Source organism: Polistes dominula, unplaced genomic scaffold (genome assembly GCF_049000335.1).
Source record: "Polistes dominula isolate Pdom_NZ unplaced genomic scaffold, Pdom_raw_medaka scaffold_35, whole genome shotgun sequence".
NCBI classification, from domain to species: Eukaryota; Metazoa; Arthropoda; class Insecta; order Hymenoptera; family Vespidae; genus Polistes; species Polistes dominula.
Genome location: NW_028300968.1, coordinates 3,385,819 through 3,950,577, shown reverse-complemented (window position 1 = coordinate 3,950,577; position 564,759 = coordinate 3,385,819). Strand labels below are relative to the sequence as shown.

Sequence of the window (564,759 nt, the reverse complement as noted above, 5' to 3'; positions counted from 1 at the left end):
AATTCTTTTTTTTCTGATGTATCTGGTATTCCTTTTTTTTTATATTTCAGACAATACAGTTATTATATATTCTATGTACTTCATAATCATTTAATATAATATTTGCGAAATAAAGAATTTAATACTAATTCTTCCATAAAATAGAAACATTTATAAATAGAAAAGATTTGACATGCTGTAAAAAAAAACTATAGACATGAATATTATCGCATCGATAATAAAGATAGTAAATGTAGATCGAATTTCAACAGACCTTCCCTGTTTTTTATATTTCTTTTCTCATGATAAGAAACCGACCTTGGGGTATAGGTAGCTGATAAAAACTAATATTTTCAAAATTCTATCCATCAACATGGAATGCTAAATGCGATAGCCATAGATAAAGACGAGAATTGTAGAATATTTGTCGACAGAAAGATACGCCGTCTTAATCCAAGTAAATATAATATATTTTTTTTTAAAACTCTGGTAGATGAATTTTTTCTTTCACTCTTTTCACCTTTCCTTTGAATTTGAGATATCTTTATCATGGGTTAGCATGAACAAGTATTTCTTTTTGTGTTGCAACTAATAACTGTAGATGCTGTTAAAGAAGCAAACAATTGAGGTAGTATCTTTTCCGTTTCATTGGATTTTGAATTACAACGATTTTAAAATCTATGTCTATTTTCGTTGTTTTATTTTATACTATTAAAAAATTTTTTTTTTAATTAATTCTATATTTTTTTATTCTATATTTGTAAAATAAGTTATATTATTTTATTCTTATTAGAAATATAAAGTAAATAAGGTTTATTTGTTTTTATAATGTGTCTAGTTTCTTCTATTTAAAGACTTTTTTATTTTATTGAAAAATTAGTATAAATTTTCTGAATACGCATACATTATAATTAAAAAACATGTCTTTGGATATTTATAAGAAAAATATTCTACAATGTTGTTTAATTTTATTTCTTTGATGTATCTGATAATCATTTCATTTTTTTTGTAAAATAATGCAGACAATACAATTATTATATTCTATATATTTCATAATTGTTAATTACAATATTTGCGAAATAAATAATTTAATATTATATTTTTAATAAAATAGAAACATTTTTAAATAGAAAAGAAATACCACGTTTGGTAAAATAAAAACAGACCACGCACCTTCTTTCTTTATTTCGACAGTCGGTTGGTTTGGACCTTAAACTTTTGTGAATACCTACGTGTTTATCTCTGTTTATTCTTCTACCCTTCTATCGCTCGTACCTACAAACATTTCGAGTATCGAAATAATATGTTTCCACGCTTTGTAGGGTGCAGTCGCACACAAAAACAAACATATACAACCAAAAGCGATAACTACGAAGCATAGCATAAAGAGGAGACCGAGAATAGGAAAAACTGTATAGCTATATTCAGTCTCATTCTCTCGCAGGCTAAATCCAATAGGTTTGTCTCTTTTACCCTCATTATTTAGTATAGCAGCCGTTTTATAGCTTAGTTACATAGCTTCGTTACATAGCTCCGTTTCCTACTTACCCCGTTTATTTACTTTTCAGATCACTTCCTTTCTAAAGAAGTTTTCACTTCAAAAAACAATTGATAAAAATTTAAAATACAAACAAATCGTGTGATAAAAACACAATTGATACGAAAAATAATATGATGTTATGTTTAAGGAAAATTATTTAGAGAATATGTGGAAGATTATATTAACTGAATTCAAGTTATACTTGAAAACCTAGACAAACTGAGGTAAACTGAGACAAGCTCAGACAAACTTATGCAATCTAAACAATTTTAGACGCGTACCTAATGATTATACTTTGTAGACTGACTTCATGGATGAACGTAGCATCCCAAAAAGTGTCCACCTCGAAAGAGTGAAAGTACCTCTCACTAACGCAAAACACTTCCCCCACCGTGAGACAAAATTTACAAAATTTAAAATTTTTGAGTGTAGTTCACGAAATTCGAAACTAGAAGACACTGGACGTGAAACCTCCCCCATTAAAAAGAAGAATCAGGGGATTTATTGCCGTGGTATTCGCAACGAACGAAATTTTCGAAGGATTTCATCATCCACATGGAATTGAACTCGCTTTGTATTGTCTGTCTGGCAGCCTCTCGAATCCAAAGTTGGTTGGGTGGCCCCGGAGGCATCGTTTAAAGGTTCTGATGGTTCCGTGCGCACCGTCTGAAGTTCAGTCTCATCATCCAAATTTTGAGTGGGCCGAGTGCCTTTCCCGCGCCCCAAATGGAGGAGTAGGCTCGTAAGTGAATCCAAAACTGCACCCCAAAATATGTAAACTCCACCCATAAACAGTGTGTGGGGCGTACCCTCGAAGAATAGAATCTATTATTAACTTAACTATTTTGAAAAAAGCACAATTCAAAGAATAGCCGAACTGACTGTTCCAAATTTTAATAGACCGTTCCAAAGTCTGGATGTTACACTTTCCGCTAATAAACTAATAACTTTTTCACTTACAAAATCCACAAGATTTAATGTGTCTATTTGCACTCTATCTCCAGCTGCCCCCCTTGCGACAGTGTTTAAAATAGACGGTTGCTCAACAGGGAACATGGTCCCTCAAGTCATCTAAATCCGCCTGTGTGTAGATCCTACTAGTCGCGAGCGATCCTGAATCGGTGTATTTCCAGACTACATCCGTGTCTAGGAGCAGAATTTGGGGATCCTTCACGTACGTTGGTTTCGGCAGCAACTAATACCAGGTTCCCTCAACTAAATACTCCTGTTGCAGTAGTGCGCTGCACAGTACTTCAGTACCCTTACTTACCAAAATTCTCGACTTTGGTTTCAAATAAACACTTGAGTTTTGATAAGTCACGGGAAGCTACCTATAACATTCTTCTGAATGTCTTACTTTCACTGGAATCAGAGTGCACCTGACGATATGTGCAACTTCACCGGTCACCACCGCCTGGTACTCCGGCCTCTTCATGACCGTGTACGCAAAAACCTCAGGGGGAATGTTCGCAAATGCTAACGAGTTCCGAATAACCTGTTGTTCCAGGTTGCACTTCTGCTGTAAGATATTGATATAAAGACACTCCAGCTGGTCACGGTGGAGCTTTTCGACATATACGAATTTTTAATTTATTTAGGCAAAAAATCCATTTTTTTCGGTGTTATTTTCGCCTTCGATGTAAACGTACAACCACTTTGTGTTTCTAAGATAATTAATTTAGGATGTTCAGTAGTGACCAGAGTATAGCCGAAAATATGGAGTTAACTCTTGCCCACCAACGCGAAAGCAGTGTCCTTCTGCGTCACCTAGTACATCGTTGTAAACTGTTTGATCGCAATTGGTGATGTTACTTTGTTGGCGGCCCCCTCGTACACGGCTGCGCTCGAAGTTGCACGATGATCCGGGAACGACTGTCTAGAAAGCACAACAATTTTCGTCCGTGAAACACGTTCCCTCCGAAAAAGTGCACGACATATGACCCCTAAGGGAGATCAAGTTCTCACCCATCTTCACTATTCCCGTATATATTTTAATGTCTGTGCGCATTACACTTTGCACTACCACATTGTCCCATGTCCCGTCGGTATCCGTATATTTGGTGCCTTGACACCTACCGTCGGTGGCAATGGAACCCGCTAATGTAACACCACGAAAGTCCGTTGAATTAACACGTAGTCCACTAATTTAAATGAAGGAGTTCAAGGAAAGTGTACCAGTATTAATAATATTTTAACAAATGTCCGAAGAAACTTCTAGCAAATAAATGCGGCGACCATTATGAACCACCGAAATATGCGAACTAATGCTCCAATAATAAATTGTTTGGTCTATATCAACTCTGCACTGATATACATGCACATTATCGTAGTCAGTCAGCTATTACAGCTGCACGTACGTCACCGACTTGTTGGGCGATGTCACGGGTAGATTACACTTCCCAGTTTGGAGCAATGATACTATGGTGATGTTAGCAGATTTGCGGCCACAGTCGTAGCCCAAGAGTGCGAAGGTCGACGTGTCGCAACAGAGGATGACACAGCAAGCTTTGGAATACATCCTGCCTACTTATAATGTACAGACCGTCACAAAACAAAACAAATATATTAACAAAATATATTAATACACATAAATTTATGAAAGTATACTTATTTTTGGATTTCGACAATTTTAACTTATCTTTATGCACAATTTTACTTTTACCCTTATAACTAATTCTAATAGTATTCTTAGGTAGCACCTCTAGAATTTGGTGGGGACGTGTGTATTGGTTTCCTAGCTTAGACGTTGGTTGTTTCAAAAGATAAACGTCCTGACCAACCACAAGCTTTTGACCGCGACCATTTCTATCATAATAATACTTAGATTTAATCTTGGCTCCAACCAAGTTCCGTCTTGCCGTCCTTTGTGCATTTCTTATTTTACTTGCCAAATCCAAATAATATTCTAAATAGGTATTTTCTAATCCGACACCAGTTAAAATTTCTGCTGAAGGCACATTTGCTTGTTTCCCAAAGACTAATTCATGAGCGGTGAATTTTGTTCCCTCATGTGTGCTAGTGTTATAAGCAAACATTGCGTGAGTGAGCCAGTCATTCCACTCGCTTCTTTTATTAATATAATGTTTATGAATATTAAAAAAACGAAATATCTCGAAGTATTTAACATCGGATTTTTGTATACTAAAAAATTTTTCTATGATGCAGTAAATCAACAAACATCTTTGGATTGCTGATAAATATACAATAATAATCTTACATTTTGCTTTTAATTTTATCGATTTTAAATAAAAGAATTTTTTCATTATAAATACAAGTACCTTCCAATATATAAGCATCAAATTTTTGTAATTCTATAATTTTCTTCTAATGCAGTCAAAAAACAAACAAACTTTTATTATCTGCGAAAAGAAGATTTATTATTCTACATAATTACTGAAATTTAATCGATTTTGTATTATAGGAAATTTGTGTATATTAAAAAAACGAAATTTTTCGAAGATTACGACATCGGATTTTTGTAGACTAACAAATTTTTCTATAATGCAGCAAATCTAAAAACATTTTTGGATTGCTGAAAAATGTACAATGTTAATCTAAAATTTTTATTGTAATTTTATTGTTTAAAAATGACCAGAAATTATTTTATTTAGGACGAAAAAATCTACTAATATATTAGCATAAACTTTTTGTATTCCTATAAATTTTCTCTGATGCAGTCAAAAAACAGACAAATTTTTATTATCTGCGAAAAGTAGATACATTTCTCAACCAAATTAGTGTAATTGAATCGATTTTGTATCATAGGAAATTTATGTATATTAAAAAAACGAAATATTTCGAAGATTATGACATCGGATTTTTGTAGACTAACAAATTTTTCTATAATGCAGCAAATCTAAAAAAATTTTTGGATTGCTGAAAAATGTACAATGGTGTTCTGACCAAAAGATTCTTCAATGAAAATTCCTCTGATCATTAATTGTATGCTATGAAGTGGAGATTAAAGGATTAGGTTAAGGTGTAAAATAAAACACGTGGTTGAGCCAAACAAAGAAACAATGCCTTTTTTATTGGCTCGTCAGGGAAAAGCCTTGCGGCATAAAAACCCTGGATGATGTTTAATTATAACAAGAAAAGTCTACCACGTGGTGTAACCACGTGGGAAAAATACCGTTGATAGAAATTATAATAATGGAAAGATCTCACCTCTCGCTCGCTACGCTTACGTTCCTTAACTAACTTAGCTTAACTCTTTTGATTTCCATATGTATTCACAGGCTTCCTATGATGGACTGTAAGAATGTCCTTTTGTACTGTCCCAGCAGGGCGTACGGACTGGGGGTAAGAAGTGGGGGAGGCGAGAGGTGGGGGTGACTAGAGGGGCGCTTCGGTAGTTACTAGTAGTTGATCGATGCTCACAATGAGTATCGATCTAGACCTTCAATCGATGGAGGTGGATGCGCGCGAATTTTGAATACTGCTAATTACCGTACGATCCTTTCGGATCGTACAAATGGTAATCTAAAATTTTTATTGTAATTTTATTGTTTAAAAATGACCAGAAATTATTTTATTAAGGATACAAAAATCTACTTATATATTAGCATCAAATATTTGTATTCCTATAATTTTTCTCTGATGCAGTCAAGAAACAGGTAAACTTTTATTATCTGCGAAAAGTAAGTACATTTTTCAACATAATTACTAAAATTTATTCGATTTTGTATTTTAGGAAATTTTTGTATATTAAATAAACCAAATAATTCGAAGATTATGTAGTCGGATTTTTTTAGACTAACAAATTTTTTTTATGATGCAGTAAATCTACGAAATCTTTGTATTGCTAAACAATGTACAATTTTGATCTAACATATAGTTGTAATTTTATCGATTTTAAATCCAAGGATTTATTTTTAGTAAGAATACAAGAATATACTAATATATTACAATTCAATTTTTGTAAACATAAGAATTTTTCTCTAATGCAGTACAGCAACAAACAAACATATATTATCTGCGAAAAGAACATACAATTTTTTACATAAATAATGCAATTTAATCTATTTTGTATCATAGGTATATTTTGTATATTGTCACGTCCAGTGACGTATAATTTCGAATCTCGTTCACTACACCAAAAAATTTGAAATTTTGTAAATTTTGTCCTAACTAAATATTGTCAGTTTGTTTAATTTTGTGTAAAAGTAATTTCTAGTAATAATATTTTGTTAAGATTTAGTTTTTATAATTTTGTGTAAAAGTGGTTTCTATAAATATTATATTAATCCCTGTTAAGATAAAATTTTTTACTATTTTCTATTTTGTATCGAGTATATAATACGTTTGTACGAACATTAGCTTTTGGATGTGTGACGTTCCGCTACGATTCGCCACCCAAATTTTTCGCAGTGATTCAAATCCAGTTGCGCGAGACATCATTCCAGTAGTTCGCCAAATAACAATAGAAACAATTATAAGTAGTACACATAAAAGAATAACTATTACTCTCTTTTCTCAAATATTCATTCTTTTTATTGAAGTAAACTATTGGAAGCACTGTCCCGTGCAAGACACAAGCCGGAACAATAAACTATCCCTTGAAGAACCTTTTCCTAGAATAAGGAACATCATTCTTCCTCCTGCAACACACGTGCCTGTCCTCACTCCCATTTCATACACTTAAATCTGACACTACTCTAAGACTTTCCGTGGCGCCAGTAATATTTCTTGCTGAATAGAGACCTTTCTTTTAAACAGCGTTGAAAGGCAATCAACAAGTAAATAAATGTTGAGGGGAAAGAGTCAAATTCAAGACTCGTCATGTAACAGATTAAAAGGTTTTCAATAGCTACTAACATTCTCCAATAGGCGTAGAAGCACAACTAATTAAAAGAAAACCTCTCCAAAGATTTCCTTCACATTCACAATGTCCAGAACCTCCGCCTATGTTCTACATATGAAACCTAATATAAAAATGCCAACTACGACGCAGGGAAACAACCCTTACCAAAATCCTGGAGAACGACCATACCTCTTTGCAACTGAATATTAATTTAATAATTCTCTTAAACCACAAATCTCTTCCCACGATTGAGTGTCGCCAAGCTAAGACGCTGATAAAGGTCACGTAGACCTAACTGAAATGTTACTCTCTAGAACTTTCTGGAACCAAAGATGATTCCTAAATACTTTCGCCTCGAGACGATGTAACTTGCGAAACTATGCGCCTGATTGAATAAATGACTAAATATGCGGAATTAGAGATATCCTAGAATAAAGAATAAATAAACCTTATCGTTAGAATTGCGCCAAGCATCTAGTTAATTAAAAGGTAATGAAATGTAATCGTTCGAGAATAATGAATTTATGTTGATTAAGGACTAACAAAATGTAATTTAGAATAATTGACTAAAGACATATAACGAATATAAGAAGGATACAAATGTATGAATAATTAGCTACAAGAATATATATGGATATATATGAAATATGTAAAAATATATTAGATATGTAAATGTATTAGTTGTCCATGAGGACAAGAGAATTTTCTCGAACGAGGATGCCTAGGACGCTTGGGCCAGCTAAAAATTAAGAGTGGGGGTACCAGAGCTACCCCTCCCACGAAGGACTTTCGGGGGCTATAAAAGCCAGAGTTCATCGCCCCCGCAGTCACTTACAGTTTTAACTTTTTAACTGTACTTTCTACTTCAACTTACAGTTTTGACGTCACTTACGGTTTTTCTTGTAAACAGATAGTTTTTAACCGGTCACTTATATTTTTTCAGTTTTCTAGTTCACATTTACGTTTTCATTTTAATACTTATAGTTCAACTTATAGTTTGACTTCAATTTATATCTTGATCGTTATTACTAGCTACCAGCTATACAACATTTAAATATTATTTGATTGATCAGTTATAATAAATCATTAACTTTCGGGTCTTTGAGTGTCTTGACCCCCTTTTGGAAAAAAATCAGCCCAAGCCTTCTGTGCAATCTCGAGAGCAACCAGCAACTGTATAACAACCTGTAAGTCACCAATCATTTTTATTATCATTAAATTGTTGTTAAATCAGAGCTGCGGTCCACTAATCTTTTCCCTTACTTCAAAACCTTCCTCAATCGATTCACTTATCGTACGCTTTTGCCAGACTATATCACTATTTTAAACGAGAAATGCCAGCCTGGTCCCGGATAAACTCGGTGAAAGCAGAGTGACCATAAACAGGCATTACTTATACTACTTAACTAACTTCGTCCTCTAGGACGTAACAGATGAATTATTTATCGGTTATTCCGTTCACGTTAATGTACTTTGGTTTTTGGGATTATATACTCTAATATTTTGTTCGATGTAATTTTTCTTTCTTTTCATTATTATTATTATTATTATTATTGTTGTGAATATATTACTGTGTTTCCTATGAACGACTATCCACATTTGTAATTTTGTAAATTTTGTCTCACGGTGGGGGAAGTGTTTTGCGTTAGTGAGAGGTACTTCCACTATTCCGAGGTGGACACTTTTTGAGATGCTACGTTCATCCATGAAGTCAGTCTACAAAGTATAATCATTAGGTAAGCGTCTAAAATTGTTTAGATTGCATAAGTTTGTCTGAGCTTGTCTCAGTTTACCTCAGTTTGTCTAGGTTTTCAAGTATAACTTGAATTCAGTTATAATCATCTACCACATATTCTCTAAATAGTTTTCCTTAAATATCGCATCATATTAATTTTCGTATCAATTGTGTTTTTGTTAAACGTTTTGTTTGTATTATAAATTTTTATCAATTGTGCTTTTGCGAAACGAGTTGTTTATATTTTAAAATTTTATCAATTGTGTTTTTGTGAAACGATTTGTTTATTGTGTAATCTGTTAAAAGTCTAAATTTATTTTAAAAATATACTTTATTGAGTTCAACCTGGTGATTGTGATTTAACCTGTTTACTCCTTTCCAACATCAAGAGTGGTGAATACAAAACGGATTACAGTTCTGATCTGTCGGCTCCTGAAACAAGGTAAGCGATTAAAATTTGTGGACATCTAGTTTGAGGATTGGTAACATCTAGCGTCCGACGCCCGGTATCTGGTATCCGAGAGCCTATCCCGGGTAAAGTTCTGATTTACTAGGCTGACCCGAAACAGACATAACTTTTTCTTCTTAACTTTTTGTCGTGTAAAGGACTGTAAGGTCGTGACCGGTCAGGGATTTTTAAAATTTGTTTTTACTTCTCGAGTTTCTTCTTTTACGGAACGAGTAAAGACTGGTGAGAGCAACCTTCTGTGACGGACCATTAGTGGATGTAAAAGGAAAATTAAAACTGGTGACAGCAGTTGGATTGCCTGATGATACAGGTGGATTGTTGAACTTCGTGAAAACAAACTTGTTTCTTTAAATAAAAATAGCATCGGAACGCACTCGTGTTGCTACCGACTCTCCTTTCAGTAACGAGAATAAAGAGTTAGCAATTAAACAAAAGATGGAGAAAATAATGTTTTTTAAGGAGCAGTTAGGAAAGGTACAGATTGATATTTTTAAAAGACAAGAGTAATTAGATAATAGAGAGACTGACATTGAGGCTCAAAAACGTGAATTGGCACGAAAAGATCGTAGGTTAAAGTTTAGGGAGGACGAGATTCGTAGATCTGTAGGTGATGATTTTGGCGGTTTCCGGGGATTCGAAAGAACGCGTTCTCCTGTAGATTTATTTGTTACAATATCCCGGACGCCTAATGTCTCCCGAAGCAAGTCACCTAAACCGGTTCCTGTCCGTAGACGATCGATAACGCCAGTGGATGTAATTGACGATGTAAAATTAGAGGTCGATCGCCTTAGAAGGGAGAATGAACTTTTGAGGAACGCATTGTCCACTTCGCGGCCACCGACTCCAAAGTCGCGAAACAACTGTCCGTCAATAAAAATCCGCGAAATAACGGAAGCAGTTCAACTTTTGGGACTCGATAGGTACTATAGAAGGTTTATTCCTGTCTTCTCCAAAGTAGCTAAACCAATTACGGATTTGTTGAAAAAGGATGCTTTTTTTGCTAGGGAAATGCACACGAGGATGCATTTTGCTCGTTACGTGACGCTTTTTGCAAAGAACCTATTTTGCATTATCCAAATTGGGAATTGCCTTTTAACGTAACGACTGACGCATCCAACTATGCAACGGTGCCGCATTGAGCCAAGGTCCTGTGGGAAAGGATCTGCCTATTTCCTACTGTTCGCGAATTTTTAATTAAGCTGAAAGAAAATATTCGACAATTGAAAGATTTTGGCAATACTTTACGCGACGAGTTAATTTAGGCCATATTTGTACCGCAAAGAATTTGTTTTGGTAGCCGATCACAGGCCGTTGGTTTGGTTAAAGTCAGTCAAGGATCCTACATCTAGACTCGTTAAATGGAATCTTAAATTAGCGGAATATTCGTTTAAGATTGTATACAAATCTGGAGCTGTGAATTCGAATGCAGATGTGTTATCCTGAAATCCGGTGGAGATTAAATATTTTCTCCCTATAAATATGTGTGAATCAGATGACATTCTTATTAAATTTGACATTAGACAAACTATGAATGACGATGGGGACTATGACGTCAACGAGACAGCTGACAGGGTGACTGATCTTACTTCAGCGTCATCTGATACTGTAGATCCAATTACAAGGACGGTGACAGACGATGAATACTCTGACGTCGACGGTACGGATGACTCATCCGTAGATAATAGACTTTACTCCCCGCAGACTAAGACTGTGCAAAGACCACATTTCAGAATGATAGCAGACAATGTGGGAGTGACGAGAGACTCACTAAATTTGAGACGCGATAATTTAGTTATATTTACAGATCTTTTGAACGCACCGTGTGACGAAGGTGCAAGGGCTTTAAATACAGTACATAAACTTCAAAAATTTGAAGGACTGGTGCTGGGACGCGCTAAGGTAGTGAAATTCGGTAAATTAAGGCTGATAGCGATCCCTATTAAGGAACGGGCTATAAATGCCACTAAGTTGGAAACACTGGTCGAGGCAGTTGGATCCTTGCTGTCCGTCACACGCGAACTTGGGTTAACCTCAGTTAGCATTTCAAGGACCTAATGTTTGGACGGTATTTTATGGTCACGAATTTAGAGAAAAATCATTAATACGTTTGAAAAGGAAAATTGTACCATAGTTGTCTGTCATAAAAAAGTTTTGATTCCAGAAACAGAAAAACAAGAGGAAATAATAGCGGAATTTCACTCCTCGCCTATCAATGGTCACAAAGGTGCAACGAAAACATACAATAGAATCCGTTAGAGGTATCATTAGCAGTATATGAAAAAGGATATTCAGGAATTTATAAGTAATTGCGAAAGTTATCAAATATAGAAGTTAGTTAGAATTAAGGATTTATTCTGGTTCTTACGCTGAAAAAAAAAGCTATTTTCAGGATTTTTTTTTTAGGCTTTGTAGGATACATATACATTTGAAAGTTGTTGGGTAAGATAAATATACACTCTAGAAGTACGAGAATAAAATTTTTATTTATTATTTTTAACATATTTTGATATTTAAAATGGCTGACAAACGTGAACCCTTCTAAAGTAGGTATGCTGTTGGCGAGCATTGAAATTTGAGAACAGTTGATCTAAAACAAAAAAATTAAACGGCTTTAAATTCAGTATAACAATGGCTATCGGGTATGCTACAACTATCAATTTTTATGAAAACAAAACAAAATGACGGTCATTTTTCGAAAAAAAAGAATCGTGGATTTTTTTCACACTTTTTTGTAAAAAAAATATAGTAAAAACTAATATTTTGACCTGATTGTAGCATGCGAGATAGCCATTTATGTTTAGAGTATGTAGTTAAAATTTCAGAAGGATCGGTTGAGTAGTTTCGGAGATATCATGCCCGCCAACTGAAAAAACGTTATTTCGAGAAAAACGCGTTTAAAGTTTCTTTTAACAAATTTGTAAAAAGTCTGACTTTACCTTATTTTGCGATGCCTGCACCATATAGTATGCCTTCTGCTTCTTCAAAATACTTATTTTCTTCCACTTTAGTCTTTTTTCGTTGTGTCCTGGCCTCTATCAAAGATTCTCCGCTCAAACGATTGGCTTAGCGCACACGCGTGTTGTCGCGGTTACTAGCGTAATTGACTGCGATAGGGCCAAGTTTTATCCCCAAAACGTGCATTATTTTCAGTATTGGATCAAAACCTTCGTTGAATATACAAGCTGCCAATTTACAAGCTATTTCAACAATTTTTTTTACCATTAAATAGGTGTCTAGGCACTATAGCCCAAACGCCTTTGTTAAAGCACTCATTATTATTTTAAGTGTGGCCACCTAAACATCTTTCAAGTAATTCTGTTTTTGTCAGGTTAACATTATCATTTTGTTTTTTGCAGCTATATCCATCAGAGACATTTCCACTTACACAACCGCAGATAGTTTGTCTCCTCTATCTGTAATATCTCTATGTGTTTGGATTGCAAAATAATATACTTTTGAAATGTTCTTTCCCTAAGTTACTAGGCGCGTTAAGGCGCGTTCACACCGACGCGAGGAACGGCCGCGGAGAAAGGAATGGGCCTAGGAGACTCCGTGTGGAGGAAAGAAATTCCCGATTATGTTTTTGATCCCGTGGGACGATATTTTATTTGTCGGCGTGGTGTGCCACGTGGTCACGTACAGAAGATAATGTTTGTACACAGGAGATACTTTTTACACAGTGAGTGCGATGAGAGAAGTGCGACCGGACGGTTCGACTGATGAAGCAGAAGTGATGTGGATTTTCCTGCGTGTGCACCGCCACGGCGATCCAGGCATTCGGAAGTGGGGAGAGCAACAGTCGCAGTGGTCACTCTTCTGCTCTGACCAACCAAAGGCGTGGTCAGGCCAATCAGATGCCCCTGCGGAACCGCGTCACGAGGTGCTTGCGTATGTTAGTGCTGGCGGCCGAGAGGTGTCAGCACTTTTCCTGCGCGCGCTGCTATAGCTGCGCGCTGTTGGCCGAGAGATGTCAGCACTGCGCTCGTGCGAGACGCCACAGCCACTCCCCCTCTGGACCGGCTGCCGGAGGCAGGCGGAAGGTAACTCTGCGGAGGATGTTGGGCCGATGCTTCTGTCTGGGTGCTCCGCTGTTAGGCATGATGGTGCCTGGTTTGGCGGAGGGCGGTGGCGAGACGATGAGAGGTCTGGACGCCGGAGGTGGGTCCTGAGTCACTGGCCGAGTTTCAGGCGCTGGTAGTGGTGAGAACGATGAAGTCGGCGACAGCGGAGGCGGTGCCTAAGACTGTGTCGTGGTGAGAGCCGGTGCACGGTTCAGATCCTCTGGAGTCTAGGCGGATGTCGACAGCTCCGGAGCAGGCGAATGAGCGGTTGCGTCTGACGGGTGGTCGTCCGAGGTGTCCAGGTATGCTGGCTTCAAAGCGTCTGTAGACACGGCCTTCTCAGCGCCGTTCACCAGAATGACATACACTTTGTCATTGATGCGGCGGATGACTTGGTGTGGTCCTGTGTACGGAGGTTCGAGCGGTTTCCTGACCGTGTCGACTCGCAGGAAAACGTGCGAGCATGTTCGGAGGTCCTTGAAGAAGAAAGGGCGGTGGCGAGAGTGGTCCGTTGCCGGAGTAGCACTTAGAGTCTGCATGAGTCCCCGTAGTCGGCCTGTTAGGCCCGACGTGGACCATATCTGCTTAGATGTATTATCTTGATCCCTTGGAAAACCTGTCTAAACCTGCTAGGGCTAGTAGATAAAACCCACACTTGCGCTGCATACTAATTTAAGGAACATCTGTTTCTACTTTTTCTCGCCGAACATAAATTTGGAATTTTAAACAATCCCCCACTGCACCGTGAGAACACCAATAAGAATCCCTTAACTTATGAAAAACGCCCTTCTTCTAGAACATTCCTTGTTCCGATTTCCCTTAAAAGGGGCCCCTTCGACATCCGAAACTCTCTTCTATCTTGGCCGTTACGCTTGTAAGTCGTTTTGTATCCGAACGTAAATCTGTTGTAAATAAAAGTTATTCTTTCCAAAACTTGGAAATCCTTGTTTTTAATACAATCACAAGAATTCAATAGGCCGAATTCTTACGTTATCCGGAAATCAACGCGAATTTAACTTCACGTGAACATTTCCGCGTAACAATTTGGTGGCAGCGGTACGGGATTTCCAAAGGAAAGAATCAGCGACTTGAGGGTCCTGAAGAAGATAAAGTTCGGCAAGTCGACCCGAGGGCACTTGAGAAAGCAAACGACGCATCAATTCTACAGTAAGTACAAGTTTTTATTAACCCAAATACTGATATAGACGTGTCTAATATCCCTACTGACGAGTCGGTAGTTAAGTATTTGAGAGATTATTACTGAAAAAAAAAATAATAATTAATAAATAAATATAAAATGGCTAAGAGTATGGAAGTAGCAGAAATACAAAAATTCTCCGAAATCGTATCGGAAAGAATGAATCAGATGGGTGAACTTATAATGCAGCTACAGAGTAAAATAACCGCGATGGATAAAGAAATGAAAAGCATGTCGAAGAAATCAGCTCTGCCGGAACAGAAAATAGAATCGGTAGATAATATAGACGATAAGGAAAATATAACGGAAGATGAGGAAGAAAGTTGCGTTAGTATTAATAGTCGAGGCAGTAATATTCGAAGTCTAATGGAGCATTTGAACTTTATAAACGATTTCGACGGAAAAACTACGTCAGTCGAAGGATTTATTTCAGAAATAAAAGGTGTATTAGCTATACTTACCGAAAATGAAAGAAAACTATTCGTTAAATTAGTCCGGACAAATAAAATAATTGGCGAAGCCAGAAGTATGCTAGATGGGTGTGATATCCGCACCGTAGATGAATTCATTGAAACTCTCCGCTTATATTTCGGGGAGGTAAAAACCCTTTCAAGCTGTAGAATAGATAGGAATAAATGTATACAAGGAAGAGACACGGTATTAGCTTACAATAGAAGATTTACAGCAGCCCATCTAGACGTAAGGAGAGCAATTATTAACGACTCTTCTTTATCAGCATCACATAAAAAGATTAGCTTATCGGACGAGGACAAACAAGGACTAGCAGAATATATTTGCGGACTAAATCAATATATAAGAATTGCAGTACGAGCTTGTAGACCTGAAATATTAAAAAAGGCACAGAATATGGCATTAGATATAGAACGAGAGGAAAAAGCGTCGCAATTAGCTCACAGTCAAGCCAACCGATATTCAATACCACAAAATAATAGGAATTACAACCCAAGTATGAATCGTAATCCTTTCTTAGACAAAGCTAAACAGCATTTACCACCGCGGAATTTTAACATACCAAATACACAACAGACCCCGAAGAATTTGCACAATCAGATTAAATGTCTCAAATGCGGGAGTACGCAACATCTCGCTAACGAGTGCCCGAAACGAAATTTTTATATAACAGACCTCGATCGGGCCCCGCCCGACAGCATAGAATCTACCTCGCAAGAGATAGAGCAAACCCAGGAGCCGAACTCAGAATTAGAATCGGAGGAGATTATCGAAGATTCTTGGCCGATACCGGAGCCTCAGTGAATATAATAAAAAATTCAGCAGCCAAGTCTTTACCACTACGAGAAAAACGCAATGAAATCACGGGAATAAACCCAGAACCCGTTATTACAAATCACGAAGCATTATTAAAAACAAACGGAAATTTTCACATATTTATCGTTGTAAAAGATGATTTTCCTTTAGATAGTGATGGAATCCTCGGACGCCCATTTTTAGCACAAGAAAACGCACTTGTTGACGTTAAAAATCGCGCAATAATCTTCAGAGGGAGAAAGGTACAAAAACGTTCTGTATATCACGCGAAAACAAGTGAGGATAGGTTAGAAATCTTAAGGCAAAATACGCGTCTCGAACACATACAGTCCCTTAACGAACAGCAAGCAATATGGAATATAATATCGAAATTTTCGGATGTATTCGCGCTACCGGGAGATCCATTACCATGTACGAATTTAACTTCCCATACTATTGAGACTACAGATAAAAAGATAATAAATCAAAAACAGTACCGCTATCCTCATTGTCACCAGACTGAGGTAGAAACTCAAATAAAAGAAATGCTGGATAAACAAATAATTCAAGAGAGTTCGTCACCATGGAACGCACCACTTTGGGTGGTACCCAAAAAAACCGACGCAAGCGGTAAAAGGAAGTGGAGAATTGTCATAGATTTTAGAAAGCTTAACGAATTAACTAGGCAAGATGCCTATCCGATTCCTAATATTGAAGAAATCCTCGAACAATTAGGACGAGCACGATATTTTTCCGCGTTTGATCTAGCAAGCGGATTTCATCAGATCCCGTTAGAAGAAAAAAGTCGAGAGAAAACTGCATTTTCTACGAATCAAGGACATTTTGAATATTTAAGAATGCCATTCGGATTAAAAAATGCCCCTGCTACATTTCAGAGAATGATGGACCAAGCCTTGAGAGGTTTGATAGGGACAGTTTGTTTTGTATATTTAGACGATGTTGTAGTTTACGGAAGCTCTTTAGAAGAACATAATGAAAAACTCGAAATTTTATTACAAAGAATTAGAGATGTCCAATTAAAGTTACAACCAGACAAATGCGAATATTTAAGACCAGAATTACAATATCTGGGTCATTTAATATCTTCTGAAGGAGTAAAACCTAATCCGGAGAAATGCCGAGCCGTAAAAGAATTTCCGCAACCTCGAAATGCGAAACAAATAAAACAATTTCTAGGATTGGCCGGATATTATCGTCGATTCATTAAAGATTTTAGCAAAATTGTCAGACCATTAAACAGATTGCTTCAAAAGAATGTAGATTTTGTATTTGGGAAAGAAGAAGAGAATGCTTTTAATACATTAAAAAATGAGCTATGCTCTGATAAAATATTACAATACCCGGATTTTTCAAAGGAATTCATACTTACGACAGACGCCAGCAACGACGCGATAGGCTCGATCTTATCACAGGGAGAAGTAGGAAGAGATTTGCCATGCGCATACGCCAGTAGAACATTAAACAGCGCCGAACGTAATTATTCAACTACTGAAAAGGAACTGTTAGCAATAGTCTGGAGTATCAAACATTTTAGACCATATTTATTGGGACGAAAATTTAAAATAATAACAGATCACCAACCGCTTCAATGGTTAATGAAGAATCGAGACCCTTCATCGCGATTGATGAGATGGAGAATAATGCTTGAAGAATACGACTACGAAATAGTATATAAGAAGGGCAAGTTAAACGTAAACGCCGACGCGTTATCGCGTAATCCGATACTAAAAGTCGAGACTTTAGTTAGGAACATTAGGCTCACGGACGAGCCGATGCCCCAAGCATCTGAAAAGGATAAGATAGTGCTGTACGAGCTAGACGATACGGTAAACGGACACGAAGAGGTCCTCTTTCCCGAACCATATGTTTCGGTACTTAAAGTAAAGCCAGGATCAATCACGTTACCTCACGGAAACACGAATACCCACGTATATTTACGACACCTCGAGAGGGTCGCGGGTGAAAATAGGGAATCTATCCTAAAGAAAATAAAAACAAGGTTCAAAGAAGATACCGAAGGAACAATATTTATACACGATGCAAATTTAATATTACCTGATAAAGAGGATATAGGAAGAATTTTGAAGGAAAACCATGACTCTCCTGTAGGTGGACATCGAGGTGTCCACAAAACCTATTTAAGAATTATGAACCAATATTATTGGAAAGGAATGCTCCAAGATATAAAAGAATACGTAGGGCACTGCGAAATTTGCCAAAGGACAAAAGCTAATCGTAGGCCAACAAAAATGCCAATGGTAATTACAGACACGCCAACTACCTTTAACGAAAAAATCGCCATGGACATTGTAGGACCATTAAAAGAGACACAAAAGGGAAATAAATACATTTTAACGTTGCAATGTTTACTTACAAAATATTGTTGGGCATGGCCCCTAACTAGTTACACTGCAGAAAATTGTGCAGCCGCATTCTTAAAGCATTACGTATGTATTTATGGAACTCCAAAGAAAATATTAACAGATAATGCACAAAATTTTACATCCAAATTCATGAAAGAGTTTGAGAAACGATTAGGGATCCAACATATAAGAACTACAGCTATACACCCCGAGAGCAATGGTAGTCTTGAAAGAAGTCACCAAATGCTAAAAGATTATTTAAAAAGCTATTGCAACAAACAACAGGATAAGTGGGATGATTTTGTCGAATTTGCAACTTATAATTATAATACTTCTTTCCATGAGTCCACAGGGTATACACCATACGAACTAGTATTCGGAGCACCACCAAATCCAATAAGTAGTCACGCAAACGAGTTCAAAAACACATATGAAAACTACATTCAGGAACTTGGAACTCATCTAAAGGAAATGCGTAACAATGCACGAGAAGCATTGAAGGAGGCAAAGAGGACTTCCAAAGAAAGATACGACCGATTTGCCCGTCCTAACGTTTACAGACAAGGAGACATGGTTTGGTGGAAACGAGAAAAAAGAGATAAAAATACCGGTCTCAATGTCCCTTTTGAAGGACCTTATGAAGTGCTTGATGTACCGAGTGACGTCAATATATTAATAAATGTTAAAGGGAAACCCTTACTTGTACATTGTAATCGGTGCAAATTCGCTAATACCAATTTGTTGCAGGAATGCTGCTAACCATAATATTGATGAGCCTGTTGCCAGGCCAATCATCCAGCAACTTACAGGAGAAGAGGCCTCCATACTATATCCATACGTTCACTACACTACCCGCAGTCTACTTGGAACAACTAGGCGAGGTTCGCCTTTATCATTCTACGTGGACTCTGCTCGCATACGTCGACCTCAACGATCTCGAGGCCCATGAGCGTCACCTTATCCGAGGAACGACACTTGTTTTAAGAACCTGTAAAGACTGTCTTCAGAAGACGTCTATCCGCAACCTGCAGCATCAACTACTAATGGCTAAGGACAGTCGCGAGCGACTATTCTCCTCCATTGGACACCAAGTAACAAGTACAAGGCGCCGACGAGGTTTACTCGACCCGCTCGGCGAGATATGTAAAATCTTATTTGGCACTATGAGTGCCAGCGACGCGCAATATTATAATAACGAAATAGATTTAGTACATAAGGATAGCAAGCGTAACGCGGAATTATTCAAAAATCAAACCCAATTAGTAAAGATATCTTTAGAAAAAACCAACGAAATGTTAATAGACTATAAAAATAAGTTAAAGGTCATAGAGGAAAATTTTAACACTCTTTCCAAGCAGAACGCAAACAGTAGAGAGACTGAACAAATATTTAGTCATGTATTTGATTTAGAAATAGCAACCACCGAGTATATACGAACCTTAGACTTACTCCACCAGGCAATCATAAATGCTAGAAGGGGCGACATTTCTCCACAATTAATTGAACCGGCGCTCTTAAAAAACGTCTTATTGCAAATTAGATCAAAGGAAGGCTCCGATCGCTTACCGATAGAAATCAACGATAATAATTACTTTGAATATCTAACCGTTAGTGAAATAAGCATAGCGTCTATTAAAAATAGACTACTGTATCACATAAAAGTCCCCATCATGGAAAAAGATATATTTAAAGCAACTAAACTAGTAGTCATACCCGGTAGAAGTAAGGAAGGACGGTTCATCTATATAGACAATCAATATGAATACATTTTAACAAACTTAGCTAGAACTGTAATCACACCCATAGACAAGGAATACCTAAAAGATTGTAAAACATTAGAGGGTAAATATATTTGTAAAAGAAAAGCAGCCAAGTTTCTCACAAATATGCAAGGTGCATGTCTAAAATCAACTATAAATTCTGTAGATTACGTAGACGCCTCCAAATGCACACCTCACATGCTTGTCATAAACTCACTCACATTCATTGCCTTATCAAATGGCCGGTCTTGGGTTGCTATACCGCCCACCGAACAAGAAATAAAAATCATTTGTAATAATTTATTATACAGTGCTACTATAAGAGAACCATGCATATTATCTATGAGACCTGGTTGCACTGCGGCAACAGATACAGCAATATTAGACGCGCAAAGTAACACAAACAGCGAAAATCAAGAGAAAATCAAATTAGATATTATTCACTTTAATATGACATCATTACAGGACGATCTTAACAAAATCGATAATGCAACATTATATAGTCTTAAATCCTTAGAATCACCGAAGATAGACACATCCGACTTTAAATTATATGGCAAAAAATTGGACGAACTAGTAAATGAGGCCGAAGTGATAGGTAGTCATATACGAACTCGTACTCTTATAGAAACAGCTTGGTACTGGATGCCTTATACGGGTTATGGCCTCCTAGCAACCCTTTGTTTGTACATTGGAATCAAATGCAAAATATTCAAATTATTATCAAGATCGGCAGAACCTTGTACCGTAGTATATAACAACTGTTTCAATTCAGGGGGAAAACACAAGATTTCACAAGACACAGAGTGCTCTATAGCTTTAGAAAGTATTAGGGACATAAGACCAAGTACTTCCGTTCATGTACAATCACCAATGGCGAAAAGAAAGCGTAGCTTCAGATTAGCCATTCCATTATCAGAATTTGATGAAAATTCTATATAAATCTATAATTTTCATTCTTATCGGGGGGGGGGGGGGAGTGTTAGGCCCGACGTGGACCATATCTGCTTAGATGTATTATCTTGATCCCTTGGAAAACCTGTCTAAACCTGCTAGGGCTAGTAGATAAAACCCACACTTGCGCTGCATACTAATTTAAGGAACATCTGTTTCTACTTTTTCTCGCCGAACATAAATTTGGAATTTTAAACAATCCCCCACTGCACCGTGAGAACACCAATAAGAATCCCTTAACTTATGAAAAACGCCCTTCTTCTAGAACATTCCTTGTTCCGATTTCCCTTAAAAGGGGCCCCTTCGACATCCGAAACTCTCTTCTATCTTGGCCGTTACGCTTGTAAGTCGTTTTGTATCCGAACGTAAATCTGTTGTAAATAAAAGTTATTCTTTCCAAAACTTGGAAATCCTTGTTTTTAATACAATCACAAGAATTCAATAGGCCGAATTCTTACGTTATCCGGAAATCAACGCGAATTTAACTTCACGTGAACATTTCCGCGTAACAGGCCGACGAAGGAGGTCGGGTCGACGGGTGAACTGCTGGGCGTGAAGAAACCGCCGGGAACGCGAAGCGTTGTGCCGTAGACCATCTCTGCCGGCGAGGCTTGCAAGTCCTCCTTGTACGCGTTCCGTAGGCCGAGTAGCACAAGAGGAAGTGCGTCGGGCCAAGGAACTCGACGCACATTAGTGCTGCCTTGAGTGTTCGGTGGAACCTCTCTACCATGCCGTTGGCCTGGGGGTGATGAGGTGTGGTGCGGATCCTGGTGGCCCCCGAGGCCTGAGCGAGTGCGGCGAAGAGTGCTGACTCGAACTGGGTGCCCTGGTCCGAGGTGATGGTGAGCGGGCATCCCTTGTCCGCCATCCAAGCCGATGTGAAGGCCCTAGCGATGGTTTCCGCCCGGATGTCCTTGAGAGGAACAGCCACTGGCCATCTGGTGAATCGGTCGATGATGGTAAGGCAGTACCGGTATTCTCCTACCTGGGGCAGCGTGATGAGGTCGACGTGCACATGCTCGAATCGACTTTCCGTGGTCTGGAAGCGGGAAAGCTCTGCGCGGTTGTGTCGCGCGACCTTGGAGCGTTGACACGGTAGGCATGCGCGTGCCCATGCGGTGATGTCCTTACGTAGACCGGGCCAGATGAACTGCCTCGAAACATCCCGTACCGTTGCGCGGACACCCGGGTGAGCCAGACTATGAATGGCTTCGAAGGCGGCTGTGCGGAGCGAGCGGGGTAGGTATGGCCGTACTCGCCCGTCGTGTATGTCGCAGGTCACCTCGAATCCTTCGACGTTGAGGCGCTGAAGGTTGAGTGAGGTGCGTGCTGCGAGCGATGGGAGCTCGTCATCCCTGGCCTGTGCTGCAGCGATGGTCTCCGGGCTAAGTGCCGAAGGCAAGCTGATGGTGGCGCAGGTTGAGGTTGGCGGCGTCGGCGATGACGTAGTGGCGTTCGTTGGCCCATCCGGAGCTGGAGTGTCCTCCGTCGTCCGGGAGAGAGCATCGGCGACGACGTTGTCTGCGCCGTCCACGTGCTGGAACGTGATGTCGAACTGAAGCAAGAAGTCCAGCTGACGTTGTTGACGTGGTGAGGCCTTGTCCGAGGGTTGGTTGGCCGCAAAGGTGAGCGGACGATGGTCCGTTAATACTGTAAATGGACGACCCTAGAGGATACGTCGGAAGTGGTGAATTGCTAGGAAGACGGCTAGGAGCTCCCTGTCATAGGTGCTGTAGCGAGCCTGCGTTAGTGACAATGTCTGCGAAAAGAAACCAACAGGCTGCCATTCATCGTTAATCAATTGTAGGAGCGCAGCACCAACGGCCGTGCTGGATGCGTCGGTAGCCAGCCGAAGAGGAGCAGTAGGCGACAGGAAAGCGGTTTCCACTGCTCCGGCAAGGCTGCGTCGTGCGTCCTCGAAGGCTCGATCTGCTGCGTCGTTCCAAACCAGCGGACGCCGGCTGCGCTTGGGAAGACCCCGAAGAAGCTGGTTGAGCGGCGCCTGGATGTGAGCTGCATGCGGTAGACTCCTCCGAAAGAAGTTGATGACGCCCAGGAAGCGTCGCAGGCCTTTTGGTGTGGTAGGCTTCTGGTAGTTCCGGATGGCGTCGATCTTGCGCTCCGGAGGACGGATGCCGTTGGCGGAGACTCGGTAGCCCAGGATGGTGACGCTGGGCAGTCCGAGCTGGACCTTGTCCACCTTGTAAGATAGTCCGGCCTCCCGTAGACGGTCGAAGAGCATCCGTAGGTGATGTAGATGTTCTTCGTGCGAGGAGGACCGGATGAAGAGGTCGTCGATATAGCTTCGGACGAACGGTAGGTCCCGGAGTAAGGAGTCCATAAACCGCTGGAACGTCTGTGATGCGTTCCGAAGACCTAGCGGCATCCTCTGGAACTCGTATAGACCGAACGGCGTCGTGACCGCTGTTTTCTCGATGTCTTCCTTGGCCATCGGAATCTGGAAGTATGCCTCCTGGAGGTCCAGTACCGAGAAGACCGAGCAGCCACCGCTATCCTCGAGTAGGTCCTCGATGACAGGAAGGGGATAGCGATCCGGAAGCGTGACGGCATTGAGACGACGGAAGTCTCCCGTAGCTCGGAACCCGCCTGTGGGTTTTTCCACCAGGTGCAGAGGGCTGGCCCATGGACTCGACGAAGGCCTGATGACTCCCCTGACGCAGGAGGCGGTCGAACGTGGCTTTCGCCGCTGCTAAACGCTCGCCGGAGAGGCGGCCTTCAGCTGCACGAACCAGAGGTCCGGGTGTTGACGCATGAAGGGTGGATAGCGAGCAGGTCGGCGTCCGGCGTCGCTGGGCTGGCCGGCCTCGGCGTAGGTGCAGGCGGTGGTCAAGACGTCGGAGGTCGGCGTGGTGGCCGGTGCCGTATTCTGGCGCTCGGTGTCGCGCTGGGAAGCCTCGGCGCGTGTGGTGGGCATCTTTCTCTCTTTCTTCTCTCTCTTTTTTTCTTTAAGGCGAAGAGGTGCCGGTGATGAAGGCAAAGTCAGTACTTACACGAAGATGGGTAGCGCCTGAGAACACGTGGCGTTGGAGAGCACGTGGTGATGAAGAACACGTGGTGTCGCCGAGCACGTAGTGCTGAGAAGCCAGTGGTCTGGAAAGCACGTAGGGCTGCTGAAGATGGTCCTCGGGATCACGTCGGGGTCACCAATTTGGGATGTTCTTTCCCTAAGTTACTAGGCGCGTTAAGGCGCGTTCACACCGACGCGAGGAACGGCCGCGGAGAAAGGAATGGGCCTAGGAGACTCCGTGTGGAGGAAAGAAATTCCCGATTATGTTTTTGATCCCGTGGGACGATATTTTATTTGTCGGCGTGGTGTGCCACGTGGTCACGTACAGAAGATAATGTTTGTACACAGGAGATACTTTTTACACAGTGAGCGCGATGAGAGAAGTGCGACCGGACGGTTCGACTGATGAAGCAGAAGTAATGTGGTTTTTCCTGCGTGTGCACCGCCACGGCGATCCAGGCATTCGGAAGTGGGGAGAGCAACAGTCGCAGTGGTCACTCTTCTGCTCTGACCAACCAAAGGCGTGGTCAGGCCAATCAGATGCCCCTGCGGAACCGCGTCACGAGGTGCTTGCGTATGTTAGTGCTAGCGGCCGAGAGGTGTCAGCACTTTTCCTGCGCGCGCTGCTATAGCTGCGCGCTGTTGGCCGAGAGATGTCGGCACTGCGCTCGTGCGAGACGCCACATACTTAAACTGCTCGGATCGTTCTTAAATTTTTGTGTGTGAATCCTACATTTGTCTACTTTCGAAAAATGCAAAAATATAAAAATTGATTTTTTCAAAATGATAAACCAGAATGAACCCTTAAATCTAGAGAGCCAATGATACTCACCGATACGCTTGGAGCGGCTTTCGATAAAATTGCCATGGACATCGTGGGCCCGTTACCAGAGACGTAAAAGGGTAACAAATATTTACTCACTATTCAGGATGCCCTAACAAAATTTTTTATTGCAGTAACTCTAAGATCTGCTACGTCCACTGACATCGCAGGGGGCTAAGTACATAACTTTTGTAATATTTTTGGGGCTCCACGATCAATTTTGACAGACCAGGGCACGAATATTATGAGTTCGTTACTAAAGGCAATATCTAAGCAGTATAATTGTAAACAGGTTAAGACTACTGCATTCATCCGCAGTCGAACGGATCTTTAGAACGATCGCATATTGTCCTCACTGAGTATCTAAAACATTATATTAATAAAAGAAGCGAGTGGAATGACTGGCTCACTCACGCAATGTTTGCTTATAACACTAGCACACATGAGGGAACAAAATTCACCGCTCATGAATTAGTCTTTGGGAAACAAGCAAATGTGCCTTCAGCAGAAATTTTAACTGGTGTCGGATTAGAAAATACCTATTTAGAATATTATTTGGATTTGGCAAGTAAAATAAGAAATGCACAAAGGACGGCAAGACGGAACTTGGTTGGAGCCAAGATTAAATCTAAGTATTATTATGATAGAAATGGTCGCGGTCAAAAGCTTGTGGTTGGTCAGGACGTTTATCTTTTGAAACAACCAACGTCTAAGCTAGGAAACCAATACACACGTCCCCACCAAATTCTAGAGGTGCTACCTAAGAATACTATTAGAATTAGTTATAAGGGTAAAAGTAAAATTGTGCATAAAGATAAGTTAAAATTGTCGAAATCCAAAAATAAGTATACTTTCATAAATTTATGTGTATTAATATATTTTGTTAATATATTTGTTTTGTTTTGTGACGGTCTGTACATTATAAGTAGGCAGGATGTATTCCAAAGCTTGCTGTGTCATCCTCTGTTGCGACACGTCGACCTTCGCACTCTTGGGCTACGACTGTGGCCGCAAATCTGCTAACATCACCATAGTATCATTGCTCCAAACTGGGAAGTGTAATCTACCCGTGACATCGCCCAACAAGTCGGTGACGTACGTGCAGCTGTAATAGCTGACTGACTACGATAATGTGCATGTATATCAGTGCAGAGTTGATATAGACCAAACAATTTATTATTGGAGCATTAGTTCGCATATTTCGGTGGTTCATAATGGTCGCCGCATTTATTTGCTAGAAGTTTCTTCGGACATTTGTTAAAATATTATTAATACTGGTACACTTTCCTTGAACTCCTTCATTTAAATTAGTGGACTACGTGTTAATTCAACGGACTTTCGTGGTGTTACATTAGCGGGTTCCATTGCCACCGACGGTAGGTGTCAAGGCACCAAATATACGGATACCGACGGGACATGGGACAATGTGGTAGTGCAAAGTGTAATGCGCACAGACATTAAAATATATACGGGAATAGTGAAGATGGGTGAGAACTTGATCTCCCTTAGGGGTCATATGTCGTGCACTTTTTCGGAGGGAACGTGTTTCACGGACGAAAATTGTTGTGCTTTCTAGACAGTCGTTCCCGGATCATCGTGCAACTTCGAGCGCAGCCGTGTACGAGGGGGCCGCCAACAAAGTAACATCACCAATTGCGATCAAACAGTTTACAACGATGTACTAGGTGACGCAGAAGGACACTGCTTTCGCGTTGGTGGGCAAGAGTTAACTCCATATTTTCGGCTATACTCTGGTCACTACTGAACATCCTAAATTAATTATCTTAGAAACACAAAGTGGTTGTACGTTTACATCGAAGGCGAAAATAACACCGAAAAAAATGGATTTTTTGCCTAAATAAATTAAAAATTCGTATATGTCGAAAAGCTCCACCGTGACCAGCTGGAGTGTCTTTATATCAATATCTTACAGCAGAAGTGCAACCTGGAACAACAGGTTATTCGGAACTCGTTAGCATTTGCGAACATTCCCCCTGAGGTTTTTGCGTACACGGTCATGAAGAGGCCGGAGTACCAGGCGGTGGTGACCGGTGAAGTTGCACATATCGTCAGGTGCACTCTGATTCCAGTGAAAGTAAGACATTCAGAAGAATGTTATAGGTAGCTTCCCGTGACTTATCAAAACTCAAGTGTTTATTTGAAACCAAAGTCGAGAATTTTGGTAAGTAAGGGTACTGAAGTACTGTGCAGCGCACTACTGCAACAGGAGTATTTAGTTGAGGGAACCTGGTATTAGTTGCTGCCGAAACCAACGTACGTGAAGGATCCCCAAATTCTGCTCCTAGACACGGATGTAGTCTGGAAATACACCGATTCAGGATCGCTCGCGACTAGTAGGATCTACACACAGGCGGATTTAGATGACTTGAGGGACCATGTTCCCTGTTGAGCAACCGTCTATTTTAAACACTGTCGCAAGGGGGGCAGCTGGAGATAGAGTGCAAATAGACACATTAAATCTTGTGGATTTTGTAAGTGAAAAAGTTATTAGTTTATTAGCGGAAAGTGTAACATCCAGACTTTGGAACGGTCTATTAAAATTTGGAACAGTCAGTTCGGCTATTCTTTGAATTGTGCTTTTTTCAAAATAGTTAAGTTAATAATAGATTCTATTCTTCGAGGGTACGCCCCACACACTGTTTATGGGTGGAGTTTACATATTTTGGGGTGCAGTTTTGGATTCACTTACGAGCCTACTCCTCCATTTGGGGCGCGGGAAAGGCACTCGGCCCACTCAAAATTTGGATGATGAGACTGAACTTCAGACGGTGCGCACGGAACCATCAGAACCTTTAAACGATGCCTCCGGGGCCACCCAACCAACTTTGGATTCGAGAGGCTGCCAGACAGACAATACAAAGCGAGTTCAATTCCATGTGGATGATGAAATCCTTCGAAAATTTCGCTCGTTGCGAATACTGTACGATCCAAAAGGATCATACGGTAATTAGCAGTATTCAAAATTCGCGCGCGTCCACCTCCATCAAGATTCTAGATCGATACTCATCGTGAGCATCGATCAACCACCAGTAACTACCGAAGCGCCCCTCTAGCAACCCCCACCTCTCGCCTTCCCACTTCTCCATCCCCTAGTGCCTACGCCCTGCTGGGCCAGTACAAAGGGACATCCATTCTAGTTCTTTACCGGACGCTTACGAATACACATCTTCAAGGATTATAGAGGCCACAGTCGACAAAAGGCTTTAAGAATTCACAAAGGACAACGAAAAGATCACCTTAATCTTTAAGTCTTGTGAAGGCAAGCCTATTCGACATCACAACCCTTAAGGTTGTGATTGCTATAATTCAGGAGAGCGAGAGGTGAGATCTTTCCATTATTATAATTTATATCAACGGTATTTTCCCACGTGGTTACACCACGTGGTAGACTTTTCTTGTTATAATTAAAGTTCATCCAGGGTTTTTATGCCGCAAGGCTTTTCCCTGACGAGCTAATAAAAAAATGCATTGTTTCTTTGTTTGGCTCAATTACGTGTTTTATTTTAAACCTTAACCTAATCCCTTATTCTCCACTTCATAGCATACAATCTATGATCAGAGGAATTTTCATTGAAGAATCTTTTGGTCATAAAATTCTGGTGCCTCCTGTGAGGTGCGAGTTCCCGACTTCTGATTTACAAAGCAGTGAATAGACTATCACCACGCCGAGTAAACCGATTAGAGAACAACGAAGTCGAGAAAGTCCGCCATCTTGCGAACATCTTCAGCGCCCAGCTCAACCATCATCGCGAAGGATCTAGAAACGAGGTAATTAGTATCAATTATCCGTGTAAGCGCTTATGCGTACACACCTTTATTAATTAACATATATTTCAAGTTAAACTGCGCCTTCGAATCCAGTAGAAGTTTGCAATTTCCAATATCATTATTCATTTATTCATCTTTTGTAAGAAATTTAACATTAAGCTTTGAATCGATATATGAATAACCTAATTATTAATATCAACGGTAGAAACGTATAGATTTACGAAATAGTCATTTCTTAATCACGCGGAAATCGCTTTATCCTTGTACAAATAACGATAACATTTTCGGCGGCCCCACCGTCACGCCTGATTCCTTTATTTGAACGGTCAACTAGAAAACAAAGACGCCGCGACGTGTAGAGGGTTTCTCTATAGTAAAATAAGACTAGACTAAAATTTCTTTGCGACTTGCTTCCCTTTATTGAACGTTTATCAACGGCTACGTAAACGAGTAACTACTTCCTGTTAGCGTGATTCCCTAGCCTTCTAGTAACTTTAGAGGGCGCGATCTTCGGTCGTTCCGCCACAGTTGTGTGTCGATACGTGCCTAGTGTGTGGCGTCTCGCACCTGCTCGGTGCTGACACCCCATGGTTGACTATCCGTAGCTCCGATGTCTTGCATCAGGACGGTGCCGACATCTCGCTGCTGCCAGCGCCAGGTTTGGCAGACGTATCCAAAAACTACTAGAGGTGCGCGCGTCTAGCAGCGATACTTTCTGCCTCGGCTTTGTAACCAAACTATGATGTAGAGGCGGCCGATTGGTCAGAACTCGCGGCGTGATTGCACCTGGGAATCTGATTGGTCGGGCCTAGTGACGAACATCCCGGATCATCTCCTCGCTCCTCGGAGATCATCAATCAAACGGATTTCACGAAAGGAGTTCAATTTTATTCGCCAAGCTTATCAGTCGACTGCGCTTGCTCGCTCTTCCGTATCAATTTATCGTTCTGTATCTCGTTGTGCGTGTGTGTATAAATTCTGTATTTTGTTGAATAAAATTTGTTCCGAGAGATCGCAAATAAAAAAGGTGAAATCCCTTGTTGTGTCCTGCTTCCTCATTGGTTGTTACGGTGGTCAGTAACTAGCCATTCGGCCGGCGGACATTGGATTTCCCACAAGTGTATCGACGCAGCACACTGGCGCCCTTCCTCCCTATGCGGTTATTAGACTAACTAAACCCAAGTTGAACGAAATGGTCGAAATGTAAGTTAGTCCTATATATGGCGTCCAAAAGTTTAGTTGTATCTCGTTAATAAATTTATATATTTTTGTTACTTAAATTAACGACTATCGCATAAATCTCTAGATCAACCTTTTCCGTTGACCTAGTTCCCAACATAAATAGTTAATGCCGAAACCCGGGACTATCAAAAAAAAAAAAAAAAAAAAAAAAAGAAAAATGGAAATTCAGGGAACAAAGACCGGTACATCAAAAAATGGCGCAGATAGTCGAACAGAGAACATAGGACCCGAGATACAGGCAAGCGAATTTCGTAGCGTTAAATTAGCTCCTTTCATGAGAGACGAACCAATGCTATGGTTCACGATGCTAGAGCGTGAATTCGCAGCCTATAATGTACGCTCTGATGCCGTAAAAAGCGCAGCACTTGTCCGACATTTGGACGTTGCGACCATGAAAATTGTGGCGGACATAATTGCCACCACGTCTAACGATTCATATACTGAAATAAAGGAGGCACTGATCACATGCTTAACAGCGTCGGAAGAATCAAAATTTCGACAACTCCTTACAGGCCTGGAGCTACAGAACAAAAAACCTTCAGTTCTGCTAAGAGAAATGAAATTATTAGCAGGAGACAATGTAAGTACCCAAATCCTACAAACCCTATGGTTACAGAGATTGCCAACGAGAATACAGGAAGTACTAGCAGTCGTAGAAGACTTTGGTCTCGAACGTCTAGCAACCCTAGCCGATAAAACAATAGAAAAAACAGGGCATTATGAGGTAGCAACCATAGTTAACAAAAGCTCGGGAGACGAAACACAAAATAGAAAACTACACGACGAAATGGCACAGCTCACAGAAAAAATGGCGAACCTGGAAACCTTAGTAAGAGGTAAATATCATGGTAGACAATATAATCGACCAGTTTATCATTCCAGGAATAGATCAAGATCTAGAAGTCGTGATAGGAATAGACCATGCTATTTCCATGCAAAATTTGGCGAAAAGTCATGGAGATGTCGTAGACCTTGTTACTGGGCCGGCCCAGATCAGCGAAAACAGGGAAACTAGATGCACCATCTAATATTGAGGCGATTGGAGATGGTGCACAGAGACAAAGCCGCCTCATAATTTCAGACAGAATATCCGGAATAAGATTTTTAATAGACACCGGCGCTGATATATCTGTTATCCCAAAAAAATCTGGTGACAGGAGAACATTAGACAGCGAATGTAACCTATATGCTGCAAACGGTTCAACCATTCATACGTATGGTAAAAAAGTACTTTCCATAAACCTAGGCTTACGTAGACAATTTATATGGAAGTTCACAGTTGCAAAAACAATAAGAGCAATTTTGGGAGTAGATTTCCTAGGATATTATAATTTACTGGTGGACATAAAAAATAAAAAATTGATTGATGGCAAAACGCAACTTTCTAGCAGAGGTGAAATTAGCAATTCCAGTCACCCCACAATTACTACGATCAATAGCAATAATGGATGTCACGAGTTGCTAAGGAAATTCGTGGCGATCACCAAGCCAAACTTCACCAATAGTACAAAGCATCGAGTTCGACATTACATAGTAACTAAATGCCCTTCAATTACAGAAAAAGCGAGACGTCTTCCACCCAAAAAACTTAAAGCTGCAAAAACAGAATTCGAATTAATGCTAAAACAAGGTATTTGTCAACCGTCAAAAAGTCAATGGGCTAATCCTTTACATATGGTAAAGAAGAAAACTGGAGAATGGAGACTATGCGGTGACTACGGTAGGCTCAATAGTATAACTCAACCAGATAGGTATTCTCTTCCTCATATACACGACTTTACACATCAATTAGAAGGCTCAAAAATATACTCAGTTTTAGATCTCACTCGTGCTTATCATCAAATTCCCATAGCTCCTGAAGACAGAGAAAAAACAGCATTAATTACACCATTTGGTTTATTTGAATATCTGGTAATGCCTTTTGGGTTATGCAATGCAGCACAATCCTTCCAAAAATTTTTGGACACGGTATTACGTGACCTCAAATACTGTTATTACTATATAGATGACATATTAATAGCTTCTAAATCAGTAGAAAAACATTACCAACATCTACAAACAGTATTTAAAAGATTAGAGGAGTACGGCTTATCTATAAATATAGACAAATGCATATTGGCAAAAGAAAAAGTCAGGTATTTAGGCTTTGAAATAAGCTCTGCTGGTATTGCACCGTTGACAGAACGAGTTCAGGCAATCCAGGATTACCCCAAACCTAAAACGATAGCAGACCTAAGACGTTTTCTAGGTATACTAAATTTCTACAAGAGGTTTATACCTAAAGCAGCAGAAACTCATATATTGCTAAACTCCTTACTAAATGGAACAAAAAAAGGGACAAACGTCCGATAAAATGGACTCCACTCGCAGAAGAAGCATTTGAGTTATGTAAAAAACAAATATCAGATACATCACTGCTACACTATCCTAAGGAAAACGCAAAACTACGATTATCAACTGATGCTTCAGACAAAGCGATTGGAGCTGTCTTGGAACAATTGGAAAATGACGAATGGAAACCTCTCGGATTTTTCTCTAGAAAACTCGAAAAAGCTCAACTCAAATATAGCACTTATGATCGAGAACTTTTAGCCATCTACAAAAGTATAAAATTTTTCAAACATCTTCTAGAAGGCCAAGACATAACTATACGAACCGATCATAAATCATTGACTCAAGCTTTTCACCAGAAATCTGACAAAGCCACTCCAAGACAATTAAAACACCTAGATTATATCGGCCAATTTACAACAAAAATAGTACATATAACAGGCCAAAATAACCAAATAGCAGACACGCTATCAAGAATCGAGCAAATTGACATGCCAACCATAATTTCCACTGAAGAACTCATCAGAGAACAAACTACGGATGAAGAACTTCAACAGATTTTAAAGGGAAGCATGCCCATGTGGAAGCTGTACAAAATTAGAATAAACGATTCAAACTCTTACTTGTATTGTGACATAGAGAAAGATGATATACGTCCATACGTACTGAACAATCTACGTAAAAGAATTTTCAATGCCACCCATAACTTATCGCACCCCAGTGGTAGAAACACCAATAAAATCATCGCGAAAAGTTTCGTATGGCCAAAAATGAACGCAGACATCAGAGAATGGAGTAGAACATGCATTAAGTGCCAGAAAAGCAAAATACAACGCCATAATAAAATCACTCCGAAAAAAATAGAGGTACCCAAGGGACGATTCGAACACATACATATAGATATCGTAGGACCATTACCACCATCAAAAGGATATACATATTGTCTTACAATGATAGATCGTTTTACAAGATGGCCTAAAGCCACTCTAATAAAAGATATAACAGCTGACACAGTGGCAACCGCATTATATAGCACATGGATCGCTAGATTTGGAGCTCCGGTTACAATTACTACAGACTAAGGTACACAATTCGAATCTCAGTTATTTAATGCACTGACTAAACTTTTAGGTTGCACGAGAACTCGCACAACAGCTTATCACCCAGCTTCAAATGGAATAATAGAGCGATGGCATCGATCTCTCAAAACAGCTATAATTTGTAGCGGTTCAACAGAATGGGTTGATATTTTACCAACAGTTTTATTAGGTTTACGTACTAGCTATAAGGAAGATTTAAAAGCAAGCGCAGCAGAAATGCTATATGGAGTAACGCTAAGACTTCCCGGAGAATTTTTTCTAAATAAAGAGCTAGCAGATAATCCACAGATGTATATAGAAAAATTCAGAGAACATATAAGAAGAATACGTCCTGTACCAGCAGCACATCATATAAAAGGCAAACCTTTCGTACACAAAACCTTGTACAGCTGCACCTATGTTTTTGTAAGAGTAGACGCAATGAAAAAGTCATTAGACGCACCATACAAAGGACCATTTCCAATAATAGAAAGACTGACAGATCATGTTTTTAAAATAGATTACAAAGGAATAGCAACAAATATGTCTACAGAACGTTTAAAACCAGCGTTTTTTGAAAACCTACAAGAAAAGAAAACTGTGCAATTTAAAACTTATTAGGTACCAAAGATTATTAACCTCAAAGACTGTACATATTGTTAAGTATAAGATAGGTTAAATGTTAGGGAGGGAGTGGTTGTGGCGATACGTGCCTAGTTTATCGACGCGGCACACTGGCGCCCTTCCTCTTTATGCGGGTATTAGACTAACTAAACCCAAGTTGAACGAAACGATCGAAATGTAAGTTAGTCCTATATATAGCGTCCAAGAGTTTAGAAGTATCTCGTTAATAAATTTATATATTTTTGTTACTTCAATTAACGACTATCGCATAAATCTCCAGATCAACCTTTTCCGTTGACCTTGTTCCCCACAGTCGTCTCGCCGGTCACTCCATCTATCGGCATACAGCTAGCGACGATTGTATACCCCCTCCATCGGGCTACCATTAACAATAAACGGACGCCCCCTCCAACGATTTACGGCAGCAGGACCGTACTCGCGTGATCAAGAATCCAAGTCACGGATGTGCAAAGGAAAACTCGTGCAAAGGAAATTTTTATAGTACCATAAATTAATTTGAGTGGATTTCGAAGAGTAGAATAATCAATAACGGTTCGTGATGGCATTGCAAAAACAGCTCGAACAGCTCGAACAAAAACGGCTAGTTTTAGAATCGGGTTTAACACACGTCGAAAATCTAATCCAAGAAGGAAATCTAAGTAAGCAGGAAATAAGAAGGCGTTACGAACGACTTGCTCAGCTTGTAGAGAAATACGAAACCTTGTATGAATCATAGAGAGATATTTCGCGATCGGAGACAAACTTCATTGAAACGATACCGCCACAGTTAACAACCCGAATAACGCTGACGAAAACAACGATATCACGAAAACTCGCGATCAACAAATACCATTACGGCGTCTTACGATCCCGCAATTCGACGGGAATATAGGGAAATGGATCCCATTTAAATCTAGCTTTTTAACCCTCATAGACACGCGTAGTGATATATCGGACTTAGAAAAACACGTATACCTTCGCGACTCCCTTCGCAACGAGGCCCTTCAAACGATCGAACATTATCAATTAACGGGGGAAAAATATAAGGACGCGTGGGGAGCCTTACTGAAGGCGTTCGATGTACCACGTATACTGTTAGCTCGGGTAATCGACGCGTTAATCGACATACCCCGACCGAAGGCCGGATCAGCGAAGAACGTAACTGCATTCTTGAACGAACTGCGTTCTCACATCTCCACACTTGAGACATTTAATGTAAGTTCGGTGGCCTGGCCAGTACGCCTCGCTGAAAGCGCGTTACCCCCCGAAATGCTACAAGAACGGAATAAACAGATAGATTCCGACGAATATCCGACTATCGAGCAATTCTTTAATTTTTTAACCCGATATGCGCGTGCGTGTGCTCCGCTGAAAACGTCATTAACGTCCGCGAACTTTGAGCCCCGCGCAAAACGTAGATATCCCGAGAAGATGAATTTACGACCACGAAAACGACAGGACACACGTCCGACACGCACGTTTCTTACTCGTACCATGACGAAATGTATTCTTTGTAGACGAGCTGACCACCCTTTATATCGCTGCCCTCGATACAATAATATGACGGAACAAAATAGATTGACAGTGGTCAAACGTCATAGATTTTGTCAGAATTGCTTACGGACGCATCGAGGTCCATGCAACGCTTCCCATTGCCAAATCTGTGAACGACCCCACCATACATCACTACATAGGAATACTAGCCAACAGAAGGCCGCGATACAGGAGACCACGACCTCCACAAAGCAGGAGACCGCGTCAACATCCCAAACTGAACCCATCTCCACGTGACGCACTCCGATCTTTAATAGCAACGCGCGCGGTGTATCGAATCAACTCCTTATGAGCGCGATATGCCGCGTAAGAAGGGAAGACGGAACTTTCAGACTATGTCGGGCGCTATTAGATACGTGTGCCGCCGCACACTTCATCACCGAGAAGGTCGCGAGAGACCTACGTTTGCCGATCAAACCATATTCGATCCCTATTCACGCTATCAACGATACCACAACTCAAGCGACGGGCGTTATCGAGATAAACATTCGATCACTAGATAACAAATATAGTCGAAACCTTTCACTACTCGTCGTTCCAAAGATAGCCGATCAGGTACCTAGCGAGATCTTCCCGCGAGAACTAATCAAAATCCCGTCTGATCGAAAACTTGCAGATCCCCAGTTCCATTTACCACGACCGGTCGATATCTTGATAGGTTTCGGAGTAACACTAGTGCTCATGACAATAGGACAATTTTCTTTATCACCAGGACGCGGCGATCTGATACTCCAGAAAACACAATTAGGTTGGGTAGTCGCGGGGGAATCGAATCTAACGATCATAAGAGAAATCATACGTTTTTTACGACAACCGAATTGAAAGAACAATTAGAACAATTTTGGTTATGGGAGGAAGCGAATATAACGCGATCGGAGCCGGTAAACAAAATAGACTGTGAAAATCATTATGTCCAAAACACCAAGCGCGATGAGTCAGGGCGATATATTGTGCGTTTACCTTTTCGCGAAGAAGGACATGATTACAGTTACCTACACGGTATAGCTCTACGTCGATTCCATAATCTCCGGAAGAAATTATACGCGAATACCGAACTTCGGAAGGAATATGAACGAATTATGCAGGAATACATCAATTTAGGACACATGTCGATCGTCGAAGATAAATCTAGAGGGGGTTGCTATCTTCCCCACCACGCGGTTATCAAATCAGCTAGCACGACAACAAAGGTACGGGTCGTATTCGACGCCTCCGCGAAAAATGATAAGAGACTTTTTCTCAACGACACCTCATTAGTCGGACCTACAATACAAGACACATTAGTAGAACATTTATTACGATTCCGGACATATCGGTACGTATTAACAGCGGATATCGAGAAAATGTATCGGCAAATATGGATTCATCCAGACGATCGCGAATATCAACGGATATTTTGGTGGCATAACGAACAGATTCGCACGTTCGAACTTAATACGGTGGCATTCGGAATAGCGTCAGCACCGTTTCTTGCCATACGAACCATCAAACAACTCGCGAAGGATGAAGGTGCTAATTATCCACTCGGAGCCGAAATACTTAACCGCGATCTATACGTGGACGACCTCATTACGGGAACTGATAATGTCGAAACCCTCGGAAAGATACGCGATCAAACTATTGAAATATTGAAACGAGGTGGTTTTAATATACGACAGTGGGCGTCTAACTTCCGACCGGTATTTGAAAATTTAGACATAAAAAACATCGATGTCGAGCTCTGCTCTGGGGAAAATCCTATTTTAAAGACACTCGGTATTTCATGGAACGCACATCATGATTGTTTAATCTACTCCGTCGCGCCAGTAGATATTCGCGAAAGAGTTACCAAACGACGAATTTTATCCGAAGTCGCAAAGATCTTTGATCCACTCGGACTTCTAGGACCCGTCATTCTAACAGCCAAAATCTTCATCCAAGACTGCTGGAAAACACACGTCGACTGGGATGAATCGGTACCCAATACGTTACATACCTCGTGGATAACGTTCGCAGAACAATTGACATTAATTGACAGTTTAACGATAGAAAGACGCATTACACTCGACGACCCGATTGACGTGCAGGTGCATGGTTTTTGCGACGCGAGTCAATCTGGTTACGGCGGCTGCTTATATGCAAGATCGCGAGATAAATTCGGTAACACATATGTACGTCTACTTTGCGCGAAAAGTCGTGTGGCTCCCTTTAAGGATACCACTATACCACGTTTAGAGTTATGCGGAGCATTAACACTCGCGCGATTATATAGAGAAGTCCGAACTGCCGGCGGATTGAAACCCGACAAGATAACCTTTTGGTCCGATTCGATGATTGTACTGGATTGGCTGAAAAGAGACTCCAATACGTTAAAATTATACAAGGCGAATCGCGTGCGCGAAATACATGAAATCTGTGAAAATATCACATGGCGACATGTGCGACCGAGGACAACCCAGCGGACGCTTTATCTAGGGGACAACTTCCGCGCGATTTTTTGAGGAACGAGGCATGGTTCCATGGACCACCCTGGCTCGCGCAACCAGAGACTGAGTGGCCCAATCCGACGGAAAGGGAAATTCTCGAATTACCGGACGTAAAGGGATTGTCGGTATTAACGACGCGAATTGAATCCGGAAATGTATTTCAGCGATTCTCCAATTACGCGCGATTATTGAAAATTGTAGCTCGATGCCGACGATGGCTTAAAACTAACTCGTATAAGGGAGAATTGTCTACGGCGGAAATAACAGAAACGGAACGACGCATTTTAAAGATCGTACAAGGCGAACAATTTCACGCCGAAAGGGAAAGATTAAAAACAGCGGAGGGAGTCAAGAGCACAAGACTAGCCGCGTTAGATCCGATCCTCGACGAAGAAGGCTTAATTCGAGTGGGGGGCCGACTTCGAAACGCGAATTTAAGTTTCTATGAGATATGTCCGATATTATTGCCCTCACATCATCACGTCACTGATCTCCTTATCCAAAAATTCCACGAACAAAATTTTCACGCTAGCATACAGACTACCCTCTATGCTCTTCGACAACGGTTTTGGCTTCTCGACGGCAAGAATCAAGTGCGAAGAATCGTACGTCATTGCGTACGTTGCATTCGATTCCGTGCATCCGGCATCCGGTATAAAATGGGGGATTTACCAAGCTCTCAAGTGCAGAAAACCACTGCATTCTCTCATGTCGGAGTAGATTTTTTCGGGCCGATCTACGCGAAGGAAAAGAAATACCTTAATAAGGGTCGCGGTAAAATATACGGGTGTATCTTCATTTGTATGACTATAAAGGCAGTACATATCGAATTAGTCAGCGATCTGACTACGGATGCCTTCTTGGCCGCTTTCAGGCGATTTGTGAGTCGAAGAGCTGTTCCAACTCACGTTTATTCTGATAACATAACCAACTTCGTCGGGGCTAATACCCAGTTAAGGGAGCTATAAGCCCTGATGGAATCGAACGAATATAAAACAAAGGTCCGTGATTTCGCGATAGATCATAGGATATCGTGGCATTTCAATCCACCCCTTTCACCTCACTTTGGAGGTTTATGGGAAGCTGCCGTCAAATCTTTCAAACATCACTTCAAACGGGTCGTCGGTGAACTTCTCTTCACGTATGAAGAACTAACTACCTTCGCGATCGAAATCGAAGCTATTTTAAATTCATGCCCATTATGCCCCATCTCGTCAGATCCGAATGACGTGACAGCACTAACACCCGCACATTTTTTAGTTAGAAGACCTATTACGACATTACCGGAGGAAGATTATGTTCAAACTCTAGCCAATCGACTGTCCTCCTGGAAACATATCACGAAGGTGCAACAAGATTTCTGGCGACGCTGGCATATTGAGTATCTATGAGAACTGCAGAAACGCCAAAAGTGGATAGAACCCAAGCAGAAAATCGAAAAGGACACCATCGTCGTTCTTATCGACAAGAATCAACCTTGCATGAGATGGCCGTTAGGCCGGATCGTGAACATACTTCCAGGAGAAGACGATGTAGTACGAGTGGTCACCATGAAGACGGTCCATGGAATTTTCAAGCGCAATGCAACAACTATTTGTCCATTGTTAAATCATTGTTGATTTCTTCTATTGTCTTTAAATCACAACTATTCCCTTGTACGTACGAAAAGGTCGCCTGGCCAGCGATTATCCGAGAATGCTGACCAAGTCAGCAGAGATACGCTGAGTGATTCAGCGAATACGTCCAGCGTTATATCATAAGCAATCAAATGAACATGTTCAATAACTTATACAACTAGCGGTATACTTAACTGATTCAATGACCTAGGTCGAAAGTATTGTAAATCGATGATAACAAGCGCACAACACAACACATGTATTAGGAATATCATTGATCGTTACACTCTCAACGGGGGAGTATGTACGATTCGAAAGGATCATACGGTAATTAGCAGTATACAAAATTCGCGCGCGTCCACCTCCATCAAGATTCTAGATCGATACTCATCGTGAGCATCGATCAACCACTAGTAACTACCAAAGCGCCCCTCTAGCTACCCCCACCTTTCGCCTCCCCACTTCTACATCCCCTAGTGCCTACGCCCTCCTGGGCCAGTACAAAAGGACATCCATTCTAGTTCTTTACCGGACGCTTACGAATACACATCTTCAAGGATTATAGAGGCCACAGTGGACAAAAGGCTTTAAGAATTCACAAAGGACAACGAAAAGATCACCTTAATCTTTAAGTCTTGTGAAGGCAAGCCTATTCGACATCACAACCCTTAAGGTTGTGATTGCTATAATTCAGGAGAGCGAGAGGTGAGATCTTTGAGAATTTTGTGTAAAAGTAATTTCTAGTAATATTTTGTAAAGATTTAGTTTGTATAATTTTGTGGAAAAGTAATTTCTATAAATATTATGTTAATCTTTGTAAGATAGAATTTTTAAATTATTTTCTATTTTGTATCGAGTAAATAATACGTTTGTACGAACATTAGCTTATAGATCAATTATTAATCGGGTATTTTGTTCACGTTAATGTACTTTGGTTTTTGGAATTATATACTCTAATATTTTGTCCGAAGTAATTTTTCTTTCTTTCCATTATTATTATTATTGTTGTGAAAATAATACTGTGTTTCCTATGAACGACTATCCATATTTGCATTTTGTAGAATGGGTAAAATAGGACAATTTAGAATCTATTGTCGTTCATAGAGGGATCTGCATTACCGACAGTGTCGGTTGGTAACCAGGTTATTCGAAAGGTAAGCATCGGTACCCACATAACATAAAAACTTTCTAAAGTCTGTCTAAAACATATCTTGGAAATCCTTTAGTCTTTCAAAAAGGTTTCTAAAAAATCTTTTTACAAGGTGAAAATGTCCGCGTTCAAAAACTTGCAAAAGATTTCTTTAAAGGTTTTTGAAAGATTTTTTTAAATCTTATCTCCATATTTTGCAAAAGATTTCTAGAAAACATTTTTGAAATTTGTTCAAAAAAGACAATTGAGAGCTTCTTCAGCTAGGGCTCACCGACCAATCCTTCTCACAAATGACCGAATTTTTCTTTTCGTGGCGTTGTAAGACTGTGGAACATATTACGAAACAGACCCCTCATCCCAGCTGAGCCCCCTGTATAGGATTCGTGAAAAAAATTGGACCGCTGACTGACTGGACCAACAGGATTCGACAGTTCGCTCAGAGCAAGGGTTTTGATAGTAATTGTTAATATTTCTTATTGTCTCCACACCGAGGTGTGAAAAAAGTGTTTATTATGGTACGTTTTATCTATCTAGCAATAAGGTGCAAAAAATAAACAGTAATAAGTGAGATTGCGTGTACAAATCGTAACGGCGTGGGTCAGAGGACCACGTACTCGGACCCGAGGCACAAATCGAAAAAAATGGAAAACAGGACTTATGCTAGCCAATCCAAAAGAACCCTGCCTTTAGCAGAATTGCGGAGGCAATACAGAGCCTTGCAAGATATGAATATGACTAATTGGTTCCAAAAAAACTTCGGAACCAAAACTAATGAAAAGATAGTGCCTAACCTCAAAGTGGCAAGAACGCAGTCAAGCTCAAGTGATTCGCAAAGAAGTAACGCCTCCACGGGCGCCAATGCTATGGACATCGACGGCTTCATCAATCCGAAAAAATTTCGAAGAATCGGCCATTTGGCCGATATTGCAGGAACCTCTGTCGATAATAGGTTCCAGCCACTCGAGTCATTAGATGACTCAGCACGCGATGACCCTCCACCTCATAGGATAACACAGAGTAAAACAAGGGCTAGTATGATTCATGAGAATACTAACCCCCACCCGATACTAACCACAGAAAGCGACATCTAGCGTAAGGCCCAACGCAACCACAAAAACAGTAAGACCCCCACCTTTGCATATCTACAATATAACTATCATGGACTTTAAAAACTTTGACCAATGAAAATATACAAAGTGAAAACATCTTGGCCAGATCCAATAGTCGCTACGTCACTGTCAATGCCTCTAGTACTGAGATACACAATAAAATAAGAGAAATTCTTAAGAAAAAAAAAACATTAACTATTTTACATACACCCCGAGAGAGCTAAAAACTAAATCTCTTGTGCTCAAGGGTATCAATCTAGATTTCCCCGAGGAGGATATCGCAGGATTCCTTACAGAATGTACCAAGGATGACTGCCACATTACTAAAGTAACAAAAATAAGATATAATAAGACTGACTCGACAAGAGGATTTTATCTAATACAGCTTTCACCAGAGAGTAATGCAGCTGCTATTACAAGAATTAGGCATGTACTGTGTCAACGAGCCAGGTGGGAGCGTTTGAAGAGGAGAGGCGTCTTCCAATGTATGCGTTGCCAAAGAATTGGACACGCTAGTAATAACTGCGCACTTGACTTCAGGTGTGTTAAATGTGGTGGTAACCATGGACCTATAAAAGAGGGAAATATATGCCCGGTTACAAGTGATAATGCTAACAATATGCTCAAATGCGTAAACTATGGCAGTAATGACCATCTCGCCTCCTATGGCGGATGTCCTTACCTGGTGATGGCGCAAGATTATAGGCGCCAAACTAGAGAGAATGCTAGAATTAAAAAAATAGAACGGGTCAGGAGACTCGTTAACCGACTAGCGCTCCCTGGATGAAAGTGTGTAGACGCTCCACGTCGCTCCGTGTTTTACCAGTGGTATCTTGTGCAAAATTGTTTTTACTAATTATAAATCTGTGATTAGTGAAAAGTGTAAAAAATTCTGAACAAACCCATATATAAATTTATATTGGTGACGGCTGTATATAAGAAACATTAAACGAAAACTTTCTTTCGTGTTCTTGGACTAGAAAGCAGCCATATTGGAAAAGTGTTCGAGCGGTAGTGCCAAAGTTTTTTCCCGCGCGGGTGGTGCGCCGCCTTGCGCCGCAGCGTTACACTACTCTATCGAAGCCTTGGACGCACCAATCGCTGGGCGTCTTGTGCCTTTGAAAATGAGTAGACCAATAAGCGATCTGGATTTTCCAGTCCTTAAGAATAAATCAGTGGAAGAAATGGAGATTTGTGATTTAAATACTCCAAGCAAAGACAAAGGTAAAAAGAGAAAAGACAGAAGTGATGAGGAGATCTTCGAGGAAATTAGCTTTAAAAAAGAAAGGAAAAAATGTACCTCAGAAAAAACGTCTCCTCTAAGTGACATTGAGAAAAAGATTAAAAGCTATAAGCGGTTTGAGAGAGATCTAAGTAATATGACGTTAGAAGATATGGAGAATGAAGATCTAGAGGAAATTAAACTTAAGTTCTCAGATATGTTTAAGATGATAAATTTCCTTAAAGAGGAAAATGATTCTCTCAAACAAAACAGGTCAGATTCAGGATCAATCGACGAAAAGCTGAAAAAATTAGAGGAGGCGATTAACGTTGCTACCACAAGCATCAACCAGGTAAAAAATCCCCCGAATAGTACAAAAACTACGAGTAGTTACGCAGAAAGACTAAAAATTCCTGCAGTTGCAAAAGTAAACGCTAACTCTGCTGACAATAAGCGGCACGTTGTAGCGATTTATCCCAGCACTGGAAATAATATTAAGTCAAGCGACGAAACTAAATCTACGGTCATGAGTGTCATGGCTCCTACTAAAGAAAAATTAAAGATATGTGCAGTCAAGAAAATTTCCAATAATGGAATATTAATTGAGACAAAAACTAGAGAAGATCTAGAGCGTGTTCTCAAATCTGAGAAATTTCAAGCAGCAGGCCTAAATACTGGAGAACCCAGTAAGAAAAAACCTATGATAATTGTCTACAACGTGCCAAAAGAGATGAACGACAAGGAGTTTGCCCAAGCGCTCAGGAATCAGAATATGGACGAATACCAAAAGAGCAAATTCTCTGAAGCGGTATCAATCTCTCACAGATCTGGTAATAGAAGTGCAGACACTGTAAACATAGTTTTAGAGGTCTCACCAAATGCCAGAAACATTCTATTGAAAAACGACAGGGTCTATATTGGCTGGAATGCTCTTCGGATCCGCGATTACGTTGCAGTGAGCAGATGTTACAAGTGCCAATCATTCGGACATGTAGCAAAATACTGCAAAGCAAAAAGTGACACCTGTGGACATTGCGGATGTGATGGACACACCTTTAAGGACTGCAAAGTGAAGGATAAAAACCCAGTGTGCATAAACTGCAAGAGAGCAGGAAAACCCTGCAATCACTCATCGCGCTCAGCAGAATGCCCAGCATATAAGATTGCACTTGCCAGCTACATCCAAAAAGTAGATTATGGTAAGTAACTCTATAACATATGTTGCTAGGGAAACTGTAACGATAGGACAAATAAATGCGCAAAACTCAAAGTCTGTATCAGATGAACTAAGGCAATTAGCATTTAAGAACAGGATAGACATACTTGCTGTCCAGGAGCCTTATTCGTTTTATAATAAGATGGCAGGCATGAGAATATGCACTAAAGTGATAGTAGATACTAAAACATTCTCAAATGTTATAGCATCTAATAATATTAAAGCGGCAATAGTAATTTTTAACAACAGAATTGATGTTATTAAAATCGAGCAATTAAGCAACACACACATAATTTGCGTAGAGATTAAAATTAACAATTTAAAGTTTTACTTGGTTAGTGCATATTTCCAACACTGTGAGGATATTGATCCATATATACTTCATTTGGAAAATATCCTAACGATGCTGGACAGAAAGAACATTATATTTTGCATAGACTCAAATGCTAGGTCAACAACTTGGTTTAGTAAATGTACAGACGAAAAAGGAGAAGCACTTGAGGAATTATTATCGCAATTCCAACTACACATTGCCAACAAAGAATCTGAAACCTTCACCTTTGACAATACACGAGGACAGGATAATATTGATGTCACAATCGCTGGCAGTAGCTGTATTAACTTTATATCTAATTGGAAGATACACAACGGCGAAACAACAAGTGACCATAACCTTATCACATTTAAAATAACATTAGCCTCAGATAAGGTCATAAGTCTCAAAGGTGATAGATTTAATACCAAAAAAGCAGACTGGGAAAAGTATATTAGAAATTTATCTAACATCATGGATACAGTTAACAATGAAGATACTTTTAGTGCAACAGATGCTGCAAATAAAATTGAACATGCATTATTACGAGCAGCAGAAACTTGTATTCCGAAAAAGAAACGCTTTTCCAAGTCTGCCCCATGGTGGAACAGTGATCTAACTAGTCTACGACAATTAGTCAAAAGAGCCCGACGAAAATATAGTAAAACAATAAACAGTAGACTAAAAATAATACATAAGACGGAATATAAAAGACTAAGAAACCAATATATAAAGAACATTGCAAAAGCAAAACAAGAAAGTTGGGAGAAGTTTGTCACTGATATTGGAAATAAGGAACCATGGAGTATTGTGTATAAAATTCAAAGAAACAAAATCCGTGTTGAAAATGTCATTGAAACAATTAATCAAAGTGGCATACAAACGCCAAACTTTAATGACACAATGGAAACACTGCTCAATAACATGATTCCTGATGATTATGTGGACAATGAAACAGAGTGGCACATTATTACTAGAAGTGACACACTTCTAGCACCAAGCACACAGGATGCACCGCTATTCAATGTTTCCGAAATACAGAATGCTATCAAAAAACTAGGCAATAGAAAGGCTCCTGGACACGATCTAATTGAATCAGAAATGATAAAGAAAGCTATGCCTGTACTGTCTAATAAGTTACGAGATCTCTTCAATGAATGCCTAATTCAGGGGACTTTCCCAAATCAATGGAAAATAGCGGAAATTAGGATACTAAGAAAAAGCATGGAAAAGCCAGCAACTGATTTAAAGTCATACAGACCTAATTCCTTACTTCCAATACTTGGGAAAATTCTGGAAAAACTCATTGCTGGAAGACTCCAGACAATATCACATACACACCCTTTGGCATCGACTAGACAGTACGGTTTCAGGCCAGGCAGATCAACAGAAGATGCAATTGTAAAATTAAGAGATATTGTGCATCAAACCAGCGACAAGTATGCTATCGGCCTCATGTTCGACATTTCTGGTGCATTTGATGGTGTATGGTGGCCTAGTGTACTCAGCAATCTTAAGCGCAGAGATTGCCCCAGAAACGTATATAACCTTATTTCGAGCTATCTTTCAAATAGAATAGCAAGAATTACAACTAATACTACACAGATATCTAAAGTTGTAAGCAAAGGCTGCCCACAGGGATCCGTATTAGGACCATTAATGTGGAACATCATCCTTGATGATGTTCTGGAAGAAATCTCTAATACGGGAAACGAAGCAATTGCATATGCTGACGATATTGCTATAATAGTGAAAGGTAATAGCAGAAGAGCTCTTGAGCTTAAAGCAAATGAGGTTACTTCAATCTTGAATAGCTGGTGTACAAGACAAAAATTAGTACTATCAGTGACAAAATCTCACACGATTCTTCTTAAAGGTTTCTTAGATATAAGAAGACCACTAACCGTCAAACTTGGAAGTAGATCACTAAGAATGGTTTCAGAATCACGATATTTAGGAGTCACATATGGAACAAGAATGAACATAACCCCACATGTTAACTACATTTATAACAAGAGTAAGACCATTTTCAGCCAATTTGCTAGAGTTGCGAAAAGTACATGGGGTTTAAACAACTCTATCATGGAATCGTTGTACAAGGGAGTTTTTATACCTATTATCTCCTATGCTGCAGCTGGCTGGGCTGACAAACTTAATACACATCACCACAGGAAACTAAATCAAGCACAACGATATGCTTTAATTGGAGTTACTAAAGCATATAGAACAGTATCAACGGATGCTCTTTGCGTGATAGCAGGAGCAATTCCCATAGGGCTTTAACTAACTCAAAAGGTAAGTCTTTATTATCAACGCAAAAACTTGTCTTTTCAGCACTTCTCAAAAAGATTCGAAGCACTTGAGACGGTAAATAGAAGTGAAACTAAATTAAGACTCCTTGAGATTAAAAAAGAAACAACAAGAATATGGCAACAGAACTGGAATGATAGCCCGAAAGGAAGGCTGACATTCTAGTTCTATGAAAATATAGAAAACAGGTTAAATGCAAAATGGATAAAACATAACCATTTCATAGTTCAACTCCTCACAGGACATGGTAATATTAAACAGAAACTCAAGAGTCTTAAATTAGCAAACACTGATATTTGCAGCTGTGGTGAAGTCGAATCAGTCCGACATATCATCTTTGACTGTATGCTCCTAAATGACTCAAGGCTTAGTCTAAAACAGGCTATATTAGATAAATACAATATCTGGCCATGTGATTACAAGTGCTTAGTATCCAAAGAAATTTTTGGCATTTTTAATGAATTTTCAGTTAAAGTACTAAAGAACAAGGACATATGCATAAGAACGTGAGCAATCTTGATCCCTGCAAATGAAGCTGTAGACGTAACCGCAGGCACCAATTGGTGTACCGATACAGCTGGGTTGTAAAATTACCCAAATACTAGCAATAATATCTGATGCTAGCCTACATGAGACCGAGCAATTGCTGGTGACCCCGCCTCCTCGTGGCCCCCGCTGGACAACGTTTTGCTGGTAAATCTTAATGATTTGCCAGCAAAACGGCTAAGTGGGTCACTTCCCAGCTTTGGGACGGTCTACCTCTCTGATGATCCAGAAATGGTGGAGAGGGGGTTTTTCCAAGCCCAATGATCACACCATCTACGGTCATTGTTCTCTTCGCAATGGTTTTACGCATTCAACATCACGTGTAATAGGCAATAGCCTGAGGCACAGCTGGGCGAGCACTTGCTCGACGTATGCTCAGAATTAACTCGTTAACCCTCAGTTGTCCTACGCCATGGCGGCTTCAGGAGAGCGGACCATTCTACCATCGTTATTGGATCAGAGTCGAAACAGCTTCCCACCTCTACCTAATCAGAGGATACTTAAGCCACAAGAAGAAAATAGATGGGCCTCTCAGAGTACTCAGCCCTTGGGACCTTGAATCCCCAGCAACAGTGCAATACCAGGAAATACCCTGAGTTCAGTTAACCTCAACCACACTGACCATCAAACAATGTTATCAATGAGTTTCTGAGTAACTTCAAAAACTCAATGATGGAGGTACTAAATCACCACATGGAAGCATTAAATAATAAAATCACTGATAATACCAGGAAGATTGATTTCCTACTATCTCAATACGACTATTAATCTGGCAATCACACTTAAACGGATCGTCCCAGTCTATCGACGTCAAAAATATTATTTCTATTTACGCAATTAATGTTAATTCACTTTGTGCCAACAAAAAAAGATACGATCTACTCGATTTCGTCACCAGATATAAGATTGATGTTGTTTTAATTTCAGAGACAAAATTAAATGCCAAACATAAATTGAGTTTTAATAATTTTTCGCTAGTTAGAACAGACAGAGGGAACGGCAAAAACGGTGGAGGAACAGCAATCCTGGTCAACAACCGAATCAACTATACGCAAAAAACGTACCCTAACTCACATTGTAATAAAGTGATGGAATACTCGGTCATCAAGTTACATATACAATCCAACTACTCACTCTTGATCTTCAGTATATATGCAGCCTGCAATAGTTATAGATGTTTCATCGAAGAGTTAAATAAATTGTTCCAGGATTTTAGGTTAAAGGACCCTAATGTTTACTACATAATAGCAGGAGACCTAAACGCGAGGCATACGTCTTGGGGAGACCACAATACAAACGAACGCGGATCCTAACTAATAAATTGGATTGACGCACATGCCATATCACATAATATAACATTTTATCCGGCCACATCACTAACTTACCCGAGTGCTGGCTCATTCCTGGACTATGGGATGATAGATTCCAGGTTGACCGCATATAATGCAGTCAACGACAAATTGCCTACTAATCCTTATGATAGTGATCACAATGCTATAGCTATGTTGCTAGATACAACCAATGCATTTGGTGGTCTTTCCCCAGCGTATGTCGCTCCTAGCAGACTCAACTTTAAAAATACTAATTAGAGAAAATTTTTTAAAGCACCTAAAAAGCCGATACACAAAACAGATCCCATACAATAGGAACCTAACCATAGGGGAGATCAACGAGTACATCGCAAAACTGGAGGACACAATACTAAACGCCATAGATGCAGTTGTTCCAATCTCTAAACGACGGATTAGAAAGGGCTGCTTAAGATTTGTGAACACCAAGATCAAAAAACTCCACAAATACAAATCTAAGCTCATTACAGCATTAGCGAAAATTGACAGGCAAGAAGTAAGGCTATGAATTACCATTAAGACCCTAATTAAATTTACCAATAACCAGCTGGTCAAGGAGTTCAGACGGGCAGAATCATCCTATTGGGAAGCACTAGCAAAGGATATCAACTTCCGTGACCCGAACAAATTCTTCCAAAACATCAGTTCTCATTTTAGGCATAAAGAACCCCCGCATATAGACGACCTCTTGATAGACCGAAACAACAATTTATACCCTATTGAAATCTTGGGACCCGAACCGGCAACCATAGTCAACGACAAGATTCGGATCACTCAACCATCAACTAAATTAAATGTTATTGGAAAATATTTCAAGTCTATCAATTCTCCACGGTACACGAACAATAATACAGAAACAAAAAGGAAAGCCGACGAGGCAGCCAACAGCATCAAAGCACAACTCCACAATAACAGAATTACCTCACGCACGCATACTACATTCTCTGTAAACAACCGAGCTTTCTCTCCCATTGCAGATCAAATCGAGCGGGCTTACTTTCACTCCCACCTGGAAGTCAGAGCTTTACTAAAGACAGCAAAAAATAAGACATCTTGTGGACTTGACAAAATCCCGATGATTGTATTAAAATATATACCAACGGAACTAATCATGGATATCACTACCATATTCAACAATTGTCTGAACCACTCGTATTACCCTGAAAGATGGAAGAGGGCTAAGGTGATCCCGATCAAATAAAAAGATAAAAACTCAGCCGACCCGTCAGGATACCGTCCCATAAGTCTAACATGCAGCATTAGTAAAATTTTTGAAAAATTAATAAAGATAAACATCATGGAACACGTGGAGAATAACAACATCATTCCGGATAACCAATACGGGTTTAAATCAAGTCACTCGACCACTCATGCCATCCATAAATTCGCGTCGGATTTGAATAAATACTTACTCAATAGCATGCTGATTGGGACAGTATTATTAGATTTAGAAAAAGCTTTTGACTCAGTCTGGCTCAATGGCCTGATCTACATTTTATTGGAGCGTAATTTCCAGAAGGAACTGATACTCCTCATCTATGACATGTTACACTGGAAATCGTTCGTAGTCTGGAATGGTACTCTCACTTCCTCACTAACCTTCTGGATAAGGGAAGGACTCCAACAGGAAACAGTAACAGCCCCAATTCTGTTCAACATATATAATAGTGAAAATTTAAATCTATTCGATTTGAACTCAGGTAACCAAACCCTTTCCAGTGTTTACGTCGACGATCTAGTGGTATATGTTGCTGACAGGAAAATACCTATTATACAGCAAAAATTAGAAAAGATAATTAACGATATAAATACCTATTACAAACTCTGGAACCTACGGATCAACCCCACCAAAAGTGAAACTATATTGTTTCGCAAAACGGTCAACGAGATTTCACCACTAACGGTACCACTAATTAAAGACTTTAGTAGTAAAATCAGTGACATTAATACAGACACATCCAACGAAATCCCAAGGAAGGATCTAGTCAAATACCTGGGAATCAATTTCGACTATCTCCTACGGATGAATAAACACCATACTATTCAACTAGACAAAGCGAAAAAAGCTTTTCGGGCCAATGCAAAAATCTTCTACAATCGTCACATGGAGCATAAAGCTAAATTAATTTGTTATTAACTACTGATCCGCCAAATCATTTCGTATACGGCGCCTATCTGGTGGAACTCAGGCCCATCAGTTATGGAGCAGTACAGACGCTTTGAAAGATCTTGCATTAGAGCTTGCTTGGGAATGTACAGGACATCAGATTCTAATCTCACCAAACGCATCAGCAACACCACACTATATAATAGGGCCGGTATACCTCGATTTGACATATTTACAATAACACTAACTAGGAATTATTTCAGCAACCTACGCAACATAGATAACGTTCATTTAAAGTCTCTTAAAGTGGAAAACTCAGCGATAGAGTGCCGAATGGCGCGCAGCAATTATTCGCCCCCTTAACTCTTTACCAACCTGGATAAGAAAGGATGTATCCAAGATGTAAATAATATTCCGATTATTTACCACATCCAAAGACATTGTGCTAAAAAAGCAATCTGGACGGATATTGATAACATACATAATGATAAATGGGTCTACTCGAGAGCCTTATCACTTTAAGACCATCAAAGTCTGGATAGACTGTCGAAAAATTATTGGTGGCTTCAGAACGATGCTAAACACATCGACGAGATTAGACGAAGAGCCAGAGAGAAAAGACAACATCGTTCGCGGCTGCAAGAAGAGCAGCAGCAAAGGGTGTAACAACATATCAGATATTAAGACTGAACAGCCTTAGCTATAATAGTATTATATATAATAACTTTTACAGTAGGTGCTTTAGGCACTGTATTCTTTAGACATAAGTTGTAAATAATGTAAATATTATATATATTTTCCCATCACCTTCCATCCCTTTCCCCTTTTCCCTCTTCACCCCTCCATTGCCCTAGAGGCTTACCAAAGATGTAATGGTTTTTTATTTTTTTAGTTTTCCATTACAATACCCAAAGATCTCATAAGACTGCGATACGTAGAGCTTAAGAATATAATGTTTATATACCATTAATGTTATTAAGAAGTTTTGGAGAGACGCTTCAAGCAATGAAAACTACCAAAAATTATATTTTTATATATTATAGTGTTTAAGCTGTTGTATGGTCGTTTATTGCTTACTTATGTATATTAACAATGTTAAAAATAAACAACCTTTTTCAAACCCAAAAAAAACTGACGGGATTCGAACCACGGATTTTTTGCTTTCCGGGCGCGACTGCACCTTAACCAATTGAAATTAAATTATTAATTTCAATTAAAAATTCATTTCAGTGCTCCGCCTCAACTCGACGCTAGACGCGAACGCTAAACTTTGAACACGTTTTCTCAAAATAACTTTTTTCAAACTGACATGCAAGATAACTCAAAAAGTTCTCAACTGATTTTTATGAACTTTAGCAAACATTTTCTTTATAGTATTAGCTTCTAGTTTAATTTTAATAATGCCACATAAATTTTCAAAAATTGCCATTTTTGACCCAAAAATCGTTAAAAAAGGGTCAAAAATCAGACTCTTTTTGTCTGAGTCGTGCTAATTTACGATTTTTTGACTTTTTAGTTTTTCCTTAGTTCAACTAGAAGATACATGTTTTATTAACACGCTCCGACCATTTTTTTTAATTTTAGAGTGCTGTAACTAAAGTTAAAAATTACCATGATTGATGCGTTTCGCCGCGAGGGCCTCAAGAGTTTGGTTATTACAGCAGCCCTTTAAAAAAAAAAATTAAAAAAAAATCGGATTCTTATATTTTAATATGTAATGAATAAACATGCTACGTTTCAAAACGAATCATTTATTCTTTCCATTTCAAATAGGCCTCTGAAAAACGGTCAAAATTTAGGCGTTTACATGTATCGCCGGCCTTAAAGGTTTCTATAAATATGTTTGAAATGTTTTTGAAATATTTTTCATAATGTTTTTACAAACTTTTTTGAAGTATTGTGCGAAATCTTTGCAAAAGGTTTCTGCAAGGTTTTATAGAAATATTTTTTCATCAAAGTTTTGCGAAAAATTATATTTTTTTGAAATATTTTAGAAATGTTTCCAGAACATATCGCAAAAGATTTCAAGAAAGTTTTTAAAAATGTTTTGAGAAATATTTATTAAAAAATTACTACAAGATTTACAAAACATTTTGAAAAAATAAATATAAAAAACGGTTGAAAACCTTTCTGCCACATTTTATGAAATATTTTTAGTAATATTCTAAAAAACTTTCTTGAAATATTTTTATAAAATCTTTTTGCAAGGTTTCTGCAAGGTTTCATAGAAATATTTTTAAACATTTTAATTACTCTATCAGTAAAATATTGTAGAAATGTTTTAAAAATATGTTTGTAAAATCTTTTATGAATCTTTTTTAAAATATTTTAGAATGATGCCTGCAAGGTTTCTGAAAGATTTTTTGGAAATATTTTACGAAAAATTTCGCTGAAAGATTTCAAAACCTTTCGTGTTATGTGGGTAATATTGACATTGGGTTCTTCCAGTACTGCCTTACCAGTCGACGTTATAGTGGAATGATTGATTCGAATTAATTATTTTAATGTGCATAAAATATTCACGCGTTATTATATTTCTTACTCATAGTCTGTATAAAATATCCGCACGTGCATTTTTGCTGACGGCGCAGCTCCCAAAACTAACGCTTGATAAAATTCCAGTGTAACTGACGCTTATCTTTCTTCGGAGAACTCGCGCTTGATAGAATTCCAATGTAAATGAGACTTATTTCTCTTCGGAGAATTCGCGCTTGATAGTAATTAATATTTATTCAGTTCCGAGAATTGTTATTGTCAGCGAATTCTTGTCCTTGACTTGAGTCTCACGGTTTGGGAGTCAGTAGTGGAAGCAGCATTTTGCGTTAGTGGGAGGTACTTTCAATCTTTCGGGGTGGACGCTTCTTGGGATGCTGCGTTCATCCATGAAGTTAGTCTACAAAGCATAATCATTAAGTACGCGTCTAAAATTGTCTAAATTGCATAAGATTGTCTAAGTTTGTCTAAATTTTTCAGGTATAATCTAAATTCGATTATAATAATCTACCACAGATTCTCCTAATAAATTTCCTTAAATATCGCATCATATTATTCTTCATATCAATTGTGATTTTGTGAAACGATTTATTTATTATGTAATCTATTATAATTCTAAATTTATTTTTAAAAAATAATTTATTGTGTTCCACCTGGTGATTGTGATTTAACCTGTTTGCTCCCTTCAAACATTAAGAGTAGTGAACACAAAAAGGATTATAGTTTCTGATCTGTCGGCTCCTGGAACAAGGTAGGCTAATAAATTTAGTAACATCTAACGTCCGAAGCCCGGTATCTGGTATCCGAGAGCCTATCCCGGTAAAGTTCTGATTGACTGGGCTGACCCGAAACAGGCATAAGTTTTTTTAAAGTGAAAACTTCTTTAGAATGGGAGTGATCTGAAAAGTAAATAAACGCGGTCGGTCAGAAAACAAAGCTATGAAACGAAGCTAAGAAACAGCTGCTATATTAAATAATGAGAGAAAAAGAGACAAACATATAAGATGTAGCCTGCGAGGGAATGAGACGGAATATAGCTATACAGTTTTTCCTATTCTCGGTCCCCTTTTTATGCTATGCTTAGTAGTTATCGCTCCTGGTTGTATATATGTGTGTTTCTGTGCGACTGCATACTACAAAACGTGGACACATATTATTTTGATACTCAAAATGTTTTTTTTTGTAGGTAGGAGCGATAGAAGGGTAAAGAAGAATAAACAGAAATAAGCACGTAGTTATGTGACAAAAGTATATGTTCCAAACGAACCGACGCGTCGGTCGAAATAAAGAAAGAAGGTTCGAGGTCTGTTTTTATTTTACCAAACGTGTCATTTCTTTTCTATTTAAAAATGTTTCTATTTTATTGAAAAATTAATATCAAGGGGACCTTCTACTCTGAGCACCTAAAAAAAAGGCTATTTTCGCGAATTTTTTCCAAGAAAACTATAAAAGATATCGATATAAAAGTTGTTGGGTTTGTTAAATTGAGTCTTAAACTATATAAATGAATTTTTATTTTTTCATTTTAATTAATTTTTTATTGCAAAAAAAGTAGTATAAAAAAACACCCTAAAACTTTAGTGCTTTGGTAGCTCCATCAGAACTTGAGAATGGCTTACCTGAAACATAAAAGTAAAATGGTTTTATATTCTGTATGACTTCAGCTACAAAGTGACAGTAATATATAAAAATTTTATCAATAAATAAAAAAAATGGTGGACAAATTACAAAAAAAAACGTAAATTTGACCTTTTTTTCATTGTTTTTGACTAAAAATAAATAGTAAAAATTAAAATATAAGAAAAAACTCTCCGTCACTTTGTTACAGCTCATGTGTAGAATATGTGGATTAAATTTTATAAGAATCGGTTTACTGGTTCGTGAGATACGATGGAGCTAGTATTTCAAAACATAGTTTCGAGATAAACGCGTTTAAAGTTTTTTTTTTCTACTCAAAATCGTTAAAAATTCTTACCTAAACTTAATCTGCGATGCCTGGACCGTACAATAGACCTTCTTCTTGTTCATATTCTTCAATTTCTTCCAGTCTTGCCTTCTTCCACTTTGATCTAGCATTTTTTGAGCACTCAGAGCTTCGACGGTTCGGAGATTCGATACGTCGGTCGTCGCGTCTTTTAGCAAAGTCGATCGCTCCTGGCCCAATTTTCATGCCCATCGTTTCCTTCATCTTCATCACTGTTCGGAATCCTTCGTTGAAGATACATGCCGAAACTTTGCACACAATTTCAACAACTTTTTTGCCGTTAAACATGTGTTTAGGTGTCATGTGCCTTAGATTTGAGGTACTTTCACCAGTCGATGGAACACTTAGAATGCTTCGGCTTGGCATCGGTCGAATTTTGTGGTAGTATCCTGCCCAAAACTCGTTACGCATATCCTATGAAGAATTTAAATTTCTTCTGACTGCTAAACCGTAGATCTCTGAGAGTTCTTTCATCAATTTGATTGTAAATTTTTAGTTTTTACTTCAGGAACTTTTTTCACAACAGTCATTTTTCTCTTCACTACTGTTTTTGCTACGGTTCTTATTTTTTTTTTTGCGGTTAGGCGTTTTTCTTTTAAATTTTCTTCTTTTGTATGAGAGCTTTTCTTGCCTTATTAACGCGCTTAAAAATACGTTTTGCCGCATGCAAAATACACTTCAACTTTTTAACAATGAAATCTTTACCGTATGGATGATAATAAAGCAGCATTTTAAAAGTCTTGGAGTCTCCGTAGCCGATATAAGAACCGTACGCGCCGAACGCTCAGGAGAGCGGTCCGAGATAGTAACGTTCAGGCAGCAAAAAAATGTAGTTAGAGACATCGGATCTTTTTGAAATTTTAACACAATATTTCTACATATATATATGTAAGATTTATTTAAATTTAAAAAATATAAGTATTTATTATAATAGAACAAATGTTTAATATAATAATAAAGAGATAGAAAAGATAAGAAAAGCAAGTAATAATAGTTGACACACTCGAATTACACTTCTTTCACTCACAGATAGTAGCACCAAATCAAGAAGGCGAAGACCGCATTCTTCGCCGCGCTTATATACATATTCACCCCACCAATGGTCCCAATCACTTCCGTCAATCATTCTCGAAATCTCCAGACTATTCCCGACCGATTAAACAAAAGACCTTTTCCCGATTTCCGGTTCGGGAATATTCGAGAGACTTCGGGGTGCACGCTCGCTTTTCTTTCTTACTGGACACACTCATATTCATACTGCTGCATGCACTCACACTTATACCCATATCGCTGCGCGCACTCACACTCATATCCATATCGCTGCGCGCACACACACTCATACTGATATCGCTGCATACTCTCACACATCTTTCACATTCATCAATTTTTTTCACGCACACCATACACTCGCACTCTTCGTCTTTCTCTCACTCTCACATATACATTCGAAAAATGTAAAAAAAAAATTAAATTTTTTAAAAATTGCAGAGTAGAAGGTCCCCTTAAATTATAAATTTCGCAAATATTATAATTAAAAATTATGAAATATATAGAATAAAATAATTGTATTGTCTGCAATATTTTACAAAAAAAAAAGAATTGATTGATACATCAGAGAAAAAAAATTAAACCACATTGTAGAATACTTTTCTTATAAATATCCAAAGACATGTTTTTTAATTATAATGTTCGCGTATTTAGGAAATTTATATTAATTTTTCAATAAAATAGAAAAGTTTTTAAATAGAAGAAGTTAGACACGTAACAAAAACAAATAAACCTTATTTACTTTATATTTCCAATAATAATAAAATAATATAACTATTGGGTTATAGGGGATATTAAAAATACTCTTTCTTATAACACAATTTTCTCTTTATTTTATATGATAAGGTGGAAGCACGTCTTTACTCAATCAGCAGTAGAAAAGGAATAAACGAATAACGAATAACGAATAAACCAAAAGAAAAATAAGCACTAAAGATGCAGCTGCCCCTTGGTAGGGATAAAGAAAACAAAATTAAGAAGGACCGCCCATCGATAGAACAAAACACTTTGTGTCCCACACTAGATATCAGATATTATTTATATACATAAAAGTATCGATTGCATTTTGTAGATATGGTAATATAAACGCAGAATAAAGAATACTGCGTAAAATTCCACACGCCCCCTCAAAATTCAATCGATTAAATATTTACATTAAGTCGCTTTTATGTCGTTTTAAATAAGATTATACTATCAACAAATAAATGACCTAAGTAAAGACGAAAGTTCCACTAAGTTTAACTCTACTTCTGGGAACAAATACATATGGTCCAATATTCATTGCTAAGGAGTGGGGAAACCCAGAAAAACCCACTCAGACCACTTAAAACGATAAATGAATACATAATAAATGATTTTAAGTCTTCTATCCATATAACTACTTCAGTCCCATTCCATCTCTGACTTCCAGGAATTTGACTGCTGGCAGTGGCTTAGTTAAAGTGTCTGCTACTTGGTTACCTGTAGGAATAAATTCGAATTTTATTACACCTTTTTCAACTTAATCTCTTGTAAAATGGTACTTGATATCTATATGTTTCGATCGTCTGTGATTGCCTGGATTATTTGCTATACTGATGCAGCCCATGTTATCCTCGTATATTACAATCGGTTCGGAAATATGTATATTAATACTAAACGCTAATGATTTTATCCAGAGTGCCTCTTTCACGGCTTCGAAAAGAGCCATATATTTTGCCTCTGTAGACGAGGTAGCTACCGATGCTTGTCTTTTCGTATTCCAACTGATGGTACATTGTTCGTATAACTTAAATAAATATCCAGTTATACTTCTCCGATCCGTTTGTTCACTACCTCCCCAATCAGAATCAACATAACCACTCAATATGTTCTTATAGTCGGTTCTAGTGTAAGTTAATTTAATATCAGCTGATCCTTTAAGATATCTGAAAACTCTTTTAAGGTTTTGCCAAAGTTCTTTGTTACTTTTATTTGAGTACCGACTCAGGGTATTCACAGCAATACTCAAATCGGGTCTTGTACAAACCATTATGTACATCAAACATCCAATTAAATTTCGACAGGGTGCATCATATTTTTCATCCGAATTCAAACCTAAATGATCTAATACAGTAGGAAGGAGAGTACTAACGGTCTTGCAATCTTGCATATTGAACCTTTGAAGAATATTTTTGATATATGAACTCTGATCTAATGTTATTTTTCCTTTGATTCTCTTTACCTTATTTCCTAAAAATAATTTAATTTCATTTAATCATCTGTCATGCAAAATTTATTCATTAGATAATTCTTAAAAGCTCTCATTTTCTCTATCCCAGCAGTTACAATCACAAGATCATCCACATATAGTACCACATATATATTCTCCTATATATTCTTTTTATCCAAAATATAAATGCAACAATCTACTGGCGAATTTCGGAATCCTTTTTCTACAAGGGCTTTATCAAACATCTCGAACCAACATCTAGCAGATTGTTTTAGACTATATAAAGCTTTATTCAATTTGCATACTTGATTACTATTGCTTTTTACGCCTTCAAGGACCCTCATGTAAATTTCCTCTTTTAATACACCGTTCAAAAATGCGGTTTTCACATCCATATGATGAACTAATAAACCATGATGATTTGCAAAAGCAATGAGGAATCGAAACCTTGAAATCCTAGCAACTGGTGCAAAAGTTTCATTATAATCTATCAAATACTTTTGACTAAAACCTCAAGCAACAAGTCTAGCCTTGTATTTAATTGGATTCCCAAATTCATCATTTTTAACTGCAAATATCCACTTGCAATCGTCAATGTTCTTATCTTTTGGCTTCGATACAAAATTCCAAGTTTTGTTCATAATAAGTGAATTTATTTCATCTGCAATAGCTTGTTCCCATTTTTCTTTATCATTTCTTGTCTTAATTTCTTCAAATGACATGGGAATTGAATAAACTATAGATTGTGTAGTCAACAGATAATCATTGTCAATCTCCATTTCATCATACGAGATAGGAGATCGTTGTTTAATCCTACCACTCCTTCTGGGTCCTATACTATCCTTAGATTTCCCCTCTTTAATATCCTTAGATTTCGGTTCTACAGCTATATCTGTTTCAGGTATAATTTTACTTTTTATGGGATCTACTATTACTTTCTCTTTCGACCTTACCATATCTGATTTCTCACTATCAGATTTATTTCTTTTACATACATCTGATTTCTCACTATTAGATTTATTTCTTTTACATACATCTGATTTCTCACTATCAGATTTATTTCTTTTACATACATCTGATTTCTCACTATCAGATTTATTTCTTTTACATACAACTGATTTCTCACTATCAGATTTATTTATCTCACCTCTCATTTCTACTGATTTTGGCATCACACTTGACGCATCAGTTTCATGTGAATCTTTTTCTGAATTCACTTCTTTCAGTACCGGTCGAAAGTTCAAGTAATTTATTTCATCTACTATTACATCCCTTACTATTTCAAATTTTCTATACTTAACATTCCAAATTTTCTATCCATTTGATACAAATCCTACTAATATAGCTTTGTAAGATTTTTCATCGAATTTAGACTTTCTAATTTTATTATACACATAGACTGTGGAACCAAATACCTTCAGATATTTTAAACTCGGCCTTTTATTATGCCATAATTCACACGGAGTTTTATTTATTATAAGAGCTCGCGTTGGCGTTAAATTAATTAAATAAGTTGCAGTTAAGACTGCTTCTCCCCAAAATTTATTTTCTAGATCAACACTATTTATCATAGCCCGTGCTTTTTCGGTTATAGTTCTATTCATGCGTTCTGCAACGCCATTCAATTGAGGAGTACACGGAACCGTTAAATGGTAACTTATTCCCTTTTGAACGCAATAATTTTTCATTTCATTTGATAGATATTCTCTACCATTATCACAATACAAATTGACTAACTTTAAATTAAATGGAGCCTCACTCTTTGCAACGTAATCTTTGAAAACTATGTAAACATCGGACTTATGCTCTAATAAATAAGTTACGCCATAATGCGTATACTCGTCAATGAATGTTATAAAATAATTTTTGTTATTGACCGTAGAAGGAGTGATTGGACCACAAACGTTTGTATGAACCATAAGCAATGGTCGTGTAATATGCCTCTTATCTTGTTCCTTATTGAATGGTAATCGTGCTTGTTTACCATAAATACAAGCTTCACATAACTGATCATCCGAGATGATCTTTCTAAGATAGTCATATCCTGAATCATTTGCTTATTTTTCAACTGTAAAAATTTTGTTTTTCCAATATGCCCTAAACGCTTGTACGATCCGAAAGGATCATACGGTAATTAGCAGTATGCAAAATTCGCGCGCGTCCACCTCCATCGATTAAAACTCTAGATCAATACTCGTTGTGAGCATCGATCAACTACTAGTAACTACCGAAGCGCCCCTCTAGTTACCCCCACCTCTCACCTCCCCACTTCTGACTCCCAGTCCGTACGCCCTGCTGGGCCAGTACAAAGGACATTCTTACAGTCCATTGTCGGAAACCTGTGAATACATATCGAAATCAAATGAGTTAAGTTAAATTAGTTAAGGAACGTAAGCGAAGCGAGCGAGAGGTGAGATCTTTCTATTATATACATCTTATATTGACGGTATTTTCCCGCGTGGTAATACCACGTGGTGGACTTTCATTTTTATAATTAAATATTATCCAGGGTTTTTATGCCGCAAGGCTTTTCCCTGACGAGCCAATAAAAAAAGGCATTGTTTCTTTGTTTATCTCAATCACGTGTTTTATTTTACACCTAAACCTAATCCTTTATTCTCCACTTCATAGCATACAAATAATGATCAGAGGAATTTTCATTGAAGAATCTTTTGGTCATAACAACGCTTGTGCCATAATTCATAACTATCATTTTTACTGTTACTTACTTGAGTGTTAATTAAATTTACCTTTTTTTTTTGCAACATTTAATTCTATAGATATTAGATTGTTTAAAGGCTTACAACTCATCACCGTTTTACCATTTTTAGCGATTACCACGCCGTTTTCATCGAAGATGATACTCATCCTTTTCTCCTGCATTTTCCTCACGGACAGTAAGTTGTATGGTACGTCCAGGCAGTATAATACGTCTTCGAGGACTCCACTTGAACCCATGTTACTCGTCACGTGTATCTGTCCCTTCCTGGTGGCCGTGACGAATTACCCATTCTTCGCTACCAAAACTTTAATGGGAGGATGTAATTCAACCGCACTTGAGAACATGCTATCATCGTTCACAAAATGATTCGACGCACCAGAATCAAGGATGAAAACTAGTTTTCATTTTCGGGTGACTTGATACTCCCCAGTCATAAAGGCAAATCCAGATATATGCTCATCTGTTGTCTTTCTTGTCGTCTGAGCAGTACGCACATTTTTATTCCTCTGCGTCATTTTGAATTGTTGGTTTTTCTTGTAGTAGAAAAAATCCTTTATTCTATGTCCTTTTCTTCCACACTGGTGACACTTCCCACCAAATGAATTTCTAAAATTAAAACCTGCCCCTCTCCGATTTTGACTTCTATGTCTGCCTCCTTCGAACCTTACGTTGTTATAATGATTCCACTTAGAATTTCTTGTTACTGGAGTCTCAACTTGCAACACCTTTGTACTGGTGTCCATTTTCTCGCTATTAATATTTGTCTCACGGTCAAGCGGTTTCTTTTTCACAGTGTCCAGGGTAACGTTGGTTTCTGTCATCATCGTTTCGATGACAACCGACACTGTATTATACGCCTCGGGTAAACTTGACAAGAGAAGTGAGATTACCTCATTCTCCCTCACGATAACCCCAGTGAACACAATTACATCAAAATGATTTTGTGCTATGTCAGGATTTACGTAAGATATAAAACAGATATGAGTCACATGTGACTTATTATTTCACACTTATTGACGTAAGACTTTTACGTAATAAATACGACGTTAAGCTGACTTGCGAAACAAAAGAACAAAAAATCAATGATGTCATACATATGTCTAGTTGTTGCCAAATTTCTTACTAGTATATATGACGTATAATTTTTTTTTCACCCCCGGGATTTGAACTCGGGAATATAGATTACTGGATGGACATTACTACTGGATGGTGATTTGCCTCACTGAGCCATGCAAACTTGCGCTAATTTCCATTATGTTACTAATCCATATATAATTAACAATATTATTATTTATAATTAATAAATATTATTATTTATAATTAATAAATATTATTATTAGAATTAATAAATAATATTAAATAATTAAATATTCCGTGCCACGTGTACTACCGGTGGTACAATAACCATTAGACATATTTATTTAATGCACTGAAAATATATACTTATAAGGTGACTTACCGTCACCGTTTTTTTAAATATATATATATATATATATGTATATTTGGGTTGGTCAAAAAAATCAATTATTTTTTTTTTACAAGTGCTATGGAAAAATGGGTTTGCTAGACACTTTAAAAAAATTCTCACCAAATATGAGCTTTTAATTTTAATAGGAAAATCCTCCACATCGCAGTTTTTTATTTTTTTCTCAGTCCAATAGAATAAAATTCATACCTCATCATTAATTGATTGTACAGAAAAATGGTTTGGAAGAATTTTGTAGGAAATTTAATGCTCTACAAAAAAGGTATCTTATATTTTTCCATAAACCTCACCATTTAAATGATATTAAAGATTTAAAGTTGATGATTTTTAGATAAATTTCATTTTTGTTTATGAATTTTATAACTCGACAATAAATGACTGTTGTAAGATGCGCAATACAAATTTTTGAAGGAAATTAACTGCTCTATAAAAATGGTGTTTTATGTTTTGGTGATTAAATTAAGTGTTCAAAAGATATTCAGAGACAAAAATCAGTACACATGAAAGTTTGATGATATATATATATATATATTATCACGTTAAATCGGTCACTTTTGACCCAGACTCCTTTCGATTTGGCTAAAAGTTTTTTATCCTATGCTACCCTATGAAAAACAATTTTCAGAATTATTTCAAATTTTTTTACCAAACCCAAAAAAAATTTTTAATTTTTGAAAACATTGGCTCTTTTCTTTGAAATAGCTATAACTTCTTTAAAGTTAAATCTATTGGAACGTTTTTTTTTTATATTTTTTTTTAAATGTACTTTTCAGAAAAAAATACAAAAAAATTTCAAAATTATAAAATCCATGAAATTTTCATATTCTTTGAGAAAAACCTTTATTTTCTCGAAGTTCGCCATTTTTCATTCTTTTTTATTTTCTAGAAAAATACTTTGTCTAAATCTGCGATTATCCCCGCCAGTCCCAGAGTAAGCTGAGTTAGTTTTCTATTTTTTTTATTAAATTTGAAAAAAAAATTTTAAATAATTTTTTTTTAATTAAATTAATGCAAATAAACAATTTAACAATATATTATACTTAATTTATAGTCTCAAAATACAAAGTTTAAAAAAAAATTTAACCTTTCTTTTTTTGCTGTAAGAATATGATGAAATTATTACGTCATTTTTATGTCAGAACATATGACTTAATATTAAGGTCATAAATAAAGTTACTTTTTACTTCAAAAATTTGAAGATGACTTTATGACATACGTATGACATCATTTTAAGGTCTTGTGTTCACTGGGAACTCCTGCAGCCGATAGTTCATTTATTATTTCGTCAAATGTCTCGAAATGCTCCTTTAATTTTGTGTCATTTCTCATTTTTATGCTTAATAGCCTCTTTTTAATAGACAATTCGGTGGCCGTACTTTAGCTTTCATAAATTGCGTCTAAACTCGCCAGGATGGACTTCACTGTACTACCAGGTGTATCATACTTGAGATGAGTATCCGATAGATATTGTACAATTTTACATTTGGCAATACGTTCAGCTTTAGACCAACCCGTAGTAGCTAATGACGGAGGTTCTTCGTCAACCACTTTCAACACATCGAGTTCTTGCAATAGATTTCTCACTCTATGTTTCCACGCATTGTATCTTGTACCGTCAAACTAAGGTATGTTTCTTCTGTCTTTAGACATATCCATTTTCACTAATTATATATATAAGTAAATCTAAAATGAACAACACAAGAAACTTAAACACAATTAATGCACAGCGTAATCTGGGCCCATACCCTATTGAGTTATAGGAGATATTAAAAATATTTTTTCTTATAACACGATTTTCTCTTTATTTTGTATGATAAGGTAGAAGCACGTCTTTACTCAATCAGGAATAGAAAAAGAGTAAACGAATAACGAATAAACCAAAAGAAAAATATTTCGTCGCCAAGCACTTCGGGTGCAGCTGCTCCTTGGTAGGGATAAAGAAAACAAAAATTAAGAAGGACCGCCCATCAATAGAACAAAAAACTCTGTGTCCCACACTGTATATCGGATATTATTTATATACATAAAAGTATCGATTGCATTTTGTAGTTACGGTAATATAAACGCAGAATAAAGAATACTGCTCAGAATTCAACAATTAGCATCAAATTTTTTTATTCCTATAATTTTTTTCTAATGCAGTCAAGAAACAAACGAACTTTTATAATCTGCGAAAAGTAGATACATTTTTAAACATAATCAGTGTATTTTAATCTATTTTGTATCATATGAAATATTTGTATATTAAAAAACGAACTTTTTCGAAGATTATGACATTGGATTTTTGTAGACTAACAATTTTTCTATGATGCAGTAAATCTACAAACATCATTATATTGCTGAATAATAAACAATGTTAATCTAACATTTTGCGTGTAATTTTATCGATTTAAAATGTCAAGAATTCTTTTCATTAAAGATACAAGAATCTACTAATATAATAGCATTAAATTTTTATAATCCTATAATTTTTCTTTACTGCAGTCAAGAAACAAACAAACTTTTATTGTCTGCGAAAAGTAGATACTGTTACGTCAACTAATGGTCCGTCACAGGAGGCCGCTGTCACCAGTCTTTACTCGTTTCGTAAAAGGGAAAACTCGAGGAGTGAAAACAAATTTTAAAAGTCCCCAACCGGTCACGACCTTACAGTCGTTTACACGGCAAAGGAGAAAGAAAAAAGTTATGCATGTTTCAAGTCAGCCTAGTCAATCAGAACTTTACCTGGGATAGGCTTTCGGATACCAGATACCGTGCGTCGGACGTTAGATGTTACCAACCTTCAAACCAAAGATCTCACCAAATTTAATCGCCTACCTTGTTTCAGGAGCCGACAGATCAAAATTGTAGTCCCTTTTGTATTCACCACTCTTGATGTTAGAAGGGAGTAAACAGGTTAAATCACAATCACCAGATTGCTGTGCAATCACCACTGAATAGTTCTGGTGGTTCAGTCAGCCTGCGGACTCCCTATATTAGTGCTAATATTCGTCGAATGTCGTTCATACAAAGAAAGAAAAATTAACGAAGCTGCAGCTGCTTTGGTTAAATAGATAAGCATCAAAAGGAAGAAAAGCATTGTGATAGCAAAGCCAAAATTGCCGCATAGTCCAGTCAAGATGGCGCCCAAAAAGAGACACAGTGATGGTGAGTCATCAAGCTGTGCGAGAGAGAAGCTCCTCCTTGAAAACGAGAAGCTTAGAAAAGAAGTGGAGACATTAAAGGCTCTCCTTGAATCAAAAAATAATTTGCTGCCAGCGCAGCTTAGTGGCGATTCGAACGAAGTAAACATGGAGATTGACCTCACTGCAGGGGACGAATGGAATATAGTGGAGAAACTAAAAAAGAAAAACGCTAGTTATAAAAGAAAACTAGACAATACAGACAACGGAAGCGACGCCCGCAAGGCCCGCGCTCGTCCAAATAGAAATAGGGAAGACAGTGTTGTTCAACCAATGAAAACCGTTGTTTCCAACGGGGGGAATGAAAATGCGGTGCAGAAGAAAGTCCCTGGTCCCACCAGCGTGAGTGGAATGAGCGCATCAACAAAAAACAATAGTTCCAATGTTAGCCGGCGTCCACCCCCTATCGTTGTGCACCATCAAGATTCTAAAGACTCAATGGTCTTATTGAATGAAACAGCAAATGGTGCTGATTTCTATATTAAACGCATAAACAATTTTAAGCACATTATCCAAGTAAAAAATAGTAGTGATTTTAAGCGTGTTAAAGACTCGTTGAACAGTGCTAACACAAAGTACTTTTCGTTCACTCCGAAGAAGGAGAAACACATAAACTTTCTATTAAAGGGTCTCCTATCTACTATCAGTGAAGAAGATGTAAAGGAGGAATTAGGTTCAAAAAATATCCCTAACCTAAAAATTGACAAGGTCACTCGATTTGCTACGGCAAAATCAATTCGAGACAAGAGAGTTTTGCCCTTTTATCTTGTGCAATTTTCAGCGGACAGTGATACCAGCTCATTGAGAAACTTTAGATACTTATTAAAACACTCAGTTCCGTGGGAGAAACTTAGAAAAAAAGGAATACTGCAATGCAAACGCTGTCAGCGTTTTGGCCACGCTGCATCTAACTGTAATCTAGAATATAGATGCGTCAAGTGCAATGAGGATCATGCTCCAGGGGAGTGTAAGGCCGGAGAGCGGTCGTCAGGTACGAAGGATACAGTAAAGCCTTTCTGTGTTAACTGTGGTCAATTCGGACACCCTGCGTCATTCAGAGGATGCCAAAAAGCGCAGGCATTTACCGCACTAAAGAATAAACGAAAGGCAACATCCCAAAAGCCAGCAGCACGGAAAATAACCAACCAGGCGTTTTTGCAGAATGGAGTTTCATATGCGTCAATGGTTGGCAAGTCTCTTCAGACTCATCCCCAAAATCACAAGGGGCCCGTAGCCGGACATAATATGCAGCAAATTCCCACGGACGCTGGTCTAGCTAAGTTGGCATACTTGGAGGCTAGAACGGAACAATTGGAAAACTCCTTAAATTGTGTATCTAACCAACTAAATGCGGTTAGCGCACAAGTTGGTAGCTTATTATCACTACTAAATTATGGACAAAGTTAGGTCTTTAAACCCATATCATGAATTTAAGTGTGTGTCGTTAAACGTAAATTCACTAATTAGTAATTTTAGGCGTGTGGAACTTATAAACTTCTTAGAATCACATAGGCTAGACATAGCGGTCCTAAACGAAACTAAATTAGGACCGAAACACATAGTTAGTTTTAAAAACTACACAATAGTCAGAAATGATCGAGTAAATGGTTCAGGTGGTGGCACAGCCATTGTTGTAAAGAAAAACCTAAATTTCGAAATTGTAAGCTTAAGCAAAAAATACTCAACAATAGAGGTATCAGTTATAAAAATAAATTTGACAGAAGACAGTATTCTTCTGGTTGCAGCAATTTATGCAAGGTAGAGACTTTAACGCAAAACACACTTCTTGGAGTAACCAATTAAACAACGAAAGAGGCGTTGCTTTTAGTAAATGGATTGATAAGGCAGCTATAGATTTCAAACTAAAATTATTTCACTCTTTAACCCCTTCTTTTTTAGGGAGAAAAAACTCATTCCTAGACCTAATTCTAGCTGACGCGAGATTATCATTTAAGCATACCTTAGATGATAAATTGAGCACGGAAAACTTTCCAAGTGACCATGCAGCGAGAATGGCCACCTTCAGCATCAATAATAGAAACCTCAGGGATTCATCATTTAATATTAATAACAATTTTTCTTTTTCTAAAATTAGGTTTACCAAATTTGAGAAAATTCTCTCTAAATTTAGGCCTAATGTTAATCCTGATTGTAACTTGGATCTAAGTCTTGTTGAGGCAAAGTTAGATCATATTAAAGACACCATACTAGATGCAATGAGGCATTCCTCTCCAAAAAGCAAATCGTTTAATTCTACAGATAAATATCTCAACAATTATGTAAGCAAGCTAGTGGTGAGAGAAAAATCTCCTATCAACGAATTAAGGAAGTTAAGAAAATGGAATTTCCAAGGTGCAACAAAAGAGCACTTAATTCACAATTTTACGAATATGATTGCTGCAATCAGGAGAAAATTAAAATTCCTTATAGAAAAGAATGTCGCGAGCTATTGGCTTAATAGGGTTTCGTCAATTGACCCTCGAAGACCGGATAAAATATTCTCAGAAATAAATAAATTATTTCGCAATAAAGGCGGACATAAGGTCGGTGATTTGAAAGTCGCAGCCAACAGAGCTGATCTGATATTGGCAGCTGGAATCAACAACCAATCGTGTCTGACAGATGGCGATGGAATGAAAACAATTCACTATAACAAGGCCAAGGCTAACCTACTTGCAGCTCACTATGTGTCAGTTAACAATCAGAACGAACATATAAACAATGTTGTGCTCAGAAATTTTTTAAACAATAAGGTAAACATACTATTAGAAGAAATACCATATGCACGTTCAGTCCAGTTAATAATGCTTTAAAGCCGGAACAACCCCCTTCGTGTGCCTTTTATTTCACTAACTTGGATCTAGTCAAACGAAAATTCAAGAAGCTCAACAGCAAAAAATCAGCAGGAAATGATCAACTACCAAACTTTATAATAAAAAAACTTCCGATCAACATAATCCGGGCCTACACTATTTTGTTCAATAATCTACTAAATAATGGTATTTTTCCAGATTCTTGGAAATCTGCGAAAGTTATTTCAATATTAAAGAAAGGTAAATCTGCAACAGACATTAATAGTTATCGCCCGATAAGTATGCTTTCCAATATTGGAAAAATCTACGAAAAAGTAATTAATAATATAATTTTAAATATTTGTGTAACCAATAATATCATATCCGAAAATCAATTTGGATTTAAAAAATGCCACTCTACTTTGCATGCTATAAATAAATTGTCTTCTGATGTTAATTGGGCACTTAATGGGGGCTAGTGTGTGGGTGCATGTCTGGTCGACCTGGAGAAAGCATTTGACACGGTATGGATCAATGGTCTTATACATAAACTAAGAAAGAAAAACTTCCCTCTGTTGGTGTTAAAATTATTAATCAGCATGATTAGTAACAGATCATTCCGAGTAATGATCGGAGACCAAGAATCGAGCGAATGCGTCATTAAAAATAGTTTACAACAGGGTACTATAAATTCTCCGGTACTTTTTAATATCTACACGGATGATATATTACAGTTATTTGGTCCCCAAAAAACCGGATGCTCGATGATTGCATTTGCTGATGACTTAATAGTTTACAGAGCTGGAAAGGATCCGAGAAAAGTTCAAGCGGACTTGCAAAAAGCGATTAATAGTATTTTTTCTTATTACACTGCGTGGAAATTAAAAGTAAACATTGACAAGTGCGAAACAATACTTTTTAGACCGTCGACGCAAAAAGCTTCATGTAATATCAGAAATAACTATAAATCATTCCACATAAATGCAGACCCAGCTGCAAGCAAAAAGATCCCACATAAAAAAGCTGTGAAATACTTAGGGTTATATATAGACGAGAGATTCTTACTGAATGCTCACCTTCTACAGCAACTCCAAAAAGCTAAAACTGTGTGTATTTTATGCGCGAGACTCTTTCATTCGCGAGCATTATCGCCGAAAGCGAAAATTATCTGTTACCAAAGCCTCATAAGGCCTATCTTGACTTATGGCTGCGAGATATGGTATAACGTTTGCGCTAGTATAATGGAGAAATTCCGATTTTTCGAGAGACGATGCCTAAGAGCTTGCTTAGGACTTTACAGATCGGCTAAATCAAATTACACCAAACATGTCAGCAATATAATTATCTATGAACAAGCCAACATTAATAGAATTGACAACTTTATTATTAAATTAATCAGAAATTATTTTGCTAATGTGGCATTTGTTTCATGTAACAGCCTTATCTTTCCTATTCCTTATCCAGACGATAATTATATAAAGGTGGCTTTAAATAATGGATTTGTACCTCCGGAAGCCTTCCTTTATCTCGATAGATTGGGTATTGTTCAAAATAGAAAAGCAGTCCCACTGTTATACCATATCTCAAGGCGTAGAACAAAAAAGGCGATAGCACATGATGCATACAACTATCTACATGAGTTTGCATCAGCGCTTCTTACGGAGCTCGGCTATCGATATGACGCGAGAGTTCCCAAGCGTGACATTCATGAGATAAAAAAATTAAATTATCTACACTACTGGTGGCTTGAAGACCGAATCAATCCTCAGTAATACAAAAAAAAAAGACATAGAAAACTTTAGATAAGGCTATTTAACTCCTAGGTGTATAGGATGCATTTTCATTTTCTAAGTTATTATAAGGTAGAAACCTACTTTCCCCCACCCCCCTGTATATAGTAATTTCCTATGCTCCTTATCTTCCCTATCTCTTATTCCATTATTCCCTTATTTTTCGCTCCTTATTAGATTAAGCGTAGTTTTAAGTTTTTAAACAAGTTATGCGTGCTTCCTTTTTACTGCACTTTTTGGGATGCAATTCAAGTAAATGTGCAATTATTTAGCGTAGAGGCTTACTAAACCCTCTAGTCAAAGACTGTGCCTAGCGTCTACTACAGGGATTCCTTTTTAAAGTTCCCCTTAGCGAAATTAAATAAGCGATTGGTATTTAGTTCCAAAATTAATTATTATATAAGTTGGGCGTTTTTAAAATTTTTATTTCAAACTTTTGTTTATTTTTATAGTTCTGTAAAACATATTGTAATTTCTTGTGCCAAAATAAACATATTAAAAAGTCAAAGTCAAAGCTCAGGTGGTTGAAGCGCTGTTAAACTGACGCGCTCCCTTTGGACTACCCACGGATCGAGTCTCCGCTGGATCCGTGTGTCTGGTACATGACTATAACCATAAAAGCAACGAAACTCTTGGAAAAAGTCATGAGGAATAAGAGTCATGAAGAAAGTAAGGAAGAAAGAGAAAGCACTGTCCTGTCCGCTCCCCTCTACGCGACCATCAAGGCGTTTAACTCGTTACGCAGCATGCCAAATTGGGTGCAAATAACGGTAAATCATCAAAGTAAGAAGAAGTTCTCAGAAGTCGCCCTCACATTCGAACTTATTCTGAAATGAAGTTAATCGATTCCACTCAATGTGGAATAAAACAAAAACCAAGTTAAAAAATTGTACTCGCTTACAAGATGTATCTTCTCTCTGGCAGCGTCTCGAATCCAAAGTTGAATTAGGTGGCACCGGACGCGTCGTTCGAAGGTTCTGATGGTTCCGTGCGCACCGCCTTGAGTTCAATTCCACCATCCAAATTTTGAGTGGGCCGAGCGTCTTTCCCGCGCCCCAAATGGAGAAGTAGGCTCGTAAGTGAGCCCCAAATTGGACCCAAAATATGTAAACTCCACTTATACACGGTGATTAGGGTTAAGAATAGAATCTATTTTAAACTTAATTATCTTGAAAATAAACACAATTCCAAGAATCGCTGAACTGACTGTCTCAAACTTTAATAGACTGTACCAAATTTTTTATGTCACACTTTCCGCTAGTTCACCAATACCTTTTTCACTCACAAAATCAACAAGGTTTAATGTGTCTATTTGCACTTTACGTCCAGCTGCCCCCCTCGCGATAGTGTTCAAAATAGACGGTTGCTCAATAGGGAACATTACATGGTCCCTTAGTATATCCAAATCCGCCTGCGTATAAATTCCACCAGTTACCAGCGATCCCGCATCGATGTATCTGTAGGTAACATCTGTGTCTGGTTGCAAAATATGGAGATCCTTCACATACATTGGTTTTGGAAGCAGCTGATACTAGGTTTCCTAAACAAAATGTTCCTTTGAGAGTAGTGCGCTGCATGGTCCCTCGGTACCCTTACCGACCAAAATTCTCGATTTTAGTTTTAAATAAATACTTAAACTTTGATATGTTACGGGAAGTTCTTTATAACACTTTTCCAAATGTCTCACCTTCACCGAAGTCGGAGTGCACTTGATAATATGTGCAACTTCACTGGCAACCATGGCCACGTACACCGGATTTTCATAACCGTGTACGACAACACGTCAGGGAGAATCTTCGCCAATGACAACGCGTTTCGAATAACCTGTTGCTCCAGGTTGCACCTTTGTTGCAAGATGTTGATGTAAAGAGCTTCCAGCTGGTTACGGTGATTCTTCTCGACGTATACAAACTTTGAGTTTACATAGGCGAACAGATCCATGTTGTCGGGTGTTATTTTCGCCCTTCTTGTAAAGGTACGCCCATGTTAGGTTTCTAAGATAAATAACTTGTAATGTTCTGTAGTAACCAGGGTGTAACCGCAAATATGGAGCTCGTTCTTGCCCATCAATGCAAAGTCAGTGTCTCCCTCCATCACCGAGTACATTGTTGAAACATGTGAGATCGCAATTGGTGACGTAACTTTCGTGGCGGCCTCCTCGTACAGTGTCGTATACCGCTCGAAGTTGCACGATGATCCGGGAACGACTGTCCAGAAAGCACAACCATTTTCGTCCGTAAAACACGTTCCCTCCGAAAAAGTGCACGATATATGACCCCTAAGAGAGATCAAATTTTCACAAATTTTCACTTTTCCCGTATATGTTTTAATGTCTGTGCGCACTACACTTTGCACAATCACATCGTTCCACGTACCGTCGGTATCCGTATACTGGGTGCTCTGGACCTACCGTCGGTAGTAATGGAACCCGCTAATGTCACACTACGAAAGTCCATCGAATTTACACGTAGTCCATTTATTTGAGTGAAAGAATTTAAAGAAAGTGAGCCAGTATTAAAAATAGTTTTACAAATGTCCTATGAAACTTCTAATAAATAAATGCGGCGCCCGTTGTGAGCCGCCGATATGTGCGAACTCATACCGCAATAGTAAATCGTTCGGTCTATTTCGATTCTGCACTGATATACGCGCGCAGTATCGTAGTCAGTCAGCTGTAACAGCTGCACGTGCGTCGTCGACTTGTTGGGTGATGCAGCGGGTAGACCACACTCTCCAGTTTCCACCAGTGACACTGTAGTGATGTTAGCAGATGTACCGCCACAGTCGTAGCCCAAGAGTGCAAAGATCGAGGTGACGCAACAAATGATGAGGCCGCAAATTTCGGAATACATCGTTTATGTTGCAGATTTACAGACCGTTACAAAACAAAAACAAATATAATAATAAAATATTAGTACATATATATGTATGAAAGTGTACTAATTTTTGGATTTTGACAACTTCAATTTATCTTTATGCACAATCCTACTTCCATTTTTATAACGAATTTTAATATTGTTTTTAGGAAGCACCTCTAGAATTGGGGGGGGACCAGTCTATTGACTTCCTAATTTAGACGTCAGCTGTTTCAAAAGATAGACGTTTTGTCCAATTTTTAGTTTCTGACCGCGAGCTTTTCGATCGTAATAATATTTAGATTTAATCTTTGCTTCCACCAAGTTCCGTCTTGCTATCTTTTGTGCAGTTCTAATTTTATGTACTAAATCCAAATAATATTCTAAATAAGTCTCCTCTAATCCAACACCGGCTAACACGTCAACTGAAAGCACATTTGCCTTTTTCCCAAAGACCAATTCATGAAGAGTAAACCTCGTTCCCTCATGCGTGCTAGTATTATAGGCGAACATAGCGTGTGTAAGCCATTCATCCCACTCGCTTCTTTTATTAATTTAATGTTTCAAATACTCGGTCAGGACAATATGTGATCGTTCCAAAGATCCGTTTGACTGCGGATGAAATGCAGTAGTTTTAATTTGTTTACAATTATATTGTTTAGATATTGCTCTTAGTAACAAACTCGTAAAATTTTTGCCTTGGTCTGTTAAAATTGATCCTGGGGCCCCAAAAATATTGCAAAAATTATGTACCATGCCCTCTGCAATGTCAGTGGACGTAGCAGATTTGAGAGCCCCTGCAACGAAAAATTTGGTTAGAGCATCTTGAATGGTAAGTATGTATTTGTTACCCTATTTTGTTTCTGGTAATGGGCCCACGATGTCCATAGCAATCTTATCGAATGCCGCTCCAAGCGTATCGGTTAGTATCATTGGCTCCCTAGATTTAACACTAACTATTTTTTTCATTTAGCAGCTTTCACAAATACCTATAAATTCTTGAATGTCTTTTTTCATATTTTGCCAATGATACTTTTGACGGATTCTATTATATGTTTTTGTCACACCTTTGTGACCACCGATAGGCGAGGAGTGGCATTTCGCTATTATGTCCTCTCTTCTTTCTGCCTCTGGAATCAACACTTCATTATGACAAACAACTACTGTACAATTTTCATTTTCAAAGGTATTCATAATTTTTTTCAAAATACGTGACCATAAAATTTCATCCAAACATTGGCTCCTCGAAATACTAACTGATGTTAACCCAAGTTTGCGCGTGACGGATAACAAAGAACCAATTGCCTCGAACAACGTTTCAAATTTAGTGGCGTTCACGGCCCGTTCTTTAATAGGAATCACTATCAACTTGAATTTACTGAATTTTAGTACCTTAGCGCGTCCCAACACCAGTTCCCTCAATTTGGGAAGCTTATGTACTTTACCTAAATCTTTTGCCCTTCGTCACACGGTGTACCGATAAGATCCGTAAATATTACTAAATTGTCACGTCTTAAAACCAAAAGTCTCTCGTAACTCCTACATTGTTTGTTATCATTCTCAAATGTGTCTTTTGACTTATCTGAGACCGTGGAGAGTATAGTCTGTCATATTCGAATGAGTCATCTGTGCTGTCGACGTCAGAGCATTCATCGTCCGTTACCGTCTTTTTAATTGGATCAGCCGCATCAGGTGACGATAAAGCAAGATTATTCATCCCGTCAGCTGTCTCGCTGACGTCACAATCCCCGTCGTCATTCATAGTACGTCTAATGTCATATTTAATGGGATTGTCGTCTGATTCATACATATGTATAGGGAGAAAATTTTTAGTCTCCACTGGATTTCGAGATAGTGTATCTGCGTTTAAATTCGCAGCTCCAGACTTGTATACGATTTTAAACGAATATTCCGCTAACTTAAGACTCCACTTAACGAGTCTAGAAGTAGGATCTTTAACTGATTCTAACCAAACCAACGGCTTGTGATCGGTTACTGTTTGAGAAATGAGTGGGCTTAAATGAGATGGACGCCGAGCATTTGCATAAGATAGTCAGATTTATTTTTTTAAGCGTACACCGCGTGTCTATTACGAGAATTCAAATCGAGCACCTGTTACACAATTCACTTTCTGCAATAAAATTGCGAGAAGACTTTGAGCAGACCTGATTCTATTAATCAGAGATGAGTTGCGCGATGATGATTATATTAATCACATCTACAATTTTTTTTACGAGATGACTTTTTCGTTATACTGAGAAGACACGTGTTTCGTAAGTAAGAGCAAAGAGAACAAAGAGATGACTGCCTGAGAAGCCGGCGTCACAGCGATTCTTCAACCGCCGTGATAAGTCATGGCGAGTTCGCACTGAGTGACAACTGTCGCGAGCTCTCATTGGGCAGATGAAATCCTTAACAGTTGCCAAAACAAATTCCTTGCCGTAATAATATAGCCTAAAATAACTTGTCGCGTAAACTATTGTCAAAAGTTCCCTTTCAATTGTCGAATAATTTTTTTCAGCCTGATTCAAAATTCGCGAACAGTAAGAAATAGGAAAATCCTTTCCCACAGGACCCTGGCTCAACACGGCACCGATCGCATAGCCGGATGCGTTAGTCATTACGTTAAAAGGCAAAGCAAAATTCGGATACTGCAAAATAGGTTCTTTGCACAAGGCGTCACGTAACGAGCAAAATGCATCCTCCTAGGCATTTCCCCAACAAAACAAAGCATCCTTTTTCAATAAATCTGTTAGTGGTTTAGCCACTTTTGAGAAGGCAGGAATAAACCTTCTATAATACCCGGCGAACCCCAAAAATTGGCGAATTGATTTTACACTATTCGGACGCGGAAATTCCTTAACAGCTTCTAATTTCTTTGAGTCTGGTTTCACACCATCTTTCCCAATGATGTGTCCCAAATAAATTACTTCCCGACTCGAAAATTCGCACTTGTCGGGTTGTAATTTCAAATTAGCTTGACAAGATATATGGAGAACTTAAATATTTAATTATCTCGTCCTTTAACATTTCCTAATCTCTTTCTTGTGAGCCAGGGGAAATCTATACTGTTTTGTGTGCACCGAAACGTTATCACTTGTAGTTATTCTATGTTCCAAAATATTGGTGCTTCCCAACAGCTCACCCGGCAAATGGAAGATATCGACGTTTAATTCAATTAATTTTGAAACAGATTTTTCCTTTTTCGTATTCAGGTGATTGAGGCGCAGGAGGGATTTCACGGACTCAACCCTGGAGAGTTCTGAAGGTAACTCGGAATTCGAAATATCGGATTTTGAGATTGGATCAGCGGATGTGAAGGCAAATATTGTATGTATATTATGCAGGAGACCAGATCGGTCAGAGGTATTGGATGCTGAATTCAGAAGTTTTCTAATACTATAATCCAATAATTCTACTTTAGGAATTGTCAAATCAACGGATTCAAGAGTTGTATTTGTTATTTTAATGTACGTTTTTCCGTTTTTGTTCCTAACTAAGGCCTCTCCTGCAAAAATTTCAATTTGGAGATTCAAACGAGGGAAATATCCCTCTGTGGCCTCACTATAACTGATGTAACAGCAACAAATCTGCGATGTGCGAGACGGAATGCTAACTCTTTCTTCTTCTGCAAATGGAACTACTTTATTCCCAAATCTGAGGCATTTATACTTATAATCAACTTTTGCTGACCTTGACCTCAGAAACTCATTTCCTAAAATGCCATTCGTTTCGACAGGAAACCCTTTATCGACCAAATGAAATTCAACGTATTCGTATATTCCCTGAATATACGAATAGTAGCTGCACCAAAGATCAGATGACCTCCCGGGGAAATCCCTATCAAATGTAAAATCTCTGATTTATCTATCTTAACATTTTTCTGTTAAGTATCTACCTTTATCAAATTTACTTCAGCCCCAGTGTCGATTAGTAACGCCACAGTACCCGTCAGCTGTTTTGAGGAACACGTGACGAAGAGAGCTGAGGTCTTCGGTTCGTAAATTATTTGTCTGATCGTGACGGCCCTGGTTTTGCCGTCGGTGACCAAGAGGGTAGATGGAGAGGGAGCCCGGCGCGCGTCTGACGCTGACCCTTCTCCCCCGTTTCCCGCCTCACCCAGTTTTCGTTTGTTTTCAAAATACTTCAATCTTCTACAATCATTTTTCCAATAACCGAAATTCTTACAGTAATTACATCGTTTTGAGCATGAATTACAACTATTCTGCGGGGAACCCCTACCATTTTTAACTGGTTTTACGTAATCCCTGCGCCTATTTTTCTTTTTCCAACAATAAGCCTCAGTATAATCCTTTTTACCACAAAAACTGCAAGTCATGATCTGCTTGATCAATCTTACCTTCAAAATACTATCCCTTGCAATCGACGAGCTTACCCTGGTCGCATCAGCCTGTATCTATTTATCCACTTTCAACAGGCAAACCAATGCTGAACTGAAATCAGTATACTTCTGAAAACGTAGAGATGTGCAATACTCATGGGACAGGCCCCTAATAAAGGCGTTTAAGCCTTCCTCTTCTATCTTACGTTCTACGAAAAGCTCTAATTTCCATACCTGTTTCGACTCCTCGTCGATAATTGATTGTGTAATGTCGCGGATACGACTAAAATAGTCGATGACGTGTTCCCCCGAACTTTTGAATTCCGTCGCTAGTTGTCAGCGATAATAATTTTAACCATAGGATGGTAAAAAAGCATCCTTTAATCGCTCGATTAATTGCTCTATCCGGATCACCTTATATGTTCAACGACCACGTACGCGTGCCCACTCAATTTCGATATTAGTGACCTGGTTAACGAATTTTCTAATTCAGCAGAATATTGTTCGAGAAACAAATCCAGGGCCCTTCTGCATGCTCTTGCGAATTGGTCTACAGAGATATTATGACCGTCGTATTTAGGAACCGCTTCCGTGATTTCGCGGATTTTTATCGACGGACAATTGTTTCGCGGCTGTGGGGTTGGTGGCCGCGAGGCGGACAACGCGTTCTTTAAAAGTTCATTCTCCCGCCTTAGGCGATCGACCTTCAATTTCACATCCTCAACTTCATCCACGGGCGTTATCGATCGTCTACGGACAGGAACCGGTTAAGGTGACCCGCTTCAAGAGATATTAGGCGTCCGGGATATTGTAACAAATTAATCTACAGGAGTACGCGTCCTTTCGAATCCCCGGAAACCGCCAAAATTATCGCCCACAGATCTACGAATCTCATCCTCCCTAAGATCCAGCCTACGTTCTTTTCTTACCAATTCCCTTTTTTAAACCTCAATTTCAGACTCTCTAATATCCAATTCCTCTTGTTTTTTAAAAATATCAATCTGCACCTTGCCTAACTGCTCCTAAATTAACATTATTTCCTCCATCTTTTGTCTAATTGCTAACTCTCTATCCTTGTTACTGACAGGAGAGTCGGTAGCAACACGAGTGCGTTCCGATGCTATTTTTATTTAAAGAAACTAATTTGTTTTCACGAAGTCCAACAATCCACCCGTATCGTCAGGCAATCCCACTGCTGTCACCAGTTTTAATTTTCTTGTTACATCCACTAATGATCCGTCACAGGAGGCCGCTGTCACCAGTTTTTACTTGTTCCGTAAAAGGGAAAACTCGAGGAGTAAAAACAAATTTTAAAAGTCCCCAACCAATCACAACCTTACAGTCGTTTATACGGCAAAGAGAAAAGAAGAAAAAGTTATGCCTGTGTCGGGTCAGCCCAGTAAATCAGAACTTTACCCGGGATAGGCTCTCGGATACCAGATACCGGGCTTCGGACGTTAGATGTTACCAAACTTAATGGCCTACCTTGTTCCAGGAGCCGACAGATCAGAAACTGTAATCCTTTTTGTTTTCACCACTCTTGATGTTGAAAGGGAGTAAACAGGTTAAATCAAAATCACCAGGTTGAGCACAATAAAGTATATTTTAAAAATAAATTTAGAGTTATAATAGATTACACAATAAACAAATCGATACACAAAAACACAATTGATAAAAATTTAAAATATAAACAAATCGTTTCACAAAAACACAATTGATACGAAAAATAATATGATGCGATATTTAAGGAAATTTATTAAGAGAATATGTGGTAGATTATTATAACCGGATCTAGATTATACTTGAAAAACTTAGACAAGTAGGACAAACTTAGAGAAACTTAGACAAACTTATACAATTTAGACAATTTTAGACGCGTACCTAATAATTATACTTTGTAGACTAACTTCATGGATGAACGCAGCATCCCAAGAAGCGTTTACCCCGAAAGAGTGGGAGGTACACCCACTCCCACTAACGCAAAACGCTTCTCATACTACTGACTTCCAAACCTTGAGACTCAAGTAAAGGAGAAGAATTCGCTGACAATCACAATTCTTCGAACCAAATAAATATTAGTTACTATCAAGCGAAAATTCTCTGAAGAGAGATAGGTGTCAGTAACATTGGAATGTTATCAAGCGCGAATCCTGGGAATCGCACCGTCAGCAAATATGCACGCGTAAATATTTCATGCATACTATGAATAAAAAATATAATACAAAGTTAAAGAACGTGTGAATATTTTATGCACGTTAAAATAATAAATTCGAAAAAACCATTCTACTATAATGTCGTCCGATAAAGTCAGTACTAGAAGAACCCAATGTCGGTATTACCGACACCCACTTTTCGACTGACCTAGTTACCGAGCGATATTGTCGGTAAAGCAGATCCCTCTATGAACTTCGGGATTAAAATAATTTGAGTCTAATATTTTGGTATATTCTGCTATCTCTACTAATAAAAATTCCTGTTATTTAAAGTAGATAAAATTTTAAGCTAAATGTTAAATGAAAAGTGTACATTTTTCAGTAATTCAAAGTTTGTTCGCAGATTTACTGCATAATAGAAAAATTTTTTAGTCTACAAAAATCCGATGTCGTAATCCTCAAAATATTTTGTTTTCTTAATATACAAATGTTTCTTATGATACAAAATAAATTAAATTACATTAATTATGTTTAAAATTTATTTAATTTTCGCAGATAATAAATTTTTGTTTGTTGCTTGACTGCATTAATGAGAAGTTTTTAGGATTACAAAAATCTGAGTCTATAATGTTGCATTATTCTTTATCTTTACTAAAAAAAATTCGTGTGATTTAAAGTCGATAATATTACAAGCTAAATGCTAGATTAAAATTGTACAATTTTTCAAAACTCTATAATTTGTTTATTATAAATGTATTTATTTTCGCAGATAATAAATTTTTGTTTCTTGCTTGACTGCATTAAAGAAAAATTTTAAGGTTTACAAGAATTTGATGCTAATATGTTTGTAATTTTTCGTATCTTTACTAAAAAAATCCTTTTACTTACATTCAATAAAGTTACAAGCTAAATTTTACCTCAAAATTTTACATTTTTTAGTAATCCAAAGTTTGTTTGCAGATAAAATGCATCATAGAAAAATTTGTCAGTCAAAAAAATCCGATTTCATAATGTTTAAAGTTTGTTCTAGAATAAAAATAAAAAAAAAATTAAAGGGACGAAATATTAAAGAGACGCGGATTGAGTAGTCGGAGAACAGTCAGTCAGCTGTTAATCAATGAGATTTAAATTTTAATCAATAAGTTTTCGGTTGCTAAGATGTTAGTTGCTAATCAATAAAACGTTAGTTGTTTATGAATGAATTGAGATGTTAAGAAAAAAAAAGATCGTAATCAGCTGTTTAGTTGTTTTCATATGCAAAACCATTCTAGTCGATATCGGTTGTGAAAAAGCTGTTCTCTACATTAAATAAGAAAAATTGTGTTACTCTTCTTGTGCTTTACTTGTTACTTTTTAAATAACATTTCGTTAATATTTATTCGCTTTTATTTTAAAGAACGTTATCGTACACATTCAAGAAGTTTTTAAGACGAAGATTGAAATTTGATAAATGTTCCCCTCTTGATAATTGTCTGATTTCTTGACTGAAGGCTGCTTGTTGAGTTAAATGAACCCAGTAAAATTTACCATCGTTCAGCTCTTGGACAGTGATTAGTTCAGTTGTAATATTTCCCATTTTGTTTTGCAGTCTTAGGAGAAATCTTTTGCAAAGTGAAGTAATGCGAAGAAGTCGCATAAAATCGTGATACTTTAGAATCAAATTTCCGAATGATTCAGATATTTTTATAGTTGTAGTGTTCACTTTAATTGGACGTTCTTCTAGTTCGTCGTTCACTTCTAGGATTGTTGAAGTAGTGGGCCATGTAGAAGAAGGTTGTTGAAGCCATTCTGGACCAGCCCACCAGATATGATGTTTAGCCAGTTTGGTTGGGGTAAGTCCTCGTGTAGCACAATCTGCAGGATTATCTTTTCCTGGTACATAATGCCATTTAGCTGTAGGGAGCGTTTCTTGAATTAAGCAAACTCTATTATGAATAGATTCTTTCCACCGAGATGGATGGGCATTTATCCAAATATGTGTGATTGCTGAGTCTGTCCAAAGATGAACTGAAGGTTTATTAACTTCGAACTTTTGAAGGACAAGATGAACTAATTTTGTGAGCATTACAGCGGCTGATAATTCTAATCGAGGAATCGTTAATCGTTTGATGGGAGCAACTTTAGTCTTTGAGCACAATAACACAGTATAAATTTTGTCACTTGAGTCTTTTGAGGCTACATAGATTACAGCGGCAAGAGCTTGCTGAGACGCATCACAGAACCCATGAATTTCACAGGGATTGCTGTGGGACGTTTGAAGCCAGCGAGGAATTGACATCAAGTTCATCTCTTGAAAACTTTAATCAAATTTTTCCACTGAATGGAAAGTTCTGTAGACAATGGGTCATCCCAGTCAAGCTGATTAGTCCAAAGTTGTTGAATAAAGATTTTTGCATTGATTATTACTAGTGATAGTAGTCCAAGTGGGTCGAAGAACTTGGCAATAGTTGAAAGAATAGTACGTTTAGTAATTTTCGAATAGACGGGAACATTCCATGTGAACTGGAATTCATCAGTGATTGGACTCCAATTCATGCCCAGTGCATGTACGACGGTATTTTTGTCGATGGTTACTGACGAAGCAAGAAGTTGATCAGAAGAAGATATTGATTGAAGAATCGAAAGATGATTGCTTATCCATTTTTTAAGAGGAAAACCGCCCGCCATGCAGAGTTTCCTGTTTCCACTGTTTCCTGTGCTTCTTGGATGGAATCTGCACCACCAAAGATATCATCAACGTATCGTCCTTCAGTTAGAGTTGATATAACTAGAGGATACTTTGATCCTTCATCTTCAATTAGCTGTTGCACTGCTGTAGTGCCAGAAAAGGAGCGCAAGCCATTCCATAGGTAACAGTTGTTAGTTGATAAATAATAAATTCACCGTTCTCATCCTTCCACAGAATTCTTTGGAAATTCCAGTCATCAGAATGTACCTTGATCTGTCGGTACATTTTCTCAATATCCGAGATGAAAACATACTTAAAAAAGCGGAACCGTAAGAGTACATCTATTAATTCAGTCTGCAATTTAGGTCCAGTGTGAAGAATGTCGTTTAATGATAATCCGCTTGAAGTTTTGCAGGATGCATTGAAAACGACTCGTAATTTGGTAGTCAAACTTTAATCTCGTATTACCCCATGGTGAGGTAAGTAATAGCAGTGCTTAGGTTCAGCAGAGGACTCAGTTACTATACTCATATGTTGTAAGCTTTGATATTTATACATAAATTCATAGTAAGCCGCTCGTAATGACGAATCTCTTAAAAGTTGCTTAGATATGGTCAATAACATTCGATAAGCTGCACTTTTTGATTCTCCAATGGATTGAACTGGTTTTCTTAATGGTAATCTAACGATGTAGCGGCCAGTATTATCTCGAGAATGTGTTTTTTTAAAATGATCTTCACACTCTTGGTCATTTGGTGTCAAAGAAGAGGTATTATTAACTGGAATATCATCTAGTTGCCAAAATCTCTTTATGAGCTGGTGGAGTTCATCAACAGACGTGTGAAAACACTGTTTCAAGAGGTTGGAAGATTACCAGTGGGCCCGAAAAGAATCAATCTGAAAATAGTTGATTGACCTGTAGGAGTATTACTTGGGCCTTTTCGTAGCCCTTCTAGGCATATTTGACCATAATAATCTGCTCCGATGATGATGTCAATTTTTCCCGGTTGATTATAGTTAGGATCTGCTAGTTGTAGCTTATGAAAATGACTCCAGTTAGATTTTGAAGTGGATTGAATCCTCGCTGTTAGCTTAGGAAGAATGTGAGCTTGTAGAATGACCTGTTAAGAAAAATCAAAGTGTGGTCGTAAAATAACTGTAACGATACCTTGAGTTCTTCCAGCCCTCACTGAGCCGATCCCATGTAATTCAAATGTTATTGGATTCTTATTCATATGAAGCTGCTGAACTAGTTTTTGAGATATAAAGGATACTTGTGATCCTGGATCTATTAATGCTCTTGCTTGGACTTAGAAACCTTGCTCGGAAATAACTTTGACTTGAGCGGTGGCTAACAGGGTTTGATTAGCTATTAAAGTCGAATGTGATGCAAAATTGGTTTGAACACTTAGTGTTGAAGATGCTTCCGTCGGACCAGGTCTGTGGATTGCTGTATGATACTTTTTCCCGCACTTCATACACTTTTTTGTTGACATGCATTTATTAAGGATTCATTTTGGTTCTTACGCCGAAAAAAGGCTATTTTCACGATTTTTTTTAGGCTTTGTATATCTATATAAAAGTTGTTGGGTATGATAAATACACTCTAGAAATACGAGAAAAAAAATTTTTTTTATTGTTTTTAACATATTTTGACATTTAAAATGGCTGACAAACGTGAACCCTTCAAAAGTAGGTATGCTGTTGGCGGGCATTGAAATTTGAGAACGGTTGATCTAAAACAAAAAAATTAAACGGTTTTAAATTCAGTATGACAATAGCTATCGGGTATGCTAAAACTATCAATTTTTATGAAAACAAAACAAAATGACGGTCATTTTTCGAAAAAAAAGAATCGTTGATTTTTTTCGCACTTTTTTGTAAAAAAAAATATAGTAAAAATTAATATTTTGACTTGATTGTAGCATGCTCGAATGCTACCAGAGATAGCCATTCATGTTTAGAGTATGTAGTTAAAATTTCAGAAGGATCGGTTGAGTAATTTCAGAGATATCATGCCCGCCAACTGAAAAAACGTTGTTTCGAGAAAAACGCGTTTAAAGTTTCTTTTAACAAATTTGTAAAAAGTCTGACTTTACCTTATTTTGCGATGCCTGCACCATATAGTATGCCTTCTGCTTCTTCAAAATACTTATTTTCTGCCCCTTTAGTCTTTTTTCGTTGTGTCCTGGCCTCTATCAAAGATTCTCCGCTCAAACGATTGGCTAGCGCACACGCGTGTTGTCGCGGTTACTAGCGTAATTGACTGCGATAGGTCAAGTTTTATCCCCAAAACGTGCATTATTTTCAGTATTGGATCAAAACCTTCGTTGAATATACAAGCTGCCAATTTACAAGCTATTTCAACAATTTTTTCTACCATTAAATAGGTGTTTAGGCACCATAGCCCAAACGCATTTGTTGAAGCACCCATTATTATTTTGAGTGTGGCCACCTAAACATCTTTCAAGTAATTCTGTTTTTGTCAGGTCAACATCAACCTTTTGTTTTTTGCAGCTACATTCATGCAGAGACATTTCCACTTACACAACCGCAGATGGTTTGTCTCCTCTATCTGTAATTTTTTCGCTCTATATGTTTTGATCGCAAAATAATATACTTAAACTGCTTGGATCGTTCTAAAATTTTTGTATGATAATTTTACATATGTCTACTTTCGAAAAATGCAAAACAAAATTGATTTTTTCAAAATGATGATCCAGAATGAACCCTTAACTATATGGTTTCCTAAGCAGTTGTAGCATAATTTCTTTCCTTTGATGATTGCCAATTTTTTCTCAATTGGTTGATTGCTAAACGCTAGGCATTTAAGTATATGGTAATCTCCGGTGCAATTTGAACCTTCTTGGAAGTATTCTGATCTCTAGATGCGTAATGAACCATAGTTACTCGTGGATTGTGCTGAGGACCAGGCTTTCTCGATTTTTTAACTGCTTGGAGAGTTAACAAACGACTTATGAGAAATTCCATAAACTGTTTCCACGTCGGAGGGTCTTTAGTTGAGCCCAAATGCAGTTCCCAAGCTTTCACCGATTCCTGATCCAGACGTTGAACTGCAATAAAAACCAAGAAATCATCCCAAGTCTCCACTGGTCGTCCGAGTGTCTCTAAAGTTCGATAGATCTGTATAATTGTTGAATACAGACTTTGCATCTCCGCAGCAGATTCTTTTGTCATCTTTTTCATCGTCAATAATGATAGCAATGCGGAGTTTACCAATAACTGCTTATTCTCGTAGAATGAAACTAGCGCATCCCATGACCTTTGGAAATTGTCAGTTGTTAACGCCGTATTTTTTAAGAAATCAGCTGCTGGACTAGTAAGGCTCTGCTTGAGATAATGAAGTTTCCATATAGCAGACAGGGAACTATTATTGATGACCATAGAGTTAAACATATCTTTGAATTGCAGCCATTCCGATGGAACGCCATTAAATTTCGGTAAATCCAGACTTGGAAGACGAGGCCCATAATGATGAACAGGAAATTCTATATGACTGGTTAACGATGATCTAATCTCGGCTTGATTTCGTTGATCATACAAAGTATTCATCCTTTCCAACGCTTCTAAATAAGTATCGTAGGCGGCACGGTAAAAGTCGTCCTTGGAATATGAAAGCTTTAATACATCTTCCTTTTTATCTTCACTTAATTGCCTTATTGCAATTTTTATTGCATCAAGAGTGATAGAAAATTTGCTCCAAGACTCTTGCAATGCCGTTTTTCGAGCTTCCACTAGTTGAAGAGAAATATTTTCTTCTCCGACACGAGTTAAGTTGGTGATGGCATCGTTGATAATTTTGATGAGCTCCATCTGCTCATCAACATACTTCTTCACATGACTGACTCTCATCTTAATATTGTTTCCATAACCATGCCCTGCTATCAAAAAATATTAATTAATCAAATGTAAAGAATAAGTTTCCAATTAATATTTTAATGAGTAAATTGAATAACGTTATTGCGCTTATTAGTGTAGTCTTAAGAATTTTAATTATTAGCGTTTTGATCATATCAACACGATACTTCCAATGTAGTACGTTTGAGATCAGGTAAAATTTCTGTTCACTCAGTGGATAAACGTTAGGCTAAAAAAAAAATGTAGTTGTTTCTGAAACTTAATGAGGAGGAAAACTTTTTAGAACGTATTCAAGGAAGCTTGCAGGTGTGACCTTAAAAGGTGATTAAGTTGCCGAACCTTGGGTACGATGATTTTCTAAAGAGGGTACCGCAAGGGAGCTTGTAAGGCAACCTAGCAAGGTGAAAACTCAGACCGAACCTTGAATACGATGATTTTTTGATCTAGAAGTCACTAGTAGTTGATGTTCTATGGATCAGACTTACATGTCACAACAAAGATGATTTTCTCAGACTCAGATATTATAGTCAAGATGATTTCCTTAGTTGCAAGAACCACAGCTAAGATGATTTCCTCAGTTGTAACAAACACAGCTAAGATGATGTTCTAAGAAGCAGGTTTCACAGGACACGTTTTGGAAGATGACAGACTGATAGCACTGCATGAAACTGGCGAACTTCTAAAATCTTCGTCTTAAAAACTTCTTGAATGTGTACGATAACGTTCTTTAAAATAAAAGCGAATAAATATTAACGAAATGTTATTTAAAAAGTAACAAGTAAAGCACAAGAAGAGTAACACAATTTTTCTTATTTAATGTAGAGAACAGCTTTTTCACAACCGATATCGACTAGAATGGTTTTGCATATGAAAACAACTAAACAGCTGATTACGATCTTTTTTTTTCTTAACATCTCAATTCATTCATAAACAACTAACGTTTTATTGATTAGCAACTAACATCTTAGCAACCGAAAACTTATTGATTAAAATTTAAATCTCATTGATTAACAGCTGACTGACTGTTCTCCGACTACTCAATCCGCGTCTCTTTAATATTTCGTCCCTTTAATTTTTTTTTTTATTTTTATTCTAGAACAAACTTTAAACATTATGAAATCGGATTTTTTTGACTGACAAATTTTTCTATGATGCATTTTATCTGCAAACAAACTTTGGATTACTAAAAAATGTAAAATTTTGAGGTAAAATTTAGCTTGTAACTTTATTGAATGTAAGTAAAAGGATTTTTTTAGTAAAGATACGAAAAATTACAAACATATTAGCATCAAATTCTTGTAAACCTTAAAATTTTTCTTTAATGCAGTCAAGCAAGAAACAAAAATTTATTATCTGCGAAAATAAATACATTTATAATAAACAAATTATAGAGTTTTGAAAAATTGTACAATTTTAATCTAGCATTTAGCTTGTAATATTATCGACTTTAAATCACACGAATTTTTTTTAGTAAAGATAAAGAATAATGCAACATTATAGACTCAGATTTTTGTAATCCTAAAAACTTCTCATTAATGCAGTCAAGCAACAAACAAAAATTTATTATCTGCGAAAATTAAATAAATTTTAAACATAATTAATGTAATTTAATTTATTTTGTATCATAAGAAACATTTGTATATTAAGAAAACAAAATATTTTGAGGATTACGACATCGGATTTTTGTAGACTAAAAAATTTTTCTATTATGCAGTAAATCTGCGAACAAACTTTGAATTACTGAAAAATGTACACTTTTCATTTAACATTTAGCTTAAAATTTTATCTACTTTAAATAACAGGAATTTTTATTAGTAGAGATAGCAGAATATACCAAAATATTAGACTCAAATTATTTTAATCCCGAAGTTCATAGAGGGATCTGCTTTACCGACAATATCGCTCGGTAACTAGGTCAGTCGAAAAGTGGGTGTCGGTAATACCGACATTGGGTTCTTCTAGTACTGACTTTATCGGACGACATTATAGTAGAATGGTTTTTTCGAATTTATTATTTTAACGTGCATAAAATATTCACACGTTCCTAACTTATTGATTAAAATTTAAATCTCATTGATCAGGGCCGTACCCGCGTGATCGAGGACTTAACGCACGGCAATTCATTTGTACAAAAAAGATTTTTATATTTGCTATACATTGACTTGAGTAGCTTTCGCAGAATAATATATTCGATACCGGTACATAATAACATCGCAAAAACAACTCGATCAAAAGCGGCAGAATTTAGGATTACGGTTAGCGCACCTTGAGACTTTAATTGAAGAAGGGAGGTTAAGTATAAACGAATTAAGAAGGCGTTACGAACGTTTTACCAAGCAAGTAGATGACTACGAATCATTGCATGAAAGTGTGGTAATAATAACGTCGGATATGTAGGAGTTGACGATTTAGACTAGCTTATAGATAGATACCACGTGATCGGAGACAAAATTCATTCGAGCGACACCGCCGCAGTTAACAAACCTAATAACTCTAACGGAAGCAACGATACTACGAAGACTCGCGATCAACAAATACAATTACGGCGTCTCTAGATCCTGCGATTCGACAGGAATATAGCGAAATGGATCCCATTTAAATCTAGCTTCTTAACCCTCATGGACGCGCGCAGTGACGTGTCGGACTTAGAAAAGCACGTATACCTCCGCGACTACCTTCGCGGCGAGGCCCTTTGAACGATCGAACACTATCAATTAACCGGGGAAAAATATAAGGATGCGTGAGGGGCCTTACTGAAAGCATTTGACGTACAACGTATACTATTAGCTCGGGCAATCGACGCGTTAATCGACATACCTCGACCAAAAACCAGATCAGCGAAGGACATAACAGCGTTTTTGAACGAACTGCGTTCTCACATCTCCACGCTTGAGATATTTGATGACAGTTCAGTGGCCTGGCGAGTACGCCTCGCTGAACGCGCGTTACCCCCTGACATGCTACAAGAATGGAACAAACAGATAGATACCAACGAGTATCCGACTATCCAGCAATTTTTTAGTTTTCGAAATGAAAACTTCTTTAGAATGGGAGTGATCTGAAAAGTAAATAAACGGAAACGAAGCTATAAAACGGCTGCTATACTAAATAATGAGAGAAAAAGAGACAAACATATAGGATTTAGCCTGCGAGAGAATGAGACTGAATACCTGAATATAGCTATACAGTTTTTCCTATTCTCGGTCTCTTTCTTTATGCTATGATTCGTAGTTATCGCTCCTGGTTGTATATGTGTATGTTTGTGTGCGACTGCATACTACAAAGCGTGGACACGTATTCATTCGATACTCGAAATGTTTGTAGGTAGGAGTAATAAAAGGGTAGAAGAATAAACAGGGATAAGCACGTAGGTATGCGACAAAAGTATAAGATCCAAACGAAACGACGGTCGAAATAAAGAAAGAAGGTGCGTGGTCTGTTTTTATTTTACCAAACGTGTCATTTATTCTCTATTTAAAAATGTTTCTTTTTTATTGAAAAATTAACATTAAATTATTTATTTCGCAAATATTGTAATTAACAATTACGAAATATATAGAATATAATAATTTTATTGTCTGCAATATATTACAAAAAAAAAATATTAGAAGATACATGAGAGAAAAAGATTTAGACAACACTGTAGAATACATTAGAAACAGCAAACAAACTCCATTCAAAAGCAAGTAAATTACAGTCACATTTTTATTTTCCTTCTTCATAAAATATATTCGATTCATTAAGATTAAGATGTGTATATTAAATTTGATTTTTATGTTTTTATAAAAAATATACAAAAATTTGTTTTGACCCAGGAATACAAAAAAATTATATTATTAATTTTAATATTTATGTTATAAAGAAATTTGCGGTAATTTTTTAATCAAATAAAAACATTTTTAAGCTGTTGAACGCCCAGCGTTAAGGCAGGATTCTACTTTAGTCGCTCGAAAAAATAGGTATTTTTGTCAATTTTTTATTAGAAAACTAAGAAAGATATTGATGTAGGGTTTGTTGTGCTTCATAAATATACACTTAAAGTACATTAAAAAATTTTTTTAATTTATTTTATACGCTCTATATACATTGGAAAGGCCCTTGAACTGAACGCCTAAAAATAGTCTAGCCTTTGCGGTGTTGTAAAAATCTTGACATCGGATTATCTGAAATAAAAACCTCGAATAGTTCTATGTTCACAAAGACTACAGCAAAAGATGGTAGGAGATTTTTTCATTTACAAGCAAAAATAACAAAATGGCGTCAGTTGAAAAAAAATTATGAAAAAATCTCTTTTTTTTTCTCATTTTTGTCAAAAAAAAATAGTTAAAATAAAAATTTTTTTATAAATCTGCTACCACAGGTTGATATATGTGTATAGATTATGTGGTAAAAATTTTAGACGAATGGAATAGCTAGTTTTGGAGATTTTTACAACGCGCGGTTCAAAAATGTGATTCCGAGAAAAACGCATTTAAAGTTTTTTTAAATACTTTTTTTACCCGCGCACGGGTAGATTCGAGGGACGAAAAAGTACAGTTAGGATGCTCTAATCGTTTTGAAATTTTCAGAGAGTATTCTTAGATATATTTACTTACGAATAATCGAAAAAAAAAAAATTTGAAAAAAAAAAAATTACAAAGTAGAATCCTGCCTTAATCGGTGGAGCTTACCACGGAGCTGAAATTTGTAGACTCGTAATGTACACAGTTTGATAAGCTGAGAGAGCGATACGATTGAATGCATTTTTTAGATTTTTCGTTGTTCAGATCTTTATTTAGACGAAAAGTATTTTGAAAGATAAGTTTGTGGTTAAAGAATAAAGACGAAACACGTTATAAATAATAAAGGGTCTCGAAGTGTGGCAGGCTATAGAGTTGAAATAACATTTCTAGAGAATATCTCTATTAGATCTCTCATTGCATTTTACCTGAACCTTCGTTCAGTCCAGCAGTATTTTCCATATGTATGTAATAAAATTATAATAAATAAATGCTACAATTATCTTACTCTTATAACTGTGCATTCGTCTCATTCTCTCGAAACTTAGATTTTTGAAGGTTTCACTTCTAACACGTGTGATCTGCACACATGATTTTTTTTAACTAGATATGCGCGGGCGTGTGCGCCGTTGTAAACTTCACTAACGCCCGCAACCCTCGAGCCCCGCGCAAAACGTGGATATCCCGAGACGATGACTTTACGACTGCGAAAAAGACAGGATACCTATACAACGCGTACGTTTCTTACTCGGACCTCGACTAATTGTGTTCTTTGCAAACAAGATGAACATTTTGTATACCGTTGCCCCCGATACTACGACATGACGAAACAAGACAAACTGGCAACGATCCAACAGTACGGATTATGTAAGAATTGCTTACGGAGGCACCGGGAATCATGTAGAGCCTTGCGTTGTCGGATATGTCACCAGGCCCATCATACGTCATTACATATAGACAATGACGAGCATGAGACCACGAAACAGGAGAGCGACACCCCCGCGAAGACGGAAACCGCGTTGACATCTCAACGAACCCACCCCCACTCGACTAACACCAATTCTCATGTCAATTTACAAGGTGTACCGAATCAATTCCTTATGAGCATCATGTATCGTGTTAGAAAGGTTGATGAGACTTTCAGACAATGTCAGGCATTATTAGACAAGATCGCCGCTACACATTTCACTACCGAGAATGTCGCGAAAGAGTCACACTTACCGATTAAACCACATTCGATTTCCATGCACGCTATCAACTATACCAGAACTCGATTGACAGGCGTTATCGAGATAACCATTCGATCACTAGACAATAAATATAGGCGGAACTTTTCGCTAGTCATCGTTTCTAAGATAACGCGATCGAATTTAGTAAACAAAATAGAAGGCAAAATCATTATATCTAAAATGTGAAACGCTATGAATCGGGAAGATACATTATGCGTTTACCCTTCCGCGAAGAAGGACACAATTATAGGCACCTACGCGGTATAGCCTTATGCCAATTTCATAATCTCTGAAAGAAGTTGCACGCGAATATCGAGCTCCGGAAGGAATACGAACGAATCATGCGGGAATATATCGAGTTAGGATACATGTCGATCGTCGAAGACGAACCTATAGGAGGTTGCTATCCTCTCCACCACGCGGTCATTAAATTAGCCAGCACGACAACAAAGGTACGGGTCGTATTCGACGCCTCCGCGAAAAATGGTAAGAGACTTTCTCTCAACGACACCTTATTAATCGGACCTACAATACAAGATACTTTAGTAGAACACTTGTTACGATTCCGAACGTATTGATACGTATTGACGGCGGATATCGAGAATATGTATCGACAAATATGGATTCATCCGGACAATCGCTAGCATCAACGGAGATTTTGGTGGCATAACGAACAGATTCGCACATTCGAACTCAAAACGATGACATTCAGAATAGTCTCAGTACCGTTTCCTGCCATACAAACCATAAAACAATTCGCGAAAGACGAAGGCGCTTAGTATCCACTCGGAGCCAAAATATCGAACCGCGATCTATACATAGAAATCTGCTCCGGGGAAACTCTTATTTTAAGGATTCACACCAGCGGGGGGAGTCAGTAACACAAAACTCGCAGCGGTAAACCAGATCCTTGTCAAAGAAGGCTTATACCGAGTAAGAGGTCGATTTCGAACGCGAATTTAAACATTCCAGGAGGAATATACAAAATTATTACTCTCACACCACCACATGACCGATCTCCTTATCCGAAAATTCCAAGAACGAAACTTTCACACCGGTATACAGACTACCCTCTATGCCCTTAAACAACGATTTTGGCTCATCGACGGTAAGAATCAAGTGTGAAGAATCGTACGTCATTGCGTACATTGCATTCGATTCCATACATCCGGCATCCGATGTAAAATGCACCCATTTACCGAGCTCGCGAGTGCAGGAAGCCATCGCATTCTCCCACGTAGGAGAGGATTTCATCGGTTCAATCTACAGAAAGGAAAAGAAGTACCTTAATAAGGGTCGCGTTAAAATATACGGGTGCATCTTCATCTGTATAACTATAAAGGCTGTACACATCGAATTAGTCAGCGATTTGACTACGGATACTTTTTGGCCGCTTTCCGGTGGTTTGTAAGTCAAAGAGCTGTTCCAACTCACGTTAATTCTGATAACGGAACCAACTTCTTCGGGGTTAATAACCAGTTAAAGAAACTATATTCCTTGATCGAGTCGGACGAGTATAAGGCGAAGGTCCATGATTTCGCGGTAGATCGTAGAATCTCATGACGTTTCAATCCTCCCCTATTACCTCATTTCAGAGGTTTGTGGGAAGCTGCAGTTAAATCTTTCAAATATCATTTTAGGCGAAACGTGAGTGAACTTCTCTTCGCATACGAAGAGTAGACCACATTCGCGATCAAAAATGAAGCTATTTTCCAATTTACACCCGCTATGTCCCATTTCGTCAGACCTAAATGACTCAACTACACTAACGCCTGCACGTTTTTTTTAGATTAAAGGAACGTTTACGACATTGTCGGAGGAAAATTATATTAAGACTTCAGCCAATCGATTGTCTTCATGAAAACTCATTACAAAGAAACGACAGAAATGGATCCCACCACAGCATAAAATCAAAGGAATAACACCGTCATTCTCTATGACAAAAATCAACTATACATGAGATTGCCGTGAAGACGGTTCACGAAGTTGTCAAGCGCAATGCGACAACTATTTGTCCATTGTTAAACCATCGTTAATTTTTTTTATGTTGTCTTTTAGACCTAACTATTCCCTTGTACGTACAAGAAGATCGCCTGGCCAGCGATTATCCGGATATGCTGAGCAAGTCAGCGGAGATATGCTGAGTGATTCAGCGAATATGTTGAACGTCTTATGCTATAAGCGATGAAAGGAATATGTTCAATAACCTATACAGCGAGCGGTATATTTAACTGATTAAGTGACCTAAGTCGGAAGTATTGTAAAATTGATTCTAACAAACGCACAACACCAACACATGTATTATGAATGTTATTGATCGTTACACTCTCAACGGAGGGAGTATGTACGATCCGAAATGATCGTACGGTAATTTGCTGTAGTTAAATCGCGCGCGTCCGATTCTATCGATTCAAACTACTCATTGCGAGCATCGATCAACTACCAGCGACTATCGAAGCGCTACGATAGTTACTTCCACCTCTCGCATCCCCACTTCTCACACCCCTAGTGCATACGCCCTGCTGGGCCAGTACAAATGGGCATTCTTTCCCAAAGAACAACAAAGAGAACATCTTAATCTTTAACGAGACCGGAGAACGTAAGACTATTCAACCTCACAACCCTTAAGGTTGTGATCGCTAAACGCGAGGAATGCCAGAGTTGAGATCTTTCCTTTATATTCATTTCACGTTGACGGTAATTTCCCGCGTGGTACGCCACGTGGTGGATTCTCATTTTTGTAATAAAATATCATTCAGGGTTTTTATGCCGCAAGGCTTTTCCCTGACGAGTCAATAAAGCATTGCATCTTTGTTTGACTCAATCACGTATTTTATTTTACACCTAAACCTAACCCTTTATTCTCCACTTCATAGCATATACAAAATCGCCAGAGGACTCTTAATTGAGGAATTTAGGCCATAACAGTAATTTTTTATATTTTTTAAAAGTACTCACTATTTTTAACATATAGGTTTATTTTTATTGATTTTTAATATCTCTCTGTAATTTTATTATATAGTTAAAAGGTAAAAGTATTCCCAGAATTCCGGCTCAAGGTCTGTCAAAACGAAAATTTTTCCATGGTACAGTAATTTTATACATAAACTATTCATATTATCGAAAAATGAACACTTTTGTTAAATTATAGGATTACCTTTTTACACTTTGAATCACAATACTATTTTTTTTAAACAAAAATTTTCATATGATGCAGTTAAGTTACAAAGAATCTTTTGATAATGTCTAAAAGTACAAACTTTTTTAACCTATAGATTTAATTTTATCGTTTTGTAATATCTGGAATCTGATGTATAGTGTAAAAACAAAATTTTTTGAGGATCATGGCTTCAAATCTTGTCAAAAAAAATCTTTTCTATGATGCAGTAAGGTTATAAAGAAACTGTTCTTTTTTTCGAAAAGTGAACACATCTGTTAAATTATAGGATTACTGTAGGGAAATCAATTGTTTTGTATCCGGCTAAGGATATGTAATCTCCCCGTGTTGCCGGTACCATTTAAGATATAGAAAATATTCTTTATTTCGACAAGTGTAATCAGTATACAATTGCAATTCACAATCTCCCACACTCACTCTGACTTCACAAAACGCATGAAACACGCAAATATCCGCAATATTACCGCAACTCGCTACTCATTCGCTTTTCACTCACTAATCATTCTCTAATCACTCATATCGTATCGCTTTTGTCACTCGCTCTCGTCGCTCAGTTCTCTCCACGCTCCTACACACTCGCACACGCGTGACTGTCCTCTCCTTATGGGTTTCTTCCCCCACTCTCTGAGGGATAAACCATCTTCCGAACCGTTCTCGAATTTTCCCAACGTCCAGCTCGGTCTAATAAACAAATCACCGATATCGCTCGAGAACCTTCTAGACTCACAAACAGACTTACACACACAACTTACTCAACTTACAAAGAATAGACCACGCATCGTCTTTCTTTATTTCGACCATCGGGTCCTTTTTCCTTTAGCCTTTTGACGCCTACCTTCTTATCTACGTTTATTCTTCGATACTTAAAACTCCCCTACACTCACCTCCCCCCCCTGAAAAAGGATATCTGGCCTCAGATATTTGTTCCTTATTACCAACACAACGGTTCACGCTACACATACATCCTCGTACACAAGATTACATACAACTATGCCACGCTTTATTAGAAATAGTAGATTAAAGTCCTCAGTCAAATCCTATCCTCGCTTCGCGCTCTTCAATTCTCACCCACATATACATTTCTGAATCATTCAATCGCTCGCATCTTACAATAAGACCGTACGAAGTCTTACATAACTACCCAATGCTATTATTAATAATAATAAATCGAATAATTAACCTTATAATTAAATCGTGCAAAAACTTATATTACTACGCAAACAAAAATGGTCAATCAAATATTAACTCAAGAAGAACGAAAATTACCACTAAGACTACTAACATTTTATTCCTTACCGCTTTCACCCACTTGTAACTACGTAAAGGCCATTTCGCAATGTTTTGCCTATTTTATCTTTTACTACTACTTCAGGGGACAAAGTAATAGCACTAGTATATCCCCCACCCTTGTCCTTACCGCCACCTTTCTTATCACCGCTTCCAGGAGCTTTTTTGTTTTTACCCCAATCTTTGTCAATGTCACTATCACTAACACTTTCCTTACTAGCAGAAGAATCCTCCTTACGCTTACTGGATGTTTTCTTAGTTGGACTTCTCCTTGCGGGCTTCTTTTCCTCTTCCCTTTCTTCTTCCTCTGAATCTTCTTCCCTTCATTCTCTCTGTCATCTGATCCTTCACTGGCGGCCTTGTTCCTTTTCTTTTTGCTGTCTTGCTTTTCTTGTAAACATTCTATGACTAAATCATCTACTTCCTCTTTTCTTGCTGGGAGATCGACATCTAATTTTTTTTCTATCCGTTGTCTTACTTTCTCCGCTAACATTGTAATAAGGTCTGCATCTTTTAAAATTGCGGTGACCTCCCTACGAACCTCGTCCTTAGACATATCAGTCATGGCAGTTCTTCTCGTCGTGCGTACTGCTACTGACGAAACCACGCTCTCTTTAATTTTAGAGGCTGCTAAATGAGATAGATCTACGCGGCCCTCTGAGTCGCAAACATTTATGTTAAATACGTTCGGTAGATCACCTTCCGTTGGTTGCGCCTTGCTCGAACGCCCGATCTCTATGTTTCCCGACTCCACCACCAATCTCACGCTTTTTAGGAAATTTGCCCCTAAGATAAGATCATGTCGCACACACGAATTAGATACCAAATGTATTCTAGTTTCATATGCTTCTCCGTCAACCTCGATGGCGGCCGTAAAATGACCTAGCGTTTTATACAATTCTGAACCTACACCTCTGAAACCGACGCGTTCATTTAGAATATTATTTTTTTTTTAACTAAAATTTTCATATAATGCAGTTAAGTTACAAAGAATCTTTTGATAATGTCTAAAAGTACAAACTTTTTTAACCTATAGGTTTAATTTTATCGTTTTGTAATATCTGGAATCTGATGTATAGTGTAAAAACAAAATTTTTCGAGGATCATGGCTTCAAATCTTGTCAAAACAAATATTTTTTCTATAGTGCAGTAAAGTTAAACAAAAACAATTACTACTTTTGAAAAGTAAGCACTTTTGGTTATTTATAGGATCATCTACTTAGAGATTAGATCATGGTATTTTTTTTTTTTAAACTAAAATTTTCATATGATGCAGTTAAGTTACATATAAATTTTGTATATTTTCGAAAAGCACAGACTTTTTTTAACATATAGGTTTAATTTTATCGATTTTTAATATCTGAAATTTTTTGTATAGTGTAAAAATGATTTTTACTAAGATTTAAGCTTCAAATTTTGTCAAAACGAATATTTTTTTTTATTGTTATGTCCTAGATTTATCGATTAGGAGTCCTCTGGCAATTAGTTGCAAAGAATGAGGAGAGAAGGGTTAGAATAAAATTAATCAAACACGTGGTTGAGCCGAACAAAGATACAATGCTTTATTGGCTCGTCAGGGAAAAGCCTTGCGCTATAAGAACCCTGGATGTTTAGATTATAACAATGAAAATCCACCACATGGCGTTACCACGCGGGAAAATACCGTCAACGTGAAAATGAATATATTGAAAAGATCTCACCTCTCGTCCGCTCCGCTTACGTTCCCTCTCACCTCTCGTAACGACTTAGATGTATATTCACAGGAGCTTAACCAAGGAATGAAGAATGTTCCTTTGTACTGGCCCAGCAGGGCGTATGCGCTAGGGATGTGAGAAGTGGTGATGCGAGAGGTAGGTCCTAACGAGTATCGATCTAGAATATTATATTAATCGATAGAATCGGACGCGAGCGATTTTCGAATACCGCTAGTTACCATACGATCATTTCGGATGGTACATCTATAGTGCAGTAAAGTTAAACAAAAACAATTACTACTTTTGAAAAGTAAGCACTTTTGTTAATTTATAGGTATACTTACTTAGGGATTAGGGCATATACTATTTTTTTTCTAAAACCAAATATTTCATATGATGCAGTTAAGTTACATAACAATTTTTTTTATTTTCGAAAAGTACATACTTTTTTTTAGCAAATAGGTTCAATTTTATCGATTTTTAATTTCTAGAAATTTTTTTTAGTGTAAAACAGAATGTTTTTAAAGATTCTAACTTTGAATTTTTTCAAAACATATATCTTCTCTCTGATGCATTTAAGTTACATAGAAACTTTACAGATTTTTCAAAAGTACAAATCTTTTTTACATATAGGTTTACTTTAATAGATTTTTATTATTGGGAATTTTTTGTATAGTAAAAAAATGATATTTTTCTAAGATTAAGGCTTCAAGTTTTGACAAGAGGAATATTTTTTCTATAGTGCAGTAAAGTTAAATAAAAACAATTAATACTTTTAAAAAGTAAGCACTGTTGTTAATTTATAATATTACTTACTTAGAGACTAGGTATTATATTATTGAAGTGAAAACTTCTTTAGAATGGGAGTGATCTGAAAAGTAAAAAAAAACATGTGTGCAGATCACACTTGTTAGAAGTGAAACCTTCAAAAATCTAAGTTTCGAGATAATGAGACGAATGCACAGTTATAAGAGTAAGATAATTGTAGCATTTATTTATTATAATATTATTACTATATATAATAAAGGTCACACCGGTATGGTCTCTGGGTGGAATAGCCGATAAAAAGTGCACTTTTAACAATTCAAGCAATAAAAACGGAATGCAGAATGCGATAGTTATAAATAGTCACGAAATGGTAGGATGTTTATCAAAGGAAATATAATTCGTCAGAAATTAGGTAAATATAAAAAATCCTTTTTTTGAAACTCAGGTATAAAATTTTTTTTGTTAGTATGGTTTTCTATTTCCCGTTTTCATCTACACTATATAACAAACATTTTAGGATAGATGAAATAAAGACGTTACGAAAAACATATGGAAAATACTGCTGGACTGAACGAAGGTTCTGATAAAATGCAATAAAAGATCTAATAAAGATATTCTCTAAAAATTAGTATAAGTTTCTTAAATACGCAAATATCATAATTTATAATATAATTTTCATATATGCATGGATCAGTACATCTCTTTGAATATTTTTCATAAAAACATATAAAAATCAAATTTATTAGACATATTTTGTCTTTATGCATCAAATATATTTTATAAAGAGGCAAAATAAAAATATAACAGTAATTTACTTGCTTTTGAATGGTATTTGTCAGCTGCTCCTCATTTATTCCACAGTATTCTCTAATTCTTTTTCTCTAATTTATCTGGTAATCCTTTTTTTTTTAAATATTTCAGGCAATACAATTATTATATTCTATATATTTCGTAATTGTTAATTACAATATTTGCGAGATAAACAATTTAATATTAATTTTTCAATAAAATAGAAACATTTTTAAATAGAGAATAAATGACACGTTTGGTAAAATAAAAACAGACCAAGCACCTTCTTTTTTTATTTCGACCGTCGTTTCGTTTGGATCTTATACTTTTGTCGCATACCTACGTGTTTATCCCTGTTTATTCTTCTACCCTTTTATCACTCCTACCTACAAACATTTCGAGTATCGAATGAATACGTGTCCACGCTTTGTAGTATGCAGTCGCACACAAACACACACATATACAAACAGGAGCGATAACTACGAAGCATAGCATAAAGAAAGAGACCGAGAATAGGAAAAACTGTATAGCTATATTCAGGTATTCAGTCTCATTCTCTCGCAGGCTAAATCCTATATGTTTGTCTCTTTTTCTCTCATTATTTAGTATAGCAGCCGTTTTATAGCTTCGTTTCCGTTTATTTACTTTTCAGATCACTCCCATTCTAAAGAAATTTTCACTTCAAAAAAACAACGCCCTTGCGTGTAAACACAAGGCGATCTTGCCGTGAAGGGCATGGCAACGCGCTATGGAAGAAGGAAAGAGAGAGAGAGGGTAAAATTGCTTCTCCTCTTCTTTCCATCTTGGGTTGTGGTGATGGAGCGAGAAAGTGTGCTTCTCTTTTCCGCTCTGAAGGTCATATAGGATGTGTTGAAGAAAGAGAGAGAGGGAGAAAGATAGTCGCATAGTATGGTGCGATGTTGCCACTTCCCCTCCGAGCTACGTATGGTATATTCAGTTATACAAAGACTAGAAGAGCGGGTGAATTTGAAAAGGCCGCGCAAAGCTATTCTCATTGGTTTAACACTCCAAAAAAAAAAAAATATAGTAAAAGCAGGCACATTTTAGATGTGTAGCTAAATTTAAAAAAAAAAAAATATAGTAAAAGCAGGCACATTTTAGATATGTAGCTAAATTTGAAAAAAATAGTGAAAGCATTTTAGATGTGAAGCTAAATTGATACATTGTAGATGTATATCACTGTAGTTAAAATATTGAAAGCAGGTACATTTTAGATGTATAGCTGTTTGAATACAAAAAAATAATAATAAAATTTGGAGTCGATTCATAAACTTGTTTGAAACTTGGTTTAAACAAAACTAAAAGGTGCACCAAATTAATTAAATACGTATTTTTTTTAGCGAAATTGGGACAATTAGTTGACTTTTCAAGAGCTTTGCTCCAAGAAGTTGGTAGTCAAAGTCAATTTGCATGGTTCATTGCTGATATGCATGGTTTCTTACTTGAAGATTATAGCGAAAACTGCTGGTGAGTAGATATTGACCAGGTGAACACTGAAGATCAAAGTTTGATTCTGTCAGTATTGTCAGACGCACAAGGTAATACAATTAGAGTGGATGTGGGTCTAAGCCAGCATGACTCAAGCAGGTCGTTGCAGAATGACTCGACATTTGTGGTGTCTGATAACGGATTAAGAGGTTTGCAAACAACAAATATAATAATGGATATCTCAAAGACAAATAGTCCAGTTGCATCAAGTAAGTCTTATGTTATCAATGTGTTGTACTCAAACTAAAACCTTGTCATTCGTGGAATGGGATTTTACTGATGGGTGAGAAAAGTAATTATGTGTAAAGTTTCCTCATGTGTTTTAAGGCATGATATATACTTAGTCTCATGGATCAGGTAAAATCGTTATTTAAAAGCCATGGTATAACGTAATAGAGTGTAAATCAAACAGAATGTTTGATATAGGAAGTATTATTGAGATATCTAATTTTTGCGCAATATTTAGTATCTCAACAGAAGGACAGAGGAGATAGTACAACGAAGGCATTGGTAAACGCGGCTGCTCCTGCACAAAACCCCGAGAGTACCTCAGATGCGGTTGACAATATAGAGGTCAATGTTATGAGGAACCTAATTAATATCCAAAGGGAAACCATTGCAACTCTTCGAGAGAAAATTGAGAGGCAAGACAAGGTATTCAAAGAGCTTACTGACAAACACAAGCAGGAATACGATGCTCTCAATAGACAAGTTGAAGGCTTAAAAACTCAGTTAGCCGAAAGTCAGAAAAGAGCTGAAGAGTTTAAACAAAAGTATCAATGGTTACAGGAGCAAGTAGCCGAAATAAAGCAAACTCAAAATAAACGCACTGTCGTTATAGTTGAAGAGTCTGCTTCGGAGTTATACAATGTAGTCTCGACAGCTCAACAGTTTTCTGGTGGAAGTAGTAGTACAGCTACTCAAGATAATGTTCATGATAGGGTTTCTGGTACTCCGGTGAGTATTGTTCATACTCGCGGAAAACCAGTGAAAATAAACGAAGTTAACCTTGGTACAGCAAATAAAAATGAGATTTTGAAAGTACTTAACAGTGAAGCAATAAATAGTTTAACTTTGCAAAGGTCCAGTTTGAATTCAGGTTTAGAATCGAGTAATTTTTTGAGTAATGAATCACACTCTGGTGAAGCAATAAATTCTAGTAATCAAGACACCGCTCAGACTGGATTTCATGACAATAATAGTCGGAATTCAGCTCAGGTGATTAGTCTTCAAATGTTCAATCCTGATCATAGCATACCCTGTGTATATAAACTCTGCTAGAAAACCAAATTTGATGACTTTCTTGATGATCTTAGATCGGAATTAAGAGCAAATGATATATTGTATGTTATCGACAGCAGCATTAAGCCTTTCCTAGATAAAAATGATAATGTAAAACAGTTAGATATTTTTAAAGTAAAGGATACAATAAGAAACAGGGTCGATAAATTTTATTTTGATCAAGTGAGAAACATTGAAAGTCCACTTGAGATCCTTGCTAAATTAAAAGACTTAAAAGCTCTTGAAAACACCGTATCGACTTGTTCTATTCGTAAGAGGCTGTATAACATACGATATAATCCAAGCAAAGAAAGAGTTAAAGATTTGTGCAATAGATTTGAAGAAATTGTACGAACATTTGACGACCTTCCGGAAACTGGAAAAATATCAGAACAAGAGAAAAGAGATGCATTTTATAATACGGTTTACAAGTCAGTACCAAGTGTGCAAGGTGTAGACTTCCTCAAAAAGAGCCACCAGGGAAGTGGTTTAACATATGCTCAATTGAAGGACTTTCTCACTAAGGATGAGACAGAAAGGCTGTCATCCAAAGAACATTTAACAACCACTGTGTTGTGGACTGAGTCACAACAAAGAAAATTTAAGAGCTACTGCAAGAACTGCAAAAGACCAGGACACTTGGCATCAAAATGTAAAGACGTAAAGAAAACCAACTGCTCTGAATGTGATAAACCTGGCCACATAGCTAAACATTGTTCGTTAGCCAGTTTACCAGCTCATCGACAGCAAGGTGGTTCGTCACTGAACCAGAAGGGCCGCGGGTATACTAACACTTATTACCGAGGCAAATCAGGCAGATTTAGAGGTCAATTTAGTTAAAAGCGTAAGCACAAAGGTAGTTCTAAATCTGAAGGTGAGCGCAAGCTTGATCTAGGTTGTCTGGAGCAAAGAGAAGCATGTTTAGTATTCGTGGTGGCCGAAGAAATGGCCAAGGAGGTAGTCGAGGTGCCAACACCTTTTCAGGTGAGAGTTTCGAGTGTGAGTCAAATGAAAAAGGTAATGTTCTGCTTGTAGAAAAATGTCAGCAATATCTGGGTAACTTCAATTTTAATTACAGATATAATACACTAGAACGGTTTATCGCGGACTCGGGTGCTACAGAGCATTTGTCGAATTGTAAGTTAATTTTCAAAAGATTAAATGAATCAGATGTTAAATAGATTAAATGTGCTAATAGAAATTCTCAGGCGGACTTGCAAGCAAATGGTATAGGTACAGTAAAATTTAATTTGCAGAATGGAGAAACGCGCGAATTGCATAATGTCATATATGCTAAAGATCTATCAGTAAATTTGCTTTTGTTAAGAAAACTAGTAGAAAAGGGTCTAGAAATTTATTTGAATGATAAAATAATTGATATTTACAACCCAAAGATTTGTGAGTCGTTTATGACAGGGATATAAACAAACCTTTCTGGGAAATTGAATTCAAGTCTGATAATCAAAGTAGTAACGGGATAGGCTATAATGAGAATAGATATTGTCAAAAGGCTTTCTTAACAGATAAATTTTATGAGAGTAGGAATGCTAGGTTTAATGAAAGAATTGTTTACGGAGATAGATATAATGCAAAGAGTATTAAAATTGGCAGGACGAAAACGTTGCTATAAACAAAGAAATCTGGTTAGTCGAATTTGATAAAGAAAACGTAGAAAGCAACACCGAGATCTTAGATTCGGAGGAGCGCCTCCGCGAATTAGAAGAAAAGGAGGTCGCCCTAAAAAGCAGGCTGATAATGCACCTGAACATGCTGAGACGATTGTTGATCCTCTTCCTATGGATGATGTATCAGCGAATTTCGTTTATGCTTTTGATAATTCTTTAGAATGTAAAGTTGATGAAAGTACAAGATTAGAAATTGATGAAAAATGTCACACTTTATTGGCTGAAATCAACAAAGATCCAAAGACCTATAAAGAGGCTATTAATGGTCCAGAGAAAGAACACTGGATAAAAGCAGTTACAGCTGAATTAAAAACTATAGGTTTGCGTAAAGTCTGGACAATAGTAAATAGACCAGGATTTGATAAGAATAGAACACCGCCAAATATTATAGATTCAAGGTGGGTGTTCAAAACCAAAGTTGATGAAAAAAGTGAGAAGCTTTACAAGGCGAGACTCGTTATACGAGGTTTTAAAGATCGAAACGAGTACGATTTGAAAGAAACCTATGCACCTGTTTGTCGATTGTCATTGGTCAGAGCATTATTTGCGATAGCAAATGCTTACGACCTTGATATGTGTCAATTGGACGTTAATACTGCTTTCTTGTATGGTGAGTTGGATCAATTAATCTATATGGAAATTCCTGAAGGACTTCTTCCTGAAGGTCAAGAGCCAAAGGATCAAGTTTGCAAGCTTGAAAGATCGTTGTATGGCTTGAAAGTAAGTCCGAAGAAATGGAATGAAAAATTCACTGAAGTTGCACTCAAGATAAGGCTTGAGAAAAACTTAGTTGATCCATGCTTGTTCACCTGGAGAGATGGTAATGATTTTGTACATTTGCTTGTTTATGTTGATGACATAATAGAGATAGGTAATCATCCGAGTAAAATGTTAAAAATTAAAGAAAAGCTCAAAGCTGAATTTGAAATGAAAGACTTAGGTGAACCGAAAGAGTACTTAGGGATTAGAATTCGAAGAGATAGGAGAAATAAAATTTTGCGACTAGATCAGGAAAAACTTATTGACAAAATGCTTGAAAAATTCTTAGAAGGAAAACCCTATCCTAAAAGAACACCTATGGTTTCGAATAAAGTCCGTAATCGAAAAAGAATAGATCGGGAAGAAACTATTGCTGTACCACTGACAAAAGATTTTCCTTATAGAGAAGTCGTTGGAACATTGTTGCATATAGTCAACGGTACAAGGCCTGACATGGCGTACATTACTAATGTGTTGAGTAGGCATCAATTAGATCCAATTAAGAACGAATGGAATATGCTGCAGAGAGCATTGCGTTACTTGTTGGGTACGAAAAGTATGACCTTGACGTTCACAGGCAAAACACAAGAGTTGCAAGCTTATGCTGATGCAAGGTTCTCTGATTGCAAAGGCTCACTGACTACGTGTGGGTATGTAATACAGCTATTTGGTGATACTATTGCTTGGCGAACACATAAGCAGCCAAGGGTTGCTCTCTCTACTTGTCAAGCTGAATATGTCGCATTAAGTGAAACATGCCAAGCCTTGCTATCAATCAGTCAGTCAGTTGAGTTGATAATAAAAGAAAAATGGTATCCAATAAGTGTGTTCAGTGATAGTAAGTCAGCAATAGCATGTGCGAAATCTGATGGTAATAATAAATTAAGGCACATGATCGAAAGGAAAGAACACTATGTTAAGGAATGCGTTAATTTTAATTTGGTTAAGTTAAACTGGGTTCCTTCAAATAAACAGATTGCTGACATTTTCACAAAGACATTAACCTTTGAAATACATAAATATCTTACAGATTTGATTATGAATAATTAAATTGTTATCTTCTTCCCATTCAGGGAATAAATCTTCCTCTTCGCAGGGCTAAGCTGTGTAACTGAGAGTTAACTGACATTCCGTGCCAAAGATTTATCAAGTTAGATTAAGTTTATTTTGTATAAGTTCAGTATAAACAAGTATGACAAGTTATTCGTTCATAGATTTTGTTTAATCTATTTACGATTTTAATCACTTAAAGATGTTGTTGAATATATTGTATGGTTTAAATCATTTAAAGAGTTTATTAACTAAATGTTGTGGAATATCGAGACATACCGGAAGGGAGTGTTAAGAATAGCGTACATAAGAGACGTTATGGCTTCTCACTCTGCCTCCCCTACTCTTTACCCCTACTTTTCCTACGGGCCGTACAGTCCCTTTGTACAGGGCGCTGGTACGCGCTCTCTCTGACTGTATCCGGTCTAGCTCTAGACTAGTTGATCAGTACTTTCTTCTTTCACCGTTTCTTATAATAAATCTTACTTTTTCTATATTAACTCTGCGTTATTATTTATAAGCTATACCTTAACAGTAACATAATTGTAGGATTTATTTATTACAATATTATTACCATATATAACAAAATCCACCGGTATGATCTTGGGGTAGATGACAAAAACTATTAATTTCTAAGTTTAATGAATTTAGATTTATTGCTGAATGAGATAGCCATAAATAGATACGAAAATGGTAAAATGTTTATCGACAGAAAGATACGCCGTCCTAAACTAAGTAAATAAGTAAATATACTATATTATTTTTATGAAACTCAGGTAGATGAATATTTTCTTTCACACTTTTCACCCTTCCTTTAAATTTGAGATATCTTTATTATGGGTTATCACACACAAGTATTTCTTTTTGTGTTGCAACTAATTACCTGTAGATGCTGTTAAAGAAGGGAACAATAGTGTTCTTTTTTTTCGTTTCTTCTAGTTTGGAGTTACAACGATTTTAAAATCTACTTTTTTTTGTTGTTGTTTTAATTCACAATTTTTTCAATTTAAAAAATTTTTTTTCTACATCTTTAAAATAAGTTATATTATTGTATTTTTATTGGAAATATAATAACAAATAAGGTTTATTTGTTTGTGTCACACGCGTGTCCCGTTTCATCTATTTAGAGACTTTTCTATTTTATTGAAAAATTAGTATAAATTTCCTAAATACGCAAACATTATAATTAAAAAACATGTCTTTGGATATTTATAAGAAAAATATTCTACAGTGTTGTCTAATTCTTTTTCTCTCATGTATCTGATAATCAATTTTTTTTTTAAATATTGCAGACAATACAACTATTATATTCTGTATATTTTATAATTATTATTTATAGTATTTGTCATATAAAGAATTTAATATTAGTTTTTTATTAAAATAGAAACATTTTTAAGTAGAAATAGAAACATAGAAATAGAAAAATAGAAATAGAAAAAAAAAGAATAGAATAGCTATATTCTGTCTCATTCTCTCGCAGGCTGAATCCAATATGTTTGTCTCTATTTCTCTTCTTACTAAATATCGTGGCCGTTGCATAGCGGCCCGTTGCTCCGTTGCCTTTCCGTGTACAAGCTCCGTTGTCTATCCGTATACAGGCTACGTTGCCTATCCGTATACAAGTGTGGAGAAAATCCGCACCAATTATAGCCGTTTATATATCAGCGACGATGAAAGACCAGACGAAGCTTCTACGAAGGTTGAGGTCCAGGTCCAGGGTTTTTGTGCCATAGGTGTGAATCACTGAAGAATTTGCTGCGTAGAGTGTGAGAGGATGTTTTTTTAGTTTGTGTTTTAAAGAAGAAGTTGGAATGATTGATACCACCGATCCCGAATCTATGAGGAATTTTTGGTTGGTTCTGTGGTCATGGATGTGTAGACGCAGTTCTGTGGGCAGTCCGTTGTTTTGGCCGTCACCTACTGCCCCAATCGTTGACAGCGTGTCTAGTTTCCCTGGTTATTAGTTGAGGACTTGAAGTAGCAAGGAAGCGTGCATCGGTGAGCGTCGTTACCCCATTTTGTGTGGTAGTAACAAGTGCCGTTTCGGTTAGGTGTTAGTGATCTCCGTCTAGAACGTGCACGATTTTCGTATCGTAATGAGTTTTGTAGTTGGTTTATGTTCTGTTGTTGTTGTTGCTGCTGAGATTGCATCTCATACAGTTGTTTTTGAATGAGCTGTTGACTTACTTGTAGGTTGGCTAAACTATTTTGGCAGTCTTTTAAAGCAGTGTTAATTTCTAATAACTGTCGTTCTGTTTGTGGAGTTGTTGTGCTGCCGGAGTGCTTGTCGTGACCGGTTGTATCTGCACCATGTACAGCCATTACCGGAAGTATGTCCAAGTTATCCACAAGTCTATCAGCCATTACAGCGAGTTCGTTGAGACCTAGATTTTCTGATATTATTAACAACGGACGTATTCTAGGTGGGAGACGTTCGGTCCAGAGTTGGTGAAGCACGTCCTCCTGCACAGAATCCTGAGCTAGTGCTCTCATTTCGCGTAACAGTTGTGAGGGTCGTTTATCACCAACAACCCTTTCATTTAAAAGTTTCTGCAACTGTTTTTTTTTGTGATAGAGAAAAACGTTCAAGAATTGTGTTTTTTAAAGTTTTGTACTTATCTTGTGCGGGTGGATTGTTAACAATGTCCTGTAACTGTTCTGCAATTTGATAGGGTAAAGCTTTGAGGAGTTGGACGTATTTTTGTGCATCACTTGTTATACGATTCGCACTGAAATCCGCCTCGGCTATTGCGAACCATAGATCAGGTGACTTGTGATTGAACTGAGGTAGTTGCAGATTTACCGTGTAGATGACCTCGTGCGCATTATCCGGTGAGTCTGTTTAGTGGATGGAATAGTTCCAGAACATAATAATTCACCTGTTGGAAGATCAAGCGTGAATTGATTTTGTCGATCAACTGTTGTGTCGTCCACAGAGCTTTTATTGTCGTCCTGGCGAATCATGTTGGATGTTGCTTTTTCAGGTGTCCTGTACATTGGTTGAATGGCAGCCAGAGTTGAGTTTCGTCGCACAAAGATTCAGCGTATAGGTTAACCACTTGTATATCACGTCGGGGTCACCAATTTGTACTATCACTGCTTACTAATACCACGAGATAAAAGATATACAAAATGGTTAACGTATATAGAAAACTTTATTAATAAAACTGTATCAAATAAGTATAACAAGTAGTTGAAATAAGTTTTGGGAACACGTAGTGAATGCAATGCGTTGTGTGTCGCGTAGTGTGTATAATGCTATTAACTATTGTTCTCTTTGTTTTATGTGTTGTTGTTGGTCTGTCTTATCATTTAAGGTATAGTTGTATAAGCGGTCTGCAGAGGCGTGACTGTAGATACGCGTCCGCTTCACAGGTGTGGCGATACGCGCCTAGTGTATCGATGCGGCACACTGGCGCCCTTCCTCCCTATGCGGGTACTAGACTAACCAAACCCAAGTTGAACGTAACGGTCGAAATGTAAGTTAGTCCAGTGCTGTCAGATCGTGGGTAAATCTTACCCTCTCCCTGTGCCACTGGGATTGCACACAATGAAAGTTTTCCATGTCCGTGTGTTTGGGATGTGTTTGGCCAACCGCCAACTTCGGTTACACTCGACTTCTTTCGACATCCCAAACACACGGACATGGAAAACTTTCATTGTGTGCAATCCCAGTGGCACAGGGAGAGGGTAAGATTAGTCCAGTCAAAATAGCCCTGAAATCGGGTTTTTGAGCTATACGGCTGAAAAAATATGGAAATTATCAGAAAAATGCGTACAAAACTGCAAGACATCCTGCAAGAAAAACATCCTGCAAGATTTGAACAAAATCCGAGAGGGCAAGACCTTGCGCTGTCCTTGTCAGTGGTGAAACTTAATAAAAAGTATCAGGTAAGAGAGTAATCATATTTTTTTAAATATATCTCGAAAAGTAAGGAAGATACAATATTTTAGTACTGAACCTTTTTTGTAGCAAATAAAATTGTCTACAAAACATAATGAATACAAAATCGCTTTATCTCGCTTACTTTTTGAGATATTTTCAAAAATGTAAGAAAAGGTGGGAATAGTTTTTTAATTTTTTTAATATATCTCGAAAAGTGAGGAAGATAAAATATTTTAGTACTAAACCTTTTTTGTAGCAAATAAAATTGTCTACAAAACATAATGAATACAAAATCGCTTTATCTCGCTTACTTTTTGAGATATTTTCAAAAATGTAAGAAAAGGTGGGAATAGTTTTTTTATTTTTTAAATATATCTCGAAAAGTAAGGGAGATAAAATATTTTAGTACTGGACCTTTTTTGTAGCAAATAAAATTGTCTACAAAACATAATGAATACAAAATCGCTTTATCTCGCTTACTTTTTGAGATATTTTCAAAAATCTATCATGCTGTCACAGATGCGCGCGAGACTCTCGAGCTATAGAGAATATAGAAGAAAAAGAGAATATATTTAAGAAAAAGTGTTCTATCGTGTTATACTGTTTACATTTGGACGAAGCTAGCATAGGTTGTCTATCTCTCTTGCACGCATATAAGTTAAGAGTTTGCGCATGCGTGCCATGGCGACCTACGTCACAATGAGTAAGAGCAGGATAGCTTCATTTTCTGTTTCTTTCTACAAAGTCGTAGGACTAAGGGAGTAATTACCTGTCTTTAAATTGGGATATTTCCTACAGGTAAATATTTATAAATATAAATTCAGCACCAAAATTTAAAAAATAAATTTAAAATTCATATGAAAAAGAAATTTTTTTTAAATAACCCGTTTTAAGCGAAATATCGAGCAAAAACCGTTTTCACCCCTTGATTTTTAATAGAAGGGATGAAAAAAAAATTTTTTGTTTCCCTACGATTGTTCTTTGTAGTTTTTTAAAGATAATTAAAAAAAAAAAAATTAAAAAAGTCCAATTTTTATATTTTTTATTGAATTTTCATTTTTTGAGTACTTTGAACACTAACTTTGAACTCTACAACTTTTATTTAAAATTTTTTTTGATATTTTCAACATATAATCCAAAAATCGTATTTTGGGGTAGTTTTTAATTTTTTTCACCCCTTTCCCGCTGGTTGAGAACTTTTTTACTTTGCCCACAGTTTTGTACGCATTTTTCTGATAATTTCCATATTTTTTCAGCCGTATAGCTCAAAAACCCGATTTCAGGGCTATTTTGACTGGACTAGATTTACCCACGATCTGACAGCACTGGCCTAGTTTATCGATGCGGCACACTGGCTCCCTTCCTCCCTATGCGGGTACTAGACTAACCAAACCCAAGTTGAACGTAACGGTCGAAATGTAAGTTAGTCCTATATATGGCGTCCAAGAGTTTAGTTGTATCTTGTCAATAAATTTATATATTTTTGTTACTTAAATTGACGACTATCGCATAAATCTCCAGATCAACCTTTTCCGTTGACCTAGTTCCCCACAACAGGCTACGTTGCCCCGCCATCTGTCGTTTCGTTGCCTGAACCAGTGTTTAATTTTTGAAGTGAAAACTTCTTTAAAATAGGAGTGATCTAAAAAGTAAATAAACAGAAACGGAGCTATGTAACGAAGCTATGAAACGGCTTCTATACTATATAGTGAGAGAAAAAGAGACAAACATATAGAATTGAGCCTGCGAGAGAATGAGGCGAACTATAGCTATACAGTTTTTCCTATTCTCGGTCTCTTTCTTTATGCTATGCTTCGTAGTTATCGCTCCTGTTTGTATATGTGTGTGTTTGTGTGCGACTGCATACTACAAAGAGTGGACACATATTATTTCAATACTCGAAATGTTTGTAGGTACGAGCGATAGAAAGGTAGAAGAATAAACAGAGATAAGCACGTAGGTATGCGACAAAAGTATAAGGTCCAAACCAACCGAAGGTCGAAATAAGGAAAGAAGGTGCGTGGTCTGTTTTTATTTTACCAAACGTGGTATTTCTTTTCTATTTAAAAATGTTTCCACTTTATTGAAAAATTAATATTTAATTATTTATTTCGCAAATATTGTAATTAACAATTACGAAATATATAAAATAAAATAATTGTATTGTCTGTAATATTTTACAAAAAAATGAAATGATTATCAGATACATCAGAGAAAAAAAATTAAACAACATTGTAGAATATTTTTCTTATAAATATCCAAAGACATGTTTTTTAATTACAATGTTTGCGTATTTAGAAAATTTATACTAATTTTTCAATAAAATAGAAAAGTTTTTAAATAGAAGAAACTAGACACGTGACAAAAACAAATAAACCTTATTTACTTTATATTTCCAATAAGAATAAAATAATATTACTTATTTTACAAATATAGAAAAAAAAATATAGAAAATAAATTTTTAAACAGTTTTTAATATTATAAAATAAAACAACCAAAATAGAAATAGATTTTAAAGTCGTTGTAATTCAAAACCCGGTGAAACGAAAAAAATACGACCACAATTGTTCCCTTCTTTAACAGCATTCACAGTTATTAGTTGCAACACAAAAAGAAATACTTGTGTATGCTAACCCATGATAAAGATATCTCACAATCACAGAAAGTGTGAAAAGTATAAGACAAAAAAAATTTATCTACCTGAGTTTCAAATGTATATTACATTTACTTGTATTAGGACGGCGTATCTTTCTGTCGAAAAATATTCTACAATTTTCGACTCTATCTATGGCTATCGCATTTAGCATTCCATTGATGGATAGAATTTTGAAAATATTAGTTTTTGTCAGCTACCTACACCCCAAGGTCGGTTCCTTTACATGAGAAAAGAATTATAAAAAACAGGGAAGGTCTGTTGAAATTCGATCTACATTTATTATCTTTATTATCGATGCGATAATATTCATGCCTATAGTTTTTTTTTTTTACAACGTGTCATATATTTTCTATTTAAAAATGTTTCTATTTTATTGAAAGATTAGTATTAAATTCTTTATTTCGCAAATATTATAATTAATAATTATGAAGTACATAGAATATATAATAATTGTATTGTCTGAAATATTTAAAAAAAAAAAGGATTATCAGATACATCAGAGAAAAAGAATTAGAGAATACTGTGGAATAGATGAGGAGCAGCTGACAAATTCCATTCAAAAGCAAGTAAATTACTGTCACATTTCTATATTTTGCTTTTTTATAAAATATATTTGATACCTAAAGATAAAATATGTCTATTAAATTTGATTTTTATATGAAAAATATCCAAAGAGATGTACTGACCCATGCATATATGCAAATTATATTATAAATTATGATATTTGCGTATTTAAGAAACTTACAGTAATTTTTCAATAAAATAAAAACATTTTTAAGATGTTGAACGCCCAGCGTGAATCGGTGGAGCTTACCACGGGGTCTATATTTTAGACTCGTAGTCACTGTGTAGTGTACACAGTTCGATAAGCTGAGAGAGCGATACGATTCAATGCATTTTTTTGATTTTTCGTTGTTCTGATCTTTAATTTGACGAGAGTATTTAGAAAGATAAGTTTGTAGTCCAAAGAATAAGGACGAGATATGTTATAAATACTAAGGGTCTCGAAGTGTGGTAGGCTACAAAGTTAAAAAAACATTTCTAGAGAATATCTTTATTAGATCTATTATTGCATTTTACCAGAGCCTTCGTTCAGTCCAGCAGTATTTTCCACATGGTTTTCGTAACGTCTTTATTTCATCTATCCTAAAATGTTTGTTATATAGCGCAAGAATGTAGATGAAAACGGGAAATAGAAAACCATACTAACAAAAAAAATTTTATACCTGAGTTTCAAAAAAAGGATTATTTATATTTACCTAGTTTCTGACGAATTATATTTCCTTTGATAAACATCCTACCATTTCGTGACTATTTATAACTATCGCATTCTGCATTCCGTTTTTATTGCTTGAATTGTTAAAAGTGCACTTTTTATCGGCTATTCCACCCAGAGACCATACCGGTGTGACCTTTATTATATATAGTAATAATATTATAATAAATAAATGCTACAATTATCTTACTCTTATAACTGTGCATTCGTCTCATTATCTCGAAACTTAGATTTTTGAAGGTTTCACTTCTAACACGTGTGATCTGCACATATGATTTTTTTTACAACATGTCATTTATTTTCTATTTAAAAATATTTCTATTTTTTTTATTGAAAAATTAATATTAAATTCTTTATTTCGCAAATATTATAATTAAAAATTATGAAATATATAGAATATAATAATTGTATTGTCTGCAATATATTACAAAAAAAAAATCATTAGAAGATACATCAGAGAAAAAGATTTAGACAACACTGTAGAATATATATATATATGTTTTGTGAAGTGGTTGACTTCGGCTATCCCCAAACCAGCCCGGGACTGTTGTGCACATTACTTCGGGCTGGCCGGCATGTCTGATTTTCCTCACAGTTTGTTGGTCAGCCTTCTAGGCATCCGTCTATTCGTTTTTGTATGAGTATGTACGTCACGTAGCGCGACACGTCATCCCACTTGTCCTGGTCCTGAGTCATAACGGACACAATGTTGTCTAGGGTCAAATCTCCTGTCCTGGTTTGTAGCGTCCGTCTGGCGTCTGTCCACCGCGGGCACACGAAAAATGTGTGCTCAGCGTCGTCTTGAGTATGTCCGCAGTACCTGCACGACGGGGACGTTACTTTCCCCATACGATACAGGTACTTGCGAAAGTATCCGTGGCCAGAGAGAAACTGTGTTAAGTAAAAGTTTACTTCCCCGTGGTTTCTCTCCGACCACGATCGTACGTCCGTTATGAGCCGTCTCGTCCACCTGTCTTTGTCGCCTTCCATCCAGCGGGATTGCCAGTTGTTCATAGTCCCTATCCGCGCATCTGTGGCGGCCCTATCCCGCCCCAATTCAACGCATGACGCGAATATCTTTTTACGCTCCTGCGCTAAGAGGTCTATGGGAATGACGCCTGCTATCACGAGCACCGCTGCCGCGGAGACAGTGCGGTAAGCGCACGCAATGCGAAGTGTCCCCCGCCGCTGTACCGCCGTCATCGCCTGTCGGTATTTCTTGACCCGCATCGCGTCCCCCCATATCTCGGCCCCATAGAGGAGGATCGAGATGGTGACCGCCATCAGAAGTATCTTAATTTTTTGTCTGGGTCCTCCTGTGTTTGCCATGAGGCGGGCGAGGGCAGTCGTCTTAATAGCCGCCTTTTGTGCAGCGGCCTTGATATGCGGCCAGAAGGACAACTTTGTATCTAGGGTTACCCCTAGGTATTTAGCAGTACCTCCCGGTAGCAATCGGGTCGTATCCACCGTCATGGAAGCAGTCGTGTCTATCCGTCTTCTCGTCAGGTAGAGTAATTCTGTCTTGTTTACCGCTAACTCCAGGCCGTGTCCGTGCATCAATTCGCAGATCCGTCTGAACGCCCGGCTCAGCCGCGCCTGCTCCAGGTTAGTGTCCTTTGCAACTATTACTGCAGCAATGTCGTCTGCGTACCCTACAAGGGAGACCCCAGGCGGCATCGGAAGGCCGAGAACCTCGTCGTAGAGTCCGTTCCAGATGTCGGGGCCCAAGATTGAGCCCTGCGCTACGCCTGCTGTCAGATTTCTCGTCTTTACCCCCGTCTCCGTCATGTACGTAATGTGGCGGTCACGTAGGTAATCCTTCAAGACTCGGAGAAGGTAGGGCGGCAGCGAGAAGACGATTGAAAACGCCTGCACGATGTCCACCCACCTCGCCGAGTTGAAGGCGTTTCGTACCTCTAGTTTGCCAGGAGCACTACTGGCCTGTCTTTGTGGGGTTTAGTCTGTGCTCTGTCAAACGCGGCCACGACCCTTTGGATCGCGCCCATCGTTGATCGTCCTTTTCTAAAATCGTATTGTCTGTCGTTTAGTCCCCCGGCCGCCCGTACAGCCTGCTGGATCCGGGTTCTGAGTAGTGTTTCGAAGAGCTTGCCGAGAGAGTTCAGCAAGCTCAACGGTCTATAGGAAGATGGCACCTCGGGGTCCCCACCCTTGCCTTTAAAGATGAGGATCACGCGGGCCGTCTTCCACTCTCTGCAGAACACTCCTGTCTTCAAATATGCATTGTACAGGCTGAGAAGGATCCCCGGGCGTAGCCTTGCAACTATCCCGAGGACTTCCGCCGGGATGCCGTCCGGTCCCGGAGCTTTTCCCCCCGCGAGCTGAGTCACCGCCACTGTAAGCTCAGCCCGAGAGAATTCCGGGATTTCGTCTTCGTCGACATCGTCCCCCGTCCACACTTGTTCAGGGTGCGTCGGGAAAAGTCCGTCGACGATCCTGTCCATGGTCATTTCGTCTCTGATGGCAGGTGGTCCGGACCGTCCCAGGTTGAGGGTCACGATCCTGTAACCCGTTCCCCAAGGGTCCGAATCCACCTCGTCAATAAGTTTGGTCCAATTCTCGCGTTTGCTCACGTTGATCGCACGCCTTAGTTTCCGGCGCGCAGCCCGGTATTCCTCGGAGAGGGCCAGCACCTCCGCTCGTTCACGTGAGCACTGGGCCCTCCGTCGGAGTCCTAGGCATACGCTGCGGAGGCGTGCAATCTCGTCCGTCCACCAGTACGCTGGTTCCCTGTCGCGTCTCGTCTGTCTTCTAGGCATAGACGCGTCGCAGAGCCGCCTCAGGAGTCCCGCCGTCTCCTGAACCATCCTCTCCGACTTCTCCCTACCCCCGATGTCGCATGGGATCACCATTGCAGGGTCTGGTTCCGTCTCCAATTTTTCTGTCAGTCTGTCCATGTCGAGTCTCTTAACGTTCCACCCTATGGGGGGTTGAAGAGCTCCCGTCCTTATTTGTGGTCTTGCTCTAATTTCGAAGGTTATAAATTGGTGGTCACTGGCAGTATAGTCTTCCAGCACTCTCCAATTCATAACCCTCGCTAAGATTTTGTCGGACGCAAACGTCACGTCCGGAGTAGATGCACCGTAGCCTGGTCTCCTGTACGTTTTTACCCTAGCCACGTTGGCTACCGCCAGGTCCAGTCTTGCTGTCATGTCAAGTAACAGTCGTCCGCGTTTGTTTGCCCTTGGCATCCCCCACTCAACCGCCCTAGCATTGACGTCCCCTGCGAGTACGACTTCCCCACCGAGGCATCGAATCGCATCCTCGAGAGCCACCACTTTACGGTCGATTTCCCCTGAGCTACAGTTTGGGGATAGGTGTGTACCTACACTTGCGTAAGTTATGCCCCCCACCCTAGCCCAGACGAAGTCCTCCCCCTCTCCGTGCCCAGTCACGCGGGACGTAGCTTCCCTACGAACCCACCCAGTGAACACAATTACGTCAAAATGACGTCAAAATGATTTTGCGCGATGTCATGATTTACGTAAGATGTAAGTCAGATATGAGTCACATGTGACTCATTATTTCACACTTATTTACGTAAGACTTTTACGTAATAAATATGACGTACGTATGATTTCCAGTTGACATCTCTATTACCTAATTGACGTTAAACTGACACAGTAATGATGTCATAGCAATGTCAAGTTGTTTTAGGGATGTCTAGTTAGTTCCGAATGATTGTAATCATATGTAATGATAGAAGTACAACATTAAATTATTTGAGAAAATATTTATTGATACTCATCTTTAACAATATTTCGTAAAAACGACTTGCTACAATTATTTTATTAAACATAAGATCACATTAACTTATTTAAATTAAAGTGAACTATTTCTTATTATTCAGAGTAGTTACTGTTTCAAATTTACTAAAGAAATACATAAACACAAACACATTTGAACAATGTGTAAAACAATGTGTATTATTTCTCCACGGCGCGTGTTGGGAGTATTATTTCTCCTCTGACGCGCAGTTATCTCGGCTTCCCTCGGCTTCTTTCGTTTTTCCGACACACCGACACGTAAATTTTGTTGTCGAGGCGTGCTAGGCTCGACAGAAGGGATAACAATGTTCTGCGATCTGGCTTCACTGCTTCACTGATTGCATCTAATTGTTTATAAAAAAAAAAGTACGTGGAAATGCATGGAAAATAGTTAAATATATTTTGGTCTTATACAACTGTGAGTATTTTATTTTTTATTAGTTTATACTTATGTAATAAAACTAAAATTTAATCTGCTCAATTAAAATGTAAAATAAAATAAAAGAACAGACACTTTTCAAAAATTTTTTGATTTTTCTAACTAGCCAAGTATTTAGAAAAAAAACATGTGTGCAGATCATATGTGTTAAAAGTGAAACCTTCAAAAATCTAAGTTTCGAGAGAATGAGACGAATGCACAGTTTTAAGAGTAATATAATTGTAGGATTTATTTATTATAATATTATTACCATATATATTAAAGATCACTGGTATGGTCTCTGGGTGAAATAGCTCATAAAAAGTACATTTTTCCCAATTCAAGCAATAAAAATGGAACTCTAAATGCGATAGCCATAGATAGAAACAAAAATGGTAGAATGTTTGTCGGTGGAAAGATATCCTATCTTAACCTAAGTAAATATAATACATTTTTTTTTGAAACTCAGATATAAAATTTTATTTGTTAGGATGATTTTCAATTTCTCGTTTTCATCTATATTTTTCCGCTGTCTAACAAACATTTTAGGAATGACAAAATAAAGATGTTATGAAAAACATATGGAAAATACTGCTGGACTGAACAAAGGATCTGGTACAGATGTAATGAAAGATTTAATAATAGAGATCTTTTCCAGAAATGCATTTCCATCTTAATAGCCTACCCCACTTCGAGACCCTTTATTATTTATAACGTGTCTTGTCTTTATTCTTTAACCACAAACTTATCTTTCTAAATAAAGATCTAAACAACGAAAAATCTAAAAAATGCATTGAATCGTATCGCTCTCTCAGCTTATCGAACTGTGTACACAACGAGTCTCAAATTTCAGCTCCGTGGTAAGCTCCACCGTTTCACGCTGTGTGTTTAACATCTTTAAAATGTTTTTATTTTATTGAAACATTAGTATAAATTTCCTAAATACGCAAACATTATAATTAAAAAACATGTCTTTGGATATTTATAAGAAAAATATTCTACAATGTTGTTTAATTTTTTTCTCTGATGTATTTAATAATCATTTCATTTTTTTTGTAAAATATTGCAGACAATACAATTATTATATTGTATATATTTCATAATTGTTAATTACAATATTTGCGAAATAAATAAATAATTTAATAATATTAATTTTTCAATAAAATAGAAAAATTTTTAAATAGAAAAGAAATGACACGTTAGATAAAATAAAAACAGACCACGCACCTTCTTTTTTTATTTCGACCGTCGGTTCGTTTGGACCTTATACTTTTGTCGCATACCTACGTGCTTATCTCTGTTTATTCCTTCTACCCTTCTATCGCTTCTACCAACAAACATTTCGAGTATCCAAAGAATACGTGTCCACGCTTTGTAGTATGCAGTCGCACACAAACACAAACATATACAACCAGGAGCGATAACTACGAAGCATAGCATAAAGAGGAGACCAAGAATAGGAAAAACTGTATAGCTATATTTCGTCTCATTCTCTCGCAGGCTCAATTCTATGTGTTTGTCTCTTTTTTTTAAATCTTAATTTATAAGAAAAAATTTAATAAAACAAATTTGTTATTTTCTATTTTAGGCAGTTGAAAATTTTCGGGTAATTTGTATAAAACAACAAGGTGTCTAAAAAGCCAATAAGATATATGAGTAAAAGAAGAATTTATCAGCTGATTAATGATGAGATTAATAACTCATCAAGAACTACACAAATTTGCAATCATGAAGAGAATTATTCAATTCCAACAGAAGATAATAATTCATTACAAACTGTAAACAGTGTTTTAGTGGTGAATAGTGATTCATCTTATACAAGCGAAAACAGTGGTCATAATTTCACTGAACAACACGAAGATCACCAAGATGAAGGTGAATCATCCATAATGGATAATAACACTGAAGGACTAAATGAACTAGAATATGTACAATTTTATCGAAAAGATGAATCTACTACAACAAATAGTTTATCAGAAGATTTACGATTTTGGTTATCAGATAATAGTATATCTCAGAAAGCTGCAAATAATTTGATTTCGATATTTCAAAATCATGGACATCAAGACGAGTTCAAAAAAGATGTAAGGACTCTAATGAAAACCCCTCGTGATATCACAGGAAAAATTCTTCAAGGTAATGGTGGTTCGTATTATCATTTTGGAATTTCAAACGGATTGATTCGTTCACTCAATAAATACTACGATGTTAAACCTGATGTTATTTTAATCCAACTTAATTGTGATGGGATGTCGTTTTCAAAATCATCTAATAGTCAATTTTGGCCTCTGCTAGCTGCAATTGAAGCGGACTTTTATACGGAACCATTTTTGATCGGCCTTTTTCATGGCTTTTCTAAGCCCAATGATTTTAATGTTTACATTAATCCCTTTGTTGATGACATGAAAGACTTACAAAACAATGGGATCATAATTAACAATAAAAAAAATTGATGTTCGACTTAATGCAATCATTTGTGATGCCCCGGCCCGAGCATATTTAACACTGACGAAATCCCATAATGGATATTTTGATTGCTCTAAATGTATTCAGGAAGGAGAGTGGGATGATTATGTAAACTTTCCGGAGATTAATAACCCTCTTAGAACAGATGAATCGTTTAGAAATCAGCAGCAACAGGATTACCACCTAGGAGAATCTCTGCTTCTTGATTTGAATTTTGGTATGGTATCACAAATTCCTCTAGATTATCAGCACTTAATATGTTTAGGAGTAATGAAGCGACTTTTGCTTCGCTGGTGTAATGGTCCAAGAAATCAGAGACTGTCAAATGATCAATTAAATGGCATTAATAAGAGTTTACAGGCTATAAAAGTTTGCATTCCAACTGAATTTGCAAGACAACCAAGGCCTTTAGATATAATTGCAAAATGGAAGGCTACTGAGTGTCGTCAATTCTTACTCTATACGGGTCCAATTATACTAAAAACGGTATTAGCACCTCGAAAGTACAATCATTTCATGGTTTTAAGTGTTGCTATTAGAATTTTATGTGATGCTGAAAAATACCTAGTATATAATGATTATGCTGATCAATTATTAAGATGGTTTGTCGAAGAATATAAAAACTTGTATGGATCTAATTCAATATCATATAATGTTCATAATTTAATTCATTTAGCAAGTGATTCTAAAAAATTTGGACCTTTAGATAATTTTAGTACATTTAAATTTGAAAATTATATGTCTAATATTAAAAACAAAGTGAAGAACGCACCAAAACCATTAGAACAGGTAGTGAATCGTATACATGAAGAAAATTCATTACCAGTCATTAAAAACATTGTTAGATCAAATTTATAAGTTATAAAAAATATTAATAATAAAATTACTGCTCTGAAATTTAATGGTTTTACTGTAAGCATAAAAAAAAAAAGAAAACTGTTGTTTGTTAAGTGAGAATAATATTTTAATTATTAATCGAATCTATAACACAAATAATGAAATTAAAGTTCAAGGCAAATATTTTTCTAATTTCGATTCACTTTTTTTAAAACCATGAAACTCTAAAAAATTATGTATTTACTCTGTAAAAAGAAATTGTACTTCAAAGTTAATGACTGTTAGAACGAACTCTATCAAGTCAAAATGTTTATATTTTTCCTATCCAAACTGTAATAATTTCATAACTGTACCTTTGTTACAATATAATAATTAGTTTCAAAATTTCTTTATTTTTTTTCCTTTATAAAATTATTTGAAATCTTTTCGACATTTTAGAGAATCTCAATGAGACTGCATTTATACTGAAATTATGGTAAGTTCGATTTGAATACTACATATATATATATATATATACCCACATAACACGAAAGGTTTTGAAATCTTTCAGCGAAAGTTTCGTAAAATATTTCCAAAAAATCGTTCAGAAACCTTGCAAGCATCATTCTAAAATATTTTGAAAAAGATTCATAAAAGATTTTACTAAAATATTTTACTGATTCAGTAATCTTTTGCAAGTCTCTGAACTTAGATATTTTCACCTTGTAGAAAGATTTTTTAGAAATCTTTTTGAAAGGTTTAAAACTTTTTAAAGAAATGTTTTAGAAAGTTTTTAGAAAGTTTTTATGTTATGTGGGTATACATATATATACGCATAAATATAATGATGGGATTATTAAGTCACATTAATGTCAAAGTATTGATTCATACTTTTATGTAAGAATATGATGGAATTATTACGTCATTTTTAAGTCAGAACATATGGCTTAATATTGAGGTCATAAATAAAGTCACCATTACGTCATGTTTACGAAAACATTTGAAGATGACTTTATGACGTACGTATGACATCATTTGAAGGTCTTGTGTTCACTGGGCAGATAGCCGCGGTGCGCGAGGGGTTAATGTACCATGTGGGGGAGTCGCGATCACGATAGGGTTCGGAGATCAAAATGATCTCCGCGCTCTTTTCGTCCGCCAGCTGTGGAAGTAAGGCGTGGGCCAGGCTACTCCTATTTAAGTTGGCTTGGAGAACCTTGGCCATAATCATTTCCGGTGTTACCCTGCTTTGTCCGTGCCTCCGTTAGAGCTCTCCTGAAAGAGGTGAAGGGCAGAGCCCGGCGCGTGCGACGCCCTCCCAGCTTCCTCTGATGAACAGAGAAAGCAGGAGGGGGCGCCTTAGCAGGCCCTAGCCTCGTGTCCCTTTTTTCCGCATTTCCGGCATGCGTCACTTCGGTCGGGTCCCTTGCATCCCGCACGAAAATGTCCGTATCCGAGGCACCTATGGCATCTGGGTACCTTCACCCGAACCCTAACCCGGCAACTTATAAATCCCACCCTTATACGGCCGGCTTGTAGAAGACGGATGGCGTCCAGCCTGGTCATCTCGCAGACAGCCAGTCTCTGTCTTCTTAACCGCAGGGAGGGTCGAGGGTTTATTTTCTCCTTTGCCCCTACCCCTCCGCGTTACTGTGGCCCAGGTCTCTTCCTGGGAGAGCTCTGAGCCGGACCCCAGTCTATCGGCCGGGGGCGCCGCATCTTCCGTGACCTTGATTACTGGGGTTCTGCTATTGGCCACCCTCTTCTTACTGGTCCCGTCTGCGGCCTCTGGGCTGTCCCTCGTCCTCTTAACTGGCCGAGGCTGTTTGGTAGCTTTCCCCCTTGCCTTGCCTCATCTCTTACATTTTGAAGGTCCTCGATGTGGGCCTGGAGACGTTTCATGCCCTCGGTGACCTTCCTCGAGATCACTTTCTGGGAACTGGCCGCCTCCTCCATAGTCGTAATCTCGCGCATCATCTTTTGTGTGATCTGGTCAATCTTGATTAGTATCAGTTCCGTGGTGTCTGCTGTAGCGGCCGTCCCTGCCGCCATCTCCACTCTCTCCTCTAGGTCGCTCCCGCCGCTGGTGAAGCTGTGGTAGCAGGAGGTGCTATCCACTCTGCTGCGTGGTTTCAGCATGTTATTTTTGTTATTGTTTTGATTTATATCCATTTTGTAAATTGTTATTTGTAAAGACGGTTCGCCCATCATGGGAGCCACACCGCGGTGTGGCTGCTATCCCCGCCTCGGAAAAACCCTAGTTAAGGATGCCGAAGCCGAGAAGCGGTTTATCAGGTGGTCAGCACTATCGGCATCAGATGACTCTATCAAAAAGGTTACGGAGTAGGCCCGCGCCATATTTTAGCAAAAGTTTTAACATCACCCCTATCGAATGAGCGATACCGGATCCGAAGCGATACCAGACCCAGACCTCAGGCTAGACGATGTGCGATTTGCCCTACGCAGCTTCGGGTATAAGGAAATACTGACCAGGTAATCCTTCACACCTGCGCCCGACCTGCTCAGCTTCAACCCACCCATTGGCTCCAGTTGGTGACACGGAGCGGTTTTCCCACTTTAAACATGCGTTTTCGCGTGATCACAACCCGTTGGGAGGAGTCCCAGCGAGCTGGGACCACGCTACTAGCGCAGAGGTTAGGTACAGACATCACGTGTCACCCCGGTCGAGGTGTTTACTACTCACCCCTTGGTTAGTCTGAGGGGAATATCCACCGAACCACGGCCGCAGCCCATTCACACTTCCAATTCACTCGCAACTCCATGTGGCGTCTCCGTGTCTGTCTGCTAGTGAGCATTTGGGTTCTTGCCAGTGAATTTTACTCGATCGTAAAAACCTTTTCGATTTTTATTAAATTTCGTGTTTGAGATTTTCCTTTGTCTATCCCCAGACAAAATTCTGTAATAGTTTTTCTAACGTTTGATTTAAGCTGAGTCGTTAAATTTAAATTCAGTGTTTGTTTGTTGTATTTACAGTTTCTTTTAGGTAAACATTGTTTAACTGTAAGCCTTGTTCTTCATCTATTTATGTATTTACTTATGATATGTCCTCTGTGACGTTGACATAGTTTAAGGTATTTATATTCTCTTTGTGTAAATTTAACGGTTGGTCGTTAACGGTTATTTCAAAAAATTTCTATCCATCAGGTGTAGTTATTGAAATTATGCATATAATATCTGATTTTTTCATCTGCTTTTGGTTTTCACCGCCGACTTAAATCTTTACATATTTTGTAAAATATTTGCAGAAGATATTGTATTTTAATGAGTTTCCATTTGGTGGTTAGAATCTTTGATACGTTATCTTTTCAAATAAAGACAAAGCGTTACACGTTGTGTAACATTAATTTTGCGTGGGGATGATGTTTAGTTTTCAATTTTTTCACATTTCTTTTTACGTGCCGGTACTCGTTTCTTTGGCAGCAAGTTACGTATTAATTCTCGAATAACTTTGACGGGGAGTACGAAGTTTTCGACTCGACGACAAAGGAGCGTGTTTACGCTTCGGCGGTTGCGCACGTACTCCGACAACACTGTAGAATACATTAGAAACAGCAAACAAACTCCATTCAAAAGCAAGTAAATTACTGTCACATTTTTATTTTCCTTCTTCATAAAATATATTCGATTCATTAAGATTAAGATATGTATATTAAATTTGATTTTTATGTTTTTATAAAAAATATACAAAAATTTGTTTTTTATCCGTGCGTGCTCTTATGCGTACACACCTTTATTCATTAATATATATTTCAAGTGAAATAGCGCCTTCGAATCCAGTAGAAGTTCGCAATTTCCAATATAATTATTCATTCATTCATCGTTCTTTAAGAAATTTCATACCAAGCTTTCAATCGATACATAAATAACTTAATTACTAATATCAACGGTAGAAACGTATACATTCATAAAATAGTTATTTTTTAACCGCGTGGAAATCGCTTTATTCTCGGACAAGAAACGATCGTATTTTCGGCAGCTCCGCCGCTACGCCACATTCGTTTGTTTGAACGGTCGATGAGAAGACGGAGACGCTGTGACGTCATAATCGTATACCCTTCCATCGGCCTACAGCTAATGACACTCGTTTACCCCCTCCATCGGTCTGCCACTAGTAATAGACGAATATCTCTTCCAACGATCTACAGCGTCAGGGCCGCACCGCGTGATCAAGAACTTAACGCGCGGTAGTTCATTCATATAGAGGGGATTTTTATATACCGCCACAAATTGATTTGAGTAACTTTTTAAGAATGGAATAATTAATAACGGTTCGTAATGGCTTCACAAAAACAGCTTTAACAAAAACGGCATGTTTTAGAATCGGGTTTAACACACGTCGAAAATCTAATCCAAGAAGGAAATCTAAGTACACAGGAATTAAGAAAGCGTTACGAACGACTTACTCAGCTAGTACAGAAATATGAAACATTGTATGAAAAGTGTGTCACCACTAACAGCGAAGTAGGAGGAGTCGACAGTTTAAATCCGATTATAGAGAGATATTTCGCGATCGGAGACAAAATCGATTCGGGCGATACGGCCGCGGTTAATAATACGAGTGGCTCTCACAAAGCCGACGGTACTGCAAATACCCGCGATCAGCAAATACGATTACGCCGCATCGAGTTTACGAAATTCGATGGAGACATTGGAAAGTGGATCCAATTCAAGGCGACTTTCTTAACGCTGGTGGACGCGCGCACCGACATATTAGATTTAGAGAAACATATATACCTCAGAGAGTCTCTTACCGGTAGGGTGCTTCAGACGGTCGCGACATACCCACCGACCGGGCAGAATTATAAAAACGCGTGGGAAATTTTATTGAAAACTTTCGACCGGCGATGCATACTTCTGGCACGGGCCATCGACACCTTCATAGATACTCTACGGCCGAGAAACATGTCAATAGAAGAGATGACGCGGCTTGCGAGTGACTTACGGGCCCATGCAGATACCATTGTTTCTTTCAATACACCACATGCACTAATGGTCCGCCTTGGCGAACGTATCCTACCCCGCGAACTTCGACAAGAATGGGATAAACAGTTAGATGCGGAAAATTATCCGACCATGAATCAACTTTGCGACTTTTTGAATGAGTACACACTCCGTGGCGTTGCGTCGCCGAGTATTCCATCACATCGAGAAACAAACTACACGCAAAATGTAGACATACTGAGACGATGACTTTACGACCACGAAAGCGACAAGAGACACATATAACGCGTACGTTTATTACTCGGACCTTAACTAATTGTATTCTTTGCAAACGAGATAAACATTTTTTACACCAATGCCCCCGATACTATAACCTGACGAAACGAGACAGACTGGCGATATTCAAACGTTATGTAGTATGTAAAAATTGCTTACGGAAGCATCGAGACCCATGTAAGAGTTCACATTGTCAAATCTGCAGCCGATCCAATCATACGTCATTACATATAGACAATGACGAGCATGAGATCACGAAACAGGAGAGCCACACCCCCGCGAGGACGGAGACCGCGTCGACATCTCAAACGAACTCATCACTACACGACTAACACCGATCCTTCATGTCAATTCGCATGGTGTACCGAATCAATTCCTTATGAGCGCCATGTATCGTGTTAGAAAAGGTGAAACGGGACCTTTGAACAATTTCGGGCATCCTTAGATACATGCGTCGCCGCACACTTCAATACCGAAAATGTCACGAGAGAGTTACGCTTACAGATTAAACCATATTCGATTTCCACTTACGCTATCAACGATACCAGAACTCGATTGATAAGCGTCAACGAGATAACCATTTAATCGCTAAACAATAAATATAGTCGAACTTTTCGTTACTCATGGTCCCCAAGATAACACGATCGAAATCAGTAAACAAATTAGAAAGCGAAATTCATTATGCTAAAATGCGAGACGATACGAATCGGGAAGATACATGGTGCGTATACCCTTTCGTGAAGAAGGACACGTTCACAGTCACCTTAGTATAGCCTCACGCCGATTCTACAATTTCTGGAAGAAATTACACGCGAATACCGAACTCCAGAAGGAATATGAACGGATCATACGGGAATATATCGATTTAAGACATATGTCGAATCTTAAAGACGAACTTACGGGAGGCTGTTATCTGCCCCTTCACGCGGTCATTAAATCAGCCAGCATGACAACAAAGGTATGGGTCGTATTCGACACCTCCGCGAAAAAAATGATCGGATGCTCTTCTCGACAACACTTTGTTAGCAGAACTTACAATTCAAGATACTCTAGTAAAACAATTGTTACGATTCCGAACGTATCAGTACGTACTGAACGCGGATATCGAGAAAATTTATCGACATACATGAATTCATCCAGACGATCGCCAATATCAACAGATATTTAGTGACATAACGAATGGATTCGCGCGTTCGAACTTAACACGGTGACACTCGGAATAACCTTAGCACCTTTTCTTGCTATACGAACCTTAAAACAACTCGCGAAAGATGAAGGCGCGAATTATCCGCTTGGAGCCGAAATACTAAACCGTGATCTATACGTTGAAGACCTTATTACGGGAGCGGATAATATCGAAACCCTCAGAAGGATACGCGATCAAACCATCGAAATATTGAAACGAGGCGGGTTTAACATACGACAACGGGCGTCTAACTTTCGACCGGTGCTCGAAAATTTAGACATAAAGAACGTCGACGTCGAACTCTGCTTTGGGGAAAATCCTGTTTTAACACGTTGCCGCACACTTTTATTTGACGATCGTGCTTAGAAATACGAAGATCGGACGGTTATAGCCGTCATTTGCGGCAATGGGTTAAAGACGCTCGGTATTTCATGAAACGCCCATCGTGATTATCTAATCGATTCCGTCGCGCCCGTAGACACTCGCGAAAGAATTACCAAACGACGAATTCTATCCGAAGTAGCAAAGAGCTTCGATCCACTCGGACTGTTAGCACCCGTCATTTTAACAGCCAAAGTCTTCATCCAAGACGGCTGGAAAACACACGTCAACTGGGACGAATCGGTGCCCAGCACATTACATGCCTCTTGGATAACGTTCGCGGAACAATTGACATTAATTGATAATTTAACGATCGAAAGATGCATTATACTTGATAATCCGATTGACGTGCAATTGTACGGTTTCTGCGACGCGAGTCAATCTGGTTACGGCGGCTGCTTATATGTAAGATCGCGAGATAAATTCGGTAACACACGCGTACGTCTACTTTGCGCTAAAGCTTCCGCGCGATTTCCTGAAGAACGATGCATGGTTCCACGGACCGCTCTGGCTCGAGCGACCGGAGGCCGAGTGGCCCATCCCGACCGAAAGGGAAATTCTCGAATTGCCGAACATAAAGAGATTATCGGTATTAACGACGCGAATTGAATCAGGAGGCATATTTCAGCGATTCTCTAGTTACACGCGGTTATTAAAAATGGCAGCTCAATGCCGGAGATGGCTTAAGACTTACCCATACAGGGGAGAAGTGTCGACCGCGGAAATAACAGAAACGGAACGACGCGTTTTAAAAATCGCGCAAGACGAACAATTTCACGCCGAGAGAGAAAGGTTAAAAACAGCGGGGGGAGTCAAGAGCACAAGGCTCGCCGCGTTAAATCCGATCCTTGACGAAGAAGGTTTAATTCGAATTGGGGGTCGACTTCGAAACGCAAATTTAAGTTTCCACGAGAAATATCCGATGTTATTGCGTGGGTGGTGCTCACACCACCACGTCACCGATCTCATTATCCGAAAACTCCATGAACAAATCTTTCACACCGGTATACAGACTACCCTCTATGCCCCTCGACAACATTTTTGGCTCCTCGACGGCAAGAATCAGGTGCGAAGAATCGTACGTTATTGCATACGTTGCATCCGATTCCGTGCATCCGGCATCCAGTATAAAATGGGGGATTTACCAAGCTGGCGAGTGCAGAAAGCCACTGCATTCTCCCACGTCGGAGTAGATTTCTTCGGTCCAATCTACGCGAAAGAAAAGAAGCACTGTAATAAAGATCGCGTTAAAATATACGGGTGTATCTTCATCTGCATGACTATCAAGGCTGTACACATCGAATTAGTCAGCGATCTGACTACAGATGCTTTTTTGGCCGCTTTCAGGCGTTTTATGAGTCGAAGAGCTGTTCCAACTCACATTTATTTTGATAACGGAACAAACTTCGTCGGGGTTAATAATTAGTTAACGGAATTATACGCCTTGATTGAGTCGGACGAATATAAAACAAAGGTCCATGATTTCGCAATAGATCGTAAAATCTCATGACATTTCAATCATCCCCTATTACTGATCGCTATACTTGAGGAGTGCGAGAGATGAGATCTTTCCATTATATATATTTCACATCGACGGTATTTTCCCGCGTGGTAACACCACGTGGGGCACTCTTATTGTATATTCAAATATCATCCAGGGTTTTTATGCCACAAGGCTTTTCCCTGACGAGCCAATAAAGCTTCGCATCTTTTATTGGCTCAATCACGTATTTTATTTTACACCTTAACCTAACTCTTTATTCTCCACTTCATAGCATATACCAAATTGCCAAAGGACTCTTAGTTGAGGAATTTAAGCCATAACAATATTTATTTAATATGTGTAACCGCGCAATGATGATAAGTTCGTGTGTGTGTATGTTAGTTATCAGAATACTTCCAGTAGATGATGATATTATGTGTGTGATGATCATTCTTGTTTGAGAGGAGGAGATTTATGTGCCGTCGGCAAGTATAATAGTGAATTGTGTTGTTTTCTACATGTTGTACAACAACCACCTTTGCATTGCATTGTTTTGTGTCCCGTTCGTAGACAATGGAGACAAATATTTGCTTGTCTTGCCGCGTTTATCCTCTTCTTAATTATTAATTATTATTATTATATAATATATATAATATATATAATTATATATTATATAATTATTAAAATAATTAATAAATTTTTCACATTTGAAAATTCGATGTTGAGCTTTGCAAACAGGATATGGTTTGATATTATCTGTTACAAATACTTGCGTTATTGGTGTCATCCTTGAAGATTCATATCCTGTTGGAGATTCTATGGTTAAAGCGCGTGATTCTAATGATCTTTGTATATGTCCTAACGCTATCACTCGTTCGTTATCATAGTTTACTTTCAAGACATTTCATGCTTCTTTGTAATTCTCATCGATGATATCAAATGAATCAATAAGCTTTGATGCACTTTCAATTAAAGCTGAGCGTAAGCACTGGAGCTTTTGCGCGTTTGACAAGCCTTGATGCTGATGTTTAATGGTCTTGAATGCATTTTCGAAAGTTCGCCAATGCTCGTGCTTTCCGTCAAATTTGGGAAGGTCTACCTTTGGTAATCTTAAGGTTGCAGTGTTATTGCTCACGTGGCGTAACCATATGCTACGTATCTGTATATGGTGTTAACCGATTCCTGGCATCTGCCAGTGCATCATAGAAATGGTCTAGTATTTCTAATCGTGTAGAAAGGTAATCTACTGTGGGTTCTAACTTTTCCAATTGAGTTTGTATGTCCTCAAATAAAATAAATGCTTCTTCTAATTTTTCAACACGAATCGCTAATGCCGTCTTATTGTCATGTTCCCCGAATTTATCGACAAATTTCTTAAAATGTGTTAGTTTTGCCTTTAAAACACCACGTCGATAAATTAACTCGGAAAGTTATTTTGCATTTTCATTAGCCATGATTTATGTAGGTAAATAGAATAGAATAGGAAAAGGATAGACTTAATAATTCTTTAGTATAACGAGCTTACCTTGATTGATTTACAAAGGATGATCTTGTGTAAAGAGATGTGGTCAATGTTGCCAATTTCTTCGTTGTTGTGGACCACATGTTGGATGACTGATCTGTCCGTACCTTGCTTTATGTTCACTCTTCACTTCACTCTTTACTTAATGTCTAATTATCTATGAATATGATCGCGCACTTGCGATACAGTAGATATATCCGATTGATATATCCGGCTCGAAGGACCAAAAATGATCGCGCGCACTATATATTATGCTGACGCGAATCCGTTTCAAAACTAACGTACAGGTTTTAAGTTGCAATTATAAGCGAGTTTGTACGGAAGGTCTCACGACGGTAAATTAATACAGTGTGAGTGGTTTTGTAGTATACTAAAGGCACTTCTTTAGTCAACAATGATTTATTAACTTGAGTCTTCGCGATTATGTTACAATTGTTCGATGTGGACTGTATAAATGTATGATGTATAATAGACAATGTGTATTACAGGCAAGAGTACTTAATGGACAGAACCCTCCTTACATTATTTCACGGGTTTTTATACATAAGTTAGTTACACCCCTTTGGAGAGGGAAGAACTTAAATGGAACTTATTGGCCAATAGTAGGAGGGTCCACCTACCAGGATCTCCCGATGGAAAATCTTATGTTTTTGGGAAAGGGAAACAATGCATAAAGAAACGTGATCTAGAATATCGGAATGTTATTTCTTTTTATGGTATCGTACGTGCTTAGATATGAATCAGAAACCTTCAAAGGGCCCGACACTGTATAAAGGGTTTTCATCGCACCATATGTTTTTTGATCATTGAGATAGTTTGGGAAATTATGACCCTTTGGAATTTCTTAATATTTAGGTAAACAATAACTTATATCTGCTACCTATCGTATTTCATGATATTTTATTTCATAGGCTTATCACAGGATCTGTTTCACAGAAATTGAATATTATAAAAAATAACAAATATAAAGTTTATCGTCTACAAAAGATTTGTGGTACTGAACATTTTCCAAGATTTTAGCTTCAAATTTTGTCAAAACGAATATTTTTTTTATGATACAGTAAAGTTACACAAAAAATTTTGATATTTTCGAAAAGTACACACTTTTTTCAACGTATGGGTGTAATTTTATTGATTTTGAATCTCTAGAATTTTTTTATAGTGAAAAAACGAAATTTTTCCATGCATTTTTTAACAAAATTTGTTAAAACGAAAATTTTTTATACGATGCAGTAAAGTTACAGAAAAACTTTTAATATTTTCGAAAAGTACACAATTTTTTGAAGATATGAGTATAATTTTATCGATTTTGAACAAAATAAATTAATTTTGTTAAAGAATTAAAAAAAAAAAGTGCGATTTAGCGACAAGCCTACAGAATAATAATCCGCTTGAATTTTTGGTTTCAGAATTTTTCCTTTTTTTTCGAGGACTCCACTTTGACTTAGAAAATCATAAACAATTTTATATAAAATGAAATCAAAAAAATTTTTTTGTACACTTTAAGACAATAATAAAAAGATATCTAAATTTCAAAACAATCACATTTTATTTTCATGTATAGAAAACGTCGAAATTTTGGGCGTTACTCCGAGCTTATACCTTAAGTCTCACAATTAGTTAGTTAACTCGAGCCAGTGCTGTCAGATCGTGGGTAAATCTTACCCTCTCCCAGTGCCACTGGGATTGCACACAATGAAAGTTTTCCATGTCCGTGTGTTGGGATGTCGAAAGAAGTCGAGTGTAACCGAAGTTGGCGGGCACGCCGGAGTGGCATACTATGAAAGCGACTCGTGTCGTCCGAACACATGGACACGAGTCGCTTTCATAGTGTGCCACTTCGTGGCCAACCGCCAACTTCGGTTACACTCGACTTCTTTCGACATCCCAAACACACGGACATGGAAAACTTTCATTGTGTGCAATCCCAGTGGCACAGGGAGAGGGTAAGATTTACCCACGATCTGACAGCACTGTCTGACAGCACTGATCCCAGAGACTTCAGCATGTCTGATCGACACAGGACCGTAAAAATTAGATGTGACACTCACTTCTGATTTCCACATCTGTTGAGAATTTTTCGGATTGGATTTTCAAAATCTGCAAAAAAGTACCAACTTTTTTAAACTTGATGACCTTTTTTTTTTAGTCTTCTGTCTTCTGTCGTAGGGCTGTCGTAGGGGTGATCAACCTGCCGAGTCGATGTTTTTCGAGATCTCGAATAAAAATCGATATTCAACTTACCTTTTTGCAAAATTTGATGAGTAAAAAAGAAAAAACTAAACTGTGATCTTATAATTTATTGTATATGTGACTTGTGACTGTGTGACAGCAGTGAGATGGGGGAAATAGGAGGCGCTGGACGCTGAGCAAGCGAGCGAAGCAAACAAAACAAAAACAACTTCGAGACATATCGATAAAATATCGAATTATCGTAATATCGATAATTATCGTACGAATGGGATCACTGTCAGTATCATGTTGAGCCAAAATTGTTCCTTAAGGGGTTTAGGGATCCTAAGGGGTTAAACATTTGTCCCCATCTAAACAGAAAAGCACGTACTACGTATGTTTAAATTTAAAGCACTGCCGCTAGGTGATGCCAAGTGTTTTTTTACTGCTTTGTTGATTGCACTTGGGCAAATTAAACATGGCCACCTGTCTATTTTGCAACCTGTGGATTGTGTAAACTATCTAGAATACTAATTGTAAGTAATGCAATATTCGCGTGAATAATGTTTTATGAAAAAATAGTTATCTTTTATTATGTACACTAAAAAGTTTTGAATCGATAATTTAAAGTGTATAAAATTTCCGAGAATGCAATACTTGTAAATTGCACATCTTTGTCATTTCTATGAAAACTTTACCTTAAGATTAATTATACCTAATGTTAACAAATTTTAATCAGGCTTATAATAAATTAAAATTCATTCTTTTTCTACGCTTCGAATTCCTTGAGTTGTTCGAAATTAAGCACCTTAAATTCTATTTATTGTAAATATTATTCCCGTTATACACGTGCTCAACGTTTCGAAAGTCATATAAACAACATTAAACAAAAGTATTTTCATAAAGGACAATGTTTTAACTTAATAATAATTTTTATGATTATAATTGAAATGATGAACCAATTATAATTATCACGGTAACGATTACCAACTTGAATAAGTTAAATCTATGTTGTGTCAAATATGTATGCTCTTTAGAAAAGTATAGAGATCTGTGTTATATATTCCTAATAAGTACGACATTTTAACGGTCCATTTTCCGCATTTGAAAGTCGTCTCTGTGTATATATGTACATAGTGTTAATATTCTACTTTATAACCAATAGATATATATTTTAACTATGTATATATTACATTATTTTTCATATTTTGTTCGATTAGACAATAACAAAGTTAAACAAGAAGAGTGAAAAGAATATAAGTAACATAAAGAAGATAAGCGAAATATTCTTAATCTTAATTTATATTTACGTGAACCTGAGTTTAAATAATAACGATATGGAGAATAATACCCGTAATACAAAATTCCATTTAAAAGTAATAGAAATAACAGAAGAAAATGCTCTCCTCCGAGAAGAAATGGCCAAATTAGACGATAGAAATTTATTTTTGGAAAGACAACAAAAATATTTGAAACGTCAATTGTATGTATTTAATAACATATTTTTTTATACTTATCATGTATTAAAAAGGGTTTCTAAAGCCACATAATTATCTAATTATCTAACAAAATTAATTGAATAGGATGCCTAATATACTTTGTACAGAAGTCTGAAGTCTGACAAGGGCTGGTCTTTTTTTCATCCTATCGTTTTTCCTACTCACTCTTACGCATATTTTGAAAAACGGTCTACGTATATGTTACCATTAAAGCGTGAAATCCTACATTTCGTAGGATAATTTTGTAATTTTTAAATTTTTCATGAAATATTCAAAGAGGCCGTTAAAGTATAAAATGAGCTAGAATTGTATACTTAAACTAGTTATTCTATGAAATAACGAAGTGCAATTGGTTGAAGCTTGAAATACAAATTTAATGTCAAGTATAGAAAAATATTCTTCAATTTTGTTCCACACGCTTTAACGATGATATATATAGAGATGTGATCTTTATTCATTTATCTCATTCTGAGGATCATTAAGTTTTATTCGTCAATTATTTCGCAGAGAACGAATCCACGAGAATTATAGTGAACTACAACGAGAATATGATGAACAAAAAGATACATTGGATGAAGTGAAAAGAAAAGAAAAAGAGGCCAATATAGCCCTGAAGAAGTCCTTACAAGAGCAACGAATATTACTTAAGAGATTAGAGACGGCCGAATTAGAGGTTGTAATGGATATGATCGTTTCTGTAGACGAGAAAAATCTTATGAATTCATAATTAGAATTTTTCGTGCACTTGCAATTAGGTGCTACAAATTACAAATCTAAAGGATAAATTAAAGGAAGTTACGAATGAAAGAGTCGAGTCTATGAAGATGAATGCTGAATTAGTCGAAAAATTAGAGAAAAATCATATCGAGTACGAATCGTTGCTTATATCAATTGCAAACTTGAAAAAGGCAAATGATAATCTTCGAAATAATTATGAAGCTCGCGAAAATGTAATTAAAGTAAGCCGATCTATACTTTTCTCATTTGAGATTAATGCTTTACTAAATAATATCTAAATTATTAAATTAAAAGATAATATCTATACCTATATTGCAGATGCTACGTGAAAATAATCAACAACTAGAAGAGGAAAATACGGAATTAAAATTATTACGAAGCGTGGATACCCATACTTCTATTGACCGAGTGAGTTCAATTTTCTCTTTCATTAATCGAATTCCGCATAAATATGTAAAAATCTTGAATTTTATTGACAGCCCTCTTAGTACTATCTGATGCAAAAGGATCTTAATAAGGTGTACATGTGTTGTTTGAGTAATAAATTATCTCTTTCAACCTATCTAAATGTTAGATACAATATATTTTACTATCCTTTTAATTATTTTGTAAATTTTTCATTGTTATCTTGTAATTTTATATTCTTTCCTAACTTCATTTAACTAACTCTATATTAATGGGTTTATTTCGTAAAATAAATAAATAATAATAATTTTCTGAATTAATTTATAGCTCTCACATTCCGACGAGGAATCATATTGCACGATACACGATTCTCCCTACACTATATTTAACGATTCAAACCATCAAGATTCCCTCTATGACGAATTGAAAGCATCTGTAAGTAGAAAAGCTTTATTTTCTATTATATTATAGAAAAAAAAATAAAGAGAAAAAAGAAGATAAAATCAAAGATATCAATATAAATGCTTAAACGAACAATTTTTCACGTTATTAATGGGTGCGCATGTGCGTTTGTTCTTTAGGGTTTTGCGAATATATGCAGCTGGAATGATACGATAAGTCGCGAATTGAAAAAGGAAGTGCAATGGTACGAATTAGAAATTCATAAACTTATACAACAAACCGAAAGGTGAATATATTCATTCATTTCAACTAATGTTTTATGCACGATATCAAGGCGAATAATTAAAATACCGGGATATATATATATATATATTTTGCTTTCTGATTTATTCAAGTATTTTCCAACAAACGTTGGTATTGACACGAAACGAGAAATGTGTTAATGTTAAGCACAATGTAATTGAGAGCTCTGAAAAGTTGAACAATTTGGAGATACTTAGACAAAGAATACAAATTCTACTGGATACGGTTAGTCACGTAAAGCAAGCAAATAGGAAATTAAATCATTATTAAAATAAAAATTGAATTTAATAGGTAAACGCAAAGCCCCCAGAAGCAGGCTTAGAAACCGATATTCAAATACAAACACAAAACTCTAGATCAAGAATAAATGTGTGCGATTTGTCTACTTTCAACTCTAACGAAGATCATGTGGAATATTTGTAAGTAAATTAATTACACAATAATATGTTTAAAAAAAAGAAAAAAGTAAAAGGTCTTAGAAATTACATCTTCTAATCGTTTAATTTTAGTTCAAAAAAAGATCAAATAATTACGTCTTACGACAATATCTCGAATGAAAAGCAAGAACCTAAAGTAATAATGGTGCCGGAAACTAGCACTGTCAATCCAATCATACAAACATTCCATCAAAATGTTCGACCTGTTACCAATTCGCACCCAAGTCCAACCAAAAAATCAATAAAAAACGTCAGGTTAATGCAACAAAACAGCTTAAGCTTTCTATCATATATCTACCTAATATATACATATTTATTTCGTTTAATTATTAATTATCCATTATTATTTATCTTGTAGTTTAATTTCATTGGAAAAAAGAACGATTCCATACACATCAACGAAGTGTCAGGATACCACTAACGATGCTTCCAAAATAAAATACGATACTTTTTGCCACAGTAATGGAAATAGTACGAAGGAAAATGAAGAACTACAATTTATGGATCATTTATCCTTACCAATAAACTTTCCAACTACATTCCAACCAGTTACTATTAAATGTAATTTATTTCTTTATATATACACGTATATATGTTACGAGCACTCTATAGAATGCCCATGCGAGGAGATTCTATAAAATGTTCAAAGACTTTCGATCAATCTTTAAAATGTGTTTCAATTGGCTATGTTTAGAGTACGACGGGGGGAGCCAGTCATTTTTAAATTTCCATGGTTTGTTTCACTTATGATAGCTTCAGATTTTTTTTGCGCATTTTATAGAATAAAACATTGCCCGTAATATATATATATATATATATATATATAAATAAAATATAAATAAATGAATACTAAAAGGACTATCGTTTTAGGCAATCGTAAATCAAAGTCCGAATCTAATCTACTTCCTACAAAGAAAACTTTATCTTCTCGTTCGCTTAATGTTATTATTCCATTATCAGGAACGGAGAAAATGAATGAGACTATTGAAATAAGAAAATCTTTCGACAACTCAACTTGTGAAGAAACAAAAACAGAAAACAAATTTCAGAGAGAATTTAAAGAAAAGAATGTGGAAAATGTAACAAACTCTTATGAATACAAATTCGGAGGTACTTATAGGTCTTTGAATGATAGTAGTGATTCTTCGGTTAGTTCATCATCTCTTCGATCTGAAAACCTACTCTTTGAAGATTTTTCTCTAGACGGATTAGAACAATGTCTATATGAATTAGAACGTCCTGTCCTGATGGCTCCTATGAAATTGAAATTACCGTTAAATAAAGTTACATCATTGAGCAAAGAGCCATATCTTACAGAAGGAAATTTCAATGCAGCGAGTAATAATACATTGATTGATAATACGAAAAGTGAATGTAATCATGAACCAAAACAAGATGAAATGACGACAAATTTCGAAGAAGGCAGTTTAATTAAGAGAAATTGTAATATTGTAAGCCCTGATAATTATCTAAACAATATCGATAAGGAAATCTATTCGATCAATGGTGAAACGTATTTAATAGATAAATCAACACCAAATCGTTACTATAGGACATCTATGAACTTTAGTAATTTTTCTAATATTGATCAAGAAAATAATACGGAAATCCATGTACCTGCTGCATACTCAACACCGATGCGCATCGATTCGAAAGATAAAAGTAAGGTTCATAGATGCGATATACATTTCTATAATTACTATAGAGTAGTTTATTATTATTATATGTGAACAACTAAATTCTATTTATATATTACGTTTCCGCCATATAGATTTTTTCAAAATGAAATATAGAAATGATCAAAATGATATAAACGAGTCGCTCGTACAGCAATTTGCCAATTTAAAAATGTCCAAGACAAAAATACCTATATTTAGGATATACGAAGATCCTTTGAAGAAGATGAGAATAGGAAACGAATGGATAAAAAACGTCGACACTGAAAATAAAAACAATAAACTTTCGATTTCGCTTAGTAATTTAGAAAATGTTGTGTATACGAAAAGGAAGGAGAATAACTCTGAGTATTCCGTAACTAAAGTAGCACAGAAAAATAATACGGAAAAAGGTATTAATATTGCAAATAAAAGCGAAAAAGAAATCGTGTCAACGTCGTTGGATGGTGAAAATCAAACGTATGATAGCAAAGAGTTGGTCAAATTTGTGTGTTTTTATCTTATAATATATATTGTATAATATAAATATATTAATCAAATTTAAACTATTATTTCAGAAATTTTCATAAATTACAAGATTGTAAATTCGATCGTTTTAACTTGACTAAGTTGAATATTCAGAATGACGAAGTAATTGTCAAAGAAACAGAATTACGGTAATATGCAAGTGATTATAGAGAAAAAGAATATTTTTCATAATATTTTTCATCCTTATCTTTTTTCTTTATTTTTTATTTTTTTCTAGTATTTGTCTAATTCATTATTTGAAAAACATTTTGATCTCACCATCGTGGCGTGTGCTCATTTTCTATTTACTGGTATTTCTTTTTGGATTCTATGCAGTGAGTGGTTTTTTATCAACGAGTATAAACGTTGGATCACCGTACAAATGGTGGTCGTTAGAAGAAATACTTAATGAATATTTTCCAATCGTAAACACGAGATTTCCGCCATTGTTATGAATATAAATATATTAAATCGATTTATATGTATATATATACTTATATATTCATATCAGCGGATATATGTAGTGTAAATATGCATTTAAACATAATAATTACATGTCACATAGGTATACATTGTATTATATTTAACACGGACGTTTGACTGCTACGTTGTTCGAATTCCAGAGACGTTTGTTTGTTTACTAATATTTGTCTACTACTTATGAAAGATCTTTCTAGGTATTTGAAAAGATATTAAAACAATGTCGTCGATTAAAATATTATTGACCCTTTTGTATATTTTGTGTGTATGTGTGTGTAATTAATAAAATATCCCATGAAAGCTCATTGTCGTCGTCGTCGTCGTCATTGTCGATCCGTTGGAATCGATCCTCGCGAAGTATCGATTATGCTTTTAGACGTTAACGCGAGGTGTTGCTGCAAAATATTTTGGAAAGATTGCAAAAATAAGCAAAAGAACTTTAAATATAAAAAGAAAAATTACACGTCAGATATGATAAATTTGACATTTTCACAAAATAATGTTTTCATATGGAACGCCTGCGGTAAAAACTTATTTTTTGTTATTATCGCTATGTTATTATGTTATAGGTTATAATATCTTAAATTACTTCATACATTTTATTTATTTATAACTGTGATGCCAAGTATAAAAGCTTCATTCAAATTGGAAAATAACGATTACAATAATATATTTTCTTTGTTTTCATTATCTTCCCTCTTCTCGTATTTTTAAAGATTGGTTAACACTGCGAAAGGAGCATAGGATAATTGGAGAATTAGTAGGTTGTCTTGCAAAATATCCTCGGCAAGAAGTACTTTCAGGTCTTCCATTGCTTTTATTTCCGGAAGAAGTTTCCCTTTTATTAGAAAAAGGAATTGCTCGTGTTGTTAAATATTCACACTTACAATACCCACCAAGTGAATCTTTAAAAGAAACTTTTGACCAATATAGGGAGATATTGTTTAAAGAACAAGAAAAGTGCTTAAAAGAAGAAAAAGAAAAACAGGTATTTTTCAAACTATATAAGCTTATAATGAATCTTTAAATATAATTATTAAATTATTATAGATTGAAGCAATGATGGATAAAATTGTGGAAGGAAAAAAACGAAAGATATTAGGTATGAAGACAAATAAAAAAAAACTACGAAAGCCTTTAGATAAAGATTCGCAGGAAGCGTTAAAAAATGTAAAATTAAATACTAAAGATCTCTTTGACGAACAAATGTCTAAATTACCTAAATTAGAAAAAAGTGAAGCACTTATACAGACACATACGGGTAGGTAATACAATGATATAATACAAAATGTTGACGGCATTGCATTTCGACCGTCGACCGATTTTTAATGCCAAATAAAAGTTGTCTTATAACTCTTAACTTTTTTTATTAGCATATCCACAATGGAATAAGGGTAACTTTGAAATAGTTCAATGGAAATATCCCAATACACCGCAAGAAAAACTTCGATATGAAACATTTAAAGACCTTTGGGAACGAGGATACTACATAACGACTGGAGAAAAATTTGGTGGTGATTTTTTATTATATCCAGGTATCTATTTATAGAGTTACTTTATGAAATGCGATAACTGCATTACCATTGAATCATTTATGAAGTGACTTTAAAGTGAAGAGACAATCTATAATTATTTCTATACATACGTGTATGTTCACAGGTGATCCTATTATGTTTCATTCTCAATTTATAATACAATGCAAAAACAGAAGCGAGGAAATACCAATTACAGAACTTGTTGGACAGTGTCGTACAGCAAGTCATGTTAGAAAAGTACAAGTATTTGCTACCTTTTCCGAAGATGGAAAAAGTGTAAAGTATCAATCATTTAAGTGGGCTGAAAACAATGGATTTGAAAACAGATAGCGAATGATTATGTAATAGTCTTAATTAATATTCATATTGTCATGTAAAGTAAATTTCTATACCTCCTAAACATCTGTTATTGTTGATTATTATTTTTAACTATGAAAAAATATGAAATAATTGCACTATTTACTTTAGATGTTTTCGCATTAAAATAAATGTTCTATAAAAATGACTCAACTAAATTCTATTAGTTTACGAATTCAAATAGTATTGATTAGTTTAAAACGATTGTGCTGAGGTTCGGGTATTACATTCACATGTTTCTTATAAATGGTTTGTCCTTCTCGATTTGCATAATTTAATCTCACCCAAGGATGATCCCAATTGAGATTAACCTTCTCGCAAGTTACCATCACGTTTCCTTTCTCCATAGCAAACAATGTTCCATTTTTTCCACAACCTACCTAAAGAAGAACATAATAAACATGGTACAATATTTGATCTATACTTTACAGTAAATAATTATAAAAAATAGTTTATTTACATTTAGCCCAGGATGAAATCTAGGTCTCAATTGAGTAGCGAGCATTTTTCCTGCCTGTACAAACTCACCATCGCTAACACGCAAACCTCTTAACTTTGGTCTTGTTTTAATAGTTTTATTTTTCGTACAGCTGCCTGCTTTCTTTGATGCATACCTGACACATTCTATTTAAAGAGAAAAAAAGAAATAAACAAAATGTCTTGGTTTTTCTGATCTTTTACTTCAGAATAAACATAACCTTAAGAAATTCACAACTTACCCCAATTAATAGCATTTGAATTTAATCCAAATTTGGTTACTTTTTGTGAAATGGATGAAATTATATTGGAAACAAGTGCCATTATAAATTTATATGACTATATTTGAAATGTACAGAATGCTTTATTTGTTATTTTTATATGACAATATGTATCAAAATAAATATGGATATATATATATACGTAACGCCATCTGTGTATTAGGATATAAGAATAAAAAAGAAATAATGTTACTCTACATCTGAAAGCTAGCATGTTTTATCATAAACTACAATAATTAATATATTAACTCTCAATATACATACATAACGATTGATTTAAACGATGGTTTACATAAATCGCTGCCAAACTTGGAATCGTTATTGGACGTAATGTGCTTTGAAGATAAATATATTTATCTAGTATGCTATAAGAGTCAACTTTGTTTGAAAAGAAACCATTCAGGTTCTGATTCCTCTGATCAGGAAGGAAACAATAATTAATAATGACAATAATGACTTAATATGCATGTATATATATATATATATATATATATATATATATATATATATCCAAAAATACAAATATTACACAATAATTATTACTAATAAAAGTATTAATTTTTATTTACATAATTACTGCGTAAAATAATTGATGATATTTATAACTTTTTTTTTTAGTACTAGAGAGAGTAATTAATTTCACCCTTCGTGGTGCCTTTTCCTTTTTAGATATTACAGAAGGTGTATCTATTTTAACAGATATATTACTTTTACTTGCTTTTGTGTCATTATCGCTTTCTTCATTAAAAACTAATTTAATATCTTCAGTTTCTTCCATAGTTTCATCATTTTGACTTTTGTATCGATCTTTGTGCTCCGATAAATTATTATCATTTTGTTCCATTTGCTCATTATTTTGATAACTAGTTTTTTTACATTTATCATCTAAACTGCGCTTTGTTATTTCTTTATTATATTTTATAACATCAACATCCATTGCATTATTATCTATATCGAGAATCAAAGTACTATCTTTCGTATCAATTTTAGTAGATTTCGTAATAGCTTCACTATTATTACTATTTCTAAGTTGAGATTGGGTCATTGTTGCACCTTTACTATCATCATACACATGGCCCAGTTCATTTTTGGAAAAATGTATTATCGAACAATAACCATCCGTAGAAGATACAACCAAGATATGTCCATCACTAGACCTATAAAGAAAAATTTGAAAAATTATATACATTTGTAATACTTGCGAACAACAATAATTTATATTCAATGATAAAATCTTTTACAGACCATGCAATGTCAGTCAATCTAGTGTAATGAATATTAGATATTACAGCTATTGGAGAAATTTGTTGAGTGTCGTAAATTAATATCGAATGTTGTGTTGCAACCGCAAATATTATTCTATAAGGTAATGCTATCATAGGAGTGGGTCCATCTTTTCTGAGTTCAAAATAAACAGGACAACATCGAATTGCTATTGTAGATTCATCCAAAGAAGGTAATATCATTATTGGTCTAAAAATAAATACAAATATTGTTATAATAGAGGATTGCGTTAGTGTTGCTTCTTTGGAAAATAACGCATATTTATGTATTCAAATACCAAAATACTCAACTCTTTTAAATTATGCCTTGAAAAGATAATCGTTGCATTTGATGTCTTTTCTATGGTATCTTGTGGTTCTATTATACCAGATGGAACAATTATTAATATTCCATCTATGGAGAAGGTTAGTCTTCTAAAAAATGATTTAAATGTATCGTCATAGAATAATCTAACTGTTTTGCCTCGTAAAGGATAATCAGGTGGTGTAGGAATATTAGACTTATGAACACGCTGTACCGTCTTTTTTGTAGAGATATCAACTAATCTGCACTGCCTAAAATAAATCAAATAATTCATTACAATTAATTGGTTGTAAAAATCATTGAAGGATTAAACTTAATGGGAAATATTATAACAGATTTGTAGATACCTATCGCTACTTATTGTACATATATATTGGTTACAAGGATCCCAGCTAACACCTTGCACAAATCCTTTTGAATCTGATAATATACCATTGCTACGACCTTTATTAATATCCCATAGAATTGCTGTGTTATCTACAGAACCAGATACTATGGAAGAAGAATCTGGCGACCAACAGATATCATAAACATCTTCTAAATGGCCTTTCAACACTTTCCACGAACTCCATTGTTCTTTATTCTCATTGTCATCGGGAGAGGTAAAAAAGTCACATTCCTCCTTCTGCTTCCATAAAATGATGATAGATTCTACAGAAATAAAAAACAAGTCCTTGTTTATTTTCTATAATTTCATTTCATTTCATTTTATTTCAATTTCTACTTGAATAATAGTATTTTAAAGAAGCAAAATACCATCGTCTGCTGAAGCAAGAATTTCTCTAGATGGTGAAAATCTGACAACATTTACTGCTTTTTGATGTCGTTCCAAATCTGCTACACATTTGATCGTTGTCGCACTATTTTCGCATGTCAAAACATGCCAAATCTAAATATAATTTTGTATATAACTCATTTTTATTATTCATCTAATCGTTTAATTTATCTAATTAATTTTTAATAATTTTACCAAAACATGGGAATCTGCTCCTCCAGTAGCTAGACGCCAAAACTTTTCACTTGTATTACTTTCATCACAGGGTTTATTTTGTATGTCGATGCTCAAAACTGGATCTCGATTATGCCAAGAAATTTCTGGAGTAGTACACTTCATCTCTTAAACGTTAATAATTCATTTAATCTCTAAAAAAACTTAAAAGCCCAAGGGTAACATTGATCTCTATAAAGGATTATACCGCCAAATCCAAAACACAAGGATTATATTAACTATCCAAGATAGGCAATGATATATTCAAAATAGAGACGCAAAAGGATTATGATCAAACCCCAGTGCTACCAATATCCGTTACAATTAACTCGAGACCCAATGTTCCTAGTACATTTATCTGTTCTATGTACATATATTTTCTATGAATTATTTTTATCAATCCAATTAATATTATCAAATACGCGTTAATTGATTAAGTTAAGCGATTAAGTTTATTATTAGATGTACATAATCATATTCATATACTACTAATTATATATTAGAGAAAAGATTGTCCAATTATATTAAAGAACAGTTAACACAATTAGGTCTTGACGATACTTTTGTCAAAACGTAATATAAAATTTAATACGTATTTACTACGTTATTAGGTCTCTGAATAAGAAGAAAACGAGCTACAATCTGTGAAAAAAAATGTTTACCTTTATAAAAAATGTTTCAAGGATAGAACAAGGATTTAAGGTTTATGGTACGTTGTTATGTTTTATAAATAAAGAATTTACTTCTTTTTAGCAAAATAGTAAAATCTTTAACATATACAAAAAATTAAATGATAAATCACATCGTTTCTGACTGCAGCAAAACTCAAAGCTCAAAGTTCAACATAAAGCATATTTATGGTTATAGCTATATGGTGTGTGTGTGTGTGTGTGTTGTGAAAATTTAAACATTTAAATGAATTTAATTATTGGGTATCTTTCTTTTTATAATCAAATACTCGTGAAATTATAATGATTAGATTGTCTTTACTAGACTTATTATTATAAAGTAATGAACTCTTATATGCTACAGGTTCTATCTACCCAAGATCCTGGGAAATCCAGATAAATAAAAATTATACAACAAAATATGATTCAAGTTCGAAAAACATAGTATTTGTGGACGGTGTACGTACACCTTTTCTTCAATCTGGAACACAATACAAAAATCTTTTGTCGTACGATCTTGCTAGACATTCTTTATTGTAAGTATTCTTATTTAACAATTAAAATACTTTTCCTTCTTTATTTGATTAATTTCTTTATTTTAGGAGTCTAAAAAGAAAGATAGGTTTTCCTAATGAAGCTATAGAATATATTTGTTATGGTACCGTAATGCAGGAAGTAAGAACATCAAATATTGGTCGTGAAGCAGCTTTAGGCGCTGGTTACAGCCAACATACACCAGCGCATACAATTACAATGGCTTGCATTAGCAGTAATCAAGCTATAACCACTGCTATGGGTTTAATTGCATGTGGTACTTATGACGTGATTGTGGCTGGAGGAGTTGAATTTATGTCAGATATACCGATAAGGCATAGTCGTCCTATGAGAAGCTTGATGTTACAAGCCAATAAAGCAAAGTCTATCGGACAAAAATTGTCGCTTTTAGGATCCATTAGGCCGTCACATTTTGTACCAGATGTTAGTTGCAATTATCTTCTTCCTTATATCCTTTTCGTAATTATACATAAAAATTTTCAAAATTATAAATCTATTTTCAGTTGCCAGCAGTGGCAGAATTTTCTAGCGGTGAAACAATGGGACATAGCGGAGACCGTTTAGCAGCAGCATTTGGAATAACACGAAAGGAAGAAGACGAATATGCATTGAGATCTCACACGTTAGCTGCGCAAGCACAGAGACAAGGATATCTTACAGATGTAGTACCTTTTAAAGGTATGTAAGAGAGAAAATAAAATTTTACTTTTATAACGTTAGTTCTATAGTTCCAGGCATAGAAGAAGTAGTAAGCAAAGATAACGGAATACGCGTCTCAACGCCAGAACAATTGGCAAAATTGAAACCAGCGTTTGTTAAACCATATGGGACTGTAACCGCAGCTAACTCATCCTTCTTAACTGATGGTGCATCTGCAGCTTTAATAACGACAGAAGAAAAAGCTCGTTTATTGGGTCTCAAGCCGAAAGCATATTTACGAAACTTTACTTATGTATCTCAAGATCCAGTCGATCAATTACTCTTAGGTCCTGCTTATGCCATTCCCAAGGTTTATAAATATATAATGTATGCATACAAAAAGACACCACATATAAAGACATATAACATTTACGAATTTACAGGTATTAGAAAAATCAAAGTTAAATGTAAAGGATATAGGTGTATGGGAAGTACACGAAGCATTCTCTGCACAAATATTAGCTAACCTTAAAGCTTTGGATTCCGATTGGTTCGCTCAACATTATTTAAAGAGAAGCGGAAAAGTAGGTGTTCCAGAGCTTCAAAAGTGGAATTCATGGGGTGGATCTCTTTCAATTGGTCATCCGTTTGCTGCTACAGGAATTCGTTTAGTCACTCATACTGCCAACAGGCTTATCAAAGAAGATCAACAGTTTGGATTAGTTGCTGCATGTGCAGCTGGTGGACAGGTAAATTTAAATAATACACTCGTATCATTTTCTTTTACTTTTGTAAAAATGATCGAACTATTATATTGTATATGTATATTGTTTTAGGGAGTGGGGATGATCATCGAGAAACATCCTGATGCTAAAGTTTGATATAAATAAATCGTGCTATATATATAAAAGAAATTAACGTTAACACGAATATTGTACAGACAAATATTTTTATATTATATTATCTGTTGAAATATTTCTTCTTCCTTTTCATTTTCTTTTATTTCATATTGATATTTCTCTTATTCTCTCTCTCTGTCTCTCTGTTTTTTAGAGAGAGCATGAGCATGTCTTCCTTTTTCTATAATACATTTTATTACAAAATAAAATAGAATATTAGAACAAATAAAAAATATTTCTTTACTTTATCCTAATCCAATGTAACATTACACAATGACGGAAGCGAATGTATCGTTAAGTTATGTCTTACGGCACAATCTAAGATCGTTCTTATATCTTGACATCCAAGCAAAGCGCGCTGTTTTAATGATTCCAAATGTGATAAATGTAACCTTTGACCTGCTCCTTGCGCAACAACTATAAATCCAGAATTTTTGGATGCATTATCATTATTTGTTTCAGGTAATGCAACGATAGATAAAGTTACACCTGATGCACATTCTTCTATAAAATTTGCATCCAATACACCGGTATTACTGACAGCCTTTTCCTCTCCATCCGTATATGAAGAATTGACTAATGTTATTGTACATCCTATCGCATAATTCTAAAGGGAGATTGAGAAGAAAAAGGGAAACATAAATATATGTATATATAATATAAGCGAGATACATATAATGACTTATTCCAATAATGATTTACCTTTATAGGTATTCCAGCATCGATCAGTGCCAAAGTTGCTGCATTAACAGATACGCAGTAATCACTTCCATCGACTTGTAAAACTTCCACAAAAATATCTATCTGTGAGCGTGGATACAATTCCAAATGTATTATAGCTTCCATTGCACGACGTAATTCAAGAGATCTTTCTTGTGATTTACGATCACCTCGTGGTCTACGTTTACGTTCCCCAGATGTGAAGCTAAATACTGCTACGCTATATTGACAATTTACAACAGCTTTGCTACTGTTACTACCACTTCTTCCTGTGCCTTTAGGCTGCAAAAAATTGGAAATTTTTTGTTATTCATATTTTTTTTCTTTTTGTTTTTTCAATGTAGACGCTTTATTTATGTTTTATACGATTCATTTTAGAAAAGTAATAATTAAAATTGTTGAAATACCTGATGAGGTCCGTACACTGCCACCAAAATTTTGGTTTTACCTTGCTCTATATAAGCACTTCCATCAGCTTGGCCAAAAACACCCATTCTTACGCGAATTTTTCTCAATTCTAATGGACGTCTACCATCTACGCGCAAACCACCTTGATCTACTTCAATATCTTGTTCTATCATTTTATTTAATATTAATTTTTGTGATAATTTTGGATTTTCAAATTGAAATGATTTCTATATCTATAGTTGAATGTACCCCGTTATTATTACATATATGCCCGATATAAACAGATGTAACATACATCTCATACCATGCACGCACGCACGCAAAAGCACATGTATATTAGTTTACTAAAAGGCATCGATAAAGTGAGATATAGAAGGCATTGGTTGTCCGTGGGTTGTATGCTCCGTCACTCCAGCACTAACAATATAAGATAATCAGTTTTTTGTTTTTTTGATATTTCCTAAACTGTTTAGTTACATTTCAAAAGTAAGACAAATGGCCGAAAAACCTAGTAAGGTTAAATGTCGTTAACCCAGTCGTTTACTTTGACAAGCAAACGCGTGATATCTGTTTTAGGTGGTATAGCAAACCTTGACGCAAAAAGTAAGCTAATAGTAAAGCGACTGAAGCATAGGAAAATGGTTAAATATCTAAATCAATCGGAAGCGATCAACATTGATAAGGATCTATTTGAAAAATATAAATTTAGCGTGGATCAATTGATGGAATTAGCTGGTCAAAGTTGTGCCATAGCAATTGCCAAATCTTATCCATTGTTGGATAATTCTGCAAACAGAATTTTAGTTTGTTGCGGACCAGGAAATAATGGTGGCGATGGACTAGTATGCGCTAGGCATTTGAGACATTTTGGTTATTCTCCTGACATTTATTATCCGAAAGAAACCAAGAACCAATTGTACACAAATTTGTTGCATCAATGTAAAGAAAATGATATAACCATTTTAGGAAATGAATTTACAAAAAATAAGCATGTCGTTGATTCTTTAAATGAATACAGAATTATAGTTGATGCTTTGTTTGGATTTAGTTTTAAACCTCCTGTAAGAGATATTTTTGTTCCTATTATGGAGATATTGAAAAGAACATCTATCCCTATATGCAGCATAGACATACCTTCGGGATGGGACGTTGAAAATGGTCCATCTGAAAAGGATGATATATGTCCAGAAATGTTGATATCCTTAACAGCGCCAAAAATGTGTGCCCAGAAGTTTAAAGGAAAGTTTCATTATCTAGGAGGCAGATTTGTACCTGGAAAGTTAGCAATAGCTTACAATCTTAATTTGCCAACATATCCAGAGACAGATTTAATCGTATCTCTGTAAAAATAAAATTCTATAGCAATTAACAATTTTTGTGCAATATTTTATATAGATTAATGTAATAAATCTTCTCCTTTACGTTCTTGAAATGATCAGCATCGGTATATTACAAATTATTATCCAATAACATCTCTAAGTAATTTAAAAAAAATACATAAATGAATTAGCGATATTAGCAAAATCGCGTAAAACGAGACAGACGTAAAGTAACGATAATGTTACATTTATGTATAATATTATCTACCCGTTTCACTTTATGCTCATTTGATAGGTTTGAATATGCGCTACGTATCGGCGCCACGGCGCAACATCAATTTAGTTTCAAATCTGAGTATCGACTATTTAATGGTTCATGTGTTCTATGCGCGATACATCTCTACATATTACGTACGATAAAGAATTTTTTTAGGGCAGCGGCAGATTAGTTGCTGTCGTTTACAATTGATTGTATCGATTATCACATCGAATTAAATAGTCTATTTTTTAACAGAAACTCCTTCGATAAATAATTGTCTACTTATTGTGGTATGCTAAAAGGAACATTATAAATTGACGACATGGTAATAACTTAATAATTAATTTCACATAAATAAATAAGATTATATATAATAATATATTCATGAATATTCATGAAAAAATATAAATATTAATTTGTTGTTGTTTAAGGCACAAGAAGTCGAGGAAACCATGAAACGTATACAATCTCACAAGGGCGTTGTTGGATCCATTGTAGTAAATGCAGAAGGTTTGTATTTGTTTTGATGTTGTATTAAATGATCTTTTATCTGAAGATTTTTATTTTTACAGGTATTCCGATTAAATCGACTTTGGATAATACAACGACAGTGCAATACGCAGGCCTGATTAGTCAGCTGTCAGACAAAGCACGTTCTGTTGTTCGTGATCTGGATCCTACAAATGATTTAACTTTCTTACGTGTTCGTAGCAAAAAACATGAAATAATGGTTGCTCCGGATAAAGAATTCATTCTAATAGTTGTACAAAATCCAGTTGATTGATATTTGCAGAGCGGAATTATATATTACAATCCTTTCCTTTTAGGTTTTTACCAATTATTTTATTTTTTATTTAGTATATTACACTTATTATTAACAAATTTATTACCATATTAATTTATTGATTAGGTATTTATTAATTGAGAGCATAAAAATATATAAAGATATAAATTTATTTATATTAAAATATAAATAAAATTGATTAGAAAAATATAAACACATTAGATACAATATATAATTATCATTATATACGTTTAAAAAATTAGCTTAACTTATACGTAAAATGTGGCTTATTGTTGTCTCTTAGATAACTAATAAATGAAAATCTTATGTGGTCCTTTTATAAAATATTACTTAATGTCATGTTTATCTTCCTTATCTGATTTTTAATTTTAATTCTTACTTTTAACACCACTTCTTAATAATTACGGAATTTTTGATGTTCTTCTCTTATATATCTAAATATTATCAAATGAATAATAATTTATTATAGAATATTACGCGTGTTTATCTCTAACAATGAAATATAATGTAATGTAAAGCTATAGCTATCTATCTAAACATTATCAAAAATCAATCTTCATTTCTTAAGCTCGATTGCGGTTGATTTTTTTACCTGGGTGATAACGCGTGTAATAAAGAATCATGGCAGTAATACCTAATAAGAAAGATACTGTGCAAGGAAAAATGTATATAAAAAAGTACCAAGAATTTTTTGCTTCTATAGATAGATTTAACATCCAAAGAAGATTTGCAATAACATTCTCGCAAAAACATAAGCCATAAAAGAATATATGTTTTAAACGAGTATTGCCGTCTATAACATTTAAATATACAAATATGTGGACTAGACCAATAACTAATGCAAGAAGCATAGAATAAATTCGTTCTGTTATCGTTGGTGCAATATGTGGTGCACGATTATTTTTACGACAAAATTGTAATATACCATGAGAATCGACCAAGATCCAAATTGTCATGATAATCCAATGACAGATACAAGCGATAGCAGTGTATAATGGCCATATACTAGCAATGAAACTCACCATTAAAATTCTTGAGACTGTAATCAAATGACGAAGTGAGAATGATATTTTTTTTATAATCGATAACTAATACAACTTATTCCTTAGTAAACATACCTGTAATACAAAAATGCCACAAAAATTGACATATGTTACCTTGAATACTTATTATTTCCTTATCGAATTGAGCTAATCGAATACTGCGATTATAACTTGCCATTGCCCAACCCATACTGGCTAAGGAACTAATAATACTTCCAATTTGATGTATAACTAGAAAAAAAACGGAAAATAAAAAAAGAGATAATATAGACCTACCATACTATGCAGTGCCTTTAAATAATCAAAGATAATTGTAAAAAAAATACATTCAAGATTAATGTCGCTGTTATAATGCTTCAATAAAATAGTTAATTGTAAAACTTGCTGAGGTGCTGCTTCAAGAAAACATTCAAATATTCTCAAGAGTGCAACATCTTGATCTTCCTTCAGCATTTTTAAATAATATCGTTTTTGGCCATTCCTATCTCCTATTTTTTCACAATTACGTGCCTTCAAAGCATAAATCAAAGTATCGTAATAATGTACCACGGGTGCTAATTGGAAAACCACTGCCAAGATGCAACATATTCTCTTTCTTCTCATCATTTGCGCAGACTTATGATTTTCTAATTGCATCAAGTCTGAATCTAACTGCAATAAAAAAAATATGTAAATATAAAGAATCAAGATATGTAATAGGGATATAATCATTTTATTTACCTCTTCATCTTGATGTTGCATTCTTCTGCTAATAATTACATTTATGAAAGATGGAATAAGTAGAAAAAAAGAGTACAAATAAAATATATTATTTTATTTGCCAGTAAATATCTTACCGCGATGTTAATATCAAATGCCATGTCAATTAAATGCATTATAATCGAACAGATTAAGAAAAATATATCTAAATTGGATACGCATGGTTGTCTTAGAGGAATAGTATCCACGTCGTCGAAATTAAATTTTAAAGCTGGAAAAATACCGCCGATATACAAGATATGTTGTCTTTTATCATTTCTTTCTTCCATCATTTTATTACGATTGAATAACCTCAAAAGTTAACTTTTGTACAAATAGATATCACACTGTATATGGACATGCATTCATGGTTCATGAATTATATTATAAGTACAATTGTCTCATTTGTCTAGAATTCAACTTGAAAGAGAGATTCTTGGTACATGTTTTTTATACATTGTTTATATTTTTCTCCTCCATCTATCTGTCTTTTTCTCTCTCATAACCTCATTTTCTTAGAAACATGAACGTTTTGAATGATTACAAATGGACGTAGGTCCATGGTAAGATGTAGGAAAACTTTCATTGGACAGTTCAAGTTGGCGTATATAATAGAAAAAACCGCTCATTACAAATTGGAAAATATTTTGGGATGAACATACATTTATGTATCATCTATATTAATCAATATATAAAATATATATCTTTTCTGTATGTAATATTTTAGATTGTTTTAAATGAAACAAACAAAAGCAACAGCAACACCTATTACACGTAATTAAACGTAAAACGTTGGTTTAAGTTTAATATTAATTTAAACAATAAATATAGAAATAATTAAAGATATATATATATAAAAAAAAAAAGAAAAAGAAAGCAAAAAGGAAAATTATGGCCGCACAAGTTATGTGTTTAACATCGTCGGGAGGAATTCCATTGTTTTCTCGTCAAAAGGGAGATAAAGAAATGGTTTGTCTTTGTGTATTATATTTAAAACTATTTACTATTGCTTATTTAACCAGTTTAATCTCTTTCTAATTTCTTTTTAAAATATTTGTAGATAACTTTTTCTAAAATGGCATCTCTAAATGGCGTCCACATGTTTCTAAAAACACAAAATATGAAGCTGTTAAATACAGATCTACCAGATACAACTATAGTTTGGAAAGAATATGAACAAAGTATTATATTAATCATTATTGCAAATGGTGCAACTAAATATACTTTAAATAAATTTCTTGATGTTGCCTTTGGTGCTATGGTCTTATTCGTCGGTATAGATGAAATAAAAAATGCCAAAAATATAGAACGCTTGAAAAAAGATTTACGCGGATGTAATCCGATTATAGATAGGCTCTTGGAGTGTTTAGATATCGGAGATCGAATTTGCACCAAGACAGATATCATTAATATGACGGAGTGTATAATTTTATACGAGAATCATCTGTTACAGGTACATGCAATTAATGATGTATTAAATATACTGTATTAAGTATCATTGGATATAATTTCTACATATCATAATAAAACTTCTTCAAGACTTATTTAGAGGGATACATAGAATGTTTAGATTCAATGTACGGATGCGTTCTGGTACATGGTTGTTTAGCTGTAGCTACCAATGGATGGTGGTCTTTAGATCCTATAGAAAGAAAATTATTAATAATGACAATAGCGACTGAAACTAACTACACGGCACGTGATTTACCTATTTTTTTACCTTATAAAAGCCCTAACGTAAGTTTTTTTCTTTTATTTTCATACACATATCATTACAGATTTAAATCTAATACTAAATCTAACACTACTAGTGTAGTCTAATAAAATAAGAATTGAATCTTATAGTAGTTTACTTGTTCTTTTTTAGATAGCTTTTAGATTAGTATCCATTACTTTAATAAATCATGTAGAAGTGGTTGCTTTATGTGGACCAAACCCAGAGTTATCAGAGATCGAAAGATATGCTGTGCAATATTGGAAAACAAGTATGGATATTTTACGTAATTCTGAGCAATGTTATCCTAGAAACGTACCTGCAGCTATCTCCTTGGATATTAATGCATTAGGGTAATATTTATTTATTTGTTGAGAGAAAAAAAGAAGTATTTTTTTCTTCATTAATTACTATTTTTTTAGATTCTTATTAGCAAACTGTAAGGTAGAGAAATTTGTGCTTGGTAGAAATGCACAAAGCACAAAAAATCGTGTCACAGGAACACACAGATTAGACATTTTGAGAACATTTTATCATCAGGCAATAGAAATATTTATGCTTTCATCTGAATGTGAAGAAGATAACATAGAAATAATGGACTTGGAAAGTAAGTGGAAATTTGTGGGTGCCAAGGAAACTTATCTATGCTCGGAATACCATAAATGTCATGCTCTAAAAGATGGAGATCACATACTCTGTGTCTTATATTCATCTGTAGTACCTACTCACACTATGAGATTGATTACTGATAAAATTTTGAAAGTGTTATTAATTGATAAACAAATCTGCTGGTAAAGAAATAAGATATGTTTTGCATATCTGCAATTATGTTATGCAGTATTATTCGTATAGAAGTTGTCAAAAAATATACAACAACTGTGCAATGAATACCGTACATTGCAGTTATTTACTTTAAAATAAATAATGTGAAAAGAGGGTTCTTAAAGTTGTGTTAAGTAAAATCATAATCATAACCATAATCATGTGTACAAGTGCATCCTGTACGCAGGTAGGATCGGTTTTGATAATCCAGTTGATAACTGGATATCTTTGATAAAGACGCTTTTACCGGTTGAGATATATTGATCACTTTTTTACCAAGTTTAGCACTCCTTGAGTAGCCGTAGAGTGCACTAGTGTTCTAATCTACCATCTTGCAATGTGATCTTGCGAGACGAAATCAGAAAAAAGAACAAAAACTATCAGCTAATGTAACTAAAAGAAAAGGAACAATTAATAGTGGATTAATACTGGAGTTTATTATACGATATAAGTATATTAAATCTATAGAAAAATGTTAGCTGCATCATTCAAATTATTACTCAATGCGAAGAGAGTAAGTAGAAAAATTCATTAAAAATGATTAAACTAAAACGTTCATGATTGTTTTTTTAAAATGTCATACTTATGAGATTAGTTATTATTATAGTGTTATGATTGAATATTGAGCGAGCACACCAATGTGTGTATTTTATATAAATATTTCTATAAAATAAAGAGATTTTCCTATAAATAAGAGATATTTTTTGATTTTGTTTTTGTTCTCTTAGGTTAATTCATTAGCTCGCCTTAAATCAACGTTAGTTATAGCAGAACACAATAATGAAGTATTGTCATTGATAACGTGTAACACGTTAAGTGCAGCTAAACAAATTGGTGGTGATATCACCGTTTTAGTTGCTGGAACAAAATGCGATGCAGTAGCAAAGGCCATAAGCAATGCGAATGGTGTCAACAAAGTTCTTTATGCAAATAGCGAGGCATTTAAAGGATTTACTCCAGAAACATTGACGCCACTGATATTAGCGATGCACGATCAAAATAAGTATTCCCACATTTTAGCCGGTGCTAGTGCTTTTGGTAAATCATTATTACCAAGGGTAAGTAAATTTGATACATTCTATATATTTGATACAATCTTATATTAATTCTAATCTATTCAATTAAATGATGTTTCAGGTAGCAGCAAAATTGGATGTTTCGCCGGTAAGCGATATTATTGGTATTAAAGGTCCGGATACTTTTATTCGCACTATTTATGCTGGCAATGCTATACAGACCATTAAAGTAAAAGATAATGTCAAAGTTGTATCAGTGAGAGGTACTTCGTTTGAACCGTTGCCCCTGGAAGGTGGTAATGCAACTTGTGAACTGGTTCCACCAAGTGATTATAAAACGAATCTGGTTGAATTTATTAAGCAAGAAATTAGCAAGAGCGATCGACCTGAATTGACATCGGCTAAAGTAGTAGTTTCGGGAGGACGAGGTTTAAAGTCAGGTGAAAATTTTAAACTACTCTATTCCTTGGCTGATAAACTCAATGCTGCCGTTGGTGCTTCAAGAGCTGCCGTTGATGCTGGATATGTGCCCAACGACTTGCAGGTTGGACAGACGGGAAAGATTGTTGCACCTGTATGTATTCAATTAGTGTATATTTATTTATTGACATAATATTAATAATTTAAATGTACTACAAATAAACTTATCATTTTGTTTTAGGATCTGTACATAGCAGTGGGCATTTCTGGAGCAATTCAGCATCTTGCTGGTATGAAGGATTCAAAGACAATCGTTGCTATCAACAAAGATCCAGAAGCCCCAATTTTTCAAGTAGCGGATTACGGATTAGTTGAAGATTTGTTTAAAGCTGTGCCAGAATTTACAGACAAATTGAAATGAATATTTTATTATAGTTTATTATACTTTTGTAAAAATTGATAATTTTAAGCCAGTAAGAAGTAAATAGTAACGTACGGAGAAAAGAAAAAGAAAGAATATATATAGATATATTTTTTATATTTATATTTATCGAATTACAATACATATATGGGAAATATATTTTGTGCAATATACAATGATAAGCGTACTTTCTTATTCTGCGATATTATTGTAACAGTGTTAATAGATATTAGATGGAGCGTACAAGTCGCGATTTAATTGAGTCGATTATTAATTCGACAAAAATGATACAGATGGCAATACTTTTGACAATAATGACATAAAGCCTCGCATGGCTCTACTGGCGCTGTATATTCATTGTTATAAGCCAGTCTAGAACGGGAGATAAATAAAGTGTTTATATGAATTTACGTTAGAAAATATTAGAGTTTTGTTGTTTTTTAATAATATTTGAGTTTAAATATTGTTTTATAGAATAAAAAAACTCTAACTATGTCAATGGTAAAGTTATTTCGTTCGAAAGAAATATTTCCTAACCGCTATGTTTAATTGTTGACAATGTTAGTAGTTTGTAATTTGTATTATTTATTTTCAGAGACCCGACGATCACAGAAGAAAATGGAACAGAGAAGAATACGAACGAATAGCTCTTCAGAGGCTCCAGGATGAAATTGCTGAAGAGGAATTAGGTATCCCGAAACAGCCAGCAGTAAAGAGAGAATTACTTAAACAAAGGGATTATAAGGTCGATTTAGAATCTAAATTGGGAAAAAGTGTTGTTATTAATAAAAATACTCCATCTTCACAAACAGGAGGGTGAGGATCAAATAAAGTGGAATATTGTCCTTTTCTATGTCCCTTTGACATAATATTACTAATTAATATTAATCACGATATTATTACGTTTCCAGTTATTATTGTAATGTGTGCGATTGCGTTGTCAAGGACTCGATCAATTTCCTCGATCATATTAATGGAACGAAACGTAACTATTGTTGCATGCATATAGTCATTAAATATGTTATCACAATATGTTATATTTAATCATTCCAATTGTTAACAGATCAGCGTAATTTGGGTATGTCAATGAAGATAGAACGTTCTACGCTGGAACAAGTTAAAGCTAGATTTGCTCTTAATAAAAAGAAATTAGAAGAGAAGAAAAAAGATTATGATTTGGAGCAAAGAGTGAAAGAATTAAAAGAAGAGGTTTATTTTTGTTGTTGTATTTAACCAATTTTAATATCTTATAATTCTAAATAATGAATGATCAATTGAATGATGCTCTAACGATACTGTATCTTATTAAGTTATATAAATATTATCTTATTATTTACAGGAAGAAAAGATTAAAGAATATAGAAAAGAAAAGAGAAAAGATAAAAAGAGGAAATTAGACGAAGTCGACGAGGAAGATGCCGGACCGTCGGATGATATGGCTGCTATTATGGGATTTTCTGGCTTTGGCTCAAAAAAAAAGTGATCATAACTTTGACACAGACATTCGTGAAAAAATGTCTTACCATATACGTACCTACAGCACCATCAGAACAATTATTTACTTTTATTTGACTAAAATAATAACCAATTGAAATCTGGTCGTTATATCAAGTTTTAATTCAATCGTAGTAAATCGTTAGTAAACTTTTCTATACGAAATGAGACCAACATATCGATAAAATTAAAAATGAAAAAAGAAAAGAAAACAAAATAATATTTGTAATTTCTCGTACGTAATATATGAAATGGATCTAAGCAGGACTGATTTAAAAAAAAATAAGTCTTAAGAGAAAAAGGAGGGAGGATATATATCTGTATATCCGTATATACAGATTGTTTTTGAAAATGTGGGAATAACTTCGGGGATAGATTTAATACGCTGAAATAAGAAATGAAGTTGATATGAACATATACCATGTAAACAGGTAACAGGGAACAAATCCTTGTATATATATATATATATATATTTATTTATTCAGGGATAAGTGAATATGAATATATAGTATACGCAATTTTGATCATACGATTGTTCAAACTAATTGTAAACGAGCATAGGGTTTATTTTCGGGAAAGAATTAATTCTATGTGCATGGGCGAAAAAGAAATATTTAGTTATAATAGTTTCTCATAGGAGAGAAATATCGAGGCGAAGTTTTAGTAATATGCTCTGTTACAATTACTCGATTTTAATAATTTAATATCGAGATTATACCACGTTCTTTAACCGTAACTATCCGTTTGGCGATCGGTAATGTCGGCAAGGCAGGAAATGTGTGGAGATGTTTGAAATTAAAAACAATATAGATTGAAAGTGCGTTACAATAAAAATGAAAAGGATATACGCATTGAGTTTCTTTCTTCCTTTCTCTCTTTAATAATCGTCCTCCGAAGGCGATAGCATCTGTACAAGTTTAAAAGAGAGGTCTCTTAAGAGCTAAGGAGGAAAAGAAATAGCGAGAGGAGAAGTGGAAGGGAAAAGAGAACGGTTAAAGGAGAAAGATTCTCTCTCGGGGAAGGTACTCACCGAGAAGATTCTTCTTTCTAGTCTTCCAAAAGCATTGCGCGCCGAAAGATCATCATCACCATCACCATCACCATCACCATCACCATTACCTCTATAAATTCCCCCTATACTTAGTAGCGATTGCGTAGACATAGTCGCGTTAGAATATTAACAACGACCTTATGTACTTTACGCCTTTTTTTATTTGTCCTTTTGATAATATTAGCAGTATCACGCGTTACATGACTCGATTTCGATCGACCGAATAAACAGAAGTGCATTGTTTGTGCATCGTTTTTGCGTCACGCGAACTGAGATTCGAACTTTTAATTTGTAATTACAACTTTTACTTTGCATTTTTTAATAGGAATAAGATTTCTCTTTTTCTTTTTATGTGTGTGTGATTATAAAATAATTATATTAAAATAAACAATCAATATTAGTAATATCAATTTCGTAATAAACAAAATATGAGCGGCGTGAATAATCGAATTTGAAGATTCATTAGAAATGTAAATTTTTGCTAAAGATTTGCTTGCAATTAATTAAGAGATATATACATATGTGAAAAAGGCAATATGTCGGAAGCAGTAATCCTATCCACGTTACAAAATTGTATTCTACGAAAACGAAGAAGGAAGAGTGAATCAATGGAATAGTATCTGTAATCTAAAGACGAAATTAAATCCTTTCGAAAATGTCGCGTACGATGCTGCAGCCTATCGAGGAATCCATGTCTGGTAAATCAGGTAATTACTTATTTTAAATGTTTCTTTTTTTCTATACCAATATACATTGATTTCAAAGTTGTTTCATTTCTTTATTACATATTTACATATTGAAACCATAGGATGCTTATTGCCATTTTCGACGAGATGCGTCGACGTAGTACACTTTCCCTTTTCTTTTCCGCGGAAGTGAAAATGATCGGTTGTGAAAGAATCGTTTATTTTAAACGGCGTTTGATCACGCACAATTCCTCTTCCGAACTCTTATTTTTAAAATAGTTGTAAGCAATTCTCCTGCTCTGAGATTGGAACAGTTGACTTTTTATTTAAAAATGATTAGGAGTAATAGTAAATTAATAAGAACAGGGTTTTATTTGGTCTGACGGGAAAAAAAAGGAATTTGAAATGTTTGTTTGCAAGCTGGTCACGAATAAGAGCTAGATACATATCATCATGCACTTAGGTTCCTCCCGTTTTTCGTCAACGAAAGCTATTATTGTTCTCTGTAAAATTGAACGTCGTGGACGAGAAAGAGTAGCAGAACCTATTCGATTAGATATATATACATATATATATATATATATATATATATATAAATATATCGGCTGTTTGTATTTTAATGGGTCGTACGCGAAGGTATTCTCAACCTTATGAACTTGACCGTTAATTAAATTAACGGATATCTATAGTTGAAGGATATTATCGAAGCGAAGCACGATCACAGGAAGTGCGTGAACAACGCACAACGCGATCATGGTGGCTGAGCTCATTGACATTTCTACGAGGAATACCGCCGAGTGGACAGCAGTTGGAGATATTCGCAATAAGCATTGGAGAAGACCTAAATGGATCAAGATTGCGACTCGTGAACCGATTTACAACAGAGTTCTCGACGTTAACGAGAGGAATTTCGTTGTTGTCGTCTTGGAATCAAAAACGCTACAAAATCGTCTTACCCTACGATTAGATTCAGAGGAGTACGCGTTTAATAAGAAAAAGGTGCGATCGAAAAAAGCAGCACTTTTGCACGAAATGCACACTAACGTGAACGATACAGAAGATGTCGGCAAGGACGATGACGATTTTCAAGATGTTGACCATTCCCGTTTAACCGCTGTAGTCGTTCCCAGAGGTATAGTCGGTTTGATCGGACCCTACAGAGTTTATCAAAATCCTAACGAGAAAAGAGAGTATATGCTGCGAGAGGAAGAACTCGTAGAGGAGATCGTAGATTCTGTCAGTGTTTCTCAGGAAACTCATAGAAGAGCAAAATGGAAGATCAAAGAGGACGACGAGGAAACCTTGGTTTTTCCTGATATATCCGATTCCGAATGGAAGATAGTCGATGAGCGTTGCTTCGAGGACGAGATCGAAGATTCCAATAAAGTCGAAGGAATTCTTTCTGGTAAGGAAGAAGGAGTCGACGTTAACGTGTCCGAAATTTCCTTTCATGATATTCCGTCGAAGAAAGAAAAGGGTAAGCAAAAGTATCAAAGATAAATAGACACATAAGTAGACACAATATTCAAGAATATGGTCGTATTTCTGTGCCGTATTTCTGTGCCGTATGTCTGTGCCGTATGTCGTGAATAGAAAAGCGAATAGCGGTAGTACGCGACACCTGTTTCACCGATAGATGTGAACCACCTGGAATCCTGTGACGCACCTGTGTCCTGTGATCATCTTTCGTTAGGAAAGATCGTTCAATGCCGAATAATTGTGCTTCTAATTATAATCCTAATTTAAGACACGTCTCTTTTGAATTTCATAGTATAAATTTTCAGGTATATAGACTACAAATATCTCCTATTAGCGTTTATTACTTTCGTCATAAAAAACCTACAACGGTATTTTCATGTCACGTATGTATTTGAGGAAGTAATTGGAAGACATCTGCTAGTAAGAAGCAGTAATCATAATAGTCAAAGCATATGGAAGAAGTAGTATCAAAAGATGTACAACTTGAATATGTAGTATATTTATAAAAGAGTAGTAATCGTAATCGCTTCCGTTACGTATTTTACGACCTAATGAATTTTGTCGTACATTTTTCCAAAGCGTAATAAATAAATAATAAATTATATTCGTTCGATTTCGAATGACACGGAGATATAGGTACTCTTTATGAGGACACGCATGTAAAATGCATGCTTCGTGTGAAAGTAGTCCTGTGTACGTTCATTCTAAAGTGTGGCCAAGTCGTCGTCGTCTGTTCATCAAACTTTCATCAAATTTTGTTTCTCGTTTGGACCACTTTCGTCTTTTTTTCTCTCTCTCTCTCTCTCTCTCTCTCTCACGAGTCAAGTACCTGCTTTCGTTAGTGAAATTTCCAATGGGAGCAGGAATTGAAAGAAAGCGGATGATGGGTACGATCGGTTTGTAAGTCTTTTTAAGTAAGTCGGTTGACGGTCATTTTGTAATTTACTTTTTACTCTAACCAATTCTTTTCTTATTTTATTTCTAGCTTATTTGACTTATTCTTTAACCGTTAGTCTATCCAAGCAATTTAATATATACACCTATCATCTTTCTGTCTCTCTCTCTTCTTATCTCTTTTTACATTTTCTATTAAAGCTAGTAAAGTTATTTGAACCTTTTCTTGATAAAAATCAACCGTTATTTCTTTCTTCATTCTTCTCTTCGAATAATTTTCTTCCGTATAGTCTTCCGTCAAGCATATGTCGACTCGGTTATGTTGGTCGGCTACCAACTGACGGAACTTGACTCTTGACATTTGACTTCTTTTGGCCATCAAAGTGCATCCTTTGCATCATTTTCCGCGATAGATACGCGTGGCCCTTGATTTCACGAACAGCGGCTGCTGCTGCATCTTTTACGATGAACGAAAAGAGGAGGAGGGTCAGAGAGAGGATAGAGAGAAAGAGAATGTTCTTCAACGGGTTCTTCCTAAGATGAGAGATAACGGAATACGCGTATAGCATTCAAGAGAGCTTATTAAATACAATTTCGCGAGTGTTCGAAGCTACTTGGACCTTTTTTACACATTTATTGTGCTGTGCAAATGAGAGAGGACTCTATCGTACTATCTGTTACATAAGATAGAATTCCAGAGTAAATTAAAGCGAGAGTAATTTACGTACATTGTATTAAAGGCATGTATAAATAATCAGCTGCGCCACGTTCTGCATATTATTATAGTATTATGAAATTATCAAGTATTCTGATGGTCGCTAGAAACTTCTTACAATAAAAATGCATATTAGCTTTGCACGGTGGATGCTATGGTTGATAGACTTTCCATTTACTATTTCTAGTTTATTTATTCCAATTTGAATCTTTTTTTTTCTTTTTTATTACACCTTAGATAAAGATTTTGATGATAATAATTATAAATGAGACGCGATGAAAATTACAGTTCAATAGTTCAATATTTTGTAGAGTTTGTGTACTAATTCGATAATACACTAAAATTATTTGAAAAGAAGTTCTGTTTTCCCTAGAATTCATTACATGCTCTTGCACTTGTACTAATTGCACACGATTTAACGCATCGAGAGATTATACTTTTACTCGAAGATTTTCGATTTACTCATCGGCCGTGGAAGTACGTAGAAAAGGGCAAAAATGCTCGCACATTAAATTTTCCTATAGGATAATCATACTCTTGATGTTTCAGCAAGTAACGAACAACAGGATAAGGACAGTTTGAACGAGACGACGAGTACAGCGGGTGGCAACGTGGAAGGTATACCAAGTGGTATACCAAGTGGTACTCCTGGAAGGGGTGAAAGGAATAACGAAAATGAATCCGTACCAGCGCAGTTATCTTCCTCTTCACCACCCTCAAGATCTTTAGTATCCAGGATTCTTGCGAGAGCACGATCATCGCCAAACGATTTGCTCGACCATACCGATCCATTGTAAGAAACTATATATTATCAACGTATAATATGAACTTTATTATTATGACATTTCTCCCTTTTACCTATTATAACAGTTCTCAATTATGGATCGTTCTGTCCAATGTTTACGGAGAATTGGTGATAGTGGTAATGATGGCACTATGTTTAGCCGAAGTCATGGATACGCCCGTTCCTCTTCTCAGCTTGCAGGTATAGCCAATTACTATTTTTCATTTGTAATGATCATTTGATTAAACAAATAAAAAAAGATAATGACCATGATAAAGGGAATAATATATCATCTGATTTTAGGGTATCTTTTTAATGTATCTCTACGTCGGAAGTATTGCTGTTATCATCGGTATATATATTTGGGTATTGCTCGATAGCTGTGCGAGTATTAACGGTATTAGAAGTGACGTGGAAATCGGTGGTACTTCTATTACGAGGTTCGGATCATTGAAACGTGCTCATATTTCTCGAGCTAGAACAGCACCCACAAGCTTTTACATCCGCGTCGGTGCACTTTGTAAGTAATTTTATAATTTGATCTTCCTCTTACGATATTTATTTCCAAGCTAATTCGATTAATTGGACATACTTTTCACAAGTATTTGGATTAGCTACTCTGGTCTTCAATGGTTTAGAAATGGCAATGCACTCGATGATGCAAGGCGCTGAATGCTTGAGCGATGTCATTTTTGCGCATCCCGTATTGCATGGATTATTTACCTTTTTACAAATGCATTTTTTATTCGTTAATTCTCAAGTAAGACGATTCTCTATGTATGATGCATGAAATTTCATTAATTGCGTTCTTTTTCGTAAAATTTCGTAAAATTTGTCTACTAGGTGCTCGTCGAAAGATTCGGTTTAGCTGCCAGATTTGGTTTTACGCATCTTGCAGCGACAAACATAGCCGTCTGGGTGCGTCTTGTTATTTGGGACTCTGCTCAAGAATGGACTTATTTCGTATATTTGGCTGAACGAGGACCTCATACATCTGCATCCACTTTAAATCTTCGTGGATTTCCCGGTTCTTTAACGAGAAATTCTCGTGATCTTGTAGGTATGTCATTTATATTTTCTCTTTATCTCTTATTAGAAAATAAGTAAGTAAGTATAAATAAGAATTTGATTTTGTATGAATTTTACAGTCGATCACTTGTCGGAAGATAGGTCGGAAGATAGGTCGATGATGATGTTCAGGCCGTATCGACCAATTTCGAATGAACAAATTTCACAAGTGATTGCCTTACAAGAGTGTTTAAACACAAATACGCTTGGACAATTGTGGACATCGAGTTTACCATTTCTTTATCCTTTCATCGTACAATTTAGGTTAGTTATTATTTTGAAGACGCAAAATAATATAATTTAAAACAAAAATATAAATGAATAATTTTTGCTCATTTGAATGATTGATTTTTAGTTTAATCGCAGCCGCCGTAACATTTGTTATGGGACAAAATGTGGGTCGAAGTCGCATAGCTCAGAAACAAAAATTCCACGGCGGTAGCAAGGATTTAACGAGTCACTCGCGACGAGTAGGTTGCGATGGATCTAGCAAAGGTCTCTTTCTTGGAATACTCTGCATGGTAGCCGGTATCGTAGTTATCTTGATCTTCCTAGTTGTTAGGGAGGACGAACATTTCTCAAATATTACTTTATCTTGGTTGACATGCGGCACCTTAATCGGTATTCTGGCATTAAGCGGTTTGATGACATCAACCGGCTTGATACAAATTCGTCAAATGCCCGTAATAACCAGGGCACCTGCCGCTCTCGACAGTATCCTCTCGAACGTTGCCATTTTTGGAGTTCAACTGTATTCTATTTTTACGATCGTGGTATGCGCTTGTTCTTTGGCTTTACTCGAAAATGAAAACGAAGAAAAAAGGGAAGAAGCCCAATCGGAGGAGGATGGAAACGCAAGGCAGACGCGCGGTAGACACATCATGTTACTATCGGTTTCGATCCTACAATTGATTCAATGCTTCGCGCAAAGCACCTTCATTGCTGAAACATCAAGGAGATCCTGCATTACGCGATTTCAAATGTTAGCCAAGCCAGGACGCCAGGTCATCACTTTCCTTTTATTCACCAATGCCGTTTTATGGGCTTTCGATACTGTAATCACGCAAAACTGGTTATCCCAAGAGTTGCAATTAAGATTTTTCGGTGTTCTTGTATGGGGCATTTTATCGAGAATCGGTTTACCGTTATTAATATTCTATCGATTTCACAGTTGCGTACTTTTATTAGAAGCCTGGAACAAATGCTATAGAACGCCCATAGGTGAACATCCGCTCAACTGACGGCGGCACATAAAGCATTCGTTCGATGGCTCGCAGAATCAAATTTGTTCGCCGCCTTATTCGCATTACTACCAAGGGATGCTAATCGATTTAGTTAAAGAAGAAAATAAAGGGATATCTTGCATGATAGAAAAAATGCCGAAGAAAATACTATTACGTCGTAAAACTGAGTTAACTTTGAATTCAAGGCATTTTATTCCATATATAGATAGTTCTAGTTGGCTTTATGTAGATCCTAATCCTATGTGTACTCAATATTTGGAATATGCTATGCCGCCACCGAAAAGAAAAATTCATCGTCATCATCACCATCATCGTCCTCGACACCACGAAAGACACCGCCGAGTAATGAGTGATCCAGGTAGAGGATCTTGGAATTATCTCGATAATCTTTATCAAACGAAACAACAACAACATCGAAGAGGGTTCAGTTTCAGCGAATATAATAATGAAATGCAAACATCGATAATACGAACTAACGAGATGGATAAGTTTTGTCTACCATCCGAAGAAACAAGCGCATCGACTTTTAGAAAAGTGCCATGGCACCCGAATTTACATATGTTGAAGATAAGAAGAACGTGAAATGCCCTTATGTGCTATATTCAACATTTTTCAACGATGACATCAAGTTTATTTATCGTATGCATGCACTTGGCTTTCATATTTCGAATTGATAATTCAAACGCGATTCGAACGCGATAGCGCGTAGCTTACTTTATTTATTATTATTTCATTGACAATTATATTTTGTACATAAATAAATATCGGAATTATACTAATTTATGCTTTGTAAAGAATAAATTGACAATGAGTTAACACCAAATTAATTGAGCCGATCGACTCTATTTATCTGGACGTTTGTTTGTTCGAACGTTTATATTTTATTATAATATATCAATACTATTTACTATTTTACCATTTTGATCATTCCTATCATTAGGATAATATGATGTTTTTCTTATTTATTTGTATTATTTAACAAAAGTTTGAAAAAAGAATTACGTCCCACCATGTTATGACTTGAGGATCATAGGTTCCTTCGTTTTCTATAATATACGTAATATTACTACTTTATAGATTTAACAGGATGAAAAAATAATATATTTATCACCATATATTTTCCACCAAGTTACGAAACAGTTAAATAATAATAAATGCGTGGGTGAAATGTAGAAAAATAGCGTTGCGAAAGCCTTATCAGCAGAAAGCCTTATTTCGTCGATTTTCCTTATTAGCTCGATTTCCGATTAGCTATTTTCAAAGGGCAATAATGACAATTATATAATGACAAAGGATACAAAATATAATCGAAAAACAAACTCTATTTTATGTATGACATATTTCTAAGACTAAAAAACATTGTATAAGATAAAAATACATGTACCAACTTGTATGGTATAACACACTTAATCAAGACCAACATCATCCTGAGGTTGTTGAGAAGACTTTGGAGTATTAAATTGCGAAGCGTTTCTAACAGAAGAACCGGACATGTTTGACATCATTTGGAATACGTCAGCAATACCAGTAGTACCACCACTGCCAAATTTACGTCCAACTTTTTCAATGAATGCAGTGATTTTTTTATTTTGACAATATTTCACAAAATTCGATGGATTGTTACTAATATCTTTGAAAGCTTCGAATATCTCTGGATCCTGAAAAGTAATATTTCGCTAACTAAGATATATATCACTGCTTAGTATACATAATATACTACATTATATACATAATAGCGTCGTGTGAAAAGGCATGTGTGCTCTTAGGCATCCATCCCTTTAAAAACCAAGTTCACGAGCTTACCAGGAAACTTTCCAATATTTCCGGATCACGTAAAAATTGGGATATATCTACTTTTTCATTGGGTTTTTCGTTGGTTTTTTCAGGCTTCTTTTCTTTTGCTTTTTTTACATTCTCATCTTCCGCCGTTTGTTTCAACTTTTCTTCGAGCTTGCGTTCTTTTTTCCTTTTGTGTTCTTCGATTTTGCGAGCCTGCAATGATACACATATTATTCCAATAAATTATTGGATTGATAATTTGATTAATTTAGGAAACAAATGAATATACAATAGCAATTTTCTCAGATATAATCGCGCGCAATCAAAGGGTTAACTTGCGATATAATTTCAGGAACGGATCCAACGACTAAATCATTATGACGTGAACATGCCTGCGCAAGGTACATTGTGACCTCTTATGATTATACAGGCTTATTATAGACGGTAGAGCAGCCAATTTGGCTAGCAAACCTGTTCTTAAGAATGGAAAAACAAGTCTAATATGTTTAATACTATTACACTGGAATATTTATCGATAGTTATCGATTATTATATTAAATTACAGGATAGGTGGTGATAGATACCTTAACGATAACTCAATTTACCAATTACTCTAATTTATTATACAAATCTTGATAGTCAAATGGCTATAGTCAAATGGCGATTGTCACGTTCGAACAAAATATCATAAAACGATTAATTGTTGTGTTTATTGACAAGAAGAATTAAGAAAAGAGCCGGTCACGGTGCGAGCGAGACCAAGAGAGTAGAGAGGTGGTGGTAGGAAGGAGGTATAAGAACTTTTGCACGAGTGGCAACCTTATACGGCGGCGACCCGGGCATCTAAATATAAAGGTGGTTGCCGTTGAGACGATCCTTTCTGTCTGATGCGAAAGCGGCCATCCGAGCGCGCCTCTTACTCTATACACAAAGATATCGCATAATGAACTTATAATTATGATTTATCCTAAAACATAACACCCACTTATTCTCTATTGTCATTCAAGTCACAACAATATGAAAAGAAAATATAATAAAAGCTTCAATTTTGAATAATTACAGCCTGACGAATTTATGATTTCATTAATTTAGCATAGATATTGAATTAACAAACTTTCTTCTTATGTTTTTTCATCTATCATTTTGTTTTTTGGAACAAAGTATAAAAAAAAGAGAGGATGGCAAAATGTCAAAAATTAATACAATACAGGCACACGAATTTTGATAATTCGTGTAGTAATGTCAGGGTTGCGTTTACAAGATGAATGAAAAAAGAAAGGAAAAGCGAAGAAACAAGACATAAGTATGCGCGCCGGACGAAATTTCGTGAGCAACGGAGAGGGGTGTCTTCAGGGTAATACGACTGTAGTACAACGGATGCCAGTTCTCCGCAAGCGAGTTAGGCTCCTCGAATTCGAGCGTCGCGAGTGAGAGAAGCTACCAGCAGCAGCCTGGCTCATCTTTTAGTGTCTAGTGTAACGATATGACGGGCTCGTGGCTGAGACCCGTGTTCTTCGTGGGCCTCTTCCTGAGCTTTCTAGCCATTACCTTGCAGGGTGAGTACGCATTCATTTTTCCATTCTATCGATACGATAAAATTACTAACTTTCCATAGTCCTTGTACCCTTTTCAAATGTTTCTTCGTCCCTTGCTTCCTATACGTTAATCCTTCCATTCGATTCTACTGCTTCTGCTGCTTCTGTTGTTGTTGTTATTGCTGGCTCTTGCTATTCCTGTTACTACTACTACTACTACTACTACTACTACTACTACTACTACTACTACTACTACTATTACTATTACTACTACTACTACTACTACTACTACTACTACTATTACTACTACTACTACTACTACTACTACTACTACTACTACTATTACTATTACTATTACTACTACTACTACTACTACTACTACTACTACTACTACTACTACTACTACTACTACTACTACTACTACTACTACTACTGTTGCTGCTGCTGCTGCTGTTGCTGCTTCTTCTTCTTCTTCTTCTTCTTCTTCTTCTTCTTCTTCTTCTTCTTCTTCTTCTTCTTCTTCTCAGTGTTTTTCTTTCATTCTATTTTTTCTTCTCTACTTCTCTTGCGAATTCATTTCTCATCGAAACAGCTCGCACGATTGCTTGCTTTAGCTAGGAAAAGTCTAGCTAATGTTTGTTTCCATATAAATCTTGATTGACAATAATTAATCGATTTAGTGCAATGATAATTTTCATATAGATATGATATAGGTATGGCGTGGAGATGCTGTGACGGTAACTGTGACGATTAACTGACGAAGGTCAATGTTACGTAAAATCTTACTCGACAATCTGCGTCACTGCTTGCTTTTTGGCTCGTGGCCTCTCTTCGACGTCCGATTATCCCGATTATTATAATCGATTATATCTATCATAAATTTTATAGACATTTAAATGATATTTTAGACTATATCGGATATTTGATCATATAGATTCTCGCTTAAAAAAACTTTTGTTAAAATAACAAGTTGTTATACCAATATCATATAACTGTGATATAGTGAAATTTTAGCTTAGGAGGTATACGCTTACGAATGATAGAACAAAAATGTCGAAATTCATTATTTTTGGAATCGAAGTATAAAGGGGGTTAACAAAATGTTGTATCGATACTCTATCATATAGGTACATATCCCGTATCTCGATTTTTTGCTGACAAATCTCTCGGACATTTTTGACGAATATAATGGAATATTGAAAAATAGTTAATGATAAAATATTGTATAAAACAGGACACGAGATAATCTATTTCTATCTATGACAGTTGTGCTTGCCAAACGACAGCTGCATGCTTTTAGTTCTATCGCTAGCACAGGTATCCTAAAGTTTTCTTCAATTTTCTTCCATTTTCCTCAATTTCCTTATACTTTATTCCCTTCGCTTCTTGTCTACTTCTTGTTTTTGCGAAAGTATAATATTTATTAACTGGACACAAGTTGTTTGCATATATTGCAAGATCATTCTAGTTAAACTTGTGTGTAGTTTTCTTTTTTTTTTCGTTTGTAGATAAAAATAAATTTCACTCATCCAATATATAAATATTTCCAACTGTTTGCTCGCCTCAAAGCCGCCTACCCATCGCTAAACTTAGAAGCCGGCCTCGCGTTTCCCAGGTATACTGCTCAACGAGATCATATCGACAATTTCTTCGTCTAACATTGATTTATTTTCTCTCTCTCTCTCTCTCTCTCTCTCTCTCTCTCTCTCTCATGATTCAAGACAAAAATATGTATTCGTCTTCTTGGAATGTATCGATAGTTTATTCAGTTAAATCATAGAAAAATCATAAATAAGTAGGATAAATATTCGATTAGAGTGAAATAAGTCAAAGTTGGTTCTTCAAGCTAATAGCTGTCATTGCTCGCAAATACATGCGCATGTGTAGCATAATACATAGCATCCCTTATTTTGCATTGCTATTGAATTGAAAAGGAGCCGTATTGGAAGAAATTAGACGAGTTGATCGTTTCAGGAGTGCAATGTGAAGAAGAGCTAGAATCTATACCACCGGAAGACCTTTGCCGGCCTTACATCGAGAAGGCACTCAAGGATCTCGGCACAGGTAATAGTTAAATGTTTAACGATTTCAGGTGGAACACAGGCATTTCTAGGATATTTCATTTAAAGGATCTTTGGAGCAGACCAGTGCAGAGGTCGATAATGTTAACGACGAGGAGGGACGCGAAGAAGAAGCGTTAGCTATCACTGAGGAGGTGCAAGAAAAAAGTCCTAATTAAGCTTACACGAGTAATATAATCAAAATTTTAAGCAAACGCTTTTCTCTTTATGATCTTAGGCCGATGAATCTGCAGAGAAGGATGTTTCGAAGGATGTTTCAAAGGAGAATCAAACCGAAGAAGGAGGAGAAACCGATGAAGAAGGAAAAATCGATGATGAAATCAAAGAGTTGCAAGAAAAGGACGAAGAAGATCTTTCTGGAGAAACTGATACGATCAGTGTAGAAGAGACTGCAGAAGAAACTGCAGAAGAGACTGCAGATGAGACTGCAGAAGAGGAAATTATAGACGAGACTGAGGATGAATCGACTCAAGCCTCTGACAAGGACGATCAAACAGATCAAGTTCTTGAAGATGACAGCGACGAAGAGATAAAAGAAGGTAAGTTGTGTAAATTATATCTGTAAATAACTAACAGATCAAAACGCGACAAGAGGACATTAACGCACGAATTTTCTTTTCTTGCAGACAAGAACGAGGCTAAAGAAGAAGAAGAAGAAGAAGAAAACGAATCCGTTGAACCAAAAGAGGAAGAAAAGGATAAATCCGAAGAAGAAGAGCAAAAATCTGTCGAAGAAGAGACGGCTCAATTAAACGATGATGATGATTTGACCGATGCCAAGTCATCCGAAGACAAAGATGAAAAATCTGAGGAAGAAAATTTAAGGAGCGATGCACCGTCTGACAGCGAAAATGAGATCGAAGAAAAAGAGGAAAATTCCGAAAAGGTAGATAAGAAGGACGAAGAAGAGGAAAAAGAAGACGACGAGAATGTTCAAGATGATACCTATCAAGAAGATGGTTCTCTGGAACATGAAAACGCGGATGAAGTAACGCAAGACGATATAAAGATTGAAGAATTATCGCAAGAAATGAGTGAAGAAGGGAAGAAATCCGAAGAAAACGATGACCACGACGACGACAACGTTAAATCTGAAAACGATAAGAAAGCTGACGAAGGGGAGAATGAAGACGATTTGGAGAAAAAAGTTGAGAGCGAAGAAAAGGAAGAACGCGTAAGCGTAGAAGAAGCAGAAGAAGCAAAAGAAGCAGAAGAAGCAGAAGAAGCAGAAGAAGCAAAAGAAGAAGATGATCAAGCTAGTAAAGAAAAGGACGAAGCTGTAGAAATATCTGAAGAAACAACGGAAAAAGAAGAAGGAGAAAGAGAAGAAAAAAGTGTGCAAGAGGATGAAAAAGATGAAAGGGAAGAGGAAAAAGGTTCATCTCGTGCGAAACGAGAAGTCGAAAACGAAAGTGAGGAACGAACGATAGAAGATAAAAGCGAGGATGATGAAGAAGGTAAATTCGATAAAGCTATAGAATATTATATTATACATATAAACAAACTAAATTCGACACTGAGACTCCTTAAATTTGATTTTAGCAAAAGTTGAAAGCGAAGAAGAGCCTAGTCCTGAGGAGGATTTGATTCAAGAAATACAAATGCCGGAAAATCTTCGACCGCGCGATCACATCAACCAATTGTTAAAATTAGATGAGGAAAATGAAGAAAAAGAACGTGCTATACAAAAAGTTTCCGATATAGTTTTGAGAGATTTGAAGAAGCTCTACGATAACGCGATTCAACCATTGGAAACGCTTTACAAATACAGAGATCTCAGTAACAGACATTTTGGAGGTAAATATTCCATCTGTTAAATTATTATTTTGATTTTATTTCGCTACATACTTATTTTCTTAACCATTTTTGACTATAGATCCAGAGATATTCTCTAAACCATTGATACTCTTCATGGGTCCTTGGAGCGGTGGCAAATCTTCAATTATCAATTATTTATTGGACATAGAATATACAACGATCGCATTGCGAACAGGTATGTAACTCTTGTTGATGATATTACAGAGGCGAATGTGCTTGCTTGAGTAAGACACAAGAAGGTATCTTTCCTGAGGAAAATTTGGAAATATTATTTATGCGTTGATAAATAATTAATGGCACGCTAAAAGCATAAATATACAGATTAGTGTATGGGTGGTTTGAGAGAATGCTTAGAGAAACATTGCAAATCGCCAAATGAAACTGACACACAGGAGCTGAGCCCTCTCCCGCCTACTTCAATATCCTTATGCACGGCGAAGAAGAAGAAGTTTTAGATGGTACGCAATTGGCAGCCGACTGGACTTTTTCTGGATTGCAAAAATTCGGTCAAGGGATGTTGGATCGTCTCAGAGGGCTTCGCTTCAATAATAAGTTACTCGAGAAGGTAAACGGACATACAAAAATCTTACATAGAAAAATCAATGAAAAATCGATGAAAAATCGATGAAATGGCATTAGAAAATAGAATAGTAATAATGACTTCGCCGCGTGCAAACAGGTTAATATCGTCGAGATACCTGGCATCTTAGAGATACGCAAACAAGTTCAAAGATTGTTTCCGTTCAATGACGCTTGCCAATGGTTCATCGACAGAGCAGACATTATTTTCCTAGTCTACGACCCTTCAAAATTAGATGTTGGACCAGAAACAGAAGCCATTTTGGATCAACTTAAAGGCCGCGAATATCAAGTAAGTAAGAAAGAACTCTCTGAAATCCTTTGAATTGTGTTTAAGTCTATCACTATCTAACTTGTCGATTTATCTGACACACGACAGACACGAATTATACTGAATAAAGCTGATCAAGTCAAACCGGAAGAACTTATGAGAGTGCAAGGTGCTCTCATCTGGAATATATCTCCGTTAATGTCTAGCGCTGAACCACCGATAATGTATTCCACTTCTTTATGGTCTATACCTTACGAAACTGGCGCACCGACCAGACTGCTCTACGCGCAAGAACGCGCCTTCCTTCGTGATTTGCGTTCTGCCATTGACAAAAGAGTTGAACATAAAATAGCCAGTGCTAGGAGATTTGCTGTAAGTCTGTTTGATGATTCCTTTCATGATTTCTTTACTCATTTCTTTGACAATCCTCGACAAATATTCTGCAAATCACTTCTTTTTTTCTTATTACAGGTTCGTGTACGAAATCATGCTAAAATGGTAGATTGCTATTTAACGACATATTATAATCACAAAACATTTTTTGGAAATAAGAAAGAAATTAGTGACAAAATCGTAGAAAATCCTCAAGATTATCATATTTACGAAGGCTTGAGTACTCTTACCAATATATCACGCTATGATCTTCCCGATCCAGACGTTTATCGGGATTTTTTCCGATTAAATGCTTTATACGATTTTCAGCTTTTAAGTTCAACTTGTACTTATTTCCGCGGTTGTCCTATAAATAGACTCGACGTTGCCATTGCATATGATCTACCAGAACTTGTTGGAAAATATAAGAAATCTGTAGAAGTGGTGATGCATGAGAACGAGGCTAGTAGCCCATCCAGTTGAGTACAAATGCACCTTCTAAATGGAATTCTTTCTACCATATAGAGTACAGAATAATCGCTAATTTTCCTTTTACTCTACGTTCGAATAGATAAAATGATAAATTAAGATGATTGTGCGAAAATACAGTATTTTTCACAATGACAAGAGAAATCTCCTCCCATAATTATGAATTTAACGACCTACTACGATCATTTTTATCGGGAGTAGACTGTGCTGGATGTATATTGTACTAGAATTGAGCTGAGTCACGTATGAAAAGTTATATACGATTGAAATGCACATCACTGTACATTCTCTAGAAAGAAAATGAAGAACGAGAGAGAGAAAGAATGATGTAACGAATGAACAAACGAGTGAAAGAGAGAGAAAGAGAAAAAGAGAAAAAGAGATATATATATATATATTAGGGTGGGTCAAAAAAATCAATTTTTTTTTTTTTACAAGTGCCACGGAAAAAATGGGTTGCTAGACATCTTAAAAAAAATTTTACCAAATATGAGCTCTTAATTTCAATAGGAAGATCCTCCACATCGCAGTTTTTTATTTTTTTTTTCAGTCCAATAGAATAAAATTCATAGCTCATCATTAATTGATTGTACAGAAAAATGTTTTTGAAGAATTTTGTAGGAAATTTAATGCTCTACAAAAAAGGTATCTTATATTTTTTCCGTAAACCTCACCATTTGAATGATATTGAAGACTTAATTTTGATTATTTTAAGACAAATTTCATTTTTGTTTATGAATTTTATAATTCGACAATAAATGATTATTATAAAATGCGCAATACAAATTCTTGTAGGAAATTAACTGCTCTGTCTTATATTTTGGCGATTAAATTAAGCGTTCAAAAGATATTCATCATCAAACTTTCATGTCTACTGATTTTTGTCTCTGAATATCTTTTGAACGCTTAATTTAATTGCATAATAAAAACATAAGACACCATTTTTATAAAGCAGTTAATTTCCTACAAGAATTTGTATTGCGCATTTTATAATAATCATTTATTGTCGAATTATAAAATTCATAAACAAAAATGAAATTTGTCTTAAAATAATCAAACTTAAGTCTTCAATATTATTCAAATGGTGAGGATTACGGAAAAAATATGAGATACCTTTTTTGTAGAGCATTAAATTTCCTACAAAATTCTTCAAAAACATTTTTCTGTACAATCAATTAATGATGAGCTATGAATTTATTCTATTGTACTGAAAAAAAAAATAAAAAAACTGCGATGCGGAGGATCTTCCTATTGAAATTAAAAGCTCATATTTGGTAAAAAAATTTTAAGGTGTCTAGCAACCCATTTTTCCGTGGCACTTGTAAAAAAAATAATTGATTTTTTTGACCCATCCTAATATATATAAATGTATTTTAAGCAAGCGTCAATGCTGCAAACAAATACGTTTTAAAAGCCACAAGGATCATTATATATCAAGACAATTTATAATCCTCCCACTATATTTTGGTTCATTCAAAACATAAATGTGATCTCAATAGTTAAATTACTAACTTGCAAATATCTCAAAAAATCTCCCTCTTTTAAAATTATGCTTGCACCTGGAAGATAATGCGAGTGTTATCATTCCGATATAAGATGAACAGTGAAAGTTTTCCTTTAATGTGTTCTAACATAAATTATTCATCATCAAATTACCAAATGCATATTTCATAATTTCAATAAATATCCTATTTATATCAATGATTTAAAATAAGAATACAAACGTAGCGAATTAAAAAAACAGACAAGTTAAAAAAGCGCACAGTAAACTATACAAAATGAATTGCAGACATTAAAAAATAATATTACTAAAATATGAACAATCTATCTACTAAAATTTGTTTCATAACAAATGATGTTTTCTTAAAAGAAACTAAATATCTGCAATTAAAAAAGCAAAAAATTATCACATGTTACATTTCCATTATTTTCATCTCATTGTTTCATACCGCACAGTTTTCATCTTTTACATAAAGCTAAAATGATTGTTATTTAGTTAATTTACATATTTTTCATTGTATGCATTTTATATATAAGAAAGCTAAAATAATTGAAAAACTGCTTCTAAAGTAAAGATTGGTCATTACCATCTTTATCCTTGTCCATTTGATAAATTTGAAGTTTGTTGGCATTATATTGACACATAATCACACAAACCATTGATTTATTGTGAATATACGAATTGTTGTTGTTATGATTATAATAATGATTACCATTAGTTCTACTACACTATTATACTAGAATAATAGCAATGGCAACAGCAACATGATGACTGTCATTAAAATATTATAACTATCGCTACTGCTGCTGCTGCTGCTGCTGCTGTTACTATTGCTGATACTACTAGTATTATTATTGTCGTTAATAATTGATTCGTTATATTATTTCAGTTCTTGTTATGGGTATTACTGTTCCATATTATAAGATGCATCATATAAATTAGATGACTTATTTTGCAGAAATAAATATTTATTTCTAAACATTCATTCTTAATCATTTAAAAATATTTTAGAATCAAGCTAAAATAGAATGCAAGTTTATATTTATAATAACTAACATTTTAAAGAAATGAATTTCTTTGAAAATAATATTAAAGACAACTGTAAATAGGTTTGACAAAAAATAATATCTTGAAAATAAAATAGAAAAAATAAAATGAATCTAAAATTACTTCTACTTATACTACTTACAACTATTAAGATTTTAGAAATATTATTAAATAAAAATAATAAAAGAAAGATAAAATTGACTACTCACATTTGGAGTAGCTTCGCGTAACCATTCGTCGGCTTGTTCGTCAAAATCAAATTTACAAGCGAGTCTCAAATCATTTACTGCCTCTTCCCATTTTCCAAGTAAGTGATATGCTCGTCCTCTAAATTTGTGACCCGCCGCACTATCAGGATTCAATTCTAATGCCCGATTACAATCGCGAATGCATGCATTAGGTTTCTTCAATAGTAAATAAACTTGTCCACGTTTTGCATATAAAAGTGCTGTTTGTGGATTTAATTTAATAGCTTCTGTATAAAGCTGTATAGCCTTTTCATAATCTTTTTCTACAAATGCTGAAACAGCTTCCGAACGTTTTATTTGGGACTCTGCAATTTCTTCTTCAGTCGGTTCCAAAGCAGAATTTCCCATTTCTTGTGGTGTGTCAGTGTCTGGTTCTACATAAATAAATAAATAAATAAATAAATAAATATATATATATATATATTTCTAATTAGAAGATTTGAATAATGTCTAATCAATTTAGGATAAGTATCTTTCTCGTATATCAAAAAAGGATTACATTTGAAGAAAATTATTCTCTAACCTATGACTCCTGTCATATCTAATTCCAAATCACTTTCTTCACTCTCTACTTGCGGTTTAGATTCAGTTTCTTCAAACTTAGATTCGGTTTCGTTCTTCGATTTAACAGGATCTACTTTACCACCAAAATGCTCTATTAATGATTTAACAAAAGCTAATTCAGGTCTGCATAAAATCCAAGGTTGCGACTTGCACATTTCGACGAAGGCTTTTAATTCATCGAGATGTTCCAAATTTAAATTAGGCATTGACATTTTGCTGTCTACAAAAGAAATAATAAGAAATAAATAAACTTTAACAATTCACCGAAGAAAACATAAAAAAGAAACAAGTATTAGCACCTTACCGACACTTATACGTTATTACTTGAAGATCTTCCTTATAGAAGAATTTAGTATTATATTTTTTTCTTTCTACTTCTTTCTTAAACAAATTCTTATTTATAAAAAAAAAAAAACCAATAAAAATCAGAATTTTAAATGTAATTTATATATTTGTTTCTTATGGAAACAAATGGATGATATTCAATTTTATAGAGAGAAAAAAGAGGTTAACTTATCTGATAAAACAATTATTATGTTTTTTTCAAGAAGCACTATATTACGAATTAACAATATGGAAAATACACGAAAACTTCGTTCTACGATAAATCGCGTTTTACGATATCTTCGGGTTATATTCCTTCTTTTACTTTTCTTCTTCAAATTAATTGATCCTTGATAGACTGGTAATATTCAAAAAATACACCTTGGTAATATCATTGATTTTTTAGCGACTTTTCTAGGGACAATTTGTTTTTTTTAAAGTGTAATTGTTCCACCGTTCACATATGAATATTGTATAGAGTTTGATATTTATATAGAATTGTATAGAATTTGATTTTAACATTATTTTAATAGGTTTGATAATGATAATAATAATATAATACATTACATATCATCTATGACAAGAGAATTTATAGTACAGTGTTTTTCCATCATTTATTTTTTTCCCTAGCACAGGACTGTCCGTACTCTTGGAATAACTCTCTCTCTCTCTCTCTCTCTCTCTCTCTCTCTCTCTCTCTCTCTCTCTCTCTCTCTCTAAGTAGTAGTACCACAGAGTATCTAGGCTCCGTGAATAAAGATAAAACAACTACTCAGTAAAAACAACTGGAAAATTAGTAAATTACAATTAAATTGTAAGAATTACTTGAAAAGAATTCGAGATAATCGTAGGTTATTGTCATTTGAGCATGGAACCATTGTTGAAAAAATTCAAGACTACGAATGATCAAAAAAGTGAAATTAACGATAATATAAGTGATGTTGACAAATGTGAAATAAAAATGGATGTAAACCGAGTATTTAATAATGATGAAAAAGTAATTGACTCGAACGATGATGTAGAAAAAAAAGAAGATTCAATGTTCTTAACAGATGAGGATTCGTCGTTTGTATTTCAGCCTGACAATGATATTTCAGATATGCTAGAAGAAATCGACTTTAATGGTTCCTTACCAACTATTACCGAACGTTACTTTTCTACATATTATAAAGTCGATGTTCAGAAGCCAGGAGACGACATGTGCATTAGAATACATAGTAATCGAATTTGTTTAATTTCTTTAGCACCAAGTCATAACATTTTTAAAAATGATAAGAAAATATTAAAAGTTGATTACAAAGTCAGCGATAAGTTAGACAGGATGCTAAATAAGGTATCTGGAAAAAGTAAACACGGTGCTCAACCTATGCAAGTTGATTCGAATATTTGCACAATATTGTGTTCGGATAAAGAAAAATACACAATCAAGTGTTGTATTAATGGAAAATTAATGGAAGTTAATGACGTATTGTTGCAATGCCCAGAAACTTTAAAGGAACCACCGCACAAAGGTGGATATTTAGCTCTTGTAATGCCTAACTTAAAGCTATTGGATGCAGTAAAAGATACCTTATTAACATCAGAAGAATATAAAGCAATAATACTTTCGCGATCTGAAGTTAAAACGTCTTAATTAAGTAAGAGAGAGATAGAGAAAGAGGAAAAGAGAGATAGAGATATAAGGATAGATGTGCAGTAAAAGATTATGCTTGTTTTTCTATGTACATAATATGACATATGTCATAAAAGTATGTATTTGGTATATGTTGACTAATCAATGGCACTCCAATAACTTGTACATTTATTTTATACTATTTTCCTTCTTTTCTTGCTTATTTCGATGATCTTGCTTTTCTGGGAGATCTTTGCATAAATTACTTAAAATAATACCTATAAAAAGAATCAGTCCTACATTCCGATTAGATATAAATTTTTTAGCGCAATCGTTAGGATTATTGATATCTAAAGTATATATCTGAAATGAAGTAAATAATATTATTATTTATGTGTTTATGTGCTTAGTTTACAATAATATAAACTGATTAATACATAAATTAATTGATACACGAAATAATTAATTATCTACCTGATTGACAAGATGTTTTCCAGTTAATCCTACTGCTGCATAATAAGGCCAAGTTTGTGCAGTTACAATGCCAGATGTTACTAATCCTGCTGTCATAAATATACCGAATGCAGACAAATATAATTGCGTTTTATCTCCGAACTTTAACGCGGTCGATTTAATGTTTAACAACAAATCATCTACTTTGTCCTAATATAATAGCATTTTTAGTAATTCAATATTTTTCTTAAATGTCGTATAGAAATAATGAAATGCATTACGCTTACTTGATGAGCGTAAATAGTATCATATATGATAGTCCAACAAACTCCGGCAACATAAAGAGGTAGGCACGCGGACCAATCACATGACCCTCGCACAGCTGACCATCCCAAAAGAGCTCCCCAATTGAAAGTCATTCCTAGTATTAATTGGGGCCAATACGTTATTCTTTTCATTAAAGGATAAATTATTACCAATCCTATAACGAGTGATAAATATTTCATAATATAACATTTCAATATTCTTTATATTGTTTGTTTATTTATCGATAGACAATGACCTAAAGAACTTGCGCCAAGAAAAACGCTATACCAGTTTAACTGTAATAACACGAATAAGCCTAAGCTCAATTGTCCTCCAAGAAAAATAAGCGACTGTAAATACGTTAGTTGTCCAGTAGCCAAAGGTCTATCTTTCGTTCTTGCTACCTAATCAAAATTTTAATTTCTAGAGTACTTTACTTTACAAGCTTGTAAATTTGTTTAACGAATAAATACCATTTTGTCTATATCTTTATCCCACATATCATTTATAGTACAGCCAGCACCTCGCATTATAAATGCGCCTAATCCGAATAGCGTCAATAATTTGAAGTCTGGTAAACAGGCTGGAGGTGCTGCCATAGCTATGCTCCAACCGCAAGGCCAAAATAGCAACCATGATCCTAAAAATTAATATATATAACTCTTCATCTTTATAACTTATTCTTAATAAATTGATTTTCAATTAAAACTTCAATTAAAACTGATTTATATGCATATCCTACCTATAGGTTTATCTATTCTCATAAGTTTCATATAGGGTTGTACACTTGATGAAGAATTGAGTATTCTTGTAGTTAATCTTGAATATCTTCTCTCCTGGCAATGGGACAAATCAATATAAGATAATGTGTTTGATCCTAACAAAGGCTTAACTTTATTATCTATATCAAAATATATTTTGTATTTGTACTTAATTTGTTTAAAGGATAAAGTATGAAAATTCTTAAAAGAGCATATACTGCTTAAAGTTATTCTCCTGATCTGCTTTAGATTAGAATGATCAATGCACGTTGGCAACCAAAGATATGCACCAAGTTTTTGACCACTTCGTATTGATAACATGATTTTATAATTTATCTGAAATGTATTTGTTTAATAAAAGAAGAATTTAATTGGAGAGAGAACATATTATTTATATTTATACATACCCTAGTAGCACAAAATATTGAAAAATATTGAATACATGTATATTTAATATTAAAAGAGATTTAATGTCTTTTTAATATTAAATACACATGTATTCAATATTTTTCAATATTTTGTGCTACTAGAGTATGTATATGTATACACGTTACCTAAATAATTAAGATAAAAAGTGGATAATTTTATAACTAACGTGTAATGAACGTTACCTCAGATCGACCTTGGCTATAAAATAGTCTTTTTTAAATAAGCTTAACTATTCTAAATCACGAGTTATAAACAAAATCTTAACTATATTCTGTATTGACAGAAATCTGTACTGTATTACCGACTGGTAAAATACTTGCCGCCATCTAACAGAACAAGCAGTTACTTTATCTTACCGACTGGAAAAATATGTGCCACCATCTAGCAGTACTAGCCATTACTTCATCTTACTGACCAGAAAAACATGTGCCGCCATTGATTTGATATGAAATGCCCTATAGACAATTAACGTTCATTTAAGAATCATTTCATTTTCTAGATATTTATGAATTTTTATACTCTCAGTATCTCCCATATATGTATTACTCCTAGAGACCCTGTAGGAAGGACGCGCCATGTGGATTACAAGGCTGAAAATGTGGGGGGACATCTTCCGTTGCATCGCGCAGCCATGTTTATCTTTAGTATGTATTAACGGCTGTGGTTAGTTTAAGTTTGGAATACTTATAGTTTTTATTGTGATATTTATGTTTAATTGTTTTGTTATTTTTAGTAGTTTTCTATAAGTGTAAGTTTAATTTACTCATTTAATAATTACAAGTATAAATGTACAAACCTAACCTATAACTTATCGTTTATTTACAGACTTATTGTTTGTGATAAATAATCATGGTTCGACAGTGTATTCTTAATTACTAATATAAATTAATATTATTATTATTTATTTATATTAATTATTAATATACATTTTTAATTATCATTTAATATAGTTCATTTTTTTCTGTATTTGATGCAGTTCATTATTTCATAATTATTTTAATGTTTGAATATTTCGCGCACAATCACGTGACTACACGAGTTCCTGTCCCCCAGCAATCTACATGGCGCGTCCCTCCTATAGGGTCTCTATATTGTGAAACACTGCCAAACATTGTGTAAGAGCGTTAAATGGAAAGCGTAGTTGTCTTAAAATAACGCTAGAATGCATTTTTATCGCTCTTAATATTTATCTAAATCTAATTTATAAACATATCCTTCCAATAAGTTGAATTACTTTGACAATTTGCAGGTCAATAAATAATTGTTTTGTAATAATAATAATTTTGTTTAATAATAATTATTTGAACCAACTATTATTTCAAAGTAAGTATTATTCAATTAACCAAATATAAGCATTAGGTAGCCGAACCGAATATATTTACTGTCAACACAAGTATTATCGAAGTAATAATTCAATTAATAAAACAAAATTTATAACATAATTGTTATTTCTTGTAGATAGAAGAAAATAGAGTTATTTTCACTCCGGTTCTTACTCTACCTGTTTTCTAACACTCTGACATGGCCTTACAAATTCAGGTATATCTCCGAAAATATTTATCGGATTAGCCTCAAATTTTCAGAGAATATACTTAAATATATGTACATTCCGAAAATGCAAAAAAATCGATTTTTTCAAAATTTTAACTGCGTATAACCTCTTAAATATAATGTATAAAAAATCAATTTAAAAATTGTACATTAATTTTGGCTATAAAAACACAATAACAATCGTTGTAATTTGCTTATATTTTTATTATAATTTGTACATCTTTTGTAAAATTGTAATAAATACAAAAGTAAAAAATATTTCTAAAATATGCTTATAATATAATGCTTATAATTATGCTTATAATTAACAATATTTTAAAATATCATTTGTCAACAGTTCTTACGATACGCAATTTACCATAAAATCTTTGATATTAAGAGAACAGTGATTAATCTGTTACAATTACTCACTTACTTTCTATTTAAATAAGATTATGTTAAAGTTTTACTAAATAACTATTAATGATAATAATAATTATTGTTATAAATAATTATGAAATTATTTGGGATGCAAACGACTTATGAAAAATCAAATTTTTTCGTATTAAGAAACTTGTGAAAATAATTTTATAACTTATAACTTAATTAACTGTAAAATATAAAATATTCAAATTTTGCTATAAGATATGAAAGTATTGCTAACATTAAAAAGAAATCTATTAATCAGAATCATAAGCATTTCCTTTTTGTCCTTTTGCATTATTTTGACGTAATGATTTAATCATATCTAAAATTTCTTCATGTGTTTTGATTTTAAGTTTTTCATCTCTATTTCTCTCTTTTGTTCCAATTCTTTGGTTCGTAACTGTAAGTATTGTTTTTTAAGTTGGTTTTGTTCACTTTTTTGTATTAAATATTTTTGTCGAAATTCGTGTGAATTTCACAGTGTTTCAGTGAATCATCACAGAATAGTCACAAAATAAATTAACAAATCTAGCATAATAGAATGAGATGATAAAATTTTGTAACAATTCTGTATAAACCAGGAGGCGGGATTACCACTCCGGATTCATTTGGTCTTTAAACTTGGTGCAAATACCCAGCTATTTGCGAATAAACGCAAATTGAAATTTCACATATATGTGTATTCCTTTAGCTGTAGTAGTGTAGTATCTTATAATAGCGAAGATGTGTGTCTCATATGTCGTTGATACTTACATCTTTTCTACTATTGATATAGGATTAAGTTTGTTTACCTTGCGTTGCCGTTCGTTCAATCCACAAATCGATTAAACTTCACATTTTTTTCGAAATTCTATAATGTACTTCTCATATAATGGTATATAATAATTAATAACAAAGAATATCCAAAAAGTAATTGTCAGAAATGTTAAAATTTTTATTTTAATTTAATAAATTTTGACAAGAAAAATGATACGTTGAAGAAATTCTTAATACAAGTAGTATTAATGTTATAGATAAACTTATTTAAGTAAATTATAAATTTATAAAATATACTATTTTATCGTAATTTTATTTATTTATAAATATTATATTAATTAAATATTATATATATTGTATTTTGATTTCATAGACAAGATTAAATTATTCCTATTATTTTCTGTAATACCTATTCTTTAATTCGTTTTCTCCAGATAAATACCGACGTAATACAATTAACAAACGATCAATCAGTAAATCAATTTCATTGTGTACAGTTTTAATAATATTACTTAACATTTTATTAATTGTACTATTTTTTAAAAAACCATATGGACTTAATCCCTTTTCCATCAAATGTACCTTCCCATACTCCCATATAAAACGTACTATTTTCTCTAAATGGGGATCCATATCGAATAATTCTTTAGCCAACCTTGTAGCAATAAAAAATACTTTATCCAAAATTTTCATCGGATTCCCCACATACTGCATTTCACGAAGTGTAGACTCAAAGTCTGAAACTTTGCTTTTATTCTTAAATAAAGGATAATCATCATAATAATTAGTTAATAAGAAATACAATTTCCAGGAAAGTTGTTGATAGGACACACTATCGGTAGCGAGTAAAATAGGAGGTTTGCCAAAGTTACTCGATTCTCTAAAGCTTCTCATAACTTGTAATGGATCTAATATAATAATATTTCCTATTTTTACTCTACCTCCAACAAATGATAAGTCATTTTTAATTCTTCTTCTTCACTTGGTTGGCTAGTATTTGGTTGTTTACCACTTGATTGATCACTACTTGGTTGACTACTATTCGGTTGTTTACCACTTGATTGATCACTACTTGGTTGACTACTATTCGGTTGTTCACCATTTGGTTGCTTACCACTTGGTTGACTACCATTTGGTTGCTTACCACTTGGTTGACTACCATTCGGTTGTTTACCACTTGGTTGACTACCATTCGGTTGTTTACCACTTGAATGATCACTACTTGGTTGACTACTATTCGGTTGTTCACCATTTGGTTGCTTACCACTTGGTTGACTACCATTTGGTTGCTTACCACTTGGTTGACTACCATTCGGTTGTTTACCACTTGGTTGCTTACCACTTGGTTGACTACCATTCGGTTGTTTACCACTTGATTGATCACTACTTGGTTGACTACTATTCGGTTGTTCACCATTTGGTTGCTTACCACTTGGTTGGCTACCATTCAGTTGTTCACCATTTGGTTGCTTACTACTTGGTTGGCTAGTATTTGGTTGTTTACCACTTGGTTGATCACCATTTGGTTGACCATCACTTGGTTGACCACTATTCGGTTTACTACCACTTGGTTGACTACTATTCGCAGACGACAAAAGTTCTCTTCTTGTTTGAACTTTTCTAATATAACGTACTATTTTTGCATCTGATGTTGCATTACGTTTTATACGATTATACGCTTTACGATGACGTTTACTTCGCAAAGTAGCTTCGTAATCTTTCATAACATTACCTCGAGAACTATTAATGACGTCATAGGCAAATTTTATGTCTAATATAATATTACCAAAGAACATTACATGTGTTGTAAAGAAGAAAATATCTTTCAAATTGACTCTATTCTTTCTCTGATACTTATCGACAATATTATATCCATTATATCCTATACCAATGAGATTAATTGACATTTTGCATACTACTGTTGTATTATATACTGCTCTAGCAGCTAATCCTATATCTCGACCAGCTTGAGCAGCTCTTAAAAGCAATAGTTTTCCACCACTTACTGCTAATCCAGCAGTACATCCAGCAATACCAAGCCAAGCTGAAAGGGCATTGCTGTTGCTAAGACTAACAGATTCTCTGTGCCATCTACGATCATATAACTGATATACAAATCTGCCAAAGGACCAAGCACTAGTAACACCTGTCGTTGCTACTCCTATTTAAAGAAAAATTATTTTTATATTTAATTGAAAACAATTTAGAAATATGAATTATAATAATAAGATTTTAATTTAATATTTATATTACCTGCTAATGCAACCGCAGGTCCAATAGGAGTAAACATCGATGCAAGGGTAATTCCAAGACCACCAACATTTAAAATGCTAGATGCATAATCTGCAGTGTTAACTACCTGAGCGCTTAACGAAGATGCTGGTGAAAAACAAACTTCTACCCATACTTTAGAACATATTTCTGTTATTTCCAATTCAGGATTTGGTTGGTAAAAGCCTTCATAAGGTATTACCATTACACAAGCAGGCAAGGTATTACAAGTTTTATAATTGATCCAATCTATGTATACTCTACCATTATTGTCTATATATTCAATATTTTCAGATGAACTCTTTAGACAATAATTCTTTATTTTAAATATTGGAACAGCTTGAATTTCTTTCATGATTTCTTCTGTATCAATATCTACATTATCTTTATTACTTTCTTTTGTTTTCTTTGTCGGTACATTAAATATAATATTATAAATGACTCCGACAAAAATACTCCCATCCGACTGCTTACCATACTCCATTATTTGATCAAATATTAAGGATATTATTTCCATAGCATTTTTGTTATAGTGTACTCCTTCGTTGACTTTAGTTAACTGTTCTGCATTTTCTGAAACATAGCTTACCACCGAGCTAAAATCATTTGTATTGTTTTCCTTATTATCAACTTTGCATAATTCAGTGGGAGGGCCAAATAGTGCATAACCAATATTTTGTTTTAATATATCATAATCTTGCGTTTCATATTTAGTCCAATCAGAAAGAAGCTCATAATATTTTTGTTGGATTTCAATGGCATAAGATACCATTTCGTGCTATTCAAAATAGAACAAAACATGTAATAAACTATCCAAAGAATATAAAATAATTATACTATTTAAGTATAGATGTTTTGAGTAAATTAAATAAATAAGTACGATAATGAATATGAACATATAATTAGCCGTAATGTAAGTAATTTTTAAATGATTGAAAATTTAACGGTGCATATCTTTATTTCAAATCTATATAAAAATTTCAATATTGAACATTATATTTACCCATAAACGATTATCTTCGCTCATTTTGATTGGCTTGATCTTTGAAAACTGTCACTGTTATATAGTTTCAAATAAAACGTAGTATCAATGAGATTATGTAGTTGCAAAGTTAAAAGGGAATTCCCCCAATGAGTTATTTTTCTATTATCAATGGCACATGAAATTTCTATATTATATAGGATATATATATATATATATATATATATATATATATATATATATATATATATATATAAAATGACTAAGTATATAAGTATACTTTACTACCAATTACAAGTGATTCATCGCATCTAGTTGTATGCACTTTCTGTTCTTTGAAACAGCTAAATTACTTTTCTTCTTGTAAGGATTGCCAACTTGCAGAAATAAAAATGAAACAACAAATCTGTTTAAATAATTACAATAAAATAATTTTTATTGTTGTTGATCAATAATACATTTAAAATAATAAATATCAAATAGATTATTTCAAATAAATAAATTAGTTTTACATATACAATCTAAAGATTTGTATAATTTGATTTTGGTTTCATTTGATTGGTCCTTAACTGGTTATGCTTAAAAATGAATTTATCTTTGTAGTACATTTCGCTTTTCTAATTATAATAATTATCTTATAAATAAATATATGTAACACGAATTATGTAATTATAATAAAATAAGATATCTATAATTTGGTAAGTTAGCAGAGCCCCACTTTCCTTTAATCATTTTCATTTTCATTTTCATCATATACAATACAATTGTATATCCCGCCAGAAATAATATTTAAATAATTTACGCGTAAGAGCATTTGAATCGGTTATGACCGTTAAACATATCATACAGTGTATAAGCAGTAATATCAAAGAAAATAATTATTTCTCATCGTGTTTTTATTGACAATAATAATAAAAAAAGTTCAAATTATTATTTACAGTTAAAAATGTAAATTATTTGTAGTGAAATGAATGCATAAACAACTTGTTTCATCTACATATAATAACCATTTTCCAAATCATTAAATACAAATTTGTTACTTTTTTAATGTGATTTTTTTTACGAATTTTTCATTTAATCAATTAAAAATAGTAGTAATTTACAAATGCCCAATCTCTCAGGTTTTGATAGGTTTATTTTTAATTGAAGTGTAATTGAAAATTTGAATTTTAAATTGGAATTTTTCAGAGATTGTTATAAAATGGCCAATGTATACTTATGGATTTCAATGATTATATTCATTTTAAGTGAAGCAAATGCAGTAACATTATTTAATTGGTTATGGGGTACACCTTCGGAGGCTCCTACAAATGTTTTAATTGCCGATGGAACACCTTTGATATCAATCCCATACGAAACTATGACAGAAGATGAAAAGTTTTTAAAAGAAGCTGCAAAGCTTACAAATATTCAAGTTTCGTCCCCTTTAGAAACGTGTCAACATAAAGTCATTATGAAAATAAGAACTTCATGTTATGATATGACTGAGGAACAGCTTGCCAAATTGAGTGTCAATTTATTGAATTGTCAATCGGCAGTAGAAGGAAGGAAAATATTTCCCTGTTCAGAAGAGATGGTAAAGATTTTCTCTTCATTTATTTTGTCATCATTTTCTTGAAAATTCCATGAATTATTTGATTACTTACAATACTTAAGTATAATTTAAGGTGGCAATAGTGTTGTCATATTCTTCAAAGGGTGCTCCTGTGCAAGTTCAAACCTGCAATTCCCCCTCTTAACTTATATAACTATGTATGGGACCACCTCAAAGATTCTATAGGCAAAATATTTTATGGGAGTATCCCATATGAAGAAACTTATTTCTCTAAATTTCATTGAGTTTTATTATTTGTTGTCATTCATATCATCTCCAATGGAATTGATATTAATAATATATTACTCTTCTTTGTTCATTTATTATGGAGAATGCTGTAAAATACGACTCGTATATAATAGAAAACATGTAAATGTTAATACGAGTAAAGCTAAATCTCAATTAGAAGATCTCTCACACGTAAGATACATATATACATACTTACTGTTTTTTTCTCTATATGTTTTTCTTTAGTCTCTTAAACAATGCACGACAGATATGGATACAGATACATGGAATGCGTATCATTTGATGAGTAATAGAGCTAGGGCAGTTTGCTACGCTGCTAGAAGTACACAATTTCGTGCTCTTACTGAATTAACGGTCAATAAATTGATGCAAACTGCACATTCACAAATTAAAACATTAATATCTTTAAAGGTGTGCATGAGTAAAATATTTTGTTGAAAATTAAACGGATACAATTAATATATTTTGTGATTCGCAATTAGGAAAGTCAAGATCAATTGGTGGATCAGACAAGCGAAGCGTTGTCTTCTTTATCCGATGGCAACAAAGCATTATTATTGCAACAACAAAATCTAAAAGATGCTCAAATGAGTGCTCACAAGATGGTAACTAATAATCTTAAAAACTTAAATAACGAAAAAGCACTGATTCGTCTAGGTCACGCTCAGATTGCAACCATGGTGGAAGATGTGAAAAGGAAATTAGGTAAATAGATTAGAAGAATTAATTAGAATGAATTTCTTTTTTATCCAAGTGTTATCCAAGTGTGTGATTTAAAGTGTTACGTTAAAATGATATTTTAAAGAAAATGCAAGTAAAGAACTTGTTAAACAATCTGCCGTACACGGGGAAAGTCATAAAGAGATATTACACGACTTAACAAGTATACGTAATCGAGCGCATTTAATTTGGGAAAAGATAGAATCTAGTACTACTCTTATACTCAATCGACATCAGGAAGCTGCCGATCAGTATGAACAAATGATGCAAAAATTGGCGCATATTAATGACACTATTCAGTTCATCTCTAATATTTCTAATAATATGCGTACAGAAATAGAACAGACAATTCGTCAACTAGATTGGATTACAGGCTATATAGGAGATACCGGTATGGTATATACTACTATTAATAATATTCATTTCTATATCTTCATACCATTTAAAATATACAACTATAAGGAAAAATTGGAAATTTGTAGGGGAACAATTACAAAGAATATATCGTACGGTTTTGCATATTGCATATTTATTTACTGCCATGATAACTGCTGCATTTCTTAATGCACCATTTTGGACTAGAGCAGCCATAATGGGCATTGTACCTTTAAATCTTTGTTCTTATTTAAAACATGGTTTAGAGGCTTGTCTTGATTTTGTTTCTATCACTGCATTAATACTTTTAATAACAGGAAGTGAGTAGCCTTCGAAAGAACAAATATTTAAATTATAAATAATTTTAATGTTAAAATATTTATATAACATTTTTTGTTGCTAGTGCATTTTTTGATGAATGGCATACAATACATTTGGAAATCCAAATTTCACAATTCCAAACCAGTTAGATCTATTAATCATAATAGGTTACTTAACGGTGATAATCGTATTCATGTATCGCATTTGGAATCACCTACGAAATCTTTGGATTCTGATCACATTCAAACTTTAATAATGAAGACAATTTGCAACTTTTTTAATGCAATGCTTGATAAAATAAATAGTTTAAAAGGTTTGTTTCCATTTCTATAGTATTTTTAATGATCATTTTGTTCGTATCTATTAGTTTATAATTATGAGCAATATAATTTTATTAATTTAATTATATTAATATATAGATATATATATCTATTATTTTCATAAAAACTTTAAATTTGATTCATTCGGTAGCTTTATGGAGCCGACAAAATTCGTTCATAGAAGAGGAACTTTCTTGCTCATACATACCAGTGAAAAAGTCACACGAAGATATCTATAACTACGATGATAGTTCTAATATGTCTAAAGATATAGAATATAAAGTTGCTAATGATATTAATCATTTCGTAAATACAACAAATGATCTTAGATATCGCTTAAGAGGAATAAATGAGTTTGTTTCTACGACTGAACAAACAAATGTATCTACAAGCTCATCCAGAAGGTAAATGTTTACTATATATTTAGATATTAATGTATATACATTTATATGTTTTTTTTAGTGTTAGCCCGATGCATACAGTACCACGTATTTTATGCAATGGAATGACACGAAATGGAAAAAGATGCCGCTTATATGCAACCACCGGTAATGAATTTTGCTCTCGTCATTCTTCTGGCGCTCTTAATTCTACATCTAATTTAACTCCGTTAAATTGATTTCATTTTTTGTATAATATGAAATATCCAACATACGATTATTCAGTGATATGCAGATAAAATTGTTTATGTGCACTCCTATAAATAGTAATTGTAATTTAAGTAATATAATTCTTTAATTGTAAAAATAAACTATTTATCGCGTCTTTTATTACTAAAGTTATAGAAAAATGATATCGATTTAATAGTTAATGTCATTATATTTATTAACAATACATTTCCAATTTGTATATTATTTTTTAATAAATTGAAAATATACTTACAATAAGATTTCAATTTCGTCTGATATTATATAAAAATAACCTTTATTCGTGTTATCAGAATATGTCTTATCGTCAGATCGATTAATAAAAAAAAATAGCAAAAAGTAAACAAACAATTCGATATGAGCGCCACTTTGACGTAGTGGAGAGAGACGAAAACTGTGATTCGGGGATGTAACCAAAATAACATTGAATGCATACGTATGTGCGTATGTGCATATTACATTAAGCTGCTTTAGATTATATTTAAGACTTTGTTTTACTTGCATTTTTTTTTTATTTTAAATTATATACAAAGAGTTTAAAGAATGTCCGTTACGATTCGACGAATGTCTCATTTCACTCATGTGTCTGGAATTTATTGGAAAAATTTAAAGAAACAAAGTATTAGATTAATAAGTAATGAAACGACTAAAAAAGAGAAATCAATCAATGATAGTTCCAAAATGAACATTCCGGCTTCTGAGCCGGGTAAATTTCAAGCAGCCACTTTGAATAAATTTGATAATTCATTGATTATACAAAATGTAGAATCATTCAAAACAGCTCAACCAAACGAAGTAACTCATTTGCACATAGTTCATTAATACATGCTCTATTTATTTTAAAACATCCTACATTATCTCCACAGGTTGTTATAGATGTTCATTACTGTACAATTAATCCTTCCGATGTATTATTGAGTAAAAACTTGTACACGTATGAACCAAAATTGCCTATTACACTTGGGTATGAACTTGTTGGCGAATTAGTTCATGTGGGAAAAAATGCGCAAGACAAAGGCTATAAAACTGGGGACAAAGTTATCGCACTTAATAAAGAACGATATGGGGGGTTTGCAGAACAATGCATAGCAGAAGTTGGGGTAAGTTTGTGTCATCCAACCCACACTTCTAACGTTATTATATAAATCTAAACACAAATATTGTATAATATAAACATAATATATTCATTAGGATATTTGGAAAATACCATCAAATTTAAGATCTGTGGATGCCGTATGTTTACTTAATGATTATATGAATGCACTCATTGCATTAGAAAGAGTAGTGACCATAGATGAAAATGATATAATTTTGGTAAATGTGGGATTAAGCGGAATAGGTTTAGCAGCTGCTGATCTTGCAACTAATGTATTTAGATCGCAGGTAATATTCTCGCAAGCACCATTCTAACATATTTTCATACTAAAATTCTTAATTTATAATTTCAGGTTATAGGTATTTGTATTAACAACGATGATGCTATTCTTATTCGCAACAGGGGTGTATTCGCATCTCTAGAATACAATGAGAAAAAATTGTTAAAGCGCATAGAACAAATTGCTGGCGATAAGGACATCAAAGCATTTTTAGATGGAGATGGCGGTGAATATTTTAAGAAGATTTTAAAATGGTACAAATCTTGGTGTTTTCAATAGTATCAAATATAAAATAGACTATTTTAATGTTATTTGTATTTTTAAAGACATTTAGTGTAAAAATGCATTATTTTAGTTTCACTGATATATATAAAAGTGGCACATCATTGAAAAATTTACTACGCGATGATAATTTTACAGTGGTGATACATCATTTATCTCGTGAAGGTATAACATTTTATTTCTAGTATTAATTGTAAGTTTAAGATCATTTACGAAATTATAGCCTCTCTCATGAAGGGCGAGTAGTAATAGCTGGTGCTGCTGCTACCAAAATGGATGCGCAAACAGGAATTGAAGATGGTTCTTTCACTATTACCGGTTTTAATCTCAATGAATATAGAAGAAAGGAACCCGAGAGCTATCGGCAAGTTGTATATTTTCATTAGTTTACATTTTATTATAAATATATACGAGTATCTAATCGAGTTAAGTCAGTTTGCGTAATGGTATTGACAATAATATTTACCTTATATTATTTATATAGGCAAGCTGGAGAAGAAGTCTTGGAATTTTTGGAAGAAGGTCTCATCATTCCAATTCATTCTATGATTTTTGGTCTTCATAAAATCAACGATGCGTTACGTTTTTCTTCCGAAGGAAGAACTTCTGCAAAGGTGAGTAGCAATTTTTAAATTAATTGCAAGAGTCTTGTCAAATATTTTTCAAATATAAATTTCAAATATATATATATATTTATATATATTTCATTTGCAGGTCATTATAGATATTAAGGATAAAGAGAGAGTTGATGTAGCTAAAATTTTCGAATAAACAATTTCATTTTATAATATATCTTACATATTAAATAATACACAGGATAGATAGATAGAATATAATGAAATTTAAGTTTTTTTCATTTAAAAAAGGCTCTCTCTACCTGGTTTATATTAATTTTCGCATATTTAATAAGATAATGAAAACCTTTAAAAAGGTTTACAAATTTATAACGATTGTGATAAAATCTTATTTTTTGTCTGGCACAACTTCACTAATGCCATACATGCCAGCCAATAATCGTCCGTGAGAAGGAGGTACTGGTTCTTTTGGTGGTAAATATGGACCCTTTTCGCCTATATATACATAACTAAATGGATAGAGGTAGTTAAGGTTATTGTATGTATTATAATAATTAAGTATAGAAGATTTGGGTAATTATTTTCGAAGGATACGGTAATCTGAGAACCCAGTAGGCACTTTGTGAAAGTTTGATCGGTTCTTCGCAACCAGTTACAAATATGGGACACGGCGGAGGCCCTGGTTGAACTCGAGGATTTAACGTAACGTGAACTGGAGCTTTTGGAGTCACAACGTGAATCCTCATAAGTTGAGCTATTAAAGGTTGCGTTTGCCTGCATAGACGATAGATATCTCGCGTATTACTGATTATTAAAATGTATAATACAAACGTTGCTTATATTTAATATATACCTGCATGGGCACGGAAAGTAAAGAGGCATATCTGTGGTACTTGACGTTACTTTATTTCCACTATCTTTTACGATTCCATTGCCAGTTGCCTTTAAAACTTTGTCAGGTGCAGATGCCATAAATCTATGACCTCTCGGACATTCGTATTCCACTCCAACAAATATCTTAACAACAAATTCCTTTCCACCTTTGGATTTGCGACCTCGGATCGTGTTAAGATTTTGAAAATTTTTACCTCTTGGGCAATATCCATGAACATTATGATCATTTATAGTAGGCCATAAAGATCCCCTTTCTTTTTGATGCTCCAATCTATTAAACCAATTTATTATTCTTCTAGGAATGATTTTACATTTTGATATTGTTGCTGCATATTGATACATTTAATATTATTAGCTGACATCGGAGCACAATAATTAGTTTAACAAACCTTACTGTTACATCCCATGGTAAAAGGAATGCAGAAGTTGCCAGTACACCTGCTTGATGTTGTAAACCTAAATTATGCGAGTACAAACTGCTTGGGCCAAGACAAACCAGAGACCAACTAGAAAATTGCGGTAATAATCCAGCTGGTGATTCTATATGTAACATCCCTGGTAGATATTCCGTAGTGGATGGCTGTCTCACCAAAGCTTTTTCTGATATATCACGCGTATAGTTTGTCAATTACGTTTAGTAACACAAATTATGTTTAGAACACATTCGCATCTAGTAAAGATGCATTTTTTTCACTTAAAAGTTTATTACCTTTGGTATTTTCTGCATCATCGGAAACTTCTATAACGACTTTGTGACCTTCGCTAGGTGTAAGACTAGTTTTGTTACTTAATCTTGGAACTTCTTCTTCCGTAGGATCACTTTTCATTGGAGAAGGTACACCATTTTCGTATGCTGTAATGTCATCTGTAACATTTATCAATAAATGAGTTCTCCTGAGGAAAGTTTTTCATTTTTTTTTATTCGTATTATGATTATTTAGAGTATTTAATACCATTTAAAATATTTTCAACCCCAAGACTGGAAGGTTGCGTTTGACCTAGAGGGGTGGATAAATTATTTCTACTAAGTGAATCTTTACGATTTGTTGCCGAAAATAATTGTGCTGCTCTAAGAAAATCAAAAATAATATTATAAGATAAGGTATATTATTTTTAATAATATTATTTGGTAGAGAAATAAAATTTACCTGAAATTATGAGTACTAGGCTGAAAAATAGGAAATTGTATACTTTCTAACTGCGTACAGCCACATTGCTTTGCTAACATTTGAAAATAGTCGTAATTAGCCTGTCTTAAACTAAAAGGGTCCTCTCGTGGCCCTTGACATCTTCCACAATTACAAGCACAGATATACCGAACTCCGCTACAGTGTTCCATGATCGGTGAGTCACTGTAAAAAGAAAATATTTATTTTATTATTGCATCAAAACATAAGATCAAAAGATAAATCTATCAAAATGTTCAAAAGAAGACCTATTGTCGCCTCCTGGTTCTAAGTGTTCGCCACCTCCGGCACCTTCGCTGCCTCCTTTATGAATAGGATTTGTACAAGGATTACCAGTTAATGATAATACTTCGCACATTTGTCGTCCGGCTCGCCAATGTTTATCGCATTCTGCTTGTAACTTTTCGCTGAATTCTTCAAATAAAGGACCTCGTGCATGCATTTCAAAAACTCCCATAGCATGTGCCAATTTAGATTCATGATATGCTCTAATAAAATAGCGAGTTAAATCTATAGATTTCATTTAAAATTTCATTGGCAATTGTCTTGTATACGAATGATTACCTTGTATAATGTTGTGGAAGATTTTCTTGATAAGTTTGTAAGGCTCTTGGGAGTACTTTGCTACATCTACTTTTACTGAATTTAACATCGGTATCTAATGAACTATGCAAAGACAGCAATTCTTTGTCCGTTCCGTATATAAAGTATTCGCTAATTTTGTTTATCACATTACAGAATTGCGTTAATGTAGGTATCTATTGAAAAATATTTATACGTAAATATTCACTTTTTAGTGAAATTTGTGCTTTAATAAAGCACATAAGATCAATTAATAATGATCATTGTAACAATAATGATCATTGTAATTGGAATTGTTAGAAAATTCTTATCAACCTCAAAATATGCAGGTACCGAATGTCTACCGACATTATCATCAAAGCCTCTGCCGAAAGCAAGATTTATATGTTGTTGCAGGAGTGATTTGAAACAATGTGTTTCTAAAATTATTCAAATAGCAATAATATGTGCCTTGTAATATGTGTATGTATATATATGTTATTAAGAAACATCATATACCAATTTCAGCATCATCCGTTTCATGATTAGTATCTAAACTGGCAAGACTTCTTGACGTACTACCACCGGAACTAACTTTACAACTTTGAATCAATTTTTTCATCATATAGCCCAAAATATTTCCAGATTCTGTAGCACCATTATGTACATATACAAATTCTTGATTTGCTGGGATTGCAAATAGTGAGTTTGAACTAAATAAAAGAAGAAAACAATGTTAATAAAGTGAAAAAAAAAGAATTGGGCAATCCAAATTTTACCTTATATTTGTAACTATTCGATTTTTTCTTAAAACTTGATAAATTTGATCTTCCAACGAATGTTCCAACTTTTTAATATTTCCTCCGCTATCTGGATCTTGAAATACCATAGGACAACTTTCAAAATAAAATAATACTCTTGGTGAACAAGGTCTAGCATTTGATATCCAATCTTTCGGTATAGTAGATAAGCTACTTAATACATCAGAAAGCTGAGGAGAAACTTTTTGACTGCAACGAAAAGAAATAATTTTTAGAACAATAATTTTATTCGTGCATCATCAAAGTTTTAATGATCTCTTGATCTTTTAATGAACCTCTTTATCTTTGGATAAAATATCTTACCGTATTATATCCATGGCACGAAATAAATGTATATAACTATAATCAAATGTATGTGTTGGATGAGTAAGTATTATTACATGAGATATATGAAATAACACCAACAAAGCTCTAGCATATTTAAATCTCATATGTGCCCATACGCTGAGAAAGTCTTTGCAATCTTGTTTTTCTATAAATCTGTCATATTCAGACAAAAGAGTATGAGAATCCAGGAGTCCCCTTAGATGTAGATACACAGTTTTCTCTTTAGCGTTATAATATCCTTCGATTTCAACCTGTATAATGTTGTTTATATTGTTTTTTTTCTTTAATATAACGCGACTTTTAATATTAGTTAATATTAAATATTTTTACCATAGACATTTCATCTACAGTTGGCTCATCCAAAAGGTCCACTTGGAGGATGGAACTCAGCATATCGGTTTTACATCCTTTCATATGATATCGGGATTTTCCAATTACCGATACAATAACAACCTTTTTATTTGTGTGGTCAAATCTATAATATATCGTTCAGTTTAATTATTTTATTCAAATCAATTTTATATCTAACTACTTACGTTTTAGGGTCAATTGGAAGAGTAAATTTTTGTGGACGCATTTTTATATTTATTCACTTCTTCCCTCAGGATAGGTTATAATAATAAGTAAGTAAATTTTACTAATATTTATAATATTTAATTAATACATATTTACATCGGTAAACAACAATTAGGAATTTTATCCATAAACTAAATTCTACACCTGATGATATTTCAATTGGCATTTAGTTTATAAATTTATTTTGATTGATCGTAGCGACTCATAGTAGTGCAGACCTCTCAATCAAATGTTAAATATACGTTAGTAGTATTTTTATTTATTAAATAGAATCAAACTAAATATTAAAGATAAGGCGATTATTTTTTTTTTCTAAATAATATTTCCTTAAAAAATCACTGGTGTAATGGTAAAACCGGATAAGACCATTAATTAAGTATAAGATCCACTTGAATTTTCCCTCCAAAACAAAAAGCGCCATCTGCAACATAGAGAGCACCATCTACAGTTATTTTATTCTTTATATTTACCGCTAATTTACAAGTTTCTAAACAGTGTCAAGTAATATACTTGTTATATTTATTTTGCTATTATTATTTTCATACAAATTCATTATTTATAATTGATTCTTTAATATAAAATGGTGAATAAATTTTGAAAAATGATTTGATATTTAATGTAGAAAGAATCATCTTTGATTAGATTTAATAGGTTGTTTAGTAACGATATGGACTAGTAATGTAAATAATGGACGGATACTTCCGTGTGGTAATTATTTAAGGTATATTTGATCTATTATTAGATTATTTATATAGATACATATATTTATTCAAGCTCTTCTTAAGAAAGTCATTAAAGTCTAATGATAATTCAACAAATACATCTTATTTATTTGAAAGTTTCTTTATCAACAAATAATAATAATAATAAAATTCGTTTTTATTCCATGAAAAAAAATGGTTTCTTGTTTTTGACTACATCATTCATATCGCTTTTCTTTTATATTATAAGATATGCGGAAAGAAATGGGCAGAACAAAGAGCCGTTTTCTGGATTACATTTATAAACGATGAATTCCTGCTGAAGTAAGGAAAGAATGACATTTGAAGGAACATCCTATCCATATGGTAATCTCTAGGTAAATAAAAGATTTCTTTATTTTTAAATATATTTATTTGGAATAATATAATTGACACGCACACATTAAAGTATTTGTAATCGGTCCTAGAAAGCGCAACGAACTTTAAAGCGATGCTCTGATGAATGAACGAATGAATAAACGAACGGTAGGGGGCGGTAAAAGAAGACGCAGACTTGCGCCCCTCCGAAGGGTGGTGGTTGTGGTGGTGGTGTTGGGTGATGGTACGGGATGGCGCGAGCTTAATTGCACCGCATCACAGAACGTAGTATTTCGTAGTACGTCGTCGTTGCCCGCGCGGCTGCCACTTTAGCCCTGTTTCACGAAGATCGATTTACATACCTATCTTCTTGCACCACTACGTTACACGTAGTTACACGTTGTAGCTGATTCCTAGCGTACGTAAATACTTATAATCAATATAAAATCAACCAAAATAGATTTTACTATCGAATACGAATCGCTGTTAATGCTAGCCTACCAGCTCGAGTTAACCCTCGTTGTTTCGAAGCCCTTAGCATCCAGGAAAGAATTGAAAAAGGTGTGAAAGCTCGCTTGGTATTCATTCAAATGCCACTATGAAACACAAAATTCATTGCGAACTTCTAAGAGAAGATAATAGAATTGGTTGGTCTCTCTTAGAAATGTTCGATTTTTCGATAGAGATCGATTATTAGATAGATAAAAAAAACTTATTCTTAGTAGTTAGATCAATTTCCTAAAGAGTTAATCTCAATTGTAAGAGATTTATACAGAGCTGTTTACAAAGGCGATCAATTGATCACTATCTAGCACAGTTTTCTGCCACATCTCCTGGTGAGTCCTTATTAACAGCAAACCCCCTGAGCGGTCTTTTGCAATCAACGCGCAACAAATGATCTCTGATTGCGAAGAAGGAAATAAAAGAGAGAGAGAGAGAGAGAGAGAGAGAGAGAGAGAAGTCGACCCATTAGAAAGGTTAAGACACTCGAGAAACATAGAAAAGATTTAAAAATACTACTGGATTTGAGGAAGGATTTAAAGACTCGAGTTTGGATTTACTCGCATCTAAACGGAGAAGGAAGAGTATCATAGAGGAAGTCCTTACTCTATAAAAGGAAATAATATCGAGACTATTCGAATGGATCGAAGCAATCAATCGAACATCTAGGAAAAGGAATTTACGCGTTGAATCCTTGGATAGATAAGGAGACGCGTACTGGAGGCACGTAACGTAGATGCTCCTCTAGCTAGGTATACTTTAAGCCTTTGGACAAGGAGAAAGACACGAAGGGATTATTGCGTGGAACGAAAGGATATAAAAGGGAAGGGTCGCCGGTGGTGGGGTCAAGTGAAAAGGCCACGAGTCGGCGTACGTAGTACCTTACTATATGAACATGTATGTATATTCGTAGTATCCCTAGTATTCCTCGTTCCAATGGAATTGGTGCGAGAAAAGGGGCGAGAAAAGGGGCGAGTTGGGTTGGTCGTTGCCTTCCCTCTCTCGTCTGTGTCTCTATATATCGTCACCCTCTCGTCCGTTGTCCACGTCCCGCGATAAAGGAACCGCGTACGCCGGCGTCAGCATGCGCACTTGCTATATCCAACATGTCCGTCTAGGTGACTGACTACAGTTGGTATATGGGGGGTAGTCGTGCTTACGCGGCGCGGCGCGTTGCACAGGGTCTGCTCAAATCGTAATTTCCACTCCCGTCGTTTAAAGTGCTTTTTCTTCGCCTTTGCCTTCGCCTTTGCCTTTGCCTTTGCCTTTGCCTTTGCCTTCGCCTTCGCCTTTGCCTTCTTTGCCTTCGCCTTTGCCTTCGTCTTCACATAATCGCCGTGCGTTACTTTTATCTCTACATTATAATCCATCGAACTGTTTCTTTTTCACATCTATGGACTTTGGCGAAATAGGCAATATATAGAGATATAGGATCGTAGAAATTGGCTGGCGCTCATAAATGTGATAGAAAAAGTCTAGAGAGTAGTGTTCACCGGTTACACGGTTAAATTGTGAAGACGAGAAGGAAGATAGAGCTAGGGGAAGAGTTAGGGAGAGGGAGAGAGAGGGCTGGGCGAACGGGTGGGAAAGAACGAGAGAGACTACTCGAGGCAGGCGGGCGTATTGATTCCCGCGTGGCGTTATACGGCGAGGTGAGAAAGCTGCAAGCGGAAGATTCCTCCTGGTTCCTTCATCGGCAAAGAGAAACGCCAAAAGAAAAGAAAAAGAAAAGAAACAAAAGGATCTCTGTTAATTGGAATTAACCAAAAAGTGGGCCGGTTAGAGTTGCATCGAGGAACGGCGGGGCGGTCCCTGACTTTTTTCACGAGATTCTCTCAAAGGTACGTTTCAAATCCTTGCTTATAATCCAACGAACGAACCTGCTTTTACGGGTGCGCGCGAGCGAGCGAGCAAGTGAACGAACGAACGAGCGAACAAACGAATAAATGAAAGTACTAATAAACGAAGGAAGGAAGGAAGAAAGAAAGGAAGGAAGGAAGGAAGGAAAAAGGAGCGTGGGTTTGTTCGAGCGCGCGCATCAACTCGATCACTCGTCGTCCTTTACGTTCTACGTTTTTACATTTATACGCGCGTTCTTTGAACCAAGACAAAAAGAGATAGATAGATTAGGGGGTGGCTCGGTGGGAGCGAGAGGGAAGATGGTGGAAGCTACTCTCGAAAAAAGGGTATATCGATCGGTTGGTCCGGGACCATCGGCTGGCACGCCACCACAATTCTCTGCTGGTAGCTCTGCTCTGCTTTGCTCTGCTTTGCTCTGCTTTGCTCCTCCACTTTTTCCTTCTTTTGACCCTTTGATTCTATGTATTTCCGCGCATTTCCAGGGTAGGTAGCCCCTTGTTGCTGCTGATGCTGCTACCGGCAGTTACCCTTAAGCTCCCATATCTCTTATCGATCGAAGACCGGCTCCATTTGCTTACGATACAAGCGTACGAGCTAAGAATTGTTTTTTTTGCTTTTTTTTATTTCTACGAGCGTTTCTTTATACACATGATATTGATTCTCGCGAGAAGGTGTAGAAAAGTTTACGAGAGGAAACAGAAAGGAGAGTGGGGGAAGCAAAGAAGATCTGGATTTGGAGGCTATATAGAAGAGAGGTTTACGCGAGACACGTGTTGATTGGCGTAGAGAAAAAGTAGTGAAAAGTAGTAAACACGTGGATGAACTTCTCTCTCCTTCCTTTTTATATTAGCAATCGGAATTTTTGTTTTGGATAAATAATTGTAAGCTTCCAAGTATTGTGTTATATACGTGTATATATCGACGTTTAGGTCGTCTATATTTGCTATACGAGTATTTGCTTGTGCCTAGGCGTACGAAGGAGATAGTATCGATCGGTGCTATATAGTATCTATCGCAAGAAAGTATATCACTCTAATCCTGTCATTTTCTCTTGTGCTTAGGAGAAGAGAGCTTAACACGTGGACCAGAATGAAAGAATCTATCAGACACTGGTCGTGCAGCGATACTTTGGTCCTTCACGCGAGAAATGCTTTTTAGAAGGTATATTATAAGGATTATTATATTCCATTATTATATAAGATTTCTCTTATTATGTCTTGACCATATTCATTTACTTACGTTTACCCAGAGTATATTTCGTTATTAATCGATTACTCTGGAAATATGTAGTTATCCAAGTGATTCTATATGTATGATCGGTTTCTACGTTGTTCTGTAATATTTATTATTAATAACTCTTTAATTTAATACTCTACCGTAAAAATATTTATTTTCAGAGTTGTATCGTATTGATTGAATCCTTTCTAATCTTTTCTTTTTTCTTTTTTTTTACTGTTTCTTACGAAACTGATATCATCCATTTTTGTATAGTTATTGCTGGTATATGTTCACCTACTTTCCATTCTTTTTTATTTTTTGATAGCAACGCGTTTTAAACGAGTGACATCTTCTCTAAATGCATCTGATGGCGTAGTGCATCAGATAGAACGCGTTTAAAAGGATTGGATGAAATCTTGCATTACCCTGAATCCCAATATCTTGCATAATGCAACATTTATCATTTTATTTTTAACTGGAAGTTTTGCCATTATATGTATACATTATTTGACATTTTTTATATTTCTCAAATTGGAGGTAAAACGAAACGAAACGAATCGATAGAGAATTAATTTTAATGGGAGGGTCAAGATTACAACTAATCTTTTTCAACGGGTTTACGAATTTTATCGATTTGTTCAACGAATTACCGTAACCGGATGCGCGAAATGCCATATAAATAGAGCTTAAGAAAATTGGAGCAGCTATTATTAGGTCATCGTCGGTCGTAACGATGACGCGAGATAGGTCCTTTGCGATCACGCACGATCGATCGGCTTACTTATACTTTTTTCCACGAATACAATTTTAGGACAAATATATGCGAACGTATATGGTGTCATTTATAGCTAATGAATAGGAAAGTGGGTTAACTGAGATATAATTCCTAAGACAAAGATGCGAACAATCTGCCCTTACTCCGTTCGATTTCTATTTCTACTAAATTCGATTTGACATTTCCTCTTCCAGGAAGAGGGCATGACGCACCGAACTCATGCAGTGGCGAAAACACGTGCGCATCAAGTACGGTGGTCGAGTCGGTGTCGGTCAAGGACAGCAGGATCGGGATCAGGTGCAGCTGCAGGTGCGCGTGGTGCAGCTGCAGCGGGAAGGGGGCGCACGACTCAGCTACGTCTGTCATCAGCCTCAACTCTCGTCTACGGCTCACCGCGATTGCAGTGCAGCAGCCATGCTCTGCTGCGGCCGGAGGAAAGTAAGTGCTTCTCTTACTTCTTTTCAACCACCTTCTTATCAACCACCTTCATCAATCCAACGTGCCACCCTTTTGACCTTTTTTACCGGATTTCATTCGGGTTGCGAATGAAAGTCGTTTCATTCTGTCGCCTTGATACAATTGCTTCGTTAAATTGAAACTGTCTCGGTAAATCGTATCGAGAAGTTCAATGAAAATAACGCACTTTCTTTGGGATTTTCCCAAATATTTAATACGATCTTCATTTTGTCGCGTTAAATTAGCGGATTTTCTTTTCCGAATAGGTGGAACGCGCAATCGTCATTTCGTATAATCAGCTAACTAGGAGTCACGGGAACATCGGAACAAAGAATTTTCTCCTTTTTTCTTTTTTCCTACTTCTGCTCATTTTTTCTAGCGTTCTTTTCGGTTGCAATTCATGCACGGCTGGGCTCGTGACAAATAGGAACATGTGAAATTTCACGTATAAATGAAAATTACGCATGTATGCGTGTTGCGAGAATATAAAGAAATGAGCGTTACGCAGGTTAGTACTTGTTCCACTCTTTGATCTAAACGGTTCGAAAGATAAAAACGAAGAGCGTAGGGAAGCATCGATTTTTAGGAAAGAGAGGAGACCGAGTGTCATATATTCTGAAATCCATTAAAATTTTGCAAATGGTGCAATAACATAATAAGCAACGAGGACAACGACAACGGAAGGGAAGAACATAACCATCTATTACGAGGCTCTCTAAGCTCGCTTCGGCGTCATCGTATAATTAATTAGACGCTAGTCGATAAGGGTTTCCATCTAAGGGAGTAACTCGTTGTCGAAATTCTTTACAAGATGTACAATCTTTCTATCTTTCTTTCTATTTTTCTTTTTTCTCTTTTCCATGTTATTTTTCGCACTTTAGCACGATTTTGATGAAAACTTTAGGTTTCCTCGAAAGTGTGCACATTATGTGCTAATCAAAATCAACGTGGACGCGAATGAATGTCGAGGGAAAAATACAGAAGAAAGTTAAACGAGAGAGAGAGAGAGAGAGAGAGAGAGAGAAGCCCAAATGACGTTGCAACTTGAAGCTTCGTTATTCGAAGCTTGAACGCGCCGAGCGCAATTTATGTGAGGAGGACCGTAGCAGAGTTATGGAGCTGGAGCTCTCCTACTCGGATAATTTCGAGTGTTCGCTCAGCAACCTCCATTATTTCCTACAAATTTTATTCTTCACTTTTAATAAGCGCAACTCTTCGTCCACTTTTTCTCTTTTTGTCCTCGTATTGCACAACGACCATGGTAAATAAATGGAAGAATTTCGAGCTCATAGAAATGCTCGATTCTTCTTCTATAGTAAAGATCCGATAGACAAGAATGGCGTGTAGTCTACCAGGTGAATTCGTGGAAATACATATCGAACGTAGTAGGAGATACTTAAAATAATGAAAATATAGGAATTACTCGTCTATCATTCAGTCTGACCCAAATTCTATCTTGACGTAGAATGCCACACGCGTGATTTCAGGTTAAACTTTCGTCTAACAAGTGGCTTTTTTGTTTTTTTAAGTGTTTATTTTGTGTTATCTTCGAACCCTAATAATTAGGTTGAAAGCGTTAATAAACGCAAGTCGAATGCAAGCTTTTTCTATTTCATTGTTTGATTTGTACGATAGATTACTAGCGACAGAGAGAAAGATCAAAGGCAAACTCGAAGTAACAGTAGTAGGGACGGACATCTTTGATTCAGCAATAAGCAGTAATGGACGTTCGTTCATCAAACAACAACGGGCTTTGACCTCTCGCGAATACCTACATTTTACATTTTACATTTTACATTAACTACTGTGCTCTCCATTCGTAAAAGCTTCAAAAGGTGGACACAAAGTAGATGGAATATCATCTTGAGTATCGTCAAATCGTCGACTGTACTCTACTTAAAATAGTAGGGTTATTTCAATAGAGAATAAAAAAGTACTCCTTTCTTTTTTTTTTTTCTTTCTTATAATTAGGTATATCGAGGAAATGACAAACAATAAATCTGTTATTGATCTTTCCCTATCAATGGCACGTAAAGTACGGCCAGTGAACGATGATCTTCGCTAAGCCACATTAATGAACAGCCGTCGTCTATCTCGGCATACTCTAATGCGAAATCAATATCTAATTACCTCCCATCACAACCTTATCCATCTTACTAGCCTCTTTATACCCAGCGGTCGGTACACTGGCCTTTGAGTATTTCAAAATTCCTCTTCTTTATATCCTCGACGTGGAAAGTCGAGGGTGGAGCAGAGGATGGAGCAGAGGATGGAATTTGTTTCTTTGTACACGTGACACACAGTAAGCCACCCTTAGAGTTTCCAACCGAGCCATTAACCCGTCGGGGAAGGTTGCATAATTGAGGACTAATTGTCGCCTCGCCTAGACATGCCATACAACTGGGGGGAAAAAAAAGATGAAGAGGATGAATATAAAATATAGGTGGTGGGTTAGAGGTGAGCAAGGAAAAGAAGAGAACGAAAAAAATAGGGCAGAAGCGTGGAATGTCTCTTTGATTTTCAGCTGGGCCGCAATTATCCCTCTTGCACGTTCCACATACCCGGAACTAGAGCAGTTGGATCGTTACGATCCCTTTTCTCTTTTCTCTTTTATCTTTTATCTTTTCCATCTCTTTCTTATGGTTCTTGTCTTCCACGTGAAAATCTATGAAAAGATATAGAAAATCTTGTAGTTGATACGATGTGCTCGATTAAATATATCGAATTGTGGTCGATGAACATTCCTACAACCTAAAATACCACTCGCATTTTATTGCATCGAATTTCATTCGAAATGCGTTTCAATTTGGGATTGAAAATATTTCACATGGAATTTGACTTTAGACTCATTGCATAATACGTATTTTTTTCGTATGAAGAACAATACAACAAATATCAATGTGATTGCAAATTGTCTAGATATACGATCTAGATATACGGTCTAGATATACGGTCTAGATATACATTCTAGATATACGGTCACACGTATGGTCATTCCCGAATGAAACGAAGCTACTTTTACCTTTAGCTAACAATAAGTTCTGCCTCTTGAAGAGGTCATCTCTTTAAAAAACCATCAAGCGTTGATTTTTTTGGCCCCCACAGATTTGGAAACAGATAAAATATAGATTATATATAGGTTTCTATAGAAGAGGTATGTACTTCGCGCACGATTGGGCACGATATCGAATAAAGGTCGATAGAGCTATCGATAAAGCTATCGATAAAGCTTCGAAAAACGGATCCGATTCTTAGGCGATATCTTCCGAGTGACCCCCTCCACCCTCTATTCGATTTCGTCTCCAGAGTCAAAAGTGCCCTTGTCTCGGCCTTTTCTCTCTATAGTCTACCTTCAAAGCTCTTCTTTCATAAGAGTTTGCCATTCGTGTATCTATCGAGAGGGATTCGCACGGGAGCTCAAGTCCTTTGTGTATAAGCGTCCAAGTCCAAGTATCGAATCTATGCTACTTTTCGAATTTTTATGAACAGCTCTATCTAGCTCTTTGGCCGATTGATCACAAGGTAACACACAAGGAAAGGACACACAAAGAATGTATTAAAAGAAGTATCTATTATATTTTATTCCATTTAAAAAATGATATTACAAATGTACGTTCCACGTCATTACGTGAAATATCATAGCGTCAAGAAAGGTCAAGATTATCTCAGCTTCAGAAGGAGTCTTTTTTATTTATAGAATACCGATTATCGATTTTCCCCTTTTCTCCCTATTCTAACTAATTTCAAGTTGTATCCTTGTAACTACGATCTCTTTCGTTTAAATCGTCGAGAATAAAAATCAATCCAGATGATGATGGCTTATCAATTTGCATCAGTTAGGAGCGTTAGCTCGCTAATTAGGAAACTTGCTCTCTCTCTCTTCGGCTTATAGTTGACACACACACTTTTTTTTCCTATTCTACACCTTCCTGTATATCTTTGCATAGTTGTCTGTTGCATAGCACTCGTAAGTGCTGTCGTCTATATATCCTGCGCTATACAGCCCAGCTAAAATGGAACTAGCTAAAAAGCATATATGAACACGTATACGTATACACGTTCACGGTCAGCAGGTATTTATCGTATGCATACCACCAACGCATGCAGCACCAACATATCGTGTGGCGTATCGCATGGCGTATCGCATGGCGTATCGTTCGGTCTATCGTGTGGGTTCGCGTAGAAACACGTGGTCGACCGGGGGTTAACCCATTTGCACATGCGCTTTCGCTTACGCACAAATTCACACAATAATATACATCTATATAAATAAAAATTCAGTGTCACATTGTTGGTTTGTGATGAACTCATAAACTACTCAACCAATTTTAATAACATTTTTTTTTATTTTCTGTGATTCTTTCCAACTTAGAATATAGGATAGTTTTTATCGCGATTATTTTTCATTTTTTATCGCAGATAATTTGATTAATTTGACTGCATTGAGTAATTTAGAATTATAATTAAATCAACGTTTTATAAAAAAGCTACAGCAACGCATGGCCGGAGCACCCTAATACATATATATATATATATATATATATATATATATAGAGAGAGAGAGAGAGAGAGAGAGGTAAGCAAAAGTTCATCCGCTTGTCCAAAACCAGCACGTCGCTGATTCTTTTTTAAAAGCAGAGACGTTTACTACTCGAAAACGTACGCGCATCGTCGTAGTCGCGTAAACGTAAAATTTAAGAGCGCAAGCGCTATCGACTTGTCTTCCCCTGTACGTCAGCCAAACTGGTGGGTACAAGTTGAATCGAGCTTTCCAGGTCCATGAGAACGCAAGCGCTCTGATTACGAGCCGACATCGTATTGCAGGATTCTACCGATCCTCTTCCTACCCCCGTTCCTTCTCTTCCTATCCCTTACTGTCTTTGGATCTCCCTGCCACTCCCCTTTTTCAACCCTCGATGGCCGTACGTGCGTACGCCTGCGTATACGTCGCTACTACTTAATACCACGTTTTACTACTGATTGTGATACTTACGTCCTACTACTACTACTACTACTGCTACTACTACTACTACTACTACTACTACTACTACTACTACTACTATGCGCAATGGCGTAACCATTCGTTTTTTTCATTTTTATTTTTTCTTTTCGAAATTATTTCTAAGTCTAACTTTATTTTATTGATGCTATCGTATTTGCTAATTTAAAGATTAGCACCTCGTTTGACAATGAGAAAGGGAGGAAAGGAAAGAATTGAGTAAAGGGGAGAGAAAAAAAAATGTATCGAGAGGAAATCAGGGACGGAGAACCGTCAATGTTGAACGAGGACATGGATGGACGTTGAAGAAAAAAAAAAGGTAGAAGGAGATAGTGGACGGACGCGAAACAGGAAAGAGGTTGTACGGTGACGTCATTGCGAATCGATACTCACCCACCCTCCGTGCTTTGCAAGAATATGGGAGAAAGAGGGTGTTGGGGAGCGCGTGCGCGACTCCTATACGCTTCCGAGTATTTCTTCCCGCCATATTAACCGTTATGGGGTGGCTCGGGGGACCTGTAATTGGCCCCCTAAATCGGGCCTCCCGGCATACATAAATAGTACATTACATCTCTTTTCTCGTAGTCAAAATGTGAAGGGATATACTAATACTACTAATTGAGATTGTAGACGATATATTTTCATGAATTAATAAATGAATTAATAAAATTCGTATTATCGTAGGAGGGCCGAGTGGAAGTGACAGACATAAGCGCAAGTCCTGGGAGACAAGCACCTACCAACCAGTTGCGCCCCAAAGAACCACCATCTTTAGTCATCCAGGGAGATTTCCGAAAAGTAATCATTTGAAATAAAGGACATTTTCTTGAAGTTAACAAAGTCGATCTTTGTGAAATTGGACCAAAAGATAAATTCTAAAAGCGAGCGAGATTTTTGACATGGATAAGAAAAGATAAATATGATGGCTTCATTTAGGACGCATTTAGGATGTATTCAAGGGCCGATTTCACAAAAGCGTATCCTCCGAAAGATCTTATCTCCGTTATACTTCCTGAAGCGGAAAGACGTTTTGTTGCAGATAAGCGGTATAAGTTCGGAAATCTTCAAGCAAATCGAAACGGTCGAGAACGATCATGACGCTTCGACAGCAGCTGCCCTCGAAGCTGTGGAACGACGGGGTGACATGGTCGTTCGTGTCATCGAACCCCGACAAATGGGCAGACAAGCGTCCGAAGCGGCCAAGAAATTTATTTCGATGCAGGTTCGTTGTCTGAGTATTTCTAAGAATTGCGTCTAACGTCGAGATTCTGTTAGAGCCAACGTCTTGTATTTCCTCTTTTTAGGATCCTAAACATCCCATAGATTTTGTTGAGATAATTAAAAGGCCGGGTCAGACGCTTGGTTTATACATACGCGAAGGTAATGGCATGGACAGAAGCGACGGAGTATTTATCTCAAGGATAGCATTGGAAACAGCAGTTTATAACAGCGGTTGTTTGAAGGTAACAATTTCAATCGTTCCACTTTGCTTCGTTATTTATTTTTATTTGGTTGCATACTTAGTATTTATCTTTTAAATGTCGCCTAGGTGGGTGACGAGATTCTCGCGGTAAATTTAGTGGACGTGACACATATGAGCCTAGACGACGTAGTTATTATTATGTCGATACCAAGGAGGCTCGTTTTGTCGACCCGACACGGTCCACATCAAGCTGTCTCTCATAGTCGTCAAGTTGAGCACAAAGCACCACCGGTGGTAGTGATCAAGAGGGAACTGAACGAAGACGAGAGCGATCATGCTACCAGCAATCACGTCAGGTATCGAATTATCTCATATATGATATATCATGTAACGATACTATAGCATATATTTTCCCGATAAGCAGAGATAGCAGTCGCAGGCGAGGCGACGGACGAGAAATGTTGCCCTCTCGGTCGCGATTAGGTCTAACTGGTTTAGGATCGAGTCAAGATTTGGGTTCCAGTAATGGTGATCTTTATTACAATTCGAGACCGGAAGGACATTGGTCTTATCAACCGCCTCCACCGCCAGTTATCACGCATCAACCGAAACCTGCCACCGCACAACATTTTCAACCTTATGAGCGTGGTTATCCAAAGACTTTGGAAAGTCTAGCAGAGAAAGTAAGTTTCCCTCGAGCTACGGATGAACAACGTCGTTCATCTAAGAAAAACTTGACACAGTTCGAGATTCTTAATCTTCGTTCGAAATAATTAACTTAATCAATCAAAATAATAATTATTCGAGATATTTATTATTGATCGATAATTAATCTCGATCTGACGTCTCGTGTAGATACACTATACATAGATGTTCTAGACGATGTGGATCGAGCACCCTTTCATATACCTATCTGCACCGATTTGACACTTCTTTTCCCTTATCTATCTCCAATAAACGCTACATTACAGTACTAAGAAAGTGGTGAATTGTGAATATTGTCTCGAGACACTCTCCGATAGAAATCAAGAGTGATCATTGCACTTTTATTGCTACACGATCTCCGAGTCTTTCGGATAATTATAAATGAATAATAAATTGTTGCAATATCAAAATAATTGCAAGATATACAATGTCATTAAAATACATATGTCGTTAAATAAAACACAATTAATAATGTTTTGCATGCTTGTACGAGACGAGAGCTTTCGCTTCTATGTCTGCTTGATTCTTTAATGTTATCAAAATGAAAACTCTATGTATTTCCGAACGGCACGGAGTGTCGATCTTTTTACGACACCGACGTTCGTCTTTCGATGTCGTCTTTCGATGTCGTCTTTCATATAACTAATCGGTTCTATGAATGAATGCTACATTGAAATTAACCAGGATTTTACGAAGGTAAAGACAACACTAACTCTTTCTTCATATCTAGACTTGTGTATAGGTATAAGTGCAATTTTTCGTACTGTACGCGACACGAAAATTCGAGTCATCATATATTTATATTTCTACTCGATCATTATTGTCATTAACAAACGTATGCATTGGCCATTTTTCATTATTCTCCTCCTTCCTCTCATATTATTTCATTTACAACACACAAAATAATACCATGTAACAATGTGACACTGTATTTTTATGTATAAACATTTCCATTATTACGATGCATACGTTTGTCCGATCATTGTCATGATACCAAATGTAAATACAAAAAAAAAAACAAAAATGTCGCGTACGGGTACAGCTATATATTTGTAACGTAAACCCTACTCTCTTCTCTTTTTGTTGCCTCGTACATATGCTTGCTGTGCATTCCTTCTATCGTTTTCTTTCTCATGCTGCATTTTGAATCTCATTATATTATATCTTTTACGTCTCATTCTATCCGTAACCGTTCGTTCGTTCATTCATTCATTCGACATTATGATTGATCGCTCGTCTTTCAATTATTTCTCATTTTCTTGCGTATTATATATAATATTTGGTGCAACAATTACTCATAGCGTTTGCTGACCAATCATAGTGTCAATGAAATTGTTCAATGGGAAACATCGAAGCTCGATTATCGTCAACTACAATTCTAAATATATATATATATTTATATTGCCACCTCTATTGTCGAGACTTTTCTCAATAGATAATCTATTCGACCTTAATATTTCCAAGTTGACGATAGTTCGAGGTTTGAAATAAATGCCAATAAATAATTTGTAACATGTCGATAATGTAAGGGAGAGAGAGAGATGTAATATGGTACCACAAAATAGGTACACTCCTTCTATACCGGGCCAGTAATGCCCTCGAACGACGGCCGCCGAATGTCCACTGGTGGCGGAATGCAATCGGTCGCAGGAAGATTGTCAAGTCAAGCTCAGTCATCTCATTATGGTTATTCTCAGCACACCGGAAGTGGAAGAATGATTCCCAGAAGTGGTTCGGATCAACATTTGCCACGGGTCGATTACGCTAGCATAACGATGCCAGCTCGTCATACTCTTCTCAGGTCGAGTTTAAAATCAGGTATATAGGATATTAAATTTATTTTCATTATTCATAAGGATGGTGGTCAGAACAATTGTTACCTTTTTTATGTAGGAACATCAGCATTGCGATATAATACTAGATACGGAACGCAAGCCGACACGCCGTCGATTACACCAAGACGAAATCCAGTTGGTACTCTAACTAGAAGGCACAGACCATCTTTGGATTATGCTTCCGATACCGAGGCTACCTGCTCGAGTTCACCTAAATCTGCCTACTATTATTATAGACATAATATGAATAATCCACCATCCAGCAGTGCCGTATCGCATCTTGCTACGCTTTCAAGATCGCAAATTGGTCAGGGTATGACGGGTAAATTGATTTTTAAATAATCCCTTATTTTTTCTTTCTTTCTCTCTCTCTCTCTCTATATATATATATATATATATTTTTGCATCGTTCTTTTTCTCTAGGATTAAGATCAAACTCTTTACCTCGAAGTGGTAGAACGTTGCCGCAACAGCCAGGTATCAGGTCAGGTCTCAGTACTGTAGCATCGGGATTGATAGATCAGGAAGACAGCGACGGTGCTTTATCGGCTCCAGAATTGCCTTCGATCAGACGGGATAGAGGTAACTATATGAAATAAAAGAAATAGCAAAATCATGAGAAAAACATCTTCTTGATACGCAGGTAGGATACCATCGTCCCCTAGCGTATTCACTTCCGACGAATATCGAGCGTGGCTGAGCAGAACTCCTAGCACAAGTGCACTGTACGAACAAATCAGAGCAACCACGAACCGACCACCTCGTTATACCTATAGCGCCGAAAATATTCACGCAGCAGCCAATCAAGTAAATTATTTCATTAATCGATCGACGCGGAAACGTTTTCAACGTTTGTCTTATCATTAATCTATATCTTAGGGCGATTATGGTAGTTATGGAGCGTACAGGCCACTTTCGAGTACGTTGGATCGACTCTCAACGAGGTCAGCGTCGGCGCAACAAGTTAATTTAGCAAATTTAAGAGCATCGACGGCGATTAGTTCGACGTGTCATCGGGGTACAGGCAATCCTAGGCCGGCATCGGTGGCTACAAGCGCACGTTCCTCCTTGACCAGTCAAAAGCCGTCGTTAGGAAGCTCTGCGAGTCAAAGAACTACGTCTGTTAGAAGAATTAGAAATTTATTAGACCTTGAATCTACGAGAAGTATACCGACTCCTACACCTACCAGAACTCAGGATCAAAGACTGCTAGATATTAATCCTGCAGGTAAGCGATTATCTAACTTTAACGCAATCATCTTTTCTATTCTTTTTCTACACTTTTGTAGAGTTCCTCAAGTATAAGATAGAAAAGCCACCGACGGTGGGTACTCCGAGCTCGACCAGTTCCCTTTTGAGTTCGCTCGGAGAAACCAGCGGTGGTGATCTGGCAGGTGGGGTCAGTGGATTGCTCTGGGTACACCTATTGGCAGGACGTGGCCTTCGTTCGACTACAACCTCCTCGGCAGCAACTACGCCCTCTACGCCATCGGGTCAGCCTAATTTAGGTATGCCAAAAGATTAGCTCGAACAAATATTAACTAATGCTGTCTATATACGTAGGTTGGAACTTAAATAGTGGCAACTATTTATTCACAACCAATACAAAAGAGTTACATGTGTGCACCTGTTGCTGTCCTTCAAAGTAGTCACTAGGGTTGTGTAGAATCCGTTGCCAGCGATTTGGAAGGCGTAGTATACCATCAACAGAATAGGCTCTGCTAACGGTATACTACGCCTTCCAAATCGCTGGCAACGGATTCTACACAACCCTAGTGACTACTTTGAAGGACAGTAACAGGTGCACACATGTAACTCTTTTGTATTGGTTGTGAATAAATAGTTGCCACTATTTAAGTTCCAACCTACGTATATATATACATATATATATAGATAGATATATATGTCTACGAATTATTCTACAAATATTATTAATTGGTTAACAGCTAGTTGTGGCCTGAGAGACTTATATTGCGTACTGGAATGTGACAGAGTACACAAAGCACGAACTGTCGTGCGAACGGGTGATTTGATGTTCGATTGGGACGAAACCTTCGAGCTGGATCTCGTAGGAAATCGGCAGCTGGATCTGCTTGTTTATTCTTGGGACCCACAATACCGGCACAAACTCTGTTACAAAGGATCCGTACACTTGGCTACTCTGCTTAAAGAAGCGGCGGTGCATCAGTTGGCCGTTAAAGTCGAACCTCGAGGTACAATCTATTTAAGACTGCGATATACCGATGCCCAGCAGACCTTTAGACGCAGAGGATTACCAGTTATATCTCTTGCTACTCGTGTAGCACCTTTGTTCGGAGTTGATCTCGATACCGTTGTAAGTTTCATTATATGCCTTACATTAGCCTAATTATCGCAATATTCAAAAAACCCCGTTATATTCAATCGGATTTGAATGCTACATATCAGGTTAGTCGAGAGTCAAAGACTGGAGGAGTTCCTGGTGGTGTTTCCACGGCACTAGCAATGGGAGTTCCAAATGTACCAATAATTGTTTGGCGATGTGTCGAGGAAGTCGAAAGGAGAGGCCTCGATATTATAGGTCTGTACATTAACTAATTTTATGTCCCAATCAAGATAAGTAATAGAAACACATTTCGAATTTCTATACGTTACAGGTTTATACAGACTTTGTGGGTCGGCTAGTAAAAAGAGAATATTAAGAGAAGCTTTTGAACGAAATGCACGATCGGTCAATCTGTCACCTGACAATGTACCAGATATAAACGTTATTACCGGTAAGTTTAAAGCAAAGTATTTTTATTTTAATCGAACAAAATTAAAACAAATCCGATTTTTTTATAGGTGTATTGAAAGATTACTTACGAGAACTTCCGGAACCATTATTTACAAAATGTCTTTATCAAATGATGGTCGATGCGTTGGCCGTTTGTTTGCCCGACGATCCGCAAGGCAACGCTAAACTTATGTTCAGTATATTGGATTGCCTACCAAAAGTTAACAGAGTAAGTCGAATAAACATTTATCGATAAATCAAAAGGATCTTTTGCCTATATACATATAATAATATAGTATTCAATCTATAATCATCTAAAACAATTACTTGTCTCGATTGCAGTGTACTTTAATTTACTTGTTAGACCATTTGGCAATGGTCGTTTCTCAATGTAACAAAATGTCACCAGCGAGTTTGGCTGTCTGTTTTGGACCGGTACTAATGTTACACTCCGAAGAAAATGGCCCACCATTGGATTTCCAACAACCGATTGCCGTATTAAAATATCTTTTGGAAATATGGCCAATTAAGTCAGGTAATGATATCATTTACTTCTATTCGTTATGAATTATTTTTCTTTTAATCCACGATATTGTTGAAATTTAGCAATGGAACGAATAAGAGCCGAGTAATCAGACACTCATTTCACAGACAGTTCGGAAGACTTCTTCAGTCGGTTCAGCGCTTCCTCGAGTTACGCCAGCAATCGAGCACAGCAACAGTCAGCAACAAGTGGAACAACATCATCAACAGCAGCAGCAGCAGCAGCAGGTTCAACAACAGGTGCAACAGCAGGTACAGGGAACATTGGGACGAACAGGGCTGCTTTGGCAGCAGCTACCCTCACTTCATCGTCCACCCCAAACTACAGTAGCCGAAGCCCTCGCACCCTCCATTCGTCCTCCTCCACCGCCACCAATCAAGCCTCGACAGGTGCGTTGCACAGACAATTAACGTCGATGTGTTCGGCTGTATTAAATGTTAATCATGTTTAAAATAATAGTACCTAGTACAAAAAACAAAAAAAAAGGAAAAAAAAAGAAAAAGGTCGATTTTCTGGCACTGAATCAGCTCCGTAAATCAGCTGCGCAAACGCATTACGAATTTCATTCGAAATATTATAAAGATTCGAATAAATGTTGAATCATTTAGCGTTTAAAGAAAGACAAATCATTTCATTATCGTATAAAGCTTGTGTACTTAGTCCAAAATTAAGTGGTTTAAATCATTGGACGATTTTCCGTCGACGATTTATCGCAATCTGTTTGGAGCGCAGTAGCACGATAATTACCAATGATCTTTCTATACACGCTATTACTACTACTACTACTACTACTCCTTTCGCTCTCTTTTCTTCTCTCGCTGTGTTGTTCTCATATTGTTTAGCGCGCATGCGAACGTTTTATGCCGTTCGATACATTATTTCTTGTACACTCATGTAGGCTATAAAAACTATCGTGTAAATATCTATCTATCTCAGATGTGAGACCAATGGACTAAACTATTGTACATATGTCTACATATGTCTACGTATATGTACATGTATACCATAATCTTAAATCACTCGCTTTGCAAAATGTTCTTATACTCACATTTATTTAGCTGCTGCGCACCAAAATGTATACATCCATTTGTAAGGAATCACTCGCATAACATTTTTTACGCGAACTTTAGATCACTGATTTATTTTGCATACTTTACGTGTTTATGCAAAATACCTTCGTGCATGTCTCGATGTCAGTTCTGTACGAGTCTCAGTTGTGTCCGCATTAAAAAATAACAAAATATTATATCAATTTATTCGCGCGACACTATGATTTCCGTTTGCGTCTATAGTTTCGACGTTTTCGATTATAGTGACGATTTACGTTGTCTTCTTTATCTTTTTTCGTTTGGGCACGTATTCTTCAGAGCAAGCGCAAATTGCCGGCTCTACCAAACCGCTAACAGTACAGAGACGCCGCTTCTTGCACAGGTATTATTATTATTATTATTATTATTATTATTATTATTATTATTATTATTTTTATTTTTTATTATTACTATTATTGTCGTTGTGTTGTTATCGTTGTTGTTATTGTCATTATTATTATCACCATGATCATTTTCATTCATATTCATCCGCTAATTACTTTACTATCACGTGCATGGCTCACTTCAGATGTCGGAGAATCGATCGACTTTGCGCAACTCACTTTTTAAATCGCATTTATCGTATAAACGTCGTATAAACTGCAAATCCTAAAAGCATAGCTATCCTCGATTGAAAATATTTAAGCGAATGAGCGCTCGTCCTATCGATTCTTTGCTATCTACGATCTATCAATCGAATTGTTGCTCCATTTCCGATTTTACAAATTGGAATCTTCGAAGGAGCATTACAAACGATATCTTATTATTCTAAACAGTTGGGCAGAGTTCAGTCTTCTACTATTTTGTTTTTTTTATCTTGTTCCTTTTTGGCAAAAAGATCGTAACGATATACTTTACAGATAAACGTAGACTCCTTTGCAAGGAGTGGGATTAATTCTCAATTTTTTCTTTTTTGAAATCTCTCATGTTGATGAAATAAATGATAAAAATTGTATGGATATCGATATTGGTCGTCTTTTGAGGAAGGAAAAAATGGATGATGGAAAGATAATGAAATAAGAGAAACATTTTCGGGGGTCGATTGCGTAGGTGATAGTCTCGTCTCCCGGTTCACCTAGCAGTGAGGACTCGGAAGCCTCGTCAGAGCCGATTGACAAGAACCTCCTGGGGGGTTTGGGATTTGAAAAGGTCGAAGAAGCGACAACTGGTCCGGGTCAGGGTACTTTCGAACAACAGATCACGCCTACAAGCAGCCTCGACACGGAAGAAGGTCATATCGGAGAAGAACCCGAAAAAGATGTTGAAGGAGACGTCGAGGCAAGCGACGACGATCGACAACAACAGCAACAACAACAACAACAACAACAACAACAACAACAACAACAACAACAACAACAACAACAACAACAACAACAGCAGCAACAACAGCAGCAACAGCAGCAACAACAACAACTACTTCCTAAAACGACCCAATAATTGTGGTGCACAGTGAGTAAAAAGAATCAATGCGAGAGAGAGAGAGAGAGAGAGAGAGAGAAAGAAAATAAAAGAGTCATGCTTCTTTTTGACCATATAATATAAACTAAAAAATACAAATATTGAAATAAAACAAGACCGTGGCTTTGCTGATATTTTCTGGCCTTTCGATTCGCGAGTCGACGACGGTTTCGACAATTTCGACAATTTCAACGATCGTCTTTCCCTCGTCGATGATCTCTTCAACCGATTCGCGATCGCACGTTGCCTAAAACCCTTATCTTCTTTATATATCAAAAATTCAGTGTCACATTGTTGGTTTTGTCAACTTGTATTTCAATATAAAAAATATATTTGATCTACTTTTCACTTTTCTAACTTCATCATCAATTTGCTTCTATATGAAAGGATTAAAAAGGCACGTGCGATATTTAAATCGATCTAATGCGTATTAACGTAATTACAATAGACGACATCGTACAATTACTAATTAAAAATATGAAGATCAATGTAGGATATTCGACGAATTAGACGATCGTCAAAGCAATTTGAAAATGCTGAAGTAAACTGTGGGACCATCGCGAATATTCATTCCCAACTAAACAATGAAACCGACGTTCCTAGCTCGATAGGAAACTTTCCTCGAAATTCACGCAGTTTCGTGATCTCTTCTATTGTAATAATAAATAAATAGGACAAAGAATCGTGCGAGAAGTGAAGCTTATAAAGTATGCCTATCGAAACTACAAATAAATGGTGACATACAATAAAGAAATTTAGGACGTTTAAAAACGTACTAATATTTCGTAATCGTAATTTCACACATGAAGACATTTCTTTTCTATACCTTGCGATTATCAGTTTGATTTAGTTGTTGATCTAATTTTCTTAAAAATCGCAATTTTGTTATTTTCGACGACACGAGCGATGGAAAAAAACTGGATGGTAATTACTTCTTCTTCGTCGAGCGTAATTTTTTTTTCTTATCGTTCGTGCGTGAACCAAAATTTGCCTCGACGACAACGAGTTCGATAAAGCACGAAAGAAATGATTAACCCAATGTGAGGAATGCAAAGCTTTCCCCACTCTAGCCACGCATTACGATAGGTATATATGCAAATAAATCCAGACAAATAGACAGACAGACGGACAAACAGACGCACACCCTTACATAAACATATATACATATACTCTACAGAGACATCCTAGGAAAAAAGTGTGAGCAAAAAAGAAATAATAAAATAATGTGACATACATAATGGTCGGTTTATATACAATATACTATATATACACATGTTATATATACATATGTAGACTAGTCACGATATACATGTGCTTTTGATAAAAAAATTATTACTTGTAGCGTTAGTTAGCCCTCGTATACAAACAACAAACAGACAACTGCTCTATATATTATGTATAAATATATAGTATTTATATATAGATCTATATATATATACATATTATAAATAATACAAATAACAAATATATACATACTAAATAAAAAAATAATATAAAAAAGGGCCGCTACAGAGAGATGTCGAAAAGATTACGCGCGCATGCTATATCAAGGATGAGAAGTTTGAAAAAAAACATACAAAAGAATCAGCCAAAAGCGTGGGCAAACGTGCCTGCATCGCACATATAGAAAATATACAACACACACACACACACACACGTACACACGCGTACACAAAAAAGATCACCATCGGTAATATCGCGACGCGTTCTATGCAGAAATGGAATACAAAGTAAAACGATAGATAATAAAATGCGATGCTACATGTGTGAGAATTCATACAAAAAAAAAAAAACGATAATAATTACGCGAATAAACCGCTCCGATTAAATAATATTTACATACACATATACATATAACATATATATATATATATATATATATATATATATATATATATAATTTTAAACGTAAAAAAAAAATGAAAAAATAGCCAGTATTATCGTTTATTTAAAATTGTAAAACTATATATATATATATATAATAAAAAAGGAAAAAAGACAAGTAGAGCGAGAGAGTGGGAAGAGAGAATGAGAGTGGATGAGCGGCTGAGTGATAAAAGATATAGATAAAAAGTTGAAAAAAAAAAGAAAAAAAAGAGATCTCCAAAATATGAAACCTATTTGGCATCGTAAATTGCATAGATAAAAATAAGTTAAAAGTTCGTACTCGTTAAACGATACGTTATAATGTAGGTAGTATCTATTGTTCGCTGGTGTCCTTGTTCGTACGGGATATAAAGCACTGATATTATGTATAAACGTAAAGGGGGAAGTACGCAGGACACTTATATCCTATTACCGGTTACAGAAAAAATCCGGTTTTTCTCCCGCTTAGGGTTAGTTCAATACGACGACGCGAAGAATGAGAATAATTCTTTCGAATATGCGCGTCGAGTCAAAAAACATTGTATAGATTTTGACAATGAGTGTGTATCATTAAAAAAAGCGCATAAATTTATTGGTATCGACAGACACCCTTTCAAACCCTTAACTCCCCCCCCCTCATAGTCCCGCGCGGCTAAAGCCCAGCCCTCATCCAATCGGTATGACTGCCTATCGTTTTTTCTACTTGCATGAGCGAGGAAATGCCGGGTACTTTTTTCTTTGACCTTATTTTAAGGATAAAACAAATTTTGCCACATCCTCAGTTCATTCTAACGTATTATTATCCGTTTCTGTTGAGGGAGAAAAAAATGATTAAAACAAAAAATAATATACTCGTTCATTGATTTTATTTTGAAACGATAGCATGGCAAAATATTTCTCACCGTATTTTATATTTATTCTTATAGCATATTAAAACGGTATATCGAAGGATGTTATTGCTCTCTAAAAATGGTATCCAGCGTTCCTCGTCGTCCTGACTTTATTCTTATGGTTAGTAATAAAATAAATAATTCGAATGTATAGGTTCAAAGAGAGAGAGAGAGAGAAAGAGAGAGAGCAAGCGATTAATATTAATTATTATACGTGAAAGCACACTGCCGTAATTTTATATAACTTGACTGTTGTTATACCTAATATCTATTAAAATTAAAAAGATTAAGGAGGCCCGATACGCGTCGCTCGACAGGATCTAGGATTTGACTAGAGGCTCGTAAATCGATGGAGAAAAAAAAAGGAAAAAAAGAAAAAGAAAAAGGACAAAAAAAAGAGAAAAAAAAAACAAGAAAAAGTGATTTCTCCTCTTTCTTATAATTACACTTCGAGCAATCGCGACTTTTAACCTACGAATCGTCATAGTTTATGGATTATGAACAAATAAATAAATAAATAAATAAAATAAAGATCCAGAGAAATTCCTTCGAGAGTCGTCATATCGTTTTTAAGATGAGAAAACGAAAGTGTATTATTTTTTCGTTATTACACGAAATTGTTAAATTAATTGGAAGGAAGACAAAATAATGATCTTTAATTTATTATTGTTTTTTGACAAACGACGATGATCGGTCCGATATTAGGGTGTTCCCGAACGAATGCGAACGCGAGGAAGCAGAATTAGAAATATAATATAAAAAAAAAATCAAAGAGGAAAGCAAAAGACAACGGAAGAAAGAAGGAAAGTGCTCGTAATACTATAATAAATAAATTATAATAAGGCTTTATTGTACAAAGAAATATCGTTGATTGCTGCGTATTCACAACGAAGGAAGTATGTATTTATTGATCTTTTTACTTACTTAATTAATGAATTATTTCGAAACGAGTACACGTTGCGAAACAAACAAAAAATGAGATATGCAATCACCGAGAAAATATCATAAGAATACAAGATAAATAGTTGCAAAACGAAGGACATATTATATAGTTAATATATACCTATGAGAGGTGCATTACCTTGATCACTTTGCAAATGCGTGATTGCAGATATAACAGCGTAATCCCTTCGTGTATAAGGGCGAAGGCGAAGGCGAAGGCTTGGTTTCCTGACTGGCTGCTTGCGTCTATATAACTTGTCTCTAAACATATATACACGCACTTTCTTTTATTACTATTGTAATGAATTTTTTAACGTATCTTTTTTATACCGTGTTAATATAAAATTTCATTGGCGTTTTACTATACTCGTATAAATAGAAAAATGAAGAAAAGCGCATAAACACGATCGATATCGTTCAAGTAAATCCGAGTTTGATTCGGAAGGGCACAAATAATACGAGAGACTGTTCGTTATCGCTAACTTTCGTATTTAATCGTTATACCATTTCATTAGATTTTCATTGAAACTATAATGCAAACCATATTACACACACACTTACACACGCGCACACACACACACACAATTATACACCGTCATATACACGCAAAGATACGCGGTCCAGCATATTACATTTGCTCTCTATTTTTATATATCGTTACATTATTCAACACGTGTGTTCAAATACAGTCACGAAGCCAGGCTTTTGGCGTCGTCGAATTTGATGACATTACAATAACAATACACACCTATTCGATGGACCATACTTGTCATAATTGTCACATTTGTCATATTTGTCATATTGAAAACTTTCTAATGAAACAAAAATTCACCCAAATGATGAGGAATAATAGGGAGAGAGAGATAGAGAAAAAAAAATGAAAAGTTTTGCAATGATTATTCTATAAGTTAGAATGGAAACCCTATATAGGTACTTTTATATAGGTACTTCTTCTTCCGCGCGTTGATCCAGCAGATATTTCATACGTAAACAATTATAATTATAATTCAATATTTTTTCTCAAAACACATCGGAATCGTCGCGATGATAGAGACGAAAAAATAATATCAAATTCAAAAGGCAAATCGAATAAGAGATAACCAAAATTTGTCAAACTTCACATATAATATGTAATTGTTATTTGATAAATAATAGCAGAGAGAGAAAGAGAGAGAGAGAGAGCCTATATTACGTAGAAAAGTAGAAAATCCAAAAAGCAAGGATTTGAACAACAAAATGCCAATAAGAATAATAATAATAATTCGAATAAATATTCGAAATAACACCGAACGAATCGTATTCGATTTACAAGTTCCTTTTTAAACTTTTAGACGATTCTTATCGTTAGCTATGATTATTTACGTTGCTCTTCCATCATTCTTCCGACAAATTGAAGAATACGAATGCACAGAGGCAAACGCATCGAACGCGACGATTGTAGATTAGCCATTCACCGAAACAAACCAAAGTCATATTTTTAATCTAATTCATTTCGATGATAATAACAACCTTAACAACATTAACAACATTAAAACGGATAATAACAAGCACATAGTAGATTTACTATTATATAATATGTATATAAGTATATCTATACGGATAGAGGCATTATTAAATCTCGTTACAAAGATTTCATAATGAAAAAAAAAAGAAAAAAAAAACAGAAAATATGATAATAAGAAATGTAAGATTTTTGACGAATTCTAAATAGAGGATGGCTTATTTCTTGAAACGCGTTTCTTAACCTTTGCTTACCATCCTTGCTGGAGTAACACGCTTACCACCGCGAGAAAAATCGTTATAAAAAAGAAACTATTGCATAGATTTACTTCAACATTTTTTTGAGACTCCTTTAATACTTACTTTAAAAGACTATATAGGTTTTATAGCTTTAAATTAAATTTAAATATGTTTAAAAAATTACCAAAGTTGAACAATTGAGAAAAATGACTCAAGTTACAAAAAAGGTCTGGGTCCTTTGGACCAAGTGTGGTAAGCAAAGGTTAAGTATTCCAAGTGACCAACTGGGTACACGCAAACACACTAACACTAAACACTAAACGCAAACACACATAATGTACATAGTTAAAATATAATAGCAAAGTAGAAAACAAAATTGAAAAATTGAAAAGTCGGCTTGTAAATAAGAAATATGCATCTAATTGATCTTTTTACTTACAAAGGAACATATTTATCTTTGTCCAATTATCTTTTGTCCAATAATGTGAAATTTGTATTATTCTGTTTTTTCTAATCGATTGAAATTAAAAGAGGAATATGTTCCATTGTCAGTACACATTATAATCATAATAATGCGCGAATTATCAAGAATCAGTTGCGCGCATCAATCCATCATACAAGATTGTTCACACACATATCTTCACATATGAAACATTTAAGCTATTATTTAAATCATCTTCTTATTTAACGTAAAATTATTTTTTATTTTGTCCATCTTTGCGTGCATATTTACAATGTTTCAAACTGTTATTATTTGTTGTTACATTGTTCCGCGCGATAGCGTCAATCAAGTTTTAATACTTGTGTTAGTTTAAATATCACCATCGTTACGTCGAACGGTAGTATCAATTTATTAGATATATTTGTATAAATCATAGTTGTCACCCTGATACTTTCATATACACAGGTATGATCCTACATATCACAGATGAATTAGGGCGAAAAAGACAGGCCTAGGAAATAATAAATACTTTTTATCCTAGCGAGGGTAAAATTACAAAAATATCCAACTGGCCTCCTATCAAATTTTACTTTTTAGTAATATTTTAGAAACGAATAATCTTTCTAAACGGTCAGGATAAACAATAAAAAAAAAAGACACGCTTGTAGGATTAGTCGTAGTTTTTGCCATAATATACCACGAGTTACTTAATCCACATTTCAATTTAAAACGCATATCGGCGTCGAACTAACGAGATCAAAACTAATTATTTTCTCTTCATTTTCTTGTCATTTGAAAACATTACAATTCCGATCCGTAAGATTTCGATAAAAGGGCAATAATAAATTAATCGAAAAGAAAAAAAAAAGGAAGAAGCGGGCACGATCATGTCTTCATTTCCCTTTTGACATATCCCATTTATCATTGCACGAATGACAAAGTGCATATTTATATATATAACACGCGTAGACGTATTTTCCTAATGGTGCTGTACACAACTGGCAACAAACATAAATTAGTATTTGCAATATTTTCAAGATAAATCAATTCTCAGCATCTGAATTACTCGTTAAAGTTTCATTGCCATCGTTTGCACGACAATTTCGCGTTACGAGACATTTTTAAAAGGAACGATAAAATTCGAACGATACGTTGAACTTTTAGGCTGGCTGTTATATTTTATTCAAGATTAATCGATTATTCGATTCATTAAAATATGCACACCACCTAACACAACGAAACGTTATCATTTCATTTGGAGACACTTCGATAGTAATAAGAAAGAGCTAGCGTGTCGTGTCGTACCGTGTCGTGTCGTGTCGTGTCTTTCTCTCAATCTCGTACCGAATGATCTCATAGTTTTATTATTATCTCCGGATGATAATATTATGTATAATATTAATAAATTACATAAATACATGTTGACAATTTTTTTAAATCCTTTCTAATTAATTTTTTTATAATGAAATATTTAATATCGCTAATTTAAACGCATGTAAACTTGTGTGTGCCTCTTTCTTATTATTATAATCAAATTGATTATAATTCGCAAAAAACAAACATGGTATTTAGTGTCTCTCTTTTGTAACGTGCTATGTAAATACGTACAAAAATGTAATTTTTATTTTTAAGAAATAATCATCATCCCCTGTGACAATATATCATTGAATAAAAATACCTGCACCATCGTAGAAAAAAAAGGCAACGTATTAAATGCAAACTTGGAACACTGTTTTCATTGTATCATACACTGTTCATCGAATAAAAATCACACAGCTTTTATTACAACGCGAAAACGATTTATACGATTCCGATATATTATATTACGAAGGACTTTCCATTTGAATTTAACGCAGCAACACGTTATAAATAAAATTTTGCTATTCTTTCACGACCTTCATTTTTGCGTATGGCAAAACAACAAATGCTCGGAATCTTACGCGCGTGTAATCGACGCCAAGAAAATAAAATATTTACTATGCTTCTTCGTGTATACTGTGAGATAAAAGTAAAAAAAAAACAAAAATAAAGAAAACTAGAAAGAAAGAATTACAAATGATGTCAACGGACGATTAAGTATCGTTAGAAAATTGAGAATTTTAAGTCTATAAATATAATAAATATGTATTTAATTAAAAGAAAAAAGAATAGGAAAAAGAAAGAGAAAGAAAAGGAACGCGAGCGAGTGAGATATTAGTATAAATAAAAAATGAGGAGGAAAACATATGAATATATATATATTGGAAATGCAGAGCTATAAATATTAAGGAAATCGTTAACAGAATTATAGAAAGTGGTGCAACGTGAAATAGCGACAGTTAATATCCATCAGTATTTACACAATAATCGAGATTAAAATATCATTGCCTTTAGATAAATATTATTGACCTGACGTTTACAATTGTACTTGGATCTAACAATAAGAAGATTTCGATAATTGACAGCACACACAACACCACATAACACACAACACACATATATACATACATTTAAAAAAAGAAAAGGAAAGAAGAGCGTTATAAGTGGCACATAACGAAATATAATCTATGGTTAGTTGCCACATTTTAGCGCTCGCGTAATAGAGAAAAAGATAAAAAAAAAAGTAAAATTGACAAAAAAGACGACTATCGTTGATTGCTATATCAAGCCAGTAGATATTATCAAACTATAGTAGTGTGTCGATATATTAGCGTTGTAATGATGCGTTTTTTACGCCGGCTTGCGCTCGTCGTCGCGTCAACCGACCGCTTATGCGAACCGTTCCGACTATTTATAAAGCACTAATAAAAATAAAAGCAATTTATGAAGGAACATTTATTTATCAGAGATAAAGAGTGCGTGATGTATGTTATGTATGCGTCAGTCGTTAATAAGAGAACAAAAACGATGAACGAACGAACGAACGAACGACGAACGAACGAACGAAAGAACGATTTCAAGTTGAAAGCGTTCAGCCTTATTATCGTTCCAACATAGGTTTTGTTTATTGTATTACCCTCTTTCCCCTTTTTTTCTCCTTTTTCTCTTCTTCTAACGTTTCTTTGTTACGGAAAAACGGGGAGATGGGGTTTAAAAGTACTTGTGTCCTTCCTTCCTTCCTACAACCTTTTTTGTTGTTGTTGTTTTATCATTGTTATTTAGAAACGAGCTTATATATAGAAAATAACGGCGATTTCGCATCGAACCGAAAGCACAAGAAGCACGAGAGGGAGAGAAAAAACCAAAGGATAAGAGAGCGCGCTTGTTGCGCATGGCGCGTTAAAGTCTCCAAGAAGACACGACAAGTCAATGAGAGAGTGATCGTTGTTGTCCGATTTATAACTCAACTCTAGGTATAGTAAAAAAGAAAAAAAAAAGGTAACAATTTCAAATGGGTAATAATAGAGTACCGTTGTTTCGTTAATTGTTTTTATAGATTATATTGTGTGCCGTGATCGAATCGCGCGACCCATTCCACAAATAACGATTGAAATTAATTCGAACAAACTAAATCGCCGATAACCGCGTTGTCCTCCGGTGCAATGAAGAAACTTAGATACAAAAGGGGAAAGGAAATACGTATCTTGTATCTTCGATCTTCATTGTATCTAATCTGACGAACGAAAGATTCGCTACCGCTCTTAAATCGACAATTTCATGAAAATAAAGAACACAAATGATATATATATATATACGTGTGTGTATATAGAGAATCATTCTAGTCAATTAAAAAGGGAATCCTAATACGGGCGGATCTTTGTTCGTCGCGAGATACGATCACGTTTAGGCCACGACTATTTTTCTAAGTTGCAAAGTATAATAAATTAATGACGTTGCATTATCGTTACTAGAGTATATTATAATGTATATTGATATTTTAACTAGGCGAGTAAGTATGAAATAATGTTACGAACATAATATACGACTATATAATAATAATTAAATTATTATTTATCATTATTATTATTATTATGATTATTATGATTATCATCATTATTATTATTATTATTATAATTAAATTCCGGTTCGCACGTGCGGTCGATGAGCGTGTAACGCCTGCGATAAATGAGCTAAATTCACTTAATAAACAATTATAATTGGGGTTAATTTAAAAAAAATAAAAAAACTAAGAAATCCTTGATGGATTTATCATAGCATTGGTAAATCCATGGTTATCGAGAAACGACTGCAAAGGAGTTTTGATTTGACGCGAAAGCGAGCGGGAGCTGCGTGAATCGTGCACAAGCGAGAATGAATGAGAGAAAGAGAGAGAGAGAGAGAGAAAAGAATTAACGCAAAAACCATATTCGTGTAATCACGAAATGACGAATGTAAACAAAAGCTTCAAAAAGAAAGTGAAATTAACAATGTCGTTTCCCGAACCGCGATTAAATAAAAACATGAATCCTTCTGTCAGTTACCTTACCTGTATTGAAAAAAAGCGTCATAATAATATGCTGCCATACGATATAAATATATGTCTACACTAAGGAGTATATTACTAAAATATTACAAATAAATATGTTGTAAGTACGGATCCTTTTATCCTTATATCTGACTTTTGTTAAATATATATCTCGTATACGAAAACTATACAAATTTTCCTTTCAGATTTACCGTACGAGAATTACAGTTACGCGAAATAAGAAGAAATATTTTCTCAACACCCAGTTGAGAACTTGTTCGCCTGTTTCAAGTGAACTTAGATAACGTTTAGTATTCTGTCGATGTTAAAAAGAGAAAGTTCGTACTCGTCGAGATGCTTGAATATTGTTTATTATTAGATTGAATTATATGTTGCATCACAAGAAGGAGGCCGTACAACTCGTTGCATCGAACTAAACATAAAGAAAATGTATACTTTAGTAAATAGTGATCAAAAGCAACGGACAAGAGACACACAAACAAGATTTCTATTATTCGTTATATATTATTAATATAATAATAATAATTATAGTTTCAAAATAGCACGTTTCTATTCCCTACTACGCGCGTTTGAAAAATGTCAGGATTCTCTCTCTTTGCGTCGAGTATACGAGCATTGACTCTCATACTCAGTTAAGTGTTTTTAAAGTGAGTACTTCGAAAGAATCGTATAATGCAATTAATTACTGACAAATGTACAAAAATGCAACATAGTGATATTAATTCATTGATACATTTTATTCGAGATGTAACTATCGTTTGTCTTATAATCTTGTCGTTATTTTCGATCGAAGGAAAACGATATCGTGGTGAGTATGATACATAGGTACTTACTTACATAGGCACTTGGATACCTCTATAAAATCTATATGACCTTCTATCCTAGGAATACTAGGCATGTCGAATCGTATTAAATTACGACGACTCGGTTATAGTCGCGAACAATTGAAAGGAAAAATTTGTTATGGTATGTACGTCTTGTTTAATTATAATATATATATTTAACAATATGAATTAAAAATAAGGCGATAGTTATTATAGGATTGCTAATGGTAATAACGGTTATGTTAGATCTAGTCGGGTGTTTTGCCGATCCACCGGCCCACTTATCTTTCAAAAGACCTCCCGAGAATCCAAATGTTATTAAAAGCAAATTTTTATTATATACCAGAAGCAATCGGGAAAATCCGAAGGTTGTTACATATACGGATAAGTCCGAGTCGTTGTTACAATCTCGATTGAATGTATCGAAGCAATTGAAAGTTATGATACACGGCTTCAAAGGTAGCGGTAACGATAAAAGTTTAATTCACGGGATTAATGCTCTCCTCGATCTGGTAAATGTGTTAACCTATTTAAATGATGATCTTTATAAAAGAACAAAATGATTATTTTGTCATTGGACATAGGAGGATGTAAATATATTGATTGTGGATTGGACAAGAGGAGCAGGCACAACTTATGCGGCTGCAGTAGCTAATACCGAATTGGTTGGCCGACAACTTGCCCTTATCCTTTTAGATGCCTTCAACTTGGGGACCGATCCGATGGACGTACACCTTACGGGTTTTAGCCTGGGAGCTCATGTAGCAGGATGCGCTTCTGAAATGTTGAAAAACTGGGGCCTTCTTCTTGGTCGTATTACCGGTCTCGATCCGGCCTCGCCATTTTTTCGAAATAATTTTTTCGGGAAAAGTCGAGAAAGCTCGACGTTAGCGACGCTTATCTCGTTGACATTATTCATACGGATGGCTCGGAAAATTTTATCGATGGATTTGGTCTTCTCAAACCTATCGGGCACATTGACATTTTTCCTAATGGCGGTAAAGAACAACCAGGATGTTCCGACGTTCAAAATTCCGTTGTCGTCAGTCATTTGAAAGGTTTGATTTGACAATCTTGTCTTCCTTCACGGTCCTTTTATTCATATTATCTTTAATTCATAATACTATTTATGATTCTACTTGTTACAGAAGAACTGTTAGATAGAGAAATTGCTTGTAGTCATGTAAGGGCTTGGCAACTCTACTTAGAAAGCATATTGACGCAATCCCAAAAATGCAAATTTATAGCATGGCCCTGTCCTCAGGGAATCATTTCATATACAAGAGGAACTTGTTTCCCAATGGAATCTACTGGTTGGTCTCAAGAAATGGGATACAAAGCAAACCACGGCCCATTGGGAAATTATTTTTTACCTACCAGAAGTGAACCACCCTTTTGTGGTATATTACTATTATATATATAATATACCATTGTATTTCATTACACAGATTAATTTAATATTTTGTATAAACAATAAAGTCCTCCTTTTCAGGAGAACCATTCAGAGTTACTATAAGGACAGCTATGGGTTTAACAAGAACTATGGGAACATTGATTTTGAAAACGTATCAAAATAATTCAACGACGACGTACAAAATCAGTTGCCAGTTGTTTAATTGATATTTTCATATATCTACTTACAGCCTAATTTTTCATAAATATAATTTAATTCTTCTTTCTAGATTACCCAAACTATACAATCAACCAACGTTTTTCTACAATATCGCGGCGAATGATTTTTCATCTAGTTTACATAAAATAACAGTTATAAAAGGAACAATACAATATTATAAAACAATCGAAAAAGATGGAAAAGAGGAAATAATAGCCGATTCCTCGGATACTATACTATTGGACAAATTGTTTCTTGAGAACAGGAAGGGAGATAGGTAAAATTCTAATTGACTATAATTAACAATTCTTATTTCGAGTGCTATTGTAAATAATTAATTATTATAATTATTACAGATGGGAATGTTGCAATTTAAATTCTCCGATTGGTATAGAAAAGATACCTGTGGAATTCCAGAACATATCATGCAACCAACATTAAGAAATTGTACTCTTTCATTAGAATAATCTGTTATATTTTGATATTTGTATCAATCATATTCACGCATGTGGATATTTTGTCTATAACTTTGTCAACAAATGACTAATCCTTACCTTTACAGTAGACGTAATATTTAATAAGCTAATGAAATCTTTTAGATCATAGATCATATTATTTTGCTTTTAAACTGTACAATATACCATGTTGAACCAATCGATCTTTTCAAAGAAGCAATGCTTCTTTATATCTGATATTGTTAATCGTTCCTCTGGCTTGTACTTTAAAATCTATTAAAAATAATTCAATGATTTCATCAAAAGAACGGTTTAAACTTATTTATATATAAAAAAACGAGAGTATGTTTGAAATAAAAAAATGTTATCGTAAGACTTACACTTAAAAGTAAAGATCTGGCATTATCCGACAATTGACTAGGTATGCTAACAACGGAATGAGAACGAAATGGTTCGGCGTGCAAGGATCTAAACTTCTGCAAAAAAAAAAAAAACAAGAATAAACATATAAGATTAATCGTAGAATTGGAAAATAATCTATATATCATTATAATGATTTAACTTGAATCAATTTAAAAGCATACAATGCCTGTTAATAATTCGTATAAAATGACTCCATAACTCCAAATATCTGTTGCTGGCGTAATAGAAGTCATAGGCGAAAATGTGTACAGCTCCGGAGACGAATATGCCTGTCTTATTTTGGTTAATTCGATGTTACGATATGGTACAATATACGTTAATATTACATGGTCATGGTCATCCAATAAAATATTTTCAGGTTTCAAATCAAAAATGATAACTCCTTGTTGATGTAACGCTTCGAGTGCTAACAGAATTTCTGCTGCCCAACGACAAACAACTTCTTCCTTAATTTCCCAATTTACCAGTTTGTCGCAATTAGGATCAGAATGATTCTTCACATGAGCACATTCTTTGCTCTTTTCTATCATACAATTAGTATCCTTTAAATATTTCGACATTGATGCATTTCTTTGTTCGATAATATCTTCATTTTGGAAAGATTCATATTTGAGATTCTTATCTGTTATCATTGAGTTACACGATGCGTCCGAACTAGTGCTATTTAACATATCATTTTCTTGTGTATCGCTAAAACTAAAATCCAAACTATTACTTAAACATTTCGTCAAATTATTCTCCTTTGACATATTTATTGGTACTATCTTGTTTTTTCCCAAAAATTTTATCGATTCAAACACCTCTTTCTTATCTTTATTATTACTATCATTGCGTGCGGGTTCATTAAGATTATAATTATATGCTAATTTAAGGGAGCTTTCATTTAAATGGATAGCAACAGAATTACTTCTCCTTAAAGTAGCATTAACGGATTGTAGCAATTTTTGCGCTTTTTCTAATAATTGTGTCGTAGGCACGTCACTGCCATAGGCTTCATTTAAAGTATCCTTCTGACATTGATCTTTATCTTTCTTTAACATATGTTTTATCTCTGTCGATGCAGTGTCATAAGTACAAGGAAGTTCTACCTCTTCGCTTCTAATTAATTTCATTTCATTATCGTTATTAAGTATTTCTTCAAAAGTATTTGGATATTGAGTGGTGATACCAAGCGTTTCTAAGGAATCTCTTTTAAAGGATTGATCGCATAGCTTGTAATTTTTCATTATAAGATCCCACAATCTACCACGTTTAATGTATTCCAATATAAGAAATACCGTCGTCTCAGTTTCAATATATGCATGCAAATGCACCATAAATGGTATTTGCCCACGCAATATATAATTGTTAATATTTTCTTTACTGTATAACGATTTTTCAATACTTTTAACAATTCTAAGATTACTCGAATGCAAATCTGTAACAAGCATTACGGAATCTATAATTTTCAATACTTTGTAATATTGAAGATCCGACACGGGCTTATTTAGCACAGAAATATTCAAGTTTAAGTATTTGTTATATAATTTCTCCGCTCTATCTAAATATTTGGATATATTTTTTTTAATTCTTATTTTCCTTGCATGATCAGGATCTGTTTCTACGCCAAGCAATAACGTAGAGATACCCATTTTGTACTGAGCAAATGCTTCTTCATATTCTGCAATAGCTTCGTGCTTGAACGCTGCATTTATATAAGCTGCAGCTACTATGATATAATGTGTAATGTCCTTGCATGTACGAGCAAGATCCGAACAATCTTGTATCATTTTAGAGTTGGGAATTTTGACCATTTTTGTCTTTTTTATTTCATACTTTTCCTCATTTAAATTTTCATGTTTACTTATTAGATTATCTTCTAATTTGTCATGTACATTTGACACGCTTGTATCTATGCCTAAAGTCTTATCGCTTTTAGAAATATGACTATGTTCTATAATTTGCGTCTGTACCGCATTAGCGATATTAGATTCTTTGTCATATTCTTTGGAGGAAGCGACTGTATTTAATTTTAATGAATTTTTGTCTACAACTGGAGACCCTGTAACTTGCGACTGCGAAAGACACGTCCTCTCTACAATGTTATTATGTTCTTCTTCAGAAGTATCAGAACTAATGGATTGCGAACAATCATTTATATTACAATCTATGAGACTATTCTCAAAAAATCTGATGAAAATGTCACTGGTATATAAGCACCGATGTTTCCCGATAAAATCTAAGAACTGTAACGCGCTGTTCTTTCTTTCTTCAATAACTTCCACTTCGAATCTCCCAAAAAATTTAGATTTTGTAAATGGAGGAAAATGGTCTTTAATTTGAAAGCGTCCATGTAAAGCGTATAATTCTGAATGGAGTTTTTTAAAGTCATTGTAACGTTTCCAAACAGATACCTTAGATATTTCCTCTCTGGACGCTTTTAAGTATACCTGAAACAAACATTACAAACATTTGTCATTTGCATGTCAAACCTAATTATCGTCAGATTATTTTTAAATCATACAACATTAAATCTTACCACGGATGTGACTTTATAAATGGTAAAACCTTTACTGTGTCGTGTAGTTTCGGGTATAACGAAACGTCTAATCCATTTATCTTTCGTTCCTGGCATGTCTTATTTAATTGTTTTAACATTTTTTAATATAATTAACCACTTTCAAAATATAACTTTTGGCTTCATTTTTAGAGACCAATTTACTTCCAATTACCTTCAATCTAATGTACATAAACCGATCGTTCCGATGTTCACTTTCAGGTTATAACATAAATAATTCGGAAGACAGCTTAACGTTATCATGATGATTATAAAAAAAGAACAGTATATACTAGCGATAAGCGTCGATAAATAAATAAATATCTCTCACTTTAATTAATAATATTTAGTAATTTCAAAGGAATGCACTCAATAGGTGACATTTAAAAGACGATTTCAACTCTGACATTACATTTCTTTAAATATCGATTAATCATTAAATTGATAGTAACATGTGTGCAATCGTTTATTATAATGTGGCACTTCAACAATTATGATTCATTGCATCCGAAATTTTCCTTACAAACCATTTATTACTTATTTATTTTATCGTTTTTATTAGTCACTTATCGATACAAATATTTATTTCAACTACAAAGAAGTGCTTTGTTTTTATTGTCAATAGTATTTCGTTGTTTTTCCCACGCGAGGCGCTTCCGTCGTCTTATGGTTGCTTAACTTAGCCGCTAGAGGCATGGTTGAAGCACATTTGACAGAAGAAGAAGACAAATATCTTGTATATAATTACTACATTTCCTTAATCAAAATATATATATGTAATTACTTTCTTATTGTAATATCAAAATACAGAAAATAAAAATTTCTAAAGACTGTTTCGAAGTGACTTTCGAGTCACTTGGTAAGTAAATATTATTTCATCACAAATCATTATAGTATAGGTTGATTAAGTACTTAACTTGAATAATATATATTTCAACAATTGGTATTCTTTTTTTAAAGAATCGTGTCAAGTTTGAAGACAAATTTATATTACACAGTAACTATTTTTATGTACAAATTGATCATTGAAAAAGGATAAATATTGCAAAATGTATAAATCGAGTCAAGAACCAGATATACCTGCTGCGTTAGGTTTGTTAACGCATTTAAGTAACGAAGAGTTAAAGGATATATTAAACGACGATAGCAAATTTGAAGACATTGTTAAGGACATAAAACAGGTAATTTGAATAGAGTTTTTAACCCTATTTTTGTCGTAGCATTTAATACAAGTCTTCTATAAGAAATATTTTGTTGATATTAGTTTAAGGAACTTGAAACGGAAAAAGAAGTACTTATGGCAAGCAACAGATCGTTAGCAGAATTTAATCTTTCTAAACAACCAGACTTGGAAGAAGGTAAACGAATGCTAAAAGAACTTAGCGAAAAAGGACAACAATTATGTCTCAGTATTAAGGAAAAACTCAATGAGATTAGTAAGTTTTTGAATAAATATTAAATAACGTTGATTTATTTTGATAAGCAATATTTATCAATTAAGAAATATATTTATTATAATTCTAGAAGAGAGATCAGGAAGTATGACAGTTGACACGGCATTAGACCTTTTGCAGGCAGCTACAGCAGAAATCGAGGAGGAATCGGAGGTACAAGCTTTTTAAAAAGAAAAAAACATAATAACTAATTTATCAATCTTATATTTCAGAAAACAGCAGAATCATTTTTAGCCGGCGATTTAGAAGTGGATGAATTTTTAGAACAATTTTTATTGAGAAGAAAATTAATGCACTTACGTAAAGTTAAGGTCGATAAGATCAGAGAAATAATGCGAAAATCATCGCATACTGCACCTTATTTTTCTTCAAACTTTCCTGGAATTGCACCCTCTATACCATATCCAACGGGACCTGTATCGATGCCGATGCCCTTACCATCTGGTCCTTCTCTTTATAGGCCATATTGAATGTGAATTGTGTACATAATACGTGTATGAATATTTGTTTTACTTTTTAAATACAAAATAAAATTATAATATTTTCCAGAAAATGTGGATTTTGATAATATTCATTTTATAGTACAAAAATACTAGTAAAGTTATATTTTCATATTTGGAGATTAATTAAATTGTTGGAGGTATTATAAAATGTATTCATCATTAAAACACAGAGAAATACTATTTACAAACATAATTATTTACAATAATTTACATTATATAAAGACGTGCTCCGTATTTTAGTAGTTAAAAGTTGAACTTTAAATAAAATTGCTACTTTTGGATAATTTTGCTATGTCGCAATGTATTTGAAACTACATTTTGTGTTAATTCTTTTTTCTGGGTTCATCGTAATTGGTGCGTGAATGATATTGAATAATTAAAAAAACTATTACAACAGATATTGCAGTATACATCATTGATATTTCCTGGGAGTTTTCTTTTTCACTACTTTTTCTAATCGTTTTGATTATTGTCTCTTTCTTCTTTCTTTTATTAAACGTTTCGCCATAATGTTGACGAGTCCATTCATCAAAATTGAAATGTTTATTTCCCATAGGATTTATTTTACTGTTATAAGTAGAAGCATACGTATAATTGGTTCTGGGAATATTGGTTTGAATGTTTTGTTTGACTAGAATAGATCTGTCATAACGTTTGCGCGTTTGATAATTGTTTAATATTTCGTATGCTTCTGAAATATCTTGAAATTTTCTTTTTGCTAATTCTGAATTATTTTTATCTGGATGGTATAGCATGCTCAATTTATAATAAGCCGATTTTATTTGAGATTTAGTAGCGTTCGGCGAGATTTCCAATGTATCATAATGTGTTTTCATTTTCGAATATGTGCAAGATTTAGACTGCACCAAACGAAAAAGTAATAAATTCCTAATGCCATTGTAAGGAATAAACTTTTCTACCCAACAATTATTTACACAAATACGCATAGTTATCGATTGTTATTACTTTATTTCCAATATGATGTATACGTGCATCCATATACAATATATTTCCATATCATCTTGATAAACTTTCAATTGTTCATTTGGTACATATTGATTATGTTAAATATAAGAAAATATTATATTCACTGTAATATAAAGATCAGATCAAATATTATTTGATTGACTTACGATCGACGTCATCTCTCTTATGTATTATTATAAATAATATATATTTGGTCTTTTCTAGGAATGATCAAAACAGATGAGAAGAAAGGTTAAATAAACTTAGGTTAGGTTAGTTAGGATCAACTTCGTCAGGTTGGCACAAGATATAAAGTAGGGAGAGCATTAACCAATGAAATTTGTTTCTTTATTCTAGATGCATCTAATGTAGATGTTTCCAATCTATACTAACTGTATTATCCCTTATCGTGGTTGCAATCCTTCGTTGAATCTGTTGTCAATTCATTAACTACCTGCGTTAAAATGCCGTTAGAAAATTTAGAAGAGGAAGGATTGGAAAAAAATCCCAATTTAGAATTGGCGCAAATAAAATTCTTATTAAGTCTTCCGGAACACCATGAAGATCCCTATTTGAAAACTAAACTACTCGATGCCATTAAAGCAGAAAGTGAGTTTGCATTTTTTTCTCTAATGTCTTATTAGGTTTGGCAGGGACAGTGTTCTAATGTAAAGTATTTTCTATTTTACAGATATGGCACCATTTTACGAAGAAGTTTGTCGAGATCTGGGTTGGATAGTCGACGAAACGCTTTTGGCCAATATGAGAGCTCGCAATGCGGAGCAATTAAAAGAGTTAGATGGAGCGATTGAGGACGCTGAAAAGAATTTAGGAGAAATGGAAGTACGCGAAGCTAATCTTAAAAAATCCGAACATCTTTGTCGAATTGGGGACAAAGAAGGAGCGATAACAGCTTTTAGAAAAACTTATGATAAAACTGTGTCTTTGGGTCATAGACTAGATATCGTATTTCATAATATTAGAATTGGTTTGTTTTATTTGGATCACGATCATATAACAAGGAATATAGAAAAAGCAAAAAGGTATCTATACACGTTCATGCTTGCATGCTTATGCTATTCTTAAATACTTTATACAAGATTTGACAAATTTGTAGTTTAATCGAAGAAGGAGGTGATTGGGATAGGCGAAATCGCTTGAAAGTATATCAAGGAACTTATTGTATAGCAGTACGCGATTTTAAAGAAGCAGCAAATTTCTTTTTGGACACGATAAGTACTTTCACAAGTTATGAACTTATGGATTACAATACGTTTGTAAGATACACTGTTTATTTAAGTATGATAAGTTTGCCAAGGAATGAATTGCGCGATAAGATCATTAAAGGGTCAGAAATTTTAGAAGTATTGCATAGTAATTCTGACGTTAAGGATTATCTGTTTTCCTTATATAATTGTCACTATGCTGAATTCTTCAAGAATCTTGGTAATTTTTGCAAACAATTGTCTTTCTCTTATATTATATTTGGTCATTATACCTTGCTTTTCTTACTTCTTTTAGCGCAAGTGGAAGGATTACTAAGAAGAGATTATTTGGTATTTCCACATTACAGATATTATGTTAGAGAAATGCGCATTCTTGCATATACGCAATTATTAGAGTCTTATCGTTCTTTAACGCTACATTATATGGCAGAAGCATTTGGAGTTACTGTAGAATATATAGATCAGTAAGCCGTTTTTTCATTTATCAAATAACAAGTAACAATCACCCGCACACAATCTAACACACATATCTTTTCTATTTTCAGGGAACTATCCCGATTTATTGCAGCTGGTAGATTGCATTGTAAAGTTGATCGCGTTGGCGGAGTAGTAGAAACTAATCGTCCAGATAGTAAAAACTGGCAGTACCAAGCAATGGTAAAGCAAGGAGACTTGCTTCTTAATAGAGTACAAAAATTGTCACGGGTTATCAATATATGAATCAACATTCGATTTAAATCAATTTATTTGTGTCAAATATGTATCATACATTTTTCACATATTATGTAACTTTTTTTTCTTTATCATCTAATAAGTTTGTTATATTAATGTATTTTTATCTTATATTAAAAATTATATTATCCTGTCATATTCGTATAAGAAAAAATTGCGAATTAACTATTTGAATCAGAGTTAGTGTTGTATTTAACAATAATATATTGGGAAATTTGTATTCTATTACCGACAGTTAAATATGTGCCGTTATCTAGCGGTACTAGCTTTTACTTTATATTACCGACAGTAGAATATATGCTGCTATCTAGTGATATTAGCTGTTCCTTCATCATACCGACTGATAAAATTATTTCGCTATCTAGTGGTAGTAACTATTACTTCATCATACCGAATGGTAAAACATTTATCGTCATCTAGCGGTAATAAGTATTACTTTATTATACCGACCGGTAAAATATGTGTCGCCATCTAATCGGAAAAGCACTACATGCGCACGTAAACTCCCACGTGGGAGAAAAGCCCACGTCCTGGCATGACTGGGTGTGTTTTGTTTTTAACGCCCCCCACTTCTTTGTTTCCCACTTTCTCTTTCTTTCCCTCTCTCACTCTCTATGAGAGGGTAAACGTGACCTGCGCTGTAAGTTAAAGTTCTCCGATCCGCCCAAGAGGGGGGGATTCGCGCACTTACTCTTCCTGTCAGTCACGTGGAGAAGTTAGGCGGTTACGGTTCGAGTTTCGCGCCTCCCTCTATACTTTTTCTTTTATTATTAGAACATTTGAAAATTCTTCAGGACGCTTAAAGGTACCTGCATCCACCGATTATTTCAATAGACCAGAGAGAACAAGTGGTCAAGCAAATCCACATCGATTAACACGACTTCGAGCTACCCGGTCTGAGAAAGTGTTCTGCGTCGAATTCAAGGGTAAGTCCTTTCTTTCATTTTTATTCATTTTTATTCATTTTTATTATTTTTTAATCATTTCTTTTTTTTTTTTATATATAGATTTGAAAGCAAACAATTTGATTGTCCAAGTTTAATGTTATGACGACTGACAAGATAATTATTATAATAGAAATATGAAGTTAATTAAAATATTGAGAAATTGTCAATACATTCAATGAGTTAAATGAATATTATAAAGCTTCTAAAAAGAGAAATATCCAATTAATAATTCTCTTTAATGTGAATTAATGGGATTGAAAAATCGTTAATGTTTTCTTGGCACATCTTTACAGAACTTTACATAATGTTTACCATCATCCTCGATTAGCTGAGAAAAAAAGAGAAAGAAAGAATTAAAATATTTAGGTCATCTTAATTACACGAAGCTTTATTTTTGTATAAAGAATAACAGATGTTTTTCCAAACATATTAAATAAACAAGATTTGTTTGTAATACCGCAATATTCAAATTGCGGTATTACTGTATATGTGCATATATGTGCATACGCATTTAGGTATGTAAATATGTAGGAGAGGTAGTAGCTGCGGGATACCTAAAAGCACTCGTACAATTGATGGACGACTTTCGTGGTATGGAAGATCACTCTCTCTCTTTCTTTCTCTCTTTTTTTATTTCGTTTCCCATCCTTTGCGAATTCAATCGGCTGAGCCTACTGTGAAAGAAGCAAATGAAATTTTAAACGCATTGTGTTTCCGCGAACAATCTTGTTAAACTTTTTTTCAGTAAAAGCGTATTCGTTCGTTTTTTTTCTCTATTTATCTTGGGAAATTTGTTTTTCTCTCTTTCTTGTTTCTTTTTTGTAGATTTATTTGAGAATAGAAACCCCTTAGTCTTAGGAAGCCGTGCGTCAACGATAATTATCGTTAGTAACAGAGATTGAGATCGTCTTGTAATAAAAAAACATGAGTAAATAGTTGGAAAATATTAGTAAAGAACATTGATTCTTGTTTCCTTCAATTTGGAGAAAAACTCGGTGTCGTAACCTTGAGCCACCTTTCCCTGCATCAGATCGATGCTTACAAGTAATAGGATAGATATATTAGAAACATTTCTCGTGAAAAATTGAATCTACGCTGACCACCCGAGGCTCTATAACCGTGCAACTAATTCCTCTTGTTAGCAACAGCAATGATAAAAAATGATAAATGTTGTTATTATTTCTTTATTCGTGCTCCATTAGTGTTATATGATAAATAGAATTTGACGGGGTTAATTTTCAGATACGATCCGAACCTACATCACGAGTTGCTTATAATTCTTCTAGGAAAGCGAACTTTTCGATCGGTTTGATTCATCGATTAGCTTCAAATAATAAATGTCATACTAGATTGTTTACACGATAGGCATGCGAATTTTCTTTCGATCTCTCTTTTATTCCCTTCGCTGGACGAATTCAAACGGAAATTATTTCTTATTCCTAGATAAAGACTAGTTGTCAAAAGTATTGTTGTCAAGAGCACAGTTGTCTCTCCCTTTTTTGCTTTCTCTTTTTCTGCAGGTGACAGAGTAGCGTATCATCGAAACGATCCTTTATCTCAAATCTTTACAATACTTTCCATTTTCTCGAGAAACAACCGCGAAGGTAACGATATAACATGTAATGTTATTTCTAAATGTTGTTTAATGCTCTTACTAGTTTTATTGACCCTCCTTAACTAAATGTAACTAACAATAAGACAAATATCATGCAACTCGCCCTACGAAAAAAACAAGTTTTAGAATTGAAATTCAAAGTAAAGAAGATTCTAAAGGAAGATTGATCGCTTCAATTCGGAAAACTTTGTCTTCGTTTGCGAGGGACAACTTTATTATCACATTTTATGTAGTGTAGGATTCTCTTATGAAAAGAAATATACCTTGACCGGTTGATAAAAAGCATCTGTACATATATATAGAGAATTTAATGGCACTTTGTCCATCGTCGTTTTATTACGTATATATATATATATATGTAACTTTATATATATACATATACTTTATAACGCCGACTTTTATGACAGATTGGTAATGTTTCGCGATTCGTGACTTTAATTTTCTTCACGCGAAATAAAGATAAGAAATGTGGTGCTGTGTGGAAAATTTTGTAAAACGCGTCGCGATTCTCTTCCCTCTATTGATTGGCGTTAGGAACTGCATCGTATCTTTCTTCGGCAGCCCTTCAATTATCTTTCTAGCTAGTTTTTCATCTATCGAACGTTCCTGGTTATTATGTGTTACCTAACCAGACCTCCCGTTAACAGCTTTACATAACGAAATACCGCTGGTTGTTAGTGGTTAGTGCTTGATAACCAAATCCACAATATTCTTCGACAATTTAATATAGTTCATTTAAAAGGAATCACTTTCAATTACGATATAAGCTCATTTCAAAATTACATTAAAATTTCATCAGAGACAATTAACCCTTTATGTCTTTGAAAAAAAGAAATGTTGTAGTTCGAACGTTGATATAATTATCTTTTGCTTCTTTCGTATCTCCGCCACGATTTTCTCCACTCTTTTTATCCGTTGTCTGGCAAGCTTTTAACGTTAAGCACATCTTCCCCTGAAATACGAGAGTTTGAATTGGATTTTGTTGTTGCGACACATCCCTTTTCACAAGTATTTATGTACACTCATCGATAGCATAAACCTATCGTCACACACACATACGTGAGCTTATTCTTCCATTCTTTCGTTCTTTTATCCCCTTTAAGCGCAATACAATATAGTACACTATATAACACGTTTTATTTCTGAATTGCAAATTTTCTATGGTAAAAAATTCATCTTAAGACGTTTTCTATTTTAGATTTTCGAGGAAAGAAATAAATTCGAAGTGGAGGGTGATGATCGTGGCAGAAAACATCGATATGTCACCTCTTTGCCAGTTAAATATCAAAGCATCAATGTCAGCGGTAAGTACCATAAACGAATCGAGATATGATTCTATAATCATGATGTTTGTATTTTTTCTTTTTTCCTTTAGGTGACGTAACTAAAATCGAGGTGGTGCTGGAAGAAGCACCAGACGACAATACCGTCCTTGCTGGTTCTATACCTTCGGAATTCAATGCCAGCATCGAATTCAACTCAACATATCCAGGTGGTAAGCTCGACAAATGGGGGATCAAATTGCTTTACAAATATTTTTAATTGATTAATCTTATATATTTTTCATAAATGATCATATATGTGTATGCATTTTTAATCTTCTTTCAAATGTAAGATATTCCAACTTGTTAGTTCAAAGAACTATAAATTTCACTCGTTGGATGATATAGGTCCGAGCATTACTCATAAAGAAATAGTGCAGTAAATGCACCAGCACCATTTTGCACAGATCCTCCTATGTCCATTTCCAGATTTATTGGTGCCGATTCAGAATCAGAATCAGAATTAACCCAACTCATATTTTGCGTAAAGTATTCGTCGAGATAAGACTTTTTTTTTGGTTACTTTGTAAAGGTCGCTTATGTTAGGTTTTACCGAGAGAGAGATATGGGTGTTTTGTCGAATCGTTTAACGACGAACGCACTCACTATTCTCTAAAGTTGTTATCGTATCGAGGCTTCAAAGGAACTTCAAACGGTGGTGCTACAGCCACCGTTATCGTTTAACAATCACCCTTTTCGCATTCATTTCGGTGCACTTTTAATTGACTTCCTTTGACAATTTTCGCAAAGGGTTCATATTTTTTTTGTAGGAATTCCAGAAACCGGAACGGTCGTGGTTAGAGCCGAGGAAGCACTGATCGTCATCCTAGTTCTCTTCCTTTGGGTTGCAGCAATAGCCTTATTTTTTAATCGATGGGGAAAGATCAGAATGTTGGAGCCCTATCAACCGAAGTTTCAGCAACAACACAGACCAAGCTGCACGATGGTCGACATGAACGCGCTTCCGGTTAGAACTCTATTTCTTTTCCTTTACTTTTGTTAGCACAGTAAGCTTTCTCTCTCTCTCTCTCTCTCTCTCTCTGTTACGGATTTTATAAAATAAATTCTAATGCAACGTCGTTTATCATTCCTATACATGTATGAATGCATTTGCATAATAGGTATTTGCGTACGTAGGTAGATAGAATATCGATGTTGAAGGGGCTCGAGTGGTATTGAGTAAAACATTTCTCTTGATTTATTTCGTATAAAGAGAGAGAGAGAGAGAGAGAGAGAGACATTGTTAACATTTGTTAACATTTTCAATCGCGATCACAATAATGTAGATGTAACGGAAGCTTCAAATTGATTCAACATAGACTTTAAATTTTAGTTGGATTTTTTGTTATGGTTGTTGAAACGTTTTCATGGTAAAAAGAGATCTTATGTTAGAATCGATATACGGCTTGGAGTTAGCTCGCAACATCCGCAATGCGTACCAAAATACTCATCCAACATAGAGGAGTGCAACGTCCTCGGTTTGTTAACGCTTACTAGCTTTGCCGTGTACGAATATTTATAGTCGATCGAGAACGTTGTCCTTTCGGGAGTTTCATATCGCATTACATTGGGAGTATACGAAAGAACAGATAGAAATTTTATAAACAAATTATAAAATACCAAGAATATCTGTGTTGAGCATTTTTGTAAGCAATCTAATTTTCGTGTTTATCAATCGTTGCTAGGTAAAATTAGCGCATCGTTAATTTTTCCTATCGATTTTCGATAGGCTCTTGTCATATCGAACGAAACGAGAAAGAATGAGAAAACTATTGTGATCATTTATTGTTAGATCGAACAAATGCATTGCACTATTTTCCGATAATGAGGATCGAACGTTATTTAATCGTATTATCTAACTTACAAAGTTTAACTTGCAATTGGAAAACTCTGCTGGATTTCGTTCGGAATATTAATTGCTCCCCTCTAGTGAACCCTTCGTGTTGTAGTATTGTAATACTTGTTTACGTGGACTGACAGGATCATCCGGTGCACCAGGGTAGCTGCGTAACAAGCACCACCGAGTGTTGGAGACCCAGACAAAACAGCGTGTTCGTCGGTTCGAGCAGTTTATCCCTCGTAGCGGTTGATCAGGAGACCCCGAGACGACGCGCCAAAAGTGCGTTCGACCTGCAATCTCTCGTATTGGCTGAGTGTAACAACCTAAGAAGTAGCTTTGATAAGGAGGAAGAAGTAGTAGTAACTAATTTAAAGCCAACTTCGAAATTGGGTCAACGGAGGACCAGCGTTTGTCAATTGTTGTTGGATAAACCATTGCAACAGCGAGAAAGAGGGATGAGCGTGTGTCACGTTGATCGTGGAGAATATCAAATACTTCACAATCAAAATTCTTCCCAGAGAGATCGAGGTATGAGTATTTGTTACTTCGATAGGACGGACGTATTGGCGAAGCCACTTCAAAGGGACCACCACCGAGGTTCTTCGAACATTTGTCATTTCGACAGAATGGACGTGTTGGCTAGTAGTAGACCAACGCCTTGTTTTCGTGATCGCACCAGCGTTTCTCAATTTGACAGAATGGACGTTTTGGCAAATCCAACTTCCTCTTATCTTGGTAAATCCCTCCTTAGAGAGAGACGCGTTAGCGTTTGCAACTTTTCGCGTCTACCCTCATCGAATAATCTCGATAAAATCGAGACTATGGTTCGATCAACTCCTTCACCTTCTTCAGCCGTTTCCTCTTTGATTATCGAACCCCGTGAAGATCCACGTACCGATCAAAATAATCAAAATAATCATGATAATAGCATTGCCTATTATTTTGATCGACCGTCCTGTAGTAAAACACCGGACGTTGTTTTAGGATATAAAGCTACGTGCGTTTAAATTCACTCGATCGAAGCTTGCTCAATTTTTCTATTTCATTAATAAATAAATAGAATATTTTGTTCCCAATATAAATATGTTTTTTATTAATGATAAATCATTTGGATACGTTCGTAAGTATAATATGATAGATTCGAATAGTTCCTACTTAAATAGTTTCTAAGTTCTATTCATTGAAACTTATTTCATTTCCTCGCAACCGGTTATTATATTAATCGAGAGTAAGCTTCGTTTAAATATAAGCTCTTTGAAATAACAAGAAGAGTTTTGAGCGGTGGTCAAGAAGTTCGTTGGACCAATGAAGAATATTTTTTCATATTAATCGTGATTCCTTTTCATATTTAACGAAAGGGATGATAACAAACGAACGTGATAATTCTATTAAATCAATGATAACACAAATGTGAACAAATATTTTCTATTTAAATAATATCTCTTTTATCGCACAATCGTAGCTTAGCTAACACCAAAGAAAATTTCATTTCTTTCTTAACTACACCAATAATATTCTATATTTCAAATGAATATATATTATATCTATGTAGAAAATTTGGATGTCTTTATATAAAGTTTTTGGGAAATAAATCTTCTAAATTAGTTGTAGATGAAAATATAAGATTAGAAGGTATTGAGAGCATATCTTTTAGCCAATTGGCAATATTTCAAACGATATTCGTTGAAAAGAGTATTCTAACACGAAATGTACATTTTTATATATATAAAAAAAGAAAAGAAAAAAAAAAGACAAAAAAAGAGAAAACTAAGCCTCGTGCCCTTATTTACTTTTTTGATACAACTTCGTTAGAAATAAATCGAGAATGTTGGCCAAATTACGGGATTAATTCCGTGCTTTTCAGTCGTCGTGATTTTCCTTCTGAAATTTATTCTCTATGCTCGATTAAAGGCTCCTCTCCTTGATACAAAGTGACAGCTTTTAAAGAATAATATCGTCAATCAAAAACAGACAAAAATATTTGTTTGTCAGGTTACTTGAAATATATATAAATACATGTTTTTAATAAGTATTAATTGTTTTGGAAGTTTTTCCAAATATCGTTTATGTTTCATAACAATCAATTGAAAGTTTTTCCATCGTATTACTTTGACGTTGTTTTATAAAAGAATAGAGAACGTACCGAGGAGAATTTGATATCGAGAGTTCTTAAAGGGGAACGTAACTGAGGTGAGAGAGCTTTTACAGAATGAATTATTATTTTTATTAAAGACGATTAATCAGATGATATACAAAATGGAAATAACGCTTAGTTCATATTACGTAATCTGTTATCGAACACGATATACAATATAAAAGTGTTTTTTTATTTACGTGTTATTCAATTTAGATATTTTCTGTATCTTAACCACAAAAAATAAACTCTCGAAATGTTTTAGATAATGTAAGATGATAAAAGATACATTTTCTTCGTGATTCTTTAGTACATAGTTATATTATTCGAAACTTCCAAGTAAGTTCTTTTATACTATCCAATTCCTAGTCATGTTTGAAAATAAATGTAGATATTTATCCTCAAACGTCAGAAAAAAATAATTTTAACAAAGTATACTCTCTCTATATATAGATACAAATATACATATATTATAATCTTATAGGAAGAATAATTTTCAAATAATACAATATTTTGTGAGAAAATAAAAAAAATAAAAATATTTAACGTCTCCCGGATGAAATAAATGTGTGTGTGTGTGTGTGTGTGAATCGATATTTATATAATTATCAATAAATTGAAATTTAATTAAAATTCGTGTCGCGTTATTATAGCACGACAACGGGACCTTCTATATATGTAGATTTAGTCGAGTTTAAAAAAAATAAAAATGATCGTTAGACTAACCAAAGAATTCTTTTCAAAAGTAGGCGCTTTTTTTGCTGTTTTAAAGTAGACGGATAATATACTTCGTTATTTTATTTCATTTCGAAATGAACAAAAGTCTCTTCAATGAAATGAGATAAAATAATTACATAATATCTACGAATAATTATTTTTACGACGACTGAAAGAAAGCAAAAAAAAAGCAAAAAAAAAAAACAAAAAGACTAGTCAAATAAGTAAGATTAACAAGCAGACGAATTTTTTAATTAGTATTAAGTTATTATAATTATTTGTACGTATAAATCTTGAATGAAATTACGAAACATAATCAAAATGAATCTAGTAGTAGCTGCCTAATAACGATTTTTAATTATAACGATGGACGACTCTTTATTAAAGATAAACGGGGCACGCGTTTTAAGGATGATTAAAATATGTTTAACATAAACTCGTAAGCGTAATCAAAATAAATACTGAAATATAATACATTATGCAACGAGTCCTATGTCGTTTTCAACGCCTCTAATCATGGAAATCTTGTAAATTATTCGTCGATTTACGTTGTTAAATGGATATATTATTAGTTAAGATATGCCATATATTGATAGTAGTATAAAAAAAAAGTAACATAGTCTGTCGTCTTCATAAGACAGTAATGAACAACTGTTGGATATTTCTCTAAAATATTCTGTGTATAATATTTATTTATATATATATATAGTTATCCTATAAATAATAAATTCGAATTTGTGAATAAAAATATCAGTAAAGGTGAATTTTAATTGTCATTACCCATGGAAAAATTCTATTCCAGGTTAGAAGAAAATAAGAAAACTGAATTGAATAATTGGGAAAATTCTAAAGCTACCGCTTTAGGAATTAGAAGAACAAGAAGGGAAAATAAAAGCATGCCAAGATCAAAGAAAACCGCATATCGAGCTATCTGCTAACGTTGAGCTTACCACTAAAGGACTCTAATATCCCACAAGGTTAATGTTACCACGGTACCACTTAAGAGTCTCCACTTTCCTTAGTATTCTATCCGGGATAAGCTCGAAACCGAGCTGGTGAACTGAGTTATTCTTACGAGTTAGCCTTGAATCCAAAGATATCAGAACAGGTAGGAATGTATCTCGTTTGTCCTACCCTTTGCCCTATTTGATTTAGATTGTTTAATCAAATTGATAAAAGATAGAGGGTAAGAGAAGAAAACAGGATCAACTCGATAAGCTCGTTGTAAGTTCCTTGCTCCTTGTCATTCTACTCGAAAGAACTTACTTAGACATTCTGGGAAAATTCCGAGAATTCGTAGCTCCCAACGAAATAACCTGAGCTCTCTTTCTCTTTTACGGTAATATTATGTAAAAGATAGGTAATAGTGACGGTGGTGGATGCTGCAATCTCTTTTTCGTACTTTTACTTTTATTGTGGTATTGTCTGAGTGATTTGATTATATTAAAAAACCTAACTATATTAAGTATGTATGTCTGTGCACGTGGCATAAGTTTGCCGCGACCCACATTGCTCTTAACTCGTTGATTTTATAATATAACTTAATCGGATTATAAGAGAACGTAGAAAGGAGCATTCTGTTAAAGTTTGACGATAGAGGAGGGAAGGGATCCATTTCCAAAAGATATAAATATGCGTAGTGCTAGTTGAAACTACTTGATTTTGATAGTAAATTATTATAATTCCTTCGAATGAAATGTTATGGAGGATAGCACCGATAAAATGATCTCCCTTTAAAGAGACCATTACGTATAATTCTATCCAAGGTCATAAAAAAATGTACCTTGACACAGTTTTGCATTTAAACTGGCACGGAGGTTAAAGACACTGTCAGTCATCATCCTTTGAGAGCTCACATCAATTCTTATTGGTAGAAGCAAGTTTTATTTCTTAAAATAATACATCAACCACACCTACACGCGTATCTACTAATTATTTTTATTCTTAAAATAGTTGTTCTTTGGTGAAAAAAAAATACCGAGGGATCTTGAAGATCATTTTTCTTACCGAACTATAGTTGTAACTTTGAAAAATCCTTTCTCGACGTTTTTACCAAGACTCAAGGATATTCTTGAGTAAAAACATGAGAGGATGCCTTGGAGGCGAGAAAAAAAGTCATGGGGGGGAGAGCGAGAGGATGGTTTTAAAAGAAAAGGGGAAGAAAAAGAGGATAAGAAAATCCATCCTTCGATCTAGTGTCTTTCTTTTTCTCTCTCGAGAGAGTACATTATTTTTTATCTCTAACCTTTGGGCTTTTCCTAATCTAGTTCGTGAAATAAGGGGAAAAAAGAGATAATGTCCATCTCGAAAAGTAGAATTTTTGAAGATGAAACTTTTGATACAATGCAGGAGGTCTTATCATAGTACTGTACGTAAAATAAAATCGATCCCTTGAATTTCTTATGCACGCTGCGAACGACGGCACATTGTGTGTTATATGCACAATGAAACGATTTTAACACCGAAAGAATTTTAAGAAGCCACGGAATCTCTTTATTTTCCAACATTCATTAACGTTCGTTACGTAGCTTGAGATTGAACCGCGAGTCCTGACGTGGGTTAATAATATTTAAATACTTTTCAAAATTTTTATCCAATTCCTAATTAGATTTGTTAGAAAAAAAAAGAGGACAAATTGAAAGGAGACGAAATAGGAAATGGTTGGGAAAGAAAAGAACAAATCGAGTGGTCGTTGGTAATGGTTTCGGGCTCGTTCATTTCGGAGAGGTGGTGGTAGGTAAAGGATCGAACGATAAAAAAAAAGAAAAAAAGGAAAAAAAAGGACGATCCTTTGAGATTGGTTCGCTCGATTCGAAGGGGATGTGGAGGGAAGACAACTTATGGCCGAATTGTTCTTAAAAAGGCTTAGGATCAATCTCGAGGAAAACGAAAGAATTTAATAATTTTGTCAAAGTAACGGTAAGAGATAAAGGAGGTTTTTATTTGCAGTTAACGCGAACGATCATTTTCCAACCAGTTAAGCTTCCGTGTCTTTAAATTCTAGGGAAAAGCCGAATGCACTTTATATTAAAGCCTTCAACGATCTCATTCTTCTATACTCCAATATATCCAAAGTGCCAGGTTCGGATTTTAGAAAGCGAACGCCCTGGGCCAACATTTTCCTATTTTGCCTAGTTTCAATCTTTCTTTTCCTCTCTATAAATTCGCCCCCGGCAAATGGCAAATGTCTTATCAAAGAAATCTACTTGCCACTTGGCTCGATCGTTGATGTCATCGATAATACGTTTATTATTATTATTAATTTTGCCCGTGATTGATATTCTCAAAGTTCTTTGCCAGTAGGCGAAATTTAATCAGTTTTGCCTTTAAATACGTAATAAACGTAAGCGTATATATATATATTGTATTAACGTATAACGCAAACCGAAGCCTCAACCAAGCCGCGGATGGAATTAATTTCGCAACATAGGAATGGAATAAAGGATAAATTATTTAACTCCTACAGGAATAGCTGATGTCTCAACGCTTTTGAATTTTCCTTTTTTTGTCTTCTTTTTTGTTCTTTATTCATATGCAAAGTCTGTTTTACTACGACCATTCTTTTTTACAAAATAAGTTTTTCTTTTCATCCTGACGAAAGAAAAAAAAGATTGATAAAAATAGCAGCGTTGATTTTAATAAAACGAAAGGCATCACATCTCCGTGTAATTTGTTTGTAATCATTATTTTCTTGTCGTATTTTCGTAGCTTCGTTAATGTTCAAATAATGTCTTTTCTTTTCCATTCTTTTAAGCAGGATACAACTAAGGTTTCCTTTCGCTACGTCCAAGTGCCATCGAGGATAAGTACTTTGCCTGAACGAACGAACGAACGAACGACACCCTTTTCCATTTTCTTCCGCCAACACGCAGGGAGATAGATAGACAGAGAAAGAGTTTACCTTATCCTACCCTACCTGATGTACTTTTATGTAAACGCGTAACTGTATTCGTGCGTTCCATCTTCTTGAAGTCCCTGTTTTTTTTTCTTTGAAACGCCTTCGCATTTTCTCTCCACAACACGCCCGAGTCATCTTTTTTTTGTCTTTTTGATGGATCTTACATTAGAACGATTACGAAAAGAAAGCCTCGAAAAAAGCTGTCTCGGTTTAACGAGTTAACTAGAAGTAAAAAACAAAACCTCGACTCATCCTTCAAATTTTATTTTACAAAATTTGATCATACGTGTTATATGGCATACCAGATGTACGTGAAATAATAATAATAATAATAATAATAATAATAATAATAATAATAATAATAATATTAATATTAATAATAATAATTGAAAAATGAAAGAAAAGTTGTTTGTTTAAATTCGCTTCTAGTCGATAAAAATATTTATTTTGCTTGTCGACGAGCTCATTTATCAGAGGGTTGTCCCCACTCCCATCGTGCAAAATATTTCTTACGCATTGTCATACGCACACACAACCGTCGTCGGTCTCTAGCCGCATGATGGATGATGGATGGACGGGAGGGAGTGGGCTTTCTCCTCGCACTCCGTTGAATCTTTTGCTTTTGCTCGAATAATCGCTAGAAGATTGTCGATTGCAGATCCTATCTCATATCTTTCTTTTCTTGACATTTTTTCTGGTTTTTTTTTTTTTTTTTTTTTACAATAAAATAAAAATAAAGTAGAATTTTTGTGTGGACTTTTCTTAAGTAAAATACATTTCTCTCGGTAGAAACATCTCAGGAAAAGAAATGGTAGTTATTTTATAGATTATTGGCACATTGCCATAACACGTTTGCAAAACAATGCTTGCGTATAAAACGAAACGACGACGAGAGAGAGAGAGAGAGGAAAAATAAAATATCTTTAGAATGACTAACGCGTCAAATCACCCTAAATATCTGTCAAATATGCACAAAAGTTCTATCATTGTATGTAGTGTATAATATACAAAATACGAATCGCGCAGAAAGTGAATTTTCAAAAAGTAATCGAGTTAATCTTGTTCTCATTCTTTTTTTTTACATAGAAGAAAATGAATTTCTATTTGAATTTTAATGAAATAATCGCGTTATTCATACGCGTATCGATATTTTACCGTAGAAAGAAAAAAAGGGGAAATTTGGAATACGATTTCGTTAATTCAATCGAATAAATTGCAAAAGTTTAATTAAATCGCGTATCGATCGTCCTTCGAAATTTATTCGTTTCGGCCTAAGGTATTGACAGATAAACCTCCGATAGAAAATAATAAACTCCCATTGACTGGCAAACTATGCCAATAATAGTTTTAATTGGTGTTTGGTGTGGTGGCGATTTTTTACCAAACGTTTATTGTTTGTCCAAACTACGAGAGGAATATTCTATTTCTCTGTGTTCTCTTTCGCGAATGAACAAGTTGCGCGATGTATCCTTGCGCGAAAATCGATGCAGCAAACAACGCGTTGAAAGGAAAACGTATCGAAAAGAAAACCTTTTATTCGTATCATTGAATCGTGTAATGAGATTGTTGAATAACGCGCAATATATCCAAAAAAGGAAAGACAACAAAAATTGAACAAATAATAATAGAGGGTTGTGTCACACCGATATTCGTTAACAAGTCCAGTCACAAATGTATGTAATCGGTCAAGTTGAGCCGTCATCCTTGTCTTCTAGTTATCCGAATATCGGGTCAAGGTTATCAGGCTCTCTAATGGACCAACCGGTCACCATGATTCTTGATAGCTACGTTGAATCAATGGCTATCATCTCGGAAATGGGCGTTTGCCCATGCCCCTGACGCAACCCTGACAAACAAATCAAGGACGATTTTCTTTTATTTCGAATCAAATTAACGTTCTAAAATGTTCTTATCGAATTTATACGAGTAACTAGGTTTGCGAATATACGAATGATAGAGAAAGAGAGAGAGAGAGAGAGAGCGAGAGGGAGAGAGAGAGATAGAACAAGGTCCGGATAATAATTATGCGCGCTTTACGGTCGTAAATTATACCATGTCCCGTAGTATAACAGAGGAAACGTTATATATGTATATATAAATGAAATGAAAGCATTGTTTGGGAAACGTGCGTAATAGTGTGAGAAATGGAAAATATACAACGACGACGAGGAAGATTTGAAGAATATTCTAAAATTTCTTTTTTGTCAAGAAAGGTCAACGAACTAGGATGTTTGATTACGATTATTGTCGAAGATTTATTCATGTGTAACGTGTGAAGAAGAGTGATAGTAGGAGAATCGTTCGAGAAAGGGACCTTAATCAAAGTGAACGGCTTATAAGAGGGCGCACGACAAATGTTTCACTCACAGTTCATCGAGGAGTCTCGCGAGTCAAAGCAAAACCTAATAATTCTAACAGACATTACTTTCTTTCTTCTTCATTTAGTTTCGTTCGAGTTAACGAAGTCTTATCTTTATTCTAGTTAAATATATTATCAGTGATTCTCGATATTATTATCGACGAATACCAATGAATTGAACAAAAATCGACAATTATCCGTTATAAAACGACTTTGTTGTTTCTACTAGCAATAAGAGAAAGGCGTGTGTGATTTAAATCAATCAGTCCATTCATTGGAAAAAAACGTTTGGAATCTATTGAAGAAAATTAATTGAATTTCTTATCTAATCGCATAAATTGCTTTTACTTATTGGTAAATAAGATCGTACATAGTTTTTCTTAATCGAATTGTATGTGTATTACTTTCCGAAGTTTCTTTCATTTAAAGGCGACACATCGTGGACATAAGAGAAATCGTTGTTGTTGTTGTTTTTGTTGTTGTTGTTATTATTCGGTGAGTCATCCGATAAAAAGAAAATAATTGCTTAGTCATAATTTAATAGTGGCGTAATGTAAATGTAATCATATGATAAGCGTGATTATCGAGTAGTAGCGAATGGAACGACAACAAAGACAAATCCAAAATGTTCAAATCACAAAGGAATCTCTACCAATAATAAGTTCTAAATAAATCGGAAGGAAATTTGCATATTTTACTTAATCACCATGGTGCTCGGTACTAGGTAATTAAAAATACAAGACAGAGATGCAAATGAAATATGTGAGTTACTATTAAAATAAAATCGTTCTATTCGCAGCGAGGAAAATGAATCCATGTTAGGGAACAATCCGACTAAATATACAAAAGTTGACAAGGCTAAGGATGTCATTGAAGATATTCAAAATAACAACAGTAATACAAATTTGGACGGTTTGTACGAGGTGGAAAATGTCATAAATCGATACTCGTCGAATTGGAAAGCAATTTTTGCTCAGGTAAATGACAAATTCGTAAGAAAATGAAGAAGAGTAGGACGATTCAAATACGATCGACAAAATGTTGTCCTTCTAATATAATTATTGCAGTGTTTAGTAGCTGGTGCTGTTTTATTATTGGCAGCCGGTGCTGGGATGCCTATCGGTTACAGCGCTGTACTTTTGCCACAATTATCTGTGAAGAATGCAACCATGTACGTAGATCGCGAGCTCGGATCGTGGATAGGCAAGTTATCCTTCTTCCAAAATGTTATGTTTATATGAAAAGTACGAATCATTTATTGGTTTAATTGACCCACTTAGTATAAACATTTGCTTATTTCAAATATTCAATGTTATTTGAAGGACTATTTCTTGAATTTCATTCAATTAGAAAAAAGTGTCTTTCCGCGAACTAAAAAGTATTGCATTCTTTGCAAGAGAAAATTGGGACACTGAGGATAAGAAAGGAATTTGAACGTTCGTCCCTTTTGTATTCTTTGTGCTCTTCTATACGGCTCCATAAAAGATTAAATGTTTGTTTTAATGTTTCGTCTATCTAACGATTACAAGCCATTAAAGCGTTATATTCAATGCGTTTCAATTGATACGAAAATTGCTCCTACATAAAAGGAAAGAAATGAAAATAAATAAATAACGCTGAGAAATATTATCCAATAGCATCGGTCCATAGTTTGGCAACTCCGATAGGATCGCTGCTCTCGGGTTCATTTCTAGACATATTAGGCAGACGAGGAAGTTTGCAATTATCCGCAATACCACTTTGCCTTGGCTGGATCGTAATGGGTTTGGCCAAAAACATTCCCACTTTACTCTGTGGTCGAATCATCTGTGGTGTCGCAGTTGGATCTATAGCTGTACCGAGTCAGGTAAGCGCGATAATATTTTCTATACTTTTATTTATGTATTGTACTTTTATAATATATCGCGTTGTTAATAGGTATTTGTAGGAGAGACCGCCGATCCAGGACTACGTGGAATTTTAGTTGGTAGCTCTTTTGCTGCCTACAGTTTTGGAATACTTTCGGTTTACGCTTTCGGAGCATTCTTAAAATGGAACGTCGTTGCTTTTTGCAGCATCGTTTTACCCATTCTTGCTTTTTTTTCCCTTATGTTCTTACCGGAAAGTCCCATTTGGTTGATTAGACAAGGAAAAATTGAAAAAGCGAAAGATGCTTTGTTGTGGTTGAGAGGAGGCGATATAGAACAGGTATTTTTTTCGTATGATTAATTTCATTACAGATAATGCAATAATGCTTCGCGTGCTTTTAGATGAACACGGAAATAACTATATTGGAAGCCAGAGCGAAACTTGATGCTGAACAGAAATCATTAGCAACGTCATTTGGTCAACGAGTATCCTTGACGATGTCCATTATCACTAGCCCTAACGTGCTTAAGCCCTTGTTCATCATAAACATCTTCAATGTTTTGCAATTAAGTAGCGGGACCTACGTAATAGTCTTCTACGCGGTCGATCTTGTTCGAGACATCGGTGAGTTGCCTATGACGTTATCTATAATTTCATATATTTTACGATCAATGTTCATGTTTGTCAATCTATACAATTTTTTGATCGTCATACAGGTAGTGACAATATGGACAGTTATTCAGCCGCCATAATAACGGCACTAACAAGATTCTTTTTCTCTCTGCTAGCCTGCTTTTTATTTCTTAAAATTGGCAGACGTAGTCTTAGTATTTTTTCAGCGATAGGTACGAGCCTTGCTTCGTTTGTACTTGTGGCATATACCTTGATAAAGACAGAAGAATCCGCTATGGATGTAAGTGGTTTTATTTTTCCTCTTCGATTGGTGTGGGGATATATTTTGCATAGATGTTAAATTGACGCATACTTACATACATATTTCAGGCATACGTTCTTGGTATATGTTTGTTCGCTTACGTTGGCGCCAATACCGTAGGTTTGTTCACGCTCCCAGGTTTGATGATCAGCGAATTGTTACCGCAAAATGCTCGAGGTATCGCTGGTGGCTTCAATTTCTTTATTTTCAACATTTTAGTATTCATCGCTACGAAATTTTTCCCAGCGGTATTTACATTTTTGACTATTTTTAAAAACCATTTACATACACTTGTGTGTTTATTCAAGATAATGTTTTATCGTATTGAATTGTAGATAAATAATGCAGTAGGTATAACCGGTGCCTTTACTATTTTCGCTATATTTGCGTTATTAGAGGCAATTTTTGTCTACGTTGCATTACCAGAGACGATGAATCGTACGTTAGAACAAATAGAAGATTACTTTCAGGTAAGAACAAAGAATACTAACGAGTAGCTACTTCAAATAAAAACGCATCGTAATTCATTATTCGTTCATCATTTTTTTTTTCAGCAAAGTAATTTATTATGGATTACCAGATCGAAAGAAAAAAGACAAAATAATGAACTCACGAGACTTTCTTAATTTTTGTCCACTGTCTCACAGTTGTGTGTAAATAGATGTGTTTCTTAATTTTTATCAATATGTGTGTCGAATTTATCTCTTTTTAAGAATAATTCTTTTTTTTTTGTAATTGTAAGTAACGTAAGTTGTATAAAGATACCATTGAGTAACATAATGATGTCACTAATATAATAAGATATTGGACTTGATTTTGATGAAACTCATTGTACAGAATAATACTCATGATGTTGATTAAACTAATTGTACAGAATAATACTTATTTTACAGACTTCACTTTTATTTATCGGTTCATTTGCACAGATATGTTGAATAACAATGTTTTCTTCTTCTAGAAGATAAATATAACAACTTTCTATTCCGTTTAAAGAAACTTCGTTTCGAATTAGATAAACCTTGCATACATCTATCTTCTGAACAATATGTCATAGTTATAAATATAATTGTCGCATTATATGTAATATTTTTGTACGATAAAAGACAACTTTAATAGATTATTTACTATTATTATCACTGTTAAAAAAAAAGAAGAAACAACAACAAAAAATGGCAGAATACGTTTGATCTACGCAATGAAACCGTTTCTAATAATACGTAATGTGAATACATCGTTATTACGTAAACTGATCACTTTGAATGTACTTAACAAATGAACTTTGTAATATGACCGCATAGTATACAGTTTCCTTTTTAAGCGTGTGGATTACGGAATTTTTCTCCGGCAAATTTGGCAGCTGATCCAAGTTCTTCCTCTATACGAAGGATTTGATTGTATTTGGCTAAACGTTCGGAACGACATGGTGCGCCAGTTTTAATTTGACCGGTCGACAAGCCAACAACCAAATCAGCGATGAACGTATCTTCAGTTTCTCCTGAACGATGAGACACCATGGTGCCCCATCCATTCTCTTTACCGTATTTGTGAGCGGCGATCGATTCGGTAACCGAACCTATTTGATTGACTTTTAACAAAAGGCAATTGCAAGCCTTCTTCTCGATCGCTGTCTTGATTCTAGAATATTAAATAAGAAACATATGAAATATAAGATTGGAAATAATTTGTCATTTCTCGCTTGATTTTTCGCTTACCTAGTTGGGTTTGTTACAGTGAGATCGTCTCCGACAATCTGAATTGGGGTAGCAGCTGTCAAGGATGCCCATGATTCCCAAGCATCTTGATCGAAGGGATCTTCGATCGATACGATTGGATAGTTTTTCACGAAATCCAAATATAAATTTTGAAGTTCTTCCGGCTTCAAATAAGCGTTAGGATCGGATTTTTCGTTCTTGAAATCCAAATCGTATTTTCCGTTTGTGTAGAATTCGGATGCAGCCACGTCCATACCAATCTTTATTTTTCCTTCGTAACCGGCAGTCTACGGATGTACGAATAATCGTATTATAAACAAATAATTTTATTAACAATAATTCCAAGTTTTTTTAATTCTTACTTTAATGGCATCTATGATCAAATTCAAAGCTTCTTTGTTTTCCAAAATGTTTGGAGCAAAACCACCCTCGTCGCCAACGGCGGTAGCATCCAAGCCAAACTTCTTTTTAATTCCTGCTTTGAGATGGTGATATACCTCGCTGCCCATTTTCATAGCTTCGGTGAAGCTTGAAGCACCGGTCGGTAAAATCATGAATTCTTGCATGGCCAATTTATTGCCAGCATGGGATCCACCATTGATTACATTGAAGGCAGGAACTGGTAAGATGATTTCATTGTTTCCAGCCAATTCTGCGATATACCTACAATTCAGGAATATAAATAATATAAATACTATCAATCTTATACATCTTTAGCAGCGTACTTGTATAGTGGAATCCCTTTCTTAGCAGCTCCTGCTTTACAAACAGCAAGTGAAACGCCTAAAATTGCATTGGCACCAAGTTTAGATTTGTTGGGAGTCCCGTCTAATTTAATAAGGAAATTGTCGATTTCGGTTTGTTGAGTAATTTCCAAGTTGGCCTAGAAAAATTATTCCTATTGTGATAGTTGTCGTTGCATATATATAGAAATTCTTGTCCAAAGTTTATATACCTTCAATAATTCAGGAGCAATAATAGAATTAATGTTATCCACAGCTTTGAATACAGATTTTCCATGATATTTCGATTTATCGTTGTCACGAAGCTCCAGGGCTTCGTGAATTCCCGTTGACGCACCGGATGGTACAGCAGCACGGAAAAGACCACAATCTGTGACTAGGTCAACCTGAAAATGAACCGATAACATCGTGTAACCGTGAACTTCATGAGAAAAAATAAATATTAGAATTTGCTTCAAATAGAAAATAGAAATATTCTTACCTCTACGGTTGGATTGCCACGAGAGTCAAAAATCTGACGAGCTTTAATACTTTTAATTGCCATATTGTTGATTATATCGCAGTTCACGGATGAAAATCTATAAATAACGTGACATGATTACAACTACGACGACCAATATATCAATCAAAAGCTCATCTATATGCGCGCGACCTTATAGTATTTCTTAATTCCTATTCATTTCTATTTATATTCTTTTGAAAGGTATTGTGAAGTAAATATTTCCAATTACGATAAACAATGACATTAAGGAATTAAATTACGATGCTCGAAATGGTAGAGGATGTGTCAGAAGATACACGCCTTTGAATAACTTTTAACCTTGACAAGGTCAACGCTAAGAGGACCCATTTAAATGCATATATAGATATATATCAATGACAGAAAAGAGTCAACACATCTTGCCTTTTTTTTTCTAAATATCTAGACACTACAAATAAATCACGACACGTGAAAAATAAATAACACAAGGATTTTTTATTTTCGTATTGAAAATTACCGGTACGCCAGAAGATTTTATTCGACATGATGTTAATTGATCGTTCAAATATACTCTTACTGCAATTAAATCCGATCATGATGACGATTAAATAAAATCAAATTGAATTCAATGAAAAAAGATATTTATAAAAAAATAATGTATTATCAAATGACACTTATGCAATGATAGCTTACCAAACGTAACGATCTACTCGGATGGTTCGAAGCAGAATGAAGTAACAGACTATCGATATTCTTCTATCTCATTTCGAATCGACTTCTATCGATATTCCTCCATCTTATTTCAAATCGACTTTTATCGATATTCCTCCATCTTATTTCGAATCGATTTATATCTACTTATATCGATTACCAATTCTTTATTATTAATAATTATATTTTTTATCTATACGATATGTTGTTAATATGTCTTATTTCAAGATTATTAATTTTTTTCCGAAAAATCGATATGTAATGACATACTTTATATAATAAATATTTCGAAAGTTGGTATTAGTCAGAATTTAGAATTCTTTCAAATTTCCCTATATAAATACACGTTTTTTTTTGTGAATTTTTGATTTGTAAATTAATGATAAAAAATCTAACAAAAATATTGTTATAACATTTTTTATATTGAAGCAGACTATATAATTACTAATGGGTTCTGTTCTAACGGAAGAACAAGAAAAAATCTTTCATTTATTGAGGTTAGAAAAATGTTGTTTAAGATGTTGTTTACGTTTCACTGGTTTCCACAATGCCAAATATTATCAAGATATGGACAAATTGAAAAATCTTGTATGTTGTTTATTTCTTATTTCTTAGATTAATTATTTTCTATATATAGATGCCATTTATTTTGTTTGATTTACCAGGTACAATCTTCAGAAGCGAAGAAAGTAGAAGAAAATGATCTTCCCTGTATCGCTTGCTTAGGTATTCTTCAATCTAAAGTAGAAGAAAGTTTAATAGAAAAAGTAAGTATATTATTTTAAGTATGCATCCGCATACGTAAAGGTATTATGGAAAATAAATATTGTTTTCAGATTAAACAAGAAGTACAAAATGAAAATTATGATTGTTCGACGTTTACTTACGGTTTAAACGTACCTCTATCTCTGCTTCTCAGAGAAAGATCCTTGCATATTTATATTGCCGAAAAGTTAAATCTAACTAAAGATAATTATACCCTTAAATATGGAACGCTTAATGTCAAAGACATATGGAGATGGATCAATCTTTCTAAACTGGAAGATATTATTGGTAAACGTCCTGATCTTTCAACACCGTCTCCGTTTTTAATAGACATTTCTTTTTTATATAAAAATGATGAAAATGAATGTTGTACAATGTAAGTTACATTTTGTATTATTATTATTATTTAAAAAAAACTTAATCTCTCTACAGAAATATTTTCATTTTTCTTTCAGATTAGATCAATATCATAAAGTAGTAAGAGTGTTCAAGAAAAGAAAGTACGGTCAAAATAAATGTAGTAGAAATAGCATAGAATCTGCGATGATTAATATAACAGATGAAATGTTTCAAAAGTATTACTCATTTCCACCCGTGCAACCAGATACTTTTATAGACATTGGAAAAGTCTTGTGCACTCACAGTAGTATTTATATAGGAGGTATGTTAGTTATTAATAATCTTCTATAAGAAATAATATATAAGAAATTTAGCATTTTTTATATGTAATTGTATTGCTTTTTTATTAGGACGTTATACTAAGCTTTCTCGACAACTTTCTCAAACGCCTTGGTTCATATACGGTAAAAAGAAAATGGAAACATCTGTGCAAGACATAATATGTGAACCCATTATAAAAGCTGTCGGAGCTAAAGGTAATTGAATAATTTCATTTAAAACAAAACAAATGTGAATATATGATAATGTATATATATATATATATCTGTTATAGCAATCAAATTTCAAGCTTCTGGAAGAGAAGATGTTGATGTAAGAACCCTAAATTCCGGTAGACCATTTGCAATTGAATTAATAAATCCTCGAATTACGAAGATAAGTACTGAACTTTTATCAAACTTGGTAACGATAATCAACGATAGTTCTACGCAAGTTAAGATAACTAATTTGAAATTACTAACAAGGTAAGTGTTGATAAATGTGACAAATTTATTTGTAGGTATAATTCTTTTGTAATTTAATTTGTTTTATTTTTAGGGACGATTTAAAAAGGTTAAAAGAAGGTGAAACTGATAAAACAAAATCTTATCGAGCGCTTTGCATATGTCGTAGCGCACCGCAAAACACGTCGAGCATTGAATTGTTAAATGAGTTAAAAAATGTGGAAATAGTTCAAAAAACACCGATGCGAGTTTTGCATAGACGTCCATTGGCTCCCCGTGTACGTTACATATACAATATGCGCGCTCGATGGGCTAGACCACAAGAATTACTAAATTTACCAAACGCACCCACCGATATCGATAATATGTTTTTTGTATTGGATCTAAGAACACATGCTGGTACTTATGTCAAGGAATTCATTCATGGAGATTTTGGACGAACAAAACCAAGTTTATCAGATCTTTTGAATATCGAAGTAGATATTGTTGCATTGGATGTTATAAGCATTAATTTAGATTGGCCATAAAAGACTATTATCTACTTCCTGCATCGTGCCCTCGTTAAAAATACGAACAATAAAATAATAAATCGAATTGTATGGCACTAATAAGAGAATGTTATAAGAATGTAAAAAGACCATGTATGTAAAAATTTATATTTGTGTTTAATTATAGTGTCTAATAATCCTTTTATATTAAAACTTTTTAGGAATAATTTTGATTTATACTTAATTTGCTAATATATATAGATTGGTGATATGTATAAAAATAGTTATACATTTGGTTAAAATGAAACATAACAAACGAGTATCAATTGAACCACGAGGTAATGTTCAATATGACGTTTTATCATTTTACGTAAACATAACGTGTGTAAATCATTATGCATTATTCTTATGTTCTTGTATCCAAAAATGTTTCTTTACAGCTGCCAGTGATATTCTTTCTGAACCTTTTTTTTGATTAACTGAAATTATAAATTCAATTATAAATTCAAATATAAATTCTCTTCTTCCTAGCACTTATAATTATATATAATACCTTTGAAATAAGATCTTTGGCACCGGGTGTTATTTGTTCCGGCCATTGGATATTTAAGGTTTTTATTTTTACATATGTTTCTTGTTGAGAATCGCTAAGGAATGGCGGTCTCCCTACTAGAAATTCATAGCAGAGTATTCCAAGGCACCAATGATCAACGTATATATCATATGTTTGTCCAGTTACCATTTCTGGAGGTAAATAATCCAATGTCCCACATAATGTATTCCGTCTAAAATAATAATACATTTAATAATTATATTGCAAAATTAGTAAATCAAAATAAAATATATATTTGAAACTAACTTTGACGAAGGCGCATGAACTGACCATCCAAAATCTGCCAATTTGACATCACCATTATATGTGAGCAATAAATTTTCTGGTTTTATATCTCTATGGATTACATTATTTTTATGGCAATATTCCAAAGCGTCAGCTACTTGATATGTATACTTAGCCGAACTATAAAAGTAACATACAAAATAATTTATATCATAATTGCAAGTTAAAAATTGAAATTATTCAAAGTATTTACAGATGCTCGTTAAATCTTTCTCCAGGTTGACGCTTTAATTCTTTATATAGTTCTCCTCTCGCAGCAAACTCTAATACTAAGTAAATTCGTTTGTGATCATGAAAGAAAGTTAATAATTGCAGAATGTGTGGATGCCTGTAAAAAAAAAAAAAAAAAGAAAACAAAGGGAAATGTTTAAAAATCATTTAAAAGATAAAATTAAACGTACTAGATTAATGAACATTAATTTACCGTAAATGCGATTGTATCTCTATTTCACGCATAACTTGTTTCTCAACACGACCTTTTATTAATTCAACCTTATAAAGAGTTTTTAAGGCAATCATGTAACGAGTACTCTTTTCTCTAGCAAGATATACTCGACCAAACTTTCCACGTCCAAGAGGAGCCCCTAATTCAAAATCATTCAAGCTCCATTGATATCTGAAAAATAGACAAAATAAAATTATCAAATTGTTTGATTATATTTGAAAACTCATTTATACTCACTTTGGACCACGTCCTTCGATATGTTCTTGCATTTTATACATCGTATTTTGTGCATTGTCGATGTATTCCAAAGGAATGTCGGAAGGAAACTTAAGATTTTGAAAATTCAAGGCCATTTTTAAAAAAATACCTTTTACTTGTGTATTGTTATTTTTCTAAAATAAAAACAAATTGTGCATATATTATTTAACTTGAAAATTAATGGACGCCAGAGAAAATACTAAATACCTGTTGAAAAGAGTTCTTAAAAGTACGTAGATTTTAGAATAACTTAATTAAAATAAACAAACAACTGAAAAAGTTTCTGAAAATTTCTTCTAACCGATTTACCGTACAACCGACATTTCAAATATCATTGCTATTAGGTACTGTATTAAGATATTCGAATTGGAATGACAATGTGACCAATCGTAAAAAAAGAAAATGAAAAAACCCCAACTAAGACTTAAGTATGATTTGATCACTAGAATAGATGTCACCACAGTTTTTCTGACACCCTAATTTAGGGAATATAAACATCTCATTAAAATTCATGTGAAATTAGTGTGTATTTGAGGCGTGTCTTTTGGGTGTGCGTTATTTTCTACGTTGACTTGTGTTTTTTTAACATTGCACAATAATTCTTGTCAAGAATAATAAGATTTTAATTGAAAAAGTTAATACGGTAAGTCTCTATATTAATAATATATGAAATGTAAGATATATTTGCATAGAGATTAATTTACAAACATACTTTGTTTTTAATGTTTTTATAGAAGAAAAAATAACAATGAATTATGGAAAGAGATCACCAAGTATGGGAACACCTTCGGTTTATTCTCACGTTACATCAAGGAGTAGCGCAAATCTCAGATCTTCTAGATCTGTACGCAGTGTTAAAATACCTTGGTATCAAAAACCAATTTTAAAGCACGCTTATATACTAGACATTCAGAGAGGAGCTATGCTCGTAGCAGTATTTGCATTGGTATCTATTCTACGATGTTAATTTAAGAGGTAAAGTGATGTATTTATATTTTGATAGTTCAATATTCCTTTCCTTAGTGTTTGGCACTTTTCACCATGTGTACGGTAATATTCGACATCTATTGCCTTTCTCAAGCTACGCCTGGTTCTACTCATTACGGATACTATATTATATCGTATGAATTTGTTTATATTGGCAATCAACACGGTAAGTTGTAAGATTATTACTTAATAATTATTGAAATATTCGTTAAATATTAAAAAAATCTGTTGTTTTCAGTTCGTAATGCTCTCATAGTTTTTGCCTTATTCTCTATGATTGGTGGAATAGTCGTTTTTATTACTTCATTGATGCTTATTACCGCATTGCGTAAGGAATACGAAAAGAAAATGGTACCGTGGTTGTACAGTTTTGCTGCATTTACAATATTTCGTCTTTTTGCTTTTCTGTTCTTCAGTATCGTCAATGATTTGATATTTGCATACAATATCATAATATGTTTATTGTGGATAATATTTATTTCATTTTCCGTTTATGGATGGTTAATCGTATATTCTCTATATATTGAACTAAGCGACCTCACTAGATTAGAAGACTTAGCACACTTGAGGGTAAGAATCATTTCATTGCAATATAACCGAAAATTATTTGAGCGAGTCCAATTAAAAGATAAATGAGAAATGTATATATTACTTTGTTTTAGATCGGTACTATGCAATCTTTAAATGCATCGACAACGCACTCCATTGCCGGTTCTAGGCCTACAACGCCGCATAGCACGGTATCGACAATGCCTGTCAATTAACATTTTTATTACATACTGTTCTTATAATGGGAAGTAAGAGAAATTTCCTACTTGTGACCGAATGCATTTTTTACGCATTCAAAATTCTATCGAATCTCAAATATCAATTCCGTCCCAATGTTTATTAAAAATATATTTATAGTATATAGTTATTATATTTAAAAATATCAATAATTAATATTATCACACAATAATACATATTATTGTGACGTTAGTGATATAAAATCATATGTTAAAATAAGTATTATATATATATATATAAAGTATTGTAAGTATTTTGATAAAGTCAGATTTTTATATATACGTATATTTACAAAAGTTTCTATGTATATTGTCAGAGTAGTATAAATAGAGATAGTAGATTTCTGATCGAAATTGAATAAAATACTTGTTAGAAGTTTGCTCGAGTCAATTCATATCGTCGAACAAATTAAAATGATTTCGTTGAAGAATTTTTATAATTTAATGTTTTATTTGTTTCCGGGGCTTTTTACTTTGGCATTCTTCAAATGAAATACTTATAAAATAAATTATAATACTAAATTGCACGCTTATCCATGAAAACTTGGGTAAGGAAATATTTTACAAAATATTTTAAAAATTGTCCAGAAACCACCTAAGTAGAAGAGTATTTTGAAAATATGATGTATCCAATACAATCTATAACACAAAACGATTGAAAAAAAGAATTGAATTATTTGTTAAAACAATAACAAAAGAATGATTATTAATAAATATCTTTTGTAAATACAAATGATATAGGTGATAACAAATAGACTTACCTTTTTAATTTTAATTGAGAACTCTCTAAAGTATCTTTATTTTCCTTAAATAAATAAGTGCGTATTCCTTTCATATACTTATGTAAATATAACTGCCAGTCAAAATTGGCCATACTAAATCTAAAAAGTTGTTGATCTTTCGAATTTAGTCTTGTCCACATATTGTGTACGTTGTCATTAACAAATACCCAATTTCTGGTACAGAAAAATGATAATATCTCGACGAAATTGTTAATTTTGTTAATTGTTTTGCGCATTCTGTAAACAATTCAAATGAAATAATTATTGAGTAATAATTAATGAAAAAGACGAAGAAGAGTAAGCATTATTGCTTTACCTCGGTTTCTTGCCTAAGCAAAATAGGATGATATCAATGAGAGTCGCGGGTAACGTTTGAAAAATGAAAGATAAAATGTTGTATAATAACTTATTTTTGGTTGTTATTAGAGTCGGATACCATATCATATTGCTCGAGGGATACTGACGAATATAAGGATAACAAATATGATGATATTGGTCCCACGTTAGCGGTGCTTCAGTCGATGCTACGACATTATATATGAGCATGTCGTCTCCTTTTCTGTAACGATAATTTATTAGAAAATTATCTAAATGGATAAATTTGAATCTAAAGGAATAACATCGATATTACCTATTAGTATGCATTGTAATGTCCCATGCGGATGCGATAATGGCATTGACGGTAATATCGACGGGTATTATATCAGCGATTTTAGCAGAGTCACAGTACATGACCCTTAAAATACCGCTGGAAGCAGCAGCGGTTATACCGTTTGGTCCATAAATGTTGTCGAGCCATCCTTCTATAGGTTCGTAAGCCGTTGATATAACTGTGATTAACAAACACACAAACAGTAATATCCTATGTCCCCTGGGAAAAGCGTATTACTATTAATTTCTAAATACGAATCGACGACATTTGTGTTTAGGAATGACGATTATCTCGGGATCTTTTTCGCGGCTTAGATTTATTTGGATTTTTTTTAAAAGCTCGTTTCAAGGGAGTCGTTGAAGTTGATTTGGATGTTCCCGAGGGTGTTAAAGATTCAAGAGAGATTCTGCTCATGGCGGCCAGATTTTCCTCGAAATCGGGATAATCTTCGGGATACATGGTTTCGAATGGGACGGTATAAGGAACGATTTGTTTCTTGGAACGTGCGACCGTATAAATGAGAGCGCAAACGAAAAGAATACTCTTGCCGAGAAGTGTAAGAAGAAAAATACCGATAGCCATTGCGATTTGCCATAAGAATGATATGGTCCCGGTAACGAGATACATGCCGATCGCTAAACACATTTTATTATCCCGACTTGTATTTTCTTTCGTGCGTTAGATTTGTGATTCTGCCATTTTCCGAAACAAAAGGACCACTCTATTCGAATAAAAAACAAGAGAAATAACAAAAGAAATATTTTCTCACCTATGGCAGGTCGAACTATTCCTATTGGTAGATTTCCGTGTTTCTCTTTTATCAGACTTTCCGCCATAGCTTTCGTGAACGTATACATATTTGGCCATTTGCTCGTCACGCTGTACAAACGATGTGAGGAATAAGAAATGAGTATAAATTATAACGATGTAGATAATAACACTCTTACTTTTGATATTTATTCTCGAGTTCTTCTTCTGACAATGTCTCCGTTAATCTCAAAAGTTCTTCATGATGAACGGAATATTTGTAGAAGCGTTCTTCGATTTGTTTTTCGAAGCAATTCGCATAAGCAGTGGATACGTGAACCAATGCCTGGAAAAATATTCTTTTATATTTCTTTTTTTTTTAGTCAATATTTCGCGTCGGATTAGATGTATAGAAGCAAAAGCAAAAAAAAAAAAAAAAAAGAAAAGGAAAAAGTGAATAATATTTGCTAAAAGAATCGAGTTTGATCCTCTCAAGATTGAACGTTGACCAACGAGCGTGTATAGTTACTATGTGTTAGAATAACAATACTTTTCAGAGAGATTGTGTAAATATTGAAATAACGTAAATCTAAGAAAAAGAATCGACGAATATTTGTCGAAAGGGATAATACGCGTAATATATATCTATAAAGAAAAAAAAATAACCTTAAGTTTTGGCATAGATTTGCACATTTCCAAAAGATCATTGGTACTTCGAACATTTATGACGGTTGCGAGTTTGAGTTTTTCATTGAATCGGACCGTTGCTGCTACGTGAAAGACTATCGACACCTGGAAAACAGAGAAAAGAACCAGAGAAAAGTAGTCAAAAATAAGAATAACGAGATAACATTAGAAAAGATGATTATCGAAGACGGTCACCTCATTTTCAAGCATTTTACGATCTTTAGTCGAAAGTCCTAGTTTTTCTACACCACAATCTCCACATACAGCCACGATTTTGTCACGATACTTTGGTACCTCTTTCTTCATCCGATCGAACACCTGAAAAACCATTTTAGAGTTTTTAGAGAGCAAGCCCTAAAAGTTATTATAGTTATACACTTACACAATCTTCGAATAGTTCTTCTATCCTAGCTTTTGCATTTTTTTCTTTTTTGGATCGTATCAATAAATAAATGAATGAGATGCCAGGACAACTGCGTAAAAGTTTCTCTATCAAGATTTTTCCTAAAAAGCCTGTTCCACCTAAAGGACGGAAAGAAAAAAATACAAATTAATTATAAAGAATATGAAACAATCGAAAATGTTTGTAAGAGATACTCTACCGGTTATTAAAATCTTCTGTTCCATGTAAAATTCTTGAATCGGTGTTCCTCGTCGTTCTTTTTCATTGATAACCTTGTCCAAAATATTATTATTATTATTATTAGTATTATTATTATTATTATTATAATTCGTTTCGCCCAAATGATTTAATATAGTGCTCATCTTTCCTTCCTGTGTAAAAAAGGAGATAAAAGAATAAATAAGATTTATACAGAGTCTCTCGGTCCAAGGTAATATTATGATCTAATGTTAAACGTGTTAATTATGCAAATGAACGTTTCAAGTAGCTTTAAGAAAATTTCGAAGAAAAATATGATCAAGAGAACTTGAGAGAACGTAATCTCTATGGAATCATTGATTGATCACGTAATTTTAATTGAATTAATTTGTATTACAAAATAGAAATGAATAAAAATATGAAAATTCAAATTGTAATTGAAATATGAGAAATATTTTGTAACGATTTTTAAAGTTGTCAACACATGTTGTGAGCAAGTTATTTTGTCCCTATTATTTTCTCTCTATGTTTTTTGTTTATTCTTTTTGGACATGACATTGCGTCAATCGGTTATGATTGCAACTTGACTGCGCAATTGATTGAAATATTAGTCTGTGGGTCAAGGGTATGTGGAAAGTTATCTCTCAGAAGTTCTCGACGAAACTGTCGGCTAATCTCGGTACGTCCGGCTCGATATTAAACTACGTTTACTATGTTCACCGTTACTTAAAACGAACCATGGGTATCCATCGTTTTTGTTCAGTCGAGTCTTTCACTAAACTTTACAAATTTGCAGTTACCGTTTTCAAATAACCGCTCGAGTAATTCAATATACTAGACGATAAGATTTATTATATGCATTAATTTGCGTTAATATGCGTTAATATGCGTTAATATGTGTTAATATGAGTTAATATGCGTATGCACGAATATTACGCAAGGATCAAAGAAACGTCGATTAAAAATTCGGTCGAGTTATTTTCTGTGTGCGACTTATGAATCGTTAATGCATCGTGAAAGTGTTCTACGTATCGATAAATTTTCTTAAATGGGGGGCCGTACCTCTTTGTCTCGTATAAAACAACTATGAACAAAATTTCATTCCTTTTGACATTGCGAATAGATTCGTAACCTGTTTTTGTCTCGAGAATATCTCAAGTAGTCCACAATAAAAGTAATCAAATAGAGGAAGAAAAATAACGGTACAAAAAAAAAGATAGAAAAAAAAAGTAAAAAAGAAAAAAAGTCGGTCATTCGTTCGTTCATTTGCGTGTGATACTTTATTCTCGTGTGAGGAATGTGCACCGTTTGTATTTTTCACTAACGGGGTATCTCGTATCATACCACCTCATATTTTTTTCTTCGTTGTCAATAGTTCAACACCGTTTGTTGACCGAACTGAGAGAGAAAAGTTGTTTTTTCTTCTAAAACGAGTTAGGTAAAAAAAGAAGAAAGAAAGAAGAAAGAAAGAATGAAAGAAATAAAAATACACCTACTTGATAAAATATGATTCCTTGTCCTCCTGATTTAAATCTCAACAATGATATCGAAGAGAGGTTCGAAGAGAGGTGATAGAAGGCGAACTCGTATGAGTTCGGTAAGAAGTTTCGAAGAAAACTGAACAGCGAATTGATTTCACAAACACTAAGTCCGCTTTTGTACTCACCTCCTTCTCCAATTATAACTCCTTCGTCTTCTTCGTCTTCTTCCTCTTTTTCTTCTTTTTCTTCTCCTTCGAATATTGTTCTTGCTCGTCTTCTTCAAGGAAGGACAAAGATCGACTCCACATTGACTTTTGATTTCTTTAATCCTGATAATACGTGTACCTACTTTCCAGTTCTAGGCTCTCCTTCTCTCTCCCCTTCTCTCTCCCCCCTTCTCTTTCTCCTCTTTCCCTCTTCATCTTTCACATCGAAGTTTTGCTTACGATGGAATATCATTTGTTTTTATTCATCCCTCGATTTTTTTTTTCGATAAACTTGCAAGATCCTATTTCGTAATTTCGTATGACCTTCTATATTCTCTTACCTTTTTTAAAGTAATTATACAACTTTCTCATTTATCCCGCATATTAAATATATGCTTAGTAGTATTTTCAAAATTATATCATACTTTTTTTTTCTATGCGATAGAATTGTAATCGCTAAAAATGGAAGATTAATTATTATTCATTGTCGATGTATATTACCATGTATGTATTGTGGGCAAAATATCATATAAATTATAAAACAAACAAAATTTTAGATTTTGCGTCATTATTTTCCAAATGATTGAATGAAAAAATAATGAAATCTATTTATCTATTTGTTCTTTAGTTCATTTTCAATTTTTCTTTTACTCTTTGCGAATTTGTTAGTCTAATTTGCCTAAATATAAGAGCTAATTTAAAGTTATTAAATGTAATTAATTTTATTAATATTTGTATATAATTTTTATACCACTAAACAGCAATTTCTTTAATATATTCATATTTGAAAAAGACATAATGACTAAGACAAAATTTATTCACGAAGGTCACCTGTGTTCAATTAATAACTTAATTTATTACTTTTTAGTATATAAGAATAATTTAATTTTTTATATATATTACTTATTAGCACATAAGAAAAATATTATGTAAATATTAAATGTAAAATTAATGTATATATTTGACATATTATTATTATTATTTGACATTAGGAACTCGAAAGTTCATTGCCGCAAATACCAAATTTTCCCGTCCCTGAGCGCGATCCTTCCATTCACAGTCTTCATATCCTATTTCTTTTAGGTCCTTTCTACTATTATCCTCCCATCTACGTCTGGGTCTACTTAGTAGTCTTTTCCTGTTTGGTATATATATATATAAAAAAACATCTCATTGTATTTTACGCCAACTCATTCTTTCTAACTATCTCTAGTAGTTGTTTCAATCATTATTTTGAACGTCATTACAATCGTCATTCTAGGTGCCATAAATGTAATAACATAATTCCTTTCGTTAGTAGTCCAGTCAAAATAGCCCTGAAATCGGGTTTTTGAGCTATACGGCAGAAAAAATATGGAAATTATCAGAAAAATGCGTACAATACTGTGGGCAAAGTAAAAAAGTTCTCAACCACCGGGAAAGGGGTGAAAAAAATTAAAAACTACCCCAAAATACGATTTTTGGATTATATGTTGAAAATATCAAAAAAAGTTTCAAATAAAAGTTGTAGAGCATAAAATTTTAGGCCTATCTATATCAGACCATTTTTCCCCTAAAACGCACCCTTTCACCCCTACGACGGTTCAAAGTACTCAAAAAATGAAAATTCAATAAAAAATATAAAAATTGGACTTTTAAAATTTTTTTTTTTTTAATTATATTTAAAAAACTACAAAGAACAATCGTAGGGAAACAAAAAATTTTTTTTTCATCCCTTCTATTAAAAATCAAGGGGTGAAAACGGTTTTTGCTCGATATTTCGCTTAAAACGGGTTATTTACAAAAATTTTCTTTTTCATATGAATTTTTAATTTATTTTTTAAATTTTGGTGTTGAATTTATATTTATAAATATTTACCTGTAGGAAATATCCCAATTTAAAGACAGGTAATTACTCCCTTAGTCCTACGACTTTGTAGAAAGAAACAGAAAATGAAGCTATCCTGCTCTTACTCATTGTGACGTGAGTCGCCATGGCACGCATGCGCAAACTCTTAGTTTACATGCGTGCAAGAGAGATGGTCAACCTATGTTACTTTTGTCCAAATGTAAACAGTATAACGCGTTAAAATACTTTTTCTTAAATATATTCTCTTTTTCTTCTATATTCTCTATAGCTCGAGAGTCTCGCGCGCATCTGTGACAGCATGATAGATTTTTGAAAATATCTCAAAAAGTAAGCGAGATAAAGCGATTTTTTATTAATTATGTTTTGTAGACAATTTTATTTGCTACAAAAAAGGTCCAGTACTAAAATATTTTATCTCCCTTACTTTTCGAGATATATTTAAAAAAATATGATTACTCTCTTACCTGATACTTTTTATTAAGTTTCACCACTGACAAGAACAGCGCAAGGTCTTGCCCTCTCGGATTTTGTTCAAATTTTGCAGGATGATAGATTTTGCTTACCTTTTTACGAATATATATGGTTATAGGAGCCACTACTCAATAATTTTTAAGATATTTGCAATTAAAAATGCTTATGATGCTATCTAGTGTTTAAATTTACTTCTGAAGTAACCAATGGTATATAATAGGTTTAGGATAATGACAACGATTCGGCGATTCGTTCAATAGTGGCCGAGTCTTTTAGGGTTCGAATCTTGGGAGGTAAAATTTTTTTTTTTTTTCTATTTTTATATTTAAAGATACATAATAGAGTTTAAATAAGTTAAAAATGAAATGTCTTAAATGACTAGAAACTTTATAAGAGTTTTTTTTTTTATTAGCATTTGTATATGTTCTCAATTCTCACTATTTTCAAAATAAATATCAATGATTAGACTGCTAAAATTTCTCAAAAAATCACGAAAATATATCAAGACTTTTCTTATTTTTGTTAATTATTAATCTTAATCAGTAATTAAGACTTTCCTACGCTTGTTATAATAAAAAAAAATATGCAAAGTGTTTTAAAATACATTAATAGAGAGAAATAAATGATAAAATTTATTAAAATGTAATAAAAAAATTTTTTTAAATTTTTAATACTCGAAAAAAGATAGTAGTTATTGAAGGCCCACGGCCAGACCGGCCTAAAACGTAAAATTAGTAGGTTTGCTTTAAAAATTTTGAAGAAAATCTAAATATGCACTCACTTTAAAAAATGCAATTTAAAGTTTAAAAATCGAAAATTACGTATTAAGACACTTTAAATAATTTTTTTGAATCTTTTTTCGAAAAGTACATTGAAAAACAAAACTTTTATGTAGAATGGTAATTTTCATTTGGATGAGTTTTAAAAAAGGTACGGGCTAAAAACCACAGAAAGAGCTGCTTATGAAAATTCGATATCATTGGAACGGATGATCAAAAAAATGCGACAATTTAGGAGGAAGGGTTTTTCAGTGGGTACTAAAAGATACCAAAAAATGGCGGAAATCAAAAATAAAAATTTTTAAAAACCGTCCGATTTGGCGTGGAATGCCCCATATGTACAGAATAATATTTACTACAAAATAATAAAAGCATTTCGCAAGTGAGAATAGAGAGTAAACAATGATTCAGCCCTACGTGAGAATCTGAATGTACCCTGCAATAAACATATCGATGCCGAAGAACACATACTTCTGATTCCGAAAAAAAATTAATTTGTCTCGATATTTTAGTATTTTTTCAAAATTATTGATATTTATTTTGAAAATAGTGAGAATTGAGAACATATACAAATGCTAATAAAAAAAAAAACTCTTATAAAGTTTCTAGTCATTTAAGACATTTCATTTTTAACTTATTTAAACTCTATTATGTATCTTTAAATATAAAAATAGAAAAAAAAAAAATTTTACCTCCCAAGATTCGAACCCTAAAAGACTCGGCCACTATTGAACGAATCGCCGAATCGTTGTCATTATCCTAAACCTATTATATACCATTGGTTACTTCAGAAGTAAATTTAAACACTAGATAGCATCATAAGCATTTTTAATTGCAAATATCTTAAAAATTATTGAGTAGTGGCTCCTATAACCATATATATTCGTAAAAAGGTAAGCAAAATCTATCATCCTGCAAAATTTGAACAAAATCCGAGAGGGCAAGACCTTGCGCTGTTCTTGTCAGTGGTGAAACTTAATAAAAAGTATCAGGTAAGAGAGTAATCATATTTTTTTAAATATATCTCGAAAAGTAAGGGAGATAAAATATTTTAGTACTGGACCTTTTTTGTAGCAAATAAAATTGTCTACAAAACATAATTAATAAAAAATCGCTTTATCTCGCTTACTTTTTGAGATATTTTCAAAAATCTATCATGCTGTCACAGATGCGCGCGAGACTCTCGAGCTATAGAGAATATAGAAGAAAAAGAGAATATATTTAAGAAAAAGTATTTTAACGCGTTATACTGTTTACATTTGGACAAAAGTAACATAGGTTGACCATCTCTCTTGCACGCATGTAAACTAAGAGTTTGCGCATGCGTGCCATGGCGACTCACGTCACAATGAGTAAGAGCAGGATAGCTTCATTTTCTGTTTCTTTCTACAAAGTCGTAGGACTAAGGGAGTAATTACCTGTCTTTAAATTGGGATATTTCCTACAGGTAAATATTTATAAATATAAATTCAACACCAAAATTTAAAAAATAAATTAAAAATTCATATGAAAAAGAAAATTTTTGTAAATAACCCGTTTTAAGCGAAATATCGAGCAAAAACCGTTTTCACCCCTTGATTTTTAATAGAAGGGATGAAAAAAAAAATTTTTTGTTTCCCTACGATTGTTCTTTGTAGTTTTTTAAATATAATTAAAAAAAAAAAAAATTTTAAAAGTCCAATTTTTATATTTTTTATTGAATTTTCATTTTTTGAGTACTTTGAACCGTCGTAGGGGTGAAAGGGTGCGTTTTAGGGGAAAAATGGTCTGATATAGATAGGCCTAAAATTTTATGCTCTACAACTTTTATTTGAAACTTTTTTTGATATTTTCAACATATAATCCAAAAATCGTATTTTGGGGTAGTTTTTAATTTTTTTCACCCCTTTCCCGGTGGTTGAGAACTTTTTTACTTTGCCCACAGTATTGTACGCATTTTTCTGATAATTTCCATATTTTTTCTGCCGTATAGCTCAAAAACCCGATTTCAGGGCTATTTTGACTGGACTATCTTAGACCAGAAAGAAGAGAACCAAAGAGATTGATTTTCGTTCTTGAATCCGAGTTACATATTCCAACAATTACTATAAAAAAAAAAACCACTCTATCCATAATGATATAGCAAAAGATAGAATACGGATGAGCTGCCATGAACTTTTTCAATTATCTACCTTTAGATTTTATACGAATGCTAATAGAATGTTATTACATATAAACATGATGTTTCAAATAATTAGAAAATGCATAATTTCATAAATCGATTCTATTAGCGAACGCGAAAAATTAACAAGAATATGAAAAATAAGATAATGATTTCAGAGGTTGATCAAAAATAATATTATATTGGGTCTACAAGTAAGTTTCCAGCGTTTTTTTTAATATAAAATTTGAGGGTTTATTCTGAAAAAATGGTTACATATTTTTCATTCGAAATATTTTCCATCGGAAAATACAATTTTTTCTCATCTTTCTGGCAATTTTTGAATTCAGGACCAAAAAAAGTTCTCGTCTTTTGAATCCAAGAATGTTCAATTTTTGCCAATTTTTGATTCCCTCTACTGAAGTGAAGCGCATTCCGGTAAGAGCGTTCTGCATCGACCGAAACAAGTGGCAGTCGGATGGCGCCAAATCTGGACTATAAAGCGGGTGAAGCAGAATTTCCCATCCACTATTATCCAAGTAGTTTTTGACCGAAGCAGCAACATGTGGCCGAGCATTGTCGTGGTGAAAAATTACGGAGTCGTGCCTGGTCTGATATTCTGGCCGTTTTTCCGCCAATGCCCGCTTCAAACGAATTAGTTGGGTTCGATACAATGGTCCTTTGATGGTTTGACCACTCGGAAGCAGTTCGTAGTATATGACACCCTTCTGATCCCACCATTTGCAGAGCATGACATTATTCATGTGAATATTTCGCTTCGGCGTCGATTTGGCCGGCTCGCCAGGCTTTGCATATGTTTTTTTTGCGTTTAGGATTATCATAATAGATCCACTGTTCGTCACCAGTGACAATACGATGCAGAAACGACCTCTTTTTTATGCCGCTGCAGTAACATTTCTGACGTGCAAAATCGCCGTTCGACATCTCTTGGCTTCAATACGTACGGCACCCAATTTCCAACTTTTTGGATGAATCCCAAAGCTTTCAGGCGCAGGGAAATGGCTTGTTGTGTGACACTCAATGATGCAGCAAGCTCTTCTTGAATTTGACACGGATCCTCATCCAGCAAAGCCTCCAATTCTTCATCTTCAAAATTTTTCGGCTTTCCGGAGCGCTCCTTGTCTTTAACGTCAAAATCACTATTTTTGAACCGTTTGAACTACTCACGACACGCCGATTCACCAATACATTCCGCCCCGCAAATTTCCAGAAGCAAACGATAGGCCTCAGCTGCACTTTTCTTCATATTAAAGAATAGAAGCAGCGCTTCCCGCAAATGACGCTTATTTGGCACATAACTTGCCATGTTTTAGCTTCATAAAATATACGACGCCGATAGAAATGCGCAAATATGATGATGTAATGTTGTTAACAGATACACAAGCTTTAAAAATGACACATGAGATGTGACATTTCTGCCTGGAATCTACTCGTAACACTATCTATTAAAAAACGCTGAAAACTTACTTGTAGGCCCAATAATAAATTTGTAAGAATCAATATTGCAGATATAATCTACGAAAACAAAATTTTGAGGATACACTTCTTTACTGCATTTTACCGGTACTTTTGCTAGAATATTATAAAACCTAAAATATTCAGATAGAAAGCATTGAAAATATGTAAAACGTTTCCTTTGAATTTATTTTTAATTTATTAAGAATTCCAAGATTTCCTGCTATGATTGAAAAAAATGATGATTACGTTTCTATGTAAAAAGAATTACAAACTGTATTTATTGATTTATTTTGTAGATTTTTGGCAATCATTATAAAAAGTACAGTACACCAAATTAAAGGAATCGCGAAGGATTTAAAAAGAAAAAATCTAAGGAACGTCGAATGCTGTTTCACAATATTTTTTTTCCCTTTGCTCTTCGCATTGCAAATAATATGAATATTTTATTCGCAAGTTGTACGCGCAAATGCATATTTAGAATTATGCTTGTATTTGAAAAGCGTTTGATAGACGAGCGCGTAACGTGTTTTTGTTTATTTCAGATCTTTTCTAAGTACATATAAATATGTAGTGTTATGAAAATGTACATCTATTTATTAATACATTGTATAATCTGACGTTTTTAATAATGTACATTAGCCTTGAATATATGCCTACTTATTATTATTATTATTATTATTATTATTATTATTATTATTATTATTATTAACAGAGTTCGATGTATATTTCAACAATTGATCGCAAACTCCAATCAAATAATTTTAAGAATATAATAGTCCAATTTTATAAATATTCGTATTTTATATATCTACAGAATATTGGAATTAAAGATTTCCAAAGGGATTCTAAATATGTATACAAAGTTATCTTAATATTCGTATAAATGAAATTTCAAAACTGCAACATTCTGTACTTTATTGAAATGACTAGACTTGACTTTTAATCTGAAAAATATAATCTTTCGAAATTTAGAAGGGAGTAAACAAAATTGGATGAAAATATTATCCTTTGGAAATGTTTCTTACTGAAGTAGCAATCTTCGCTCTTCTTTCTCCGCCCTGTTATAACAGATCCCTTAAATAGAAGAAATCTTTGATGCTTAACTTTGGCGAAAGCGTAAATAATTAGGGGTTTGTTTTTATTTAAGCGTATCCTAAAGCTACAAATATTTTAGAAAGTATAACCCAAGTGATGATAAGAAAGATACATAGGATGAACAATTTCAAGCCTTGATGGATCCAATATAACCTACGAAAAAATCAATAATTAATTCAACGTGAAATCAGAGAAGAAAAAATAAAAAAAGAAATACCTTTGCCATCTTATGCGAGCTTGAGGAATCGTTTCAATGGGATCCTTTAAAACATATATCCTTATTCCAAGGAGATAAGTTTGAAAGAAGTTATCCCAAACGAGTTCTTTCATATCACAGAAAAACAAGTCGCGATCTTCGATTGATAATTTGTTGTGAAGTGCCCTTAATTTATCATTCGTAAAATTCCATTCGATCGTACTAAAATGACTAAGTATATCCATAAATTTGTGAATTTTACTATATATCTTGAGCAACCTTGAACAGACGAAAAATCAGTTAATGGAAAAGTTGTTCTTTTCATTGAAAAAATAAAATGAAGAAAGTAAGAGATTTACTTTGGTTGTTTGCCTATGCACAAGGCAACTGTATCGATTATAAGTGCTGGCAATAAATGTACAAAATAAACATAAAAAAGATGAACCAGTCGATGTTTATTATTTCGAAAACTATAATACCCAATGGATTCCATAGTTGGTGTTAATAATCCATATTTGGCTGACATGTTTTTTAGTTCGTCGTAAGTGATCGGATTATCTTTGGATACGTAATTATAAATAGGATCTTGGCTGGGTCTGAAAGAAATAAACTAAAGAGTAATAAGTATTTCTTCAATTAAATATGTTTAAGTTACCTTGGATTATTAGCTATGTCCCAGGCAGTAGCGATTAACGCATTTATCGTCATATCTCCTGGTACCACGTGAATTTTCATCGATCCGTCGCAATGATGGGATCGTATTAATCCTAATCCAGCACCTGTTGTTATTCCTACCGGTCCGTACATGTTATCGACCCATCCTCGAATAGGTTCTCGATAAGTGGATATCACTATATACAAATATTACATTTCGTTACAATGAAATGACATTAATAATACAATGAGAATACAATTCTAACCAATTGCTGGACGAAAAATTCCAATCGGCATCGTGTCAACCATCTTTTTCACCACATTTTCGGCAACTGATTTAGTGTAAACGTAAGTATTTGGCCATTTTCCAAGTAATCTGCAATTGTACAAATCTTTGAATAAATCAATCTGAAAATAGGGATGAATCGAGAAACGTACTGGGGTGTAATATCGTCGAGCATTTTTTCATCTAAGCAATCCATCAAGTTGATCAATTTGTCAGAATCGATAGGTGGATCGTAAAACTTTTCCTCAATCGGACTCTCGAGACAATTGGCAAATGCCGTCGATACATGAACGAAACTCTGAAATACAAAATATGAGGAATACTCAGAAACATGATTTTTCAATCGGGTAAAACTTAATACTACCTTTAATTTCGGCATTTCTTTAGACAAGGATATCAAATCTTTGAGACTTCTAACGTTGATAGTTATTGCTGTTTTGAGTTTCTCGTTGAATCTGACGGTCGCGGCAACGTGATAAATAATCGAAACTTCGCGAATGAGAGTAGCTCTGTCGATCATCGATATACCAAGATTAGGCATCGAACAATCACCCTCAATCGCAACTATCCGATGACTGAATTTAGGTTGTTTCTCTTTAACTTTGGAAAATAACTGGAAAAACGATGAATTTTTTTCTATTTATTTTGTATAAAAGAAAAATTCAATGAAAATTTTATATATAGAAATAATAATACTAACTGGATCGTCAATGAGTTCCTCGGTTCGTTGAATCACATTTTTACCTTTCTTCGAACGTACCAAGACATAAATGCAATTGATACCTGGACATCCTCTTAATAACTTTTCTATTAATAACTTGCCGAGAAATCCTGTTCCACCGGTTACAAATACGCTTTGACCGTAATAAAATTCCTGAATGGATGTTAACTTTTGTACGATCTCGGTGGAGGATTGCATATCCGTAGGCGCATATTCGGTTGGCGTGCCTTCTCTCGAAACGTCTTTTGGGATGGCCACCTCTTGTCCTCCCGATTCTAACAGTACTTCCACCATTTTTCCTTTTTCTATTCTATTATTTGAATCTGAAACATAAACTTTATTATAAACGTTAGAAAATGTCGTCAAGAGATGGAGATGAAACTTTGTAATTTAAAGAAGTTGCAACAAACTATGACGATGAAATAATAACGCTCGAAAATATAATGGTTAAAGGGGATGTCTGTTTGACTTGACTTGACTTGCAATAATAAATTAACGAGTGAAAGTCTATGGCAAAGTTGCTTCGCTAGGAAATTTATTATCTAAATACAATAGAAGAAGAAAAAGAACGTTAGAAACGGGAGGCCATCTAATGAGCTCGTACGAGATTACTTCGATAAAATTATAAATCGACCTTTACACGAAACGAACTTTAAACCATATTATTTCTAAAAGTGCTTGCTCACTTTGATTATATAATTGTTCTTTTTTCTATCATTACTAAAGGTAATTATGTGTTAATCATCGTAATATTTTTTTCAATAATTTAGATCGTTCGTTTAAATTTTCCTTTCATTTTTACGAGAATACGAGAAACAATATTTTGTTTTTAGTTCTCGTAAACGAAAAAAGATGATTCTTGAAGAAAAAAATTAAAAAGAACAGATTTCGTTTCAAACCGGTTATATGAATTTAAAAGAACTTAAACGTAAGCAAAATTGAAAGGAAGTAACGTGTCGACTGAAATGCGAGATATTTCTTAAGCATATTTTATTTAACCGTTTCGACATTAATAACCATTCAAATATGGGTGTTTCCAGTACTAACCACGAATTAACCGTAAATATTTCATGTCCGTCGCAAAAGCGTCATTCATTCGAATTTCCTGTCCTTCTTTAACGGGAAACGTTCACAATTGGAAAGTGCAAACTGGAGACTTAATAGTAAATAGATGTTATAACGCAAAAACGTATAGTGTTAAATTCAAATCGAACGGTACCTATTGTTTTCTCTTTGAAATTATTTCTTTTGAAAACTTTCAAATATTTTTTTCAAAATTTCTACGACGATAGAAAATCTTATATAAGAAAGCATAATAAAGGCAAGATTAAAAGCTATAATAAAAGTCGTAGATTTTTACTATAGCTACGGCACGAAGATTATGTAAATAGACAAAAGAAAAAAATTAATAATAATAATAATAAAAGTAAAACAATAAATAAAAGTCTACGGGTTTGACGAATATGTGTTTCTATATAAGAAAGTAATTAAAAGTAAAATGTTTGACAAGAGACATTAATTGCGTAATCAACATTGAGGAAGAGAGAGAGAGATTAGAAATGATTACAATTTCATATGATAGCATAGGTAAAGGTGAAAATGAAGAAAGTTGACGCTTTATTAAATACATCAAAGTGCGATAAACGTATATCTGACTTTTCCCTTTTGGACTATTAAAGAAAAGGCGGTTGTTTGTTACGCGATCGAATTTATGCGATGGAATAATGCCAAAGTGATTTACACATCTATGTTTAGGATTTATGTATAATACAAAATACGGAAGTATCGAACTGGAGGAAGAAAAAGCCATGGTACCAATAATAAACACGAACGTACGCATAAATAATCTGTCAAATGTTGCGTGCTGATTTAATTATCGAAGTACTTGCTTTCTCGCGATACTTTGACATAGGGTACTTGCTTACTAATCCATGTTCGAGAAACGAAAGTAGAAACTTCGAAAAATCTGCCTATAAACTTTCGCGATAGATCTAGGACAAATTTTTCTACACTAGTATATTTTACAAATACAAAAACAAAACAAAATCAAATAAAATGATTGAACATTGTTTCCGCTTCGTTTTTCTTTTCTAAGTACCGTTAGAAAATAATTAAAGAACAATTTTAATTCACAGATAATCAAAATAATACCGTTTAGTTTTTAATTACTTGATTTAGTAATTAATTAACGTTAATAAGACGTTAATAATCGAATGAATCAACGAGTCAAGGTGTACGAAGACGCTGCTGCGTGCAGTTAATCGTAAAACTCGCGTTATTTCGAAGAATATCCAAGGAATCGATATTGATCCGATTAACTAACACAATGAGTTAGATCTTCGTTTAAATTGATAATGATGAAAAGAAAAAAAAACAAAGAGAAGAAAAATATACACCGATCATACTTATTGTAAAAACTTGGAAGTAGTATTCGTTGATTCTCGTATGCGGAACTCTTTCGTATTGTATTATTGTCTTCTCGTCGTCGTCGTCGTAGTCGTAGTCGTATTGTCCTCAAATTCACCTTAAATTCAAGAGAAGTTTCACTAACCTTATTCGAGCTCCCGCGAAAGCGACACGAGCTCACGTATATAAAAGCCTTAGCTTACTCTTAAGTAAGAAAGAGAGCTGCACAACACAGCTTTCTCTCTTTCTTACCTTTGTTTTTTCACTCTTATCCAAATTTTTCCTTCCGTCCTTCCTTCCGGTTTTTTATTCTTTTTTTTTTTACTATTTTGACTACTAAAAAATTGAATATCCGAATTGTTTCAATGACGATCAACGACTGTGCGAGATGAATCAAACGTAAAGTCAGTTAAAGAAATGAACCGTGCATATACGATATGATACCTACTAACAGTGAAGAGAGACTGTGATCGGGTCGTGACCGAAGTAAAAACCAGTGTTTCTGCTGAAGAAGGAGAAAGATGACTTGTCTGTTGGGTGGTGGAATAAAATGAAAAGAGTAGAAGTGGAGATCGGTATTTCTTATTTTTATCTTGGTCATTATATCCCATCCTACCTATACCTCTTTTTCTTAAGTTGTCCTTTTTTTTATCCTAAGACCAATATTTTTCTTCCTATTATATCGTTATTCAACAACGCATATACGTAGAAAAAAATAATAATTATTCTATCCTTATGCGCGTTAAATACTTTGCACAAAGATATTTGTAAAATTATATATAATGTGTCAATTATTACAGATAAGGTGTGAAAAGGTAAATTATTAACAAAAAGTTAACAAAAATAAGGTCAGTATATTTTTATTTTATGAATAAAAAATATGCTCACGTATATCTAGAAACGTTATAAATCGATCTGCACGCTTGATAAATGCGTACGTGACTCTTATGTTATGTTCTCATCAATATCCTTAAATAATCTTATTATGTTTATTCCTATCTCATGTATCTACGAATAAAAGATAAATATGTTTATAAGAGGAATGTAACAAAAGTGTAAACAAGAATACAATTATATCTACAAATAAGATATTACATTTTTCATTTATAATATTTCAGAAATAAAATATATATGTATTTTCTCATAACAGCATGAATCATGTCATATTGATATTATAGTCACGGAGCCTTTTAAATGGAAAAATTCATGTTACGTTTTTTTCTATCCTGATATTCTAACTTATTAAAATAATCATCAGCTCTTTTTTAAAACATAAAACATAAAAGTACTTAAGCGTTCACATTTAACTCTTACAATTTGTTTACTATCTTTATTACTTTTCAATGGTAATATATTTACCGCATTTTTTTTTCGATAAAAAAACTCAATAAAAAAACTCAATAAAAAAAAGGAATGAGGAAAAGAGGAAACGAATAAGCGCAACACTTACTTCCACAGAGGGATTTTTGCATTTATTCTCTTAATAGAATTCATCCTCTGTAACTTTCGTTATCCCATGCCCACTTTTAAAACTTACTCGTATAATCCTTGTGCATGCAACATAAGTATAACGGATAGTTGATGGATCGTTGATGACACGGTTAACGAGTGAAAGAAGAAAGAATTTCTATTATGAATACACATCAATACACAATATTTTTTCTTCTCAATTTAAAAATAATAAACTTTAAAGGCCAACCAGATGAATTCTCGCCTTTCTACGTTGATACACTGATGGGTTCCTTAAAAAAAATTCCTCTTATTCAAAAAAAAAAATACCGTTATCAACCTACAAACCGTGCTTATAATCGAATCTCTAAATCTAAAAAAATCTACACGCATACGCGCAAAAGTATTTCAACATGTATGTTTTTAGCATTTAATAAATGAAATATGTATATTGCCATTTAGTAACACAAGTCAAATCTCAAAATAATTCGGTGTGTGTTTTATTAGGCTTATTTTTTGAAATTTAAATTCAAGAATAAATCTTTTTTTTTTTTGACATCTTAAAACCGGTTTGAGAAGTATCTCCCTAACTCTTGAGGGGGGGGGGGCTAGTATATTGTCCTAACATCTTTACAACTGTAGAAAGTATTCAAAATATCTGACGTATGCGGACCTTGGTGTCGTCTCAATAAAATCACATTCCACTAGCTGCCATAAAATCCTCACCATTAGATTTTTCCTTTTTAATTGTTCATTTTGTTTAATATTACATTTATTTTCTTCAGAAATATCCCCTTCCCCTGTTCCCCCAATGCGAATTATGTAAATCATTTATTTTGTAAAAGTTGTTGACAAAATTCTGAATATATTTAGTTTTAGAAATGTCTAATTATGATCTAAAAATAAAACGATGTTATTTTATTTGTCTAAATAATTCTTGTCTCCAGTTGGCTTTTTTGCTCACCCATAACGGAATTTATTTGCAATGTTATCCATGCGTATTAAATGTTTTCACAATATAATGGAATAGTAGTCTTGTTCCTGGTTACAAGTTGTACGATTTCACTGTATTATTTGTCTTCCTTATTCCTTATTTGTGTCTTCGATTCATTTTATCAATAAATGTATGGAAAAAACTATATATACAACGTTGAATTACTTTCAAATTTGACTCGTTTTACCTTAAGATCTCTATCCGATATTATATAATACATATTTTATTAATTAAATGTTCAAAATATATAAATAAAGCCGATTTACTGAGCATCGTGCATTAGTGTTTATCCTAAAGCTAATTAAAATAAAAACCATACATTTCTTTCTCTTTCTCTCATCGATGCGAAACAAATGTCTTTTCATGTAATGAAACCGACTTAGAATATTAATTAACATTTCTTCCTTATTCAGACACGCTCCCCCTTCTTTCTCAAGATTTTTTTTTTTAAACAAATACGTACATATCTAAGATACATAATACGTATACAGATATACATAGTTTGGTAGGCTATGAAAGAAAAAAAAGAGAGAGAGAAAGGTGGGGGAGGAGGAGAAAGAGAAAACTCATGCCGTTTACGTTACGTTAGATATTTTCTTATAAGGAAAATACTCGGTATCCGTAAGACTCTCACTTTGATTCATTCTCGAATGCATCGTTCACCCCAAGGAAACAACCTAGACTGACTCGAGCAATAAGATAGAGTACTCTTCTTAGAGTACGCAATATTATCGAGTGCTACTGTGTTACACGATGCTGCTCCAAGACTGTCTTACAGTGCCATCTAGATATCACGTTTGAACAAAAACAAAATAATAATAATAATAATAGTAGGTAATTTTGAAAAATAGAAAAAAAACTGTCGATAGTTAGCATGACAAATTAATGGATTATTTCTTATGAAATAAAAAAAAATGAGACAAGTGAAGTTTGAAAATTGGCATTAAAAAAAAAATGAACGCCAATTAGAAAATAAATATGTATAAAAATATTAGTGCTTAAAAATAGAACTGTGATCACAGACATTCTCGTTTATAAAAATAATTGTTGCACTGTGTGACAGCAAAGAGGCTCGTTAAAAGAAGTTCCTTGAGAAACTTTTGAGTCGTTTTATGGCCAAGTATATAATGATTAGTTCGTCATATATATATATATATATATATCGAAGGTATATTAAAAATAATAATCTTTCAGAGAGAAGCGTAGATGAAACAAATTGTCGAGTAGATATACATGTAGATATATATATCTATCGCAATATTTTGTATAATATACTTTCTTTGATCTTTTTTACAAGTTAAATTCACGCTCCGTTTTTAGTTAAGTTTATAAAACGTACGATTGTTGATAAAACTATTTCTTATACAGTTATCAACACTTATATTTATATTATATTTATCGTGTACAGAAAACGAAGGAATGAATAAAGTATATTTTTGCCACAGTCTCTTATTTTTTTGTTTTCTTTTCTTTTGTTTATATATAAAGATAATATATATATATATAATATATATACGCTGTATGCATTTTATAGAAGGAAACTTTCGTCGTTATCGCGTGAATAGAAGTTTTCTTTTTTTAAGGACCATCGAGCAAAGATGGCTAATCACAGTCAAATATGCCGAATAAATATTGTAACTACTACAAAATCAAACAACATATGTAATAAAACTTGATAGTTTAATTCTAATTAGGTATGTCGTAAAAGCGCATAAAAGACAAAAATTTAACGACATTATTACAAGGAAATGAATAATAATAATCTTAACTCTCGTAATTTGCATACTCGTTATTTTAACTTTACATATAATATACATTAAGTTGTACTTTTTTGCATTTTCTTATTAACGCATTAGCATTGTATAAACATAATAATCGAATCGAACAAAAAAAGAAACATCGCGTTACATTATAATCGAAATTAATGGAAAAGAAATAATATGTAAAATTATTGATGAATGCTATCGCGTAACTTGTATAGTGCATCGTGCATTGTGCATTGTAAGGCTTTGCTATCATTCATTAATTAACCCTTCCAATACAAATTTGTCTTTCATCAATACAATTTCGCTGTAGGAACAATCGGAAGACTAAAATATTGTTCCTTCAGCGAATAATTATAACGCGGATGTTACAATTCATTATAACTAAATGTATTTTAGGATAATCAAAGTGAACAAATAATTGGAAAATAATCGTCATTAGTAAAGCGTGAAAGTTCGATGTAGAACGACTATAGTTAATTAGAAAGGGTTAGTCTAAAGTAAAGAAAAAAAGAAAGAGATGCAGATATTATATCATTCGTCTACTTAATTCTCTGTTATGGATATCCAATGCAATGAACGTAAAATACTATTGAAAATGAATTTATTTCTGTGGTACATAGAAGAAAAAAAGAAAGGAAATGAAAATACGTCTTTTTGTAATTGTACGACCGGTGAGCATGTAATATGTCTACAAGCATACGGTGCGCTCGATGTAAAGAAAAATCGGACTAGATCTTTACGGATTAAGATGTATGATGGGTCGAGAGATGAATGTTCAATGCGGCTTTACGACTAAATTTTTTCAAGCAAATCAAACATTCGTGATTTTTTTCATTGATATGCATCGATAAATGCTTCTTTAACGCAGCTTTATCTTTAAAAACTTTTTGACAAGTACTGCAATCATAAGGCCTTTCCCCAGCATGTACCAAAATGTGACTGGTCAAAGTAGTTTTTTGCGTAAATGCTTTGTGACAGACGTAACACTCGTAAGGCCTATCTCCCGTGTGACTTAACATGTGTTTCCTCAAGGATGCCTTTTCTTTAAAAGTTTTCTGACAAATATGACATGCGTGCCTCTTATCGCCGGTATGTATCAACATATGAGAATTTAATCTCGTTTTTTCTCTAAACGCCATTTCACAGAGATCGCACGCGAACGGCTTTTCGCCAGTATGTATTAAAGTGTGTCTGTTCAGATCAGACTTTCGCGTAAAAATTTTATCGCATACCTTGCAGTCATATTGCCCGCCAGTATGCAATAACATATGACTATTCAAATCGGATTTACGCGCGCACGCTTTGTGACATATATGACATTCGTGAGGTTTTTCGCCGGTATGAACCAACATGTGAGAATTTAATTTAGCTTTTTCCCGAAACGTCATTAGGCACTCTTTACATTCGTAGGGTCGTTCACCAGTATGAACCATCGTATGCCTGATTAATTCTGATTTCCTTTTGTACGTTTTTTCGCAAATATTACAAGCATGCGGCTTTTCTCCGCTATGTGCCAACATATGATTGTTCAGAGCAGTTTTTTGAGCAAACGATCTATGACACATTGTACATTTAAACTGCTTCAAACCCGTGTGTATAGGCATGTGTATATTTAATTTAGCTTTTTCCCTAAAAGCGGCGTAGCATATCTCGCATTTGTAGGGCCTCTCTCCAGTGTGAATCAGCATATGTCGATTCAAATTTCCTTTTTCTCTAAAAGTATTATGGCATACGTCGCATTCGAAAGGTCTTTCTCCCGTACTCAATGATTGCTCATCATTATTTTCAGGCTTTTTCATAAATCCTTGTTGCATAGTGTCACAGTCGTATGGCTTATCCATCGAGTGCATTTGCATATGATCTCTTAAACACCACTTATAAGCAAATCTCTTCTGGCAAACATTGCACTCCAACGGACTCATGCCAACATGTGTTAACATGTGCGCATGTAAGCTAGAATTGTCTTGAAAGTTTTGATGACAAACCTCGCACTGATTCCCATTACAATGCGTTCTTAAATGCGTGACCATGGAATCGTTGTTAAGAAACCATTTCTTGCACATGGAACATTGAATCTTATAAAATTTTGGCTGCTGTCCGTTTGCACAAAATACAGGATGTTTCTCTGCGTCTTGAGCTTGCATAAAGTCTGCTGCACTTAAACACCTATGCGATATACCATCTTCTTTCTCGCAAAGGTTCGCCGCTGTGATCTGTGCCGTCCAGTTTGGGTGTCCGCTTGTTTCTCCTTCCAACTCCAATTTTACCTACCAACGACAAAATCATTGTAAAGATTTTCTTTTATAGTTAAAAATAATAATTAAAGTCTCATTACCATTTCATTGGAAAAATCCACTTCGTTATTTTCGATAGGTAAAAATACCTTCTCGAAAGTACCAGAGCATATATCCTCCATGTAGTCGGGATCAAATCTATCTCCGGGTTCTTCTTTAAGTACAACGCTTACAATATTTTCGTCCTTAAAGCAATGTTTCTATTAAATTTCGCGCGGTATCATCGAATCGTATCGTGTCGCAGTTTCATGCAAAATGTTTACCATAACCTGACTGTCTATGGCTAATGCATCCATCGGTTCATCTTTCACCTTAAAACCTTCCATTTGCTATACTTCACTCTGAAAGTGAAATTAATTGACTTGTTTACATGAACATTTTCAAACGTGACGAGAAAGAAAACAAAAAAGAAGATAATTCTAAGATAAAAGATATAAATAATGATTTACACGATGGGTGCAGCCAAAAATATTATACTAAAATGGATAATATAACCTCAAAGACAACAGGACAGATTTGTTGTAATATATAGGCCATTTTTGCAACGGACCGATCGACGTTTCTGTGGTAAAAAAAACATCGGCGCTAATGTATCGTGGCCGATCGGTTCTTTTTCCTGGTACTTACAATGGAAGTCACATATCCTATCCATCGAATGGCTCAAAAGTTATAACATATCTTCTTAAATATATTGCTCTCGGTGACAAGCAGTTTCTCTGTCAAATCGCACTTTCCTTTTAAAACGCTCTATTGGTGTCCCTTTTTGTGACCATTTAATCGTCTTATGCACTCTACGAAGATGACGGCGATGACGATAACGATGATGACGATGACAACGATGATGATGATGACGACGACGGCAACGACGACGACGACACGACGACAGCGATGATGACGAAGATGATGGCGATAACGATGACGGCAACGGCAACGGCAGACGACGAAGATGACGACGAAGACGAACAAAATCAATCGAAACCGCGATCGTCTAAATGTACCGTTTCGCTGGCTATCGTGTATAGCTCGCTTGGATACGCCAGGTAGTACATATGTAGTACGTGTGTAGTACGTGCATCGCACTACGCACGCGCGCGCGCTTACCTCCTATGTGTTCTTAAGAGGAGCGTCTCTATCAAACTCCAAATGTACTTATCTGTATTTATCAGTATAAACAATCTCATTCCAATTTTATATTATGTTTTTTAAACGGGTTAATACGATTATGCTATCGATCCAAATAAATACCGTTAATTCAAACTCATCATTATTATTTCTAAATAGTTAACTAGATTTATTATTGTAGAAAATATTCATATATGTATTACTCTCCTAAAATTTACTTTTTAATTTTAATAATTTAGGAAAAATTTGTTACACATTACTTAAAATCAATTTCCGGTTGAAAACTATTTCCTAATTTCATTTATCTGTTTATCAATAAAATAAATACAGACTAGATTACAATAGGAGCACTGTTCTCTTTCAGTTAGTCATTGGATATAAGCTTGATTGTATTACATTATTTACTATTAGTGTGAACAAAGCAGGTGTAAAGACATTTTTTTCTATCGGATTGCTATTTAAAAATCTAAAAGTACACGCGAAAGATATGGATAGATGCAATTTTATAAGTTTATTTTTAATCACAACGTCGTTGTCGGTTGCTATTGGTCGAGGTAAGGGAAAACAAATATATATGTTTTTCGCGAATGTTCTTTTTGTTTTGTTGACTCATAACAATGTAACAAAGAAGATTTTTTGTTTTTTACTATGTTATACAGCAGCAGATATTCGTGTTTCGCGCGTTAAAAGAATAGCAGGAGGAAAAGACAGCGATGAAAATGAATTTCCATTTCAAGTTTCCTTACGATATTCGGATACTGTACACATTTGTGGGGGTGCGTTGATAAGCGAAAGACACGTTTTGAGTGCTGCACATTGCGTGTGCGAACTTTTCGACGAACCTTATGATGATTTATCGGTAGTTACCGGTTCTATAAGTGTTAAAAAAGGTGGTAAGTATCATAAGGTTAAAAGCATTCATTGTCATCCCGAATACGCTTTTGGAGCAGAGGATTCTTGGACCCACGATTTGGTAGTCATCACGGTGAGTTCACGTCGGAGTAACAAAAAGTTTGTTGTTTTTTTATTTCCTTTTCATGACCACTAAATGAATATATTTGAGAAATTCCCTTTTTACAGTTGAACGACAACGTAACTGTGAGTTCTAGTCAAGAGCCTATCGACTTGCCAAATTCGGACACATTCGAAAACGTATCCGCGATTTTGACGGGTTGGGGTAGACATCATTCTCTTGGTCCCTTGTCAGACATTTTACAAAAAGTTACTCTTACAACTATTACTAACGAAAAGTGTCAATCTTATTACAATAATACTATTTTACCATCTCATTTGTGTACCTTAGAACATAAGGGAATTGGCGCCTGTAAGGTAATCCTAAATGTTTTAACTAGTATAATATTGCTAATATACGTACATACATATATCTTTTTCTTGGAAATGCAAGTATTGTTCTTTTATTAGGGCGATAGCGGCAGTCCACTAATTTACAATAATCAAATTATCGGAATATTTTCTTGGACAAAGCCATGTGCAGTTGGTTCGCCCGATGTCTACACCAGAGTTTATCAATTTATAGATTTCATTCGAAATGCTACGCAATATGAAGATTAAACACAACAAACAGATGTACCATTTTACATGAAAAATTGTTCATTGTTCGTTATTAAAATTTATACGACTTATTTTATATTTTAATTGTTATATAATTTTGCATATTGTTAAATACACGTAAATTACAAAGAATGTTGTAGAGAAGAAAAATTAAAGAACTAACGATTGTTGCTTCACATCTCTACTTTCTTCCCTCTTTTAAATGAAATATCGTAGAGATGAGAAACTTACGAATTTAAAATGACCTCGTTTATAAGCGCACGCGCTCTCTCTGACGACAAAGTTTATAAACTAAATTCGATTAACTTTGATTCGATTTTAGTGTATCATACAAAGCAAATATCGATTAGTTTATTTTAAATTTGACAATTGTCATTTTAAACAAGTTAATAATAAGACTAAGTCAATTATTATTTTTTAAGAAATGACTATGCAAAATTGTGTTTTCGCCGAAAATGTGGTTAAAGAGGTTCGTATTAATTATTCATTTTTCATAAATCGGATAACAAGGTTATGTTGACAGTTTGTAAAATCTAGATTCCAGAAATGGCACGATATATACCTAATTTTATAACAGAACAGGAAGAAATACAAATAATAAAACACGTTAATACTGTTCCTCTTCCAAAATGGACTCAATTGAGTAATAGAAGATTACAAAATTGGGGTGGTATACCTCATCCCAAAGGAATGATAGCTGAAGACATACCAGGCGTAAGTAATGCTATAGAAAATTAAAATTAATCTAATAAGTAATCAATTTCCAGTGGCTTCGAATTTACATGGATAAAATAATTTCTTTAAATATTTTCGAGAAAGATAAGCCACCTAATCATGTATTAATTAATGAATATTTGCCTGGTCAAGGAATAATGGTACGTAACAATTATAATAAACACTTGCAAGTGTATTATAATCAATTAGATATTATTTTTTCTTCGACGGTATTTATAAATGATTTTTTAGAAATTTGGATTTTTAATAGGCACATTCAGATGGTCCACTTTTTTATCCAATGGTAACTACTATTAGTTGCGGAACTCATACTCTTCTAGATTTCTACAAACATAATGATATTATGGAGGTATATGATTACTAATTTTTTAAAAATAATATCCTTAGTAAAATAAATCTAAATATTAAACGCGAATGCATACATCTAGATGTTTTTTTTAGCCGCAACAACTTAAACTGGAGTTTAGTTTGTTATTAGAACGTAGAAGTTTGTTGATATTGACTGGAGAATTGTATCATGACTATTTACATGCTATTGCACAAACTTATTCAGATACTATCTCAAAAAATATAATTAAAAATTTGAACATGTGTGCGGCAGAATATAACGAAGGACAGATAATTGAAAGAAGTACAAGAGTATCTTTAACTATCAGGCATGTACCTAAAACTAGTAAATTGAAATTAAAAATAGGTTAAAATTGAATTTTTTCTATATTTTCTTATGTTAATATTCGAATATGCTTAAAAATTGATCCTTACGAAAGACCCATGGAAGTTGTATCTGTATCTTCATAATTTTCTAAACTAATATCCATTATTTCTTCTTCGCATTCGTCTAACATTTCTTGCAAAGAATGAATAGAAGATATAAGAACGTGAAATTGTTTTCTTCGCATTTCTAATTTGTGTTCCAATTGTTCAGATTTTTCCTTTATTAAAAAAAGAATAATTTATGTTAGAAACAAAATCACTAATTAAATTTATTATTTCATTACCTTCAGACTTCCTAATTCTTGACGCAGCGCGGCAAGTTTTTCATTGGTTTCTAATCTGTCTGGTTGCTCGCTAATAACTTTTGCTAAAACATCATATTCTATTCTATTTTTCCTTACGCGTTTAGCTTCATTTAATTCTATTTTTGTCTTTTCTATTTCCTTTTTGGCTTCTTCTATTTGGACTTCTATATCGTTTGATAAATTACTATAACTTTTCAATTCTTCTTGACTCATATTTGATACCAGTCTAGACTTTCTTTGAGCAAATTCGCATTGGGCTAGTTGCGAGAGCATTCTTTCGTGCAATGTGTTGTCTACGTCAGGACTGTTTATCCATTTAATAAATGATTTTAGAAGCATATTTATTCGACGATCATCTCCTGTACCATCTCCATCTATTAGCAACCTTCTGCGTATTACATCCTCTACAAAAAATAAATATGTGATAGTACAAAATTTTAATGAAATAACTGTTCTTACAATGTAAATTTTATTAGTCATTTATATCTGATTAGACGGATAGATAATTATGTTTTCATTTGACAATATTTCTATAAGAAAATAATACTCGACTTACCGTCACTCATATTGCTATTTTAATAAATACAATAAATAAATAAATATAATTTACACAATATTTTTCTTACACAAAACTATTTAATAATTTCAACTTTAATCGAAAGTAATTTAAGTTATATAAACTTAAAAAATGACACTAATATAAAAAAGAGAGGTTAGAAACATAGTACATATGCAGTAATATGACATCGCTTTACTATACAGCCGTGGTGTCGGCATGCGCATGCGCACGAAGGCTCCCGTCACTATAGCCGTCGTACTCGCAGATGTTGGCTTGCGCATGCGTAGCAATGCTCCCACGTGCTGCGTTCCAGTCTGAAGGTGGATTTCGAAGAGGACGCACATATATGATCTATGTTATAGATCATATATTTCGAACTTTTTAATAACAGTAGACACTCGCATCGATTAATTAACAATTATTTTAATGTTTAATACACTCTATTTATATTTTTTTGGAAGTTTGCATTTCTGAAGGTACACATCTTTTTACAATAAAAACTAAACATAATTATTTATAATTATATTATAGGATATATAACTATACTATATATACTATAGTATAGTGTCAAAGAATACTATATTTTTTGATAGTATTGGACCATCATCGCGTTAAGTACCTACTATCGTCCAGTGGTAGTTTCGGTGTTAAATAAAATGACTATTTTACACGAAAGTTGTCTTACGATCTTCTATATAATTCTATATTCTTTGGTTATATCAACTAAACCAGGACTTCCATTTTAGGGGAGAATATATGCTTGTAGAAATATCCCACCTGATGTCGTCCTAGTCGAAGAAATGTGGGGGAACAAGGCCGGTGGAAAAAGGCTATCTAGAGAGTTAGTATAGACTTATGGATTTTACCAACAAGAAATATAAATTTATTATTACGATTTACAAGTATACTCTTGGACGTTATACAAAGAACTGTGTCTTCTCGACTGTTCTTGTATAGGGAGGAAAGGCGCTAGTGTATAACGTCGGTACGCTAGTCGCGTCTCGCTACAGAAAATTCCTTCTATTGAAATCGTATTCGGAGGTTAAAGGAAAAATAAAAATCCGGAGTAAAACTTCAAAATGGCGCGACTCCTGATTCTAAACACCCAGTTTTGATATTAGTGGAGTGTTAAAGCTGAGTAATATTTCTAAAAACGATTGGCCATAGTCCAGATATTTTGTATAAACCGTGTAAGAAATAAACTCAAACTGGATGTTCACTACTGTATCTACGATCGCTCACTCTATACCAGGTAAAAGTCATCTTCTACTAAATTTGACGCTCGTTATGCTTTTCCTTATATAGTTTCACTAATTTCTATGAGAAATACATGAAATACCTTTTAATCAAAATTATCTATATATACTTTTGTCCACCATTTCATTTTAATGTCACGTATTTTAAAATATAATCATTTGATTTTACTAAACATTATGAGTCCAATAGTTTATACAGCTTGCTTATATTAATTACAGAGGATTATATACGATAGTTCTTGTACGTGATAGCTTTGATTGGCCAAATATTTTTACATATGTAACATACTAGAAGCAAAATATTTATGATCTTAAAACTTATACTGTGTGCATAGTGCAAACAAAGTTGATTGTCATTAGATGTCAAGATTACTTTTTTTAGAGTACCGTTAGATGTATACAGTGTTTTATTGTTTTTGTGAAAACACAAAATGTACATTATTTGTTTCTAAATAAAAAGATGTATATTATTTATTTTTTTTTTGTTAACGTCATAAAATCACGCTGATTAAGATGGGCTGGCCACGTGGCGCGCATGGGGAAGGATCTAACGGCGCACAAAATATTGGTCGGTATACCGAACGGAAAAAGACCACTAGGTAGACCAAGACGTACATGGGAGGATAATATTAGAAGGGATTTAAATGTAACAATGGCGGGATTTGGTATTTGCGGCAATGAACTTCCGAATTCCTAATGCCAATTAATAATAATAATAATATTATTTATTATCTAATTGGCTAAAATCTTATTCTATATGAAAATATATGCTTTTTTTAAAGTGGTCATTTAACCGCTCACAGTAAAATTAGTTGCATAACGATGCGAGTCAAATATCTTTAAGAAAATATAGATTTAAATATTTAGTATTTATCCTAAATGAACAAGCAATTATTCTAATTTAATTTATAGATAAATGTCATAAACGTGCTAATGAAATTTTGTATTATTACAGGGAGTGATCAGAGTCAAATGGCGCAGAAGCGCGGTTCTATTCATATAGGGTAAGTTAAAATATGAAAAACCTTTAAGAAATAGTATACTTAAATGCGGCTTCAAATAATTACATATTGCAGAATATGATTTTCCTTTTACATTCTTATAATAGTACCTATCAACCCTTTGAGTGTTATGATTGCACATATGCATTTGTCGATATAAATGCGAACAATGCTATGCTGATTTGCATATAGATAAATGTTTGGATTTTGGTTATAATCAAATTATATTAGTAAAAATCTTTTTTATGTTATATAATTTGTAATAATAAGAATTATAATTTATTGATAGTTATACCTAGTATAACCGACTAACAATAAAATATTCCATTTTTAGAAAACGCTTTGATCAAGAGTATTCACCACTTAAAAGGTTAAAAAAAATTAACGCTTTTCGCTTTAAAATAATACCAACAGGTTGTAAAAAATATGTTTTTTATTAAAACATAGCGATCATGTTGTCGGACAAGATGCTATCTATTTATTATTTTTAATTAGCAAACTTATATTATTACCTGTAATTGAGTCTTTTTTCATTTCTATGTATATGTAAATAGCTGTATTCGTTTAAAAAGCACGTGATAATACTAAGTGATACAATATCTATTAAAATGTATCAGCTGTCAGGATAGTCGAGTATACCTTATGTCTATATACACGTACCCGATAATACCAATAATTAACTCTAATATCTACATCACGATGAATTTTTCGAACAGTCAGATCTTTAATTGATACAAAGATTGTATTTTTGTAATCGTATCGAAACGTGCAATGATAATGATCGATAATGGTGATCTATAATTTTTTATCAATCTTTCCTATCAATACCCGACAAGATGGCCAAGCTAGAACATTTTTTTTCGCACTTCTTTTAATAAGAATAAATCGAACAAAGTTTCTGAATAATATAATTATATCTGTTTTGAGTAATATAATTAGATCAATTATAATTATCGATCGGTCGACTAAAATAAAGAAATTAGTTACGTTGCAAGTAATTCGTCGTCGTCATTGTCAGACAATACCAAAGTATTGTTCTAAAACCTCTTGGTAATATTTCTTTATACCGTCATTATTGTTTTTTATTGCGACATCGTGAAAGAAACATTTCGTTATCGTTTTGTAGACTCTTAACTTAAAATAATTTTTCCAAGTCGCGTTAAACCGAATCATTTGGATGTACTAAACTCGTTTGATCTTCGTACCGAGAAAACATTGAGTATTTGAAAACTGATAATTTAATTATATTCGATGCGGATATAGGAGGAAGACAGTGGGATTGCGAGTCGAGGTTGACGATTATGGTGAATAATTGATAGATTTGCTTGGAGCGTTAAAGCGGTATATAAATGTCGAGCCGATTATTTCGTAGGAGATCGTGTCAGAGGAGGTGGTAGGAGGAAAAAAAAAGAAAAAGAAGCGTACAAGGAGGGGTCATCGTTACGGAGAGAGAGAAGGCGCGTTTCGTTCCGTTGCTACCACCAGGAGGGACGAAAGGCATCCCGGTTTAAAAGTCGTGCTTTATACGGTGGCTGTTCCGCTCTCTGGTGGGAGAAGTGATAGTCCTTACCGGGGTATACTACGGCGGGCACATTATACGGCTATGGTGGAATCAGTCACTGGCGAGTTGTGGGTGGTGACTAGTCGACGACCCATCCACATCCGTCCCTCGATCCCCGTCCCTCGATCCCCGTTTCTGTCGATCTCTGGTTAGATCTTTTCGACCGAATGAACGTCGCGTCGTCCTTAGTCCCATCGCGATCGTAGCAATCGATATCGTCGTCGGTGCTATTCGTCGTAACTTTTAAGATGCCTCGTGCCAAGTTTAAACGACGCGCGTCTCGCGCCCTCGTCTGAATAGATCATCCAACATTTACGCGGTTCCTACCAAATTTCTTTTCCTTTTTCCTTCCTCCCTTCCTATCTCCCTCCCTAACTCCCTTCCTCCCTAACTCCTTAACTTCTTTTTATTTTTTCCCGCTTTTCTCGCGAGTTTGTTCTAAGTGGTTTGTAGAAGAAAGTGGTGAAAGGATATAAACACTGGTATCTGTTGCAATTTGTTTTTATTATTCAATCATTGCATAGTTCAAAATCAAATGATGGATATTCAATTTCGAAAGCGATGAAATATTAACTGTTTCAACATCAAGATCGAAATTTTCAACAACTCTCAACGAAGATATTTTTGAAATGAACGGAACGGAAGATAATACGATAGAAGTAAAAGTACCTGATCGTTACTTTCTTGCGATTCTTTGATTTTGAAGATTCTGGAAAGAAAAATCTATCGCCGACGGCAATGTTTCGATGATCAATCTAACTATAATTTAAAAAAGGATTTAACTGTGAAGGAAGAGAGAAAGGAGATTTGATATTACAACTTCCTGCGGAGCACCCTTCGGCCGTCGCGTAGATATCCCGATCACACGCACGCGCGTGTCTTCTCGAGCGTGTAACAGGTGTCCAGTGTGCCAAACAGCAAACCTATGTAGGATATATATATATATATATATTACTTGATGAAATCTGTATTGATTTAAGCGAACAACCGATAGAATCAGTTACGAAAAAGGAAGAACATGTCTCCTTGTATACGAAGAGAGATTATTCAAATAAGATGAGCGAATGAAAGAATTGATGAGGATCGTTGGAGGAGGATAGTTGAATTGTTGAAAAAATCGTGGAAGAAAAGGCCGTCAAAATAGAATATCCCGGTGGCAGTGGTATGTACGGGGGTGGTACGGGAGGTACAGGGTATGGGGTCGGTTTGGGCCCGGGACCCGGGCCCCACTACGCTCCCTCGAGTTCCGGCGTGAGTTACCAATTGGGCCCTCCACCTCCACCTCCGCCAGCCGGTTGCCCCACCGGCGGAAGTCAGCTTCTGTCTTACGGGCCCAACCTATCGCCACATCACATACAGCAGACGCACTCGGATTCTCAGCAGTCGTCGAAAACACGAAGGTAAATCTTCGTCTTTTTGACCCTATTTGACTCTTGGAAGAGAGATGAGTATCGCGTTTCGAGCGCAAAACTTCTTTCCAGCCACGGTGGATCATCGTCTCAAGATCATCTGGCTCCATCAAGCACGAAACTGACATCCCATCCTCCGTCTACTAAAATCGTTTTCCCGCGGGAGGGGTTAAAAGTCGGCCCTTTTGATATCAAAGCGGGTTTTAAGCTTTTGACCAAAGGATACCGTCTCTCTTTTCTATATAGGAACGTGCAGAGAATCGTGGGAAAGGTTGGGACTTTTAAACGGGCACGCGGTTTTTGTGGTAACTTGGACATGCACGTTTAAATCGATGAACGTCGCGAGGAAAAGAGTAATATATACTTCCTTTATAAAAAAAACATTTTAGCCTTAAACAGAAAATTATTTATTAAAAAGGAATAACGATGAACGCGACGATTAACGCGAGACAGGGACAAATTACGTATGACAAGAGTTACGTATTACAAATTACGTATATTGATGATTATAAAGTATCTCGGTAATTATATGGTACACATGTTAATAGACAAGACGTTGCCGATCGTCGTGAGAAAAAAATCAAAGTACTATTAAAAGTTAAAAAGAGATCTTGAAGATATTTGCGTGGAATTTAGCTGATATGAAAGCAAGAAAGAAAAAAAGAATGCAATGTTAAAAGGGTTAGGTTTCGTCAACTGGCACGATTTATTCCCCCTTAGAGATCATTGAAAGAAACTCTCTCGAGTTCGTTCGAAACAATCTAGTTATCGAGAGTCGTGACCGAAGTACTTACGATTGCTTATTGAAATTGAGAGGCTTGCGGTGTACTTACGGATTCGCCTTTCGCTCGGACCCCGTCGTCGTCGTCGTCGTCATCGACAAGCGGAAGAAATTTGCGGATCGTTTCGAAGATTACTTATGCCGATTCACCTTATTGTAACTTATTTGTGCCGATTGTATTTTAACCCTAATCTACCACCCGTAATTCTCTCTTTATTCCGCAAGATGCAATAAAAAGTAATCATTTTATGAATCTACTTTGCAAACGAGCCCCCCACTTTTACGATTAATTCTAACTTTTTCCAAGTCGCAATTTTCGAATACCAGCATGCTAGTTTATTCAACGATTATTTCCAAATTTCCAAGAAATCTTTCGTTTTTCCCATAGATATGTTATCTTACTTGTAGTACATTATCAGGATTCAAATATTCGAAAGAAAAAGCATTCCAAAGATACGCGGAACGCACATGTTCCGTGTCTCTGTGTGAAAAATACAGGAGTCGGTCGTGAATCTAGATAGCTCTATTATCGTCAAGCTTGTCGTAAAAAAGACTGCGAATTCTCGTCAAGCCAATCCGATCCTACCGCGCGCCTCAAAACTACGAGAACGGTGAATCGATAACGAGCTTGACGATCCTTGCATAAACTGAATATTTATTAACCGTTAAATAAAAAGACAACAAAAAAAGAAAAAGAAACAACTATTTTTACGTTGCTTTTTTCAGATTACGGTTTTACCTTACAAAATTTTGTAAACCATATTTGACTGCGAGAGATTATTATTAACTTTCCTTGTGCAATCATTGGCTGTTTGAAAAACATACGGTTTTCTTGTTGTTGCAAGATCAGCATTTTTTTTCTACCTACATTAGCAAGTAAATTATAATCAAGAAATGTAATTGCAATTTTATTATGAGATACTTACACTTTCTTCGCGCGTAACTTTCCTTTGAAGAGGAGATCAAGACGACGACGAAGGAGAAGGAGGAGGATGAGAACGAGGAGACGGTGGAGGAGTAAGGAGGAAGGAGGAAAGAGGAAGAAAAAAAGGAGGAACTTCCTTGGCGACCTTGAAGAAAAAGATACTCTGGCGTAAGCCATTGAAACGACGATAACGATAATCTTCTCGAAAATATAACAAAGCGGGTACAAAGTTGACGTTATCGTGAAATGCATACAACAGAATTGCGGTGCGCGGTCACGCGCGACGATAATAAATTGAGATCACAAGAAAAATACATATATACGCGAAGAAATAGTTATGACGGCACAGCTCGTATATTATTACGTACGGTACGGTATGTAAGTACGTACGTATGTATGTATGTATGTATGAATGTATGCACGTACATTCGTACAAGAGTGACCGTATTACGTAGGAAGAAACGAGAGCACGTACAATACCCGAGAGATTACATTTATCAGCGAATATTTCATTGGCCTCGCTGATCGCTGATTTCATTTATCGTCTAATTATAACGAAAACCAACGTGTGTTTTTTTACTTCTTTCTTTCTTTCTATAACTCAGCTCGTTAAGTCTTCCCAAAGAAAACCTTAAAAGCGATCGATTTAATTGTATGCTTTTTTAAATCCAAATAATCGTGCAATTCTACCTTATGAAATGTTATGACGAAATAATCGTTTTATGATGATGGAACGAAAAGTCGACGTTTAATAAAGTGCATCTCTGGTTCGGGTTCTCGTTTTGCGGCTCATCGCGTCTAACAAGCCGCAAAATACACACGAAGGAAGATTAAGGGTAGCCAGGGTGTCTAATACGATGAGTTTACACGGCTCGTTGTACACTCTCTACCACGTGCACCGAACGTGCGAGCACGAAACAAAACCCACTCGTTGAGGAATTCGTCACGTAGCAGAGATTTGTGACCGTTCACGCATTTACGCGCCGATTACCGCGATCTTGTTGCGTAATCCATTTCATAAAACCCAAAACTCCAAAGCACTCCATTACTTGGACCTTGTCTGCTTTAGTTTCTCTTTGCCCGTCTTATTGTTACACTGAGGAAAACTGATCAACGGTTTACTAACAGATTTTCCTACTTACGAACGATTATCATTTTTTTGATGCATCCGCAAGATGCATCTCTTTTTTCGTTGATGTTGAACATTGAAAAAAGCAGGCTGTATTATTTGTTTACATCGAGATTGGTCGATGTTCGTGACAACTGACTTCGAAGTAGCCTTCTTTCTAAACAGCTAAGATCGCGTTCGTGATATCTCTTTTTACATTCTCTTCGGGAAGTCCTATGTAAATCGTGTGTTTACTCTTTTCATTATTTCCATGCGTTACATTTATACAGTGCAATTATCATCGGCAGGGAATACGCATTAAACATCAACAGGGAAACGTTAATTATGTTATATGCAACTAATTAAACGGAGCACAGGTGATTTCTGGTGCATTAACCTGTAAAAATGTAAATCTAATTGATAAATATATATTTATTTCACGCATGCTTCTATATAAAAAGAAAAAAGAAGTAGCATTCCTTAGGTGGAAGAAATCGTTCAACTGGTTGAATCGAAATGAAAAAAAAATATCTGTGTTTTCAGTTTGATATGGCTCAAAACCTTGTTGTCGAATTATCTACCTTTTAATGAATCCTCCATTTGTAACGCCTCGACTCATTCGTCTGATATTAAATCCATATTTAGGTCGTACGCGTGCGATACGGACACTTAGCTTACTCACGATACTTTTCATCGCGAGCATAAATAAAACGAGATAACGCGCTTGCCGATTTATCAAACCGAATAAGAATTTTCCTTTCCTTTTTTTCTTTTTTTTTCTTTTTTTTCATCTCTAACCAATCTATACATTTTTAATGAATATTTTGGATTAATTGGAAACATTCTCTTTCTCTTAAAATATCCTTAACGAAGAACAAGAAAGGGATCTTGTTAAAGGGCGCATAGATTGTACGGCTGTAAGGGTAATTAGATGGATTTCTTGTGCTTCCTCTTCCTCGTATTCTTAGTCGCGTGACTTTCCGCTCGAAGCTAGCTAGCTTACACGCCCTGAACAATAAAGGTTTTCTCAGGCGTGAAAACGGCCGGTTCTCCCGATTGGTTCCGTTCTAGGGTCGCGCGCGTCTTTCCTTTTCTTTTGCATCTCTCCTATCGGGATCAATTACGAGTTTAAGGCTTTCTACTCGGCTAGACTTTGAACAACAACAATAACAACACTATCACAAGAATTGCAATTATCCTCGATAATATACCTATACCTTTTCTACTTCTACTTCTAATTTTGTTTAAGAAATAAAATGGGACAGTCTTTGCTAGGAATTAGAGATTGTGTTAGGATCGATCGAGGAGGCGGTGACCAATAAAAGATCGTCTGGGAGAAAGAAAGAAAGAAAGAAAGAGATAAGAAGTTGTTTGGCGCGAGTCGTGCGGGGAAAGATGGACCGCCCCTTCTATAAACCGCCAATCCTCGCTCTCTGATCTTACTTTAATATGCGACAACTGTACGGTGCGAGCATTATTGTAAAACTCTCCCTGATGAAAAGAAAACCAAGTAAGAAAACTTGGAAGAATCATCGTTAGATTAACGTTAGATTAACGTTAGATTAACAATTGGCGCCGTCGTTTCGCTTGAACGGACGACTTCAAGCTCCTATTCTAAAATACGATGATTCGTTGCATAATTATATAGTTAAATGCTACTTGAAATAACTGGACGCTCAAGGACGCTTGTTGTCGTAACGCGTCGTCGTCGTCGTCGTTGTCGTCGTCGTTGTCGTCGTCGTCAACGAATTAAGATTCGACTTGTCGAGTTCTCTCTTCTCAACTTGGTAATCGTATTTTTTTTTTCATTTCTCCTTGAATATATAAGAATGCTTAAGGCGCAATTAAACAGAGTAAACACTTCTTGTATCGCGTGATACGATACGGAAATGCAGTATAGCATCTCGGTGTGTGTTTCTTGCGCATTGCTCCGATTGCGAACGTTTCAATTATCCTCTTTATAGTAAGAAATCGATGAGATTCCGCGCTAAGAGTAAAACTAACAGCTTTCGGAAAAATACCGCGCATTTCATAGGTACACTGGGTAGGTAGGTAGGTAGGTAGATGTTCCTTCTCCTGTTCTCGAAAGGCAAGCAATAGGGGGACAAACAAACACTCATATGTATGTGCATGCAAGTGTCTCAAAAGACTATAGGATGAGTTGGTAGATGTAACACACGTGGACGTAAAGGAATGGCGAACGTAAATGTACGAGGACGAGAGCTTGGACAACGGTTACAAAGAGGAACAGAAGAAGGAATAGAGAAAGAAAGAGAGAGGGGTCAAGTCGTGACTCTAGAGTCCAATGGAAAAATGCAAAAAGGCGCCACCGTAACTTGGACATGGCCCCGTACTACCACATCACGTGGTATTTTCTCTCTCTCTCCCTCTCTCCCTCGTATTTTGAAAATTCTTCGATGTCACATTGTCTTTCTTACTTTTTTTTTATCAAACGTTTACGTGGAATTATTTAGCGATCGACTAATTGCGCAAGAAATATTTTCGTTCGAACCGTTTAAAACGCGGTCGTTAATCTTTCTTAATGCCAAACCGTCGCATCGGTCATTTAGAGCAGCCACGTATCGCCGAGAGCATATCGCCGGAGAGTGGCGTAAGCCTTAAGAGATAATTAGAAGGCCTAATTACCGACGGTAAAACCGTACGTTTGTCTCGTGTGAGATCAGCGTTACCGCCCACCATGCTTATGGTTACCGCGGACCAACCGACCAACCATGCTGTGCAATGCCGTCGACATTCCGAATCTTGCTCGTCGTAAAGAACATACGAAAAAGCGATCGTTTAACTCTTCGTTTCGTAAGTTACTTTACGTACGTGCCTTTAACCTCCTTCGAAGTTGTTACAATGAGAGAGTCGGGGCTTACATTAGACGCACGTTAGATAAAGATCTCTAATACTCAGTTCCCACGACTTTTGTTCCAATACATAAGACACATTCGTGAAAGAAAGAGCCGACAGTAGGAAACTCGAAATCGGAAGAAATGGAACAATAGCTCTGACAATCTCTGGGTTTTTTTTTTTTTTTTTGGAAGAAAGTTTTTTTCACGGTCGTAAGCTTGTGTTCGTCGATCGTAAATGAAGAACAGCTATTGATTCGTTTCTTTCGATACGCTACCAAATTTGTTTCGCTCGTTGCGTAGTCCAATTGTAAATCAATGCTACCAGTCGATGCTATGAACTCGTTATTCGAGTCTCTTGTAATAGGCCATCGACGTCATGGTTTATCGCGATCGTTGATTTAGTATCGTGCAGGGTCAATATTCTCGTATATTTAATTTTATCAGTTGTTGCATTCATCTCTTCTTTTTTTTCTAATGAAATTTTTGAACACTTTGCTTGCATAGTTTACGATCGTTAAAACCAGCGTGTTCGCTAAGATAAAATCTGTTCTTCAAAGGTTACGTTGAGTAATTGGTGAATGATAAACGATAATAGTTATTTCTCTTTAGGAAAGTAATATTTCGTTAGGAAAAAGTATATAAATGTTTGATTACTCGACGAAAATTGGAAGCATTGATATTTGATCGTTAGAATTTTGTCCTCGATCCAAGCTTTTAGCACACTGAGGAGGGGATCTTCTTTCCGTCGGACGATGCATACGCGATGCAAAAACGTCTCGCATAACGACACGGCCGGAGGGGGGGGACCATCTTACAACTCCTCACGTACGTGATATGAAGCCGGTTTTTGTATTATTCGCTATATGATTTATTACATAAAAATCCGGATAAGATACGCGTTTTTGCAATTTTCGTTATATTTCAAGATAGATATAAGGAATTTGTTGTTTTACCAAGTTATAAATATCAAGTTGTAAGAAAGAAATAAGACGAAGGAGAAGAAGAAGGTGCCGCGAATAAAATGATTTTGGAACATTTGCCTTTTCATGTTCCTCTCGAATAACACGGGTCGTTTCTAAAACCTTCTGAAAGGTGCAGCAATTGGAGCACCGCGTTGTTTGTACTTGCTTCGTAGTTTAAACTTTCTCTTATTAGATTCGAAGGCGCGGATTATAATGCCAAGTTGTGGAATCGGGTAGTAAAGATATAAATGCCAGGGCTTTTAACGAGAAAAGAAAGTGTCATAACTCTAAGGAACATTTGATCCATCCTGTTGTGTTCGATCGAGCGACGAACGTGGATTCACTCGTCTTCTTTCTCACGAAAGATTCGTAAAAGATTCGTAAAAAATTCGTACGTATCCGTTAAGTCGACATAATACCGCGAGGCGCATCATTATGTACTCCATAAGTCTCCGGGTACATCTTCTCTCCCTCTCCTAAGGGACTATGGTGCTCTAACATAAGAGAAAGAGGTGGAAGGTACTATATATATTGGAGGGCTCTAGAGACGACGACGACGACGACGACGATGACGACGACGACGACGACGACAACGATGACGAAGAAGAAGAAGATGGTAGAAGAAGAGGAGGAGGAGAAGAAGAGTGAGAAGGGAGGACTGGCGGGCACGGAGGTACCCGGATACACTCGGTACGGGCCCTACACCACCCCCACTTTTCTCTTCTACCGGGTCCTCCGTAGTTCTCCTCGGTATGAGAAAGGTGAAGAGAGGGAGGTACCACCGAGAGTAGAAGGGGAGTACGTACGATGGCGAGTAGTATAGCTTGGGGTGGGAGGAAAAATAAAAGTGGGAGGGATAGGAGGGCGCACACCGGTATGGGGATATATCTTGCTTTTTCTCTCAGGGTCAGAACCGTACATCACCCGCGCGCACACACCGGTGCAATAGACCTGACGATCGGCCGGATTTCTATGAGCTGCTCTCTTTCTCTCTTTTTCCCTTTAGCTCGCGAACGAGAGCATAATTTTCTAGCGAGCGGTTAATACTGGCGTCGGTAGAAAGAACACGAGCTTCGATACCGATAATGAGACGGCGGTGACGGATTTACGGTGCCCTCTTTTGCGCTTCTTCGAGTCCGTCACCCCCTCTCACCTCACTTCACCTCACCTCATCTCTAGCTTTTCTTATATCTTTTCCTGTATTGTAGCGAACGACCCTTACGGGCTTTGCCATATTCTTCCGGGTGTGAACGGTAATGAGGTCTTGAATCTTGACTTCCTTAGCTAGCATCACTATGGCGAATCGGTGATGTCGCATGAAGGGAGGAAGGAAGGAAGGAAAAAGTGGAACGAATCAAATTATATTTCGCTCCAATTCTTCTCGCGTTCATAGATACGAGAAATGATTTTTACACTTCCTTTCGTCATTCCACTAATGTTTTATTTCGTTGGGTATTAATTAATTAACTCGACGATCTCCATGCGTCGAATTTCGGATCGAACCGATTACTGTTAGGTGATCCAGATTTGGTTGAGTAGAGCAGAAGGCCAATTTTGGATAGGCCAATTCTCCCGTTTGGTAATCCGGAAGCTATTATAGTATTGCGCGATATCGATGACGCGATATCTATTCGCGCAATTATTAGCTTCCTTTTTTGCTAACCTCTTTGCTTTTTCTTCTTCGACTTCTCGTCGAACGGTATAATAATTTATCGTTCAACCACGCATCTTGGGATGTACGTAACGTTCGTACGCATGCACACACACACGCACGACAGAGAGATAAAATAAGAAGTATATACGCTCGCGACTCGCGTATCGAGAATTAAATTCGTCCATGTCCGCGCATACGTATATCTTGTTAAAATGTTTTCCCGTATTTTTTTTTATTATCCTTGCGTTTCGTTTGTACGTTTGAATTTCTAATAATATTTCTACGGTCAAATAAGTAGACGCTTTTTTTGTTGTTTCAGGTCGGACGAGGATGATACCAGTGGATGTAAATATAGAAGGCTAGAAGATGACAATGTGCAGGATAAGGAGAGGTTTGCGAGGTGAGTATCAGGCTCGAGAAGAAGAGTAAGCGTTGAACACCTTTTTGATACCTTTGCTTGCCGACATTGTTAATTCGTCTCACGAAATCGTGGTCCCAATATGTTCTACCGATACACCCTGTACATGCTTCTCCTCAAGTATCAAGATACATACATACCTACATGATACCTACCAATGCGAACCGATAGCGGAATGGGAAGCCCTCGAGGCTGCTCCAGCGTGGGAACATAAGGTTCCGAACATAAAGGACGCGCGTACCGTCGTCGTCGTCCTTTAACTTTGGCCACCGGAGATAACCAAAATAAACCAAAAAAATTAGATTTTTCGAAAATCCTATAGTGGCGTAACCCCTATAAAACTTTGCTTTGCCATTAAATTTACCCTAAGAGAGAAAGAAAAAAGAAAGAAATAAAGGATATATTATTCCAGAAGTTTTCTCTTGTTCGATCGCGTGCGACTGGGTGGAGTCGTTCTCCTCAAGCAACAATCTCTACTGTCATTTTGCAGATACACGAGAGTAAGCACGCATACATCGTGTTGTCGAAAAGAGGATGGAAGAAAGGGTATGGGGGAGGGAGGGAGGGAAAAAAGCATCATGGCTCGAGCGGTCCGCAACCGATTTCTGATGTCGCCCTAGCAAGCGAGTAAGCAAGCAAGCAAGCAAGCTAGCAAGCAAGAAAGCAAGCGAGCAACCGCGTTCAAGAACCTCACTTTTAAGTTAATAACGCAATTACTGCCTCCCGCCGCAAGCCAACCCTCTTCTTCCTCTTGTTCTTCTTGATACTTCTCGTAACCGAGGAGAGGAGGGCCCCCACGGTCGTATTTTCTTCTTCTCGACCTCGACATTAATACAGAAAGCCTGCATTTTCGGTGGCGCGCGATTACGAGTCTCTGTAAAACCGCGGAATAATTCTGTTTGTTGTTTTCCTTCGTTCGCTTAAAGTAAAGTAAAAGAAAGGAAGGGAAGGGAAGGGAAGGGAAGAAAAAGGAAAGGAAAGGAAAGGAAGAAATATCTATTCGATAGACTCGCTCACAATTTTAGTGCCGGTAATATGCGTTATTACAACTCGGTGTGCATATTTATCGAGAAAAAGAAAGAAATGATGAAGAAGATGATGCCGGTGTAGGAATAACGACGAAGAAGAAGAAGGAGGAGAATAATCCTGCGAATGGTATTCGAACGATGAAACGGATACTATACTCCGATCGTTGTCGTTTAAATCATTTTCAAACGAAGATGTTATAATCGCGCGTGAGACGGCAGCGTGTTGCGCCATAAATATAACTTTTCAAACGTATTTACTACCCTTTAGGGCAGTAATCGAGAACCTGGAAGACCGGATATACCTTAACGTACGAAGTTTAACTAACGAGAGATAAGATCGCAAACGTAGAAGGGTAGGAAGGAAAAGTAAAATAAAAGTAAAATAAAATAAAAAATAAAGGAATAGTGTCGTCGAGAGAGAGAGAGAGAGGAGGTCCAAAAAAGAAGGATAAACTTGTACCGAAAGTGGTAGATAAGGATCTTGGACAAGACGGCATTCGCACGGGGTATCGTTTGGTGTTCGCGCGATTATCGGTACACCCCGTATAGTCAATCCGCTTGCCCCGGACCGAGCGAGCAACTTCGGAGCGTCTGACCTCTGACCCAGGGAGTTCTTCGTCCTCCTCCTTGGATCGCGTTCCTTCTTCCTTCTCTTCCCCCTCCGCTTCTCCCTCTACGTCCCTTTCGCCCTTTCCATAGCTCGCAAGCAACCTCCTCCATCGCGTTGCTGGACCCCGGTACGTCGTCGTACGTAGTCTGCTTTATACTTGCGCTTTAAGCGCGCCCTGGACTCTTTTAAATAGCCGTTGCCCTTTCTTACAAAGAGAACAAGAGATAGATAGATAGATATTTATTCTTATGTCCGTGAAACAAGAGAAAAAGAGAGAGAGAATGAAATCAAAGAAAGATTTTCTCTTGCAAGTAGTATTCGCCCCATCCTGGTGGACCTTCCTCTCGTTGTTATGTGTCTTTTAACCTCCCGGATGTTCTTTCTCTCTTAGATCTTTATCCCTATTTATTCTTTTCATTTATATTCTTCTTCGTTTACTGAAAAAAAGGCGAACCCACGACATTATATCCTTTAACACATTAAGTAGTTCCGATAAAGAAATCTGTAAGGCATATGCCTGGTACTGCACGTTTGGGGCAAACTTTGTACGTTCAAAAGCAGTCAATTGAATTTGAAATTTGATTCGTCGTGACAATGGGAGAGAATCTCGTCGAACCCTTGAATATGCTTTCGAAACTACGTGTAGTATAATCGGACTAGGAGAATTTATTAGTCCAATCGATCTCGGACGCACGTACTACACGCATGATCATTTCAGAAAATAGATTGCGTTCCATTTCCCCTCGTTGGCCGAGTTAACATTTTCCCAAATATTCGTATAGATATTTCTTCGAACTATGCAATTACCTTGGTTTTTTCTTGCAACTTACTGTAGGGAGAATCATTGCGAAATAGAAAGGCGGCGGCGGAACAAGATGACCGCCTACATCACCGAACTCTCGGACATGGTACCAACCTGTTCGGCCCTTGCGAGGAAACCGGACAAACTTACGATACTGAGGATGGCAGTGGCACACATGAAAGCTCTACGAGGTAAGTCGATTCTTATTTTTAATAAAAGTCAACTACCATTCGGATAAAAAAAAGGAGAGAGTTTATACCTACCGAAAGTTATTTCCTTGACCGTGCCGGATAATTCATAAAACATCAGTGGGGGTAACTTAATCGTCACGTTTCGCGTTATAGAACTAATTCTAAGTAAATTACTACTTTGTTCCTTATCGAACTCCTTCGAGTTGATAACCGATTTGCAAGGGAAAATTTGCCATTCGAAATTTAATCCGGATCCTTATCCGGTTCATTATAAGATGACGAACTTTAACGGATTATACCGAAAATTGTCTTCGTAGGAGAAGGAACGTCGCAACCCCGAAGGCAATGATGATGTAATCGAACTTTGATCAAAGAGAGAGAACAAAAGAAATAATACTTCTAATCTTCCTCGCGTTCCTTGGGATGGATTCGGGAAAAGTAAGAAAGGGTTTTTTTTTCTTTCTTTCCGATTCTCTCGGAGTTACCGGAACGAGCGTAACCCACGGATGGTTTCGTCGTCGTACTACGGGGGTCATATCGAATGCAGAAAGCGCGATATATGCTTCCGGTGTAAGAATGGGTGGAGTTGTTCCATCGTCGGCTGTCCCTTTACCTTCGGACACGTATAGGCGTGGTGTGTGCGTGCCGTGATTCCACCTAAGTATTGGTGGTGCGTCGCATTGTTTATAGCCACTTCTCCTCTTTCCCGACAAGAGAACCGCTGAATACAAATTGCTTAACGCAGAGAAAAAGAAGGTGAGTAAGGGAGAGAGAGGGATGGAAGGGGAAAAGGACCTCTCTTTCTCTCTTTCTTTACCTGACCATCCGAAGAAGAGAAAAAGGGAGAAGGTGGTGAGGGGAAGTATCGCCTCCGGGATGTGTCGACGGTCGTTTACGCCGTCTTCCACGAGCCCTCTCCTCCACTCTCATAACTTCGTTCGATGCACGATGCACTTGGTACATAGATATCTACAAAAGTCCAAGAGGAGGAGGAGAAGCTTTGGAGACTTCTCTTTCTCTCTACGTCACCGGTTGCGGATTGTTAACGAGCCGTGCAGTGATAAAAGTTTACCGACGAACGACGACGACGACGGTGAAAGAACCGTTCGAAAGCTCGCGCGCGAACAACACTTCAACGACTACGTCGATTCGTTTTGATTCAACCTACCAGCTCCTCATTCTGCACCACCTCCACCTTCTTCCTCTATCGTTTTTTTTCACGTCAATGAGAGATATCATCTAGCCCACCCGCTTTATCGAACAACGAGTCCCAACTAATTTTTTCGCGTTAACGTTTATAACCCTTAGGAAAGTTGAATTTTTTTATATAGAGACAAAATAAATATCTCCGTTGAAAGAGCAAGCCCAAAGGCGTCTCGACGCTCGCCACGTGGAAACTAATGGTAACGAAGGTCACCCGGGGTCTTCCATAGATCTTGTTTGGAAGTCGTTAAAGTACCTCTTCCCGGAATTTCTCCGTATATCGGGGTAAAGATCGCATCGCGAGCCTCTCTCTCTCCCATCCGCTTTGCAATTCCGATCTTGCACCTCGATAGTTACCTCCGCGCTGGCGAGGTGCCCCGTCCTCGTTTTTGGTACCACTGTTGCTCTTTTCTCTCTTCTTTCTCCTTGTCTTCTCGCGTACTTGGAAGCCTCCGGCTAACTTAACGTCCGACCGGGTTATCGCACCTAAACCGATCGACTAGGATACTCGCTTTTCTTTATCCTATTTTTTAGAAAAATCTAAAGTAGGTTTATATTTATTTTCCATTTTCTGAAAACTAATCTAATTGATTATATTTAATTGATCTATTATCAGGGACCGGAAACACAGCGACCGACAACGCGTATAAACCATCCTTCTTAACGGACCAAGAGCTGAAACATCTGATCCTAGAAGCCGCCGATGGATTCCTTTTCGTAGTGAGTTGTGACAGCGGTAGGATCATCTACGTTTCCGATTCGGTCGCGCCTGTTTTGAATTATACCCAGAGTGATTGGTACGGCTCGAGTCTTTATTCCCAAATACATCCGGATGATACCGAAAAAGTACGGGAACAATTGAGCGCAGCTGAACCTCAGCAAGGGGGAAGAGTATTAGATCTTAAGACCGGGACGGTCAAGAGGGAAGGTCAAGGTAAGTTAATGCTGCAGTTAAAATCGTCTAGTAGTTCTAAGGTATGCGATGATTACAGCGTCCATGAGATTGTGCATGGGCTCGAGAAGAGGGTTCATCTGTCGGATGAAAGTAGGGAATCTACAAACGACGGGTGACATGGCGGCCGCTCACGGTCTTCACCGCATAAAGCAAAGAAATTCTTTAGGTCCGCCCGCGAGAGATGGACAAAGTTACGCAGTGGTTCATTGTACAGGATACATCAAAAATTGGCCACCTACCGGTAAGTTAGGCTTCCAATATTTCATCGTAATCCACGACGCAACATAACGGTCGCGACAACGCGCGACGTAGCGCCAACTTTCTATTTTAAAGCGAGGGAGACGCGTTGTGCTCAGAGAATATGAACGAACCTACGATTCGTAGAATCCCGGCAATACCGAGGACGTATGTTGTACATACCTCCTATAAATTAAGCATCTCGCACAGCGATCACACGGAAAGGACATAAACCGAGGCACGTCGATTCCTCCTCGGCCCTCGGAATAAGCATAATTCTTTTCAACCGATGATTTTTTGAACGAAGGAAAATAACAAACAGCCTATCTCCCTCTCTCTTTCTCTTTTTAACTATCCGGAATGATGAAGTGATACGATGCTTGTTAGAGCTCCCTATTAAGATTTGTGTAACATCTCTATGTTACCGATCAGAGAAGAATCTTTCATTGATTCACTGTTTTACGCTGTAGGTGATTTTGTTACCCCATGTGTACCAGGTGTGGGCCTAGGTGATAGGGGGCCTGGAGGAGTTCAAACTGGACCCGACGGTGTAGTTACTGATGAAAGTTCATCTACGCATTGCTGCCTTGTCGCCATTGGCCGATTACAGGTCACTAGCACACCAAATACTAATGATTTAGCGGGTTCCAATAGCAATAGTGGTAAGAACATTTCTTCCTTTTTTTTTCTTTTATCTATTTTCTACGTATTATATATTGTTACGTAAATTATCTTTCAGAATTTATTTCACGTCACTCTTCGGAAGGTACGTTTACCTTCGTGGACCAAAGAGTCGGTGGAATATTGGGGTATACACCCTCGGAACTTTTAGGGCATAAATGCTACCAATTCTTTCATCCGGAGGACGAAACCCATATGCGTGAAAGCTTCGAACAAGGTAACGTCAAGTCTTTCAATCTTCTACCACCTACATTATTATATACACACATTATGAACACTCCACAATCGTTTTTTTTTTTTTTTTAATTTAGTTTTGAAGCTGAAAGGGCAAGTGGTTTCTGTGATGTATAGATTTCGAGCTAAGAATCGTGATTGGGTATGGTTGAGGACATCGGCTTTTGCCTTTTTAAATCCGTTTAGCGACGACGTTGAGTACATCGTTTGCACAAACTCCCATGCGAAGTAAGACTATTTTTATAATATTACAATTCTTCTAAAGCATATTTAACAAACATACTTTTAACGATATTCAATAATTAAAGGTCATTCCATTCCGGTAGTGATGGGCAAACGGAAAGTGAAGCTGTACCCACTTATGATTACTCTCTTCAGAGACATCCCACCAGGGATCCCATATATCCAGCCCATCATATGATGCAACATCCAGCGGCTGTCGCCGCAGCTGGTAAGACATAATTCCTATATATTATTTATGAAAAGTTCATGATTTGAAATGCAACGCAACTCTCTATTATAGGTCCACAGCAACCTAGGCCGTCCAGTACACAAAATGTTTATCAAGGGTACGAGACTACGCAGTCACCTATAGCTTACGGTTCACCTGGTCAACAAAGTACAACTTCTTCTGTATTAAGCAGAATTCCAAAACCTGCAAATACATCTCCGACTCCTGTACAACAGGCATGGGCAATTGGTCGTCAGGTAATTTTCGTCGTATTAACGAATCGTTAAGATAAACGACATATATATTTAAGAAGTGTTATTAAAAAAATTAAATAAATGATATGTTGCAGCAACCTGTAACAGAAGGATATCAATACAGTCAATTAAGTCCGTCTAGGTCACCAAGTGGACCGACCTATACGCAATTGAGTAGCGGTGCGAGAACACCAGCTACGCAATATCACGCAGTCACGACAGTGCCTAATAATCCGGGTAGAAAATTCATCTTTCCAAATATTTCTATTGAGAAAATGTCTACAGTTGTTTTAATAATATATTATTTCTAGGTATGTGGGGATGGCAAGGACAGCAACACCAAACGCCACAACAAGATGCTGCACAATCAAATCCACAAGTTACTGGCCAATCACAACCTCCTCATCCTACGCAGGCTGGTGGTCCTGGCACGCAACCTCAAGAGCTTTCAGATATGTTACAAATGTTACAAGATCAAGGTGGCGCTTCCGGATTCGAAGAGTTAAATATGTTTACTACCACCTTTGAGTAGCGACCAACGACAAAAATTGCCGACACTCTTACATCGTAACAAACTTCAAGTTTTAATCATTTTTGGATTCTAAGCATCTTAATCCACATTCTCTTATTTGATTATTTCAACTTGTGCAGAGTTTATGATTAGCACCTTCTCTATATGCTATATAAACATTATGTTATCATCAGATTGGGTTAGCGTAATGATTAGGTCCTAATCGATTATTTCTTTCCGCATTGCATTTCAGATATTACGTTCTTCCAAGGACTTTTTTAAATTATGCTCTCAAAATTGTATGAATTTTACAATGCATTCTTATTAAGATCAGTGGGTATTACTTACATTAGCTAAAGTGCCATTAGAGAATGCTTGCTCCTATTATGTGTTTTTAACAGATATTTTAGCAAGTAATTTAAAACAACAAAAAATAAATAAAAAAGCTATAAATTAATAATTATTAACATGAAGGTAATTATATGAAGATATTTAAATATTTTATTCTTCTTTTATGTAATTATAAAATTTAATTTTTTCTGACAATGCGTTTCGCAAGAATGCGAATTTCGTTATTTTATAGTCAATATGATTTAATAATTTTCAAAGGAATGAAAAACTTTGTGTTTTATTGATTCAATTTGTGTCTCTCTTTTTCTCTCTTTCTCTTTCAAAGTAGTTTATTATTTGGAAGCTTATAGTAGGACATTTACAACGTTCTTCAGAAGAGAGAAGCCTTGCTTTACATGGCATATATAAATAAGTGTGGTACGATAGATAACGATTGCAATCTTCTGAAATCACCGATGTCTAATTTTATTTGTCCTTGTTCAAAGAAGTAGTGTAATATGATTTTTTTATTCATTAGAATATTGCATACGTCATTTTGTATACATAACAAATTCTTTTTAAGATATAATTTAGGTATAATGTGTTATTTGATTATTAAAAAGAAATATTTTTAAAATTAATCAATCGAATCTATACAAAGCATGATCATTTTAATACCAGCTTATCGTTAGTCATATAAGATTAGCTTAATTATTTTTAATTTAGATCTTTGTAATTATAAACCGTGCAATCATAAATCAACATTTGACGAAAATTGTTCAAACTTGACAATGTACAAAATTATGTAACCCACTTTGCTTCTCTGTGCAAAACACCATTTTTAGATACTCTTAAAGAAAAATATAGATAATGTTATACATATAAATAATTGCATTTATAAGTAACCACGTGTGACTCAATGCATTTGTACATGTTTAGCAAAATTTTCGATAAGCAGATCCAAATTAAAATTGCAGCATATCATGATGAATTGGGAACATTTTTCACTAATTATGAGGTATACACATAACACACACATATATATATATACGATTTTTTTCAATCAATCATCCTGTACGAATGTAGTTTCAACGTTACCTCTGACAATAATTATAATAGCGAAGAGATGAAAGATATCAAAATGTGTAGGTAACAGTTGATTAAACATCTTGTATTTAATATTGATATCTTTCTAAATATTTGAAATCTTCTTACTCATACTCATTAAAGATATTCCTCAATCCTAAACGACCACATATACACACACGTATTAATCGCGTCAAGTCGAGACCAAAAAAATAGACCAATTTCATTAAAAGAAATAAAATTCTATTTAAAATAATTATATATTTTATATACAAAATATTTACAATTTTAATTTGGCAGCAGATGTTTTCTTATTTTTGTCTTTAGACATTGGATTTACTTTGGACTTGATGTGACTTTTAACTTGGTCCTGTAGTTGACTAAAGAATGCATTCGAAGATTTGGTGATTTTGTTCGTTGTTTCGTCCGCTATTGTAATATTCCTATCTTTGCTTAATTTTTTCGTCAATTCTAAGTTTATATTCTTTTTATATTTTTTCTCCATTCCTGGTTTCATTGCATTTAATTGTATTTTTCTTTCTCGCTCTTTCTGTTTTTCCTTTTGTTTGAGTTTTTTCTTTCTCCTTTCTCGTTTCATATCAGTGGTCGTTCGTTCCGATTTACCAATGATATCGCCTCGTGATTTGGCTAGAAAACATTGAAATATAAATAAATCAGGGTACTTTTAAATTGAATAAATTAAGGTGATGTAATTATTAATATTAAGCAATAAAAAATACCTTGAATTTCTTCGGGAGCTAACAAGGCAGCATCGCTGGTCGCTACTGGGGCAACTTCTTCCATATTGATGGCAGGAACGTTACTAATAATTTTAATTTCCGGCTGAACCTACAAAGAAACGAATTTATATATAATATATTATTAATCTATTAAAAAAAAAAATACTTTTATGAGAATCAATATGAATGTGTTATGTCTCAAACACGTACCAGTCTCGGAGTATAATGGAAATTAGATAATGCATCTAATTTGGAGAACAAGGATGTCATCATTTCGCGAATTTCAACGTGTGCTTTTGGTTCTTCTTCTTCGACTTCTTTCGTTTCTGGATTTAATGCTTGTTTTTGCTTAAGATATTCGTTTTCATAAATTTGAGACAAACTTTCTTTGCTCTTTTCCTGATTTAATATTAATTTTTTCTTATATTCCAAAGGTGTTTCGACAGGCTTGAATTTCTTTTCAACATCATCCCAAGCCTTGTCCTTTATTCGTTGCTTTATTATATCTTCCAGTTTAAAAGTAGTTTGTTCGGTAATAATTGGAGGTGGTCTGGAGGTAACATCGAACTCCACATATTCCTCTAATAAAGAGTTTTGTGGTCTGACAGCAGCGTTTACTTCTCCCTTCAATTGCCAGGGCTTTTCTGCGAGCGCTTCTTCTTCCAGTTGCTGGATTCTTGCTTGCAAACGTTCTTGACGTGCTTCAAGAGACGATTTTGTTTTTACATCTTTCTCTTTATTCTCTATTTTATTTTCTAAGCTATCAGTTTCATCCGAATCATTTGTTAAGTTGAACTTAACTTTTTTAGTAATAGGTTTTAAATCGTTATCATCTTCATCAACATCTTCTAATTCGCTATTTTCAAACGATTCGTTATCTTCCTTTTCATCGATTTCACCTCTATCATTAGATAAGGGAAATACTTTACCGTCGTCGCCTTCATCCTCGCTATTAGGATTATCGAAGAAGTCTGCGTATTTAATAAATTTTCCATCTTTCGAAGTATCATCTTCGTCATCTGACATATCATTAAATAAATCTACAGATTCTTCATCGTCGTCGTCCGACTCCTCCGCATCTTTCTTAATTTGTTTTTCTTTTCTTTCTTCTTTAGTAAGATATTCATCTAACTCTTGTAACTTAAAAAATTTATCATCTACGATAGACTTCTTATGATGTCTTTTTGCCTTCTTAGCCTTTTTTAAATTACTCTTCAATTCTTCTTCTTCTTCTTTTTCTTCCTCTTCTTTTTCTTGATCCACGCTCGATATACTCTCAGCTTTGGCATCTTCATCTTTACTTTCTGTTAATTCAGGCTTTGTAGGAGAGATAGGTAACGTTAGTGTTTTCTTACCAGCTAACAATTTGGGTATGTTATTTAAAAAATGTGTTAATTCTCCTTCGTTCTGTAGTTCTAATTGTTGCCAAATTTGTTCTTCATCAAATCCATCGATTAATAACTCTGGCAATGCATCTGTATTTCTTTTTGTTTGTTCTTTTGTAAAGTCATAAAGTTGTTTCGTAGCATTTTTGATTTTGACTGAGACAACATTCTGTATACTTGATAAAACAAAAGAAACATATCATTAGTTAACTAAATTATATTTAAGGAAACATTTCTTAAAATTATTTTAATGTATCAAGAAAGTGTATAAACAAAGTGCACAGTATTGATACAGGGTACTAAAGGCAATACATTATTAACCTTATTTACAATAATTATACATACCTTAAAAATTCTTCATAATTTCGCGTGTTACCGTCGATCACAGTTATAACGTTATTTAAAATCTCGGGTTCAGTCATTGTCATATAACAATTGATATAATAAACATTAAATAAATGCTAAACTTTCTTAAAACAGTAAACTATAAATACCACGTGGTTATCCATAAGTTATGAAAAAAACATACAAATGCATCTATAACTGCATACTCATTTGTAATTTCTATGAAACTGAAGATTTAATGCGATTGGTCGAACGGAGTCTTTTCAAACCAATAGAAATGCGTAAAAAAATATATAACGGTAGGATCGACATCTGGCGACACGGATAAAAAACAACGATCTAGTCCGCCATTGTAACACTGTCTGAGTGATTCACAAATTTTATATCGATTTAATTTCAAATTTTCAACGTATCAATAGAGATATAATTTCAATAAAGGTATTTGTAGTTTTCTATATTAATTTATCGTCAATATAATTGATGAATCATAGTAACTTAAAAAACAACAAGGTCATTTTGTTAAATTTAGCAAACGACATAGAATAGGATATTTAGGTACGTTTTAAACTATTTTATATACGGTCAAATAAAGATTATTTGTGAATATTCAATATCCATATATTGAAATGGGTAATTATTATTAAAAATATGCAATTATTATTAGAAATAGATAAATATTGTTTGTTAATATTATTTTAGATAAAATGAAAAGAAAGATGTGTCGAGATTAGAGAAGACAGATGGCGCGCATAACATCCTAACGGACAATCGAAATGCGCGCCATTAATTGGAAAGTTGGTGGGGAGAAAAAAGGAGGGGAAATTAAGTAGGGAGAATGGCAAGTCGGTCGAGCGGGCGAATACGAAAGCTGCTCGGAGACATTGGCGCAGACCTCCTTAGTTCGGGTTCGTTCGAACATCTTAACGGTGAAGAAAATTGACGCACGCACGACGTACGACGCAAGAGACGCTTGCACGCACGCACGCACGCACGCATTCACGCATTACTTACTCATACACGCACGCGTCAATCGCCGCTACCACCGCTGGATTCGTCCTCGTGCGTCTCCTGTTTCGAACAAGTTTAGTAGCGGTATTCTGTATTCTGTGCGTGAGTGCCGTGATAAATCTCTCCAAAGGACTTTGAAGATCAAGGGAAGCTGTACGAAGATTTCTGAAGTAATTTTCTTTTCTTTTCTTTTCTTTCTTTCTTTCTTTCTTTTTATCTCTCTCTCCCAAAGCCCCCTCAGCTCTCCCCCCATACATTATCCATCTCACTCTATCTCTCTCTTTCCCATCTCCTGGGTAGATCAAGCTTCGGACGCTGGTTGGTGTTTCTTCCAAGTGCCTCCACCGGTTTTTGGGTTATCAAGGATTCTTCTTCGTTTGAAAATCAACAGGCCGGATTTTTCGGATAAGATCGAGGTACGAGGAGTCTAAGGTAAGAGTTTATTAAACGTTTGAACGATGCATTTGACAGTGTTAAACGAAATGTTTGATTTTTGTTAACCGATATTTCGCTTTTAGAGTCGCGGGTGTGTGCGCGCGCGCGCGTGATACCCAATGGAATTTGAGGTGTTCGGCCTTCCTCTCCTTCGGCGCTCCTTCGAAAGTCTCTCTCTCTCTCTCTCTCTCTCTCTCTCTCTCTCTCTCTTTCTATATATATATATATATATCTATCTATCTGTCTATCGCGCAATTCTAGCAAGGACGAAGCTCACGACTTATGTTAGTCGTAAACGCGGAAGGAAAAACATATATCCAAAAGAGCCGTGAATAATCCGCAAATCCTGTGTGTGTCTTCACCGGTAATAAGAGATTTCTTTACGTCTTGGAAGGATTACGAGAATCGTTTTGAGATTTATTCGACAATCGTATCGGGAGTACATACGCGTATAGTACGTGCCATGTCGAGGAATACACGTTTCGAAATTTATCGCTCGCCTAACAGCTTGTATATGTACTCTTGCGTGTGTATACCTTCTAAATAAGCCTTCTAAATTTGTCCATTTCCTTTATTTTTATTTCTTTTCTTTTATTCTCTACATTAAATGTTGCACATCGCGAGCAATTTTGACGTCAGCTTTGCATTCTTAAAATCGCCGACGCACGTCCGCGTCATTTCGTCCAAGATCATGTTTCTTTCTTTTCCTTCTTTTTTTTATCTTTTTTTTTTCTTTTAATTCACGTTAATCCAGTCCAATGGAACAAGAAAGGAAGAAAGAAAGAAAAAACTAAAAACGATAACGATAAAGAGATGAATTTTTCTATATATTTCTAAGGAGATAAGAACGTTGTAAAGCTTAGACTTTTATCAAGAATATACGGAACACAATTTCGAAATAAATAGGGTATCGTAGGGATTATTCCTGTCAATCGTAGCAGCGATTAATGTTCGAGAGACAAGCCCCAACGTCGTCGTTGGGATCGTTTGGTATAATAATTGAGAGAAAAAAAACGTTCAATGAGAGTTCGGTTGAGGTGGGGGATCTTCTCCTTTTAATTTACTCGAGTTCCTCGTCGTCAACGATTGTAACGGGCGAAAGCGTGGCCGGTATCAGAACGGTCGTCGATCTTCTCGCCTACCTATACCTACCTACCTACCTACCTACCTACCTCCCGTTGCCATACAAAATAATAATGATAATAATCAAAAGTAAGACGAAGAGATCCGACCGGAGATGCACGGATCGCTAATGGAGATCTTATTACGCGTGCATCAAGTACTCTACGTGGCTATGTAAAATAGTGTTATTGTAATCAGAGCTTCCTTTTTTTTCGCGCTTATTAAAAACCTAACTCTTGAAAAACTGTTAGCTATGAAGGATGATAAACTAGAAAAGTATAGTGAATTGTCGGTCGCGTGACTGCTGTCCCATTCGAACTCGCTGGACCGCTCTTGCAACTCGTACGTATGCGGCTGTGGTGTGTTGTGTATTGTCCCCCTCTTCTTATTGTTTTTTTCCCTTCGTCGTCGAAGCGAATCGCAAAAGAGATCCTTGCCGCGAGAGTCCTGGTAGAGGAGCCAGCGAAAGAGCAACGAACCGCTCAAGACGACTCGGGTTACGACATCCAAGGCTTTTAACGTCAACGAGGACAACTGATGTTGGAGCTAAGAATATCTCGTATTATTGATAATCAAATAAATAATTTCTATAATCATTTAACGCTAAATGTGATCTCTTTAAGGAAACTGAACGTTTGTTTCCTCTTGTTTTTGCTAAATCGAGAATGTGGCAATGAGATTGGAAAAATATTATTTGCTGTGGTTGCGTAAGAGACTTTGCGGAGGAGTATAAGTATATTTATTCGGCCGATAGGTTATCTCTTAGCGGATTAATTGAATTTATAACGTATTATGAGGAAAAGAGAGCCTGATTCGTTTTCTCTCTCTCTTTCTCGTTCGTTCGTTCATATACGTTGAAGCTAAAGCAAGCTTTGTACGGTATGTGTGCCGTAACTGTACACGCGATTTGCGCTACGTCGGTATACCGAAACGTTGCTAATAAACAACGAGTTCGTTTTTTAAAATGTCCAACCGAATGGTAGAAATACCGTTAGGCGGCAGGCCATCGGTAACAAAACGACAAGTACTTTGGTGGTGGTAAATAAAAGTGTACTCCTTTTAAATCTCCGAGCTTGACTTTTATTAGCGAGAACAATTCGCGATAATTTGAAAAACTCTATTCGTAAGAATTCCCCGATTCGATACAAAAAAAAAACCAATACCTATTCTAATTTGAAGAAAATAGTTAAGTTAAAGTTAAAGTTAAAACGGATTTGCGATCGATATCTTTCTTCCTTTTGGTCTTTCTTTTCCCATCTTTCTCATTGGTTCGAAAACGTTCGCGGTTTACGGTCAGCGGTTACGAATATAATCGGTACTTCGAATAAACTCGGCAAGGATAATCGGTGCTTCAATTTGACGACTTCAAATTAGGGGAAGAAGATAACTCGAGACGAAAGGAGAAGAATCTTTGCAAGAGCTACCGAATCGTCGTCATTTTACTTCCAAGAGGAGATCGTTCAATTTTCAGCGTGTCTTTGCAAAACGAAAAACTTAGCTAGTTTTCATGTCGTCAAAATACAATTAGTTAACGATGGTTTTACGATCAAATTATCTTTTCAATCGTTTTTCCTTTTTCCTCGCGAAATCATCTTCATAGAAACGTTGTGATTTAACGTCACGGCAAACCTATGTCAAGAGAAGAACGCATGCAGGAATGTAGATTTTTCTTATAGACTTTCTATCCCGTTCGTGACGTCACGACACGAAAACTATTCTTTCTCTCTCTCGAATGCATTATAATGCGGGGAACGTGAGAGAGCAAGCGAACTATGGAATAGACAGAAATACTAACAGGTGTTTCATCTACAAACTCCTTTTTCTTCTTTTTCAAAGCATAAACCTATGCAAACAGGTGTCTTCTTGGCTTTCCTATATAAATCCCAAGTAAAAAAAAAAAAAAAAACATTTTGGAATCTCTTAGGTACTTGTAAATTTTGTTGTTGTAACAAATAGCAAGGATTCTCGCGAGGAAAATCTCCTTGGACGATACGATACGATCATTCGTCGAAGGATTCTCCACTTTCACTCGTAAGAGTCTAAGTCGTTTCTAACTATTATGCTACAACTCTGTCATCGTCGATGACTCGTGTTTGAAAATACTTTTTCCTATTATTTATATATTTCCTGTTGTAAGAGTCTAAACGACATTTAAATTAGCCGCATAGCGGGTCCCCGGACCAGCTCACCAATCCCCCATTGTATTCATATTCGGCAGGACGAATTTCTTTGCACGAATACAAAGAGGAAAGAACTGTGCATAATGGGGGAAAGATTGAAGAGACCGAATGTAGCACGTGGGAGTATAAAAGCCATTAAGGCGAAATTTACAAAGGGCGTTTTGCCGAGCGTTTGCCGAGCATTTAAGATGCCGCACGAAGATACATACGTCCACGCGATCATCCTGGCCACTTATAATAATCTCTTTCTTTTCTTTTTATTCCACCTTTATTGTGTAAAATCATTCAAAAAAATTACACTACTATTTCATTTTAATATGAATTTATCGTAGAAAATATTAAAGATGAAAAAAATCTTCCTTATCTTTTTTTCTTAATGAATGGAATATTCCTCCATTCTTAACCCCGGCTTTTTGAACAATGGGGACTCTCACAACCTGCGATTCCTTATTAACCCAATGCATTTCGTGAAAGTCACAGATTCCGCATTCTTAGTATATGTTCACGAAAGTGTCGTCGTTCGTTGCACAGTATAATTAAACACATCGATTATCGATTAAACAAACAGCGTTATCATTTAAATCATTGTACAAGTTCATTTACAAATTCATTTCATCTCGACGAACTATGCAAATCTTAACGCGTATATTGGTTTCCGTCTTTTTTTTTTATTAATTCCACGAGGTTGTATTACTCATTTAGTCGAGGTTTCATCAAGTTACGCGTTTATTATAGATGACAAATCGAGAACCGGACGTCGATTATTTAACAGATTACGTCAGTCCTGGGATTACGCGTTAGATTCTCTCTTTTGGTAATCGTCATTATCATTTATAGAATATTGTTACAATGTTAAATTATTCGTTCCTTCTTTTAACACTCTTTTCTTCCTTTTATTTGTTTTTTTTTTCATCTCCCTCTTTACCTTATCACACAATTTCGTCATTGATATTGTTAAACAAGATAAGAATGTCGTTTTATCGTTGTCATATTAACACCAAAAATGACAAAGCAACAATCGAGGGTTATTATTTTCACTAGAAGTGAAAATTCCGAAAAATCATCAACGAAACTTCTTAATGCTTCTTCCTTTCCTACTTGTTTTTGTTTTCGTTTGTTTGTTTGCTTTTTTTTTCTTATCAATAATCGTAATAAGCATTTTCCTGCAGTTTAAATAGCAGGGTCGTTGTTTCTTTAAAACGTATACGCCTGAGGCACTCAAAGATTACGAGGTCAGTAATAAACGAGTCGTTGTGCAAACGTTACGTCGGATTATTACTCTCTACCAACTTGTTCACATATTTTCAATTTTCTCAGACCCTCTGCAAAAGCGATTATAAACGCATTAAGTAAGTGGCAAAGAAAGTAGTAGAAATTAAATACATATTTTCCTTTTTTCATTTTACAATTTTTTCACTCTTGCAGCTTGAGGAAAGAAAAATGCATTTTCGAACTCTTAGAAACGCAGTATTAAGATCCGTGTCCGGGAAAGGGGCTGCACACGTATGGTTTCGTTTCTATTTCAGAGGGTTGCTGCTAGCAGCCATCTGTGCTCACAGGCAAACCCCAAAGATTTACAACAAACTAAATTACCAGGGAAAATCCTTCCTTTCGTAATTCTCCAAGTATTCCAACAGAATATACTTATTTTTCTCAATTTTTTTAACGACCTAAAAAATAAATGATCTTATCTTAAATAAAAGAAAATATCTTTGCAATTATTACAGGAAACCTCGATCGTAAGAATATGTGTCGTAAGAAATTATCGACGCGGAAATTGCAACACAAATTCAACTGGAGAATAACCTCGTGAAATTAATTGTTGTTGTTGTTGTTTCCGAACGATGAAAAACCAACCCAGAAGTATCGACTGCAATAATTACGTTTTAAGAAGTGATGGACGAGCCACCATTCGAGGTGAAAGCTGAATATTAATTTTACGTTGGCACACGAGGACAGCAGGAACGTTGGACTATCGCGTTTACTCGATTATTCTCTTCTTCTTCTTCTTCAATTCCGATTCTTCAGTTCTCGTCCCTTGACTAGTAAAACATAACCAGAGAGTTTTCCTCAAGGATTCGTCAAGGTATAAAAAATGTAATCCCACGCAAAAGAAATGAGAATATATGAGAATAATATATGAGAATAATTTTCTATTTACTTACTTATTTACTACACACGATCGAAGACTACGGATGAATAGATAGTAAAGGAAAAAAGAAAAAAGAAATAGAAAAAAAAAAAGCAAAAAGGTCGAGTTAGAACGTAATATCCATTGTCGTATATGTGGATAGAATGTCGGTCCCAGGCCAAATATAGACATGTCGTCATACGTTTTCAACTTGCAAGCCATACCCAGAGAGAGCATGGTTTATCCCTCTCTTCCCTATCGCACAGATGTTTGTATTCGCGCGTGTGTGCTTGTCAACGAATATATGTTTGCCCGTGATATCAATGTCAACAGAAAGCGTTACATACATGGGACAGAGGAGGATTCCTCTTCTCTCGATAGAGAGACTACTTTACACACTTACTTGTATAAGTTAGAAGAGAGTAATCTCTTCTATCTATAGGACTTGGACTTGCTGGAGTTGGAGTTGGAGTTGATGCGGACACCGATAATAATACGGCTCCTATTTCGTTACTACCGCGACGAGACCGGTCTTCTCGTTTCTCTCTCTCACCTTCCTCTTTTTCGATGCGTTCACCGTATTTCCGGTGCAATTTCGCACTTCCTCACGGTAACAATGTATGCTTTTTTACCTCGTTCGAATGGCATTTATTGGTAACTAACGTGCGACCTACAAAACAATTCGATTTCTTCTAGAGTATGCAAAATGTTCAATTCGTTCAAATTCTACTGTATTATCAATCTGTTTTATTAGATTTGTTCTATATCGATAATTCGCTTTTCATAATTTTCATTTAAAGGTAATTATTACTACGCTCACTCATTAAAGTAATAGTCGCGTGATTCTAACTCATAATTTCTAATTAACATGCCATCACGATTTACCGTTTTGTAGGAAATAAGCTAATAAGTAATCGCGAGCTTCTTCTCTTCGTGTTATTTAGTTCGTTAAAAAGATTAAACAAACAGAGACTTGCAACGTGTTTTTTTTTTCGAATCAAAAAATCTAACACAGATAGGAAGAAAACTTTGAAAGTTTTTTTTTTATTATTTAGGTAGAACTTTGATAATGTCAGGTTAATCTAAATTCTAAACTCGTTCCTTCATAGACTATTCGTTCTCATGCTCATTATCATTCGTTCGTCTGGACGTGTTTTAAATATACGTGGCGCCAAACATGTAGACTTTTTCGAGTTTGTCTAGAAATGTGCTTTCAATCGATGATGTTCCGCTTCACTGACCTGGGATATTCCACGTTTTAGGAATAAGACAAGTATTTTTTATTCCGTGCTAGATATATAATTTATCATATTGTCAATTGAGAAGATAATATATTGTTAATTTATTCGACGATTAATATCAATCAATCACCACGTTTCAAATTTCTCTTATATTTTTAATCGTTATTAGTCAAGTATAATATGTTGCGCACTAGTATTCAAACGTGATCTCATCGAGAGAGTTGAATTAAACTAATTACAAGCTCAACAAGTGGACTATAAGAGCAGACGGGGATTCGCCTTTGTCCCTTCATTTAGCGTATTTCCGCAATGCAAAAAGTTGCAAAAAAACTGTGTTCCAAATACACGTGGTCCAAGGCGCAGGCTCGTTAATCACTTTTTGTTTATTTGTTAAGTGGGCTGTATTTAGTAGACGAAAACAGAGATTGTTAATCTTTTAAATAAGCAAGGTGGCCACACAGTGACAGTATAAAGTGAAATCGTAAAATGAGCTCGTTGCATCGCCTCCCAACATCCTCTCTAGGAAGGGGGTTCCCCATTCCAGTCATTTAATACCCGTCTACTACTACTTACTACACCGTTTGCAAACTAGCGGTGTACTTAATTCGTTGTATCGATAATATGCGAGATAATCCTATTATCATTTTTTAAAAAATAATCTAACAATTTGTCTTTTACGCCAATGGTCGTTGGTTGGTCGTACATACGTGATTCTTTTTAACGCAAACAACTGGCCGATATACATATACTCGCGCACACTCGTGATAAGAGTTTTGCTGTCAGTCGGTGATGTCTTTGGCAGCCAACAGTTGAACCAGTAGTAGTTGCGCGTTACCGTTCATAGTAGCATAAACGTTCTCTCTCTCTTAGTGTGCCTTTTACGGTTTTAAACCGAAAAGATCCGACGATGGATATTCCTCTTCGAATGGGAACGCACTAGAAAGTTTCTCTTCGCCTATCGCGCTAACCAGCCTTTTAGAATCTTCTAAGATGGCTTACAATAATTATTACAAGTATTACGGTAAACGTTAATCTTCTTCTTTTACTTTTATTTTTTTCTACAACTAATTTGTAACTTTATTCTTTTTCCATTTATCCTCTCGAATATTTTACTTTCTTTTGAATTAGCTTCGAGTCGAAGATTCAAAATTATATTGATTACGACTTTGAATAAATATTTCGTAACGACCACACCTGTACGTCGTACCTGTCGTGTATATGTACGTCAAAAGACAATCAAAAACCCTTTTCTCATATGACATACGCATATAGGTATGGTATGCGTCCTTGGAAAATAGCAATTCATGTTCATCGTCGTCGTTGCTCCTTTGCTCTTCTTGAAAAGATAAATGACAAAAATTCCTTCTATCGGTGCGATAAGAAAAGAAAAAGAGAAAGAGAGAGGAAAGGAGTGTTTCATGAAACGTCATTCTCAAAGAATTTGCTATACATGTTTTACAATCATATTACGTGCTTTTCATCGGCTAGAAAAAAGAAATTAGCTTGTATATATATATATATATATATATATATATATATATATATATATATATATATATATATATAAGGGATATTATATCGGGCGGTGGTCGGTTAAGTGGTCTAATCAAATCTACGGTGTCACTCGTTCATCGTCATTGTTCCATCTTCTTCCTAACTATTCGTGTAATACGTTTTACGAAGTCATTCGATACCACCCAGTTTATATCACGAATTTGACACCATGTATAACTTATCCGATTAATACACATCGATAAGGCGTATCGTTAAAATGAAACAGAAAAAACAACATGCAACTTGTGTGCTTGTAATTATGAATAGAATTAAAGATGACAAATTTGATCTCTTCGTTAACGCGACAAAACAAGACATAATGAGATCATCGATATTCATTCGTAGTGTTATTTTACTTATCAACCTGATTTCATTGCTAATTAAGAAAAATCTTAAAAAATAATAAAGAAGAAAACACGATGTTTGTTAGGTTTCAAAATATCGCATAGTTTAGAGCAAAAGTAAGCGCTTGGCTCGACATTTTTCGCGTTATATCTTATCGGTTTCTTCTAAAGATAAAAGGAAAGTCGATAAGTCATCCTCATTTGAGCCCTTCTGCGTATTCATAATTCGACAACGTAGCATCATTTCTAAACTCGGTAATTTAATGAATTACTAACTGGTCTGTTTAACGAATAGCAAGTTTATTGGCTCGTAACGATTGGAATGAAACATCTTTACGATGAGCGGTTTGTACATTGTTACCAAGATAATAATCAAGATTCCATTAAGTTGCATATACCGGTCGCACCGATTCATTCGATAAGCGTTAATTAAATACTCCATTGGACAGCTTTCGCTATTCAAGGAGTTAGGCTTTAACATGAGGGTGCAGCAAAGTGCGACGACACACGCTCCAAGATAATAAAAGGTCGCGTTTACTGCATCAGTATATATATAAGAAAACAACTTCTTTTAAAGCGAATTCTTTACTTTCTTAGGAGTTGTTTGACTGTTAATAGTTTTCCTAATCAAATGAGAATAAATAAATTGAAATCCTGACGGTTTAGGGACAGCTTGATAGAGAGATGCATTCAGACTCGAATGAATTTTTTTTGAGGGAGAGGGAAGAGGGAAGAGGAAAAATAGGAGACAGAACCCCGCGACAATTGCTCCTTTAGAAGTAAATAAAAGCAAGTGCAAAATATTGTAGCAGCGCTACTGCTAGCTCGTTTCTTGTTCAGCCTCGTGACTTTGCAAAATTATTGTCCTCGGTTATTGTCACTGGTATTCCGTGTGTATTCGCCACGTCGGCTCTCTCCTCCTTGTCATAAAGTTTTTCTTGAGTTCTCTCCTTCAACTTTCTCGCATGGACCACGCGGTGTATAGAAGAGCGTGAACGTGAATGCGAAAGCAAATTGCCTATTTGATTCAACGTCTACAAAAGGGCCGAATGGTGGTGGCTACTACAAGCCGAGATTGCCTCGTCTTTGCTTTTTATTTTTCATCTTCTTCTTCATCTTCTTCTTCATCTTCTTCTTTAGCTCGTTCTTATTTTCATCGTTGTTGCAATCACAACCACGTGGGAAAATATTTGCGCGTCGTAACGAGCGTGTAACGTTGCGCCCTTTTCTCAATTATTTCCGCTTGTCATGAAAATGTTTCTAGCACTAAACAAGGAAAAGGGATAAATACAAATTACTAAATATTTACATTTTTCATTGCCGTCAGTTAAATAAACAATCTTATTTCCTGTTTAGGATAAAAATAAGTTCAAGGAGAGGGGTGTACCGTCGTTAGAGGAGAGTTCGTTTAAAAAAAAATGTTCTATTTTAAAACGTTTTCCTCCTCTGTTTGGAATTTTAGGAATAAATCGGATATATCCTTCCTGTCGGGTATATTGCGTGTAGGATTTTCATCTGGAAAACATTTGGAATCCCGCGATCCCCCTCTGTGTTTACTCGAGCGTATTTGGAAGCTAAGAAATAGAAAGTAAGTCATTTTCTAACGAATGAAAAAATGTTTGTTTCAGGGGCGCAGCATGAGCCCCGCCCTGGACACGGCGTCGTACCCCAAGGAAGATCTAACAATTTCGAGTATCTCCCCACGTATCCACCGCCGAGAGTCGACAGATACAGAGGTGGTCCAGTTATACAGAAGAGAATGACTCAGAGGGAGGACGTCCTCAAGTTCGAGCAGGGCCGCATAAAGGCCCTGCAAGAGGAACGTCTGCACATACAGAAAAAGACGTTCACGAAATGGATCAATTCTTTCCTCTTAAAGGTGATTGCAGACTTCTGCTTAAAACCGTGTCACTCGACGTCCAACTTTAATTGCAACACCCTACGATAATCGTGGTTTTTTAGGCACGCATGGAAGTGGACGATCTATTCACAGATCTAGCGGATGGCAAAAAATTACTGAAATTGTTGGAAATCATTTCGGGAGAAAGATTGGCCAAACCCAACAATGGACGTATGCGAGTACACAAGATAGAAAATGTTAACAAATCCTTGGCGTTTCTTCATACAAAGGTAAATTCATTTATTATTTTCTTTGTTGGTCAAATTATTTCAGTAATGTCAATTCCGAGACGTGACAAAGTTCTCCCTCTCTAAGAAGCCACGCAAGTATGTACTCCCTATACGTGAATGGCCTCTATATGACATAACAGTTTTATCTACACACACTACGTGCAGGCAGCAAAGTATAAACGTATTTAGAGAGAAGGATGGTTGTCGGCTTATGTTAGTTTGTCTGGGTCTCGACTTGAGAACCGGATGAGGGAGGATAAAGTCTAGTCGTGGTGGCCCCAGGCCCAGGGAGGGGAAAGGAAAGGGAACCGGGTGGGTGAGGCAAGACACCATCGTAAGACCACCGTAAGACAAGTTGAGACAGCACGGTGACCAATTTAACAAAGCTTTCGGTTGGAACGAAACTTACAAAAATTCAATTGAATGTGTCACAACTATTGAAAGATTTGTCTAGTGTAGATAAAAATATACAAAATCGAGAAGAAGAAGGCATCGATGGAGCGTGGAAAAAAAAAGAAATTGGCTCGCTTGGGAAGAGGCGCGCTTTCTTCCGTGAAAGCTTCTTTCATATTCTTCGGAGTAAAAATATTCTTTCCCAGTCATTGACTGCAATCAATGACCCGTATACGCTCGGTAAATAATTTATGACGAATAATAATCGATCGTGGAATCGTCTCGTTCTCCTGTTGTTATAGTCGACATTTCTGATCGAACGTTTAACCAAATTAGGTATTGAAACTAAACGATAAAACAAAAAATAGTTTTTCCTTTATCGGATAAAAGTAGGAAATAGCGGATTGGAAAACCTGTATCTCGCGTGCTGCTTCTTGAATACCCTTTTTCCATTAAAGGCTCTCACACACAGGTGTGCATCGTTTCGTCGGCATTACAAAGAAATTTATTCTTTTTTTTTTCCTCTTCTTTTCTCTAATCGATCAAAAAAAGATTAAATCAACGTAAATTCTATCCGTAATATAGTTTTACAACATTCTTTATTGGAATTGTCAATTATTTTCAAGTACGTTCAATCTATCGATAAATGAAATCGATACCTTATCATAGTTTACGATCGATAACAACTTTATTTTTTAATAGCGAAAAATTGTTAACTATTTCTAGATGATGATCATCTACCGATTGTCACAAACATTCCGTTGACGCGTTTTAATCTTTTAAAAAGCTTTATTTTTTTACAAAGTAGAAAAATAAAATCGATTGCGTGTTAATCTAGTAAAAGTATTATAGGAATAAATTTAATTTGCCAATACGTTTAAGAATGAATTGAATTTCTTGGCGCCTGTTATAAACATCGATATTTAATCGTGAAAAGCATAGGAACAGAAATCGATTTGTAGGAATGAACACACAGGTGCCGAGTGAAAGTCGCTGACCGATAGAGACCCGTAAAGTATTTACAACACGTTTGCACACACTATTTTGCATCGCTTTCATTAAACTTATTCTACGTTATTGGAAAATGTTTAATCGAACATAATCGTACTTATCATTTGAATATACATTAAGGGAGAAGCTTCTTTTTTTTATCAGTTTTCAAGCGCGTTAGTAAATCGAAATATACCTCGGAAGAAAAAAAGGGAGAAAGATACGGATCACAGGTGGGGTATCGGTTAAGAGCAAGATAGAGTGTAAAGTCACGAAGGGCAGGATAAGAATTGAAGAGAGAGAGAGAGAGGGAGAGAGAGAGAGAGAGAGAACCAAAAAGAACCGAATGGGAGTCTCTAAAGGGGACGCATCTGAGAAGAAAAGAAAAGGCTTGGAGAAAGGGGTGGGGAGAGAAGGGTTCACCGACCGAGGCAAAACTTGCTAGACCGTGAGCCCCGCAGATGTGAAATGAAACCAGACGGAGTACATACATCGAACTCTATGCGCTATCGTTGAATGTTAGACAATAGTGTTTAGACTGACCAGTCAAGCAGCACACCTCGAGAAAGGAGGACCGGTTGGTTAAAGTCTTTTTTTTCGTAACTTGCACGAAGATCCAAGATTTACCGATAGATGATCATCATTCTTATCCTGGAAAACTAATCTTTTTCTAGAAAACTCTTAAAATATATATAATTTGTTGATATTTCAAAATATATATCTGTTTTGTAGAGTACCGTTAATGTCAAATAGATGCGTTTCTTTTCTAAGCAATGTCCAAGAGAAACGGACTATGGCAAATATCGGATAAAACCTGTTTCCAGTGACGAATATGAAAGAAAAGAAAGGAAAGGAAAGGAAAGGAAAGGAAAGGAAAGGAAAGGAAAGGAAAGGAAAGGAAAGAAAGATCGGGTGAAAGCGAGAGAGAAGCCGCCGTAACTTTCCTCGTCTTCATTACGAGATCATCGTGCAAAAGTCTCGAGCGTGTGAAAAAAAAAACAAAGAAAATTGAAATAGAAATGACATATGACCTCGGTAGAGGTATTTGTGTCATTGAATAAAACTTTGTACTCATATGCGATAACCCTTTTGTCGGTTCGATTGCAATAAAATAAGAAGAAAACGTCGTTATTTATCCGACCATGCTTAGACTCTAGATGTTAGCCGATCTGACATCCTTTATCCTAGTTAGTTAGAAAAAAATCAAATCAACGGATGACGGCATTGTTTTGACGACATAGTAGAGAGAAGTTGTCTTTAATTAGAGGAATGATTGCATGGTGCAAAGATCGACTCGCGGGGTACAATGCGAAATTTATTATCTCATTTAACAAACTGTATCGTCGACACAATTTCGCAATGATAGAAAAACTACAAAAAAAAAAAATACTTTAGGAAGACAGTTAAATTTGTTTTTACCGGTTATACGATATTATTGCGATATTCGTGAATGGTTATAGAGTACAAGGTTGAACGAGGCGTCGTCAACGTCGATACCGCAAGAGAGGAATCATCGTGGTCGAAAGCCGTGCTTCGAAGCCCGTTAAGGAAAGCCCTCCGAAGGATTTTGTAAGTCTCTTTAGAGGATTAAGAAATAAACAGCCAAGAGAGACATGCTTGACTTTGTCATTCGCTTGGCCTCACACCGATTCGCATTTCTAGTAGTAGTTCTCGACGAGAATGTACCGGCGAAAAGACGACGCAGGAAAACCGCTAGGCGGCCCAGCTTTTAAACAGATAAAAGAGATACTTCAACTGGAAAGGTGCGCGTGGAAAGGAAATAGAATAAAGAAGAACTGTTGTACTTTGCGAGAAAACTAAAGAGGTGTTTGCGATATCAAGCAAGGAATGCAATCCAATTCTTATTAAACGCATAATCTTCTTCTTATCGACAAACTTAATTAAGTTTAGTATTACTTAACGCATTTCCGATTAGTAGAGGACAATTATATGATAGAAAGGGAGAAGTATAGTAAGTTTGGAGGAAGGAGAGCCGAGCCGAGCCGTCGGTCGTACGGTCAACTCGCGCACGTGCACGCTATTCGCCTCTCGGTTTGTTCGAACCAGTGAACGTTCGACGTAGGAGTCGCATTCCACGTTAAATGCATTAGGAATGCTATTCCCATTCCTTCGACTTGGCGAAGCTCGGTACGTACGGTACGAGCTGTGTCTTTAAAACTAGCCTTAATGTTTCCATTAGCCGGGCATCGATTTTCAAGGCGTGTAACAATACGGACAACCGATGAAAGCATCCCATCATATCCCATCCTATCCTAGCCCAAGCACGTCTTCTTAAATCGAAGCAAATTCGAACACACGCTTATTTTTGTTCTTCCTTTTGTGGGTACCGTATTCTCGCGCTTTACAATGCAGCCCAAGGCTCATTCATTATTCATACGTCGCTGAAGCTCGACTTGTAACGTGAGTGCACGCAACGATAGACATTCAAAGATCGAACCTTCAATATCTAACGGAAAGTAGAAATCGTTTGACAATAATATCCACAAAAAATACATTTTATCAATCAGTGAATACTGATTTAATGCCAACGGAAGATCTCATTAGCCCTATGGGAGTCGTCGTCCGATAATCGTCAAGGGGAATGAATCACGATGACTTTTTTTCCATCCTCGACAAATTGCTCGCGATAAGTCTTATCGATCGTGCACCCCAAGAGGGTCCACGATGCCTTGTATACATCGATTTCGACATTTCTTTATATCCAAAATTGGTAGGTAAAACAAAAACTTGCGGAAATTCAACAAAGTTAAAACAATCGCTCCAATTGTTTTCTCTGTGCTCGATGATTTCTTGAAGGGAAAAAAAAGAAAGAACAATTTCCAGCAAGGAGGAAATTGTTCCGGTGTTCATCGTAGAATCAAGACGCTATTGTAAACTTTCTCAAGCGCAAAGAATGCAGCGCGCATATCTTGAAAATGTTACGCAAGAGGGATTATGAGATAGTTAAGGAAAAAATGTTGTGTACGCAACACAACTTCAGCTACGGGATATTGAAAATTGTCGGAAAAGAAAAAATAAATTTGGATTTCTGTCTTCCGTCATTTTACGCAGAGTGTAGATTTTCAAACGTTCCCGCTTGGTGTTCACGCACTAAACCGTAAGCCAGCCGGCTGCTGTTTGATATCCTTAGGCTAAAGAGATCCCGGTGGCGTGATACGGGAACAAGATCTTTATATTATTCTACTTGGTCTTTTTCCGAAATAGAAGAACAGGAGGATCATCCTATACGCGGAGGTAGAAGAAACGAGTTTGAGTACTTGTTGACGTCCACCACCCTTCCCGTTCGATAGGAGGAAATGAAGTTGCTTGGGTCTCTCGTTAGCCTCCTCCGTTCATCGTGACGCTCACCTACTAACGGTGACGTACCGCGTTTTCTTTGTTTTGGATCTCGGCAAAAGCCAATCATTTCCATTTCCCAGCGGGGCGGCCTTGATAGAACGGCGCACGAGTAATCGGACAGCATTCCAGCTCGCGAACTGGCTGGCTGGTCTCCTGGCTGGCTAGGCCCATCAGATTCAAACAATTTCTTTCCCCCAAATTCAAGAAAAATCTTTCTTCTATACTTTTTGAATTCTCTTTTTGTGGAGAAATCGTGAGATGATATGTTAATTCGCAATGGGAATGATGTGTTTCGTTTGTTACGATCGATCTCTCGAAGCAAGTAATTGCTCTAGTTTCTCTTAACGAGAGAAAACACCGTTCGATGTCTAATTACGGTATCTCTCTTCCAGTACTTGGCTCAATTGGTTCGAATCGATCTTCTGTTACGGTACTATTCATTTAGAGTTATTCTCACCGTTGTAGACGTGAGCAACGTCTCTTCAAGACCTATATATCGCGCGTTGTAAGAACAAATGAAAGAAAGTTTATTTGGAAAGAATCATTGTATTTTCTCATGCCTGTTACATTAATATTATTGTGTAGGTTCGTTTGGAAAGTATAGGAGCGGAAGACATAGTAGATGGGAATCCTAGACTGATACTCGGATTAATCTGGACCATTATTCTGAGATTTCAAATACAAGAGATTGAGATTGACGTGGACGAAGAAAATGACAGCAGCGAGAAGAAATCGGCAAAGGATGCTTTATTACTTTGGTGCCAAAGGAAGACCAATGGTTATCCTGGCGTCAACATTCAAGATTTTACGGGTGAGTAAGAAAACCTATTGACGAGAATTTGAATTATCGTTAACGTTATTATAGTAGCAAATGTGTACTTGGGAGAAAGGAAAGAAATAAAGAAAGACGTAATTTGTGTCAAACAGGTTCATGGAGAAGCGGTCTCGGTTTCAACGCTCTTATCCACGCACACAGGCCCGACTTGGTAAATTGGTCGGAATTGCAGCAAAACAAGAATATCGACAACTTGAATTATGCTTTCGACGTGGCAAATTCGGAACTCGGCATACCCAGATTGTTGGATGCCGAGGATGTTGATACTGCTAGACCCGACGAAAAGTCTATTATTACTTATGTGGCGTCCTATTATCATACCTTCGCCAGGATGAAGAACGAAATTAAAAGCGGAAAGAGAATCGCTAACGTAGGTATAGCTATGCTAAAGAGGACAAGGATTAAAATGATCTATCGTTTCTCACATATTAATATAAATATTTTCAGATCGTTGGTCAAATGATGGACGCCGATAAGATGAAAATCCACTATGAAAAATTGACGACCGATTTGCTTGAGTGGATCAAACTAAAAATCCAAGATTTAGAGAATCGAAATTTTCCCAATTCGCTGGAAGGTATTCAAAGGGAACTCTTGGCTTTCAAACAATACAGAACTGTGGAGAAGCCACCCAAGTACAAGGAACGATCGGAAATCGAGGCTTTGTATTTTCACATAAACACCCAATTGAAATCGTTGAACCAGCCGGCCTTCACGCCGCAAGAGGGTCAACTCGTTCACGATATCGAGAGGAATTGGGTCGAGTTGGAACGAGCGGAACATCGCCGAGAAGTTGCCCTGAGAACGGAACTCTTGCGTCAGGAAAGATTGGAGCAATTGAATTACAAGTTTGAGAGAAAGAGCGTACTTAGGGAAGGTTATCTGAAAGAAATGATTCAGGTTTTGACTGATCCGAGATACGGTAGTAATCTTGCTCAGGTAGACGCTACGGTGAAAAAACACGAGGCTATCAGCGCGGACATTCTAGCTCGAGAAGAAAGATTTCACGATTTAACCAACATGTCAGAAGAATTGGTTAGAGAGAATTATCATGGACTGGAAAGGGTACGAGTGAGAGAACAGGAAGTCTTGCAAAGATGGAAAGAATTGTTGGCACTGTTAGATCATCACAAATCCAATTTGGTCGCTCTCTCCTCTCTAATGAGTTTGATGAGAGAGATCGACACGACTCTGGCCTCCATTCAAGAGTTACAACTTAATTTCCAAAGTACGGATGTTGGTCCTCATTTGTTGGGAGTCGAGGATCTTCTTCAAAAGCACAGTTTGCAAGAATTACAAGTAACCGCATTGGGAGAGAGTCAACGACGTTTGGGTAGACAGGCTGCTCAACATTTGGCTCAACCACAAAGCAAGGAAGTACCTCTTTTGCAACAGAAATTGGATCTACTTAATCGTGCCTACGACGAGCTCGTAGAATACAGCAAAGAACGAAAAGCTCGTCTCGAGGATGCCAGAAATTTTTTCCACTTTTTGCAAGATCACGAAGACGAGGAATCGTGGCTTATCGAAAAGCAACGTATTTGCAAGGCTGGAATATCGGCGAAAGATTTACGCGCCGTCATTTCCTTGCAACAAAAGCATAAAGTCTTACAGGACGAGATGAAAGTACGTAGACCAAAATCTGAACAATTGTGCGAGGCTGGTAGAAGATTGATAGCCGACAATCATCCGTCCTCTTTAGAAATTCAAAATCGTATAGACTCGTTGCAAGAACACTGGAAGGTTTTGGAAGAGCTGGCTGCCTTGAGAAAAAAACAATTGGACGACGCAGCCGAAGCGTTTCAATTTTATGCCGACGCGAACGAGGCGGATTCGTGGATGAATGAGAAAATGGCTCTGGTTACTTCGGAAGATTACGGCGTGGACGAGCCAAGTGCTCAAGCGCTCTTACAAAGACATAAAGATTTAGAAGGGGAACTTAACGCTTACAAAGGCGACGTTCAATCATTGAACATGCAAGCCGAGAAGTTGATCAAGTCAGGAATCTCCACGCTCGAGTTGTCAGCAGATCCGGAACCTGTCGCAGAATTGGAACAGGAAGAATGGAGTAAGGAAATACGATTGGTACCTCAGGACGAATGGGTTGACGAAATCGTTGAACGATTAGAACCAAAAACGATTCACGAAGAAAGATTGGTGCCTCAAGTAAAGAGTTTATATCCGTTCACCGGCAAAGGCATGCACATGGCTAAAGGCGAAGTAATGTTCCTTTTGCATAAGACCAATCTTGATTGGTGGAATGTCAGGAAAGCTGATGGCACCGACGGTTTCGTGCCAGCTAATTACGTGCGCGAAATCGAGCCCAAAGTGATATCCGTTCAAATGAGAAGACCGGAAAAAGTCAGAGTTACGCAAAGGGTTAAGAAAACCAAAATGGTTAAACAAGTGGTACCTGTAAGAAGGGTCAAGTCCATCAAGTCTACGGTTAAACCTATCAAACGCAAAGCCGTTAATGACGGCGATAGCGTTGAGAAACGTCAGAAAAAGATCAACGACACTTACAGCGAATTGCAAGAATTGGCGTTGAAGCGTCACGCCTTGTTGGAAGACGCCATTAGGTTGTACGGTTTTTACCGAGAATGCGACGATTTTGAAAAGTGGATAAAGGACAAGGAAAAAATGCTTCGTACCGACGATCCTCGCGACAACGTGGAAACGGCTAAACGAAAGTACGAAAAATTCTTGACTGATTTATCGGCATCGGGGAAACGCGTTGAGGCTATAGATACCGCAGTCGACGAATTCGTCAGGCAGGGTCACAGTCAATTGGACAAAGTTAAAACCAGGCAAAGACATATTCATCAGCTTTGGGATCATTTGAACTGGCTGAAAACTCAAAAGGAAAAAAGCTTGGAAGGTGCATCTAGCGTAGAATTATTTAACAGAACGTGCGACGAAGCTCACGATTGGATGTTGGAAAAAATCACGCAACTGGATACCGCGGAACTAGGACCCGATTTAAAAACTGTTCAAGCTTTGCAGCGAAGGCACCAGCATTTGGAACGGGAATTGGCGCCGGTTGAGGAGAAAGTATGTCTCGATATTCCTATACGTTTTATTTTGTATTTTTCTTGTAAAAATATTTCTTTACTATTCTGTACCCACAGGTAAGGAAGGTAAATCTATTGGCTAACAGCGTTAAAAGTTCTTATCCCCACGAACTAAACAACGTAAATGCGCGACAAAACGAGATCAAAGATTTGTGGAACAAAGTGCAGAGCAAAGCAAAGGAGCGTAGATCTCGTTTGGAAGATGCCGTCGGCCAACAAATATTCATGAATAGTTCGAAAAATTTAATCAATTGGGCAGCGGATGTGCAGGAGACGATGAAGGCCGAAGAATCGGTCAGAGATGTGGCTACTGCCGAACAATTAAGAAAACACCACATGGAACTCGGAGAGGAGATAAAGACCCGCGAAGACGAGTTCGTATTTGCAATATTTATTAACTACTTTAAGAAAAAAGGAATGAAAGAGAGAGAGAGAGATAGAGATAGATAGAGATAGAGAGAGAGAGTAACGTATGATACTCTTGTAGATTTCGAGAAGTCGAGGAGCTTGGAAATCAGCTTATACATCGTAATCCAGCCTTGACAGACGTTCGCGAAAGATTGGAAAAGCTTCATGGATTGTATCGATCGGTATCATCCGATTGGATGGCAAAGGAAGAGTGGTTGCAACAATGTTTAGAATTACAGCAATTTAACAGAGAGGCAGATCAAATCGAAGCTACGACGAGCTCTCACGAAGCATTCTTAGAGTTTACCGATTTGGGTGAATCTTTGGACGACGTCGAAGGTTTACTAAAGCAGCATGAGAAATTTGACAATACTCTTCATGCTCAAGACGATAGATTGAAAGCATTCAGCGACACTGCTGATAAATTGATCGCTCAAAATCACTATGACAAAGATTAGTAGGTTGAACAGTGTTATTATTCACAATAATCCGAAATTCTTATTTCTGTATCTAAACGCGACATAAATTGCATATTTTCAGTATCAATGAAAGAAGAAATCAAGTATTGGCACGTCGAATGGCCGTGAAAGATGCAGCTCAACGAAGAAGAGCGGCACTTAAAGCATCGGAACACTATCAACAATTTTCAGCGGAAGTCGACGATTTGCGTGACTGGTTGAGCGATAAAATGAAGACGGCATCCGACGAAAGTTATCGCGATTTGAATAACTTGGAACGCAAATTGCAAAAACACGAGGCATTTGAAAGAGAATTACGAGCCAACGAAGGCCAACTGAGAGCTGTCAACAAGGCAGGGAAAGCCCTTATATCGGAGGAAAATTACAGATCGGATGACGTAGGAGAAACGTTGAAAGATCTTAACGATCAGTGGGATCGATTAGTTGCACTTTCCTTGGAAAAAGGACGTAGGCTCAGACAAGCGGCCTCTCAACACGGTTACAATCGTACGATGGAGGATGCAAGATTGAAATTGGAGGAAATCGAGAATTGTTTGCAAAGCAAACAAGTTGGAACGGATCTTCGTAGTTGCAAGGAATTATTGAAGAAGCATCAAACCCTTGAAAGTGATATGTGTCAATGGGAACAAAAAGTTGACGATCTTGTTGCTATGGGTCAGGAAATGGCTCACGAAGGACACTTCGATGCTGCAAATATATTAAAAAGCAGCCAGGCAACTCAGAGAAAGTACGTACGTTTGCTGCAACGACGTGAAATCTTATCTATAACATTCGGATTAATTAATAATAATTTTGTTTTTCCATTCGCATAGGTTCCGTAGTTTGAAGGAACCCGCTAAAAGACGACGCGAAGCGTTGGAAGAAAGTTTACGTTTCCATAAATTTGGATTCGAATTGGATGCCGAATTGCAATGGATAAAAGATCACTTGCCACAAGTTTCTTCAACGACGCTAGGACAAAACTTGCATCAAGCTCAGATGTTACACAAAAAGCATAAAAAATTGGAAGCTGAAATCGCAGGACATCGGCCGATGATAGACAAAACTTTAGCTTCGGGACAAGCGCTTATCGAGCAAGCTCACCCTGAGAGGAAAAAGGTACTTTTCTAAGTATATTTAGTATATTATATTTGTTCACACCTTACGCGCAAAATTTTCAAATGATTGAGTATCTATCGAGAGAAGGAAAACAAAATGCGAGACAAAAATAAAATGATCATTTTTGCATAGCCGGAGCACCCCCATGAAAACTCGATACGCAGAGGTAAGGTGAATAATTGATGCATGCTGATGATTTATTTGTGTCTCGCGTCGCCTTATTTTTAATAACAAACGATTTTCATTTTATTTCAATATGATTGAAAAATACTTCAATCTTGCACGCAGGAGTACAAGACGAAAACACCTCCTCATTTGTATTTTTCACTCTTTTTCTTTCATTCTTGCATTACTAATGCATAATTGCAAAAATATACAGAGTGTATACTGAGTGTGTGGCATGATCGTGTAAGAAAGAAAAAAATTTAACAATAATATACATTTGATATAGATACGAGAGCTGTGCGATTCGTTAGATGACGCTTGGAAAGATTTGAAAGATAAAGCGGGAGAAAGAAGCAAAGCGTTAGACTTATCATTGAAGGCCCAAGAATTTTTCTTTGAAGCCGGAGAAGTGGAAAGTTGGTTAAACGAAAAGAACGATGTGCTCAGCTCGACCGATTATGGAAGAGATCGTGATGCAGCGACGAAATTATTAACGAAACACAAGGTACTATAATAATACCTATTATTACTCTACTAAGCTAGCATGGAATTAACATTTAACGATGCAACCGTTGCTTTCTGTTGAAATAACATAAATTAAACGTTTATTTGACTATACAGGCGGTAGAACTCGAATTGGACACTTACAATGGCATAGTATCAGAAATGGGACATACAGCAGCCGCGATGATTAATGCTAAACATCCTGATAGTAAAGCTATAGCCAATAAACAACAAGCGATCGCTCAACAAATGAGAGCATTACAAAAATTAGCAACGGTAAGACAGCAACGTCTTATGGAGAGCATGTATCGACACGAATACTTCTTAGAAAGTAGAGAATTGGAACAGTGGATCAAAGAGCAAGAGCAAGCTGCTGCTTCGGAGGATTACGGACAAGATTATGAACACTTATTGGCATTACAAGCTAAATTTAATGACTTTAAACATAGAATAGAAGCTGGTTCCGAGAGATTTAATCAGTGCAAAGAATTGGCTAGAAAGTTGATTGCGAATGAGAGTCCTTACATTCAAGATATAGAAAAAAGACAAGAACAGTTAGGGTAAGTTTGAACTAACCTTTGTTAAATACCTTTTTCTTTTTCTTTCTCTCTATCTCTTCATACACATGCTTTGTATGTATCAATTTAACGTTTACATTGATCAGTAACAAGGGAAAAAGGTTGCCGATTTTATAATGATAGTTTAGTAAATTTGGTATATATGGTAGTTTATGCATTGATCCAGTTGTAAAATAAATGATTCGAACAATAGTTGTATGCATTCAAGAAATATCGTCGTAACTTTGCTACTAAGGTGTTGGTGTACTAACTATTTTTGTATTTTATATATATAATTTGATATAGACAAGACGAAGATGATCCTGTTCTTCAGGTACAAAAGCAACATGCGATCATTCGGTAAGTTTATTTTCTATTGCTGTATTCACTATTTGTATTTAACAGGTATGCCTGTGGTAATAGAATTTAATGAATTTGTTACGCACGAGTAGATAGTTCGATGCATTTTTCTTTTTCCATTTATTTACAAATTCTAGACAAGTTAAAATTCATTTTTAGTAATTTTTATTCGGTTAAAATTTAACAGGGAATCTTGGCAACATCTTCTCGATCTCATTCGTAATCGAGAGCAACGTTTACAAGCTGCCGGAGAAATTCATAGATTCCATCGGGATGTAGCCGAAGCTTTGTCTCGGATCCAAGAAAAAGAAGCAGCCTTACCAGAAGATTTAGGACGTGACTTAAATTCCGTATTGGCGTTGATCAGACGACACGAAGGATTTGAAAATGATCTCGTTGCTTTGGAAGCACAGTTGCAAGTTTTAGTAGAGGATGCATCGAGATTGCAAGTTCATTATCCGGGTAACAATGCCATGCACATAGATCAACAACAACAAATCGTCGTTGCACATTGGGAAGATTTGAAAGAGAGATCTGCTCACAGAAGGGATCAGTTACAAGCCAGTTGTGATTTACAGAGATTCTTGACTCAAGTAATTTTTTTTTATTTCTTTTTTTCTATCAATTTCTTTCCCATAGAAATAATATCAATGATAAAACGATTCGTTTAGGTGAGAGATTTAATGAATTGGGCTGCCGGTCTTCGTGCCGCTATGTCGACCGAAGATAAAGTTCGAGATGCTGCTAGTGCACAAATGTTAAAGGCGGAACATGAAGCTTTGAAAGGAGAAATTGAAGCAAGAGAAGATAGTTTCAGTTCGGTCTTAGATTTGGGCGAAGCTATGGTACAAACCGGTCATTACGCTGCTACGGTAAGCCTTTTAAACAAGAAAAAATTTTTCGTTAAAACGATTCGTATGCAAGGCAAAATGGTATGATTTCAGGAAGTGGAAGAAAAATGTAATCAACTTTTAGACGAAAGACAGAAACTTCATACGGCTTGGCAACAGAAGAAGGTCCACTTGGATCAATTGATAGACCTACACTTTTTCCTGCGTGACGCTAAACAATTAGATAATCTTTCTAGTACCCAAGAGGCTGGCCTAAGTGGCGACAACTTTGCTGTGTCGGTCGAAGAAGTCGATGCGCAAATGAAGAAACACAACGAGTTTGAAAAACTACTCGTTACTCAAGAAGAAAAATTGACTGCTCTGCAAGAACACGGTGACAAGCTCTTGGCACAGAATCACTTTGATTCGCCTACGATTGATAAACGATTAAACGAGGTTGTACAAAGGCGAGTCAAAATTCGTAACTTGTGCGAAGCGCGTAGACAAAAATTGGAAGCGAGTTTACTTCACGCGCAATTCGTCAGAGACGTTGGTGAGGCAGAATCTTGGATTGGCGAGAAACAAAAGAAATTGGAAGCTGAAACGTCGAAAGGTGAAGTATCCAGTTTGGAGGATAAAATTAAAAAATTACAGAAACACCAAGCCTTCCAAGCGGAGCTTGCAGCTAATCAAAGTAGGATTGAAGAAATAAAAGGTAGACTATCTGGTTTAATCACTTATTTTTAATTACTTAATCACATTATTTTTACTGATATGAATTATTTTGACGAAACAGCTAAAGGGGAAACTTTGTTGGGACAACAGCATCCTGCGAGTAAAGAAATTCACGAACAACTAGTGCAATTGTACGCCTCTTGGCGAAGACTACTCGTAGAGTCTGGAAATCGTGGAAGAGGCCTGGAGGAAGCACAAGACATATTAGAATTCAACAACCAAGTTGAGAAAATCGAAGCTTGGATAAGAGATAAGGAAATGATGGTTCAGGCAGGTGATACGGGTAAAGATTATGAGCACTGTTTGAGTCTTCAAAGAAAGTTGGACGATGTTGACAGTGATATGAGAGTGGATGATTCGCGAATAAAAGCGATCAATGCTTTAGCCGATAAACTTATGAAACAGGTAAATAAAAATGTATATATCAAATAGTTCATAAAAGAAATCGTTTTAGCAATATTCTATACTGTATTATTCTTACTCGTTAGGGTCGCGATAACGAATCAAAGACCATACAACAACGTCGTGACAATTTCAATAATAAATGGAGAGGTTTACAAGGTGCACTAAGTGCTTACAGAGAAACCTTAGCTGGTGCATTAGAAATTCATTTATTCAATAGAGATATCGATGATACTAACCAAAGAGTTATGGAAAAATCAGTTGCCATGAACACCGCCGACGTTGGTAAAGATTTACCAGCCGTAGAACAATTGCAAAGGAAACAGGAGGCAATGGAAAGAGACATGACTGCTATAGAAGGAAAATTGAACGAACATAGAGAAGAAGCAAGAAAACTTTCGCATAAATATCCTGATAAAGCTAACCAAATAAACGCTATGCTGTCGGAAGTACTGACAAATTGGGCCGAATTGCAACGATTAACTCAACGTCGTCGACAAGCTTTAAATCAAGCATACACGTTGCACAAATTCGAAGCAGATTTGCATGAACTAGAAATTTGGGTTGCTGATACGATTAAACGAATGGACGAGTCGGAACCACCTACTACCATTTCAGAGGCTGAAGCTTTATTGGAATTGCATCAAGAAAGAAAAGCAGAGATCGATGGTAGACAAGATACATTTAAAGCATTAAAGGAACATGGACAGAAATTGGTTTCAATTAACGAGGACGTTAAAGAAAGCCTACAACATCTTGAGGAACTTAGATTGAAACTCGTGCACGCGTGGGAAGCTCGTAGACAGAAATTGACGCAAGCGCATCAGTTACAATTGTTCAAAGAACAGGTAAAGAGATTGGTTCGAAAAAGAAAATGAAGGTATCTCGATTAATTAACCTTGCATGCTTGTACATTTCAGGCCGATCAAGCAGACAGTTGGCTCGCAATGAAGGAAGCATTTCTTAATAACGACGATCTCGGTGAATCATTGTCAGGTGTCGAAGCGTTGCTAAGAAAGCACGAAGAGTTTGAAAAAATGCTGGTATCTCAATTAGGAAGAATAGAGGAATTGGAGAAATTTGCAAATGACATTTTGGCGGAAGAACATGCCGACGCTAATATAATTAGACAGAGATTAGCGTCAGTTTGCGCTAGAAGAGACAGATTGCAAAATAGTGCTACGGCTAGAAGAGAAAAATTACTGGAAAGCCATCATTTGCATCAATTTCTTCGAAATATATACGAAGTCGAGGGATGGTTGCATCAGAAGCAGCAAGTGGCAAGTGACGAAAATTACCGAGACTCGTCGAATCTACAAAGTAAAATTCAGAAACATGCTGCTTTTGAGAGCGAATTAATAGCAAATAAAGGAAGAATATCGTCAGTCGTTAACGAAGGTAAGCATTACCAAATATTTATATAAAAAGTAATTCGTAAAATTATAACAACGCTAAAATATAATAATGTTTACTAGGCGAAGCGCTCATTGAAGATAACCATTATGCTTCTAAAGAAATACAAGAGCGTTTGGAAGATTTAGAAGCGGAGTGGCGTCTTTTGCAAGAAACAAGCGAATTGAAAAAGAATAGACTGAACGATGCGTATCAAGCTTTGCTTTTCAGTAGAACTTTGGACGAATTTGAGGCTTGGATGGATGAAGTGGAAACGCAATTGCAATCTGAAGATCACGGAAAAGATCTTTCTAGTGTCGCAAATCTTTTAAAGAGGCACACCAATTTAGAAAACGATGTTTTAGGGCATAACGAGGCATGCGAATCGATCAAAGAAACAGCCGCGAGTTTTGCTAAATCGAATCACTTTATGTCCGAAGAAATTCAAGAAAGAGCTTCGGCCACCATCAATAGGTACCACAGTTTGCAAGAGCCAATGCAGATACGAAGAGATAATTTGGAAGATGCTAAATTATTACACCAATTTGTAGCGGACGTTGAAGACGAGCTACATTGGTTATCGGAAAAAGAACCTTTAGCTGCTAGTAATGACTTAGGTAGTTCCTTGATGACAGTCCAAAGACTTCAAAAGAAACATCAAGCTTTGGAAGCAGAATTGATATCCAGAGAACCAGTGGTAGGCTCTTTGATCAGTAGAGCAACGGCCATGATAAGAAGTGGTCATTTCGCTTCGGAGAAAATCGAAAAGTTGTCGCAAGAATTGCAAGAAAATCTTTCGCATCTTCGAGACTTGGCGAGTGTTAGGAAATTACGTTTATTGGATGCAGTCGAATCGCAAATGGTAAATGAATAATATTTTATTATTCGAAGTATGTTAAACCGTGTGTTACGATTATACATATTTTTATTGTATAGTTCTATGCCGAAGCTGCTGAAGCTGAACAATGGATAAGGGAGAAACATCCACAAGTAACATCGACGGATTATGGAAAGGACGAAGATTCAGTACAGTCTTTGCTTAAGAAATTGGAAGGAATAGAACGCGATTTGTCGGGTTTCGAGAGTACTGTAGATAATCTTAAAAAACTCTCACACGGTCTAATAGAGAGACATCATTTTGACAGCAAAAATATAGCACAGAAACAAGGCGAAATCGAAAGTAAATTCAAAGAATTACAAAACTTGAAGGATCACAGGTTACAACGTTTACTGGAAAGTGAAAAATTCTTCCAATTTATTAGACAGGCCGATGAAGCGATCGAATGGATCGGAGATCAAACTACTGTAAGTTAATCGAACGATTCTTGGATTCATCTAAGTCTAATTTAATCGCATTATTTAAACGTCTGATTTTTGTTCCTCTTTAATCATGTAGGTCGCTGCTTCGGAAGATTACGGTCGTGACGTTGAACACGTCGAGCTGTTAATTCAAATATTTGATAATTTCTTAGCTGGCCTAACGACGAGCGAGAATCGAATTTCTGCCGTGCTCGATGCAGGTCAAAAATTGATTGAACGTAACAATCCCGAAAAGGCTAGAATCCTTGGGAAAATTGAAGAAACGAAACAACAGTGGGAAGATCTTAAGGAACTTGCACACGCGCGACAAGATGCGTTAGCGGGTGCTAAACAGGTTCACATGTTTGATAGGACAGCCGATGAAACGATTTCGTGGATTCAAGAAAAGGAGGCCGCTTTAAGTTCTGACGGATATGGACACGATTTAGAAACTATTCAAGCTTTAGTCAGGAAGCATCAGGGATTTGAAACCGATCTAGGTGCAGTAAAAGAACAGGTAAATTTACTTGTATACGCTTAATCTCTTCTTCAAACTTGCAGTTGATAAATCTGTAACTATACGCAATTATATTTTATTTAGGTCGAATCTCTGATGGAGGAAGCATTGCGTTTGATCGAACTATTCCCAGATGCACGTATACACATTGACGTTAAGCATCAAGAAGCTGAAGCGACTTGGAACGAACTCTTGGAAAAGTCTGCCCAAAGGCGAAGCAAATTGGCACAGGCCGAACAATTGCAATCGTATATGGGCGAATACAGAGACTTGCTATCGTGGATAAATGAAATGGTGGCAAAAGTAACAGCACCGGAATTGGCACGAGACGTTCCAGGAGCCGAAGCTCTAATTTTGCGACACAACGAATACAAAGCCGAGATCGATACGCGAAAGGAAGCATTCGAAAAATTCTACAAAACTGGCCAAGAGCTCATTGAGCAAGGCCACTTTTTGGGAAAAGAAATTGAAGAAAAAATATCTGTATTACGTTTAAGAAAACAAATTCTTTTGGATACATGGGAACAAAGAAAACTTATATATGAACAGAATTTGGATACACAATTATTCAAACGAGAAGCAGAAACTTTGGAAAATTGGATAGTTAGTAGAGAACCAATGTTACACGATGGTAAACTAGGCGATAGCATCCCACAAGTAGAGGAACTTATAAGAAAACACGAAGATTTTGAGAAAACTATAGAGGCTCAGGAAGAAAGGTTCAACGCACTAAATCGTATAACAATGGTAATAAAAAAAGTTGCATTTTTTGTTTTTCCTAACAATAAATTCAATACCTTGAAATTAAACCTCATACGTTTTACTTCCGAAGCTCGAGAAAGCGTTCCGAAAGCAACAAGAAGCAGAGTTAGCAGCGAGACAAGCTGAGAAAGAACGAATCGAACGAGCACGAATTGAGGAACGAAAACGTAAAGAAGTACAAAGAATAACCGAAGAACGGAAACGCGAGGAAGAAAGAAGAAGATTACTGGATAGTCCTCATCGGCCTTCACACGATGAAGTCAATGGATCAGTCGATGAACACGAATCCGTTAACAGGTACAACTACGAAAAGAAATTTTGAATTAATGACAAACTCGTTCTTCTCTTATTAAGTTTTATTTATTCTAGATTGGCACCATTAAAAGGTCCCACTCCTGCCGATGTTTCGGAGCCTCCTTTGATTCAAAAACCACACGGTGTACCTCATGTATTTGGTGATAAATTGAGACGAAGTACGCATATAATATATATTTAATGTTCCATTCATCATTTATAAAGAATTTTTGCTAGAAATAAATTAATGCAATTCTCCTTATAAAGGTAATGTGGATATTAAAAGAGCAGAAAGTATGAAAGTTGATACAAAGAAACCGAAACGGACACCGAGTTTCACGACCAGACGAAGAACACAGAGCTTCAGGAAACTCCAAAGAATGGAAAACATGGATGCTTTACCGCCCGTAGAAATTCAAGGTCTTCTCGAGAGGAAACACGAATTACAAAGCGCTGGGAAGAAAGCCGCTGTGCGCTCGTGGAAGCAATATTACACCGGTAATTACATTTTTCCTCTGCTTTCTTCTTCTACAATATCTATATTCTATAATATGTATGTATATTTACACGTTTCATTTCAGTATTATGTGGGCAATTATTGTGCTTCTTCAAAGACATGGAAGATTTCTCTCTTAGCAAAGCAGCTACCGCACCAATAACTATTTTTAATGCTATATGCGAGAAAGCGGACGATTATACGAAAAAGAAGAATGTATTCCGCTTGAAGTGTACAGATGGCTCAGAATTTTTATTCTTAGCTCCAAATCAACAAGAGATGGAAGATTGGGTCAATAAAATATCCTTCCATGCTAAATTGCCACCAAGCCTACAACTTTTGAGCTATGACGATTCTCAAAAGGTATGTACTTGAATTATTATGCATAAAAATAATCGTTAACGCTCATACATTTCTTCAGGAGGGCTTGGAGAGATTACATAACACACCATCGGATCACCAAGATGATAATATATCTACTGGAAGTAGTCGTAACTCAACACCCGAAATGGAACGGAAGAATTCGGTTATTAGATGCGATGTTAATAATCAACGCTCTCCGAGTACAGTACAAATAGAATTTCTACAGCAGCATCGACAAAATCAACAACGCCGTGATCCACACAATGCAGAATTCTTAGCTTCGGAGAGATCAGAACCACCTCAAACGCAAACAGAATTTTTGCAAATGCATAGACAACAGCAATTGCTCGCGCAGCAACAACAACAGTTAATTCAACAGGAACAATTTGCAAATCAAAGAGATCAATATCAACAAAATTCAAGCGATAAACCTCCCATACCGCCAAGAGGAGCACCGCCACCGATTCCTATACGATCTCCAAGTTCCGAAAATATGGTTCAATTTCGAAGAAATGGTAAGCTACCGCAAACGAATAAGCAAAGTAATAAAAGAAACGTTATTTGTCAACTAGCATGTATAAAAGAATGCGTAAAATGTTACAGATTCTGATCATCATGTACAGCAAGGAAGACCACAATCGTATCAACAACGCAGTACAACTTTAAATCATAATGGATCGAGCCAATATTCCACGAACGAAGTATGGCATAGGCAAAGTAATGTAGACATGAACACACAACATTCAGGTACTTATCAACTACTATATTTGAATAATAACTTCAACATCTCCCCCGGTTTGATCAATTTGCACCAAAAGAAACCTATGACATTTCATGGTTTTATAGAATTAGCACCTCCCCTGCCATCGAGCGCCCCTCCACCTACCGGAATGGCTCAGTGGAATATACCCCATGACCCTGGTCAGTCATTAGAGCCATTTTCATACAAATTTCGTACCGAATGTAAGACAAATCTTACATATATCATACAATTCTTCTGCATGCGCAATTACATCTTCATTCTAATTTCCTACCTCTTCTTCCGTTCATACCTTTATTTAATCCAATTGAAATCTTTTACTTTTAATAAATGGTGGAATTAAAATCAATAGATTAAAAGATATATGAAGCTTTTTTTATAATGTATTTTATGAATGAATTATGAAATATTAGTGACAAACTTTGATTATTTTATTTTTGTTCACAGCGTATGGGAATGTACCGATAACTGTTAGACAGGTAAAATGAAATATATTTATCTTTGAATCATATTTCATGTTATAGATATAATTGTCAATAATTAAATTTGCTTTTTAAACTTCACAGCAACAAAATAATACATTTAGTACCAGACCAGCCTCTTTACCTCCGTATGTAGCTCCACCAGCAGTACCACAAAATGTTCAAAATGTTAATACACTCGTAGATGGTAGAAGACCATCCGAGAGTGGATCGGAAAGTGAAAATAGTATAAGTGGTAGTAGAAAAGATCGTGATTATAAACGAAGTTCCGTTCTAAGCAATTTATTCGGCAGAAGAAAGAAACCATCTCAGTCATAATTTACAGGGATCTCTTTCCATTCTCGTAGTGTACTTAAAATCGAAAAGAAAAAAAAGAGATTCCATAAGAAGATATCGTTTTGACATTATGAAATTTCTTTAAAACAGAAAAAGCAATGATTTATGCCCTGTTATATAATACTTATTCTAAAATCTGTAAATTATATTTTTATGTGTATAATACAATATTTTTCATTAAAGTATATACAGGAATTAATATATACAGACACGGCTAGATTTAGATGAAACAATTAAAAACTACGCAAAACTGATACAAAATTGTTTTGTGTATCGTTAAAAAAAAAAAAAAAATAACAATTAAACCAAATTAATTGCTCACTACTGCAATAATTAAGATAACACGCATAAGATGCGAATTTCATATTTTCGCCATACAAATATCTTTTTTGTTTTAGTATATCGAGATATTTTAATTCAATTCTATTGCTTTATTAATAGGTTTATTAATTTTGTTTAAAAAATGACATAAATTGGATATTTTTGTTCTTTTTATATTGTAAAAAGAAGCAAGTTATAAGAAAAATGGTCATTACCACGTTATTTGAAATGTACCTGACCTTAAAGGTAAAGATAAAATATATCAGCAACAGCATTAACATGCAAGAGAACAACTATATATAAAGAAACTGTAGATTTCATAATATATGTTTTGAAATGTTATATATTGTATACCAACTCCTATTAAGGACCAATGATCTTATTGTATTAAGCGCAGAGAACGTATGTTGATATATAATGTTTTTGAAAAATTGTTATATCTGTATGTTAAAGGATTACTCTCAAGATTGACACAGTATAATAGTATGTAAAGTATATTTAATATCATTTAAGAAATGAATAATTATCTCTACTAGTTATATATGTGTAATGTTATAGTGCTATTTTGCATGTAATTATATTGGACAAAGATCAAAATATAATGTTATAATAAGATTAATCAAATTTTTTCTGAACAAAGTATTCTATTATACCAAATCGTATCAAACTATTATACACACATATACAGTTATCTGTAATCAAGTTTTAAACTTTTCCCATGCATGCGCCCTACCTAATACTCAGTAACGTATATACTTCACTCAAATATGAAGTATCGTTAGATCCCCGTGACAATTGAAATACGGTAAAAATTCATAAATGTAATACTCCTATATTAGCCCGGGAGCCAGAGATATATTTCAGTCAGTCATTTTAACCCTGACCATAATTTGTAGAATGTTAAATTTCGTTGCGCTGTAAAGAATAGTGACTGTCAGCTGGCGCACCAGCGGTGGGTGGGCCAACGGAAGCACCGAAAACACGTCAAAAAATTTTTTAGTTTCAGTCATTTTAACCCGGCTGAAATTTATAGTGTTGATAGTTAATATAATTATTTAAATAAAAAAATCGTCAGCTGGCTGTATGTCGGTGGAAAAACCGTCAGCTGATACGCAGAGCGCGGGCGACCTGCATGATTTACGCGCTATACTTTTACATGCCATGCGGCATGGCTCGAAAAGTAACGGTCGTTTTATTGCGCATGCGCATAGGACAAAGAAAAGAGTAGCTTTTTGAAAAAGTAGTTTTTTTACGTTTTCAAAAAAGTCAGTAAAAAAATTATTTCCCTTCTCCATTAATTTTTTTTCGCTTAAAAAAGGTTTTAATATTATAAATTAAATTGTTAATAATGTTTTTTTAATATTTCAAGGATAAAAAAAAAATCATGTGTGCAGATCACACGTGTTAGAAGTGAACTTTCAAAAAAATAAGTCTTGAGAGAATGAGACAAATGCACAATATTAAGAATAAGATAATTGTAGGATCTATTTATTATAATATTATTACTTTATATAATAAAGGTCACCGGTATGTTCTCTGGGTGAAATAGCTGATAAAATATGCACTTTTCACAATTCAAGCAATAAAAACGGAATGCTGAATGCGATAGTTATAAATAATCACCAAAATGGTAGGATGTTTATCAAAAGAAATATAATTCGTCAGAAATTAGGTAAAAATAAATTATCCTTTTTTTGAAACTCAGGTATAAAATTTTTTTTGTTAGTATGGTTTTCTATTTCCCGTTTTCATCTACATTCTTGGGCTATATAACAAACATTTTAGGATAGATGACATAAATATGTTACGAAAAACATATGGAAAATACTGCTGGACTGAACGAAGGTTCTGGTAAAATGCAATGAAAGATCTAATAAAGATATTCTCTAGAAATGTTTTTTCAACTCTGTAGCCTACCACACTTCGAGACCCTTATTATTTATAACATATCTCGTCCTTATTCTTTGGACCAAAAACTTATCTTTTCGTCCAGTCAAAATAGCCCTGAAATCGGGTTTTTGAGCTATACGGCTGAAAAAATATGGAAATTATCAGAAAAATGCGTACAAAACTGTGGGTAAAGTAAAAAAGTTCTCAACCACCGGGAAAGGGGTGAAAAAAATTAAAAACTACCCCAAAATACGATTTTTGGATTATATGTTGAAAATATCAAAAAAAGTTTTAAATAAAAGTTGTAGAGCATAAAATTTTTGGCCTATCTCTCTCAGACCATTTTTCCCCTAAAACGCACCCTTTCACCCCTACGACGGTTCAAAGTACTCAAAAAATGAAAATTCAATAAAAAATATAAAAATTGGACTTTTTTAATTTTTTTTTTTAATTATGTTTAAAAAACTACAAAGAAATCGTAGGGAAACAAAAAATTTTTTTTTCATCCCTTCTATTAAAAATCAAGGGGTGAAAACGGTTTTTGCTCGATATTTCGCTTAAAACGGGTTATTTAAAAAAAATTTTCTTTTTCATATGAATTTTAAATTTATTTTTTAAATTTTGGTGTTGAATTTATATTTATAAATATTTACCTGTAGGAAATATCCCAATTTAAAGACAGGTAATTACTCCCTTAGTCCTACGCCTTTGTAGAAAGAAACAGAAAATGAAGCTATCTTGCTCTTACTCATTGTGACGTAGTCGCCATGGCACGCATGCGCAAACTCTTAGCTTACATGCGTGCAAGAGAGATAGACAACCTATGCTAGCTTCGTCCAAATGTAAACAGTATAACGCGATAAAACACTTTTTCTTAAATATATTCTCTTTTTCTTCTATATTCTCTATAGCTCGAGAGTCTCGCGCGCATCTGTGACAGCATGATAGATTTTTGAAAATATCTCAAAAAGTAAGCGAGATAAAGCGATTTTTTATTAATTATGTTTTGTAGACAATTTTATTTGCTACAAAAAAGGTCCAGTACTAAAATATTTTATCTCCCTTACTTTTCGAGATATATTAAAAAAATTAAAAAACTATTCCCACCTTCTCTTACATTTTTGAAAATATCTCAAAAAGTAAGCGAGATAAAGCGATTTTTTATTAATTATGTTTTGTAGACAATTTTATTTGCTACAAAAAAGGTCCAGTACCAAAATATTTTATCTCCCTTACTTTTCGAGATATATTAAAAAAACTATGATTACTCTCTTACCTGATACTTTTTATAAAGTTTCATCACTGAGACTTTTTTGATGACTGTTTAAAGTTAGAAGCTTGTAACTGAAAGAGGGCTGAGTTAAATATAGACGGGGATGAAAATAAATTTAAAAAATAAATTTTTTCTGACATTTTTATTTTTATTTTTAATGATTAAATAAGTACTAGAGGCTGTCACGTCCTAGTGACGACTAATTTCGAACTTTGCTACGCCAATTGTGCGAGTGTCCTATTTATAAGTGATTTACTAATTACTATTTAGCTATATTCGTACCTTGTAATATTTGTATTCTTAATTTTATTTTATAACCACTTTCATGAACGAACATCGATATTAGCATTCGTTGATCACATGTAGGATTAGCAAAGATGTTTTTCTGTTAGGTAAAAGTATAAAAACTATTATCCTCTGTTATTATGATATGAAGAAGTGAGAATATTTATAGGATAGAATAAATACGTGTTCTCGTATATATACAAAAGAAAAGAGATGTTTCTAGAAAAAGTAGTAACGACCTTCTTATAAGTATAAATACATATTTTAAGACAAGCGAAGATGTCTTTTTCGGTTAGGTAAAAGTATAAGAAATGCTGTCCTCTGTTGTTACGATATAAAAAAGTGAGAGTATTTCTAGAATAGTATAAGTACGTGATTACTCATATAGACAAAAGAAAAGAGATGTTTCTAGAAAAGGTAAAAACGATCTTCTTATAAGTATAAAAAAATATTTTAAGATTAATGTTAAGAATAGCGTATATAAGAGACGTTATGTCTTCTCACTCCGTCACCCCTACTCTTTACCCCTACTTCTCCTATGGGCCGCACAGTCCCTTAGTACAGGGTGCTGTTGCGCCTTGCCGGTATTCTGTATTCTGTATTCGGCCTAGCTCGAGGCTTATTCAACAGTTCTTTCTTTTCACCGTTTTTATAATAAATCTTACTTTTAATATTAACTCTGCGTTGTCTTATTTATCAGCCATGCCTTAACAATTAACAAAGATGTTTTTTTGTTAGGTAAAAGTATAAGAAATGCCGTCCTCTGTTGTTATGATATGAAGAAATGAGAGTATTTCTAGAAAAGAATAAATACATTTTTCACATTAGCATAGAATAAAGGTGTTTTCATATAAATAGATGTAAACAGATATTTCTAGAATAAAGTAAAAATGTTCTTCTTACAAGGTTAAATACATATTACTAGTAAAAGGTAAAGATGTTTTTCTTATCAACAAGCGTAAATGATATTTCTAGAATAAGGCACAAGCGTTCTTCTTATAAAATTAAATATACAGGGTGATCAATAAGTTGTGGTATAAGCGAAAAGGGGGTTATTCTACATAAAAAAAATAAATCGAAAATATATAAATTACTTTGTAATTTACGTGTCCAATAGAGAAAACGATCTACAGTGAGATCTGTTATAACGAGACATGATCAAGTGGACGCGTACTTTGCGAAAATTCAAAGTCGATTTTCTCGAAAACAAAGCCTAAAACGAACAATTTTTATTCTATATTTTCGACTTTTTTTTTATGTAGAATAACACCCTTTTCGCTTGTACCACAACTTATTGATCACCCTGTATATTTCTAGAATAAGTAAAGAGGATTTTCTCACAAACAAATTTAATAGATATGTAGCATAAAGACGTTTTTTTTTATAGGTAGAGCTGTAAGAAATGTTTTCGTTGTTGTAGTATGAAGAAATGGGAAAATGTATGAGTGTGTTTGTATGTGTGTTTCTAACGTACGTGATTTTAAACACTTGGATCATGAAATCTGTTGCTACCCGTGATGATGGGATTTCAAACGACAGTGTAGTTTAAGGTGAAGTACGCGAAAAGGGAAAGAACAAGAAGCGGTATAGAGAGGGGGATTTAGTATATAAGCATGTAACTAATGAAAGCTCATCCCTTATATTCGTCTTTACTGCAGTGATTAAAATTATTTTTATCGGTCTTTAATTGATTTTGTAGATCAGCTGTATAAGTTTTTATATTATCTGTTTTTTTTTATATCTGTATATATTAACTGTTTTTTTTTTTACCATTGACATTGTTTGAAAATTTACAAATTTTATTTATTGACATTAAATATGGCTAATCATCAAAGTCAATATAAGATAAATAATAATTTTGGAAACATTAAAAATAATCGTGCTAAACGTGCTATAATATCCGAACTCAAACGTAAAGAACAGAGAATTGAGGACTTTTCAATAAAACGTGAATTAGAAATTATTCCTATTGAAGAAACAGAAGGTAATTTGTTTAAGATTAACTTTTTGAATTGTATTACAGTTTGTTAAATGTATGTTTGTACGTCTTGCTAAAATTATCCAATAAAATAGGCAAAAATTTTTACTTTTATTGAATAATATATTTTCAAAAAAGGTAACTCAGTGTTAATAGATACTTTTTGAAAAAGAATTCATAATTGAGAAGATTTTAGACTATCCTAAGCTAATGACTGAGTTTTTAAATTATTAATATTCATAAATGTTCGTATTTGACTTATAATATAAATGAACAAGCGATAGAGATAGAGATGAGATTATATTATGGTGTGGATAATAAAATAGACCGTTATAAAGATTAATTGTATTATCTAATTTGTACAAAAAGATAAACTCTATGCATATACAAATTATACATTGTATTATATTACATTTTATTTTATAATTTTATAGTCTTTCTTTTCTGTACTTACTAATTAATTAATTATATTTTTTATTTAGATCTCAAGGATAGCAGATACCGTAAGCTATTAAAATGGAGAGCAGAACGTGATAGACTTAAAGAAATGGAACAGACAAAGAAAAAACCTGCTTTCAAAGTAGGCGTAGTCCATCATAATTACTACTCTCCTCCGATAAAAGTTTCTAATGTACTATGTCCTATTAAATTATCTATAAATAGTCAAAAACAAGTTACACAACCTACATTACCATCGAAAAGAATAACCATAGCTACTGAAAAACGTCTTCTTAGGAAACAAGAGATATTGACTACCGAAGTACCACTAAAACAAAATGTTACAGAAAAAAAACCAGAGAAATCTGAAGGAAAAAATAAAAGAAAAAATAACGTTAAAACTGAACAAAAATCTTTTGCACCTGATAATTATACATTTACTGCTCCAAGCGGTATAACAAGTATGCCTTTATTTGGTCGTGTGAATATAATACTTACACCTGTAAAAGATTCAAAATCAATTAAAAATAAGACTAAAGAAGAAATATCTTTGTTGAATAAAAAATCAGAATCATTAGATCAAGAATGTAATGAAAAAACTGATATAAATGATAAAATGCCTAGTACTAGCATAATTAACAATTCAATAGAAACATTAAAAAATAATCGTGAAATGACATTTGATTTTCTTGACAAAGAAGGAGAATTTCTTAGAAATAGTACTTTTTCCGATGATAGTAATCATTCAAAAATTATACTGTCGCCTGGCAATATTTCACTCATCATGACAGAAAAAGAAACACACGAAAATTCAAATAATAAAATTAAAACTTCTTTTTCAAAAAATATTTCTAAGGAAAAAGTTATAAACAAATCTCCTAAAAATATAAATAGCAATTCAAGTAAAGAAACACCTCATTCAACAAAGGATAATGCTAATTTATGTAAGGATCCAGCATACTTTTCACCATACATAGTATCAAGTCGAGGTAAAAGTAATGCTAGAAAGGAACAACAATTACGTCGTGGTATTGGTTCTCCAGATGATAGTATTCCCACTAAAGAAACAGTTATGCAAACTCTTAACTTATCGATTGAAGATGAAGAACGTACTGCGCAATATTTTGCTTTCCTATTAAAAAAAGAAACAGACAAACTTAATGAACTTATCAATAAGTGGACAGATATTCAAAAAGAGTCACATATTACAGAAGATGCTCAATATCTAATTAATCAAGCTATAGGACAAACACGTTTGTTAATAAATAAAAAATTTGAAAGATTTCAAAGACTAGTATCTGATTGCGAGAGTGGTAAAGGAGAAATGTTAGTTACTTGTAGAGACTTGCAAGGATTCTGGGACATGATGTACATGGAAATTCAAAATTGTGATTTACGATTTGAAGCATTAGAAAAGCTTCGTTCTAGAGGCTGGGAAGAAGAACAAGAAGAAATTGTTTCCAAAGTTAAACCTAAAAGAAAAGTAGTGTCAAAGAAGAAAGTTGTGCCTAAGAAGAAAAGTTCAGTCCAAGCTTTTATCTTGGCTGCTAAGCAAAAGATGAAAAATAATACAAACAATCCCGAAATATTACAAGATGCGAATAAATCTTTAACTTCCGTAAATAATATTGATATAGAAAACAGGGATGATACCTTGATCAACGGTGATATTAAACATTTGAAATCTACAGACTCTAAAGATAAGTTATCTGTAGTTGCTACAAATAGAAATTCTAGACAAAGTTTATTAAAAGAAACTCTTTTATCGGAAACATGTAAAGCTGTAAAAACTCCAATGACCATAATGAAAATAAGCCAAATGTACAAAACGCCAAAAATTCAATTAGACGATTCCATATCGTATATTAACTGTAAACAAACACCAAGTAAAAGCATTTTAAAACGTTCTGATGATTTTCCAATAAATAATATACATTTAACAAGATCCACGCAGAAAGTTAACTTTAATGATCAAGTGGTCTTGAATGAGCTGTCTATTGATGAAGAAGCCGAAGATAGTTTAGCTGCTAGATTAGCTAGAATAGACAGTTACGATTTGGATAATGAATACGTAAATAATAACATGAAAATTGAAAGGAAACTTGAATTCGATAATTCTTTTCAAGATTCAGAAAATAATTTACAATTTAATAATAAGCAATTACTATCATCTACTGTAACTAACGAAGAAGATAATATTCTTCTAAATCATAAGACATGCAAACAATTTAACAAAAATGCTTCTTCACCTAGGAATCAAAACATATTAAATATGTCATTAGAGGAATCTCCAAAAAATAAAACTAATAGGAGAACTCTTAGAAACAGAACCATTGTAACGGAAAACTCTACAAACAGAATGTCTACAAGAAGTAGAAAAAGTAATATTAAAGTAAGTTGCAATTGAATTTTTTTATGATGCAATATATCAGTATGCTTTTTTTCTTTTTTTTTTTTTTTTTTAAAGGCTTATTTAACAAATCATTAATTTAGGATTTAATTGATGAAAAGGATGAAAATAATCAAAAGGAAAATAAGAGTCCTCTAAAATCAAAGAAAAAATCACGAAAGAAGTCAATTAATGTTGAAGAAAAGGAAGTTAATGTAAAAAAAGGAATCTATGTCACACCAGTAAATGCAAAAAAAGAGCTAAGAAGATCCTCTCGAAAAAGTGTGAACTTTAATGGTAAAAATAAAATAATAATATGATTTTAAATAACAACTAATATATTGTTCACAAAATAATAACAATAACTTTTCTTAACTGAAGATTGCGAAGCCTGTGAAGAAAGTAAATTCACTCTTCCAATGACACCGTATATTAGATGTAGCAAAGGTAGATTGAGCTTCTTACAAGATAATAATACACCTATAAAACCTCCTTCACCCAATAGAGATTTGATTTCATGGGATACTCCAAAAAGTAAGTAATAAGTTAAATTATTGATTATTAAATACATATACTTAATAATTGTGTAATAATTTCAGCTCCAGTTACAGTAGTAAGAAGATCCACGAGAAATTTCACTAAACATGTACTTTAATAATCAGTATTGTATAACTTTTGTACATATAATCTTTTACTTATAGACTTACATGAAACTTTTACTTATAGACTTACATTAAACTTTTACTTATAGACTTACATTAAACTTTTACTTATCAATAATATAATTTTTTATAAATTTATGTACACACTTAACTTTAACTTATTACTTATTAACTTTTCAGTTTCTTTGTCTAGTGTTTCTTTTGCATAAAAAATCAAAATTACATTGAAAATATGTTATTAAAAATTATCATCTTCAATTAAATGTATGGTTTTACATTCATTGTTTTTAACAAAACTTATTTTTGGTGATAATAAAAGTAAAATATATATTTTTAGTCATTTCTATAATAATGTATAAAAATAATATATAATGTACAAATTTATCATTAAGTATATTGCTATTGAATCTATAAATTAAAGGCATTTGTATTTGGTGTAATGAATTAATTGAACCACCATAATCTTACGCTGTTATCTCTATTTACCCCTTCAATATCACAAATTCTTTGTCCTGAACTTGTTGCAACAATCGGAAAACTTTTATGTACATTCTCACCATTCACGCTATCATTCGATATTTTAAATTCATATTTTGGATTCTCAATTTCATTATCATTTTTACCTTCTAATAATTCCCAAATATTAATTTTTCCGTCTACACCTCCTATACAGAAAAGGTGGAAATAGTTTTTTAATTTTTTTAATACATCTCGAAAAGTAAGGGAGATAAAATATTTTAGTACTGGACCTTTTTTGTAGCAAATAAAATTGTCTACAAAACATAATTGATAAAAAATCGCTTTATCTCGCTTACTTTTTGAGATATTTTCAAAAATGTAAGAAAAGGTGGGAATAGTTTTTTAATTTTTTTAATATATCTCGAAAAGTAAGGGAGATAAAATATTTTAGTACTAGACCTTTATTGTAGCAAATAAAATTGTCTACAAAACATAATTAATAAAAAATCGCTTTATCTCGCTTACTTTTTGAGATATTTTCAAAAATCTATCATGCTGTCACAGATGCGCGCGAGACTCTCGAGCTATAGAGAATATAGAAGAAAAAGAGAATATATTTAAGAAAAAGTGTTTTATCGCGTTATACTGTTTACATTTGGACGAAGCTAACATAGGTTGTCTATCTCTCTTGCACGCATGTAAGCTAAGAGTTTGCGCATGCGTGCCATGGCGACTACGTCACAATGAGTAAGAGCAAGATAGCTTCATTTTCTGTTTCTTTCTACAAAGGCGTAGGACTAAGGGAGTAATTACCTGTCTTTAAATTGGGATATTTCCTACAGGTAAATATTTATAAATATAAATTCAACACCAAAATTTAAAAAATAAATTTAAAATTCATATGAAAAAGAAATTTTTTTTAAATAACCCGTTTTAAGCGAAATATCGAGCAAAAACCGTTTTCACCCCTTGATTTTTAATAGAAGGGATGAAAAAAAAAATTTGTTGTTTCCCTACGATTGTTCTTTGTAGTTTTTTTAAAGATAATTAAAAAAAAAAATTAAAAAAGTCCAATTTTTATATTTTTTATTGAATTTTCATTTTTTGAGTACTTTGAACCGTCGTAGGGGTGAAAGGGTGCGTTTTAGGGGAAAAATGGTCTGAGAGAGATAGGCCTAAAATTTTATGCTCTACAACTTTTATTTGAAACTTTTTTTGATATTTTCAACATATAATCCAAAAATCGTATTTATGGGGTAGTTTTTAATTTTTTTCACCCCTTTCCCGGTGGTTGAGAACTTTTTTACTTTGCCCACAGTATTGTATGCATTTTTCTGATAATTTTCATATTTTTTCAGCCGTATAGCTCAAAAACCCGATTTCAGGGCTATTTTGACTGGACTACTTTTTTTCTCTCATTATTTAGTATAGCAGCCGTTTCATAGCTTCGTTACATAGCTCCGTTTCCGTTTCTTTACTTTTCAGATCACTCCCATTCTAAAGAAGTTTTCACTTCAAAAGAAAAAAAAAGTTCGACAAAAAGACTCGACCCAGCAGCATCGGACTGGTAGACTTCGAACTCCACCGCTCGGTTACTGGCGGTTGTCGAATAAGTACAGTTCGGCTCGAGCCAAACTCGTAACAGTGTTTTTTTATTTAGAAAAAATAGTTTTTTCACATGAAGAAGGCCCCACTAGAGAAAAAGCCGAAACACATGTCTAATTATTTTCGATTCTTTATCGATTGAGTATAATTTCGTTCATTTTCTAGAGTTACAGGTCACAACCTCCCCTTGTGAGCTGGAAGCTCGGAGGATAAAGAAGGTGAAATTCGTCTCACTTGGTCGGAACAGCTTCCACTTATGGAACCTATATTGCATATATAGTATTGTACCATCATCGCGTTAACTAGGAACCCTAACTACCTACCATCGCCCACTGGTGGTCCCGGCTTTAACTAAGATGATGTTTTTACATAAAAAGTTGACTTATGACTTCTGTGTTCTATTCTTTGATATAAAAGTTTTAATACTGATAAATAATAATAATAAATAGTTTCATAAATATATTATATTTAATTAAGGTAAAAGTAATTATAATGCTGTAAACGACTTATAGACTGAAAATTAATTTGTAGATTAGAGATGCAGAGCAGCTGACTTGTAAGTGCCTTATTGGTTCAAAATTATATTGGTTTTATGATCCCTTTACTGTAAGTTTACAGTTGTTAATTCAAAACTTAATTGGATATTTCAACGTTTTATTATTGTCCTTTCGTGCGTAATAATTAAATAATTTGTTTAGAGAATTAAAGAAATTGTTGTAATTTAAATTAATATGTGTATGTGATGTAAGAAATGTATTATTTACATTTTGAGGTGATTAATCTTCGAATAGGATAACTTTGTCTTTGTGAAAATTTCGTGATCATGACTTATTATAAAGTACGATAAGATAGTTGCGATCGTATAAAATAATATAATTTAAAAATAATTCCCTGTATGTATTAAGAATCTACCATATAAATATTTATTAATATATTAAATATTGAACATTTCTATTGCTGCTTGATACGATGGCAGATGATAGTAGATATGATGCTGATAGTGTGATTAGTGATAGTAGTGATAGTAGTGATAGTGAAGAATGTAATTATACAATTAAGTTAATTCTTCAAGATAATTTTTACTATGCTACCAAAGATAATCTTATTAAAAAAAGTATTTATTTCGAACGCCTTTTTTCTCCACAATATTCCAAGAAACCGATAAAAAAACATATTATTAATTATGATATTGATCAATGGACCTTCAAGGTTAATATATAACTTTTTGCATATGATACTTAATTGAATCGCTCAGAAGTCAATACAGTTGGGTCTATGGTCTATGAACTTAACCACATTGATTTCTGTGTGACTACATTACTAATTTATTTATTCATTGTTTACTCGCTAAAATTATTTTTTTCCTCAGAATTTCATCTATTGGATTAATGAAGAAAATCGTGAATATTCTAACCGGGGAATTGGCAATTTACTTAAACCTTCCATGCAAAGATATCTAGGGAAAAACGTTAAAGATATTTTACATTTCTTAGATGTGGCTGCACTTTTTATGGTTGATGAATTAATAGAAGATATAACTGATATTATCGTATTGAATTGGCTAAATTCGAAAGATATCATTGATATCTGGTGTTTTGCAAAAGATTTGGCTATACAGCCATTGACTGATATTTGTTTGTCTGTATGCTTGGATTGTTTTATGGATTTACCCATTAATGATTTAATCGAACTACCTGTTAACTATATCAAAGAATTAATTCAAAATAATAACATTAGGTCAACACAGGATCACTTGAATTATGTATTGCAGGAATGGAAAAGTAATAATATGGTAAATGAATATTTTAATAGTATAAACAGTTTGATAAACTCTACAAAACTAATATTTGTTGTTTAATGGATTTGTTTAGGATTCAATGTATAATATCGAAATAGATATTGCCAAGACAAGAAAAATTGAATGGACGCATTATATAATTGGGATCGAAGAAGAAATTTCTGGTCGTACAAAAAAATATATTTGTAGATGGAAAAATGACCATTTTACTAGGTTAGGAAATCTAAAGCGTTTCAAAGCTAATGAAAAAGACTTAGAAGGTTACCGAATTGCTGGCAGAGGTACTTGCATTATAAAAATAATCCAAAATTAACTAATGTGGTTAGAAATATTAGTTTAAATATTGAATACAATTAATCTTATTTTTCTTCAGGATTTAGTATATATCTTGGTGGTGGAGAGTTCGGTATAGGAAGTGGTCAATTTAATGAAACTATTTTTCGATATTGCCTTATAGCTAAAAAATGGTATTATTTTTCAAGGTAATGAAGGATCATATTCTAAATTTCATTCATAATGTCTTTCCTAATCAAATTGGCATTTACTTTCTAATATATGTATATGTATATATATATATATATATGTTTTTAGTATTCTTTTCCCAACAAGACACATGGTTTTTGGATTTATAGATAATACTTTAATTGTAGCAGGTGGTGTATCACGTCATCGTATAAAAATACCGAAAGTTCAAATGTTGAACATACATACAGGTTACTATGTTTACAAATAGAATATATATCATGTTTCACAATATATCAAATAGATATTTGCAGGCCAATGGAGACGAAGTACAAATATACCTGAATGTTTTTCAACCGTTCCTCCTCATACTTTCGTGAATAAAAAATTGTTTTTGTTGCAAACTGACCTTAACATATTCGATTATAAACATGAAACATGGAAGATTATTTCTTTAAATAATATTACGCATCCAAGGCCTTTTTGTTTAGAATTTGGAATAATAATATTTGTAATCAGTAAGTATGAAAATTAGAAATTATTATATATATGTACAAAATTCAAAATTAGTTACTAATATGAAATAATACTTATAGAAAATAATGAAACAATTTTGCATAAAATTGGTAATGTACAAAGTACATTATGTAAACGTTGCATAAAATTGTATAAGGATCATACAGTCACAGTGGTTCGTGTTATGAATCATGAATGTCTATTAGAAGAAAAAATGATTCCTGACATAGGTGCTATATCGATATTATGTAAAGTATGCAAATGTAGAGATCCATTTTTTCGAGGTAATAAATTGGCAGGACTAACTTTATCTCCTAGGGATGGAATTTTTTGTACAATTAATCCAAGTACATTGCACTGTAGTATACCCACATGAGGTAATTTATAATATACTTTTTTATTATAATTCATACTTAAACACCTTCGGTAAAGTGATATTCATTATCAAGGAATATTAAAAGATAGAAAGTATTATTAGAAATATTCACAAATAAAAATAAATTTTAATTGTATTTTTTAATCATAAGTTTTTTATTTATCATAAATTTTGTAATAGAAGCAGTCTTCAAACAAGTATAACACGATAGTGCGTTCAATTATGTGGAATAGAGTAGTACGCTTTGGCAATGCCGTTACAAGTTCATGCATTCCGATAAAATATTTTTGTTGTTAAGATGACTAGAGGATGCTGGCTATTTTATCAGAATTAATAACTCTTCCTGGCACTTTGATGTTAGACTGCCTCTACGCACCATGTGTACTTAAATATGCTAAATCATGTGTACAGCGAAGCTCATATTAGCGTATAGGTTGTGCGCGTGCTATCCGTGATGCTTGACACGTTTATTGGTTTACCTTTAAATGACAAGATTTATGCAATATGACAAGCACACAGAACAAAAATACAATGTGTTTTTTTTTAATAATTTACGTATAACGAATAGCGACTGTATCGTGATTCTGACAATATGATTTATTTGCAAGCTAAATATTTTAAACGTGATGTTTTGCATACAATTGAACCTCGATTATTTTAATCTCTTCCCCATTGTAATCCGAATTCTCTAAGAACATTTATATATCCCGATTGAATAATATCTGAATAAATAGTCGAGGTTCCGCTGTATTATAGAATTATTTTATATTTTTTCCGTATACATATATGGCATTTTTTGTCAGAAGCATTCCAAATTGTAAGTTGTAGATGTATATTAAAACTGATTTCTAAAAAAGACCATAATATAAATTGCTGTAAAAGTAATAATTTTGAGTTTAGAGATCGCCGGGATTAGTGACGTTTAGAGCAAAGGCTGCATTTGTTTCGCCTTTCTTGCCAATTGCACGTGCTATGTATTGTCCCACGTCACTAGCCGTACATGCCTTAATACCTAGTTCAAACGATTTGTCACCGTCTGAACTGAAAGAGTATTTGCTGCTGCTTTCAGGGAGCGCCTTACCATCCTTTAACCAAGTTACTGTTAAAATAAAGTCATTATGTTATTTCATATTAATCTACAATAGAATAAGTAGATATAATTTTATACAAATATTTCAAGTACAAAGATCGAAATTTATACTACCTCAATAATAAATAACTCTATTTTTTATATGTGATGATAAATTTTTTATGAAGATATTTTCTCTTACCTTTCAAGGGCGCAGTTTCAGTCTTGCATGTGAAAGTAACTGTTTCACCTTCGCTCACAGTTGCTGATTGTGGGAATGTTGTGAAGACCGGGCTCTTGGGTTCCTCGTTGGGAACTATACAGCAAGTAAATATATATTACACAAAAATATTACAACATAAGCGTATTCATTTAATTATAAAAGAAATTTAAAGAGATTTTTTACCGAGGACATTCAATGTACACGACGAAAAACTTTCTCCTGCATCATTGAATGCTTCACACGTGTATGTGCCAGAATCTTCTGGGAAGATTTCAGCAATGTTTAATTTGTAAATGTTAGCCTCACTTGTATACTGGAAGTCTTTACTAGGCTTGATTTCTTTATTATTATGAAGCCACACCACATCAAATTTCTTTGCACCAATAATTCGACAACTGAGGGTCACAGCCTCTCCATCCTTCACAAACATGCTTGTTAGATGATCTACAATTTTCGGTGGCTTGTCATCACTCTTTTTCTTAGCTGCCGCATTTTCCATTGCTAAAAACAAAATAGGAATTAAATGAAAATATTTCTTTACATTGATGAATCAAAATAAATCGATGAAAATTCTTGATATTCAAATTTAGGGGTGACACGTTTTACTCACGTTTCACAGTCAATTTGCAAGATGTTGTGGATGTTCCAAGACTATTTGTCGCTTTGCAACTATATTCGCCTTCGTCTTCAGGGAATACCTCATTAATAGTAAGAGTTGCAGTACCAGCTTTGTATTTCAAATCAACTACCTCGGAGGAGTTTACAGTCTATAAAATTGAATTTGAAATATTATTCATAATTATATCGCGCGCGTATATCGTTTATAATAATTATACCATGTGTAAAGAAATTATTTATACTAACTTTGCCATTTTTCAGCCAAGTTATTTGTGGCTCTGGATCACCATCAACTTTGACAGTAAGTTCCAGCTGTTCTCCGTCATTAATTGTAAGATCATTTAGTTTTTTAGTGAATTCTGGTGGTCTCATAGAATCATCTGATGGATCTACACGAATATGAATTACATGTTACTTTCAGAAATGATCATTTTACAATCTAGGATACTTACAAGCAAGTTCTTTAGTAGTGCTTCTAGACCGAGATGGGCTACCTGTAGCATCTAATTTACTTCCGTATTTCTTAACACTACGTTTATCTGACGAAGACTCGGTTGTAGCCTACAAATTACATTAGAGCGATAGATATACATATATCTATTTGTCTGATTATATATAGGATCTTGTTTTGCATTTTAATAAGCTTACTTTATGAGATGAGAAACTCGAGGAATTTTGTTTGTTAGTTGAACTACTATAATTGTGTGATGAACTTGAATATCCTTGTGTGGTAGTAGAACTATAGCCACTATAACCACTGGATTTGTGAACAGTCACAATAGGTGGTGGTGCAGGTTTCAGTGGTTGTTCGATAAACCTCCGATCTAAAGATAAGTATTTCATATCAAGACTCGTAGATTTGATTATAATGGGAATCAATTTACTTTTGCAGCATGCTCTACAAGCATTTTTGTATGCATTTTCTATAGAACATATTTGCGGGAATTTTGCTTATTTTGTAGCGTCTACAAATAAAATCAAATTGGATAGAATCATGAGGTAAACGAATGGCTGCTATAGAATTGGAAGGCATCTATTGACTATGTCTCCAGATCAGCTGTAAATTTAATCAACGTTGTACTAGAACACGTAGTAACATTCTAGAATCTAATTTATAGTTTTCATTAACATATATCATTTTTATCTTCCAATTCTTCAAAACATACATAGGGTGACAAATGGAATATAGCTGAGGAACTTCTCCAATGAATAATTTAGGAGATGGACAGAGAATAACAATATTTTCACATAGAACATCATTCGAACATTAGGATTGAATTGAGGAAAATCATCAATATTTTCTAATATTCACAAAACATTTCTAAATGAATTTTTATACGAATAAACGACACTAATTTTTTGACGACTAATTTTTTGCTAACGTAAGAAGAAAAATACGTAAAACACTAGTAAAAAATCACTGAAGCTCTATTGCCTCATAGTGTTTTTTGTAGTTGTTTTCATTTAATATATTTTTATAATATAATTCTTATCGATGTTTAAAATACATTGTAATCAAATGGTCAGCAATTTCTCATTTGTCACTCCATAGATAGTAAAGGATCAAAGGGGACAAAAAATAAAGGAAGTCACGCTCAAGCGGCTCTACCTCCGGAATGTAGGAGGTCGTGTGCTAATTTACATTGCTCCTCTGTTTCTCCAGTTCCTACAAATAAATATTTAATCAGATTATGTATTAAACATATATAATTTAACGATCTATCGATTCATGTGTACTGTTACTTCAATTGCTGTTTAGTCATTAATTGTTACCTATATTTACCATTGTATTTCTTTTATTTCTCTGTTTCCAGGCTTACCTTCTACAATAACGACACAGCTCGTCTCATCCTTGCCATGAATGTTTGTTGCAACGCAGCGATACTTGCCACTGTCTTCTGGTTTACAATCTATAATTTCCATAGTGACGACACCGTCTGCATGTGTCATCGAATAATGGTGTTTAGATAATTCTTCTCTATCTCTGTACCATTTGACAGTTGGTGGTGGATTTCCAGCAAGACAACAAAGTAGTTTGCACGTTTGTCTGACTTGAATCACGCGCGGCCTCAATAAGAAGGTAAAGTTTGGAGCTGATTCGATCGTTTCCATCCATACATTATAACCAAGTGGTTCTCGTCTGCGCACCGGATGCAATTCTGGTCTGTATTTTGGAATTTGTACAGGCAGTGCTGCAAATTTATCGTATGATTAACAATCGATCAATAACTAATTGCTATTAGAGCATGTTCTAATAGAAATTTAGTTTGATTCCAAACACGCTACTTACGTTGTACGTTAAGGAAGACAACTTCTTCTCTATAACCGTAATGATTTTCAGCGCGTATTACATATTCTCCTCTGTCTTCTAATTTAACTCTGTTAATAATGAAAGTATAGTCGTCACCATGATAACGTTTCATAAATTTAACAGATTGTCGAAGTTCTTGATTATTGTGGAACCACGTTAAAACGGGAGCAGCAATGGCAATTACTCGACAAGTAAACTTAACACTTTGTCCTTCGTATGCAAATGCGCTTGTAGGTTTGATGACAAATCTAGGTGCAGCTTGTCGGCGATCTACAAATAAAATGCCATGCATTGATTTAGAATTCTATAGAAATATTCAGAAACTTTTACTAACAACGAGGCAATCAAATTAATTTACCGAAGGAAGAGTCATAGATTTTGTATTTTTCTATTAATAATTTTCTAAGCGACGAATATTCAGCTAGCCGGCCGATGGGTAGAACATATTTATCCCAGTTATCATATTTGGCACGTAATTTGTCTCTGAAGCTAACATAACGGCTACTAGATATGACATTGGTACGATCACTATGATCACCAGTTAACCATGGATGAAGAAGACATTCGTGAGCGGTCATGCGCTTTCTACAAAAATAATATTAATGATCGAACAAATTTATTTTACTATTTACTAATTATATTATTAAACCTTAACGTAAATGCACCCACTCTTTATTTTTAACGAGTAATCGCCTGATAAAGTCTTTGCCTTCCTCAGAGACATCCCGGAACGCTTCTTCGTCAAAGTCCCAATCGCAGGCTTTTACGTTCTTTAGGGTCTCGATGTCATTGTCACCGGCAAACGGTGAGAGTCCACTCAGACTTTTCAATTAGAATTAACGTAATTATACATATTTTATTATTTGGAATTATAATTAATAAAAAATTAAACTTTGTAAATATTATATTCAAATGATCTACTCACAGGACGTATGCCAGTACACCACAAGCCCACATATCCGTGTAGAAACCGACTGGTTCGCGTTCCACAATTTCAGGAGCTGCGAACTCTGCTGTACCTGTACTAATTTTTACGACTTCATTGGGATCCAGTCTAGTAGCTAAGCCAAAGTCGATCAATTTGACGTTCGTGCTAGTGCGTGTTTGACACATGATATTTTCTGGCTTGATATCTGCAAAATTACGTTTTGATTATTTTCAGTTTCTAGTGTATTATTATTTTCATTTGCTGTGTAATACACATTTAATTGGAATTTTGTTTATTCATATTTTTTGTTAAACAAACCAAGATGTATGATGTTCTTCTCGTGCATGTGTTTAACACCCTCACAGATTTGGCGCATGTAATTAATGACCTCAGCCTCAGACATGGTATATCCTTCAGCAGTAATTCTTTCAAACAGTTCACCACCGGACAAGCTAAAAAATCAAAATTATCAGAAAGCATGATAGAAGATCAGTAAAATTATTATTTTTGAAAATCAATTTGAAAGATAATTGATCGCCTTACAATTCAAAGATTAGAACCATCTCGTCATCATCTTCGAAAGCATCATGAAGATTGATCAATTTAGGATGATGCAATTGATTCATTATATCTATCTCTTTTCTAATTAATTCCTTCTCCATAACGTGAGAAACTGGAATGAATTTAGCAGCGAAAATATTGCCGGTAGATCTTTCACGGCAACGATGAACAACGCCAAATGCACCGGTACCAATTTCTTCAAGAATATCATATTTGTCGTAAACGGACGTATGCTTGATTTCAACTGGTTGTGGCACATATTTACTATAAATGTCAAAGACAAATTGATCGTAATCGCGAACTTTTTCGTCACTGCGACCGCGGATCCTTTTGCCACTCGCATCCACTTCGTATTCCTTCTTCTTAAACTCTCTTTTAATGGTACCTTTAGTTGTGATAAGTGGCGTTACTTCGCTTGGATCAGATCTACCGTAGATATTCTCAGCGCAAACACGGAAATCATATTGATGTCCAGGACTGAGAGCAGTAACGGCCATTGTGCAGAATCTGGTATTTCCAACTCTGATCCAACTAGTCATCGGATGTTCGCGTTTTTCTACCAAATAATTAGTGATATTACTACCACCGTCCCAGACTGGTGGTTTCCACGAAAAGAGCCAAGGAATCGTGACCGATGTTGTCAATTTGTGGGAATCTTGGTGGATCAGGACGATCGCTTATCTGTATCTTTATGATCGCTGAATCTTGGCCTAGATCGTTCTCCGCTGTAATGCGGTAGGGTCCAGAATCTAATCTACTACCGTCTCTGATAGTTAATACGGCGTGTCTTTCTTTCACCTCGACCGAGTAATGTCCTCCTGATTCGATTACTTCTCCCTCTCTTATCCAAGTGATCTTTGGTTTAGGATAACCAGTAAATGGTATTTTAATAACAACATTGACGCCCTTATCGAAGAACGCGGTGTCTCTAAATCTAGGTGGTACGTTGAGTTTAGGTGGCGTTTTTATGAAGAGTTCACCCTTCGTAGATTTTGCGCCACATTTATTGACAGCACGACAGAAGTATTCGTCCGCGTCTTCACCGAACACATCATATATTATAAGATTGTGCACGTCGCCTTCCGAATAAATTTGGTAACGGCTACCACCAACAATTTCTCGAGCTCCCTTGAACCACGTGATATTGGGCTTGGGAGTTCCAGTAATGGTACACTGGAAGTGAGCATTGTGATTCTGAACGCAATTAACTTTGTGCAAAGGTGAAATAATTTCTGGAGCTTTGGCGGCTTGAGGATCGACGATTTTAACTGATGTTGAAGCTTTAGATTCTGTACTAAGACCAGCTTCGTTTTGAGCGAAAACACGGAATTCGTATTGTCTTCCCTCGATAAGATTGCTAATATTTATCTGAGTTGGTAAGCAAATTGCAACGTTAACGCGTTGCCAAGTTTGACTACCAACTTCGCGCTTGTCGATCCAATAACCTTGTATCTTGGAACCACCATCGGTTTCTGGTTTCTCCCATGAAAGATTGACAAAATCTCCGCCCACTTCGATGACCTTTGGTGTACCAGGTGGTCCAGGTGGATCGAATGGTGCTTTGGCTTTTATAGGATTTGTGCCTTCCAAAGGTGGACCCATACCATTTTCGTTAACTGCCATTACTCGGAAGAGGTACTCTTGACCCTCTGTAAGACCTTGTACGTAGCATGTAGTATCTTTACAGTAGGATGCGACAATAATCCAGTGGGTATGCGTGATATCTTTTCGTTCTATCATGTAATGAGTTATACGAAGACCTCCATCGTATTTGGGTGGATGCCAGGATAGTGTACACGTGTGTTTGTTGATATCAGTGACGTTGAGTGGACCGGTTGGTGGACCAGGTAGACCAGTAATATAAACGGTAAAGGAAGCACTAACGTCGCCACTATCATTAGATATAGATAATTCGTATACACCGGCATCATCTTTCTCGATATCTTTGATAAAGATAATAAGGTATTCGTCAAACACGGTGTATTTGATATGTGATGTTTCAACGATCTTGCGACCATCCTTTTTCAAAGTAACATCCATCGGTTGATCACCGCTGTAGTAGATCTTGATCTTAGTATTGTCACCCTCCGGTAGATACAAGTCATCTGGCATACGCTCGATACGCGGTGGAGTGCCAATCTTGAGACGAGCAGTCGTCGTTGCGAGACCAAGTGGATTTGATATTTGGCAACTGTAATCACCGTCATCAGCTTCCATTACTCCAGATATGACGAGTCTGTAAATTCCGTCTATAGTTTCTGCTCTGAAACGTCCACCTAGGGTGATCTCGCGACCATTTCTCAACCACCTGTAATAAAATAGTATATGAAAAAGTTTTCAAGTTATCGACAGCAATCGTTTTTTGGCAATTACAACATATGTGTATATAATACTAACCTGGCAGTTGGTAATGGTTTACCAGTGGCTTCGCATTCGAATACATGTGTTTTGCCAAGTGGTACTATTTGGCTTATAGGCAAATTCCTAACAAATTCTGGTTTCTCGCCACCTTCAACTTCGCAAATCTTGACTGGTGTAGTACACGAGCTAGGTTCTGATCTTCCGGCTGCGTTAACCGCAAATATTCTGAATTCATAGTCTCCTCGTTCGATAAGGTGAAGTACCGTATACTCGGTATCCGTGACATTATAATCATTACATTTAATCCAAATTGCACTTCCGACTTCACGTTTCTCAACGACATAGCCAGTTATACGGCTACCACCATCAGAAACTGGCGCTTCCCATTTGAGGTCAACGTAGTTCTTACCAACTTTAGTTACTTGCGGTGTACCAGGTGGAGAAGGAACATTGAATTTGCTCTTAATCTTAAATGGTGCTGACGGTGGACTCGGTTTGCTAAAGCCAGCTGCATTCTTTGCTCGTATTCTAAATTCATATTCGTGACCACTGGCCAAACTATAGCAGATATAAGTTGTATCTTTAACAAGGTAATCGTTGGCTACTCGCCATGTCATATCATCTGCTGGATCACGGAATTCGATCTTGTAACCCTGGATAATAATATGAAGATGTGCCCATTATTTTATATAATTTTATATTTATCGAGGAAAATTTATTAAGTTAAACTTCTCTTTCAAAATTACCTGTATACGAGAGCCTCCATCAGACATTGGCCTTGACCATACTAATGTAGCACTCGTGGTATCCCAATCTATTACACGTGGTTGTCCAGGTGAATCCGGAACGGTGAAGGGGAATTTAGCTGTTATTGGTTCATCTGCTTGTAATGGTTCAGACACACCATATTGATTTTCTGCTCGCACGCGGAAGTTGTACATGCGATTTGGTTCCAGACCGATTACATCGTAATGAGTATTTCTAGCGAAACTGCTAAGCTTTACCCAGAACTGTAATAATATAAAATTAAATTATTTTCTATTTCTCTGACTACTGTTCCCCATAAGAATTCTAAGAATAACTTACGCCAGCAGGATCTAGTTTCTCGACGACATAATTTGTAACTGGTGAACCACCATCATCGAATGGAGGCCTCCATGAAAGCGTGCAAGTTTCAGGTGTAATATCAGATATATCTAATGGACCTTGAGGTGGCGATGGTTTATCTAAAAAATTTATATATTTATTAAATATCATTTGGATTTGATATAATTAAAATAATATACTTTTTTATCTTTTTAATGAATGATGCCAAGAGGAAATATATTTACCGACTACAAGAACTTTGCATGAAGCCGAATCTGTGCCAACAGTATTGGTAAGATAAATAGTGTATGTTCCAGTATCTGATCGTTTTGCTTTTTTGTTAATGAATTGTGATGCAATATCTGTTGTTTCGAATTTAATTCTATCTCCAGTGAGAACTTCTTCACCGTTAATAGACCAACTTGGTCTAGGCTTTGGATTAGCCGTAAATGGTACTGTGATAGTAAATGGTTCTCCAGCGATAACAGTCATGTCGCGAATACTTAGATCACTGGTAATCTTTGGTGGGACTGAATCATTTCAATCATTATATTATTATAACTTATCATTTATAAAAGTCAGTAGTATTCATTATAATAATACTTACACGCTGGAGCACTAGCACGAATTACATCCGAACTTGAGCTCCATGCACCACGACCAGCTGCATTTTCTGCTGCCACACGGAATTCATAATCATGATTTTCAATCAACCCAGTAACCCTGTTAAGAAATATCAGAAATAGATCAGATGTTTTTACATTAACAAAGTTTTCAAAAACATGTTATCTTTGATATTCACTTATATGTCGTTTCGTGTACTAATGCCGGAGTTGCTTTGACCCATTTGTCTTCACTCAAAAGACGTTTTTCAATGACGTATCCAGTAATAGGTGAACCACCATCGTGACGAGGCTTGGTCCACGTGATAGTAATGCTATCTTCGGTAGTTTCGACTCCACGTGGTGTTCCTGGTGGACCTGGTGGATCAAATGGATGTCTAGCTTTGATTGGATCAATCGTTGTGACAGGATCTGATGTTCCATATTGATTTTCAGCCATCACACGGAATTCGTAGACTTGACCAACGGTCAAATTGCGTACACGTACAAATGGTGTAGTGATATAACTGCTGACCTATAGAACAATTGATAATTAATAGAACATTTACATCTTTTTTATTGCAATTTATGTATAAAAAGTGCTTAAATATTTTGGTAACCATACCTTTGACCATGTAGCTGCGCGTGGTTCTCTTCTCTCAACTACATAATTGGTGATATCAGCACCACCGTTGTCTTTGGGTGGGTTCCAGAAGAGTGTAAGAGCATCTCCGCCAAATTCATCGGCACGCAGATTTTCTGGTGGATTTGGTCTGTCTAGAACTTTAACATTTATTGTTGCTGTATCAAAGCCGGAGGAGTTACGTAATTGAAGCCTGTACTGTCCTCCATCTGAACGTTTCGAATTTTTCACTACAAGACTGTAAGAAAATGAATAATTAAAAGATAAGACAATTTATATAGTTAAATATAATAGAAAATACTTACCTTGCATAATCGTCAGCCAATTGTTGATGTACACGTGAATCCGTTTCATCTTTAACAACGTCATTAGCAAACCATGTAGCAGTTGGTTTGGGAAAACCAATATAAGGTACATGAATACAAAAATCTTCGCCAGCACGGACGGTAATGTCCCTGACACCACCAAGATCCATAACTGGTTTATTCGGTTGTTCTTCAATAACTATTGGACTACTTGGTTTGCTAGGATCGCTGTTACCAACATCATTCACAGCGATTACCCTGAAGAGATATTCTTCACCCTCCGTAAGTTTCGGCACGGTATATATATTTGTAGGTATAAGAGCACCATTGACATCGGTCCATTCTTCCTCTCCTCTAGCTTTCTTCTGGATATTGTAACCTCTGATTTTAGCACCACCATCGCTACGTGGAGGACGCCAACTTAGGGTCACTGAATCCTTTGTAATCCTGTCGGCTTTCGGTGGTTCTGGAGCGTCAGGTCGCACTACGCAAATATTTTAATATTATTTCATATAGTTATAATATAAAGACAGATGCAGCTGTTAAAGAAGAAAGTTAATTTACTTCGTTGATGTCCAGCTGTAATAGGCTCTGTTGGTTTACTAGGTTTGCCAGGTCCAGCTTCGTTCACAGCTATTACTCTAAATTCGTATCTAGATCCTTCATGAAGATCTTGCACCGTGAAAGTGGTATTTGGTGTTGGATAATTATTAACTTTAAGCCATTCGCCACCACGCTCACGTCTCTCGATGTAGTAACCTACGAATTTCCGGTAAGAAAATGTGAAAGATGTGAACAAAATATATAAATATATTTACTTGTAATGTGATTAATTTACCTGTGATTGGTTTGCCACCTGTGTTAACAGGTGGAGTCCAAGTAAGGCTACAACTGTTGGGCGTGTACCCAAGAATTTGTGGTTGACTTGGAGCATCTGGTGGATCGAATGGACTCTTTGCAACAACCGGTTTACCATCGAGTGGTTCCGAAACCCCGTACATGTTTTCAGCTCGTACCCTAAAGACGTATCGTCTTCCTTCTGTGAGACCTTTAGCCGTATAACTTGTTCTTGGAACATATCCAGGCACTTGGCGCCAATTATCAGAACCAAAGTCTGCCACTTCGACAATGTAATTTGTTATATCAGATCCACCATCATCCAGAGGTTTATTCCAGGATAGTGAGACTGATTCTTGTGTTGTTCCCGTGTATTGAAGTGGTCCCTGAGGTGGTCCAGGCTTATCAACAACTGTAACTTCGATGTCAGCCGAATCTTTACCGTGTTCATTTGATGCAGTGACCGTATATGTACCGCTATCGTCGCGTATAGATTTGTCAACGAGTAGTTGTGTTCTATCACTCTTAGTTTCAGTCTGAAATAATATATGTAAGTATTTATTCATGTTACTTTTATTAATATGCAAACTAGAAATGTTTTTTAAATTCTTACCGATGCTCGAAGTGTTTCTGTAAGTGTTTTTCCATTTTTGCACCATTCTACCGTAGGAGTAGGTGCTCCAGATAATGGAATATTAATATTAATTGGTTCTCCAGCACGAACTTTAATTTTGCGACCAATGAGAGCATCCAAATACAATTTCGGTTTCTCCTTCATAGGTTTAGCAATAAATACTGCTGATGTATCACTGGGTTTACCAGATCCAGCAGCATTTATTGCAGTAACGCGATATTCGTATTGATGACCTTCGGTGACGTGATCATCATAATACTCCGCGTATCTTACTGGTTCCTTATTCACTTTGAGCCAACGGCCGGTTGCACGATCACGACGTTCCACGTCATAACCGATAATCTTAGAACCACCGTTACTGATTGGAGCAGTCCATCTGATTTTAATATGGTCTTTGTCAGCATCGACGCATTCGGGTTTGCCAGGTTGACCAGGAGCAACTATTTCAAGAAATAATTAAGTTATTATTTAAGAAACACATTAAAAAAGTGATAGTTCTCGTTTGCAATATTTATAATATAAATTACCGAATTGATTCTTCGCTACTATCGAACGATCCGTGGTCAAAGGTTCAGAGCGGCCTTGAAGATTTTCCGCAGAAACACGGAACTCATAAGTGGTACCTTCCAATAATCTTGGAACAGTTGCGTGATTGTACTTTGGATTGACATGTGTTACAGCTGGTACCCAACCACCACCGTGAGTAAGATCACGTTTTTCAATGACATAACCACTGCGAGAAGAACATTTCGTTTATAAATATTATAAATAATTAATATTACACTCGATTGTGACTGATTACTCACGTGATCTCACTGCCACCATTATCCTTTGGTGGTTTCCAGGATAAAGTAACCGATTGACTTGTGATTTCTTCATAATTCAAAGGACCTTCTGGTGGACCTGGTCTATCCAAAACAGTTACTTGGAAGCTACCTTCGTCAATTCCACTACTATTCTTTAATAACAGATGATATAATCCGGAATCGGATCTTTTTGCATTGACTGTATGTACGATCGTATGATAACCGATAGAAGTAACGGTAGTTCTTTCATTGGTTTCCAATTCTTTGCTTCCTACGGTCCAGATTACTTCAGGTGTTGGTTCACCAACAAAGTCGATATCCACGTGGAATATTAAACCAGCCTTTACGCGAATATCTTGCAGAGGTGTCTTTATCTTTGGTGCCACTGAAATAGAACATATATTTATGCAACTTTGTACTTGAATGCATTTTTCTTAAAATGAAGAACATCCTGGAATAAAATAAAGTAGCAAAGCATTCTTACGGAATCGTGGCTTAGCAGTCACAAGATCACTTGGTTCAGATGGTTCTGATTGTCCTGCTGCATTAACCGCTATAACACGGAATTCATATTCTTGACCTTCTGTTAAATCTGGGACAGTTGTACTTGTTTGCCCAGCTGGTACATGAACAGCATTGACCCAGTAAGGACTGCCTTTTTCTTTCTTTTGTACGATATATCCCGTAATAGGAGAACCACCATCGTTGACTGGTGCAGGCCATTGTAGATCAACATGATCTTTATCCCAATCCATTATTGATGGTCTACCAGGAGCATCTGGTTCATCTGGAAATATTGTAAAGCAAGGATAATTATTCGTATTATACTTTAGGTTTTTATATCAATCAAAAGTATGGTATTTTTGAAAATACTAACCGAATTCATTCTTAGCGATAATACTCTTTGTAGTCTCCAATGGCTCGGATTCTCCAATATTGTTAACAGCTTTTACACGGAAAAGATATTCTTTACGATGAGTTAATCGAGCTACATCGTGACTAAGAACCATGCTCATTCCAGCATCTGACCATGTTCCACGAGAAAGATCCATCTTTTCAATAACGTAATGAAGGATGGGACTACCACCGTCATCAAGAGGATGACCCCATGTTACGTGACAACTATCTTTGGTAATATTACTAACTACCAATGGTGGTTCTGGTGGCGATGGTTTGTCTAGTACGGTAACTCTAGCACTTGAACTAGAAAATTATATATAAATGTATATTAATTATTTACATTGTTTTCTAACACATAATCTCATTATTTGTTAATTTATTTATATAATATATTATTCTAATGATAAATTTTACCTGAATTTGCCATATTCATTTTCCAAAGTTATAGCATATCGTCCACTATCAGAACGAACGGAGAATGGTATTTCGAATGATGTTTCTGTTTGTGTAGTAAATATTTCATGGCGTAAATCAGGTTCAATAGGTTTACCATCCAATGTCCAAGATGCTTTTGGTTTAGGTGATGCTTCTATAGGAATGATGTAACTGATCTTTTGTCCGGCACGCACAACCAAATCATGAAGAAGAGCCGTATCGAAGCTTGGTGCAACTGTAATATAATTAATTATTGTATTATGTTTAATGCTACTATATTTATAATTTCAATTAATCGATACTTACGGAAACGTGGTTTAGCAATGACAGGTGCAGATGCATCGGATGGATCTCCAGGACCGCCCTTATTAACAGCGATCACTCTGAACTCATATTCTTGGCCTTCGACTAAATCTGGAACTCTGCAACTTGTTTTGTTACCTGGAACCTCGAGGGCCTTTTCCCATTGTCCAAAACGAGGTTTCTTTTCTATTATGTATTCAGTTATCGGAGATCCACCATCTTTTTTAGGTGGTGCCCATTCGAGATCAACGTGATCCTTATCCCAATCCGTAGCGACAGGTGTGCCTGGTTTATCGGGCCTATCAAATGGATCCTTTGCTGTAATAGTGTCTAGTCCAGTCAATGGTGAGGATTCTCCTTGTTTGTTCACAGCACGCACACGGAATTGATAATCGTGGCCTTCGATAAGATGATCTACTCGGGCTGACGTAGTTGTTGCTTCTGCAACTGGTACCCAACGCATATTTTCCGTATCCATTTTTTCTACTTGATAGTAAAGGATTTCTGAACCACCATCGTCCTTTGGTGCTCGCCATTTTAATGTGCATGAATTCTTTGTCACATTACTTATCAGCAATGGTCCCTCCGGCGGAGATGGTATATCGAGAACATTTACGTTTAACGTTGCAGTGTCTTTACCATTGATATTTTTAGCAGTTAATGTGTAAACGCCGGAATCTGATCTTCTTGCTTCCATTACTCGTACTTTAGTATTGTAATCTTCATTTATAATTTTGATGCGGTCATCCGCCATTACCACATTATCTTTAAGAGACCATTCTTTTGTTGGTGGTGGTTCACCGATAACCGGAACATCAAAGTCGTAAAAACCACCAGCTTTTACTTTTACATCTAACATATAGTTGCGATCGATCTTTGGTGGAACTGCAAGTAATAAATACCGAATGTTATTATTTATTTTCTTGTAGCTATATACATACGATTATAATATAACTATACATACGATTCTTGGGTCGTGCCAAGTGTGATTTTGAAGCCTCCGATGGTTCGCCAGGACCGGCTTTGTTAACAGCCCTGACACGGAATTCATAATGCGTTCCTTCAACAAGATCATCAACTCTTCCGGTATTTACGTCACCTTCAACCTCGGCGCATTTCTCCCAAGTCGGACTATATTTATCACGTTTTTCTATTACATAACCAGTAATAGGAGATCCACCATCGTGGTCTGGTCGTGACCATTGTAATTGGACAAAGTTTGTATCATAGTCGGTAACGGTAGGTGTGCCTGGTTTACCTGGTTCATCTATAATAAAATCAAAATGACCAAGATAATACAAGATCAAATATTTAGAAGATATGTATTTTTTATCATATAAATAATTGATTTACAAAATGCCTTACCAAATGGATTCTTAGCTTCGATGCTCTGCGACGTGGCTAAGGGTTCTGATTTGCCTTGTTTGTTAACAGCACGTACTCTAAACTTGTACTTATGACCAGGAGTTAATCCTTCAACGTTTACCGATGTTTCTGGTCCATCAGTTTCACCTGCCGGAACCCAGCGTCCGGTAACTTCGTCCATCTTTTCAACGACGTATTTTTCAATGGGTTGACCACCGTCATCTTCTGGCGGTTTCCAAGTAAGTTTGCATCCTTCTGCATGTACGTCACTGGCCCTAAGAGGTCCTTGAGGAGGACTAGGCTTATCCAATACGGTAACTTTGACGTACGCTTCGTCTTTGCCATTAATATTTTCAGCGGTTACACAATATTTGCCAGATTCAGCTCTGGTTGCCATTCGGACGTGCAGGCTAGTGTTATAATCAATATGCTTGACTTTTATTCTATCGGTTGGTCTTACTTCCCTACTTCCTAACATCCATTTCGTCGTAGGTGTCGGTTCACCAATGACTTTTACGTCAAAACCAAAGTTTTGTCCTGCCTTGATCCTTACTTCGATTAAGTTGGTACGATCTATCTTAGGTGCTTGATTGCGTGGTTTTGCTATTATAGTTGGTGTCGGATCCGAAGGTTCGCCAGGACCTGCTTTGTTAACTGCCCTTACTCGAAATTCGTAAGGCTGTCCTTCTATTAAATCGGGCACAGTTGCCGAAGTTTGATCCCCTAGTACTTCCACAGCTTTTTCCCATTCTCCGTATTTATCTTTCTTTTCGATTATGTAGCCGGTGATTGGTGAACCGCCATCGTTGGCCGGTGGTGTCCATGCCAAGTCTACATGATCTTTATCCCAATCGGTAGCACGAAGATCTCCTGGCTTATCTGGCTCGTCTAAAGATTTAAACAAACGTTTAAGTATAATAATCCATAATTCAATATAATAAAGATATTTCAAAATATTGAATATATACCATATGGATTTTTAGCTAATATTGCTTGTTCTGCTTCTAGCGGTTTGGATTCTCCCTCGGAATTAACTGCAGACACTCGGAATAAATATTCTTTGCCAGGTGTTAAACCGCTTACTTCCAAGTCTAAAAATGATATTTATTGCAAGATGTTATAATGATATCAAAACAGATGGTATGTTAGGGTGAAATTTGAGAATACTTACTCGGTTCGGTGGAACGACCGCATGGTATCCAGCAACCTGTTTCTGGATCCATCTTATCCACCTGGTAATATTCGATCGGGGTGCCTCCATCGTCCTTTGGCCTCTTCCATTTCAACTTGCATCCTTCCTTGTGGACGTCCGTAACTTGTAGTGGTCCTTCCGGAGGGAAGGTTTATCAGTTACTGTTACTTGAACAGTAACTGAATCTCTTCCAGATGAATTACTGGCAGTTACAGTATAATCGCCGCTGTCGTCGCGTGAAACTGGCCGGATGCTGAATTTCGTACTATAATCTGAATTGTCGATTTGTACTTTTTTGTCAGAGTGCAGAGGAATAGCACCGTATCGCCACTCTATGTGTGGTGGAGGTTCACCGATGACGTTCGCATCAAATCTTAGCAGAGATCCAGCCGAGAGAGTAACGTCGCGCAAATTACGTCTGTCGATCTTTGGTGCCACTAAATAGAGAAAGAAACGAACGTTAATAAATACCCCTGTCTCTTGGCAAATTGATTTCAAACTCTACTCGATATAGTATCAATCGGTTTTATTTTCATATTAGGTGCGCGTGGAATGTACAAGCGCCATGAGATCAATGCCATCGTTACATTAGCAACTAAATTATATATCTAACAATATAAATAGCCAACAAATTTGTTATACTTACAATAACGAGGTTTAGCCGTAAATGTTTTACTGGTTTCACCCGGTTCCGATTGACCAGCTTTATTTACTGCAATTACACGGAAGAGGTAATCGTTGCCCTCTATGAGACCATGTACAAGAGCTTGCGTAACGGGTGTTTCAGTTTCCAAAGCTTTTTCCCACATTGTACTATACTTGTCTTTTTTCTCAATAATATATCCAGTGATTGGAGAACCACCATCACTGACCGGTTCTTTCCATGTAAGATCTACTTGATTAGCTGACCAATCGACTGGTTCTGGTGCTCCTGGTGGGCTGGGTACAGCTGCGAGAAAATACAAATTGTAATTATTTATTTTCCAAATTTATTATTTATATTCAAAATATAGTTTGAAATGAACGGAAACATACTGAATGGATCTTTGGCAATGATAGAGCTGAATGTTTCTAATGGTTCGGATTCTCCTTCTTTATTGAAGGCTTTCACTCGGAATTTGTATTCGTGTCCAGGCGTTAAACCTTCGACTTTCATTTCAGGTCCTGACGTCTTTCCAACTGGCAACCATACACCAGTCTCTGGATCGAACTTTTCTACGACATAACCTTCAATAGGTTCACCACCGTCGTCTTTAGGCTTCTTCCATTTAAGCGTGCAACCTTCCTTGTGAATATCTGACACTTCTAATGGTCCTTCAGGCTTGCTAGGTTTACCTATAGAAATGTTAAAGTTTAGTTTTTATTCTTATTATATGTCTAATGAACAATTACACTTTGATAAATACTTACAGACAACTATGACTTCAACGTCTGCCGTATCAGATCCATGTTGATTAACAGCCGTGATTTTATATAAACCAGAATCTTTACGTTCAGGTTTATCATTAAAGAACTTCGTATTATAAGGTACATTTTGTATTCTACGATGTGTAGTTTGTGTTATGCTCTTGTTATTTAAAACCCAGGTAACGTCTGGTGGAGGTTCGCCCAAAATTTTAACATCAAAGTGGAACGCTTCGTTCTCGCGTACGGTGAGGTCGCGTAAGTTTCGCCTGTCAATCTTCGGTGCCACTGAAAAATGATCAGTAATTAAAACAAGTGTCTTTTGCAAAAAATGTTTTGCAGAAAGTAAGAACAATCATCGAAATAATAGAACTTACTTCGTCTACTTTTAGCGGTAATGGGTTTACTGGTGTCCGATGGTTCACCAGGACCAGCAGCATTAATTGCCTTGACACGGAATTCATACTCAACACCTTCATCGAGATTATCAGCACGACCTTTACATTCTGGTCCACTAGTTTCACAAGCTTTGATCCAGCGCGGTGTTCCCTTTTCACGTTTTTCAATCACATATCCGGTGATTGGAGATCCACCGTCATTCAACGGTGGAGTCCATCTTAAATCTATATGATCCTTATCCCAGTCGGCAGCCTCTGGTCGTCCAGGAGGTCCAGGTTCATCTGTGGGAAATAGAAAATAAAAATAATAAAATATTCATCAAGATAAAATGATTATTTGTCTACTATAATATTTAGAAATCAATAAAAGAAAGATTACCAAATGGATTCTTGGCAACGATGCCGTGATCGGTTTCCAAAGGTTCCGATTCACCCTCTGCATTAACAGCGGAGACACGGAATTTGTACTCTTGTCCAGGTACTAAATTTTCGACAACCATATTTGGTTCTTTCGTACGACCAATAGGTATCCACCTTCCACTTTCTGTGTCCATTTTTTCAACAACGTAGTGCTCTAATGGTACACCACCATCGTCTAATGGTGGATTCCATTTAAGAGTGCAACCTTCTTTATGAACATCAGAAACTTTCAAAGGACCTTCCGGTTTGCTAGGTTTATCTAATACCAATATTTCAATGCTAGCTTCATCTTTGCCCGAACTGTTTTCGGCTTTCAAAGTTAGAGTACCACAGTGCGCTCTGGAAGCTACAGATACTAAGAACTTAGTCCTGTAGTCTTCAAGTTCTACTGTTACCGCATTCTGTGTCTCTTGTTTTGCTTTATTGAGATACCAGGTTTTAGTTGGAGGTGGTTCACCAGTAACTTTAACGTCCAAGCGTATATGATTACCGGCTTTGATAGTTATATCTTTCAAATTAGTACGATCTATTCTTGGTGCTGCGTAACGATCTTTAGCTATCAAAGTATCGCTAGGTTCACTTGGTTTACTTTGACCACCCTTGTTTACTGCTTTTATTCGGAACTGATATTTTTGTCCCTCCACAAGATCGGGAACTCTGGCATCTGTTTTATTACCAGGAACTTCTAAAGCCTTCTGCCATTTACCATATTGATCTTTCTTTTCGACAATGTATTTTTCGATCGGTGCTCCGCCATCGTTCTTTGGTGCTTTCCATTTAAGATCAACGTGATTTTTACTCCAGTCCTTTAAGTCAGGTTTGCTAGGTGCATCGGGTTCGGCTAAAATGAAAAAGAAATAAATTTATAATAAATATTACATTGATGAAATCTTCGCACCGAATAATCCAATCATGTACTCATACTCACAATAAGGATTTTTGGCAGTAACTGGTATAGCCGTTTCCAATGGTTCGGATTCTCCTTCAGAATTAACGGCTTTTACTCTGAACAAATAATCTTTGCCTTCGTTAAGACCACTGATGTCAGCTTCAGGTACCTTACTCGTTCCGCAAGGTACCCAACGACCAGTATCAACATCCATTCTTTCTATGACATAGTGATCTACTGGATCACCACCATCATCCTCAGGTTTGTCCCATTTGAGCTTGCAACTTTCTGCTGTCACGTTAGATACCTCAAGTGGACCTTTTGGTTTGGCAGGTTTACTTACGACCTGTATAGAAATTAAATAGTAAAGAATAATTATAACATCGACATAAAAAAAATAATTCAAAAATTATTATACAATGAAGTTAACAAACCTGTATTTCAACGTCAACCTGATCAGTTCCACTATCGTTCTTGGCAATAACAGTATAAGTTCCTGTATCGGATCTTTGTAATTTACTCATTATAAATGTCGTGTGATAATCTTCATTTTCAATTTTCAAACGATCCATACTTTTTAGTACTGCATCTTTTAATTTCCAAGTTATAATTGGAGGCGGTTCACCTATGATATCCGCTTCAATGCGTAGCATTTGTCCAACTCGCATAACTTTTTTGTGTAGATTTTTGCGATCGATACGAGGTGCCACTGTACGGAAAAAAAGAAAATAATATAATATTATTTCTCGTAAGATTGAAAGGAAAGTAAAATGAGTAAACGATTAAATTTACTTACAGAAACGAGGTTTTGCAATGACGCTCTTTGAAACGTCACTGGGTTCACTTGGACCTGCCCTATTAACCGCTACTACTCTGAATTCATATTCATGACCTTCTTGAATACCTTCAGTAACTTTGGCCATAGTGCGATCACCAAGAACTTTTGCAGCATCTACCCATTGTCTTCCTTCCTTATCACGCATTTGAACAATATATTTTTCAATAGGAGCACCACCGTCATCTTTTGGTGGAGTCCATTCGAGATCAACGAAATCTTTGTCCCAATTTCGTAATTCTGGACGTCCAGGTTTACCAGGTTCATCTAGAAATTTGATTTATTATATAATAATATACTGTCGTCTATTAAAAACACTTCATAATATTTCTAGTCTATTAAATTACCAAATGGATTTTTAGCTATAATAGATTTGTCAGCTTCCAACTCATCGGATTCGCCTTCTCTATTTACAGCCTTTACACGGAATTTATAAGGTTTGCCTTCTTGCAATCCCGTGATTGTAGCTTCTGGTTCAGTGGCTCTTCCACAGGATATCCATTGTCCAGTTAAAGGATCGAGCTTTTCTATTTCATAATATTCAACTGGCGATCCACCATCGTCTTCAGGTTTGTCCCATTTTAATTTGCATCCGTGTTTGTTAACGTCGAATACTTCCAGAGGACCCTGTTAAAATAATAGAAATTCATTTGGTTAGTAAATTTTGATCTTGAACATTAATTTTGTTGATTTTTTTACCTTAGGTTTGCTTGGCTTGCCAAGAACGGTAATCTCAACTTCGGCAACGTCTTCTCCAACTTCATTTTTGGCTCGTATCACGTACTTTCCAGTTTGTTCACGTTTGGTTTTTAGAATGATGAATTTTGTATTATAGTCAATATTGTCGATACGGATGAGATCATTCGACACTAATTCTTGATCTTTGAAAGTCCATGTTACCGTTGGTGGTGGTTCTCCAATTATATTCACATCTAAGGTTATTGTAAGCCCGACTTTTACCGTTATAGGTTGCAAATTGGTACGATCGATGTAAGGTTTCACTAAAAATTCAATGACCATTTAAAGTAAATATATAATAAACGCAAAACATAATTATAATTAATATTAATTGCAGTAAAACTTACGCCAACGGGCCTTAGCAGTATGAGGATTAGTTGCTTCGCTTGGTTCACCAGGTCCAGCTTTATTTACTGCTCGTACTCGAAATTGATATTGATTACCTTCTTGTAATCTTTCTACAGTACCGGTACAAATTGGTCCTTGTACTTCTGCAGCTTTTACGTAACTTGTACCATATTTGTCTTTCATTTCGATAATATAACCGGTAATAGGTGCACCACCGTCTCTTATTGGTGGTTCCCACTTAAGTTTCACCATATTTTCAGACCAGTCAATAATTTCTGGCAAACCAGGCGCTGCTGGTGGATCTAAAAAATTCATACGAAGGTATTAATACAGTTTATTATTTTCCGAATGTACAAGTTTTCTGAGATCTGGTACATACCATAAGGATTTTTAGCAAGAATGGCAGTGTCTGTTTGTAGAGGTTCGGATTCACCTTCTTCATTCACAGCTTTTACACGGAATTCATACTTTTTACCAGGTTCCAAACCAGTAATAGCATGTTCAGTTTTGTCTGGATCTACAATGCCAGCTGGAACCCAACGACCAGTTGTAATATCCATTTTCTCAAGAAGGTATCCTGTAAGCGGTAGTCCGCCATCGTCTCTTGGTTTATTCCATTTCAATTTGCATCCTTCTTTATGCACGTCAGTTACCTCTAGAGGTCCCTCAGGTTTTCCAGGCTTGTCTATTTGTTTATATAGAAGAATAAATGAGTAAAACAATTTTAATATTTACATATTAAAATGCGTGTTATGATAATCTTCATTTACCTAGGATATTAATTTCTACATCAGCCTCGTCTTGTCCAGAATCATTAACTGCTTTAATCGTATATTTGCCGGTATGTTTACGACTAGGACTGATTAATTGTATTCTGGTAAGATAATCCTCATTATCAATTTTGACGTTTGCACCAGTTTCTAGTGTTGCACCGGCAAAACTCCAAGTAACAGTTGGCGGTGGTTCACCTTCTATATCAACTTCTAATTTTACATGTTGTCCGGCTCTCACTTTGATGGTATGTAATTTATCTCGATTTATGTGTGGTTTCACTAATGATAATCAAAAAACAGTGTTATATAAAATTTGAATAAATAGGAACAATCATCGAAAATATGATAAATAAGAATATACTTACAGAATCGTGCCTTTGCTATGTGCGGTTTCGTTGGATCACTAGGTTCTGAAGGCCCAGCTTTGTTTACTGCACGTACTCGGAATTGATATGTTGCACCCTTTTTGAGACCTGTAACGCGACCCTTTGGTTGCGGCGAATCAGTTGTTAGGCATTCGTCCCAGTGGGTCGATGGTTTCTCTCTCTTTTCAATAATATATCCAATAATGGCAGCTCCGCCATTATCTTTAGGTGGTTCCCATTTAAGATCAACACGATCTACATCCCAATCCTCAAACTCTGGTACTCCAGGTTTACTTGCTATGTCTGCAAATCAAATTACAATTTTATGATAATGCAAATTGTTCAAATATAATTGATGCGGAGTATACGGATAAAAAATTATACCAAATGGATTTTTGGCAAGTATGGCTCCGTCTGTCAGCAGTGGTTCTGATTCTCCTTCTTCGTTCAATGCCTTCACTCTAAACTCGTATTCATGACCCTCCTGAAGACCTTTGATATCCATCTCGGTATCATTGGTACGACCAACTGGTACCCATCTGCCCGTTGATTTATCTAACTTTTCAACTTGATAACCAGTTATAGGTTTACCACCATCATCTTCAGGTTTACCCCATTTGATTTTACAGCCATTCTTCGTTACATCTGACACTTTCAATGGTCCTTTTGGTTTACCAGGAGCAGCTGTAAAAATTATATGATATTAAGGCTTTCAATGATAGCACACTCTCTCATCGTCATTTAATCAAATATTAAAAATAATATTAATCAATAGCACGTTTAAAAACTTACAAAGAACAGTGACTTCAACTTCTGCTTCGTCTTCACCATGAGGATTGACAGCACGTATTTTCCATACGCCAGTATTTTTACGAACGCTATCAGTAATATTTAATTTTGTATTATAATCGACATTAACAATTTCTATATTTCCTCCAGATTTAATTTCAACATTTGCATGATGCCAAGTAATTTCTGGAGGTGGTTCACCGCGTACGTCAACATCGTATTTAATTGGTTTTCCGGCACGTACAATGATGGGTTTTAGATTAGTTCGGTCGATTCTCGGTTTTACTATAAAAAGTTTCAAATTAATTCGATATACGAATATAGGAATATTCATATTCATAGGAATGTTCATACTTACATGCTTTATGTTTGCAAATTTGCATCTTGGATGCATCCGATGGTGGCGAGGGTCCAGCTTTGTTTACGGCAATTACTCGGAATTGATATTCGCCACGTTCCTTGAGATCGGGAACCTTAGCTTCAAGTTGACTTCCAGGTACTTCGATAGCTTTTTCCCAATCAGGTTTATAACGATCTTTCTTTTCGATTATGTATTTTTCTATAGGTGCACCACCATCGAAATCGGGCGGAGTCCACTTCAAACTAACAGATTCATTATCGTAATCTGTTATATCTGGGGTTCCTGGCTTGTGAGGCTCGTCTATAAATGAAGTAACGTGTTAGATAGAAAATATGATTTGTTTTATAGATTGAAAATAACAATCACGTTGCATTGAAATATTACCATAAGGATTTTTAGCAACAACACCGCGTTCGCTTTCAAGTGGTTCAGAGTCACCCTCATCGTTAACAGCAGTTACACGGAACTTATATTCACTTCCTGGATTCAGACCGGTAATGTCAAATTCCATATTGGGTGAATTTCCAGGTATTTTACCAACCCTGACCCATTTGCCAGTTTTAGTATCCATTTTTTCAATTTCATATTCTTTGATTGGAACACCACCGTCATCTTCCGGTTTTTGCCATTTGACTTTGGCACTGGTATTCGTCACGTCTGATACTTCAAGTGGTCCTTTCGGTGGGCTTGGTTTTCCTGATAATAATCAAATTGTAATGGATCAGTTAATAAGAGAAATTAAATGATATAGCAAATATACCGAAGTATACTACTGTACTTACCAAGTACAGTAAGCTCTACAGTTTCTTCATCTTTGCCGTTTACATTTTCAGCAATTAATGTGTACTTTCCGGTATCTTTACGCATTGCATTAACGATTGTAAAATCTGTGTGATAGTCTACATTGTCGATTTTAATACGTTCGGTAGTCGTTAATGGTATATTATCCCTCCAAATCCATCTACATTCTGGGGGTGGTTCACCTGACACATCTACCGACCATTTATGAGTACGTCCAGCTTTTATGATAATAGACTTGAAGTTTTCACGGTCGATCCTTGGTCTCACTAAAATATGTGATATATATTATTGTTAATATACTTTCTATTTAATTAGTATTCATTTGATAGACATTGAAATACAAAGTCCTTACGATTTTTATGTTTGCAAAGGTGATTATCGGTTGGTTCGCTTGGTTCCCCTGGTCCAGCTTTGTTGTGTGCTCTTACACGGAATTGATAAACCATTTTCTCTTTCAAACCTTCCACTTTAGCTTCCGGAGTTGCATCGGAAGTCTTCATCACTTCTACCCAATCTACTGCGAATTTATCTTTCATTTCTACAGTGTAATGAGTTATCGGTCGACCACCATCGCTTGAGGGTTTCTCCCATCTTAAAGAAACACTGACATTGTCGTAATCGAAAATGTCCGGCTTTCCAGGTTTTCCAGGCTCGTCTGGAAAATGATCACCAAGTTATATGACAATATATGAGATAAAAAGAGAAGTAGATTTGTCTGAAAAAAATCTCAAAGTTTCTCACCGTATGGATTCCTTGCAGTTATTGCCTCTTCGACTTCCAAGGGTTCGGATTCACCTTCTTTGTTAACAGCCTTAACACGGAACTTATATTTCTTTTTGGGTGTCAGACCTGAGAACGTAAAAGTATCTTCATGCGGTCCGACTTCTCCAGCTGGTATCCAACGTCCGGTATCCAGATCCATTTTTTCGAGGACATATCCAGTAATATCGGTACCACCATCGTCCGGAGGTTTTTCCCATTTAACTTTAACGTGATTCGCACGAACTTCTTCGACTTTCAATGGTCCCTTAGGCATTGCTGGTTTATCTGCATAAGAATTATTAATTTTCATAGAGTTACACTTGTTAGAAAAAAATTGAGATTACTCGTCGTTGAGGATAATTTAAAAGGCTCTTACCAAGAACAACAACATCGGCAATACTCTCGCATGTACCAGAGCTGTTGCTGAGGAGTAATTTGTATTTTCCAGAATCTGGTCGAGTAGTCTTTCTAACGGTAAGTACGGAATTTCTTTCGTATTTATCGATAGTAATCCTTTCGGCAGCATCTTGAACAAGTTCTTTATCGCCAAGATACCAATGTACTTCTGGTTCAGGTTCACCGGCATATTTGATATCGTATTTGATAACTTGTCCTTTCTTGATGATCAAATTTGTCAATCCTTCTCCAACTATGTAAGGTTTTACGAATCGACATTTTGCTATTATTGGTTTGGTTGCATCAGATGGTTCACCAGGACCAGCTTTGTTAACTGCACGAATTCTAAATTCATACTGTGTTCCTTCTTTAAGACCATCGATAGTAGCTTCTGTAACATCTCCAACGATTTCTTTTCCTTTGACCCATTCTTTCCCGAATTTTTCCTTATACTCGATTATATAGCCAGTAATAGGTGCACCACCATCATTTTCTGGCTTGGTCCACTTCAGATCAGCGTGATCCTTGTCCCAATCGGTTACATCCACGTCAGTAGGCTTACCAGGTTCATCTTGAAAAGACAAAATATTTTAAATAAACTTCTTATACAATGATAAAAAAAAATATAAATAAGTTGATCTCTACCCCAAGGATCTTTCGCTAGAATTGGTTTTGCAAACATAGCGGGTTCGCTAGAACCAAGCTTGTTCACTGCTCGTATACGGAATTTGTATTCCTTCTTTGCCACAAGGTCCTCGACTTTATAAACGCATTTTTCTCCTGGCATAACTTCTCCGACGCTATCCCATTGGGATTTCAAACTTAGATCGAGCCGTTCGATAATGTATTTCGTGATAGGAGAACCACCGTCATCTTTCGATGGTTTAAAGGAAACCACACATGAATTAGCGAAGACTTCGGTAACGTCAACGTCTCGTGGGGCCGATGGAACGTCTGGAAAATAAAATATTTGTTTTAATCGTCAAAGTATAATCATATAATAATATATAATTTCAAAGATATATACCTTGCATGTTAATGTTAACATCTTTAACTTCTTCTCCCTGAACATTACCAATTTTAACTTGATAAATTCCAGATAAATCACGCTGAGGTTTTTTGATTTTATATGTGACTTTGTCTTCGCCTACGACTACTTCAACATCTTTCAATGGCAATGGTTTGCCATCTTTCAAAAGTTTTGCTTCTATCTGACTTTGTTTAGTACCTTCGACTAAAATAATAAAGTTTCAATAATAAAACGTACGAGACAAAAAGAATATTCCATTATGTATTATAAATGATAAGAAAATGTGCTTACTCTTGAAAGGTACAACGAAGACAATAGGTGCATTACATGGTCCTTCAACCTTGTCTGGTATATCGACGATAGGTTTGCTCTCACCCTTTTTAACAGTCAATTTGCAGCTGCTCGTCAATTGTCCGCTCTCGCACGTAATTTCACCATCGTCCGTCATTTCAATCCTATTGAATATCAACTGATGTTTACCACCACCAAGATTTTTAATTTCCACCCTTTCGTTAGGTTCGATCTTTTGTCCATTGAAAGAGAATATTGCCGGTGCAGTTTGATCTTGTAATTCAACATCGAGTACTAGTTTCTCTCTTTCGATCGCAATCGTATCCTTCAACTTTTTGTTGAATCGATTGGCATCTGAAAATTTTAATTTTTAATAAAATATTACATCGTTTCAAAAGTTTCTTTATTCTAACTGAAAACTTCATTAAAATAGGAGTGATTTAAAAACGAAATTTTAATCTTTGAAAATTTACTTTCCATGTAAGATACTAAATATTATTCTAAAAATATGAATAACTAATTACAAAATTAAAGTTTAATTTTTATCATTATTTATAAAAATACGCGCCTATAGAGATGCAACCCTTCAGACACACTTTGAAAATGTTGCTTGCGATCGCCATATACTGGGAAGGAATTTTTTTACAGTCAAAACTGTTCATACACTAATGCATTAAAGGTTGCCTATCTCTCGAGCAGAAAAAAAAATTCCGTCCCAACAGATGGTGCTCGCAAACAACATTTTCAAATTGGTCTGGAGCATTCCTACAGGCGCACATTTTTATAATTATTAAATAAATAATTAGAAAGAAAAGTAAAAATAATAAATTATCCTACTTCTAATACTGTGCACTCACGAATAATGTAAATTTTGGAAAAATAACTTACAATTGATAATGATCTCGGCTTCGGTCTTATCGGCATTGCTCACGCAAGAATAATTTCCAGCATCTGTTACCTTGCAATCCTTAATAACAAGTTTCCTCTTTCTACCATCTGCCTTGATTTGTACTCTGTACAATGTAATGTTCATAATCGTTAATAATATAATTAATAAGAAAAATATCTACTATCTATTATAAATGTAGTATGTTTCGTATTACCTTTTATCAGCTACTATTTCTTGATCACCTTTGAACCATTTAACATCACCATTTTCGTCATCGAGTTCACAGAGTAAAGTCAAAGTTTCCTTCTCTATTAATTGCTGACTCTTTAGGACCTTAACGAATTTATATGGATATTCTGAAATTCAGAAGAGTATTTATTTATTATCGTTGTTAAATATAAATGAATTATGAAAAATAGATTAGGAATGCAAGAAAATTACCAACGACGGTGAGCACCGTTTCCGTTTTATCCGTTTGCTTGTTTATTTTACAAATGTATTCGCCGCTATCTTCTATAGTAGCACTTTTAATGGTCAATCGACAAACACCTGACATGTCTTTGGAAATACTGTAAACGTCGCCATCCTAATAGAAAAGTCACATATTTTAATTATATTTTTTTCAAATAGTATCTTTAAATTGTTTCAATTGAAAGAAGTAAAAACGTTACCTCAAGTTTCGTTTTTCCTTTAAACCATGAAACCGTGGCAAGATTTGAACTGACTGTACATTCCATGTAACATTCGTGCTTCGTGTATCCACTTGTTTTCTTTGAAAGTGGTTTCGTGAATGTATATGTTGGATCGGGTTCTGAAAAAGACAAAATAAAACAAATGTGCCAATTATCAATACTTTAAAAAATAAAGTATTATAATGAGTAAAAGTAAATGAAATGACTGATAGTATACCATCGACATTGAGGAAACCAGTACTGGAAACGCCACTGATTTCAATAGTATATTTTCCCGTATCTTCAACTTTAGGTCCCAAAATGATAAGTTGATAAGAATCTTCTTCGTTCTTGAATTTGTATTTGGCTGAGGGGAAGAGTTCCTGTGTTGGGATTTTGTATTAATATTATTAGATCGTTCAAATATAAAGATAATAGGTATTTGATGATTTTCTTACATCTTTTCGGAAGAACCATTTTGGTTTACAGTTCGGTTTAGAAAAGTTAGCTTCGAAGACGACTTTTTTGTCTTTTCCTTCTTTGGCATACTGATCCACCAATGGTTTTAAGAAAGTCTCTGGTTTCTATGAAACAATAATAAATCGATCAGTTAGATACAAGGCTCTCGATGTAATATCGACATTAGAAAAATTCCCCAAAAATTCGTCGTATTTTTATTTAAGAAAATACGAATCCGTAGAGTGACGAAAAAATGTATTAAACAACGCTGCTTTCTCTTTCTTAATTTTTATTCATAGCTCCGAAAAAAATATAAACGACGAGAAAGAAAGAAAAAGAAGAAAAAAAAGATAAGTGCACCATCGATTGATTTTCGCAGAACAACGTAGGGTGATATTTATTTTAAAGCCTTCACCGTCATGCTCGTTAAAGAGACGTAATTGTGAAAGTATTATTATTATTAAAGAATTTGATCAGAAGAACGATATCGATGAAGAAAACAGTACCATCACACATCTCGTCGAAGTTTACAATACGTGCTCATAGTACAGATATCGAAGAAGAATAAGAGGAAGAAGAAGAAGAGGAAGAAGAAGAAGAAGAAGAAGTAGAAGAAGAAGAAGTAGAAGAAGAAGAAGAAGTAGAAGAAGAAGAAGAAGAAGAAATATTGTTTAAACGTAAAAAAACAACATCGAGAAAGTACAGATAAAATGGTATAGTGATTCCAATGAAATCACGTAACAATTTTACGTTGAAACTTTTTATCAAATCTAATTTGATGTTTTAAATGAATGGAAATTATTTGGAATCGCTATACCTTCAAAACGAGTAAGATATACAAAAATTTGATAATCTTATAAAGAAATGTAAGAATGAAATCTATGATACGTAGAAAGATGTATCCGCTTATAATTTGATGTATGATGAAATATAATGAATGGAAAGTAAAGAAGAACATTAACTGTAAAAGTGTAAAGAAACATAAGTTGATAAGAGGATGCCCTCTTAGTAAGGGAGTCTAAGTAGCGAGAGTAAGAATAGATATAGTAAGAATCATTTTCCAAGGCTATCGAGAATAATGCGACAGATATAAACAGGCATTAAAATATATATAACGTGAAATCTTAAAGATATATCACGCCATCGAAGAAGAATAGTCCAACCTCCGTTTTGGTGAAGTGATGCAGCGTCGGCCAGTCGGGTATTAATTCTGCCAGAGAGGGCCTACGAGATCCACTATTCTAAAAATAATAAAATCCAACTGCAGTTAACTTAGGTGTAGTCCATTAAATCGTTTTTAAACTAATAACTTGTCCCTTTATCTTGAGAATATGCTATCGGCTTAGAAGGAACGAAATACTTTCATTTGACTTCGATCGACTAACATCAATTTAAACAAATGTGAACTATTTTAGTTAGTGTGCCACAATATAGATAACTCTACAAAACGATCATCATTAATTAATATGAGTAATGGGATTAAAATGATACAACACTAGAAACGTAATACTGTATAAAACATATTATTATACACTTACGGTATTGGTGAAGCTAGCATTCCGTTAAGAAAATATCAAAGCGCTGGCTAAAGCATAATATTGATTATTAGAAATAATCGTATAATCAATCGAACAATCAATGATAATAATCAATGATGAAAGCTCATAGCGGGAGATTTCAAAGAAATTTTCGATTTTGCTTGAGGACAATTCCAAAAATTTGGGTAAATAAACGTAAATTTAACGATACAATTGCTAATTTGAAAATAAGAAATGGATTGAATAATTCGCCAGAATACACGCGTAATGAAAACAATAAAAAAGCCTGGCGGGTCATTGGTAGAGGCTTCATTTCGAGGCTGTGTTCAACCAGAATGAAGGAATGCGAGGAATTATTGCCTTTAAGATTTATCGCGAACCTTTTCTTTGATTCTTGCCACTAGTGTCGGCCAGTCGACGATTAGCTCCTGCAAACTTGGTCTGCGATGAATGTCGAAGACGTCCTGCATGCGAGGCACACACACATGACCGTTAATTCCACTCTTACCATTCAAATACAGGATTTTCAAGGAACTCGAATAACCGATTTTCTTCAGCTTTTTATTTGTGCGTGCATGTGTGTGTTCTTTTTTTTATCCTTTTTTTTTTAATTTTAATTTAGATCATGCTTCAAAGCAAGTTAATGACAATAATGTATTTGCAAATCGACAGTTTTGAAAATATCGGTTGCGAGAGATCCTTCATGTTTTGTAATTTTTTGTTTAACGATTTTACGTTTAATTTAGAGTTAATGCTTGTTCCCGTTTCATAGGTAAATGTTACACTTACGCGACGATGCATTTCTACATTTTCAACCGATATTAATAACATTGATTACAACTATTATTACAACGTTTTGAGGCGTTAGTCGTAGTAACACAAAATGTACAAAGTGTATGGCGTGCCACGTGCGTGAAAAATGCAGTTTTTTTATTATGCTGATCATCCGATTCGTAATTAGATGTGTGTAAATGTATAACGTGCGAATGTAGACATACACATATACGAAGCTCAGCATTAACTCTAAATTATACAGTGTGGACGATGCATTGGGTAAGGGATAAGAAAATACAAAAAAAATGACCGTATAGATTATTAAAAAAAACAAAAAGGAAAAGGATAAACAATCGTTCGTTATTTAACGTCTAATTATTGTTGAATATTACCGGAATATTTCAAACAAAATGGTACTAGCATCTACCAAAAAAATGGTTAATATTATGAAAAATATATAAGGAAAATTGATTAAAATTGATACGAAATGAAAAACACCGTGCAAAGATAATGTCGACGACTTTCTGTAGCAACTAATTAGAAATAAAATAAGAAAAGTATAGAAGTCTCGTAGACGTTCGTCTAAAATTCTTATTTGACGCGTATAAATATTCCGACGCGTATAAAATATTAAGGTAGAAGATTTGTCGTTTTGTTTTTTGTTTTTTTTTTTTTAGCAGGAATTACTACATAGGGTTGCTCGAAAAACCTTGAGCCAGCTCCAGTTAGGTTCTTCCTTCTTGTCGAGAGGAATTCGATAGATTTCCTGACCCTCCGACAAGATCACTATATCCAAGCCGTCTTGGTACCAGCTCCTTCCATGTAGTTCGCTGCCATGCAGCTCCCTGCCATGCAACGACTACGAGAGTTGTCGAATGTAGATAAGAAAAGAAGAATAAGAGAAAGAAGAAAAACAACTGACAATATCATCAAATCATCCGAAACGTCACATTCGGTAAAAGTTACACCCTTTCTTCGAAAGTCTGAAAAAATTGTCAATATGATTAGATCCAAGCTACCCTTTCGTACCTTTCGTGTTTACTTGCCAAACGAATTGGCAGCTTGGAAAGATGTTTTAACAACAACAACAACGATGCATTCATTAATCATTCAAGATTTTTCTCTTTTTTTATATCCCGTGCACCGAGCTGTTAGTGAAGTGTTATTGTAACATTTAATGTACAATTTCACATTGGCACGATGCAATGATCTAACTTTTAAATTAATTATATGAATAACATTTTTATTATTACTTTTATAATATCATTTTAAAATCAAATAATTAAGAATTACAATATATAATTGTAGAGTAAATGGGGTGACAAAATAATAATGATTACCTTTTCTACTTTCTTCAAAGCTGGCAGAGGCTTTTCCACTTCCTTCAAATCTACCTTTTCTTGTTCCGCTTCCTCTCTCGCCCACTTTTGATATTTTCTCTTTTTCAACATTGCACGGAAATCCATACCACTAGCATCTGTAGATCAATTATTATATATAAATATATGTGATATAAAAAATAAACATGTGTGCTGATCACACAAGTTAGAAGTGAAAACTTCAAAAAAGCCAGTTCCAAAAGAATGAGACGTAATTATTTATATAATAATTATTAAAACATTGAGCCTATAGGGATGCAACCCTCCAGACACACTTTGAAAATCTTGCTTGCGAACGCTATCTGTTGGACGGGATTTTTTTTTTGCACGAAAAAAACGCAATCCGTAATACACGCGTGTATAAACAGTTTGAGCTGAAAAAGAAATTCATTCTCAACAAATGGCGCTCTCAAGAAACATTTTTAAAGTGTGTCTGGAGGGTTGCATTCATACAGGCGCAAATTTTTATAAATAATGAAAGAATATTTCCTATGTAAATGAATACTTACCAGATACGTAGAGCTGCATCTCAGCAGAATCCTCTCCATGGATATTGCTAACGACAATCTTGTAAGTGCCTTCATCGTTGGGTTTAGTTTTTCTCATACATAGGGTGATTGTATTGGTTTCCGTGTCCGTGAGGAATTTGAAACGACCACCTTCGATGATCTCGGTGATTCCCTTGTAGAACTTGAAGGTCGGCGCAGGCGTACCCTCCACCGCAACGGTGAGGTACGCCGTCGAATCTATTATTAAAAATAAGAAAAAAAATGATAAAGAAAAAAAATAATAATGGCAAATGTGTGAAAGGGTTAAAAAGTTTACCTTCGACGGCGGAATATGATTCCTGGACATCAACGATTTGAGGTGGTCCTGGTGGTCCAACATCTCTAAGAGGTGTGCTAGGTTGATTGATTTTATTCTCGAGGTCCGCCACGCTGGGTCTCCTTACGTCCGTGCTTGGACGACGCCTCTGTATTCGTTATTCGTTCATTATATAAACTGACTTTTATTTCTTCCATGAGAAATATCAGCAAAAAAAAGTAATTCTCTTCTACAAAGCATTTATCGTATCGTAGGCATAAATTAAACGAATTCGTACGAGATAATACAATTAAAATGCATAATATTATTCGTTGAATATAGATATTGCTATAGATATTATAGAATTTTCTATTTATAAAATTCGTACGAATTCGCGTGATCATTTTTTTTGTTGGCATTTATCTACGATTAGATACAGCTGTTAGTTACAACAATAAGTCACATTGTTAAATAAGCATTTAAATGTCTACACGGTTAGTCACTTAAGTGAATACAATCCCGTTAATGACACTAGTATACTCATCCTCTAGCAGGATGCCTCTATTAGCACGATAGGAATAATACACAAAAGGAATTGAACTATGTCGCTAATGCAAACGAAATAAGATCGATTGATTAATTCATTAAAACTGGGTCTTATTTCAATTTAATGATTTATCTAAACGATCCTATTATGTTTATTCTATAGCTACACAATGATTTCAAGAAACATTAGTATAAATATGTTCTTGAATTTTCATTAAGCCGACAGATGAACATATGTACGTAGAACATATTAATTTATACAGGGGTGGTTGTTTGGACACACTTGAGGAATGCGATGATGATATAGGTTTCTATGTATTTACATATTTGTTTTTTGGTTTCTGGAGATCGTAATATCTCCTAAACACGCATGATCTATGATAAATGATAAACGTTATATTAGACGAACATGTCGCATGAAATTATTTATGAAATATGAAAGAAGATAATATGTATGGTTTTCATGATGATTTGGCGTACTGATAGAGAGAGAAAAATAGAGAGAAAGAAAGAAAGAAAGAGAAAGAGAAACAGATAGATAGATAAAAAGCAAACGAGAGAAAAAGATAGTAAAGCAGATTATGAAGAATTGAATTTTTATAATTGTGAGCTTATAATTGGGGGAAAAGTCAAATCTCGTGAGACCACTCAGTCAATACGCCATTATTTGTTTGATGTAATTAAATAGAATGGAATAACAATATAAATTCATTCATTTTATAATGAAATGTGCAAAGAAAAAATAAGCTGCTAAACGTTCGTTTATTAAATCGCTGATATTATCTAAAAAGCTAAAAAAACGGGATTTGTTTTATATTCCAGTGAGTTTTGTTTTCAATTGGGATAAATATATTGGTTAACAAATAGAATTAATATTGGTTAAAAGTATTTCGTCGATAGATCGTCAAATTAATTTATGAACGTCCAAATAATTCATAATAATAATAATAATTCGTCGTTGAAATTGTTAGATAAAGGAAATTGATGGAAATGAGAAAAAAGAATGAGGGAAAATAGATAGATACGGGCTTAATAACAGTCGTGGGGTGGATGGATGTTATTTTACCACTTTTTACGTAGAAAATATCTTTTAGTATACCAAATAGTCTTTTTCTTTTTTTTTTCAGGATCCAATGAGGATGACAAACAATTTGTGCAGTACTAAAGTCATCTACCAATAAATCGTATAATTAAGATTATTTACAAAGTGACAAGATAAATTATATTTACAAACCACGGCCAAGACGAGAGAACATTTTATTGTTGAGAAAATAAATGGTGGTAAAAAAGAAATATTCTAATATAATCATTGATCGATACATATATATATATATATATTATAGCTTAATCTCATATAACGCCTTGTCCGTGGCATCAATCAATTTTTTGGTGTTTTCACTAGATCTAATGCGAACAAGTAAAAACGATGAACACACGTAGGGTGAGCACGAAAATTATCCTTACAATTGTACTTAAACGAATATACACGAAATATTATTTTTTGTTTTATGTACACATATAAAATTATATTCATACTATAAATCAAGCAGCCAAATTTTTTGTCTATGTACAAGTGACACGATTTTATTGCTACTTGAATCACTAATGGTGGTACATCTTTCGACATCGGGATTGTACGAGTATCGGGATATAATATACACTTTATATTTGATAATATTATATAAAAAGATAAAGGATGTTAAACAAATGTATTTAGGGAGGGAAAAAAAAAGAAAAACTATCTTACCACCATTATTGTCATCCAATTTTCTCAATGAATTAAATACACAGACGGTATTCGCTCGAATTAAGCAGTATCTGTACAGCGGGCATAACGATTTTATTTGGCGCAGTAGTAAGACTCCGTATTTAGTCGGACGAACGTATCAAACTCGCGTAGGTTGCATTACATTTGAACCTTCGCGAAAATGAAATTTTCTTCATTTCGTTCGATCTCGACAAAGAACGAAGTCATCAAACAAAGATCATTTTAAATTGTTCTTACTACAGATCAATAAATATATATAGAAAAAATTCTACTCTCGAGATAACGTGTGCGAACATATTCAGGAGGAATTTGTTGCTAACCTCTTTCTCCTGCAGTTCACCTGGGCGCCCGTACTTATTCTGTTCGTGGTGCATGAAAAATAAAAAAAATCTAGAGATAGTAAGAAAGATCAATGGGGGGGGGGGGGGTTGTCGGGCTTGTGGTCTAGTTGGTGGGCCATATAGTCGATCGTCACGTATCGTTACCTGTCCGAATAATATTCAAAAATGATGAAACATTATCGTGGTAATTAAAATGTTGACACATCCTCATACGCTCAAGAAATCAAATTAATAATTGTATTTGTCAAGGGGGTTTGCGGATGGTAGTGTAAGAATGCGATAGCAGCGGCAACGATAGTTTATCAGCCCCACAAAATTTAGCTAAAAAAATATGTTACAAAATTATTATTATTATCATTATTTTCGTCTCGTAATAACGTGTCGTTACTTGTTGCAAGGGGTCAAGGGCTGAGAGGGTGGCGCAGGGGTCTTATTATGCCCAATGGGCATGTTTTTAGTTGTCATTGTTACTTGAAACTTCATTATTTTGTTTGATTACACTTGTCGTTAAGCTGAGCATGTACATTTAAGAAAGGGAATCACGTTCGCGTGGTGATCCAATTAAACATTAATTGTAGAATGAACACATTAAGAACAAAATCCATAAAAGTGATTAAGAATAATCTAAAATAATTAGAACGCCAAGCGAAGTGATTCATGAGTGTCGATAAAAATTCAATCGAAGGGATGAAGATTGCGAAGAATAAGAAATAAAATATACATAAAATTATAGGGTAAAAATAAAGGGTCAAAGAGTGTGGGGTGGGGGCAAAGTGAGAAACAATAGGAATAAGAAACAGAGCAGCTGTAAAACGATAAAATAGTAAAAATGTTGCAGGTGATGGTACTTGGTAGGTAAGCTTTGTGTTATAGCGAACACAAATCTCACCTTAGCGTCCAACACCTCCCCAGGTCGTAACTTTCCCAACTGTAAAAAATCATAGATGCGGATATAAGCTTTCGACGAAAAATATGTCGCGTTACAAAAAAATCTTCTTTTTCTATTTTTTCTCCGAATGATTTTCACAAAAATCTCTCCCCAATTCTCGTCACTTGGTAAGAATTTTCTTACGTAAACGATGCGTACAGTTCAACGAGTGTTTCGGTGTTAATGTCTATACTCAAATTATGTCATTTCAATTCGATAAACTACATAAAATAACCGTTTTGAGAAAATATTAATAAGAGGGTTGATAGATAGAATTGTGTTTGTGTACTAAGGAATACGAATAGATAAGTAAACTAGAGAAAATAGAAGAAATGGAAAAAGACGGCACAATAAGAGAAGAGAAAAGAAAAGAATAGAATAGAATCAAATGATACCTCACGAGGAATGGACATGGACGAAAGAACGAATGGAAGGATTCGTTGTAGACAAACACAAGGTCCTTCTTGCTATTCGAGGCTTATTCTTACCAGAGTATATCGGGCGACATTATTCAAATGTATGCTAGACCGATATAAATGGGGTTAAAAATCAGTGGTTCACATGTATTCGCATTCACGTGGTAACGCTTGGATTGATTATCATTACGAATTGTTACAATTTCGGATGCCTTTTTTTCCTCCAACGCAATTTTCTAATATCATTTCATTCATATTAAGAAATGACAATAATAGAATATTTTGCGTTCTAGGATAGGACTCTAGCAAGTACGAGGCGTGTCTGACGAATATATCAAATATTTATATATTGAAAATAAAATATCTATCTTTGTATAATCTTAATAAAAGAGAAAGAGATGTTTTAACATCCAAATTTCGCGTACGTAATAGACGATGGTAATCTGAAGAAATCATCGTCATTAGTCTTTCCTTTTGATTAGTATGAAATTAATAGCGACAAGTTTTCTCAGCTAACAAAAACTAACGAGTGAACGCATTCTGACTACAAGATATTTACAAGATGACATGATTCACGTGCCGACGGTGATCCTCGTATGTCCTAAACATTCGTTAACGCCAAATGAGTGTCTTTTTGCAGACAATGCTTGCCAAAACGCTTGATCTATTAGTTAGAACGTTAGGATTGGTTCTTTGGCCAAAAGAAATTCGAAACCTTGCAAAAGAGTGATCGATAGTCGTGTTGTCAACGAATTTGCCGGACACGCCTCGTCCATTTCGATTTTCTTTCTCCTACAGATTGTTATTATTATTATTAATATTTTTTTAATAAGTAAGTGTCATTATTATCGAGTTTGTAGTGCACACAGACTCGGTTCAGGCAGCAGATCCGTGCCAGGTGCAGGTGCATTTTATAATTTGGTCAATAGTTTAGCTTATATTCATAAAGACAACATATCGAAATAAAATTCATCGAGAATGAAGATTCCGTTCTATGAATTTATTATTGAAAAATTAGATTTTTCTTAGAAAGGAATCTTTGCTCGATTAAATTTGCATGCTTACATTCCATCGACGTAACTGTAATATTCGATGTTTCCAAAATATTTTGCCTCTTATGTCGACGTATGCATACTTGCGAATAATTTAATATAAAATACGTTCATAGTGAGTAGATATTAAACAATAAATAGTAGTAGTAGTGAGCAGGCACATATGGACGAAAAAAATGCACTTAGATTAGGTTATGATCAATTCACTGATCAATGAAATACGTCGTCATTCTTTTCGTCCTTCATTCCAGTGAGATTGTGTAAGATAATATGTGAGTGAAAATTGGAATAAAAGTATAAGAATAAATGCATTGGTAATTGAGTAAGGTTGCAGACGAGGCATTCTCGTTCCTTCACTTTTTCGAGAAATCTTTTCTCACCTTGCGCTCGTCCACTACCTCGCCGGGCCGCAGCTTCCTATTCTCCTATGGACCAAATTCTTGTTTACTAGTGTGTTCTTGTCGGTTAAATGTGCCTGTAGTGTTGTGTGTGCATAGCTATGTGTATATAATGAAATATAAATATAATAAATAATATTATAAATATATGATCCTCGTGACGAATACATCTTCGTTAATGGCGAAGAATTAGACATTTTGAAGAGAACACCATCATCTTCGGACAATCTCCAAAACGTTGATATCGTAGATTTGATTTTTCATATTCCTTACTGAAATGTTTAACATGCTAACGAGGATTTTGTAACTCGTAAATGCTGCTTCTTGCCTTGTTCATCTTGGAATATTGTAGTTGGTTTGCTTTTGCATGTTTAGCTAATAAAGGACAGGCGTTGGAAGTGGAGCGAAGGTGGTTTGGTGCATCAGAAGCTGGGTACATGGACTTTTCACGAAACAGGTAGCTAATCTAAATTTCACGCTTTGCTGACACTAAAAATAACGCACACTCCTGACCTTCTAAAGACACTTTCACAGAAACTCGTTGGGACTTTACGTCTATGGATATCTATTTAGCTAATATCATCTTGGGTAGGATCGCTAAAAAAATCACGGATATTTCTACGGAACTCAGGAAAATAAAACTCAAAAAAATCTATAGCTAAAACCAGCTTTAGCTAGTGTCATCTACCTACTCGTTCACCTAGCTTCTTATATCAGCATTATTTCAACATTTCTTTAGGACCTACAAACGATATTCTTACAAGCTCATTTTACGCTTTCGATTTTTACTTTTGATGTATTTATTAATCGTTTAATTGGCTTTTTTAAAACTATCGAGAGAGACTAGCTTCTAAAACGCAAACAAACTTGAAAGAATATTCATTTGAAAGACAGACCTGATCTATTTCAAAACACGTTCAACTTCGTTAAAGATTTATTTCTTTACTAATTATAGGAGAAATATATTTTCAGCACTTAAAAAAAAAGAAAAAGAACATTAACGTGCGCGTAATGAATAATTCAAGCAAGAATAAGGACGCTCGTGAATCTAGATATTTATAGACTCGCTCAAGTCATTACTAGGTAAGTTTATCTGGCGTTTTGACAAAATGATCCTAATTATCGAAAAGTTTTCGATGAAACAAAGATCCGTTAACAGCTCCTCGTACCTGTCGTCTGATACTAATCGTTTTGAAGTAGATCATTCGGTCATGCGAATTTTAAAGAGGTGCAACAGTATCAAAATGATGATTTTACAAATGTTTTTTGACAAACGAAAATAATTTTAACCGTATTCGAATGTTAATTTAACGATAAGAAAAACAACTGTTGCACCTTTCAAGTCGGTCCTTTTTTTGTTGATTTTTTTTTTGATACGGCAGTCGATATACCTTGAGGATCAAATAAAAATCTTTTTCGTAACATACCTCGTCACTGATGATCAGGCTAGGTCTACGACCCAATTCTTCGGGTGGTATCAAAGAACCACGTCGACTTGTCGAACCACTGCCAGGTACCAAAGATCCTTTTCGACTTCCTGCAGGTGTTACGTCCTTAATAACTTCGATCTTTGGTGTTTCCGGTGCCTTGATTTCGGGTAACTTTGGCTGCAAGGATCAAACTAATTTTCACATTTGCTAAGATGCCGTGTAAATGCTCACGAATAAATTGTTCAAATAAATAATATCTAATTTTGTATTTTGCACCAAATGATCAAGTGTAAAAAGAGAGACAAACGATTATAATTTGTAATTAATCAAAATTCAAATTGTATCTTCCGTGATGAAAAAGTAATAGTCGAATTTCGCGATTGAATACGATCACGATCGTAAGACGATTACGACTGATCACTCTCGATTTCGATACGCTCAAAGCTCAGTTTGGAAAGGTGTCTCTCGATCCGAGAAACGAACGTAATAATACCCAAAAATAGCGCGATCAACGTTTTTCTCCATCCTCGATTTTCACGAGTGAAAGATCTACGCGAAGGGGTGTTAGTGCTAGTGGTGGTGGTGGTGGTGGTGACACGTTTCACGTCATTTGCCAAAAGAATTATCATCTCTGTCGCCCTTCCTCTCTCAAATTTTTCTTCACGTGGATGGAGAGGCACATTCATTGGTTGCCAAATCCAAAGGGAAACCGAAAGAAGGTAAAGGGGGGCATTCGTGTCTCGGATGATCATTAACTCTCTTACCAAAATCAAGTCGTTTTAATTGCAATTATTATATAGATGTATAAACGATAAGCGAGAGTATTTGTGAACGCGGCACGTTTACGCCCTTCGGATTTGTAAGATAAAATGGAAAATTATGACGAAGACGACAGGGAGGCTTTATTTTTTGGCAAACTCGTTTCAACAAACCAGGATTCTGTGTCACACGTAAACATATCGCATCTTTGACATAATATCCGTGTACTTTTATTCCATTTTATTGGATTCGATGGAATTTCGTTGCACTAAATGGAGGGAGGGCTAATTACGGAAAATGACCTTTGCTATGAAATTAGAGTACACTTGATACGCCTACGGGTATTAAAACATTCCTGCCTGGCCGTAAGATCTGCCAAGCTATAAATTTGATTCTTAAGATTTTAATCATCATTGAATTAAATACGCCTTTCGTGATCTAGTGGGAAGATTGTAAGACATTCTTTGTCTAAAATTGACGAAAGTGTTGAAATTGTTTTTGTCTTTTGAAACTCTAACTATTTTTGTTCTCTATAATATCTAGTAACCATTACCTTATTTGTTTATCATCTATTGTTAGAATAAAAAAAGTTTATTTCACTACTCACCTTAGATTCGAATTTCTACTCCGTGCGATCGTGAGAAAAAAAAGAAACATAGAAATAAAAAAGGAAATTAATTAGATTACATTCTTGCAACAAATTCTGAATAATTTTTATGTATAAATCTGTATGAATAATTTACCTGTGTCGTCGGTCTGTCCAGTTTTGTTTTCTCGCGTTTATCGCGTTCACCAAAATCGAATTCTTGCGGTTTTTCAAGTACCGGTCTCTCGTAATCAGGAATTTCTGGTAGCTCGTAACTGCTTTCCTTTGCCGCTTTTGCAGTTTTTCCTTTCTTTACTTCTAGCTTCTCTGCCTTTTCGACTTTCTATACGTTTCAAAATTCACAAAATCATACTTCATTTTTGATATATACACAATTATAAATAGGGGTAGAATAGTGTGTTAACCACGATAAGTATGATGCAAAGAATAGAAAGATAGAGAGAGCATTTCTGTTTAGATTATAAACGTAAAATTAATTACATTCAGAGAGGAAGTGTAAGTTGTACAATGTATTATTACGTAACCAGAAAGTTTAATCTTACCTTTTTTTCGGTCACGTTTTATTATTAATTAATTTGTAAGTTTGGAAAGTTTAAAATTGAGCAAGAAAAGAAAATAAACCCCTTGTATATTTGTGTGATATTGTGTTATTTACAGTTTCAACATATATTCGTTAAAATTTGATAGGAATATTCGTATTCCTAGAACAAGCTAGAGAAAATTAGATATATCAAAGCGGTAAAATGATATTTTGATAAACATATAGATCGTGTTTAGTAGATATTTTTGTAAGATACAGTGTATAACATAGAAAAGGTGTGTAACATATAGGATAAGTTGTGTCAGTATTAACTGACATCAAGAGGAAGACATAGAAAAAAGAGATAGTTGAGTCAATTGTAAGAACGGCTAAGAATTGCTGTGTGAGTCACAGAAAATATTTAGATCATTTTTTTAATTACAATAGAGGAAGAACAAATATGAAGAAGATAAGAAATATTCAGAGAGATCAATTTGTTTAGCACGAAAGGATTGATACGAAAGATAGAAAGAGATAGAGAAATAGATATGCTGAGATTCCTGTATACGAGGATACCTTCAACTCAATAGAGCCATTTGTAGCCTTCTGAGGCTTTGACGGATCTCTTGATACGGGTTTAAGTTGTATCATTTGAAAATGATCGCTTTTTACTTCTTGTTTCGGTGGTATACGTGGTTTTGGTTTTGGTTTTGGTTTTGCTTCAGTGGCTTCGATTTCCTTTGGCTGTATTTGAAATAGTGATAATTGCTAACGATATTTTACGATATATTATATTATATGTGTTTTTCTATGATTACCGATACTACATTTCCAATATTGTTAAGTAATGTGTATTCTACACGTTTTTTAATTTTAAATTATATATTATATGTATAACGGCAATAATGTATTCAAATTACCACTCGTAAAACATAATTACAACACTCACCTTTAGTTCGACTTTGTTCAAAGTTTTCTTCTCTTCTTCCAACTATAAAAAAGAGATAAAGTATTTTTATTGTAATATAATTGTCGTTTACACATTACGCATATCGTATAGATTAATATGTAATACGTTAATTATACATACTTTGGTAGTTTGTTTGAGACTGAGTTTCCTTTCTTGTTCTTCCTTCTGTAATCACACATAGACCGTTTTCATGAATAATTTATAAATACATAGTTATTATAAAAATAGCCTACATATCTAAAAGTACATTAGCAAATGTTGTTTTCTTCTGTTTTACTCTGTGCTGATTGTATAAGCGTATAATGAAATGTATTATCTGATTGTAATTTATGTTTGAATATAGAATGATAATTTATGTACCTTTGGTTCCTCGGGTTTGCCGAGTGTTTTAATTTTATCAACGGGTTCTTCCTTCTACAAATAAATTTCATTGTAATAATATCAATCTTGAAATATTTTATCGTTTGCTTGTAAAAGGTAGTAGTTTAATGTATTTAGTGTTTGTCATGTGTACCTTGGTTTCTTCTGGTTTTAGTGTTGCTTTTGGTTCCTCCTAAAAATGTATTTACTCTTTTTAATATAAGATATTTATATGTATATGTATTATGAAAGTATTATGAAATTACAAATGACTGAAATGACAATTAAATGGCATCACTGAAAAATAATGAAATGCGTTATGATATTATCGGTGCACGAAACGAACTTTATGTCATTTTTGTTTAGTGTGATTTTAATGTGTGTTGTTATTTGATGTGCTGTTACAATGCATGTAAATGAATGAATATATTGTAAGTGTTTATGTACCTTAGGTTTCGTGTCTCGTTTAGCAATAGCCGGTTTAAGTTCCTCTTTCTATAAAACATTATTGAAATATTATACGTGTCTAATGAAAAATCAATTAAAATATTTAATTTATGAATATTAAAGTTTAATTTTTATAATTATTTATAAAAACATTACACGCGCGCCTGTAGCAATGCAACCCTGTAGACACACTTTGAAAATGTTGCTTGCGAGCGCCAGCTGTTGAGACGGAATTTTTTTCTGCCCGGAAGATAGACAACCCGCAATACATGCGTGTATGAACAATTTAGATTGCAAAAATATTCCGTACAAGTAGATGGCAAGCAACATTTCCAAAGTTTGTCTGGAGGGTTGCATCTCTAAAGGCGCGTATTTTTATAATTATTAAATAATTATAAAATTATCTAATAACAATTCTAACTTGTGTGATCTGCACACATGATTTTTTTGTTTAACTAAGTGTTTTGTATAAATATAAAAAATAAAATTGTATATGGTGCGAGTGTACCTTAGGTTCTGTTGGTGTTTGCGAGTCAATTTTTTGTTTCGTGTCTTGTTTTATCTAGAAAAATACAAAAATGTTTACTCGAATAAAAAAATAATAAAATATAATGCACGTATCCTATTTGTTGAACATTTGGTATGTGTACCTTAGGTTTTTCCTTACTATCAACAGCTGTTATACTAGGTTTAGTTTCTGCGTCCTGAAAACACAAAGTTCTATCTAAGTATAATCGTATATTCAAATATACATATATTTAAATAAAACGTTTGTATTTGACAATCTAAAAAAAGTTTGGAAAATGTGTTTGCGAAAATGTGTATTATGTTCGTGTACCTTCATTTGATTCGTGGGTTTGGTCGAACGTGGTTTAGAAATAGTTTTGGAAGGTTCCTAAAATGGAAGAGTTTCATAATCATCTATGATACATGTGTATAATGTGAAAGTATATAAGTGTGAAATTATTTTGTAATACCTCGTCCTTTTTATCAAATTTGTCTGTGGGTGTTGTGATTTTTGGTGTAGATGTATCCTAAAATTATTCACAACGTATGTCAATGTATGTATTGTTATAAAATTATGTCTATTAATGTAACGAATATTATATATAATATATATATATATATATACTTTAACATCTCTAATTGGTTCGCGCGAGTTTATTTTTGATGTGTATTTTGGTGAATCCTAAAACATATTGCCTATGTTATAATTTTTCTAAGTATACGCGTTTAATACCAATTGTACGTGACTAATGTATTGTACCTTATCCTTTAAATTAGTTTTTTGCATTTGAGTTTCAGGCATAGTCTCCCATATATCCTAAAAGTTATGCATATTAAAATTAAAAAAATTATTCTGTCGTAAGTATGAAACGTGATTAAGTGTTATGTAAATGTCACGAGTATTGAATACCTCTATTTCATCCTCAGATTCTGGTTTATGTAATTGTATGGATGGTTTTGGCATGTTCTAAAATGCAATTCGTAATGTTTGATTAATAATTTTACATTATATGAATCATAAAATATAATATATGTTCTGACAGCGTGTATTGTGCCGTGTACCTGAGTTTTAGTTTGTCTTACAACCGGTGTATCTGATTTTATTGCCCATATATCCTAAAGGTATTTACATTAATATATAAATAACACGTAATAAACATAATTTATTGCATGTATTATCTCTAACTATGATGCATATCTTATACCTCAATTTCGTCGTCGTCGGATTTAGGTGTGTCTTGCTTGTAAGCCAATTTTGGGATATTCTAAAATTCAATTTGCGAATAATTTTTTTTTTTTTAATTTAATTCTTAAATTGTGATCGAATTTTTAGTAAATGTAAATTGCAAAAAATCTTATACCTCATCTTTTTTTCTATTGCTTTTTAATACGGGAGACTTAGAATCAGATTTTGGTGCCCATATATCCTACAATTTATCCAATTAAAAAAAAAGGAAATAAATATAAAAATAATGATGAATTAGTAAAATGCATTGAACCGAATTGCGTGTACCTCAATTTCATTATCGCGGTCGTTTTCGCGTGGTTTATTTTTCATTTCTGGAAAGTTTCGTGTGCGTATTGTGTGTTTCATGATTGGTTCCTCCTAAAAATAAATTTCATTTTAATTCACTTCCATGTGAACAAAAAATTATTCTATTGCCAATTAACGTTTTTTATAATTGTACCTTTTTATCGTCAATAGATCTTGGTAGTGTATCTCTGATTCGTGGAATTTGTGCAATTTCCTAAAAATCCGATTCAAATAACAAAAATAATATTTAAAAAAAAGAAAAAAACAGTTTTAATATATACGTGCAAATGTAAATGTAGAATATATGGTGTGATGTGTACCTGCGGTGTCTGATCATCACGATATGTGATAGGAGATTTTTTATATCCTATACTTGGTTCATCCTTCTAAAAAAAAAATTATCAAAAAATACACTACAGTGAAATATTGTACATATATATTTCTCATTTTATATATTCCTTTATAATGGTAGTATATTAATTATTAACAAATTGTTATATTCTCAAATATTACAAAATTCTTCTCTCGTCAAACATAAGAAGATAAAACATAAAAAAGAAAAACTTACCTAATTCTTGCAAAATAATATTAAAATATAAAAAAAATGTTAAAAATCTACGTTCTAATATCTATATTAAATATTGTTATTAACAAATTATTAACTGAGACAAATAATATCATAAGAAGAATGTTTTACCTTTTCGAGGGTAGTCTTTTTCTTTTCGAGGATCGAAGATCTTCTACTTTCCGTCTTGACTTCCTCTTCCGTCTGGAATAATTGAATATTCATTAACGTATAATATAACATATAGATTTAAACAAGAATTTTCGATTCCAATGAATGGTATTTGTATTTGTTGTATGTATGTATGTATATGTGTACCTGTTGTATAGAAACACGGCGTTGTGGTGACGAAGAACCATCTTCTGTTATCTGTACGTGCAATAAAAATATTGTGTATGACGTAGAATTGTTTTTTCACGAATTAAAAATGTAGTTAATGAATATCAAAGTAAATAAATGCTATAATAAAAAATATGTGATACCTTTTCTTGAGTCATAACCAGAGAACTTCGACGGCTTTCCGTTTTCATAGTTTCCACCTAAAACAACCATAAATTATATTTCAAAAATAATTCCTATATAAGTTTTGTACTCATGATTTATTTTTGTAATGTTGAAATGCATTGAATACCAACCCTGCTAATAGATTGTTTACGGCTACCAGGTTCAAGTTCTTTCTTCTTAATTATTTTCTTCTGTAAATAACATTAAATTTATAATGAATGTCTAATAAAAAATATATTATCTATAGTTGTACTTACTTCAGGCTCCTTTTTATCTTCAATCTTTTCGTCAGGTTTCTTCTAAAATATAAGAAATATAATAAATGATATTTAATAGGTTTCTTATATAGATAAATGTAATTAATAATAGATATGCAATTATTTTTTACCTTAATAGATTTTTTCTTCTCTTCGACCTTTTCTACGTTATTAAATGTTTCTTCTTCTTTCTGTATTTCATAAAACACATATGTTTATATTCAACGTCCACATTTTAATAAAGTGAAAATAAAATGAGAATGACAAACGATAAAACAATTTTATATCGTTTTAAAATTTGTAAGCATTCGTAAAGCTTCATTTTATTTTCACTTAATAAGTAGCATGCAGTTGAAGAATTGGAAAAACAAATTTAGGAAACTTGCACATATGATACACACTCAAAACCCAGCTTCCGTAAAAAAAAAGAATATAGGAAAATGTCAAATATTTCGATTATTTTAACTCGTTGTACATACATAAATAAGCAGCACTGAAAAATAAAATAAATGAAAAGTAAGCAATATATAAATATGTAAGTATGAAGAGCTGAAAAAATAACATGAAAAATCGTTAGTAAGCTAAAATATAAATGAAAGATTGCAGAAGCGATGCTCTGTAAGAATAGCTTAATAAGTATATGCCAACAATCATAAACGCACGTTATCTCGTTTATTTCTTCAATATCGTAAATAATATAAGCAGTAGCTGTAAATGTCATTTTTAGTTTTTAGCATAAATAAATAGCTGTAAAGATTTCTTTAAGCATAATTCGAGCGAATATAATACATTACCAAAAACCTGCTGTACGAGCTTTTACACTCACCTGTATAATCTCCATTTTCTGAAACAAAAGCATAACAATGTTTATTATATAATGATCGTTTAAAATAATAAGAAAATATAATCTAATCCCTAATTAAATAAATGAATCATTTTATAAAATATTGTTTGCTAAACTAATTTGCTTTTGCTATTTGTACATCACATGTAAGCATTGTAAAATAATAATTATTTAATTTGATCTTTTTAACTTTCATTGTAGTTTGAATAAGACAAACACAAAGGGTACAAACAATTATGGGTAAAATCGTAGGATTATATACACATCACAGGGACAAAATTACAAACCATGGATGATATACGTAATATATTATAAGACTGAAACATTCGTGTGTCTCTGTTCACATGTTCTTTTCCTATTTATTTCAAAAATCCTAATGTAAAATATTCTGTAATTATTAAAAAAAAAAAAGAAAAAAAAAAGAATAATTTAATCGTACCTTTTTTAGACTCGGACTGTCGATACCATTTGGTTTTGAATCCGGTATATCCTTAAAAAAAATCATTTAAAAAAATACAATTTGATGTTTTTGAAGTAAAGAATGCAAGAAGAAGATAGGCCATATATTTTCGAAGCGATAGTAAAGAATATATGAAAAAATAGAGTGAGAAATATAGAAAGATTAATAAAGAAATAAAGAAAGACATATAGTTGAGCGAAGTTCCAATAATACTGGCAAATTTCGAAATATCATAAAAAGTAAGAAAGTGTATGTGTTAAAAATCATGAGTAAGAGAGTGTATTTCGTTGTAATGTGTACCTCAATTTGTGAATAATTTTCTGATTCTGGCTCTTCGACAATCGGCTCGGTGATGCTGGATTCGATTACACTCACCACTTCATCATCTTCTTCTTCTTCTTCTATAGTTTCTTCGTTATAAAAATCATCATCGTCATCCTCATAATCGCTCCATACAGAACTTTTCACCTTTCGTGTCGTAAAACGATCAAGTTTTTCAACAGAGCCAGATTGTCTCAATGAAGAAAATAGAAACAGATTTTGCATATTCCGAATAATTATATAAATAATTTCAATAATTTATTGAATAAATAATGTGTCTGTTTCTAAGTTCTTCAATTATTGTTTAAAGTGTAATATGATGTTACGTTAGTTGTAACAAAAAACGAATACAAATTTAAGGAGACAGGGGATAGGGTGTAATACATAATTACAATGAATTCATGGAAACATAGGAAATGCAACACAAATTTATTTGGTTCTACCTTCTTTTCTTCTTCTATCTTTTCTTCTTTCTTTTCTTCCTTTTTCACTACCTTCTTCTCTTCCTTCTTTTCTTCTTTCTTTTCCTCCTTTTTCTCTTCTTTCTTTTCCACCTTTTTCTTCTTTTTCTCTTCCTCTTCCTCTTCTTTCTTTTCTTCCTCTTTCTTCTATAATATGGGAAAGGAAACGTGCATGCGACATAGTAAAGACATTTCATATGGGAATCATCTCACACGTGTATATATATGGGGGAAATTTTTCATTTTACAAACAAATAACAATTAACATATTTAAAAAGTTAACTCACGATAATTCATTCGTAACCAGAGGGATGAATTTTAATTACGTATTGAAAACAATATAGGAAACTTTTATAAACGGAGGTACGGATATAGAATAAATTACAATATTCATAATCCAAAACGTGTAGAAAGGGAAACCAAAGGATAGAACCTAACGCGTTCCAGATATATAATAATATAAAAATATATTTGTAATTACCCTGACGACAAGATGACACGATGATTCGTCTTTGCCATAATCGTTACTCACGACAACCCTATACGTGCCAGATAATTCTGTTGTAGCAGAAGTTATGGTCAATTTCATGTCTAAACCATTGAAAGATATCATGATATCTTTGGAAGCTTTCACCACTTGCGCGTTTCTATATAATGAAAAAAAATAAATGAATATTTTCATTGAACATCTAATTAATTGAATCTTTGTAAAATAAGTTAGAATGTATAATGATTAATTTACCTGTACCATGTGACTGTAACTTTACGATCTTGTTGTGCAAGACTCGCCACAAGTTCGATCGTTTTACCTTCCTCAATTGTCTACAAGTAATTTAATAATGATATAAAATACAAGTTTGTTAATAGTTTATAAAAATATTCTTTTAGCAAATATTTACCGCCGACTTGAGACCAGTGACAATTTGTGGTTTTTCACCTTCCTCAACTATTTCAGTAACTTCAACTACTTGTGACGTAGCTTCACCCTTTTCATTACGCGCTACCAATTTATATGTACCTTTGTCAGTCTTGGTCATTTGTTCGATTTCTAATTTAACAGCAAACTCTCCCTGTACATTTTTAAATTTATGATTAGAAAAGAAATTCATTTTAAATAATATTGATTTGATATTTATCAAATATATACTAAACAATACTAACTTCTCTAACTTGTTCAACATGTAATTTATGTCTACTGTCTTCCTTGACAGCTTGAGTTTCTTTGAACCACGTGCATTCTGGTGAAAATTTGGATAGCACGTGGCACTCCACTATTACGGTCTTTTTCTTTACAATTTTGATGACCTTCGGTTTTTCTTTAATTACAGGTATAACTAAAAAGAGGAAGAAAAGCAAAATATATATATTAAGTATCTAGGTAAAACAACGAACATGCATTATGCATATAACGAGGAACGATTATTAAACTTACTTTCAACGTTCAATGTTAAATTGGCATTAAGTTCTCCTAGAGCATTTTTGATATTACATTTGTAAAGACCAGAATCCTCAGGACCAGGATCGTTCAGTGACAATTTGATGTAATAAATATCTTCTTTTTCTTTAACGATACTGATTGAAATCTTGGACGATTCTTTTACAACTTTTCCAGCATGGGTCCAAACTATTTCTGGTTTTGGATTTGCTTTCACTTTGCAATCCATAATGACCAATTTACCTTGATTTTGTGATTGTATTCGTGGTTTTTCCACGAAACTTGGACCATCCCCTTCTGGTTCGGGCTCGGCTTCGATATTTAGATTTAGATTGGCGTTACTTTCGCCGAATTCGTTTTGCACGTGACACCTGTAAGTACCACCGTCTGGTGCCGCAGGATCCTACAAGTTGCATATATAATATTAATTATGTATGAGTCAAAAAAAAGAGGTAAGGTGATGAAAAGTTGGTGACAAAGGTGACAAAAAGATGAAAAGTTTCTGACCTTAATTTCTAATATGAGCTCGTAAATGTCTTCTTCGACCGTTTTCGTCTTAATCGAAATTTTCGATGATTCTTTGACTACGTTGGCGCCACGGAACCATGTGACTTCTGGCTTCGGTTTAGCCTTACATTTGCACTTCATTGTGATTAAGGTTCCACTTTCGTTCGGAATGATACGTGGCTTCTCGATGAACGACGGCGCGAAACCCGCACTCTCTTCTGTATCTTGGAAAGATCCATGGTTAGATATACTTTCTAAACGTTATCCGTTAATTCCGGATTTTTACTTTTATATACCGGAATCAAATAAATCAAAAATGATTTTGACGTTAGATGTTAAGCACATTTACAAAGGGAGACCTAAATTGATGATACAGGTACAATACAAGTATTCTATCAACTTGGCTATCCCCTTGTTAGTTACGAAGCCGTTATACAAGGACTTTATTAAGTTTCGATTTGCATTTTCATTTACTCACCTTTAAATACGATTTAAAATATTATATATACATTGAAAGAACGACATATAATGAGAAATATTTGAACGTGCAGAAATATAATATAGGATCGGATAGAAAAAAAAATAAAACCCCTGACCACAGAAAGAAATCTCGCGACGTAGTCAAAATTGATGATTCGCGAACATGCAATTGAAAAAAAAAAAACAAGGAGATTCGTTCCTCCGTTTGCCCGTTATCCATGCGTACGTGTGGATTTTCGAAATGGCCCTTTCGCAAAGAGCCTTCGACTTGCCTTGGAAATTCAAAGAGATGTTGGCGTTACTTTCGCCAAAGTTGTTAAACGCGTTGCAACGATAATTTCCGCCGTCCGCCTTGGTAGGATTCATGATCTCTAAGGTGAGGAGATAGGTGTCCTTGCCAGTTGCTTTGCGTGACATCTTGACGCGACGACTGTCGGTTATAGCTTTTTGTCCTTGATACCAAGTTATATCTGGTACCGGATATGCCTCTAAGATGCACTCCATTATCAAAATGTCTCCTTCCTGACGAATCGTTGGTTTCTTCGGGAATCGTGGTGGCTTACCGTCCGGTATTCTGCGTAAATTCACATTTCAGACAAACCAATTCCCTAGAAACCGAGTTTGCTATCCTCGGGACAAACGATACGATCTTCCGATTTTATTTTCACCGACGAGAATCTTCATCGCGCTGCTTTAGTTGCTACGTTTTAAACGTAAATGGTAAAGGTAAAGGTAAAATTTAGCAGTAAAAGGATTAAATGATCAAGAAAGAGAAGAAACTTTAACAACTGCAGCGCGATGAAGATGTGTAGATAAATTACGACACGCGCATATCGACGTTCGTTTGACGCTTTATAAAACTTTCAATGCGTACTTGAGCTTGTCGCCACCCTCGAAGTTCAAATTAATAGTTGCAACACCCTGGCCGTGTTTGTTCTTAGCCACGGCCCTGTACTCGCCGGCGTCCTCTTTTGCTACGTTGTCGATCCTTAGCCGAACGAGATGATATAGCTTCTGATCGAGTTCTAACGACATCTTGTATCTTCCTCCTTCTCTGACTTCATCGCTACCGTGGTACCTGTATTTTTTTTGTTTTTTTTTTTGACACGTTACGCGCCATTTTTATATTGTCATTCGATTTTATACATGTAATTTTATAATAATTTCTTAACAGATCGTACTAACTTTTTTCCGCATGCATGATCGAATGAAACTAAATCCCTTACCACTTAACACTCGGTTTTGGATCGCCGGCTAACCGGCATTCAAAGGTGATGGTGTTACCGTCATCTGATTGTCTTATTACCGGTCGTTCGGTGAAAGTCGGTTTAATACCGTCTTCCGGTACAGGTGCCTCATCGCCTATTTTATCACAAACGTTGCAAAACGTTGTTGAACATTTATTTCATTAATCATTTATCATCTTTTTTTTAAATTATTATACGCTCGACCTTTTATCGTACGACCAGGAGTCACGTATCGATTCGGCTTATAACTATGTATACCTAAATGTTGTCTAACAGATTTTGTACGATTTACATCAGTCAGCTCAACGCACAATCTTCTATAAAACGCACATAACCAGTAGTACAAATCGTTGAATACAAAGTTGTAGAAAATAAACTCTTGCCTATCTAACCGACATCTTATAGTTTAGGTTGCTTGCATTTTTCGAAAACTTCATTTAACGCAGCTTGATGATTATTCTCTCCTTCGAAACGTCATACGAAAATGCAATCGCAAAACGAAGTTGCCTCGCAAAATTATGATGCTCATAATAAATATACAATTAATGTACATATTGTCAAAGTTATTATTTCTTAACAAACGCTCTGATGAAAAATGAATAAAGTAGCGTACACACAAGTAAAAAACGTAAATGTCTATTATGCTATTTACAATATTAGAAGTTTGTATAAGTTAAGTTTGGATATAATTTGAATGATATTATATTTTTATATGTACGTGTTGTGTATGTATATATGTTGTACCCAAAAAAAAGCAATTTTTCAAAGTTGTGTGTATGTGAGCTTTGTTTTTATTATAGATTTAATGATCGTCATACGAATATGACACACGACACAAACACGACTAATCGAAAAATATCACTGCAGCAACCTAACGAAGCGTCAGTATAAGGCGTAATTGACGATCGTATCTTGCACGCTTTCTTATAGTTATCAATAAAATTATAATTATTCTCTTCACTTTGAAATAATAATTATAGTTGGTATTTTTGTTAAATAAGAAAGTGTTCGTTCAAGATATGATCGAATATAAACATAATTTAAAGCAAAGTGTTACGTTATATAGATTAATTCTTATCTGCGATCTACATTGTAATGATGAAAATTTGTCCACAAACGATGTTTTTCATGACGTTTAGTTGATTAAATTAAATGTGGGCTGTATATCGTGGCTCAATCGAGCCGACATCGATACGTGCTCTTAGCTCAACAGCTGTTTGCTTACGATAAAGATAAATTAAAAAATAAAATGTTTAAAGTCAATTATTATTACTAATTATTATGCTAGAATTAAAAGGAAAACAAAACAGAAAAGAAAAAGAAAGAAATAGAATAGACAAAAAAAAAAGAATGAATAAAAGGTGACTGTTACTTTATATTTGTGAAGAGGATTTGATAATAGATAAAATTGTAAAAGATAATGAATAATCAAATGTGTTGGAATTGTCGATATACATCCCCGAGTAAATGTAAGAATGAAATGAAATGAAATGAAAGTAGTAAAAAGCCTAGTATCCAGATTACACCTTTCTTTTCAACATTCCTAAGAAGGAAAATTTCTATTATGTTGAAATATGAAAGTGTGGAGACCGGTGTAAAGTGGATCTTAACTATGTTTTTAATTACGTAGCAAATAAGGTATATATCATTTAAACACTTACTATCGAAATTTAAGGAAATGGTTGCATTGGACTCGCCAAGCTCGTTTTTCGCTGTGACCTTGTATTTGCCAGCATCCTCTACGGTCACGTTTTTTATTTCCAGCGTAGCGAAGTAGGAATGACCATCTTTGTCGACGGTTAACTGCATTGGCCGAACGTTCCAGTTATCATAATGTTTAGATTATCGAATGATCAAAAAAGTCTTACCTTGTGTCTTGACGAATCTTTAACCGGATTTCCATTATGAAACCACATAACTTTCGGCGTGGGATCAGCGGTAATGCGACATTCGAAAAGTAATCGTTTACCATCATCTTCTTGCCTAATTGCAGGTTTTTTCGCAAAAGTTGGTGCAATGCCATCGATTTGTCTGTAACAAATAACAAGTTTCTATCTCGTTGAAAAAAAAATGAACACTTGTTAAATAATTGATAGATTGTAATGCGAGAAACACAAGTTACATCCAAATTTCACACACGACGAGCAATTCGTTAACGTGTCACTCGTTCTTTTTTTACGAATCATACATATGTCAGCCATGAAATTTCTCAGAGCTTTTTATAACATTACTTTTAACAGTCGTTTAAAAATTTTACAGTCCATTAATTTTACCTTACGAGATGAAAGCACAAAATTTTAATCGTAAAAATCGCAAGTAACAGAAATATCAGTGCATAAGTACAAAGTATCGTTGTGTATTATCGCGGAAGTGCTGGCAAAGTGGTTACCGGATAATGGAGAAGAGTTGTCTTATGATGTTACATAGATGCTAAGCCAGTAGAAAATTTATCGCAATTTTCTCACATCGTTGCCAAAAATAGTTGACGTTTTGTTTAGCCTAGCAGCTCAAGTAGTTTTATGTAACTCCGTTGATAACTCTTAGCATTCCTTCTAAAGACGGTACCACGTAAGAGACGTTACAATGCATGTTTCAATTTCTCATCGAGTTCAATGAACCCTCGATCATCAATCGAGGTCTCACTTGCTTCGCAATAATGACAAAAATATCTACTTTAAAAATAAAAATCATTGTCACATTTTTAGTTTCCAATGAACTTTGAAACTATCGAACCGATCTTAATGAAATTTTATTTTATATGATTTTTTTCAACTTATTATAATTTAACGTGACAAAATGCGTTTGCCAAAGTTACAAATAATCGAATAAAAATGACAAAACATGTGTTGTATCATTGAACGTTAAAATGGAAGTTGACTTTCTTCGAATTAAAAACTATTCCGACAACGTATCCTATCGATCTTTGGGCTACTCGATGAGTTTGGAAAGCAAGTGCATTAGCCTGAGCGAGAAACACGTTGTAGCTAAGTTTAGCTTAGAACTAGGCTGCAGCTGTTTCGTTCGGCTTTCTCAAGCACTGATCGGTAAATTCTCTCCTTAAGCGATTGCAGGTATCGATATATTATAATACATTGCTTTTTAATATAACTTCTTTTTTTTTCATGTGAAAAAATGTTTATACGATCTAAGATATATTATATATTGAAAAAAAAGAAGAAAAAAATGATTCCTCGTCCAGATGGGAAAGCACCTCGCTGACCGACCCAATTTCATTTTACGGATTCGTATAAATGTTTGCGTTGAGATTTCAGATTTACAACGGTTGAAAAATAAGTTGGCCATTTGGATGTACGTTAGAGAAGAAATCGTTGAAAATTTTTTGCTATAATATTATAACTGTTTACAATTTCTATATAAGACGATTACCAGAATCTCAGATCGTTAAAATGACGCAGATACGTCACTACTAGTTTCACTTCTATTTCCGCATACTACGGGTTTCTAAGTAAATGTATATTCGTTTACATTAGCCAGAGACAGATGTAAAAGTTGAAGTTTGGAGTAGCATTCTTATCGGGATTCGTTTGAATATTGCCGAAAGTGTATCCACAAAAATAGAATAGTTACATACCAAGAAAGTTATTTTTGTTTGTAAGCTTTTCTCGCCCTATCTAATCTAATTAGATATGTTCGATCTTTATCCGATAAAATTGCATAAAACGCAAAGTATGATTTCGGGTTGCGTGCAAAAAGGTTAATAAATGAAACACGCGAATTAGGAGCACACACCAGAAGCAACTTGAATCATTTCTAACGATTAGTAATCTCGAGTTTAGCTCGTTAATCTGCAATAGAAGCACTCACCCCCTTATTAATGGTTGCTCAGCAGCTAGAACGAAAAAAGTAAAAGAAGCGTCATATACGCGATATATTACACTTTGCAAAAAAAAAAATAATTATGAAAATAATATATAATGAAATGAAAGAAGCGATAAATGAAAAAGCGTAAAGCTAACTCAAACAACAAAAAGAGCCTGGAGACAAATTTATTATTCTATTGAACGCAACTTACTTCTCCCTAGGCTCATCCACAGCTGAAAAATACAATGTGAGCATTTACGACTGATCATTCATTGAGAATGACGAATAAACGTTTAGGATAGTCGAATATGATCGAGAAAATAATAATGGGGAAAATGAAATGGAATCGTGCGTTTCGTCAAAGGTTTATCGATCTAATTTCAAAATAAGTGTTCGTATTTGGAGCGAAAATTTTAATTCGTGATCCACCGTGTAGATTTGTCAGATAAAAATAAACCTTGGAACAAAAGGCACGAGCGCATCGTCGTAAAGTGCGAAGTAAAACGGTGCGTGGACTTACGACTGAAGTTCAGGTTGATAGACGCCGCGACCTCGCCCATTTTGTTCTTGGCTTTGACCTTATACAAGCCTGCGTCTGTCTCGATGACGTCATCGAGTTCGAGCACGACAAGGAACTTGTTCGTCCCAACGCTTTGCATTTTAAAATTTGTCCTGTCATCTTCCTTCAGTTCGGTTTCACCGCGGAACCAAGATATCTCAGGTTTCGGTGCACTGACCAGCTGACACTCGAATATCAGCCTGTTCCCGTCGTCCTCCTGCCGAAGCTGGGGCTTTTGGGTGAAGCTCGGTGCGAAATCGTCGGCGACCCCCATGTTTACGGGGCGCCCGTGTTCCTTTCAACTACCCGCTGCTACGCAAAGGGTTGTACTTTACTTGTCTTTGAATTAAACCTCACTCGCCAGCTCCTCCTCCTCCTCCTCCTCCTCCTTCTTTTACTCCTCCTACTTCTTCTCTTTTTGCTCTGGGATTTATTTTATCCTAGAACCAAGGATACCGACCTGCGGTATCACCATCCAATCTTTCTTCTCAGTCACCCCTTTTCAGGACCTGCATATAGAATCGACGAGTTATTATCAGCTCTGTATGTTCTGTAGCATTGGAAGTTAGTCGAGCGTGATAAACGCTGAATTTTCGTGGAATCCGTTACTCCGAACATATTTTCCAAGATACCCAAGGTTATAGGATGACGTAAGATCTCTATTATTAAAACAACTCTTGGCTCGAAAATAGGTGGACTGGTTATCTTGATAATCGGTTATTATGTTTGGCATATGCCTCTATAAACGTGGATAATTTACAGAAATCTGAACGGTCTCTAACCGCCTTATGGTAGTTACATCCTTTACTAAAAGTTTATACTTTTATTTTGTCGCTAAACGATATTCTTATCGTGCAATGAAATCATTTGTTTAACAAATAAATCATCGGTTCGTAACAGATGTAATCTATAAAGTATATTGCAATGATTCCAAACATCTATCGGATGTTAGAAAAAAAGAAAAAACAAGAAAAAAAATCATGTTCCTACCCGATTGAGACTTGGAAACAGTTCAGGTCATAAAACTGAAATAACGCTACAACCTTCAAAAAATTTTAAATATAAGCAAGAGATGGTGAGGGGTAGGAAGAGGTTTGAATGAAGAGGAAAGACTACCTCGACGTAATATTTAAATTAACACATTTTCATTTCTATTTGGAATGAAATTATCGAACGACACTTGTTCGACAATGCGAAGAAATCAAATTTTAATTAGAATTCCAGAAGGAGAATTGAAAAGATGCACGAGTGAAATACATGACTATAAATTTGGTTTAGCAAAAGGGGAGAAGCAAGTGTTGTTACAACGTCACGGTAAGACTTGGCATTTAGCCCTAAAGCATTCTCGAGATTGCTACTCTTCGTAATTGCCATTCGCATTCCACCCTTCTGCAGCCTGATTTTCTTCAATCACTAATTCGTCGCTTCAATTATAATTTATCATCAATTATAATAAACATACGTTAAATACGATCGAGAAAATATTCTAATAACTACGTAAACGTATAGAAACTAACAATTATTTTTATAAAAGACGTTCATAAAAAAAAAACAATAATTTTATTGAACGACAAAATAAAAAATTCATATCTTGATCTTTTATTTTTTTTTTCTAAAAGATAAATTTTTAACCGAATCAAGCGAAAGCTATAAAGTTTCGTTCTATTACGATAACACTATATCCAAAATAATTCATTGATGGAAAGACTGTAAGCAACATGTGTGTCGACCTTAAAGTTCCTTGCTCTTTGTCGGAGACATACTTTTGACAGAACAGTCTTATGTGTGCCAAGTAAAGCAGAGAATGACCGAACATCGGAAAAAAAGACGTCTTGAAAATATAAGAATTAAAAATATAACTTGCACAATTTAAATCACAGAACCATCGATTTTAGTTGATTACTTTTAAACGCGTTATGCGAGTATATGAAAATATATGTTCATTAAAGTTGTCACAACGTTGGTTAGTGAATGATTAAAATACGACAAAGGACTATGACTTTATAAAGTATGCAGATAGATATCGACGCTTATTGATCTCAAGGGGTACGATGATCTAATATGACAATTAAAAACAATTAGTCATCGAGTGGGCTTGAAATTAGGTGACTTCATACTTTTCGTAATAGTTGGCCCATACTAGCATAATTATACATATGTCTATTCGGGATAGCCAAGACGATATGCGATGACATAGCGTCCTCGTAACAAATACTACATCGTAACGGATTGCAATTAAGTATTGAGATCGGCAATCGTTATGAATACTTTCAAGCAGGTCAATAACACATTCCTAATTACTTAGGATAATGTTTAAAAATTTGAGCTAAGACAAAAATACAAAAATTGTTATTGATGTTACTTGAATTTCATATTCTCTCAAAAACTTGGAAAAAAAAACAGGCGATGATTTATATGTATATTCGAAACACTCGTAAGAAGAATACTATCCAAGAATTTTCGTGTATGTAAGTAATTCTACGAGTATGAGAAATGTTACATGCTATAGACGACCTAGAAAGTTATAATTATTACATGACCGATGAAGAGGAATATTCGTGTATTAGTTGGCTGATCTACCGTATCTCTTTTCAACTCTAATGCGAGTATTTTAGTAGACTGTTTCAAAGACGCGCAGTCTGAACTCTCTTTCTCATCGTGATACCTAACAAATTTTATTGCGAAATTCATATTACATTCTACTATACGCTATCGTAAAAAAAAATGTCCCTGTCAATAAAATTTCGCTAAACGAACGAATAATAAAATACAATTAGACGCGGATAGTAAATTAGATTAGTCCGTGATAGATTAAAGTAGCCAGATCTTTCTTTGACAGTACGATATTCGAGGGAATGTTAAGATATTTATAAATCGACCAGATTTTCTGGCTTTTTGAGTGCTTAACCGGGTGTAGAATAAGAAAATGATTGAGTTTAACACCCACGCATTCGATATTTTCTTCCATTGGCTGTGGGTCTTCCTAGCAAATTTCTACATAAAATTGTAGGAAAATTTCTAGAAGAATTAGAAGAAATAGAAGAAGAGGAGAGATGAGTAAAGGTAAAAGAGAAACGGACAAGCGGTTAACTATTCTGAATAGGATGATGAAAGTCTTGGTAAAAAGGATGGACGGAGAGCGACGAACCGCTTCTCCTCGCGTTACGCTATCCTAAAAATACGCGGACACCGAGCCCAGATACCTAGATAGTAGTCTACTAATAGTTCGCGACAGCAAGACGCGACGACGACGCGACAAGTCGAGACTCGTGGTGATTAGTCACTAACACGGGCACCTAGTAAAGATATGTCAAGAAAGCCGGACTCTTCTCAATAAACTCCTTCACTACGAATTTCCGCTTTTCTTGCCAACCTACGCTCGAATAATCTTCTTTTTTTCCCTCCCATTTACCTTTTACCAAGATTATATTCACGTAGAGGAAAATCGTTGAATATATCCTCGACTACTATCACTGTTCTCTTTTTCTTCCAGTAATAATCCCCTAAGTTTCACATCTAACAATAAGAAGAAAAATGAGAATAAGAAGAAGAAGAAGAAGAAAAATAATAAAAAGAAGATTACGTAAGCACGCCTAAAGACACCCTTGTTGACAAATCAAAAACGTTCTTTCACATGATCACGTATGATAAATCCTAGGCACTAGTTACACGAAAGGGATGAAAAAATTGAAAGAAATAAAGATAGAGAGGAAAAGAGGAAAAAGAAAAAAGGAAAGAAAACACTTGGAGTCACTTCGAAACACACTTGAAAAGATCGCGCACCCTTAACGTTAAACGTTCCCTGTGGTGTCAGTGAAATCTTCAAACTTACTTGAGGTAGAGAGAAAGAGAGAGTGAGAGACTTACTCTCGCGTATCCAAAGTAGAGAAGAATACTTGTTCTTTTCTTCGAGACGACGTTAACACTCGCGAAATAATATCAAATTCAAAATGCTTTTTCGATCGAAGTAAGTAAAAATAATTCGTCTTCGTCTTCGTCTTTGTCGTAGTCGTCTTGGTCGTAGTTGTCCCTGCGTCGTGGTCGGGTCACTTCTCTTATTTTTAAGGATTATTCCAAACGTTTTTTCTTTTTTTTCGTATATCCCTCTCGTCTCGTTATTTTTTTTGTTGTCCAAGTAGCGCCGACGCTCTTTTTGAACCCGTCCCAATCGCCGGGGCCCCGCGCGCCAACTAAACGAACCGAAATCTCGCAGCTGCGATTCCAAGTGAAGTTAGCCTACGCTGATCTCTACCACCTCCATCACCGAGCATCCACACCCCTCCGCTAGCTTCCCACCTCCGCCACCCACTCACCCACATGATGATGGTTGTTAGACCGTCGTCGTTTTTAAGAAGGCGTTCGAGGGCACCTACACATTCGAATCACCAGACAACAACTCGACCTTACGATGCACCCTCCCTCCCTTCCCTCCTATATTTTCATTTTCAGTTCTTTACTTTTTCTAACCCCCTTTTTTATTATTTTCTTCCCTTCCCTACCCCCATTCATAGCAACGTGAATTTTCTCGTTTCGAAAAGTTTCTATCATTGAATGTTATTCGATTAAACGTTGCTCTTGAAAAACGTTGGAACGATTAATAACTCTTACACCTACGGAAGATAATTATTCTCAATTTTGTTTTCCTACCAAGTTCAATTCTTCCGTCGTCGACCTACCTACGTAATTCGTGCATTCTTCTTAGTTTTGCAAGATCATTATAGTTATTCTTCAATGCACCATAAAAAAGGAATTCGATGAGTCAATAGAGAATGCATTTCCGTTATACGTTTTCGACATTGAAATGTCATCAACAGTGCAGTTACGCGTATTTAGCCTACGCAAAAGATAATTCTTATTTGCGATAAGTAACTGCAAAAAGTAACATATATAATAATTTGCATATATCGCAAAGATCATATACAAAACTATCGTTACGTAATGTAGAATACAACAATGATCATAGGAGTCATATGAAAAGAATGTTAGTATGACGTGCGGTCTGCGAAATTAGAAACGAAAATAGCACCGTTCAATTTTCTCACTTGTCCAAAAATAGATTTATCTTTCGTGCCGATCTAATGATCGATATTATTTTTCTTTATCTCTGTCTAAGTGAGATATAATTAAAGAGACACCCTACGTAGTCATTTAAATCGTGCTGTAAATTATAATTAGTCAACGAAGTCAGAGAAATTCGACTTGGTACGAATCATTGAGATTAAAAAGGGAACGACGATGAATAATCCCTCGTTTAAAGTATTTTATTCTTTTTTAGAAGGAATAATTGGATTAACGAAGAAAGGTAGAAAGGCGGGGTCAACGGAGAAATAGAACGGTACAGAGTGAGACGAAGAAGAAGTGGGTCTTGGCCAAAACGTATCAAGCGAAAATAAGTTTTTCGTTCGAACGAAAGCGTTACCTCCTTCATTTCTTTTTTTTTTTTTTCTTATTCTTTTTGATCTTTTTATTTTGTCCATTCGAATCGAGCCAAGGTAGAATCTTCCCAAGTATCACCTCGACTCGGTTTTCGATGTTTCTAACGGAATCGGTGACACAACATCAGAGGTTTTCTTTCTATTTCTCAAGAGAAGGATGGACGATCTTCTTATCTAAAATAATATTGAATATTTGAAAAACATTAGATTGGCGGAATTTGCAAGCTTGTCGATAGAGAAAATCTCGTCGTTGGAAGAAATCACGTACGGCATCGAGATCTCTCTGGTTCTCTGGCAAGCCGAGCACTTTTCTAAATATACACGATCACCCCTCACCGGCGAATCTATCTTTACGTATTAGAATCTATACCTAACAACTCGAATATACTCGTGTGTTCTTCGAATGACTATCAGCCGATGTTATTCGAGAGAATTACACATATCGTCGGTTAACTCGAACAAAACTACATTCCTCTCTAAGCAAAAAAAATTCATTTTCCCTTCGTACTTTTGCATTTATCGAATAAATCACCTTGACTTAGAATTTCGCGATCGAACTCGCAAAGATACGAGGAAGAGACCTTTAAGCATTCCTTTGCCGTTTCAAACGTTTGACCGGTGATCCAATTGCAAAAGTCGCAAGGTTAGCTAAACGTCGTTAATCGTAAAAATAGAGCGTACAACCACGCTTAAACGTACAGAAAAAAAGAAAGAAAAAAGAAATCAATCCTGATCAAAACCCTAACGCCATTATATTGAGTTCTTGGAAAAAAAAAATCTAACATAAAACTGAAAATATGGGCTTACCGAGAATCGATATATCGGCTAACTTTCAAAATAATTTCTTCTTTTCTCGGTAAAAGTGTTAAAGTTTTAAGAGAGATGGATATATGGATATAGGGCATATTTCATATTTAGTGTTTATATGTGTGCCTTCAGAAATGCATTTATACATATATTATAAAAAGCAGTCATTTAAGGCCTTCAAATGGAGGAGAATCAAAAAGGTTTGTTGTTAAATCCTACGATGATCACCTGTAGCAAAAAGAAAACTTTATTAATCATACAATCAACTTACGCAATAGCCTGACGTATAAATCGTCCAATTCGCAGATGCACTTTTTAATTAAATTCTCTACTTATTTTGATCAAATATCTATTTAACATTGCAATGAAATTAAATTTAAACGTGTGAATTTACATATTCATAAAATACATAAAAAAATAAAATAGGAAAGTACAAATATTATGTTACTAAAATAAATAATATCTATTAATTATTATGTTATTAAAATATTTGTTTCAGATTTAAGACTTCAATGGATCAACTGTTTTCTAATGATGTTAAAAATGATAAAAAAGTTTTAGCAAAATCGAAAGAGGGTGGTCTGGGTCAAAAGTGGTCGATTTAACGTGGATTACCCTATATATATTTGCTTATTGCCGTCTTCGTCGTAAAAAAAGAAGATAATTCACAGTTCTCGGTACTTTCTTAATTTCGCTTGATCTTACCAACAAGAATGTTAGAGAGTTAACTGTTGATAGTAGTATTATAAACGAATTTACAAACGAAAATACTACACGATCGAGAAAAATAAGCTTAAAAGAGAGAGAGTCATGTAGGTAAATGGTTCGTGTTCGTAGAAACACGAAGAGGAGAGAACGTCCAGAAAGAGAAAAATCCCAGAAGCATGCTCGCAAATTTGTAACAAACAAATCGAAACCAAAAGCAGGGGTAGAAAATAACTAAATATTGTACAAAATTCGTTCTGTCTTATTCGTGACTAATCGCTTTTCGTCAAAATGATTTTAGTCAATCTTTCCTAAAGTTATAAATAAGATATTATTTGTCTATTTTGAACGTCTTATAGATATTAGTAAAACGTGCGTCGAACTTATTTTGTTAGTAATAATAAGTTCACGTCTCGCATAGATGGGATTGAGGAAGAGAAATAATAATCGCTCGAAGGAGTTTCAGGTTGAATTTTCGTTGCCGACCGAATGAACCACATTACCGGAGTTTCACGGATTATGCTCGAAATATTTTTAGGATACGTCGTTTTTAGTCTCTGACACGCGAAAGAAATCGCTGTCCCTGCAAAGATTGTAACACACTTTCCAAGCTCTTATTTCATAATAATGTGCAGCAAGAAGCGTGAGATCGAACGATACGTTAGACGAATTAACATTCTCAAGTGTTACCATCGTTATTTTGCGTGCAATTTGGTCACGCGATCTAAACTAATAAATACATCCAAATATCATTTATTTGCTCGTTCGTTGCACAGAAATTGTATGTCCTGAGATATAAATTTGATATTATTGTTGATTTAATTATTCTGGATTAAAATCATAGAAAATGAGAGTTTGTATTTTTTCGAAGGAGTCGGTTGGGTAGAAGAAGGAGGACGACCACTGTGCCACCGACTACCGCCGACCCTTCTTGCTTCGAAGAATGAGAAACACTTATTTGTTCGTTTATCGCATTTCTCTCAAACGAGTGGAACCGAGTGGGCGAATGGCTCGAAGTATATGGAACAGCCGATCTAAAGTTAGACGTCGGTCCGTTCTGGAAATAGATGTTATGAGTGCGAGGACAGGACAAGACACCGGCCTATTATGTTTGCCTCGGATCACGATGCGCTATCATAAAAGAAAGCGGATGAATTACTTCGAAGAGTGCAAGTTCTTACTAGAATTATCAATTACTTGCAATTAATTTTATAACTCATGCATAAGTATTTCAACGATAAAATCGTAAAGGGTGACGCAATGGGTGTTTCCCTTGGCAAAGAAGACTGTATCCTTTATAATGTTTATTATTTGCAAGTAATTCCGGCATAGCTCGCGCTCAAAACTTCATGCATAGCGGCCGACGATGCGCATGGCTGATAACAGCGTGCTTTTACTACTTGGAGTAAGGTCGGCGTTACTAGCAAACGTAACACGCTGGTGTAAAACGTCGTCGAAGAATTTGTCGACGCGTACCTAAAGAAAATCTATTGGCCGAGTGGACGTCTATTTCGAGATAAACGGCACCTACCGTTTACATCGCACCATTGACAACGAGAACTCGCTGAATTTTCCTTGCCAATATATTCACAGATTTTCATCATTATGCAATCGTTCTAGAAATGAGAAAAAAGAAAAGAAAAAAAAATAAACAAAATCGATCTCGTTTTTACAACTTTTTGTAACGAATAATTTTGTCTACAATTTTTCATGATAATATTACGACAACACGCTCTATTTCCGTGCAAAAGAAAAATCATTATACACAACTTGAGAGTTATACATAAGTAAATATATACACATAAATATATTAACGTTACGAGCATATGTTCTTGAAAGTGGTGACACTGTAACATGACCACATTCTATTCTTAGACTTTTAAATTTCAAACGCATCATTTCTCACGCTCCTGTAAAACAATACATAATCCAAAATCGACCCTTATTTATTATCTTGTTTATTATATATAATATTATGGATGTACTTAGCATCATTCATTTATATCTAACCAATTTACCTTACTATCATGTACGATACATATCAACAAATTTGATTCGACGATATAAATATACGTTATAAATCTTGTTGCGAGGTAATATGCGTCATATAGAACTTCTCTTATCTCTCTGACCTAGATACATGAAAAAGATATATAATAATAACATTATTACATTTGAAGAAATCTTTTGAAAAAAATAAGAAAAAATCATGCGATAGATGCAGAAAACGTCAAGATGGGACAGATGATGATCGTATAATGTGGTGTCGGATTAAATCTCGTGATATCGGGGCAAACGTTCGCTCGATGATATCGGATGTTACGAGAGAGACGCGATCGGCACGATTCCAGAAAACAGGCAAAGCAACCAACCAACCAACCAACCAAGCAGGCAGGCAATCCCCAATAATCTCGAAATAACGAAAACCCCGCCTGCTTTTCTATGTATCACACAACTCTTTTTTTCTCTATGTCTCTCTTACTCTCGCACAGGCGCGTCGTGCAACGAGATTGCCCTTCCAACCGCGTATTCTCTCTTCCTTACCCTTCCACTTGCACGCCCGCGATATCTCTCTTTCTCTCTCTTTCTCTCTATCTATCTATCTATCTTCGTCCGATTCACTACTGCTTGCTTGGCCGTCGATATTTTTGGTCGTTGCTCGAGTGAAACGACGGATAACTGAGAGAGAAAGAAATACACCCGCCAATGAGTGAGAGAACGAAACGGAGTACGATGGAGAGAAAGAAAAATATATATATACATATATACATTTGAATGCGTTCGAAGGAAATAGAAAGAGATTGAGATAGAGAGAGAGAAAGAGAGAGAGAAAAGATCATGAAAACTGTTAGCGCCGACAGCGTAACCTGAGAGCTTCTCAGACCCCGCGACCATATATGTCCGCCTATCGTTCTCTCTCTCTCGCTCCCACTGCTTACATTAGCTTATCGTCGACTCTCTTTCTTTCTTTCTCTCTCACCTGTAAACATCTTTTTTCTCTTTTTCGTTACTTTATAATAGAACGAACAATAATATTTTATCGATCACTTCCGCCAATAACAAAAACGATTTATTAATTTCATAAAGCAGTTGCTCATTGTCTTGTCGTTGCATTGAACTCTCTTTGTTTTTAAGCGATTCCGACTCTCGTCGAATTTACATAAATGTTTTTTATTTTTTTTGGACTAAGTTTTTGTTATTTACATATTTCTTAGTAATTTATTAAGTGTATTTACTAAGTGATATCAAAATAGAAATAATTACGTAATGGGATTACATTGGTAAAAAAGAAAAAAATATGGACCATCATTTGTAACGAATCTAAATAATTTATACGAGTAATATACTTGAAATTAATATACTAGCGTTTATACTTAAATGTTACAGAGTAGTTCGAAGTTACGAGAATACTAATATAAGTATTACTTAGTAAAGTAATACTACTATATATTGCTACTATGTAATAATACTAAGTAATAGCTAGTACCGCTAGATGGTAGCACATATTTTACTAGTCGGTAAGATAAAGTAATAGTTATTACCACTAGATAGCGGCACATATTGTACAGTCGGTAATAAAATACAGATTTCCCAATATATTTTTGTTAAATGATTAAAAATTAATGCAACGTAAATAAATTATTATTTTTACTTCTAAACATATTATTGTCTGGTTATATTTGATCACTGCAGCTGAATTCTATTCGCATAATAATTCATAGGGAATTTCTACAATGTATTTACTTTGCATTAATTTAGGAGCACCAGAAGTACATCCCCTTAGTAAATTGGATAAGAACAGATAAGGGGTGGATAAAATAATGTAAAAAAAATTATTAACACGTACAACGACGTTTTTATGTAAATAAACAGGTACGCGCGAACACGCACTACAATGAGTAACACAGTAATTAATTGTAAATCTTATTGTCGAAGAAAAAAAAATTGGTAAACTTAAACTAACGTAAAGTAATTAACATTTTTATGTGTGCTCGTATTATAACCGTAACAACGTGCACGTTCCATTTTTGATGGAAAACAAAAAATGGAAAAGAAAAACGTGCGTATGTATATATGTGCTTATAATTATATACACTTTTTTTTATTTATATATATATATATATATATATATATTCGGTGCAAACAATCGATCGAAAAAAAGGTAATAAATTTTGTCAAAACTAAATGTACATCGTTTCTATCGGATTTATCCGATTTCGTTGGAATTCTCTTACAAAAATGTAAGTAGTAACTATTGACCGTCATTAATAACAGAGAAACTAAAAAGGAGGTGAGATTGAAGAAACGTTGAAATTATAAATGATTGGGATTTGATATCCCATCTTTTTTATCGCGATCGTTGCACCGAAACTGGCACACAACTTCTAATATTTACATTTTACAACGATCAAACGTATTGCAAATATACTTGATTATAACGTGCGAACAAATGTCGTTAAAGATGTGATTAAAGGCATGAAATAACAATTAACCGTGATAGAAAATCACAAAAAAAAAAAAGAAATAACTTTCATTATAAGTCTACATCTCCGAAAAAAATTCTGGCGGTTTGTCTCGTTAGCCTTATGATCGTCGATAAGGTAGGCAACTTGAACATCTAGATCATTTGAATATTTCTGGCCTAAGTACAATCATTTTAGGAACCTGTGTTGTTTAACTTATTCAACTTTATACATACTCTAACAAAAATGAAACAAAACGATCTGTATAGAAATTTTGGATAATAACTAATAAAATATCCTTTAAAAAGGATTCAAAATTAGAAAGATATACAATGTGTATAGAGTATTAACTGAAGGATGAACCATTACGTCGCATACAATGATCTCTCTTGATACTAGTAATGATTTTTATGCAAACAACGACCTCGCACATTAAAATTCCACTCGCGAGTGTCATGGTGGTATTAGTAGTTGTGTATTGATTCTCGAAGATGATCCTTTCCGCAAACATATATTATAGTATCGAAGATATAGCTTAACGGTATTTAGAGTAACGATTTAATGTCATCAAATACTATTGCTAACGCAAAAATACACAATCATTTGAACCCTTAACGAATACCTACGATTATAATAAGTGTATAAGGCCAGGACAATAATCGGGACAAGAGTAAATCTAATACTTGTCGTTCAAGTTGATAAAAAAAAGTAACATTTGTTTAACAAAATGATATAAAAAGTTAAGAAATCACGATGCCATTTTGGACTGTTTCAAAGAAAGGGAAACCAAAAGACGTACGTGTTAGTACGCAACACGAATAGGAATTGTGTCTCCGACTTGAGTTAGATACAGGTGAGCGCGTACCAACGACGATAACGATAATTGAATGTTGCACAACACACACGTCGACGTAATATTTAGAAACGTACAGTCAGATTTAAAGCTAACATTTTTTATACATGTTTCTGCTATCGTCTTTGTATTCCACAGTGTCAGGGTTGACTCTATGTGAAAACTAACGTGAAAAATCTAATATTTTCAATATCAGTATTGCTTCTATCGCATTTCTAACTTAGTTCGAACGCTCTATTATCTCTCATTTTGTTGCAAATAACATTTTTACAGTCACATTTGTTACTTTATCGGCAACACGCAGGGATATATATATATATATATATATATATATATATATATATATATATATATATATATATATATACCAGTTATATTAGTATACTACATATTATTACAGTTTCTATTACATTCTTTTTTCCACGACTTCCTCATATCTCGATAGCCGTAATAATAATGCATTAACGTTATCGTTAAATTCTTATCGATGAAAAATTCCATCCTACAATCTGAGAGACGTAGTTTCTTAGCAAGGAAAAGAAAAACACACGCACACGCACGCACAAGCACATGGCCATCGAAAAAAACAAATCGGTGCAATGGGAGGAAAGTAAAGGACAATAAGTATCATGGATAGGAAATTGAAGCATCTCGACGTTAGGTTTATCGTTCTAATAAGATCGGTGTCAAACGAAGACGATGAAATCATTTTATTCGATTTACGAGACGCGCGAAGGAATCGGTGGCATCTCTCTCTCTCTCTCTCTCTGACCATTCTCTCAAACGTCCTTGGATCTTACGTAGAAAGAGTAACTAAAAAGGCAGCAGCAGCAGCATTACCGAGCAACGCAAATAATGATTGTAAAAAAGACAAATATGAGTTATGCTCGCTCGCTCGAATTTTCTTCGGATTTAGAAACGACAAAAGGATTTTAATATCGATTCGAAGAAAAGAAGAAGAAGAAGAAAATATGACGATTAACGAGAAAAGGAAATTAATAAGGAGGCTGTGCTTAACGAACGTACATCCGGAAGTATTTAGCCTCGCGAAAATGGCATGTAATCGCGGTAACATCTTCGAGGAACGAATTCTCGCCGTAATTATCCTTGTCTCTTTGTAATTACGTATATCCGGATTGGCGTTACCAACCGAATAGTTTTTCCTTCTATCATTGCGATTCGCGAGATTTTTCGTATTCGCATTGGCGAGGATCCTCTATGAACGAGAACACGACACTTTTATCCTTTCTCTCTTTTAACATATATATATAGGATCGCGGTACCGCGTACCACCATCACGCGATCTTCCCGCTTAAAACAATAATTAACAAAGGCAACGAACGTAACGCGTCGCGAGTTTATCGCAACCTACCGGATGAACGTAATCGCACGTGTACGTTCCTTTTCGATAACGCGCGTCCTCCTCTTACCGGTAGAGATACAATTTGGGCAACAGACTAGGGACTCGACCAACGCGCGTTCCTAAATATTAATAATATTTAATAATAACGGCAAAATGATCAGGGGGAAAGGAAAAATAAGAAAGAAAGAAAAAAGGGAAAAGAAAATCGTGAAAGAAGCACCGTGGATAGATTTTAGTTAGACCCAGAGAGAACTATCTTATCCTTTCGTTTCTTTTTCTCTTAGCGGCTTGTTTTTTGTTTGTTTGTTCTCATTTTCATTATTCGACGACTTAACAATTAGAGTTTTTGAACGATATCGAATTTGTCCTTAAATCCGATCGATTCCTTCTTAGGATCGTATTTCTTCCGTGCCGCCAATTGAGCCCTTAGTTCTTTCGCGCTCATCTGCAGAAGGTTCAAACCTTGCTTGGGCTCGGTGTTCCCTGCAACAGTGCCATTACCGGTGCTGGTACCAATACCGGTACCACCAGTACCACCGGTGCCATTGCCAGTTTCGTGAACGTGAACCTCCGTCGTTTCGCTGTTTCTTGAATTAGCGCTGCCGTTTTCTCGGCCGATGCTCGTCGTTTCTTCGTTTTCGCTCGATAGCGAGGACATCGTCGTCAAAGATGCAGTTGTCGTCATCGTCGTAGTCGCAGCTGTTGTCGAAACATTCGTCATAGTTATCGTACTATCGCTGTGATCCTCCGCATCGTTGGAACCGCTTGACTTTCGTGCATTCTGAAAAAAAAAAAGAACAAAAAAAGAAAACCAAATTATTCGAAATTTATATAACTTCGATTCCTAATAATAATAATAAGAAGAAGAAGAAGAAAAATTATCTATTACGGGACAATATGCTAAGACAACCAGGCCGAATCGTCAATGAAAAAAACTTCTCACGTTCGCGTCCTGACCAATATCCCTCTTAACCGATTAGATTATCGACCACCATTCGTATCACGTACCAAGGTCAAACGCGCCTCTTCATCGCGTGCCACTTTTCCTCCAAATATTCGAAACCGGACGTTTGTTTCTCTCCCCTCTTTCCTCCACCACCGACGACCGTGATACCACCGTGATCGGATCGTTACGGGGAAACTACGTCGATTAGTGGAGAACGCATGGATTTTTTCTTCCCTCCGTTTCAAATAATTAAACTTCGAAACTACTACTACTTTCTCCATACTTTTTCGCTTCTACTTTTTGGCCTTACGGGTTGACTCTTCTTCTTCTTCTTCTTCTTCGATGATGATAGACGGGAAAGAAAGAGAGTAGGATAGATTTTCGTAAGATATTAGAATGACCTTGGAGCCTGATGCAATTCTGAACGGTACTTAAAGGAATTCCATTGGTTAGACCTATGAGCAACTGAGAACCGGTTTTACTCAAGCGCAAACCGTTTAAATCCCTTCAAAATAATGTTAGTCGGCTATCGCGTTGGCCGACGTTAGACCACCGCATGATTTTCAAAATCTCTTCATCTATTTGCCAAACGATATTCTCCTATTTTGTAACGCGGATTGTTTGGAAGAAATAATGAGGTGGAATTAGAATAAACATGTGTACCTAAATGAAACGTTCTTTGATATTCGATTATACGCTTTGTTACGTATCTAAACGGTTCGTTAAATCGCATTAGAATGCGTTCGCTTTTGCCATTTCCTCTTTGCGCAAAAGATTTCTCGCGATTCGTGAAATAGATAGAAGAGTAGGGAAAAACCATACAAATTTGAAAAAAAAAGATAAAAACAAGGTAAATCGATTTACATAACTGCGAACGGTCCGGTGCCGATAAGAGGAGAAGGACCGAAGCGTTTATTTGCAGAATAATTTACAATGTAGCACTGTCTCTTTCTCTCTCAAAAGTATTACCTTGAAATATTTAACGTATATAAGCAACCAAGACGTTTCACCTGCTAAACGAAAGAGGAATTCACGACCCAGAAAATACAACGCGAACGCGAATCGATCCTCTGATACGTTACTGCTTTGAAATTACCCTGAGAGTCATTTGTCGTCTGCTTACTGGTGCACGCACGCACGCACGTATGCATACAGGTAGATAGGTAGGTAAAGTCATTTAATTATTCTTCGGGGAGAGAAAGGAGAGGCTGCTGCAATCGCTTGGTTTCCTTTTTCTCTCTTTTTTTTTTTTTTTTTTTTCGAATACCCGTTATCCTGATGCGTATATGGGTATTCGATGTCGAGAAAATGCGGGCACGCTCGTTTTCTTCGTATTTTAATAGATCTACAACGGCCAAAGTTTCGAGCTACGATTTTGATGACCTTTTTGTCGACGAGATTACTATCGTTAATGCGAATACCCATCAACGCATAATATAATAATAAAGTAGTACTTTTGAAAAGAGATCACGCAATTGCACTTTGTAAAGTAAGTTGCAATCAAATCGAATTACTCGTTAGATATTTATACGAATTTACGTAAGCTCGTCAAAAGACCGGAAAAGGAACTACTGACTGTATATATATCATCATACGAGATCATCTAATCGAAAAATGAAAGACGATACGAAAACTCAATTGTTTTTCTATACCTAACAAATATTTTGTCGATTTATTAGCTAGCGAGAATTTCTAACAATTCGTCGAACGCATAACGCGATATAAGTATAACCAATTAAATTCGCCTAACGTCAGAAAGAAAGTGTTATCGTTTCCCTTTCGTTTTCTCACTACACATACTAACTTTATAATATACACTTGTGTGTGTGTGTATATATGCATTTTAAAGTACCCATAGGCTCGCGCTTTGAAAGAACGCGTAATACAAATTCGTTCGAACGAAAGGAAGAATTCAGGACGGTGTATTAGCCAACGAGCACGATGTTACGTAATTAGAAACGCGAAGAAGAAGAAGAGACTCTCCTCGTCCTTTTTGTACACGAGTATATCTCGGCTAACCGATCGATCCTAAATCCCAAGGAAATTAATCGATCCCTCTGAAAAAGGAACATCCGGTAATTAGTATAATTCCTATATAAATACTTTTTTTCTCGTTACGTATACCTATTTATCTATTTGTCCATCTATGTATTTATGTACGTAGGTGGGTGGCATTGTTGCATCGGCTGAGAATCACAGTCTCTCGCAATTTCGCGCGATAAATTTCGTATTGAAGATTGCGAACAACAAAAAATACCACAAGCCAAGATCTTTCTAATCTTTCTCGATAAGGTTGAAATTAGAAACGAAAAAGATTTCCTTTTTTTTCCAGAACAAACACAATGAATGAAACCAAACGAAATTTAATGAGATTTAAGGGTCATACGGGTGTATATGACAGGGGACAAGTGTTTTATTCGGTGTTATTTATCTTTAGAACAATAACATTTAGACTATTAGACATCAGTCAAATGTGAGTGACGGTAAAGTTTTGATTATCTTCTTTCGTTTTAATAGTACAATAGATCGATTCATCGATAAAGAACATGTTGATAAAAAGATTAGATAAAATAAAGATTTTTTTCTCCTTCTCTCCAGAGTATATACTCGGAGTTACAGACAAAAGGATGAAATGATAATGAAATTTTGCGTGGGCGAACTTTAACTCGGAGAAAGTTCCGTTGGTTGTTTAATACGCGATAAAAATGATGATAACAGAGAGGACATGAATTATCGTAAAGTTCGATTGCCTCGTCACGAGATAGAACAAACGAGATATTTTTTTTTTCATCGTGTACCAAAAACCAAAAATAGTCAAGTAGGTAGATACATGTAACCACTTAAAAAATATCTATTTAAAAAACAAAATTTCATATAAAGTTTTAATCAAGAATGTCGTGTAACTCTTGCTTTATTCTAATCTATAAACTGCAATGAATTGCATACTTAGACCATTAACAATAAACGGCAATAAATGATAAACTATCTCTAATGATGATTATCACGTGAAATTTGTGGTGAATATTATTATTTTCCTTTATTTTAGGCTTTTTGTCAAACGATGAAAGTGTTTCCTCGAGTTGTTATCTTCGAGACGAAATAAACACAGATGTTGGAAACACTTGTACTATGTTTCTTAAGTGAAATCTACTCGTTGAAAATCGTTAGGTGGGGAACGGAGAGAATAAACGGCACAACGTAACGCGTAATATATAATATATACCTACAATTTGATGCAAAAATAAGCAATCGTTGCTCGCGTGCATCGAAATTCGTCGAATTCTGCCAAAGCGGAAAAAGAGGAAAATATAATGAATGATTCTAAAATTCTTTGGAAATATTCTTTTCTTAAGTATATATAAAATGCCTCTGAAAGACAACTATGATCTCTAGATTCCCCTTACGTCTCGATAGAAGGTCGGATAATAGATATTTTTATTTCTTTTTACGTTAACGATGATGCATCGAGCGAACTACTCACGTGAATCGCGATGGAAGAGATAAATTATAATAAAAAAAAAAAAAAAAAAAAGATAGAAAAAGTTCTCCCACACGTTGCATGCATCGCCTACGACCACCTCCAATAAACGACATTCCTTTATCCATTAATAAATAATTAGTGGGAGCAATTTATAATGTCAGAGGCTTGAACCACGAAAGAAGAGAACAAGAGAGGGGTGGGGAGAAAAGGAGAAAGACTCACCTCCGATCCCTCCTCGTTATCCACGCTGTTGGGATTCTTCTCCGGCGTCTTGATCACCTTGACGTTCGCCATGGTGCCCTTGACGATGACGTTGTTAGCCCTGAAGTACTCGTCAGCCTCTTGATCGAGCACCAGGAGCTTGGTCTCGTTGGGGAACGCCTTGATGCGTTCTACCACCTGCTTGTGAGTCTCGTTGGCTATGTTAATCTCATTTACCTCGATGATTCGATCCCCTTGCTTCAAGCCAGCAGCTTGGCTAGGGGAACCCTCGTCCACCTTACCGATATATTGGCCATTCTTCCCTTTTTCTGCGTGAAGATTGAACCCGTAGCCGTCAAAGTCATCCCACTTGACGATGTGGCAAAGACGAGCGTACGGTGTCTTATCGCCCTTCAGGGACGACATCTCCAGACTCGCACTTTTTGACTTTTCTAATTCGACACCGCAGAAGGGATGAAACAACCAGACACTCGCGATCTACGCGACTTACTTTTTAATTCTCAATAAAGGAATTAAGTTTTCCTTTCTCCTGAATTTTCCTGTTTTCCTTCTAGATTCCTCCTCCACCTCTTCTACGCGGTGGGGCACGTAGGGAAAACCGCGTGACAATGTGTCTTCGAATACGACTGGAATCGCAGACTATTTGTTAACCGGCACGAGCACTCGATCGAATAACCAACAGGTACGGTGACCATACACGAGATCGGCGGCGAACGAACTAAAGGTCGATTCGCGCGTACGCGGGATCTCAGGGACCAATCCCGTCATCCTGCCACTCTACTGGGGCCTCTCTTAGTTCGAGGAGAGGGGACTACAATCGAAAAAGAAAAAGACAAGGAAAAGAGTACGAGTGTGTTTGTCGCGCAATGTGACGGCGCAATATGCAACCTTCTCTTATTATTATTACTTTTTTTATAACCAATATAAATTCATTTTGTTATATCTTTTTATAAATCTTTACGTTCGTTAAATGAAACAAATATTTAATTAAATGAATTAACGACGAGAACGAAAGAAAGGGAGAGGGAAAAATTGAATTTAGATACAGATGGCATTTTCGTCTTTACCGAATGTACTGCCCTCGTGCGACAGGTGTACAAAGCTTTACGAATTTCTTCTTACCTGGAAGAATAATGAAAACACGGCTTAAACGCTACATATATCAAACGTGCTCGAATCAAAAAAAATATGACCAAGAAATTAAAAATTGTCTTTTATCTGACAATGAGACTAATGATAAATTATGACGCTCGTTAAATCTGCTTCGTTCGCGTGAATTGCCATGAAAATTATTCATATCTAATGAACCTTCTTATAATCAGCATATTTACATTAGTACACATTATATTTCTTCGAAGATATGATGCTATATTATTTAGGCATATTATTTATGCTAAAGGAATTAAAAGAGGAACACGAACACCTGTTGCCACTCTCTGTAGAGTTTGATGAATCATGGCTTTGTTAACACGTGTATACACGGAATCACGCAACATGTTGCCATACCTTTCCGGGCCTATAAATGACGACTTTCAGGTAAGAGAAGCGACCTTTAATCTTCGCTCGCAACTACCACTGATATAGTCTCGTGGAAATAATAAAAAAAGAAAAATATATGCTAGAGTTTCGTCGGAAACATGCCATCTTGGAGCAAAGAAAATTTCATCGGTGAAAATAATGCAAGAAATTAGATATTCTTGACTATTCCGCTAACCACATCGTTCCTAAAATTTTACATTCTTCGCGCATGCAATTCTTGGTAATGCAGCCAAAGAGACGTGACTTTCGACATTTTTCCACGCACTCGTGTGTGCATGTATAATATTCTACAAAAGAACGATCAAACATACAGGGAAATTTTAATTACCGGTAACAATTATATTACCATGTACGTTACAGCTTATCGGTACAACGATAAGCTTCATAAATGAAAATAATTATGAAACAGAAAATAAACTATTAACCTTGAAGAAAGAAATAATCAAACATTGAAACGAATGCACGAATTATACGAATACACGATAGACGAGCGATAACCTCATTAAAAGTATGTTTAAGTCGACAAATTAATTAAATAGCAAGGCGTGGATTTACTTTAACTCGACACATCGTGATAATAATGGATGCAACGCGTGTGTGTGGGAATGTGACGTAAGTACACGAACGAAGCATCGGATGCTGTTAAACGTGTGCGTGTATTTTTCGAAAATACGACAAGGAAAATGATAAGAGAATTATGACGAATCGCTCCAGTTTTCAGATGACGCTTATTAATAAAAGGAAAATATTTTCGAAATATCGTTAAAAGCATTCTTGTAGAAAATACTACTTAAAGCCAACGGAGAATATTTTACGTACATAGATTACAATCGAATTACCTTCTTTATTCTTTTTCTTATTTCTTTTTTTGCAACGTTTTGCTAATATTTCATATTACGCATTTTAGATCATTTAAATGGTTCATGAATAAAACGGCGACTCGTGTACCAGTCACGAGAAATTATTACGAAATAACAAGGATAACCATGCACGGCAATTATAACTACTTCAACTTGTTGTTTCCGTTTCTTTTCGATATTTTGATGCTAGCATCGATGTTACCATTAATAAAAGAATATAAACGTTGATTACTTCGGGCATTATTATTTTTTTTTTCATAATTGTTAGAGCCATTTATTAAAACGTTTCCTTTCAAACAATAGAACTGTGGAAGGCCATCTCCTATGTAAATAAGCATTAAGAAATTAATGAGTATTCTTAGTTAGTCATCTTTAAAGAGAGAGAACAATTTTATAAGAATTTCACACGAGTTATTTCATTGACAAGATCATAAATGCATATTCGTATTTTATCGGCGATTCAAGTAATGACTAACTAGCAGACTGTTTACTCATTTTGCATATACAAATATTCTATGTATACGAAAACACACGCTTTCATTGTAACGACGAAAGAAAAGAAGGAGATCATATTTTCTTCAATTTACTTTCACGTTTGTACGCATCGATGATGCCACTAATTAAACTAAAAATCGACGAGAGATAGATTCGAATTCATAAGCGGTGACCGGGCCCGACTTAATCTCGTGCCGTTCCTGGGATGACAGCAGTGTGGTCTGCGCGAGGAGGATGCGCACGGACTAGCACGCTGACAGATTGCTGAAAGAGAAAGAGAGAGAGAGAGAGAGAAGAAAAAAGAGAAATAATAAATGACAGAGAGAGAAAGAGAGAAAGTAGACGTAGCGGTTGTTGGAAGGTGTATCATAAGAGTATAGTCGTAGTTGGTCGTAGTCGATGCCACTGTACGGTACGGTGAGCATCTTTTATACTTTTAAACGTGCTTTTACCGCAAACCCATTTTCGCATGGGTGTACAAAAGGAGCGTCTCGTAGAATGCCTTTTAATAGACACGTAAGAACGCGCGTTGTGCGTATTTTTTGGAAATTAGAACAGATTAGAAACATAACACGTATATATTCAACGCGACAGATCTCAAGTGATTAGACCGAAAATGTGGAGTCCTACTCACGTACAGGTGACAGGTAAGAGTCACGAATGATACGTCATAAAGTTTGAATTAAACGCTTATGACTCGACAGGTGGCTTGAAGCAAGAGAGATAGATTACATTCTTAAATAAGAGAAATAAAGAGAAGTCATGAAAATGAGATATGAGTTTAAAGTCGATTAAAATAGAACGCGTAAGCCGAGTTACGTGTTTTGTCCTCGTCGAAATGTAGGCGAACGAAACCTCTTAAGTATTACCACGTTGCTAGTGGAATGTGTTTAGAAAGCTATTATCTCGTTGCTTTGCACTAATTCTTCTTTCGATATTATGACGGTTATACTATTCTCCTATTTATAACGTTTCTTTTTCTAATTTTTTTTTCTTATAAGAGAAATAAATAAAAGAACGACGGCGCACCTTCTCCCGCGCTTGTCATTCGAAAATGCGCGCCTAATCTAGTTTGAAGGACGACACGAAACTAAACGTACAAATGTAATACCGTCATTCTTTTTTTTGGAAACTTTATATGCGACTATATTTAACGTCGTGTTATCGTTGTTGATAGTGTTGTTTACGTTATACGATTAAAATAAATATATGAAAACGTTGTAATATTACTATCATTTAAAAGGCATCGCGTGTAGAAGAATTTGTAGAAAAAAATAAATGAATAAACATTCTCAAGAAGGAATATCGCAAAATGGCTAAGCAAATGTTTATAATATTATCTATGCTTTGGTATAAAGTGTTTCGCTACGAGTTCGAAGTAACGGTTTCACGCTTGAGATGCACAAGGCTGTAGAGAGGTTTTTACCAGCTGTAGACGAGAACTTTAACGCGAGGAATATATGACGAGAGTCAATTATCGCAGCCATATACGTTATTTAAGTGTGTGCACACGTCTATACACAGGTATAATACGGTGATCTCTTCATTTCAAGATGGCCGCACGGTTTCGCCGTTTTCTCAATGCCTTTATATCCTTCTATATAGAAAATAGTCGTGTGAAAGCTCGCATAACGCGACCTGATGTTGCTCCCCTTTTTCGCTCGTATATACGGACCGCTAACTCCCTTCGATCAGTAACGTAGTCAGCTGCAACAACTCCTTCTTTCTTTTTCAATTAGCTATTTAAATATTTATAGGTTAGAAACTTGGAACTTTCCACTCGATTTCATCGGTCGCGCGTTTAACGTAAATTAACAAATAATTCCATTTGTTTTTTTCCTTCATTTCCAACGTTCAAAATTGAATTGGAAGTAATGTCTTTGTGAAAAATATAGGATAGAATTTCGTTGTTACGTCCCTGGACGCACGAAGCGTTAAAAAATGCACGCTTCCAACCTGAACGACATTTGACCGATGGTACACGGTTAAGTCTTTTTTATGGACTTTGACCCATTGACTTGGAATTGAATCGTGAAAGAATGTTATGGGAAAAAAATTATAGTCTACTTCTTTTTTTTTTTTTCATTTTTAATCATATTTAATCCTAGGAGAAAATCGTGAGAATTATTCATAAACTTATTAACGGATTCGTCTTTTCGCCACAGACCTAGATAAATTAACAGGGGCGTATTTGTATACTTAATTGGGGCGGTAACCGATAGCTAACATTTTCTCGTTTTAACTTGCCGATAAGAGTGAACGCGATTCTCTTCAGAAAGTTATAGAACGAACTGGTATGCAACCGATGAAAGTCATGCTAGATCGTAAAAAGTTTCAAATATAGTAGGCAAAAAATACTAACGAGAATAATTTTCATTTTGTTTACAGTTCAAAAAGCGAAAGGACTATTGACCAAAGGAAAAAACAGTGAGTATAAAAAACACTTCAAATATGTTTACTTTTCAAAATAATCTCTTTATGTTTAATACTTTCTGACTATATTACCGATTTTATCAGACAAATAATGCGTCAGCGTTATCAAATTTCGTAGCAAACAATTAGTTACGCGTTAGCGTTTTGATGACTAATTATCATTTCTTGAACTTGATTACGGCATCACTGACCTAATAATATGTCCAGATTTTTTGGGCTAAATATTTATCGTTTACATTTATGAATAGCTTAGGTAAGCACGCGCGTTCAGTTTTCTGCACCGTTTCAAAGTAAATATAATATTGCAACAGAGGTAAGAATACTTTAGAATGCATAACGGTAGGACGTAATACGTGCTATTTCACGAGAAATCGAGGTTCCTCGAGTTGTTTTACGATGGTAGACTCCACAAAAAATAATGTAGAATCTACTTGGTTTTCATTAATTAACCGGTCAATTCCCCGTCCACCCACGTAACAAACGTTTAACCTATCTTGATTCAGAGACCAACGATTGCTTCGTGACGATTGCCCTCGGCAAGGAAAAGTACCAGACGTCGGTGAAAGAGAAGGCTTCCAAGGACGTGGAATGGCATGAGGAATGCGAATTAGCCATACCAGAACACGGAAACACCGCGGAAATCGTCCTCACGGCATTGCACCGTAACTTCCTTGGCGTAGATGAATTTCTCGGCACGATTAGCATTCCCTTGTCGAGTTTCGATGTTTATGAGAGACCCAAGAATAGATGGTACGTAATAAAGTGAAAACTCTATATCGAAGATGGATTGATTTTTTACGAAGATACTACGGTCTTGCTTTCACCAACTATTTGCTGCATATATTTTCGCACGAGTTGAAAAAGATCGGGCCTATGCAATTCATCTAGGATTCTCGGCATATACGCGTGCATATAGATGCACATATGTAAGATTAGATCTAATATTAAAATTGAGCACACAATAAGAGTTAAGAGACGAGCTGTAAAGTAGATACCACGACTATATGTTGGACAGAAGCCAACGTAGTATGTACGTGCGCGGCTTATGCATACGTGATGCACATAATGTGATGCACAAACTCGATATATAAAAAAAAGGGAAAAAATCTTGAGTTCAACTTATATACATATAATTTTACTTTCTCTCGTCTCTTAGATTTCATAGATAAGCATTATACATTTTTTTTTCTTTTTTTTGTTAGGTATACGTTGTGCAGTAAGCCAGGAAAAGAAAATACAAAAGACAGAGGCGAGCTTGAAGTAAGAATTGGTTTTATAGTGAAGGCTGGTAGTTTAACTGATCTTACGAGAAAGGAAAGACACAAAAGTTCTCTAGGGCAATTGTCGACTGCGGCTCAGTCAATTGGAGGAAGTTTGTTGAGTATAGGTAGTATCGAGAAACGTAAGGGATTAAAGAAGTTGGCCAAGTCTATAGGTAATCGAGTTAAAGGAAAGAGCAAAAATAGATTAGATAAAGAGAATTTGGATGAGAGAGAAGAAGATCATGGATTTCGAAGGACTAGACAAGAACCCGGAGAAGCCGATCCTGGTGTCATCAGTGAGGACGAGGATGAATTTACGGTAAGCTTACAATTAAATGAAATAACTGGGATTAGGATTGAAATTTTGGTCATAATACTTATCGTAGGATTTCTTTCAGTTCGACGATCTGTCTCACAAGAGTTCGGCCTCATCGTTGAATGCACCGGTCGCTAGTGTAAATGGTGCGAAGAAAAGCAATAGCGTGACCTCGGTCGAATCCGCTGGTTCCTCTGGTCGAAATAATGTCGGTCAAGAAATACAGCAAACGGCACCGATGATGATTAACATGGCACCCAATAAGCCACCACGTTTTGCCACAAGTTTCTCGACCACGTCTCTGTCCAAAATCGATGATCAAAAAGACGAATGGGGTCTGAAACTTTACGGGAAGCAACCTAGTGCTTCCAAGAGGTTAGATCATTTTTCATATATTTTATTTTCTATACTCGTAAATTTAACACTTCATTTTCTTTCCCCGTTACAGATGGGAAAATAACAAGCTGAGTAATCCAAAGATTTTGATAGATGAGGCAAAGGACGAACGATCGGATCGATCGCCAGCACCCTCGCCATCGCCAACATCCAGATTTAGAGATACTCCAGAACCTCCGAGTCCAGCTCCGCGAGAAATAATTCAAATTAAGAACAACAAAGAGGAAAAGCCTTCTTTAATCAAAGATAAATTTTCCAAGGAAGATAAATTGAAGGATAAGAGAGAGGAAAAGTTCCTTACGCGGAGTCCAAGGGAAGAGAAAATATCAAAGAAAGATAAAAAAAAGGAAAAGGAGAATAAAACCAAAGAAATGAACGAGGAGAATCATCCTTCATCCTCGGAAAGGATCATAATAGGTGGGGAAGACGCGTTTAAGGGTGAACAAGTATCGAAACATCGACTACCCCATGAAGTTATTTCCCAATTTGACGGAAAATCTAGAGAAGTACAAATATATTTTCAACGAATGTTTATGATTATTATTATTTTTCTTAATTTTGCTATTATCGTATTACTAATAATTTGTTTGTGTTTGTCTAGGATTTGATAGAACTGACGTTACAACTTCAAGCAGAAATAGCAGACAAAAAGAAACGTATGGTCGATTTGGAAGATTACATTGATTCTTTGTTGTTACGAGTCATCGAGTGTTCACCACGTTTATTGCAAAATCCATTTCAAACACAAAGACGTTTATCGTCTCCTGGACATCAGTGAAAATTCACGCGTGTTCTTCTAATCGAACTGATATTATTCTTGTTAAATAATTTCATTTTATTCCCAATGCCGAAGCTCCTTATTATTATTATTATTATTATTATTATTATTATTATTATTATTATTATTATTATTATTATTATTATTTTTTGATTACTATTAATCTCGTTCAATCATTCGACGTTAGAATGTTCGTGCTTTTAACTTATTCCTCGTGATAATCATTTTTAGCATATATATATAGTTTTTAGGTAATTTGCACAAATGTGTCGTTAAGTTTTAGTAGTATCAAATTCAAAATATTATTATATGTCTTTTACTTTGCTGTTAATATCGTGGACGTTGAAACATGTTTTAAATATGTTCCAATAATTTTCCTGTCTTCCCAGTATAACAGAACATGAATTCATTAAAGAAATCAAATTCGCGTTTTATTTTAATACGTATGTCCGTCCGAATGAACTTATTGGATGAAATGCCAATATCTATAACAGATCTTTATATTCTAAATAAAATGATATGAAAACAATAATAAAAAAAGAAAAAAATAACCTTTTCATTATTTTTACATGTACAAAAGATGAAATAAAAATAAAAATACTTGTGTGTCTGTTGTCTTATAAATATATATATATATATTTTGTTGTATAAAACATCTAATAAATGTTAAAATCTAAATACAGTTATTTAATCAATTTAAATTAGAATCATTATTATAATAAAAAAGAAACATTTATACAATAAGAAATGTATAAGTATAAATAATAATTTTATCGATATTTTTCAATAGGTTAAGAACGATTGGTAGCACTGGATCTCGCATAATCGAGATTCGACCGCTCGTTCTATCGATATGTCCATAGCCTGAAAATTCCGGTCGTATCATCCTTTCTTCAGAAAGTCGTTTTAATATTACATTTTTCGTGATATCCTGTAATTAATTAATAATGACGGATGGAACGGCGAATGATGACTCTAATGCATTTAATTCTAAATTAGGTGAGTTATTGTATTTTCCCTCATCTTTTCTTCAACACCGGGCTGGAGAGGTTAGGTTTAGTTAGAAAAGTCTTAACATAGGAAATCCTTTTTTCTTTTATGTAATAATTGTATTATTGTTTAATCAATTGTTTAATAGAATTAATTTATTGTTAGGAATAATTGAAATGAATGTTAATTCAATAAGTTTAATTGAAACCGACCAAAGTTTGTTATATGTGCTTTGTTAACCGTATAGAATTTTTGTTAATTATATTGTAAAATTTGTTACTATACAGAACCATGTGAGAATGTAACAGTATCCACGGCAGGACCAGTGGTTTTATATTCTACGGCTCAAGCTTGGAAAGCCCAGTTTCTTCGCTGCTTTGCACCATACAGTGTCTCAGAATCATCAGATGAAGAAGAAGAAGATCTGTCTCAATATGAATTCGAAGATGACCTCGAATATTTAAGATCGTTGGATCCAAAGGAATGGAAAGATCAAGACCATTACGCAGTGTTAGGCATAAGAAAACTTAGGCACAGGGCTACAGAAGATATTATTAAAAGGGCTTGTACGTAAAGACAGTTCAAAGTATACTCTATACATGAACGTAGGTGTTATGTCGTTTGCAGATACCTAATATGCATAATAGTTAATGATTTATATTATATCCATATTTAATATGTGAATTACAGATAAACAGAAGATATTGAAACATCATCCGGATAAGCGTAAGGCATTGGGAGAGGAAATACGACCAGATGATGACTACTTTACTTGCATTACTCGTGCATGGGAGACTCTTGGAACGACTGTTAAAAGAAGAAGTTACGACAGCATAGATCCTTATTTTAATGATGATTTGCCAGACGAGAAGGAATGTAAAAATAATTTTTATGAAATCATGGGAAAAGCATTCAAAGATAATGCTAGATGGTCTACCAAAAAACCAGTTCCACTTTTAGGTGGACCAAACACACCTAGAGATAAAGTAGAAAAATTTTATTCTTTTTGGTACGACTTTGATTCTTGGCGGGAGTACTCGTATCTCGACGAAGAAGATAAAGAAAGTGGACAAGAGTAAGTAAAACTAAATCTTTGTTTCTTATCTTTTTTCTTAACGTATACTATAATAAATGGCATTTTAGCCGAGATATGCGCAAATGGATCGAGAAAAAGAATAAAGCAACGAGAGCAAAACGAAAGAAGGAAGAAATGGCAAGAATACGTTCGCTAGTTGATATGGCTTATAACGTAGATCCAAGAATAAAGAAATTTCAACAGGATGACAAAAATAAAAAAACAGCTGCAAAGAAGGCAAAGCAAGAAGCTGCAAAAGCTCGACAACTGGAAGAAGAGAGAATAGCTAGAGATGCTGCAGAGAAAGAAAGATTAGAGAGAGAAAAACGTGAATCTGAGGAACGTGCAAAAATGGATGCGTTGAAACAAGAGAGGGAGGCACAGAAAAAAGCACTTAGAAAGGAAAGAAAAGCGTTGCGCGACTTTTGTAAATCTAATAATTACTTTGCTGAAAGTTCAGCCGAAAGTCTTAAGCATATGGAAAGTGTAGAAAAAATATGCGAATTGTTTAAACTAATTCAATTAGAAGAAGCTATGAAGAAGCTACAAAGTGATGGTAGAAACGCATTCCTCCATCTGGTAAAAGAAACAGAACAAAAAATAGAAGCGGAACGTAGAGCTGCTATAATAAATAATGATACAAGAAATACACCAGAAAAACAGGTGAAAGCTCATACCGCTCCGTGGAATGAAAATGATTTGCAACTTTTAATAAAGGCTGTCAATTTATTTCCTGCTGGTACAAATCAACGTTGGGAAGTGGTAGCCAATTTTATTAATCAACATAGTACCTCATCAAGCAGTATAACGCGGGACGCCAAAGAAGTTTTGGCAAAAGCTAAAGATTTACAATCTACCGATTTTAGCAAGTCGAGTCTTAAGGAAAGAGCTAATAAAAATGCTTATGATAATTTTATCGCAGAGAAAAAAACCAAAGAAGGAATCGAAGAAAGAATGCCAGCTGTAACTGAACGTTTGGATCATCCTCTTTCCAATGGAATATCTAGCGACGCTAAAGATGTCAAGAAGGAGTCTCAAGCTTGGACCCCTGTTGAACAGAAACTTCTTGAGCAAGCATTAAAAACTTATCCCACAACGGTTCCCGACAGGTGGGATCAAATAGCAGGATGCATACCAACTAGAACGAAAAAAGAATGTATGAGGAGGTATAAGGTATATTTCTTTCTTAATTTATTACTTTGAATTAACTTTAGTCACGTTTAATGAACAATCTGTTGTATTTTTGTTTTTTTGTTTCTTTGTTTCTTTCCATAGGAACTCGTGGAACTCGTCAAAGCGAAAAAAGCAGCACAAGTCATGAAATAATATTAACTCTTCTTAAGATGAATTTCTTTGTAACTTATTCATTCTTAATTATGACCATTTTTTATATCATTTCCACCATTTCATTGTAGGAATTTCAGTTGAGGATGAATGTTAGATATTATTATTGAATTCCTGCCAATGTACATTACGGTGCCTTGCTTGGACCTACATACACACGTGTGCGCAGCATAGAAATCGTTGTAGTTTTTCATTGTCTTTTTAATTTCGTTCAAATTTATACTGTTTGTGAGCATAGAAAATTCCTAGCACCGTTTATTTTTAATCAAACGCATCGCTATATATAATTAGATACTAACGAATGGAGAATCTTGAACCTAAGAGGCTCCAAATTCATCATTGATACATAGATTTTTTGTTTGCGTTAACTCGATTCGAATATCGTGTAAGTAATGTAAAATACAAAATATTTAGATGAACCGTAGATGAAAAAGAAAAAGAAGTAATTACTTTATAAATAAAAACTACATTTTAAAAAGCGCATCTTACTAATTGTTGTTCATCAAATTTCATTTGGAAAGGGTTAATCTGCGATCATCCAAACATAAGATGTTTGAAATCCTTATATTTTAATTTGACACATTTTTTTGACAACAACATCAACAACAACAATTTCTGTGTTAGTTTTTCTCTAGTCAGCAAAATGCTGTTCGCTCGGTCTCTTCGTATATTTATCGTCTCTTATCCATTATTATTAATATTATTATTATTATTTTTATTATTATTATTATTTTTTTATTATTATTATTATTACTATTATTATTATTATTTTTTTATTATTATTATTATTACTATTATTATTATTATTTTTATTATTATTATTATTATTATTATTATTTTCATTATTATAATATTCGTGCATTTCGGATGAAATTAAACTAGCGTTTCTGTCCAATCAACAAGAACGGATCTTACATCTCCATTGGAATAGAATGGACCTATAGTAGTAGTAGAATAGTTTTTTTTTAGTGAAAACTTCTTTAGCATCGGAGCGATTTCTTGATCTTGTATGGAGCATAGAAGGCGGAAGAGTGCGTGTCTTCCAAACTATAGGTAGGGATCCTGTAGAAGGGAAGCGCCATTCATATTTAGCTCATGTGCCATTGGCCGAAAATTTTGGGGGACCGCTTGAATTTATAATAATTTTTTCGTGTAACCTATTCTATTTTAATATAAATTTTTAATTATCAATAAATATAGTTCATTTTTTTTTCTGTATTTGATGCAATTCATTATTTCATAATTATTTCAATGTTTGAGTCATTTGCGCACAAAATCGAGTTCCGGTCCCCCAACAATGTACATGGCGCATCCCTCCTATAGGATCCCTAACTATAGGGATCCTGTAGGAGGGATGCGCCATTCATATTCAGCTCATGTGCCATTGGCCGAAAATTTTGGGGGACCGCTTGAATTTATAATAATTTTTTCGTGTAACCTATTCTATTTTAATATAAATTTTTAATTATCAATAAATATAGTTCATTTTTTTTTCTGTATTTGATGCAATTCATTATTTCATAATTATTTCAATGTTTGAGTCATTCGCGCACAAAATCGAGTTCCGGTCCCCCAGCAATGTACATGGCGCATCCCTCCTATAGGGTCCCTATCAACTAATGTAATAAAGGTTTGGTTTTTTTCAAAAGTTTGGTCCAATAATGACTATAGTCCATATATCGATCGACCAATCTCCAATAAGCATTTACCAGAAATCCAAAAGTGAAACATCCTGAGGATTTTATTCAGTTACGGTTAGTAAGTTCAAGTTATCGCAGTGCTCAAAGTAAATTTATAAGCTTTTTTTCCTTTGTAAAAAAGATTTTCAATTTTGTAGGCGCTTTTCTAACGCCTTTGTTTATTTTTTTCATAAAATTGAAGTGATTTTTGTAGTGTTAATAAATTATTTGCTCGAATGAAAATAAGAATAAAATAGATGCCACGCGATTTTCTATTTCTTAGGAGAAATGAAACTTATTAGTTCTATATAACAACGCTAGTTTCTATATAACAATAATTTTTTATGAAAATATGTTTATACTACCGATCGTCGAGTTAACGTTTTCTTTTTATCTTCATTATTTTTTTCTTTAATTTTTATTTTCTTTATAGTGTGATTCAGTGAAATTTTTAAAGACGATCGAGGTGATTAAATTTATATGAACGCCCTGGTAAGACTTTCATTGCAACTTTACACAATTTTTATTACATATACATGTGTGTATGATGCGTGCATAATATCATCTTATACGTAAAATACACACATACACACACACATACTCTTTACGCTATAAGGACATAAAATGTTGTTTGATGATAACGTTTAAAGGACAATATCATTGAGGAAGAAGTGTGTGTGTGTGGTACATCATCTCGATGCCAAAATGATTAATTATATTATTCAGCATTCTTCTACGATCTCTTTTCATGAAAATGTTCGAACGATCGTACACGCTTAACTGTTTTTATATAACTCGTGGTTAGGCGTTATTAAGGGATCATCTCAGTGTAAAATTAAAAAAAAATCGATTTTTTTTTGTCTTATCTTGAAGTACATATAGTTGTGCGTGTTCTGTAAAATTTTCAAATTTAAATACGCATTTTTCTCAAAATGCCCTTTTTACAAACGGTGTTACCTCTTAGAGTGAGAGTTTTCAAGCTGTCGTCTTGAAATTTTTACGGAATTTTTTTTTACTTTATTCTTTATGTCCCTATGGAAGCTTTTTTTTCTTTTTTTTTTAATTTTTTCCTATTTTTTTACACGAAAAACTGTTGAAAAACTGGGCTAAATTTCGTACTTTTTCTTCAAACCGTAGCCATTTTGTCAAATTTCAAAAAAAAAGATAACCTCCACAGCGGCTTCCCTACAGATTAATAATCAATTTGATTTTTTTCTTTGAGATGCAAACTGCGACCACTATTGTTGACACCGATTGCCCCCATTTTTTTACTCACTTTTTAAAATAATTATTAACAATAAGTAAAAATAAATAAGAACGAATGAAAATAATATTTTTGTATTGTTAAAAAGTGGTCTTATTCGGAAAAAAAACATCCCGATCCTCTCCTACTATCCATCCGAAAAACAATCACGAAAATTAATAATTTTTTGGCCTCTTACACTGAGATGGTCCCTTAACAATAATTTTATAAAGTTGTGCTCTTAAAAAATGGCGTCTATACGGTCGAATTATGTTTTTCATTGCGCGTACAAAAATGAAATATAGACCAAAAAAGATTTTTTCGATCGTAAAATAATACGACGACAACGTACATTACACAATTATATTGGAGACAACTTTTGACGAATTAATACGAATTTTTCTTCCCTCTAATAATATAACAGGGTTTTGTTAACTTTCATTTTTCTAAAGTTCTTCACGATTCTCTTATCAGAAGAGGCGTGCGTTTTGTCGTATTTTAAAAAGGACTATTAGAGGAACGACACGATTTGTTTCTTTTCGTTTCTTTCTTCCCCTCTTTAATTTGTTTCTTTCTACTAGCGAAATCACGAGATGACGATTTTCTATTATACTTTTTAGTCGTATCAAAAATATCTAAATTAATAATGGGATAAATACACGATGCGGATAAAATCGGAATTATTTTGTGCGATTTTTCAAAATTGTGCTACGGTTAAAAAACTCGTTATCTCTCATTTGTCGTAGATTTAAATCAACAACAACAACAACAACAACGTTATTAAGCAAGAAATGAAAAAAAGAAAGATATATTCCCTGTACATAAGTATCGCGCCTTCTTCCCTTATTATTTCTTGACGATGGTTGGTTGGTTGGGGTAGAGGTGGGGGGAGAGAGAGTCCTCTCATCTTCGTATTTTTATCACATTTAAAAACACACTTTCTCTTAATATCGGCGACGTAAAAAGTCTTCTTGTTAGAACTATCTAAACGACATCGACGATTACGAGAATTGTTCTTTGTTTTATTTATTTATTTATTAGAAAGTTTAAGAGAACGTGTCACGCGAGTTAATCTAATTTTCTGTATAAAGTTGTCTCTCATTTTTTCTTTTAAAGATAGTTTAGGTATAAAAAGACGGTTATAGACGAGTACGAGATTATTTAGAAAGACGTCCAAAAAACGGATATACGAAAGATTCAAGTGTATACGTATATATGTGTGTTTGTATGTGTGTAATAACTATTTTTTTATAAGCAATGGGCTCGCGATTATCCTAGGACTAAAACATAAGTTCCGTACTTCGTTGAAATACTTCGTTCCTCTTGTTATTAAATATATTTTATGTTCAATCGATCCTTTAAAAGGTCCTCCCAAATTGGTTTTAACACGCTGAAAGAGAATCGTGAAGACTTTTGACGCACGTCAAAATCTTTCGATCGTAGTTGTAGCGTCATTTTATTTTCTCCTGGACATCGTCGTAAATCGGGGGTAGGAAAAAGAGAAACAAAATGAACAGAATTGAATCATCGAGCGTGTGCTAATGGAAAAAAACCTTGTAAGGATAATTACGAAAGGCACTAGACAGGATTGAATCGCTTCGACATTCACCAAAGGATATTGTCCAGAATTTTTGAAAGCGAGTTCTGAGTGGTCCAACGATCGCAAAGATTTAGAATAAACATTATTTGTTTTGTTCCATCCACACCTCTCTCTATCTTCTCGTTCGCATATCTTAATTATCTATGAGATACAATAATACATACAACGTGATAATAATACATAAACCAAATTGTTAATCGCAATTTTATGACCAAAATTTCATACTTTGTTTTAAATATGCAATGAGATTCGTTGTTGTTAATAAGGTACGAAAAAAAGAAACATTCGAGATATTAGGAAATGACACAACGATCTCGAAGTTAACAACGCCGATTAAATTCGTTGGCGATCTCGCAAGCAACGTTGTAGTCGCGTCCAAGTATTCGATTAATCGAATCCACATATATATATATATATATATATATATATATATATTGTAAGATTCTATTGTGTGTGTAGGAAAGATATCTACGAATGCCTATTAAAGTATTTGGCATGAAGGCGTTCGATCCTACAATATATATATATATATATATATATATACTTCGGGCCAATGAAAATAAATATATTTTTATTTCACAAATACCGTGATTATATACGTCGATCTTACTTCGATCCTAACGTTAATTGGTGGATGCGTTTAAACGAATTATCGAATGCGACATTGGCATCGTTTCTTTCTTTTTTCTTTTATTTATTTTCTCCCTCATTTTTTTGTTGCAATAGGTAATCATTAATAATGGTACCGTAATTAAGTAATACGTATTTTTTTTTTACTCGGGTGATGAGACGCGAGAAAACGATTTTTAAAGTGATTTGATTATTAAATCCGAGATCGGAATATTTTATCTCTAAATCGAAGGAAAGAAAAATATGTGTCTTACGTGTTTGCTTGGTTTTACCAAGAATAATAATAATAATAGTAATAATAATAATAGTAATAATAATAATAATAATAATGGCTCTATAGAACATCAAATCGCGATTATTCGATACTTTTTATATTTCTTCTTTAGTTAAACTTTGTGCGTCAGAGGAAATGGGAGCGGATCTTTTTCTTTTTCTGTTCTTGTCGAATGATTTACATTGAAAAATCTGCGATATATAGTTTTTTAAATCTTTCATTACTTTTCTTCTTTGTTTACTCCTCTTCCTCTTTTTTGTTCTTCCTTCTCTTCTTCTTCGTTTCGTTTTTTGTCGAATTAGATTATTTAGAAGTCTATATACAGCTAGTGTCATTTAAAATTGTGTACACATTATACTTATTAGATTAATAATTTTCCTAATAATTTTCAAAGAAAAATTTATTAAAATGGTGGAGCGTACGATTATTTTAAACGATACTTACTGCATATGTTACAAGAGAAGGTTTTTCGTATGCTCGAACGCGTACGAGAGTGTAAGTATGTGCGTGTATGTTTACGTGTATTTTCTAGGTCGAAATTTTCCATTTTTTTCGAATACGAAATACGAACGTTCCATTCATTGTTTTTTTTTGTTTTGTTTAAAATCTTTCGCGCGCTCCCTACAATCATCGAATTATTTCACTGGCTGCTGTATTTTTCTATTTTTTCTTTTTATCGGCCATTCATCGTATCGCGCATTCTCTTTAATAATACGCGCGCAACATATATATATTTACAGGTAGTAATAATAATAATAATAATAATAATAATAATAATAATAATAATAATATCTATTTCGCGTTACAATATCGTAGTGTACATACTCGACATGTAACTCGTCATAATTTCGCAATTATAGTCGTACTTTGTCTATGTTGATAAAAGTCTTCTCTGGTCCGAAAGAAGTTATTAGATACTTAGGCACTTGTTATATCATCTAGAATAATCAATCCATCGTGCAAGTAGCGACAATGACTTATTTTTTTTTTAAACGTACTAATTAGCGATTTTCTCTTAAAGAGTGACTTTTCATTTTAAAACTTCTATCGATGAGGACGAACAATATTATAACGAATAATTAACGATAGTTAAATGGTATTAATTAATGATAGATAATAATATAATATAAGAGTGACGATAAATGGTGATCGTGATGACGATAAAAATTATATAGTAATAATAATAGTAACAACGATAATGATAATAATAATAATAATAATAATAGTAATAATAATATGCGTATAATATAGCTCTATTTTATACCGTATTAATGAAAGAGAAAAAAGGGGAGAAGAGGAATAAGATCTGTCTTCCTCTTCTTCCTCCAGTTCTCGGACGGAAGTCCGTTTGAGGTTCGCGGATCTCGGCTGACTGATTATTTCAAGTCTTCGAATACCGAGAAACAAAAAGGAGAAACGAAAACAACGTTCGTTATGTTTAAACATATACTTTGGTAACGTTGTACGTCTCTAAGCTATGTCAATTCCACGGAAAATAATTCTTATTGGATTATCTCATTCGATCATCATGCTATCTTGTTTTCTCGTTTGCTTAACGATAAGAAAATAAAAGAAAAGTGTATTGGTAACTATCTAACTCGCCATCCGTGATTTCTGTGTTATCTTCGAAAATCGAATTGGAAATCCGAAGGAAATGTGGACTCTCGTCGATCGATCGATAAAAATATTCGGATAGTAGAAAAAGGACTTTTTTGTTTGTGCTAGCGTGGTACACAACGAGCCGCGTCTCGTTACGAGGGTGAGATGATCGGTGTGGTGAGCGGTATCTCTATTTTGTGTGTGTGTGTCTATCCGTCTCCCCCGATCGACAGAAAAATCGAACGACTCACGACTTTGACTGGTCCGAATGGAGCGTTCGAATTCGAGGCTACGTAGACGGAATTTTCTTAACGAAACAATCGTCTTCCTGCTGCTAAGAGGGTGGCTGATGCTGCTGTTGTTGTTGTTGTTGTTGTTGTTGGTCTTGAAGTTGGTAGCTCGGCTGATGATGGAACGTTCGTTGCGTACCACTCGGTGGTTGCTCTTGCAAAGGTTGGTAACCTATTCCGATTGGTTGCGGATACGCGGGATTCCACTGTTGGTCCATGCCGGCCTGTAATTGTTGCTGTTCTTGTTGTTGTTGATATTGCTGCTGCTGTAACTGCAGCTGCAGCTGCAACTGCTGTTGCTGTTGCTGCTGCTGTTGTTGTTGTTGTTGTTGATATCTGAAAGATTGACTACGTCTTTCCTCCAAGAGCAATTGATGAGCTGCTCGATCCATTTCTTCCCGCGTCATGTCCAAAGCCTCTGCATCTCGCGAGACGTGTATCTCACGAATTCTTGGTCGCAATACTTGCCCAGTCCTTGTTCAACGAGTACCTGTGTACGAAAGAACGCGAATAATCATTGGTCGTTACTGTTCTTCATGTAAAAAAGCAAAGAAACATATGGATAATAATAACTCACCCGTCCTACCAAACTCTCGGCACTTCCAATAACTTCAAAGTTCGGCTTTCGGTCGGCAGGACTGCCAGGTAAACTATGGGTAAGCCGTTCGGCTCCGACGCTTCCGTTGCTCTCTCCAGCCCAGGATGGAACTAATGACGGGTTATGGAGCAAAACAATGAAAAAGTTAACACGTATCGATTTCGGGGATTATTATCTCGAACTCTTCGATGCTGCACGTCGCGCGAGTCACGCGCCAACGACAAATCACCACATGAACGGACAAATGTGTTATTTCAAGCGTCAAAAAAGAGAGAAAAAGGATAGATGTAGAAAGAAAGAAAGAAAGAAAGAAAGTGTTAGTACAAAATACACAAAAGGAAAATAGAAAATAGAGAGAGAATAATAAATGCGCGCGTGGTTCGAGCGGCTGCGACGAATCGAAGGTAGGTTCGAAAGGTATAAGAGGATACAATGTAAGGTTGGCGTCACCTCTGCCGTGGAAGGAGGCTCGGTGGGAGAAACAGGACTCGCATACGCGCCATTGACGCGAGTCGACGTTGGCGAGGAAACCAGCTACGGCGATCGCTTGGGTCTGCGCCATTTTGAGGCCGTTGGCGAGGCTTCCGATGGTGGTTGTTGTTCCTCCGGCGTCGCTCGGTGGATCGGTCAGAGGATCGCTCGGAGGATCGCTGCCGGTTCCGTCGGCCGCTTCGGAAACGGCCTCGCGACATCTGCGAAAACTGGAGGGTGCTGATTTTCCTCCAGCGTCGCTTTGGCGTCGCGACCTCGTCCCAAATAGGAGGCTTGGTGGTCTCAAGGATGCTGCCATAGCTCGCGCTCGACTTTCTAATTTTCGTATTTGCATCGTTGCCTTAGGCCGGCGCAACATTGGGATCGCCGCCGCCCCCCTCTCGCTTTCTTTCTTATTACTCGGTGCCGACGATGGTAATTTAGCAGTTGGATGTGCACCACCCTCGGAGTTGTTCCACGTATCATCGGTGACGGTACTGCCGCTCGCTATCGACGATTCTTCTTCTTCGTCCTCATCCTCTTCCTCATCCTCGTCCAACTCCTCCTCCAAATCTTCTTCGTCCTCCTCCTCGTCGTCGTCATCTACGGCCACGCTCGTGTCCGGTACGAGATCGAATTCGTTGTCTTCTCGCATTTCTAATTCGTATTTCTATCGTTTAATTTAACTATCTAAATCGATGAGCGACAAGATCTCGTACCGTGATTGCTCCAGACGGCACAATCGACGCAGCAGCCCCCCGTCGCGTAGGTATAGTAACGGTTGGTGCCATTCGAAGAGGAAGCTGGACTGGTCGCGGTAGTTGAGGAATTAGCGCTCGTTCCTCCCGTGACAGCTGTGACAACTGTATCTGCAGTGACAACTGTTTCGGTGACAGTGGCGATAATAGGGTGGGTGGTCGTGCCGGTGCTAGTAGTAGTGCTGGTGGTGACGGTAGTTGTGCTGGTAACGGTGCCGCTAGTACTCTGTCCTGATATCCTTCGTGGCGGAGGGGTAGGTGGTGTCAACTGCCGCTCGACTCCGTCCTGAAGACTGCCATCGATAGCAGTCCAAGGATACACGCACGCAAGCCATATGCACCACGCACGCAGGCCGGTGAAAGAGAAAACGGGCGAAAAACCATTCTTTTAGTTACATTTACCAGTCCCTAGTGTCACGAGCCAAGGATAATTAAGTGTACCACGTACTCGACCCCGTCTAACATCTCACATTATTTGGGAGACGCGACGATCCGGTCAGGCACGCTTCGTAATATAGAATATATTATATATATATATAATATAATAATATAATATATATATAAATATATATCGGATCGAGAAAGATAACAGCGCAAACCACATGCGATTATTATTATTATTATTTTGCATAGCCAATTACTGCGGTTGAGATGCAACGCCGCTAATCCTCGATACTTTCGATCGAGCTTAACCGTATCTTCAACGTCAGAACTTGGCCTAGTTGATTTTCTTCACCGATTGTCTCCTGAATGCTACGGTATTTTTAAATAACAAATCATTTGATCAGGAGACAATTCGTGGGTTGATACTAAAGTTAATAGATAATATATAATATATATATGTATAAATGATAAAACGGAAAGCATGCAGGCGCGGCAAGCGAGCAATGCAATTTAATCAAATAAAAGCCATTACTACTAGTCGCAGACCCCTAACTTGTCTTACCATATTCGCTATTGGGATGAAGATAGTTACCGCTACCCGGTCCACTGAAACGTACGACAGTAAACAGAAAAGCGTAGGACGATGATAATACCAATGATACGTATCGTCGACACGCGCGGAGCTATGAAACTTGCTAGATGCGGCGATAAACGATAACGCGTGCACGCAAATAGAAAAGATTCATTGATTATGCGTACGAAGCTACTTATAGGCGCAATGACAACAACAAAAATAACAAAAACAAAATCTTATTTCGGATCTTGCTAACGCGGTGTTCAACGAAATCCTAATCTCGCGACTATGCACATATTATCTCTGTACAATCATATATTGATCTAATTGAAAAATTAATCTTATTTTGTATGAACGAAGCTATTAGCTTATTGTTTTGTTTTTTATTAACAAACTTGGACTCCGAAATCAATCGAATCGTATAAGTAGTAAGTCGTATGAACATCTTTCATGCACTATTATTACATGACGCGATATCGAGAGAGATAGCGAGAGAGAGAAAGAGAAAGAGAGAGAGAGAGAGAGAAAGATAGAGATAGAAAGAGATAGATAGATAGAAAGATAGAGAGATGTATCGTTTTGAAAAATAATAAATGCGTAAACCACTGATGAGACGTTGACCGACACGATGCCTAACAAAGAAACAGGACACGCGATTTGGCCGCTCCGGCCAAAATAATATTTTCGCTGGTTCTTTACTTACCCGACCATTTTATAAGTACTATGATAGGTTGAACGTTGCGTGGTGTTGCCAAATACGGCAAGAGGTCTTAAGGGAATATTTTCTTCGACACCCGTTAACCTCGGATCCATTTCCATTTGATTCATAGCGCTATCGCTTAGACCACTATAAATAAAACAAACAAATATCATGTGTGCAGATCATATATTATTAAAAAATATTCTCAAATTAAAATGACATTGACATCGTGCATTGAATGAACTTTTCCTAAATTCGTGCATTGATTAAATTTTTATTACACTCGTGCATTGATTGAATTTTTCGTAGACTCGCATTATAAATTGAAATAAGTTGCGTTCGTTCGCGTTACCATGGATTTCCGTTCGCATTTTTCAAATCACCTCCATTCTAAAGAAATTTTCACTTCAAAAACCGAAAGGATTTCTAAACTATACTAAAACTAATCGAAATTTCGTTTGTTATAGGTAACGGATGACTACTCACCCAGCTACGTTTGGCACGACTTGATGAGATCTCGCAGTGATTTGATTCGGAGCGTCTGGTCCTATGCCCCTTTGCAATGATGGATACGCCAAAAAGTCTATGGAATTTGATGGGGAAGCCTACGAAGGAAAGAAATTGCTATCTTGACAGTGACAAAATCTTGATAAAACGAAACAAAAGCAGTAACTATGAGTAAGTGCATTATTATTGGGATATTGTTGGTAGGAATCGAACAGGATCTGGTAAGTATTTTTATTTCTTTTTTTATTATTACCTTAGAGTTCATTTTGAGCGACCTCGCTCTATGGAAGCTGTGGTGTCCTTTACGCATGCTCGACCAAACGCTACCAAATAGCGAATGATTTCTCTGAAAAAAATTATTACGAATAAATTCAATTTATTTTATTTTTTGACTTCAGGACAAAGTATTCACACGTACCCTATGAGTAGGTTCTGGATTATCGTCCATAAGTTCTTCCAAATTACCAGAGATCGCTCTTTTTAATTCAGGACCTGCTTCGTGTAAAGTTCTCAAGCCCGCCTTAGATATTATGAGGAAAAAGAACAAAAATTAAACAATGAAATAATATAATCTAATAATAAATTGGAATTTGTCGCTTACCTGGAGCGTTACTGTATTGTGACATTCTTTGTCCCCTTCTCTCATTTCTTGTTCTTTCCGTTTCTTGAATCTACGAAAGTAGTCCTGGATGAGGAAAGTTGCGTAAAACTTGCCGACCGTAACTTCGTCGTCGACTGAAAAGTTTAGAACGTTTCGGGTTATATCATTGTTTCGGGATTATATCATCAAGGCTTTTAAAGGGTTAGTTAAAATGTACCTCCAGGCGGTGGAACAACTTGATCCAAAAGTTTAGGACTTGTTCTCTTCCAAATCTTTTTGATGACAGCTCTAAGTTCGGCATTCGCGTCGTCTATATTTCCTTCGGTTTTAATTCTTAATGATGTTCTCACCACTGCGAATAGGGTCGCGTTGAAGAGAACAGTACCGTCGCTGTTCAATGGCATGTTCATCGAGACCAGCCTCTAGAAAACGTATCAAATGTATCGTCCAACTTGTAATAAAATCGATAAAAAGCCTTTATCGTATCTAATTACTTTTAGATAGACTTTAACTATTGACAGACCTTGCAAGCGACTCTGTGAGGACAAAGTTTACCGAAACCCAAGGGTGGTGATATTTTTCTTAGCAACGTTACCACGTCGAGATGTTTGATACGACCTTTAGCATCGGGATCGTATTCTGACCATAAACGAATAAACTCGTCGAGGTGATGTGGTCCCAATATCGACCAGTCTCTCGTCAAATAATCAAAGTTATCCATAATGACAGCAACGAATAAATTGATGATCTGTACAAAAAAGAAAGATGTTGATAATGAACACGATTCGGGATTTTATGAAACTTACCAGAAAGGAACAGAGAACGTAGAATGATATGAAGTAAGGAAATGCTATGTCCGATCCGCAACCGGACGGATTGTTGTATTCGTCGCTGTTCGGATCGCACATTACTTTGCCCGGTTGTGCGGAACAATCCATCATGATATCTTGCCAAGATTCACCTGCAGAGAAATAATACTATTACTACGGAATACTCTGTTGCATAATAATTTCGGAAATGTTCTTACCTGTAGCAGACCTGAACAAAACTAGAACTGCTTGCGGAAACGATTGAAAATTGTTGTTACGATATATTGAAGTCTCGGCGTTTATAGCAATCTTTCCAAATACCTGAGAAATGATGATAACATTTAGAAAGGACGAAAAGGTAAATGAAAGTTTTTTTATAGTTGAGAAATGAAGAAAAATCCTTGTATCCTATACCTGCATGCCTATTACGGCGTAGATGAAAAAAAGCATTATGATGAGAAGGGCTACGTAAGGTAGAGCTTGGAAGGATTTAATAAAGGTCCAGAGTAACGTTCTTATGCCCTCTCCTCTGCTCAGTAACTTTACGAGACGCATCACTCGAAATAGTCGAAAGAAGTTGATAGAAATGATAGTTGAGCCAGGCTGAAAGGTGTAGAGAAAACGAATTATTTGATTCCCGAATATCATACACGTTGAAAATAAAATAAATAAATGAAGAAAGAACATCACTTACGTTAACTTCCGAGTATACGATGTCGATGAAACTTCCGAGAACGATAATAAAATCAAAAACGTTCCAGGCATCGCCAAAGTAATTCTGAAAAGATTTTTTATTAATTCGGTAAACAAACAGTTGCTTATCCTTATCTCTCTCTTTCTCTCACTGTTTCTCTCTACCTTGAATCGAAAAGCTGCAAGTTTGAAGACAAACTCTAGGGCGAACACTGCGGTGAAAATCATATTGAGTACATCGAGTACTTCGGTGTATAACGTTGGCTGCTGATAGAACTTCATCGCAAGTGTCACGGTGTTTATCATGATCAGGGTGAATATCGTGTATTCGAAGGGTTGAGAAGTGACGAACCACCAAACTTTGTATTGTATTCGATGCTTCGGTATGTATCGCCGAACGGGTTTCGCTTTCAGAGCAAACTCGATGCAGTTCCGCTAGACGATCAATAAACTTGTTAAAGTCACCGATGATGACATTTTTCCAAAGATGTTTTCACGTTCTCGGTGATCGTTATTTAAACGACGCGAATAAAGATATTGAAAATAGTTACCTGATTCTTATCGAGCTCGCAATTTTTGTACTCCTGTTCACCCTCGTTTTGAAAGGTGACAATGACGAAACCCACGAAGATATTCACCATGAAAAATGCAATGATGATGATGTAGATAATGTAGTAGGCTGCCACGATCGGACGAAAGTTATGAATCGGTCCGTGATCTTCCTTGTTCGAATCGATCGACCAATTCAACAACCTAGCGTAGATAATAAGAAGAAGAAATAAGAAGAGAAAGAGGGAGAGTAGAGGGGCGGGGAGAGAGAGGCCTTCCTTCCGGCGTTTTAATATCTTATTGAAGCATCCGTTACGTAAAAGCTTCTTCTGCTTCTTCTGATTCTTCTTCTTCTTGTTCTTCGAGACATTCGTGCCAAAGTCAAAAGAGACTTACCCTGGCCAGCCTTCAAATGTTGAAACCGTAAAGAGGGTCAGCATCGCCTTGGCAACATCATCAAAGTGGAAACGACGATGTTCCCACTCTCTTTCTTTCACGACAGGTCTATTGATATTGCCATTTTCGTATTCCAGATAAGTACCCCTGAAAGTAATCATGTCTCGAACGATATTACCCTTTCGACATTGAATTTCCTTACAAAATATTATTATTTTTTTGATTATTTTAATGGTCATCTTAAAAAAGACACGACAAGAAACGCGAGTTTTTTTCTATACGTCTTTGTTATTGCTACCATAATTGAATTTAACTGATTTAACTTTAGAGTACAAGCTTTCCTTACCCTCTCGCGTTCTTCGTGTCTCTTAGATTCTATTGAAAAAAAGTGAAAAAAGAGCAAAGAAAAGAAATTGATTGTCGATAACTTACTGGCATTCATCCTTCGTCATTTTTGAAGCATCGTTACAATAGAAAAATTTGCCCTAAATAACATAAAAATATCGTTAGGGTGTACAAGAAAAAAGTATTATCAACGTAAAATTGATAATTTCATAATATAATTCTTTTAAAAGCCACGAAGCGTATCAATAATCTTGAAAGCAGGTCAAGAAACTTAGTTTCCACGGACTAAAGTGGTTCGATGCTAAAGTTGCGAGCAACGATGCGTCATCTTTCGAGAGAGAGAGAGAGAGAAAGAGAGAAAGAGATGACAATTTTTTTAAATATTAATTCTGTATATATATATATATATCAAAAATCTTTTTCTTATTACATAGAAATTGTCTAACTAGTATAAATCAAAGAAAAGATTTTGAACGATCTTTGGCCGATGTTATTAATGAAAAAAGTAAATAGGAGAAGTCTCTTTATCTTTCTCTCATTAACAACACAGTGCACTTGCGACATCCTCAGCTTGACCGACTTTTCAGATTATCGAAAATTTTTCGCATAGTTGAGCACACTATATTAATTGGCCATTCTTGCAAGAGCAAATAATAAAACGTTAGCGAGTGTGATCGAGTAAAGTTAAAGTGTTAGATCAGTGTGAAACTCGGGCGTGATTGGTAGATAGATAGATAGATAGGACAGATTGATAGCAAGATAGATAGATAGATAGATAGATAGATAGATAGATAGATAGATAGATAGATAGATAGATAGATAGATAGATAGATAGATAGATAGATAGAGAGAGAGAGAGAAATAGAGAAAGAAAGAAAGATAGACAGAGATAGGGGTTGGGAAGTTAGAAAAAGATAGAGAATGAGTACATTCCTTTGGACGTGCAAAATATACGTGTGTGGTATGTAGTTATATGTACAAATGACGAATACGATGATGCTCGGATCACGATCCTCTCTTGTTAATTGATCTTACGAAGAAATATCCAAGTATAATTATTATAAATCGTTGCATCATTAACCTGTAAACTCACACAACGTAGAAACGAAGATACTTCTCGAATAGATTTGAAAGATTGTAAAATTTAGAGTTGGAGGTGGGCGGGGGTCGTTGGGAACTTGCTGCTTTGTGTTTGATCATAAAGTTCGCAATGTTGACAAAACGAATATGTCGATCGTTATCGGTAAAATAATATATACTTTATAAAGGGGTTAGAGTTAAGGGATCACGCGAGGATAATATGATGCCTTTATCTTGTAGGAAAATTTTCGGTAAAATACGATGCACCTATCATCATCATCATCATCATCATCATCATTATCATCATCATCCGCTTATTTCCAACTAGATTATATCAATTTAGGTAACGTGTGATATCTTACGAAAGAAAATAATTGACGCTCGCAAGTTGATTATATACTGCGCGTTTCGGTAAAATAGAATTAGATCTATGCCACGGTAAATTAGAATGGAAAGATAATTAATAAATAAATGTATGTTCGCGATTAATAATACTAATCCATTTCGTCGTACATAATAGGTGAAATTCGCGCTCCGATTGGTACGCGTAATTTTAGTGCTTTAAGGGGTTTATTTTTTTTGTTCTTTTTGAAAAAAAAAGTCAAGTACGCGCCGACATTGGATTTCGTTGCGGGTTGAACGGGCGTAGAAAAAAAAAGAGAAAATAAAAAAAAGAAAAAAGCATTGAGAATGCGCCAACCGCGTTTTGCACCAAGCTGAGCTTACTAATTGCTAGCCAAGCGCGGAGGAAAGCTCTTTACAATTGGTACAAAGGTACAGATCGAAAGAACGCAAAGTAACAGCAGCAGCAGCAGTAACAGCAGCAGCAGCTTTTCGTTGGCGATTCTTTCTGTCTTGTTTGTAATCCGTAATTGCTTGTGCAAGTGAAAAAAAAATTAAAAAAAAAAAATAGAAACAAAAGCAGATGCGTGTTAACGGGTCGTCGCATGTGTTCACCAAAACACACACCAGCATCATCGTGTGTCCTTTATTATTAGTATCCTTCATTTGAATACGTAATCATTCATTTAGAATATTCTTATTTTTCTGTTCTATTGCTGGTTAATCATATGAAATGATCTTTGGTTCCTCGATAAATGGAAACAAACAATTGGATTCACTCACTCAGGACGGAAGTAAATAAAACGCCATGACCGACTTTTTTCGTTGACCTCTCTCTTTCCGACCGATTTCATTTTCTTAAAACGTTCTATCGTAAGCAACAATAATCATTTTTCGTTCGTCGTTCCCCTTTTGTTTTTGTTATACTTTTTATATTACCTACATTTTCTATTCCGGTTAAACGCTAAAAGAATATTATTTTAACGCGGAAAGAAGAAAGGACTTTTCTTCTTTTTTTTATCACCTGTACTTGATAAAGAAAATATTAAATTATTATTCAATTTTTAATCTAACTACGGTATGGTTTCTATAGAAACTCACTAATAATTTCTATCATATACATGTTGTATATATTACCCGAAAATATTTCTTCATAATTTTTTTAGTTTTTAAATCATATGCTTCGTTTCTAACACGTCTACTTATTTCTATTAATTAACTAACCATTAAAATTATTACTTACATGCTAATTTATATAATAATTATATCCAAAGACAGTATAATGTTAAATTATTCTATTCAGTGATCACGGTTAAACGAATATCATCATTGGGGAGTATATATTAATTAACAATAATTGCAATGACAAGCACAAAGAAATAAAAAAGAAAAGGTGGGATAGATATTATTCGTTTTTCCGTGAAGTCATTGGCAAATGTTAAAATACCGTGCAACTGGACGTCCAGCATGCACTACGATTAAAATGACATTACCATCACATTCATAACTAAACAATTTTGGCATGCTACATCAAAAAGTGTACAATATCGGATATCGAATATGACAACTATGAATGCAATCATCGAATCAGTGTGTGGCTAATAATATTTACTCATGTATACACGTAAATTCATATTTATTTGTAGTTAAATAATAAATTAAATATATGATTTCGTAGAGTAAGAAAAACAAAACCCTCTTTAAACTTTTACAGAAGACAAACTGTTAAAATATAGTTATCGCGTATTTCAGTGCTCCGATAATAATAATAATAATAATAATAATAATAATAATAATAATAATAATAATAATAATAATAATAATAATAATAAGTAACCATATGCACAAGGAGAAGTATCGACAGCAACGAGGGACGATGTTTAGGATAATTATCATCAATCATTAAGTTATGGATGTAACACTTGCATGTAAAATAAAAAATCTAAATTTAATTCGTGTATATATATATATATTCTCGTTGCCAACGTCTTCTTCTTCTTCTTCTTCTTCTTCTTTATTGTTTAGTATTAGTCGGATGAAAAATGAAAAAATAAAATGTACTACTACTATGCATGCATGCATAGATAACAGATTCATCGAAACACGTGGTGCCTAAGTGCTCGAAAGGTTCGAATCGCAGAAAACAAATAAATCGATAGATGGATTTATGCATCGTTTTTTTTTTCTTAACTTCTAAATTTATATATCTATGATTGCCAATGGTTATTTAACTAAATTCAACGATATCCGGCATGCGTCGATTTCCTTTTGAGGCCACCGCGTATTTCGCGAAAGAAACTCGAATTTCCGATAAACGGGAAACGGCTTTTAAAGCGAGTTTTAGATCAGAGAGAGAGAGAGGAAGAGAAAGAGATAGATAGAAAGAAATAAAGAGAGAGAGAGAGAGAGAGAGATAGATAGATAGATAGATAAAGGAAGAAAAAGAGAGAGAGAGTCTTGTGCCTATCGCCGACGAAAATAGACAAATAAATAATAGATAAGGAAAGAGAAAGAGAGAGACAGATAGATAGAGAGAGATAGAGAGAGAGAGAGAGAGAGAGAATAGTAAGAAAGGAAAAGGAAGAATAAAATGAAAATATAAATAGATCGTTTCTGCTTTATAATCATAGCCTCTAATGTGATGGTGTTTTTTTGGCGTTACCTTAAACAGCTGTACCCCGATAACAGCGAACATGAACTGTAGGAGATAGGTGACCAACATAATGTTGCCAATCGTTTTAATGGCGACAATCACACACTTCACTACGTACTTTTTACGTAGTTCGGGGCAGGTGAGCAGGGCGTACGAGCACAGCGGGAAGACACGGGGTGATCAGAGTAAGAGAGACAGAGAAAACAAAAAAAAACAATAGCATTAATTAGGGGGGCCAGCTATTTTCTCACTCTTTTTTAAGGGTAGGTAGGGTTGGCTTGGGGGATGGACGGTAGCTGCGTGTCTTATTTTTATTTTTCTCTTCCACTACTACTACTACTATTATTATTATTCATATTAATATTAATATTAATGGGGGGAAAGTGGGGTAATGTTAGAGAAAAACATAACCCATTGATAGATAAGGGGGTAGCAAAGGAACAACGTTATCTTCTTCCTTTCTTTTTTCATATCTTTTTGAGTTTCGAGTTGTATTTTGATCGTTAACAACACAGGTGCTATTAATTGCGGTTCTATATCCTATAAAACTCGATTGATCTCTCGTTTGTCTCTCGTGGCCTATTTTAACGCTAGTAGGAATGGATAAATGAAAGGGATTTTGTTACCGATAATAAGCTTCTCTTTTTTTTCTTTTTTTTTTCGATAGGATTAACGACATGTTTTAGGTAGAAACAGTGATGCGTAAATTAAAGTAAAGTAAAAGTAAAAGTACGTCGGATGTTGGACCAGCAGCAAAAAAAAAAGAAGGGCGGGAGGTAAGCGAGGCTTAGCTCTTCGGCAAATCGTATCCACCCCCATTTCTCGTTTTAAAAAAGGGTGCATTTTTAAAAGAGCTAAAAGAGGAGAGAAATAATAAAAACGACTAAGACTGTGCTATCAAATCGGTCCTTTAAGCTCAGCAAATTGTGCTCGCTTTCCACGTCTCGACTCTTCATTTTAAAACGGATAAATCATCCAAGTTACTACGAACCATGATTCTCCTCTTAACTTCTCTTTTTTTTCTTTCCCTTCCCCTACTTTTTCTCTTTTACTTCCCCCAATTCCCCCATTCCCATTCGTACTTCTCACCATCATTATCACTTAACTTTCATCGCAGTTGTGACTTTTGCAACCGTAACGCACACGTTTATGTATTAGTTATGTGCGAATGAAGTATTTTTTTTTTGTTCACCTTTCTAATCGTGAACTAAGCCCTCGCCATCCATCCAACCCACTATTTTATCTATTTATTCTTAACACTTTGCCGTCCGAACGTTTCATCAAAATTTTGTTTCGTTTGACGCAAATAAAATTGACTTATATCATTTCGTTTATCGTTGGTGGTTTCTACTAATCTTCTTGTTAATTCCCTCTATTTTTTGGTTATATTATATACTAATCTAATTTATTTATATTTTGTTGAATACTTTTAGTAAATGAAACCACCCCTCCCACCACCACTTGTCCGATAATTTCCGCATGGCGCACAACGTTGTATCACCGGACGGCATAGTGTTAATTAACACGATATTTTGTGTATTTCTTCATCGATGCATCTATGGGGATGATTATTATTACATGTGCCCATAATTATGAAAGTGGTCTAAGTCATATATCTCTTGTTTCGAGATATTTAAAGATTTATACTTGAACACTATACGAATTCTATACAATATTGAAATAACATTATCTAACGATTCATTTTTCATAATATCGTAAAAATTACATTGAATTTATTTAATTTATAATAATGTAGTGCGTAATAACTGATAAACTCATTTTTTATTAATTTTGAGTTAGATCACTTTCATAATTATGGGCACAAATAGAAAACGTTTTCATAGTCGTCGTCGTCGTACTATTTTCCTATTTGAAATCACCACGATTCTACTACTACTATTATTAATTTGAGTTGTTTTTCGTTTTCATGTCGTGTTCGCGAATTTAATTGTGAGAAAAGAGACAGACAGACAGATAAAGAGAGAGATAGATAGATAGAAAAAAAGAAAGAGAAAGTAAGAAAGAAATAGAGAGAGAGAGAGAGAGATAAAGAGAATGTAATAAAAGCAAAATAAAAGAAACGTAGGCGGGCAGAGGGGGGCAGGGGAAAGATCGATAATCGTCACGGATCGTTTAACGATTCTTCAAGAAAAAAAAAAAAAGAAATATAAGAAGAGTTTGTTCCTTTTCTGAATGTTAAATAAAGAGCGTCATTGGCTCGTTCGTCTCGCTTCCCTATTTCATTCGAAAATTCCGGAAACACTTGCATCCTCTCTTCGCATTCCGTCGAACACTAGGCACTCGCAATTAGAACTAAAAATCTAATTAAAATACGAATGTTTCATAAAAACGTTGCATTTCTTTTTGTCATTGTGTGTTTCTGTGTTTCTGTGTGTGTTTGTATGTGTAAGTATAGAAGACTATTATGCTCGTTTTGGCCGCATATATTTGTTGTTAGATGTGTGACAAAGAAAGAGAGAGAGATAAACAGAGAGATAGAGAGAGATAGAGAGAGATAGAGAGACATAGAGAAAGAGAAAAAAGATAAGAAAGAGAGAGAGAAAGAAAGAGAAAGAGAAAGAGAGGAGCGTATAGTAGTGGTAAGCGTTCGACACACATGAAACTACCAGAGCGATATAATAATATTTATTATGTGTAATGTTTATGAATAAATGCTTCGCTTTCGCGTTTAAAGATCAATTAGAAGAAACTAATAAACACACTGTTGTCTATGAACATCGACTATAAACTATGCTACGATCTTTGAAATCTCTTTGACTACTTATCGTATTTTCCCTACGATGGGTTCGGGATCGATATCTATTATCGGCTATGAAAATAACGCGGAGCTAGAGAAACAAAATACTTTCCTGCAAATATCTAACAAATGAATTTTTCATGACAACAGAACAATCAAAAATCAATAACCAAAAAACTTGCAATGAATGCAAGAAACACATTTCCATGGTGGTGTTTTTTTTCCTTTTTTTTTTTTTTTTTGTTAGAATCTTCAGTCTTTTTCCTTTCGAAAAAAGTTGTCAGAAGCCTTGACGCAACCCCTAACGCAACCCCTGACGCATTCGTATCATTTTTTTTTCCGTTTGTTCTTTACATTTTTTTTCCTTCCTTCTTTCCCTTCTTCTTCGTCATACGCTTACTTTTTTTGGTTTTTTTTTTTTATTTTTTTTTTGCTTCTTTTTCTCGTGTTAATAATATAGCGGCACACCACTGCAACGCTCAGCCGGCACAAGCATGCAATTTTCAAACAAATCTCTCTAACTATCAAAAGTCTTTTTTTTGTTGTTGTTTTATTTGTAAATAGAAAAGCCTGTCATGAATTTGTTTTATTTTTTTTTTATTTTTTTTGTTCTCTTTGACTACTGTGGCTACTGCATAATCTCCTACTGAAATTTCCAATCCCATATCTTTTTCTATGCGATTACTTTTGAACACACATCAACACGATTCGTAATCTCGAATCATTTGGTTTTACCGATCGTGGGATTAGTTTTTATAAGAGATCCGTAGTTGACAGTTTTACGGCACGTTTACTAGTTATATGTTTTATCTTTTTTTTTATCCAGTGTTTCAATGAAACTATGAATAATATGTGATTTGTGAAAAAGTTGATCGTGTTGATGGATGATCAAATTATTCAATCGTTCTAACTTTTTTTTAAATTTCAAACGACAAAGTGTAGTAATACGTAATAAGTAATAATAATTGGCATGAAAGTGCACGATCCCGTGATAAATAGTTGAATAGAAATTTAAAATAAAAAACACGCGTGTATGTGATATATGTAGATGACGAATATATTATATTAGAACGTGTAAAAATACGTGGAAAAAAAAGAACAAAATGAAACCAAACGAAAGCTTGAATTCGACCAAAAAAAAAAAAATAAAATAAAATAAATAAAAACGAAAAGCGTAATGGACTACTAACTTGCAAAATTGCAAGTTCTCGCGAAAGAAACTCATTTTTGATTCGTTTTGAATTTTTTTTTTTTTTAGAATTACGGTCTCCACCCTCCAAGGTTTCTCGTCCTTACGCTGTTTCACGATACTTTGACGATGCTACATTAGACGAAGTTATTTCAAAGGATTTGAAAAGTGTGAAAATTCCCTTTTAAAAATAATATCGTTACATACTACTTCGACATCGTCAATAGCCATCGTGTTTTGCCTTCTCTTTAAGTAATTATTGTTAGTATTGACATCGAACAATGATTAAACAACAAACTAAATTGTAAGTTCTATACTCGTGGGAAATGAAGGGTTCAAATTCGTCATTCTTGATTGCTTCGGATAATTAAACGTAACACTAATACAAGATTGTAAATACATTCTGTCGATTTATAAGGTGCTTTTACATAAATCAATGAATAATATTTCATTGAAATCCAATATAAATGATATATCTATACAACTAATTAATGCATAATTATTATTTATCGTTGTCAATTGAAAATGATATTTATCGGATATTATATCGAGTAGATGATTTATCGTAAAAGCAACTTCAGTATGGATATACAAACTTTTCCGACAGGCAACTGAGGAATTACACAAAACAAACATGGTCGCGATTAGAGGTCTAGGGGAGTGTGCCGAGACAAGAAACTCAATTATTAAGTTCATCATCAAACAACTCGTTCCGTAGGAAATATATATACCCAAAGATGCATTTGTCGGATTAAAAAGAAAAAGAAAATAACGGGCGCCGTTTATTCGCAACCTCTCCCAATATTTTATATTTTAAATTAATGAAATGATGAAATGTACATCGTACATTTACACGTGGCCTGATGGTCAAATTAAATGAAGAACAAAAAATATTTTAAGGAGAGATTACGAAGAAGAAAGTAAATCAGTCGTTGTGAGAATGAATTTTGTTTGATGCTTGAGAAATTATATTACATTTTGTATTTTATTTTTTAATTGGCATTGCATTGGAGTGCTTTGAAAGAAAAAACGAACGAACGGACGAACGAACGAACGGATTTATGATTTTGAAGGGAAGTGTCGATGATGATACAGAGTTTTGTAATCATTGAGAGGTTGTATATTTTTTTTTTTTTTTTTTTGGTACATTATGCCACTCTAGTGTACTACAAATAGAAACAGATAGAAAGAAAATGGAGAGAAAGATAGAAACAGATTGATAGATAGAAAGAAAGAAAGAAAGAAAGAAAGAAAGAATGAAAGAATGAAAGAAAGAAAGAAAGAAAGAAAGAAAGAAATATAGAAAGTAATAGGTACGAAGGAAATATAAGTCTCACAGGACCTTTTATTTTGATAGCAATTTGGGGCCTGGCAATCCTACCTTGAAAAGTTGTACGCCTATGACGGCGAACACGAACTGCAGGAGGCTGGTGACGAGGACTATGTTTCCGATAGTCTTTACCGCTACGATGACGCATTGTACTACGTGCTGGGTTCAACATTAATTCATAATATATTGATTTGTCCCTACACGAGAGATATTAGGCGTGATCGGCACACATTGCATATATGATTTTCTTTTTTTTTTTTTTCTTATTCCGTTCTCCACCTCTTTTATCACGTCGCACGAGAACATTTTTGTTTGCAAATTAAAGAAGAACGTGTCTCGTTGCATTACCACCTACATTTCACAATTTAATTCATGACGAATATTTTATAATTCTGGTGCGAGGTTTAAAGAGGAGACAACACAGAGACTTAGCCACGAGATTTTTCGTTTATGTTACACGTCCTCTCACTTTTCCTTGATTCTTCGTCATTCGTCGATAATAAACGCGCGTCGGATACATTGATACGTATCGGTTGCGTTTGTTAAACACTCTTTTTGTTTTTCTTTTGCTATACGAATATTACGTTTTACTCGTTCCGCGACGTGTGTTTGTCTTTACGCACAAGTACACACACACACGGAAGTAGATAAACGGGTAGAACAAACTACCCTCGTAGAATTTGTTAAATACTTCATTTAAAAGATGAATTTCGATGGTTTTAGATAGAATTGTTAAGAGAAATCGCCCTACCTTTAATCCCTTGGCACGATTTATGGCACGTAAAGGTCTCAATACGCGTAGCACCCTGAGTATTTTGACCACCGATATAGCCCCAGAACTGAAAAAATAAAAAATAACAATTAAAGACAGATCAGGAAAACACCAATTACCCAAAACTCTTTTTTTTTTTTCTTAATTACCTCCAAACTGTGGAAACTAGAGAAACGCAAACGACGAGAAGATCGAGTAGGTTGAAGGCCGATCGGCAAAATGCACCGTCGTGCATAACGAAACCGTACGATATCATTTTCAGGCAGATCTCGATCGTGAATACGGTAGTAAAGAAATTATCGAAGTAATTCAGGATCTGGAATATACGAAAAGATCGCAAGAATGACACATTTTCGTAGAATCTTCGTTGAGTCTTTGATGATTTCTTTCATTTCTCCCCGAAAAAAAATAAAATAAGAAACGATTTACACACGTGTTAAGCTTTTCTACCTGATTTCTGTACGAAAGTGCACTTAACGGATCCTCTGCAGCCAACATGGCCGAGGATATCATGATGCAGGCTAGGATCACATTACCAAAGTAGCTATGGTTACAAAGCCAATGACAAAAAACTCGAAACCTGTAAATTCAAAGTGTCGTCGCGTGAAACTCTAAACAAAATAATTCGATTGATTATGGAAAGATATAAAGCGTGGCATTGCATTTACCTGTTGGTCTGAGAAAATAGAAAGAAAGAGGAACCAGGTGGGATGGGTTGTTTTTTCGTAGCCGTGTTGTATTCTGACATTCTTCGTGGCCTGGCCGATACTTCTTGTCCTTCGTCTAACAATGAAAAATCTTTAACATCACAATCTACAATATAAGAAAAGATTAATTTACCCTGTATCTCATTTTGTTCGGCCTCTTCTTCTTCTTCAGCTTCCTCGTCAGACTCGATATTTAAACGTACTTTGTGGGTGTTGCCGTCCTCGCTTTTCTCCGATCTAAAATCGTTCGTTCGGTGGGATAGTAATGTGACGTGTGCGATACAGTTATAGTGATTGCGTGATTGAAATTACAAGGAAGGATTGTGTTAAAGGGTTGTTAGGTATACATATGTAAATCGAGCCTTCGAAATTGACACCATTATGACGTTTGGTCGCGACAAGGTGTCGCGAAGGGTGCACTAATAAGATGGCAAACTATCTAACTAGTAACAGTAATAATATAGGGGTGGGTGGCTTACGTTTCCGTATCCAAAGCAGCTTCGTAATCCTCTATAGTTTCATTAGGATCTTGCTCCATATCGGTAACACCACCCTCATCTTCGCCACCGGTTTCACCTTCGTCACCATGTTCACCGCTGATCTCGTCTCTTGCAGGTGAACCACTGTGAGATTTGTTCTTCTCCGCCTATTAGAATTCAATTTTTCAAAGTATTTTGCTAATGGCACAAATTTGTTAGCACGAGTCAGACTCCTGGTTATAGGCCAAGGGGTTAAACGCATTCGATTATCTATATTTAGTTTGATATATGAAGAGTAATGCGTGCACGTGTGGGTAGGTAAAGTTGTTCCGAGCTTACATCGAATACGGGGGGTGGTGCATGGGGAAAAGGATTCGCAACGAGCGTTAAAAGTCCGTTCAAGCGGGTTCGAACATCATCGACGCGAGTTATATGCAAGTGTGTCACACAGAGCAGGTTCTCTCATAAATGGCTATAAAAGCAAGCGATCACTTGCCGCTCTACTTTTTTTTCTATGCACTGTCACCGGTATACATTATCGTCATAGCTAACACGAGTGAACGTTTAATGTTTCATAAGGTAAACGAAGCTACTCGCGCAACGTATTGGACAATGAGTCAAAAAAGGAAATAGATAGGAAAAAAAATCTTTTCTCAAAGTCACGGCTATGAAAAAAAAAAATTATGCGATAAAAATAGATGATGCATTTGTAAATGATGCAACCTTACCTCTTCTTCGGCCTCCTTTTCAATGGCCGTTAACGATTCCGCATCTGCAAGATTGTCCACAGCGATGGCCAAGAACACGTTCAGAAGGATATCTGTGTTGCTTCGTTCGTTAAGGATTTAATACGCTATTAATTTGCGAATAAAATATCTCTCATTGTCGAATAGTTTGAAACACTGTTGTCAATCAATGAGAAAAAAGGATACAGTTACCGCATATGAATAGAACGATGAAATAAGTGCAAGCTATAACACCGGGACTAGAAACACCCCCGTAAGCACGAATTCCAACGTACATTACTGCATTCCAATCCTCACCTGTTAATATCTAGAAACGTAGGATCCAAAAATGACAAAATAAACTTTCCCGTTAATGAATATAATATAAAAACTAGTGATAGTACACGCATAGATACACGCACGCTATCAGGGATACGGAAACAGGGTAGGTACAGTTGCTACCTATGCGTGACGTTTCAATTGTCCACTTTGCAATTAGTTTCGTTAATTAAAGTCGCGTTAGGAAACGTTATCTTTTCATCTACTCGTGTATAAAAATATATATATCTTTATATATAAAAATTCAGTGTCACGTTGTTGGTTTGCTATGGACCCTGAAACTACTCAACCGATCTTAATGACATTTGTTTTATTTTTTATTGTTAATTTAAAGATTTATTATTTAGAGGTTTTCTAAGTCTCTAGGCTCTGTATAAATAGTTTAGAATTATATTAAATTCTCTTACCTGAAAAACGGTGAGTAAACTTTGCCAAAAACTATCGAAATTGTGCCGTGGTTTGTCTTGGAGATCGGCGAAATTAAACTTTCCACCGAATACCTGTAAAACAAATGTTCTAAGATAGAAAACTGTCAAATGATCAAAAAAACAATCAAGAAAAAACGTACCTGCATTCCTAAGAGCGCGAAAATGACGATAAAAAGGAAGAGCAGAAGTAAAAGCGAGGCGATAGATTGAATCGAATTCAACAAAGAAGCCACCAAGTTCGAGAGCGATCTCCAATATCTACAAAAAGAATTCAATTGGATCGTTTGATGTGACAAAATCCCTGAATGAACGATCTAAATAATTTCTTTTAGAAGAAGATGTAAGAAGTTCAAATGATCATACCTTTTTTTCGAACAGGTACTTACTTTGTTACTTTGAATACTCTCAACAGTCTTACACAACGGAGCACGGAAACTCCGAGGGGTGGCATTACATTTGTATTCGTAAGGATCATCTCGGTTATCGAGCCGATTACCACGAAACAATCGAAACGATTGAACAAAGATACGAAATAACCCTAAGGAAATATATATATATTTATAAATTATATACAAAAAGAAATACAAAACAACGCGATGTGAGAATATTTGTACCTGAAATCCTAAACTGTACATCTTCAGGATCATCTCCATGGAGAATAGCGCGATAAAAAACATGTTGGTGATCTCTGTAATTGAAAAACACACAAGAGAAAAAAAAACAGAGGAAAAAGATAAAGAAAGAAAGATAAGGAAGAAAAAAATCAAAGTATAACGTTTCAAAGCGGAGAAATGACAACTCTCCCCGCACAATCGGTTTTACCTTGAAACTCGTCCAACCAATGAGGCTGATTGTAATGTTCGGTAGCGAGTACTACGGTGTTTAAAAAAACGAGTACTATGATGAGCCAATAGAAGGCTTGCGATTTGACGGCTTTTCTACAAGCTCGTCTTAATCGTCGATTAACCCTGGAAAAAATTCACCGAGGGAAGAAAATCGTTTTGAACAATATTTCGAGTGCGATAGGAAAAAAAAGGATTCGAAATGTTGTCAAAATAATACCTATCTAAATCTCGTTTCTTTCTTTTCCAAACTGGTTCCTGTTGAACACCTTTAAAGTCTTCGTCACCCTCCAATTGATCTGTACTCTCCATTTCATTTTGTTGTTTAGCTGAACAAAATAAAAAAAATGTCCAAACTACTTTCGCTCGATTCTCGAGAGGATAGAAAATAAAAAGGGGTAGTTTGGTAAATCCCTATAGGAGAAGATATTGCACTCACATTTTCCGTCTTGCGTTTTTGGCTCGTCCGCTTCCGGTTCGATATCCTCCGCTTGAGTTATCCAATCGAGATATCCTCGAAGATCGTCCTCTATCTGTTGTTTTTCTCTTAACTTGTGAAAATCACCGCGTGCCTTAGCCTTCTCTCTTTCCTTTGAGAACTCTCTACGAAATTAGAGTAAAAAAAAATGCATAGACGAATTGTAATCGCGGAATTTTAAGTGAACTTTAACACATTGAGTACGAGAATGCAAACGTATTTTTATCAAAAAGAAAACGATCTTTATAATTGTCGTCAATTAATATTTAAAATAGGATTTGATGAATTTGTAACAAAAAAAAACACGTTCCCAGGTACGTATGTACACCTTTACATATATATATGTATATATCTGGACTCGAGAGACGAGTTAAACATAAAAAGGTAGGGAAAATAAACGCCTATCGTCGATATCGTTTTCACGCATCGATCGGCTCGTTTACTTTGCCGATATGCAACGGAGTGTGTCGCGGTACCTAAAGAAAGAGATATTTATATCTCATCCCCAGTCGAGGATTACAAAACTCCCTCAGGACGGGATACCGACGAGCGCGTACTTAAGATACCTACGCAAGAAGTATCTACACAAAAGTGGATCAAACTCGTTTTTAATACGTTCAACGTTGCATCGCATTTCACCTTACACGCGAACGTATTATTGTTTAATGAAATATTACTTATAAAAACCCACAAAAGTGTATATAGGATGCAACGAGAAAATATAGTTTTAGTTCTATTGAAAAGTATGATAAAAGTTCATCGATGTATATAGTCTTGCAAAACAAACGATACCACAGACCAGCGTGGTACTTTTAAACAGTTTTAATACTTTGACGTCAATTTGAAATTTTCAATCGGCTTAATTCTGCTTATATTATTTAAAAAGTTAAAATATACTCTTCGAAAGAGAAATTAACCATAAGATTGATTTTTTCTCATGCAAATTGATATTATATTATTTTTGTTCTATTTATCACTTACCCAGACAACACACCGAGAATCAAATTCATCACGAAGAAAGCTCCAAGTATAACCATTGAAATAAAATAAATCCATTGCCAAGAACTTCCCATCGCATCTTCTATCTGTAGAAGAAGAAAAAACAAACGAGAGAAAGAGAACAAAACTAAAATGAATTTAAATTCTTTTTTCTTTGCGAACGATTGTTAAAAGGAAACTTACGTTGTAAAGTACTTCGGTCCAGCCCTCGAGGGTGATGCATTGAAAGACTGTGAGCATGGCCAAACCAAAGTTATCGAAATTGGTGATGCCATCGTTCGGACCTTCCCAAAATTGATTGCTGCAGTGATAGTCCGGGCCAACGTTGCTACACTGAAAACCCATAGGACCACAGGGAACTGGATCGCTCATTACCTCATCTGCGAAATATAAAAAACGAAATTTTCCCAGTTAGATTAAAGCTTTGGAAAAGGTTGTTCTAATATGATATATCATAATATTTTAGAATGATATCGTATCTCGATAAAAAAAAGAAGTATGTCTCGTCCCGAGAACAGATCCTCCTCGCGAATATTGCTACAATTTTTTTTGACTCCCTCTTGATGTCTCGCTCTACCCTGGCAAAAATTTTACCCCTGAAAAATCATTGTAAAAATGTGAATGTGTCAGATGTTATCGTTTCTCTCCCCCTATTCCTCCCTCACCCTCTCTCTTTCTCTCCACTACGAACCATTAACTCGACGATCGATCGTAGTTTCCATCCAGCACGAGTTCGTACTTGCGATAAAATAATTTGGCAAGAACGCAAAAGAACAAAACGGAGCACCATATTTTATATTCTTCTTATACTCACACTATTATTCTTGATTTTTCCGTATAACGCCTCCTCCTTTTTTCTTCTTTCTTTCTTCCAAAAATTCTTACGTGTATTTTTTATATGTCAGCGTGAAAACCGTCACTACTCGTTTATGATTTTCTCGTAAAGCAGCTGTTATTACTCGATAAGAAAAGAACTTTACATACGAAAAAAGTCACGGATTTAACAAGCGGGAAGAATAATTAGACATGGCTGAATCATATCTAAAATAACTTAACTCGAAAACTATGTTTTCAGGTTAAACCGAAAAATATTTTCCTCGATTTCCAAGCCAAACTAAAACCCCCGTTCTTATCACCCTCTTTTTTCTCCCCTCGTTTGTTTTATCGAACATGAAACGACGATCAACGGGAAAAAGTTTCTCTCAAAAAAAGTTGTGCATTTTTTATTTCAATTCCCCCCCCCCCCCCATTGCATAATTTATTTGCTATAAAATTTTACTTTGAAAGAAGAAAAATAAATATATTTCGTTGGATAATTGTTGAAAGATATGAAAGTGTGTCATTACCAGTTACGTTGTGTCTACAAGTCTTGTGCATCTTTCCGGAAAATAGCTCGAGGCCAATGATAGCGTAAATGATGATGACGAATAGTACCAACAAGGCAATGTGCAACAGCGGAATCATAGCTCTTAAAATAGAGTTTAGGACCACCTGAAGACCTGTTGAATTGAAAATGAACATTAAAAACGTCCCATAGTATTTTAATTACCACTAACCACAACCCTTTTATGTATGTATGAGAATGGGGGTATTTGATAATTAATTGCATTCTCTTGAAATGCAATTTTCTTACTTGGTACACCGGAAACCAGCCTTAGAGGTCGTAACACTCGAAAAGCCCTCAACGCTTTAACATCGAATCCTTCCTTCATAAGCATCGCTAATATGGTACTCATCATTCTACAAACAAAATAAAATAACAAAAGATGGTTTTTACTATTTGACGATGTCCAAGATATTATACTGAATCAAATTTGATCTTGAAATTCTTGATAATTTGTTCAAAAAAATAGAACAATTTCAAACGTTTCCTTTATGATCTTAAAAAATACATAAAAGATATATTTTTATCGTTACGAGATTTCATATATAATATATGTGTGTGTCTGTGTGTGTTTTACGACGTCGTGAAAAGTTTGTCTTCGTATCTAACTCGTAACCAAGACGACACTTGCAATCCTTGTGCGTCCTTGATTTCTTTTTTCTTTATTTTTTTTTTTTTATTTCCAATAGCAAAGCCTCTAGATCGTACAACCGGTGACACAACGGCCAAGAATCGGTCTTTTATTTCTTGCATAAGTAAATCACTACGATTGAACGCGTAAGGATTTTTCATATAAGAAACTACGAGTTAGAAGAACGTTTATTAATTCAAGCTAGGAATCGTTAGAGTATCATCGTATATTATATGATTGTAAGCTTTTGCTTAGGAATAGAAGAATATCTATTTTTATACTTCTTTTGAAGTTAGCATTCGCGCGCATAAAGTACACACTATGGTGCGCAACCCTATCGATCGTTATCATGTTTGACCAATTAGATTAGAATCAATAATAGACGCTACTTCATTTTTAGTTCAATTTGCAACGATTTAATAACCATGTCTACTCGAATTATTAATAGTTAAGGGAAAGTTAGGAGTTTTTTTTTCAACGGTGTATTCAAAATTATAACTCACCCTATGACGACTATCGTAAAATCAAGCACGTTCCAGCCATTTCGTAGATAGGCACCCGGATGGGCGACGAATCCATACGCTATGATCTTCATTATGCACTCTGCCGTAAATATCACGAGAAATACGTATTCTATTTTTTCCTGAAATGAACAAAATATATAAATTTCGTTAACCTTCTCAAAAGTATCGATGATACATTGACAATCAAGTTCGATTTGAGTGTTGTTAGAATCTCATTGTATGTTCTTTTGATAGAATTGATTTTCCATTTGATGTGTGTGTAACGTATTAATATCAAGAACACGTCACGTTTTACTTGCGAGGGTGTAAACATCCGTACAACCTACGCGTTCGAAGTATCATGCGTTGTCGTACAACTCCCTTCCTCCCTCCTCAAGAAAATGTAGGAAAGCCCATCGATTTTTCGATAAAAAGAAAGCGTTCTTAACTGTTAATCGCGTTTTCAAACCTTCTTGACCATTAGTATACTATACATATATGTATATATATATGTGACAACACACGTGCGCGATATTTTTAATCTTTTATATAGATAGGCACCTTTATAGAACCAACCGTGTCATATAAAAAAGAATAACTTATTTTAGTCAGTGAGCCGGACTAATTAAGAGTAACAGGTATCTGAGTGAAAGAAGGGAAAATTGCATTCTTGTAAGGTACAATAATGCATCTCTACATATGTATTAGATAGATAGATAAATAAATAGATGGGTAGGGTGGGATGTACTGTAAGCGAGCTCGGTCTCCTATATTTTTTTCTTTTTTTTTTTTTCCAATGTAAGAAGAGTTTGTTTTCTCACGCAGAACGCTAAAAGCCGATTGTAACCTTTTTAAATGAATCCCAAGAGAGAAAGGTAAGAAATATTGTATTTCTTTTGTCAAGTCTCTGATGTATCGTCGTAGAACGCGTATTGTACTATCCAATTACTGTGCGCTAGGATGCACTCCGATGCCGACAAGATTGAACAATTATTGAACTTTAAGCTCGAATGCCTTTCGTGCCACGAACCCTGCCCTCTCGTAATCGATAACGCGGCACGTTCGAACGGTTCGACGAACGGAACTTATACTATCTTCTTTTAGTTATAGTTATACATCTACATTTCTTTGTTTTTTTTCTTTACTTTTCGTCGACTAGCTCTCTCTATTCCTAGTTACTCTCACGGACGACCTATGATACGATAGCAGAGTTCCGTTAGAAAGTTAATAATGAACTTTACGACGAGTACTTACCAAATATTGGTTGGTCTGATTGGAATCACCGAACGGATACGGCGTGTAGAAAGCCAAGGCGATGCAATTTGCAAATATCGTCATCAAGATGAGCCATTCGAATGGTCTGTAAAAGATTCTTATTAAGGAAAAATACGAATTGGTGTCAATTATTTTTAATGAAGATTTTTCTTTTCTTGATTAAAACTTTCTTCTCGCGAGAGAATCCTTGCAAACATTACAGAGAAATTCTTTTTTCTTTTTCTTCATCTTCCCCCTTGTCAAGGAAAAATTCTATCATATATATTTACGTATTCCAATGCGAGATAACAAAAAGTCTTCATAAATGCAGGAACAGGGGCATCGCGGAAATGCGGTCAGGCATTTTTCTACTATAGGTAGCCATTTCTTGATGGCTCACAGCCCATTTCAAACGAAATTCATGGTCATACCATTTTGCACCCACGCGCCATTGACTCATTGCTTTGTAAATACCCAAGTTATATATGCTCTGTACTATTGAGTAGGGAATTTTCTTGACTCGACAAATGAAAAAAGGATACTTCCACTCGACGACGCCGATGCAGAGTTTTCTAAGAGGATTTTTGAGGGGTAGACAAAATAGGGCCCTGGTAGGCCTGTCGGGTGGCGGTTTGCCAGCGCGACGGGCGGGCCTTTTTGCAGCGGCCTTGGGAGCAGCAGCCCCAGCTGTCGGAGCACCGGTAGGTGGGCCAGTTGGAGGACCACCGCCTGGGGGAACAACAGCTGGGCCAGGGCTCGCGGAGGAACGGGCCTGGACCGCGCCGGTGTGGGGGGTCGCGGTCGAGGGGGTCGCGGCCATTGGCTGGGAGCCCGGCACCCCTGACGGAGCCAATGCCGAGCCCCCATCCCCCCCCGCGCTCATCGGTCGGTGGTGTCGAGCTCCGTGCTGCTTCTCCAACCGAGATCGCTCCTTCTTCTTCTTCTTCTCCTCCTCTTCCTGCTCCTGGTCCTGGTTCTGGTCCTATCGCTATTACTTATTATTCGAGTACCCTTCTCGAGGGACTGTCTCACCACCACCACGGCTGACTCAATAGCGCACCAACGGCTCACCCAGCACGCCAGCATGCTACGGCACTGGGCTCCTACGAACCTTCCTCCCTGACCTATAACATATTTTAACATATATATTTATATTATTTCTTATTAAAACTTGCCAAGATAGTACGGGAAGAGAAAAGTATGTAGGTCTCGAGTCCACTCGAATAAACCACAAAACCTATCTTTCTTCTAACATACATATTCATGCAAAGTGGTCCCTCGGGTACCACTCTAATTCGATCCAATCAACAGGTCACACAACACACTCCATGTGTCCTACCTGCTTGACGCGAGTGGAAAGCTTGTTAAGAGCTAAAGCTACGAGACAGAAACTCGACACGTGCCAAGAAATCGTGTGCCCCCGATGCGAATAAAATATTTTCAATTTACTGACACGTACGTGGGTTGGATTTAGATGAGAAACTTCGTTACACTTTGTATATTATACTTTTCATCGTGAATTTCTATCGAGAAAAAAAGAAATAATCGTGCTAGTGAATGTATACGATGGCTATCTATTAGGGGTTTCCATTGCGTTGGAAATTGCGTTAGATTTGCGTTAGCTCTCTGAGTAGAATGATAAAAGAAAGAACGGGAAAATATCTAGGCCACTAAAGAGGGTGCAACGTTCAAACGACGCAATTACCCCCTTTGAGAGTTTCAAAGAGCGAACGAACGTGGTCGTAGAAAATACAAGACGATCTTAACATCAGCACGTAACTCCTAACAGTATTAATCCGAGACGCGTATGACCTTTTCATCGTTTCATCCCACCATAGCCGTTGGTCGAGAGTTAGATGGAAAAAAAAAGAAGAAGAAAAAATAATCTCTACTCTCGGAGGATAAATATAAACCAAAGTTATTTAAATTGACAAACATCTAGCTAGGCCTTAGAATATTGGAATATCAAAAGTTGCGTGAGTTTCGATAAGAAATCTAATGAACGTTGTGTCTGAAAATGATACCAAGCGAAAAATCGTATGGTCGATTAGGTACTTTGGAGAAAAATATCTTTTGCGTAGGCCTGGGTTCAACGCAACGATCTTTTGTCGATTGTTTTATCTCGAACAGTAAGCAGATAGACAAAAGTATAATATAAGAGCGTTGCTTATACTATTCTAGGAATAAAGATAGAAATTAATTTAACGAGAAAAAGCCGTGCGTTTCTTTGATGAGAATGCTTTTGCTCGCTCTATTTTCAAAGAACAATAGGGCACGTCTCCTTCATGCCAGTTTGCCCAGAAAAGACCCCCGTACTCTAACCCGATTCCTTTTTCCTCCTTTTGTTCGTTTTACTCTTCCTTGGTTACTTTGTTTCTGCGATTCGTTGAATGACTGATCCGGATATTTTATTGCAAAATTATGTATACGGTGTGTAGTTACATCTCGTTAAGAATAATCCTGAAAAATGGAATATTTTTCATGGATGTTGGATCTCAATGCTGTGGGTGGTGCATCGATCACATCGGTCAGACTTTTTAACATCCGATTCTAGAAAAGACGTGGCACAACAGTAAGAGAACAGCATTACGGAGGCCTCGCCGAATCCGGGAGCTTGGGGATTTATAGCCGTAACGCGTGTGCTATATTTAGTCAGCCCAAAAACTAGAATGCTATACCTGCGAACAAGCTTTTATACTACGTACGTCTCCCGATGCATGAACTTGAACATAATTTTCTGTAATACATTTAACGATGTCCGTTTATTTATTTAACGCAATCAACCCTTTTTCAACATTTTCCAAACTCGTTAATTATCGTTACTTACTTTAGAGTATCATCGCTAGATTCATTGACGTACATCACGGAAAATGTTAATGAATCATAATGATAAAATTTAGAAAGTATAGTCAGGTACGCCTTTGAAATAAATTTATTGATAGGAATAAGAGGAAGAGAGTCACAACTCTCGTTAATGAATCCTACGTTATTTTTACTAATTTGTTTAACGAATAAAAGTAGCTTATATGATTTCTATTCATATATTATTCGTATACAGGTGCAATGGTAACTTTTCAATTTTAGATAATACCCAAACGTACGATTCTTTGAGAGACAAAAAGGGGAGCTTAAAAAAGCAAGTATAAAAAACGAAAGGGATAATATCTTGTGCTTGACTGACACTAGCGTCGACGTAGATGAATAGATACAAAGACGTGTGGTGGCTAACTGTTGTAAGATACATGCCCGAGTATTGCTAACGGAGTTATATTTAGTTCGGCACTTTGCTTTCGAGCAAAGGCCGCCGGACTCCCTGGTCCGGTTACCTGATGTTGTATCTGCTGTTCGTTCTTCGAACATACGAAACGATCGAACCGAGTTTAACCAGTTAACTGAGTTTGACTAGTATACTTGTCATGCGTAAAAAGTAGTGTCACCATTTGCTATTTAAATTGTAATTTTAAGAACAAATTCAAAATTTCTAAATTATTTTGAGTTTATTTTATCCTAAAAATGAGCAATTTCAACCTCGACTTGTCACCGGTCGATTTTCGCGACACACAGCGGTGCGCACCTTCAAAACGAAGCGTCACAGTTAGCTGGTTAACTAAAAGGGCCGAGTACCCTCTTTAGGGAACTCTCTCTCTCTACTACACGGTAATTGAAACTAAGCTTAAACGGTAATAATCATTTTCTATTTAATAATTGAATATAGAAATGAAACTGTCAATCAAGAGCTTAGCATCGAACGATTGGCATTTCGGTTATCCAAAATCTCTGATTGGTTAACACAAGAATTTCTGGCATCGATCTCTAGCGGTTTACCATTAATTACGTCTTTCTCGTGCCTGATAATAATCTTCTCCCCGTGATATCGATCCTAAATCGAAATAGAATATTCAGAGGATGAAAATCTATACTTGGCCTTGAAATTCTTCAATTCATCTTACAATTTTATTCGTCTCTCGTGAATGACATAAGGACGGATACAACCGTTTTTAAATATGACTTTCTATTTTTGTTACGTTCTTTTTCTTTTGCCATCTTCCTTGGGAACATATCATCTCTTGTCCGCGTATATATTTGCTCAAAAATATGAGACATATTTTTCACAAAACAAAATTTTACGATACATACGTGCAATTCATTTTCTTTCTTTTTGTTTGATCTTTTTGTCCAAGTTTTCTCACCTCCTTCAAATCAAATCTTTCATTCATAATTTAAACGCGAGTCTTTTAATTCGATAGTCCTTCCCTTAAACTCTTTTTTCGAACTTTATATTCCCTCGAACGATACAATATTCTGACGTTACTTTTGAAACTTCTGTAAAGAAATATACAGAATCGTTCGTGAAATATTCAGTCACTAGACCTGAAGTGTCTCTTACTCTCCGAACTTCTTTACGAAGATGAGTTTCGAACTGAACTATGGAACTATTTTGAAAATCCAAATACCCTTATATATTATCCTTAGACTAAATCTTGATTTATTTATGCAACTGAAAAATGAAAATGTTCAAGTAAAAAAAAAAACGAAATAATTTAGAGAAAGAAAAAAAAAGGAAAACACGATTTATATTCTTCTAGTCGTCCTACATTACTTACAATATTTATTTTTCTTTACCGAAACTGTATTCCGAAAATTTCCACCCTTACTATCGAATATACACAATATATATATTACGCTGTTTACTCTACCGTGAAACTCATCGATTCCGGAGACCGAGCGTGATTTATAAAGAATCCAAAAGAAATGCCGAAGTAAGGTATTTATTGCACCATCGTAAAAGCATTTTTACATTCGTCGAATAATCCAAGTTACATTTTTTCTATTCATCATATTTCACAAGAAATAAATAAATAAATACTCGCGTTAGACTAAGGTAGACGTTTTCATTTTCTTTTTTAACACTAGATTGCCCAAGGCAGTCATTTTGACTGTTTTTTATTTTCAATTAGAAAAACAATTATGTATATAATGACACAATTTCTTAGAATTTGGTTTTTATTGTTAATATTTACTAATAACTTGTTGTATAACTGTAAATAATATAAGAAATATTAAAAATTAATTTTAAACAAATTTGTTTACACATTAGTTATTTTTTCACAATGCAGTCATTTTGACTGTTTTTGGGCAATATAGCTATACAAGAAATCTCGGGCAATCTAGTGTTAACAAAGATACGCTGTCATTCGATTAAAATAATACTGCCATTTCAATTTCGCATTCGGATAGGATTAAGCGTAAAGGCAAGTTCATTTGAGTTTACAATTAAAAGAAGAAATTGTACGCTCGAACGTCGATTCGTGTTTGAAAAGCGCACTTTGTCCCGCATCCGTTCGTTCCACTTAGAGTGGCACCACCCGCCGCCAACCACCACCACAAACATCCCTTCTTCAGTTCCACCATATTTTCAATGTAAATGACAGAGAAGCGATATGACGACAACTGAGAGGAATATATCCAATATATATAAGCGTGTGTGTACGTCAGAAAAGAAGGAAAAAAGAGATTAAATTGAGAAAATGAGAGAAAGAGGATAAGGAGGTAAAGAAAGAAAGAAAGAAAAAAAAGAAAAAATAGTTGACACCCTGGGTCACGAAGGCGGGGGACTAATCGGGACCGAGGCACCTTTGTAAAACTGCAGAATGAGCGTTTTGCTTGTTGAAGAGACACTTGAAAGAGCACACGCCGGGGTAACTCTCGTCGTTGCAAGTGGAAGATGACCTTACGAGTTAAAACTACGATGACGATATACAATGGCAAGGACAATGATCACCCCCTTTTCATATTTCAGGGAACCTACCATAAATACTGCGTATAGGATAGTGATTTTAAAGATAACACGTCTCAAAAAATATAATCGATTTTCTTGAGAAACGTGTAAATATCTTTTCATCTTCAAACGAGACGAGAAAAAAGATGATTTTTTTCCTTCTCCATTTACGACGGGGATTCCCTCGATAAGTTTTGTGCGAAAAGCTTTGCCCTTATTATCCGAATTACGAGAGTCGTTGCGCTTGGCTTTACATCCACCACACCCTTCCTAACCTTTTTTTTTTTCTTCCATTCCGTTTGTTTTAGCTTCTTTCCTTTACTTTTCCGATCGCCCTTTTACTTTTTTTCTGCTCGCTAATTCACGAAATCTTTCTCTTGTTCTTTTCTTCCCTTCGTTGCCAGAGGAGAGACAAATAATTCTTCTATCTTTTTACCTTCCACCTCACCTTATTTCACCTATCTATTCTACGATTATCCTTTGTATTGGAAACTATAATATAATATACAGTTTGTGGTTTAAGAATTGACCACATTTCTGGAGAAATCTTTGTCATTTCAAACGTATTATATCAAGGTAGTTATTGCTTTGGGTACAAAACCACGTGCTCTTTTTCCCCCTTTTCTATCCCATATTATTTCAAGAAATACGGTTGGTTGGTTGGTTGTCAAGCTTCTTAGAACCATCGTGAACCACAACCCACTTTCGTGATACGATAAGAAAGTAACTTTCGTCATACCCTTCTGTAGGATTGTCGCCCCTATAGGATCCCTAAAGGTTAATTCGTTCTTGGTGCTCTTTGTTTTTTTCCTTCCCCTTTTCTACTCGTACAATTATGACGCACGTAGGTGGATAATCCTGGTAAAGGTATTTATTCAAGGAATTTTGCAATATATTTGTAAAAGGAAAAGCGAGTAGTAGTTCTCAATGGAAAGTTTGGAAAATCCGCTTAGTAAAACGAGACGACGGCAAATTATTATCGGTTCTATCATCCTTGTCTTTTAATGAAGAGGGACAGAAAGAGAAGGAGAGTGAGAACCTTCCTTCCGATTACCGTAGATCGATATCTTTGCGTTGAAATCTCTAGAGGCTCACGGAAACAGGCTGTCACGGAACCAAAGGAAACGCTATTTCCCTGGTGTTAAAGCAGTGAAGCAGATATTCCAACGGGTACTGGGTATTCGGAGATATTCTGACATTGGAATATGGATGTTAAATCGATGACATCTTTAACGTCGGACTCGGATTCTAATAAACAATAAAACGATAAAACAGATCATCGTTTAATTGGATGTTTTTTTCTCTTTTTTTCTTTCTGTATATTTCTTCTTTTTTTCTACCACTGATAATAATTCAATAACGAAGTAACCTCGAAAGTCTTGACTCGTTTTCATATAAAATGCATCGACGGAATGAGGATTTTCTGTATCAAACGTTGAAAAATTTATTTGCCATATACGCGAATCAATTTTGGGAAAAGGTATTTTCTTGGGAAAAGGAAGCAAACCAAGTATTCGAAAGTGGATTAAAGTAAGAGGAGACCATAAGAAACGAAACTGCGCACATTTCATGCTGGAATTAAATAAATTACGGAAAAGACACAAATTCGATAACGGAGGTAGGAGTGTATTTTAACGCTTTTTCTTATCCTTCCTTTTTTATTTTCTTTTTCTATCTCTTTTGAGACATAAAAAAACAAAACGAGAATTTCATAGATAAACGAATTGCACCTTGCATACATATATATATTATAAATGAATCGTTTTTTCGTTACGAGCAACAAAGCTTCCCTTTTATTCTTATAGGTACACGTGTACCTATAGAAATTTAAACTATTCGAAGGGAGCAATAGAGATCTTCCATATAGATGTATAAGCAAGAGTATAACGACGAGGGGAGGGTGGCCGGGAGAAAGATAATGACAGAGAGATACGACAATTTTTCCTATGAAAAGGAAATAGAAAAAGTACCTTTTTTTGTATCCAGTTATGATGAGATGCCAAAGTAAGGAATAATATACCAGGCAACAAATGATTTTAATTCTACCTAACTTTTGTTTAGAAATAAATTGTCAAGAGAAGTACGAGATGACGTAAAATAAAAAATAAAATCAAACCAGGCCCTCTACTCATAGCTGCTTTTTAGGGAATTTTCCGTTCATTTCTATTTCTAACTTTTTACAAAAGTATCATCATCGTACCTTGTTAATAGTTCTGAATGGATAGTCATGTATACATTCCGATGGTGGGTGCTTGTTTTTTTTATTATGCGAATTCTTAACATCAAGCGCAACGATAAATGTTCATTATCTTTGAACGAGTTTCAGCCCCCATCCCCCACACCCCCTTTTTCTCTCTCTCTCATTTCCCAATGGCGCTTACAAGACTTACTTTTTGTTAGAAAAACGCGTATCGACTTACTCTCTCTCTTGAAGTTTTCCAATTCCTCTCGTAAAACGCGACAATGACTCAGAGAGACCGATTATCTCGAACGCGAATGTAGAATTCATTGGAGCGTGGCTAGGCTTGTATTGGCTAGACTCGTTGAAAGCTTTTCTTCAATTCTAGCAACCAACCCCACGTATCCATTTTTTTTCACAACTAGAATCGAAACTCGATCCATTGTTTCGCGATGCACCGACTTTTTCCATTATATATTCCTTTACTTTTCTTTTCTTTCTGTACTCTTCTTCGTTGACTTTTTTCTTCTTCTTCTTCTTCTTCTTCTACTTTATTTTTTAACATTCATTGAATATTTAACACGTATATTTTAAATAAAAATGAAATGTGCGATATGAAAACGCGATGAAAATGTTGATTAACACTAAACCTACATTCCTAACATGATCAAACGTGTACTATGATTTGAAATAATGCATAAAATGTATATTTCATTCATTTCTAAATAAAAGAAAATTCATTAAAATCTCATTCTATATTAATTGTCTTTTTTTAAAACGGTTCATTTGATCCACACGGTTGGAATAAAGTTATACATGAAGTGTCACGGTAGGTTTATTGTTAAAGTTACTGCGAACAGGGACGAATCCAAGAAAGAATAAGGTACGTTTTCTATTTGCAAGAACGCCAAGAGACAAACTTTGTTGCACTGGCGCCGTGTCTATTATTTTCCCGTCGAATTCGAGGTCAGCATAATTTCGCTTTTATCAGAGGCGAGAGAATTGGCTTGTAACATTGTAAATCGTATCGTATCGTTTTTCATCGTACCGATCGATAGACGTTTTTTAAACAAATTGCCAATCTGCTTTAGTATTTTAAACAGATATATATTAGTAGTATATATATATATATATATATATTAGTAGAACATATATCGTTTGAACGCGTGTCGATTCGCATATACAAAACTGGCGTCTTAATTTAGCCAGCCGATACTAATATGCCTTGGTTTTGGTCCGTAGAGGTTGATTGACGTTGAAATTAACGGAAACATAAATCACTTTGGAGAGCTAGTATCGGAGCTTGCGTATCGAGCTTTACATATCGGCTCCCGTAACCGAAACAGGAATAATTCAATCTTTTAAAACACGTGTGGTGTACAACATACGTTTGACAGATTTGAAATTCTATATTGCATATAAATTGGAAAGGAGACTTTTCGTTTTATTTTAAATATGAATAATTAGAATTGTAAATAAAGTGGACAAAAATTAGAAAACACTTGGGGTGGTAGGATTCTATAGAACACGGTGTTGTTTCTGGTTGATCCCTTTTTGTAAAACATAACGGGTTCGGTTCTGCCCATGTCGCAAGATCGAAAATGAAATCCAAATCTGAGACGTAGATGAAATGTCAAAGGAGCGCATTTATAAATACATTGAAATCTTTGGCTTATTTATAACAGCCTCGAACTCGAACACTGTCGTGAGACAATCGATATTCTTTCTCAAATAGGCGCGCGTGTATAAGTATAAACCATAAGAAATCATTTTTTGAAGGTGTACAATATAATTTTTTGAGTCTTCCAAATTATATGTAAGGCTAATAAATGGATGCAATTTTGTGCGTTTGTTGTGTGCACTATGGGAACTATAACACATGAGAAAGAGAGTAAGGATACACGGTTAATTCAACGTGTTTTGTGCGATAAAAGATATTGATCGGAAAGTTTCCATCCGTAAGGAAAAGGAAGAGGAGGAAGAACGGAAGGAAGGAAGGAAGGAAAAGAAGGGTAGGGGAATAGTTGGTCGTGGTGTACGGAACGCTTGGACATAAAAATCTTTTCCTTCATGGCAATAAGTTTGCTCAGAGTTTGCTCGACGTTCGACTACTCGAGTCGAGAAAGAAAGAGAGAACGACTTTTCGTTTCTTCGAGGTTACCTCGAGGACGATAAAAAAGAACGACACCATTCTGAGGCAAATCAAAGTCGATTTTCAACGTATATGTTTTCTACTCTCCCTCTTGATTTCTATATATATGTATGTGTGTGTATGTATTCTATCCGATCACTGCTCGTTTTACTTCGCACGACTAAGTTTCGTCGATATCGAATATCATTAGCCCGAATATCGCGCAAACACGCTCCAACGAATCTAAGCTTTTGTTTCTCAAACGAATAGCTCGAATAGTACATATGTATACATTTACAAAAAGAAACAGAGAGAATACTTTTCCCCCGTTAGATCTAGCCAAGTGTCACGAAGCTTCAACTCGGTTAAAAATAATATATCATTGCTACGAATACGATTATACTGGCAAGGGAAGAAAAAAAAATGTCGACTGTTTATCTTTTGCGAAACAAACTGTCGGCCAGTAAACCCTTCTATATGCTAGTTACATATCTTTAAAGTTAACTCGAATGATTTAAAAAAAAAGAAGGTGAGAGATTCAAATTAAATTTTCTTCTATTTTTTATCTGAAAGACTAAGAAAGCAACGTCGTTGTCTGCATCAACGTATCACGTTGGTGATACGTTGAAAGAAGAGGACCTTCGTTAAAGTTCATCGCACGTATTTAAACCGGATAAATCCCGCACATTCCACAACCGCAAATCCTTCGTTCTCTTGGCAAAGCTGTCGGACGAAAGAATACGTTGAAACGAAAGACTTTTCTTAGAGATCGAAAAAGCCTCCTTCCCGATGTGAAACATCGGCTGAACAACTGCCCCTGACTTCTTCTACATATGTGTTATGTTTCCAAATTTTCCTTTTTTTACTCTCTCTCTCTCTCTCAGAACCCGTCAGCTTTGCTACGAGCCATCGTATATTTATTTTATCACGATCCACATTCGCGTACTACTCGGGAATAGAGGAGGAAGAAGGAAGGGAAAGAGGGGGGGAAAAAGAGAGATTCGTTAAATTTATTCGTAGAACGTGCGCAAGAAAAAAAGCTGGAAAGGAGAATCTGGTGGTGAATCTGTCGGAAGAACGTAGCCAAAGACTATTACTATTACTACGATTACTACTACTACTATTACGGCTTTGGGCCTTGGTATTTTTCTTGTTGGATCGTACTAACTTGGAATTAGGTTGACTACCCATCTTCCGAAAGCCTTGTTTCCGTCAAGCTCTTCGCGTTATCTATTTTATCGCGTTGCACGTGTGCTCGAATCAATAATTTCGGTCGAGGCTCCGTAACGAAGAATGAAATCTTTTTTCTTTTTTTTCTTTATAGTAGTATAGCACGTATGTATATAGAAATACGACGAGACCGATAAAAAAAGGGAGTATTTGCTTTATATATCGCTAAATGTAATCACCCTATTAACCGTATTAATCTGATCAAAAGGTAAACACACAAATTTTTTGCATTTATATATTTTAGAATGAATATCGTTATTATATGAAAATAATCTGTACGCGTGGATAAATATTTTGCATAAACGATTAGGCCGTTACCTCTGCGTGCGAGGATGAACATTTCACATAAATTTTATATCAACGATGCAATAAATTATCATATTTCTCTTTCACCCCTTCTTCTTCTTCTCCATGTCTAAGGAGAGAAAAATTTCTCTTTATTTATTTTTTTTTATTTTTTTTTCTTCCCGTCTAGAATTTATTCTCAAAAGCATTGCACCGTTTACTGGGTCGCATTTTACACGTCGAGTATAGTAAAATGACGTACCTATGTACGTACGTACGTACGACATAAGTACCAGAAGTCGTGCGTTATCCAGGACGGAAAATACGCGCGCCATTTTAATAACTGCCACTTCGAGAGAGAGACCTATGAATGTATATGTCTCTAACGATGATGGTATCCAAGCTTGTGTGTGTTTCTACCAACAGAATCCTTCGTTATTATAAATCGGCGCCATAGAGAAAAGAGTACATTTGAGATTTTTCTTTCCTTTTCCCCCATCTTTTTCAATTCGAATTTCGCGAGTCGTCCGGTTGATCGACCTCGATGCTAAAATTACTTTAGGACCGTTCGTTATAATCATTAAATAGATACCTATCTGGCAATTGGCTTGGCAGTCGACAGCACAGCTGACTCAAGTTCTTACTCAAATTTATTATTTCCTACATTTTTTTTATCGCAGCCTCGCGAGAGAATCATCGAGAATAAAACAAAGTGGCGTAAAGTAGGAGAGAGCCAGTTTATTTATGATACTAAACCTATCGAGAAAGAGGAAATTGTTTTTTTGTTTTGTTTTTATTTAGGTCCCCTGTCCGAAGGAAAAAAAAGAAGGTCGAGACTCGTTCTATCTAATTGTAAGGGAAAGTTTAAAAAAATAATGTTGCATTAGTTAGGCAGAAAGTTAACATCTTCTCAGAAGTATAGAAAAAAAAAAAAGGCATATACGATTACCACGTTGATCTCTCTCGGGCCTACATAGAAGAAGACGCCGAGTTTCTTCGTGCACGTAGAAAACGATTCCAAGAAAAGTTGGCAAATGTTCTCCGAGGACCATCGGTTCGATGAATCATCGGGATTAGAATTTCGGATAGTAACGTCCGATACTACACTACGAATTTATTCTACCAAACGAAAGTATATCTCAACGATAAGAAAAAATTTAGTATAGTCTCGACGAATGTAGAAATAAAAAAAAACAAGGGAGAGAGAAAAAACGTTTCCTATATCTGTTTCATTCTTTCTCTTTCCCTGTTCGCAATCGGAGTCCGTTGACTCTCGGAGGTGTGTGCACGACGTGCGTTTTTTTTCATACAAAAAAATAACCACATCGTGGTGAGGTAGTTGAGACTGTAAGATTTTGGTACACAGTGCAAAAGGTGCTCACAAACTTACCGCATATCTTTGGAAGAGAGAAAAACTTTGGCGATTAGAAACGATCTTGTGCGTATCATGTGAACCGGGCGTATCCGCTCCTCATATCCGTCTTAAACGAGACGTCGTTAGCGTTATTATACACTTGTTTTCCCTTCTCTCTCTCTCTCTCTCTCTCTCTCTCACACTCTTTCTCTCTAAAGGAAAAAGAGCGTTGCCGGACGAAGAAGAAACTAAGGAATAAAAACGTGCAAGGATATCTCGTCTTAACCGGAATTCTCGCACCTTTTTTCTTGAAGATTTTTCGCTAAAGTTTACACGGCCGCACTCTGAAAAATTTCTTCTTCTTACGTACGCAGCACCATCGTCGTCACCAACACCACCATCATCATCATCATAATCATCATAATCATCATCATCATCCTCCACATGATCATCATCATCACAAACGACACCCCAAAGATAACGTAGCACTAGACCAGCAGTAGCGAGCAACGTCACGATCGTCGCTGCTACTCTCTCTCTCTCTCTCTCTCTCTCTTGTGTAAACTTATAAATAGATATCTGGGTACGTTCGATTATATTTATATATATGTACCGACGTATACGCGAGCGGTACGCATATGTCTATACATATATATATATATACACGCGCGTGAAAAGAGAAACGAGAGAAGAGGTGGCGACCAAGATAACTTGGTAGGGGGTTGGTTAAACGTGTTCGCGGCACTACGGGGTAGTTTATCGCACCGTGCTTTTCTTTCGGTCGTTCCGGTCGGTTGGTTGATTGGTTGATTCGTCGGATCCCAAATCGGTTGGCGCGCTAGCTCGATCGTTTCTGGGAAGAGGAACGAGCGCGTTAATGGTGCGCGCAGATATACCTCTCCCTTTTATTTCCCTTGGAGCGCGCCTCCTTCCGGATCTGCCGTGGACAAACACATGAGGACGGATATCATACAATTTACTACTTTGTTGTTCTTTTTATTCCCCCAAAAGCACACTTTTCCTATCTCTATCTCCTATATTTCTCCCACGCACACACGTCAACGTCCCTTTACTCGTCTCTCTCTCTCTCTCTCTCTCTCTCTCTCCACGGCCAGTGCACCCTACGAATATGTGAGTTTCTCTCTCTCTCTCTCTGTCTCTCTTTTGGTGACGGGTGGAGAATGGAAAATACCACGAAATGAAAAGAGAGTTAAAAAGATTAGGGGAGATTTTCTTTTTCCTTTTCTTCTTTCCCTTCCTATCTCCTTCTCTTTTTCTCTCTTTTTCTCTCTCTCTCTCCTCTCTCTTTCGTTTTACGAAAGGAAATTGTTGTAAGATCCACACACTACTAATCCGAAAAAAAGACGTAGACGACGATCACGATCACGATTACGACGACAACGACGAAGATGACGAAGAAGACGACGACGACGACGACGACGACGACGAAGAAGACGACGGCACACGACACGCTCGAGTCGACGATACGTCGCCGGCTCGACGTCAGCGACGCCTGGCGTCGCGACGCCCCACCCCCACCATCGTCGAGTCGACGCACCGTCTTTTACCTCCTTCCCTCCCTTTATCCGGCCAACACCATCCGCGCCTTTCCCTTTTCACGCACGCGCCTGATAAAGAACACAAAACAGGGTGGAGAAGGTAAATGCCTCCTTTTTACCCGATATATCCACCGCAACACGAACGGAGATCCAGCCTGGAGAAAATCGATGAGGGAGGGCGGGGGCACGAGGGGTTGCTTGCTTGGTTGGAACAGAGTACTATTTTTTTATTTTAATATTCTTATATTATTTGTCGTTGTTATTAGTTGAAATATTTATCAAATATAAGCAAAACCCCTTTCGTAGGGATCCTTTACCGTCGACTGGGAGTTTCGACTAATTTAAAAGCTAAAGAAATATCTCTGTCGCATTATTGCAAGCCCGCTCGTAGAACGATCATTAGCGCGCGTGCAAGGACATTGTACCCTGGGGAAATTAAAATAACGTAAGTGGAGGCCGTACGAATGTACTACTACTAGGTGCTGTACGTTTGTATGGTCGCGCATTTAGATAGATATGCGTTGTTCTTCTTCTTTTCATCTCTTTTTTCTTCTTCTTCTTCTTCTTCTTCTTCTTCTTCTTCTTCTTCTTCTTCTTTATTGCGGCCGCGATGTAAATGCTAGTTTTTCGAAATGAAATAACTTTCAAGTTCTTCCTCTAACTATAGATAGAAAAAAGAAGAGACATTTTGTCGACGATCTCTATCACATGTTTTATTCAAATATAATTGTGAAAATGGATTATTATAATTGAAACGAACGAGGAATATCATTTCCTAAGAATGTTTGCCTATCTCTTATTTAGTTTTGTTATTATTCTTCGAGTTTTCTTTCCCTTCCGAAGAAAAGAAAGCAAAAGACTCTAATTATACATCTTGTCCAAATGAAAATACTGTGATCACTGAACCAAAATGGCGGAGGGATGGGATAATGACCCTTCGCCTTACTTGTATAGCATGTTGTATTTTGTACTTGGTCGTTTGATAAGAGCGTTTGCGTCTGTGCATATATTGCATACACCCATTCCTTCGAATACAAGACACGTTTTATGCTTGTATATAGGTCAGACTGATTCTAATACCAAGCAGGTTGCATGTTACACGTGTCGTATTTAACCGCGCGATTCATTAGCGCACGCCTTTATTTAAAATAATCGCCATGTCGTATATCCTTGTCATCCAATAGATTCTAATCTCCTGAACGATGCAAATAGATACTGGAGAAATTGGTGAAAAAATTGAGCCGCTTGACTGAGTGAGCCGGGAGTAGAATCATGGATCTTTTGGAAATCCATTGAGCTATACAAGGCCCATCGTCCAATCTTCCTAGGAATACCTATTTAAGTATTTGAACATGGAGGTAAGCACTCGTCCCACACTCTACCATCCCCTGCAATAATATTCAACCTCGAATATTACATCTAAACTCTATGATGACATTCTCATCAAGGAACGTTGCTGAGCTCTTAAAGGCATCTTTATCTAGTTCCCCAGTCAACTTATTCGCGTCGCTACAGTCGTGAAAATCCTGAACACCTGCTACTGGACATTTAACCCAATCGAAAATTGCCAAGTGACAAGACGATAGCCTTTGTCATATTCACATCCAAAATTGCAGACTGTCAAGAACTTTTATTTTTTCTTTAAAGCAACAGATTTCTCTGTTATAGACTTTGCCTCATAGATAGCACCACTACACATTTCATAAAGCGCGATCTCGCGCAAGTTTACGGTACTTACGTAGTAGTAACTGTATACGAGTTTAGTTCTTTTAACCAACCGCTAGTGTCGATATGATCAACTAAACTTTTTTCATAAATTTCAATTCTTTTTTTTTATTTGTTCCAGACTATCATGCGTGTTACGAAACAAATCTATATCCTGGCTGATTCCCTAATCAGGATTTGTGAAAAAACTGGACTGACTTTGCTGAACCAATGTCTCGAACCACGAATTGTTTTTCGTTCAATAGTCCAATTATCTCACGAATGCCTATTTAAGTAATTGGACATGGAGACGGTTATCCAACAATAACTTTTGTTACATCGAAGCTATTCTATGAACAATGTCCAAATTAAATACTTAAAAGCCATTTTCTTATGGAAATTGGAATAAGAAGCATGAAATTAGAAGAGTTTATTTGAAAATATGAAGAAACCATGAACATTCAGTGAAGCCAGATCGTGAAATCATAAAAAATATACACGTACACAGATTAAATGTGTATGTATTTCTCCGCGGCGCGTGGTGTGGATACAGCGACCCCAGAGACTTTAGTTCGTCTGATCGACACAGGGGCGCAAAATTATCGTACGCGGCAGAAAATTATCGTACGCCCCGGGAAAATTTGAAATCGGACAAATCTCGGCCAAAATTTTGAAAAAGTCGGAAAAAGTGTCCAAGTTCCTACTTTTTCAAGTTGATGACTCTTTTTTTTTAGGTAGAAAACGTTCACTATTCGTTTAGTCTACTCGGCGGTTCGATAGCTCCACGGGAAGATCTTCAAATCAAGAAAAAAAATTTCTCCTCTGATCGCGCAGCTAATCTCGGCTTCCTCGGCTTTTTCGGTTTCCCGACTCACCGAACGTACATTTCACTGTGAAATGTAGCAGCAGTGCTGTCAGATCGTGGGTAAATCTTACCCTCTCCCTGTGCCACTGGGATTGCACACAATGAAAGTTTTCCATGTCCGTGTGTTTGGGATGTCGAGGAAAGCCGAGTGTAACCGAAGTTACAAGATAAAACTTCGGTAAAACTTCGGTTACACTCGGCTTTCCTCGACATCCCAAACACACGGACATGGAAAACTTTCATTGTGTGCAATCCCAGTGGCACAGGGAGAGGGTAAGATTTACCCACGATCTGACAGCACTGCTGCTACATTTCACAGTGAAATGTACGTTCGGTGAGTCGGGAAACCGAAAGAAGCCGAGGGAAGCCGAGATTAGCTGCGCGATCAGAGGAGAAATTTTTTTTTCTTGATTTGAAGATCTTCCCGTGGAGCTATCGAACCGCCGAGTAGACTAAACGAATAGTGAACGTTTTCTACCTAAAAAAAAGAGTCATCAACTTGAAAAAGTAGGAACTTGGACACTTTTTCCGACTTTTTCAAAATTTTGGCCGAGATTTGTCCGATTTCAAATTTTCCCGGGGCGTACGATAATTTTCTGCCGCGTACGATAATTTTGCGCCCCTGTGTCGATCAAACGAACTAAAGTCTCTGGGATCACTGATTTCACAACACGTACATTTCACGACACGTAACCATGAAGATACCTGAACGCCATCTTGGAGCAACTCTTAAACTACCAACTGTTATTCGATTGCAAGATAATTGGTGTACGAGGTATGGTAAAATAAATATTAGGAGAAATATGGAAGAATGAAAAGCCTATAAAAGATTGATAGAAAAATCACACAAAAAAAAGAGAATCACATTTCTTAATTGCTCGATTCTCACTGTCAATTTTTGATCGAAATACATAGGTAAGTATAGCCTATAATTAACAGTACGCTCATAGAACCTTTATGCTATTCTTAAACTCTTACACTAAAAAAAGGATAAGGTAGGGTTACCGAAGAGCTGAGTTTTATTTATATAATCTTGGCGTGACTATATTTATATATTTAACAAATGGACTCTTTCTCTAATCTTTTTCAAGATTTTTGAAGTATGGACAAACATATTGATTTTTCAATTGGATATCAAGCAGTCGATGTAAAATATGTGTTTATTTGATGAAAATAAATGGAATCACATTAAACAAGTCCACTTGGTCGAAGAGCGTGACGTAAATAATAAAATGATTGTCATGGTTGAACTGGACATAAGACAGTACAAAGAAGAGGACTCTGATGGTAGTAACGCCTAAGTAGCAGAATCGTATTGGAGGAAAATAATGTGAAGGTGCGTTTCCAACGCATGCACGAGGCAATGAGTAACAAAACACAAACGCGAAAGAGAAGAAACCGGATGTGATGCTGTAAAAAAATAGAGAATTTTATGTTTATACGGAATAAAGGTGGAAACCAAACAATGGATGCCTTTTTCTCTCTCTTCTCTCTTTCTTTCAAGGTCTAATGAAAGTCCGTCTTTGTTATAAAGCACAAAGATGGAGGATGAAAGAAACTACTAATTGCGATGACGAGGTGAATGGTTTAACGCTCGCATTTGTTGAAAACTATGCATATAAACAAACTTTCAACTTTTCTCTTCTACGAGGCTATACAAATGATGTGATATTTCTATAATTAATCCTGAAAGAGAAGAGGGCTCTTACTTGCTTCCGGCGAAATCTAGTATACCATTGGAGGAGAAACAGTTAGTGGGGGTCAACGGAAGAGCCAATAAGTCGGCTCAGAGTATAGTATGCAATAGAAAATTACTCTTTCCTGCATAAACTGTAACCGGCGCCGGGTTTCCTAAGGAGCTCTTGTAAAGACGCGTGCAAAGTAAATCATTTCCGGAGCGTAAAACTTTTATATATCGTCAAAAAGTTTTTTGGCGCTCAAATTAATCTCAAAAGAAGTTTCATCTCGTATCTGTAGTTAATCAATTACTTTGATTGTTCTCCTACTACCTTAACGATGGCGACGGTTGAGTGCTACCAAAACCAAGCTCAGGCTGCTTCCGAAAATGATCAACAATCACAGAGCCAACAAAGTCAACCAAATGTACAACAAAATCAACAGCCTGCATCACAGCCGACCGCTGGAATTCCTGGAAAGGATGACGAGCGTAAGCTCTTCGTCGGTGGTTTATCAAGAAATACCACAGACAAAGAATTGCGTGATCATTTTGGTAAATTTGGAGACATCGAAAGCGTTACAGTGAAAATCGATCCGTATACCGGCGTCTCTAGAGGATTCGCATTTATGGTTTTCGCTAATCCTAAAACCATCGACAAATTGTTGGCTTCTGGAGAGCATTACATCAACAAACGAAAGGTAGGAATTTCTTATAAATCCTAAGGATTTTACATAAAGGTTGCTCCGATTCGCTACGAAATAATAGCACGTTGCGTGTCAAGGGAATTTTTTTTCCCTCCTTTCTTCAACCGTTTATTCAACCGTTTCTCCATCCGCCTGTGCTGCTTGCTATATAATAAAAAATAATTCTTTTTGACGCGCGCCCGACCTATTTAAAAGTATTTCAAAGTATTGAGTAGTAATTTCCTTTGAAGTCCATAATTTATTTCTATTTTTACTACCTTCGAAAGAACTCTCCTTGGTTCTTTTATCCAAATATTCGATTGTTTCTGAATCATGTATTATCTTTCATACTATCCTTTATTATACTAACACATGGATAAAATTTATATGCTTTTATATTATTTCAAAGGTTGATCCAAAAAGAGTTAGCACGAAACAACAACATGGAAAGATTTTTGTTGGCGGTCTTACTCCTGAAATTACCGACGACGATATCAAGTCATACTTCAGTCAATATGGGACTATAGTTGAACTGCAGGCTCCATTTGATAAAGTAAAAAATCAACGGAAGGGTTACTGTTTCATAACATTTGATTCTAAAGAAGTTGTATATAAATTACTAAAAACTCCCAAACAAACAATAAATGGCAAGGAAGTAGACATTAAAAAGGTTAAATCGAATCCAGATCTTAGACCACAAGGATTTTGGGGACCAGGATACAGTTATGGATATGCTGGTGGCTATGGTTATATACCGGAATACTGTAATGGATATCAAGGAGGCTATGACGATATGTATGGGAATTATGATTACACTTGTTACGATGGCTATGAAAATATGGGTTATTCCGCTCAAGGTAAACCACGAGGTAATGGACAAGGACCTCGTCAGTTTCAAAGACATCAACCATACTAAACGTCGACCATATTAGAAATACACAATCTTTACATGTTTATGATCAAGTTTAATACAAGAGCTAAGTAGGGAGGTTTACCGTTAATATCTAATTGCAGTCTGACTGAAACAAGGGAACTCAGATGGAATAAGGTATTATAAATGCCCGATAATCATCTCCCTTAAATTTCAATAATTTCGTACGTCATGTCTGTACAATATTAGATACCTTTATGTAAATTTGTTGAAAAAAATTTTCTCACTAGTTTGGCGCAATGATAAATGATGTTAAGAATTTAAATGATACGGATGATAAAATTTCTAGAAAATGCACATTTTGCCTCCCCATCTATGGATTAAAAATAAAAAAACTAATATAAAAGATGAACAAGTATTAATAGAATTTGCATCTTCTTAAATACAAGCAAAACTATTAATGCCAACTATAATTTTACTAAATTTGAATAAAAATATTTACAAAAATAATCTTTCATGATCTATGTTTCGACACGTAATTATAAAAATTTTTTAGGTCCCTAGAAAAAAATCAGAGGTTGAATGACATATTATCTACTTGTTACTCATCTCTCATACTAATAATACATCTACTAAATAATTCTATTTCTTTGGCTATTCCATAGCTATTTCCATAACCACTCTTTAGAATTTTAGGTTGCATTATGATATACTCTTTATTCTTTGCTTGGTGTTATTTTTATCTTAAAAAATGAAACAAGAACTCTGTATAGCTTGCATTTGTTTTTTTCTTTTTCTCGGTGGTGTGAAAGTTTTTTTTATTAAATATGTTTCTATTATATTGCAAATTGCCAATTATGGACCAAAAATTTGCTCTCATTAAATCATATTTCTTCCTTGTAAGATTATTATTCTATATCCATGCTCAATTATATGTAATTGTTTATAAACTAAAGATAAATCTCGTAACTTATGTGAAATTATTAATATGTGCATACATGTGTGCATAGGCAAGTTAACCTAAGTATATATACTGATATAGGAATTAAGTTAAAACATTTGAAAAATGTATAATTAAAATATAAACGTCCTGGGTATTAAACATAAGGAATACTTGCGCGACGTTAAATTACGAATAATATTTCTATGTAATAATTCGTATATCATGAAAATTGTCATTGAAGGAACTTTAACATTAAGAAAAGAAAAGAAAAGGAAAAAAACAAACATAAATATATTACTTGCTTTATGTATATATGTATATATATATATATATGTATGTGTATATATTATGTATGTATACATACATACGTATTGTATATACATATATACATATATATATATTTATATACATATATATATATATATATTTATATATGTATGTATCAACGACCTATTGAAGTTTCAATAGATCATTTCTACAAGTATATAAGTGTATTTGATCTTCTCTTTAATTATAACATAATGTTGTAGTATAGTTTAGACGTCGCGTTTGTACTCATTATGTCGTAAAAGTCACACGAATACGGCGAAAACATTACATCTAAGCGCGTAAAGCAAAAGCAAAGTTTGTTTAAGACAGACACTGGAGTAACAGAATGTTTCTAAATACGAAATATGAATGAAGAACAATTTATAAGTTAGGAAACAATTTAGGCTACATTGACATTTCTTTCGCATTTCTATCGAGAGAGTAGCAGTTATACCGTTTGATATTACAAACTTCTGCTCTTTATATCGCGAAAAGACTGTTCAAACACGTAGTATATCATTCGATATGATACAATAATCTAGACAATTCGATAATTGGTATTATTATTATTCGTATAATTTTTTGACCGCTAAATTCAACTCATTAACGTCGTTTAGAATTATAAAACGACTAAGAGGGGAAAGAAAAAAGAAAGGCATTACTAAATAATGCACCAAACAAAACTACGTTAAATACATCGAAATTATGTCGTTTACAAGGCTGTCCAAGCTTAATACATTCGAGAAAGACATTCAATGGTTACAAAAGTATCTACGGTTTGGCTTAAATCTAATATATATATATATATCATGGTACCATTGATTGGGTTTTTACATATGAGATTTTAAGCCAAACCAATTATGCTTTTGAAATTCAATATGTATACTATGTATACTATTTTGCTGCGTGTGAAAAAAAAAATATATATATAAAAAAAAGAAAAAAAAATAAGAAAAAAAAAAGAAAAAGTGTGTGAAATTAAAGGAAATAACATGATAATATTTTGTTACGATTAATTAATATTCGCCTGTTTCACCCATGACACAGTGTATATTTTAATTATAGCAAGAAATAAAATGCCTATTACTTAAAAAAAAGTAAACAAAAACAAAATTCATTTCAATCACTATTAAAAAAAATGTATTCATTCATATTCGATACATTGCAAAATTCTAACTTTGTCCTTTGTCAGATAATATCAAACATTTGATATTCAGTTTGCGTTGTTTTTTTTTTTTCTTCTAGAACAATTCATGATACCAAATTTCGATCTATTATTATTAATCGAACAACACACCGATCTAAATAAAACGTTTCTAATAATAACATAAGAAATATACAGAATCATAGAATTATTTATTATTACAGCTTTCTCTCCGTAGCTAAATAATCTATATAATAAGATCGTTAAAATAACGAAACTAATTAATAATACCGTTAATACGCGCGATTGGTCGATTATATTTTTCGAATTAGACCAATCCGGAGTAAGGATCTATATTTTAGATATATTTTCGTCATGTAGTGTAGTTATTTCATGACGCGTTTGCACGTTCAAGAACGAATATTTGTCCACCAATAGCCAATGATCCGAAGTTACTAATCGAATTCTCATTCGTCGAGAATCGTACTAAAAAATATTCCTGTATAGTAAAACTGGTATGTGAACTAGGATTAAACATTAAAGTGGCAGCTGCATGGGTGTAATCACAAGGGCAGATAGGCAGCTGCTGCAGTGTCATCGCTTTGCATTACATCGAACGGAGGTGTCCTAAGGGTGTACGACGAATAAGAAGCGAGCTGTTACAACACTATGTTTCACATAGGACTGGTACAATTAATAGAGCGGATTATGCTGAATCGTCGGCCGTGGGATTTTGTCATGTAGCCTCCCGCGGACGAAATATAACCACACGCTTGTTTATATACCATCGATGTACCGAAGGATATCGAAAGCGTTTGCTGCAAAAGCTCCAGAGTTGAGGGGTCGCATGAAGTCGATATCACCGACGTTACAACACCAACAACCGTTGTTGTCATCGTCGTCGTTGTTACCACTGTTGTCGTCTAGTTTCTCATCCTATTCTTCCTCGTCGACGTCGTCGTCGTCGTCGTCGTCGTCGTCGTCGTCGTCGTCGTCGTCTTCGTCGGCGTCGTCGTCGTCGTCGTCGTCGTCGACATCGACATCGACATCGACATCATCGTCGTTGTCGTCGTCGTCGTCGTCGTCGTCGTCAACGTCGTCGAAATTTTTCTCATTTTTCCAAAGTACTATTTCTCACACTTTGATATCACGATCCTGATCATGCAGTAAGCTTTTTTTCAAACAACGACTCAAAAATTCGTCTACAATTTAAATCTCGGTAAGTTGAGCACGTTTATTTTCTATTTGCCAATAGCGTTACATGTGGAATTTTCCGCTAAAGTCATCATACATGTTCATTGCACCGTGTCTCTTGTTTATGTGTTGGACGGACGACAACTGACTTTTGCCTACATATTATTACGACACTTTTGCATTTGTTCCCTCTTTCGTTTATATGTGTATGTATTATTTGTGTGTGTGTGTGTATGCGTAACTTTACTCTTGTGTTACGAATAATCAGCCGTAAATGGAATTGGCTCGTCACATGAGAAACATTATACGTTGAAAAATACTCTCACTTAACATAGTGAGAATTTGATGGTTATACCGGTGACAATGAATTTATTGAACACGAATAAAATTAACGCAGGGTTGGTTTGTTGCGCTTCATCTATCTTCATAGCCTACAAATTTGCATTCGTTTTTTTATACTTTTGATTAATATTTCCAATGATAGTATTATCGCGAATAAGAGACCAATATTATATAATGAAGTAAATATTGTGTTATACGATTAGTACGTTCATCAAAGATCTATTATGCATTTTAATGTCAATCGAGATTAATTTATTTAGTATTTTTTCTTGTTGTTGTTGTTGTATTTTATTGGATTTTGAATACGTAGTTTTTTTGTTTGAATATGATGGAGATATTTAAGTAACGTTGTATACAAAAATATTGCTTTATAATGTAATAATATGAAATAATAACTAATTAAGTTCCAGATATGGAGTTGATAAATGCCAGGAGATTGTATCAAATCTGAACGAAGACATTGATATTGAAAAACTATTGTATTTGTGTTATCAAACTGTTTACCTTGGTACTTAACCTAGGAGAAAAAGAAGATGTCACAATTAAATATAAGTACAGGAAAAAAAGGAAGGGGTGTTGCCAGTACCTCAGCTTCATCCGTATCAGCTTTAACCAGTTCAACTGATTTAGCTAGCCTATTCGAATGTCCTGTTTGTTTCGATTATGTACTACCACCTATCTTGCAGTGTCAAAGTGGACATCTCGTTTGTAGTAATTGTCGACCAAAACTTACCTGTTGCCCTACTTGTAGAGGCCCATTAGGTACGTCTAATGTATATTCATATGCTCTTAATCTAATGCTAAAACAATTATCTAATACGGCGTGCAATATACACAAAGTTTTAATCTTATCTTTCTTATTTTTCTTCTCTTTTTTCCTATTATCTAAGCAAAATAAGTTTGTATTAATCGTTTGGAAACGTTCGTTATTCATTTAATTAAACACGATTAGAGTAGTTCTTGACAAAGAAAAGCTGACAAAAATGCTGAATAAATAGTTTTGAATGTATCATTTATCGTATTTGTTTTCCTTTAAATTAGGTAATATTCGCAATCTGGCTATGGAAAAGGTAGCAAGTAATGTAATGTTTCCTTGCAAATACTCTATTAGCGGATGCACGGTATCTTTGATGCATACCGAAAAACCAGATCACGAGGATGTGTGCGAATTCCGTCCATATAGTTGTCCTTGCCCTGGTGCATCTTGTAAATGGCAAGGATCTCTCGAACAAGTTATGCCGCATCTTGTTACGAGTCATAAAAGCATTACTACACTTCAAGGTATGCGTCCTATTATTACATTTGTATAATATGTAATAACGTTAGTTATTATTTTCCATCGCGATTTATCTCTTAGGAGAAGACATAGTTTTTCTGGCAACTGATATAAATCTTCCGGGAGCTGTGGATTGGGTAATGATGCAATCATGTTACGGTCATCATTTCATGTTGGTACTGGAAAAGCAGGAAAAATATGACGGTCATCAACAATTTTTTGCAATTGTTCAATTGATTGGTTCGAGAAAGCAAGCAGAAAACTTTGCTTACAGGTAAAATTTACTTTCATTTTCTTATCATTCTAAATAAATATAATTATTAAACGTATAGTTAGTTATATCAATGTGCATGATTTTCAATAGGCTAGAATTAAATGGACATAAAAGACGCCTTACGTGGGAAGCAATGCCGCGTTCTATACATGAAGGGGTCTCGTCTGCTATTTTAAATTCCGACTGCCTTGTATTTGATACGTCTGTTGCTAATTTTTTTGCGGATAATGGAAACCTAGGAATTAATGTTACAATTTCTATGGCATGAGGAAAGCCGGAAAAAACAGTTTAGAATCATTCAGACATATCGTGGTCTTCGAATTGAACTCCTAAACTGACGCGAAAGATTGCCTGTTATGCATACATAATTTCTTTCATGTTACCACAGATGAATATTAGCAATATGGATGTTAGAAAATATTGGAAATGGATTGACAAAGTGCAACATTTACACACTTGGTTACAGAACATCCGTGTAGGAGCTTTAAAGTATACTTGTATGTGATATTAATAATACATGTGAATAGAAGATAAACAGCTATTTGGTTAAAGCAGCTAAAAAAGCCAATTTATAGAAAGTACCTGACAGTCATAACACGATGCTTTCTTTTAGTCATCTCTTATCAATTTTTTATTTATAATATTCCTTAGCGAATTTTATATTAATTTAAATGTTAAGAGAGTACATCACAAATATCATCAACACATCACATTTAATACGATTTACCTAACAGACTCGTCTATATCTTAATATCTAATCTATTTAAACATTTTCATTTCTCTCTCTCTCTTTTTCTTTCTTTCTCTATTTTTGTTTAGATGTATCATGCACTACTAATGAAAAGTGACGGTCAATTCTACCGACATAATTAATATCTTTGAATTTTGACAGGTATATTTGACTTTGAATTAATTTTATTTTACAAATTTTCAAATCTTTCTTCATATAAACATTATCTTGTATTATTTTACGCAATTGTATACAGATATTTAGATTTTAATGTATAAAACACATATACAAAAGTACAGCCACACAGGTATTATTTTATACGCTGTAAGTTAATTATTAAATTGTAAATTACACAATATTTTCAAACATGTGCGTATTGCCCATGATATCAAGCAAGATAAATTCACTAAGAATGGTGATATCTTATAAACCTATTAACTATATTGTTTGCAGTTTGGAAGAGTGAAATGTCATCATTTTATATGCAGACATTTTCCGTGAAATAGCTTGAGAATAAATTCTGTGGTCATGAAGTGAACCTAGTACTGCATACAAAACACGTGCTTGTTACACGTATATGTATATATATACATACTTATATAAAATATACATGCATATATGTGTATGTATGTCTTATATATTACTTATCATGAGTCACGTAGCGACACGATTGCAAATTCTTGTTTTTCTATCCGTCATACAATCCGAACCCTTAAGGTGATGGCAAGAAGCTAAACATTATAATAACGTGTATCAATTAAACTATTCTGTAAAAGATAGTTTATTTCTTGATACATAATTAAACTAAATAAACTAAAGAAAAAATTGTAAAATCATAGTCAAAGTAAGAATAAGTTTGGAAAGATCAAGGATACATTTTTCATCGTATTAGTTTTTATAATTAATTAGAATATTATAACTAATATTTATTCTTTCTCATTTTCTTTCTTATTATTATATTATATCATATTGTAGCGTGGTATTTTTGTTTTCTTTTTAATTATATCAAATTTATAAGAATCGCATAAACCTTTCGATTCATACTTTAGTACGATTAAATTAATGATTTACTTGAATCGGACATCACGTTCATAAGTAATTAGTTTTAATTAGTTTGAAAGAATGTAAATTAAGATAGGTTTAGATTTAAAGCGATAGAGATCTTTTCGTTTATAGAGATAATCCAGACTGAAATATGACTACAATTGTGAATATTAGGCTAAGTAAAATATATTCAACAATTCTATATTAACTTTTTTTTTGTCATTTTTATTTGCATGTTAAATGAATTCGGTAAAATTTTATTGTTAATTTGGATTGCTTTTAGATCTGTTTCATTATACGTATAAAAAAAAGACTCTCATAGTAATAATTATTATTATTATTACTATTACTACTACTACTACTACTACTACTACTACTATTACTATTATTATTATTATTATTATTCATTAGAATTAATTATACTTTAATTTCATACTTTGTAATATAGAAAAATTAAGCAGGAGAAATGTTCCCATTGCTCTATCTAACTATATACATATACATATATACATATACATATGTATATTTAAATTGTAGGTAAAGAATAAAATATGTTATTGTAAATAAATTAAAACTTCCTATGTGATACAATAAATAATAATGTAAATTCTGCTGATACACATATCGACAGTTGAAAAACAATGCCTCACATGTTCAGCTTTTATTGCTTAAATGTTGATTTCAATTCAAAGAAGTCTCATCTCTTCTATGGATTGAAAGGAATATTTTAACATAAGAAAAATTGTATATACGAGGTAATATTTTTTAACAGTTGATATCTATGATACTGTGAGAAACGGGAACCAACTGCACATTATGTACACATATGAGATTACGTGCATATATGCTTATATCGTTATATTTACATTTACATACGTATGCATTAGATAACCAGTTAATTTTGAATAGAAATAAGGATGAGACACTTTTGGCGGTTATTCCCAAAATTGATATTGAAATTTCATGTTAATTGTTGCTCTGCTATTGTATATACAAGAAAATAATTATTTTACCTGTAATATTGAAAACAATGGAAAGTAAAAGTTCCGTAACATAGGATTGGTATAAAACATTTATTAATGAATTATTGAACTATGATCATTTTGGTAATAGCACAAACTGATATAAATAATATGTAAAATGAATAATTACACAATATTATTGATAATTATAAGCGTAACTTACGTAATTCCCTTTCAGTAGGGTATAATAATCATAACGCATGTACAGAAACGTAATTCGCGTTAAACAACAAAAATATACTATACAATAAGGAATCTGTACATAAATTATTAAAATATGCTTTAGGGCTGATAGCGTTTAAATTCTTATTATAATAATTTATTTTTTAGCAAACATTCTTTGCGAATAATAATGGTATCGTTCAGTGAAGGTATCGCAAAAGTTTCACGTTTAATTTAATCTTCATGATTTTTCTTTTCTTTTGATTATTATTATTATTTCTGTGTGCAGTCGTAGTTATAAATATATATTATTTAATTTAACTAAAAGTATCTGAAGAATTAATAGAACTTCGGACATTTTAATATCAATTTCATTTAATATCTTTTCTTTATTTAATCATTTACTTTTGACATACCTTTACTTTGTAAGTTATTTAACACTCTAATGCCTTGGAATGTTAGAAATGTGTAATGATTTTTAAATACATGTACCTTCGCAAAATAAGATTATCATCTGTATTTCTTAATTGTACAGTTCCACTTTCCTTCTATTAAAGTGAATAACTTTATTAAATTAGCGTTTAATTAAATTAGTTCTTTGTTTGATCGTAAATTTCAAATCAATTTCAAATAGTTAACAATTGATTTTAAGACAGCGACGATAATTATTATATAATTAATACTAAACCTGTCTTCATGTATACCTATTCCTACCGTGAGTGGTTAACAAAAAAATATAACTTAATTAAATTAATATAGAATGAGATTTTAACCAATAGGATTTGCAAGTAATATATTTTCTTTTATTTATAAATGAATAATGTACATTTTTCGCGTGTTTTAGCACATTTATTTATTTTTTTTCAAATTACAGGACGCGGTTATTTGACCCTGCGTGATAAGTTTAGCGTTAAAATAATTGTATTAAATCGGGGAAAAGTGAATACGAAACGTTTTTAATAAGTTATGCGAATTATTACGAATAATATATTAAATATAGATTATGCCTTATACTAAGATGTATAAGTTAGACGAATGTATCTTCTTGAATGAATTAATTACTGGTTGTAATAGGTAAGTTTTCGCGAACAATTAGCTTCATTGATTGACATGCATTTGCCAAATTGTACGCTCCATTCTGCTTCTTCGTCGCAGGTGTATACAGCGGTCTTGAAGCCCTTGCAATAATAGACATTTTTGCATGAGACTGGATCTGGGAAGAATTTGCCCTCGGAACCCTTGTAATTTTTGCAAACAGTCGTGATTGGACATCTGTCCGAATTATCGCACACTTGACTGTACGGGTTGAAATATTTTCCTTCGGGACATTCTTGAAGTTGTTTTCCGTTAGCTGTACACTGGTAGAACAAGTAGCAACGCGTTTCGTGTGGCAAATTGGTGCCCACGGGTGTATTCGAGCAAGTCCATGATGGATCCCAAGAAACCGTTCCCGATGGCGTTGACTTACTTACTTGCGATGCAGTGGTACAATTTGCTTTTGATGGGAAGTCGCAAACTTGGTACAAAGCATTGAAGTGTAATCTTCGTGTTTTAGCTTTGTTCATAAACGGACAATCCATCAAAATCTTTTCTCCGTCCAGACATTTATAAAATTTAGTGCAATCGGTTTCGTGTCTTATATGTACCGTGGCATCATCTGAATCTACATCCGGGCATCTCGTTGGGATCGGAAGAATTGGTGTATCAACAGCAAACACCGTAACCAGGGTAGCCGCGAATGCGACTGTTGCTAAAAGCCCACCTGTTCAAATGATTCATATAAATAATAATAATTGTTTGCCCTTTTTTCTACTAATATTGATTAATCAAATTAAAAAAGAAATAGCTTCGCGAATATATACGATAATTTAATTAAGCGTTAAGTTTCTTCAGTAACTTGCCTTTCATGATGAGAACCGAACGTTGATATATATTTTTCCCTCTGTATTTGTTCTTTGAGCTTAATTGATCGTTAACTGGTAATATCAAGAGAAAAAAAGTTACTTATATAACCGTGTCCCCCAACCCTCTTATCATTTTTTTTTCACACATTTTATATCTCATATATATTTTTTTTATCTAATCTGATTTTAATTTTATCATTACAGACTTTAGCATTTTTTCTTTTTCTTTTTTTTTTAATAAGCCCAAAGGTTACAATTAAAATTTCATCGATTTTCAGAAATACGACAAAATATCTATCGGAATAATATATTTTACATCGAAATGATTAATACGAAATTAATGATTTGCTATAGATCCTTCTTATGTTAAATTCGATTACATTTTTTTCCTTATGTCCCTTTATTATTCATGTGATCTGAAAAAAGAAAGACAAAAATTGAAGAATAAATTCTATTACATTAGAATTATATAATTATTGCAATAAAAGAAAATGAATAAAAATTAATTATGTACAACTCACGAATAATTATATAGTTTTAAATACGTATTGAATATATAATATATTTATCAAACGTATGAAGTCATGACTATTGTTAAGAGCCCATGTACTTTAACCATCCTTATGAATAAGACGATAATTGATGAATCGTGCTAAACTACGTCACCATTCATAGCTTAGAGTATGACGAATCGTTTAAACTCGTTTGACAAAAAAGGTTGATTTCCGAGATAACGATTATTCTTCCAAATTCAACGAACTGTAGTATAAAGTATTTGAAAATAATCTTTGATCAAATTAATTGATGTCAAAAGTTATCCCTTATACGTGCACAAATGCAATGCTTCAAGATTTATTCTAATTTTTTGTGGTTGTTCATGCATTTAGGGAAGGAAAATAAAAGAAGAAAACTTTCAAGCCTTTTTACGTGCATCCTAATGTTTTTTATGTACAACTTTTGATTAATTAAAGAACAAAATATTATTTTTCATAGATAAAAACTATACTTCTCATGTAGACAATATGTTTAAAAGGCTTATCAAAAAATTTCTGATAAATAAATCGATTTATAGAGATATTCGTGGTCGATATGTGGCATACTTCAAATATTGCCTAATACTATCAGCTCTCCTTATTCTTTCGGCATATTGCGTTTGTACGATTTCTAGAATGATCGATTTTCTATTTTCAATATCGATCAATCGAAAATTCGTAGAAAATGTCTCAAGGTATTCTTTTATAAAATCATATTTTATCTGAGCTTTAAGTCAAGGGATTTATTCGAAAATCTTTCGATATACTTACAGGAATGACGTATTATTTCGTATGAATTTTCAAGAATTCGATTGCGTTGTTGTATTCGAAAAATAAAATATAGTTTTATATTAGTCCTTGATTGTGTCGTGTTATCGGTTGTTGTTAGCCAACTTTTGTTATCGTTCAAAAAGATTGGTATCTTTTAATAGATCGGGAAGTATATCAATGATTTGGAGTATTGAAAAGAAAATATTTCACAAGCAAAAAGTTGAATTCATTGCAAAATGAATAAATTATTTGTACCTATAATCTTTCGAAAGGACGAAAACGGATTTGAACGCGACCCTTAAACACGAGGATGAACATATCTTATATAGTGATTAATGAGTCATAATTTTGGATAGTTTAAACTATCATCTAAGTAAGAAAAGGAGGTGAAAAAGAATAGGATAATGTACTTCAAATTTTACCATCATAGGAATACTTGAATTAATCTTGCAAGGGATTATATGCTTGTTGTTCAAAGAGAACAAATAAGGAAGAAATTAAAGTGTGTTTGAAACTTTAATAGAATCGTTCCTTGGAGCTCCCACTTTTCGCTAATCGAACTTTGACCTCATTACGATATTGATCAATTTTTATCTTTATAGCATACAATCCAATCTCTTTTCGTGTATTTGCAAAAATATCGGGGAAGGGTGAACCATCTTAGTTATCTTCGTTGGTCATTACATTAGGACAGGTTTTGAGAGTTTTAATTATTCTGTTAGATACGAGTAACACGTTGTATATAGTCGATGCAGACGACAATTATACTTGGATCAACGAACGAATGTAGGAACGAACGAACTGACGAATTATTCGTACACGCTCATATGCGTTTTAATAACTTCATTTATCCTTAATGAGCGAATTCCAAATTAAATCGTACGAGTTTTCAACGATTTTTATATTTCCTAACGATAAATATATAAATGTATTTCTGTTTAATTCCATCTGTAGATCAATAGGAAATGATATAATATCTTTTGGATTGCACAATATTAGATTATCGATACTATCGTATTATTTTTCGCGTTTATTTGAATCTCGATGTAAAAGCGGAAACATGTTCATATGAAAAATTCATTGGAATTCGAGTATTGCGATATTATTTTCTGATAAATAAATTTCAAATCAATCTTGAACTGATCGATATTAAATAAAAAAAAAAACAACATCACGCGGGGTGTGTTGCATCGAGTAATTGTTTATAATAATACGAATTGAAGAAGAATAAAGAAAAGTTGGGGAAGAGGGTTGCCTTATCTTTTCTGAGAACCACCACCACCCCTGTTTTAACTCAAAAGGGAGAAACACGCTAACGGACGGAACAACAGAAACGTTGACAATTTCAAGAGGAAACTTTGGACCAAAAGCGTAGCTATCTCAGCTCGTTACCTCAGGTTTCCGGCACGTTTTCTCGCATCGGCCAAGTTTACAGAAAACTCGCGCCTCCTGTTCTCTACTTTATTTTCCTGATATAATTTTACCTTGCTTTAAACAGAGAACCCCCGGTACCCGTGTGTTTCCCAGAGTTTTGTCAGATAAAGTAACCGAGATGGTTACTTTATCTGCCAACAAGTACAGAACAATTCTTGGCAGTAACTAAATGGCTATTTTCTTTCATATTTTTTCTTTTTCTTATTTAAAGGGGAGAAACCACTTATTGGATTTTCAAAAACATTTTAAATGATCCCTTAAAGGGTCCATTACCTTCAACATCAGTACATTAACTTATATATATATATATCATAAGAACATATAATGTAGGAGAGTTGAGAAACTGATTATGATTGGTATTGTTGTTAAAGCTAATTAACGAGTACCTTCAGTTAAAATTACGATGAAATAATAAAGGATGAAAATTCTCCTCGCGGGTAAGCAAGAAAATTATCCCTTTTCGACGTAGCTGAAAGTAGTAAGTGAGCAATGTAAATGGAGCCGAGCTAAGGAAAAGGTAAAAGGGGGGAGGAAGAAATACGAGAATTCTTCCTTTCTCGATTCTTCTCGTAGATGCCAGATAAGTTTTCTAGGACTACGTTCCTATCTTCTTTCTCGTTGATCCCGACGACGACGAAGGGGTTCCATGCCGAACTTTTTCTACAGTTCGAACCTTACAACTTACTACCGAGGAAGGATTTCGTTGGAGTCCAAAGTCTTCGCGAGAATTCAAACTTAACAGGGAATTTCTACTTCTTTTTTTATTATTTTAATTAAACCAACGTTATATACACGGTAACCATGTTTAAACGTGAACTAATTTCAACGTCAATTTCATTTGTTAAACGTGACACGAATTTATTTCTTACTTTCCAATATTGCACTTTTTTTCAAGTACAGGTGTAACTCTCCTAAAACTGCATTTTCTAGGAATCTCTCTCTCTCTTTTCTCTTGTGATTATAAAAGAATTATCTGTAGATTCGTAAACGAATTCAAACGTTAGTTAATTTAGTTTTTATTCCAAATGGAACATCTCTCGTTCTATTTGAAGTACTTTTCTTCTATGATCTTTTCGACATTAAATCGTCAGTAAAAAAGAAAAACAATTGAGGTACTAATTGTTAGAAAAAGAAAAAGAAGAAGAAGAAGAAAAAGAAGTAGAAAAGAAAATATATATGTATACACCCACACACATAGACGAGGGCGGATGTAAGAGAGTTCTTTTTGTTTTCTACTTTTTTACTCATTCCTATCTATCTAGCTATCTAGCTATCTATCTCTCTATCCATCTATCCGTCTATTTCTCTGTCTTTTCAACCCCCGTTGTCTCCTCCTCTTCCTCCTCCTCCTTCTTTTTCTACTTCCTTTTCTTTCTCCGCCTCCTATTTAACCCGAGACGTCGAGAAGTGGCGGCTCGCTAAGTCCAGATGGAAGAAAAATATTATTCGCTTGAATCCTTTTATCGGAAGATCTATTTTTCAGAGTTAATATCCTTCGGTTGGAGGCTTGTGGGTGGATGGGTTGCTCTCCGAGACGTGAAAGATCGTGAGAAGTATGCCGGGGAGGGGGAAGGGTGTTGGAAAAGGGTGCGAGATAGGGGTGAAATCGATGTGAGAGAAAGAAATTGCTAAGAGCGTGGAAGAAACCTAATGTCTATCTTCTCTAAAACGTAACTTTCCGAGTCTCTGTGTATTTTCGTTTCCTGTAAGTATTAAAAAGGTGTGTACGTGTATGTGTGTACGAAGATCATAAGCAATTACAAAGATAAGTCGTTGGAGTTCTTTTTTTTTTTTTTTCTTTTGATTGCACTTCAAGAACGATTAAACGATCAATCATGACAGTTTAAAACAAACCTTAGTCATCATTCTTATTTTTCTAGAAGTAGAAAAGCATTATAGCGTTTAACGAATTGTTATCTCGCGTGAAAGTTTAATCGAGTGTTTTTTACGTTTAAAAAGGTTCATACCAAGAGAAGAAGAAGAAGAAGAAGAAGAAGAAGAAGAAACGTAAAAGGTTGAAAAACACATTGGAAAGGATTCTTTGAGAGAAATTTTCATTGAAATGGGAGTTAATTCAATAAGTATGACGATAAAGAGAGTATGAAATAGGTCAATATAGATGTGGGGAATGATGAAAGAACAGAGAAAGACGAATAAAAAGGAAAAGGGGAGAAAAAAAACCCAGAGGACTTTTAGATATTAAAGTTTGGATGGTGTTATTTCAAACGCCTCTTTTTTATTTTTCCTCCCACCGTGACCGTTTAAAAAGTCTCAACGATGAGAAAAAAAGACGGGGATGAACGGGAGACCAAAATAAAGTAAAAAACGGTTGGTAGACTTTTGCCAGGTGGTAAGAACATGAATATGTACCAACGATGACGACTACGATACAACATTGGCCCCTGTTCGCCTTTCTTTCTAACAAAATCCATTGCCCCCATACTTTTCTTAATTTCCTGTTCTTTTTATTCTCTTTCCTCTCGTTTACTTTTTTACTTCTTCCTTACTTTTCTAGCCTTTTTACTTTTTTGTTTTCATCTTAGAACATAACTTAACTCTTGGGTCCCTCCTTTCACCCTTCCACCACCCACCAGCATGAAGACTAGTAGATAAAAGTAGAAACGAGAATCGTAATTTTAAGAATAAATAAGAGAGAAAAATAAAAGAAATTCTCGTTCGGGATTCTTCCTGTCTCGTGAATAAATAATTTCAGACTATCTTTTTCTTTCTTTCTTTTTTTTTTTTTATCTTTCATTCTTGGTAGTTTCTTTTAGTAGAAATGGAAGGAAAAGTGATCGCGAAAACGATGACTATAGGAGCTACTACTATAGGAGAGACTCTCTCTGTCGCAGTGCCAATGCCGAAAGCTTCCACCTAGAGAAATCCGATAAAGTCCGACCAGTGACAATTCCCATGACCGTCTCCTGAATTTTCCATGTCAATGTTCTGCAGACACTGTCACTCCCCTTCCTCTTTTCCGCCGACATCCACCCCTATCCTTTGGAATTTGCCTCGCGAAAATGGTCATACGATGGATATATATATTTTTTTGTTTTATTCTTTCCTCCCTCTACCTCCTCCCATTCTCATCCTCTCCTTTTGATTTTTATTGTCGTTGTTTTTTTTTTTTTTTTTATTAATTTTTTGTATCGTCAGTCATGGAATTTCCAACATACATGGGCGACCCACACGATTTCCGGAAGAGTGCTCTCCAATAACGAGATTTCCTTTTGCCGAAACCAATAACATCGCGTCCTCTGACCCGTAATTAAAGTTTAATTAGAAATGCGGGTATATCGTCGTAGTTCCGCGTTTTCTACACACATACACGCATACATATAAACAATTCGAAAACCCAGTGGGTCTCTATTCATCTAGGGAAACCTGTACTCATCTAATAGCACCACCAATGCGTTTTACCGATCCTACTAACCTTTTCGAAGATCCTTAAATGAAGATCCCCTATTTTCGTCAGAGTTTAATCGTCGTTGTCGTTGTCATTGTCGTTGTCGCCTACTGAACGTGTAAATCTGTTCATATTACCTGGTACATGATCGAGTTAAAGCCACAAGAGTACTTAAACTCTCTGGTATAAACTATAGTTGTTTCTTCAAGTTGTTTCGCCAAGGAGGTTGAAAAGCTGGGAGACAAGGAGGACCGAAGTCAGAGAGGATGTTTCAGGTGGAAGGAGAAAACGAACGCGGTAAAATCTTATCATCGATATCCTTCGGGATTTCAAGTGCCAGGTAAACAGGACTCTTATTTGAGATTTCCCATGCGGGATTGATACTGAGAGAGAAAAGCTACGACAACGATGAAAACGAAGAAAAAGAATCAAAAAGGATAAGGAGTCAGTGACAAGGAGGTGTGTACATTTGTTCCAAAGAGAGAGAGAGAGAGAGAGAGAGAGAGAGAGAGAGATATACTTGAGTGAATCGTATTCGTAGCCAACTGAAAAACGAATAAAACTAAACGAACGTCCCTAAAGACATTCATCGTCTCGGTAAAAAGTTTTGTTCAACGTCCGAATCAAGCAAAGAAATTTTTTACATTCGTCCTACTTACTTTTATTTGATTTTTTTCATTTTTATAATTAATATTATAATAAATAAACTCTACAATTATTTGCGCACACCTGATTTTTTTTCCTTTTCTTGTTGTCGTCAAATTTATTCGTTAGGGATTACCAAAAATAAGCCGTCAATCCGCACGATTCCGTAGGATTATGAAATAAAATGTTTGTCAAAAGTTATATTTAAAAAAATGTTTACCCATAGCATACAATCGTTGCTGCACCTGCGGGAGTTAACGAATGAAACTTGAAAAACAGTCGTATACAAGCTGTGACTAATCTACCAACAGGTTATTGAACATACAACTGGTACAAGTAATATCCGATTTGTTTCGTCGAACGATGATATATCATTGATTAAAAGCTCGACACGAGCTAGTTCTTTCTCTCACGCGTTAATTTTTCGATCGTTAGATTCGACTTGTATTTTTTAACGAGCAATATGAAGGGTGGGGAATCGTAATTCTGAAAAATTGCAGTCGATTTTCAGTCACGCGTACCGCACGGCGATTGAAAATAGGGATTGTTAACAGAGTTTAATCAATAAGCAAATTGTTGAATGTGTCATTTTTTATCCTTCATTATTGTTTTACCTTTTTTTTTCTTTATTATTAATGGTAAATAAATTGAGAGTATAGAATCCACTCTACTCGTGAATCGAGTTTGTAAATTGTAGAACATCCCAACCGTTTATATGTCTTTATGCATCAACATTCCGATCGGTGGTTTTCTGTCAAAATGAATAAGGTTAACAGGGCATATTACAAAATTGTATCTTTATTTTTTTTTTTTTTGATCCACGATTATTGATTTTTGTTTCGATCGTAAATAAATTGCTAGAGTAAATAACTAGCTTTGCAAACAAACTATCACTCCCGTCACCGCGTTTATGTTTCCTCGCGTGACAAAAATTCCGCGGATGGTTGTGTTTTCGTCAAAATTAATATGGTTAACAACGATGAATAGTCAAAATCGATTTTCACGCTTATAACAAACGTATCAAAAAGAAAAAATAACACGAAAAAATAATCCAATTATTGGATTAATTCAAATTGACGATACACTCTTCAACGGTACTAATAATATACCTAAATCCCTAAAGAAAGAAAATATTAACCTAGCAAAAATGGTGTCCGAAAGAATAAAATACGCGATGGCTCATCTATCGCGTAAACAACACACCAGATTATTGGCACGTCCAAATTGGAGAAGACTTCGTAGACCGGACGCGAACATAGTGGTAAATAAAAAGAATTTAAATCAACATCGTTGTAACTCAAAACAACCATGTAAAATTAGATCGATTTAATAAATTAGGTTGATCCAAATGCTATATCTCGTGCAGCACTAAAGTGTAAACCTTCTAAACGTATCAAGATAATGGCTAGACCAAAATACGTAACCAAGAAATACGATGCTCTGTAAGCGGCGTCGTTTAACGTTTTCCTTTTTTTTTTTTAAAAGTTGATCCCACCTAAACCTGGTAAGCTCTTATACCTACTGGTACTACCTTATCAAATGTATTTTTCATACAGAAGAGATTATCCAGCACCGTACCAACGAGTTCATCCAAAGACACTTGCAGCGACGGCTACTACTCGTATTCGGAATTTGGCTGTGCCGAAAAAGCGGTGGGTTCGTACTTGGAATTTAAAATGCTCCTAGTTTCCCATACTCGTTCTATCTCATTATTCTCACGGAGAATCCTTCTGGCAACTGAGAGAAACCATGGCGCGATATATAAAAATATATATATATATATATATATGCATGCTTGTGTGTGAGTTTGTAAAGTAAACGCGAAATAAAATCCAATCGCGTTTGGGATCTAAGGAACCGTGAAAAATCTTCAGCTTCGTTCATCCGTGAGCCAACCAAGTTGCACCCAAAAGCACTATTCTAAAAACTTTTATATAATCGAAGTATGCGCGTTTTACATATCTCTATGTAAGTATATGTACGTACGTATAAACATTGATGATAAAAAAATATGAAAATTTTCTATTTACGATATCTCATTTTGAATATTTCGGGAGGCTTTAATCCATTAAAACGATAAGTCGGTTTCGTGAGAAAACATTGATTGATTTTTTTGTTTTCTTTTTTTGTCGACGAGAAGAAGGGATTCGCGTTTGAACTTTTTCGTCGTTGATAAGTCGAATCGATCGTTTTCGAATGAACACTCATCAAATCAAACTAAATTTATTCGTTAAAGAAAGAAGAAGAGGAATTCTTGGAACGATGTAATGCGAACGAAGGGTATTTCATTGCCAGGAGATAGAAGAAAAGGTTGTAATAGTAGTAGTAGTAAGAGACTTCACACAAGTTTCCACTTTGCCTTCGTTCGGCCGTGGAAAAAGAAAGTCCGAAGTGATCGGACACGTTCTCGTAAACGGGAAGAACGAGAAGGAAAACGATGAATCGCAGCAGCATCTTTCCAACTCAACGTCGATCTCGATTTCACGAGAGGACGAACCTAATCGGATTGTCCTTCGAACACTTGCCACTCGCGATAGAGTAGTCCCGTATAAAGTCGGATTTAGATTTCTGAGTAACCTCTTATTCGACATTCGTACCTACACATACTCTATATACACCATATATACTTTATATATAACCTACATATACTTAGTATATACCTTTATATAAAGACACGTCATATATCTGATACACATTATACGTAAATGTACACTTGTACATTCAGTTTACTCTTTCAAACGGTGTAAAACGAGTTACTCCCTTTCTTTGGCTTTTACCTTTCTCTTCTTATCATTTTCTACTTTTCTATAGCAAAATAGTTGCGTCATTTCCTTTTTGATTCTTCCCTTTTTTCAAATCTTTCTATGCTCTCGTCAAAGATAAAAGATGAAAACAACTTTCTAGTTTTATTATTATTATTTTAGTATTTTTTGTATTATATTAATGGCGATCACAAAAATATATTTCATATGTTCGATATAGTCAGTTAGTTAGGTAGGATAAGGATTTTTTCTCGTAGCCTCATATAAAAAGAGAAAGCATGTGCAGCACGGGGGATTTGCTTTGAATACAAAATCCTCTTTTCGATTTCAGCGTTCTAGAGCAGCGTATTTTCGAGTTTCGTAAGCCACCTCCGAGGGATCACGATTGGGAAAGACACAGAATGATCATACAGAAACTGGCAACCCCAAAAATTTATCGCAAGCCAAAACCCTTTGTAATTAACATTTTTATCGAGTAACCAAAATTTGTTTCTAATTTTCTTTTATCATAATAAGTGGGAGGACAACACCAATTCGAGTACGATTGATTATTTATTCTCAATGAGTCCCATTTATTACGATTCATTATTCTTCATAAAAGTTTAGTCGATAGTTTTTGAAATGAAATAATGAAATTTATCGATCAATGTGTCACCGATAAAACAAACGACAGAGATTTAATACGTAATTGTAGGTTCCGAGAAAGAGGTGGAGGCCGTTCAACATGAGACGAATAGAGAATTTAGCTGAGCCGGTGATCAGAGAGATTCCTATTGACAGAGATCCCTTTAAGGTATCACGATCCGCTCTGAAGTACAGGATCACCGACCGTATCATGCGGCTATACTATCCAAAGACCGAATTTAAAGTTATGAAGCCAAGAATACCAGGAGCAGTTTCACGAGCAGCCTTGAAAGCAATTGGTAACATTGCATATGTGTTTCATATATGTATATCTCATATTTAAAAGAAAAAAAAATGTTTTTTTTTTACTTTGGTCAATTCGTTAACTTGAAAAGAACCACTGTTTCATTATATTTCTTTTTAATTTCTTTTTTTCATTCTTTCTATTAACTCGGACTCGACCAATGGCTAAGTCAAGAATGTTTCTTTTTTTTCTAACCAACCTCGAAACGCGTTCAATCGTCGAAAAAGACTACGTTTTTCTGGAACACGGCAAGCAGCATGTGGGTCAGGTCTTCTTCATTTTAGCCTCGGTTCATTCGAATTGAGGGATTGGTTTAAACACTTTTGTCGGATATCCACCCAAAGAGTAAAAACGAAATTCCCCTATTGACAAAGCCGAGTTATTTCGGTACACACGGTCAAGCTCGTGCCATTTTTTTTTTCATAGAGACATAAAGTACAAGAACGTTGCCGCAAAGAGTTTCGTCATTTTTTTATTAAGTATTTTACGATCTTTATCCGAGATTCCATCTGAAAAAATAAATTTTATAATCTAGCAAAAGATAAAATTGAAATCGCATCTACGAAGAATAAAAACCCGTGTAGTAGCTCGATGGAATTCATTTAATAACGCGATAAGGTATTTTCACGCTATAACACATATTTTGCTACGTCATATTATTAAATCCGAGTTGAGAAAGTTATTATATCGATCGTATTAACTATATTGCAGTACTATTATATTGTATATACGGATATAATCGTCACGTTCGCAAAAAAACCAAAAATTATTTTCCCCGTGCTGTGTGTGGCCCGTATACCACCCATCCCCACTTGAAATTCTCCAAAAATTATAAACAACTTTTTGTAATCTTTAAAGTATGGTTCGTATATACCCCACGCGGCTTGAATAGAAAATCTTCAAAAATTGCCATAGCATACATGGAACGTGTTAAGAAAAGTACAACCCCGTTCAAGCTCGAAGCAATTTCACGGTTATTAGTTTCCTTACACCTTCTTCTTTTTCTTTTTTTTGCTCTAACACAAGGTACGCCTGATTAAACTTACCTTTTTCTATTGGCCGAGAACGATACCGTCGTCGTCCCATTCGTGGTCTCATTTCTCGTCCCATTTCTTGTCCTATTCGTCGTCCTCGTCGTCGTAGTAACTCTCTTTTATTTGTCGTAGTCGTCTTTGTAACATCGACCATTGAATTCATTTTATTTCGAGTCATTTGTCTAGCGATGTGGGAGTGGGGTGCCTTTTAAAAGCAACATAATGCATGTTTCTTAATTTTGTAGCTTCCTCGAGGACGATATTTCTGGCCAAACCATCGAAACGTCCTGCAGGAATGGAAACTGATCTCAGGGAAGACGCCTTTACAGTTTCACCGGCAGCTTTGAAAGCAAAATGTTCGAGACGATTGAAAAAGCTCGCAAAACCGAGAAATTACAAGCCTAGAAAACGTTGATTTGTTTTTTTATTTTCGATTGAAAATTTTTCTTTGCAAAAATATCTTATTATATCTGTACACACACACGCGTTATTACATAATAATTTAATACGTGTACGATACGCGTTATAAGTCCGACACATAACGTCGTCTAGAGGATTAATAATAAATTTATAATTAACAGCTGGGGTAGAGGAAAGTTGCCGTTTACTCTACGTCTATTACTCGACTTTATACGATCTAAGCTTTATCCCATACATAGATTCTAATTAGTAGAAATTTTCTCTACGTTGCGTCATGTTTAATATTTGCTAAATTTCTACTTGATAGAAATCTAGCCGTGTTTACAAAGACGGATTATATTGTTCGCAAATCTTGCACACATTTTCTTTTTGTAGAAATCAATTTATTTTTTCTATTTTAACTTTTTTCTCTATCAATGAATTCTAACATTATATTTAGTTGATCAAATTTGATCTAGCTGGCAAAGATCTTAATAGTTTCAATCGTTTTTCAATTGAAAAACTGCAAACAAGGCTTAACTTATCAAAAATATGGAAAGTTTCTTTAGGAAAGTTTTTCAAAGAGAGATAAAAGTTCATTTCAAAGAGTCGAATTTCCTGTTACTTGCTTGTTTTCAAGCCTAGAAATTCAAACGAGAAACTTTATCATTATACAACGAGTTATAAAATTCTTCTAACGAAGCAAAATGAAATTTGCTAACGAAGACTGTTAGACTGTTGTTGAAAGTCCTTGATCTTTCTTTTTAGTTAGCTAGCTTAATAACAGTCGTTTGCCTATATTTTGGTGGAAAGAAAATGGAATTAGAATTACGAAACAGGATTCTATAGCAACAGGCGCTGTTTATAACGGATCAATGTTTCTCAGTATGCCAGGTGTAGTAACACGACTTTGTTAGGTGTCGCGTAGTATAACTTTCTCAATTGAAATTTTATTGGAAAATACAAACCTTTTATCGAGAACTAGATGCAAATACCTTTCTCACGATCCATTTTTCTATATTTTATTTTTTTTTTCCATTCAACGAACACAAAATTCGTTAGTTCGATCTTTGGTTTCGTTTCGTGAAATTTTTCAAAATTCTTATTCATACGTTAGGACAATAATTTCATTTATTTTTTTCTTAAAATGAGTAACTGTGAACTGACCACTCGTTGTGTTAAACTCGTCGAACAATTATTATCGATCAAATCAACTCTCACAAGCGTTTATACGATACCATTTATGGAACGCAATGAAATATTTTGTATTTAACGGAACACGCTCGATCAAATGAGCTTTAATTATGTACTAAGTTAAATATTCATGAATTTTCTTTTTCTTTCTTTTCTTTTTGTTTGAAATAACTGTGTGTAGGAATTTAAAATATTGACAAGAGTATGGTGATTGTAAAATGTCTATTATCGGGATTGGAAATTCAACGGGTGCAAACCTACGTAAAATGACCGTATGACGTAGTTACAATTTATTGTGTATTTTACATCGTGTTCATTGATTTTAATTAGCAATTTAGCGTAACTCGAGATATAATCATTTAGTAATGATGTCGCGCGAAATAGGATTCGTTTGGAAACTTTGCGAAACATTGCAGCGACTATTACTACTACTATTATCAATACTTGACCACTCATATAATTATTATATATACATGTACAAGTGTACTTTTAATCATACGTTCAAAGATAAATGAGAAAACGATATAACCGTATACATTGACGAAATTCATCCCCCGAGAAAATATCTGAATTCGAACCCTTCTTGATTGTCATGGTTGCATCAGGGTTTGTAATTACGACTGATAAGGTTTAATCATTGAACGCTTTTCTTAAGTGGGGCAAATCAAAAATTCTATAACACTAAATGGATGTGGAAGATCGCGTGTCGTACGAAATCGCATGACATCATCCTCGTCGTCGTAATACGCGTTAGACAACAACTTCTTCGTTGTTTGACGTTGGACTTTAGAGAGATAGAATTGCAAGAGAAAACGTATGGTATACGCGCGCATAAGGATGACAGGATGTGTGCAACGCGAAGAAAGAGGGGAACGGTGGGATCCTTCGCAAATATACTCTCTCTCTCTCTTCTTTCGCATAGCGACCTCTCGGCGAATGGAATATAAATGGAAAGGGTCGGACTATGCTCTTGCGAATCCTCTTGCGAATCCTCTTACAATTCCATCCACGTCCGAACACTCCTACGTTCTGCTGTCACCGTCGTACCAGAGAAACGTACCCTACCTAACATCCTACCAGGGTAGGGTAGGGTAGGGTACGTACCAACACCAGGACATCTTCCTTCTACTTGATCTATTATACTTTTTTTTGTTTTCAATTGATTCATCTATTTCTATTTACGATTACTTATAGGTAATCTGCGTATTATATAGAACTTGATCTAATAATTAATAATTGTTAAATTTAGATACAGTATTTTGCAACGGTGGATAATAAATGAAACGACCTGAATTTTCTTAACATCTAACTCGACTGCTCATTGTCAGAGTTAATCAGTTAAAAGAACGTAAAAAAAAAACCCACACCGTGAGCATTCATTCGCCTCACGTCGTTTTGACAGTGAATGAATTTTTGCTGCTTCGAAAAGTTTTTTTTTTCTAACTAGACGAATCGACAAGCATAACAAACGAACCACCACCACCACCCACCTCCCCCACAAAACACGCGAGACGACGGCGCCGAGTCTTTTTTTTTTGTTGTTCTTTTTCTTTCTATTTTTCTATTCTCTTTGCTCGGCGTTCCAACAACCCCGGACCCATTCCCGCCTTTTGCACGGTGTTGTTATAATTTCGGAATAGCTGTAAAGCATTGTTGCCTTTACGTTTTACGCATGAACGTGTTTCGATGATGCCTCTAGGCTTTCTATCCTTTCAAGAAATGCCAACCAGGAAACGGTGATGCCTTTCAAAATTAACAATCATCCATTCCACTCTCTGATCATTGATAAACAACAAATATAATACACGCACGTTCTATTCTAAAGATAGATTACTATGAACACGATTAATTTACTTAACAAGATATTTCAATAGTTTTTTCTTCAACTTTTTGATGGTGGTAACAGCAATTAGAAATTTTATGCACCTCGAATAGAACAAGGTGCAATTTTTTGGGAAACTTTTGATATAATAGATCAAGGTATACTACACATACGTGTATTCGATCGCGTCTCAACACCAGATACATATCGGTGTGTTGTAAAGCTCTGAAAGGTTATGGTTCGAAATCCGAGCTAACGAGAGAGAAAGAGAGAGTCGAGTTTCTCGTTATTGGAAATTGGAAAATCGCCCCCTGATGCTGGTGCTGATGTTGGTGCTGATGCTAGTGCTGATGCTCCTTCATCGTCTCCGATCCTTTGCGGTCTTTAGAATCTCGCTTTTTTTTTGTTTTACTACGACTATGTATTTTTCCAAAAGACTCAAAATATCCACCCTTTCTTTCCCCTTACTACTACTCTTATTTTTTCGTTTCTGTATACATGTATAATTTTGTTGTCCAATTTTGTTTTCCAATTCTTACACGTCACTTCTTTCTTAACCGAATTAATTGTCTTATTGATCTATCAGAAATGAAATAGATCTGTACGGTTCATAGATTCTTCGCTTAACCGATAATGAATCGAATTATTATTTTTTTTATCTCGTAATTTGATCGTTCAGAAGGATTATATTAATAAACGATCGTCATGATAGATCGATCATATCGAAAGGTGATATTTTTGTCGAATAAATGTCGGAAGGGGTCAGTGCTTTGGTTTTTTTTTTTATACAGGATTGACTAAATAAAAAGTATAAAAGTAAGAGAAATAGGTACAGCATCGATATAACTCGGATTACTCTCGACGATTAATCGTTTGTGTGAGAAAACTATCGTTATGAAAAATCACCAGTCGGATATAATATAATAGTTAATTTTATTGATTGTTTTTTTTTACCCCCGCAACTACCACCTCGTGTGGATTAAGGAAATCTTCATCTTCTTTGCTTTTTTCTTTTTTTTGCGAAATAAAACTCATGAGAGAGAGAGAGAGAGAGAGAGAGAGAGGTATAGTTCGTCGGATTATTGTGGATCAGCGGAACTAAATTTTCGTAACGTTGAACGTTTTCACGATTCTTTTTTTCAAAGATATTCACCAAGTTCTTCCGTGCAAGAATCGAGAAAAGATATCCGTTTGCTAAAGGGGGGTGGTAGTTGTTATAGCGATCAGAATAAAGGTGAAAACTTTTCTTACCGCGTTTATGGCTTTTAAGTGGGGGTGGGAGGATTTTCTTCGAATTGCCGACGAGAAATGCCACGTTTGCTGGAAAAATGCTACTTTCTTCTTTATATAAGAAGGGGTCAGGGATTTAAATGGGTAAAACGCCAAAATATCTTCTTTACTTACTTACTTCGAAAGAACTATTTTACTAAAATATACACGTAATACAAATCGAACGATTCTCTAGAGAAATCCCCAAAAGTGTTTTTATACTCTTACGTTTATCCATTATTCGTGTTTCCAATATGAAATAATAATTGTCGTATTTTATTATTCCTAGTTGCAAACGATAAAGAAAACATTTTTCTAAAAAAAAACTTTAAAAAAAGAATAAGGAAGAACTTCTTATAAACGAAATTGAAATAAATTTCAAACGAATTCAGCTAAAACGAATCCTATCTAGGTTCCTATCTCTCTCTCTCTCTCTCTCTGTCTCTCTCTCAACGCTTTCATATTTATACCAAATATATACGGAGTAGGGAACTTTTCGCACATTTGAGAGAGAGATCCTTGTCGCATTCTTTAACGTCGACATTTTCTCTATTTCTCTCTCTCATTTCTTCTCTTTGTGCACATCTTCAAAGTTTGAGCCGTTATCGTCACTCTCTGATGAAACGTAGAACGATGATGTACTTTACAAGGGTGTACTTTATACATTTCATCCTATATACATATATATATATATATATATATATATATATATATTGTGTCTGTTGGAAATAGGCTAGAACAATAGAGAAAGATGCAACAATAACAAAAAGAAAAAAGAAAAAAACGTATACATCAAGCAAAGAGGTCTTGTTGGAATAATACAGTACCTCTCTCTCTCCCTCTCTCTTTCGTACATACGTTATGTATCTCAGAATAGAGAGAGAGAGAGAGAGAGAGAGAGAGAGAGAGAGAGAGAGATAGTACATATAAGTATCAAGGTACTTTGCAGAACTGATCGTTAGAGATCGGGTTTATGTACATGCAAAAGATACATACAATGTATAATAACTGTGTGTTTCGAAACTAGGTGTCAATCATTTCTATCTTCTCTAATACGTCGTAAACTATCGTGAGCTTTATCGGAGACATATAGTTCAAAGTTGCCAAGTTATAGCTTGTTGTATATAAATCTACTACTAATAAAGAGAATTTGCTCGTAGAGAGAGCGTGTGGGAATCCTAATCAATAGTGACATAATTGATTACCCATCTTTCACTATCACGTCGGATAACGGAACTATTATTTTTTATTCCCAACTCCGTGGAATATTACATAGTTTCGTAAATAAGTTTACGTTTTATTTTCAATTTGTGTTTATGAAAAAATAATAACTCACAAAATTGATATTGATAAATATATTCTCGTTAAAATTATATTTGATATTATTTATCGTCGAATGTATTCTATTTATGATCGATGATTCGTAATTTTACTAATATCATCGATAATAATCTTTATACAAATGGACAATCATACATTTTCATATCATAATGATGATGAGATGATTTGAAGATACATACTACTAATCGAATTTGTATGTAAAAGAGATCGATAAAATGAAATTTTATATATGAATTTTGTTTTAACAAATTTTCCATTACAACAAGTTTCCACGTATGGAGTATATATAAGATGTATTAAAATTGATGAAAATAAGCCGATTTACTTTGAATGTTTTAATCGATATTTATATTTGATGGGTACTCTCACACACAATACAGAGAGTGGCTTACTTAATCCTGAACGACTCGTTTGGATTTTCATGAATCATTAGGTACTAAATACTTTTATGAATCGGCTTTGATCGATCGTTATAATTCATTATTCGTTACTATTATTAAAAGAAGAAGAAAAGAAAAAAAAAGCTAGGCTAGATAAGTCTCAGTTATCCGTGAAATTAGTTGACCGATATACCTTTGTTAACGCTTTGTTAAATCTTTTTTAATAATCCTTTGCGATAGTACAGTTTTCTATTCTTTTTTTTAACTTTCTTTTCCTTTCGCACTTCCTTTCCTTCCTCTGACACCCGCCACCCCCACTTCTTCCGCAAGCGTGGCAATTTATGACGTTGACATTGTTCAAAAGTTTTGCCATCAGAACATTTGCCCGTTTTCTCGCGTTCACGAGTTACGCGTGAGTTTACATATATATATGTATATATATATATATATACACACATAATTTGTCTGTGCCATAACGCAACTTTTTTTCACCTTTGTACACACGCACACGCAAACATTCCAACCCGTTCCTCACATTCTATATGTTATCCCATATATCGTTTTTGTACGGAGAAAAATTTAAGGGACACGATGCAACCACAGGAAAAATCTTTCCTCATCCTACCTACCCCCCGTGAGGTGAAATGATTGCAAAACAACCCCCCAGTACTGGTAACCTCGAAACGTAATTTTCCATTCGAATGAGAGCAGCAAAATAAAAAGATAGATTTGAAATCCGTTTTCAAGACACGAACACTAGGGGTTCCACATTTTTTTTTCTGGTCACCAACTACCACTATGATGGTTTATTAGTAGACTTTTTGTTCTGTGGTCGAGTCGAACGACATTACCTATCTCACGACTTTATGATTTTCCATCGATATTCCTTGTCGTTGAGTCGTCAATCATGACCTGCCCGTTTCATACCATCTATTCTCTTTTTTTCCCTCTAACCCACCCCATAACCTTTTCGTTCCAAATACATAGATACATCATACATTCTTTACTCGTGGATTACAAAAGAATCTACGTGGTTTTTTGTCTATTATTTTGATACAAATCTAATTGACCCTTTTTTGTGATTATGATCAATTTATTCTATGTTTTATGATTATTTCAAGCATTTATACAAGGTCTAGCGAATTGTCTTGGACATGGAACACTGAGGGAATTTAACAAAAGGGCCAATGTCCCTGTGCAAAGGATTAACGATGCCCCATTTGACGTCAAAAATATTACGGACACCTAGGGTGTGCGCAGTCACCCAACCAGTCACCCAATCCAGTCACCCAACCAGCCAGCAAGTCAGCCATCCACAGACAGCCTGGCTAAATTCCGCGGCTGGAAGTTTCGCGCGATCGTTCGAGAACGGTTCTCTAATAACTTTAATATCCAATTTCAGATATTGCGTCGAAAGTTTATTCCGTAGGTACGACGACGAATACTACGACGAGAAATAGAAAGAGAAAGAAAATGGATAGATTGGACGTAAAAGGCGAAAGAAACGAGAAGAAAGTAAAAAAAAAAAAAGAAAAGTATTAAAAAAAACACAAGGATTTTATTTCCAATTCGATAGATTAGAAATCGGTTGGAAAGTAGAAGATAAAAATGAGATAAAAATGAGATAAAAATAAGATAAAAATGAGATAAAAATGAGATAAAAAGACAGAAGTTTGATTAAGCTCGATAACGACGTAAAACTGACAGTTAATTATTAACTAAATCGACGTGTTAAGATACGAGGTATAATTAATGACCACAAAAAATAATCTTAAAGATGGAGTGTATTTTTCTATTAGGCCGATACGATAATTAATTTCAACGTTCTGCGTAGTCTGACACTTTGAAAACGATAAAAAGCACATTTTTTTTTCTTCCTAAACAAATTATAGTACTCGACAAGGAGAATACGAGAGATGTGACCCTTGGTTAATTGGAAAAAATGGAGGAAGTAGTTTGTAGTACTTCGAGAGAACCTGGAAGAGAAATCAGGACGACGGAGTTAAGGACGAAAAGGACTACTCTCTCGTCTTGGTTTGGATTGCCAACATGTTGGACGTGTGTAGTACGTGCCGTAGTAGAAAGCAACGGCTCCAACCTACACCAACCTCTCTCTCTCTCTCTCCCTTGCTTTTCAATTTGTCCCTCACGAAATGCCGCCATTTGTCTTTATTTTCCCTTAAACCGAGCCTCCACCCGACTTATCGTTATCGGCTATGGCACGCGAGTACTCGGTTTCCTCAGGAAACCACACATTCTCTTGCTCCGCTAGGATTCAATCTCACGAAACAATCTGCTTTACTTTCATCAAAGACGATTTCGAGATAGAAAATATTGGGGGGAGAGGGAGGAAATACATAAATTCCTTTGGGTCTTTTCTTTATTGTCAAACCAACTTGAGTAAGTTCGCTTCATTAAAAGTAAAACCCTTTTCTTTCTCATCGATTAAAATAAGATCCAAATGTATACCTGTATATATATTAACACTTTAACGACCGTTAGCCTATTAATAGGCTTTTTTTTATTACCGATGTTTACCGATCAAAAATTTATTAATCAGCTTTTAGTTATCGGTTAACATTGCGATAAAGAGTCACAATCATTATATGAACAATAATTTGTTATTCGAAGCTTATTTAGCAACCTATTAAAATTGGTTAATAGAATCTGCGGTTGAACTGTTGGTCAGACGTACATATGCTGTTGAAACCCTAGCGATCGGTAAAGTGTTAATCTCGAATGAAACGCGAAACAATGGTGTTGGTCTTATAACAATTAATTAAAAATTCGTATAATGAATAGCAACACGGGGGAGAAACATTTTTCAGATTACACGGTTGGGAAACATGTTTTACAATTTCCTGGAAAAGCTTTATACGCGAAATCCCTTTTCGTAAGCTTCTTTCGAAAATGTTTCTCGGTGCTGGGAGGTCATGTGTGTATATGTGCGTATATATCTGTGTGCGTGTATTCTCGTACGAATATTTTACTCGAAGAAAAGGTAAATTAAGGTAGCAGGTGGAGAAATTCAAAAGTTGCAGAAGAGAAATTGATCGTAGAGAAATTTTGGGCTTTTCTCTTGAATCAAAGTTACGAACTAACCATTAAGCTGGTACCTCCTAAATACATATCGATGATGATGATGATGATGATGATGATAATAGGTAGTAGTGTAATGAATGCTAGTAGCGCGAGAAAGCTTTGCGACCCTTGAAAAGCAAGCTTCGCTATTACTGTTTGCTGTCTGTCTACCAGCGCGTTACTGAAACGTTACTGAGCTTCTGTATATATCGTGGAAATTTAATCGTGATGCTGGCCTGCTGTAATACGAGTTAATGGATAATAATCTAATATAGGTTCGCGTGCATGCTAGTAGAGACTTTTGCGAACCGTGTGGGGCTGGTTACGCACTCGGAGTTTCAAGTGCTATACCCTGCTTGGCTTTTCAGAGTGTTTCGAGTATGCTTCCCATAGGAACAGGAACAGGAACAGGAAGAGAAAAATCGTTGATACGACACGCATCAACTTGGATTTCATTCTCCAACGATCCTACTCTTTATTTGCAAGTTCTATTACAAAATAGATCACCAATAAAAAGATATCGATCTTCATTCTTCCTGCTCTCGATTCCCACATCCACTTCTCATACGATATCGGTGAGTGATATTCATAAATTTAAAGTATTATTCGTTCTTCTTGTCACCACTACTGAATAGTTTTTTTTTAGAACTATGAAGACAAGATGAGGATTGAAAAAATCCCTAGCACGAAGATTTTTCAACGATTTGTAGTACTCCTACGTAAGATGAAAAAGTCAAGTCGTAGGAAAGTAAAAAAATATTGTTTTTTTTTCTCTCCTTTATAAAAAGTAGGACAAAGTCATAGAAACTTCGTGCAGATTGTATAAGGGGGGAATACAGTTTTTTGGTTTTTTTTTTCGCGAAGAAGAGAACGAAATTCACAGGTAAGTAAAACGGTCGGGAACAGCAGCGAAATGCATAAATCTGGGTTGAAGGAAAAAAAAATGGGTGGTGGCTTTAAAGTTCCCAATTTGACAATGACGAATCACGTTGGCCTGTAGTAACGCGGGAAATCCGAAATACAGGGAAAATAGCTTGACAAGGGAAGGTAGCATGAGCGTCATAAGCATGAGCGATCGTCAAGGGACGTGCCGTTCATTCCGGAAAACCCGGTCGTCTTATTCGCGACAACTAAGAACCCTTTAAATTCTACTTTTCTTTCTTTCTTCCTTATTATCATTGTTATTATTATTCCCAAGATAGTAAAGGGAAAGAGAAAGGGAAGTAAAATTATTTGTTCTCGCGTAAACGAGCTCATTGCACAACGACGGAATGGAACACGCCTACTTTCTCGATCGCGTGTTTCCTAATATATACGTACGAGTTTTCTTATCAACCCTTAATAATCTAACCCTTATCTTTACGCTACTTACTACTTATACTCATTTCCATGAATCATCTTTAATCGCGATTGATAGAAAGGAAGATCGAATTCATATTTTTTTCAAATCCTATTTTTTTTATTATTATTTTTTTAAAACGAATTAAATTAAATTACGTTCTCGTTATAAGCCCTTTGGCCCATCGTTCGTCATTCTAGTCACGTTCGATCCGATTATAAAATAAATAAAAATAATAAAAAAAAAAATAACAAAAGTTCAGTTGCATCGGTGTGGTCGTCGCATCGAAAAATTTCTGCAAAGCTGCAAGCCCCGGTCTCGTGTGCAACCCTCCTCCCTTCTCTTCCCTTTCCTTCCCATCCTTTTTCCTTCTCACTATTTTCGATGCTGCGGTATCAGAGATAATTTACATGGAAATGAGGATCGGCATTGATTTTATGTCGAATCCAGTAACGGAAACTTAGCCGGTGATAGATTGTGCCCGTTTTACCTGACGTCCTCCTCCTCCCCCCCCCTCTCCTCTTACGACGCTTTCTTACGAAGAAAACGAAAAGGGATGTTCTTTGATATGCGTTTTAGATCGATTTTTAAATTCACGAATTGAAAAAAAAATACGATTTCAAGTATTCTACGAAAAAACGCGATCAATCTATCACAACACATTTCTTATCCTTTTATCAGAAAAGAAAATCACATGCACTTGTAATCCTTATTGATTAAAATGAGTATTTATAAATTTTTGATCGTGCTATATACGCGACGAGTATCGTAGATCACATCGATAACAATAATATTGATAAAAATATTGATTGTATGTTTTTTTTTTAAGTATATTATATTATATCGTAAAATGCGAGTACTTATATACTATTAATAATAATGCATACATAACAACAATGTATCCAAATTGTTTTTAATAACAAATCGAAAAAAAATAAAAATTTGTTTACGTAAAAATCGCTAATATTTTATTTCTAGTCAAATTATAATTGAAAGATAAGATTTTTGTCAGTGCAAGTGCACCCAAGTTGCAAAATAAAAATAAAACGATAAAATAAATTAACTAGACAAGCATACACAACTCTCTCGCGATATTATTTATAATATAATAAGTATAATTTTAAATAGAAAAAAATATTTCACTTATGTTAGAATTAAACGAGCTTCGTATTCCCGAGTACGCACGTAGGAGCTTGGAATTTAATCTACCATACTTAACTCACAACATCGACGGTAAACGTATTACCGTTTCAGGAAACTCGTACAGATAACGCACGGTAATTGGTAAGAATGTACATAGATGAGAGAATCGAAGAGAAGTGGAAGAGGGAAAGAGAAAGAGAGAAAGGGATATATAGAATGGAACATTGTTCCCCCCTATCTTCCCCATCCCTCTCTGAGCTAACCATTTCCGAAGCTTTGAAGAAAGTTGGTGCATAGAATCGTAAGCAAAACGAACTTTGTTTATGAACAACTCGACTCTTTGATCGAGGAGAGGGGGTGGGACCCGTAAATATTTGCATTGGCAATGCACCCTGTGATTTTCCTGGCAGGGGTTTCTAGAAGAACATGATGAGCAGGTAGGCAGGCAGACAGGAAAGCAAGTAGGATGGCTTTCACTTATATTATAGTTACCGCGTGCCACGACGTACAAATTGCACCATTAATTTAACGAGCGAGTTGCTGGCGTTGCCGCCGCACATTTTCCGCTAATTTCTAGAAGGGTCATTAAGGCGTAGCTTATATTTCTTGTAATCGCATTATCGAAAAATCTATAACCCAGGGAGGGGTTGGGGTGGGAAGGGGGATGGGAGTCAATGGCACCGCTTACATTATCCAGGGTACAATCTCCGTTAATTTGTCTGGCCGGTGTGTTCAAACGAAATGTCAACGCTTTCGCTTTTATCAAACGTGATCGAAATTCACGTAACATCAGTTTTACCCTCTCTCTCTTTTTATGGTTTTTTTTTCTTTCCTTTTATGAAATGACATACCAATTGATCGTTACTACTCTATTTTTACATTTATACGTCCTATTTGTTTCTTCTTTTTATTCATTGATTTTATCTTTACGTTACATAAAAAAAGGAACAAAACGATTGAGATAGATAGATAGATAGATAGATAGATAGATAGATAGAGAGAGAGAGAGAGAGAATATAAAACATTCGCAAAATAACGTCGACTCGCACATAGAGATAGATTAAAATTCAGTTCGACCAGTACGTTTTGATGGACGATGCATCAAAACGATTGCATATATCTCTAGTCGTCTGCACATCCTATCTAGCTGAGATTTTATATTTCCTACGTTTGACTCGACGTCAGACTTCGAAACTTCTCTTTATGAAAAATAAAATATAAAAAAAGAAAACCCATTTCTTATCGATTATACAAACATTATTTGAAAATACTTTTTACTCTACACGGATATCTCCGAATTCACGTTAACTTGCGACATATTTTAACGAACAAAACATATTGCATTTTATTTTGAGGAAATTTCAACACAAAAGGAAGTTTAAATAAACAACACTTGTATTTTTCAATAATCATTAATTTCATTTCGATTGCTTATCGTCGATATCAAAGCACGAATCTTATATCCGCTTGGTTTTAATCGAACAACGCCCATGTCAGTTATTTTAACACTAGATTATCAAGACGTGTGAGTCAATTTGATTAAATTAAACGATACTGCGTTGTATTCAATAAATCTTTATCAAAAATCCCCCTTCTTAGTATCCATCCCCCTTCCCTTTATTAAAGTTTGTTTATATTTCTGTTTTTTTTTATCATTTGCAAGGACAAAAAAGAAGTTGAATTTCCAGACCCACCGTCCACCTCATTTAGATTATAATGTTCCCAGTTGATTCTCAAATAAAACACTCGAATATACGGGTGTAAAGAAAAGTAAAAAATGGGAATAAGGATAAAAAAAAGGGTTCTACCCTCTTTGGGTAGACTCGTTATCATTTTTAGCGTAATAAAGATCAGTTCGTTCTCGTTTAACTCATGGAGTAGTAGGAACAGCAACAGAAGTAGCAGCAGCATCAGAAGTAGCAGCCTTGTTTCCATTATTCTCCAGTCTAGCATGTCGTGTCCCGATATCTACCCTACCCGATGAATATCTATAAAAATATCGGGCGTGTTTCCAAAACTTTAAATCGTCGACTATTATTCCAACGAGGAGTAGAATAAGACGAGCCAGAGCTGAAAGTTTTTCGATAAATCATTCGTTGAAGAGTCCGAAAAGAGGATATATATATATATATATATACACATAGCAATATATAACACATATATGACTAGGTCGCATCAGCAACGAAGACGACGACGACGATGGTTCAAGTTAGGACGAAAAGTTACCAAACTAATAAATATTAATATTAGGGATAGTTACTTTATAATCGATCAAGACTTTGGGGATAGGTTCATTGTATTTCAAAATACAAGAGAAGGAGAGAATAATATTGGATAAAATATCATTCAATGAAGAATAAAAAAAAAAATGAAAAAGAAATAGTAATATTTTACAAATAAATTTGAAAAGAAATAAATGAAATATCTATATGTCATGTCAATTGATCTTTGAAGCGTGTAATAACGCGAAATATTATTATATAATATTATAAAGTTTTGGATAAAAGGACACTTGGGTGCTAAAGTAACATCACGATCTTGTAGAATCCTAGCAAAGGGTTTAAACTGAAGAAATATGCGAAGAGAGAACAGCAAATGGGGAAAATAGAGAAAAGCTCGTTTTCATTCGTAATACAGACCGAATACGCAGCACCACGCGTATACATGAGAATTTTCGAAAACGTGGTACGAGTAATTGTCACGTTCCGCATCCCACAGACACTGAAAAGCGGAATGTACGCTTTGCCGTATACGTTGGACGATAGTCACTTGTACCACTATTTTGCATCTGCGAAAAACAGGAGGTAGAATAGAGAAACTAAAAATAATGTGCATAAATGCGTATGTATGATGTATACTTAGAAATAAAAAATAATAAAAAATAAAAGAAAGAAATGATTTTCACGACTTTTCATTTCTTCTTCATTCAATATATATATGTATATTTGATACCTATCATATTCTCTTTTGTTGATCGCCTTCAAAACGTCGTTGGCAGTCTCCATAGATAACTTTGAGGCATTATCTGGATGATAAATCAAAACTGAGGATAATTTATTTTCCAGGACGTTACGAACGATATTGTCGACCGTTTCGATGTGAAAAATTTTGAAGGGTTCCAAGCGATACGTGTTTTGATACTTTGGTATCTGTATGTAGAAAAATAAAACAAGTTTCTTATGCTTATTCTTCCTTATTTTCCTCTTCTTCTTCTTCTTCTGCTTCTATGTGAGTGAGCAGCTTCGAATACTCACCTTTAATCGATCACCACGATAATGAAATTGTAAACGATTTCCATTTGGGACGATCGACAATTTTGACAGAGTTCTTCTTTTACTCTGTAAAATTAATCATCTCGGTACTTCAGTTACGTTACAAAATATCTATCTTCTTTAAACGTACGATTTTTCGTTTCATTTTCTAAACTTTTATGAGCTCAAAGGGAAATAATAATTTTTTTGAAATGAAATATTTTACCTTAAAGCTCTGTCTACGTCCGATTTAAATTATATGAATTAAAAGTATGATTAATTAAAAATATTATATTTATATACATAACCTAAGCAAAAAATATATAATTCACCGGTTTATTATCGCTTTGGGAAGATCCATATCCTTCTTCATCTGATTTAACCGAAATAACGGTTAATACTCGTCTCGTAGATGTTTGTCGGTTTGGTTTGTTGGTCATTGGATTATTACTCATATTTTAATCGTAAAAAAATGTTATATCAACAAATTCACGTTCGTTTAAAAAAAAATTATAAAAGGAAGAAGAACGACACGAACAGAGCTAGAAATGTTAAATCAAACGTTTCGATCGTAAACGTACACGTACGGATTGTCAATCATTCGTTTACAGTTTTATATATCAATGATACAATATCGGATTAGAAATAATTCGAAATAAAGAAAATCCATTTGACTTTTTTTCTCTTTTCTTTTTTTCCGAACTGTGCGTTAGTTGACAATTGAAAAATATTCTCTTTGAATCTAACGGATAAACGCGAATGCTCTTGGACTTTTTAATCGCCTTGTCATAACAAGAAGTAGTTTCCCTTTGAAAAGTTTGTTTCGGTAAGAATAAAAGAGTGTCGGGCTAAAAAAGAGACCGAAAGTTTGTAGTTTTACTTACTATTCTCAGCCCATAGTCGAGAAACGACGAAACTTTTTTTTTCCAAGCATGGATCTTTCTATAAAAGTACTTTTTACTTGGAAAATGAAGTTCTTTGTATTATAAAAAAAGAAAAAATATCTTTAAGGAAATAAAAATTAATCGTTCGTTATGATCAATTTAAATGAAAAGTTCCAAAGGTATCTATTCGTATCGTTATTCTATAAAAAAAAAAAAAAAAAAAATTCATCAATGAACTTATCGAGTACAAAAAAGTGTCGAGATTAATCGATAAATAAATCATAAAGATTTCATGAAGTATATTATTTTTATTTCTACTTTCATAAGTAAAAGTTGTACGAACATGTGTCGTCAAACTCTTTGGTTAAACTCGATAAAACTCTGTCGTTCGGTAAAATCATTTAACCAGCACAGCCACCTCATTGGTCCCTTTTTCTTTTCTTTCTCACGGTTAGAAAATTCCTAAAGAACTTTACAAAAAAGTTCTCTTCTTCTTTTTCTTTTTCTTCTTCGCACTCGATTGAATTGTACACAGACGATGATAACTATTTCTTTTTATTATGTTTTTTCTCCTTTCGTTTTTTATCAAACACGACACGGTTGTTGTACGTGTTATCTTGATAAAATTCATATAAAAAACAAAATCATTTTCACCATCGATTCCTCTTTTAAAAGACAAAAAAAATATACATTAAAAAACTAGTAGAAATGTTTTTTATCGATTTAATTTATAACTATGCGAATCAAAGTACCATTAATATAATCTGGCTAAATGAAAAGCGTTAAGATAAAACATATTCTATCTGCTTATCTTCCTGGCGTAATTTTTCGTTCATTTCCACGATTATTACATTTATCGCGTACCCGAGTCCGACGTTTTTAAAGCCAGCGAAATGTCACGTACGTGCCTTCCATGTGCTTTAGGATAATTCACAGGGTCATATAAAATGCAAGGATATATACGAGGTTATAGTTTAATTTATCTGCAAGCAGAGTGAATTGCAATCACGTAACGCCGAGAATAAAAACACTTTTTATCTTTTTTTTCCACTTTTTCAGTTTTTGCCATCTGACCAATCCGTTGTCAGATTTATTATATGTAAGTATTTCTAACAAAATTATTAGATTTAGAAAAAGAAGTATAAAATCAAGATTTTGTTGTCCACAAATCCTGACGCAACCATCATTTCGCAACCATGCTCATATTTATGTATATATATATATATTAGTAGAACAGAACGTGCAAGCAGAGTTGGGAAAAGGGTGGTTAAAAAAAAAATATTGGGTAGTTGGATCTCTCGTGCGAATGAGAACGAGAAGCATGATTTTGAAGTTTCGTCTAAAACGTCTCATAACTACTCGACTCCTGCCATTTCATCCACGTACATACTTTTATTACATTCACGGTTCTTCCCTCCCAACCACAGCACCCTACCTCTTGTTCCTGAGGTTTCGCGAGACGCTCTAAACTCCTCAATAAAGAAGGCATTTACGTGTATAGTAGAATTCCTTGTATAATTCAACTGGATTTTCTTTAACCCCTTCGCGTGATTTCATTCTATGTTCTCTTTCACTTTATACCACTATATCTCTCTCTCTTCAGCAAACCTTTTTTTGATCATAACGAACATTTAAAAAAGATATTCGAACGGGGGAAGAAAGAAAAAGAAAAACAAACAAACGCATCACCTCTTTTTTCTGAAACTTTCGCATAAAAATGCTTTTCCCATGATAAAGGCAAAGGTGTAGGGGGTGGGTAGAGGTTTTTGCATTTCTTAAAACTGCACGGTTTAATGGTTACCGGAGTACAGAAAGAGTAGTTATGAATTATGCATCAACGGTTAGGCAAAAGTACGCTGAGAAGCAAAAGGAAGAGTAGGGGTAAAGTATTAAGCATTTTTCCATCCTGAACGAACCCCCTATAGGGAATATTTTGAAGTATCGTGTATACAATGACGTTGATATACTACTATCGATCATCTAGCTTACATGGTCAACTCGCTTGCAGCGAATACAACATGGAACCGCATGTCTTCGGTGTTCCGCTAATTATAGTCAGATCACACGGGATCCATTAACGCTAGGTCAACATGTCATTATCCAAAGAGGAAACTGCAGTAAACGTTGCTAAGTGCAATCTAGTTGTTGCTTGAGAAATTTTCACAATATAACGATTATAAGATGGACAATTTCTTCCAAACTTATATTATATCGCGAGGAAGTGGGGATAAAAGTTCGAAAAAAAATCCAATTTCAAAATACTCTCCCTCGTTTGTAAATACTTCGTATAGCGTAATTCAAAGTTTAACCGATAGAAGGGAAAGTACTGATGAGTTTCTCTCTCTCTATCGCACAAGGGAACAAGGAGAATCTCATGAATTTACATAGCCCGATGTGTCTGAGTTTCCGTTTCGTGGTGAGCATCTAACAGATGCTTCTGTGTGATTTGCATAAAATGAAGCCAGCATCCGTAGTACCACCAGCACTCGTGGGACGTGTGTGGACATAGGAAAAGGACGGTAGAAGGAAGGAAGTGGGTGGAAATAGACGAAGATTGAGAAAAAGGAGAAGAAGACAAAGACAAAGAGAAAGAAAAAGAGAGAGAGAGAGGAAAGGAACGCATATTCCAACCTTCGAGTGAGTATATTCCTTTCCTCTTTCATTATTGGGAACGTGACCCCAATTCGTCGATGATAATGCTATTACCAACAAAGGAAAGGTTCTTGTAATTAAGTAACTATAAGATGAATTTGAAAATTCGTTGAAGAATTCGAGAGATTCGCGAGAACGTTGCAACTAACTCGTTTTATGGCAACACTTACTTTACTTCTTGATTCGATGACTTTCTTAGAAAATGTATTTTAACATTGTCATTTGAGAGAAATTTATTAGGCCGTAGCAATGATACATTTCAGGATCGACATGCAATGATACAGATCGACGTTAATTTACAGCGATGAGTTTCGCCGTATTATAGGATACGATGATACGCATCGTGTTTGTCTGTTGTGTCCTGTGTATGTAGATGTGTGTGTACGAGAGTGATCAGAGTAGAACGGGTTACATGAAATTGTCTAAGTCGATAGAAAAGTCAATTTGTTTTTACATATTAGGTACATCGAAGTTCGCGATCACAGTTCCATTCGCGCACCAACATCCTCTTACGTTTATGTATATATATATATATATAGGTATATATTACAGGAACGCGTCGTTCGTTCGATATATAAAATCAGCATCGCTCACCGAAATATCACGATCGGAATAACGATCGCGAGGAACATGATTATTCTTCTGTTGACACTGTCGCTGCCTCCGTGTTGCATCGCCGCAGGATGTTCCCCTGCGAACAGATTTCAAACTAAAGGGCCCAACTAATATTGGCAACGGCATACGAACCCTCCACCCCTGAAGCCACAAATATAGACACACACTTATCTAAAGAAATTGTCAGGAATGAAAGAGAAGCTCCTATATAATATCTCTCACCGTTCAACACGTGAACCACCACGCTAGCTGGTGCAGCCTTGTTCGAGAAGCACGTGTAATTGCCGCTGTCGTTGAGTAACGCGCGCGTTATTACCAACATGCTTTTGGTAAAGCTCTTGCCCTTTTCAGTTTCCAGAGAAACGCCACCCCTATCGAACGTAAGGAATTTCATATGATTGTTTTTTAGTAATCGCGACATTTATATTTTATTTATCTGACGCACCTTGGACTATCAAAGTCGATGACCGAACCAGCGTGATACCAAGTCACGTTGCTCGGTGGGACGTCCTGCATGTCGACGGTACAAGTCAAACTTATTTTACTTCCTTTCTTCACGTATACCTCTTCGGAACCAAGGATTTTCGCTTGTACGTCTTGTGTAACGAAAAACGTCATTTTTACCAATTTAATATCGGATCTATATATATATTATTATTTCATTCCTTAATAATTGCTCACCCAAAACCTTTAAATTGACCGTTCTGTCCATCTTTGGCTCGGTATTAACTTGACACTCGTAAATACCAGCATCGTCAGGTTGTACAGAATCAATTTGCAGATCCCAGTTTGGCGATTTACCGATTATCACGAATCTCTTGTCGGCTGTATACGTCGTCTTCATAGACGTTAAAATCCTTACGTCTTTTTTTCTCATCCAAGATACCTAAGATATAAGAAATCTCAGGTGAAACTTTTCACGAGCTTTTAAACATTATTCCACGTCTTGTTTTTCTTATATAAAATCAAATAAAATAAAACTCACGGTCCTGTTTTTCTAAATTTTCTACGCGACACGACAAAACGGCTGATTGACCAACAGCAACCGTCACGTTTTGAGGAAGATCATCGTAAAAATATGTGTGCCTTTTCATACGAAATTTCTTGTACATCTTCTCGTCGAGATGTTCTTCGTAAAAATGTGCTACGATTGGTGAATATTCGTGATCATCTTTGTGACTTGATCTAACGTCGTCCGCGATTATGCCTGGTACAAAATGTAAATTGGTACAAAATACAACCACGAGCAAGAAATAGAAAAAAATAAATTGATGAAGTCTACCTATATCGCGATGACCGAAAGTTGGTTCCGCGTGTAACAGGTAACCAATTCCTAGCAACAGTAGGACCATGCCGTGGAATGGTGCCATTTTTTATATTCGACTATCGTTCATCTTTGCTCATGGATCATCGAGCTTTTCCAAATTGCATGGCATATTTTTAAATAATCCTTTGCATCTTACAACGATGACAATAATCTCCTGTTTAAATTGATAATTATTTTTTAAACGAATCACGATCCGTGCCTTGTCACGTTTCTCTTCTCAAAATGATGATAATACGTCTTCTTTGAACTTAAGTCAATCGTTGAAAGATTTTTCTTTTTTTTTACACATTTCACCGAGATTAAACTTTCACCGATCGAACAGAAATGATCGTTTGATCTTTTACAGTCTGTAATCATGAACAACTGTAATATGATCGTATGTGTAAATTGATGACAAATCAATTTGAGAAATGATTACCGATCGAGATAACAATTATTTATATTTTATAGTGTCGTTAAAAGAAGAAGAAGGAGAAGAAAAAGAATAGAAATCGATTTAAGAATCCATCTTCGTGGTAATGCGCTCCGGTAGCACCCGAAGTACTAAAGAGTAGGTTTTCATGGGGGTGGATTGAAAGCTCGAATTGAAGGGGTGCATCGCGCCCGCGCTGTACTTTCTTCATCTGCGATTGCGCTTAAGGATCCCATTCACCTATATAACACGATATTATCTTCTTTTTTTTACAAATGAAACATTTATCTTTTTACCTTAGTTATCACAAATTGAGAAAACAAATGGCAGATACATTCTAATGTGCAGTTCTCAACATGTATGAAATTTATTATTGTACATCTTACTGGGAATTTGAAAACATTACTGAGAATCGACTAAGACCAGAAATTTATATATTTGTATAAACCCACGTCATCTTTTTAGAAATTCCTTGTGAATTATTATACACATAGAATGCAGCTGCAATGACAAAAATATATTGGAAAATCTGTATTTTATTACCGACTGTAAAATATGTGCTACCATTTAGCGGTAAAAACTATTACTTTATTTTATCGACTGGTAAAACATTTATTGCCATCTAGCGATAATAACTATTACTTTATTTTACCGACCGGTAAAATATGTGTCGCCATCTAATCGGAAAAGCACATACTACATATTACTTAAAATATATACTAATTATATATTTATAATACACATATTTTACCAGGAATTAAATACATATACGATTAATATTTTATTCTATTAAATATTTATATATTAATTGTAACACAATCGCTGTTATAAAAAATAACAGAATAAAATTCTTCTACATTATTCATGTTTCCACAGGAAAATAAATAATTGATAATATCCAAATTTATAAAAATATCTGATCAATATTATTTACAATGTATAGCACCAATTTACTTTTTAATATAATTACCCTTTGTACCACCTGTTTTCGATACTAATTCTATATTTGTTATTTTCATATTATGTGTAGTGGCTGCATGTTTGCACATATCATAAATTGTAAGTCCAGCTAATGATACGGCTGTTAAAGCCTCCATTTCAACTCCAGTTTTTCCAGTACATCTTACTTCGGCTATAATTTCTACTAAATGCGATTCTTCATTTAATTTTAAGTTTACGTTTATATATGATACATTTAGAGGATGACACAATGGTATTAATTCTGAAGTCCGTTTAGCAGCCATTATGCCAGCTAACTGTGCAACTGATAATACATCTCCCTTCTTTACATTATTTTCTGCTATCAATTTACTTATAACAGGTCCTACCTGAATCTCTCCTTTAGCTATTGCTATTCGTTTACTTTCATTTTTACCTCCTACATCGACCATATTAGCTTTGCCAGTTTCATCTATATGAGAAAGTGTAGAATACATTCTAGCAACTCGCTGATGATGCTGACCAAAGTCATTCATATATGATACATAATTCTCCCAAGAGACATTTTCTAGTAGTTTATGTTTCTTGTATTGCACTTTTGTCTTAAACAAACATTTGTCTCTTTGATTAACTGTATGAAATAAATTGAATTAGCATTATGCTTCATTAAAATTTGTATACTATTAAGAATCTTCTATCTAATATAGCGATAACGTCTGTACAGATATAAAAAATATAGTTTTTTTTTTTAGTAATATGTAGATAGATCATCGATTGGAATAATCTAAATTTAACCACCGATTAAAATCATTGGTCTGTTTTCCATCTGGGATAAATTGAACATTCCTGAAACATATACAGTATAAACGCTATCGCTTTTAAGGAAATCATTCATTTAAGCGAATAAACAATTTATGCGATGTACCTGCATGTTGTTTTTTCTTTCCCCATACTGCTTTACGAATTATTTCTTTTAAATCTTCTTCGGATGTTCCATTGCGAAGAGCGTCTCTTAACGAGACTTCACTATCTCCTTCAAATAAACAAACTTTCAAATTACCATCCGCTGTAATTCTTAATCGATTACAAGAACTACAAAAGTTATGAGTCATAGATGTAATAAAGCCTACTTGTCCAACAAAACCAGGAACTTGATATGCCTAAAAAATAAAGAAAAAGTTCATTATTAAATATATTTTTGAATATTAGCTTACATAAAGAAAAATAACAAAAACCTTGGATGTATCATTTAATTTATTTGGTAGTGCCTGAAACTCTGGATAAGTTTGCCTAATAATCTTTTTCATTTCATTAAATGAAACCATCTTATTTTCTTTCCATTCATTTCCATAAAATGGCATGTATTCTATAAAACGTATATCCAATGGACGATCTTTGGTCATATCAACAAAATCAACTAGTTCATCGTCGTTAAAGCCTCGCATTACTACACAATTCACCTATTCAAATTAAGATGCTTTATGATTGATTATATGTTGTTCTCCATCTTAAAATAATTACTTACTTTTACTGGATTATATCCTAGTTGAACAGCCAAATCTATGGAAGCCATAACTTTTGCCCATCCTTTTCTACGTGTAAATTGCTCAAACCGATCTACTTTAAGAGTATCGAGTGAAATATTTAAAGCATCTAGACCAGCTCTTTGAAGAGCTGGTAATTGACGTGTTAATGTCAAACCATTTGTTGTAATTGCTACTTGTTCTAAATTTTCTAATTTTTTTAGTTCCGCTAAATACATTTAATAAATATAATTATTATACACATTAATATATAGAAATTTATTATTTCAATTTGTTATAGTTACCAATAATATCAACCACATCTTTACGAACTGTAGGCTCACCACCTGTCAATCGTATTTTACATATGCCTTCTTTCGTAAACAAAGCTGCTAGCCTAATTATTTCTTCTGTTGTCAAAATTCCATCTTTTGCAGTTAATTTGACACCTTCCACTGGCATACAATATGTACCTTCATTTGAAAAATGTATAATAAATATAAAATAAAATGTTTTATCAATCTAGACATAGATATAAAGTATATAAAATTACATACAGCGAAGGTTACAACGTTCTGTAATTGAAATCCTAAGATAAGTATGATGTCTTTTAAATGAATCTGTTAGTATATCATTACTATAAGTATTTAATTTCTCTCTAAATTCCTGTATCTAAAATCAAGTAGGAACATTAATAATTTACATATTAAAATGTTCAGAAGTGCATTCTAATTAATTGTTACTGTAAATATGAAATGTATATAAAGTATTTTTAAACTTACTCGATTTGAAGGATTAGTAGATGCGTTTCTTAATGCATTAATTGCATCAGAAAAATTTCTACCAACGTAGATTTTACGAAACATTTGTATATTATATTATATTTGTATAGAATAAACTCAAAATGTAAATATAACCTTAAACCATAACGCATAAACTTTCAAATTTATTTGAAACAATTTACTTTTTATAAAATGCACTGTATATATAATTATTTATTTTAATAATAAAAGAAAATATCGATCTATCTTTACATTATCTACAGTATACATTGAAAATGCTATTCAACAAGATACTGTGACTAGCTTATCTATTCTACAGTAAATAACAATCTAAGGCCTTGAGAATATGAAGAGATATATGATTAAATTGATCCATATGTTTCACTGATAATGTTAATATCATAAAATTACAGTTACGTTTTTACTCTCCCTCTGCTGTAACATTTTGTAAGACATGTATAATTTTACTAATGATATCTACAATTTACAAAATATTCTATTATCAATTATATTAAATATATATATATTGATAGATAAATATACATGTAAAAGAAAATTATACATTGTGATACAAATTCATATGAAGTTTTAATGAATGTTTGTCGTCAAACTAGATTCCAGGTACTCATATACCTGTGTGCAATGTTCTGCATGGATGCAGTTTCTTATTAACGTAAATAAGAAGCTATAAATGAGTTTTTTTATTCGTGACTGAAATATTTTTATACAACGAGTAACATTAATATTAATTCGCGTTTGATTTGTATTTATTTCTATTACTCGTATGATCACTGATTCTAAATTTATTTAAAAACTACTTTGCACTCAATCATTGCACTTCCGGTACAAAAGCGGTAAATTTGAAATTTTCACTAATGCACTGATTCTAATACGCGAACAGTTTGTACAACTATTTAAAGATAAAATTACAATTTTATATAAAAAAAAACTAATAAAATTACTGCTTCGCTCACAGTTAATTTAATATATGAATTTCAAAGTAATTATTTATTTTATAATTGATTTTATTTAATCAATGCTTATGATGATACGTTGAAGTTTTATTATCCGTTGATAATAATTTAATCTACAAGAAATATTTATTATTTTTTATAATCTATCCAAATAGATACGTACATATAAATTGTTCTGTTGTTATTTATTGCATATTTATTTTTATGTAATTATTTTAAAGAAAGCTTTATTAATAATTCAACCTTTTTTATCATATTTTTATAGCGTTCTGTTTTACCGACAACTTGATACAAACGAATTATAGCGCTAATAGTAGCAGAAATGAGAACTAACCTTAAGAACTGTAAGATACATATATATATATATATATATATATATATATATATCTTTGATTGTAAAAGGCCGAAATTGGAGAATGTCAAGATGCACATGGATATTGAGAGATTATGATGAATTTCTCATTTATTTTCAATAAATTTATATCAATTATTGTATTATCTCATTGATTTTAAAAATAATTTTTTAATCGGCTGAAAAATATGAAATTAATAATTAAAATCCTTTTTACAATTAGATCATAGATATCTGTCCGAACGTTGTTTTAGCGTAGAAGATCAATCGCTTCGTTTTACTTTCCGATATCTTTCGAGTATCGATCTTATCGTGTCCGGTAGATTAACACCAAGTAAGGAGACGAATAAGAGTATTTCCGACTATATCGTACAGTCTATAAGAGAAGCTTTAAAGGTGTACTTTAGAAAAAAAAGAAAAAAAAAGAAAAAACAGAAGAGAAAAATGTACGTGACCGCGACACAAGTGAAAATCGCGTCGATATTAACGATAGGAATCGGTAGTTTCATCGTTAGCATTGTACCAGCTTGTTTCGTATCGCGTATAAGAGATTTTCAAGAAAAGTTATTACTTTCCTGTGTATTATGTTTTGGCGGAGGTGTCTTATTAGCAACTTCGATACTTCACATGTTGCCAGAAGTAAGAGAATCTTTACCAAAATACGGAGAACTTGCTATCACATGTGGATTTCTTTTACTTTATTTCGTTGACGAGTGTGTTCATTATTTTTGGGGTAGGAATATCGATCATTCGTCAAACTCACATAATCATGCCCACGGAGGTAGACATTTTCAAGATCGTCGGTAGGTATAATTGAAGAATACAAACATTTTTAACATGCCAAATTATATATTCTTTGTCTTGTTCAAGAGACATTAGAATTAATTAGCTTTTTTTGTTCATTACAAATGTTGTTACGTTCGTAGGAAAGATAGGACAAGTTTTCCTTTGTTACAGGGCTTATGACCTAAGACCTTATATGTTTTCTCGTTCCATATTATGTGTTTTATTCTTCTCCATCTTATCTTTTCAAACCACAAATGGTTTGTAGTAATAAATTGATATACAAACTAACCGAAGATCGATAGCTCGGGTTTAGCACATTTAACGATAAAAATAGAAGTGATGTTGAGAAAAATACATTCGTGTCTCGAGCTATGCGGTATCTTTTATCTTTAGCGTAATCGATTCTCTTGGTCGCTATATTTGGTCGACTTTGAAGCATCAAATTGTTTGGAAAATTCGTTTAGAAGATAAACGCATTATCGGGTGTCTTAAGATGCGCATGCGCTCGGTTGATCGGCCTTTGTGGCGTTTTAAAAAAGCTATCATGTTTGCCAAACGAAATGAAATGAAATGAAACGAAACGAAACGAAACGAAATGAAAAGAAACGAAAATAAACGAAAATAGTATCGACGAGAATACATGTTAACTTAAAAGATTTAACTGATTCTATCTTCGAATGGAAAAAACATTTGCCATTTTTTATTCGAACGTTTTTTTTACATTAGTAGTACCATTTCTATTAAATCTTATTATTTGAAAAAAGCTTTCAAAGTAATTGATAGGACTACGATAAAACCACTAGGTTTATACTCAATCCTTTATGATGACAGATCGATGGGAATTTATCCAAATGCAATCTTTATTATAGAGAAAATCAGCGATCCCATTTTCATCAGATTGGTTACAATGTGGGTAACCAAAATGTGAGAGGCGTTAGTTCAAACGACATTAAAACGACAACGAAGTATCAATCGAATTTACGGGGGACCAATGAATTCCCAAATTGGAGATCAAGTTATTACGGATCGATGCAATACGTACCAAATGCACCTGCGGCTTCACCTTGTCACGAGGAGTTGACATTTTTATGTCATGGCTCTCATTCCGAACCTTGTTCAGATGCCAACGTGGGTCCAGTAGGTCTTTTGCTGGCTCTCACTATTCATTCAATTTTAGAGGGATTGGCTATTGGCTTGCAAAAAAAGCCAGCCGAGGTTCGTAAGATTATTAATTAATGGAACTTCTTAATATATGATTCATTTTAGTAGAATAAAATAAATAATATTTGATTCTGAATGAATTACAGGTTTTACTTTTTGTAGTGGCGGTGGCATCCCATAAGTTTATCGTTGGATTTTGTATGGGTTTGGAATTAATGGGTACTGGTAGTTCCAAATGTAAACTTGCTTTAGCGAGTTTAGTATTCTCCATTAGTTCGGTCATAGGAATAGGAATTGGTATGTTTACATCACAGGTAAGCTATGATTGGAAAAGGAAAACATGTGTGCCGATCACACACTATTATTTTTCTTTCTTTGTAATTATTTATTTAATAATTATAAAAATTCGCGCCTGTCAAGATGTAACCCTCCGGACACACTTTGAAAATTTTGCTTTCGAGCGCCATCTGTTGGAATGGAATTTTTATTCTGCTCGAAAGATAGGCAACCCGTAATACATGCTTGTACAAAAAGTTTGGACTGCATAAAAATTCCGTCCCAGTAGATGGCGCTCGCAAGCAACATTTTCAAAGTGTGTCTGGAGGGTTGCATCCTTACAGGCGCGCATATTTATAAATATTAAATAAATAATTAGAAAAAAAGTAAAAATAATATAATTATACAGTGTGTATGCCTATTCTAAGAAAGTTTTCACTTCAAATAAATGTGCACGCATTTTTAATGAAATTGAATGAACATTTAATATTATTATAAAATTTTAAATGAAAGACATTTTTTTACGCAGGAAAATGCATCTTGGTCTCGAATATTGTTACCGATTTTGCAAGGATTAGCAGGAGGAACGTTACTTTACGTTACCGTCAGCGAAGTTTTGCCACGAGAAAGAGCAAGGTGGCACAAAAGTTCACGTCGTTCAGCCGGTATTTTTCAATTTTTTTCAACTACAACCGGATTTTTACTTATCTTTCTTCTAAATACTTATATCAGTACTTGAACGAAACACATATTGAATACAATGTCCTCACATCTTCATGTATTTCAATTTCTTCTTCGCATCTACAATGATTTCTATTACGGAAGAAGCGTTAGTTACTTTATACCTTTTAAGATATGTACATATATACAATATATATATATATATATATTGTTTGAAGTAAGCAATTTTCCAAATGGAAAAAAGTAGGCTAAGCTGGCCCCTTTCACGAGTGCTCTGTTTCTTCAATGAGGCATAGCAATAATTACACCACCGAATTTAATCCATTAGGGAACAGTTGCCGTTCTTAAAATGTGTATACAGGTAGTAAACTTTAACCGTGTTTTGACAATAATATTCTTAAGCGAGATTTAACATTGATGCAAGTATAATCATTTTTTGTTTGTTTTTTTTTATTTTTCTTATCATTGTACATTTTGCTACGGATATTCGATTTAAAGTAGGATTTTATTTTTCGATACGATATTTTGTTCATATTAATAATATTGCTCGATTAGATATTAATTAAATGAGATGATAGTTTTGCCTATGTGTTATATATATTATATATATATATATATATATATATATATATATATATGACTTGTGTATAAGATTAAATGAAAATATGTTGTAAAGATTACTCGCGAGTATGTTAATGTTAATATTAATTGTTAACAATGGTAAATTTTCTTTTTTTATTATGATATATAATGATATTTGAAATAGGTTATATCGATAAGAATATTTTCTTTGAAAAGCTATTTCGTTTCGAATAGAATACAATAGAAAGTAATCTTAAGTTTTATACTTTCCGATAATATTACTCTTTGTGTAGCATTGTCGAAGATGATGGTCCACCCTTCTAAAGGGATCGATCGATAGAAATATTTTCAAGAAAATAATAAAAGATTAGAATTTTCTTTGAAATTTTCCATTTAAAGAAATATAATACTTTTTCTTCAGTTTATCCAAAATATTGTAACTTATTATTGTTCTCAAATTGAGATGACAAATGGTATAAATGAAACAACATTCGTATTTGTATATCGAAATCTAATCCATGCTGCAATATGCGTGATCATTTTCGCATAATCGTCACGCCATTTCAGCAAGCGGAAATTATGTGATTACACGTGAGAAGCTTTAATTTCACGGTAGTTAACACGTTGCTAACTGTGGCGAATAATTTCATTCCTGTGTTATCATTTCGTTTATGGAATAGGTTTTGCCGTTACTAAGAGAATTTTTGTAATAAGTGTCAAATTAATTATAAGAATTAATATCACGTTTTATAATCAACTTAATTTGTTTTTATAGTTTACTTTAGTCGTCTAAAGGAATTGTAATATATTTATCATATTATTTTAAATCATTATTATTATTATTGTGTCTGGTATACTTAAGGATTTTCATTTTATGTTTAAATTATTATTTTAGACAATTTTTACGTATTACTTTTCACGTGAAATCCTTTATGATTAATCAGAGCGTACAAGCTGCTTTAATTTCGTAAAAAAGAAATAGAACAATATTTTTTCACTTGAGAAATCTCGAATGAAATTTGATTAAATTAATTATTCCTCACTGTACGTTGCATACTTTTTTACCTGGATCATTTTGAATTGGTTATTTGAAGACTGTGATCAAAGAATATTTGAAAAGGTTAACGAAATAGAAAAGAAATAAAATTGGATAGCTTCATAAAGCGATAGCGTGATCGTTCAACTTTGTTCTTTTTCTTTTCTACTCGTAAATTCTGTCGATTATCTTTTTTTATTTCCAGGGGATACTTTTTGCGAACTTTTTCTCATTATATTATCATCAATTTTGTATTTCGCATATTCGTCAAATAATCGAATTATATCAGCGAATGATATTTCTTTTGAATCGAGATGTGAAAAAGTAATTTGATTGATTCATAGTTTTAGGTAGCCTTAGGCGATCATTTATTTCAAGATGAAAGCTGACAACTTCGTAATGTATGGTCAAGAAAAAAGACTATCATTTATTTTCTTAGTGTCGTTGGTGGACCATAAGATAACAGGGGTTTATTTCCTTAAACGTGACAAGTTTTTACAATATTTTTGCAACAATATACATTTAAATCGACGAAGTATTTTTATGTTCCATCTGTTTTAACAGATGGTTGTCAATAAATAAATTCGTTATATTTCTCTTTAATGTATTTTCTTTTTTCTTTTTTACTTTTAATAAGATCAAAAATGGTGACCGTCGAGATTAGATTTACTGTGGA

General features: G+C 35.1%; 65 protein-coding genes and 8 long non-coding RNA genes across 132 annotated transcripts; 41 read left to right on the top strand and 32 right to left on the bottom strand.

The window, feature by feature from the left end:
- The first annotated feature begins 14,884 nt into the window (after window positions 1-14,884).
- LOC149032407 (uncharacterized) lies at window positions 14,885-16,060 on the top strand. Its single transcript, XM_089173178.1, has one exon. The coding sequence runs from the start codon at window positions 14,885-14,887 to the stop codon at window positions 16,058-16,060; it is 1,176 nt and encodes a 391-aa protein (XP_089029304.1).
- Window positions 16,061-38,026: 21,966 nt separating this feature from the next.
- LOC107068638 (uncharacterized) lies at window positions 38,027-39,052 on the top strand. Its single transcript, XM_015325277.2, has one exon. It carries the CDS (start codon window positions 38,027-38,029, stop codon window positions 39,050-39,052), a length of 1,026 nt encoding a protein of 341 aa, XP_015180763.2.
- Window positions 39,053-39,058: 6 nt separating this feature from the next.
- LOC107068639 (uncharacterized) lies at window positions 39,059-39,475 on the top strand. Its single transcript, XM_015325278.2, has one exon. It carries the CDS (start codon window positions 39,059-39,061, stop codon window positions 39,473-39,475), a length of 417 nt encoding a protein of 138 aa, XP_015180764.2.
- Window positions 39,476-81,449: 41,974 nt separating this feature from the next.
- Window positions 81,450-82,346, bottom strand: LOC149032406 (uncharacterized). Its single transcript, XM_089173176.1, has one exon. It carries the CDS (start codon window positions 82,344-82,346, stop codon window positions 81,450-81,452), a length of 897 nt encoding a protein of 298 aa, XP_089029302.1.
- A 510-nt stretch (window positions 82,347-82,856) lies between these two features.
- Window positions 82,857-84,205, bottom strand: LOC149032405 (uncharacterized). Its single transcript, XM_089173175.1, has 5 exons — window positions 84,046-84,205; window positions 83,918-83,976; window positions 83,602-83,848; window positions 83,196-83,506; window positions 82,857-83,000 (listed from the first exon to the last, which is right to left on the bottom strand). Exons 1-5 carry the CDS (start codon window positions 84,203-84,205, stop codon window positions 82,857-82,859), a joined length of 921 nt encoding a protein of 306 aa, XP_089029301.1.
- Window positions 84,206-85,547: 1,342 nt separating this feature from the next.
- Window positions 85,548-86,600, bottom strand: LOC107068641 (uncharacterized). Its single transcript, XM_015325281.1, has one exon. The coding sequence runs from the start codon at window positions 86,598-86,600 to the stop codon at window positions 85,548-85,550; it is 1,053 nt and encodes a 350-aa protein (XP_015180767.1).
- Window positions 86,601-96,813: 10,213 nt separating this feature from the next.
- On the bottom strand, window positions 96,814-97,364 carry LOC149032404 (uncharacterized). Its single transcript, XM_089173173.1, is given in 2 exon segments — window positions 96,814-97,121; window positions 97,124-97,364. Coding segments are annotated over 2 exon segments (549 nt in total).
- Window positions 97,365-106,269: 8,905 nt separating this feature from the next.
- Window positions 106,270-109,690, bottom strand: LOC149032403 (uncharacterized). Its single transcript, XM_089173240.1, has 2 exons — window positions 108,522-109,690; window positions 106,270-108,402 (listed from the first exon to the last, which is right to left on the bottom strand). The coding sequence occupies exons 1-2, from the start codon at window positions 108,825-108,827 to the stop codon at window positions 108,382-108,384; spliced, it is 327 nt and encodes a 108-aa protein (XP_089029366.1). The 5' UTR covers window positions 108,828-109,690; the 3' UTR covers window positions 106,270-108,381.
- Window positions 109,691-110,684: 994 nt separating this feature from the next.
- On the top strand, window positions 110,685-111,674 carry LOC149032402 (uncharacterized). Its single transcript, XR_016176806.1, has 2 exons — window positions 110,685-111,018; window positions 111,477-111,674. It is a non-coding gene; the product is annotated as an uncharacterized LOC149032402 (long non-coding RNA).
- Window positions 111,675-133,147: 21,473 nt separating this feature from the next.
- On the top strand, window positions 133,148-140,371 carry LOC107068642 (uncharacterized). Of its 2 annotated transcripts, none has more exons than XM_089173217.1 (15): window positions 133,148-134,155; window positions 134,840-135,102; window positions 135,626-135,791; window positions 135,874-136,077; window positions 136,175-136,264; window positions 136,589-136,696; window positions 136,843-136,949; window positions 137,059-137,191; window positions 137,258-137,385; window positions 137,476-137,658; window positions 137,762-137,964; window positions 138,274-139,065; window positions 139,175-139,538; window positions 139,637-139,735; window positions 139,825-140,371. In XM_089173217.1, the coding sequence occupies exons 2-15, from the start codon at window positions 134,957-134,959 to the stop codon at window positions 140,039-140,041; spliced, it is 2,940 nt and encodes a 979-aa protein (XP_089029343.1). In that variant the 5' UTR covers window positions 133,148-134,155; window positions 134,840-134,956; the 3' UTR covers window positions 140,042-140,371. The 2 variants fall into 2 exon arrangements, with proteins under 2 accessions (XP_089029343.1, XP_089029342.1); XM_089173216.1 differs by having other exon boundaries at window positions 139,175-139,553.
- Tsen34 (tRNA splicing endonuclease subunit 34) lies at window positions 140,165-142,106 on the top strand. The gene is made up of 5 exons (XM_015325429.2): window positions 140,165-140,589; window positions 140,783-141,054; window positions 141,117-141,327; window positions 141,440-141,601; window positions 141,726-142,106. The coding sequence occupies exons 1-5, from the start codon at window positions 140,361-140,363 to the stop codon at window positions 141,929-141,931; spliced, it is 1,080 nt and encodes a 359-aa protein (XP_015180915.1). The 5' UTR covers window positions 140,165-140,360; the 3' UTR covers window positions 141,932-142,106.
- mRpL27 (mitochondrial ribosomal protein L27) lies at window positions 141,870-142,903 on the bottom strand. Its single transcript, XM_015325430.2, has 3 exons — window positions 142,678-142,903; window positions 142,419-142,582; window positions 141,870-142,338 (listed from the first exon to the last, which is right to left on the bottom strand). The coding sequence occupies exons 1-3, from the start codon at window positions 142,757-142,759 to the stop codon at window positions 142,135-142,137; spliced, it is 450 nt and encodes a 149-aa protein (XP_015180916.1). The 5' UTR covers window positions 142,760-142,903; the 3' UTR covers window positions 141,870-142,134.
- A 279-nt stretch (window positions 142,904-143,182) lies between these two features.
- On the bottom strand, window positions 143,183-145,625 carry Caf1-105 (chromatin assembly factor 1, p105 subunit). The gene is made up of 7 exons (XM_015325327.2): window positions 145,500-145,625; window positions 145,274-145,419; window positions 145,060-145,192; window positions 144,651-144,954; window positions 144,291-144,554; window positions 143,962-144,189; window positions 143,183-143,873 (listed from the first exon to the last, which is right to left on the bottom strand). Exons 2-7 carry the CDS (start codon window positions 145,415-145,417, stop codon window positions 143,282-143,284), a joined length of 1,665 nt encoding a protein of 554 aa, XP_015180813.2. The 5' UTR covers window positions 145,418-145,419; window positions 145,500-145,625; the 3' UTR covers window positions 143,183-143,281.
- Window positions 145,626-145,728: 103 nt separating this feature from the next.
- Mtpbeta (mitochondrial trifunctional protein beta subunit) lies at window positions 145,729-148,128 on the top strand. The gene is made up of 7 exons (XM_015325328.2): window positions 145,729-146,000; window positions 146,324-146,495; window positions 146,562-146,937; window positions 147,018-147,192; window positions 147,243-147,523; window positions 147,597-147,902; window positions 147,990-148,128. The coding sequence occupies exons 1-7, from the start codon at window positions 145,946-145,948 to the stop codon at window positions 148,032-148,034; spliced, it is 1,410 nt and encodes a 469-aa protein (XP_015180814.1). The 5' UTR covers window positions 145,729-145,945; the 3' UTR covers window positions 148,035-148,128.
- Window positions 147,927-149,502, bottom strand: Ski6 (exosome complex component Ski6). Its single transcript, XM_015325346.2, has 3 exons — window positions 149,180-149,502; window positions 148,755-149,054; window positions 147,927-148,659 (listed from the first exon to the last, which is right to left on the bottom strand). Exons 1-3 carry the CDS (start codon window positions 149,351-149,353, stop codon window positions 148,303-148,305), a joined length of 831 nt encoding a protein of 276 aa, XP_015180832.1. The 5' UTR covers window positions 149,354-149,502; the 3' UTR covers window positions 147,927-148,302.
- A 130-nt stretch (window positions 149,503-149,632) lies between these two features.
- On the top strand, window positions 149,633-150,612 carry Naxe (NAD(P)HX epimerase). Of its 2 annotated transcripts, none has more exons than XM_089173224.1 (2): window positions 149,633-149,691; window positions 149,757-150,612. In XM_089173224.1, the coding sequence occupies exons 1-2, from the start codon at window positions 149,676-149,678 to the stop codon at window positions 150,524-150,526; spliced, it is 786 nt and encodes a 261-aa protein (XP_089029350.1). In that variant the 5' UTR covers window positions 149,633-149,675; the 3' UTR covers window positions 150,527-150,612. The 2 variants fall into 2 exon arrangements, with proteins under 2 accessions (XP_089029350.1, XP_089029351.1); XM_089173225.1 differs by having other exon boundaries at window positions 149,648-149,666.
- LOC149032401 (uncharacterized) lies at window positions 150,046-150,741 on the bottom strand. 2 transcript variants are annotated; one of them, XR_016176768.1, is made up of 3 exons: window positions 150,603-150,741; window positions 150,315-150,520; window positions 150,046-150,239 (listed from the first exon to the last, which is right to left on the bottom strand). It is a non-coding gene; the product is annotated as an uncharacterized LOC149032401 (long non-coding RNA). The 2 variants fall into 2 exon arrangements; XR_016176769.1 differs by having other exon boundaries at window positions 150,315-150,452; window positions 150,603-150,740.
- Window positions 150,742-150,884: 143 nt separating this feature from the next.
- On the top strand, window positions 150,885-151,892 carry robl (dynein light chain roadblock). The gene is made up of 3 exons (XM_015325351.2): window positions 150,885-151,083; window positions 151,190-151,268; window positions 151,331-151,892. The coding sequence occupies exons 1-3, from the start codon at window positions 151,081-151,083 to the stop codon at window positions 151,540-151,542; spliced, it is 294 nt and encodes a 97-aa protein (XP_015180837.1). The 5' UTR covers window positions 150,885-151,080; the 3' UTR covers window positions 151,543-151,892.
- Window positions 151,697-153,637, bottom strand: LOC107068670 (XK-related protein 6). The gene is given in 6 exon segments (XM_015325329.2): window positions 151,697-152,147; window positions 152,150-152,602; window positions 152,682-152,837; window positions 152,933-153,257; window positions 153,327-153,397; window positions 153,400-153,637. Coding segments are annotated over 6 exon segments (1,278 nt in total). The 3' UTR covers window positions 151,697-152,112.
- Window positions 153,638-154,174: 537 nt separating this feature from the next.
- On the top strand, window positions 154,175-155,994 carry fy (fuzzy planar cell polarity protein-like protein). The gene is made up of 5 exons (XM_015325332.2): window positions 154,175-154,313; window positions 154,405-154,797; window positions 154,884-155,081; window positions 155,212-155,411; window positions 155,481-155,994. Exons 1-5 carry the CDS (start codon window positions 154,236-154,238, stop codon window positions 155,851-155,853), a joined length of 1,242 nt encoding a protein of 413 aa, XP_015180818.1. The 5' UTR covers window positions 154,175-154,235; the 3' UTR covers window positions 155,854-155,994.
- A 150-nt stretch (window positions 155,995-156,144) lies between these two features.
- wal (electron transfer flavoprotein subunit alpha wal) lies at window positions 156,145-157,913 on the top strand. Its single transcript, XM_015325345.2, has 4 exons — window positions 156,145-156,394; window positions 156,609-156,938; window positions 157,018-157,470; window positions 157,558-157,913. Exons 1-4 carry the CDS (start codon window positions 156,353-156,355, stop codon window positions 157,735-157,737), a joined length of 1,005 nt encoding a protein of 334 aa, XP_015180831.1. The 5' UTR covers window positions 156,145-156,352; the 3' UTR covers window positions 157,738-157,913.
- Window positions 157,914-158,051: 138 nt separating this feature from the next.
- Window positions 158,052-160,078, top strand: LOC107068680 (zinc finger matrin-type protein 2). Its single transcript, XM_015325350.2, has 5 exons — window positions 158,052-158,238; window positions 158,333-158,553; window positions 158,649-158,722; window positions 158,801-158,946; window positions 159,077-160,078. Exons 1-5 carry the CDS (start codon window positions 158,230-158,232, stop codon window positions 159,218-159,220), a joined length of 594 nt encoding a protein of 197 aa, XP_015180836.1. The 5' UTR covers window positions 158,052-158,229; the 3' UTR covers window positions 159,221-160,078.
- A 945-nt stretch (window positions 160,079-161,023) lies between these two features.
- LOC107068667 (proton channel OtopLc) lies at window positions 161,024-167,699 on the top strand. The gene is made up of 8 exons (XM_015325325.2): window positions 161,024-162,445; window positions 164,606-164,849; window positions 164,927-165,041; window positions 165,144-165,360; window positions 165,443-165,600; window positions 165,684-165,900; window positions 165,989-166,172; window positions 166,264-167,699. The coding sequence occupies exons 1-8, from the start codon at window positions 161,722-161,724 to the stop codon at window positions 167,147-167,149; spliced, it is 2,745 nt and encodes a 914-aa protein (XP_015180811.2). The 5' UTR covers window positions 161,024-161,721; the 3' UTR covers window positions 167,150-167,699.
- Window positions 167,700-167,840: 141 nt separating this feature from the next.
- LOC107068674 (putative protein FAM10A4) lies at window positions 167,841-180,005 on the bottom strand. Of its 3 annotated transcripts, none has more exons than XM_015325344.2 (6): window positions 179,741-179,893; window positions 179,396-179,656; window positions 178,834-179,246; window positions 168,956-169,144; window positions 168,537-168,810; window positions 167,841-168,403 (listed from the first exon to the last, which is right to left on the bottom strand). In XM_015325344.2, exons 2-5 carry the CDS (start codon window positions 179,646-179,648, stop codon window positions 168,559-168,561), a joined length of 1,107 nt encoding a protein of 368 aa, XP_015180830.1. In that variant the 5' UTR covers window positions 179,649-179,656; window positions 179,741-179,893; the 3' UTR covers window positions 167,841-168,403; window positions 168,537-168,558. The 3 variants fall into 3 exon arrangements, with proteins under 3 accessions (XP_015180830.1, XP_015180829.1, XP_015180828.1); XM_015325343.2 differs by having other exon boundaries at window positions 168,541-168,810; XM_015325342.2 differs by lacking the exon at window positions 167,841-168,403 and adding an exon at window positions 179,954-180,005 and having other exon boundaries at window positions 168,457-168,810; window positions 179,741-179,830.
- LOC107068666 (uncharacterized) lies at window positions 169,520-178,558 on the top strand. The gene is made up of 11 exons (XM_015325324.2): window positions 169,520-170,487; window positions 172,441-172,530; window positions 172,596-172,681; window positions 172,765-173,086; window positions 173,174-174,004; window positions 174,090-174,344; window positions 174,424-174,540; window positions 174,758-174,930; window positions 175,045-175,236; window positions 175,324-175,587; window positions 175,687-178,558. Exons 1-11 carry the CDS (start codon window positions 170,415-170,417, stop codon window positions 176,068-176,070), a joined length of 2,787 nt encoding a protein of 928 aa, XP_015180810.2. The 5' UTR covers window positions 169,520-170,414; the 3' UTR covers window positions 176,071-178,558.
- A 436-nt stretch (window positions 180,006-180,441) lies between the features above and the next one.
- LOC107068679 (protein Abitram) lies at window positions 180,442-181,558 on the top strand. Its single transcript, XM_015325348.2, has one exon. It carries the CDS (start codon window positions 180,629-180,631, stop codon window positions 181,391-181,393), a length of 765 nt encoding a protein of 254 aa, XP_015180834.1. The 5' UTR covers window positions 180,442-180,628; the 3' UTR covers window positions 181,394-181,558.
- On the bottom strand, window positions 181,452-183,640 carry Coq2 (ubiquinone biosynthesis protein COQ2, mitochondrial). Of its 3 annotated transcripts, none has more exons than XM_015325336.2 (7): window positions 183,504-183,640; window positions 182,874-183,228; window positions 182,605-182,771; window positions 182,388-182,535; window positions 182,113-182,306; window positions 181,847-182,035; window positions 181,452-181,735 (listed from the first exon to the last, which is right to left on the bottom strand). In XM_015325336.2, exons 2-7 carry the CDS (start codon window positions 183,211-183,213, stop codon window positions 181,562-181,564), a joined length of 1,212 nt encoding a protein of 403 aa, XP_015180822.2. In that variant the 5' UTR covers window positions 183,214-183,228; window positions 183,504-183,640; the 3' UTR covers window positions 181,452-181,561. The 3 variants fall into 3 exon arrangements, with proteins under 3 accessions (XP_015180822.2, XP_015180824.2, XP_015180823.2); XM_015325338.2 differs by having other exon boundaries at window positions 183,488-183,617; XM_015325337.2 differs by having other exon boundaries at window positions 183,447-183,583.
- A 143-nt stretch (window positions 183,641-183,783) lies between these two features.
- On the top strand, window positions 183,784-185,947 carry LOC107068650 (uncharacterized). The gene is made up of 2 exons (XR_001476034.2): window positions 183,784-184,644; window positions 184,780-185,947. It is a non-coding gene; the product is annotated as an uncharacterized LOC107068650 (long non-coding RNA).
- An 880-nt stretch (window positions 185,948-186,827) lies between these two features.
- Window positions 186,828-189,501, bottom strand: LOC107068707 (uncharacterized). Its single transcript, XM_089173218.1, has 3 exons — window positions 189,308-189,501; window positions 188,287-189,082; window positions 186,828-188,194 (listed from the first exon to the last, which is right to left on the bottom strand). The coding sequence occupies exons 1-3, from the start codon at window positions 189,329-189,331 to the stop codon at window positions 186,966-186,968; spliced, it is 2,049 nt and encodes a 682-aa protein (XP_089029344.1). The 5' UTR covers window positions 189,332-189,501; the 3' UTR covers window positions 186,828-186,965.
- LOC107068706 (protein brambleberry) lies at window positions 189,099-193,760 on the top strand. 6 transcript variants are annotated; one of them, XM_015325405.2, is made up of 9 exons: window positions 189,099-189,217; window positions 190,475-190,862; window positions 191,355-191,540; window positions 191,612-191,834; window positions 191,935-192,240; window positions 192,332-192,544; window positions 192,628-192,858; window positions 193,017-193,269; window positions 193,328-193,760. In XM_015325405.2, the coding sequence occupies exons 2-9, from the start codon at window positions 190,488-190,490 to the stop codon at window positions 193,482-193,484; spliced, it is 1,944 nt and encodes a 647-aa protein (XP_015180891.1). In that variant the 5' UTR covers window positions 189,099-189,217; window positions 190,475-190,487; the 3' UTR covers window positions 193,485-193,760. The 6 variants fall into 6 exon arrangements, with proteins under 6 accessions (XP_015180891.1, XP_089029347.1, XP_015180890.1 ...); XM_089173221.1 differs by lacking the exon at window positions 189,099-189,217 and adding an exon at window positions 189,555-189,984; XM_015325404.2 differs by lacking the exon at window positions 189,099-189,217 and adding an exon at window positions 189,555-190,145.
- LOC149032400 (uncharacterized) lies at window positions 193,186-193,885 on the bottom strand. The gene is made up of 2 exons (XR_016176770.1): window positions 193,748-193,885; window positions 193,186-193,562 (listed from the first exon to the last, which is right to left on the bottom strand). It is a non-coding gene; the product is annotated as an uncharacterized LOC149032400 (long non-coding RNA).
- A 166-nt stretch (window positions 193,886-194,051) lies between these two features.
- Window positions 194,052-196,637, top strand: LOC107068643 (protein Cryzl2). The gene is made up of 9 exons (XM_015325283.2): window positions 194,052-194,307; window positions 194,379-194,612; window positions 194,704-194,895; window positions 194,961-195,142; window positions 195,244-195,335; window positions 195,408-195,534; window positions 195,655-195,784; window positions 195,885-196,219; window positions 196,335-196,637. The coding sequence occupies exons 1-8, from the start codon at window positions 194,056-194,058 to the stop codon at window positions 195,939-195,941; spliced, it is 1,266 nt and encodes a 421-aa protein (XP_015180769.1). The 5' UTR covers window positions 194,052-194,055; the 3' UTR covers window positions 195,942-196,219; window positions 196,335-196,637.
- On the bottom strand, window positions 195,931-200,455 carry LOC107068708 (nonsense-mediated mRNA decay factor SMG8). The gene is made up of 15 exons (XM_015325409.2): window positions 200,072-200,455; window positions 199,866-200,010; window positions 199,512-199,786; window positions 199,167-199,397; window positions 198,907-199,100; window positions 198,724-198,827; window positions 198,391-198,584; window positions 198,075-198,314; window positions 197,788-197,991; window positions 197,593-197,708; window positions 197,349-197,504; window positions 197,029-197,239; window positions 196,599-196,910; window positions 196,340-196,519; window positions 195,931-196,254 (listed from the first exon to the last, which is right to left on the bottom strand). Exons 1-15 carry the CDS (start codon window positions 200,110-200,112, stop codon window positions 196,134-196,136), a joined length of 2,724 nt encoding a protein of 907 aa, XP_015180895.1. The 5' UTR covers window positions 200,113-200,455; the 3' UTR covers window positions 195,931-196,133.
- A 993-nt stretch (window positions 200,456-201,448) lies between these two features.
- RhoGAP100F (Rho GTPase activating protein at 100F) lies at window positions 201,449-232,730 on the top strand. Of its 11 annotated transcripts, none has more exons than XM_015325354.2 (23): window positions 202,553-203,511; window positions 204,592-204,691; window positions 205,718-205,961; window positions 211,663-211,776; window positions 212,018-212,200; window positions 212,283-212,441; window positions 212,528-212,757; window positions 212,826-213,084; window positions 213,791-213,802; window positions 214,672-214,924; window positions 215,000-215,263; window positions 215,365-215,523; window positions 215,585-215,748; window positions 215,821-216,169; window positions 216,231-216,449; window positions 216,888-217,276; window positions 217,369-217,501; window positions 217,578-217,697; window positions 217,765-217,925; window positions 218,039-218,231; window positions 218,352-218,629; window positions 220,379-220,777; window positions 232,592-232,730. In XM_015325354.2, exons 3-22 carry the CDS (start codon window positions 205,743-205,745, stop codon window positions 220,763-220,765), a joined length of 4,245 nt encoding a protein of 1,414 aa, XP_015180840.2. In that variant the 5' UTR covers window positions 202,553-203,511; window positions 204,592-204,691; window positions 205,718-205,742; the 3' UTR covers window positions 220,766-220,777; window positions 232,592-232,730. The 11 variants fall into 11 exon arrangements, with proteins under 11 accessions (XP_015180842.2, XP_089029341.1, XP_015180840.2 ...); XM_015325355.2 differs by lacking the exon at window positions 232,592-232,730 and adding an exon at window positions 231,257-231,612; XM_015325362.2 differs by lacking the exon at window positions 232,592-232,730 and adding an exon at window positions 219,608-219,671 and having other exon boundaries at window positions 220,379-220,585.
- On the top strand, window positions 231,744-233,954 carry LOC107068684 (pancreatic lipase-related protein 2). The gene is given in 9 exon segments (XM_015325367.2): window positions 231,744-231,879; window positions 231,957-232,037; window positions 232,142-232,407; window positions 232,480-232,750; window positions 232,753-232,953; window positions 233,044-233,295; window positions 233,388-233,502; window positions 233,578-233,784; window positions 233,864-233,954. Coding segments are annotated over 9 exon segments (1,614 nt in total). The 3' UTR covers window positions 233,949-233,954.
- Window positions 233,802-237,519, bottom strand: LOC107068683 (ribosomal protein S6 kinase-like 1). Of its 4 annotated transcripts, XR_016176765.1 has the most exons (5): window positions 236,904-237,517; window positions 234,547-236,814; window positions 234,343-234,438; window positions 234,062-234,235; window positions 233,802-233,910 (listed from the first exon to the last, which is right to left on the bottom strand). XR_016176765.1 is itself a non-coding variant. In XM_015325365.2 (4 exons), exons 1-4 carry the CDS (start codon window positions 236,997-236,999, stop codon window positions 234,131-234,133), a joined length of 2,565 nt encoding a protein of 854 aa, XP_015180851.2. In that variant the 5' UTR covers window positions 237,000-237,517; the 3' UTR covers window positions 233,961-234,130. The 4 variants fall into 4 exon arrangements, 1 of the variants encoding a protein (XP_015180851.2); XM_015325365.2 differs by lacking the exon at window positions 233,802-233,910 and having other exon boundaries at window positions 233,961-234,235; XR_016176766.1 differs by lacking the exon at window positions 233,802-233,910 and having other exon boundaries at window positions 234,186-234,235; window positions 234,525-236,814; window positions 236,904-237,519.
- A 108-nt stretch (window positions 237,520-237,627) lies between these two features.
- Vps37B (vacuolar protein sorting 37B) lies at window positions 237,628-238,928 on the top strand. Its single transcript, XM_015325371.2, has 5 exons — window positions 237,628-237,780; window positions 237,882-238,102; window positions 238,186-238,357; window positions 238,446-238,528; window positions 238,588-238,928. The coding sequence occupies exons 2-5, from the start codon at window positions 237,971-237,973 to the stop codon at window positions 238,843-238,845; spliced, it is 645 nt and encodes a 214-aa protein (XP_015180857.2). The 5' UTR covers window positions 237,628-237,780; window positions 237,882-237,970; the 3' UTR covers window positions 238,846-238,928.
- A 125-nt stretch (window positions 238,929-239,053) lies between these two features.
- On the bottom strand, window positions 239,054-240,122 carry LOC149032399 (dnaJ homolog subfamily B member 9-like). The gene has a single exon (XM_089173227.1). The coding sequence runs from the start codon at window positions 239,823-239,825 to the stop codon at window positions 239,202-239,204; it is 624 nt and encodes a 207-aa protein (XP_089029353.1). The 5' UTR covers window positions 239,826-240,122; the 3' UTR covers window positions 239,054-239,201.
- Window positions 240,123-240,237: 115 nt separating this feature from the next.
- On the top strand, window positions 240,238-241,938 carry Rpn7 (regulatory particle non-ATPase 7). The gene is made up of 5 exons (XM_015325431.2): window positions 240,238-240,453; window positions 240,536-240,887; window positions 240,962-241,290; window positions 241,366-241,534; window positions 241,616-241,938. Exons 1-5 carry the CDS (start codon window positions 240,309-240,311, stop codon window positions 241,788-241,790), a joined length of 1,170 nt encoding a protein of 389 aa, XP_015180917.1. The 5' UTR covers window positions 240,238-240,308; the 3' UTR covers window positions 241,791-241,938.
- Window positions 241,939-242,677: 739 nt separating this feature from the next.
- On the top strand, window positions 242,678-251,141 carry LOC107068644 (uncharacterized; the record flags this gene model as incomplete). Its single annotated transcript, XM_089173226.1, has 5 exons — window positions 242,678-242,728; window positions 245,563-245,668; window positions 245,740-245,859; window positions 246,457-246,653; window positions 247,667-251,141. Coding segments are annotated over 5 exons (1,341 nt in total), but the record flags the coding sequence as incomplete, so codon positions are not given.
- A 5,213-nt stretch (window positions 251,142-256,354) lies between these two features.
- LOC107068652 (trehalose transporter 1-like protein) lies at window positions 256,355-260,297 on the top strand. Its single transcript, XM_015325292.2, has 11 exons — window positions 256,355-256,988; window positions 257,064-257,358; window positions 257,434-257,611; window positions 257,702-257,837; window positions 258,272-258,480; window positions 258,552-258,821; window positions 258,884-259,106; window positions 259,199-259,395; window positions 259,485-259,664; window positions 259,752-259,886; window positions 259,971-260,297. The coding sequence occupies exons 2-11, from the start codon at window positions 257,342-257,344 to the stop codon at window positions 260,040-260,042; spliced, it is 1,617 nt and encodes a 538-aa protein (XP_015180778.2). The 5' UTR covers window positions 256,355-256,988; window positions 257,064-257,341; the 3' UTR covers window positions 260,043-260,297.
- Window position 260,298: 1 nt separating this feature from the next.
- Window positions 260,299-263,107, bottom strand: Eno (alpha-enolase). The gene is made up of 7 exons (XM_015325293.2): window positions 263,046-263,107; window positions 262,353-262,449; window positions 262,084-262,257; window positions 261,854-262,011; window positions 261,491-261,791; window positions 261,129-261,415; window positions 260,299-261,051 (listed from the first exon to the last, which is right to left on the bottom strand). The coding sequence occupies exons 2-7, from the start codon at window positions 262,413-262,415 to the stop codon at window positions 260,730-260,732; spliced, it is 1,305 nt and encodes a 434-aa protein (XP_015180779.1). The 5' UTR covers window positions 262,416-262,449; window positions 263,046-263,107; the 3' UTR covers window positions 260,299-260,729.
- Window positions 263,108-263,258: 151 nt separating this feature from the next.
- On the top strand, window positions 263,259-265,763 carry Pus10 (Pseudouridine synthase 10). Of its 2 annotated transcripts, XR_016176781.1 has the most exons (8): window positions 263,259-263,651; window positions 263,729-263,830; window positions 263,900-264,204; window positions 264,284-264,489; window positions 264,578-264,703; window positions 264,781-264,970; window positions 265,044-265,590; window positions 265,659-265,763. XR_016176781.1 is itself a non-coding variant. In XM_015325285.2 (7 exons), the coding sequence occupies exons 1-7, from the start codon at window positions 263,511-263,513 to the stop codon at window positions 265,474-265,476; spliced, it is 1,503 nt and encodes a 500-aa protein (XP_015180771.2). In that variant the 5' UTR covers window positions 263,259-263,510; the 3' UTR covers window positions 265,477-265,605. The 2 variants fall into 2 exon arrangements, 1 of the variants encoding a protein (XP_015180771.2); XM_015325285.2 differs by lacking the exon at window positions 265,659-265,763 and having other exon boundaries at window positions 265,044-265,605.
- Window positions 265,576-267,398, bottom strand: aurB (aurora kinase B). 2 transcript variants are annotated; one of them, XM_015325309.2, is made up of 7 exons: window positions 267,246-267,398; window positions 267,018-267,172; window positions 266,760-266,951; window positions 266,529-266,663; window positions 266,297-266,455; window positions 265,991-266,222; window positions 265,576-265,916 (listed from the first exon to the last, which is right to left on the bottom strand). In XM_015325309.2, the coding sequence occupies exons 2-7, from the start codon at window positions 267,131-267,133 to the stop codon at window positions 265,872-265,874; spliced, it is 879 nt and encodes a 292-aa protein (XP_015180795.2). In that variant the 5' UTR covers window positions 267,134-267,172; window positions 267,246-267,398; the 3' UTR covers window positions 265,576-265,871. The 2 variants fall into 2 exon arrangements, with proteins under 2 accessions (XP_015180795.2, XP_089029385.1); XM_089173259.1 differs by having other exon boundaries at window positions 265,576-266,222; window positions 267,246-267,397.
- Window positions 267,399-267,528: 130 nt separating this feature from the next.
- pasi2 (Protein) lies at window positions 267,529-268,966 on the top strand. Its single transcript, XM_089173260.1, has 5 exons — window positions 267,529-267,681; window positions 267,773-267,984; window positions 268,062-268,191; window positions 268,264-268,595; window positions 268,688-268,966. Exons 2-5 carry the CDS (start codon window positions 267,787-267,789, stop codon window positions 268,787-268,789), a joined length of 762 nt encoding a protein of 253 aa, XP_089029386.1. The 5' UTR covers window positions 267,529-267,681; window positions 267,773-267,786; the 3' UTR covers window positions 268,790-268,966.
- Window positions 268,967-269,062: 96 nt separating this feature from the next.
- LOC107068659 (fatty acyl-CoA reductase wat) lies at window positions 269,063-273,939 on the bottom strand. The gene is made up of 11 exons (XM_015325308.2): window positions 273,776-273,939; window positions 272,281-272,452; window positions 272,061-272,200; window positions 271,874-271,996; window positions 271,658-271,783; window positions 271,192-271,337; window positions 271,014-271,123; window positions 270,224-270,422; window positions 269,909-270,151; window positions 269,572-269,829; window positions 269,063-269,449 (listed from the first exon to the last, which is right to left on the bottom strand). Exons 2-11 carry the CDS (start codon window positions 272,441-272,443, stop codon window positions 269,341-269,343), a joined length of 1,617 nt encoding a protein of 538 aa, XP_015180794.1. The 5' UTR covers window positions 272,444-272,452; window positions 273,776-273,939; the 3' UTR covers window positions 269,063-269,340.
- A 7,016-nt stretch (window positions 273,940-280,955) lies between these two features.
- Window positions 280,956-289,251, bottom strand: LOC149032397 (fatty acyl-CoA reductase wat-like). 8 transcript variants are annotated; one of them, XM_015325306.2, is made up of 11 exons: window positions 286,491-286,602; window positions 286,295-286,378; window positions 286,042-286,160; window positions 283,616-283,959; window positions 283,280-283,528; window positions 283,068-283,213; window positions 282,896-283,005; window positions 282,631-282,826; window positions 282,335-282,571; window positions 281,997-282,254; window positions 280,956-281,932 (listed from the first exon to the last, which is right to left on the bottom strand). In XM_015325306.2, exons 4-11 carry the CDS (start codon window positions 283,928-283,930, stop codon window positions 281,827-281,829), a joined length of 1,617 nt encoding a protein of 538 aa, XP_015180792.1. In that variant the 5' UTR covers window positions 283,931-283,959; window positions 286,042-286,160; window positions 286,295-286,378; window positions 286,491-286,602; the 3' UTR covers window positions 280,956-281,826. The 8 variants fall into 8 exon arrangements, with proteins under 8 accessions (XP_015180792.1, XP_089029383.1, XP_015180793.1 ...); XM_089173257.1 differs by lacking the exon at window positions 286,042-286,160 and having other exon boundaries at window positions 286,491-286,604; XM_015325307.2 differs by lacking the exon at window positions 286,491-286,602 and having other exon boundaries at window positions 283,616-283,971; window positions 286,295-286,484.
- LOC107068658 (uncharacterized) lies at window positions 287,432-293,233 on the bottom strand. The gene is made up of 4 exons (XM_089173258.1): window positions 293,173-293,233; window positions 292,809-292,886; window positions 292,587-292,730; window positions 287,432-292,518 (listed from the first exon to the last, which is right to left on the bottom strand). Exons 2-4 carry the CDS (start codon window positions 292,869-292,871, stop codon window positions 290,995-290,997), a joined length of 1,731 nt encoding a protein of 576 aa, XP_089029384.1. The 5' UTR covers window positions 292,872-292,886; window positions 293,173-293,233; the 3' UTR covers window positions 287,432-290,994.
- A 215-nt stretch (window positions 293,234-293,448) lies between these two features.
- On the top strand, window positions 293,449-295,415 carry LOC107068662 (chymotrypsin-2). 5 transcript variants are annotated; one of them, XM_015325314.2, is made up of 4 exons: window positions 293,449-293,585; window positions 294,327-294,652; window positions 294,748-294,996; window positions 295,090-295,415. In XM_015325314.2, exons 1-4 carry the CDS (start codon window positions 293,492-293,494, stop codon window positions 295,237-295,239), a joined length of 819 nt encoding a protein of 272 aa, XP_015180800.2. In that variant the 5' UTR covers window positions 293,449-293,491; the 3' UTR covers window positions 295,240-295,415. The 5 variants fall into 5 exon arrangements, with proteins under 5 accessions (XP_015180800.2, XP_015180801.2, XP_015180803.1 ...); XM_015325315.2 differs by having other exon boundaries at window positions 293,474-293,585; window positions 294,330-294,652; XM_015325317.2 differs by lacking the exon at window positions 293,449-293,585 and adding an exon at window positions 293,907-294,221 and having other exon boundaries at window positions 294,330-294,652.
- A 141-nt stretch (window positions 295,416-295,556) lies between these two features.
- Window positions 295,557-296,680, top strand: LOC107068665 (putative RNA/DNA demethylase ALKBH6). Of its 2 annotated transcripts, none has more exons than XM_015325321.2 (5): window positions 295,557-295,708; window positions 295,777-295,953; window positions 296,007-296,114; window positions 296,225-296,323; window positions 296,416-296,680. In XM_015325321.2, the coding sequence occupies exons 1-5, from the start codon at window positions 295,664-295,666 to the stop codon at window positions 296,671-296,673; spliced, it is 687 nt and encodes a 228-aa protein (XP_015180807.1). In that variant the 5' UTR covers window positions 295,557-295,663; the 3' UTR covers window positions 296,674-296,680. The 2 variants fall into 2 exon arrangements, with proteins under 2 accessions (XP_015180807.1, XP_015180809.1); XM_015325323.2 differs by having other exon boundaries at window positions 295,763-295,953.
- Window positions 296,148-297,765, bottom strand: thoc7 (THO complex subunit 7). 3 transcript variants are annotated; one of them, XM_015325320.2, is made up of 4 exons: window positions 297,550-297,765; window positions 296,973-297,397; window positions 296,737-296,906; window positions 296,148-296,298 (listed from the first exon to the last, which is right to left on the bottom strand). In XM_015325320.2, exons 1-4 carry the CDS (start codon window positions 297,557-297,559, stop codon window positions 296,268-296,270), a joined length of 636 nt encoding a protein of 211 aa, XP_015180806.1. In that variant the 5' UTR covers window positions 297,560-297,765; the 3' UTR covers window positions 296,148-296,267. The 3 variants fall into 3 exon arrangements, with proteins under 3 accessions (XP_015180806.1, XP_015180804.1, XP_015180805.1); XM_015325318.2 differs by lacking the exon at window positions 297,550-297,765 and having other exon boundaries at window positions 296,973-297,543; XM_015325319.2 differs by lacking the exons at window positions 296,148-296,298; window positions 297,550-297,765 and adding an exon at window positions 296,516-296,644 and having other exon boundaries at window positions 296,973-297,543.
- A 122-nt stretch (window positions 297,766-297,887) lies between these two features.
- Window positions 297,888-319,613, top strand: tgo (Aryl hydrocarbon receptor nuclear translocator homolog tgo). 6 transcript variants are annotated; one of them, XM_015325298.2, is made up of 15 exons: window positions 297,888-298,028; window positions 298,299-298,393; window positions 298,510-298,804; window positions 299,764-299,812; window positions 311,387-311,467; window positions 313,956-314,116; window positions 315,936-316,253; window positions 316,312-316,515; window positions 316,982-317,173; window positions 317,251-317,409; window positions 317,504-317,654; window positions 317,735-317,877; window positions 317,950-318,134; window positions 318,227-318,368; window positions 318,443-319,613. In XM_015325298.2, the coding sequence occupies exons 3-15, from the start codon at window positions 298,765-298,767 to the stop codon at window positions 318,661-318,663; spliced, it is 2,046 nt and encodes a 681-aa protein (XP_015180784.1). In that variant the 5' UTR covers window positions 297,888-298,028; window positions 298,299-298,393; window positions 298,510-298,764; the 3' UTR covers window positions 318,664-319,613. The 6 variants fall into 6 exon arrangements, with proteins under 6 accessions (XP_015180784.1, XP_015180783.1, XP_015180781.1 ...); XM_015325297.2 differs by having other exon boundaries at window positions 298,299-298,804; XM_015325295.2 differs by lacking the exons at window positions 297,888-298,028; window positions 298,299-298,393; window positions 298,510-298,804; window positions 299,764-299,812 and adding an exon at window positions 301,273-302,770 and having other exon boundaries at window positions 317,753-317,877.
- Window positions 319,614-320,279: 666 nt separating this feature from the next.
- LOC107068657 (U3 small nucleolar ribonucleoprotein MPP10) lies at window positions 320,280-322,734 on the bottom strand. Its single transcript, XM_015325301.2, has 4 exons — window positions 322,529-322,734; window positions 321,009-322,359; window positions 320,799-320,907; window positions 320,280-320,706 (listed from the first exon to the last, which is right to left on the bottom strand). Exons 1-4 carry the CDS (start codon window positions 322,609-322,611, stop codon window positions 320,339-320,341), a joined length of 1,911 nt encoding a protein of 636 aa, XP_015180787.2. The 5' UTR covers window positions 322,612-322,734; the 3' UTR covers window positions 320,280-320,338.
- Window positions 322,735-323,336: 602 nt separating this feature from the next.
- On the top strand, window positions 323,337-356,506 carry kst (spectrin beta chain, non-erythrocytic 5 kst). Of its 4 annotated transcripts, XM_015325375.2 has the most exons (33): window positions 323,337-323,706; window positions 323,837-323,968; window positions 334,172-334,422; window positions 334,506-334,673; window positions 340,002-340,227; window positions 340,344-340,621; window positions 340,699-343,302; window positions 343,380-343,696; window positions 343,810-344,187; window positions 344,271-344,936; window positions 345,022-345,307; window positions 345,759-345,977; window positions 346,094-346,536; window positions 346,840-346,893; window positions 347,081-347,486; window positions 347,565-347,765; window positions 347,838-348,438; window positions 348,520-348,863; window positions 348,947-349,708; window positions 349,781-350,258; window positions 350,336-351,114; window positions 351,189-351,557; window positions 351,649-352,068; window positions 352,153-352,815; window positions 352,901-353,127; window positions 353,200-353,303; window positions 353,392-353,622; window positions 353,706-353,983; window positions 354,042-354,498; window positions 354,587-354,730; window positions 354,830-354,904; window positions 355,191-355,222; window positions 355,310-356,506. In XM_015325375.2, the coding sequence occupies exons 3-33, from the start codon at window positions 334,303-334,305 to the stop codon at window positions 355,541-355,543; spliced, it is 12,564 nt and encodes a 4,187-aa protein (XP_015180861.2). In that variant the 5' UTR covers window positions 323,337-323,706; window positions 323,837-323,968; window positions 334,172-334,302; the 3' UTR covers window positions 355,544-356,506. The 4 variants fall into 4 exon arrangements, with proteins under 4 accessions (XP_015180861.2, XP_015180858.2, XP_015180859.2 ...); XM_015325372.2 differs by lacking the exons at window positions 323,337-323,706; window positions 323,837-323,968 and adding an exon at window positions 331,483-331,666; XM_015325373.2 differs by lacking the exons at window positions 323,337-323,706; window positions 323,837-323,968; window positions 346,840-346,893 and adding an exon at window positions 331,483-331,666.
- LOC149032396 (uncharacterized) lies at window positions 324,059-331,337 on the bottom strand. Its single transcript, XR_016176784.1, has 3 exons — window positions 330,646-331,337; window positions 329,808-330,074; window positions 324,059-329,315 (listed from the first exon to the last, which is right to left on the bottom strand). It is a non-coding gene; the product is annotated as an uncharacterized LOC149032396 (long non-coding RNA).
- A 1,817-nt stretch (window positions 356,507-358,323) lies between the features above and the next one.
- On the top strand, window positions 358,324-365,002 carry LOC107072752 (uncharacterized). 4 transcript variants are annotated; one of them, XM_089173231.1, is made up of 5 exons: window positions 360,701-361,314; window positions 361,791-364,138; window positions 364,240-364,432; window positions 364,511-364,669; window positions 364,735-365,002. In XM_089173231.1, the coding sequence occupies exons 1-5, from the start codon at window positions 361,149-361,151 to the stop codon at window positions 364,788-364,790; spliced, it is 2,922 nt and encodes a 973-aa protein (XP_089029357.1). In that variant the 5' UTR covers window positions 360,701-361,148; the 3' UTR covers window positions 364,791-365,002. The 4 variants fall into 4 exon arrangements, with proteins under 4 accessions (XP_089029356.1, XP_089029357.1, XP_089029354.1 ...); XM_089173230.1 differs by lacking the exons at window positions 360,701-361,314; window positions 364,735-365,002 and adding an exon at window positions 358,324-359,672 and having other exon boundaries at window positions 364,240-364,728; XM_089173228.1 differs by lacking the exon at window positions 364,735-365,002 and having other exon boundaries at window positions 364,258-364,728.
- A 2,183-nt stretch (window positions 365,003-367,185) lies between these two features.
- LOC107070019 (uncharacterized) lies at window positions 367,186-370,776 on the top strand. Of its 4 annotated transcripts, none has more exons than XM_089173235.1 (8): window positions 367,186-367,338; window positions 367,393-368,070; window positions 368,231-368,653; window positions 368,733-368,940; window positions 369,033-369,141; window positions 369,251-369,372; window positions 369,436-369,639; window positions 369,718-370,776. In XM_089173235.1, exons 2-8 carry the CDS (start codon window positions 367,831-367,833, stop codon window positions 370,011-370,013), a joined length of 1,602 nt encoding a protein of 533 aa, XP_089029361.1. In that variant the 5' UTR covers window positions 367,186-367,338; window positions 367,393-367,830; the 3' UTR covers window positions 370,014-370,776. The 4 variants fall into 4 exon arrangements, with proteins under 4 accessions (XP_089029361.1, XP_089029364.1, XP_089029363.1 ...); XM_089173236.1 differs by having other exon boundaries at window positions 367,212-368,070; window positions 369,718-370,014; window positions 370,194-370,776; XM_089173238.1 differs by lacking the exon at window positions 369,718-370,776 and having other exon boundaries at window positions 367,210-368,070; window positions 369,313-369,372.
- bent (projectin protein bent) lies at window positions 370,135-432,561 on the bottom strand. Its single transcript, XM_089173233.1, is given in 118 exon segments — window positions 370,135-371,112; window positions 371,285-371,398; window positions 371,489-371,806; window positions 371,916-372,072; window positions 372,170-372,312; window positions 372,376-372,484; window positions 372,572-372,747; window positions 373,533-373,589; window positions 373,744-374,115; window positions 374,214-374,504; window positions 374,593-374,819; window positions 374,904-375,056; window positions 375,160-375,367; window positions 375,481-375,614; window positions 375,706-376,334; window positions 376,336-378,031; window positions 378,121-378,737; window positions 378,831-379,094; window positions 379,171-379,310; window positions 379,416-379,700; window positions 379,778-379,893; window positions 379,973-380,307; window positions 380,398-380,653; window positions 380,721-381,204; window positions 381,285-381,479; window positions 381,559-382,093; window positions 382,171-382,631; window positions 382,719-382,924; window positions 382,998-383,382; window positions 383,482-383,784; window positions 383,875-384,200; window positions 384,312-384,567; window positions 384,639-385,520; window positions 385,600-385,902; window positions 386,001-386,888; window positions 386,969-387,091; window positions 387,172-387,339; window positions 387,342-387,629; window positions 387,839-388,141; window positions 388,228-388,527; window positions 388,603-388,884; window positions 388,974-389,276; window positions 389,374-390,255; window positions 390,343-390,649; window positions 390,738-391,012; window positions 391,100-391,405; window positions 391,486-391,765; window positions 391,838-392,139; window positions 392,224-392,526; window positions 392,604-392,909; window positions 392,995-393,276; window positions 393,363-393,665; window positions 393,747-394,046; window positions 394,155-394,436; window positions 394,510-394,812; window positions 394,897-395,208; window positions 395,295-395,579; window positions 395,666-395,968; window positions 396,055-396,360; window positions 396,452-397,042; window positions 397,117-397,425; window positions 397,499-397,705; window positions 397,793-398,146; window positions 398,681-398,805; window positions 398,896-399,037; window positions 399,123-399,267; window positions 399,353-399,492; window positions 399,591-399,735; window positions 399,811-399,936; window positions 403,464-403,600; window positions 404,012-404,248; window positions 404,328-404,475; window positions 407,851-407,889; window positions 411,183-411,362; window positions 412,552-412,566; window positions 412,688-412,873; window positions 413,648-413,815; window positions 414,021-414,062; window positions 414,162-414,206; window positions 414,402-414,455; window positions 414,556-414,594; window positions 414,849-414,896; window positions 415,357-415,410; window positions 415,499-415,552; window positions 415,687-415,743; window positions 415,826-415,882; window positions 415,981-416,037; window positions 416,116-416,172; window positions 416,266-416,322; window positions 416,418-416,471; window positions 416,561-416,620; window positions 416,717-416,782; window positions 416,869-416,961; window positions 417,044-417,103; window positions 417,210-417,275; window positions 417,587-417,658; window positions 417,773-417,823; window positions 417,937-417,993; window positions 418,090-418,149; window positions 418,216-418,257; window positions 418,347-418,406; window positions 419,042-419,059; window positions 419,499-419,549; window positions 420,284-420,448; window positions 420,783-420,948; window positions 421,044-421,123; window positions 421,201-421,371; window positions 421,463-421,635; window positions 421,734-422,139; window positions 422,244-422,461; window positions 422,996-423,297; window positions 423,598-423,801; window positions 423,950-424,085; window positions 425,632-425,773; window positions 425,839-426,001; window positions 428,004-428,025; window positions 428,313-428,860; window positions 432,219-432,561. Coding segments are annotated over 117 exon segments (27,114 nt in total). The 5' UTR covers window positions 428,626-428,860; window positions 432,219-432,561; the 3' UTR covers window positions 370,135-370,909.
- Window positions 430,773-439,826, top strand: LOC149032395 (uncharacterized). The gene is made up of 2 exons (XR_016176776.1): window positions 430,773-431,934; window positions 435,093-439,826. It is a non-coding gene; the product is annotated as an uncharacterized LOC149032395 (long non-coding RNA).
- Window positions 439,132-448,997, bottom strand: LOC107070021 (uncharacterized). The gene is made up of 2 exons (XM_015327813.2): window positions 446,627-448,997; window positions 439,132-442,758 (listed from the first exon to the last, which is right to left on the bottom strand). Exons 1-2 carry the CDS (start codon window positions 447,029-447,031, stop codon window positions 442,315-442,317), a joined length of 849 nt encoding a protein of 282 aa, XP_015183299.1. The 5' UTR covers window positions 447,032-448,997; the 3' UTR covers window positions 439,132-442,314.
- An 898-nt stretch (window positions 448,998-449,895) lies between these two features.
- Rip11 (Rab11 interacting protein) lies at window positions 449,896-455,128 on the top strand. Of its 2 annotated transcripts, none has more exons than XM_015327815.2 (7): window positions 449,896-450,167; window positions 451,909-451,947; window positions 452,457-452,703; window positions 453,156-453,534; window positions 453,614-453,906; window positions 453,980-454,433; window positions 454,529-455,128. In XM_015327815.2, exons 1-7 carry the CDS (start codon window positions 450,137-450,139, stop codon window positions 454,703-454,705), a joined length of 1,620 nt encoding a protein of 539 aa, XP_015183301.2. In that variant the 5' UTR covers window positions 449,896-450,136; the 3' UTR covers window positions 454,706-455,128. The 2 variants fall into 2 exon arrangements, with proteins under 2 accessions (XP_015183301.2, XP_015183300.2); XM_015327814.2 differs by lacking the exon at window positions 449,896-450,167 and adding an exon at window positions 450,747-451,044.
- Window positions 455,129-455,263: 135 nt separating this feature from the next.
- Window positions 455,264-460,961, top strand: LOC107070056 (dnaJ homolog subfamily C member 2). The gene is made up of 5 exons (XM_015327899.2): window positions 455,264-455,704; window positions 455,983-456,261; window positions 456,386-456,770; window positions 456,839-457,943; window positions 458,046-460,961. The coding sequence occupies exons 1-5, from the start codon at window positions 455,653-455,655 to the stop codon at window positions 458,094-458,096; spliced, it is 1,872 nt and encodes a 623-aa protein (XP_015183385.1). The 5' UTR covers window positions 455,264-455,652; the 3' UTR covers window positions 458,097-460,961.
- Window positions 457,940-506,308, bottom strand: Ca-alpha1D (Ca[2+]-channel protein alpha[[1]] subunit D). Its single transcript, XM_089173234.1, is given in 44 exon segments — window positions 457,940-465,850; window positions 465,853-465,919; window positions 466,007-466,137; window positions 466,478-467,155; window positions 467,218-467,549; window positions 468,918-469,061; window positions 469,401-469,519; window positions 469,675-469,767; window positions 469,840-469,941; window positions 470,023-470,156; window positions 470,240-470,444; window positions 470,546-470,770; window positions 470,829-470,983; window positions 471,050-471,152; window positions 471,246-471,434; window positions 471,526-471,609; window positions 471,690-471,959; window positions 472,076-472,277; window positions 472,470-472,616; window positions 472,902-472,954; window positions 482,218-482,325; window positions 482,918-483,005; window positions 483,088-483,254; window positions 483,389-483,518; window positions 483,607-483,721; window positions 483,779-483,882; window positions 484,125-484,291; window positions 484,853-484,944; window positions 485,057-485,177; window positions 485,596-485,688; window positions 485,757-485,874; window positions 486,003-486,154; window positions 486,231-486,304; window positions 486,439-486,584; window positions 486,679-486,787; window positions 486,898-487,061; window positions 487,918-488,021; window positions 488,119-488,315; window positions 489,282-489,434; window positions 489,569-489,675; window positions 490,454-490,593; window positions 491,708-491,813; window positions 492,250-492,831; window positions 504,702-506,308. Coding segments are annotated over 43 exon segments (6,906 nt in total). The 5' UTR covers window positions 492,591-492,831; window positions 504,702-506,308; the 3' UTR covers window positions 457,940-465,473.
- Window positions 506,301-508,767, top strand: LOC107070031 (uncharacterized). 2 transcript variants are annotated; one of them, XR_001476198.2, is made up of 4 exons: window positions 506,301-506,440; window positions 506,531-506,669; window positions 507,409-507,582; window positions 508,071-508,767. It is a non-coding gene; the product is annotated as an uncharacterized LOC107070031 (long non-coding RNA). The 2 variants fall into 2 exon arrangements; XR_001476199.2 differs by having other exon boundaries at window positions 507,437-507,582; window positions 508,071-508,764.
- Window positions 508,768-510,367: 1,600 nt separating this feature from the next.
- On the top strand, window positions 510,368-512,535 carry LOC107070040 (RNA-binding protein squid). Its single transcript, XM_015327875.2, has 2 exons — window positions 510,368-511,169; window positions 511,564-512,535. The coding sequence occupies exons 1-2, from the start codon at window positions 510,810-510,812 to the stop codon at window positions 512,068-512,070; spliced, it is 867 nt and encodes a 288-aa protein (XP_015183361.1). The 5' UTR covers window positions 510,368-510,809; the 3' UTR covers window positions 512,071-512,535.
- Window positions 512,536-514,956: 2,421 nt separating this feature from the next.
- LOC107070041 (E3 ubiquitin-protein ligase SIAH1) lies at window positions 514,957-520,970 on the top strand. 2 transcript variants are annotated; one of them, XM_089173357.1, is made up of 5 exons: window positions 514,957-515,640; window positions 516,362-516,719; window positions 516,999-517,238; window positions 517,315-517,507; window positions 517,598-520,970. In XM_089173357.1, the coding sequence occupies exons 2-5, from the start codon at window positions 516,491-516,493 to the stop codon at window positions 517,773-517,775; spliced, it is 840 nt and encodes a 279-aa protein (XP_089029483.1). In that variant the 5' UTR covers window positions 514,957-515,640; window positions 516,362-516,490; the 3' UTR covers window positions 517,776-520,970. The 2 variants fall into 2 exon arrangements, with proteins under 2 accessions (XP_089029483.1, XP_015183362.1); XM_015327876.2 differs by lacking the exon at window positions 514,957-515,640 and adding an exon at window positions 515,655-516,013.
- LOC107070007 (peritrophin-1) lies at window positions 520,601-522,789 on the bottom strand. Its single transcript, XM_015327794.2, has 2 exons — window positions 522,367-522,789; window positions 520,601-522,227 (listed from the first exon to the last, which is right to left on the bottom strand). The coding sequence occupies exons 1-2, from the start codon at window positions 522,371-522,373 to the stop codon at window positions 521,524-521,526; spliced, it is 711 nt and encodes a 236-aa protein (XP_015183280.2). The 5' UTR covers window positions 522,374-522,789; the 3' UTR covers window positions 520,601-521,523.
- A 2,259-nt stretch (window positions 522,790-525,048) lies between these two features.
- On the top strand, window positions 525,049-529,239 carry LOC149032394 (uncharacterized). The gene is made up of 2 exons (XR_016176826.1): window positions 525,049-526,812; window positions 527,067-529,239. It is a non-coding gene; the product is annotated as an uncharacterized LOC149032394 (long non-coding RNA).
- A 1,066-nt stretch (window positions 529,240-530,305) lies between these two features.
- Window positions 530,306-534,641, top strand: Theg (Testicular haploid expressed gene). Its single transcript, XM_089173172.1, has 6 exons — window positions 530,306-530,419; window positions 530,497-530,600; window positions 530,718-530,810; window positions 532,225-532,375; window positions 532,615-532,843; window positions 534,128-534,641. The coding sequence occupies exons 1-6, from the start codon at window positions 530,306-530,308 to the stop codon at window positions 534,295-534,297; spliced, it is 861 nt and encodes a 286-aa protein (XP_089029298.1). The 3' UTR covers window positions 534,298-534,641.
- A 13,829-nt stretch (window positions 534,642-548,470) lies between these two features.
- Window positions 548,471-549,556, bottom strand: LOC107070009 (dynein light chain Tctex-type protein 2B). The gene is made up of 4 exons (XM_015327796.2): window positions 549,434-549,556; window positions 549,105-549,188; window positions 548,803-548,999; window positions 548,471-548,638 (listed from the first exon to the last, which is right to left on the bottom strand). The coding sequence occupies exons 1-4, from the start codon at window positions 549,554-549,556 to the stop codon at window positions 548,473-548,475; spliced, it is 570 nt and encodes a 189-aa protein (XP_015183282.1). The 3' UTR covers window positions 548,471-548,472.
- A 3,296-nt stretch (window positions 549,557-552,852) lies between these two features.
- LOC107070055 (protein CEPU-1) lies at window positions 552,853-555,621 on the bottom strand. Its single transcript, XM_015327898.2, is given in 7 exon segments — window positions 552,853-553,328; window positions 553,475-553,623; window positions 553,698-553,848; window positions 553,934-554,138; window positions 554,238-554,246; window positions 554,248-554,459; window positions 554,535-555,621. Coding segments are annotated over 7 exon segments (915 nt in total). The 5' UTR covers window positions 554,623-555,621; the 3' UTR covers window positions 552,853-553,227.
- Window positions 555,622-555,764: 143 nt separating this feature from the next.
- On the bottom strand, window positions 555,765-558,749 carry Mocs1 (Molybdenum cofactor synthesis 1). Of its 2 annotated transcripts, none has more exons than XM_015327893.2 (7): window positions 558,236-558,749; window positions 558,011-558,125; window positions 557,759-557,926; window positions 557,456-557,682; window positions 557,166-557,390; window positions 556,856-557,090; window positions 555,765-556,561 (listed from the first exon to the last, which is right to left on the bottom strand). In XM_015327893.2, the coding sequence occupies exons 1-7, from the start codon at window positions 558,317-558,319 to the stop codon at window positions 555,942-555,944; spliced, it is 1,674 nt and encodes a 557-aa protein (XP_015183379.2). In that variant the 5' UTR covers window positions 558,320-558,749; the 3' UTR covers window positions 555,765-555,941. The 2 variants fall into 2 exon arrangements, with proteins under 2 accessions (XP_015183379.2, XP_015183380.2); XM_015327894.2 differs by lacking the exon at window positions 555,765-556,561 and adding an exon at window positions 556,650-556,776.
- A 514-nt stretch (window positions 558,750-559,263) lies between these two features.
- Window positions 559,264-562,555, top strand: Zip88E (Zinc/iron regulated transporter-related protein 88E). Its single transcript, XM_015327797.2, has 4 exons — window positions 559,264-560,364; window positions 561,217-561,562; window positions 561,655-561,822; window positions 562,314-562,555. The coding sequence occupies exons 1-4, from the start codon at window positions 560,006-560,008 to the stop codon at window positions 562,521-562,523; spliced, it is 1,083 nt and encodes a 360-aa protein (XP_015183283.1). The 5' UTR covers window positions 559,264-560,005; the 3' UTR covers window positions 562,524-562,555.
- Window positions 562,556-564,759: the final 2,204 nt, after the last annotated feature.

What these genes read in the sequence shown, in the direction of transcription:
- LOC107068658 (XM_089173258.1), bottom strand. Translation starts at nt 292,871, where the DNA reads ATGGAAGGTTTTAAGGTGAAAGATGAACCGATGGATGCATTAGCCATA. An exon ending in CCATAGACAGTCAGGTTATG is followed by an intron (nt 292,731 to 292,808) that starts GTAAACATTTTG and finishes CATTGCTTTAAG; the next exon opens with GACGAAAATATTGTAAGCGT. An exon ending in TGGATTTTTCCAATGAAATG is followed by an intron (nt 292,519 to 292,586) that starts GTAATGAGACTT and finishes TGTCGTTGGTAG; the next exon opens with GTAAAATTGGAGTTGGAAGG.
- LOC149032399 (XM_089173227.1), bottom strand. Translation starts at nt 239,825, where the DNA reads ATGCGTATTTGTGTAAATAATTGTTGGGTAGAAAAGTTTATTCCTTAC.
- LOC107068639 (XM_015325278.2), top strand. Translation starts at nt 39,059, where the DNA reads ATGGAATCGAACGAATATAAAACAAAGGTCCGTGATTTCGCGATAGAT.
- Eno (XM_015325293.2), bottom strand. Translation starts at nt 262,415, where the DNA reads ATGGCAATTAAAAGTATTAAAGCTCGTCAGATTTTTGACTCTCGTGGC. An exon ending in TTGCTCCTGAATTATTGAAG is followed by an intron (nt 262,012 to 262,083) that starts GTATATAAACTT and finishes TAATTTTTCTAG; the next exon opens with GCCAACTTGGAAATTACTCA. An exon ending in TGATCATAGATGCCATTAAA is followed by an intron (nt 261,416 to 261,490) that starts GTAAGAATTAAA and finishes GTACATCCGTAG; the next exon opens with ACTGCCGGTTACGAAGGAAA.
- Zip88E (XM_015327797.2), top strand. Translation starts at nt 560,006, where the DNA reads ATGTACGTGACCGCGACACAAGTGAAAATCGCGTCGATATTAACGATA. An exon ending in AGACATTTTCAAGATCGTCG is followed by an intron (nt 560,365 to 561,216) that starts GTAGGTATAATT and finishes TCTTTATTATAG; the next exon opens with AGAAAATCAGCGATCCCATT. An exon ending in TGCAAAAAAAGCCAGCCGAG is followed by an intron (nt 561,563 to 561,654) that starts GTTCGTAAGATT and finishes AATGAATTACAG; the next exon opens with GTTTTACTTTTTGTAGTGGC.
- robl (XM_015325351.2), top strand. An exon ending in CATTGTAGTAAATGCAGAAG is followed by an intron (nt 151,269 to 151,330) that starts GTTTGTATTTGT and finishes TTATTTTTACAG; the next exon opens with GTATTCCGATTAAATCGACT.
- LOC149032405 (XM_089173175.1), bottom strand. Translation starts at nt 84,205, where the DNA reads ATGAAGTGCGGGAAAAAGTATCATACAGCAATCCACAGACCTGGTCCG. An exon ending in CAAAGTTATTTCCGAGCAAG is followed by an intron (nt 83,977 to 84,045) that starts GTTTCTAAGTCC and finishes CTCAAAAACTAG; the next exon opens with TTCAGCAGCTTCATATGAAT. An exon ending in GATTCTTTTCGGGCCCACTG is followed by an intron (nt 83,507 to 83,601) that starts GTAATCTTCCAA and finishes ATGATATTCCAG; the next exon opens with TTAATAATACCTCTTCTTTG.
- Vps37B (XM_015325371.2), top strand. Translation starts at nt 237,971, where the DNA reads ATGTATAAATCGAGTCAAGAACCAGATATACCTGCTGCGTTAGGTTTG. An exon ending in GGAAAAACTCAATGAGATTA is followed by an intron (nt 238,358 to 238,445) that starts GTAAGTTTTTGA and finishes TTATAATTCTAG; the next exon opens with AAGAGAGATCAGGAAGTATG. An exon ending in AAATCGAGGAGGAATCGGAG is followed by an intron (nt 238,529 to 238,587) that starts GTACAAGCTTTT and finishes CTTATATTTCAG; the next exon opens with AAAACAGCAGAATCATTTTT.
- LOC107068706 (XM_015325405.2), top strand. Translation starts at nt 190,488, where the DNA reads ATGGCCAATGTATACTTATGGATTTCAATGATTATATTCATTTTAAGT. An exon ending in AAACATTAATATCTTTAAAG is followed by an intron (nt 191,541 to 191,611) that starts GTGTGCATGAGT and finishes ATTCGCAATTAG; the next exon opens with GAAAGTCAAGATCAATTGGT. An exon ending in AGGCTATATAGGAGATACCG is followed by an intron (nt 192,241 to 192,331) that starts GTATGGTATATA and finishes GGAAATTTGTAG; the next exon opens with GGGAACAATTACAAAGAATA.
- LOC107068665 (XM_015325321.2), top strand. Translation starts at nt 295,664, where the DNA reads ATGACTATGCAAAATTGTGTTTTCGCCGAAAATGTGGTTAAAGAG. An exon ending in CCGAAAATGTGGTTAAAGAG is followed by an intron (nt 295,709 to 295,776) that starts GTTCGTATTAAT and finishes TGTAAAATCTAG; the next exon opens with ATTCCAGAAATGGCACGATA. An exon ending in TAGCTGAAGACATACCAGGC is followed by an intron (nt 295,954 to 296,006) that starts GTAAGTAATGCT and finishes ATCAATTTCCAG; the next exon opens with TGGCTTCGAATTTACATGGA.
- LOC149032406 (XM_089173176.1), bottom strand. Translation starts at nt 82,346, where the DNA reads ATGAACTTGATGTCAATTCCTCGCTGGCTTCAAACGTCCCACAGCAAT.
- LOC149032397 (XM_015325304.2), bottom strand. Translation starts at nt 289,141, where the DNA reads ATGCATTCGAGAATGAATCAAA. An exon ending in AAGAAATGCCGAAATTAAAG is followed by an intron (nt 283,214 to 283,279) that starts GTAGTATTAAGT and finishes TTTGTATTTCAG; the next exon opens with AGTTTCGTTCATGTATCGAC. An exon ending in GACATAGCTAATAATCCAAG is followed by an intron (nt 282,572 to 282,630) that starts GTAACTTAAACA and finishes TATTTCTTTCAG; the next exon opens with ACCCAGCCAAGATCCTATTT.
- pasi2 (XM_089173260.1), top strand. Translation starts at nt 267,787, where the DNA reads ATGAATTATGGAAAGAGATCACCAAGTATGGGAACACCTTCGGTTTAT. An exon ending in TCGTAGCAGTATTTGCATTG is followed by an intron (nt 267,985 to 268,061) that starts GTATCTATTCTA and finishes TCCTTTCCTTAG; the next exon opens with TGTTTGGCACTTTTCACCAT. An exon ending in AAGACTTAGCACACTTGAGG is followed by an intron (nt 268,596 to 268,687) that starts GTAAGAATCATT and finishes ACTTTGTTTTAG; the next exon opens with ATCGGTACTATGCAATCTTT.
- Ski6 (XM_015325346.2), bottom strand. Translation starts at nt 149,353, where the DNA reads ATGATAGAACAAGATATTGAAGTAGATCAAGGTGGTTTGCGCGTAGAT. An exon ending in CAGTGTACGGACCTCATCAG is followed by an intron (nt 149,055 to 149,179) that starts GTATTTCAACAA and finishes AATTTTTTGCAG; the next exon opens with CCTAAAGGCACAGGAAGAAG. An exon ending in ATGCTGGAATACCTATAAAG is followed by an intron (nt 148,660 to 148,754) that starts GTAAATCATTAT and finishes ATCTCCCTTTAG; the next exon opens with AATTATGCGATAGGATGTAC.
- LOC107068679 (XM_015325348.2), top strand. Translation starts at nt 180,629, where the DNA reads ATGGAACCATTGTTGAAAAAATTCAAGACTACGAATGATCAAAAAAGT.
- LOC107068667 (XM_015325325.2), top strand. Translation starts at nt 161,722, where the DNA reads ATGGTGGCTGAGCTCATTGACATTTCTACGAGGAATACCGCCGAGTGG. An exon ending in TCCGTCGAAGAAAGAAAAGG is followed by an intron (nt 162,446 to 164,605) that starts GTAAGCAAAAGT and finishes TTGATGTTTCAG; the next exon opens with CAAGTAACGAACAACAGGAT. An exon ending in AAATTCTCGTGATCTTGTAG is followed by an intron (nt 165,901 to 165,988) that starts GTATGTCATTTA and finishes TGAATTTTACAG; the next exon opens with TCGATCACTTGTCGGAAGAT.
- LOC107068680 (XM_015325350.2), top strand. An exon ending in TCATATTAATGGAACGAAAC is followed by an intron (nt 158,723 to 158,800) that starts GTAACTATTGTT and finishes AATTGTTAACAG; the next exon opens with ATCAGCGTAATTTGGGTATG. An exon ending in TGAAAGAATTAAAAGAAGAG is followed by an intron (nt 158,947 to 159,076) that starts GTTTATTTTTGT and finishes TATTATTTACAG; the next exon opens with GAAGAAAAGATTAAAGAATA.
- Mocs1 (XM_015327893.2), bottom strand. Translation starts at nt 558,319, where the DNA reads ATGTTTCGTAAAATCTACGTTGGTAGAAATTTTTCTGATGCAATTAAT. An exon ending in AATTAAATGATACATCCAAG is followed by an intron (nt 557,091 to 557,165) that starts GTTTTTGTTATT and finishes TTTATTTTTTAG; the next exon opens with GCATATCAAGTTCCTGGTTT. An exon ending in AAAGAAAAAACAACATGCAG is followed by an intron (nt 556,562 to 556,855) that starts GTACATCGCATA and finishes TATTTCATACAG; the next exon opens with TTAATCAAAGAGACAAATGT.
- LOC107068666 (XM_015325324.2), top strand. Translation starts at nt 170,415, where the DNA reads ATGACGGGCTCGTGGCTGAGACCCGTGTTCTTCGTGGGCCTCTTCCTG. An exon ending in ACTCAAGGATCTCGGCACAG is followed by an intron (nt 172,531 to 172,595) that starts GTAATAGTTAAA and finishes TTTCATTTAAAG; the next exon opens with GATCTTTGGAGCAGACCAGT. An exon ending in AACGATCGCATTGCGAACAG is followed by an intron (nt 174,541 to 174,757) that starts GTATGTAACTCT and finishes ACTGACACACAG; the next exon opens with GAGCTGAGCCCTCTCCCGCC.
- Coq2 (XM_015325336.2), bottom strand. Translation starts at nt 183,213, where the DNA reads ATGTTATCAATACGAAGTGGTCAAAAACTTGGTGCATATCTTTGGTTG. An exon ending in TCTTGGCGCAAGTTCTTTAG is followed by an intron (nt 182,307 to 182,387) that starts GTCATTGTCTAT and finishes CACTCGTTATAG; the next exon opens with GATTGGTAATAATTTATCCT. An exon ending in ATACTATTTACGCTCATCAA is followed by an intron (nt 182,036 to 182,112) that starts GTAAGCGTAATG and finishes CTATTATATTAG; the next exon opens with GACAAAGTAGATGATTTGTT.
- fy (XM_015325332.2), top strand. Translation starts at nt 154,236, where the DNA reads ATGGCCGCACAAGTTATGTGTTTAACATCGTCGGGAGGAATTCCATTG. An exon ending in ACGAGAATCATCTGTTACAG is followed by an intron (nt 154,798 to 154,883) that starts GTACATGCAATT and finishes AACTTCTTCAAG; the next exon opens with ACTTATTTAGAGGGATACAT. An exon ending in TACCTTATAAAAGCCCTAAC is followed by an intron (nt 155,082 to 155,211) that starts GTAAGTTTTTTT and finishes GTTCTTTTTTAG; the next exon opens with ATAGCTTTTAGATTAGTATC.
- LOC107068707 (XM_089173218.1), bottom strand. Translation starts at nt 189,331, where the DNA reads ATGAGCGAAGATAATCGTTTATGG. An exon ending in GCGAAGATAATCGTTTATGG is followed by an intron (nt 189,083 to 189,307) that starts GTAAATATAATG and finishes TATTTTGAATAG; the next exon opens with CACGAAATGGTATCTTATGC. An exon ending in ACCTGCGGTTGCATTAGCAG is followed by an intron (nt 188,195 to 188,286) that starts GTAATATAAATA and finishes TTCTTTAAATAG; the next exon opens with GAGTAGCAACGACAGGTGTT.
- LOC107068659 (XM_015325308.2), bottom strand. Translation starts at nt 272,443, where the DNA reads ATGAGCACTATATTAAATCATTTGGGCGAAACGAATTATAATAATAAT. An exon ending in AATAGTTCGACCTGCCATAG is followed by an intron (nt 270,423 to 271,013) that starts GTGAGAAAATAT and finishes TGTTAATCACAG; the next exon opens with TTATATCAACGGCTTACGAA. An exon ending in ATTACAATGCATACTAATAG is followed by an intron (nt 270,152 to 270,223) that starts GTAATATCGATG and finishes TTATCGTTACAG; the next exon opens with AAAAGGAGACGACATGCTCA.
- thoc7 (XM_015325318.2), bottom strand. Translation starts at nt 297,473, where the DNA reads ATGACTAATAAAATTTACATTGTAAGAACAGTTATTTCATTAAAATTT. An exon ending in AAGAATTAGGAAGTCTGAAG is followed by an intron (nt 296,907 to 296,972) that starts GTAATGAAATAA and finishes TTTTTAATAAAG; the next exon opens with GAAAAATCTGAACAATTGGA. An exon ending in ACAACTTCCATGGGTCTTTC is followed by an intron (nt 296,299 to 296,736) that starts GTAAGGATCAAT and finishes TTATGTTTGTAG; the next exon opens with AAATCTAGAAGAGTATGAGT.
- LOC107070009 (XM_015327796.2), bottom strand. Translation starts at nt 549,556, where the DNA reads ATGAGTAATAATCCAATGACCAACAAACCAAACCGACAAACATCTACG. An exon ending in ATCGTGGTGATCGATTAAAG is followed by an intron (nt 549,000 to 549,104) that starts GTGAGTATTCGA and finishes TTCTACATACAG; the next exon opens with ATACCAAAGTATCAAAACAC. An exon ending in AACAAAAGAGAATATGATAG is followed by an intron (nt 548,639 to 548,802) that starts GTATCAAATATA and finishes TGTTTTTCGCAG; the next exon opens with ATGCAAAATAGTGGTACAAG.
- wal (XM_015325345.2), top strand. Translation starts at nt 156,353, where the DNA reads ATGTTAGCTGCATCATTCAAATTATTACTCAATGCGAAGAGA. An exon ending in TATTACTCAATGCGAAGAGA is followed by an intron (nt 156,395 to 156,608) that starts GTAAGTAGAAAA and finishes TTGTTCTCTTAG; the next exon opens with GTTAATTCATTAGCTCGCCT. An exon ending in GTAAATCATTATTACCAAGG is followed by an intron (nt 156,939 to 157,017) that starts GTAAGTAAATTT and finishes ATGATGTTTCAG; the next exon opens with GTAGCAGCAAAATTGGATGT.
- LOC107068674 (XM_015325342.2), bottom strand. Translation starts at nt 179,648, where the DNA reads ATGTCAATGCCTAATTTAAATTTGGAACATCTCGATGAATTAAAAGCC. An exon ending in AGATATGACAGGAGTCATAG is followed by an intron (nt 179,247 to 179,395) that starts GTTAGAGAATAA and finishes TTATTTATGTAG; the next exon opens with AACCAGACACTGACACACCA. An exon ending in AAATATTGGAAAGTTTCCTG is followed by an intron (nt 168,811 to 168,955) that starts GTAAGCTCGTGA and finishes ATTACTTTTCAG; the next exon opens with GATCCAGAGATATTCGAAGC.
- LOC149032403 (XM_089173240.1), bottom strand. Translation starts at nt 108,827, where the DNA reads ATGAGAGCACTAGCTCAGGATTCTGTGCAGGAGGACGTGCTTCACCAA. An exon ending in ATAGTTTAGCCAACCTACAA is followed by an intron (nt 108,403 to 108,521) that starts GTAAGTCAACAG and finishes TGCACGTTCTAG; the next exon opens with ACGGAGATCACTAACACCTA.
- RhoGAP100F (XM_015325354.2), top strand. Translation starts at nt 205,743, where the DNA reads ATGCAGTGGCGAAAACACGTGCGCATCAAGTACGGTGGTCGAGTCGGT. An exon ending in AGAAATTTATTTCGATGCAG is followed by an intron (nt 212,201 to 212,282) that starts GTTCGTTGTCTG and finishes TCCTCTTTTTAG; the next exon opens with GATCCTAAACATCCCATAGA. An exon ending in GCCTACCAAAAGTTAACAGA is followed by an intron (nt 217,926 to 218,038) that starts GTAAGTCGAATA and finishes TCTCGATTGCAG; the next exon opens with TGTACTTTAATTTACTTGTT.
- Rpn7 (XM_015325431.2), top strand. Translation starts at nt 240,309, where the DNA reads ATGCCGTTAGAAAATTTAGAAGAGGAAGGATTGGAAAAAAATCCCAAT. An exon ending in CGATGCCATTAAAGCAGAAA is followed by an intron (nt 240,454 to 240,535) that starts GTGAGTTTGCAT and finishes TCTATTTTACAG; the next exon opens with ATATGGCACCATTTTACGAA. An exon ending in ACTGTAGAATATATAGATCA is followed by an intron (nt 241,535 to 241,615) that starts GTAAGCCGTTTT and finishes TTCTATTTTCAG; the next exon opens with GGAACTATCCCGATTTATTG.
- Pus10 (XM_015325285.2), top strand. Translation starts at nt 263,511, where the DNA reads ATGGGTTCTGTTCTAACGGAAGAACAAGAAAAAATCTTTCATTTATTG. An exon ending in CAGTAGTATTTATATAGGAG is followed by an intron (nt 264,490 to 264,577) that starts GTATGTTAGTTA and finishes CTTTTTTATTAG; the next exon opens with GACGTTATACTAAGCTTTCT. An exon ending in AAAAGCTGTCGGAGCTAAAG is followed by an intron (nt 264,704 to 264,780) that starts GTAATTGAATAA and finishes TATCTGTTATAG; the next exon opens with CAATCAAATTTCAAGCTTCT.
- Caf1-105 (XM_015325327.2), bottom strand. Translation starts at nt 145,417, where the DNA reads ATGAAGTGTACTACTCCAGAAATTTCTTGGCATAATCGAGATCCAGTT. An exon ending in GAGCAGATTCCCATGTTTTG is followed by an intron (nt 145,193 to 145,273) that starts GTAAAATTATTA and finishes AATTATATTTAG; the next exon opens with ATTTGGCATGTTTTGACATG. An exon ending in TGTACAATAAGTAGCGATAG is followed by an intron (nt 144,555 to 144,650) that starts GTATCTACAAAT and finishes GATTTATTTTAG; the next exon opens with GCAGTGCAGATTAGTTGATA.
- LOC107068662 (XM_015325310.2), top strand. Translation starts at nt 294,155, where the DNA reads ATGGATAGATGCAATTTTATAAGTTTATTTTTAATCACAACGTCGTTG. An exon ending in ACGATTTGGTAGTCATCACG is followed by an intron (nt 294,653 to 294,747) that starts GTGAGTTCACGT and finishes CCCTTTTTACAG; the next exon opens with TTGAACGACAACGTAACTGT. An exon ending in AGGGAATTGGCGCCTGTAAG is followed by an intron (nt 294,997 to 295,089) that starts GTAATCCTAAAT and finishes TTCTTTTATTAG; the next exon opens with GGCGATAGCGGCAGTCCACT.
- aurB (XM_089173259.1), bottom strand. Translation starts at nt 267,133, where the DNA reads ATGGCCTTGAATTTTCAAAATCTTAAGTTTCCTTCCGACATTCCTTTG. An exon ending in GAGATACAATCGCATTTACG is followed by an intron (nt 266,664 to 266,759) that starts GTAAATTAATGT and finishes TTTTTTTTACAG; the next exon opens with GCATCCACACATTCTGCAAT. An exon ending in GAAAGATTTAACGAGCATCT is followed by an intron (nt 266,456 to 266,528) that starts GTAAATACTTTG and finishes TTACTTTTATAG; the next exon opens with TTCGGCTAAGTATACATATC.
- LOC107068657 (XM_015325301.2), bottom strand. Translation starts at nt 322,611, where the DNA reads ATGACAATGACTGAACCCGAGATTTTAAATAACGTTATAACTGTGATC. An exon ending in TCCATTATACTCCGAGACTG is followed by an intron (nt 320,908 to 321,008) that starts GTACGTGTTTGA and finishes GTTTCTTTGTAG; the next exon opens with GTTCAGCCGGAAATTAAAAT. An exon ending in AGCTCCCGAAGAAATTCAAG is followed by an intron (nt 320,707 to 320,798) that starts GTATTTTTTATT and finishes AATGTTTTCTAG; the next exon opens with CCAAATCACGAGGCGATATC.
- LOC107070040 (XM_015327875.2), top strand. Translation starts at nt 510,810, where the DNA reads ATGGCGACGGTTGAGTGCTACCAAAACCAAGCTCAGGCTGCTTCCGAA. An exon ending in ATTACATCAACAAACGAAAG is followed by an intron (nt 511,170 to 511,563) that starts GTAGGAATTTCT and finishes ATTATTTCAAAG; the next exon opens with GTTGATCCAAAAAGAGTTAG.
- kst (XM_015325372.2), top strand. Translation starts at nt 331,636, where the DNA reads ATGGCTTACAATAATTATTACAAGTATTACG. An exon ending in CAACATTCAAGATTTTACGG is followed by an intron (nt 340,228 to 340,343) that starts GTGAGTAAGAAA and finishes TGTGTCAAACAG; the next exon opens with GTTCATGGAGAAGCGGTCTC. An exon ending in GGTTCAATTTCGAAGAAATG is followed by an intron (nt 354,499 to 354,586) that starts GTAAGCTACCGC and finishes AAAATGTTACAG; the next exon opens with ATTCTGATCATCATGTACAG.
- LOC107068708 (XM_015325409.2), bottom strand. Translation starts at nt 200,112, where the DNA reads ATGCGTCCACAAAAATTTACTCTTCCAATTGACCCTAAAAC. An exon ending in CGGTACCTGCATATTTTGAG is followed by an intron (nt 198,585 to 198,723) that starts GTTGATAAGAAT and finishes ATTTTTCAATAG; the next exon opens with ATACCTACATTAACGCAATT. An exon ending in CCATGGGATGTAACAGTAAG is followed by an intron (nt 196,911 to 197,028) that starts GTTTGTTAAACT and finishes TTGGTTTAATAG; the next exon opens with ATTGGAGCATCAAAAAGAAA.
- Mtpbeta (XM_015325328.2), top strand. Translation starts at nt 145,946, where the DNA reads ATGTTTACCTTTATAAAAAATGTTTCAAGGATAGAACAAGGATTTAAG. An exon ending in CTGCTTATGCCATTCCCAAG is followed by an intron (nt 147,524 to 147,596) that starts GTTTATAAATAT and finishes ACGAATTTACAG; the next exon opens with GTATTAGAAAAATCAAAGTT. An exon ending in CATGTGCAGCTGGTGGACAG is followed by an intron (nt 147,903 to 147,989) that starts GTAAATTTAAAT and finishes ATATTGTTTTAG; the next exon opens with GGAGTGGGGATGATCATCGA.
- LOC107068638 (XM_015325277.2), top strand. Translation starts at nt 38,027, where the DNA reads ATGGCGACATGTGCGACCGAGGACAACCCAGCGGACGCTTTATCTAGG.
- LOC107072752 (XM_089173231.1), top strand. Translation starts at nt 361,149, where the DNA reads ATGGCTAATCATCAAAGTCAATATAAGATAAATAATAATTTTGGAAAC. An exon ending in TCCTATTGAAGAAACAGAAG is followed by an intron (nt 361,315 to 361,790) that starts GTAATTTGTTTA and finishes TTTTTTATTTAG; the next exon opens with ATCTCAAGGATAGCAGATAC. An exon ending in GTAGAAAAAGTAATATTAAA is followed by an intron (nt 364,139 to 364,239) that starts GTAAGTTGCAAT and finishes TCATTAATTTAG; the next exon opens with GATTTAATTGATGAAAAGGA.
- LOC107070019 (XM_089173235.1), top strand. Translation starts at nt 367,831, where the DNA reads ATGGCAGATGATAGTAGATATGATGCTGATAGTGTGATTAGTGATAGT. An exon ending in AATGGAAAAGTAATAATATG is followed by an intron (nt 368,654 to 368,732) that starts GTAAATGAATAT and finishes GGATTTGTTTAG; the next exon opens with GATTCAATGTATAATATCGA. An exon ending in AATAATAATATTTGTAATCA is followed by an intron (nt 369,640 to 369,717) that starts GTAAGTATGAAA and finishes TAATACTTATAG; the next exon opens with AAAATAATGAAACAATTTTG.
- Rip11 (XM_015327814.2), top strand. Translation starts at nt 450,981, where the DNA reads ATGACGAGAGTCAATTATCGCAGCCATATACGTTATTTAAGTGTGTGC. An exon ending in GAGAGACCCAAGAATAGATG is followed by an intron (nt 452,704 to 453,155) that starts GTACGTAATAAA and finishes TTTTTTTGTTAG; the next exon opens with GTATACGTTGTGCAGTAAGC. An exon ending in AGGACGAGGATGAATTTACG is followed by an intron (nt 453,535 to 453,613) that starts GTAAGCTTACAA and finishes GATTTCTTTCAG; the next exon opens with TTCGACGATCTGTCTCACAA.
- LOC107068642 (XM_089173216.1), top strand. Translation starts at nt 134,957, where the DNA reads ATGGAGAATAATACCCGTAATACAAAATTCCATTTAAAAGTAATAGAA. An exon ending in CAAACGTATGATAGCAAAGA is followed by an intron (nt 139,554 to 139,636) that starts GTTGGTCAAATT and finishes CTATTATTTCAG; the next exon opens with AAATTTTCATAAATTACAAG. An exon ending in GTCAAAGAAACAGAATTACG is followed by an intron (nt 139,736 to 139,824) that starts GTAATATGCAAG and finishes ATTTTTTTCTAG; the next exon opens with TATTTGTCTAATTCATTATT.
- LOC107070056 (XM_015327899.2), top strand. Translation starts at nt 455,653, where the DNA reads ATGACGGATGGAACGGCGAATGATGACTCTAATGCATTTAATTCTAAA. An exon ending in TGCATTTAATTCTAAATTAG is followed by an intron (nt 455,705 to 455,982) that starts GTGAGTTATTGT and finishes GTTACTATACAG; the next exon opens with AACCATGTGAGAATGTAACA. An exon ending in AGATATTATTAAAAGGGCTT is followed by an intron (nt 456,262 to 456,385) that starts GTACGTAAAGAC and finishes TGTGAATTACAG; the next exon opens with ATAAACAGAAGATATTGAAA.
- LOC149032407 (XM_089173178.1), top strand. Translation starts at nt 14,885, where the DNA reads ATGGCTAAGAGTATGGAAGTAGCAGAAATACAAAAATTCTCCGAAATC.
- Tsen34 (XM_015325429.2), top strand. Translation starts at nt 140,361, where the DNA reads ATGAAAGCTCATTGTCGTCGTCGTCGTCGTCATTGTCGATCCGTTGGA. An exon ending in TTTCATATGGAACGCCTGCG is followed by an intron (nt 140,590 to 140,782) that starts GTAAAAACTTAT and finishes GTATTTTTAAAG; the next exon opens with ATTGGTTAACACTGCGAAAG. An exon ending in ACTTATACAGACACATACGG is followed by an intron (nt 141,328 to 141,439) that starts GTAGGTAATACA and finishes TTTTTTTATTAG; the next exon opens with CATATCCACAATGGAATAAG.
- LOC107068641 (XM_015325281.1), bottom strand. Translation starts at nt 86,600, where the DNA reads ATGAGAGTCAGTCATGTGAAGAAGTATGTTGATGAGCAGATGGAGCTC.
- tgo (XM_015325294.2), top strand. Translation starts at nt 302,535, where the DNA reads ATGTACGGGGGTGGTACGGGAGGTACAGGGTATGGGGTCGGTTTGGGC. An exon ending in CAGTCGTCGAAAACACGAAG is followed by an intron (nt 302,771 to 311,386) that starts GTAAATCTTCGT and finishes TTGTTGTTTCAG; the next exon opens with GTCGGACGAGGATGATACCA. An exon ending in GGTCAAGAGGGAAGGTCAAG is followed by an intron (nt 316,254 to 316,311) that starts GTAAGTTAATGC and finishes CGATGATTACAG; the next exon opens with CGTCCATGAGATTGTGCATG.
- LOC107070041 (XM_089173357.1), top strand. Translation starts at nt 516,491, where the DNA reads ATGTCACAATTAAATATAAGTACAGGAAAAAAAGGAAGGGGTGTTGCC. An exon ending in AAGCATTACTACACTTCAAG is followed by an intron (nt 517,239 to 517,314) that starts GTATGCGTCCTA and finishes TTTATCTCTTAG; the next exon opens with GAGAAGACATAGTTTTTCTG. An exon ending in GCAGAAAACTTTGCTTACAG is followed by an intron (nt 517,508 to 517,597) that starts GTAAAATTTACT and finishes GATTTTCAATAG; the next exon opens with GCTAGAATTAAATGGACATA.
- LOC107070021 (XM_015327813.2), bottom strand. Translation starts at nt 447,031, where the DNA reads ATGTCGTCCCTGAAGGGCGATAAGACACCGTACGCTCGTCTTTGCCAC. An exon ending in ATAACGAGGAGGGATCGGAG is followed by an intron (nt 442,759 to 446,626) that starts GTGAGTCTTTCT and finishes TTTTTTTTTCAG; the next exon opens with AATGCACGAAAGTCAAGCGG.
- LOC107068652 (XM_015325292.2), top strand. An exon ending in CTATAGCTGTACCGAGTCAG is followed by an intron (nt 258,481 to 258,551) that starts GTAAGCGCGATA and finishes CGTTGTTAATAG; the next exon opens with GTATTTGTAGGAGAGACCGC. An exon ending in CTACGAAATTTTTCCCAGCG is followed by an intron (nt 259,665 to 259,751) that starts GTATTTACATTT and finishes ATTGAATTGTAG; the next exon opens with ATAAATAATGCAGTAGGTAT.
- Theg (XM_089173172.1), top strand. Translation starts at nt 530,306, where the DNA reads ATGGTGTCCGAAAGAATAAAATACGCGATGGCTCATCTATCGCGTAAA. An exon ending in ACCAAGAAATACGATGCTCT is followed by an intron (nt 530,601 to 530,717) that starts GTAAGCGGCGTC and finishes TTCATACAGAAG; the next exon opens with AGATTATCCAGCACCGTACC. An exon ending in ATCGCAAGCCAAAACCCTTT is followed by an intron (nt 532,376 to 532,614) that starts GTAATTAACATT and finishes ACGTAATTGTAG; the next exon opens with GTTCCGAGAAAGAGGTGGAG.
- LOC107068683 (XM_015325365.2), bottom strand. Translation starts at nt 236,999, where the DNA reads ATGCCAGGAACGAAAGATAAATGGATTAGACGTTTCGTTATACCCGAA. An exon ending in TTTATAAAGTCACATCCGTG is followed by an intron (nt 236,815 to 236,903) that starts GTAAGATTTAAT and finishes TGTTTGTTTCAG; the next exon opens with GTATACTTAAAAGCGTCCAG. An exon ending in CCAGATCTTTACTTTTAAGT is followed by an intron (nt 234,236 to 234,342) that starts GTAAGTCTTACG and finishes TATTTTTAATAG; the next exon opens with ATTTTAAAGTACAAGCCAGA.
- mRpL27 (XM_015325430.2), bottom strand. Translation starts at nt 142,759, where the DNA reads ATGGCACTTGTTTCCAATATAATTTCATCCATTTCACAAAAAGTAACC. An exon ending in TTCAAATGCTATTAATTGGG is followed by an intron (nt 142,583 to 142,677) that starts GTAAGTTGTGAA and finishes CTCTTTAAATAG; the next exon opens with AATGTGTCAGGTATGCATCA. An exon ending in GATTTCATCCTGGGCTAAAT is followed by an intron (nt 142,339 to 142,418) that starts GTAAATAAACTA and finishes GTTCTTCTTTAG; the next exon opens with GTAGGTTGTGGAAAAAATGG.
- LOC107068643 (XM_015325283.2), top strand. Translation starts at nt 194,056, where the DNA reads ATGTCCGTTACGATTCGACGAATGTCTCATTTCACTCATGTGTCTGGA. An exon ending in CTAATGTATTTAGATCGCAG is followed by an intron (nt 194,896 to 194,960) that starts GTAATATTCTCG and finishes TTATAATTTCAG; the next exon opens with GTTATAGGTATTTGTATTAA. An exon ending in AAGGAAGAACTTCTGCAAAG is followed by an intron (nt 195,785 to 195,884) that starts GTGAGTAGCAAT and finishes TTTCATTTGCAG; the next exon opens with GTCATTATAGATATTAAGGA.